This window comes from Triplophysa dalaica, chromosome 5 (genome assembly GCF_015846415.1).
Source record: "Triplophysa dalaica isolate WHDGS20190420 chromosome 5, ASM1584641v1, whole genome shotgun sequence".
In the NCBI taxonomy this organism is placed as follows: domain Eukaryota; kingdom Metazoa; phylum Chordata; class Actinopteri; order Cypriniformes; family Nemacheilidae; genus Triplophysa; species Triplophysa dalaica.
Genome location: NC_079546.1, coordinates 9,172,467 through 9,749,182, shown reverse-complemented (window position 1 = coordinate 9,749,182; position 576,716 = coordinate 9,172,467). Strand labels below are relative to the sequence as shown.

Sequence of the window (576,716 nt, the reverse complement as noted above, 5' to 3'; positions counted from 1 at the left end):
CTGCCCGGAGAACATGTTTGGAGAGGGTGGCCTGGCCACATCCCAGAAAGGAGTGGGTGGAAACAACACTACATTGAATCAAAGCCGCATCCTGCTTCCCAGCAGGATTCTTCTACTTTCACACAAACACAGTACTGCCACTTTCCTACTTGTTGGCCGACTCCATCTACACAGAACAAAATCAAGCCTCCAAACAAATGATCAAATCCGAATATGCAAAATATAAATTAGATTATATAAATCATATACTGCTGTATACAGTACTCCAATTATTCAATACAACACAAGAATATACAGTACAAGGAAATGTTTACCTCTTAAAATATGATGAAAGATCTAGAATCTACAAAAGAGCTCATGCAACCCTCGTTTTAATGCTTAAGTTGCACTTCACTTCAGGAACACTGTTTACTTCATCTTAGATATTACTTATGGTCTTCCTGTCAGCCCACGTGTCACTTTCTTTCATTTTCTATTTCTGGAACGAGATGAAGTCTCCTTGGACCCTAAACATTTCACAGCTGGTTTTGATAACACTCAAGCAAAGAATCAATGCTCCCTTACCAAATAGAACAATAAGCAAAAGCGTGGATATAGAGTGACTGCAAATGTACCTATTGTGGTCTAAAAATAACATGAAAGGCAGGTCAGCTATTAATCCAGACCAGAGGAAGAGGCCATCACAACACTGGACTCAGTCCAAGCAAAAGATCTCCACAGAATAACACCACTAACATAAAACTAGCATTGACATAAAATTCGTAGATCAGCAGAGAACACTCAGCTTGCCAGGACAGAATGAAAGGCACATTCGAAGGTCCAGGCCTACACAATACTTTCTGAAGAACCGCATAACCGTTACGGATATAAATGAATGAGTATTACGGATATAAATGAAAAATATAAATATTTATGTATAACTGCACTGTAACAAAAAAATCTGTAGAAATTACAGTATTACTGGCAGCAGTTACTGGCAGACAACTGCATAACTACAGCAAAAATATTTACAGTGTAGTGAAAACTAAGGATCGGCTATGCTACACACAATAAATGAGAATACACAAAAAATATCACTCAGAGAGTCCAGACAGGTGTCTTTATTGTTTCTCTATTAATGTCAAAGCATAACTGATTATATATACACAGCTAGCTCATCATTGAGCAGTCTTTTCAAGTCAACACTTACACACTAGCCTGCATTCCAAGGTGGCTTATCCTGGCACCGGTTGCTTTTAACAAACAGCATGGAGACACGGTTATTCAATGCCATACAGGGTAAAAGCATTCCCTGAAGCCAAGGATGGGTGGCTGACAAACAGCAGCTAAACCTTACCTCAAATAGTAATAAAAAAGTAAAATGCCTGCCTTTAAGGCATAAACAATTTGGCAATTTCAATGGCACTTTTTAACCATACGCAAATTATGGTAATATATAATATATGTTAATTATGGAACTGTACGATACAATTTAAATTGTAAAATTGTCATACGACTCAATTTTACAAAGAACTCATTTATAACGGATTTATTTCCGTTATGAAATCTAGTTTGATGTACTATATACTGTACTGTGTGACACGCTCAACTTTCACTACTCAAAGCTCCTCCCCCAGTCCACCCTGACCATCAATGTAAACATGTTTACATCTTAATGTCTGTTCAGAATTCAGTCGGGTCCGTTTTATAACCTGTACATGGAGGCTGGCCAGAATGTTGGATAATATGAATTTAATATAAAGATTTTAGAAATATAAAGATTTTAGTCTAAGGGTCAAACTTATTTTAATCACGTTCAGCACATTAATAACACTATGAATAAACTTTGGGGAACTAAACAAAATGCTTAAAACGGTGAAATACGGGCCCTTAAATGTTAACCATCACATTTCTGTAAAATGTCGATGTTTCTATATTTTGTTTATTGCACATTCTCTCCACAGCACATACGCATTTTGCATCTGTTATTATTTTAAACGTTTTATATGATATCGGCCCTCCTCTCCCTCCAGCGTCACTACAGTGTGTGATCAGCATGTGTGCCTTGTAAATAGCACTCGGTCTCACAATTTATCCATGCGATAAACACACACTGTTATCACCTGTGGCTGAATCTCCTGCTCATTACAGATCACCCATAACACTGAGCTGTGCTCCTATAGAGACTCTGATTAAAGGCTAAGGATCCGAGCCCGCACTTCAGTTTTAATCTGCTATCAGGTCCCTGCGCCGGCCCCAGCTCAGCAGCTCCAGATGTGGACACGCCGGGTCATAACTGGAGGCCTCCCATGTGGTGTTTTTGCTAAATGGCTTGTAGCTCATTACTACAAACAAGCAGATGTGTCAGGCTTGTCTGAAGGCTTTGTCTTGATGAGAGTGTAGTTTTAAAGCCCAGTCTGCAACGCTTCGGGCCCACGGCAGTCTAGTCTCGGTTACGATGTTTTGTATCCCTGTTGAAAACACCAGAATGCTATACAGTATGCTCTGCTTTTATGCTGGTATGCTGATGTCCCCACAAGGGTTTTTTAGTTTATCTAATTGAAAAACTGGAACTTGTTCAACAAGCTTCACAGGAGAGAACACAATAGTTGACAAACAGATGAATACTGTTGCTGATCTTTAGCAAAATAAAAATAAAAAGCTCCAATCTGGGTGGATTTACAAAGAAGTCAGCTTTGTTAAGCATATTCTTCATATCAAGAACTGGCTTTTTTACACCATGAAAACAAGGATGTAAGACATTCTACAAAATTTGAATTTTTTTCTTTATTTATAATAGGTTCTGATGTGAAATAAAACAGAATAATAGGAAAAAAAACTGTGATACGAGGTTTATCCCCTATACAAACATGTCACATGAGTTTCCTGTTTGTCTTGACTCCGGACAGCTGCAGAAACTGCAACACGGAACAGGCACACACAAGCGCTCACCCCACACTGCGAAAATGACTTTATTACTTAGTCCTTTATTGTTGTTTTCCAGTAAAAATGACTAGACATTCTTGAATCAATAAGCACTTTCTTGATGAGCAATTTGATCTAAGAAAATAAGTTTTGTTTTTAGTCAAAAAATATGAAATTTCAGTGAATTTGTGCTTAAAACAAGCAACAAATCCTGCCAATGGGGTAAGTGAAATAATCTTGAATTGAGTGACTAAGAAAATGGTAAACCTTAATTCAAGAAATTAAGAAATTTCATATTTCTTGACTAAAAAGAAGACTTATTTTCTTAGGTCATTTTGCTCATCAAGAAAATGCATCTTGATTCAACAATTTGTAGACATTTTTATTAACTAAGTAAGAAAGTAATTTTTTGCAGTGCAAACTGTTACAAAGCTACTTTGACAAAATTCCAGTTACATATAACACTATTGGCAGAAACACAGCAGATAAATGAGCACATAAAAGTGTTAATCTGAGGTGTTGGCTGTGATAAAATTAGCACCAGGATGAACAGAGGGACACGTATTACTGTATCTCTTCCTAGTGTCTCTCATTTACAAATAGGTGCTGTTATACAGAGGTTAGTGGCTGTAGAGTCAGCATTTTGACAGACGTAAAATAGCATGATAACAGCCTAAAGGGGTCCTGCCCCGTCCCACGGATCAGAGCCTGGCGTGTGCTTGGGTGTACAGCACTGCTCTTTCATCTGTGGCGATGTGTTTACGATGGGCCATGGATCTGTGTAATCATCTTTAAGAGAGTCAGTCTGCGTCTTCTACTAAAAACCCAAAATGTGTGCATGACGCAAGAAGAAACCTCAGTCTAATGGTTTCTGATTCAAAAGCTACAAGATACTATATTTACCTCAGATGCATTATACACTATTTTTTATCACAAACACAAATCATGCCTTTGAAGAAATCTTCTACAATAAAACAACTGAAATCTCAGATTCATTAAGATTATGGCTTTTGAACTTGAAGAAAAAGAGAGTTAGACCAAAAAAACATTTTACTCAAAACACAGACACAAAAACTTAGGTGATGTCTTGTACACATGGGATCCTGTTGTACATATTAATTCTACTTTCTTGCAGTAATAGGCCGAAGTATTCAAGAGTGAGTTAACTTCAAATGTCAGTGCCAATAAACTGAATGTTTTATTTAGGAGGCTAGCTAATAAACATGCTGATTCATGCAGATAGGTAGAGCTGCAACTCGTAGCTTTTGCTGCTCTATCGGCATCTCATGAAATCACAGATTATTTAAAGTACGATTACTTCAGAGGAAGAAATGAAAATAACATCAAACTGACATTTCAGGGAAAATCACACCGAACTCAAATTTAAATCATTATTATAAATTTACCGTTGTGAATCGGTGTACGGTAAGGGAAACACTTCTGAACACAATTTTCATGTAATTGCTCAATAACTCCAGAAAAAATCAATAACAACTAGGGCTGTCAAATGATTAATCGTGATTAATCACATCTAGATTAAAGTTTTTGTTTACATAATATCGTTCTGTGTATCGTACATATTAATTTTGTATTTATAAACAGATGCAAGCATATAAGTAAAATATAAACGTTTCTATTTAATTTCAATTATTTAAAATCTATGTATACACAATGTGTATGTTTTTGTTTATAAATACAAAATTAATATGCACAGTGCACCGACACATATTATGTAAATGCAAATTTTTATTCTGGATGCGATTAATCGTTTGACAGACTGGATCTGAATATTATGAATGAAACTTTGTATTACTGGTACTTCTCGTGATTATTGCCTTTTTGAAATGAATCGCTTATCATGTTCCTCAACTATAAGTCGCTCTGGATAAAAGCTTCTGCTAAATGAATAGATGTAAAATGTAAATGCTTATTTTTAACCCAAAAAACATTAAGGATTGCAGCTTTAGCTACCCTGCTCAGCATGAATCTCTTTGAACTGTAGAAGACAACATTTTATGCTGATGCATACTATAACTGCAACAGAATTGTTACTTGTGATACATTTCTGAACCCGATAATGTGTGAAATTGAGCTTGTGTAGCTAAAAGCATTAGCCTACTTGTGTACTGTAGTTTAGTTGGCTGTAGTGTGTGTCCTCATGCAATTATCAATTTTGGATTTGCAGATTTCAAAAGGAATCTCAAAACACCAAACTCCAAATAAATTCACTTGTCACAGCTAATCGAAACTGAATAAAACAACTGTCGCTGTAAAAAATGCATGTTTGCTGCCACGTTGAATGTAAATGTAACAATCAATATCCATGTTTACGGTCTATTAATCTTACAGCAATAACATTTGGCCTCCGTTCACATAGTGCTTTGCCTGAATCTAATCATTTGTGCAGAGTTTTGAAACGTTTTTGAAAACTCTTCATTTTGTGTGTCTTCCAAGACATGATTACACGAGATGCTGTGTTTTCTAACACTAGGCGTATTGTGTTTGGCCAGCAAGCGGGTCGGGCCTCTGGAATAGCGTCCAGTACTGTGTTAGGTTTGGCACGATCATCTCACCTCCGTCAACATGTTCAGATTGTCTTAAATTCCCACTGCTTTTCTTGCCTTACCCGTATACTTAAATAAACTCTAGTTTTGCTCAAACTCAATCCCCAACCTGGGGTTAGATTAGCAGGATGTAATTTATCACTTATCAAAATCCATATCAAGAAGCTTACAAATCACAGTCTACTTACGCATGTCAAAAAGAAAAAGCCATCAGTAGCAATAATACAGTTTTGACAGCATGGTCACCTTGTTGTTGCGACTGTGGGGCCCCGTTATAATTTCTATAATTTCTTTCCCAAGCTGTGGGTTGGAAGTCTCTGAACTACAGACTCTGAACTTCGTGGCCCTTGTGGCTAAGTAATGTGGTGCTGAGAGGTGAACGCGCACACTCAATTTCTCTTCATTATGGTCTTCTGACGAAAACCAAATGGGCCGCTGAAAAAGGCAGGAAGCCAGAGCGCGTGGTGCCCAATTAAGGGCTTGAGCGGGGAGCAGCACTGGCAGCACATAAACAATGGTGCTAATCTGTGCCATGTCTGCCTTATGAATGACCTGGCACTTCAGCGTGCACGGGTGGGCACTGGCGCGTGGGTAGAGGCCTATAAAAGGTCTGAGACGGAATGAGGACCTTCTAATCCAGTTTACATGTGTGGCCCCAAGAGGCAGGCTAAAACGAAACTGGGAAGGGCCCACAGCGGTTCCGTGTAACATCAAGGCTGGATTTAATGTTGACATGAAAAGGTTAGGAAAGGTGGTCCCTCCGGATGCTCCACTACATGTTTTATTTAATGCTGGGAAAGACTTTCTGAGTCATGGATATCACATTTGTCAATAAACAGACCTGTTCGGGAAAGATGATGCAAGAGAATTGCACTATGACTGCCTGAACAACATTTGGTTATCAGTTGAGAATATTAGAGCTTTCCTTCTGTTTGTTTACGTCAATGCGAAGTATAATGCAAGGGTGCGTGCTAGCAAAGTGATTGATACTATAGCGAAAGCTTGGCTGGGGGAAAACAATCAGCTTTGTCTATGTCTTCAAACAGGCCGATGCATGCATTATCTCAACATCACAGAATACTCGGTACGGCATGCAATTTGTAAAGTGCTTTCATCCAATGAGGAAAATTAGTCTGTCTGCAGGTCTAGACGAGGGGTGATGGATTGAGTCAAACAATTTTGCCACAACGTTCCAGTGGATTCAAGATATTCTCTTTCTACATAAGCTCATCAACATCCTGACGTTTTAGGATGCCTTAGAATGTTCCCCGTTTCATTTTCCTGGCCTTAACAAAGGCCCGGTAAGTAATTAGTCCCATTTTCAGGCTTTTCTTACTTATCTGGAAGGAATGTGGTGGAACTCGCTTCACATGTTTGGCTTCACTGATACGGTGACTCCAGCGATATTCTCCTTTCATAGAGGGCAAATGCAGGACGACCCAGGCCATGTCAGCTGCATCCCTTGATATTCCATTCTTCGAAGGCAGGGACGCAAAAATCACAAAGGAGATTTTGAACATTCCTCAGCGGTGACATTTAAAGAAGAGGATTGTTCTGAAAAAAGTCAAACATATATGAGAACTGTGTTAAGTCTCATAAGCTTCAAAGCTACAGCTGAGCAATAAAATGTCGGTTTAGGCGGGCCTAAATGTAAGCAAGATGCTTGATTTTCATTATCAAAAGCTACACTGCCTTTGGTGTTGGTTTCACATGCTCTCTCATGGTGAAAATCTGCCATTGGACATCTGAGTGAGCACAATGACACTGGCAGAGAGAGCAATGCAATGCTTTGCTATGTGATATGATTTTCCACCCAAACAAATGCTGTCATGGCACATGTCATGGCCAGTCGACACAAAATGAAACAGTCAGTAAGACAGACACGTAGAGAGAGCTGGCTGACAGTTAGGACAAATTATGAGTCATTGCTGGGGACCTAGTGCCCAGATGATGCAAGAGGAGTTCTCACATGGTTAAATAATATTTGATGTCTTATGCCTATGCTTCAGACTTCATTTAACAAAAGTGTATATAATGTGATAAAAGGCAAATCAAATTTATGCAGAATGTGTACAGGCACCTATCGGATAATAATAAACGCAGTGAAGAATATCCAGTATCAGCTGAAACTCTACAGAACTTGCAGTATAAAGAGTCTTAAATTAGACCAAGCCACATGAAGAGTCAACAGAGAGTTGAGTTTGATCTTCTGCAGGGGGTGAGAGCTCAGAATCATAGGCAAGAGGTTCTCTGAATAACACTCTGATCACTCAGCTGTGAAATTACCACAAATACACAGGAAATGTCTGTTTCTTACTTCCAGAATGTTCATTTCAAAGAAACCCTCCAGATTCTACCACAGATGAGATTAAGTTACCACTCTGTGGAAACAGCGAGCACACACGCAAAAAGAATAAAGACAAATGTAAGAAAGCAAAAATTAAACACAAACCAGAAGCTTTATTTCAGGAAATAATGTTTGGGGAGAAAAAACGCATGCATCCATAGTGTACAGTAGCTATAAACAGAAAGACCTTATGCAAGAAAGATCACCAAAGGGACGCTACACAGCCAAATGACCAAAACACATAAATACACTCGCCCACATGCACAAACAACAAAAATGTCTTGAATAAACGAATAAAGCAAATATGGCTTGAGAGAAAACCATTAAAACGGTAAATGTAGGGCAAGAGAGAAGGCATAATTAGATCCACGCAATGATTATCCCCAGTTGTTTGTAGTTGTGCTACTTTTCATTTCTTTTAACCATGAGGAACACACTGTGCACACTCACTTGAACACGAGGTCAGCAGGGTGCTCCGGTTTGGCCGGAACCCATCGGTAGGAAAAAGCCTCTTTCAGACTAATACCACTGGAGACGTTGAATGGGAAGGTAGGGATACAGACTCGGCAGGCAGCTAATAGCAGAGGAGGGAAGCACATTTGGCAAAAGCTAGCGAGATGCTCCACTGAATGTTTGCGCAAACGGGATTTCACCTACTAATTATGGTAATGCCGTACACTCTGAGGCTTGACATATGCACAAACTGTTGTGGTGTGCTGACAAGGACGATCGAACGAGGTTGTGATGTTCCGGGGCCGAGCCAAGAAGCTGCGTTCTGCTGGTTCCAGATATGTTGTTGGCCACATGGCTAACATTATAATGCTTACATCATGATATTATTTGAATATTGCTGGTATTGTGATGAAAAATATTGTGAAAAAATATGATTTACTGTAACATGGTAAAAAGTTATGTATTGTAAAAACATTTAAATGTAACGGTCATATTTGTTGTACTTTTTAATGTTAATTGTTAATTCATTGCGAAATATTTTAATTAACATAATAATAATACTAATTGATATTATTAATCATAATTATTACTGTGGGAATTACAAAAAATCGACTAGATGCATTATGGTAGAATATTTATTGAAAAAAGCAAATAATCTTAACAGTCTTCTTGGATTTTTTTTATAAATGGATGTGTTTTTGACATTCAAAAATGATACACGGCACAGCGGGCAATATTGCATGTTGCAATGTAAACCGAAGGATTTTGTTTTACTTCAAATAAAATCCAACTTGTTATTGAGCGAAAGTGTGACGCATTTATGGCTAATTTCCTTGAATGATATTGCTATTCCTACCCTGACTTAAAGCAGACTGTAATATCCAGACAAAAAGCTAATCTAATCATTTTGGGGTTTCAAACACAGCTGGGTATCTGCAGCAGTGCAGATAACAACTGTTCTAAACACGAAAGCCTGTTACTATTTCAGAAACTGAACTTCAAGGCATTTCGTCTGCTTGTAAAACACTGCAGCACGACAACAAAGCTGACTGCATTGGACTATCTAAAACTCGCACTGACATGCTTGGAAAAGAAAGCCTTTTCCCTGAGGACCTCTACAGATCCAGTATAAATGAACAAAGACTGGGTGGGTTACAGATCTGAAGACTTCTACAGTAGGAAACCCAATGGACTTGCAACACTGAACCAGAGAGAGCTAAAGGACAAACTTGTCAAGATCCTTTTGAACGAGCAGGAAGAATTGATGGAGATGAAGGGAAGTTGAAAGGGGGTCCTATTGTTCTTATGTGAAGAACATTATGGAGCTCGGTGTCATAAATGGAAGATGGAAAGATTATTAGTTGATACCATCATGAGAAAGTCAATACCTTTTGGATTTTCATTTATAGATAACCGTTGTAGGCTGCCATTCATATTGGACAAGTAAGGAAGAAAGGTGGCCTACAAGCGCTGTGCTGTTTCATAGAATAAGCAACAATATTGATCGTGTGATAGCTTGCCTAATTGCTCTATGGGTAAATGAATAAAAAGCTTCCCTAAACTAAGACAAACACAGCTGGGTGTACACAAACATGATGCACTTGAGTTTTAATGGTGACCGTGCCAGACTAAAAAGATGAAGATGAATAAAAGGTTGATAAACACAAGGAATAATAGAAAGTGAATATAAAGATGTGAATTAAATACAGGTTGGACAGCAAACAAAACCTAATCCTAAAATGGCAATGAGTGGGTTCATGTTCTAAAAAGCACCCATGCATTAGCATGCATCTCCACAATGGATGACACATCTGCAGAGGTGTGTTTTTATTTGGTATAAGAAAGAATGAACTGGTTAAGCAAGTGGATTAGTTTCCCAGTTCTCATACTCGTTCTATAGCTAAAACTCAACAAAAACATTGTCAGAACGCGGAATACAATCACAGTATTTAATTCGACAATGACACTTAAGCTTCGTGCTGCCAAAATAATTACAGACACTTTCTCGCATAATGTAACCGGAGCGTTTGTGGCGTGAAACAAAGCATCGTGTCCACATTCACATTAGCACATCAAATACGAACACATTCACAAACAGAGGATGAGAGAGACAGGTGTTAGTCCCACATGAATCACACCATGGACAAACAGAAACTACAGAATAAATCTATTTACTCCTTTTTCATTGCAGAACAATAATACACGAAATGTTTTTTTTTTTTGGGTGAAATAATTACAGCTGCATAGTTATTTATTTATATGTTATTTATTTGATATGAATTTAATTCTTCTAAAGAGCACAAAAGAAGATTTTTTAAAGACGGTATCCATTGACTTGCATTGGTTTTGTGTCCATACAGTAGAAGTGAATGGCTCTGCCCATTGTTTGTTTTCCAAGAATTTTCCAAATGCATTCTTTTTGTGTTCTGTGCAAGAAAGAAAGTTATACAGGTTTGAAATGACAATGGGGTGAGTTAATGATGACAGACTTTTCATTATGACCAATAAATTGTGATGTCTTTGAATTTGAAAGAAAATAAACAAGTAATTTAATTGTTTCTATGCTACTGTAAATTTTGCATATCCTTTTGCAAATTGCCTGTTTAAATTATTATAAAGATTTCCATTATTCAAGAGAACGGAAGCATTTGGCTAATATTCATATCCAAAATAAGGGATCAGGGGGTAAGCAGAGGCATTAGAATTGCTTTAAAACACACCCTAAGAAACCAGCAAACTTTAACGTGTGATGAATTTATAGAAAACATGTCATCTCATAATTCTCAATTAAGGTAACATATCTCCTTTCATTAGAGACGCTCTTCCTCTACCAACTTACAACGGCATAATATAAATGTCTTTCCCTAACCAGCGATATGTTTTCTATCATGTTACTGGAATTTCATCAGCGGGATACCTCATCCTATATTCATAGATCAGTGTAGCATGAAACTCATTTATCTCCAAGGCAGCCGACAACTCCTCGGCTGCAAGAAACCAATGAAGACATCTATAAGCCGAACTATGGTGACTTGATTGATGCGAGCACATATAGAGCTAGGCCTTGGGCTTTAGTTGTGAAAAGCCACAGGATGTTAAAATAAGGGCTCTAAAATCAAAGGAAATGCTTGATGAGTGAAAAGAGAGAGTTCGGAATGCTGTAGAAACTTTGGGATGTGTGGCATATCCCAGATGCTATTACTCGCTCTGACGGATCCGTGAGTCAGATCCAGTCACCATGCCGCACGGCAGCTATTCATTCATGAACTTCTTTTTAATAAGAGCCTTCTAAGTATTCATTTCACTTTGGCATTGGATATCTGCCTGCGTTTTCCAATTGTGTTTCAGCCCGCATCGGTGCCAATTCAAATACTCTTGGTACATCCTGGATTGAGAAAGAGGTTTCTTAGTTCAACCGGGCATCTAGATCAGGTCAGTCTCACACTCTCGCTGGACAGCAAACCAGCCGTGGATGGAAAGCTTACACATAATCATCTTCAAACCCACATTTCTATTTAACAACAGACTGAAGCGATTAAACCAAACTTTCCCAAGAACAAAACATTGCATAACATTTACTCTGTCTGTATTTCGCCACTCTCTCGCTCTACAGTCTAGGCTTGTTTCCCAGCTTTGGAGGAAGCGTGAGATTTAAAGACTTTGTTGCGGGGCATTGTGGGACGGATAATCTGGGATGTGCCGCGTAGAGTTACATTGCGAGGTTACTGAAAAACGGAGGGAGCACAGAGCTGAGGACGAAGCTTAGCGAGGTGGAACGCGCTTAAACTAGGCTTAAATCTGGTCAAGCTTATCTTAAACTAGTCTTTCATCACAAGCAGCTGGCAAGTGGAAAAAATACCAGCAAACAGACCACCAAAAAAAACACAAAATATATTATTCTTTGGTCGAGTATGTACATATTTGGAGCTTTCTTCTCATTCATTCATCCGAACAGAAGCACACAAGGTCCCGAAAGCTCCCGAAAGCAGCTTCGCTGTAAAAAGATAAAAGGAGCGAGAATGCACATCAGAACAGCTGCAGCCCGGCAACCCACTGACACGTGTGACGAAGCAGTTGCACATGCTGTTAGTCAGCATCCCACATATTGGAGAGCTTATCCACACGCAAGCAAGAATAGAGAGATACAAATCATCCAGCTGTGCACTACTACAGATGCAGGGGAAAAAACTGCAGGCTACAGGAAAGTTGAGACAGCAGCTAAGGATGACAAATGTAAGATTTCAACAAAACGACAATATGAAGACTTCCAGCTATTGGCAAATACACTGACAATTCTCTAAAAAAGCCTTTGGAGACGGCTTATGGTAGAGAAATGAACATTCAATTCACGGCAGTCAATATGCCAATTGCACGCTCTCTCAAAACTTGCGACATCTGTGGCATTGTGCTTGTGTGATAACTGCACATTTTAAAGTGGCCTTTCGTTGTGGCCAGCCTAAAGCACACCTGTGCAATAATCATGCTGTTTAATCAGCATCTTGATATGACACACCTGTGAGGTGGACGGATTATCTCGGCAAAGGAGAAGTGCACACTAACACAGATTTAGACCGATTTGTGAACAATATTTGAGAGAAATAGGCTTTTGTGTACATAGAAAAAGTCTTAGATCTTTGAGTTCAGCTCATGAAAAATGGGGGCAAAAACAAAAGTGCTGCGTTTATAATTTTGATAAGTGTAAATAATATTAGGTGTTTTGGAGGTGCACAAAGGTTATTTTAATTATTACTCTTATGCCCAGTCCAGACCAGCAGCGACATCCAGCGACAAAGCGTGTCAACGGAGAGCCGGAGAGTTCCAGCGACACGAGCGATAGTGACCGTTGGCGACAGGAAGTGGGCATGTCTAGCATTGCGACAAAGATACACACATAAAGATATTAAATATTTAATGTTGCCTCCTTTTCATTTTTTTACAAAATAAGCATAAAACTATACAGTTCATGTTGATAACATAGATCAGTTTGATTGGGGAAGAATTCATTAAGAGATTATAAGACAGATGTTCATATGAGACCTTGATATCTCTTCAGGAGTCACATTACTAGGGCGTTTTCTCAGAAGAAAATAAACATGTAAAATTGTAAAATTATCTTTTCACAAACATATCTCCATTGATTTCCTTTTAAATGTATTGCTGTCTTGAACTAAAATGGAACTAATAAAGAAACTTAAGATCCTTTTTGTATGGAGAAAAAAAGTGCCGTTTTGGGGTCAAAGGTTAATGTTGCTAACAGCCCTCATTTATTCTTTCTAATGCAGCCAAAGAGAATCATTGTGCGTGTATAAGAGGTCTACACATGCATTAAATTAAAGCCAAACCAAGCCCATAAATAAGACCCTGTGACCTGACCTGACCCAACCTAACTTGAACCAACAAATCTGAAATTGCTCATTCTTCATTATTTACTTTTGTCCTCTCGAAGCAAGAAGTCTTATAAAAATTGATTCATTGATGGGTGTTCTGGGTGATATTTTGTTTGGTTTTGGTTGCTTATAGGCCCAGGAGCTCGCTCTCGCATCCTGGTCTCTGAGGCTTGGATCCCCTAAATAGTAAGTCTATGGGATAAAAAAGCTTAAATGCCTAAGGATTCGCTTACTTCTGTAGATCAAATTCATAAGTAAGCAACAAAAACAGTGATCCAGTCTCAAGTCAGAAAGCAAAGGGTGTGTGCATGAGCTCAAGCTGTGTTAAATAAGAGAGTGGTTTATTTCATACCCTCTGTTCTGTAAGAGTTCTAGGCCATTAAAGTAATTAAGAGTGGCTGGACGTGTTTGGATGAAACACAGCAGTGCCTCCCAATCCCAAATGCACTGAGTGAGCAGGTAAAACAAACATCATGCAACCAAAAGTAATCTGATCAACGTTCATGAGGAATCAATATATGCACCCATCCACTATAGCTCCTTTGCATTACACTAAACAGATATGTTTTGTTTGCACTTCATTGCTGGTAAAGACTGAAACAGCTGTTTGACTCAGCATTTTTGCCAATGCAAAAATAAATGAAGCAGTGCATTTTTCTGGCACCGGTAACACTGTATCTGGTGCTGTGGCTTGACAGTGACGGACAAGCATGGTTGTTACAGAGGAAAAGTGAAAGGAAATGGTTGTTGAAAGCTGGCTAGCATCCTCATTTATTTGAGGTTAGGGGAAAGAGGGAGAATGATGAAGAGAGTGGGGGAATTGAATAAAAAATGGGCTGTGATACCCGAAATTTAGTTATTGGCACAAAAATCTGCAGTCAGAGGCACAATATCCAAAGATGCTTCGGGATTTCTATTGACATATACACATTTGGCGTTTCAGGTGCAATAAGTCAAGCACGTCTAATTTAAACCTTTCAAAAATCAAGCGACAAACTTATTTCTCTTCTAATCTTTACACCATCTTACTCCCCAGTTTTTCCCAAGGAGTGGTTTGCAGGCATTAAGGGGATTTGACAGTAAAAGGTCATACATAGTTGATTGTGGGTGTTTTGGTCCTGTCCTCAGTAGGTTGTTAAACTGTCATTATCTCACATTAGAGTAACACAGAAACACATTAAGCACCTCTCTGGAACCCAGATCAGTTCCTGCAGCCCACGTCTGCCATCCGGGGAGAATGCGATCATTTAGCATGCAATGGCTGATGTTCATTAGCTGTGAGATTATCCAAACACTGCACAAACCTCACCACCCACATATCTCAACAGCTCATATTTCAACATACATATGCGAAGTATATTTACTTTTACAGGGATTTTTCTGATGTGTTTAAAAGCTATTTCTTGTTGAATTTCAGATTGCTTTGGAAATGCACCTTGTCCAAAGACTTAATAGAAAAAAGTTTACGTGGTACAGATGACAACTATGCATATACAATCTAAAAAAATGTTGGGTTATTTCAACCCGGCATTGGGTCAAAAATCTGGCCGGATATGGCGTTGTTTTAACTCATTGTTGGGTTGAATATAAACCATTTGCTGGGTTAAAATAACTCAGCATTTTTTTGTGTGTATGAATAAATTAGATTTAAGAACAAATGCATGGATACAAATAATGAAATAAAAAATGAAACGTCCATTAAGAAAGACAAGTTACTCAAAGGTATAATACAATAAAGTTTGAAAAGGTAAAAGTGAACTGCACAGCATGAAGCTGTAGATGTAAAGAATGACATTGAGGGAAAGAGGTATTCAATTTAGAGATAAGCTTGAAAACCGTCAAGATGTTATCTTGCACCAACTGTGTCATCAGGTCCTTGTGCATTTGAAGCATGCAGTGAAATCTAAACAAAGCAAATCAAAACACAGCACGAAAAATACACATACACAAAGCTGCACATGACCATACCACAGATAATAGAAAAGAAAGGCTTTATTATCTATAGAAAATGTCTGTGATGCCAAATGGATTATAGGGAAATTTCACAGCCAAATCGGAATTTTCACATGTTTTACTCACTCTCAAGGCATCCTGACTGAATATGACTTTCTTCTTGAAGAATAATGACGTTGACGAAAGCTCCCGTGTACTGGAGGCAGCATCCTATTGGAACAAAACTAAAAATTCTGCGTTCGTGACCAGAATTTACTGCGTCATTTACCGGAAAAACAAGCCTCAGGTTTACATGCAGCCAAAGGATAACAGAAGCTAGACATCAACATTAATAGCACTGTCAATATGGATATTTCTTTTAAACAAACGCATCGATTCGCTTCAGAAGACGTTTGTTTAGACCAGTTCTTTGATCGATGGATGCACATTTTGGAGCTTCAAAAAGTCGACACCTCATTCCAATTCTACCGCTTGGAAGTACAATAATACGTGATATAATTACTTCGACTGCATTATTCTTCAAGAAGAAATCGTCATATTCAGTCAGGTTGCTTTAGAGGGGGGGAAACATGGTGACATTTTTTTTTGCTGTGAAATATCCCTTTAAGGTCGCAGTGGTGCTGTACAGTATGTAAAGTATGTTATCACACTACCAATCTAATAATCTCAAACACAATTACTGAAACATCCAACCCTTTGCTTCTATATACCGTGCTCCATCTTCATCCTCTCTAATCTCTTACCTGGTTGGCCTTTAGGTCTTTGCTTTCCGTGCTTGGGCTGCAGGAAGGGGTCACCGGAGCGCTGCGGCTGCTTCCCCCGAACAACGATTGCACTGTCTGCAACCACCTCATCATGAAGTGAAATCCAAAACTCCAAGATGTCTAGACTCCAAGAAACTTCTCACAGCTGTGTAGACCTAGAGAACTTCAGAGAGCTTTGTGAAGCTCTGATAACCTCTGGAGACGTTCTGCTAGTTGTGTCCAGGGAATATTAATGGAGGCGAGGCCGAAACCAGAGCAGATTACAGAGAAGACTGGTTATGATCTGCATCACAGGTTTTGTCATTCTCTGATCCCACCTCCTGTCTCTGCTCTACCAGCAGAGCGACACTCAATCCTCTCTGCATTTCTCCACTCACCATCTGTCGCTTTCGCTTTTACCCCCTCATTCAATCCTTGTCCCTGTTTCTCTCCCTTCCCCCATTTCTGCCCCATGTACACCCTCGTCCCCAGACTGAACCCCCTTTGGATCCCCTTAAAGTAACTGAGATCATTGAGCTGATTTCATTCCAAGTTGCTGGTATTTGTTCTGGTGATCAGATACAGGTAAGTAGATGTCTACATATGTAGCTGAGATCACAGTTAAGGGTTGATGGTTGGATATAAAGATGAGGAATTATGATATTTCATATTTATTATAAAATCAGGTCACCAGTAGTTTAGCAGACGTCTGAATGTTCTTAATGGAAGATTATGCAGACAGACAGATGGAACCAACACACACATGACTCTGACTGCCAAAAACCCAAAGACACTCTCTGTTTTACTGGGCTTTTTACAGAGATGCAACACTATACATGCAAACTAGAACAATAGATAAGTAAAATAGAACAGTTTTTATGGAGACACCCTGCTGTGGTATGGATGTAATCGTCATTGGAACGCTGTCCTGAATCATCGAATCAAACTCTCTGATCCTTTGCATGTCTTTACAGTGTCTCCGTGAAGACACAAAGAAAGAAACATAGGTAAACTTTAGACCAGGACAGGACACGAGCCCAAATGTGGATACAAAAGAGAAACCGTATGTAGATGTTTAGTTGCCTTAAGTAATGAGAGCAGCTTAGTGCAGAAACTTGGAACACGAGTCTCAAGGTTTTTAGACACCATGTCTTATGACCCTTCTGCATGTCATATTATTTCTATTAACATCAAAAACGAAATACTATAATATATAAAACAAATAATTACAGGAGTTATGAAAGACTCTTAATGTCAAGGTCAAAACTACAAAACTAACTCGCCACTGCACTCTGTGCCCAAACACCAACAAAACTAAACTAAACTAAACTAAACTAAACTAAACTAAACTAAACTAAACTAAACTAAACTTAACTAAACTTAACTAAACTGAACGACAAAGGTTGACTTGGATAAAAGCATCGATGTTCTTCGCGTGTCACAGAGTTAACATTTATGCATTAAAAGAGATATTTTAAAAGGCCAGACAGGGCAACAACTCCAGTCCCGCCGTCTGCGGAGAGCTAGATTCTAAAAATCATCCGCAAAGCTTTTTCTAACTGGCTAATCTATTTCATCAACCACTGTGGCTTCACACCGTGAACATTGATGCCAAACCGCATTTTACTTGCACTTTTGCGAGGATGAACATGAGAACAGGGAGCGATATATTTTACAAAGCAATCGAGATGTGTCAAAATGTGGTCATTCACCAAACTTTCACAAATGTTGTAGACTGGAATCAAGTAATCTCCTAATCTTCGTCTCAGTAGGTTTACCTTCTCATTTCCCACAATCCCATGTGTTCAGCTTCTAAGCGTTTCAGACCAGTCGTGGGGGATACGCATTTGTCATAAGTAATGTGTTTTGTGTTTACATGCCAGCATGTAATAGACTTGCTCCGTATGTAAAGTCATTCAGCTCTGGCCTCGTAGCAATCCAATTAAGGTTTAAATGAAGCCATACAGAACAATATCCCTGTTTAAATGGGCCCAGAGGGAGGCCAAAGAACAATGGATGGAGCAAGTCTGTGCTTCACCGAAGCCTGTTGCAGATGTTATTATCAATATAATTCATCCAAAGCCTATGAAATGAATGGATTTCTTCCTGGCAGATCGAGATCACTCCAGACTCCATATCATGTTCATTTGAGGCATCTGCAGAGCAAAAAAAAACAAGCAAAATAAACCTGGCGCAATAATTAAAATCGATTCGTAATGGGGCTTTTTAGGAGGTATCTGTTGGACTTCACACGTTGAGGCCTTTAAAACAGATGCTCCCAGCATCAGGAACGTGTTCCACACTTGAATTATGCAATGTGTTGTAATGATAACATATGTATAGTCTGAATGCACATGTAAACTTCAGATAAAAAGAAAGTATCTGCCAAATGCATATATGTAAATGAACATTTGCTCACAAAGCAAATAAGGAATGCTGTAAACCATAGTAATCTCAACTACAGCCTCCATGGCCAGGATGTATAACATCCAGAACAGCCAGTTCACTCTTTCACATAAAAATAAACACTTTCTTATCCTAACCAACCAAGAACTTTAGCTGGTCCAAAAACAGCAAATGGCGGTTAGGCAGCGGCTCCATTTCACTACTCTGTCGATCCACCACAGCGAGAGATCGAGCCAAGCCTCCTCAACACTGCAGACCCAAGGTAAGAGGGCCGGGGACCACGGTTTGGATCCCGGCCCTGCACTTCTGCTACCCCACCATCGCATTTCAGCACACACTTCATAGCGAGCGCCTGCCGGGGACCTGCTCTTTCATCGCGGGCCAGGCAGCTAGAAAGAAAATCAATCCGGCCGTAACCATCTCCCCATAAGAAAGCCATTAACGCAAACCAAGCCGTGTGGGTTCGGTTCATGCGCGTGCAGAAACAGGAGTTTTTCAACTCTAGGGGTGAAAATGAGGTAGTTTCGTCGAAGGAAAAATTGATCTTAACATGTTTCCAAGAATGGGGTTTTGTCACACTTAATACTGGATTTTACGAAAAGTTCCCAAGAAATATTACAGATAAGGTTTCTTTCGATTCTAATTGAAGATTTTAACCAGTTATTATAATTATGAAGTTTAGTCTCTTAAATTTGCAATCGTTTCTCCAAGAATGTTGGTAACCGAAAAAATGGCGTTATAAACTTCTGTTGTATAGTCACAAAACCAATGCAAGTCAACAGGTAGCACTGTTGATAAGATGCTAACACTCTTCAAATGATCTTCTTTTGTATTTTGCAAAAGAAAGAAAGTCATACAGGTTTTAAATGAGTCAATGATGACAGAATTTTCATTTTTGAGTGCACTGTCCCTTTAAACGGTCTCCAGATTGTCAGATGTTTCCAATGTCAGGAAACCATCCTATATCCACATAGAGTTTAAGAAGAGACATTTCAGTGATATCATAAAGTCATCAATGTCTCAAATCATGTTGAACCAAAAGTTAAAGATTTTAATATGAAATCAAATATTAATCATCGATAAACTTCCAAGTAATTTAATCTATATTCATTTTTTCTTTAGCTCTGTTCTCCTGCAGTATGTCTGTTTGGTGTCTTAACTTATTTTCCTGAAATAAATGAGTTATTCATTTCCACACTTATGGGATAAAACATGGAAATAAAATAATAAGAGCACACAGAAAATCCAATACGAACGTCTCATATGGCTAGGCACAGTTTAATGTAGGTGAGAGCCTTTAGCAAACTTAATTTACAAGAGCAGTTTTTGGCAGGTGATCAAAGTCCGTAAACAGCTTTTTTCATTGGACTATCTGCCAAATGTACCTTAAGTTAAATGTTTCACTGAGTACATGAAAGCGTTGACCTGTATACTTAATATTCAAGAGTTAATATTGGAACCGTCCCCCCGTGCATACTTCAAAACAGAACAGCCTCACATTATTTGATACATTTATCACACAAAACTCCCACAACATCCCTTTCCTCAAAAGACTTACTCCTCAATTCTACAATCCCCGTCCTGTAAATCCCATTTGAAACCACTCACAGACGTCCTCATACATCAAACAGGCAGCGCTGTCGAGAAGAAAATGTCACGCATTACATCTATTCTCTCCTTCAGACGATGTATGATAAAACGCCCAATATTTAATTCCGTCTCAGAACTTGGTTTTGATATACAGCTTTCGAGTGACGTGTGGCAGGTTGTTGGCTAGCAAAGCGACGCAGATCTGCCTAATTGAACATCCAAACGCGACGCACAAATCGGGACTTTTGAAACCACATGTAGCGCAAGCGTTAACACCAAAATTTCAGGGTTACAGATGAGATAAACAAAATCATAAAGCGGAGTGCCTACTCGGGCCATTTTTCAAAGCGAGGCCTCTGTGTCTCTCTTATCCTTTGCCAGCACCTCCCGGAGACTTTCAACAGCGATCCGGTTTGCGACGATGGTTCATGGACACACATGCAGATGCAAATAATTACCCGACCGAAGAAAGACACACACACACACCATGAGTGGAAATAAACTTGGATTGGTGGAACTAAAGGCCCAGTGTTTTCATTATTTGAGTTCTGTTGTTAATAACTGACTGGAGACCTCATCCTGATGAAAACAAATGTCAAGGTTTAAATTTATATTTTATGGTTTATATTAAAAGTTTCATAATTAAATGTTTACAGGGGACAAGGGAACAGGTTGATAAACATTACATGGCCAATTGCAGCATTACGGATGTGACATTTTCAGCCAGAATTTTAATTATACATTTTTAGAGATGGTATTAATTACCAATTTATAAAATTCTCTGTTAAAATTTCACCAAAACCTTGATGAGTCCAGACATCAGAAAAATACGGATGGCTCTTTTTACACAATAAAATAGTAATTTTATTTTCCATGCAGCCATTTATGAAGATTATGGACTGTAATGGGTGTGACAATTCTGTTGTGGATGTCACAATTCACTTATCAGACTATGAAAACTATGCTTTAAACATGTTGATGTCCACACCACCAAACATTGACATCCTATCTATCAATATGGTAAAAACCTATGAATTCTCAACAAAATTGTATATTACTTATGATGAATAATGTGATGGCTATGTATATATTTTACATATATACTGTATATATGCATATTTATGGGTTGTACAATCACTAAAAGTGTTATTGAGTTGTTGAGTTAAAAAAAAGTATGAAAACGTTTAAAAGACTGAGACCGTTTCAATTTGTTGAAAATACTCTTCAAAAAGGATCCAGAAATAAGAAATGAACGTCACTCTGTAATCAGACTTTACAAGTCACATGAGATACACATACTGCCAAATCCCAAAATAAATAGACCCACCCTATTTGAAAAACAAAACCATTCCTTGGTTACAAAACATGGGCATGGCTGCGGGTGCTGGACACTGCATAATGTGTCTGTGCATCTATAGTGAAGCGTTATCAGCAGTGTCCACAAAAGACAAAAATTCATTTGGGTGTAGAGGCTTTCGCATCCTGGTGAGATGGTTGGATGAAAACAGAAACATGGATGGATTTGACAATCCGTGCCACAGCTGGTGGAACCTGAGGCCCTGCCAAAACAAACACTGCCAAACACAACACAGGGCCGTTGTACACAGGAAGCACTTGTATGAAAATAACTAGTACAAAGTACAAAACAGAGACAAAAAACAAACAAACATACTGCCATTGTTGCTGGGGTTTCCCCAAAGCATATTCTCTACACATTAAAGAGTCCTGTTGACTTCATAGACTAAGCTGACAGCTGCTATCAAATGTGATAAAGATTTGTCTTTCAGAGTTCGCTGTTGCGTTCTTACTATAGTTCTTGCAGCATGCAAAAGCTGCAAATATAGTGTTTTATTGCCCTTAAAAGACCAGAGAGAGACTTTTATCTGAAGATGTACAAGTATAGTTGCGGAAATCCTACCGATGCTATGAAGTTTGGCGGATTTGTTTATGGTAGGGATTTGATTTGTGACGACATGCCAGGCTTTCTAATATGCGAGACGTTTCCGTGGCCAGGCGGTGGAACCGTGCAATCCCGCAGGACTTGGCTGCAGACATTACACTCACATTACTCACCACATTTCCTGACAATGCAATCAGATTAGTAACGCACGCTTCCCTGTCTAGCTGTTTTTATGGCTCTCCTGGCAGGTGCTTGGGAAAAGTGACACCACCAGTGTGTTTCTGCTGTACATCAAACCCACGAGTGTGTACCCTGCTATAAAAAGAAGGGAAAACGGTTTTAACACTATGAATTTCAGGCTGGCTAATGCTGGTTTTGGGCTTCTTTAAAGCTTAAGGTAAAGTTAAGAAATAGTATATCACTAGTTAAGAATCTCATTTGTAAAGCACACCTGCCATAACACATTATATTACCGGATTTGTTAATCATGGAAAGTCAATTCAAAGAACTTAAATTTAAAGTTGCAATTTAAAAATATAATAATATTAATACTGTTAGTATAAATAATATACACATCAAATATTATAATAATAAATATTGATAATACTAATGCAAAATAATAATAATGATAATAGTAAAATACGGCATAATGTACTCGGTTAAGGAAACACTTTTAAAATTTTGATATAGATCTTATTTTTTTACTGTTTATGAAAGCAGCGTTTTCTTTTCTTTTACATTTTTCTTCTATTAATTTACTATTTTTGCTTTCAATCAGTGTTATGATTTTCTAGAAAAATTGTTTTTTCTTATTTTATTTATTCTACCGTATTTATATTACGTTAAGTGAACTGTGAAGTATGAAAAAAACTAAGTTTAAAATGTAAAATTGCATTTAAAATGTAAGCTGCATTTTATAATTTATATTCAATTATATTCTTATAAATGTATAAAACTAATAAATAATTGAAAGTGGTACGTCTTAATTAAGAGCTACATAATTGTTGTATGGGGGACAATTTGACGGGCAAATAATTTTTTTATAAAACCAAAACAGTATAATTAACATATTAAGGTTTTGCAAAACACTTAACAGCATATTTTCATGCTTAAAGCACTTCATCAAATGTGGTTGACAGGAATGGCGCTCTTTTCGTGCGACGGCATGCATGTCTGTGTAAGTGTGCGTGAGCGCGTGCATGTCAGGTATTTACACACACCCAGCATCACTGCTGAAGTTTCCCTGGGAAAGTCGCTAATGTGATTTAAATGAGCATGTATGGCACAAACAGCATCTAGGATCAGAGGGCTGTAATAATAGCATTGAGAAAGAGAGCAAAGGGTCAGACGATACACCCCAAACCGCACAAATCTCAAGGACTTTACTTAGATCAGCGCCAGCGTTTCACAGGGCAAAAAAGAAACAGAACCCCTTTTAAGTAGCAGTTTTACTCGCCTTTTTACTCACCGGTAGAAACGAAGTACAAACAACCTCCCTGTGTCCTCGTCCTGACCTGGCAGGATCTGTTAGTGTTTTTTAATTGCTTCAGAAGCCACAAGGTTCAGGGCCTCCACATGCTGCAGGTGGGCAACCCAAGGTCTGTCTCACCCGTTTTTCACCCAATACCACGCTCAACATTGATCTCTTTTGTCTGTGTAATCTCTGAGATTAAGACTTTTCCTGTTGCACTGGCTCGATAAGACTCATTTGAAGTGGGTTGTCACCAGTGCCTTGGCTGGGCGAACAGACAGCTGCCAATCTCTAATGAGCAACAAAAAGGGCCCACGGATGGTGCATCTGTTGTGGCTTTTGCCCGCACGGGAGAAATTGCCTCAAAGAAAACTCCCATCCTTTTTAAAACCATAAAAAGACCGCATTCAGTGCCGTAGGGAGAAAAAGAATAATGAAAGAAAACAAAAACTGCTGGCTAAACATTTTGTTATTGAATGGAAACGTCTATGTTTTGAGAAGTGCTGAAAGGGTGCCACAGAATCGGCGTTCTCTGTCCAAGCCAAGTCCGATAAATGTAAACCAAGTACAAACCCTGTTATTAGTCGAGCGTGGTTACGGGGCGGAAGGGATTTCTAGAATGGAGATGAGTCAGACAAGTTATGGAAGCTGATGATGGAGCATCTTGTCATCTATGCATGGTGAGTCATATGTGAATTATATATGTGTGGATGTTAACAGAGGACATGACTATTGAGCGTGAGTTGGGTCATGCTACCGCACTGTAAGGGAATCAAATACACATCTGTTAAATCAAGCACCGGACCAGAAAGAATGAGAAATCCCCATTGTGCTGTCTTTATTTATTTTTCATTTCATTTCATTGACAGAATTTCCCATCATTTATGAGACATATCTCTTTTATGCTGTTGACGAGAATTGCCTTTAAATTTTCCCATATTTACACTGCTATAAAGTAGGTGGCACTGTTATCTATCTTCTGAAAGTGAACAGTATCTACGGATGCAAAAACAGCATGTCTAAAATCATTCAAAATCTGATCTAGACGAAGTTTTGAAATTTCTTTGCTTTTCTTGTACTTTGAAGAGAAACCAATCCACTTTTGTAAAACACAGAATAAGCGGGCGATCACATAGAACATGCTTTTCATGATCCAAGACGGGAGGCGAGCTTCTCATTTGGTTGACTCTTTGAAAAGAGCAGCGGACAGTGTTTTTTTTTACTTTGCTAGGAAGAAACAGTGTTTTTTAAGCAACTGTAAAGTTCCGTCACCACATCGGGAGGCTCGCCTCTCCTTTCATTCGATAAGACAAGGGGGAAAAGGCACATGACCTCAAGCGCTTTTCTGCTCAGAATTGAGTTTTTTTCAACTTCAGGCGCTCAGAGCGCTCTGCTAAATGCACGAGGCGCAGCTGGCGGTAAAAACGTGAGGCGTCCGGCACCAATAAGCGGTGCGCAAAACGCTCCCTGCCAACTGAAAACAATTCAAACGTGGTGCGTATAACAGCAGAAAACGCGTTCTGTCTGATTGACTACAATAAGGTTTATTTAATGTTTAAGGGTAGAGCCTCTTCTCTTTAATTTAATATAACTGGTGGGTTATTTTCAACCGAGTGTTGGGTAAAAAGAGACAAACTTTCATTAAAAACAGTGGGGTGGAAAGAGTTACATATCCCCTCTCCCCAAAGACCCTTCCTCGCTCTAAACATTTCATAATAAAACTACATGATTTTCTTTCTTACAAAAAGCACAATACGTTTGTGAAAAAAACACCAAAACAAAAGTGATTTCTTTAAAATGGTGGACAAAAAAACGGATCAGGTGGAAACCAGATTCAAACCAACATCGGGCATAACAGCTGAGCACATACACAACCCATTCCACCAATGTGCTGACCTTATGTCTTCTTTCAAACAGTGTTTCTGCTTATTCCTCTATTGTTTTCAGCCCTTACGCATATTGCTTTGCGGTCGAGTCCATTAGCTTAGGCGATTCCAAAACTGTGTAAAACCATTTCTGTTTGACATCAAAACAAACCAGAGTAAATGAGCTAACATTTTCTGCCAACAGAAATATGAGAAAAAAATATACGCTCTCTCCCTCTCTTTGACGGCGTTTAGCATACTGTATCCAAACAAGCGTGCCTTGCATTGAATTCTATGAGGCTGACTGCGATTCGTGCAAGCTAGAAAACAACGGTCCTGTAGCAATTCCATCTTTTATTGTCCCTCAACTCTGCATTAAAATGATAACACGCCACGGTTCTGGAATAACCTGCCATATTGTCGTAAAACGTTTTGTCCCTACTGGCACCAGCACCGTTCTGCAGGACACATGGGTGAACAAGTGGAGAAAGTTCCCTATTAATGGCAGTTTTTTAAGATCCCCACACTCATACCACCACAGACAATAGAAGGCATTCCGCATGGACAGATACCACACAGATGTTGGCCTAGATTTAACACACCCTAATATAGGCGGCGGGCGAGGACCTTTACTTTTTTTCATGAGGCCTTTATGGGTGCGTGTTTTTGAATTTTACAGCTCTGTAAAGCACATTCACATCAATGCACCGAAAGAAGGGATAAATGAGTAAAATATGGGACTGTAGGACATCCAAGACCTGAAGGGACGGATTTGATTTTTTTAGAACAACAACAATAACTATTCGCTAAATCAAATCACATTTATTCCATAACTTAAAACAGAAATGCTGAAAACGGTTTATGATGGTTACTGCTGGTTTGATGTTTGTCAAGCTTCAGCTCGCTTGAGATAAATAACCAAAAAATTGTCATATTTACCCCCATATCATTCAAAACCTGTATATGTATTTTTCCTTTGTGGAACACAAAAAAGTATGTTTTTGAGAAATGACTCAATCCAAAGTGAATGGGCGCCAATGACCAGCACTCTCCAAAATAACTCCTGTTGAATAACTTTTGTGTTCTGTAGCAGAAAGTAAAGGCCAAAATATATTTTATTGCTCAATATCTGAGCCGGTCTGCAGATTTGATCAGTAAGTGTGTTCCTATCTGAAGCTTTCAAAAAGTCTGCAAGGGTGTGAAGTATTGTTTAAAAAAATGTGTTCAGATTTTAAAAGTCTCGGAGTGCATTCCAGCCATAAATCCTACAGGTTTGGAATGACATGAGGGTAAATAAATGATGATTTTTTTTCAAGATTTTCCTCAACTTTTACTTGAAAAGCAATGTTAGTCTGGTCCTTTCACTCACTAGATGTTAAATAGCCAGCATGTTGGGGACACAACCAACCTTTACTACAGACCAACATCCAAAACACAACATGGAGTGGTCTGCAATTCAGCAGAATTTTGTCAGAGCAATGGTCTCCATGTATCTCTAGACAGTGGGTGACTCCAGATAAGCCTGGTAGATTTTAGCACATTGATCGTTCTAACTGAACTTAATCCCTCTGTCATGCTGCGGCAACTTAATCTGTGATCATTCAGCATGAGAGTTATTCATTCTTGACCTGACATCGATATACAACCTCCCTGGTTGTTTGTTTCTCATGCAGGTTGCATGCATGTTGGCAGGGAGTGAATTATCATCATTATCATCAGGAAATGGAAGCACAATTTCTCCCTTTCTCTCGATCCATGCAGGTGACGATTTAATCACCCACCGCATTATGTTTTATTCATTGGCTCCCCCACAGCTGCTCAGAGATGGAAGTTCTGTCATCATTCAGGGTGGGTCAAACTGTGAAGCTATCGATCTAATGCTATTAGACTTATTTTAAAATTCATTGTCAGGGACGGCCTGAAGTGTCTGAAGTGTATAAATTATTCTGAATGCTTTTAATAGTAAATGCTCTTGGAAGGTTTTAAATTACTCTTTAAAAGAATCAAACTTAGACCTTTTTCAGTTGAGGACAAAATGAATTGAGTGAAAAAGAACCCATTGTATCCGAATTGGACTCAAATCCCTATTAAACCACTTTAGCCTACTGTTTATCCTTTTTAGTATTACACATAATATAGATCATTATTATTACTAATCATACTTGATTTTTGGCAAGTAAAATGTATATATACTTTTACTACGTTTTATTACAGATACAAGTAGAGTTTTGCCCCTTCATATTGAAGTACGCAATTTGTTCAAGCAAATAAGCCTTGTTTATAATCTTGATCTAGCTTTAAACGTCCAGAATAAAGACTAAAGCTAAAAAAGACAAATTCTTCATGAATAGGAACCATACAAAGGTCTTTCAGCTCCGTTCAACATGGCCAAGTCTCAAACCACAGCTGCTGCTGGAGCCGTTTTCAAGGTGAAAAAGTTTAGAACGTTCTGCACACAATACGTCTTTTGTGTTTAATGCTAAACTATCTTGGTAAAAAGGCAGACTTTGAATAAATAAAGTCTTCGAAAACAAAATGTACAGTTACCCAAAAGCTTTTACAAAGGGGACTGTATAGCAATCTAACTCTGTAATTTCTGGAGACCACCTATGCTGGTGAAAGTAGACCCCAGTGCGGTGAGTGTATGTTAACAGCGAAGACCACCAGTTCAGCCCGATGCGGGTGACATTTCCTTTCTCTGACCACAAGAATGCCCAGCATCTGAGAAACATGAAACACATAGTGGTTCTGCAGCCAATACTTGTATTCATCAGCTCTTACTGTTTGAAGCTGTTTCAACTTCAATTCACGTTCGCTGTGTGAAAATCATGTTTTAGTGTACATTCCATTTCGTCTGTCTGTTTCCCTCAATTGTAACGAGGAGGAGTGAAATCTTGTATGGTACTACAGAGCAAACACATTCTAACCTTTGTGGAGTGGCGAAAAAGAAATGATAATATACAAATGTACAGTGTACTTTCCAACAGTCTGCTATAACTTGATCTATATACCAATCCAATGGTTTACAAAAGATAGCACCATCACAGCCAACATGAGTCAATGCGTAGGGACGCTAGTTATTTTTATGGTCGTGTTTAATAGAAACGAGTGGTACCAGCGGTTAAGTGTAGGCAGCAGATCCAAGGGCCCTTCTAATAACCCATCTGGTTCTATTGAGCATCTGAAGGATCTAAGAAAGGGTCAGAAGCATTAATGTTTGTGGACTTAGTCAAGGTCTCCATGCACCTGGGGGAAATCAGAAGTAGACACCCACACGGAAAAACGTCAAACACGCATGATTTATCTGATCTCGGGTCAGCTTCCTCTTTGCTCACTGTGCAATGAGAGGACAGCTAGTCTTTCGTTGAGCAGTTGTTGTTTTTTTGTTTGTTTTGGAGATTAGATGAGAGAAAACAAAATGCTAGGCGTAAACATCCTTTCATAAATACGCCGGTTGTGTCAGATGTAATCAACAGGACATTTCGTGAGATCAAGAAGGGAGAATCAAACAGCGGCAGGTTGAGTATAAAAATAACGAATGTTCCACAAAATCTAGAAAAACAACGTATTGTGCGGCGGATGCTCTTTCAAAACCTTGGAGGCTTTACAGAGGACTTGTTTTTAAATGTGTTTATAAAAACTTTTAAAGAGGAATACACAAATAATCAATTTCAGACTTTGATTAGCTTTATTGAACTTTAGGCTCTTAGCAAATCTGAGAGCAGTCTTGGGATCTCTTATATAACTCTAATAGAGACACGTGGAAGGTTTCTTGTGTCTGTTTCTCAGGAGTGAAACACTGAGATCTAAACAATCCTCAGTTTGATTTCCATTTAATCTTACTGATGTCCAGGTCAGATCATGTTTGTAATAGTAAAAAAAACAATTGTCTCTTAGTATATATCGAGCCATTGAGAGAAAGAGAGAGTTGTGTCACGTGATTCATGGAGCCTTCAGATAGCTCCGGAACTTCCCTTTTTCAGGGCTGTTTTTTCCCTTAAAATGCTTTATTGCTTTCATTTTGTATTAATTAAATTACTTTTTTATGCCGCATCTCAATGAATTACTAGTAACTTCTGGGAACTATTGAGAGCCTCCATGAACCGCCATTGCTGTAAAAAAACTGTTCCATTGGAGTCAACGGATTTGACGCAATGCTCTCTCTCTCAATGGCTCTGGTATATATACATATTTAACTTTGGTGTTACTGTAAATTAATATGCCAATGTTTCATTGAAAAATAATATGTCAAATTACAATCTGTAAAATATCAATATCTTGGTTTGCATTTTGTAATTACAGGCACGTCTGAGACAACATAGCCCAGCCTTTTGTTCATTTATTTATTAGCTTATTACAGTATACAGTACATCAAAATGGACATTCATCTAAAGTGAGTAGCAACTTTTGTACTGTATAAATGCAGATTTTTTTTCTAATATGCAGTACAGTAAATATTTGTATATAGTTAAAAATCTGATCTGAGAACAGGGGGTCACATACTATAAGGGTGTGCACTCTCTTAAATGTTTGGTATAGAAAAACAATTGAGATTTAAAAAGAGATCCTGATGGTTCTCCCAGTGTTTCTAGAAAATCTGCCACAAACACACGATCTTCTAGGCCTGAGGTGCTCTGCTAAACCCAGGTTACACGATACTGATCCTCTGGGTAATTATGGCAATTGTGTGGCCGCACATACAAAGCTAAATGTCTCGGCCTGCCGCATCATTACATCAATTACTTTTTCTACATCTGTGTCCCTTCTGTGTAATTACATATTTAGGGCATTATAGTCATTTAAGGGAGCGATTTAAAGTGGAAAAAGGGGTTTAGTAAAGAAAACAAGCGCAACGCTGCTTTCAAAAGACATGTATCTTTCCCGATACGCCATGCGTTCTAATCATGCTTGATTTAGTAAAACTTCCTAATCTATAGAGAACTTTAAAATGACGGTAATAGGATACAATTAGGCTTGCAAGGTCTTTACAGACAGTATAAAAAGAGGGTATAAGGTTTAATATTTCCATTATATGAAATAAAGAAATTAGATGCTAACAAATCAGCACATGTTGATACTGCCTTCCAACATCTCTACTGCGTGATGGCCAATGCCATGGAAACTGGATTGTGTCATACAAAATTGCGTGCGCTGCTTAACCAAAGCAATAATGAAATGTGGTCTCATAAATGCTCCTTTCTCTATGTAGGGGTGGAAAGTCCAATTAAATGTTGTAACTTTGTTCCAAAACGTATTCACTTGTGATGCTGCTGAGTTTCTGCATCTTCTCAAAGAAAAAATGTTCAGTTTATGTTGAATCTTATCTCAATGTTCCAATCACAAACCGGTAATGTAAATTATAATCAAAATTATTTTAAATTTAGATCAAGTTTTTTGGAAGGCCACGGAGGTAGCCAGTTTATTCTGAAAGATAATGCTTGTCTGAACAAGAAAACTTTACACGGATAGCAAACTTTGTCAAAGTTGGATGATATGGTCTGGTTTGTTTATTATAATTGACTGCTCAGAGCTCAACACTAGAAACACTAAATCAGGTTGAGCTGAGTTCCATGGATGGATGGATGGATAGATAGATAGACAGACAGATAGATGATAGATAGATAGATAGATAGATAGATAGATAGATAGATAGATAGATAGATAGATAGATAGATAGATAGATAGATAGATAGATAGATAGATAGATAGATAGATAGATAGATAGATAGATAGATATAACTGATGGATGGATGGATGGATGGATGGATGGATGGATGGATGGATGGATGGATGGATGGATGGATGGATAGATAGATAGATAGATAGATAGATAGATAGATAGATAGATAGATAGATAGATAGATAGATAGATAGATAGATAGATAGATGGATATGGATAGATAGATATGGATGGATAACTGATATAACTGATGGATGGATGGATGGATAGATAGATAGATAGATAGATAGATAGATAGATAGATAGATAGATAGATAGATAGATAGATAGATAGATAGATAGATAGATAGATGTGGATGGATAGATAGATAGATATGGATGGATAACTGATATAACTGATGGATGGATGGATAGATAGATAGATAGATAGATAGATAGATAGATAGATAGATAGATAGATAGATAGATATAACTGATGGATGGATGGATGGATAGATAGATAGATAGATAGATAGATAGATAGATAGATAGATAGATAGATAGATAGATAGATAGATAGATAGATAGATAGATAGATAGATAGATAGATAGATAGATAGATAGATAGATAGATAGATAGATAGATAGATAGATATAACTGATGGATGGATGGATGGATAGATAGATAGATAGATAGATAGATAGATAGATAGATAGATAGATAGATAGATAGATAGATAGATAGATAGATAGATAGATAGATAGATAGATAGATAGATGGATATGGATAGATAGATATGGATGGATAACTGATATAACTGATGGATGGATGGATAGGTAGATAGATAGATAGATAGATAGATAGATAGATAGATAGATAGATAGATAGATAGATAGATAGATAGATAGATAGATAGATAGATAGATAGATAGATAGATAGATAGATAGATAGATAGATAGATAGATATGGATGGATAGATAGATAGATATGGATGGATAACTGATATAACTGATGGATGGATGGATAGATAGATAGATAGATAGATAGATAGATAGATAGATAGATAGATAGATAGATAGATAGATAGATAGATAGATAGATAGATATGGATGGATAGATATGGATGGATAACTGATATAACTGATGGATGGATGGATAGATAGATAGATAGATAGATAGATAGATAGATAGATAGATAGATAGATAGATAGATAGATAGATATGGATGGATAGATAGATAGATATGGATGGATAACTGATATAACTGATGGATGGATGGATGGATAGATAGATAGATAGATAGATAGATAGATAGATAGATAGATAGATAGATAGATAGATAGATAGATAGATAGATAGATAGATAGATAGATAGATAGATAGATATGGATGGATAGATAGATAGATGGATAACTGATATAACTGATGGATGGATGGATAGATAGATAGATAGATAGATAGATAGATAGATAGATAGATAGATAGATAGATAGATAGATAGATAGATAGATAGATAGATAGATAGATAGATAGATAGATAGATAGATAGATAGATAGATAGATAGATAGATAGATAGATAGATAGATAGATAGATAGATATTGATGGATAACTGATATAACTGATGGATGGATGGATAGATAGATAGATAGATAGATAGATAGATAGATAGATAGATAGATAGATAGATAGATAGATAGATAGATAGATAGATAGATAGATAGATAGATAGATAGATAGATAGATAGATATGGATGGATGGATAGATAGATAGATATGGATGGATAGATAGATATGGATGGATGGATAACTGATATAACTGATGGATGGATGGATAGATAGATAGATAGATAGATAGATAGATAGATAGATAGATAGATAGATAGATAGATAGATAGATAGATAGATAGATAGATAGATAGATAGATAGATAGATAGATATTGATGGATAACTGATATAACTGATGGATGGATGGATAGATAGATAGATAGATAGATAGATAGATAGATAGATAGATAGATAGATAGATAGATAGATAGATAGATAGATAGATAGATAGATAGATAGATAGATATGGATGGATGGATAGATAGATAGATATGGATGGATAGATAGATATGGATGGATGGATAACTGATATAACTGATGGATGGATGGATAGATAGATAACTTCAGCATATAAACTTTGTGATACTTTTACTGTTCGCCTCGAGGAGTTTCTGTTTGCTCATGTTTTCAGAGAACAAACAGTGAAATATCAGTTTAACTTTGCATCACTCTTAATTAAAATGTCCGTCAAAAGTGCAAATGAACACACCACTTTCTCAGACAAAACCAACTCAACCAGAAATCACGCACACCTGCAGGCTTAAAATCACATGATAAAAGTGACACATGACTCTTTAAGAAACCATGCGTGTTAATAGCAAGCACCTAAAAAATGTAAGAGAACAATGTTTTGTAGTGTTGGCCACATGAGATGTTTAGCTCTGATTCACTGCAGTAAGACAGTGGAGTTCCTGCTTTCTCTCTGCAGGCAGACAGGTAAATCACTGCTCTCAGAGATGGCTGTGTCCGGCAGGTAGATCAGCCCCTCAGCTACATGTCTCACAGCCCCTAAACCCTCATTTCCCAACTCTTCATCGCCACACGTCCCAGAAAAATATGAGCGGCGATTGTGTAATTTCTTTTTCTGAAACTGCAAAGTAAACGACAAAGAGGAAATGAAAAGACATTTTTCTTACCCTGGGAAAGATGGAGCTGCACCATGTAATGAAATCAATCCATCAAGTTTAGGGCTGGAGTGCTGCAGTTTCAAGTGACATAAAAATAGGTAAACGATAACATTCGAAAGCAAAAGGAAACATTTTGAGAGAATTTCTGTTAAAGTTATAGTCTAGTCTAGTGCTTCAGTCCCTGAAATATTTTTTTTAATAAATTGTTTAAAAATGAACTGCTGTATGGACATCTGGGATTTCTTTATGGGGATAAAGGTTAGGATTGTGTTTTTTGATTCCCCTAGATTCTGTGGCATTCTATTAACTATCATATGGCAAACTTAAGTTGTATGGCAAACGCTCAAAAATAAAATAAAAATGTTGGATTTCCAAATGTATTACTACAAAACAAAACAATCTCATTCTCTAACAATTGCAAAATTCATTTGTTGGAGAAAGTATAACACAAAACTTTCACCAGATCTATAGCGGATATGTACATGCATTTACTCAAATAAAGTTGTTTATGATTACTGAAAACGTTTTTTTTTTATAAGAGTACTTTGAATGAGGTGAGAAAAGTCATTAAATCAAGCGAACTGATTAATGCCCTATTGGAGCAAAAATCTATTCATATTCCTACATGGCCAGAGTGTGTTTGCGCACGTGTGTGTGTGTGTGCAGTAAGGTCCACTGCTGAGTGGACTTGTCATAGCTCCCTCTGCTGGACATGGTGAAAAGCAAAAGTGTCCAAATACACACACTTTTAACTGTCAACACACTGGGATTAAGTGGTTGAGGCTCTTTCCTGGGAAGGAATAGATTTCCTTGAAGCCTTGATGCAGTCAGATTTACTCATGGGAGAATGTGTTTGTCCCATAAGGGACAAGCGGAAAAAATAACCTACAGGCGGATCAACGGAAAGCCGGTAGGCCATAAAGTAGAACCCCAGCTAGAAAGTGACCATTTCCCAAAACAATGTCCATAAATAAAATAAATTTTGAGCAGTGTTGCTAACCGCACCCTTTAAAGACCTGTCTGCAAACCCAAGCATGAAAAAATACTTAAAGGCAATATGCATTTTTCATTGGCTAATAATACGCAACAATAAAAGCTTTAGTTCAACGAAATTATGAAATGTTTCATTATCAATAAACTAAAATATGTTTAAGTTGAGTGTTAATGTTTATTTAGCAATAAAACATTTAAATTGAAATAAATTGAATTGAATTTATACACTCACCTAAAGGATTATTAGGAACACCTGTTCAATTTCTCATTAATGCAATTATGGTGGTGGTCTAATGGTGTGGGGGATGTTTTCTTGGCACACTTTAGGCCCCTTAGTGCCAATTGGGCATCGTTTAAATGCCACGGCCTACCTGAGCATTGTTTCTGACCATGTCCATCCCTTTATGACCACCATATACCCATCCTCTGATGGCTACTTCCAGCAGGATAATGCACCATGTCACAAAGCTCGAATCATTTCAAATTGGTTTCTTGAACATGACAATGAGTTCACTGTACTAAAATGGCCCCCACAGTCACCAGATCTCAACCCAATAGATCATCTTTGGGATGTGGTGGAACGGGAGCTTCGTGCATCCCACAAATCTCCATCAACTGCAAGATGCTATCCTATCAATATGGGCCGACATTTCTAAAGAATGCTTTTAGCACCATGTTGAATCAATGCCACGTAGAATTAAGGCAGTTCTGAAGGCGAAAGGGGGTCAAACACAGTATTAGTATGGTGTTCCTAATAATCCTTTAGGTGAGTGTAGAAATGTATTCAAATAAGCTAATAATAAAATTACTAAACCACATAAAAATAGCTAAAATTGAAAACTACAAATATTTAAACCTAAGTCAACAAATGAATAAACCTACAATAAAACTGAAAACAAAACTAAGCTCTGATGAGGAAAAGAAAAATGAAGAATGATGAAACATTGATGAAAAAGTCAAATAAACAAAAGCAGAATATAAGTCATTAGATACACAGACTCTGCACCAGGAAGAAACTGAAAATCTTGTAAAACCAGCGGGCCTGCTGAGCTTTGACAAACACTGATTCACTCTACAGACCAAGAAACTATCAATCCATATATTAACATTCAGGGCTGTTTCTCATCTCTCTTATCTCTCTCAGCTTGATATGGTGATGATGATACACCATCTCCTCTCTCAGCCCACCCCTCTTCAATGAATTCAAATCCAATTAACTCTCCCACTAGTTTAACGAATGACTAATTCAATTAAGACGAAACAAATAAGCATTGGATGATGCCCTTATCATCATTTCCGTGACATTCTCTATTCCGAATCTATTTCTGCGGAGACCAAGGTTTATTGCTGCCCTGTTATCTCGTCAAATCAAATCACTGTGACATCCAGTGTAAACCCAAACCGATAAGAATCAACACATATTTCCTGTAGCTCAGTGGTAAGAGCATTGCATTAACATCACAAGGTTATGGGTTCAATCCAAGGGGATTGCAAATACCAATGTAAAATGTATAGGATAAAGCTTTGGATAAAAGCGTCTGTCAAATGCATAAATGTAAATGTAAACACATGAGAACATTGCAGCTGCGCCCTCCTGCACTCCCTCCGGGAGAACAAGTCACAGCATTCGACCGTTTCTATAAGTCACATAACTGCCAATCTGTTTTATTAGATACCTGCAGTCATCATCGTAAAGTTGTTTACATGCCTCTGTCTATTGTGAGCACGCTACAGGCTACTAGCCTCTAACCCATTCATATACTGCGATACTGACAGATGTGGCCCTGCTGCGGATTTCCAAACTCGTAATTAAAAGGACAGTTCTGCGTAAAATGAAACTGCCGTCTGCTGTCATTTACTCATCCATACTCTAACTTTAGAGGACTTTTTAAGTGGAACACAAAAGGTTACACATCACGGCAATTTATTCATGTGTAAATAAATGTAAGTAAGGAGGAAGTAGCTAAAGCCACAAAAATATGATCTGATACCGTAAAAGATAAAAAAAGCATTTTATACAACTCGTGCACTTTGTTTTTATAGGTATTAAGAAGCCAAATGTTAGTTTTCCTGTTTCACAAAAGGTTCTTTGTGGTGAAAATGGTTCTTCGGATTAAAAAAAGGTAAGAAAGATATGGTTCTTTAAAGGACCTTTGACTGAATGGTTCTTTGTGAAACTAAAAATGGTTCTTCTATGGAATCACAGTGAAAAACCTTTTCAGCAAATTTATTTTTAAGAAAGTGTAATAAAATCGAATATAAATGTAATCAAGTAAAAACTGATATGATATATGTATAACATCTCACTTATGTCTCTTACACACCTGTGAAACAAACTAAACTAAACTTAACTTAACAAAGCTTTGAATGTATTTGCAATTCATGGAAATTATAACAGTTATGAATTGTTGTGAGATTGGATTAAATGTAGAGGAAATCTGAAAACAATTCAGGAGAAACATCTGAAACCAAGTTTACACTTAAATATAACAATAAAGAATTCAATCAGGGAAATAAAATAAATAAATAAATGAATCAATCGTTGAATCAGATCTTTTCATTTAAATCCAAATCTTTTTCGAATTTCCAATTACACAATAAACAGTGTCTCAAATTACACAAAAAAAGTGGTATCTTGAAATTCGCCTTCTGTGTTTCATGAAGGAAAAAAGTGTCCGAACTGTTTCTTTAACCTCATCTTGGGTGCAGACATAGGGGCAGCCTAACCTCTGATTCAGGACAGGCGCTGATTGATGGCAGCCCTGCGTGTACTCTCTAGGCTCTGATCAGATTTACTGTGCGTAATTGAAGGTTGGACTCAAGTACTTCCTCTGACCGCGACCGAGGGGTTGGAAGACTTTCTGCTGCCACCAGAAGTGGTGGATGATTTGTGAAGTGAACTTCCACTGGTCTGAAAAGTGCCTTTATGGTGAAAGGTTAGGGTGCGACTGGCTGCAAGCTCACGTGAAGAACCTGAGTGGGGTACAATGCTTTTACACATTGGAAACAAAGGGCTTCATTCATACAGTAGTTTATTCTTTCTTTCTTCCTCCACTTTCTTCCAGATGAGGCAACCCAATACATTAAAGGAGTCACGGGAGCCAGTAGGAGCAACCGAAAGGTGTTTGCTTTTCGAGAAACGGCGGGTGCGTACAGGAAATGCCCCGTGGACTGACATGTGTTCTCTTACAGTTGCTAAGCCCAGGTATTAAGAAAACAAAACCCAACGAAAGAATGCAAAACAATGAGCTGATCATTCTTTACATACTCCTATCCGTTGCGATGAGGCAAGGCGGTTGTGAAAGTAAACAATGCTTACCAGTGACGTCCGTCAGGTTCATGAAAACCCGATTTATTTCTCCCCACAAATTCCTGTTGAAGGCCTGTCAAAGATCAGATTAATAAAGAGCAGACATGCACGCAACAAGAATGCGATTTTTTCAACAGCCGGCTTTCTGACAGGGCTTTTCTCTGATCTTTAGTAGCTGTTGGAAGTGATTCATTGACATCTGACTTAGTCGGCTGGATCCTGATTCATAAGAAGCAATTTTCTGTAATCCAGAGTTTACGTCTTCTAACAACTCTCCACCACTGCTGGATTGCGTGATTCACTCCGCAGTTCACTCTAGGCGTGAGATTCAAAGAATAATGCAACAATCGTTGCAACAAAAGAAAGACATGGGTGGTCAGTCATATCATATCGACCGCATGTTGCAAAATGCTTATTGATAATGTTATGCCTCAGGCTATAGCCGCACGTAGAAAAATACGACTCTACCCAACTGTTTACAGTAAAGTACAAACTAAAATTGTCTTAAATAAAAATGTGTTGAACGCTCATGAAACTTTGATGCACTAGTTTTCGCATTAAGGTTAGTTACTGTAAATGCAGAAAGGACTTATGAAAAAGTACAAAGCTACAGTCCGAGCTTCAAAACGAGAGAAAGACAGAAACACTTATTCCCCATACCACTGAAAGACGGACAGATAGGAATCTGCAAGAGAACAAAAGCATTATGTACAAAACCACGGTGATATGAACATTTTAACCAGCAAAGTTTCTCTAAGGCATTTTCCAATAGACACCTGGGTGCAAACACATGGCTTAAAGTCCCACGCACACTTTAAATCAAAATATTCATGTAATCAGTGCATTTGAACTATGAATTATCCCCACGGTGGATACAGGTCACACGATAAGCACCTGGCTGACAGACAGCGTGACCTTTTATTCTTAACGGAGCGGCTCAACTTCGGTTCTGCCACTCTTCCGAACTCCGGTCTCCACTTCCTAATAGCACGCACAATTGACCTTCACATAATCAGGAGACTCATCCAAGCTTCCAGGAGTCGAGACTCACTGCACTCTTTACACAAACCAAAGGGTCATTTTTACCAGGCACTCCCGCTCAACTTACGTCGGACCTGCACATGTGCGTTGTTTTTTTGTGGCTCTGTGCCGACTGTGACGGAAATCCACTAAGGGGAAGGGATTAGACACTGACAGACAGGTGGAGTGAGGCCAGTGTGCACCGCTTGAACTCAGACAAATCTGTAAGACCTCCCATCGCCAGCAGATGGCAGCGTACTGTCTGTGCAATCCCGCAGGGTAAATCTCACAGGGCGCCGGGTTGGTGCTCTAGGCTCCAAGACACTGCCACAGAGGCAAAAATAAGCGTTGTCAATAATAAAGAAAAGCATCCGAAGGGAGAAGTCAAGAGCTCACTGAGAGTCCTGTCTTTGGATATTGTCAACATAAAGAGAGGCTTTCAAAGACCTGCAACAGCTCATTGGTGCACTGAGAGACAGACGACAGTCAGTGGGCAGATAGATTGTGTGACAGACTCTAATGCCCTTAGAGTCAGCAGTTATTTACTCCAGTCATCGACTGACCTGCTTATTTCGGAGAGCTGAATCAATCTTTTCTGCTGCCGAGCTGGCACCAGCTGTGCTGGCGAGGCTTCTCAGGATGTGCTCCTTTAGACCGCCCAAGCAAACAGCCAACATTTCAAACATTTTTAAGTTGCCTGTTGGATTTATAATGTTGAGGAAACTTTACTGCACTGTTCACACCGCCCAAACAAACACCAATGGAGTAAACACAGAGATCCAGCGGAAAAACTTTGGGGGGGATTTCGGGGGGAAGTCTTGATGACTAGTCAGATTATTAAATTATTACCATAAATAACTTTGAACATCATTCTGTTATATGGACTGATATAATGCTTATAGGAACATCAGAAATCATTACTGCATTAAATAAAGAGTAACAGATTCTCACATAATGTATAGCCTTTTCAGTCAGAAGAATGTGAATAAATGTTAAATTACATTAATTAGAAAATATTGTTTTCATTTTAACAAAATTCTTGAATATGTATGCAGGAATAAAGGAACATATTACAAGATAGTGAGTTCATGTATTGCTTATTGACATTCAATTGTACATTAACAACCAATTTATTATGAATTACTTATTAAAGTTATTATAAAAAGTAATACATTTCACTATAGGAAGGTATGTAGCTTCACATTATAATATTAGCGCATACGGAACGGTGCATGTAATAGTCATGTTTAATATATTTTATGTATCTACTTAACAATAAAATATATTAACCCTTCAACCACAGAATCAGAAAATATAAAGTAAATGCTTGTGTTGGTGAACTAAGGCTCTTTTGTCTATAAAGTGGAACTTCCAACAGCATATGGTGCAAGTGATGCGTCTGTAGTCAGAAGTGACTGGGCTTATTCTCCTATTAGCATGACTCACAGGCTTTTACTACTGGCACTGCTGTGCTAAAGGATCAGGAACAGAGCGATTCCTCATATTCTAGTGAATTTCCCCTGTGGGATCAATAAAGTCCATCTATTTGTCTATCCACGTCAGTGCGGCTGTATGTATCTTGACACATCTCATTCCCTCAGGTCTAATACGAGGTGGCAGCAAGATGTCTGTTGTTCCCCAGGGTACTGATCACATATATACAGACAGAGTGTGCAGTCATGTTGAAACAAGACCAGCGGTGCTGACAAAGGCTTTTTTTTCCAAATCAGTACCACTTTAAGGAAGGTTGGTACGGGCTAAAATATGAAGGCAATTTCAGCACAAATTAGGTAAAATTATATTAATACAACCAGGTGCTTGGATTTTGAATTATTCCCAATAATCGTTTTTTGATTTCTATTACACTATATGTGAAACAGTTTTTTGCACTGTTTTACAGTTTTTTTTTTTGCTCGGCATTTTGAATAAATAAGGGAGGGGTGCCTAACGTTCATAAAAATAATCAAAATCATAAATCATAAAATTTCTTATTTCTAACGTTCGATCGAGAGTGAAATATGACCGAAATACGCTGAGAACCATCTTGAAAGCAACATAAATGTAAGCATAATTGAACAGCCGGGTGTGACTCATGTCGTTTATAGGAGTGTTAATGGGCTGAGGGTCTTAGTGAAGGTCAGAGACAGACTGACCTTTGGTTGAGACACACACACATACACTAAATTATAGATTAGAGGTCCAAGTATTCTTTTCCACCTTTCACGCCAATTGAATTTTATTACCACAATGGAAGGCTAAAAGGTCAGTCTTCACAGATCATCTGTCAAAGATGCAATCTTTACATTATTTTAAAAGCCCTTCTAGTTGACAGACAAGTTCAACATAAATGTCCACATGGAAGTCCACCTGTAGCAGAACACAGAGGGTATCACATACCTAACAATTGAGAAACAGGGACGAGCGGTTTGGATGTGAGGTTTCCAAATAAAAAATAATCTAAAAAAAGCATTTACTTAGTTTCCCCTATAGCACAACTAAAGCAAACATCCTTTGTCTTCTCATTTCTGTAAACTGTTAGCCTGTCAGGAAACGTCAAACTCAAACAAAGCTCTGCAGAAGCGGCTATTCAAGAGCTTTTTCGTTGCCGGTGTAATGAAGAGGTCTATAGAGATAGTGTGCACGTAATGAAGTGGCTCTGAGCAGCGCAGGGTAGATGGGCTCTGTTCATCAAGTAGATCGCTAGTCCTGCATCATTACAGATACATTACACCAAAAGTGGCTGCTCCGAGATGGGAAAAACCTCAGTCATTGGATGAACTGCGTCTCACAATATGACTGGCCATATTTAGGATGTCTAGATCAAGAAATTCGGCCTTTTCAACCGGTCGGCGGCTGAATAGCATTTTTAGCCTCAAGCTCAATTTGTCTCCAAGTGTTTTTACTCGTTTCGCTTGTTTCTGGTCTTTTGGTCTCAAATTTGGTGGAGCTTCCTGCATGTCAGTCATACTGGCAACCTGCACTTATGCTGTCAGTATTATATGATAGCACAGCGTTGAATTAGATGCTCGGAGCTGCAACACAACTGTAATTTGATGAGTGTTGGTGAAGGAAAAATAAAACGCCCTTCTCTCTCCAAAAATCCATTTGCTTCGCTCGGAAACCTCAAAGAGGACTTCACTGCTGTGAGATTTACTCTGGTTTGTCATGTCGACTCATTATTTGGGAGCGGAGGTGCGGAAAGGCCTGTACCGGTTTGGCTGAGGTTGGCGGGCACCCCGCAGACATCCGAGCCCACGACACATCATTCCACTTCACTTTGCTGCACCAACCAACACGTGAGGTTTCCTGATCCTCGCTAGCCGTGGTAAAAATGCGCTTGAATGCGATTTATGGTGGTTCTAAATATTCACCGGTTTTGTTTGCATTACGGGGTGTGTCCCTGTGTGTATCACTACCCGACGCCACGGTGTCGGTTCTCCCATAGCAGTCGAGCCGGTACTGGGTGTGGGAGTGACAGACCGCCGCCCGACGTGGTTCCTCGCACTTCAGCTGCTACAATCTGGGATTCATGGCAAATATCTAGCAGAAGGACCTGACAGGGATTTGAATATGGGCACGGTGTCATCTGGCAAGGGTGCCCCTCTCTGCTCAGTCATTCATTAGAATGTCACTGCAGGTCAAAACATGCTAATATGCTAACACTGAAGCTATATGGTGCAAGTAATCCAGCATTTAGATGGCAGTGTGTTTACTAACTGCATATTAACTGCATAAAAATGCTACAAGCTGACTAAAATCGACCACCTCACAAAAAAACGAATGAATCAAAATAACTCACAAGTGCACGTTGATTGATATTTAAGGGACACTTCTCCCAAAAATGAAAATTATTTCATAATTTCTTTCTTTAGTAGAACAGAACTGAACAGCGATGGAACCTATTTACTTCTCTTGTATGGAAACAAAACCAGTGCAAGTGAATGGGTGCTCTTGCTGTTTGGTTCCCAGCATTCTTCAAAACATCTTATTTTGTATTCTGCAGAAAAAAGTCATACAGGTGTGAAATGACAAGAAGTAGAGCGTATCTTGGGGTGATTTATCAGTTTAAACCATCTTTTTCTATCTATGTTAAACATTCCTTATTTGACTAAGGTGTCAGATGGACCAGATGCCAAACCATTGATACAAAAACCTGGCTTTGTTTGACAAATACTTGTGTGTTTAGACTTCAGGAACCCTAACTGGGTCTATTCCAGTTACTTAAGAATGACATTTCAACCCTTTAATGAGAGCTAACAACACCAGAGCAGACCATTAGAGACAAACCTTGAAGTCCATCACAGTAAAATCAACTGGCTTATGGACAAAAATACAATATTAAGGCAAAGGCACTTCATTTTTAATTGTGCAAAGCATTTTTGAAAAGCATCAGGTGCCCAAAAGCATGTCCACTATAAGATTATAGAAAGAAGCATGTGTCAAACTTTGTAATTTTGTTGTCGTTGTTAAGCAATGAATTTACATTTATTAATGTCTTTATCCAAAGTGACTTACCGTTGAGCAATAGCAAAACTTAACTTGATATCTAAATCTTATCTAAAATGGCAAGATGTTTCAAATATAGCAATATCAAGTCAGAGATAGAATTTCTATCCTGAGATCAGATGTGGCCGCATGTGTTTTAAGTGCCCTCCACTATTATGAAGTGGTATTGATTTATTTAGCAATAAAATCCTCTACACGAGTCCATTAGAGGGACAACCTCTAAAGTTCACAGTCAAAAGTTCCTAGTTACATCCTTCGAAACATGAATGCTCTAAAACGTCAATTTTTTGGGACATATGCTACATGGACAGAACAAATTCATGACTGCCTCCATGCTTCAAACGGCTCAACGCTCTTTAAATAGAAAACAGTCTTACGTTTCAGAGGCCCGGCTCTGCCCAAACCCAGCAAGCGGTCAGTGTTAAACTTCTAAGCTTGTTCAGCGGGTCAAAATGACAAGAACGACAGAGTCTTAGTGCTCCTTTGCAGAGGACAAAGTGCATGTACTCGATTTACGCCGGCTCCAGAATTAGGTAAATCTAGCACAAGGCCCACGGCTTGATTTACACCCCCTCCTTTCTACGGTCCTATTAAGGGTAAGACAATATTTTCACATTGTTTTATTAAACATCATGTGGGCTTATTTATTACCCGAGTCCCCAGACAGCCATAGCCAGGGTTGTAGCCATTTACAATGGCCGTGACCTACTGAAAGGGCCTATTGAAACACCATTAGCAGGAAAAAGGGGAAATAAATGGATGTCCTGCATTAGGCTGGCCTGGTTGATGCTAGTGTGTGGTCTATGTGTACTTTTATTCACTGCCACTTTGTCCATCATGACCCACGTACAATGGCTCCACAAAAGGCCTTTTGTTTGATCAGGTTTTCTTAAAGGGAAAGCCAGAGATCTCATATTAGTCTATAAATCAAAGCAAGTGTCAACAACTGTAAAATACTATATGCAAATATTGGGAAATATAAAATGTGCCTCGCAAGAAGTGCCCCACAGTAAGACCCTTGCACTGAAGACAATTCCTTTAGGAAAATTTAAATAATATCACAGACATGAGGAACTGTGTTTGGAAGTGAAATGAACGGATTCATTTCAGCAGCTTTGAAAGCAATTAAATACAGAAACAACCAATTAGTTGCTTTTCATTAGGTACATCAATGACGGTAGATAAAAGTGTCTGTGTGTGAACATCCATAAGTCCCTATCATCTCTTTATTATACATTCACCCACAAAAAGATCTCTGCCAACTTGTTTTAATGATTTATAAGAAATTAGCATGCCAGCAATTAGCACTTCCTGAATCATTCATGCTTGGTACCCTTAGGACAATCTCACTGTCACCGCAGCCAGCGCATTTACTTTAACTCTATATTAATGCGTATGTGTCTGTCGTACTGAATTCTGGATACAAGCCTTATGAAATACATCCCATCCTATTCATGGTACAGGGTTCCAATAAAAAAGTCTGTCTTGTTTGAAAATAAGGCGTTTACAAGAAATTCACCAGTGGCAACAATATCAAGGAACCTGTTATACCCCAAATTTACACAACAGGAAACAACATGAAATCTCGGCAAGTCAACATTGTTGGCACACTTCAACTTTGTTGTACTTTATGGGTTTTAAGTCCATGTCTGTTATCCTTAAAACCATCTACTCTATTATAAAAGTATATTCCAAAACAATACAAAAATTGCCTTTGAAGTTGGTAATCAAGGTCCCTGTGACAGGAAATCCACTCACAAAAATGTTTTTATATATTTAAGGTAGGAAATTTACAAAATATCTTCATGGAACATGATCTTTACTTAATATCCTACTGTTTTTTGGCATAGTTTTTCTTGACCCATACAATCTATTTTTGCCTTTCCTAAAATTGTTCCCGTGCTACTTAAGACTGAACTTCAGTTTTGTGATCCAGGGTCACATATAAAAGAAGAATATCACTCCATACTTCCTATTTGCAATACCAAGCAGTCTATCGCAGTCACGGCTGAAATGTAACCTAACAGCTGTCGGTTATTTAAAAAATGGTTTGTTATCACACACCTTGTTACGATATGAAATGCATCAACACGTCAAAGAAAACTGTGCATGTCAAGCTGGCTCATGATGACTGCACTCTAGCGCAGTTTTCAATAAGGTTATGTGACACAAAACAGCCAGAGGCTAACAGAGATGAGAAAGAGGGTGAGAATAGAGATATGCAGAGAGAGGGGGGGAATCTTTAATGGCGAGACAAAATAAAGAGCCTCCATTTGGCCCTGCACACCCCATCAAACGATACAGCTGCACCGCTGGCCGCCAGAGCAACACTCCTGTCAACACAACTCACTGACTTATGAACAAATAAAGAGAGAAAGACACAGGGGACAAAGCAACTAGACAATCAAACGCATGCATCACAAAGCCACAGAGGTCATCCAACGCTGTCAACAATCGAGGAAATGTCTTTCAATTTCCAGGGCATTTTATAAACAGAATTTAAATGGCCAAACAGGTATTATTATGAGCTCCCAGAGCTACAGACAGGTGTGAAAAGGAGTTGAAGGTCTAACTGAGCTGACCGGTGTTATACACTGACAGGTCTGTCATGCGTCCTGTTGAACTGACAGATCAGGCTGCGCAAAGACGCGTTACTCCATTTCTTATTACAGGGCAATACAGCTGACGCTGTTCTACAGATGAGTTCTGTCAGTCAAAAGCACTTGCTGTCTGTTACAAGGTGCAGCTCCGTTTATAAAATGACAGTCAACAAATGCACACCTAGACTTGTGTGTACATGTGCTTTTTCTGTGTTTTAGAAAGTATAAGGAAGGGAGAACGAGAGTGATAATGTAGTGATTTTGTACACCACAGCTGGCGGCAACTTGGCACATTAGTAAAGAATTTAAGAGATTTGGAATAACAGAACATTACAGTATTACAGAAAACATGGTCGCAAAGAATGATTTGAAAAGTATATTTGAGTTTATTTCCAGAAATGAATAATACATTGGATTTTAGCAATGCAAAATAATACATAAACTGTGTTAGGCAATGCTGTGGTGCAGTGGTAGCGTTGGTTCCTAACACATCGCACAAAGGTGCAGGTTTGTGTCCGGCCTGCGTCCTGTCCTGATCCCGTTACTCCTTCTCTCCCCAATAATTTCCTGTCTCTCTATAATGTCCAATCTAATAAAAGGCTTAAGGCCAATAAATAATAAAACAACAGCGCCAGAGCTTGTCTGAAATCAATGTGGTCGGAGCCCTGATGTATCTAAGCAACGCACACACATACTGCATGCTGATAAACTTTATCTCTGTGATCCTTGGCTTCCGGACAAACAAGTGTTTATTATAGATTTTCTTTATAAGTGACAAGCTAATTATGGCGCTAAGCCAGTGTATATTAGTCGAGGCCCATTTAGCCTTGATAGCATCGCTGGTGCTAATGAACAGCGCGGGCGAACCTCTCCTCACCACATTAAGAGTAAAATTATAAAACTCCAGCGATGTATTAAATTGCTTTTCAAAGGGGTCATATGACGCGGATACGTGTTTTTCTGTGTCTTCGGTGTGTTATAAGTTGCCCATGCATGTATTAGACATGCATTCTATCTAAAAGTGGATGCTCACCCAGACCTGCCTGAAACGTCTCGTGTTACCACACCTCCCAAAATCTACCCCAGTTTTTGGTATGATTCGACTAAGACCACCCAAAGCTATACGCAAGTAAGGTGGGTGTACCTGTCAGTACAATTGCTTTGGAACCTGATGTTCCAAACATGGAGAGGCAAGATGGTAAGAGGCAAGATTGTAAGAGTTACATTTCCGTCACACGCTTGTAGTATTCGACCAATCACTACGGACTTGTTAACTGGCCAATCGGGCGATGACATTTGTAAAAAATCTGCATCTTTTAGAGAAGCGGGCAAAGAGGAGATACAAACATGCATGGTTTACGGAATATCCAGTGTTTTTAACCTTAAATCGTGTATACACATTGCATTACACCTAAAACAAACGATAATATTCGCTTTAGCCGTGTCATATGACCCCTTTAAAAGAGTACAGGCTTTATGACTTAAAGGCGGGGTGTATCCGATTTCGGGCCCAGAACCAAAGCAAAGGTTGTGTCTGTTTTGGTGGTTAAAACATCAACAACGGCTATAAGAAATCGGACATCCCGCCTTTAAGGTTCAAATTTGGGGAAGCAAAAGGACAAAAGTCCTCTAAGTCATGTCTTATAGAGAAACATCCGGTATAATTAATGCACTAGATCAGAGCGAATGAACTCGAAGGAAAACGGGTCAGGTCGGATTTATGGGTATTGATTTTTGGCTGGTTCAGCTACAGGTCACCCCAACACTTATGAGAGACGGATCAGATAAGATTACAAACTGCTGCATACAGCTTCAGAGAAGGGAAAAACTGGCATACGCTGCTAATGAGGGCATGCCAACCTGGCCACCAGTGCATAACTTTCTAAAGTGTTGATTTCCTTACAATACTGTATACTTCACTAAAAGCCTTTGATTTTCATATTCTGGTTAACATGCAAAAGTCTTGAGCTGGCGCTAAATTTAGTTTTGAAGTTTGGGTGGGACAGCTTGGATCTGCCTGCAAACCCATGATGTGCAACATTGAACAAAAAAGGGTGGAAAAACATGACTTAACTTTCATCATAAGCTGCTCAGTGTTCATAATTGCATTTATGGAGACATATCCTCTATGATTCAACTATCTTAAGTGGGGACGGATGCTAAAAAAGCATTTACTTTCCCATGTGGGTGAACCAGCATCCACCACCATGGAAAAAACAGCAAACAGTTTCTTAAATAACAGCCGCTCACTTTCAGGCACTAGAAACCAGGGCAGCCGGGAAGACTCGAATGTCGACGCATGTTAACGAATAGAAAATGCGTAGTTTAACCTTTAGAGAGGCGTAGGTGTCTGCCACAACAGGAGAAGTGATTCATGGAGCTCGATTTGATTGGTTAGGAGATGCGTCTTCCTGCCTGGTTGATAAAGTACAGGCTAGAGGCTGCGTTGTAGAAGGTTAGTCATAGCAAATTTGAAATGACTTGACCTCTCCACCCTTCACCAGCATGTGGAACATTCCCTTTAGCTTGCAGGAGTCACCTCTCTTCTTCATCAGACAAAAGAAAAGTTGAAGCGTTGTGTATTGTATCCAGAGTTATTGTGTTATCTAACACTGCCAATCAATAGTATTGTCTACCTTTTTATCCTTATAGTGAATTCAAAATAAAAACCTAAAGAAAATAGCTTGAAAAGTACATTAGGACATTGTATATATATGAAGGCCATTACATTATTCCCTCATGTGTTCATATTCAGAAAACAAATGAAAGAGTCTGACACAAACAGGGCCTGCTATCATGAAAACATGCACTGCTGACATACGTATAATATATTGGCATACAAATTTGTTCACATTTACTACACACTTCACATAACTCTTCAGCCAGTGGGAAGTGTGACACTAACAAGTATAAAACATACCAATACAAATCCAAATACTGAAACAGTTGGCTGAGCCTGAAAGCTCATCTCACAAAACCACCGCCAAAATGCCCTCAGTCAAAAAGCTGAGACTTACAGTGAAGGGGCCTGGTATTACATGCATGTTTATTTGATAACAGTAGGCTATATTTATGTATGCAAATTTATGTGTGATCTGGTCACTCTGGTCTGACTGATAAGATTAAAATATTAATGTAGTCCGACGTTGATTGCTTTTGGTCTTATTTCTGGTGAATTAGGACTCACTCACCCTCCAGAAAATATAGTCAACAGCAGGTGACCACCAGTGATTGTATGCAAACTCAATTTATCTCTCTTCAAAGTTTAATTTTGGATCCTGGAAAGAACAACAAAGCAAGAGAAGTCATGTGAATAGGAACAAATCCAATCATTTTTGCAGTCAATCATCTTGACATAAAGAAGCCGGACACAAGCCACCTGACAAGCCCTGAGAAACCAGCTAGTGTATAGTCTTACTCAAAACAAACCAGGAAATTGTATCCAGGTAAGCTATTCCTTTACATTCATGGCCTGTAACCAACAAAACTTTTCTGCATAATCCAAAAACACACTGTGTAGTGTGCAAATACACTCTTAAAAGTAAAGGTGCTCAGAAGGTTCTTCACAGAGATGCCATAGAAGAACCATTTTTGGTTCCACAAAGAACAATTCAGTCAAATGGCCATATCTTTCTTACCTTTAATTATTCTAAAGGACCTATACTCTCCAGAAAAGAACCTTTTCTGAAACAGAAAAGTTCTTCGGATGTTGAAGGTTCTTCATGTTCACAGCTGCATTGTAACAATGAAAATGTTAAAAAGCGCTAAATAAATACAGTTGAGTTGAGAGTTCATGGAACCGTTTAGACAAAAAGGTTATTCTGTGATCGTGAAGCACCTTTATTTTTAAGAGTGTACTCTAAACTATTGAAACGGTTCTACAAATGGTTCTTCACAGCAATGCAATAGCAGAACCATTTGTGAAAAAAACATTCACTCAAAGATTCCCATAAGAACCATTTCTTTTTTTACTCTAAAGAACCCTTTCACTACAAAGAACGTTTTGGAACCTTTCAGATATTACGTCTTATTTAACCAAAAGTGTTCCTTCTATGGCATCATGAAGCCATAGAAGCTTTTTAAAGTGTAAAACAGATTTCCTAAGATTTTCACAGTGATGCGAAAGTACTGCTTTACAGACATTGCACTTTTTTTGGATGCTTGCTACTCGAGCAGAAGCATAAAGGAGAGTCAAAAAAGGCAAAAGAGAAGCATTGTGACCTTGCAGTCCTGACTTCATAAATTCTACCACCTTTGATCAAGCAATTGCAGTTTAAGGAGCAGCCTGAAGAGCTGATAGCGCAATAGAAGCAGAGCCACATTTATCCCTGTTATATTATGACTGCGGTGTATCTTGGTGGGTAGAGGAATTTAATCTTGCACTCCACCTTCTTAATAGTGCAAGGTCAGAGATAAGAACTCAAGTTTATAAAACTTAAACTTTATTCTAACAACTTTGCTTATATGGAAAATCATCTGCATGCATTATTAAAGAGTTCTGATCCATCAAGTATTTCCACCGGCTCCCTTGAGCATCTTAATTACAGTGCATTTATAATGATTCCTGGGATAATGCAGATCAAAGATACAGAGCCAGTACTAAAGCCTTAAGGGGCGTTCACACTCACACCAATTAAATCTCACTGGTTGATAGGAGTTCCTACTCGACTGCTGTATCCACATGTATTAGCCGGCAAATCGAGATCTGGAAGTTGCTGCACAATCTTAACACTTTTACTAATCATACCAAAAATTTTACTGATCAGACGTTTCTCTATTATAGTGAAGAGACATAATGGACTTCTCATGCAAATTTTTAAAGAAAAAAAGATTTAACTCTACAGTATCTGTATTTGTTAACATTAGTAAATGAATTAACTAACATGAACTAACAGTGAGCAATATGGTGTTTCAGCATTTATTAGGGTCACACTTTATTTTAAGGTACATTTCTCGCTATTAACAAACCATTAACTATGACTTTTGCCTAAATAACTCCAAATATGTCGCTTTAATAATCGTTAGTAAAGTAATTGTTAGGTTTAGGTATTGGGTAGGACTAGGGATGAAGAAGATGGTCATGCAGAATATGTGCTTAAAAAGAAATAATGCTAATATGCTAATAAGAGGCATGCTAATACACAACTAGTTAATAGTGAGAATTGGTCCCTATACTAAAGTGTTACCCAATGTTTTATTTTAGAATTAGCATCCGCAAATGCTCATTTTGCTCTCCATGTAATCTTATCGCCGTGAGAAACATCTGAGATGATTAAGAGATCACTTGTGATTTTTGATCCTCTGCAAGTTCAACTTTTCGGACACGTTGTTTGATGATCAAATATCTGATAGAAGTTTAAATGAAAGTAAAATAAAACCTATACAAAACATACAACTCCTCTGTGTCGAGTCCCTGCTGATCAGATGCCTTGGATCTATGGATTTCTGTCAGACAAACAATTTAGACCGTAATGCACCAGTGCAACAAGAGAAGAAAAACAGGTGAGTATCAATAAAATTCAGACAGTGCCGGACCCCTGGGGGAGTCTGGTCTAGTCAGGATGCATCAGTAAATGCAGGAGGTAAACTTGCAGTGTGGAGCCTCTACACTTTGTCTGATTTTCTGTCTCATTGGGGTGGCGTTCCTCTCTGTCAGGGACTCACAAGAATCCCAATAAAGAAAAGCAACAGTATCGTGTGTGGCGCGGAGACAAACTCTTTCATTTCCCATGGCCTCTTTCTCCCTTTGGGTCCGCATATGGTCTGTAAGCGCTGGAGACAATGAAGATGAACAGAAAGGGCAGAGGTAGTGATGCGTGTCGTCTGGAGAGAAAAACAAAGTCAGCTGATAGCACTGGACAACCTCACAGAGTCTCGCTTGGCCTTTTGCAAGGGTTGTCAATGTGCCTCTAATGGGCTTCTGTAACCTTCCTGAACTGATGTGATTGAAGGGACTCAATGGACCCAATGAATGGACAACTAAGTCGTTGCAGATATGTTCTGAATGTCATACTACATTACGGGCTTAAAGAAACATATTAGCATTGTGCACTAGCTGCAAGCTTTCCCTCATACAATTCTAAGAACAATGTTAAGAATATGGAGTATCCCATCCCATAATGCAATACGCAAGTCATGGAATTGAATATACAGTTTAATTAATATACTGACAGCATATGTAATATTAGGATTATTTTGTCCATGACACACTTTTTACAGGACTATCTATATATTTAAAAACTAAATAAAGTTTAAATATCTATATTTATTTAAAATTGTATACCTGGATACCTAAATGTTTACTCTTGCATCTTTACTAATGTTTCACATTCTATATTTTAATAATAGTAGGCAGTATGTACTTAGTTGTATGCTGATAACAACCATTGACTCAATATGTACAAGTACCGCTTCGCCTAAATACGAAAGTCAGTGGTGATAATGTCTATTTGTAATTACACAGCACATTCATTTTGTTGTCACGGCACACTTGTAAATCCTGAGCGAATTGGCACATGCACTTAGGCAGGAATACAAGTGAAAGTATATGAATATAAACGATGCATGTTCATATTTCCATAAAATCCATAGTGTAAATCAAACCAGAGTAAACCTACTTAAAAAGTTTTTTTTTTTTTCATTTTCTGCTACAAATATTTCACCACATGCCAGGATCTAAATTCACCTGCTACTTTCCAAGCATCTCAGAGCAAAAGTGTTGATTGCTTTCATGGGTATCTGTTCTTCAAAACACTACCCTTACATGTCCGGTTCATTCACATATTACATTTGTCTGGTAAGCAATTCAATGGTCAGCGTACTCAATAAGAAAACGTCTACCTTGTAAAGTTGTACAACGTTTAGAGAGTTGACCCATGGGGTACAGTGATTGATGAAAGTTTATTGCAAAACTTCACCTGAAAGTTAATTGAAAACTTTAAAAAGGCCGTTTAGTATACTGCTGATGAGTTTCTGTACTGCTTCAAAGAAAAAAACTACACAGTATGTGTGTTCCCTGGGGAAAACGTATAGAAACATTTGATTTTGGACTTCCTACATTGAATACTACACTCTGCTTGGGTCTGCAGCAAGTTGTGATATATAGCTGGTGCTAATGTTTGAAGTATGACATAGTTACTTGTTCATAAAATTCAAAAAAAGAAATGAATGGGTTATGGATGTAACAAAAAACAATGCACTTTTTTGACAGACAACATATTTTGTAGGATTTTTGTGCATTAAAAGAAGATATAATACCCAGATGGAGAATTCACTCGTTTGCTAAAAAAAACTATGCTTAAACACAAAGAATACTTTTAAAAACTAAAAGAGACTTCTGTCCACCTTTTGGTAAATATACAGTACTCTCCTTTCAGTAGGTGGTTCAATTCACACAACGTTCAAGCATCTTGGGACTCTCCTGACAAACATTGGATTCGGGGCTAAGATCGAGAAGAGAGCAAAAGGGGTAATAAAATTGACATATTACACAGATCAAATCTTCAATCAACACATCGGTTCTGACGCACTTTGCATCCTGTACATAAATATAACCTGCATCCTGTTTCTATAATAGCATTAGTAAAACAGCATCCTTCTCTCTGTCTGGGCGCCATAGTTTAAAACCGTATTTCAGTGCTCGTCCACCACTAAAGTCTCTTTAATTAAATTTGCCTGATCTGGCATCAGACCTTGTAGCTCTAGCAGGTGGGCCTGAAATTTCCTCTGTTGCCAAGGTGAAACAATGCAACGCCTTCGGGCCGCATTCTCATGACGATCCGCTTACGGCATATGGACGAATTAAAAGACGCCGCGGAGGCTGGTGGCACGGCTAACCGCAGCGAAGCTGCTACAGGAAGTGACAGAGAGATAACAGGTCCCTGCGTCTCCGCTGAGTAGAGGTCTAGACAGGCAGATGTTAATTGGATGGAGCAATGAACATGTGTGTCTTTCAGAACAGGGAAAAGGCGTCTCATTTATCATCTCTACTGGATGTGAAGTTCGTATCGAGTGAATATGAGTTAAAACTCATTTCTGCGCATCGCAGGAGGGATGCGTGGTAAATAGGTTTTGTCATCCTCACAAGCTATTGGCTGTACAGGACAGCACAAAACTGCAAGTCTGCTTGTTCTATAATGAAGCTGAAAGCACATTAAAGGTTGGCGCAACAAGAAGGTCGGTCGATAGATTAGCTGTCTCGGATCTAGTACTTACATAGGGTAGTTAAAAAATGGTTAGGAGGTTGAGGATGTATTCAATGCCATGTGATTGTACTACAGGGTAAGACAACGCTTGCTCATTATACTGAATGGTTTATTATGTCTAAAAGCTTATATTACAGTTGAATTTTTTTCTGCAAAGGATAAGCAGTAATAGTACTGGTAACTTGAGACAAGAATATCTTCTCTTCACTCTAAAAAAGGGGGTCAGAAAGGGACAAACCCAGCCATTGAGTTGAAATAACCCATAAACTGTTTATACAGTATTTGACCCAACATTGAAACACAGTCTCACAGGAATCGTGTTCATTGACACGAATTTCAACTTATTTTCATGTCACTCTGCACAACTTTGTGTCACTGTTTAATAATATATATTTTGACATTATATGACATATAATGTATAATTATATATCAACGGAATCTGATGTGTATTCGTGCCTATTTTACAAATTTGGCTAATTTGCTTGAATTTTCATACAAACTAAATTTGTACGTTTTATTATTCTAAATATTATTATTTAAATTTGCCCCTGTAACATAGGTTTAGGGACAGGGTTAGGGTGGGAATTTATTGTTGCTTTGCCACCCCAAAAAATGTGTTCATATTAGCAAAATTAGCCTGTGATTTTAGGGTTTGGGTCAGGTGAACACGAAGGTGCATGGTGCATGTCAAGGCTTTGCTTTTTTTTAAGTATGTAAATGTTAAATGTACTGTTAAATTAATTAACTGTTGATGTTGTGTGTTTTAGGATTTTCAATATGCAAATTAACTGGTTACTGAAGGCATATTAACAACCATTACCTTGTTTTCCTAGTCTTTATGTCTCTTTAGCTAAAGCTTTTCAATGCCATGAGAACATTGTCTACTATCTAAAGAGCACACTGAAGAGCACATCTAAAGAGCTTCGTTTTTCTTTTTTTTGCACTAAGCTGGCACAGACTGGTGTTCAGAAAAGCACCTGAGGATATTATAGTGTTGTCATGCCTTGAGCTCTCATGTATGAATTAATTAAATTTTCAACAGATGGACAAGGGAATCCACGATGCCTCGGGAAATTACAAACCAGAGCTTTGATTGCACTTTAAATTTAAACACTAACTAAGCAACCATTGTTTTGGAATGGAAAGATAAGCAGAAACTTCCACTGGATGGAAAAACACAGCCAACACAAGTCCTCAGTCTGAGTCCATGACTCTATTCATGACCTTCGGAGGAGAATTCTACCTGCCAGGTAAGTTTTTAAAAATAAACCTTGCTTTATTTATGAAGCCCTGCACAGACAATGCTTCCATCACTCCAGTGACAACAGAGGTGATGAATTTTCCAAATGTCTCATGCATCCTCATCTACACCGGCTTCTACACTAAAAAGCAGGGAGTCCGTCCTGAAACCTGTCTTACAGTCACCCGTGGCACTTCTGCAGCAGGCACAATGTGTTTACGCGAGCTAAGCTTTCGAGTTTGACACTGTGAAGACTTCCCTCTCAAACCTCCCAGGCATTGAATACGCCGTGGCGAGACCGTTCGAGGTGACAAGAGATGAGCGAGATGATTATTCTCTCACTCCAGTCTCTTCATCCCTCCAGCAGAAGGGAGAGAACAAACGTTCGCAAGTTTAATCCACAATTAGTCGCGCTTCAAATTGATTGCTGAGGGAATGGAAGAGAAAGAGTCGGGGATGAGCTTAGAAAATTGACATCATTATCATGTTCCTCCAAGAAAGGAAAGAGAATCATCATAAATTCCATGTGTGCCTTTGTTGGAGGACTAATATAAACCCCTTTGAGGAGGAGAGATGAGGGATAGATTGGAAGACAACGTTCTGAAATCACAAGTGGTTTGATCATGATATAATTACAAGGTTTTAACGAAAATGACGATTGACATTTGAAATGGTGGAACGTTATAGAGCTACCAAAAGCTGTAGAATAAGTTTGTAGGTTTCAGTATGTGCCATCACAGATCAGACTTCTGATGAAGTTTTCTAGTTTTTAGTTGCAAACACTATTTTACCTGCAGTGAAAGCGACAACCGGCCAATCAGAACTCTTTGTTATTCCCTCTTGCACTCGTACAGCTGCAAAGCGTAAAGTCTACAAAAGTATGTTTGCAACACCATGAAATGTATTGTCGCTTGTTAATTTCATGGGTGTTTGGGACACAATGTGAGGTCATTCTGTGCTGTCATTTCGCAATAGCTTTCGTCGAAAAAATCAGCACAATTCTGTTGAATTGTTAAGGAGTTGATAAACTCCTTAACCTGCATCAGAAGTGACATTTAAAGGCCAGCAAAGGGAAACAAAACTCCGTTGAGAAAAACCTAAGCATGGAACTTGGCATTGTACTACAGAAAACAAGAATCAGATTTATTCACAAAATGGAAAATTGCCCAGCTTTTGATTCAAAGAACAATTCAGCTTCCCAAGCTGCTTCTTTGCGTTATGTAATAGGTCCTGCCATGGCATATTGAGACAATGTGGGATATTGGAAGAGTTTGTTTGAACGGTTGCTTAATTAGTTCCTTGGAATAGGAAGGTAAAGCAAAAAGTTTCCTCCTTGCAAACAGCCATGGAAACATGGAAAACAATTTCTATTAAAGAAACAGTTCACCGTCGAAATCATTATTTACACATCATCTTTAAAAACTGTATGACTTTCTTCTGCAAAAAACAAAAGAAGAGAAAATGTTGGTACAAAAACACATTGTTCCCCATTGACATGGGCTTGTTCAAACCATGGAAGTCAATGGGGACCAACGTTTTTGGTTACCAGCATTTTTCAAAATATCTTTTTTTTCTGTTCTGCAGAAGAAATAAAAAGGTTTAAAATGTGAGTAAATGATGAATTTTCATTTTGCAGGTGAACTATCCCTTTTTTTAACCAGGGGGGCTCTGCATACTTTCAAGATCAAGCTTGTTTAAAATCATTTACATTTAGGCATTTGGCAGACTCTTTTATCCAAAGTGACTTACATTCCATTATCCTATACATGTATACATAGGTATGTGCAATCCCCTGGGATCGAACCCAAGACCTTGTGATGTAAACGCAATGCGCTTACCACTGAGCTACAGAAAAGCTTTAAAATTTTAAAGATTTTTATTTAAAATTAAAATTAAATAAATGAAGCATTAAAATAAGCGAAGATATTTATTGGTTTGGTTATTGGCTTGAAGTGAAAAATTTTGAGAACCACTGATCTAGACAAAGTACTTTATAAAGCATTTGTTTCTCCTTATCCTTTACGTTTCCTCCCATTTGTAAATATTTTAAAAACAGTTTTTTCTGTGAAGTAATTTCACGGTTTAGAATCAACAACACAGACTAAAACAACAATAAAAACAGATCTTGGTACATATTTTGACACCAATTTCAGCTTCCCTGCTCTTGAAGAGAACCACCTGACATTGATTTAAATCTTATTATACTAGTCCCAGATGGCATTCATGACTATAATGTGGAGAAACAGGAGACATTTTCTGCACAATGATGTATAAAGAAAAACACTAAGATATTTTAAACTGATCATACACTTCATGGCTAAAGCCTTTATTCCTCAGGGATGAACGCTCTCATCATCACCTGAGCATCTGTAGTTTACTGTCTGCCCATCAACATCTCTGCTTTATCCTCTACCGTCTACAGATCGTGATTCCTTCTCTCCTGCATCTCTCAAAACAGGGCAGAGGTTTCCACAGCAACAGGCAAGTCAGGGATGGACGCAAGGCGCCTATCGACAGATCTAGAATTGAACTTTCATCAAAATGAACTTTTTTCATGCTCGAGCTGCAGGGAAGAGGCGCAGGTGAAACTTTTTTGAACAAGCCTCAGACATGCTTCGGGCCGGTCACGCTTCTTTACCTTTAGATTCTGCTTAAGTCAGATTGAAAGCAAGGGAACTTATTTGGGTTCACAGGCCCCACAGAAGAGAGCGCCATGTAAACAGAAAAAAAGTTAAACATTATCTAATCCTCGTGAGGAAACCCCTGGTTTAAATAAACAGATATCTGGAGAAAATGTAGAAACTCAAGAGAAATGAGAAAATGTAAGTGCAATCCCAGGATGTACACTTTGTGGTTACCATGGTGTCATTTTAGAGTAATGAGTTGCTAGGAGGCAGTTTACTAGTATATTTTCGGTCTCCTAGTTTATCGATGGATCACCGCCTGCTTGTCTGATCACGGAGACTCTTTCTTCTCTTTTATAACCCTGAATACATGTGTTTATCAATAAAACTTAATTTAACCCTACCCTTATTATAGAGAATAGTATGGAATATAACTCAGGAATATAGCTTAAATCTATAAACCAACCCAATAAATGCTCTAGAAGATTTACCAACTTGTTGGTAATAAGCCCAATCACAACATTGCAAACAGACGTTTCAAGTTTGTCGAACCATTGCAGTTCTTGCACTTCACTTTCCTCCTGAACAGTTCCTCCTTATACTTTATAAAATGCCCCGCAGATGGATCTCATTCACACTTTACAGTAATATTGTGTCATATTATACCAAGAGGGAGCCTCTACAACCAATATCACAAATGTGGCATCTCTAGATACCATTTGCGAAATGTCAAGGAAAGAGTGTGAAGATTGTGCCTTGATTTATTCAATACCTCAAGACAAGAGGTTTGATTAAGGTGGACTGGATGGTGCGTGTGCATGAGTGTGTGTTTAAATAAGAGTTGAGAGGTAGACGAGGGCAGCAACTGCACGTCGGTGTGTTAAGTGTCTGCTAATTGTGTAGGATTAAAGAAGGGGATTAGTCCGCCGCAGCTGTATGCGACGGTTTCAGATGAGGAACGATGCAGGTGTGCTTAGACGAAACTGGGCCTGCATTCATTTTCACTCTCAGTCCACTAGGCTTGTCTGTCATCAAGATGCTAACGCGGGGCACATCTGTAAAGACAAAACTAATGAGGGAGATGACAGCTGGAGATGCAGCCAAGCATGTGTGTGTGTGCGCGTGCAGGTGGGGTATGAGAAATAGGTAAGCGAATGGAGGTTCAAAACTAGCTGAGCTATTTCAAAAAGTAGGTGAGTTTTTAAGATTCTTTTAGTTTTTAAAGTTTTTAATAGTGCTGAAAGATCGATTAATTGTTAATGAAAGAAATCCAAAATAAATGTTTGCGTTTACATAATATATGTGTGTGTTTGCCGTGTATGTTTATAAATATATGTATATAAATGCGCACATACATGAGTATTTATAACAAATATTAACACAATACATAATTTATAATTTTTCATATTAAATTTACATTTGTATAAATATACAAAGTATTACTCATTTATTAAATATATGATAAACATACTGGATATGTTTGTGTATTTACTCTATATACGTATACTGTACATTTAAATATACATGCCACATATGCACGCACACGCACACAAACACAGACATTTATTTTTAAATGGATTAATTGCGATTAATCGATTTGACAGCACTAGTTTGTTATTTTATATCAAATACATTATACATATTTTTATTCTTTCACTTTATTTACCGTCAAACTGCCTGGTGTTTTGGTACCTTGGTGTATTTTTTATGTAATATTGCCATGGTGCCATTGCTGTAGTTTCTGCATGAGCAACGAGTTCCAATAGATGACCTAGACAACTGCATTTCTTAACCAGCTGTTTCATGTAAAACATCAAATACATCAACAGTAGTCTCTACAGTGGTTTATAAGAGCAACTTTACCCTTTGAGAGTTAATGGTTAAACTATGTGAGGACATTAAGAAGTCGATAATGGCACTGCTAAAACGCATTTAAGTAAAAGCTTTTATCTACAGATGAATCTTTCCCTCATCACTGTTTTCTATCGATACGTGAATTGAATGGCTCTCCCTTACTGAGTTGCTACAATGAAATAATGAGTTCAATACACATACCAATTATTTAACTTAAATCTAAATGGGAGTTTGATATTCCCGTTCACTTTGAGTCATGACAGATAGCAAGATGGAACTAACGATCAAGCCAATTTTCCCTTATTCAAAGCAGATCATTGAATTTCCTTCTGAGGCAAAAGAGCAGATAACAGAGGGGTTGCACTTTATTCTTGTATGATACAGAGTAAACAGAATTTTGACAAGATGCATTGCCATTAACCCAGCTTCTAACCCAAGCCTGCTGAGTTAGCCTGCAGCAAATCCTCTGGAAGATTTTCTAGGATCTGTGCCACTCATTCAAATGTTCTCTTTCTATATGGAAAGCTATTCAATTTGAGAGATATATTTTGCTTTACAGGCATTGCGCTTTTCCAAAAATCCAAAGTATGCTATGGCACATTCCTAAAGAGGAGGACCGGAAGATTATGTGGACACAGATGTTTTCCAGTGAGTAACAACCCCATATAAGATGCTGATTCCATTTGAAAGATGGATCAAACATATTTGCCAATTGAACGTCATGGTTTCTTTTAATTTAGTTAGTTTTATAATATAATCCATAAGAAATGCGCACAAACGTGTCAACCTTTTGAACTGTTTGGTTCTTCTATTTAAGACAGTACTATGGCCAATCTCTGGATTTATGACACAGGCTTAGCCTCCATCAGTTAGCAAAACTAAGTGAGATAGCAGACAATTACTGCAGTTTACCTAGACGCTGTTGAATGTTGAAGACATGTGGGGCCAGGGTTTATGTGTTGGGGAGGCGGACCAACATTTCTGATTCTGGTTCAGGTCTGCCAAGATATCTGTCTGCAATACAGGTTGAAAACTGACAGCAAATTTGGACATCTAAGGTTTAATAAGGACAGTATACGGACTATATCTGAGTTCTGCAATAAGCTTCCTGGATTCCAAAAGCGTAACCTGTAAGCATTACGCTTTTCATCATCATCATTAAACACTTCAGATTGTGCTTTCCACTGTGCTGTGATGTAACTGCTAAACAGAGGCGGCTTATAAATAAATCTAAACAAACCATTCGACCTTTTGCATGCGGTGCATGTGAATGTCAAAAAGAGATTAAGTCTGGAATGAGGTGATGCTGTAATAAAGGCCACTCTGTAGATGACAAAATTAATTACTATCAGCAGCAACTCAGCAAATAAACCTGTTATTTAAAGCTTGATAGTTATATTCCATTAAGACTCTCGTCTCTATTAACCTGAGAAAGGCAGCTTTAAAAACCTGTTTTACTATGCTGGGAATCTGCCGCAGCTTACCGCAGTGTCATGCATGTATGCGGTGCATAACATTTTAAATTTGGTTGACTGAAAGAACTTGTGCCCGGTGTGAGCAGTGCACAGCTAAATCAAACACAAAGAGCCTCTAGACAAGATATGTGGCACCAAGCTCTCTTCTTCTCAGCTCTGTAAACAGACTTTGTCAAATCTCTCAGCCATGATGATAGCAAGAGTAAGACATGCCTCTTGTTAGCAAGTAACTTACCTGACAGCCGCCTGTAAATAAACCAACAAAAGAAGTGATCACATCTCGAAGCACAAACAGAGGGGTTGAGAGACCCTTGGCTGGCTCATCTGTGCTGATGTACACAGAAATCTATACTTCTGAATGAGTTTCTTGTTCAGACATGTTGTTTGCAGCATCACATTCTCTGTGATATAGGATCCACTACAAAACCTAGTGAATTACAAAGGGCATTGGCTGGGTATTCTGAGGAACATTGCACCTGTGGGCCCTTAAAACATTCCCACTTGTGAATCACACAGCGTCGTTGTGTTGTGAATATTAAGAAAGGGTATTTTTCCATGTTTCCAGCTTTTGGGTACACCTGTCCCGACAGAGATATGCAACAAGCTCAATGAGGTTCTATAAGAGTAATGTATTGATTTTTTCCACGTCTGATGCAAACACTGTCATCCTTGGTGTCATCCTTCATCATCTTCAATCCTATTCTACAAATGAAAATTTTAGTTATGTTTAATACCAAAAAGTGATTATAAAACAGTCCCCCTTTACAAAAATAAAGTAATTCGTTTAAAAAAAAATTGAATTCCCTAAAAAGGTAATTAGTATTTCAGCTAAAGGGTCACCAGGAAAATACTGTAAAATAACAGTAAAATTGAATCTTTGTTACTTTATTTTTCACCCATCTTGTAAGTTTCCAGTCTATTCCTGTAATTTGACATGTTTTACAGTACTTCAAAAATATGTGAAAAATCGTTCAAATAAAACAATACATTTATGTAAAATTACAGTTTTTTACAGTGTATAGCATCCACCGTTTTTCTGTTTTATTTTGAAGTAAAACCACAAACTACAAATTAACGATGGTCTCGCGAGAATAGTAGTTAAGTTTTGTTGTAAAAATATGGTAATATAAAAGCAGGGGCCATCAAATTTCATTTGGACTATTTTAACCAACACTGTGCATGTATGTACTCGTCGTAAAGTATTGTTCTGTTTGCTTAGCAACATGCTAACAACAAACCACATCAGAATTACCTGCAAGTGTGTGTGTGCGTGCTTGTGTTTGTGTGTGTGTGGGTGCATTTGAAGGATAAGAGAGTTGCTGCTTAAAACAATAAAACAAATTATAACTTACTTCACAGGTTACTATATAAATATATATTGTAAATAAATAAAAATATTTATATTTACGTTAGCATATTTACATTAATAATAGGTTCCATCCCTTTGGGTACACAGGACATACTTCCTGCAGGCTTTCTCATTCAACCCAGCGATAATTTCAACTCTCCTGACAACTTAATTGTCAACAGCTTCGTTTCGATGCCAGGAACTCTAAAATGAGACTGGTTTCCTTCAGAGCCCTAAAAACCATTTGCATCCATTGTAGAGGAAACAGATATTATGCGGCTCTGGCCAGAGGTTGTTAGCATTGACCTTGAGGGAGCTTCCCACAAACCCAAAGTGTGTAGAGACCACAAGCTAACAGAAAGTCCAAACTTTGGCAGGGCCTTTTCGTTCCACAACTCAGCTCCTCTTCCAAACCCCTTGCTGCCTTATTAAGATGTCTTTATGATTTCTTTTTCTCTATTTCCCTGGTTTTTATCTTGTGCATCCAATGTCATGACGACCTCTTTTTTCTTTGTTATGAAAGCTGACTAAGGAAAACTACTTTATCGAATAAGTTATAAAACTGTTCAGCTTCCATAACACAAGACATATTTATGGCAGAGTTCTGAAACAATTATCTCCCACCTCCATATCCTGTAAATTAAGATGTATATGGCGACTGATATCTCTACAGAAAGCCAGAACCACTCACACACACAAGTAGCCCACACACAATATCATCCCACAAGGGATCAATACCACAGCATTTGTTCATTCCAATGTTCTGCTGTAAACGGAGCTACAGAAAACAAAAAAACAATGATTTAAGTAAACAGTGAGATTTATACTCTTTAAACAAGTGATAAAGATTTTACTTTTCCCCAACGTACACTTCTAGATTACATCAACTACAAATTAAAGCTGAAATTGAAAACTTTTGGCTATCTGTCGCCACCTCGGTTTGAAGCATAACATCAAAGTGTGTTAAAGTCAAATGATGTTTGAGCATCTGTGCAAATGATGACTCAACATCTCGATTTTTGTTCATTGTTAACCCCCTAAAAGATACAGACTACAGCTTTAAAATGGTCATGATCTATTTAGTAGAACACAAGAAACAGTATAAAACAATCATAAAGGCAGGCCATCTTCTGAAATTAAACTACAGCTTTGAATAAATAATAGAACAAAGCATTACCGAGTGGAACTTCAAAAAAGTGATGTTTGATCACACCCTATGTACAGAATTTTGGAAATGTTGCATCACAGCTAGGAGGATCTTACAACAGAAAAACAAGCATCCCTCATTTCTCACCTATGAATCTGTCAAAACGCATGATTGGAAGACCACCAAACAACATGTCTGGTGCACGTACATGCATGTTTCCTCTGACACCAAAAGAAAACTGTGAAAAAGAAATCAACAGCAGAACTTGGAGCAACTTTGTGTTGGGGGCACAAACCAACACAATCTCACAGCAATTTGTTACTATTTTATGAGGTGCGAATTCGTATAAATTTGTACAATCTTATTTGTTTGTCCGTTTGTTTCGTGCAAGTGACGGTTAGGTTTAGGGAGGTTACGAGAGAGGCTATTGTTTTGTTCTAATGATTGTATGTTTTTGGACGATTCACATTGTAGGAATTCATACAAATTTGCCTCGTCATAAAATAGTTATGAATTCCCGTGAGATCATGTTTAAGAATTGATTGCATGCAGGTCTCTCTTTTTGATGCAAAGAATATTTAATAAATACTTAATATTCAAATTCCATTAACATGCCAAATACATGTCAAAGCACACAGCTCATAGATTTAAAGCCATTAAACCTGATAAGATAATAATTAGCATTTTACAAAATTTAAAATGAAAATTGATAAGGGAATTCATGCCAACCAACTAGCTTTTGAATAGACCAAAGGTGACAAACTGCAGTTCTGGAGGACCACAGTCTTGCAGAGTTTAGGTCTAACCTTGCTCCAAACACCTGCCGGAAATGTTCAGTAATCCTAAAGACCTTTATTAGCTGGTTCAGATGTGTTCCATTAAAGTGAAGCTAAGCGTTGCAGTAAGGTGGTCCTCCAGGACCGGAGTTTGACACTTGCGATATAAAGAAGCGGTCCAGGTTCATGCAAGTTAAGCCCTTTCGATAGGATTTGTGACACAACATAGATTACTCCAGAAGCAAATTCTGTATTCTGTAAAAAAATCCATTTTGTTGCAAAACTGAAAAAGATAAACTATCAAACTAGGCTACTTATGACAAAAAAACTGCACACCTTTAGGATACTATTGTTCCAAATGCCTTGTTGCACTCTTCATGCCATCTGATGATGTCCCAGTGCTTTAAACAGCAAAGTACATCCGTCATGGTGTGTTAAACTGATCAAAACAGTAGTGAGTCAACAATCAAGCAAGCCACAATGAGTTAGATCTCATGTGAAGTCTCGACTGGGCACAAAGGTGTCAGAATTACTCCTGTTTCACCAGTTAGTGCCATGGACACACACACACTTCACCTCATCTTGCTCTGCGTCCTATGGTGCAAAGAGCCCCCACAAATCAGGAGTCATCTCTGACAGATCTAATTGTGGCTACGGTGTCTGCACATAAGGAGACACGCACACATAAGCCAATCCTGGCAGTACGGTCCCCTATGACCAGCTATTCTGCCGGCAACAGATGGGAAAATTTCAAATTGTGTTTCTAGATTCGAGGCACAGAGAAGCATTAAACTAAGAGACAGCTAGAGCAGAGGTTTTGAAAGCCCCGTGCGCTGAGTAAAAGCAAAGGGGATGGAAAGGTCGATCTGTGTTAATAACTCCCAACATACTCAAATTCGGCATTCAAGCCATTTTGTCAGTGCATGTGATACTGACCCCGTGAAATTTACTCTGGTATCATAGCCATAGGAAGATTTAAAGAATCGGTCAACAAGCCTGTTGTTTTGTGAGATTGCGACACAGCCTACAGGACAGGTAGAGTATTGAAGAGCTCATGGGAAATTGAAGGCCTGAGGTTCTGGAAAATGATGTGCTGCTGTTGAGGAATGTAGAGGAGATAACATGTCAGTCAATCTGTCATGTTTCCCGACGACAACGTGTAACAAAAACAAACACTGTGGTTAGAAGAGTAAGATGGGCTTTAATGACTCACGCTTTTGATGGGCATGAAACAGAGGTGCTATTCCAGTGTTTGTGCATGTGCGCCTACAGCGGAGATTAAAGTGCTGCTTGTTTTTTTTTTAACTGACGGTTTTTATGCAGGTAGAGCAGATGTCAGTTCAAATAGGTGGCACAGCGCCATCTGGATATATTCTAAACAAACAAGGCAAAATCATATAAGCTCTTTTGTAATGACATACAACCATATTTAAAGGGATACTTCACACTAAAATGAAAATTCTCTCATCATTTACTCACCCTTAGATTGTTACAAACCTCAATACATTTACGTCTTGCTGAACACACAGGAAGAAATTTGGAAGAATGTCAGATCTCACTCACCATTTACTGCCAGTAGGGAAAATAAAGACATTTATGGGTCAATGACAAATAAGAAAATGTCAGGTGGTGCGACCATATATTAATTTAAAATAATATACATTTAATGTATTTAGCACTGAGTATTTTTCCCCTCATATATAAGAAATTTAACATAAAATCATGCCAAAATATTTTATTAAGAATTTTATTGAGAAAATTAACATTTATTTCTCAGTTTTGTTCTCTGTTTGTATGTTCGGACGGTCGCACCACCTGACATTTTTGGTCTTTTAAACACCAAAACTCAAAAAATCTATTGAATTTCAATAAAATGAAAGGGTTTCTTATAAAGGACATATTGTAGATCCATTTGATATATGACATGTATTTATTTAAATTCTTTTTAGGAAAATAATGAATTTGGACACAAAACACGTCATTGACCCTTATACAGGTTTGGAACAATCTGAGGGTGAGTAAATAATGATGTTTTGGGGTATCCCTTTAATTGAACATGAAAGCAAATTTCATGCACATGGTTCCTACAACAAAATGTATTCGAGCTTGAATTCTTAACAGTAAAGGTTTCACAGCCTGTATAATTGCACATTTTTATCCTAAAGACAGTTTCATCGGACACCCCTTGCGCAAAAGTAACTTCTGGTCTGTGCTTGGTTTTTAGGGCTGTCAAACAATTTATCCCGATTAATCGCATCCAGAATCAAGGTTTGTGTGGACATAATATTTGTCAGTGTATTGTGCATATATATATTGTATTTATAAACATATACACATACGGTACATGTATACATATTTAGGAAATATTGACATGTACAGTAATTATTTAGATTTACCAATCATTTAAATTATATATAAATGTTCTATTTTATACTTTCCTTGAATATGCATGTATGTTTTTGTGTTTATAAAAAACTAAATTGATATGCACAGCACACAGACATTTATTATGTAAACTTTTATTCTGGAAGCGATAAATCGTTTGACAACCCTATTGTTAAAGTCTGGTTAATAGCTAGTAAAATAACAATGTATTTTATCAATATAATATATTTTATAGTTTTTTATTATATATGAATTGCAATAAATTAAATTAAAACTATTCAACAGTTATAGATTCATTGCGGAGGTCATCCGGACGTTAAGTTTGGGCCACATTGTTTGTGTTGTTGCCATTGACAGTGTCTATAGAGCGCATTCTAAAACCTATTTACACAAAAATGAAGTACTATAAAAGCGTCCACAACGAAGCTTTCGTGTAGTAGAGTAGTGTGTTTAAATAGACTTTAATTGTTGGTTGTCAATATTTTGTTGTTATTTTGTTTTGTTGTTCATCAACTGGAAAATATTGCTCTGGTGTACTTGTGCTTTGAAGAACACAGTGCACTTAAATTATGTTGGAAATTATTTTCACATTTAAGTCAAACTGACTAACAAAACCAGCTGTCTATATTGAGCCACAGTGTTTGCAGTTTATGCTCATTTTAAGGGTCACTGAACCCTGCGTTTTTCCATTAGGTAGGAACAGAAATGTGATAAGCTTTGTTAAATTAGCGCCTGACTTATGATTACTGCTATGCTGTCAGTTCTGATTTCTGATTGTCGTGATAATTTACTCCTGCGCTTCCAGCCACTTTGATTACTGCGCGAAAGCGCGTGTCTGAACCCCCAAAATGATTACCATTTATATTGCTTGCAGTATTAGATACATATTGTTCTTTTTTCCTTCCTCGACCCACGACGCAATTCAGTTACTCTTTCGCCTTGCTAGTCAAATAATAGGATTCTATTTCAACAACACGTTTGTCTCTTTAGGTCGCGGTTTCTCTCTGACATGCCCGTATTTCAGGAAATCAGCATCGATAGTGCTGGAAAAAGGCTCCTATGAAAGTTTATGGTGGACATATATATTCCATACCACTTTGGAAATCTATTTGAATTCCCAATCCCATTGTAAGCACACGTGTTTTGCTATGATTTAGGGCCATCATCTAATAGGTGTAGTGTTGCTGTATCTCAGCATGGACACAATCAATGAGGGATATTCGAGCCGAAGGAGAAAGCCAAAGAGAAAAGCATTATGGGTAAGGAGGAATTAAAGGACAGGGTTATTGGTTTTACAAAGTTATTGGTTTTATAGGGATGCAGGGGATATATTTCCCATGATATTTCAGCAGATCTGGCTCAATGAGCCATTCAGGCAGAACCTAGATGCTGATTTGATCTGTTTTACAATATGGTTTGTTAGAATATGGACAGTGTCAAAGCCAATATGATCAGATTCTTGAGTGATAGTGATTTGTTTCTGCTTTAATGCTGAAAGAAAATGTCAGGTGAAATAAAATGCTCAAGGGTTTACGGCCAACATATGACATAATAAGTGTTAGTTTTAAATATGACGGAATATCACATATTTAAAATACTGTATATTTGAAATTAAAACATTGTGGGACAATATTGTCGCTGTCCTTCCAAGACCTTGGATGTCCAAATTCGCTGTTTCCCAAGAAATGGAAAAACCTGTACTTTGTAAATGATTAAATGCAATATTGTAAAAGTTGAAAAGCATTTTTTTGTACTTTTTATTGGTTGAACATTTTTCACAACACAGTAACAAACATAAAGCATGACTAATAATAATGATTAATGGCAAAAAATAAAACCACAAAATAGGGAGATGCAAGTTTTCAGAAGGACAGCAGAGACATTTAAGGTTACAGGCATGTTAAAATCTCGCACCCTTTAGAGTAAGTAAAGAAAATATTGTGGTACACCAAATATATATTTATTATTATAAGTTTTATATTAAAAAAAATTGTGTAAAAATTTAAAAAAGAGCAATGCATATTGTTTTACTCCAAAAAGCACAGTGAAAACGGCTTCAAAGTGTCAAAAAACGTGACATTTTATAGAATAATTTCAAGCAAACACCAGATGTGCCATAAGACATCCTAAAAACCTAAAGCGCCTAATCTGATCTCATTTGCCTTCCAAATACTCACCAAACCGGGAAGATAGAAACACACACAAAGAGCTGGAAAGAAACTAACACACTCATTACAGTAAACCGATTCATAGCAGTGGGCGTGCGATGGTGCCGTTTCGTTTGAATGCAGATACAGTGACAGATTTCCTCCTGTTGGGAATAAGCCAATGTTGTTGTTTTTTCTCACAATTACGCAGATTTGCAAGCTGCGGGTAAAGTTCCATCTCTATGGTGACTCAGGCATATTGTTTCATCCAGACAGTCCAGCTTATCGGCCTGGTGCCACCGTAACATCGGCTAATCCCCCAACGATTCAGCTACAGACTTCGAACACAGAGGGGAGCACAGCAAAAGGGGGGCTTCTCTTAAATTAGCATGCTAGCTTTGCCAGCAGCAGTCGGCCCTGAGGTCAAGTGGGTTCACTGCTTCAACGGCGCCCTTTAGAGCATGTGCCAGCTCACGATAAGAAGATTAGAGAACCAAAACATGCTTCACACCTGCTTCACACCGCAACTTCATGTAATACCGCACCAAATCACCATTTAACCCCAGATAAAATATGTGTGTAATGCGCTGAACCATGAAGCAGGTTAACAACATAGAATATAGCCTTTTCGTGTGTTTTGTAATAACCTTTATGAAAAGAACATGCACCAAGAAACATGCGGGCTTGTTAAAATCAGTAGAAGCAAATGAAAGCCAACAAGCTGTGTAATGCAAAACTGATGCAATACAAAGACTAAACAACATCCAGTTTCATGTGTGGTTACAGTAATTTTATGATGAACAATATTTTTATGATTATGAAACACTTAAACAAGACTTCTTAATTATTCATCCGACACTGAATATGAAAACAGTGTATTAAGCACTTACGTTTGAACAAAACAACAAGGGCCAGCCAGCATCACATCATCGCAACAAGGGTATGCCAGCATCGGGTCCAACACAATCTCATTGCAATTCGTAACTTCTTTGCATTTTACGGTACTTTACGTTCAGTCTTTGTACGATCTGCTTTCGCCCCAGTGACCGGTGAGAGGTGCAAATAGAGGTTGACCTTCATTTGTGCAAAAAATTATATGATAATATATTTTCTAAAAATTATATGTTTTGTATGATTCACAATGTGCAAATTCATAAATAATCAATCTCGTAAAATAATCATGTTATCAAGTGAGATTAGGTTGAAAGGTCTAATAGACAATATAGCCACGATAAGGGTTGCACAAAAATGGGTAAAATAAGAATAACTTTATTTATTCTAAAATATATACATTATATATACGTATATTATTCTAAATGTGACATCATACTATCTTAGACATAGCCTAAGACAATGATATGTAAAGGCAGCACAAAGTGGGTGTTTTTCAAATCCACAGCTCCTCATGATTGGCCAGAGACCTGATGGAGGCCTTGATAAAGGTGTCTATCTCCCTGCGAAATTGTACTTATGGCAAACAGGTTTGAGTGGAGACTACTGACTAGACTATTGCCTCTAAAACTCCAAAATGCACAAACATCCACCAGGTTCTCCCAGCATGCATAGGAATGGGCAGTAAGGAAGTGGGCTACAGTAGGGAATCCTTCTTTATCCAGACAAGATAAATGGAAGCAATTAACCATATCATACACTTACAGTACACTGCTTCAGACTCTATACATAATATAAATCGATCATTGTGCATTGCACGTCCCAACAGGGACCATGAAAATGAGCACTCGGAAAAGCCTGATGAGACAGTGAACACCATTTAAATATCAGTGAAACAGACAATAACCTCTGTGAGCCTGTATGCGGCGTAACATACTGTATTTAAGTGATTTGTCGGAATATGCCCATTTATAATAAAACATTCTGCATATGGTATAGTGGGGTACTCTATTGGGAACATAGCCCTGTAGAGCTGCCAACGCTGTGCTTCTCTCTGTTCAGCCTGGCTGTATTAAGACCCATGAGCGTGCTAGAAGCTGAAGGAAAATGAAAAACCTGGTTTCCCTTTAGTCTAATTTAGAAGGGGAACGCAAATCTGGTAATAGTGGTTAGTGGGTGGCGCATGCTTAGCATGGGGGTGTGAGAAGGAAAGATGCTCTAATAACACACATGACAGGCCATTGTTCATAATCGAGAAAGCCCACACACACACATGCATGCATATAGATTTCACATGGGGACCATGGACACATTGGAAGTTCGGTTTAATTGCAAACATAGTCTGCAATATTGCAGCGCCAGTTACACTAAAGGAATTATGCAAAATGGGTGATGGCACAAAATGCACTTGCGAAATTTGCTGAATGCAATTTGTATGGCACAGTTTCCTATTTTGTGGGCCGGTTTCGGAGGAGTGGGTCGGGGAAGATGAAGCAGGCTAAAGCGATCTGTACATTTTTACTCCACCAATGCGATACAGGGACCTGAATCAGCTTTTTACAATGTGCAATGTATCTACACTGCGCATCTGGATGTATAGCTGGTTATAATGCTCTCTTTCATCACTGGATCATAATTTGACAAATTACAGCTGCCATGATCAATAGAATATGCACACAAACATCTATTTTCTATGAAATCCCATTTACCGCATGGTTCTTAGTGGTAATGGGTTTTATGAAAAAGTGATTTGCATAAAAATGCATGTTAGCACAGATCACTGTGGTTGGTGAGTGAACAGAATGCAGATGCACGCATGCTACAATAACATGCCAGTAGCTGTTTAGTAAACTCACTCTATAGTCTTCATAACCATGAAGGACGATCATGACGAACAGAATGTGATGATATAGCCAAAACCAGCTATAAGCTGTAATAAGCAGATACCTCTGGTCACTAGAGATGGAGTTTCATCTGTGAAGCATTGCTGCATTTGGACTAAATGGTGCTGGAAAGCAGATATTCATAGCCAATGGGAATGCTCTCTTTGATGCTGACATTAGTGTTAAAATGTGCAATCTAAATTATTCATGATACATATGTCATGCATTAGTATGGCTGCTTGTGCATTCCCCCTGCTACAAGAGACAAGTAAGTGGAGTCAATTTACTTCTTGGAGCTTTTAAACCTTGCAATGATACTATAAAATCCTCATTTTTAATAATAATTGATAAGTGAATTAAAAGATAACGGTTAAGCAATGTTATTGTAATAATTGTGATGTAATAACAATGTAACTACAAAGTAATTACACACAGTTGTGCCTAAACATTCAGCTTTAACAATGCAGCTGCTTAGAGTTCAATAAGCTTAGACTTTTGGACTAGACGAAGAAACTACAGGAGGTGCTGTCAGAATAATACAACTCTTTAATACTGGTAGTCTAAGTACATCTTGAAGAACCTACAGAGTCTATTTATAACTACTTTTTACTAAACCAATGCACTCTTTCGTCTTTTATCCGAAGAATACCAAATGTTTTTCCTCTAGAGATATTTTAAATAGAACGGTTTGCACACATTTCATATAAACATATGTGCAGTTTTTTTCTGGTTGTATATGTATATTTCAAGACAAGATGACAGCAGTCGATGAAAATAGACTGGATACATTTCTATATAGAAACCCAAACAGAATCCTATACAAATATTGCGATAATGAGGTGCTTTGCCCAACGAATACATTTCCAAGTAAACACCCCGAAACTGCAGAATGAAATAAACACCACCACCATGACACGTTATTCAGCAAGTTGTCAACAGCTTGTTGTCAGCTATACTACTTGTAAACAGTTCTTTTTTTATAATCTATAGTCACCCAAAATATACTAACAGATAAAATGGCAGTACTGCCTTACTGCTTTAGCTCCATAAAATTGTCAGAATTTTATGACTGATTGGAATAAAATCTACCATTTAACTAGCAAAACAAATAGCACATCAAATAAAGTACTGTCTGCGTGCAGACAAAATCCTTCATCTACATTATCTGCAAATCTGAGCATTCTAACACCAAATGTTCTATTGTACTTATATATTATATCTGAAGAATACAAGTGCATGCTGCTAAAATCTCTTGTATGACCCTGAGCTTTTTCAATAACAAGAATGCCCAGTTTCTTCTTCCAGAAAAACCTGCGGACATTTCATGAGAACGTCGGTAAGCCACAAGCTACACATTTGGGGGTCAGCCTCCCTTATGAATATTCAACACCACTCCCTGTTCATTAGCATGCGGGGGTCCCCAACATCCAGAGTGAACACCTCTGGCCACTTTTAGTCTCTGACTCAAATTTACCGAGTCGAAATCTTTGGAGAGCACCTCTTCATCAATACTTCACCCGTCTAATTCAAGCAAGCTCTCAGTGTTTAGATTGTATACCTGCTTCTTTCCATTAGCGTAGAGTGTATGATTATGATTAATGATCCATGCTGAAGAAAAAGGGAAGCCACTACAAATGATCAAAGCTGTCTGTCTGCACTACACTTGTATTCACTGCATTGAGCAAATGGAAGGAACACAGTCAGACCACCAGTCTTCCATTGGTCTGGGTTTGGTGAGAGCTTAATCTCTGGTTATTCAAAGGTCTACTCCACCAACATTATTACTCACAACATTGTTCTAGTTTTCAACCAAATTTCAAAAGATTTCCCATCTTGGATGTCTTTCCTGGCTTTGGATTCATCTGATTTAGTTAAAATTTAAATTAATTAAATTACAATAAATTGTTGTCCTGTTGCAAACACAATACAAAGTTTCCAGCAACAAGACATTTGTCTAATATACAACAGTGAAATTGTAGACCAAGTATACTTGACAATACATGGAGCTATGTATAACAATGGCACAGAAATAGAAACCAAACCTTAAAAAAATGGTTGTTAAGTAGTTGCATTATGACATCACAGGTATACTATATTGCAATATTAGTATACCGATTACCCCTACACTCATCTGGAAGCAAGTTTGCACCTGCAGCACATGAAGACATTCATCTTTCTGAACGCTTATTCTGCCACTTCTATCGTAATAGATCTAATATAGGACCTCCTAGTAGATAGTGGGTCTAAAACAGGAAGAACAATAACATGGGACCCCATGCTTTATCAGCTCTTAATGATGCTGCCGGTGTCAGGCCTGATGGATTACTCTGTGTCTTTTGCAGGTAAGGTGCTCTTGGGAGGAAGATGGTTTATCATAGGTACCTCATTATCCAGAATCAGGTCAGCAGGACTCCATCCAGATCAAACAGAGCACACTTTCCGCTCGTAGCCGTAGGCCAACTGTTAAAAACTAATCACACTTTAGAGCAAGAGCTCCACGCTCACCTGCAGCGTGACCGACATAAGGCCAGTGTCCTAGATGTTGAATGTAGAGCAAACCTGAGAGACTGACCAACTTCCGAAGGCTTCTCCAAGTACGAAGTGCCTTGTTTTTGATAACCATTGCTAATATACATGTAAGTTAATTCCACACATATTTATTCCAAAATGCACAATTCAAAACAATGTGCAGAATTTAGTTTTGTTGCTTAATGGGCTATTAGAGAAATCAACAGAAGCAAAGCAAAACACATTGACTGCAGGAACCAAAATCTGAAGGTTAATGTTAGGTGAACCGAACCCTTTCTAGTTAACTATATTCTATGAAAAAGGTCCCCTTGAGAAAAAAAATGAGAAGAGAATCTGAACTGCCTACCTGATTCTCTACCAATAAATAACCACAATGTACAGAATCCAATAGAAGCAGTGTTGAACACAAAATACATCTGGTGCCAAGTGTCTCATCCATTTTACATTGCTAACAGCCCTTCAGCTAGTTTTGTACAACAGAAAACGCAGATGTGCTTCTGGATGAACTATTCATCTTACCTTTTTCTGGTCCTCCAGCTTTTGACTTGTGGTCTTCTTAACGTGCTTGCTGGTTTCAGGCGGTACATCCATCCCGGGTGAGTGCGGTAATATCTCCAAGAGAGACAGGGCTAGAGAGAAAGAGCTATGTGCAAAGCGTGTGGGAGAAATGGAGGCGGCTACAGGCAGCCAGAATATAACTTTCCCTGGGTCACATCTTCTCACAGGCTCAGGTGGGCCTTTCAGGAAGAACAGGACACAGAAAACGAAGAGAAACGGAGACACCCAAAATTATCGAGACACGAACCACGTCAACAGGAGGAATTGACCAGCATCCTCTCTGCACGCGAAAACATCCATTCAGAAGTTTGTAATTTCCAGCATGTAGATCCCAGAGGGTACGTTCTTGTAGTCCGCCTCAAGGCAGTGTCCGTGGTCCTCAAATCTGTAAAGCAAACAAATAAGACTCAGAAAAGAAATAAAAAAGGCACGCAGAATCATTTGCATCACATCATCCCAAATATCAAGTTGTTTCACCAGAATAGCTAACGCTCAACATCAGTTTCCCCTGTGGTGTTTTGTGCAACTTGAATCTGCATATCAAAGTGAGTTTTGATACTACTTCTGTTACTTTGTTCCTCTTCGTATATGAAACAATATGCTGTTTGTTCTTTGGCATGTGACTATATTCATCCTTTTTTTTACAAACCACTGAAGAAAGGAAGGATTGAGTCATGCTTAGGTTATAAAAGGCATTCTGGGAAGAGGCCAAGCTCTGAGCAATTACCCCAGGATCGATGGCTGGCCTTGTCTGGCCTTTTGGTAGACTTTAAAACATTGGCTTGTCAAATGGCGTTTGACTTGCAAGATGTTAGAGGTTCATGGACACCAAAGTAAGATGACAGAGATGTGTTCGGATTCAAAATTATCCATTTGAATTGTGCTAAACTTTCAGATTTGGGATTTTGTTAATAATAGTTCTTAAACCTCTGTATTTATTGACTTGGGACTATTTGGAGAAAGGCTTCCATTTAGCTGTCCTTCTATTGCCTTCCAAGGAAAAAGTCCTTCCACATGTTTGCTATTTTTTTCTTAACTCTAAATCTAAAGAGCACTGTATATTGTACAATTAATTTGAAAATTTGATTTATTTTTATCATCTAAAATAGAATAAGAGAATATATTTTCATTGTTAGTTTTTCATTTTTTTTGCCATCACACCATAGGACAAATTTGCATATTAGTCTGTCAACTACCCATTTGTATAATAATGGCATTTCTTCAAATTGAGCTTCAAAAGAAAAAACCCTTTGTGGATTTTGAGTTATTATTGTGACAATCAACGTTTTAGGTAGTTCACTTTAAACTAACTTTCCAAACAAACAAATTAATGTTATTTGGTTGCAGTTTCCATAAATCAATAAAATGACATGCATGAGGTTTCTCTGCACAGATTCCAAACTGTAATACAACAAGAATATTAAGAAGCAATAAGCTTATTTCCCAATAATTTCCCAAAGAAGAGAATCTTTGTGCTTTCTTGTTCTTTTAAAGACAATTAACAATTGTTATACAAAAATAGGTCCAACGCTTCACACGACTTGCAAACAAAAGATTTATTGAATCAACAAATGCAAACAACAAATGCCTTAGACTAAAAACACTTCATCATCCCAAATCTCCTCAGAAGAACATCACGAGTGCAGCATTGTTTTTGCATTATTTATTACTGTTAAATGTTTTTTCTCCTGCTTTGACTTTGTAGGATCTGTTTTTTACTTGATCTAGAAAAATCAATACATTTTTATAGTTTTTCCCTGTATAATAAAGAGCACCATTGCTAGCAGGATTAGCATGTTATCTTTACATTACTCGCGTGATGTTAGTGACAAAAACACACCCAAGTTGTCAAAATGAATAGATAAAAGCACTTATGGTGATTGAAATACTATTGTACAATGCACAAGGACCCCACTCTACCTGTCAGCTAAATTGCTGCCGGTTGGAGGTGGAAAACAATTGCTGTTATTATTTCAAGAGCATATTCCACAAATGACTGACAAGTTCTGAAATAAAATCACACACACGTTGAAACCTGTCAGTGTGATCTTTATATACATCAAAAATGTAGGTGTCCCTGTAATGGATAAGTTAGCCAGAAGCATATAATGGGAAGCAATTATAGAGAATTTTGTAGAGCAGAACATTGTGTCCACACAGCTTCCTGTAATTAAAAGAAAGTGGCGCAAATGTTAAACAAATGGAGCGGGTTTGTGCATCATATCCTGGTCCAATATACATTCACTAGTCTTCTAGATAGAAGCGTACCATTAAACCAACAAAGAGAAAATCATATTTGCTGTCTGAATAATAATTGATTCCCTTCCATCTTGTTATCTGATCATAGAAGACAGTTCTATAGGGACCTAAAACAACATTAAATTAACATACACAGCAGATGCCATCTTAGCATGATAGCAACTTAAAAATAATAAATACACAAGAAATGTATATAATAAGTGTTAGTACAGGTAGGTGAGGATACATACTTTCCATAAATGTCAAAGAAATGAACGTATTCTCTAAAGCATTGCAGATTGGATAATGATTGACATCACATTCTATATTGATGCTTCAAATTGTTGCTTGGCAACATACGCTTACAATTCCAAAAGCACGGCGAAACAAAAAATATTCTGCTTATAATTATTTTATTGAACATTGGTGTGTTTTTTATACGCTTGACCTTCATGACGAATTTAGACTACCAAACATACACATATATAGATGATTAGATCAAATAAAATGGTCGGCAACAGAAATTTGTTTGATACACTTGAACCAAAGAGCATGATGTTAAGTTTTTATTGTGAATTCAAAAGTCTTCTACTCTTCCTCTGCCCTTTTCCTGACATTTAGCATTCATGGAGCATTCACTGAGATACTCGAAGAGCTATAGTATATACAATAAATTATGATTCACTGGCTTGGCTTCTGTACCGCCACTTTCATTTGCGAAGATGTAAATATCTATGGTGGCCTTCCACTGATTTCCTCAGGGAGAAATGATCTAAGCACAGAAATGTCGCCTGTGCTGTCTCATAACAGATCATAGGTCAGGTGCATTAAAAACAACCACCGGATCATAAGGGTCCCGTGAGGGCATCCAATAATGCATTGGATATTGAACATTAAAAACCTCTAAAGTATTTGGTATGGTTCAACAGGTAACCCAAAATTTATGAATAATATAATAATGGAAATAAAGCACTACACATGCACAAATATGCCTTGGCTTTGTTTTAAAATCGACTAGAAATTGAACACATGGCACCTGCAGCGGCGAATATGATAAGATTTACAAATGCACAAACACATTTAAATAAAAACACACACAGAAATGCACCGAAATACTTCTCCCTACCCAGCACGCGTCCACCAGGGATCATACGATAGCAGAGAAACCCCAGACAGACATGCGATTATCACGTAATAAACGTGTAATTACCAGCAGAGCTTTCGAACCTGTCCTCCCTGTACTCGCAAAGACAAAAGATAAGTTTTATTTCCAAACCAATAAATTGATTTCACTGCTTTCCCCGGAGTGATTTACACCCTGTTGCGGGTTTATAGAGGAGAATCTACCGAGAGGGCGGCCGTGAGCTAGGCACGTTCCGGAGATAAACGAGAAGAGCTGTAACATCACTCTAAATGCATGCCAAGCTACATGCTTTAAATAAAACCAGACAGTATTGAAAGCCCTATTTGACATAAATGTGCGTGACCACAGGCTTGCGTCCCTGCCAACTGCTTACCTCAGCATTATTGCAAACAAATGCAACGACCTTGAATGTACTCGTTTGTTTAGTGTTTTTATATGATTTGAATATTGCGTACTATGCTAGAAATTAGCCTGGTGCTTTAAAACTGTACATTATGAAAATATTGATGACGTATGAAATAATGCTCTGGAAAAAATAGCGTCTAAAGTCTAGTGTTATGACTTTCTTGAGATTTTAAAGGAGCATTTCAACTAAAATATGAATTGTGTCATCATTCATCTCATGTTGCTCCAAAACTGAGTGACTTTAATGAAACTTAATGGGAAAAGTTGTGTAACAAACAGACAATAAATGCAATGTATGAGAAACAGACTGAAAGTTAATTTCCACTGAAAATCTAATTATTAGCTTTTAAATCTCATTGTCTATTTAAAAACATGGCATATGTTGAAAATATGACATCCAATATGCCTCATGCTATCTTCGACCTTACTGATGGCAAATGCCCCCACAAAAATGACAGAATATTAATTTCTGGATGAACTATTCCCTTAAATTACACCTCTCAGAATGATAAAATGTTGATTTTATTTACAGCAATGTAACATTACAGCAACCAGACAGGTAAAGACACAGACCATGAAATAATTAGAAGCTAAATGTGGTGTCAACACCACAATTGTATGCTCTTTATTTCCGAGGCCATTTAACTACAACACTGTTAAAACTCCCTGCCGGAGGTCCAACTGTGCGCATTTACAAAGTTTCCCAGCAGCCTCGAGTCCCAGCTGAATTTACAATTCTGTTTACTTAGCAAAGTAGCCCAAAGGCAAAACAGTATTTTAAACTTTAACCCAAATACCTGCATGACCATTCTGTGACCCGATAAAAAGGATTATAAAAGAAACATACGTACATTTATCAGGACGTTGCCGCTCTGGGAAACAATCAGTTCGGAGGCACAACGGCTAATATTGTTACATTGCAACACTGCTCAGTTCAAATCATTCATAGTGTGAAACACATCCCTCCCCTGAATCAAGCCAAAAGTGTCTCTACTGTAGCTTGTGTCATTTACTGATGAGGCTGACTGGTGCGTTGCCCTGTCTATCCTGTTGTCACGGTAACAGAGGGAGAGTTAGGCAGGTGGAAGTGATGCAGGTACCCGAGCAGCGCCTTTATTTTGCAAGCACTTGGACCCCTCTTATTAAATATGAATACGTCAAAATGCTCCTGAAATATGAACAAGAAGTTATCGAAATGCGACTCGTTACAGTGTTTTGTAGTTGTTTATATTTATATACTAGGGTACAGTTTATGTATTCAATATATGGTATATGTTTTAGGTTTAATAGTTCAACATTCAACAACAATTGAACACCATAGTGGATTTTTTATAAAGTGGTAGAGCAAATGAATGAACATTTAAATGTATTGTCATGACTTTATGATCCAATATATGAACCGATGTCCTTTTCCCACCGAGGTCTGTTATTTAGTAACAAAACGGTTCATAAACAGTGTTACAAGGTTTGGTGACTAACTGTGAAAGGTGTTATTCAAAGAAAGCGTAACAGGATTGTACTAAATGGATTCTTTGGACCTAAAGTGTTTCGGTTTATGAGGTTGACACAACCAATTCCAGACTCATTCGGAACAATAGAGATTCTTTCCTTTCTTCTGCATTCTCTGGTGTGAAAACACGAAGCCGGTAAATCTTTCTTTGTTCTCTCCACCATGATTCTGTGGCACTCCCTTTTCATTCGGAGAACACAAGCGTGTTTAAGATATTCACTGTCTGAGTAACAGCCTCAGCTCATTATTCAAGGCGATGCAAGCTTAGCAAGATATAAAACACCTTCATTCACTCGTTCACTTCAATGGATTTTGAATTAGAAGCCAATTATACTAAGATTACACTAATGCCGAACCACAGAAATGCCTTCTCTATTGAGTTCCTGAGCTGGTAATCTGAAAACCAGGGTAATCTACTGAGATTATGGTTAAATCCGATCACGGGCGGGTTTGTACAGTAAAACTGCGGAAATGGCAAACAAATCATAGCGTGAAATCTCAGTTGTAAGCGTAAAGTGTTAACATGCAGAGATCCGATGAAGTGTTAACCCCATGGATGGCTTTTAAACATCCTCTCTTTTTTTGTTTCAGCGGGGTGAGGAGCCGTCCAAACGGTGAGGTCAAAGGTTAGACGACACAGCAGTCATCTCCATCCTTATATTCTCCTCAATATGTGCATTTCATATTCATGCCCTCTTTCTGCATAAAATCGAATTTGCTGCACGGTGCGGCACAGAAGTGTAATTGGCATAGTGCTATACAGCCTCCTGCTGCGCTCGGCTCAATTTTGTTGTATTTTAGATGCTCTGCGTTACTGTGGTCTCCTTAATAAAACAACTTCTTCTGCCCAATATGGGGCCCAAATCTCATTTCTACACATATTCGTCTCCCCAGGGGTATACAATGCGCAACACCCTGTGACCAGAGCACAAACACACACATTCCCAGCAACCCCCCACTCCTCTCATCCGTTCACCCGTAGCCATTCATTCTTGTTCATGGTTATTTATTGAACAGTGTGAGCATTATCGTATCACAGAAATGCATCAAAACGACAGACAAACCGCAGACATGTTACGGGTGCAGATTATGGAAACCATCTTCTTATTTTACTCTTCAGACGTGCAAGCACTGCTTGCTAAACTGCCGCCGCCTGAGAAAGGCAATGGGAGGGAAAATTGCACCACGTAACGCAATCAAAGCTGGATGAGAGCGCCCCGCAATTTCATAGCCCTGTGGTGGTGATTACCTGAAAATATCACGAGTGGACTACGCTGAGAACCTGCAATGCATTTGAGAAATCCGTCAATGGCAGAGCAAACAAATTTTAGCCAATGCTTTGTGTTTGGTTGGGTTGCAGTGATGAATTTCGTAAATAAGGTACAATGATGGTTCAGCGACATCCATAAGAACGGAAATCACGCCTTCCTACAGATGAGTAGCAGAATAGGTTCCGAAGCATTTTGTTAAAAAAACACATTATTGTGTCCCGCATCTTATTATTACCGTGAGCTTAAGCTTTTCAGGTGACAAGTGTAAACACTGGTTTTTGTGTGCTGGTGTGTAATTTGGGCAAGAATTGTTTGAATGATATTGTGACGTTTGATTTTACGGAAGAAGCGTGTTGTTTTTGATGTCAATCAACCTGTTTATTGTAGTTCTTGAAAGGTGTCAGAGAAAATATGCCCTTTTAAGTGGACCTTGAGCTTTGCAACTTTGCAGATGTTTCTATGCTCAAAATTTGTGAAAAAGCTAATTTATATTTTTTAATTATAAGTAGTAATTACTAAATTAATGGAGAGCACATTTACACTTTTGCAACTGCTGATAAGATACTTCTTTTAGCTGTCTAGGATTTAAAGGGATTGTTCCCCCAAACAATTTTGTCATCTTTTACTCATCCTCTTGTCATATCAGACCTGTATGACTTTCTTTCTTCTGCAAAACCGAACAACAGTGGTGACCATTCCCTTTTATTGTACAGACACAAAACCAATGCAAGTCTACGGGTACCATTGTTGTTAAGTTACAAACATTCTACAAAATATCTTATTTCGTGTTCGGCAGAAGAAATAAAGTTTAAACCTTTGTTTAATATTTGCTGTCTATTAATACACATTTAGACTGTAATATAATTTAATCAAGCAGGCAATTTGGTTAATCGTAGATGCTGAAAAGATTAGACATATCAGCCGTCATTTTCAAAATGGAAGTCGTAAGTATATTAAATAAACACATAGCTAGCTGCTAAAGCAACAGCAGTTATAGAGGGGCAGAGTTTGTATTCATCAGGCCTGCAACTGTCCTATTAATCACCCGCAAGCTCAGATCCTGCCAAACCAATCCACACCAGAGCCATTGACCCATAAGAGGAAAAGGGCTCTCGACGTGCGGATTAGCAGCACTCCGCGCGCACACGATCTGGGCTGAGATCTTGAGCTGTGGGGGCTGCAGGTAGGATATTAGGCGAGCGCGAATCTGTCAACTCGGCAGAATTCTATTATCCCTACTGTGATATACTGCCACCAGCAGGACCCCTCCTTTCCTCCCTCCATTCCCGTTCTATCTATCCCCCCGTCCTCAGTGGTGATCCATCATAAAACGGCGCTGATCCAAAGTCCCAGGCTGGCGAATTATCCAGCGATCATGGCCCACTCAGTCTCACACTCCAACACTACCACAAACCATTACTGACCTGAGAGATATTCATCAATGCTTCCTACCGCCATCACTGAAAATAAGGGACGCGAAGAGAGATGATAGAGATATCTGTAGATATACAGTAAGTTTTCAGAAACAAAGCAACACATGCATGCAGGGAGTGGCAGATGTGAGGCAGCTGTGGCATGTGACTTTCTCAGAAGGTCCTCTAAGGAAACAAAGTGCCATGACATGTACGGTACAAGAGACAATGCACACCTTATGTTGTGCTGAACATGTTTTCATAAGAGTAGAAGACAAACTCCACTTCTCTGGAGTATATACTCATTTATCAACAGAAACAAACAACAAGGACTACAACATAAATCAGCTGTGACTAGGACTTGGAGATATAGCAAAAAATACATAGACACATTAAAAACACACACACACATTTTCCAGGATTTGACTATGGCTTAAATTGGCCATTTTTATTTACATGCACTACATTCATCACAACACACAGTAGAGACCACACAGACTTTCGATTCAATTTAATACAACTGTTAGAAAGGTTGTTTTATCATGTATTTGCTAAAAAAAAAGAAACATTGCAAAAGAAAATATTTTATATATAACCAAGCCCTGAACCTTATTCAATTATATTCAGGCCAACAGGTAGAGTTTCATAGAGAAACATCAGATGCCTGTCTTACCTTCCCATCCCCCAGCGTGTCTACAGCGCCCCTCCCTGTAGCCGGTGGGCAAGGCCCACGTGGAGAGCCAGGTAAGGCTACAACAAGTGCCATAATATAGCAGAAAATCTGTTTGGTCCACACCGACCCCTCTTTCAGATCCCCCCGCCCCCGTGCAGCAGACTATAAGAACGTACAGCTCGCTCTGAAAAGGGCCACTCGATCACTTCCATCACATTCGGAGGGTGTGTGTTGCGCTGCATGTTCCCAACCAATCCAGGAGTGAGAGAGAGAGAGAGAGAGAGAGATGCTCAACCTCCCCCTTCCCATCCCCCTTCCCCATCCCGGCTAGGCTTCAATCTCTGTGGTGAAGCGGAGATTGCGTTGCAGTGATGAAATTTTAATGCTTCTTTTAGGAAGAATAATGAACAGGCAGATCCCCAGAGGTACCTCTACTACACACACCTACATGCATCAAGCTATGTTAGCACACGGCCATTGTATGCCGATTACATGCATCCGACGGAAGGGCAGGTGGACTTCCATAAAGACTCACGATGCCTTAAAACACGTGTGCACACAACCTCGCAACTCAGGACGTCAAACATTCCTCCTGACAGAATGCCCCCCCCCCAAATCAGCAGCATTGGGACTACAGCGCCAGACACACCCTCGATAGAATGCTCTCCATGCCACATGAAACAAAGAGAGGAAGCTCAACATTGATACCATGTCACAGTAAATCGCAGCTTCATTAAGAAAATACGTTCTATATCTGTTGAATCTCTTTCTTTCTCTCTGTTTATCTGCTCTCCCTCTCATTATGGCATAAATAAATAAAGAAACGTGAGCCGCGGGAGACAACGCGGAACCTCGTCAACCATCTGCAGCCACAGCCGATCTCAGCTACGTTGATTGACTCATGAATCAAAATAAACTGCTGTGGGTTATTTACTATGTACATACATTAGGAGGAAATGATTTTCTCCTGCTTAGGCACAAATAGATATGAAAGCTACTCTCACAGCAGACGTGAACTTTAGTCTTTCTTTTCAGCTCATTTATAAAGGCTTCCATGCGCTTTATGTGCTGCTTTCGCAAATAAATGGCTTGTTATGGAAGTAGAGTAGTATTTGTCTACTTCTAATGATCTCGGTATTATACATATAATGTTTATGTTGATTCATAACTGAAAGGTGCTTAAACCTTTAATAAAAGCTCCAATCCCTATCCCACCTTTTGGATTAAAAATGAACAAAAATAGTTAAGAACATAAACAGGAGTGTTTAAATTTGTCTACTAACCTTACACCTATTCACAATGGAAAGCATGGTAATGGTTTCAAATTTAGCAGAAAATGACTTAAAGATATGAATGTAAAGTAACCTGCAATCTTGTGTTTTAAATAGAGCCAAAATTTTGAGATTGCAGCTTTAAAAGTCGTTATTTTGCTACGTTCTGCCAGTTTTCATTTTCATTCCACTTTCTTGTTCCATATAACATGAATCAGTAAATTGAGAACAGGTCCAATATTAAAGCAAGCAGTTCCTATTGCTGTCACAGCTGCTCGATTATGATAAAAATCTAAATGATGTGTATGTATTGTGTCTAATGTGTAATCATTTTTAAAGGGGATTTAACTGAAAAAATATGCATACTTTAAAAAAATATATAATAATGAACAAATAACACAATTATATAAAAACTAATTCAATCAAAATATGTTGTGCACTTTCACAACCTATTGAAAACGTATAAACAAACATTTATATATTTATCTTTATATATTTATATATTTTTATATATATATATATATATATATATATATATATGACAAACATATCACAGCCTCAAATGAAAATGCATGGCTATGAAGAAAAGTATGTAATGTAATATGAGTCAAACCTTGTGTAACGGAATGTGGCACAGTAATAGTTTTTGCCTCAATTATTACACTTTTGTTTTTTAATTGTTGGAAGCTAAAATTGTTATTTAAAACCAATTACCTTTATTGCACAGCCCTAACTGCTGTATAAAAAGCCATTCCTGGCCATTTATGGTGAGCAATTTCTTGGGGAGTATACTAACAAGATTAAGAGATACCCCGTCACCGAATGCGACCCTTTATCTCTCTTCAAAGCCAGTCCTATGAGACATGTTATTAAGTCTTTCAGCAAACCTGAAATGAATGACAGATACAGGAGACACAGCCAAGTTTTCTGATTGGCTAAAATGTAAACAATTTTTTTTGCTGTTGACGGGGCCTGAGGCTGTCATCCAGATGAGTTGCATATTTCAGTGATATCTGGCAGCAGCAACATTTTAGGTGGTATTCCAAAAATAAATAAATTGCTTACAGCAGCTTTAAATGTGCTGCTTAAAACTCGCTTTTTCTGTCAATCTTATATTAAAAGAAAGTTTTACAGCAACCTTAAAAAATGGACAGAACAACAGAAAGAACCATTTCTCAAAACTGAGCTGCGAAATGATTTGATTAATGACCCAATGAAATTTCTGCGAGCACCTTTTACAATTTCAGAATGCTGATACTATTACAAACTATCAACAATAGGCTGATCATATTGAATAAAAGAAAGATTTATGACCAAAAAAACAAAGCATTTATTTTAGAACTGATGTTAGCTCAAAGTCCCAACGAGGCTGATTTGTCATTTCAAGAAGTTTCACCCTTCAGTGAAGGTGATTCAAATCATGGCCAAATTGAATCAAAGAAATCCTAACTTAAACTTGAACTTATGCGGCCAAAAGCAATCAGTCAGCAGGCTTTTCTTAAGTCTCCTGCATTTCCTCATATCACCAACTTTTCTACCAGGATATTCAGGAGTGCTGTGAAGCATATAGGCAATTTCAACCCCAAAAATCAATTACCCGAGCAGCGCGACAAGTCCTTTTTCCACCCCTGCAGAGTACAGACAAGGATCTTAATTCAAATATACGAGTTTAGACAAACAGCCTCTTGCTGCCTTGTGCCCATCTCTTCCGCTCTGACAGGTGGGTCTCGGGAGGGCATATGGATGACTATCACTGAATGAATCCACAACAGCAGGACTCCACTCCAGCACACAGAATACCCAGCGGCCCTTGAGGGGACGTGGCAACACGGTTTAACAGCTGCACTTAAAGCACTGAGGACACGCAGGGATTTAGGTTGCGGAGCATCTTTATAGAACAACGGTGGAATATAAACATTATATTGACCTTCTGTAGAACTGATGTGATCAGGGTCTTGTACCTCTAAGACATGATCTGAAAACGTTGATCTATAATTTCCTTTAAAACCAGCCTTCTCCCTCTATTCTTATATTATCAATAATAAAATTACAAAGGGGGAGTAATAAACAAATTCTATTAACATATTTTAAGAATGGTGTGGTGCATTGTTTACCGTTCAGGTAATTCATTTCTTAAATCCTTTTCATCCTTTTCATCAAGTTTTCATTCAGACTAGCTCTATCAATATTTAAAACATCAATAAATATTCAATTCAAAACAAACAAGCAAAAAACAGTAACATCAGAGGATTCGAGTAGAGGATTTGAGAAGTACTAATAAAGCGTTTCATTCATCACACGTATTGATAATCATATTCAATTACAGAACTCCATTGTGTGAGACCTTCCTTCTATAATCTTGGCGAAATCTTTCCTGAAAAAATTTGATGCTAGGGTGTTAGATGACCTAAATAGCCTAGAGGAACATGTGAGAATAAACTGAGAGACTGCGTGAAATGAATTATTATGAAGGCAACATATCAACAAGGTCTAAATGTCACAAAACAAATACTAAATATATACTATTTACTTATGAGATCTGTGCATGTCCTTGTAGGTGAATGAATACAAAGCAGAGCTGACGACAAAAACAATATGCGGCACTGTGTTGGTCACATGCTAAGACATACAGAATATCCTTCACGGATGTGAATTGCCCACCATCATAACTCTATACAATTTACTTCATGACCTCATGCACTGTCTGTTGCTAGGCAAACTTCAGCACTTGGTATTATTTCATACCAATTTCTATTAAGATTACAAACGGCTACAGCAGAGGGATTGATTTGAGCAATTTCCTATTAGCTGCTTAATACTGATATGATTTTTTTTTTTAAACGAGAGTGAAGGTGTGAAATTAGCAAGTGCTTCATAAGGGAGCTAGCGCGTGGCAGAACAAATAGCCGTGCCACAGCGTGCATTCACACGCCAGCACTCTAAAGCAGGAAACAATGGGAGCAACAAAGCAGTTTCCTTGGAAATCTGGATTTGGGTTGCATCGGCAATGTCGTTTTAACCATTTTCCAAAGATGAACACTTTCGTGTTTGTCACAGAATGGAGTAGGCATTAGACAATTAACAACTGACCCAACAAATCATTACTGACAAAATTTACCTAAGCATGCACAATGGGGTACTCACAGTGAAGATTGGCCATGTATGTTGTTGGGCACAAAGATGGGAGAACATGTTGCATCTGTTGTGCAAAGATGCCAGAACGCTACAGCTTAGTTGGGGAACTATAGAAGCATTAATGTCTTTTTAGAGGCCTAATCCCACATCAACAGACTATACATTGGGTTATCATATTGCACATACTGTATGTAGTTGGAAAAAAAGGTTCTGGATGCCAGAATCCTCCGTAACACCCATTGATATTAATTAGCCATCATTAGCCATCTCCCTTTGGGAGCTATAATCACACATAAGTTTGTCCTTCTGTCTGAGAAATGGCACACAGGGTATACTCTGAAAATCCTTGTTGTTTTCAACTCATGGTTGGGTGAAACATGCACAAAACCAGTCATTGGATCACAAATAAAAAAACTATGCTTGGTTGTTGTTATTCAATCATGGGTTGAAACAATATAGCAATTGGGGTTGAATCATCCCAGCTAGGATCATTTTTTTTGTACGATGTCTACAAAACGTACGCCTAGACGAAAGAAACAACACGCACCCTAAACCTAACCAATACTGAAGTGAAAGTAAATTGTGCTTAAATGTATAAATGAGATTGTGCAAATTTAGAGGAATAAGCCACCTTGTGAAATAGTAACGAATTCTCGTGAGATTGTGTTGTTTTTTCTACAATAAATCAGACTGACTCAATGAAATCAAGAAATTCCCCTCGATCGGCTAATTTAGGCTTTTCAGTAAGACCAAGTTCGGCATGTTTAATCAAACTACGTTTTTGTTTTTTATAGGAAGATCTAACAATACTTTTGTAGAGTATAATTTGGTTATACATTTGGTATCTACAGTAGACAACATCTGGCTTTTTTGTTGTTGTACTTATTTTCATCACTTTATAGCAAAAACCTTGACTTTCAGCTTTCAGCTGAGCACAACTTGCGCTGCCGTTATTGAATCATCATCGCATATACAGTAAGAGGGATTAAAGTCTGGAGAAACGACACGCTGGCATCTTCCGACCCCTTCGCTTGGGTACTGGCAGGGTTAGCAGATTTTCTTAATGCGCATTTACACTCGTGTGCCTCGCTTAAGTGAATGTTCAGCCATACGCGAGGCTCTTTGCGAAATTAGATGGACAGGGAATAGCGAGACCAGTGGAGATGTTATTTCTCCATCATTGGCCGTACGAAGCTGGAGAAGTGGTAATTAAAGCCGTAATGTTATACTGAGTATCAAATATGCATGAGAGACATGCAAAGGACAAGAACCTTCAACACTCGTGACTTTCTAGATGAGACACCAACCACGATGGCTCTCGACGTTCCACCCCTTACGTGATCGACATTCCTCATGGGAATTTGGGGACTCTCTTGATGAATAAATGCATGGGCTGTTGGAGGAGAATTGGTCTCCCACTGTGAGTGACACAGAATGATGCTGAGCCGTGTGTTGTGGGGGCCATTCCGGTGACACGTGCTGAGATTGCTCTATCTTTACTGAATCCAGCATTGGAAAAAAGCTGGAAATCAGGGTCCAAATGATGTGTCTCTTTTAGTTAATGGAAGGGAAAATAGAAATGCGGCAGTGTGGAGACTTTCACGCCTAGCTGCTAACGACAGAGGGTTAGATCCATTTACCAGGTTCCAGCAGATGCATTGCGGCATGGCTCCACCAGAAACAGGCAATTTCCTGTATGAGCCAATTAAGAGCTGGGCTGAATTGCGAAGATCAGTTCAGAATGTGAGGAACTGTTTTGCTTTTTGAGTTAATTACCTATATGATAATGTAATACAGAATTTGCATAACATAAATTGAAATTAGTAAAGTGTGTTTTCCTTATATAGGTAATGCTGTGTAAATCTGGTTCCTTGTAAAACATTAAATAATGCTAAATATAATGAACTAATTGATGTCAAATCAAACAAATGTAATCACTATGAATAATTGAGGAAGCTGCTGAAATACCTTGCGGAGGAGAGGCACTAGCTTCATTCACAAACAAAGCTCATTTTGCTCATTTGCTTAATAAACACAATTACACCTTCGCATGATGTGCTTGTCACGGAACAGAAAGACTCAGATGCAGGATCGAGCGAAAAAAGAGATTTAATGTCAACACAAAAAAGGATAACAGAAAAACAACAGAGCACTCCAAGTGTCTGCCTTAGCTAACAGTAGACCGAGGGCAAAGCCGAAGGACATCCGACCAGCAGTCCTCAAGGTAATCTCACTGTCCTGAATGATCAAAAAGTTACTTCCTCTGCTGATGGCCCTGGACAAAAAGATAGAGTAGAATAATCCTTAACTTGTTAGGGATCACACAACATAGTCCAGCGGTGAACAATACAGACACCATACACATAGAATACAAGATATACCCACACAGACCAAACACAAAGACAGGTTTAAATAGAAGACGGTAACTAGTAACAGGTGTGGGTTGAATGGGTCCGGGGAGCAGCAATCAGCTAATGGCTGCCCAGCCGAGTGAAATCAAAAGAACAGGCATAGAGCGTGACAGAATCCCCCCCCCCAGGATGCCCCCTGGCATCAACGTAAACTACTCACGAGAGCGGAGAAACTGACCAATGAGAGTGCGGTCCAGTATGTCGCGAGCCGGAACCCAGCATCTCTCCTCCGGACCATATCCCTCCCAGTCTACTAAATATTGATGGCCTCTACCCCGTCGCCTCACGTCGAGGAGCCGTCGTACAGTGTAGGCGGGCGACCCCTCGATGAGTCTAGGGGGCGGAGGGGCGGATGTTAGGGGTTGGAGAGGGGAGTGAACGACAGGCTTAACCTTGGATATATGGAACACCGGGTGAACCCTTTTGAATGTGGGGGGTAGTTTGAGCCGAACCGTCACAGGGTTGAGAATCCTGGTGATAGGGTAGGGACCGATAAATTTGGGTCCCAGTTTACGTGCGGGCAGTTTTAGAGGTAGGTCGGAGGTGGATAACCAAACCTTCTGTCCGCGCACGTAAAGTGGGGGTTTAGAGCGGTGGCGGTCAGCTGACGCCTTGTTCCGTTTGCTCGTACGAACGAGGGCTCGTCTAGCGATCCTCCATGTGCGGAGGCATCTACCGATGAAAGCGTGAGCAGAAGGGACGGTGGCGTCAGTTTCTTGTGATGGGAATAACGGGGGTTGGTAGCCTAAACAGCACTGGAAGGGTGATAATCCCGTAGACGACACCGGGAGAGAGTTGTGAGCGTACTCGACCATAGCCAGTTTGGAACTCCAAGACAGCGGTTCCGCTGAAGCCACGCAACGCAGAACCCTCCCGAGGTCCTGATTAGCTCGCTCAGACTGGCCGTTAGTCTGCGGATGGTAACCGGAGGATAAGCTAGCTGTCGCCCCCAGAAGCCGACAAAACTCTGTCCAAAATTTGGATGTAAATTGAGGACCTCTGTCTGAAACCACGTCCGCCGGGAGGCCGTGAATACGGAAGACGTGATCTAAGACAATGGTCGCTGTCTCCCTCGCTGATGGTAATTTAGGGAGGGGAATAAAATGCACCGCCTTCGAGAACCTGTCCACCACCGTGAGAACCACAGTGTTGCCACGGGACGGAGGAAGCCCCGTGACAAAGTCAATGGCGATGTGGGACCAGGGTCTCGAAGGGGTGGGCAGCGGCCGGAGAAGTCCTGCCGGGGGGCGATTGGAACTCTTGCTAACAGCACAGATAGGGCAGGCCAAAACAAACTCACTAACATCCCGCGCCATGGACTGCCACCAAAACCGCTGCTTGACCAGCGAAAGAGTGCGATTAGCTCCTGGGTGGCAAGCAAGACCGGAGGAGTGCCCCCACTGGAGGACACTGGTTCGAACTGACTGTGGAACAAACAACAAGCCCTCTGGGCAATCACCAGGAACAGGGACGCCCCTCAACGCGTCGTGGACCTTCGACTCTACCTCCCAGGTGACCGCCGCAACCACTCGGCCAGGGGTTAGGACAGGCACCAGGGAGGAACAGGCATTATGGGGTTCAAACATCCGCGAAAGCGCATCTGGTTTGCCGTTTTTACTACCCGGGCGATAGGAGATGGTAAAATTAAAACGCCCAAAGAAGAGAGCCCAGCGGGCCTGCCGGGAATTTAATCTTTTAACGGATCGGATATATTGTAAATTCTTATGGTCAGTCCAAACCAGAAAAGGAACCTTAGTGCCCTCCAGCCAGTGGCGCCACTCCTCCAGCGCCAACTTGACAGCCAACAACTCCTTATTCCCGATGTCGTAGTTCCGCTCCGAAGGGGTAATGCGGCGGGAGAAGAACGCGCATGGGTGCACCTTGTCGTCAGTGGGGGAACGTTGGGACAATATCGCCCCCACTCCTGTCTCAGAGGCATCCACCTCCACAATAAACTGGCGGGATGGATCAGGGTTGCGGAGGATGGGAGCAGAGACAAAGAGGCTCTTTAACCTGACAAAAGCCTTCTGAGCTTGTTCTGACCAAGAAAACTTTCTAAGAGTGGAGGTGAGATTAGTCAGAGGCAGGGCGATTTGGCCAAACCCTCGAATGAACCGCCTGTAGAAATTGGCAAACCCCAGAAAACGCTGGACAGCTCTACGATTCTCTGGGGTGGGCCAATCTGCAACAGCTTCTACCTTGGTGGGGTCCATTCGAATACCCTCTGGCGACAAGATAAACCCGAGGAACGGAACCGACTGTGCATGGAACTCGCACTTCTCCACCTTAGCGAATAAGCGATTCTCTAGCAGCCGACGTAGCACTCGCCGAACGTGCTGGACATGATCCCGTTCGTTCTGAGAAAAAACTAAAATGTCGTCGAGGTAGACGAAAACAAAGCGGTTGACCATGTCCCTGAGCACGTCATTGACGAGTGCCTGGAAAACCGCGGGAGCATTCGATAGGCCGAAAGGCATAACCCTATATTCGAAATGGCCTGTAGGGGTGTTAAAAGCGGTCTTCCATTCGTCCCCCTCTCTAATTCTAACTAGATTATAAGCATTGCGCAGGTCTAACTTAGTAAAAATAGTAGCCCCCTGCAAGAGTTCAAAAGCTGAAGACATCAGAGGCAAGGGGTGGCTATTCTTAACCGTGATGTCGTTCAGCCCACGATAATCTATGCAGGGGCGGAGTGACCCATCCTTCTTCTCCACAAAGAAAAACCCCGCCCCAGCTGGAGACGAAGAGGGACGAATGTGTCCGGCTAAGAGAGAGTCACTTATATATCTCTCCATGGCCTCCCCCTCGGGGCCAGAGAGCGAATAAAGGCGCCCCTTAGGTGGAGAAGTACCAGGCAACAAGTCAATAGCACAGTCATACGGGCGGTGCGGAGGGAGAGATGACGCTCGGGACCTACTGAACACCGCTCTCAGGTCATGGTAAACTGCTGGCACCCCAGCCAGGTTAACCGGTTCCTCCTGTAACACAGGGACAGACATTAGAGGGGACAAAGCAGATGATAAACACTGAGACAAACAAAAAGAACTCCATTCTACAACAACATGGTTAATCCAGTCAATGAGGGGGTTGTGCTTAGTAAGCCAGGTATGGCCTAACACAATGGGAGCGGAGGGAGAGTGAATAAGGAGGAACTGGATCTCCTCTGTGTGGTTGCCAGAAGTGGTTAGCAACACAAGTCCGGTAATGGAAGTGATCTCTGTTAGGGGGGTACCACAGAGGGTTCTGGCAGCGATGGCGTCAGTTAGAGGCACGATGGGAATATTCCAGCAACGAGCCAGTTCGATGTCCATGAAGTCCCCCTCCGCCCCAGAGTCAATGAGAGCCTTGACTGAGTGACTCACCCCCCCCGACCGGAGGACGGCCGTAAGAGTAGTCCGATCACTAGAGGAACAAGGAGCAGCGGTCACGCTTACCCTGCGCGGCATCGGTAGGGCGGGAAGTTGCTTCCGTAGTTGGCAGGCCGTAACGACATGCCCAGCCTCTCCACAGTAGAGGCACAAGCCGTTGGAGATACGATGAAGCCGCTCCTGAGCTGAGAGATGGGCTCGGCCAATCTGCATAGGTTCCTCCTCAGCGAAGGCGAATCGAGGAGGCGTTACAATCCTGGTTGTGGGTGACGCCCCGTAGTTCTCCCTCGCCTCAGTCCTTTGGCAGTGTTGAGACCGGAGCCCCATGCGGAAGTCAATCCGCGTAGCAAGATCCACCAAGCCATCGAGTGTAGCGGGGAGTTCTAGCGAGTAAATCTCGTCCTTAATGTGCTCCGCCAACCCATGGAGGAAATGGTCCCACTGCGCTTTCTCATTCCAGCCACACGAGGAGGCGAGTGTGCGGAACTCGATGGCGTACTCCGACACCGACCTTGGACCCTGACGAAGAAGCGACAGTGCTCGAGCCGCCTCGTTGCCCAACGCCGATCGGTCGAAAACCTTGCGCAACTCCTGAGAGAAACTGTCGTAGGAGTTACAGCACTCCTTATTATTGTCCCACACCGCTGTTCCCCACTCCCTGGCGATGCCAGCCAGGTGCATGATCACAAAAGCAACCTTGGACTGTTCAGTGGAGAAGCAGGAGGGCTGCAATGAGAAAGTCATGGAGCATTGTGACAAAAAGGAACGACAGACGGTGGGCTCACCAGCGTAAGGAGTAGGAGGATTAAGACGTGGTTCCGCACGGCGTGTCACAGACGCCTCTGCCATGACTGGAGCAGCGCTCGCTGGAGACGCCGGTGGAGTGGCCTGGATCAGGTCGAGGCGTTGGGCGATGTTGGCAAGCTGCTGCGCCAGGTTAGTTATACCCTGGCGGATCTCCCCGATCTCGTCCTGTTGGCGTCCCAAACGTGAGCCCTGTTGAGCAATGGCCCGGCGGATCTCTAGGTCCCCTGCTGAGTCCATGTTTGGTGGGTATATTCTGTCACGGAACAGAAAGACTCAGATGCAGGATCGAGCGAAAAAAGAGATTTAATGTCAACACAAAAAAGGATAACAGAAAAACAACAGAGCACTCCAAGTGTCTGCCTTAGCTAACAGTAGACCGAGGGCAAAGCCGAAGGACATCCGACCAGCAGTCCTCAAGGTAATCTCACTGTCCTGAATGATCAAAAAGTTACTTCCTCTGCTGATGGCCCTGGACAAAAAGATAGAGTAGAATAATCCTTAACTTGTTAGGGATCACACAACATAGTCCAGCGGTGAACAATACAGACACCATACACATAGAATACAAGATATACCCACACAGACCAAACACAAAGACAGGTTTAAATAGAAGACGGTAACTAGTAACAGGTGTGGGTTGAATGGGTCCGGGGAGCAGCAATCAGCTAATGGCTGCCCAGCCGAGTGAAATCAAAAGAACAGGCATAGAGCGTGACAGTGCTAATTCCAATAACCGTCAGCGCAAAAGAAGCTTAAGAAGATTCCATCAACCCATTCGGTCCCAAATGAAAAGTCACAGATGTATTACATTCCCTTGACTAATGCTAATGATCTCAGAATCCAATAACACAACTAACACAAAAATGATATACAAAGAACAGATATATCCTGTGATTTAAAATATATGTATTATGAAAGATTGTTGCATGAAAGACGGTTCATTTCATCACAGTCTCGTGGCTATTCGTAACTATTTCCAAGGTGACTAATACACATAATCTACGCTGTACATGTTATTATGACCAATATTTTAGGGTGGGGTTTCATTCTTGCTTTTTTTACAATTCAAATTATAGGTATTTCTACAAAACCCCTAACTCGCAAAACCATTTTCCTGTGAGATCAGGTTGATCATTTATACAGACATGATTTCAACATAACACATAAAAAATGAGTTTATTATTGTGTGAATGAGGCTGATCGAGCCTGTTCCACAAGGTCAAACAGACTTTTCATATGTCAATGATAAATAGCGTCCATACAGGGCAGTAATGCACCGTCCTCAATGGGCGGTTGGGGGGGAGATTAGATTTGAGAAGGAGGGGTGGAGCGGAAAGACAGAGGGGTCTCCTGGGTGTAGTTAATCCACAGACGAAAAGCAACAAGAGTATAATTACAGGGCGAAAATGTGAGAGGATACATGTGGCTGTGGCATGAAATGACACATTTTGATGCATTCCATATGGCACAACCTAGGCAATCTGGAGCGATCAATTATAGCGAAACTGGGAATCCGATTGGTCAGTTCCCAGTGGATTACGGCACTATATGTAGTTGTGCATGAACTAACGAGGGCAATTTAATTAATTAAGTGTGACCAAAACACCAAATTGATACCAGATTGATAAACAAGAGCAGCTATTAGAATCAGCTACACAAATTAATGTGAGATGTACATAAAACAAAACTATTAAAGCAACCAGCCCTTGCTGTGGCAGTACCATGGTACACTACTGGTATTAGAAGGCGATATCAAAGTGCTTTGAAGTACACTATGGTAACAATATATATATTTCATATAATGGGATTTTATTTACAATGTGTAACATTTTAAAGAAGATCATGGTACTCACAAAGTACTTGCCTAAAAACAAAAATGATCATGGTACCATCTGAAAATATGTAAAATTTAGAAAATATGGTAATACTGTAGTACTCTTTTATACGTATTCATGTCTGCTTCTTTAAAACAAAGACTGCTATTTGATTGTTAGGGTCTGAAAGGAATGACTATTATTATTTTTTAAATTGCAGTCACACAGCTCTGGAAACAAATTCTCGCTTAACGTTAAAAGGTAATATGAACAGCAAAAAAATGCTTCTTCCAATAATGGGTGAATTCGGTTGCAAACTCAGGTTAATTAGATTGTTATGCATGGTCACATTTCTTAAAATACATGACAGGAGCACAAAAAGAAAATTGCCACAATTTGCATGCATGTTCCACATATAACATCACATTAAGGGTGCGACGAGACACTTATTCCGTGAGCAAGACTGAGTTCAAGAGAACAAGACATTTAGACTTTTTTGAAGAAATCCTCAATGATGTAATATATAAATGGAAAAAGTAATTTACATTTACATTTAGTCATTTGGCAGACGCTTTTATCCAAAGCGACTTACAGTGCACTTACAGGGACAATCCCCCTGGAGCAATGTGGAGTAAAGTGTCTTGCTCAAGGACACACTGCTGGTGGATGCTGGGATCGAACCAGCAACCTTTGATTTACTAGTTCAGTGGTTTAACCCACTAGACCACCATCTCACAATTTTGAAACAAACATTACATTAATTAAATAACTTATTAATGAACTTATTTTAACAAATAAATTAACAAATTAATTTAAATCATCCAGTTATAAACAATATGTAAAGAGACTGTTAGTAAAGAGCTGTGGCTGTTTTCCTAATATATACTTTTGCATTGTGCTCAATTAAGCAGAAGTGGTGATCAAATCACACTGTCAATCCTCCTTCCTCCACTTACTGAACCCTCATAGCCTTCAGAGAAACAGTTAAAACTACACAAACACATCATGTTATGTGCTAACATTGCACATATGTAAGAGAAAGATGATCCGTTTTTGACAAGGTTTGCCTCTAAGTGTATTTAAATACTTAGAGCAGTTATTAGCGCGTACTGTGCAGTAATGAAAACAGGTAGCACCACAACAAAACGTGCATTCAAACAAATGCTCCCAAATATTTTTCGAGGTAGCACAGGTTAACTTTAGTGAGCATATACAACTAAAACGGTCACAATTTATAGCCCAGCACTCCAGCATGGCAATTTCGTGAGGATATTGCGTCACACACCTTCATCACATAAACGTATTAGAAAAAAACAGGTTCTTGATATGAAGAGTTTGGTTACAAAACGAGATACTGTAACACCATTTTTAAACATTTTCAAAAATTATGTTTTTATTATGTTATCATTTTTTTATTATGTTTAATAAGGTAGCTGCTGTATTTGTTTAGCTATTATGGCTAAAATCAAATACAAACCAACTGCAGTTGGACATGATTTTTGAAAAATGGTAAAAATCGCTTTTTGGAATCAATCTCTTCATATCTTCCTTGCCTTCCATTTTCAGGCCTCCAGTTACATTTTTTTTTTACAATTTAACAGTATGTTTGACCATTAACAGCATTCTTTTATTTAATTATTGAGTGTTTTGCTGTTTCCATTCAACACGTCCATTAGGTTCTTTAGACACCTGATTTCGTCAAGGATTGGTACCAATGACATGCACTGCCCCAAATATAAGAGCACTATATGTATGATGGTTGGTTACAATGTTTAAGCTTGAAAGAACGCTGGAAGACGGGGGTCAGACAGACTCACACATACAAAACCCATTAAAGCCTGAGTTACACAGAAGAAATGTGGCTGTAAATGAAAAGAGAAAGACGCACAAGTCTGCAGAGAATATAAATGTGAATAACACAATGAGTTTCGGGTATTTTTTCACTTAATTAAACAAAAGCCATAAGAATATAAACCATTTAAACAGCAGAGATTTTTATTCATACATTGTTTTCACATGTGCCTAAGAAAGATAAAGAACTTAAAAAAAAGTTTTGGACTGGGCTGAGAGTGTGCAGGTGGCGTCGAGCATTTGCTAATGAGCAGCAGCCTGTGCGAAAGCTGTTAAAGCAACAAAAAAAGAATGGCACATTCTGAATCCCGTTCATGACAAATCGCATTCACACGCTCGTCCACACTGAACAGAAAGTGCCGTTGTGTGGGTGGTATGCTTTCCTAACAAGGCTGATCTGGAATCAGCTGACAGCTGGCTCCTTTATCTTTAAAGAGTGCGGTCGTGTGAAGAAAGGCTGTTTTGAGATCAGATCGCACTGTTGAGCTATTTATGCAGCAACTGCTGGGTTTCTTCAGGGAGGCATTTGACAGGTTGTGATAGGACAACGGGGGATGCTTTTTAGTTTCCAAGGGTAGGTGCACATTATCGTCTGTGCTGTCATAATATTAATCCAACTCTTTTAGATTCGCTGACATGCATTAATATTGATGATTCGTACTGTATGAGAACAACATTGGCTGCTAATGATGTCATCCTTCCTGCATGAGGTACAGTAGTAAGTATGCTCAGAGATGAGTTCGGCGCTAATAAGCTGAAGAAAAGCATTTTGTTTCTTTTTAATAGCAAGAAAATGTAAGTAATAAGTTGCCAATTGAAGCCCAAAAGCAAGAAGTGAATTGAATTAACTTTGAACAGTCTAGAAAACTACTTTGGACAGTTCTTTCCACTATATACAGTAGGTGTTTTAAAATGTATTTTGAGCAGTAAAATAGAGCCCTCTTTTATAAGGTCTGTTCAATGAATGCATTTAAAAAACAACTTTTTTTGTTGAATAATGTAAAAGCTTTTTTAAGCTTCAGGATTTTGCTTACAGGAGAGCACTAGGTTAAAGCTTAACTGTTCTTTGAAAATATTGTAGAGTATTCTAGCCTTTAAAATAAAAGTGCTTCACAGCGATGCAATACACAAACGCACCATTTTTGGTTCCCCAAAAAACATTAAGTCAAAGGTTCTTAAACTATTTCCTACTTACCTAGTCATATTATTTGAAGTAAAACAGAGTGTAAAAGGAGAAATTCTATAATTTACAGAACTCATCCTATTTGTTGTCCCAATTTGTTTACATTGTTTATTTAACCTACGAAATTCTGAATGCTTTAACTATACAAGTGTTATCAATCCATGACTTTCCCTTCTCGAATACATGATTAATAAATTTGGGATTTGATTTGCTATAAATGTTCCAGGACTAACAAAGATGTTGATGTCTGACTTGTGTACCTTCGCAATATTCTTCATATATATATATACTTCACACTTTGATATTCAACATAGAGACTTAACAAATATATAGTACAAATATATAAAAAAACTGCAGCTTTTCAAGTGCAATGGCCCAAAAGAGTCCTTTAAAGTCCAGTTGACTACATCTAAGGTAAGACATGCTTTCCTTTTTCCATGAGTGTTACTGTTATGAAACTGAGTCATGTCTAGACTTGGCCAGGAAATCCAGGCTTTAGCATAATGACCTATTAAGTGAATGAGAGACGCTGCAGCTGATTGGTCAGATTTTGTATGCATTAACCAGGAAAAAATGCAATGCTACAGCCATATCTATTCATCCCATACAAGTTCTAAAAGGTATGATGCTTTACCATATGGCAGTAAAATTATGTCAACCGGTAGAAATGTTTCTGTACTGTTGAGGCCATGGTCAATACATTTCTGTGCCTAGCAGTGGTCAGAGTGGTTTTTATTATGAAGTAACGTAAATCTTTTTTTACAACGTCCTATAGCCAAAAAAGCAAAAGCACATACCCATGCAAGACCACCAGACATTCATTTGGTTTAGTTTCCACAGGTGGGTTAAATCACTATTACCTCATGTTTCGTCACTTATTCTTGGTTGTAACACCTTTTTATGAAGCAAAACATTACACTGTATGAGGATTTTCCATGTGAAGAGGCCACCTGCAGCGTGTCACTACACAGAAGGAGAAGTTTAACCTGTGTGATGAGCTTTTTTAAAACATAAGATTTTCCCCTCTGGAGCAGACTAACACATCTTAATGAAGTGACTTGTGTTAAACACCTACTTAACATTTATAGAATACATCTGTACTTCTAACTCATAGATCTGCTAATGTCTTTGGGGGGTGGGGTGGGGTACTGGGAGGGCGATGAAACCATACAGACAGTATGAGCTCATCTCCAAAAATAGAAGACTAACATCATCGGCAGTGTCCCGCAGGAGATGTGGAGTAGTGCAGATGCTCTCTGATGACCCCAATAAAGACGATCTCTGCCTCCTCCGGGCACGAGAGGTAGAAGCTCACGCATGTAAACACAGAAGAGCACACAAACCGAATGACAGTGGGCGGCACGGAGTCTTGATTAAAACCCATTTCAATAATGCATGCTTGCGTTGTTGTACACTGTTTACACAAAATATGCCATATAAATTAGCATTAGTGTTTTCGCTGAATATGTTTGGACAGGACTTATTACTGCATCGTGACATTTAGAAAACTGAGACTACACTGTCTACACTGAAAGGATCGAAGCTGCAGTATGCTTCCAATATTAATAACAGGCCGATTAGCTGTAAGCTCGATATATGAGTTTAGCAATAACGGGTGAATAAATATGTGTCCAGTTTAATTTCAAAGCAAAAATCTTTTGGTATAAATGTTAACTTAATAATAAACACCTACAACAAATTACCATGGCTAATAGTAAATATAAAATAATAACAGTTAACATTAAATAGTAAAAGTTTACAGTAATAACCAAGTAAATAATTATAGTAATTATTAAATATTAAATAGTAACGGTGAATATAAAATAGAAAAAGTGTACAGTTATTGCCATGTAAATATTAATAGTAAATATAAAATAATAAAAGTAAACATAAATAGTAAAAGTTTACATTATTAACCAAGTAAATAGTTATTGTAATTATTCAATATTAAATAGTAACAGTGAATATAAAATAGTAAAAGTGTACAGTATTTACCATGTAAATAATAATAGTAAATATAAAACAATAAAAGTAAACATAGATAGTAAAAGTTTACAGTAATAACCACCTAAATAATTATTATTATTATTAAATATCAAATAGTAACAGTGAATATAAAATAATAAAAGTGTACAGTAATTACCATGTAAATATTAATATAAAATATAAAATAGTAATAGATATATAAAATAGTAAAAGCAAAAAGTAATTACTATGTAAATATTATTGGTAAATATAAAAACTATAATACAACAATATAAATAGTAAAAGTATGCAGTAATAACCTTTTTTATTACCATATGTACACTGTCATGTACAGCATATATGTGTGTCTTTGTGTGTACCTGGTAAACCCTACGATAGATGGCAATATCCAAAATCCTTGTCCTTGTGTGGACATTTGTTGGTCCCCATGAGGAAACAAGCTTATAAATCATACAGAATTATATGTATACTGTATATATGCTGTATAAATATGTGGTAGATTTTTTTTTTTTTTTTTAATCTGAATTAAATCAGGCTGGCTTTGATTAAACACTTTTAAACACAAGTAATGTAAATGTAGAATAAAAAATGTACGTAAATAATTACGTTTCAAACAAATCAGACAAATGGTATTCGGACCGGCTCTGGAGCACATTAACAATAAAAAGGGCCGTCAATCAACTAAACACAACGCACTTCTAGCATTTGATTGATTACAATATTAACAGTTTGGTTTTGCAGCTTGTTTACATGCCGCCAGCATCTAGTATAGAGGGGGAATCAATGCAGTTTGCATATTTACTGGTATTTTCGCCCTCATGTTGAAGTCTGAATATAGCCTTGCTCCTCTACAACAAACTGATGAGAAAACCACCATAAAACCAAGCAATCCTAAAACGAAAAATCTGTAATTATGTAATAGACGTTTGATGTAAATCCCAGCACTTGTATTGCTAGGCAGTGCCTGTTTTGATTAGTTAGCTTATTTGATTTTAGTTGCGGCAATGTAAGGTGGGGCTCAGTGTCACATGGGCTGGAGAGCAATCATTATCTCCTGCTGTAATGATCCAATTACATTGCCCCAGCATCTATTAACGTGGGCTAAATTACAGCGCTGACCTTTGTATCAGAAATTAAACTATCCCATTAAAGGCACTACTGTGTAATTCAAAACAGTGAAATCAAAGCTGTGTTGCACCACATAGCGATATCTCCTCCTTTTTCTCACTGCATTGCACTGCTATGCAGAACAGCACAGGAGGCTAGGCACGCTTTTTCTAGTGTACAGTCACAGTAATGCTACTGTTGAACAGAAAACATGAATAACCTATACTGTAGTATGCAATCAAATAGAGCATGCAGAATGGAGTAATGAATCCCACAATGCAATGCGCCCAAACTGACATTTCGTTTACAGTGTGATGAATAAAGATCAATGAAGAAACACACAAGAAGTGTGGGGGATGTAAGAATTGCGTAAAAGATGGGATATAAATTTTGGTCAAATCCGCTGAACCTTTTGAACCTTGTGCCTTCTAAATTAACACAGGTTTTAAAGGGTTGTAAACGTTTTATCGTCTCTTCGCTGGAAATCGTTTAGAAATTGATCCCAATAACATAATTCTCTTTATCACTATATTTAAACTAAGCTATTATCTTAAATTTAAAACTATTTTTAAAACGTAATAATTATCACTCTGTGTGAACAGGCATTAAGGGTGCAAATCCCATGCAGGTCTTAAAATAAGTGATGAAATCAGAGGTGTAAAACAGAAGGGTGCTTAACCAATATTAAGCCCCCCCAGAGAAGATAGCTGGATCTAAATCACACTTTTCTTCTGACAGCCCGGTAGGTGTAATACTACAGCAATGTGTGAAGATGCTTTATTTCACGTTCCATTTCAAACACGGCCATTAATGAGATGGAACATTAACGTTCTGCTGACTTAGCTTTCCATCCATCTTTTCTCCATATCATTCGCTTACTCTCTTCCCACTGAAAGACCCGAACCAGCAAAGCACCGACATTAAGCTTAAAATTCAGTGTGACAGTCTAGCGCCTGAAGCTGTGTACACTGTGCCCTCTGTAATGTTTGCCATTGTAATGTTTGACAATGGCGTCTCCTAAAATCCCCGTAGTTCAACTGGTATGCCACGGCACCGGCCAAGCTTATGGATTTGATTCCAAGGGAGCACATGATGAATTGTGCATATATCCAGAACACTCTGTAACACACTTGGGATAAATGCATATCTGCCAAATATGTAAATCATAAACGCAAATTTCCCCAAACCAGTGTATTTGTGCTTGTTTGGAACAGCCAATCACTCATACCCTGCATCTACTTTTATATTTGCATGACACCACCATATCTCAGACCTGCTGATTGGCTCCCATGTGGTTGTGTTTGAATTTTAACAGGCCTGAATACTCCGCAAATCTAAGCTGTTGAGGACACGAGGCTTCACTGCAAACCACTGTGCGAATACGTATAATAGCTTGCACTATTTTTAGCACAATATCTAATGTAATTCTAAGTTATGAGTATCGGCAGTATTAAGGATAACAGACACAAATAGATCAATTGTGGACATACTGTACAGTATAACTACAAAGAAAATGGGATGCCATTTGTGAGGGTGTCCCTTAACTTTACAGATATACTAGGGTATTTATTTCTTAGTGTTTGAGAAAAGGTCTCCATTTGATCTCTATTTTTAAAGCACTGCTCTCGTAAAAAAAGCAAGACTTTATTAGTATTTGATAACAGTTTACTTTGATGCCCTGTGGTTTTCTTACACTACTCTGTAATGTAACAGTTCAAACAGTGAATAATATCTGAAGACGAATATAAACACCGAAATGCCAGTATGAACATCATTGTTGTCCATCCACTTTCTATTTGAATTGTCCTTTTATGCACACAGAGACAAAAATCAATGTTTTCCCTGCAGAGTGGCTTCGGTTTAATTGAATGGACAGGCGAGCAAGAGTAGATCAAGAGAAACTCACTGCTTGCTTTCTGGCACGGTGTGTTACTATTAAATGGTTTTAAATGAACAGTGTTAAAAAGAGCATTGCCAATTTTTTATCATCTTTAGTCTGACACAAAGAGCCTTACTTTCATCTAAAAAGGACATGACACAAAGGCCTTGTGGATATTCAGTTGTTAACAATAGTTTTTTCACATATTAAAATTATTATTTACAATGGAATATCCATAAATCAATATCCAAGAAATGTGTAAGCTTGGCTCATCCATAAAAGACAGTTAGATAAATAGAGGCGTTGCCTAGAATCCAGATAGCACAATGAATTCCTCAGGTGGACGGTGGGCCGGCGAAAGAGAGATATAAACAAAATCGTTTATGATCATTCGACCGCCCTAGAAAAAATGCATCTGTTGCTGCAAATGTGCGCAGCGGTGAGGTAATTGCACCTCACATGCATACTGATGACTTAATTTCCACATCTAGCCATATGTAAAAATCCCATGAAAACAGACACTTCTCAATTCATGTAACGGTTATTACAGTTTGAGGGAACAGTATCAGGTACCAATGTGTTTACAACATTATCCAGATTAGATCTAATTACCATAACAATTAAATTATCATTTATTTTTTGCAATACAACACTGGTGTTGTATATAAAGTAAACAGTACAGGGAAATTACCCTGATGCTTATTTTACTTGCTGTACAACAGAATAAAATGTCGAAAACTCGACAAACGGAAGTCACATGTATACTCTTATATATGTCTTCTGCAAGCAAAACAACAAATGTGTGATAACATGTAAACAATGAACAAAAAGATTTTCCTGTTTGGGAGTACGCATCAGAAGGCCATCATCATACTATAATAAGAAATCATTTGGTGTGTTACGGTCCTTTCCAATCTCATTTGTTAGAGACCTTATTTTACTATGTGACAGACAGCTGGTGAGTTAAATAAGTGTGAGTTAAATAAGTTAGATGGGTTACTTCTTTTATCAGGCTGTATTCCAATTGGAGATTCAACTCAATATCTTAAGTTTAAATTACTATCGTCATGCTGGACCAGACCAGTTGAGACACAGATATGCATAATTTAAAACGAAGAAATGTGTGAACTACCTCATACATTGAACTATGAGTGAGATGTCTGTCTGAACTGTCAAGTATACTACCTTGAAAGTCCTTGAAAGTTCACCTGATGTGTTGCATGTACTGGACTGACGCTCCTGGTGCAAATTATTGGATTCTCCATAACATGAATTCAAATTATATATGCACGTGCGCCAGTCATACACTTGTTTGCATGTTTCCTCAGGAAAATCTTATTTCAACCTTTGAAGGCCAACACATTTATAAGAAAGTTATTGCACATAAAGGGTGTCTATACTTATTATACTTTCTATTATGTTTCACAACTATCCACTCTATCAGCTTTCTGGTCTGGCACAAGCGTTTATGTTTTGCTAGATGGGAGCCATCTTCTCTAGTCATCTTGCATTTCTGTTGCCTAAAAATAGTGTTATTATAATTTAGCATATTTAAAACAGCTTAGATTGGTTACGAAACATAAACACGCTGTATTTGAATATGAATGTAAATTAAATGTTACGGCTGTGTAACAAGACAAACAAGATGCAAAACAGTTTGAAACAACAAAAGATGATTTCTTATTTTGTGTGTCGGGGGAGGGGTTTACACCACTGAATAAACGAAAATTGTTATTTCATTACTTAAATTGTGTCGTCATTGTATTACGCTTTTTGAACCAAAGTATAACCAGTGCAGAACTTCAATAAAGGCAGCCTTGAAAACATACCACATGATTTGACTCTTGACTCTAGTGTGTGCTGTATGAAAAGAAAACTGAAATACCCACAAGGCCTTGAAGAGAATCATACTGAACAATAAAAGAGAAGCCCAATCCAGAAAAATACAGTTGAGAATGAGGAAGGGTGAAGAAAATTTAGCAGGGTAAAGAAAGTAATTCCTGCCACGAATTTCTTAAGCCTTTGTGGGACTGAAGTAATTTACAGCCGCTTAACTGCACTATTCAATTTAAGGTCGATCTGGGGAGGAACGGTCATTAGAAGCTCAAATAGAGAAAGTGAGGGAGAATGTGTGAATGCAAAGGCAGGTGGGAGAGGAAATCGTAACGTTGACTTCTGCATCTGTCTCAAAACAAGACGGATATGAGAAGTGAAATCAGATGAAGAGATGGATTTATAGAGAAACCAAGAGAGACAGTGAGAGAGAACGAACGACAATGAGAAAGAGACGTCAGCTCTTCTCCCTCCAGGGTAATGTACTGTGATTGAGGGTAAACGTGCGCAGGGTAAACACAATGATGTTCAAAGCCTTCCCTCTCTCTCAATCTTTTCACTGTTCACGGCGATATTTTTCATGAAAGCCCTCTTATGCCTTAAGCCTCTATTGTATTCATTTTAAAACTACTGTACTGTACCTCTATGAATTCTCAATAAGAATTTGTCTCCAAACACAACAAAAAAATCTATGATAACCGTCGATTGCACCAAACTGTGGGTGGAAATATCTACTGCAAATGTTCACCCTTTGAACTCGGCATCGCAGAAGAAATCGATGGTAGCCTAGTTGCTGATAGATAGCAGCTGGTGTAGTGAATCGAAATATGGCAAACAACTGCAGCTCTGGGGTTAAATACAGGACCTGTCAAACATGTTTATGCTTCTGAAACCAATAGTCAAACAGACCATTTCCTCTGACATACAAAACGATCTGCGCCACTAACGTCACTGCATGGACGTCAAAGGTCCTTCTTAACTTTTGTTTGTGACGCTTGGAAAACCCGAGTAGATTTATTGTACATATGGATAATTTTGTTTTCTATTGTTTTTATTTGTGAGACTGATATAGAGAATGATGTGTTGGCTATAGGATGTTGTCATCATGACAACCCTATTAAAATCTAGAATAGCTCAAATAAACGACTAAAGGTAAAGATGAGTAGAAAGCACTAGTTCTAAACCAAAATGAGACATAGACGTCCTCCATGACTTCAATGAAGACAAAAGGAGTGCTGGAAAATACAGTGTTAACATTACCCCGGGCCATCTCTCCCTCCAGTGACCTTGGTTTCCACTACCACTACATATCTCTGTCATTCTCCCAGAGACACAAAGCCTACAGAGTAACAGCTTTATTGACAAGACAGACAGGGATGTAATTCAAACGTCCTTGAAACAATTACTTTTCATTACCCTTTAGTTTTTTTGTGGCTGTGGGTGCGAATGCGTGCGTCGTGATTAATTCCAGTAACTCAGAAAAGAAACCTTGGAAGATTTTAGAGACCCATAAAGTCACATCGGCACAGTGCACATAGAGTCGCTTGCATATGCGAGCAGTTCAGTGGAGGTTTAACTATTTGAAACAAAATGGCTGATCTGGGTGCCAGTAGCCTAATTTGGTGCAGTAACAGGGGGCTTCGTTTTTTAGTCTAGCAATTCTAAGATTAAAAAGCAAGCAGGGCTCTGGAAATTGCAGAGATGGGTAGATTGTGCCGCCTAATTGCTGATGTAATGGGTCAGGGTGTTTAATGTAGAAATGCATGATGAGAAATGTATGATGCAAACGCTTTGCATCATACAGCAGAACTGTCTTTAGTGTGTGACAAAGCGAATGCAAGGTTACTGTAATGGGCCAATTTGGTTTTAAAATAACAACAGGCATTAGAAAGGACTGGAAACCGTGTCCCAAAAAATGTCAAAAAGTCAAATAAATAATTCTGGCTAAACTATGAATGGTTCAGTTTCCAGTCAGCATCTGATTGGTTGAAAACGTCTGGGATTGGTTGCTATACATGTCATTCAGATGGCCACTTGGCCAATAAAAACAGCTACAGAGTCTAGACCTTTTGCCATCAATTGCAAGGTCTTGCTACTTGAGACTAGTACTCAACCTAACCACAAGGTTTACTCTCAACAAGAACCCTGAAACTAGATAGTTAGTAGACATCAACAAAAGACCACAAAAAAACCATGAACCACAACATCTTTTATAAACACTTAAGACCATTTTATAATCTAATATCACAGGGGTATTCAATTAAAGTTCCAAGAGGTCCGGTCTTCATAATTTCTTCCAAACGGAGTTCCGGACAATATGTTTTTTGAAAATAAAAAAATATTTCATGAACTTAGCCCACCTGTATATTTACTGGGCAGTCGCTAGTAAGGTGAAAGGTGGTGACAATTCTAGGGGCCCCCAGTGAACAGGGCCTCACAAAATCCAACAGTTACACTACAAAGTCACCTGTTTGGTATATAATTTGAATACATGAATAGCAAAAATGAGATTTTAATGAAATCCACAAAAGCATGCAATTTGGCGAAAAAGTTTTTCAAAATAATTGTGATTCCCCCTCCCTAAAAATGGTAAATGGTTTAGTCTGAAAGGCCAACACCTATCTTGTGAGTTGTAAGAAAAACCTATCAGAGTTGAGGCGGCAGGCAGCTCTGCTGAAGTACGCTTGGGTGAAGTAATAGAGCAGGAGAATGAGTGACTGAAAATGTCGCAGTAAAAATCAGAAATGTCATAAAAAAGAGAAAGGAACTCAGAGAATTGCTGTATCCCAGAGAGTCTATCAAGAAGTTCCTTAAAAGGTAGGGCTCTATAATTCCCGCGATGTGGAATGGAGACGGATTCGCGTAAACATAATAACGTGGATGTGTTAAAAGTCAAAAATCTTCATGCATTTATTTAGGAAAATTTTTCATACGTTCATAAAACATTTATAAAATTGTTTCTTTTATAAAATGGTTTACAACAACATTACATCTTCTGTTAGATGAAAATATACTACGTCAAAGTGATATGACATAAAACTGGATATAAAATGTCCCTCTATTAGTTGGAAGGCGGTGGGGGCCCACATCAATATTTTTCAGAGGGCCCAGAATTCTCTAGCTACGGCCCTGACAGTATATATAAAAGACCTGATCTTTTATCAGGCCATTTCTTTTATATTTTGATACCCACAGTATGTACTGAAGGTACAGTTTGTATTGAATGTATTGTAGGCTCTGTAGCTAGGGGAAGGCCCTCTTAATAGAAATCTGATAATTAATATTTGTAAATAAAAATTTACCGACAACATACAGACAGCAAATGTAACAATTAAAATGCTCTTATTATAAACAGAAAATAAATGTACTTACTAAAGAAGTCTGTCCAAGCCATTCATACCAGAACTAATTCTTTCTTTAAATTCTTTCCCAATTAGAATATTTTTGATTAATAAATGTGACCCTGCTTGTGAAAACCCCTATTTTTACTGTTTTCTACATAAAATCCTCCTACAGAATATTCTGTGAAAATATTACATCAATATCTTCAATATTGACTGAATAATACAATTTTAAAGATTGAAATCTTAGTAAAATTAATGCTTGAAATTATCTTTATGCAAATATAGTGTGAATAAATCAGTTTACTTCAACTTATTTTGCAATTTATATTATAAGTTGAATTTATGTTTAACAGTCTTCTTTTCTGGAAAAGTGCCCCCTATTGACCAGCTGCCACTGGTATCAACCTAAACACATTTCGAAAGGGAAGGCTAGGGTCACTAATAATTACTTTTTCTCAAAGTCCTGGATTTGTACAAATCATCCAGATCATTTAAGGTGGTGCCAACGATCTTACAACACACACTTTAACAGTTTCCCGCAGTCTACATTTAAGGTTCAATGACCCGTGCCAGAACACTAATGAAAAAGTAATAGCAGATTCGACAATGCAAGAATAAAACATTTTCATAAAAACACTATCCACATCAAAACTACGCAACTTCCATAAAGACATCCTCTGCTTAGTTTTATACACGGCATCTCATGGGCCTCGAAGCTCAGCTTATCATCTAATTCTCATCTAATGTATTTATATGGATTTACAACTTTAACAGCCTGACCATTCATGACCACAGGAGAGTTGATTGTAGGATTTTTCCTAAATCTATCATCATCTATTTGGTTTTCGATACATTTATGTCCAAAAATGACGAATTGCATCAATCTATAAAGTCAACCAAAATAGAACCATGGTCGGGATCCTCATTATTTAGGAGGAAAATGATCACGGAATCAAAACTTAATGATGTGATGCCTCTCTTATTGCGTTTGTCACTCAATTGGTTAAAGCATAAAAAGAAGAGGTGAAAGAATACATGCTTGCGGTGACCCAGTAGAAGAGAAAAAAACATTGGATAGAACCCCATTTACCTTCACACGTTGGGGCCTATCAGTTAAAAAATCAGATATCGAATCAGAGTCATTATGCACATGTTTAAGTCTCTCTGCCAGAATATGCAGCTTAATGCAATAAAAGGCTGAAGAAAAGTCGATAAAAAGTAATCATGAACAGGTCTTTGTCCCCTCTAGATGTGTTGAAAAAATACCATGTTTACATTGCATGTGTAAAGCATCCTCAACACCCCTCCCTGGTCTATAAGCAAACTGGAACGGATTTAACTTATTCTGCACCTTAGTTGACTACGCATCCTTCGCAATCCTCTCAAATACCTTCATAGTCTTAAATACCTTCATAGGTTAATGATATTGGCCTATACTCATTCAAGGATTTTGGTGCCTTGTTTTTTGGCACAGGTACAATGATAGATTCCTTCCAAAGACGAGGGACCATATTAAGGCATTAACAGATTGTAAAAAATAAAACAAAAGATATCTGCAAATTGTTCTGCACAATTTTTAAGAATGCGATCCCTTATACCATCTGGGCCAGAGCTTTTCCTCTCTTTTACACCCCAAAATTCCTTTAATATCAAAACCTTATCAACCTTTACACTATTTTCCTCATGAGCAACATTTTTAAAAACAGCCAATTCCTGATTAAAATGATGAATATTAAACCGATTATGAAGAAAAAACTCAAATCATATGAAAGATCAAAATCAGTCTTCCCATTTAGGGAGATGTGACATTTTTTAGAGGATTAATCAAACCATTCACATGTAAAGCACGCTGGGATATGGATATCCTGTGCTTCTTTTTAAATTCAAATGGATCACAGACAATGGAATTACACTGTGACTAAACGTTTAACAACTGCGTTGAATTAGCTACTTTATATTACATCAATTAAAAATTGTATGACAGCAGGGTTGTTTAAGGTTAGAGAGATGTACTATAAAGTGAAACCAGACAGCAAGATGAATCTCTTCACTGTGTGTCAGGGGCAAACCCAGCCTTGGAGAAGAGCCAACATGAAAGCCAGCGTTAATGAGACAGTTTTATCCACTGTCATCCAGACAGTCGTCCGTGCTCAAGGAAAAGGGATGCGGTCCTGGAGATTGGAGAATAGGCCACACCCACAAAATCCAAACCTGAATAAGCGGCGTGCAAAGAAACGTAGACATGGGCTCGTCCAGGTTCTCAGCAGCCTGAGACAAAGCTGCGAGATGACCTCTATAATTGGAATGCCGCTGTGGTGAGATTTGATCACGAGGGTGCTTCATTAATCAGCCAAAATCACGTCCATCTTGAGAAATGACTGTGGGTTCCCTATGCTAAAACACTGCTGGGAGTTTGACAGAGATACGGAAGGCCAGTGTGGCGGCTATGACTTTAGGGAACTGCAGCATGATTTCATTGACTCTGCCGGTATGATTACAGCCCAGTGTCTTCTGTGTATAAACGTGTTTGCATGCACGGCCTTGATCGAGCGTTCACGCTCTATGAAGCAGGGGGAAGGGGATGCAGACCCACACACACATGCTCGCATACACACTAGAAGGCTGGCTTTGACGTGCCGCCAGACACAGTCTGGTGGTCTCGAATCAAGCAGGGATGGGCAGCGCTTGTTGCCCAGGGTAACAGGAAGAGAGTGGTACATCAGGGCACAGGTTGGTGAGCATGGTGAAGGGCATGAGCACAAAAGCACCAGTGAGGTTGTGGCGATGCCAGTGAGTGAATTAGAGAAAGACGGATATCCGTTAAGTCAAAAAGACCCCGCCCTAAATACATTTAGCTCTACTGAAGACTTTTTTAACCTCTCCGGCTCTAGTGCACATTTTGTATTTTTAACTGAATTTAAAAGAGTGCCCCACCCACATACATGATAGTAAATTGATTAAAAAATAGTCACATTTTACAGAAAACCCTCTCAATTTTACCAATTGACATTTATTCTGATATGCTACTTTAAAGTGGTAGATCTGTAAAATATACAGTTATGTTCTTCAAAGAGAGCTTTAATTTAGTATTTGACTTGTTGCGTCAATGTTTCGTGAGTTTGTGTGGTATAAATGTGAATATTTTTTGCATAACTTTCACAGGGGGAGGGGTGTGGTTTTAAGGAATGTAACATAAATGCTAAATTGATGGGACTGGTAAGAAAGCTGATGTTCTAAGTTTTTAAAGATACCTTATAGTCTAGTTGTATGCTCCACAACTAGATTTTGCAATATTGGACACAACCATGTACCCTTGAGTCTAAGAGTTCATGCATGTGTATATTGTAAAATATTGACATGTCAAGCTTTACAATGTACACATGTCACAAAACAAAGAGATAAAAAAAGAGATAAAAAGTAGCATTTATAAACCGGATTTATTCTCACATTTACTTCGAAACAGTTTTAAGAATAATTGCGATTACACGTTTCAATCCAACAGCAGCTCTTTCAGTTGTTTTAGTTTCTTTGTCATCTCAACCCCAAAAACACATTAACTAGCAAAATCTACGCCCTTCATGGGTTTCTGCCTCCTCTTCACAAAATGGAAGGATTCCTCTTGGGATGCAATGTGACATTTTCAACTGGCAGCACTGCACAAAGCCAAAACCCCAATCTCCAATCTTGGGCTGCATCTGGGCGCTTGCATCGGCCGTACAGACACTTATCATGACCACAGAGCAGGAAGATGACAAGCAATGCTCAGTCCTCGTGATAAAAAATGAAAAAAAAAAAACTCTCGGAATCTTCAGCTTCTTCATTTCCAAAAGAGCATACAGATAGGGCGGAAAGATGAATCGTCTGCACATGCAACAACATATTGAGGTAAAAAAGTGAAGCAATCTATCAGTGCAATGAATAACATTAACACGATGAGTCTCAATTGATGGACTGTTTTATGTAAAGGTCACAATGTTCTGTTGGTTTTAGCTGCAGTAGACCACTTTCAACTCTAAAGAATTGGCCTCGGTGTGGCATTCAAGTGCTGCCATTATTCAGTGCTGCTTTTTGGCAGTGGAGCGAGTTCATTAACTGTATTTGTCTGTATTTGTACTCTAATTTACTGGGATTGAATGCAGTATAAAAGCTTCATGAATAAATATGTCTTGTGCTTTCACACAACATATCATTAATGTCAATTGATATTAATATGAATACACTGGTGAAGGCCAGGCATAATTTTCATCTGGTGGAATGGTTCTTTGTTCGGTCCGATGTAAGATTGAGCATTTATGGACAAATACATAAAAGCTTGAAAGAATGACAGTGGCTCGGCTGTGGATTCGGGTCACGGCACCAGATCTCTCTAGAAGGTGCAACTTTTGATGCATGAGGTGTTGTGCCTCCTGTGGGACCAAACAGTCCATGACACCAGCGATGAATTCTGGGCAGGCTCCTCACATCTTAACTTGCTTTTGCCCTTTGAACCTCTGGTACCAATTACATCAGCAGCGTTGTCGCTTATCAGAGCAATAGACACTGGGGAGTGTCTCGGCTCCAGTCAACCAACTTGATATTAACGCTACAGGCTGCAATCTCAGGGCAGTGATGTGAGGATGAGATAATGCTTTGTTTGCACACAGTGTTGTACATGGTGCTTGCCAAACTAAGAATATGATAATGACTGGTATCAGGCAGAAATCACATCTTGCTGTGATTAACACAGGGTTTTTTTACAGGGGTGAGATAGCGATCTCATCTGTAATTTGTGGAGAATGTTTACAGCAAAGGATTTCAACATTATCATGAGAGGTGTTGATGTTATTTTTAGTTTTTGCAATTAAGATTGATTACTTAACATGTGACCTAGTAGCACATTGAGCTATGGTGCTAATATAACTTTGGGGAAAATGAATAGTAGAATGGGTTTTCAATTCGTGATATGGGATTTGAATTAAATTTGACATTGATATTATTCCGTTCTGTTTAAATTCTGCTATACCTTCAATTCAGCACCTTGTGAACACATGGGTGACACGGGTTTAAATATGTCGTATGATGTTCCCATATCCATTACTTTCTTCTTTTTCTCATTATTTTCTGTTCTTTCTCAACTATATGTGACTCCGGAAAATCGAGTGAAGTGTTAATGCAGTGCGTGAAACGAGCCACCACTGGGTTACACACAGATCAGCAGGAAAGGGATCAAACGTGACCTCTCACATCTCATGCACCTTTAATGACAAACCGTGGTAATGGTCCACCATCCCGGCACCTGAGAAGAACAGAGACAACTGGAAATGTTTCCTTGTGATTTTCGTGTGCTTTATGAGAAGGGTAGCTGGAGGCTTGCCACTAGAACTGCGTATGGTCAATGATGTCCGCTGCAGACGGTCATTTGTATTCAAAAATTTGTATTCCTCTGGCTCTCTTCCTACCTGTCCAACACTCATGTATTTTTGATGTTTCCACAAAAATGATACACAAACGCAAAAGAACAAAGAAACATCTTTCTCTCCTGCCTGCACAACAGACAATCCTTATGCTGCCTACAGCACTACATCTGGGCAGAAACAAAAAACACGGCAAATAAATCATTACGAGCTGCCAATCAACGCAGGTGCTTCATTGTAATTCGCTTCTGGTGGACAAGGAAATAATATCCATCACCTCAATGCCCTGAAAGACAGCAACAAGTGACAGCCTGGTGTCTGGCATGTCTGTGTTGAAAAACATGCCCACCACAACAATACATATTATGAGATGAAAGGAAACTGTCATTGACTACAGATGTAGTGACATTGCAATGAAAAAACAACAGGCAGATTTCATACTATATGAAAGAACAAAAAATATCAAATGAGACCTTTTCAATAAACATAATAAAAATAATTATATGCTTTTTCTCTTCTAGCTCAGATATGCAAAAATAAGACATATTTTAACACAAGCTCAAACATTTTACATTATCCCCAAATTCTTCTCAAACAAATTCAGTGAGCATTGCTTGCAGTACATCTACTCTTAGTGTATGTTAAGTGACTGATTTGATTTTTATTTCTCTCGCGGACACACAACCTCAGACAAACGTCTAAGGACAAGATTTTAAAACAAACATCTGAGCTATGAAGACCAACTTCTAGGTTGAAAACAAATAAAAGAGATTGAGAGGAAACAGAGAAGAATGTGCATCGGTACATGTACCGACAGACTGATTGTCTCATTCTTCCTAATGTATAGTTTCGCTGACATTGAATGTTGCCTCCCGGTCTGATCTTTTGTGCGTTTGATCATTTAAATTCTCTTGCAACTCTTCAAAAGGCTTCCACATCAGGGCAGACCAAGTTCGTCAATTACGAAGTCATCCCATCTTGTTAGTATGAGGACGATCAATACAAAAGGTAAGGTCCGTCAACATGTTTTCCCCATAGTGCTACTAAAAATCCATCACTGACAGCCTGCCGCTTAGAGATCTGCTCATTTTGGTCTTCTAGACATTTTTAAATGAGGACCGTTCAAGGACATAAGTAACATTCATTATAGCTATTTCTTCAAAGATAAGGGTGGCTATTAAGAGCTATGAATGCAGCAATGGGATTTCTTTATTTTAGGTTTTCTAAAGCAGATAAAAACCCACAAGCGTAGACCAGCTTGAAAATCTTAATTAGGCTCAAATGTACGGTACATCCTAAACGACCATTTTATGTAGATCCCAACAGATTATTAGCGAAAGAAAATCTCTTTTACAAACTGACTCAAGGTCTCTGATCCCTGCGGGGACATTTAGTACAAAACAGCAGCAACCTCAAACACAGAGAGCACGGAAAAACTTTGACCCATATACAAACAAGAAAAAAGCAAACAAGAGACCCATATATATGCAGCAAGTAAGTGATGAATGACTTTAGCGTGTAGAGACAGGGCACATTTTAACAACATCCACAACAGGAAGAGAAACACACACAGAAATAAACATCCCCTGACAAAATGACACGCATGAAGAATGGATGGGGCACAACGAGGACGAGAGTCTCGCCAGCCAGCTGCCCTAACCAACTTTGAACTGATTTGCTGGAAACTTTTTTTGCTTGCCTAGAAACAACCAGGATTTTTCTAGCTCGATTTCTCGCTTGTTTGCTTCATTTGACTGGTTTTACACACCATCTGAGCTTCACAGAAAGCTAACAAGCTGATGCCAACAGTCAATGTAAATTTCCGACTAATTAGGACTGTGACCTGCAGTAACGGGTTCAATCTTTCCACTGTTGGTTTCGCGGCTATTAAATTAGTTTAATTTGTAGTTTAGTTTTATTTTATTAGAGTTTATAAAGCTTTATTGCCATGGGTGTTTGTATTTACAAAATTGCCAAAGCGTTTATCTACAATATACAAAATGGAGTACATACAATTAAGGCGGAGTAGAAAGCAGGTGAGTTTATCAGTTTTAATTGTTTTATATCATCATTTAAAAATATATTTAACAATTATTCTAATTATTTGATCTATTTTTATTATAAATGATCTGTCTACTAATTTTACATCATTTCAAGCTACACATGTACATGTTAAAATTACAAATAGAGCAAATACAAACGTGAAAGTTGTTTAGTGTGTCTTCTACATTTCATCACTTGTGTAATAGTGACAGGTAAGGTCCCCCAGAAAACAAGCAAAATGACCATACAGAGCTGAGATTAATCATTTATGAGTTAAATTGAACAATGAACGGCAATAATATGTAATATGATTTAATCGGGATAAATTACAAAACGATCTTGAATGGCAGACTGCTTCTTTGTTCGGCAAGAAAGACAGAAGAGCAAGGGTGGTGAATCTTCAAGGTGTTCACACAAGAAATTGAATGAACCCAGACCTCAAAGAGTTGACTATAAAGAGCACCAAGGCATAAAACACACTGTGCTGGCTGTAATTTAATTAATAGCTCGACTAAAGTGACACATTTAAGACTTTCTTATGTAATGCTTGTCAGTTAGCAATATTTCCTTGAGAGTAAAGACATAATTAAACTGATTAATTTCATTATATTAAATTATAAGTACTTTCAGATCAGTGTATTGGCAAGGATATAATGTGAGGCTTTAAGATTCAATCATGATATTTTCACATCACCGGAGTAAGGTTAAAGGAATCATACATCATTATGATTGAAAGCTGTAGACAACATGTTCGTCAATAATGCCTCATTGTCATGATCCTGTCCTTCTTGACTGGAGTTTTCTAGTTCTGTGGACAGGTTCGCGACAGTACCATGTCTTTTGTGCTGTTGTGTTCTTTGTGGAAACAAGTGGCCTTTGTTGTGACTTTGCGTCGTCAGCCTTAGCCTTGCCCCCTTGTTTCCCCATTATCATACCCTTAGTATTTCATTCCCCTCACCTGCCCAGTGTAGTCTTCCGTTATCTTCCCATTAGTGTTTTATTCCCCTCACCTGCCCAGTGTAGTCTTCCGTTATCTTCCCATTAGTGTTTTATTCCCCTCACCTGCCCAGTGTAGTCTTCCGTTATCTTCCCCTTGGTGTTTTATTCCCCTTACCTGCCCAGTGTAATTTTCACTCGCAAGTGTTCCCATCTTAAGTCCCAAGTTTTCTCTGTCCCGTGCCCGTTTTTCATCGTTAATGTTTCGTTCCCAGTCCATGCAATTACCCTGTTCCAGTCTTGCCTTACCTTGTTGTGTGTTTTGGGGATTTATATTGTATAGTTTTGGACTTCGTTTGTTTGCCCCCTTGTGGGAAGTATTTGTTTTGATTTGTTGTTGAATTTAGTTTTTTCCTTATTGTGGTCGTTTGTTTGCAACTTGGCTGTCTGCATTTGGGTTCTTATGCCATATCCATGACACTCATATCATAAGCTGTGTAAAAACGTTTTTCTATCTCGCTGTAATACCTTTCCTGCCTACAGAGACATCATGGACATTAAGGTTTACAGTTTAACTCTGCAGTATGCCAAGAGCAACATTACTGATGATCAGTAACAACAATTCCATTGTACAATTTAACATAAGTATATTTAAACAAAGAGCTAAACAAAATTATCTATACTTTTGAGTCTTAAATGTTTGTTATGTTCTTTTACTAAACCTACTTCTTAATGGCAGAACTTGCCTTAACTTAAATAAAAAAGATACACGAAAAAAACGTCTCATTCACAGAACAGTTGGGACATGAATTTACTAAGCCAAGTGGTCAGGATCAAACCTGGACCTACAGAGTATGTGCACAGAGATGACAGTTCCATCAATAACATTCAACAAACGCATCTCAACTTCTGTTCCTAAATTTACTTCTCTCTGTCTCTATTTTATCATTCTTGGTGGCCTGCGTTGTTCCTTTAAGATAACTTCTCGCAGCCATCCAGTATGCTTCAGGGCGCCATCGCAACCAGACATCCCAGTAAGCAATTTTATTAAAGCAGCTGCTTCTTATCGGAGCCTAGAATGATGATGACACACCATAAATAGCTTCTGTGGGGTAAGGTTACTTTAGTTTACAAAATTAAAACTTTCAAAACGTTCCTGTTCATTCAAATCAAGTCAAATATTGACCTAAAATATACATAAAATGGAATTAATTACGTTAAACACACAACATAAAAAATAAACCAATCAATTATAAAATGACAAAAGCACATAGCAAAATTGCTCAAACTTGAACTAAAATCTAAAAAGAAACGCTATTAATAAAACTAAATAAAACTAAAATCAGAACTATAATAACTCGGTATGGGGACTGTCTGTGCTTCCTTGGTGACTCCCTGTGCTAGCAACAGATTCCTTCTCTCTAATCTGAGAGCGAGTGTTCTACCTTTGGGCTTAGAAATATTTTGAAACACTGCTATTGAACACCACTAAGACACGAATCAAAGCATTGGTGAAGGACCACAAAGAAAGTCTTAAAGCCATCGAATAGACTCATATTTGACCCGGGTCCCATTCTGCCTACCGTAGCAAACAACAGCAATTGGGTCATCTGGGTTCCATTAAATGTGTTAATGGACAACGTCTCTGAAAAGGGAAACCTGACATGACCCTCTGCTTGACATTAATGTGTCAAATAGGACTCAAAGCACCTATTAAAGAAGCAAAAAAAGACATAGGCCCAGCAGAAATGGTGGGGGTAGGGGAATGCAAGAGACTCACCTATCGAGCATAGTATTGATCCAAAACAGTTGAGAGTCAACAGAGGGTTAACCTTTCATTGCATCCTGTATGGACAGGATTAGGAATAAGCCTCCACCAATCTGATGGAAAACACTTTGGCCAATTCGCCTGAAGGGGGTGTTATTAAAGGATGTTCAGGTGCGGGGGTAGGGTGAGCCAAACAGGGTTGTAATGTGACATGTGAATGCTTTCTCTCACCTGCCACGACAATTCCCAAACGTAAAGATGCGAAAATCCAATTAACACTCTATTTTAGCAATGGCAGGCATGGTAGCGCTCTTTGCCGCTTGACTTGGGGCAAAAGGGAAGTTCGCACTTAGAACAGGGTGTAAGGTTGGATCCTTTTTGAATTAACAATCCTTGTAGTATATGTTTGTAAGATCATAAGTCACTAACAGAATGTATGTGTTGGGGTTATACATCTAGTACACTAGACAGTCGGAAATGCCTGTCCGGGCAGCGAGCGATTGATTCTCACTGAGGCCACCAATTATGGAATTTCTGTTAGAGCCTCGGTCAATATCCCACTGCCGGATGACCAATGGCTGTGAAGGCTGAATTGCCGGACGGATAAAGCTGCTTGCACATGCTGATATAGATCGTAGTTGAGTCAGCTTGCAGAAAGATTGAGAAAAATGATTAATAAAGCATGCAATGCCGGAATGCATTGTGTCAGGGTATCGAAGTGACCTAATTATCTTGAAATATGCATTTGCATTTGGCTGAAAATATAAGGTAGAAAGAGAACATGTGCCAAGAGATGGCTTTCCGTGGCAACAGCTTTGATAATGAGTGATTCTTTTAATGACTCACCCTAAATATGTATCATTGTCTAATTATTGGTGTAAATACAATAAATAACGAAAAACGAAAACCATTATTCTATTCCAGAACAAAGACAGAAGGAGGGATTGATCTGCGCTACTGAATAAGCAACACATGACCGATGTGCAGATGGCATATAAAAATAAAAAGAGCTTCACTGACTCCAGGAAATACAATAAGACTGCTTAGCATTAAAAGAGCACAAACTGTGGTTGCTTAATAAAGACAACTGACATCATTCTAAATGATGTTTTCTGAATGGGTTATATTTTCAAGAATAAGTAACTTACAGTTTTTTTGGCTTTACTTCAATGTGCAAGAACAAGCTTTCCATCACCGTTACAACAGTACAGATATAGATCTAAGGGCTTATTTAGTCTGTTTATTTACAAGAATTCAATTTTTGTTGTGTTTGCAAAGCAGATCGACCTTACTCTAAGGACCAAGATCTGATCTCCCCCAAATCCCCAAACAGAGAATTGATTCATGGAGTAGAAACTTAAAATACGACATGACTTTACTTTGTTCTGCCTTTTCCCTTTCTCTTTCTCCTTATCTTTATCTGGTCGTCTTGCTCTCTCTCCTCCGTCCCTTCCTTCCAATTCCTACTTAACTCTTTCTTGTTTCTGCAGGTGATCTGAAGAATCTTGAGCGTAGCACACCTAACGATAACTGCAAAGAAGTCTTTATTTGCAAGTACCGTATGCATTATCTTAGCAATTGATTTACTTAAAGAATTATGCAAATGAAGTGACATGCAAACAGGCTAAATGCAATTTGTACCAAAAGTTTTTGAAGATGTTTGCGCTGGTGCTTAAAATACGCTACTGCTTAATCAGCACATTTAACACCTGGTTAAACTGGATCGCAGATGGTTAGTGAAAATGATTGCAAAAGTGGTGCTACTCTATTTCCCTCTAAAGGTTTCTAATGTATTATACATAAAAGTTGCTAATGTGTACAAATGTGTGTTTGAGGTCGTAATTTACAGTAGTCTGGTGGTAGTATGTAGTATACAGAAGCACACAAATTAAGTTGTACAAATGATCAAAGTTTGTCTATCCATCAACAACATGAAATGTGCAGATTAGAGAATCTAATGCATCTAACGGAACCTGTCCAGGAACATATGAAACCATATGAAAGACTACAGTAGCAGTACACTAACAATCTGCATATTATAAAAATAAAGGTGTGTAGCGTGACTAGGAAATTAAATGTCTCTTATGGATCTGATAAGATGGAATACTGACAGCACAGTACTGACATTCAGTAGCCTCACAAGAGATGCTTAATCGAGTAGGAGGAACATCCATCACTTCGGAGAAGTAACAGCATCAGCTTTGTGGAGGACACCGACCACTCCACAATCATCTCAACTGCTGGCCTTGGAGGCGCCAGCATATGGCACCTTCAACATGATATGGGAGCAATCTGGGAGAGCCATTGATTCTCCGGAAAAAATATGTTCCTAAACCTAATCTGCCAGTCCTGCTACTGGCAACCTAATAATGCTTCCCTGTCCAATCAAAGACAAAATCCAAGCGATCTATTCGAAGCACCAACCTGGGAATTCCTCTATCAGCAGCTTTGAAACTCCACTGAACTCATCTTCTTCCATCCCCCGCACCACCAGGAGACACCTGACGTGACATATGACACTCACGAGACCCCGCCCCCCAGTCATCATGTCTATGTGTTGCACTTGGCAGTAATTTGGCTATCCATCTATGCCACTGTGTCACTGCATAAATCAGTGGCTACAGTAGATCCGCAGCAGACATCAGTGAGCCATCTTTGTTGTCGCCATGGCAATCAGCCTAGAACCTCAACTCTACACCATCCCCCCCACATGTGACTCCCTTATAGTGATTAATTGCAAGACATAAGTTGCATTTCACCTCCCGGTTCAAAACGTTAGGTCAGGCAGAGGTAGTTTGACCTCTGGGTCCAATGAAAGGGTTGTTGGAATTGTTCCATCCAATACAAAAGTGATTAAAGTGGGCAAGAATGAATTTGATTGTGAAGTATCGTCCTTTCCTGCCGTAACCTTTGCCTACAGTTGTCATAATGCATTTAGTCTGAGACCACTGAATCTTGGAGTTACTCAAAAAGGTCTTGGTCCTTTTTTCTGATGATAATAGCTGCAAGGTACAGCTTTTGTGATTGGTTTAATGATGCAGGTAATAGAGGCTTTTTGGTTTTCTGTCATTAGAGAATCTGTCGTAAATGAAGGTCTGAAATATGATGGGTGAACCAAAGGGTAAATTGGTCAATTTAGCCCCCTTGTTTTTTTTTGTCTTTTGAGCTTAAAGCCAGACATAGCATGATTTGTGGCACAGCAAAATCGGGATCCTCTATATGCCTTTCAATCCCTGAAAACCCAGCTCAAATCTTGCCTGCATGGTTGACTGAATCTTTTAATGAATCGTGAGCAACATGGCCTTTTCAATGCATCAATATCCTTCAAAAATCTAAACCACAAGATAAACTACAGCTTCAATTTCACGGAGCATAGCGAAAAAAAAAGAGCTTGAAGTCAAATAATGGCCTGCAGGAGCAAAATAAGAGAACAAATATAAGAGACTCACTTCGATAATTATAAACGTTCGTCCTATTTCCACATTCAAACAGCCTCAGACAAGGTAATAAGAAATGTGCCGTTTTAAGGACAAATCCCAAAGGAGATAAACATTAGAACACAGAAAATATGTCAGATCCACAAATAGGAACCAGAAGTCACCAGAGGCATCATTTGGTGAGACAAGTCTGGTGTCGTGGAGGATGGGTTGCATACCAGACAAGAACAAATAAACCGAAACACTTGACATATTACAGAATGGACCATTCACACCTCATGAGTAAACAACCTAATACTGGAAAAATTCTCTTTTAATTCTATCAATAAAACCAACTGCAGCACATTTGCACTTGAATTTGAGACCTGGAATGAAAGAATGGAGTTTGGAATCATCTCAGACTAAACAGAGAGGGAAAATGAGACACAAGATGTAATGCGTGTGGGTAGGGTAGGACAGATTTCCAAGGTTTTATCAGAGGATCTTGTGTCTGCTCCCCACAGCCAAAGACGATCTAAAGCTATATGAGGCCTCCCATCAGAAGAGACCCCTCGCCTGGAGACACATTACACGGTGTCTATATGGCTAAGATGTCGGCACATGGAGTAAATGGAAAACACAAATGACTTTGGATGTCCTTTAAAAGCTTGAGAAACACTGGAATCATCCTGGAGGGGTCATAAAAACACAATTTATGCCAAAGTTTCCAATCAGAAGATATGGATTCAATGTTTCGGTTACCAGATCTGTGCATGACTGTAGTTTATTGCCAACATAGGGCTTTGTCGACTGGGTGCCGTGAGCGAAGCATTACTTAAATATTACTGCCCTTCAGGCATCATAGACTGCACAGCGAAATGTCGGAAAACCAGGCCTGATGGGAAGCGGCAGGCAGGAGGAGAAGGTATCCCTGAACCATAAGGATTTCGAATGGCTGCAACAACACCAACAGTGATTAACTGGTGTGTGCTGGTGAAAATCCCTTAAAGATGTATTTAGAGCCGCTGGACGCTGCTAATGGAAGAAGCGTTACACAGTGCGGCTTAAGGTGCCCTCGCCATCTTTCCGTAAGTAAACATCCTACCCATGATTTTAATGTGCCTGAAACTGTCAGCAGCTATATTGAATAAGCTGGATTTTAGATTTCAACAACAATAAAGAAAACAAGAAATTAAAATAGTTAATCAATGATTTTAAGGAAATAAATATTTCACTTTAATTTAAATTAATTTATAAATTGAACTAAATTGAGTTTACAGACTAGGGTTGTCACAATTTCTGCTACACAGTTATTGTGACAAGCAGAATTCATGATAACAATATTATCGTGGTATGCATTGGTTTATATAAACAAAATTAAAGATGAATTCGACCAATAGTATTGGTTGTTTATTTTGTGTTTAGTTTTATTTTTGGCCAGTGAATTAGGCGGAAAGAGAGAGTTTTAGGGCACAAGTTTAAACAAGAGCAAAATTATTTGACATAATCACATGTGTAAAATTAAATCAATAATCATGGTTATTGTCAATGCCGGTATAGTATTGAGATGTATTGCAGACATTACTATTTTGTACAAATATCCTCAAAATTGAAATTATGTTTTCTTTAAAAAATCTATGATAAACAAAAGACCTCCAAAAATGTACACTGGTGTTAAGGTTTACGCATTCAATAAGTTTATGGCACAAAAAAGAAACAATACTTTAAGGCATTACAAAATGTAGGCTGCTTTGTCTAATTTAGTTTTTTATGTTAAATGAAAAGAAGATTTTAGATTTCATCCACATTAAAAAACAACAAATTGCAAACAATAAGATAATGTTAAATGATAATCGATGGTAGCCAAATATGTCACGAAACTGAAAAATACTAACATTCCTCCAAATATCTTTGTGTTCATCGGAACAAAGTTATTTATACAGGAGTTTTTGGGTGAACTATCCCTTTAAGTGATACGTTTAAACATTTAGAAAGCATATGAGACATAACACACAAAAAATGTAAAACACATTACAGCGGGATGTCTACTTTGGCTAATTTATTCTTTCAATAACACTTCAAATTAATTTACTCTCAGCACAGAACAAGAACAGTGAAATTAATCCAATCAATGCTTTGTCTTTTCAAATCCGTTTATATAATCCTGCCAAGAGACTGTCAAGCTCAAAGCGTTACAGAAAATATAGTCTCTATCATATGAAACTCAACACCCGTCTCACCCCAATACGACTGGGACGCTTTAGACATTTTGTTTCATGTTATCTGTGGTCTTCTGTGAGCATCTCTCTTGGGAGCACCTTGATACCATTGGCCTACATTCCCCATGACAGAATCAAAGGCGTTCTGAGCTCAACTTTGAAGCTAGGGCTGTGTGTCTGTTCATTCGGCAAATCAACGAGGGCCTGTTCTTTAGAGAGCTGGGTGCGAATGAGAGCATCAGTCCATCACAGACTCACTCTTATGAAGACTGTCTCAAATGCGTAGTAGCATATCTACCTGTGCCACGCAACCTGAGGATCCAAGGACACCAAGTCGAATGAGGGGAATGTGCCAGTTGGTAGGTGATGTAATTGACTGGAACGAATATGACATCACAGATTTGCGGAACCTCTCAAGGTCTTGCATCAGAGAGTGTAGGACCGGCAAATCATGCATTACTCTCACAGAACAATGACAAGACCAAAGCGAATCTGCAGGCGTATGCCCCGTAGTCAGGTCATCCTTGAGGAGTCATTGTAATGCAATAGTCTGCAGATGTTTTATAAAAGAAATCCAGAGGAGCGAGATGACATGGGCAAGAGATAAATGGAAGTGCTGGAGAAGATAATAACACACCAAGCGGTTTGGGCTTTACTGACGTTCCTTTTTCCGAGTCCTGACATTGGGACTGTTTTTACGCCACTGTAAAGCAGCAGTAGCTGGATTGATGGTCAAAGAAAATGTTATTCATTGGAAACTCATTGAAAGCCATGACCATTTCCCATTTTGATAACTTGACAGAAGATTATTCTCTTAAAACAGAGTGAGGAAACATATGGCTTGAGGTCTTGAGGGGACATGTGTGTATTATTAACATACGGTCTCTTTTTTTATGAGGTCCAAAACTACAGGACCACATTCAAAATCTAAGATGTTTTTATTTAAAGAGAAATTTAAAAAATGTGAAACAAAGCTAATGTCTTATAAGTATCAAAAAAGCAGTGCTGGATAAACTTCCAAAGGTGAATACAATAAGCAATAAATTATTTAACAGCTCGGCTCAAAGAAACCAACTGATCCAATACAAAACACATGATGTTCAGATCACAGCAATCTACACACACAGCCTTTTCATTCACTCTAGACACCATTATTATTTAAACGCCAATGGCATTATTTCCATTAAGTTGTACTCAAATGAACTTATTGTGGTATTTAAGTTTGCATGTTACATGAAAAATATGTGTGTTATTTATCATACACAATGTAAAAACCAATCTTGTCTTGATGGTTCACCTTTTTGACCACAGGCGCCTACTTTTGAAATGTTAATAAAGTCCATGCATTCTCAAAATTCCCATGTATTGAAACACCTGACAGATACCTGTCACAGTTTTGTGTCATAATTCTTGATCATCTGTATTTCTGAATCGCTTACTGCAGCAGGTGTCTTCTAGAGAGAGATAAGCTCGGACTAGCCAGTGCTTTATATTTTATGCTATACAGGCCCCTGCACTATATTACTAGCCATTGCCATTAGGTTAAATGAATGCATAAAGAACATTTATACTGATATTTTACACACCCACAAAAGAGCAAGTTGCTCTAATGTTTCCAAAGCCCAGGGCAAGAACAAACTGCCCATTTTGCTTTACTAAGGACGAACCCACACAAATGAGACATTACTTTTGCTCCATCAATGTACCACAATGCCCTCAGATGCACACATCTAAATGACAACAGGCTCCTAGCAGCCAGATCGGGCCTGCCACCACACTGCCAACAGAAACCGTGGCTGGGCAAACATCGCAGAGGTCGAGACAAATTGGTTGACTGGTTCTTTGCGCCAGATGAAGGCTACGGATCACTCGCAAACACCGGGGAGAAAAAACAGGATGGGGAAAGAGTGACAGGCGGCAGAAGAGGATTTTCCGAGTCATGGCTGCCTTTCTTCAGCGGGCAAATTGGACACAGAGGAAAACTTCGCCATTCCCGGAACGGGCTAATTAGAGATGTGTTGGATGATCTATGCCTTGCGTGTCCTTCCTTTTTCTGGCAGCATCTCCAGGTTTACAAAAGGTTGACGGTTCCCAGTCGTCCAATCGTAAACCATCATCCAAGTCAATCCCACTGTGACCTGCGTGATGTATATTTTTAACTAAGGTTGGGCAAAAAAAAACACTTTTTTTTTAAACGTGGTTGATTCGATATGGATTCTCAAAAGCCGCAAATCGATTTTTTTCTTTTATATTACAGTAAGCACTGAACATTCATTAACGTTTATGTTATTGCTACTACTTTCCACAAGATGTCACTTTCATTTTACAATGGGTGGATGTACAGGGAGCATATCGTTCATTTATTGCCCTTACATGGCGGATGCGGTCGTGTCGTCGAATATAACATCACATTCACATAAAAGGCAGCGGTTCACATGATTGGAGCCCCTCTTTACAGCTAATTTTGTGACATTTTGTTATAATACTGTATCTTAAATGTAAAATAAACTGATCCTGTTTGATCAAGGTATACGACTGTTCTTTTTCAATATACACAAGTGTGTTTAAAGCTTAACAAACAGGTCTGTTCATTTGATTTTTTAATTCATCATTGTAATCTGATGTTTACTGATCTTTAAAAAAATATCTATAGGATTTGTATGAAATCTTAAATCATTGCCTCAATTCGAGAATGCTTGTGAATCGGAATCGAATCGGAACATCAGAATCGATGCCCAGCACTAGTTTTGATACAATAAATTAAAAAACATCTCTTATTGGCGATAGTTTTAAATTTTTAATTACATGATTTGCATCAACCGTCCACAATCCAATACATGAAACAAGGCAAGGATACTCTGTGTCCTAAACCACACCATTCAGAGTATGGCAGTCAAGAGATTAATCGCATCCAGAATAAAAGTTTGTGTTTACATAATATATGTCTGTGTACTGTGCATATTAATTTTGTATTTTAAACACGTACACATACATGCATATATTTGAGAAAAGTATCAAATGAATAAATATTTATTGAACAATAATTTCAATTATTGGTAAATATAAATAAATAAATATACATGTATTTGTATCTTTTGGTGTATGTTTTGTATGTTTGGTTTATAAATACAAAATTAATATGCACAGTACACACAGTGCCGTCTTTAGGGCAGAGCAACTTGTGTGACATTACGCGTGTACATGCGTTTGCATTGCTTCCAAAGTTGTGATCACATGATGTTTTTAATACATTCATGAGCAAAACCTCGTAAATACGCTTATTTTTATTGATGTATTACATAACTTTGATTGTGTTATCTTTTTGCACACTTTATTTGTTGTAGCTTACTAGTACTTGTACTGTTTTCTGAAAGATGATAATTAATTGAGGAGGGATGTGATTGTTTCCCCTCACACAAATGCAATGTAGCTAAATGTATATTTTCTATTGCGGATTCAAATTTTACTTGACCAATAAAAACACTGTAGTAGCACTTAATATATACAAGATTTGATGACATTAAGAAAGAAAAAGTGTGTTTTTCTAACTCGCACTGGGCCCTGCCCCATGCTTGGGACGGCCCTGAGTACACGGACATATATTATTTAAAAACAAGCTTTTATTCTGGATGTGATTAATCGTTTGACAGACCTAATTTAGAGATTTTTTTTTTATATAGAACAAACATTACATTTAAACATATATATATGTCCATATGGTTGTCCTTACATGACAATACCAGCAACACATTTCACATAGTGACATATATAGCACATAAGAAGCATTGTCGCAAGTCATGGGAAAATGCCTTTCCCCGCACGTTCAAAATCACTGGCACCGAGACAACAGATGTTGGTCCCACCTGACAAAAGCAAGCACGCTCCAATTGTACACGCACATCCGCAACCGCACCTGAGCCATGCAGACACACATCTGGTCGCGAAAGCCTTCCAACCTTTCCTCTCCGCCTGGCAAGGGGAATCACCAAAAGCCATCTCTGTCATCACTTATCGACCCAAGCACGCAGTACACAGTACTACTACCATAACAGACATACACCTGCTCTAACCTAATCAAACCATTAGGGAATTACGTAGAGGTCACAATAAACATGAGACTGTTAACCCTGTTAGTTCTGTGCTAGCTCGATGGTTGAACTTGTTCCAACCGTTGTGTGTGTTCCAAGAGCTCCAGGCCTGCAACAGGATGTTTGCCGTGCCTTCAGCAAATTCACGCTCTCACCTTTTTTCACACCCTCTCTAGTGATCCACACGTCTGCCATGCTGGCATAAATAAACGTCCTCTCATGAATTCTGCATGCCTGCAGCTAGGATGAAAGCTAATGACATTCATTACACAACACTTAGTCAAGCAGGCTGTATGTGTGTGAGCGGGTGTAGCAGGAAGATGTGAAACGGGGGTCTCTATCTACCTTGTTTTATACTTGTATTGATGCTGGTGTTTTCTTCAAATTGACCTGCAAATTAATTTTCACTTTTTATTACTTGCCTTTCTTGTTATCTAAATATCTCAAAGGACTTTTGGTGCCACTTGTCTGCTTTGAACATTTTTTATGTATAAAATACAGATTAAATACTACGTATTCTACTGTAAGCATCACAACAGACTGTTCACCCGTATTCCAGCGCCCTCTCTTACCAGTGGTTCTTTAACGGGCAAAATCTGCAAAGCATCAAACTCTGGCGTGGGGCTGTAATGGAAAGCATTGCTTTTAACCATTGCTTTTAAGTAAAATCCACGCAGATATGTCATTCTTCAATGATGGCAGGAGGAAGTATCTTGTGTGCTGGGAGATGGGAGGCAAGGCCAGATCGACATGAAAGAAACAAGGGAGGTCCTCTATTATTTTTTTATTAGCGTAATTACCCAATAAATGCTCCAGCAAGTTGTAGCTTTGAGGCTTCTTGAAGGTTGGCACGCAACCATATTGGCAGAGACCCACCAGGCTGGAAAGAAAGCGATTTCTGTGTGTGGCATCTTACGTCACGGCTTCCTTGCCTGCCTTGAACTGTGCGCGGTCTCTCTTGTGTTTTTAAGGCAAATAGTTCATAATAACTTCATTATGCTTTGTAACGGGTCATTATGGCAGATGAATCATTTTGTGTTTACAGCAAAGAAACCGGAGCATAAATTCTACTGAAGTGGAAAACAAATTTTGGACGAGCATTTTGGGTTTACACAAGAAAAGGTCAGAAACTTGTAGTAACAAAGAGATTTTTTAATGCCAGTTCAACACAAAATCTGATTTTCTCAAAAGTATAGGTGCCAACACAATTCCTAACATTTGTATTCTCTTTTGTACATCATTGAGAACATAAGAAAACCCATGAACTGGAAACATACAGCATTAAGAAGACACATCACAAAGACATAAAAAATGAGTCACATTTTACATTACGTGTTTATGGCTCTGTTGTAATGGCTTTATGGGGATTTTGTGATTAAGGTGAGTTTCGGAGGGGAATTAGCATCTGTCTTGGCAGAGACGTGGTGCATTACTGTAAATCTGATGAGATGTTCAGGGTTACCAGCATATTTAACAGTAATGACAAACAAATGTCCCTTTTCTAATGTAGTCATTTGATCTATTTGCCAACACACAAAGGAATGGTGTATTACTTGGCCTAAAATGCACACATTTAATATGAAAACCACACACCACGCCCGATTTTTATGACATCGCTAGATATGAATTTGTGGGAATGACTCATTTCCCACATTTTCTCAATTGTTTTAGGAAATATCTCTCTAAATTGAATTGTGGGTTACTTTGTTAAACATGAAAAAAAAAGGAATTGTTAATAAAGACATTAGGACATTAAACAAATACAAAGCTACGACAAATGTAGACAGACATCAGGAGTGAGCCAGAAGGAAACAGATGCTCTTTCAGGCCTGCTGAGATAATCCACAATGTTATAATCCATTCGCTGATTTATGTTTGATAAACTGCCATTGCCACTGAACCATTTTAAATGAATCAAGTTTATCCCTTAAACGGAAGATCCCAAACCTCTGCTATGACAACAATAAGAAGACTTGCTAAAACCATTTTATACGGTCTCATAACAGATGTGTAAAACAGATGAACTGAGCCCAGAGACACTGAGTACCCTGCAAAAATGTCTAACCTCAAACCAGCCATTATACAAAGCATGCCTCTCCCGTACACAGAATTGTATGATACAATGCATGCCATGCTGATTGTTGTAAGGGAAAAAATCTTCTCTTTCAGCACATTTTCTAGACTCGGTCTACACCAATTCCCAGTCACATAAACACACACACACAAGCAGAAATAACAATCAGTGGGTCCCTAGACTCAGCACTGTGAGGTAGAGAAAGCTCAAGTCTAATTCTCTCTTAATAGCAGGTTGTGTTAAGAGAAACACACAACCAAGCAGACAGAAAAGCAAATAGATTGAATTCTGGCTGCACATGGAGGATAAGGGGAAAAACAGGAAGATGGTCCTGGTTACTGGGCATTTGTTAATTAAATGAGTTACCTTCACTTGCCCCAGCGTTAAACCAAACAGGACAGCGAGTTCTAATTGAAATGAAGATGGTATTGAAGCTCTTTAAAGATAAACGTAAAAAGCCTTGCCAATTTCTCACTGACGGGTTGGAAGAAAGGCTGTTCCGTGTTCGTACTATACACAGTGCTCTGTAAGTAACAAATGCTCAAGGTCTGTCAGCTTTGAGGTAGAGCCTTCATATTCATCAACTACACAAGGGTGAAAAGCTGAGCAAGACATCTTCCAGATGAGGACCAAGGTGAAGAAGTGTCTTACAAAAAAAGCTTAAAAAAGCATTAATTGGATTTGAAAATGTTTGCCTGTCTGCCGTTTTTTTCACTCTGCATTTCAAACATGCCTGCTTCAGACACAGCTTCATGAATTCATTTAAACAGAAAGAGATCTATGATGTTTAGCCTCCATTTCCCAGCTGACAGAATGTGAGGGAGAGGTATCAGGCGTCTTCCTAATGTGTCTCCAAGCCGATTCACTGCTACTTTACATTCAGATGGGAGAGAATCCCAGTAAATGGCATTGTAGTATATCAACACGCTGCTCTCTGTGCTGTCATAAATGCAGTGTTCCCGCTATCTGTTCGAGACGCTGTGGTGTCCTTGGGCACGCTTCACTCATACCCTGCTGGAATTTATGATTACTACGCTAAAGTGAGGACAAAGTACTAGCATGGACCATTATGGTTTTTCACAGTTGGGTACTGCCTTTGAATTGCCCACAATATGTTGAGCAGTGGGGATTTATAAGTAGACCCCTGGTTTAGCAATAAGCATGTGGACACTAAAACATTTAATCATTTTTCTGCCATTCTCTACATTATTGTATGTGCCGTATTCATACACATCTGAAAAGAAAGTGCTTCATTATATTATGGTAAATAATTTGCCTGCGACCACTTTTTTAAGGGCATTTAAGAGCAAGAATTAGACTTCATAAGTACATATTATGACTCCAGATGACATTTATAATACAATATGGTTCGAGATGGTTAGGCAAGTTTTTTGTATAGGGAAGCAACTTATTTGAAAAATGTAAAGAACAACAATAACTCAATTTACTTTTTAGAGAATAGAATGGATTAAAAACAATTAAAGGCAGAGGTCACACAAAATGAAAAAAATCATTTATTCACTTTCTTTTCATTTGGAAACTATACTGTATGACTTACTTTCTTCTTTAGAAAACAAAAGAAGAAACTTTGAGGAATGTTGGTGACCAAACTTGGTCCCCAATTGACTTTAATTGTATGGACACAAAACCACTGAGACATTTCTCAACATATCTTCTTTTCTGTTCCACAGAAGAAAGAGTCATATCGTCGCTGTCCTTTCAAACCTTGTATGTCCAAGTTTGCTGTTTTTCAGGATATGAAAAAAGCACTGCACTTTTGAAATGATTACATACTGTGTCGTCAAAGCTGACAAACATAAAGGGTGACTAATAGTACTGATTCATGGCAAAAAAAATCACGAAAACTGGGAAATAAGATTTCAGAAGGGCAGCTGCGATATACATATTTTTTATACAACATGAAAGTTAATAAATTATGATATTATTTGTATTTTTGGGTGAACTATGCCTTTGTTTCCTATAGATGTGTAAAAACCTCCTAAATCCTACAATTGTACAAATAGATTAAGATTTCACACTTCAGGTGAAAAGAATGCAACTATATTTTTTTATTATTTCCTCTCTTTCACCCACTCAGAGTCAGTGTTGGCCTCATCGAAAGACCAGTGCAAGAAAGAACGCCTATTTGTCAAGACAACCTAATTCACAGGCATCTGAGAGTCGCTTCACAAGCCATCAGTGTCAGAATGCGCTGTGCCTTTAAATGATCTATGTGACAAATCATCTCCCTCTTTCTCACTCTCTCTCTCATCTCTCTCTTGTTCTCAGCATCCCTAGTATCTCATTTTGTATCTCTCTGTCTCAGCAAAGAGACCTGCATCCCCTTAAGTCCAGCAACCACTGAAAAAGCATAATTTCTCAAACGCCATAGTGTCTTACCATTTTCTGTGTGGCATTGTTTGCCTCCTGCTGTTTCCTAAATAGCATTTTTTCTAAAAACTGAAAATACATACAAAGTGAAAGTGACTGTGATTTCACATTAATTTAAACTAGACTATAGTGCATTATAAGGACACAGATGCAAAAAAATAGTGTTGATACTTTAAGCAGAAGCTTGTGTTAGAGTTAGATATACATTGTGCATAAACTTTAATCATAAGAGATGATAAGTCAAATCATTTATTTAAAAAATTAGCGTGCAACTTTTATTGTCTTCATGAAACGTCTCTTTCAATTTCATTTAAATGACCAAGAGCAGTCAACACAGGGCAGTTTTAAAAGCATGGATTTCATAAATCCAAAAATTATAATTTCTTACAAGTTCAGTCAAACTCACCCCATCAAGGTACTGTTACCATAAGACTGTCCTAAGGCACTAACAACATAAACAGCATTGGCCATTTTACCTTTTAGATGCGAGCCAAAATGAGAAAGGGGAGGCAGGGCATCTGCAGATGGAGGTAGGAGGAGAAATGCTTGAGGAGATTGAGGGATGAACTGTGAATGGTAAAGAGGAGAACAGCGGAGTCCTTCAGGGTCCACTGCACCGCTACTGAAAGTGGCCACCAGTTCAAATTAGAAACCATGTGGTGACAAGTGTGAGAAAATCTCATTAACTCTCCATCCGCCCAGAGAACTGATTCATCTGTCTGTACATGGTTCTTTCGGCAAAGCCAGAATACAGAACGTAGCTTCTCCGCTGTGCCATTCACCTGCAGGGAGCTTTTTTTGGTAAAGGCTGGTTCACGATAACTGGATTTGGTCCAAATACAGTATGTGTGTGAATAAATGTTAATATGCAGGACAACATAATCAAGTGGAGCAACATCAAATCTTTCGTCTTTGATGGCCGTGAAATTCAGGCGACTATTAGGAAATGCTCAGCAGCAATTAGTGTAAATGCGTGTAATTCAGCAGCATTCACTGCATGGATGATATCTGTCAAAAATAAGCTCCTTACTTGTAATCCATTCCATCCCCGCGAACTACAGATAGGATGACACGGATGGTACATTATAATGCCCAGGGATATTCGATGGCTGCCAAAACTACGAAATGTGCCACACGCATGGAGGGTATGGTCACATTTGGAAACACTTCACAGTGTTTGACTTTGTATAGCAAGGAAAGGATTCTTGCAACACAACAATATTTAATCTAACTCTACTTTATTTATTTTTAATTACTGTTTTATGAATGAAATATGAACAGGTCAAACCACAGGATCTATTAGGTGTACTGTAAAATTGTACAGAGACATTACGACCAACATATCATATAAAAACATGCTCTTTCACACATTATGCATTTCATCTAACTTGACGTTAAAGAAATTAACTTCACATTACCAATTTAAAATGATTAAATTATTCTATTTAACAATATATAATTGTTGTGCTTTTTTCATCATCATTTTACTATATAACATGCACACAGTTATTGTAAGGGATCCTCATTATTTTACGCACAGAATGCTATTACTCTGATTTACTGCTCGTATCAGAGTCTCATGTGCATGGCTAGAGAGGACTTTTGTGCACCTGCTATCGGCTTCTATACAACAGATCTTATCTGACAACCGACGTGACCAAACACTCTTCGCGTGTTCTTTTGGAGCAAATTGTTCAGCGCGTGTTGTGTTGCATCCCTCAGCATCCTTTACGCGTGCACACAATCCCCGACACTTTGTCATCAGTCACAACGCAATTTAGCAACAATTTCTGACAGGAAAAACACGCGTGTCAAGAAATAATCATCTGAATGAACAATTACACTTCTAAAAATCATTGCAATGCATCTTGTTTTAAATGTAGTGCCGGATGAAGGTTCGTTCCTCCTGCCTATGATAAGCATCAATGATTCGGCAACAGTTGAGATAAGACAATGACGTTACATTCACTTTACTTAAAAATCAGAGTTAAAAGATAAAGAGACTGCACGGATTCCGTTCCCTTCCCGAGGTTTACAATCTGTGCCAACGTAGGTGGCTCCCATATTTCGCATCGTGCACCTTTCAAATAGAAGCAGTGAATTTCACAAAAGCCTTACCTGACAGCGTTTCCAGGCAACGGCGGAGATGGGTTAAAGAAAGCGAATGGGCAGCAACTTCCACCAGGAGATGTTAATGTAGTCCGGCCAGAGGTCCGAGAGCGGCTGTCACTCCTGTCCGTCCCTTTCGCGGACCTGTCAGCGCGAGCCACCCGCTCTCAGCGGCCAAACCCAACACTCGCGCCTGTGAATGCGCGCGTAACCGCTGCGTGGCGCTGTTGTCACGTTGTCCCGGAATGACATTGCGATGTAAACTTGTTGACGTGAGTTTTATTGCATTGTTTTATGTTTGTGGTAAATAAATGATTCGTTGCAGGTTAACATTTAAGGAATCTTTACAAGGAGAATGTTTTACGGGTCGCATAGAAGAATTAACGTTACCTCACGATTTCTCAGGTGGCAAGACACTTAAAACCGGTTGCCTGCACAATGTTGTCAGCCACGACACGAATGACATCATGTCCTTGTGATAACAGGCAAATGTTTCTATGCACATGAACATATTGTCATTTTATATTAGGACGAGGCTTTATATTTGTACAAACGAAACCTGTGTGAAAGGGGGAGAAGTAGAGTATAGGAAAGGCAATGTTTGGACGCCACGCAATGCAACATACGTAATCTACTTCCGCTAAAATCTTCGATTGTGTTGGTGGTTTTGTATTTGTAAACATTTTAGAAACATTTTCATGAACTTGTTTAAGACTTTTTTATTTATTTTATACGTGACGTTTTTGTTTATATTTGTGTAAAACATTAACATCTTTATTTAAAAAAAGAACAAATCGAGAAAATTAGTTCACACTTAAACATCTATATTCTACTCTCTTTGTTTACCATTACATACATCATTGTCACTTACAGTATAGAAATAGATAAATAGTATTACTTGGATTATGATATAATCTGAAAAGTGTTGGATTGCATAACACCACCAGGTTGCACTGTGCACGTGCATCATGCAAAGGGATGGATTACTGACCGGGCCTTGACTTCAATGACCCCTGCTATGGGCTTCAAAGTTATGTCATCCAGTTTGGTACAGAAAACCAAACAACAATGAAACAAATGTTTATCTATGTTTAATATATGGGTCCCATATATACAAGGCCTCTGCGCCCTGTAAAAAATTAAATGATCAACAAATCATGGCAAAATATGTTTTACTTAACTTATTAAAGTAAATGTGACTTAATAAAAATGAATTTATTAATTAAATTACACCACATTTAAATTGCATTTTCTGAATCTTTTGCTTGATGATTTGATTTTTACAGACATGTGTCAACATAGGCATTTTATGGAGAGATTGTTTTTATGTGATGCATTAAATGCGTGTATGTTTGACAGTTAATCAAAGATGTGTGTTACGTACTCCATAATTTGGTCCAATGTCGATTTTTTGCAGTGTAGCTAATATTAGGCTTCTATAAACCCTGTACAGATTATTTTTAGCGTAGCCCAGGCATTTGACGCTGAGCGAGAACGGTTTTAATATTCAGTATCATCTTAACTTTCACATTCTATAACTATGACTGCACAGCTAGGGGAAAAACTGAAAAATTGTGGGAGTGGGGCCCTTGGAGGCAACTGGCCCAGGGCCTTTTGACGTCCTAATTCGTCCCTGATCTTGAAGAATTCTTCCTGAAACGTGTTGTATGCTAAAAGTCTGCAAGGGTGATTGATAGATCGTTCTTTGTTTCTGAGAAAAGCAATTTTTCCTCTTTAATTGTTGTTTCCCCTTCATCTTGTTTGTATTGTAGTATCCTCCCTGTTCCCCGACTGGCAGAGCATGGAACCAACAACGACCACGTCATGGGTTCAAATAGGTAATGCACTGTACAGTATGTTTATGATTATGATTGTGTAAACAATATGGAGTATCATCTCAATCTGGTCCCACAGTAATTTAAAATTGATCCCTATTACTCTGCTCAACCTTTGCAAATACATTATAAGCAAATACAGGCACAGGCCTGTAATTAATTTCCACCACATATATGATGAGCTGCCTACGTACTGAGGGCATATAACAGTTTGTTCAAGTAATTAGCAACTTCCCACCTTCAGCATGTGTGTGTGTGTGTTACTGCCGTGCATCTCTAACATAGGATGTGATCGCCTGGCAACTGTCTTTGCAATCTCCAGCTCCGTCACTTATCCAATCACAAAGCGCTATATTTATTGTTACACAATGGGCAAGAAGAACTGTAGATTGCATGATTTCTATTTCCAATACTTTTTATTTAAAACATTTTTTATATAATATGGGAAGTCAACAGTCTCCAATAGAATCTACACCATGAATGGTTCAAGACCCTCATTCCCCTGATTAAATGAACTTAATCATGACAGTTTACATTTTTCATACAACTACAATTATAAAACATGCATTTTTAAAAAATACTTTATATGTGGGTTTCCTAGGAGTCAAACCATGACCTTGTTGTAGCCCACACCACTTGCCTATTTAAAAATTTAATATTTGGCAAAACTTAAAAACTCCACAAGAGGGCACTGTTGCCTATGAAATACACAAGTCAGGCGATCAACCATCTACATTTAAACATTTAAACGGAGCAAATATTAGCAAGTACAAAGCTTTTACAGTAGCTCATAAAATAAATGTTTTGACAAAATCAGTTTGTCAAAGCAATGCATGAAGCTTTAATATATCACATTAAAAAAAAGGTTAAAATATTGAATAAATGTTGAATGATTTTAAAAAGTTTAAATGATTTCATTATCATACTAAAAAATTGTTGACAATCTAAACTGACAGATTACATTATAGACATGGGTTAGTTTATAGTCAAACACATTAAAGGATTCATTTACAAATTAAAAGATATTTGAGGAAATACAGTAAAACATGAGTCAAAAATATCATAAAGAATACTTGATGTTTACTATATGTGGAATATGTAGAATACCAGCCTTTTAGTTAAAGTAAGCTTTACATTTGAGTTGGCCTACAAACTTTACAGTATTTTCCAATTCTAAAGTTTGTTATATTAGGTACTGTCGTGATAACTATGGTTTCCCTTTTTTTCCAACGTTGTGTTGAGAGACAGACTGGGGTTTGATCTTGAGAACCTTTCATCTCCGAGAGGAATTTTAAAATGCCAATGGGCTTGGCGAATACACCAGCACGCCAGTCACCGCCCCGTACATACGGGTATAAAAGGGACACGGCGGTTGCCATTCACTCATCCTTTGTTCTTTGGAACCTGCTAGACATACATGTCAAGCTCCTTTCTCTTCGAGATTATCTTCCAGACTGCTGGATCTAGCATGTAGTGCAGCGGATTTCTCCCTCTCGGTTGCGGACTTCAAGATGTCTTCCGGGTTTTACTACCCTTACTTCGTCGTGCCCAAAAATGGTGTGGATCTGCGCCTCCTAATCAGGCACCTGCACAAGCTGCCATTCAGGATGCTGGCGTCAGTTCTTCACCAAGATTGGTCTGTGGCAATCGACCTGAAGGATCCGTACTTCCGAGTTTCTTTCCTCCCTTGACACCGGCCGTTTCTATGGTTCGTGTTCGAGGGACGAGCGTACCAGTACAAGGTCCTGCCCTTTGGTCCGGCGCTGTCTCCTCGGGTCTTTACCAAACTCGTGGAGGCTGCCTTAGCTCCCTAAGCAAGGCATGCGGATACTCAACTATCTCAACGACTGGCTTATCTTGGCTCTCTCGTGAGATGTATTATGTAGGCACAAGGACCACGTTCTCCGGCACCTAGACCGACTGGGCCTTCGGTGATGCCTCAGAGTTCCGCTCGGGCAGGTTTCGAGGCGCATTGTGGTTACGACAGACGCCTCCCACAGGGGTGGGGTGCCGTGTGCAACGGGCACACAGTATCGGGCAGTGGACAGGTCCCCGGCTGCAGTGGCATATCAACTGCTAGAGTTGTTGGCTGTCCTGTTAGCACTGAAGAGGTTCCAACCCCTCGTGCAGGACAAACACGTGCTGGTCCGGTCTTGCATGCCATCGGCTGGCAACTGGGTTGGGCATACACCTGGAAAGCACCTTCTCCCCCTCCCTGGGGTGAGTATAGTGCGCTATTCTAGCCTCCCTACTTTCCCCCTAAGGGTGAAGTATAGGCATTACATCCATCACTAAGCATTGGCAATTGTGGTAACAGACCGGGCGGAGCAGTCTGTTGGAATCAAGTCCATTACTGGTAGAGTCACCCCTCTTCAGGTGGACCCCTATACTTGGACTGTTGCCCCACACATAGTGACTCCCCTGCACGGTCGTCCCGTATGTTGAATTCCTCACTCTTGGTTCCCCTGCCGGCTAACCTGTGACCTCCATTCCGGTGGGATACCCCACATGGGGTCTGTCCCCCCTACTCCTCCGGTGCATTTTTTCGCATCTGTTTCTCCTCACCAGTGAGACCATGTTGGTGTCTTCACATGTAACCTCCCCTTGTGGTAGGATGCTGCCTCTGTAGTACACTCTTCAACGAGGAGAGAAGTGTTTCCCCAGTGTTCGTTACGGCCCCAGGCGAGGTCTCGCTTGTATAGAGTCTCTTTTACACCCGTATGTATGGGGCGGAGACTGGTGTGGTGGCCATTCCTCATGCCCATTGGCGTTTTAAAATTCCTCTCGGAGATGATAGGTTCTCAAGATCAAACCCCAGTCTGTCCCTCAGCACAACAAATCTTTCCCTTCATCAGGGAACAGACATTACAGTCTTAACCGAGATGTTTTCTAAGTGGTTGCTCAAAAGTTTTTTGTTTTAACCGATGCAATGAGTGCTTTGCAAGTCTTAGTCTTCAGTACTCCGTTGCTTTCGATGTTTAACTTGTGCATATAACTGAGAAACTGAGTCTGTAAGTTCATCAGCTTCATCAGAGTTCTTTGACTTTACTTGTTTAGTAACCACATCTGCACTCACACCTGTAGAGCACTTTGGAATTCCTGCAGAAGAATGTTTAACAGCAGAGTATACAGTATCAAGTGAACAGACTTGTCTGCTCTCTCCTGGATCTGTTTTGTGTTTTGGAGTGATGGAGGCATAATGGGGAGATTCTTGCTGATTTGGTGTATCCGCTCCATCAGATGACAGAATATCTCTATTGACATAAACAGACTCTCCCTCATTCTCCTGTAAAACAGATTAATACGTTTGGATGAATAGTCAAAACTTGTAACATTTCTAATCACTTGTTTTATTTGGGTAACAAGTTGATCAGTAAGTGATTGTGACTGTTTTGCGTTTGAGAGCTTTCATGTTTTTAGCGCCTGTTGTAACTCACATTTGTCGAAATTCTTCTTGTATTTCCTTCTGGTCTGTTCTGGGAGGGTTTTCTATTCTGAAAAGCTCTTCCTCTTCTGAAAAGCGAGTTTGTGTTAAACTTTTCACACTTACAAATTGACTTCAAAGATAGCCAAATATATCAGACAGTCAGTTATTGAATTTGTATTTTTCAGTTGTTCAATTTAACAGTTACACTATTAAAATGACAGTATAAGTTGTTCAAGTGAACTTTTAATGCATAAAACAATGCTGCAGCTTTTTCTGAACTAACATGCATTACTTATTATTAGTCTCATTAATAAGTTTCATTAATAGTTTCGTAATATTGAATAATATCTGATTAATATAAAATGTTTTTTATGCTTCTTTCTGACTTACCGTTTACAGATACATGTAATGGCACACAGTATCACTATCATTGAAACACCAACTCCATTTAGCAGAAAGTAAAAGTTGAAACCTGAAGCTGTAAAATATTGCAGAACCACAAGTTATTCAGTCAAGCATGCGCTCTTCTTTCACATAAAGAATCAATGCCACTTTTGCCACTGAAATATAGTGATTATAAAACTCCATACATTTCTGTTCTTGCGATATAACTGGTACTGGTACAGTAGGTTAAAATGCAGGTAAAATAGACAATGTGTAATAAATAAATAACAGTGAAAATGAAATTGTTTTTACTCACATTGGATGTCCAGCAACACTGATGTGTTTTGTGTACCATGTTGATTTCCCGCTCGACAGTAGGATGTGTGTGTTCGATCAGTCACATTGAAGGTTAGATTCTGTCCAGTCTGTAGCTGCTCCAGCCGTCCTCCATTCTCCCTGAACCAGGTGTAGTTCAGCACTGCTGGATTTGCATCACTTCTGCAGGTCAAAGTTACTGAAGTGCCCTCCCGTACAGAGTTAGATGGAAACACAGATACTGATGTGTTTTTAGGAGCATCTGAGAGGAAAACAAATTTAAAGCATCATTATATCATTTAAAGTCATATACTGTAAGTCAACAAGATTCATGTGATTTCCTCTTACACAGAACATGTAACGTGATGTTGCTCTGTGCTGTTGCGTTCCTGTTCTGTAGCTGGTAGGTTATATAACAGATGAAAGTGGCTCCATGTTGAAGATGAGAAGCAGTGAAGTTCAGATCAGAGAAGATCTCAGTTTGATTCTGTTGTTGCTGTAGTCTGCTGTCATTTATGGGGAGTCTGTCAGTGGATCTCCATGTGAGAGTTGGTGGAGAAGAGGAGCAGAGAGTGATAGCAGAGCAGCGCAGTCTCACCCCGTTCCCCTCTAACACCTCCTGAACCTCCATCTGCCCCATAAACATCTTTACTGTTGGGTTGGAGGGAGAATCTGAAATCAGATTTATTTTGTGTTGTATATCACATGTGGGATGCTTTGTGAACAGCGTTAAAGGGGTATGTTGAGCATTAATGGGGTATGTGACTTTCTCTTCATTAGTCAGCCTACATCATGTATATATTTTAAACATTTTATAATAGAAAATATTTTTGTTCTAAAACAAATAGCAAACCTTCAGATCAAAAGGTTTAAGGATCTTGATAAACAGGCATAAAGTTATGGTTATCCTTAGGTCTAAAAAAGTGTCTGCTTTTGGTAATGATCTAACGTAATGCCGAAAATGATAATCTAAGCAGAATATTGAATGCAGATTTCTGTCATCATCTTTTGCTCTGAGATGTAAATAAAGATATTGATCAGAGAAAGACTATGGTACCGTATATGTAAAATGTTGCATTTGTGTTTCATTTTACTAAACTGTTTAACAATTACTCTAAAATAATATTACTCACCAATCACATGTATTGAAACATATTTTGTTGCATAGGTATATTTCAGCCCATCTTTTCCTTCAATCCTGAAGAATAATTTTGCATCGTCATTTGAACTAAAGTTATAAAAGTCAGTGGTACAGTTCTTGTCTTTTAAATGTCCAGTTATTTTGCCAAGGTTGTTACTGATACTGGAGTTAAGCACTATTTGTTCAGACGAGTAAGGGTCATTTTTAAACCATACTCCTACAGCAGTGTCATCAAGATCACTGTCAAAAGACTTTTTAATATGAAATGTGCAGTGTATGGTCAGACAGCATCCATTCAAAGCTTCAATCTTCTCTGGCAGGCTGATGCTCCAATCTCCACACCGAACACCTACAACACAAACAAGAAATATTAAAAAAAAAACATTCAAATTAACAATTGTTATTTAAACAACAGGTTCATACTTTTTAAACTTCACAATTATATTTTAGCAGATGAGCATATGAATACACACATGCCACGCTAATGTTTTCAGCAAACTTTTACAATAAGGTTGTATATTTGTTAACACTATTTAATAAAAAAATAATCTAACAGTGATTCTGCAGAATTTATTAAACTATTAAACATTTTGATTTAAACATTAACTAACATTTTTTAAATCAAACATATTTTCTTGGTAAAAATACAGACAGGGTGATCAGAACTTGGCACTCAAAAGGGTTTTATTTTGTGATTACAGCCAGATAGATTATTTTACATTATTCCATTTATTACACAGCTATTTGACACGTGAGTAAACGAAACATAAAAATATATTTGAAATATTTGAGTTGTGTAACAACAAATTTTAATACACTGTTATAATGAATATTGTAAAAATGTAACCATGTTTTCACAGTTAATTTTCTTGGTGTATATGTATAATATGAACAAATTTAAGAACAAACCTTGTAAAAACAAATGATTTTCTGTGATGTCTTCATCTCTTTCTTAAAATGAGCTCACTCTTTTGGGGAAACTGTAAAGATGCATAAAGGACTAACACATCAACAAAACGATGAACAATTTTAACAGATTGTTTAAACTACTTTTAACGTAAAGAAAAATAAAGTTTTACTTACCTAAAATATATAACCTGTGTACAATCTTAACTGAAAGCAGATTGTTAAAATGTCACATTAATGGATCTTTGGATTCTATTCTGAAGCATCTGCTGATAATTTGAAACAACAGTAAATTAAACTTCCTGTGTGAACACAATATACTGACTGACATGAGCTGTATCAGTCCACTTCCTGTGACAACATGTTCCGACTTTCTGTACCAATGAAAGATTGTATAAACATATTACAAATACATATCATTAATACTTGAGATTAGGTTGCCTAATTTTATTGTTTATAATTTTATTTTTGACATGCTTATAATTGTGAATTTCTTTGCTTTTCTTCTTAACTTTTATTTATAAATACTGTAAACTGACATATAGATACACACACACACAAGCTTCTCTTGTGACGCTGTCTGCTGTGGTTTGATGGCTCTGCTGTGGTTTGTTCTGTTATGGTCACTCTAGGTCTCTGTTTTTTGTCTATGTCTTCTTCCTATAGTATATTAAACTTTTCTTCAAAATCAGTATAGATTTTTTTTTAAGACCCTACCCTATTTTAAGTCTTCAACATACCCAGCGTCCTTCAGAGAGCAGCAGAGCGCAACCAATCTCATACAATGCGCCATCAAGGCCACGACCTAGGTGATAGGCAAATCCATGGCCTTGTCTCGTGACGCTCTAGCGCCACTTATGGCCCGTTCAATTCCGGGTGCCGACAAAAATGAGTTTTTCTACCATATTGGTAATGTGGGTCTGTTCTAGCGCCCACCCAACCAACCGCTGTTAAAGCGGAAGATGTAATAATACACAACGTTTTCTGAAATGAGCAACCTTCCTCTAACTACGGGAGTCAAGCCCACACTAGGCAACGTACCTCCCCAAAGCATTCCAACCCCTTGCCACACGGGCCGAGTCCTAGCAGGTCATTCCCAGGCAGTCGAATTGGGTTCTGGGGATACTATAGCGAGGCTATACACTCCAGTTTTATGAAAAACACCAGTCAGGCAATTAACCATCTACAATTAAGATTTAACCTGAGCAAATATAAGCAAGTAGAAAGCTTTTACAGTAGCTCATGAAATAAATGTTTTGACAAAATCAGTTGTTCAAAACAATGCATAAAGCTTTAATTAATAAATGTATCACATTACAAAAAAGGTTAAAATATTTAAGAAATGTTTAACAATTTTAAAAGGTTGAAATAAATTCATTATCATGCTCAAACATGGTGGACAATCTAAACAGACAGATGTGAATTACATTATAAACATGTAAAAAATTAATAGTCAAACAAATTAAAGAGGCGACTATTAAAAGATATTTGAGGAAATACAGTAAAACATGAGTCAAAAACATCATAAAGAATCAAAGTACGTGATGTTTAGTGTGTGTGGACTATGCAGAATTCCAGCCCTTTAGTTCAAGCAAACTTTACATTTGAGTTGGCCTGCAAACTTTACAGTATTTGCTGATCCTAAAGTTATATTGTATTTCTGTAATGCTAACTACGGTTCCCTTTCTGTCGGTCTCTCGACGTTGTGTCGAGAACGACAGATGGGGTTCGCCCTTGAGAACCAATCAACTCTGACTACTATAGAAAAGGCCAATGAAATTTGGCGAATGCAATTTGCATGCCGGGCTCCGCCCCCGGAAATCCGGTATAAAAGGAGGCCGGCGTGCAGCATTCACTTACCTTTTGTTCTTCAGAGCCATCGCTCATGAGTACAACTCAGGATTCAATCCTCTACAACTACACGCTGGTGCTACGACGTGTTACAGCGGATCGTCCCTTTCTGCAGCGACCTTCCCCTGGGCGTCTCGGCGGTTCCGGAGGTGTTAGAGATTTTTTCTAAAAGTCCTTTTCAGGACTGACTGAGCATTCTCCAGCGCGGCATGTCCCGCTGTTCTCTTGGGTGCGGCACCCTCATCGAGGAGGGGGATGGACACGATCGCTGCATTAGGTGTCTGGGCGTCCAGCACACTGAAGCAGCGTTCGTTGACACATCTGCCTGCACTGCGGGCAGATTGTCATTCAGAAGTTGCGGTCACGGGTGGCTGTCTTCCTACGGGAACCAGCCACCATTTCGTCTGCTACCCGGGCTGTGACATCTGTGGCTACGGCCCCGATGACCACCCACGTTAGCAGCGTTAGTGATACGGGGAACTCTGCGAACGTAAACCCGCCAGCCAAGTGCTCACGGGCCGATCGCACCCCGATTCGCTCTTCTGAACGTTCCCCAACCGGCGGTGGCATACCGTCCGGATCCTCACGCACACACTCGGAAACGATGTGTGACGTAGATGAGATGTCGCTCGCAGCATCGGAGGGAGACTGGCATCCGACTCTGCCGAATCCAAACTCCACCCCCAGCGGTCGAGTTCAGGAGGAAGCAGAAGTGATGTCATCCGTGCTAACCCGGGGATACGTGGTTCCCGAGGTCGGTGCGCGGTGCAAACCGCGCCCACCCCGGGTGCCATGTTTTTCCCGGAGGTGCATGAGGAGCTGTGTAAAACTTGGAACGCTCCTCTCACGGACCGTTCCAGTGAAACCAGCTCCGGCTCCCTTACTTCCCTCGATGGTGAGGCAGCCAAGGACTGCGTCGAGATCCCCCGGGTGGAACGTCCGCCTGCGGTGCACCTGTGCCGCGGACGGCTACCACCTGGGGGGGGATCGACCACTCCTACCGTCCAAAGCACGTAAGACTTCGGCATCACTGGTGTCGAAAGCTTGCGATGTTGCGGGCCAGGCTGCCTCCTCTCTCTATGCCTTGGCCATCCTGCAGGTCCGCCAGGCCAGGGCGTTGAGAGGGCTCCACGAGGGTAAGGCCGACCCGGGTATAATGCAGGATCTCCGTGCCACCGCTGACAGCGCTCTACGGGCGACTAAGGCGGCGGCACGGGCCCTGGGTCGGACGATGTCCACGGTAGTGGTCCAGGAGAGACACCCCCGGCTATACCTTGTGCAGAAGAGTGACAGCAAGGAAGTCCGCTTTCTTGATGCACTCATCTCGCAGGGTGGGTTGTTGGTAACACCGTCGAGGACTGCGCTCAGCAGTTTTTTGACGGCGAAGCAGACAGTGGCAATTAACCACATTTTTTTCACGCCGCGACTCGGCCGCCTACAGGCCTCCGAGATCTCACGTGACGTCTGCTTCCCTGCAACCCAGGACCCTTTCGACATCGGCTCCGGTTCCTGTGCCCCCACAGGCGGCACCCCGGAAGCAGAGGTCGAGGGGGAAACCTCCACCCCGTCAGCAACCTCCTCGCGAGAAGGGACACTGACGGGAAGACCCCAGGGAGAACAACATCGGGCCCGAACCTTCACAGCCACGGCTCTGATCGGTCGGTACGGGACGACTCCTGCCTCGTCACCAAAGCCGGGCCCTTGTTAGGGCTTGGCGCCCACTTACTCACTGAGTTTTTTGTTCTCCCCGGGTTTACTTGCAGCCGATCGCACACTCCACTGGACTGTGCTCGGCGAACCGACCTCACACCCTGGCGAGGCGTGAGGTCGTACACATATACGACAGCCGTCACCACTCTCAAACCGACAGTGCGTGCCGTTGTCCCGCCAGGCAGGTAAGCAGGCGGAGCAAAAACCTTCCCTCCGGGGACTCCCCGCGACATGGTTAGCTCCGCCAGCCGACGAACCACCCCCCGTGGGAATGATGAAGCAGACCGTCCCCTTGGTCACCCTGTCACAGTCCCTGGGAGCTCGAGAGCTGCCCACACTGTCTCGCTGGCTAATGAGGGCGGTCCGTCTTGGTTACTCGATCCAGTTCGCCAGAGACTCACCCAAGTTTCGGGGCATCATCTCTCCCTCTGTCAGAGGCAGGGACGCCTCCGTACTTCGGGTAGAGGTCCCCACCCTTCTGGCAAAACAGGCATCGAGTTCGTCCCTCAAAACCAAGATGTTCAGTGGGTCACCACCCGCACTTCATCGTTCCCAAGAAAGACGGCGGGTTGCCCCCAAAGGCTGCGTACCCTGAACAGAGCACCTTCACAAGCTGCCATTCAGGGTGCTCACACAGAGGCGCGTCCCGACATCTATGAGGTGTCAGGATTGGTTCGTGGCAATCGACCTGAAGGACGCTTACTTTCATGTCTCGATCCTCCTCGACACCGGCCGTTCCCACGGTTCGCGTGCGAGAGGCGGGCATATCAGTACAGAGTCCTCCCTTTCGGTCTGTCCCTGACCGCCCTTTCTCCCTGAGAGGAGGAAGGCGAGCGGGTACTAAACTATCTCAGCGACTGGCCTATCTTGGCACACTCGCGAGATCTGTTATGTACACAAAGGGACCTGGTGCTCCAGCACCTAGGTCGATTGGGACTCCAGGTCAACCAAGAGAGGGGCAAGCTCTCCCCAGTGCAGAGCATCCTCTTTCTCGGTATGGAACTCAGCTCTGTCACCATGTCGGCACACCTGTCCGCAGTTGTGCCCAACCAGTGTTGAACTGTCTGAAATGAACATTTTTAGGCAGACAGCGGTCCCCCTGAAACAATTCAGAGGCTCCTGGGACACATGGCGTCCTCGCGGGCTAATACCCCTCGAGTTGATGCACATGACACCGCTCCAACACTGGTTTCAGAGTCGAGTTCCGAGGAGAGCGTGGCACACCGGCAGCAGGCGCATGGTGATGCCGCCCTGCTGCCGACGCACCATAACCCCTAGTCTTTATGACTTTTTCGACGGACTCAGGTCCCTCTGAGCAGGTTATGAGGCAGGTCGTGGTGACGACTGAAGTCTCCCTGCAGGGGTGCGGTGTAGTGTGCAACGGGCACGCAGGTGGGGTGTTGGACGAACCCCCGCCTGCGCTGGCATATCAATTGCCAAGAGTTGTGGGCTATGCTACTTGCACTGAGCAGGCTACGGCCTCTCGTGCGAGACATGCACGTGCTGTTCCGAGGACAGCACTATAGCTGTAGCGAATACAGATCGTCAGGGTGGCGTTCGCACACAGCAGCTAAACACAACTTGCTCGACGCCTCCTCCGGTGGAGTCAACAGGTGACTCGTTCCCTGCAGGCCACACACCCCGGGCAAACTGAACTAGACAGCCGACGTGCTTTCTCGCCAGTTTATGCCTCGTGGAGAGTGGCGACTCCACCCCCGTGCAGTCCAGCTCATTTGGAGGCTGTTCGGGTAGGCCCAGGTAAAACCTGTTCACCTCCCGTAACACCACCATTTGCCCGCTTGATAGTCCCTGCCCTCGGCACGGATATCCTTGCGCACAGCTGGCCGCGGGATGGGCGGAAGCACACCTTCCCCCCCCCAGGAGCCTTCTTGTACAGACTCTGTGCAAGGTCAGGGAGCAGGAGCACCAAGTGTTATTGGTTACACCACACCGGTCTAACCGCACTTGGCCTCAGAGCCGATGCTCTGGACAGCGACTCCCCCTGAACCATTCCCCTGACAGAGGACCTGCTCTCTCAGGGGAAGGACACGTTCTGGCATCCCAGATCAGACCTCTGGAACACCCATGTCTGGTCTCTAGACGGGACGAGAAGATCCTAAGATGGCTACTCCCCCTATACGGCTGAGACCATCACCCAGGCTAGGGCCCCATCTACTAGGCGGTTACACGCCTCTAGACGGTGCCTCTTCTCGTCCTGGTGTCTTTCTCAACGAGAAAGACCCACTGAGGTGCTTGATCAGGATTGTGTTCCCCTCCTCACGAGACTGGAGACTAACATCTCCCTTCCACACTGAAAGTGTATGTAGTCGCTATTGCCACTCATCACGACTCAGTCGGTGGAAAGTTTCTAGGGCAACACGACCTGGTCACCAGGTTCCTAAGCAGCGAGAGGGCGGAATCCGCCTCATCTCCGCTCCATACCCTCTTGGGACCCTAAGTGGTCCTGGGGAGCCTCAGGGCCCCCCAAAGAGCCCCTCGGAGGTTCCGATCTTCCTCATAGAGTAAGACGGCCCTCCTGACGGCGCTCACTTCTTTCAAGAGGGTAGGGGACCACCGAGCATCCTCCGTGTCCCTGGATTGCCTTAAACTCGGCCCTGGAAACTCTCACGTTATCTTGAGACCCAGGCCCGGATGCGTGCCCAAGAAGTTCCCACTACTCCCTCCGGGGCCAAGTGGTGAACTTGCAGGCGCTCCCCATAGGGGAGGAAGACCCAACCCGATTAGTTTTGTGTCCAGTACGTACTGGACCGCACGCAGAGCTCTGAAGCTCTGACCAGCTCCGTGTCTGTTGGAGGACAGCAGAAGGGGAAGGCTGTCTCCAAACAGAGGCTGGCGCACTGGGTCGTGGACGCCGTTACGACGGCATTCCGATCTCAGAATCTCCCATGCCCATTGGCAGTGAGGGCTCACTCCACACGGAGTTTAGCCACCTCCTGGACACTGGCAGAAGCGCCTCTCTAGCAGACATCTGTAGAGCTGCGGGTTGGGCTATGCCCAAACACCTTCGCAAGGGTTAACAACCTTCGCGTAAACCCGGTGTCAGCCCACGTCCTGCGTGGCGACATGTAGGACTGGCATCCGGGGGGGCGTATGCCTGCGAAAGCACCTTTCCACCCTCTAACAGGTTGGGTCAGTGTGCTATTTACCTTTTCTTCTTACCCGAACACATCGCTAAGAAACTGGTACCTCACCAGCCTCCCTTCTTACCCAGACACTGGTTAAGAATAGGCATTCCATCCATCACCAAACAAGCACCCCCTGGGGGCTGGCTGGGCAGAGCAGCCTTCCCCCTTAGGCCGGGATACCATGTGAGCTATCACAGATAGCTCTAACCGGACCTAGTGCTACCGGACGTCTGTAACACCCCCTCCGTGGGCTGTTCCGTCTGATGTATCCTCATGAGAATGGTTCCCACTCCTGGTAACCCATGAGCTTCCCCAGGTGGGCCTCCACCTCGCGGTTAACTACTCAGTCCGCACGTTCCATGCGTTCTCCTCCAAGGACGAGACCATACCTATATCCACCATATTCCTCCCCACGGGTAGGAGGTGGCCTCTGTAGCGCTTCTCTGATTAAGAGTCGCGCTTACCCGGTGTAAACTGATCTGGATGGCCTCTCGCCTATAGAGAGCTAAGGCCCCGTCCGTGAAAGTTACCGGTCAGGGCTGTACCCATCTTTCTCCAAGAAAGCTCTGGAACCCCCCGACCACCACACTGGAAGGTTACAGTCTCACGAAAGCTTCGAGATGACACGCCCAGGCTTGTTACCGTCGCTTCGCTAGAGATTGTGACGCGATACAGCGTTGTGGCGTTTTCCATAGGCAACCCCATCTGTCGTTCTCGACACAACGTCGAGAGACCGACAGAAAGGGAACGTCTTGGTTACGTATGTAACCTCAGTTCCCTGATGGAGGGAACGAGACGTTGTGTCCCTTATGCCACGAACACGTATCGTATTCTGCTGCAGTTTGAGAGGTCTCAGGCTCTTCAGAACAAAGGTAAGTGAATGCTGCACGCCGGCCTCCTTTTATACCGGATTTCCGGGGGCGGAGCCCGGCATGCAAATTGCATTCGCCAAATTTCATTGGCCTTTTCTATAGTAGTCAGAGTTGATTGGTTCTCAAGGGCGAACCCCATCTGTCGTTCTCGACACAACGTCTCGTTCCCTCCATCAGGGAACTGAGGTTACATACGTAACCAAGACGTTTTCTAGGTGGTTGCTAAAAAGTTTTGTTTCAACCCATTGAATGAGTTCTATGCTCCGCAGAAAATGTACTCCAATTGCTTCTTACGCATATACACTTTGCTACTTGCAGTGTGACAGTGTTTTTTGTGAAACAAGTCTTACTCTTAAGAACTCCTTGGGATTGGATGTTAAACTTGTGCATATAACTGAGAAACTGAGTCTGTAAGTTCATCAGCTTCATCAGAGTTCTGTGACTTCACACATCTATAGAGCACTTTGGAATCTCTACAGAAGAATATGTAACAACAGAGTATACATTATCAAGTGAAGAGACACGCCTGCTCTCTCCTGGATCTGTTTTGTGTTTTCTGAAGGTGATGGAGGAATAATGAAGATTTTGGTGTATCCGCTCCAACAGAAATTCTATTTTGACAAAAACAGACTCTCCCTCATTCTCCTGTAAAAAAAAATAATACTTTTGGATCAATATTCAAATATTGTAGCATTTCTATACATTAGTTTTATTTGGGTAACAAGTTGATCAGTAAGAGATTGTGACTGTATTGTGTTTGAGAGTTTGCATGTTTTTAGTGCCTGTTGTAACTCACATTTGTCGAAACGCTTCTTGTATTTCCTTCTGGACTGTTCTGGGAGGGTTTTCTATTCTGAAAAGCTCTTCCTCTTCTGAAAAGCGTGTTTGTGTTAAACTTTTCACACTTACAAACTGACTTCAAAGATAGCCAAATATATCAGACAGTCAGTTATTGAATTTGTATTTTTCAGTTGTTCAATTTAACAGTTACACTATTAAAAAGTTGTTTAAATGTACTTTTAATAAGTAAAATATAAAACGAGGTGATATCTGCAGACAAACAATGCTGCAGCTTTTTCTGAACTTACATGCATTACTTATTATTAGTCTCATAAATTAGTTTTATTAATAGTCTCGTAATATTGAATAATATCTGTTTAATAAAAAATGTTTTTTATGCTTCTGTCTGACTTACCGTTTACAGACACATGTAATGGCACACAGGATCACTATCATTGAAACACCAACTCCAATTTGCACAAAGGAAAAGTTGAAACCTGAAGCTGTAAAATATTGCAGAACCGCCAGTTCAGTCAAGCATGCGCTCTTCTTTCACATAAAGAATCAATGCCACTTTTGACACTGAAATATAATGATAATAAAACTCCATACATTTCTGTTCTTGCGATGTAACTGGTAGTGATACAGTAAGTTAAAATCAGGTAAAATAGACGCGATGAGTAGCAGTGAATGGAAACAACAATGTTTAGTGAAAAATGAAATTGTTTTTACTCACATTGGATGTCCAGCAACACTGATGTGTTTTGTGTACCATGTTGATTTCCCGCTCGACAGTAGTATGTGTGTGTTCGATCAGTCACATTGAAGGTTAGATTCTGTCCAGTCTGTAGCTGCTCCAGCCGTCCTCCGTTCTCTCTGAACCAGGTGTAGTTCAGCACTGCTGGATTTGCATCACTTCTGCAGGTCAAAGTTACTGAAGTGCCCTCCAGTACAGAGTTAGATGGAAACACAGATATTGATGTGTTTTTAGGAGCATCTGAGAGGAAAACAAATTTAAAGCATCATTATATCATTTAAAGTCATATACTGTAAGTCAACAAGATTCATGTGATTTCCTCTTACACAGAACACATAATGTGATGTTGCTCTGTGCTGTTGCGTTCCTGTTCTGTAGCTGGTAGGTTATATAACAGATGAAAGTGACTCCATGTTGAAGATGAGAAGCAGTGAAGTTCAGATCAGAGATGATCTCAGTTTGATTCTGTTGTTGCTGTAGTCTGCTGTCATTTATGGGGAGTCTGTCAGAGGATCTCCATGTGAGAGTTGGTGGAGAAGAGGAGCAGAGAGTGATAGCAGAGCAGCGCAGTCTCACCGCGTTCCCCTCTAACACCTCCTGAACCTCCATCTGCCCCATAAACATCTTTACTGTTGGGTTGGAGGGAGAATCTGAAATCAGATTTATTTTGTGTTGTATATCACATGTGGGATGCTTTGTGAACAGCGTTAAAGGGGTATGTTGAGCATTAATGGGGTATGTGACTTTCTCTTCATTAGTCAGCCTACATCATGTATATATTTTAAACATTTTATAATAGAAAATATTTTTGTTCTAAAACAAATAGCAAACCTTCAGATCAAAAGGTTTAAGGATCTTGATAAACATGCATTCAGTTATGGTTATCCTTAGGTCTAAAAAAGTGTCTGCTTTTGGTAATGATCTAACGTAATGCCGAAAATGATAATCTAAGCAGAATATTGAATGCAGATTTCTGTCATCATCTTTTGCTCTGAGATGTAAATAAAGATATTGATCAGAGAAAGACTATGGTACCGTATATGTAAAATGTTGCATTTGTGTTTCATTTTACTAAACTGTTTAACAATTACTCTAAAATAATATTACTCACCAATCACATGTATTGAAACATATTTTGTTGCATAGGTATATTTCAGCACATCTTTTCCTTCAATCTTGAAGAATAATTTTGCATCGTCATTTGAACTAAAGTTATAAAAGTCAGTGGTACAGTTCTTTTCTTTTAAATGTCCAGTTATTTTGCCAAGGTTGTTACTGATACTGGAGTTAAGCACTATTTGTTCAGAGTAAGGGTCATTTTTAAACCATACTCCTACAGCAGTGTCATCAAGATCACTGTCAAAAGACTTTTTAATATCAAATGTGCAGTGTATGGTCAGACAGCATCCATTCAAAGCTTCAATCTTCTCTGGCAGGCTGATGCTCCAATCTCCACACCGAACACCTACAACACAAACAAGAAATATTAAAAAAAAAACATTCAAATTAACAATTGTTATTTAAACAACAGGTTCATACTTTTTAAACTTCACAATTATATTTTAGCAGATGAGCATATGAATACACACATGCCACGCTAATGTTTTCAGCAAACTTTTACAATAAGGTTGTATATTTGTTAACACTATTTAATAAAAAAATAATCTAACAGTGATTCTGCAGAATTTATTAAACTATTAAACATTTTGATTTCAACATTAACTAACATTTTTTAAATCAAACATATTTTCTTTCTAAAAATACAGACAGGGTGATCAGAACTTGGCACTCAAAAGGGTTTTATTTTGTGATTACAGCCAGATAGATTATTTTACATTATTCCATTTATTACACAGCTATTTGACACGTGAGTAAACGAAACATAAAAATATATTTGAAATATTTGAGTTGTGTAACAACAAATTTTAATACACTGTTATAATGAATATTGTAAAAATGTAACCATGTTTTCACAGTTAATTTTCTTGGTGTATATGTATAATATGAACAAATTTAAGAACAAACCTTGTAAAAACAATATGATACAAATGATTTTCTGTGATGTCTTCATCTCTTTCTTAAAATGAGCTCACTCTTTTGGGGAAACTGTAAAGATGCATAAAGGACTAACACATCAACAAAACGATGAACAATTTTAACAGATTGTTTAAACTACTTTTAACATAAAGAAAAATAAAGTTTTACTTACCTAAAATATATAACCTGTGTACAATCTTAACTGAAAGCAGATTGTTAAAATGTCACATTAATGGATCTTTGGATTCTATTCTGAAGCATCTGCTGATAATTTGAAACAACAGTAAATTAAACTTCCTGTGTGAACACAATATACTGACTGACATGAGCTGTATCAGTCCACTTCCTGTGACAACATGTTCCGACTTTCTGTACCAATGAAAGATTGTATAAACATATTACAAATACATATCATTAATACTTGAGATTAGGTTGCCTAATTTTATTGTTTATAATTTTATTTTTGACATGCTTATAATTGTGAATTTCTTTGCTTTTCTTCTTAACTTTTATTTATAAATACTGTAAACTGACATATAGATACACACACACACAAGCTTCTCTTGTGACGCTGTCTGCTGTGGTTTGATGGCTCTGCTGTGGTTTGTTCTGTTATGGTCACTCTAGGTCTCTGTTTTTGTCTATGTCTTCTTCCTATAGTATATTAAACTTTTCTTCAAAATCAGTATAGATTTTTTTTTAAGACCCTACCCTATTTTAAGTCTTCAACATACCCAGCGTCCTTCAGAGAGCAGCAGAGCGCAACCAATCTCATACAATGCGCCATCAAGGCCACGACCCAGGTGATAGGCAAATCCATGGCCTTGTCTCGTGACGCTCTAGCGCCACTTATGGCCCGTTCAATTCCGGGTGCCGACAAAAATGAGTTTTTCTACCATATTGGTAATGTGGGTCTGTTCTAGCGCCCACCCAACCAACCGCTGTTAAAGCGGAAGATGTAATAATACACAACGTTTTCTGAAATGAGCAACCTTCCTCTAACTACGGGAGTCAAGCCCACACTAGGCAACGTACCTCCCCAAAGCATTCCAACCCCTTGCCACACGGGCCGAGTCCTAGCAGGTCATTCCCAGGCAGTCGAATTGGGTTCTGGTGATACTATAGCGAGGCTATACACTCCAGTTTTATGAAAAACACCAGTCAGGCAATTAACCATCTACAATTAAGATTTAACCTGAGCAAATATAAGCAAGTAGAAAGCTTTTACAGTAGCTCATGAAATAAATGTTTTGACAAAATCAGTTGTTCAAAACAATGCATAAAGCTTTAATTAATAAATGTATCACATTACAAAAAAGGTTAAAATATTTAAGAAATGTTTAACAATTTTAAAAGGTTGAAATAAATTCATTATCATGCTCAAACATGGTGGACAATCTAAACAGACAGATGTGAATTACATTATAAACATGTAAAAAATTAATAGTCAAACAAATTAAAGAGGCGACTATTAAAAGATATTTGAGGAAATACAGTAAAACATGAGTCAAAAACATCATAAAGAATCAAAGTACGTGATGTTTAGTGTGTGTGGACTATGCAGAATTCCAGCCCTTTAGTTCAAGCAAACTTTACATTTGAGTTGGCCTGCAAACTTTACAGTATTTGCTGATCATAAAGTTATATTGTATTTCTGTAATGCTAACTACGGTTTTCTAGGTGGTTGCTAAAAAGTTTTGTTTCAACCCATTGAATGAGTTCTATGCTCCGCAGAAAATGTACTCCAATTGCTTCTTACGCATATACACTTTGCTACTTGCAGTGTGACAGTGTTTTTTGTGAAACAAGTCTTACTCTTAAGAACTCCTTGGGATTGGATGTTAAACTTGTGCATATAACTGAGAAACTGAGTCTGTAAGTTCATCAGCTTCATCAGAGTTCTGTGACTTCACACATCTATAGAGCACTTTGGAATCTCTACAGAAGAATATGTAACAACAGAGTATACATTATCAAGTGAAGAGACACGCCTGCTCTCTCCTGGATCTGTTTTGTGTTTTCTGAAGGTGATGGAGGAATAATGAAGATTTTGGTGTATCCGCTCCAACAGAAATTCTATTTTGACAAAAACAGACTCTCCCTCATTCTCCTGTAAAAAAAAATAATACTTTTGGATCAATATTCAAATATTGTAGCATTTCTATACATTAGTTTTATTTGGGTAACAAGTTGATCAGTAAGAGATTGTGACTGTATTGTGTTTGAGAGTTTGCATGTTTTTAGTGCCTGTTGTAACTCACATTTGTCGAAACGCTTCTTGTATTTCCTTCTGGACTGTTCTGGGAGGGTTTTCTATTCTGAAAAGCTCTTCCTCTTCTGAAAAGCGTGTTTGTGTTAAACTTTTCACACTTACAAACTGACTTCAAAGATAGCCAAATATATCAGACAGTCAGTTATTGAATTTGTATTTTTCAGTTGTTCAATTTAACAGTTACACTATTAAAAAGTTGTTTAAATGTACTTTTAATAAGTAAAATATAAAACGAGGTGATATCTGCAGACAAACAATGCTGCAGCTTTTTCTGAACTTACATGCATTACTTATTATTAGTCTCATAAATTAGTTTTATTAATAGTCTCGTAATATTGAATAATATCTGTTTAATAAAAAATGTTTTTTATGCTTCTGTCTGACTTACCGTTTACAGACACATGTAATGGCACACAGGATCACTATCATTGAAACACCAACTCCAATTTGCACAAAGGAAAAGTTGAAACCTGAAGCTGTAAAATATTGCAGAACCGCCAGTTCAGTCAAGCATGCGCTCTTCTTTCACATAAAGAATCAATGCCACTTTTGACACTGAAATATAATGATAATAAAACTCCATACATTTCTGTTCTTGCGATGTAACTGGTAGTGATACAGTAAGTTAAAATCAGGTAAAATAGACGCGATGAGTAGCAGTGAATGGAAACAACAATGTTTAGTGAAAAATGAAATTGTTTTTACTCACATTGGATGTCCAGCAACACTGATGTGTTTTGTGTACCATGTTGATTTCCCGCTCGACAGTAGTATGTGTGTGTTCGATCAGTCACATTGAAGGTTAGATTCTGTCCAGTCTGTAGCTGCTCCAGCCGTCCTCCATTCTCTCTGATCCAGGTGTAGTGCAGCACTGCTGGATTTGCATCACTTCTGCAGGTCAAAGTTACTGAAGTGCCCTCCAGTACAGAGTTAGATGGAAACACAGATACTGATGTGTTTCTAGGAGCATCTGAGAGAAAAACAAATTTAAAGCATCATTATATCATTTAAAGTCATATACTGTAAGTCAACAAGATTCATGTGATTTCCTCTTACACAGAACACGTAACGTGATGTTGCTCTGTGCTGTTGCGTTCCTGTTCTGTAGCTGGTAGGTTATATTGCAGATGAAAGTGACTCCATGTTGAAGATGAGAAGCAGTGAAGTTCAGATCAGAGAAGATCTCAGTTTGATTCTGTTGTAGTCTGCGGTCATTTATGGGAAGTCTGTCAGTGGATCTCCATGTGAGAGTTGGTGGAGAAGAGGAGCAGAGAGTGATAGCAGAGCAGCGCAGTCTCACCCCGTTCCCCTCTAACACCTCGTGAACCTCCATCTGCCCCATAAACATCTTTACTGTTGGGTTGGAGGGAGAATCTGAAATCAGATTTATTTTGTGTTGTATATCACATGTGGGATGCTTTGTGAACAGCGTTAAAGGGGTATGTTGAGCATTAATGGGGTATGTGACTTTCTCTTCATTAGTCAGCCTACATCATGTATATATTTTAAACATTTTATAATAGAAAATATTTTTGTTCTAAAACAAATAGCAAACCTTCAGATCAAAAGGTTTAAGGATCTTGATAAACAGGCATAAAGTTATGGTTATCCTTAGGTCTAAAAAAGTGTCTGCTTTTGGTAATGATCTAACGTAATGCCGAAAATGATCATCTAAAGCAGATTATTGAATGCAGATTTCTGTTATCATCTTTTGCTCTGAGATGTAAATAAAGATATTGATCAGAGAAAGACTATGGTACCGTATATGTAAAATGTTGCATTTGTTTCATTTTACTAAACTGTTTAACAATTACTCTAAAATAATATTACTCACCAATCACATGTATTGAAACATATTTTGTTGTATAGGTATATTTCAGCCCATCTTTTCCTTCAATCCTGAAGAATAATTGTGCATCGTCATTTGAACTAAAGTTATAAAAGTCAGTGGTACAGTTCTTGTCTTTTAAATGTCCAGTTATTTTGCCAAGGTTGTTACTGATACTGGAGTTAAGCACTATTTGTTCAGACGAGTAAGGGTTATTTTTAAACCATACTCCTACAGCAGTGTCATCAAGATCACTGTCAAAAGAGTTTTCCATATCAAATGTGCAGTGTATGGTCAGACAGCATCCATTCAAAGCTTCAATCTTCTCTGGCAGACTGATGCTCCAATCTCTACACCGAACACCTACAACTCAAACAAGAAGTATTTAGAAAAACATTCAAATTAACAATTGTTATTTAAACAACAGGTTCATACTTTTTAAACTTCACAATTATATTTTAGCAGATGAGCATATGAATACACACATGCCACGCTAATGTTTTCAGCAAACTTTTACAATAAGGTTGTATATTTGTTAAACCTATTTAATAAAAAAATAATCTAACAGTGATTCTGCAGAATTTATTAAACTATTAAACATTTTGATTTCAACATTAACTAACATTTTTTAAATCAAACATATTTTCTTTCTAAAAATACAGACAGGGTGATCATAACTTGGCACTCAAAAGGGTTTTATTTTGTGATTACAGCCAGATAGATTATTTTACATTATTCCATTTATTACACAGCTATTTGACACGTGAGTAAACGAAACATGAAAATATATTTGAAATATTTGAGTTGTGTAACAAATAATGTTAATACACTGTTATAATGAATATTGTAAAAATGTAACCATGTTTTCACAGTTAATTTTGTTGGTGTACATGTATAATATGAACAAATTTAAGAACAAACCTTGTAAAAACAATATGATACAAATGCTTTTCTGTGATGTCTTCATCTCTTTCTTAAAATGAGCTCACTCTTTTGGGGAAACTGTAAAGATGCATAAAGGACAACAAAACGATGTACAATTTTAACAGATTGTTTAAACTACTTTTAACGTAAAGATTTAATTTTTCTTACCTAAAATTCAGAAAGGGAAAACCTGTGTACAATATGTGCTGAAAGCTGAATGTCACATTAATGGATCTTTGGATTCTATTCTGAAGCATCTGCTGATAATGTGAAACAACAGTAAATTTAACTTCCTGTGTGAACACAATATACTGACTGACATGAGCTGTATCAGTCCACTTCCTGTGACAACATGTTCCTACTTTCTGTACCAATGAAAGATTATATAAACATATTACAAATACATATCATTGATACTTGAGATTATGTTGCCTGATTTGATTGTTTATAATTTAAATATAATTGTGAATTTCATTTCTTTTTAACTGTTTATTTATAAAAAATGTTAAATTACATAGAGATACACACACACACACACAGTTAAAACAATAAAATAAAACTCTGTTTAATTTTTCTTTGACAGACCTTACTTTGTAGCAATGTCTGTATTCGTGTCTTAATGTGTGTAGTGGAGTAGGCGGTGCGAGACCGTGGTTTGAGACCGGTGAGTAATTGTTAATAAGCGCCAGCTCTCGAATCACATAGGAGATCGGTAGCATATATGAGAACGAGTGACCGGACCGTCGAAGAGATAGGACCGGGCCCGAACATGTTTGTATTTGTATTTATGTTTTGTTCGGCAGCGGCGGCCCGTCTCCTTCCTTCCTTTTGATGAACCTTGTTACAATGTGCTTATCTTGTAACGGTGTCTGCTGTGGTTTGACGGCTCTGCTGTGGTTTGTGTCAAGGGACTGTGGACAGAACCCAAGCGCAGTCAAGTGAAGGGTTAACAATTTTTTTTTTATATAAAACAAGAAAACAAACACCCTCGATGGGGGAAAAGCACGATAAATAATACAAGACTTCAAACCAAAAACCATTCAAAAGGAGGATAAGACAGACAGAATGAAAAATCCAAAATAATGAATCCTGTCATGAATCTCAGGTGGAGACATGGCGTGGGAACCCAAATGCAGGCAGACACAGACGTAGATGTAACAAGGATTTATTAAACAAATAAACACTAAACAAACGGCAAAACAAAGGCCCACGATGGGGTAAAACAGAGCAAGATAACAATAATTACAAAAGGTACACAGGAACTAGACTCACTACACTTAAACTAACAAAGACTTAAATTCAATACTTAACAGGACTACAACGAACTAATACTCAACTACACTTACGGAGTAACAAGAACTTTCAGGGACAGCAACATCAACAGGTACAGCGACAGGAACATGTACAGAAACAAGTACAATGCACAAGCACAAGACAAAGAACACGAGGGTGTCTTATAGGGGAACAAACACAGGATCATAAAGAGGAACAGGTGCTGGGGATTAGCACTGAGGAGAGGCTGACGAGGAACGGGATGTAGAGAACAATGACAAGACACGAGAAAGAATCATTCAATCTCACACAAAACCATAGGTTATGCCATGACTCCACTCAAATAACACGAATAAACATGACATGATAGTGGAATCATGACATAAGCCCCCCCTTTAATGAGCACTTCCAGGTGTTCATCAAGGGGTAACTAACGGGACAAGACTGACTGGGAAACAGACAAAAACCAGACAGACAAGGCAAACATAACAAGAGGCATACAATAGATGATAATCAGAGGATTGGGGTGAGACAATAAAAATAACAAACAAGGGAGGGGAGAGGGGGCAAACAAGAATACACAAGGGGAAGTCCAGAAGGGGTAGGGCTGGGTGGGGAAGTTCCAGCCCTTGGGGACGCGCCAGAGCGCAGAGCCCCAGGTGACTTGATGGGGGAAGTCCTGGGGGGAACTGTCCTTGTCCCCTGCAGGACTGCTGGGCTGGGCCCCGGCTGGAATGCCGGAAAAGACCATGGCTGTATTGCCGGGCTGGACCTCGGCTGGACGACCGGCTGGAATGCCGGGCTGGACAAGGGCAGGACGGCCGGCTGGAATGCCGGGCTGGACCAGGGCTGGGCGGCCGGCTGGAATGCAGGGTTGGACCAGGGCTAGACGGCCGGCTGGAATGCCGGGCTGGATAAGGGAGGCAGGGCAGCGCGTTCTGGTGGCTGGGCAGCGCTCTCTGGCGGCTGGGCAGCGATCTCAGGCGGCTGGGCAGCGTTCTGTGCTGGTTGCTGGACCGGGCTTGGTGCCGGTCGGAAGGCCGGGTGAACAGGGCTTGACGCCGGTCGGAAGGCCGGCTGGACAGGGCTTGGTGCCGGTCGGATGGCCGGCAGGACAGGGCTGGATGCCGGCTGGAATGCCGGACTTGACAGTGGCTGGGCAGCGCGTTCTGGTGGCAGGGCAGGGCAGCGCTCTCTGGCGGCTGGGCAGCGATCTCAGGTGGCTGGGCAGCGATCTGTGGCGGCGGCTGGGCAGCGCTCTGAGGCGGCTGCTGGACCAGCCTTGGTGCCGGTTTCTGGAGAGAATCTGCGGCCGGGCTGGACGCGCGGACCGTCACCTCCCCACAGCGCCCCCCCAAAAAATATTTGGGGTCTGACACCACCGGACTCGGGACCACAGGACTCGGGAACTCCGGACTCGGGAACTCCGGACTCGGGAACTCCGGACTCGGGAACTCCGGACTCTGGAACTCCGGACTCGGGAACTCCGGACTCGGCAACTCCGGACTTGTTACCGGTTGCTGCACTGACCTGCAGGACAGCAACTTTGGCCTGGGACGTCCTCCACGAGGCTTCTTCCTCCCTCTCAGGTCGGTCGAGCCTACGGCTGATTCAGCCGGGACCGAGGGAGTACCGGGAAGGAGGTTTCCCGCGACGTTGCCCCTGAGTCTCTAGCCACCCACTCATCTCGGACTCCACCAGAAGAACCGGCGGCCATGGAGCTCGAGCCAGAGGGTACTGAGTCCCCCAGGGCAGCGGCGGCCAGGACGAGACCCTCCGCAGCGCTCGACCGTGGGGTGAAAGTCCCATGTGGAACCCCACCCCCGGGATCGATCCAGGTGGACACTTACCTGACCATGTCCACAAACCATTTGGGAACAAACAGCCTCTTCTCCGACGGTGTGAGGCGCCGGGTGAGGCAGCAGTTGAAGATCGTCTTCAACTCCGCCTCACCAAACTCGGTCACCTCCTGAAGAATGCCCTGGCGAACTCCTGGTCACCGTAATTCCCCTGGCGGAATCCAAGCAGCCAGTGGGTCTGGCGAGACCACAAGGACGACGTCGTACCGTCCATGCTGCCTACTGGGTTCGTTTGTGGCTCGTGCATTCTGTCATGAATCTCAGGTGGAGACATGGGGTGGGAACCCAAATGCAGGCAGACACAGACGTAGATGTAACAAGGATTTATTAAACAAATAAACACTAAACAAACGGCAAAACAAAGGCCCACGATGGGGTAAAACAGAGCAAGATAACAATAATTACAAAAGGTACACAGGAACTAGACTCACTACACTTAAACTAACAAAGACTTAAATTCAATACTTAACAGGACTACAACAAACTAATACTCAACTACACTTACGGAGTAACAAGAACTTTCAGGGACAGCAACATCAACAGGTACAGCGACAGGAACATGTACAGAAACAAGTACAATGCACAAGCACAAGACAAAGAACACGAGGGTGATCCATGGCCAGCCTCGTGGGGTTCGAGCGCCACTTATGGCTGACCCTCAAGGAGATCAAAGACCCCTTCCTCGACACTCCGATCTCTCCAGCAGGCCTCTTCAGACCCGCGGTTCAGGACTTTGCAGAACGCTTCACAGTGGCGCAGAAATCCTCGCAGGCCTTGAATGACTTCCTGGCAAATAGACCCGGCTCCAGGTCCTCGTCCACTCACCCTAAGCCAACGCCGACTCAGCAGCCGGTGAAAGACGTCAGCGCTCTCGCTCGGGTAAACACTTCCCTCAACCTCAGCACCAGGGATCCTGGACAAGGATCTAGCTGAACCTGCACTTCAGGCACCACCCTTAGACTCGAGTGAGGAAGGGCCCAGGTCTCGCTGCGGCTGGACCTCCTTCCAAGCAAGCTCTTCTGTGCGCCCAAGCACCCCGTTCAATTCCAGGTGCCGGCAAAAATGTGTTTTTCTACCATATTGTGAATGTTGGGTCCATTCTAGTGCCCACCCAACCAACCGCTGTTATAGCGGAAAGTATAATAAAACATAAACATTTCCAGAAAAAGAGCAACCTTCCTGCTACTATGGAAGTCAAGCCCCCAATATGCGGCGTACCTCCCCAAAGCATTCAACCCTTTGCCACACGGGCCAGGGCCAGGCAGGCAATCCCTGGGGTGTCGGATTGAGTTCTGGGGATACTATCGCAAGGCTATACACTCCAGTTCTATGAAATACACCAGTCAGGCAATAAACCATCTACATTTAAGCATTTTATTTGTGCAAATATAAGCAAGAAGAAAGCATTAACATATACATAATCAGGTGGTCAAAGCAATGCATGAAGCTATAATTTATAAATTTATCATGTTACAAAAAAGATTAAAATATTTAATAAATGTTTAATAATAATAAATTCATTATCATACTGAAACATTGTTAACAAACAGACAGATGCAAATTACATTATAAACATGTCAAAAATGAATAGTAATACAGTAAAAATATCAAAAAGAATCAAAGAACGTGATGATTAATGTGGACTATGCAGAATTCCAGCCCTTTAGTTCAAGCAAACTTTACATTTGAGTTGGCCTGCAAACTTTACAGTATTTGCTGATCCTAAAGTTGTATTGTATTTCTGTAATGCTAACTACGGTTTTCTAGGTGGTTGCTAAAAAGTTTTTTGTTTCAACCCAATGAATGAGTTCTATGCTCTGCAGAAGATGTACTCCAACTGCTTCTTACGCATATACACTTTGCAATGTGACCGTGTTTTTGGTGAACACAAGTCTTAGTCTTCAGAACTCCTTGGGTTTGGATGTTTAACTTGTGCATATAACTGAGAATCTGAGTCTGTAAGTTCATCAACTTCATCAGAGTTCTTTGACTTTACTTGATTAGTAACCACATCTGCAGAAGAATGTTTAACAACAGAGTATACAGTATCAAGTGAAGAGACATGTCTGCTCTCTCCTGGATCTGTTTTGTGTTTTGTGAAGGTGATGGAGGCATAATGAAGATTTTCTTGATGATTTGGTGTATCCGGTTCAGAAGATGACAGAAATTCTCTATTGACATAAACAAACTCTCCCTCATTCTCCTGTAAAACAGATATATATTTTTTTGGATCAATAGTCAAAACTTGTAACATTTCTAAACATTTGTTTTATTTGGGTAACAAGTTGATCACTAAGAGATTGTGACTGTATTGCGTTTGAGAGTTTGCATGTTTTTGGTGCATGTTGTAACTCACATTTGTCGAAATGCTTCTTGTATTTCCTTCTGGTCTGTTCTGGGAGGGTTTTCTATTCTGAAAAGCTCTTCCTCTTCTGAAAACCATGCTTGTGTTAAAATTTTCTCACTTACAAACAATGCTACAGCTTTTTATGCACTAATATACATTACTTATTATTAGTTTCGTAATATTGAAGAATATGTTTTATATTGTATTCTTTTTATGCTTCTGTCTAACTTACCGTTTACAGATACTTGCAATGGCACACAGGATCACTATCATTGAAACACCAAAAGCAACTCCAACTAGCACAAAGGAAAAGTTGAAACCTGAAGATGTTTAAAAAAATGTTGCAAAACCGCAAGTTATTTAATCAAGCATGCGCTCTTCTTTCACATTATTCACATTTCTACTCATTCTAATACACTGCAAATGGGTTCAAAATGGGTTTCAGCTATTCTAATAAATTTAAAGGACCAGTGAAATTAAAGCCTATTTTTTCATGAAATATTGCAGCATTTATTGAAAATAGTTTATCAATGTGGGTCATTCTGTTTTTAAAAAGAAATAAGTGCAAATTTATTCCATTGTTGTGGAATTTATTGAATTAATCACACAAATTGAAACTCACTTGTCATCTGAGAACAAACCAGATTAATCCGTTTACTGGTGTTCCCATACTCGTTGGTACCAACACACTCTGGAGGGTCTGTGAGTGAGTGATGTAGAGTGATGATGCTCCTCATGTGTGTGCTGTTCAATTTTTCCTCACTGATGGATGTGTTTGTAGAGTTAGTGACAGGACGTCCAGATAGATGCCACTCCACTTTAGGAGAGGGATTCCCATGAACCTCACATGAACACGCCATTACATCTGCTCTGTTACAGCAGGAGGAGGAGAGAGAGATTTTGGGTGCATCTGAATGACAGAAAATAAAATTGAAGTGCATGTGTTTCAAGGGGGATAGGAATTGATGCCACTTTTGACACTGAAATATAAAGATTATAAAACTCCATAGAGTCGATTTCTGTCCCTGCGATGTAACTGGTAGTGGTACATTAGGTTAAAATGCAGGTAAAATAGACTTGATGAGTAGTAGTGAATGGAAACAACGATGTTTAATTGAGAAATAATATTCAACTTTGAAATAAATACTTTGAGTACCAGCAAAAAGTGTATTTGCATAATTTATGCCACAGTGCATGCTGGGGAAAAAACAAATTAAATAGTTTTTACTCACACTGAATGTCCAGCAACACTGATGTGTTTTGTGAACCATGTTGATTTCCCGCTTGGCAGTAGTAGGATGTGTGTGTTCGATCAGTCACATTGAAGGTTAGATTCTGTCCAGTCTGTAGCTGCTCCAGCCGTCCTCCATTCTCTCTGATCCAGGTGTAGTGCAGCACTGCTGGATTTGCATCACTTCTGCAGGTCAAAGTTACTGAAGTGCCCTCCAGTACAGAGTGAGATGGAAACACAGATACTGATGTGTTTTTTGGAGCATCTGAGATAGGTAAATGGACAAAACCATTTAGAAAATCAAAAGAGAAGTAAACTCTAAAACTCAAGTCTCTCTGTTTTGGAAATACAACTACTGGTCATTTTTCATGTGTTAAGTCTTTTTGTCCATTTTATATGTTCTGGGTTAAACCAAAAACTGTTTTTCTTTAAAAAACTGCATGACTTGAGGTAAGGCTCTTGTTTGTGACACATGTGGAGCAAGTCACGTGCCCAAGTCTAGAACAAGAATATTTTGAGTGCCATTTTGTTAATTTAATCCCTAATACATTCTCATTGTACTTTAGATTACACTTAAAAATGTTACCGTCATTGACGAGTTATCTCGTCATTTTAAAAAAGTATCCCCGCAAAAGATGAGTTATTACGCCAATCAGTGTTTGGACTGTTATACAGCATGTGGAGCTATTACACACCTTTGGGAAAAAGTACAGAATCCCAGAACCTAGAAAGTATATGTCTTAGCGGTTTTTAATGATTGTTCTGAGTGTAATCTGGGCCCATCTTTGACAAAATATGTTCATTATCTCAGCTGTTTAATCAAAATTATGCATTTTTGAAGAAACCTACCCACATCTGTGGAGTGATAAAAACGAACAAATAAAGATAGAATAATACGTTTTCTTTTGTTTAAAAGCTGAGACTCTGGTCTTCATTTGACATATTGTTTGTCCATATAATCTTTACACAAAATTTATTGTGAGGCATTAAATTTGGGTGAAAATTTTAAAAAACGCTGGCGTAGGCTGGCAACTTTTTTTTAAAAAGGCTCGCGGGAAATTAGTTAAATAGTGGAAGTTAATGTGAGTGAATAAGTAAACTAGACTGCTAATACTCACATTGGATGTCCAGTAACACTGATGTGTTTTGTGAACCATGTTGATTTCCCGCTCGACAGTAGTATGTGTGTGTTCGATCAGTCACATTGAAGGTTAGATTCTGTCCAGTCTGTAGCTGCTCCAGCCGTCCTCTGTTCTCTCTGAACCAGGTGTAGTTCAGCACTGCTGGATTTGCATCACTTCTGCAGGTCAAAGTTACTGAAGTGCCCTCCAGTACAGAGTTAGATGGAAACACAAATACTGATGTGTTTTTTGGAGCATCTGAGATAGGTAAATGGACAAAACCATTTAGAAAATCAAAAGAGAAGTAAACTCTAAAACTCAAGTCTCTCTGCTTTGGAAATACAACTACTGGTCATTTTTCATGTGTTAAGTCTTTTTGTCCATTTTATATGTTCTGGGTTAATACAAAAACTGTTTTTCTTTAAAAAAACTGCATGATTTGAGATATCACTCTTGTTTGTGACACACATGTGGAGCAAGTCACGTGTCCAAGTCCAGATGAAGAATATTTTGAGTGACATCTTGTTAAATTAATCACTAATACATTCTCATTGTATTTTAGATTACACTTTAAATAGTGGAAGTTAATGTGAGTGAATAAGTAAACTAGACTGCTAATACTCACATTGGATGTCCAGTAACACTGATGTGTTTTGTGTACCATGTTGATTTCCCGCTCGACAGTAGTAGTATGTGTGTGTTCGATCAGTCACATTGAAGGTTAGATTCTGTCCAGTCTGTAGCTGCTCCAGCCGTCCTCTGTTCTCTCTGAACCAGGTGTAGTTCAGCACTGCTGGATTTGCATCACTTCTGCAGGTCAAAGTTACTGAAGTGCCCTCCAGTACAGAGTCAGATGGAAACACAGATACTGATGTGTTTTTAGGAGCATCTGAGAGGAAAACAAATTTAAAGCATCATTATATCATTTAAAGTCATATGCTAAACAAGATCCATGTGATTTCCTCTTACACAGAACACGTAACGTGATGTTGCTCTGTGCTGTTGCGTTCCTGTTCTGTAGCTGGTAGGTTATATTGCAGATGAAAGTGGCTCCATGTTGAAGATGAGAAGCAGTGAAGTTCAGATCAGAGATGATCTCAGTTTGATTCTGTTGTTGCTGTAGTCTGCGGTCATTTATGGGGAGTCTGTCAGTGGATCTCCATGTGAGAGTTGGTGGAGAAGAGGAGCAGAGAGTGATAGCAGAGCAGCTCAGTCTCACCGCGTTCCCCTCTAACACCTCCTTAACCTCCATCTGCCCCATAAACATCTTTACCGTCGGGTTGGAGGGAGAATCTGAAATCAGATTTATTTGTGTTGTATATCACATGTGGGATGCTTTGTGAACAGCATCAAAGGGGTATGTTGAGCATTAATGGGGTATGTGACTTTCTCTTCATTAGTCAGCCTACATCATGTATATATTTTATAATAGAAAATTTATTCTTTCTAAAACTGATTCCAAACCTTCAGATCAAAAGGTTTAAGGATCTTGATAAACATGCTCTGAGATGTAAATAAAGATATTGATCAGAGGAAGACTATGGTACCGTACAGGTAAAATGTTGCATTTGTGATTTATTTATTTATACTGTATGTTTCATTTTACTTTACTGTTTAATAATTACTCTAAAATAATATTACTCACCAATCACATGTATTGGAACATATTTTGTTGCATAGGTATATTTCAGCCCATCTTTTCCTTCAATCCTGAAGAATAATTTTGCATCGTCATTTGAACTAAAGTTATAAAAGTCAGTGGTACAGTTCTTGTCTTTTAAATGTCCAGTTATTTTGCCAAGGTTGTTACTGATACTGGAGTTAAGCACTATTTGTTCAGACGAGTAAGGGTTATTTTTAAACCATATTCCTACAGCAGTGTCATCAAGATCACGGTCAAAAGAGTTTTTAATATCAAATGTGCAGTTTATGGTCAAACAGGATCCATTCAAAGCTTCAATCTTCTCTGGCAGACTGATGCTCCAATCTCTACACCGAACACCTACAACTCAAACAAGAAGTATTTAGAAAAACATTCAAATTAACAATTGTTATTTAAACAACAGGTTCATACTTTTTAATCTTCAATTATATTTTAGCAGATGAGCATATGAATACACACATGCCACGCTAATGTTTTCAGCAAACTTTTACAATAGTGTTGTATTTGTTAACATTATTTAACTAAAAATGAACTAACAATGATTATACAGAATTAATTAAACTTACATTTTGATTTCAACATTAACTAACATTTTTTAAATCAAACGTATTTTCTTAAAAATACAGACAGGGTGATCAGAACTTGGCACTCAAAAGGATTTTGTGATTACAGCCAGATAGATTATTTTACATTATTCCATTTATTACACAGCTATTTGACACATGAGTAAACGAAACATAAAAAAATATATTGGAAATATTTGAGCTGTGTAACAACTAATGTTAATACACTGTTATAATGAATATTGTAAAAATGTAACTATGTTTTCAAAGTTGATTTTGTTTATGTATAAAATGCTAATAGATATGATGAAATAATTTAAGAACAAACCTTGTAAAAACAATATGATACAAATGATTTTCTGTGATGTCTTCATCTCTTTCTTAAAATGAGCTCACTCTTTTGGGGAAACTGTAAAGATGCAAAAAGGACTAACACATCAACAATACAATGAACAAGTTCAACAGTATGTTTTAACGTAAAGAAAAATCTAGTTTTACTTACCTAAAATGTATAACCTGTGTACAATCTTTAATGAATGCAGATTGTTAAAATGTCACATTAATGGATCTTTGGATTCTATTCTGAAGCATCTGCTGATAATTTGAAACAGCAGTAAATTAAACTTCCTGTATGAACACAATATACTGACTGACATGAGCTGTATTAGTCCACTTCCTTTGACAACATGTTCCTGCTTTCTGTACCAATGAAAGATTGTATAAACATATTACAAATACATACCATTAATAATTGAGATCACTCCATCCAGGGTGTATCCTGCCTTGATGCCCGATGACTCCTGAGATAGGCGCAGGCTCCCCGTGACCCGAGGTAGTTCGGATAAGCGGTAGAAAATGGATGGATGGATGGAATACTTGAGATTATGTTGCCTGATTTGATTGTATATAATTTAAATTTGAAAATGCTTATAATTGTGTATTTCTTCTCATTTCTTTTTAACTGTTTATTTTTATAAACTGTAAAATGACATAAATACATACACTTCACACACACACACACACACAATTCTGGTTCATTTTTTTTCACAGAGCTTACTTTGAAGCAACTCTGTATACTTATCTAAATGTGCTGATTTTGGCTGTGGTTTGTTCTGTTGTGGTTACTGTAGGTCTGCTTTTCAAAATCCCTATAGTATTTCTTTTAAGACCTTTTTAAGTCTACTCTCAAATGTAAAGCAGTCCTCTGATCATTGTCTCTTCACTGGGCATACGCTCTTAAAAATAAAGGTTCTTAAAAGGTTCTTCACAGCGATGCTATAGAAAAACTATTTTTGGCTCCACCAAGAACCATTCAGTCAAAGGTTCTTTAAAAAAACTCCTCTTGCTTACTTTTTTACCTTTTGTGAAACATAAACATTCTTCAGATGTTTAAACTACTTTATTTAACCATTTTGGCAAACAAAGTGTCTTAATTATTATTTATTATATGGGGTGTTATGTTCTTTATTAAAATGAGATGAGATGTTTAATAATGCACAAAATCTTCAGTACTGAAGCTTCAATCACCACAGAATTATATAAATTAGTTGTATTTATTGAAAGCATAGTGATGCTAGTTCCCCTCTCTGTATAACGAGTTTTGCAGAAACACTTTCCTAGGTCGTCTGCAGTTATTGCATTGGTATATATATACATATATATACATTGGTTTGTGTTTGTAGCGAGGAAGGCGTGGCGAGAGCCGTCAGACAAAGGGGCGGGGCAGGTGGCGTGAGTGATAATGGCTATCAGCTGTGCGCACACCGGCTCCGTATTTATGACGGTGGAGATCGGAAGCATAAAAGAACGAGCTTACAGAAGGTATGTGGAGAGAGTGGCTGCCATCCAGGAGGGAGCGAATGAGTCGTTGCCTTTGGCCAGAGCCTGCTGCCGTCCGCCGTGAACAGGAGCAGCAGGAAACGGGAGACTCATTGCTGGCTGCCCTCAGCTGGAGGAGCCATCGCCTGCCGCCAGAGGGCGGAGGATCGAGGCGTCCACCGAGCGTCCAGTATCACCGCATGGCACTGCGAGGAAGAGCCTTTCGGCTGGCTGAGGACCGAGCGGCAGCATGTCGGGGAACCGGACCAGATTGTTTTTGTTTTTTTTTCCTCTCTCCCCTCTCTCGTCCCTATCGCTCCTGGTGCTTCCGTCTCTGTTCTCTCGTCTCGTCGGTGCATACCCCCAGGGGCCTGTGAAGGGCGATGGGGGTATGTAGCGAGGAAGGCGTGGCGAGAGCCGTCAGACAAAGGGGAGGGACCGGTGGCTTGAGTGATAATGGCTATCAGCTGTGCGCACACCGGCTCCGCATTTCTGACAGTGGAGATCGGAAGCATAAAAGAACGAGCTGACAGAAGGTACGAGGAGAGAGGACCGGGCCCGTGAGGGGCCGCCGGCTATTATTTCTTTATTAAATGTTTGTTTAAATGTTTGCCGGTTCCCGCCTCCTTCCTTCCATATCTTGAGACGTATTACAGTGTTGTTATCAAAAACCACAGCATCTGACAGTTCGTACTGTAGTTCCAAGAAGTAACCAAAAACATTTAAATGAGGGATGAGAAACATGAAACCTTTTAATGCGACATTCACATGTTATCGTAATAACTGTAAATAAATGTTTGCTACTTAGCAATTTGAAAAATCCTACTGTTTCTTCAAACGTCTTGGTTACGTATGTAACCTCAGTTCCCTTATGGAGGGAACGAGACGTTGTGTCGAGAACGACAGATGGGGTTTGCCATTGAGAACCAATCAACTCTGACTACTATAGAATTTGCATGCCGGTCTCCGCCCCCGGATGTCCGGTATAAAAGGTAGATAGCACACTGACCCAACCTCTTGGAGGGTGGGAAGATGCTTTCGCAACCATACGCCACCCCCGGATGCCAGTCCTACATGTCGCCACGCAGGATGTGGGCTGACACCGGGTTTACGCAAAGGTTGTTAACCCTTATGAAGGTGTTTGGGCGTAGCTCTACAGATGTCTGCTAGAGAGGCGCTTCTGGCCAGTGCCCATGAGGTGGCTATACCCCGTGTGGAGTAAGCCCTCACTGCCAATGGGCATGGGAGATTCTGAGATCGGTATGCCGTCGTAACGGCATCCACGACCCAGTGCGCCAGCCTCTTTTTTGAGACAGGCTTCCCCTTCTGCTGTCCTCCAACACAGACAAGGAGCTGGTAAGAGCTACTGAAGCTCTGCGTGCGGTCCAGGACACAACACGGATGGGGTTGGGTCTTCATCCCCAATGGGGAGCGCCTGCAAGTCCACCACCTGGTCCCGGAAGGGAGAACTGGGCTGGAACTTTGGGCCAGTATCCGGGCCTGGGTCTCAAGATAACGTGAGAGTTATCAGGGCCAAATTTAAGGCAATCCGGGGACACAGAGAATGCTTGGAGGTCCCCTACCCTCTTGAAGGAGTGAGTGCCAACAGGAGGGCCATCTTACTCGTCAGGTGAGGAAAATCGGAACCTCCGAGGGACTCTTGGACCCACGTTAGGGTCCCAAGAGGGTATGGAGCGGAGATGAGGCGGATTCCGACCTCTCGCGCCCCTTAAGAACCTGGTGACCAGGTCTCGCTGCCCTAGAAACTTTCCATCAACTGAGCCGTGATGAGTGGTGATAGCGACTAAATACACATTCAGTGTCGAGGGGAGATGTTAGTCTCCTAAGTAGCACCTAAGTAGGTCTTCTCGTTGAGAGAGACACCAGGACGAGAAGAGGCGCCATCTAGAGGCGTATAACCTCCTAGCCTGGGTGATGGTCTCCGCCATAGAGGGGGAGTGGCCATCTCAGGATCTTCCCGTCCCGTCTAGAGACCAGACATGGAGGTTCCAGAGGTCTGATCTGGGATGCCAGAACGTGTCCTCTGTCAGGGGAATGGGTCAGGGGGAGTCGCTATCCAGAGCATCAACTCTGAAGCCAAGTGCGGTTAGACCAGTGCGGTGTAACCGATAACACTTGGTGCTCCTCTTCCCTGACCTTGCACAGTGTCTGTGCAAGGAGGCTCCTGGGGGGGAAAGGTGTGTTTCCGCCCGTCCCGCGGTCAGCTGTGCACAAGGGCATCCGTGCCGAGGGGGGCACGGAGATGACGATTGATGTAAGCTACGGGTGTCGTACTGTCCAGGCGGACCAGCACGTGCTGGCCCTGCACTAGAGGGCGTAGCCTTCTCAGCTCAAGCAGCACAGCCCACAACTCTAGGCAATTGATATGCCAGCGCAGACGGGGACCCGTCCAGCGCCCCGCTACTGCCTGCCCATTGTACACTGCACCCCACCCCTGCAGTGAGGCGTCCGTCCGTCCGAGGGGAACCCCCGCTCTGAAAAAGGTCATGGAAGACCAAGGGGTTAGAGTGCATCATCACCATGCGCCTTCTGCCGTGGTGTGCTACGCTGTCCTCGGAACTCGACACTGTAGCCAGTGTTGAAGCGGTCTCATGTGCATCAACCCGAGGGGTATTACCCCCGTCGAGGATGCCATGTGTCCCAGGAGCCTCTGAATTGTTTCAGGGGTTCCAGGCAGTTCAAACCGACTGGGCGCGTGCTGAGGACAGTCGCGCCGTCATTGACAGAGTTAAGTTCCATTCCGAGAAAGAGGATGCTCTGCACTGGGGAGAGCTTGTTCTTCTCTCGGTTGACCTGTAAGCCCAACGGATCTAGGTGCCGGAGCACCAGGTCCCTTTGTGTACACAACAGATTTCATGAGTGTGCCAGATAAGCCAGTCGTTGAGATAGTTTAGTACCCACACACCTTCGTCCCCTGAGGAAGATAGGGCGGCTTCCACGATCTTCGTGAAGACCGTGGGGATAGGGACAGACCGAAAGGGAGAACAGGTCTATTGCCACGAAACCAATCCTGACACCTGATAGATGTCTGGATGCGTCTCTGAGTGAGCATCCTGAACGGTAGCTTGTGAAGTTGCTTTGTTCAGGATACCCAGACCTATGGGGCGCGAGCCCGCATCTTTCTTGGGAACGATGAAGTGCAGACTGTAACCCACTGAACGTCTCGGTTTTGAGGGACGTACTCGATACCAGACCTATGGGGCGCGAGCCACCATCTTTCTTGGGAACGATAAAGTGCAGGCTGTAACCCACTGAACGTCTTGGTTTTGAGGGACGGACTCGATACCAGAAGGGTGGTGACCTCTACCTGAAGTACTGAGGCGTCCCTGCCTGTGACAGAGGGAGAGATGATGCACCGAAACTTGGGAGAGTCTCTGGCGAACTGGATCGAGTAATCAAGACGGACCGCCCCCATTAGCCACCGAGACAGTGTGGGCAGCTCTCGAGCTCCCAGGGACTTTGACAGGGGGACCAAGGGGACGGTCTGTTTCATCATTCCCACGGGGGGGGGTTCGTCAGCTGGCTAACCATATGTCGCGGGGGGTCCCCGGAGGGAAGGTTGGCTCCGCCTTTTTGCCTGCCTAGAGGAGAGGAGGTAGCCTTGCCGGCCGCAGCGCAAGCTTTCACAGGAAGCTTTCGTGATGCCGAAGTTTTACACGCTTTGGACGGTAGGCGTGGCCGATTGGCTGCCCCACCATCGAGGGAAGTAAAGGTGCCGGAGCTGGTTTGACTGGAGCGGGCCGTGAGTGGAGAGTTCCAAGTTTTACACAGCTCCTCATGCACCTCCGGGAAAAAATGGCACCCGGGGTGGGCGCGGTTTGCACCGACCTCAGGAACCACGTATCCCCGGGTTAGCATGGCTGACATCATTTCTGCTTCCTCCTGAGCTCGGCTGGGGGTGGAGCTACGACTCGTCAGAGTCGGATGCCAATCTCCCTCCGATGCTGCGAGCGACACGCATCGTTTCCCGTAGCAAGACAGCCACCCGTGAACACAACTTCTGAATGACAATCTGCCCGCAGTGCGGGCAAGATGTGTCAACGAACGCTGCTTCAGCGTGCTGGACGCCCAGACACCTAATGCAGCGATCTTGTCCATCCCCCTCCTCGATGAGGGTGCCGCCCCCAAGAGAACAGCGGGACATGCCGCGCTGGAGAATGCTCAGTCCTGAAAAGGACCTTTTTAGAAAAAAATCTCTAACAACTCTCGAACCGCCGAGACGCCCAGGGGAAGGTTGCTGCAGGTAGGGACGATCCGCTGCTCTACGTCGTAGATCGGGCAATGTAGAAGAAGAGGAATTCATTGAATTCGTTTTGTTCGTAGTCATGAGCGAAGGCTCTGAAGAACAAAAGGTAACTGAATGCTGCACGCCGGCTTCCTTTTATACTGGACATTCGGGGGAGGAGTGTCCAAATTTCATTGGCCTTTCCTATATTAGTCAGAGTTGATTGGTTCTCAAGGGTGAACCCCATCTGTCGTTCTCGACACAACGTCGAGAGACCGACAGAAAGGGAACCAGAATTATTTTATATATTGATTATATATAATCACTTTCCCAAGAGGTTTCAGCATGCAGTTGAACAAAATTTTGGTTCTAAACTCTAATATTTAATGAATTATTTCTAATGACAAAATGAATATGACAAGTTAATATTTGTTGAATTATTTCAAGAGATGACATTATTTTGTGCAGGATGTAATAGTGTGAAAAAAGGATGTCTACACTTCTCCTTTACTGTAAAATTGCAAAACAACAACGATCACAGGAAACCGAGACTAACTGAAACAAAACAAATTAAACAAAGCTTTGCATTATGCAGAAAGACAAGTAAGCGAATTAATCAAGACCCAAGATACTGATTTGTACTACTTAACCTATATGAAAAACTGCAAATAGAATCTAATATTAAACAATGGACAGAGAAACTAGGAAAAAGAAACACAAAGAAACGTAATCAAAACAAGAGACATAATTTCAACCATGTGGTGCATACATCTTATTAAAAGTTTCTTATTTTAAAGGTCTCATGAACTGGCCTTGTTGATTGTTTTATACTGGTGTATGAGGTCTAGTTATGACGTTCGCGTGATTTTTACATTCCAAAACATCAAAATTAAGAAGTAATAGGCTATTTTCTACACTGGTTTTGAGGCCAGCTCTGCAAACGCTCGGTTTAAGTGGGTGTGCCGCATTGAAGACTTTAAAAGTAAACACCCACTGCTTTGATTGGATAACAGTTTGATGATAAAAAGAAATACAAGAGCCCACTAAATCACAGAGATGCCGATTCACACAAGCTTAAATCGGCTATGCAATGATGTTTCATGCATTCTTACTTCTTTAGAATGTTAAATGTGCTGTCTTCTCATGCTTAAAATGGTCAACTTGTCAAAAAACGAGTTGGGCCTATTACGTAGTATTTATGTGCTCGATACACTCCCCCACAGATCGTACAGGTTTCAAGTTTTTTCGAACATATAAAACTGTTTGTAACAACTTTTCTTAATCCCTTATTGGACAACTCTCCCGGAAAAGCACGCGGCACGCCTACAGGAGAGCAGGAGAAGTAGCATGCGTAGACGTCACTTTCACTTGTAACCAGGAGAGAGAGAGCATACGTTCGCGAAGTTCAGGTGTTTGTTTGTTCACTGCATTTGGGTGATGAATGTTATATTAACTGTGGATTTTACGCTGGATTTGAAGATCGTTTGAAACTGATATATGGAGCAGTCCCAGCGCTAAAAGATGCCGAACATGCGGTGATTTAAACTAATGTCTGCGTTTTGTTGACAATGGGTGCGCACATGCCTTATGTTTTAGAAAACAATCGTAAAGCTGTATCTATCTTTTATAAATGTGATCAAACTAAATACTCTTAATACTACATCTATCGGTACAAAAGATTAATAAGAGATTGGCAGAAACCCTGTGTGTTAGGGCCGCTTTTTAAGACAACCTCTGCAAGTATTACAAATGACTAAAGGTCCCCAGGTAACACTAATCTTGTGCGAATGCAGTGCACTAATAATTCAGGCACCTAAACAGGAAGATCATAGTAACATTTTTACCCTATATTATGATAGACGTGTATGAAAAAGCCATTTAAGTCTTAAGGCAAGGACTATCTTAAATAGATACATTGATTAACAATCATAATATTCTAGAAGGCAGTGTCATTTAAATTATGCTTATTTGGTACACACACCTCACATAACACAGTATATCCCATTTTGATGTTCGGAGCAACGTTTATTGTGTAATACATTTTATTTCTAACACTGTCGTGCTGTGAGACACATTTCATTCAACACATGCACATTCTCAAACACACATAGAGCTATACAGTACATGCACACTCATATGATACAGAGAGAAATAACTTCCATAAATTCAAACACACACACACAGAATATGTAATACATACACACGTATGCACATACAATACAAACGGCAGTGCACGAGACTGCAAGGCCCTACAGTGGACAGTGAACCCAGCTGCAAAAATAATTTTTCAAAACATGCATTGTGATCTGGTGACTATAAAAAAGCCATTTGAATGATTGATGATTGAATGATCACCTTTTTGACTGTTACGGAGGCAGGCCTTTTCCATTGAGCATCACATTTTGCATGCTTGTTTAGTGTAATAAGATGTATAATAGTACTCAATGGCAAGTCAGTTGGATCATTTCTTAAGGAGTAGCAAGCTTTCAGGTAGACTTTTCAGGTTAATATAATAAAGGACCCTGTTATGGTCACAAAAAATGAAAAAGTTCAACATGTCTTTGATAATTATTTATCTAGAGAGTACTGAAAATTGTACTGTGGTGGAAATTTTTAAAAATTACTTGAAAGACCTCAAATTAGTATGCAAAATAAGGTTTATAAAATCATCACTGATAACTTAAGATCCGTTTGATCGACATAAGTGGTTACGAGGCAAAGTTATTATATATCAACCCCCCCCCCCCCCTTGGGCGAATGAGTTCACACTTCTTACAGACCTTAAGGGACATATGACGAATAAGCCCAGCGTGTGTCGTTTTAAACGGCCTCCGTTAACCCGGTGCAATGACTGTCAAATTTCATTTTTGAGATACAATGTCCTTTTACATATTCATTGTGCATGAAAGAAAGACCCACTATACCAAATATCAAGTTGATCGGGCAAACGGTTGCGTAGTTATAGCCCTTTCTAGTTCATTCACATTAAAGCGCCATCTAGTGGCCAAACGCCACAGTTGAGGGACTATACATATGTTCCAAGCCCCATTAAGATATCTCAAATGGTTCACAAGTTATGGACATTTTATTAAATATGCTACTTCTGGATCTGACATTTTTGCGCCGCCTAGCGACCGCGGATCGGAATTTCAACTTTTTCTCGATAATTATTTATATTCACACTCCACAGAATTTACCAGTGTTGGTTTGATTCCGATCGGGCAAAAAATGCATGAAATCGGAGATATGCGTTTTTTAAGTTTCGATTCAATTATTACACCGATATAAAACACTTGGGTGTGCGCAAATGGTTTAGGGGTTACGAGCGCAAATGCGTTCAGAAATGCTGTAGTGCCCCCTAGGGTCCGACATGGCTAGCTCCGTGTATCTTAGTAGCGACAAGGACTACTATAGTACATCTGACCGAGTCTCAGCTCTGTCGGTCTTACAGTTTGAGCTGCCTGATCAGTTTTATGGCAGAATAATAACAATAAGAAGAAGAAGAAGAATAAAACCTAGAATTACAATAGATTTCTAGCCCTTCGGCCTTATTGGGCATTCGGTTGTATTAAAATACAACAAGTTCCGAGACGAAAGTACAGCGTGATGACGTCACAAACATACTAATTACCACCTAACGCCACCTTGCACCATAGTGACGGGTAATAAAAGATTATGATGGATTTTTTACGAGCCTGTCACTCAAAATGATGGACAATAAAAAGGTCTAGCGCAACCTCTGATGTGTACGTTTGAAAATGCGTGTGCTGCAATCAGACAGAGAGAGGTGAGCAGTCTAGGGCCATCAGTTAAACAGAGAGGATGTAGCAGCGGATGATGAGAGAAGATGAAAAGAACAATTGACAACTTTTTGGTGAATAATGTTAAATTAAGGCCAGATCCGTCTGAAAATCAGAAGCAATTCTCTGACACGGAGCCATTAACCTCCCAGGTTATGTCAAGCCCTGGTCCATTTATCATGAGATCTTTTAAGTTTAAATTTCAGTTCACTTAAGGACTTTACGCTCCAACACTTTCTCAGAACGTTACCTTTCTAGTAGATTTGTGCTTCAAATAAAGAAAATTACGTTGACCAGATTGTTAGTTAATCATTTAAAAGTAAATTTGCCCATATGGACATTTAAAAAAAAGTGATCTGTTAAAACCAGTCTAAAATTTGGGTGCACCTAACTTTTGTTTTAGTGCACCTAAGAAGAAAAGTTAGGCAACCAGTGCAAAAAGTTAGTCTAGAGCCCTTCAATAGCAGATGTTATCTCAGTAACAAGTAACAGTGTTGCCTTGAATACAATTCCCTCTTATATAACAAAAGCTTGGGTTAAAATTGTGATTTTGATTCATTCCTTTCTTAAAACATCTGCAACTAACAGACAGGTGAATACACTTACAAAGACATTTACAGTTTAATAAGATGCATTTAATAAAAGAGAACATAAACGTATATAAAATATAATTGATTTATGAGAAAATTATTTTAGCAAGTGAACTTGGTACTCTTGTTAAATATGTGATGATTATCATGCATTCATTTAGTAGGACACTGCATTTTGCAGCTGAATTTCTAATATACTGATTTTATGTCGGAGTTATTTGCGACCAAGGAGGGCACGCTCCGTGTTCACGTGGTAAAGTTACGCTATGCATACCCTCTATAGACACAATTGTGTGAATTCACAAATAATAAGCTGACCATGAGGTAATAGTTATGTCACAATGCTGCCCTCTACGGGAAAGACACGTATTAGTTCCTGAATGTGTTATGTGAGTAGAGTAAAGGTGGATTCACACGATACGCTGCAATCGCGTTTATCCAGTTCATTTTCAAAGGGAAACATGCAGTAAGCGGAAAAACGTTCCTCGTTCCATTGGCGGGTCGGAGGCTGTGGGCAAGCGGTGCTCTTGCATCCAAAATCCTGCAACTTCCACGGGCGGCGGCTCTTTGTGGCAGGGGCAGCTGAAGAAAAGAAAATGCATCTCTTTGTGAACGGCAGCGGTAGCTACATCGGCTTGAAGGCAGCTGCCATGTGGCAATTCCACCGTTCACCGCGTACCGTGTGAATTAAATAAGTGTTTTTCATGTCATTTAGGCCTACGTACTGTAATGAACAAATGATTATAGATAAGAAAAAACAGGAATAAAAAAAAACATTATGCCATTTTATTCCAGTTATATTAAAAATGTGGCCAGGTATGTAATATACATGATATTGTTCAATTCAATGCGTATTTCATTCAGCATGCTTATTTATTATGAATCCCCACTACCACAATCGCATGAATTGGTAAACTTGCACTGTTAAACTACAGATTTTTCTTACACCAAAACCCACTTCCTTCTACAACCCAATGAATGTTGTGTTCTCTGTAATTCTTTATAAATATGAAAATATATGCTCAGAAATAGGGGAAGGTTGTAAATTCCCTCTGATTGTGAGAGCAACTCTGGGAATTTTTTTTGTATTAGTGTCTGCGTTCATGCAAAATTGTGTTTCTTTGCATTTCTCTTGCGCCACTGTCTTCTCAATTGTTGAAATGTTGGGTAATATCCTTAATGTTGGGCTAAACCATAGTTGCTATTAAATGAGGATTCTCCACTGATCTCACTCTGGTCTGCCGTTTGTGAAGTCATTGGAGAAATAATAAGGGGATTGTGAGTAATTCAGCGTAGTGGCTCCAGTGGCATAAACAGATGGCACATTCTCCTGTGGAGCGGCCTAACAGATAAAAAACAAAGATTCAATGATATACAGAGGTATGATCTGTCTTACGATAGTGGAATAAGTCTGTGTCAATAGGTTTTGAGTTCATTAATCAAAACAGGTCTTTGCTAGATTGTCAGGTTGTGTGTTTTGTTGGAACTCACCCTGTTAGTCAGATTAAATCCAGTTACATCTTCTACTCTTGTTATCGAGGAATTTCCTTTAGTTTTATTTCTGTGCAAACAAAATCAAATACAAAACAGACTTAGGACCATATCCACATTTGATGATCATTAGATTGTTAGACGGCTGTCACATGTGAATGTAAGACTGTCGTGCTTACCGGTTACAGAGATGTTTAATGAAAAGAAAGGCCATTATTAGCAAAACTCCTATAACAATCCCAATCATCACAGAGGAACCACTGACACCTGATAATATTAACACATATATTAATATTTAAATAATAATTAAATGACATTCATCGTTATTATAAGAGAGGTTTAATTTCTCCATGGGTTAAAACAAAGAGAGCACCTGTAGTCTCTTGAGGAGATGCAACCAGTTGAAACTTTGTACTGGCAGTGCCACGAGTGTTGGTGCTGACACACTGCAGAATGTCGTTGAGTGTGGGGGATTGAAGTAGGGTGACATAGCTCTTCAAGTTTGTCTTGCTCAAACGCTCCTCGCGGATAAATATGTTAGTAGAGTTAGTGATGGGACGTCCAGATAGAAACCACTCCACTTTAGAAGAGGGATTCCCATTAACCTCACACAAACATACTGTTTGTTGTGTTATTTCACACGTTGAGGAATATACCTCAGAGGCATCTGAAAGTGTTTAAATCAGAAAAACAGAATGTTGTAATGCTGCTGGCATGAACATGTAACAGGACTGCCTTTATACTCACACTGAATATCCAGCATAACTGATGTGTTTTGTTTGCCATGCTTGTTTTGAGCTACACAGTGGTACCATCCACTGTTTCCACGATTTGTTACGGTGAGAGTGAGATTAAATCCAGTTTGAAACTGTTGGAGCTGTCCTCTATTTTCTCTGTACCAGGTGTAATTGAGCAGTGCTGGATTTGCCTTAGCGCTGCAGATCATAGAGACAGGATTGCCTTCTAACACAGTAGTGGATGAAAATATAGTTGTGTCTTTAGGGGTAACTAATAAAAAAAATAAGACAAAAGGATGATAAATAAGATGATTTAAAATAGAATAAAATAGAATAGAATAGAATAGAATAGAATAGAATAGACTATATTATACTAGACTAGACTAGAATAGTAAAAAATAGACTTGACCATAGACTAGAATAGAATAAAATTGAGTAACAAGATTTTCACCCTCGTTTCTATGTTTATCTATTAGTCATGTCGTTTTTTATATACATGCACACTTTTAGGTTATTTTAAATACTAGAAGTGATAGAACACTATAAAATGTAGTGCAAGGCTTAATTTTATCCATTGATTGTAAATTACATTGTGAAAAAAAGGGTGTTGCTTGCCAAAAATACAGGAAGATCTGAATGCATTATAAATAAATGTGGCCTTGCATATCAGCAGCAGGAAGTCAGTCATGTCACAGGACGAGTGAGTAATGACACATATAAGTGACATCCAACAGAAAAAACAGATCTGCTTTTATACTGTATATAGATTGTTTTTTATACTTACACTGAATATCCAGTAAAACTGACGTGTTTTGTTTCCCATGTTTGTTTTGAGCAACACAGTAGTACCATCCAAAGTGTGTGTGATTAGTTATGCTGAAAGTGAGATTATTTTCAGTTTGAAGCTGTTGAAACTGTCCACTAATCTCTCTGTACCAGGTGTAATTGACCAGTGCTGGATTTGCATCGGTGTTGCAGATCAGGGTCGCTGGATTACCCTCCAAGATAGTTCTTGATGGAATCACTGAAGTTGATGTGTTTTTAGGGGGATCTGTGAAAAAAAACAGTGAAAGATTGACTTAGGAAGGACTTGCTGGTATTTTCCCAAAGACACGGGAGTAGCAAGACAATTACATTTAACCAAAATAAAAAAAATCTACTTTTAACTTGCACAGAAAAAATAATACCATACACATTTGTGTGTTCCCTTTAAATACAACATCAGAGGCTCCATGCTATTTATCTGAAATGAACATGTTACATGACTGCGTTTACACTCACACTGAATGTCTAGGAAAAAAGATGAATTTTGTTGGCCATGCATGTTTTGTGCTACACAACAGTACCACCCGGTGTGTGTAGTATTGGTTACACTAAAGGTTAGATTATCTCCAGTCTCTAGCTGCTCCAGTTGTCCTTCAATCTCTTTGTACCAGGTGTGGTTGATCAGTGCTGGATTTGCATCACTACTGCAGATCAGAGTCACTGGATTGCCCTCTAACACAGGACTGGATGGAATTGCTGATATTGATGTGTATTTTGGGGGATCTGAGAGAAAAAAAAACATAAATGTTTGATCTAGAAAAGACTAGCTGAAGCATAGACTCTACGCACGCAGGGTGATGTCGTACATCCGCTAAAATCTCAGCCAGTGCCACTTCCACTCTCATAGGTCTGTGGTAATTTGTCCCCAAGTGATAAGGATGTGTTTAGTAAAAACATGTTCAAATTTCACAAAACTGACAGCACTGAAGCTCACCAAAAGTAAGCGGATAAGTTTGCTTTGTTTGATATCATCTTTGTGAATTTAGCTTGAGACGTATAGTCTGAAACCTTTCCCCTTTTTGGTGTTTGGATCATTTTTGCTCACGTCATTGACCGTAATCCTATAAATATCTTGAGTGAAAATGTCATTTTCGTGTAAAGGAATGGCTGTGATAAAACGTGGAGGCGATGGTGCATAGAGTCTATTGGCAATGTGCTTTTATACTGTATATAGATTGTTTTTTATACTCACACTGAACATCCAGTAAAACTGATGAGTTTTGTTGGCCATGCTTGTTTTGAGCTATACAATAGTAACGCCCACTTTGTGTGGAGTTAGCAAAACTGAAGGTAAGATTATATCCAGTCTGAAGCAGTTGAATCTGTCCTCCATCGTCCTTGTACCAGGTGTAGTTGACCAGTGCTGGGTTTGCGTTTGTGTTGCAGATCAGAGTCACTGGTAGACCCTCTAACAAAGTGCTGGATGGAATCAATGATGCAGTTGTGTTTTTAGGGGCAACTATTAAAAAAGAAAAGGATTACATAGTTGGTAGGGAATTCAAATACCTTTTATTTTATACAAATTAAATAATTTGCCGAAGGAGATAACGAAACGCGATCTGTAGAGCATTTTGTCCGTTTAGGCTGTGCTACTGTAGAAACAACATAGCAAATTTGATTTGGTGCATATAGATAGAAAGTAGATAGAAATATCACATTCTTAGGTAATAAAAACATAACGCTTTGTTACTTAAGTTCATTATACACCTCTGATGACATAGTTATGTATATTATTTTGCACTTCTGTCAATAGATTCTCAACAAATTACACCGAGCACCTTTAATGTTGTGAATGCCACCTTTCTAAAAAAGCATGGAATAAACCGTTTTTATTCTTTGGCATGAGTTCATCTAGTCATAGTAAGGATAAAGACTTTGGGTGACTTTGGTGGCATGTGGGGAGTGTGCTAAAAGTTAGCGGTACTGTGGAGTTGCTTTTATACTCACACTGAATATCCAGTAAAACAGATGTGTTTTGTTGGCCATGCTTGTTTTCAGCTGTACAATAGTAATTCCCACTTTGTGTTGAGTTAGTTATACTAAAAGTGAGATTATATCCAGTCTGAAGCTTTTGAAATCGTCCTCTATTCTCTCTGTACCAGGTGTAATTGACCAGTGCTGGGTTCGCATCAGCGTTGCATATCAGAGTGACTGGATTGCCCTCTAACACAGTGCTGGATGGAACCGCTGTTATTGATGTGTTCTTGGGAGGATCTGGGAAGAAAAAAAAACACATTGATGTAACTGCCCCAATTAATACATATTTAATTCATTACACCGTGTCTACTGGGAAATTTTGTGGAAATTAACTAGTAAAACTCACACTGAATGTCCAACAACACTGGATGTACCATGTATTGTGTACCATGTTGATTTCTCGTTCGACAGAAGTAGTGACCTGTGTGTGTTCGATCAGTCACATTGAAGGTTAGATTCTGTCCAGTTTGAAGCTGCTCCAGGCGTCCTCCATTCTCTCTGATCCAGGTGTAGTTCAGCACTGCTGGATTTGCATCACTTCTGCAGGTCAAAGTTACTGAAGTGCCCTCCAACACAGAGTTAGATGGAAACACAGATATTGATGTGTTTTTGGGAGCATCTGAGAGGAAAACAAATTTAAAGCATCATTATGTCATTTAAAGTCACATACGTCAATAAGATCCATGTGATTTCCTCTTACACAGAACACGTAACGTGATGTTGCTCTGTGCTGTTGCGTTCCTGTTCTGTAGCTGGTAGGTTATATAGCAGATGAAAGTGACTCCATGTTGAAGATGAGAAGCAGTGAAGTTCAGATCAGAGATGATCTCAGTTTGATTCTGTTGTTGCAGCAGTCTGTTGTTCCCATTTAGAGGGAGACTTTGAGAGGATCTCCATGTGAGAGTTGGTGGAGAAGAGGAGCAGAGAGTGATAGCAGAGCAGCGCAGATTTATAGCGTTCCCCTCTAACACCTCCTGAACCTCCATCTGCCCCGTAAACATCCTCAGTGTGGGGTTGGGTGGAGACTCTGAAATGCATACAGGCTTATTATATATGTGTGTATTTTCCAGGTAAAAATTTAATCGTACATTTCTAGTTCACAACTTGGAATTGAAAATAATTTATACTCACGGATCACATCTATTGAAACAGATTTTTGTTGGAACGTATATTTCAGTTTGCTGCATTCGATCCTAAAGTTATATATCCCTCTGTTATTTAAAGTAGGATTAAAAAAGATTGTGGTACAGTCTCTGTATATTAATTTTCCAGTGATATTCCCTTTAAGTAGAGAGAGAGTAGGCCTGCTGGAGGTAAACACCAAAGTTTTTATGCCGTTCCAAGTTGTATACCACACTCCTACGGCAGGGTCGGTGAGAAGAGGGTCATATATGTCTAGGATATCAAATCTGCAGTTTATGGACACACAGGATCCTTCTAGAGCTTCGATCTTGTCTGGCACATTGATGTTCCATTCATTACACCAAACACCTACAATACAAGCATGATGAGCGGTTAAAACTAACATGTAGAGTGAGGTACAGACACCAAAATAACAAGCATTTATGTTTAGGCAACACATAAAATGCTACAGACACATTTTCTTTTCATTAGAACTATTGCGAACTAATATTTTGTATTATTGTTTACTGAATGATATTGATATTGATCAATTTACTTCATTTGTTAAAAAATGTTATTGTGATAATGTTTACTGAATAATCTAAACAGAGAAAACATACATAAGCACATTTCGTTTTCAGAATTGTCTTGCCGCAATTAGCACAACATATGTTTTTAAGGAGGAAAATTAAGAAAAACAAACCTTGTGGCAAGAAAATGAAAAGAAAGATTTTCAGTGTTTTGTCCATTGCTTTGTGTTGTTTAAAATAAGATGATTCCTTTGGGAAAACATACACACACCCGTAAATATGCATTCATGCCCCAGAATTGCTTTGTTGAAACACACTGGTCAAAAGTGTGATGTCACTGAAATGTTTCTCTTGATCTTCATATCATTTGGATCTGAAGTTAATCATGAGTTAAATGTTCCTATGAATTAATCTGATTCATTACAAAGCTAACATTTAATTTTTGAAATGGATACTTTGGATGGGGTAATAAAGGAAAGCTGACAATAAGATGTCTTTTCGAACAGTATCCCAGGGTGATATGATCACAGTCATTCAAAGGTGATTTAGGGACACCTAGAGGCAGCCTTATGTCTTTTGTGCCAGATTAGATCATGACTTTCATTAATTTTTTTAGTATCAGGTTTTTTATTTTGTTGTTGGGATCTGGACCCCTGCTCTGGGTCTTTTCCTTTATTTTGTTGTGAGCCCATTATCTGCTATTTATTCCTTTGGTCTTTTTACTACTGGGACAGAATATCATTATGGTAATCCTTATTTCTTGTTGTTTACGAGTGATATTTAGGGGTTGTTTTTTAAAAGTACGTAAAAGAGATACCTAAGAAATTAAGCTAAACAAAGTTATTGCCAATTCTAGGTTAAGGGTGACCACATTGAAGATGCTTAAATACAACATAGTTTTGATTCATTTTGGATCTGAGTTTAACAAAATTTTCACATACCATTTTGTTACTTGATGAGTTTACTATTATGTATATAAATAAAAATATTGATTCTTTTGAATGAGTAATTTACCATAAACTTTTGACCAGTGATGCATTTTACAAGCAAATATTTTATGATATAATTTTGATTATACAAAATTTAAGGTCAACCAGTACTTTACCTAAATTAACATCAAGAAAATTAAAGAGTTTAAGATTATCTTACCAGAAATCAGTGCAATATCTTTCCTGAACGCTGATTGTTAGAGGATCACTTTTAGTTGATCCTTTGGGTTCTGTACTGAAGAACCGGCTGATAACTTGAGACGAAGTAAAACTGAGCTCTGTAAAGAGAACCATGCACACAAAATACCGACTGACCTCAGATGTACTAGCTTCCCGTGTAAGCATGAGTACACATTCTTTACACGGACAGAGGAAAGTTATGCAAAATGATGTTTTTAAAGTCAAATTGAGCAAGAGCCGGCAGTGTTTTATAAACTATACATTTTATGCCTTTTATGCCATTTTACTGGACATAACACCCCAATGCATGATACTTAAAAGCTAAAACAAAGCTATTAGCTTGTACATTAAACTTGACTTAATTTATAATCTTATAATTGATTAAAAAATATATCAAACAACCTCTAATCATGCAAATCCAGTACAATAAATAATGTCCTTTTTGTCCCAATGGGGATTGTATCAAGAGGCAACAAAGTGGGTGCTTGAAGAAACGCACTATACCTAAATGTATACTGGTCATGTTTAAATGACCCAAAAAGGTTGATTAAATGGACAAATTGATGAAAAGGATGAGTCATTTTTTTTCCTTTTTCCCCCTTAAAATTTAGTCAGGATGTGGTTCTTATATCCGGATAAACTTAAATGTCTTTATGCAACTTAAATGATGACATGCTGCGATAGAAATCATAGGCTGTGTATTCTGTTTAAGTAACAGGATAAGGAGGATATTTTAGAACGACGATTGTAATATAGAGTGCCCTTTACCACAATTACGCTATTATGGTTACGGAGATCAAATGGGCCCTTAGCAAATTTTCCATCTACATTTAGAACTTATCCGGTTTTCTAGATCTGTGAAAAAGATATAAACACATCATGTTAAAACACATTATTTATATATATGAATTATATTTTGCAGGTTGCGTTAGTAAGAACCGTGGGCTCAATAACTGGATTCTATCGAAACATTCCTGTGGTTGTTTAAGCATCCTTTCCGCTCTGATATAACAACATTAGCCTAACAAAATTGCGTGACACTGAAGCAGACCTGGAATATCTGTTTGTTCTGTCAATGGCAGTTAAAGGCGTGTTTGAGAGGAGCAGAAACAACACACTTTAAATAGCTTTGACTGTATTTTTTAGATATCAATATGTAGTATATGGTCAAAATATCACTTGTTTCATTTAAGACCTCAGCTTTGATTTTTAAGAAGAGAATTATGTGTCTAAACAAGACTATGTTATATTCTTTAAAGTAGTCACTCTGTATAGAATTAGCAAAATGTACTTTTTTGTGGTATCCCTGGAGTACTTTTCAAGGAGTTCCTGTCTTTGTTGACCTCTTATTGGTGTCTTTAGTATTATTTGTTACAACTTTTTTAAATAAGAAATTCAAATAACGATAAGTTGCTATTTGTAATTTTAACTATTCCAAACATTTTAAAGGGATCAAAACGTTTTTAGGATCATGAGAAAAAATAAACCCACTCATTAGACCTGTAGTGTTTTTAATTAGTGTTTATAAATATAGAGACAAAGCTGCTTGTTTCAGACAAAGAATGTTTTATACACAAAGGAAAATGAAGCCATAGCTTCTTTACAGTCTAGAAAAGTGTGTGTGAGTTGAGTTGAGTGACACTCCCGTTTCAGAACATTATGTGACTATTCTGAGCAGTACGATGTAATGAACCCAAAGGGATAGTTCACGCAAAATTTACAATTCTGTCACCCTTTATTTTCCCTTATCTTGTTCAAAAACTTTATTTTTCAGAAATAATTTGGCAACATTATAGTGTGGTTTTAATACAATGACAAACACATCAACTTGTTGAAATACTGTAGAATTATATGATAACAGAAAAAAAACTAAAATGATTCAAAACTATATGTTTAGCATCTCAAATGTGGCCACACTTTGCGTGGAATTTGCAAACACTCTATGTATCTTGTCAACCAGCTTCTTCAGGTATCATTCTAGGAGTTCCCTGTCTTTACGGAGCTAAAACAGAAGATCTTAAGAAGTTAAGTAAATCTTTTATTAACAGGAAAACTAAACAGGGTCAACATAGAAAGCACAAACACAGCATACAGGGATATTTACTGAGGAAACACGGAGTGGGGCTGACAACTTGGGACACAGAAAACAAACAAAAGTCATGTGCTTTCAACATTCAATGCGATACAGAAGAGCACATGGCACATGATAACCATAAACTGTACAAAAAAGTTGAGAACACTCATGAAACATAAACCCTTTTAGATAAAAACATAATTCTCCATTACTTTAAAAGAAAAGTGTATTTTCATTATGGGACATTTAGAAAATGCTATAACATTTTACAAATGTATTCCAAGATTGCACAGATTGAAGGGATTCAGGTCAGCAATGTTTTACTTGCGTGTAGCCTTGTGCTTGGCTTACTTTGACAGAGCTTGTTTTGTGACTTCACCTGCATGCATGACCAACTGAGGAACATACTTGGGATGGGTAGTATTTTCATATGTTGTGTTTTTTGATGTGTGGGAGGACAGTTCACTAATATTTGATTCCTTGTAGTTTGATCTTGACTCCATCAAAGCTGCTGTTAGACAGTGCTTTGTCGATTTGTTATTGCAACATTATTATTTTGCAATTAGAAAACAGTTTATTCAGTGATAATTGATAAATGCCTCATACCTTTCCTGGCAATTTTAGAGTTTAAGGGTATGTGAAAAAATTCAGGGATTTAGGTTGTGCAGTAGCTCCAGCAGGTGGCAGCATGATTTTACAGTAATAGATTCTACCCCATTCTCTTAACAACACCCTAATGTTTAATCAAGAATCGCTTTAATACTGTATTCTTGTATATGATCTATTCTAAAAATGTGCATTGTTTTGTGAGTTGAGCATGAATAAGGTATTTTTGTTGGAATGTACCTTGCTGGTCAGAATGAGTCCAATATTTCCTTGTCTTGTCCTTGAGGAAATTATGTTGGCTACATAAATATTTAAAATGAATAGCTTTATTGTGATTTCAGTCACATTATCACATTCACTGACCACGCACAATCTGTTCTATAAGCACCAGATTTTTATTGAACCCCTTTATAGTTACATCTGTTAGTTTTGTGTTTACTATTATAACAAAATGTCCAAAAAATTAATAATCAGTAAATAACGCTTTTGATTTGTATTTCTCAGATAACTCCAAACCTAAATGTCAGGTAAAAACAGAACTTTACAATAATAAAAGCAAAGATACTTCCTTTTTCCTTTAAAAGGTAACACAAAGAAGAACACTGAAAACATATCAGGTTTTGTGGGTTCTGCTTTATTTATATGGTATTATTTCCACTTAATATTATTTAGTATTATTTAATTGTAGTTCGGTAGAGAAGTACGATTTCCACTTGGTTTCTTTATGGACGGCAAAGATAGAGTGTATAAATATACAGTATAATCCTCCATGTAAACTAGCAAAGATTATGTTATTTATATGTCCATAATGCAAAACAGAAATAGAGATGCCAGGTCTTCTGTGTGAAATACTGTATGTAACATAATACTTATACATGTACCTTGGTTTTAAAATATTTCAAAGTTGAAAATTCAGCCTCTCATTTTCTAGAAGTTCTTCCTTGCAAGAACTATACTTTGTGAAGAAGAGGGTTTTTGACAGTATTGAGTGACAAATATAAACTGCACATTAGGTCCCCAATAAACAGGATAAATGTAGGTGTGCAGAACTTTGAAGATTATTAGGAACAAATGTACACTTTTAACACATTTGTTTAAATGTACTTACAATTTATTTGAAAACCATAGCAAACAATATTTTCCAACAATATGTTGATTGATATCTGAGATTTATGACCTAAATAAAATATATAAAACATAAATGCAGGTAAAATGTTCATTTTTTAAATTACATGTAGATTAAAGTGATTATTTTTTCATAAGCCAAATAGATATAATATATATGAAGACAATGTATATAAAGTAAATAAAGAAAAAATTAAACTTAAAGGAAAATTAACAGTATGATTTATTATGGTCTATTGTGTGTATTAAAAGGATAGTTCACCTGAATTTGCATCATTTACTCACAGTTGTCATTTCAAACCTGTAATAAAGAAGATATTTTGAAGTAAGTTGGTAACCGAACAGTGCCACACCCATTCACTCCTAATTGGACACAAATTGGTGCCTAATTGGTGCTAGTGACCAACATTTTTCAAAATATCTTCTTTTGTGTTCTGCAGAAGTCAAACAGGTTTTAAATGTCAAGAGAGTAAGTAATTGAACTTGCTTCACATCCGCATCTCCCCTCAAGACATTTGACCATAACGTTGGATCACAGCGTATTCTGTGGTAGGTGAGGAGACACATCTGATCTCTCCGTACTTTGTTTGGGTGTTTGTAAATTTAATGGTGGAATAATGGAGGGATTCTGGATCGTTCGGTGTAGCGTCTCCAGCAGGTGACAGCACGATTGGATTGCCATAAACATGTTTATCCTTCTCCTGTAAAACAGCCTATTTGATGATCAACAACTCAGATTCAACTTTTTCAGCTTTCATTTTTCTGTATCTGTGTGTGTTTGTTACAACATACCTCATCATTTAGAACGAGTCCAGTTTTATCATGTTGTCCAGTCTTGCAGAATCTACTAAATTGAAGACAAGTAAAAATGGTTTAGTTTTTGTCTTCTGCCATTTTTCTCTGCCAGTTCACAAGAGTGCTAGAAAACATCTGTACTTGACACTCATTTGTTGCCATAACTTACTTGTAAATGTGTGTTGTGACCCACAGGATCCCTATAGCTAAAGCCCCAACAGCAAATCCAAACAGCAGGCAGCAGATTTTAAAACCTGTTAAATAGACAAAGAACAGTTGCCTTATATTATTAAAGGAACGCAGTCATGCCGATCTCATGCAAATATGTATTCAAATACTGTATATGAACAAATGTAGCCTGATAATGAAAAACTGGCAGGCAATTTACATTCAGTCTCCCGAGGACTCAATCGAAACTGTTGACTGGTAGTTCCATGACTGTTGGTGCCGACGCACAGCAAAGTGTCTGTGAGTGAGTGATGTAGAGTGATGATGCTCCTCAAGTATGTGCTGCTCAATCGTTCCTCGCTGATGAATGTGTTTGTGGAGTTCCTGACAGAATGTCCAGATAGATGCCACTCCACTTTAGGAGAGGGATTCCCATGAACCTCACATGAACACGCCATTACATCCCCAAGAGTAAAACTGGAAGAATTAGAGATTTGGGGAGCATCTAAAAAAGAACAGAGAAGCAAATGTACCTGTATAATTCAACACATTTCTGTTTATTATTGCATTTTTAGTGCTTTAAAAATGTAGTAAGCCATTTGAGTTCACATTATTCGGGCAAGCAAATAATGACCAGGAAAAGAAATATTCCTGAGGAAAACCTTATTGATTTTGTTGGTCATTGCACACCATGCACACTGAGTTATGTGGCTAAGAAAAGAGTAGTATTTTTTTTAACTTTAAATAATTCAAATACTCACACTGAATGTCCAGCAACACTGATGTGTTTTGTGAACCATGTTGATTTCCCGCTCGACAGTAGTATGTGTGTGTTCGATCAGTCACATTGAAGGTTAGATTCTGTCCAGTCTGTAGCTGCTCCAGCCGTCCTCTGTTCTCTCTGAACCAGGTGTAGTTCAGCACTGCTGGATTTGCATCACTTCTGCAGGTCAAAGTTACTGAAGTGCCCTCCAGTACAGAGTTAGATGGAAACACAGATACTGATGTGTTTTTAGGAGCATCTGAGATAGGTAAATGGACAAAACCACTTAGAAATTCAAAAGAGAAGTAAACTCTAAAACTCAAGTCTCTCTGTTTTGGAAATACAACTACTGGTCATTTTTCATGGTTTAAGTCTTTTTGTCAATTTATATGTTCTGGGTAAGCACAAAAACAGTTTTACTTTCAAAAACTGCATGATTTGTTGTAAGGCTCTTGTTTGTGACACACATGTGGAATAAGTCATGTGTCCAAGTCCAGAACAAGAATATTTTGAGTGACATCTTGTTAAATTAATCACTAATACATTCTCTTTGTATTTTAGATGACACTTTAAATAGTGGAAGTTAATGTGAGTGAATAAGTAAACTAGACTGCTAATGCTCACATTGGATGTCTAGCAACACTGATGTGTTTTGTGAACCATGTTGATTTCCCACTCGACAGTAGTATGTGTGTGTTCGATCAGTCACATTGAAGGTTAGATTCTGTCCAGTCTGTAGCTGCTCCAGCCGTCCTCTGTTCTCTCTGAACCAGGTGTAGTTCAGCACTGCTGGATTTGCATCACTTCTGCAGGTCAAAGTTACTGAAGTGCCCTCCCGTACAGAGTTAGATGGAAACACAGATACTGATGTGTTTTTTGGAGCATCTGAGATAGGTAAATGGACAAAACCATTTAGAAAATCAAAAGAGAAGTAAACTCTAAAACTCAAGTCTCTCTGCTTTGGAAATACAACTACTGGTCATTTTTCATGGTTTAAGTCTTTTTGTCAATTTCATATGTTCTGGGTAAGCACAAAAACAGTTTTACTTTCAAAAACTGCATGATTTGACGTAAAGCTCTTGTTTGTGACACATGTGGAACAAGTCATGTGTCGGAGTCCAGAACAAAAATAGTTTGAGTGACATCTTGTTAAATTAATCACTAATACATTCTCATTGTATTTTAGATTACACTTTAAATAGTGGAAGTTAATGTGAGTGAATAAGTAAACTAGACTGCTAATACTCACATTGGATGTCCAGCAACACTGATGTGTTTTGTGTACCATGTTGATTTCCCACTCGACAGTAGGATGTGTGTGTTCGATCAGTCACATTGAAGGTTAGATTCTGTCCAGTCTGTAGCTGCTCCAGGCGTCCTCCATTCTCTCTGAACCAGGTGTAGTTCAGCACTGCTGGATTTGCATCACTTCTGCAGGTCAAAGTTACTGAAGTGCCCTCCAGTACAGAGTTAGATGGAAACACAGATACTGATGTGTTTTTAGGAGCATCTGAGAGAAAAACAAATTTAAAGCATCATTATATCATTTAAAGTCATATGGTCGACAAGATTCATGTGATTTCCTCTTACACAGAACACGTAACGTGATGTTGCTCTGTGCTGTTGCGTTCCTGTTCTGTAGCTGGTAGGTTATATTGCAGATGAAAGTGACTCCATGTTGAAGATGAGAAGCAGTGAAGTTCAGATCAGAGATGATCTCAGTTTGATTCTGTTGTTGTCTGCTGTCATTTATGGGAAGTCTGTCAGTGGATCTCCATGTGAGAGTTGGTGGAGAAGAGGAGCAGAGAGTGATAGCAGAGCAGCACAGTCTCACCGCCTTCCCCTCTAACACCTCCTGACCCTCAATCTGCCCAATAAACATCTTTACTGTTGGGTTGGGGGGAGACTCTGAAATGCACACAGATATATTTTACATATGATCTATATATATATATATATATATATAATTCACTAGACAAAAATATTCCCTAAGCATTCAGCATTTTCTACATATATATGCAAAAACTTATCTAACTGATGCTACAGCAATTTGCCATTTATAATTCACTTACCAATCACATCTAGGGAAACATATTTTTGGACATAGGTATATTTCAGACCACCATTGCCCTCTATTCTGAAATAAAAGGTGCCTTTGAGATCTGAAGTAAAATCAGAAAAGACGGTGGTACAGTCTTTGTGTACCAATTTTCCAGTTATTTCCCCTTTGATCCTGCTGTTAGAATTGCTGGAATCAAATACTATTTTGTCATGCGATGTCCCGTCTTTAAGCCACTTTCCCACAGCACTGTTAGTAAGATCGTTGGCAAAATTGTCTTGTATATCGAATCTACAGTTTATGGTCACACATGATCCATTCAGAGCTACAGTTCTGTTTGGAAGAATGACGCTCCAATCTCCACACCAAACACCTTTAAAACAATGAAAGGTAGCAAACTTTATTCGAAAGCCTGGGTAGGACTATCAGTGAATTTTACAGAATAGACAGTATTACAAATTGACAAAATAAAAAAAAGCGAAACATAGTACTTTAAAACTGATGGAGCAAAGTGACGAATTTGCATGTGAAAAGTATGTTGCTTATTTAAGTGCTTTTTTGCTTTTAAAATATTTTGATATCAATCAAATTCTTTAAAACACTTGTGCTACAATACTGTCACTTGTGCTGGCAGTAGAGAGCAACTAAAAAGGGCAATCCAAAATAGGGTAGTTTTAATAAATAATCCAGAGGAAATCAGGAACCAAGAACAGAACCCACATTAGCATTAAACAATAGCAGACAAGGAACTGAGGAACACACAGTGCTTAAATACATGGGGAAACGCAATCAAGCGGAAGAGAATCAGGTGAGGGATAAATAAAGACATTAGAAACAGAAGGAAAACATGTTCCTATAAATAGACAGCTCCAATTCCATCTATAGTCTAAACTTTATGTAATTTGTGTTTGAAATGTATTAAGTTTACTCAACAGGCTTAAACACGTTGATGGTGTACAACAAACAATATTGATGACAAGATAAAAACTCAACCTTGTAAGATTAAGACACCAAAGATGATTTTTTCAGCTACACCCATCTTAATATTTAAAGAAGGCTGAACCTGGAATGAAGAACACACTTACATGAAAAAATACGAAACACGTGAAAACTAAGATTCATATTTGTTGTTTCTTCATAATACTGTACTGATAAAAATAAAAATTGGTTGCATGAAGCCAGTTCATTCTAACATTATTTTTTAATCGTGTCCATCAGTTAACATATATTTACATAATTGTTTAGACTTTTATTTAAATGTTCATGAATGATCCTGAAGTAAATACTGTACTTTCTTTAATATTTTTTTAAATGTCATTACTTCGCTAAAAGATACAATATTTTTAGTAGAATGAAAGTAAACGGAGTGTGACAGTCCCTAACACTTTGCGTTTTGTTTCTCAAAAGGAAGTCATAAAAGTTGCCACATGCCAAATAAAAACAATTTACACAAAAGCCAAAACATTATTTTAGAATCAGATTATAGACGATGATAGAAAACCAAGAGCCGTTGTTTAACAGTAATTTAATAGAATATAAATTTTTAAGCAAATTCTGAAAATAGTTTTTTTAATTGGGTCGTATTTGGATATTAAAATACTTACCACAATTGCTAGAAAAAGCTAGAGAATTCTTCTGAATATGTACTGTTTAATGTTCGTTTTGGTCAAGAGTACAATGCTCAGCTGTGGGAAGATGCCAAACAGCTCACTGAATACGTTCACTGATATCTGTAACTTCCTATGTTTATTAAATGCAAATCGTTTCCAAACATAACTGGAAAACAATATCTTCAGGCTAACTGCAAATGTTTGTACTTTCCATGACAAGTGTTAACTAAGATGTATATACAATCAATTAAAATACTTCTATTTAGACTACCTTACCTGGAGAAAATATGAAAGAATGTGAGATAAACATATTTCTACATCAGCTATTATTACAGAGAAATCACAAAACAGTATATTAGAAATATTAATATATAGTTATATAATTATGTATATTACATATTTATCTTTTTTTTAATTTAAGGATGAAACTTATACTAGAAATAAAGGGGAACTTAATATGGTACTTAGGAACGTTTCATGTTGGCCGCTGAGTGCACAGGGCGGGTTTTGACCAACGGACCTGAGCAACGACGTATTTTGTCCCCTTTGCTTTGCTTTTCTGTCTGGCTGGATTAGCACATCTGTCCCGTTATTTTATATTTTATCCCTGTATTACCCTTTACATTTCTGTTATTTACTAACCGAAACCACATAGACGGTTTTTTTATGTAAGTCTCTTTGGTGCGTGCGCGCGAAGAAACGATGGAAAACTAGCGGGTGATGCTAGCATGCTAAAGCTACCTTTTCTATAACACACAGGTAGTCAAATTATCATCTAAATGTTGTTACGTTATTATATAAAAGGTTCTTACTATGTATTCCTTCTAACTTTCGTTTTTTACAGTCTTTTAATGTAGTACAATATGTTTATTACAAACCAATGTTTTTAGTGTGCACTGGGGATTGTTTACGATGGTGAAATGTAATTTCATATTAATTTTAGTTGCATTTAATAATTTATGCAATATCATCGCTAGTTTTTTTTAGAATAAGGTGATGCTCGGATAGATTTGCGTTTTTTGTTAGATTGATGAGGTATTTTATTACCATAATACGAACATTTATTTTAGTGTTGTAAACCTGCATAGTGCATACACTTGTGACGTAAGAGGTTTAATTTCATGTTGAGGCAGATCAGCATGGATTTAAAATATATAATAGAATTATAGTTTGTTTATAGTTTTAAATTACAAGCCATACTCCTTGACATGTGAATGTTTCACACATCCCTGGTGTTGCAGGACAAAGATGAGGACGTTCTCAGTTTCACACAAGACGGCCTTTGTGGTGGATCACTGTCCATACATGGCAGAGTCCTGCCGGCAACTGATCGAGTGTGACATGCTGACCAAAAGCCGTGCACAGGGTGTGATTCCTCTGGCTCCTGTCTCCAAGTCTCTCTGGACATGTGCCATTGAATGCTCTATGGAGTACTGCCGCATACTATTTGACATTTACCCCATCAAGAAACTGGTGAGTTTCTGGAAACTGCTGCAGATTGATAATTAACTAAGAATTGAATTATGAGGTTATTTTTATGTTGTCGAAACAGCTGCACTGCCTTGTCTCAGTTGAACACAAATGGAGATATTTAGAAGAATCTTTATACATTGACAATACATGGTCACCTGCCAGATGAAGGGAACCGACACCAATTTACGTTTACTGCTGATGATCTGGTGCATTTTTTTAGGCTTATACAGTAGATGTGGGCACTATTAACCGCCATTGACGGGAACGAGTCACTTTATACATCATCATACATGTTAAAATGAAACGTGTCATTGATATTATTTTATTTTTCTGTGAACGCCTATTACATGTATTGCTAAATGTACAGGTGAACTACATTGTGAGTGATTCCGAAGTTCATATCCTCAACAACTGGAAGCAGGAACACCAGAACACACATGAGGTAAAACATATCTGTGACTCTGCACATCCATTTTGATTTCCTTGCTTGTATCTGGGTAATCTGAGCATTGGGCAGAAGTGATAAACAAACATAAATAATTGTGTTTTTCTAGCTCATGGCTGCTTTGGCAACTGTTGGTCCTCCCAACCCTCACCAGGATCCTGAATGCTGTAGTGTCCTGCATGGGTTGGTTGCAGCTGTGGAATCATTGTGTAAGATCACAGAATATCAGCATGAAGCTCGTACTTCTTTAATGGATGTGGCTGACAGAGTAGCCAATAGGGGGCGTATCATCTGTCTCACTAATGCCAAAAGGTAAGCACCTTAATCTATAAAATGTGTTATTTAATTTTGTATTTAAATCTGGAAACTGTCCTTTGTTCATCACAGAAAGTTGTGAACAGAAGACATCTTTTTTCTCAATGGTGTGACAAAAAAAAATCTGAGGTCGCACCGGTGCGACCAGCCGTTAGAAAAAAACTCTCCACGACTCTGAAAGTCTCCCTGTGTATCAACAACAGACACACATTTTAGGCCCTTATCGTGGTCTGAACCAATCAGAGATAGTGAAGGGCTGACCCCCCTCTTGGCTGTGGTCCAGATATTCACATGTGTGTACCAGAAGTTGCGTTAACCGAAAATTATCTGTCATTGACTGATGTTTTTACCAGTGACGGAAAAATGTGATCTGGGAAAACCCGTCGGATGTCGTTCTGGGACGCGGGAAAGATAGTTCACCTATCAAAGTAAAGCACATAACATGAAGAATGAAGGAGTATCAATGCACATTTCCCGCCAGTTCTCTGTTAAATACGTTTTTTTATGCAAAGTTTTCCTTAGATGACAGAGCTCCCCGTCTGCAGCACCGGGAGTTATCCCCGGTCTGCTGCTCATGCGAGCCGGACCACGATCGCAAAACATACAAGGGATTATCAACAGTCCAGACACTATGCACATGATAAACAATGTAAAACTTGCTTCACTGCTTAGTTGTTGTCCGTATTGTTTGTTAGTTCCCTTGTGTAGTGATAATAGCAGAGCTCTCATTCTGTAAGTGTGCCCTGCACCATTTTCCTTACTTTAGTTTTATTCAAGCGGTTTTGTACAGTATTTTTATAGACTTCAACTCTAGGAAATGTTTTTTTATTAAGTTGTTATAAGAGTAAGTCTCTTACCACTGTTAAATGACTTTGAATTGTGAAAGTGGACTGTAGTGCTTTTATTTTCATCACTTAACTTTAAACCTGTTTTTCTCCAAATTCTGTTTCTGAAAATCATAGTGCTTCAGCCGACCTTAGCCATAAATTTAGTTACATACACAAGGTATGAGCAAAATAAAAACTGATTTGGAAAGGGCTTGAATATGGTATCAAAAACTGTAATATATAAATTTGTACCGTGTGTTGGGTTTACCAGATCGAATCACATATGAACATAAACATTAGAATATTAAATATATAAATTAATATAAACAATTTGTGATTCAGTTGTCACAAGTTTTGAGTCGCAAGTACAGTGTGATGACGTCACGAACATACTAACTACCTCCTAACGCCCCCTTGCACCATAGTAACGGGTAATAAAAGATTATGACACATTTTTTACGAGCCTGTTAGTCAAAATGACCTACAATAAAAAAAGTCTAGCGCAGCCTCTGGTGTGTGCGCGTTTGAAAATGTGTGTGCTGCAATCAGACAGAGAGCGGTGAGCAGCCTAATGCCGTCAGAACATAGAGTGGATGTAGCCATAGATGATGAGAGAAGATGAAAAGAAAGATTGACAAAATTTTCGTGGATTAATGTTAAGTTAAGGCCTGATCCGTCCGAAAATCATAAGCAATGCTCTGACACGGAGCCAGCAACCTCCCAGGTTATGTCAAGCCCTGGTCCATTTATAAGATGTTTTAAGTTAAAATTTTGGTTCTGTGAAGCACTTTAAACACAAACACTTTTTCAGTTAGTTACCTTTCTTGTTGAATTGTGCTTTAAACAAAAAACTTTATGTTGACCAGATTAATATTTAATCATTTACAAGTCAACTTTGCCTATATGGAAAGTAATTTAAAAATAAAAGTGAACTGGTTAAATGCGATGCGGTCGAAGCTTCCGATGCACCTTACTTTTGTGTTGGTGCACCTAAGAAAAAAGGTAGGTGCACCAGTGTAACAAGTGCAAAAAGTTAGTCTGAGCCCTGTTATTTAATATCATCTGTTTAATAGGAACGTCTGTCTATTTTCACTTTTAGTGACACCCATGTCAGAATGCTAGAGGACTGTGTGTTGGAAACCATTCAGGAGCAAAACAAACTGGCAGCAGGATCTGATCGGTCAGTTTACAATGAATGACTTTAACACCATTAACACGATAAAGAGCATTTTTAATTTCTCTTATACTGATGAATGGGAGTGTGATCTCTGTAGACTGATGCCTATTCAGCAGTGTGAGCTTGTGCTGGTTCACATCTTCCCCCAAGGTGATGACACGCTGGTTTCGGACCGTCCAAAGAAAGAGGTGAAAATCTAAAGTCTGTTTTCTTTATAAATTCAAAATCACCACCTAATTAAGCAATTTACCATGAATGTGTCTCATCCCATCAAACTTTATAGTCAGTACTACCTGTTTTCCAGCTGAAGATCTAGAAGGTAATTCGTCTTACTATTCTCTATTGATCTGATCTGAGTGTCTTTCTCTCTCCTGTTTATTTGGCAGCTGTCATCAGTATTGACCAGTGAAGTTCACAGCGTGCGTGCTGGAAGGTATCTAGCTTCTAAACTAAATGTGCTAGTTCAGCAGCACTTTGATTTGGCCTCCACTACCATCACCAACATCCCCATGAAGGTCAGTTACTGTCACACACTATTCTGTCTGACTCTCTCCCTCTTTCTTTTCATCACTTGTTTGCACTATATCAGTTTCTTTCACAGCTGCTGTTTTCATGGTTTATTGTTTGTTTTGCTAGCCTACATTAAATGTCTGTGAGCAGGTCAGTACTTCACAAGAGCAACTATTATTATTCCAGATCAAAACCCCCACCCCTCCTCATCCAGCTCTTGCTAATCTCTGATTATAAGCGGGATCTTTAGAGAGCTTTCTTTTAATTTGGCTGCAGTATGTCTAAAATACTTTGTTAGCGTGTTTGTTTTCATATACTTTTGATATGACAAAGGTGACAGTTTGGATAGAAACGTAGGAGAGAAACCACTGTAAAATTGGTTCCCATTGTATTTGTTTTTCAAACTTTAAAGTCAACAGAAAAATATAAATAAGCCTATTTACTTTCTCTTGCATCTAATTTTGCATGATTCACCAATGTACTTTATTTCTAAAAAGTGTATAAATATAATTGTCTTTCCAAACTCGCATCCAGATCTAACTTAAAATTTTCATAATACAGTCAATGATAGAAATGTTGGATATTTAATCAAATATTCGATTCCCATCAATAAAATGTGTAACAATATTATAGTAGAATCGACTGTGCCTAGAAGCTCATGTTGACTTTAACAGAAATAAAATAGTGTGTATTACACAGCACCTCTTTAAGATACAAAGATCAGTTTGATTAGCACCCGGCTGGATGGATAGTTGACCCTCTAGTGACCCCTTCAGCCCCAAGAACTCTTCATCGGGTTGCTCTTTTTTGCTATCGCCTACTCTGCCTACTTTTTCTCTTCCTGGGTAATGTTTCTTAGCCTGGATGGGTGTGGCCAGATGTGACGTGTGTTTTACTGCTCTGGTTGCTTGTGTTTCATCTTTTTGAAAGCTGCAGGGACCTGCAGAAACAAGCGGTAGCATTTGGGTGTGTGTTTGAGGCCATAACTGTGATCCCAGGGAGGAAATATCCTGCTCCTCGGAGTCCAACAGTCTCTGTTCTCCTCATTCATCTCCTGTCTCTTCCTGTGTTTAATGTGTGTAAGCTTAATGTGTAGCTTGCAGCCTCTGATCTCCACGTATGGGAGAATCAGGGGTCTTTATAAATTTCGAGCCCTTAGGGAACGGTTATGTTGTAAGGTTTGCTCTTCAAACATGAAAGCAGCAGTACATGGTGGTGCATTGTTGTGTAGATTCCCAGCTGCTGATGTGTGTGTATGTTTGTGTGTGTTTGTCTATGAGAAGGAGGAGCAGCATGCAAACACTTCAGCGAATTACGACGTTGAGCTGCTGCACCATCGGGATGCTCATATTGAATTTATTAAGAGTGGTGAGTGTTATCGAAGTCATATTATCTCAACATTTCACTGTTTAAAGTAATATTTCTCTCAAAAAGAAACAAAAAAAAACTCTGGACTTCTTTAGACTTCTATTGTATGGATAAAAAAGAACTGACAAAATTTCTGATCCACAAACATAATAATCATGAAAAGATTTTATTTGTCAATTTTCTTAAATGCCGTTAAAACGGGATTAGATTCACTGGGGAAAAAATAATAGTTAAAATGAGGGGGGTAATATGCATATGCATGTGATATAATCCGTGATTATTGATGTAACAAATCTCTTTTAAAAGGAAGGAAGGAGTCGGGAACCGGCAAACATTTAAACATTTAATAAATTAATATAACATCCGGCGGCCCCTCACGGACGACCGCCGGCGAACAAAACATAAATATAAATACAAACACAACATAAGTTCGGGCCCGGTCCTCTCTCTTCGACGGTCCGGTCGCTCGTTCCTTTTATATTCTCCCATCTCCTACGTGATTCGAGGCCGGTGTGCGCACAGCTGGCGCTAATTCACAATTACTCACCGGACTCGAACCACGGTCTCGCCCCGCCTACTCTACAACATAGATATGAATGCTACACAAGTTATATTGTAAATAATCTGTTATTGTGACAGCTCGAAGTTCACCTTTATCACTTCCCCAGCTGATAATTTTCACAAAATTTGAAAGCCCCCAGAACATTTTCTTCTCTATGAACATCCAGTATGTCAAATGTCCCCCCCTACTGTATAACAGTAAACACTAGCCAGAAAATCTCATCAGTGGCAGGGAAATAGTTTAAAAAGTTTTGTTTTATTTATTTGCCCCCATGCCACGGATCAGCATGACTTTTGTTTTCAGTGATACTCAAAAGGGTTTAAGTAGAATGTTGATTTATGAAGTGAAAGTAAATAGTGGCCAATGGCAGTGGAGCCAAAATTCTCTTACACACAATTTTGTAAAAATATAAACGATTGAGTCTCAAGGCATTTTTTTTCACATACACAGCCCTCTCGTTTGTGTTTGCTTCTTATGTGACCAGTCACATTGTGAAACGTTTAAATATGTAGAAGTGCAAATGAGGACACCAAAGTCAGGAAGTTTTGACCATTTTTGGTGCTTGAGAGCCAGTGCCCACTGCTTTCCTTATGCAAAATAGCAAAAGTCTCATGTGTTTCAGGAAGTAGTAAAATGAGGGTGAGTCAATAATAACACTTCAGTTTTTGGGCAAATCAGTCTTGTAATGGAATAACCCGTTGATGTTTCTGTGTGTAGGTGATTTGCACATGGCGGGCAGCACCAGCAGAGACAGCGGTCTGAAAGAAACAGTCACGCTTAAATGGTGCACTCCACGCACCAACAGTGTAGGTGAGTGCTCGGAACTCTGGGAAATGCAGTGTCTGATATGCCATGTTACTGACGTGTTACGATTTTAATTTCTGCTTGCAGAGTTGCATTACTGCACAGGGGCCTATCGCATTTCTCCTGTGGATGTCAATAGCCGGCCATCTTCCTGTCTAACTAACTTCCTGTTGAATGGTGTGTATGTGATCTATTTGACATATAGATTTCATGTTTTCATAATGACATATATATTTTTTCCAGTGACAGGAAGTATGAAAATAAATACTGTATTGTCGTCTTTTGTTTAACATCTTCCCAGGTCGCTCCGTGCTGCTAGAGCAGCCGCGCAAGTCGGGGTCAAAGGTCATCAGTCACATGTTGAGCAGCCACGGAGGCGAGATTTTTTTGCATGTTTTGAACAGCACGCGCTCCACATTAGAGGACCCACCCTCCATCAGCGAAGGCTGTGGGGGGCGAGTGACTGACTACCGCATTACTGTAAGCTCTGCATGAGGTGTAACCTTTCTCAAAACTGACCTGCATGCGTTTACAACTTGTAAAAAAAAAATTGTTCTTACTTTGTAACAGTAATTATAAATGCAGCATTGTTTGGGACCAGTGTTAGGCAAGTTACTCTAAAAAAGTTATTCATTACTAGTTAGTAAATACATATTCAACAGTGTAATTATATTACGGTACTTATTACTTATTATTTAATTACTAATTACTTTCTATATACTATATCAACCTTGATTTCTTAATGGTGCTTTTCCACTGCATAGTACAGCGCGGTACAGCTAACTTTTGGGGGTTTTCCACTGGGTACAGTACCTAGTACCTGATACTTTTTTTAGTACCACATAGGTTGAGGTTCCAAGCGTACTGTACCGATACCAAATTGTCATTGAATTTGCAACACAAGAATACGCATTTTAATACTTAATATTGGCATTTCGTTTTATGCTTTGTGACAGTAATATAGAGATTGAGACCCTCAACCAATACTTAGTGCTAAATTAGCTTACCTTGTGCGCCATCGAGCAAACCAAATGATCGTTGTCTGCTCTTTGCTGTAAGATTTCCCAAACTCTTTGGTATTTTAGCAGTATTTAGTTTTGCTGCCATCCGCCCTCGATATGCTCAATACTCCTGTGTTGTTCATGTGTTAATGTCGCGTTTACAATGATGCTACGGCAGTAGAGGTGGCGCAACAATGACGACAAGTTTATAATTCCCTCCCACTTTGAAGGGGTACTAAACTGCTGTGGAATAGCAAACCGAGCCGAAGTGAGGTGAGCCGAGTCGTACTAAACCTGACGGTACCATGCAGTGGAAAAGCGCCATAAATGATTCAAGAATAGACATGAAAATGCTCTTTTAATTCATTCAAATAAATAATATAAAGCGACATAAGGTAGTATTATTAACGGACCAAAGTATTACAAATATGAGAATTATGTATTTAAGCACAGATTTTAAAGTTAGACTTTGAATTTTGTTTTCAAGTCCACAAATGCACACACTTATATTACACATAGTATTTAGTTAAATTAAATCAGAAGTAACTGTACCTTACTTTACTTTTCAAGGAACTAGTTATTGAGTAACTTGTTACACCCAACACTGTTTGGGACACATTTAGATTCCCTGTGTCTGGCAGAGTAAATCTGCAGTTAATCCTGTTAATATCCGTCTGCAGGATTTTGGTGAATTCATGCGTGAGAATCGCCTAACTCCATTCCCAGATGAAACTGTCGATACGTTGGGCAGAACTCCAATTGAAAGGGCCAAATTCCAGCTAGAAAGACACACAAGATACTGGCCAATGATCATTTCCCAGACCACCATCTTCAATATGCAGGCGGTGAGACACCATCTAGATGCTAAATTGACTTAAATTTAAATTTCCTGCAGTAAAATCCTTTTTTGAAGGATGTTCCTTTTGCTTATTTTGACTGGTCATGTGTGTTTCAAGGTGGTGCCATTAGCAAACCTCATAGTGAAGGACACTCTAACAGATGAGGATGTGCTGACCTGTCAGAAGACAGTCTATAATCTTGTTGATATGGAAAGGAAAAGTGACCCCCTGCCCATCTCGACTGTGGGCTCCAGAGGAAAAGGTCCCAAACGGTGAGCATGACACAGGCAGTTCAAAGGCTGATCTGATTATCTTTTCCAGAACACAACTGTTTCTTTGTCTACACGGGTTCGACTTCTAAGGAACAGTCCATTCTCAAATGGATGTTGCTAATACCAGTGCTCAAGTGAACAATGCAATACATAGCATACGTCACTGGTAACATTCCGAATACAGTCATCATTCGTATGCCCTACTCTCTTCGAAGGGCAGAGCCCTTAGAGTTTAGACTTTGGAGGGAACACGGCATTTGCGTGCCATTATGTAGAGATTTGGAATGCACTTGGTATTATCTTTATCTTCAGCCAGCATGTTCCAGTGACAATGAAGCATGTGTCCGTCAGCAGATGTCGCTGTTTTAATGGCATAATTTAAGCATTAAACCTAACTGCTTGCAAATAAACATATTTTATATTTTAAAATGTTTTTTATATATATAAACACTTATATATCTATATCTATTAGACTTTTTAAAATATAAAATGTATTGTTTATTTCCAAACAGTTTTTATGCTTAAGTACTGTTTTTACGCTCCCTTTGTCAAGTGCATTCCAAACGTCTAAATAATGGCACACAAAAGCCCTGTTCACTCCAAAGTCTAAACTCTAAGGGCTCTGCCCTTCGAAGGGAGTAGGGCATAGGAATGATGACTTCATTTGGAATTTTCTCTGTGATGGTTCGGTACGAATACGTGTACCGTAACACCCCTAATATTTCATGAAAAAAGTAGTAATAGGATAGGACACTGTTTGAGTTTTGTGCCCACAAAAGTATTCGTTTTTTTATTTGTTTGCATCATGGGTCTATTTTTCCACTGAGCTAAACAGTATAATAAAACTGCCTACCTCATTATCCTTTGTTCCTATAATACCTTAAAATGCTGCCAAGGTAGGTAGGCAGGTACGCGGGTCATTGGGTTTTAGAAAAGGCATGCATGTTGACGTTTCTGTTTTAATGAATGCAGCGATGAGCAGTATCGGATCATGTGGAACGAGCTGGAGACGCTGGTAAAGACTCACGTGGGCAACAGCGAGCGTCACCAGCGTGTTTTGGAGTGCATTACTGCCTGTCGAAGCAAACCTCCTGAAGAGGAAGAGAGGAAGAAAAGAGGGAGGAAGAGGGAGGACAAGGAGGAAAAAGAAAAGAATGGCAAGGACTCGGAGGAGAAGAGCTGGATAGCTGAGTCCGAGAGGTTAGGCTGCTCAGTTTTTTTCCAAACAACTCAAATGTCAGTGGTTGAAGTGTGTTACTTCGAAAAGCACTTTACAAGTACATTTATCAAGCGCCAGTTGCTTTTAGATTCATTAATCCCCCAGACTGTCTCAAAGGTTCTGATGTATGTGCTATTTCTCCTCTAGACTCAAGGGAGTAATGGAGCGTGAGAAGGATGAACAGGCTGAATGTGAGATCATCAAAGATTCACCAGACTCTCCTGAGCCCCTGAACAAGAAACCGCGTTTGGCCACAGAGGAGCCACAGCCTCCAGAGAAATCTAAAGGTTTACAGTCATGTTACATTGATGTTATTTTAACTGATGATTTTCATATGTGGATTAAGTTGATTTTGGAATGAGGTACATCTTTTTCATGCAACAGCGCTAAACCCGGGTATAAAATGTAAACAATTTTCTGATCATAAAATACAAACTTCTTATGAGAAAACTTTAAAAGGAGCATCGGTAGCGTAAGCAAATCGTCTCGAGGACATCATATTTTTAGAATGCCATTTCGATGTTTCTAGTCAGAAAGATCTTTGTTGACATCATCCACCTGATTCAATGGAAAAGACCATTTTGCATAGTGGCCAGTCTTGAGGCATTTTGAGGTACGGTCAGTCAGTCAGATACATCAGTTACAGATTTGGGATTGTGAACAGACCTGTCAACCAGTGATCCTTCTCTTTCAGGTCCCGTCTCTCTGCTCTCGCTTTGGACCAATAGAATCACCCAAGCCAACTCCAGGAAGCATCAAGAGTTTGCAGGAAGACTGAATTCGGTGAATAACAAGGCAGAGCTTTATCAACATCTCAAAGAGGAAAACGGGTGAGCGGACTTGATCATTTGTGTAATATACCCTGTGATCGCATTTTGCGGTAAGAATTGGTGTTTACTCACTTTGTTTTTGTTTAAGGATGGATGGTCATGAGAATGGAAAAGCCACAAGATGATGTGTGCCACAAGCCTTGTCTCTTTGGGTCTCATCATTCAGCGGTTGGTGGGGTGTGACAGACACAGCACAGAATAAGATGGTGTTTTATAAGGAGATACTTTTATATACTTTTGTTTGTATAGAGTCTGAATTAAAAAGAAATGTGAATTTTGTACTTGTTATCTGCGTTGGTTCATTTATGTCTGTAAATTCATTTTTGTTCATTAAGCAACAGTAAGCTTACTTAACATAAATGGATGGCCAAATTTGCTTCAATGTCACAAACACAGACCACAGGTTAAATCTGCAAGTAAACAAAACCTTATATCCATACTAGTGTTTTGCCCTTAACCGAATTAAGAGTAAAATAAGAGTAGGTTTTAAAAAAAGCTAATATTGTTTGAGGCTGTAAGGTAGCAAGTAACTATAGGTATACTAGTTAATGTTTTATTGTTTGCAGAGTTATGTCAATAAAAGAGGTTCTTTGTTTTTGTAGAGGTGAAAATTGCTTACAACGTATAAACACATTCTTGAATAAATTGTTCAGCGTTTTCTGTATAACCTTTTGTGGAGATTGCACCATTAGTAAACAGAGGAACCACTTTGTTGAACGCCAGTCTATTATTGCGGTATTATTGATTTTGGATTTTCTCAAGCATATACATTACGTAATAAGGCAAAAGGTTTTTCTGTTTAGATGCGTTTCAGCTCACTCGTGAAAAGCAAGATACATGGTCCATTACCCAAGACTGAAGATAATTTCTGACTCCAGTGACGAAAATCAATCCTAATATTTGTCAGAATCTTTGTGGATCTATGCAGTGATTGTTTCTGTGCTACTTTGATTCTTGGCACATGATGCTGGTTTTCTCAACAGGGCTCTTCTAGCTCAGCACCCTAAATCCCTGTGGTTTATTTAGCTTGCGCTGGGAGATGCTTCTGCTAGGAAGGATTCATTAGGGAAATTGGGGTGTTTGAACTTCGTCAGGTCTTTAACCAGCTGCACAACCTTATTAAGCTGAGACTGCTGTTGTGATATTTTTAGGAATAACACTGCTGGCACTTTGTAACAGATGCCAAGTGAACCTTAAAAAGATAGAATTTCCATAAGAACTGGAAATTTTTATTTTTGAAGTCACATTATCAAATGATATCCTTTCGTTTAAAAATCTGCATGCCACAGGGGCCCTAAACATTATATATTTAAATATATATATATATATATACAGTATATATTTAAGATCCATTGCGCTATGCTACAGAGCAGTCAGCTGTTACACAATTAACTTAATATATATCACTGCTGACCTTCCCAAACCTCATATCTCAATATTTTTTTGTTGTTGTTGCCATAAATCATTATTATAAGTCACCCTTTATGTTTGTCAATGCGTTTAGCAGATATCTAGCCATTAATAAGTATAAAAAAAGTGCTTATCAATAATTTCCTGAAAAACACCTACATTTGGACATACGAGGTTTCAAAAGGAAAGCTACGATATAATGCATAACGTACAAGTTTCAGATGTCCGACTGCAACAACCAGAAAAAGACACAACAAACCAAGTTGCACTATTCTAAATTTATTTCATATTTTACATTGTTACCGCCCCTTTTCCACTGGTGGCATATTTTATCCTGCTCGATAAACTTCTCAACATAGAAATCATTTCTTATCCCAGGCATGTTACACCTCCCTAGACGAGGAACTGTTTCAGAGAACACAATTCTTTAAAAATAGACTTGAGTAGAAGTCTCTTGCTTAAAGGAATTTTGATACTGCATTAAAGGTCAAAACCAGTGATCCAGAAAAAAAAACTATAGAATGCCATCTGAACTTAACAACTTTCAGCTGAGCTACATGTTAATTTAGTGTGCGTAAGTTTTAACAGCAGGTGATAGAAACACACACTGTTATTTGCTCATACACGCACACATCAGTCCTGCACCTCAAACTTGTTACAGTTACGCAGATATTAATACTGGCATTGAGTTGTGTTACACCTTTAGAAAGTGTTAATAGCGCTCTGTTAGGTATTAAATGCCACAGGTGGAACTTCAGTCCTTCATGTATCTCACACAAGCTCATAGAGATCTCAGTGCATGCAGCCTAACAATATTAAAAATAAAGCAGTTCAGTTTAAACAGTTCAACAGAGAGAGAGAGAGTTGTGCAACTTTTTTCAAACAATGTTAAAAATAGTCTCCTTTGCTACTGATATGTTGTTATATGCTATTTACACTTTTAAGTAAGGCATGCTTCTCAACATTCCCCTATTCATACAGATGACTGAGTTTCTAAATGTGCCACCGAAATGCCCTTTTGCTTGACATACTGAGCACCTGTTCTGTGCAAGATCTGTGTTGTACAGAAAGTAAATGTGGAGGCAAACGGATCCGTCTTTCAAACGTGGAGAATGTGTTTTTATCAAAGAGCTAAAACAATTCAAACGATTCAGTCCTCTGTGAAGATCAAAATCAAAACAATACTGTAAACCAAATAATTCATTTACAAAAATGTCAATCCAAATCCAAAACGTACCACCCTAAAACTTAACAAGCCTTTCTTAGGTATGCTTCCAAGAGCTTCTTTCGTATTCCTTAGTAAATGTTAAAACAAATGGAGCCACTCAGCATGCGTGTCTGTGTCTTTAAAGGGATAGTTCACTAAAGTGAAAATTCTGTCATCATTTACTCACCCCCATTTCAAACCTTTGACTCTTTTTTCCGCAGAACCCAAAAGAAGATATTTTGAAGAAAGTTGGTAGCCGAACAAAAGCACTGCCCCCCATTCACATCTATTGGATTGGCACAAAACTAATGCAAGTGAATGGGTATCAGTAAACGTCATTTTTTAAGATATCTTTTTTTGTTGTTCTGCGGAAGAAAGAAAGTCATACAGGTTTAGAATGACAAGAGGGTGAGTAAATGATAGATCTTTATTTTTGAATGAACTATCACTTTTAAGGGATGCATCCTCATCTAGTGAAGCATTAAACAAAAATAATGTCATCAATATTTTAGAACTGCTTCCCTGCGCATACACACAATTACCAATCTTGACATTCATGCAAGAATTTATGGCTGTCCACAACACTTTGGTTTGATTAGAAATAATGTTTCTGCTGTAAAAACACAAAGCAGAAAAATGAACTGAGTGATATTGTTAGTAAGTGAAAATGACATCTCTAAATATGCTTTTCAGGTAGATCAGCGAAATACAAAAGTTAAGACAAAATAATATTCTGCGTCAGACATCATTTGCATTTATTGGCCAAAAAAAGCCCCAGCAAAATCAGGACTTGTGCGTAACTACAAACTGTACCTGCATAATTCAGTTTTACATGAGCTGTTCAGCACAAAAAACGTTTCCTTTGCATTATTTTAAGAAGGTAAGAAAAATCGCTACAAGCTGTTTTCATGCAAAAACACCTCTCCTTTCTCTCTCGCAGTGTTACTTTTTTGTATTTGCATATCACATGCACCTGTTCTCCTTGTTCGTTCTATCAAACACAGAAAATGATTCTTCAGTAAAATTCCACAGCAGATGTTTTGGCCAATAAAGTGCAAACGAAGGCGAAACTCCACCCCCTCTATAAGCTGTCATCACGACTGTAAGCCATAAAATATCAGCTGCATAATTCATCATCCTCAACGACCTTTCACCATCTCCCTGTATTCTCTACTGCTTGCATAATCACGTTGAGAGTGAGGTTTACCTGGAGATTCATAAACATTCTTGAAAGAAAGACATCATAATGCTGTATTTTCGGACTTGCAACCAGTCGAAGGGTAGAACATAGGCTGAGGCGGCGTGTTTTGTCTTTTTTTCTGTATGGGTTTAGTAAGGGCCATGTTCAAGGTGAGGCCTTACAGAGTCCGGTGAAAGTTTAGCGTACATTCAGATGGAGAAGTCTGATTGGGTTTTATCAGTTGAACATCCAGCCATCAAGGAATCTTTCATATTTTCTGTAGCATGACCAGATTCAGGAAGTATGAACGAAAAATAAACCTGGAAGAATAGGAAAAGCAGAATGCGTTTGGCCTTGATGTTGGAAATCAGACATAGATTCCTTCTGGGTTAAAGGTTGTGTTTTGGGGACTTTGCAGAGCTCGTAGGTCAGAGGGAAGCTGTCGGGCTGAACCGAGCCGCTTCAGAGAACCAGGCGGAGTTTCAGACTCTGAATAGAGAAACAATACAAACTGAGAGTTCGTTCTGAGATAAAAAGGGAAAATTGTTATTATAGCTAAATAAATAGACCAGTATTAAAACTTCTGCTAGCAACTGTAAAGGATCCCAGTTAAACAGTGGTGTACAAATAACATGTCAATGTTGCTGCATCATATTGGAATTATGGGATTATATCAGACTATTTTCTTTTATTAAGATATTTACATCTTCTTATTCTATGACATCTTATGAATGCATGAATGAGGCATTTATATAGTTTATTTACATTATGTGATGTTTTTCCTTTATATTGTGTACATTTGGGGACTTTTGTAGAAAACATAAAAGGTTATATCTACAAAGTCAAATGTATTGGAAAAACTTTGAATCTCTGTATCTCACAACTGCTCAAAACTCAGATAGACCCTTATCATTTCAAGGTGGCCATTGGCATGTTTTTAATATTCCCTTATCTTTTAGACCAAATAAAAACATATTGTTAATAGCAAAGAAAGTGCTCTAAAACATAACAAATATTTAACCAAACTTAAATTAAAAACTAAATTTGAATAATGTAAAATCTGGGTCCTAATGCAAAACCACTTCCTTAAAAACAAGGTATCAAAGCCCTGTAAAGGGTTACCCCGCCGAAAAATATAAAGTCTGTCATGAATCACTCACTCTTAAGTCAGTCGACAACCCTAGGACCTCCGTTTATCTTCATAACACAAAATATGATCTTTGTCTCTTTATATTATTAAGACTGAACCACTGGAGTGACATGAACTAATTCAACAATGTCTTTACTCACTTTCTTGCGCAGCGTAACCCTTTAGGGGACGTGCATTAAAGGTGCTGTATTTTTCAAAGTATGTCAAGGTATTTGTGTGTGTACCTGTGTTAGCTTCCTCCTCAGTTGGGTCTGCTGGCAACACCGTTACTTTGGTGCCAGTCTGTTGAATAAACTGTTGGAGGTTCACCTGCCTCAGCTCCTTGGTTAACTGTTCCAGCTCCTGCTCTCTCTCCTAAATCAAAGAAAAACTCGATAAACAATAATCTAACATAAAAAAACTAGAACTAGATAGACTTCAGATCTCCAGAATTTCTTCCACGAAACATGTGCTTCATTGATGACTTAGATGTGCTATTAAGATTTGAGTATCTGTGTTATGTAATGTCCGCAGTAATGGAAAACTAAACTGGAACAAATCCTTCATCAGTAAACTCTGGCAAAGTCTGGTCTTTTACGTAACATCTGCGACCACTACCCTCCTCCCAGCTCCATAACATTCTACTAAGCCCATTAATCGCATTGTTGGAACTAAAGGCCTAAAAGTCCAAAACAAAGCAGCTCTAGTTCAGTGTTTTAGCGAAGCCCTGCGCCTACTGCATTACTGCATGAAACGCAGCACTGGGAACGTCTCTGCATTGCAGTGCTCAACAATAAGGATGTCCTGCTGGCTCAGGGCCAGCGTGAAGGAGTTTCAGGGCAGTTGACGAAACTGTCACCTATCCCATCAGCTCCAGTCCTGCTTTGACATTCATTGATCTTGTACGTGCATTTTGTGCCTTGCAAACATTTACATTGATGCATTTGGCTTTTATCCAAAGAGGCCTCGCACTTATTGACCGGGGACTTTTGCCTTATGGTTGAGTCCTGCACTCAACATATTTGTTTGGTTATGTGTGTGTAGTTTCTTATTGGATTCTAGTTTCTTTTAACTGTTTAGTGAATTGTGGTCCCACCTGTAGCCTAATGTTTGACTGCCCAAGCGAGAGCTCCACAGCTCTGCAGCTGTTCTCCAGTCTGGCAGCTTGCTGCACCTGCAAGTCCAGCTCAGCACGAGCGTTTTCCAGCCTCGCTCGCACCTCCATCTCGTCCGCCATCCGCGTCTCCATCAGCTCCTGCTGCAAGCGTTCTGCTTCAAGCCCCGCCTCCATGCACTGAATGCGCGCCAGGTACTCCCCCAGCTGCTCCTCGCAGTCTTGCACGCGGCTGCGCAGCTCCTGCAGCTGCTCGTGCAGTTGCCTCTCGTTCTCCTGCTCGATCTGCAGCTCGTTCTCCCAGAATTCCTGCTCGTTTATCTCGGCTTCATTTCTGCGGACCTGCTGCTCCAGGTGGACCAGCTCCTCCTCTTCCTCCTCTGTCAGCTGCTGCTGAAGCTCAGTCTCGCAGCGCTGAAGTTTCTGCTCCAGGACGTGCAGCTTTTCCTTCTGCAGCTGCACCAGGCGCGAGAGCTCCTGCGAAGGTGCTGGGGTGCTGCAACGGTTTCCATTCGCTGTTCGCTGCTTGGTTTCGCCTTCACGACTTTTTCCGAATATGTCACGCAAACCCTTGGCCCCACCGCTGAAAGTAAGCGACTTGCGTTTTGGTTCACGCCGTTTAAGGGATCGGTCGTTGGGCGTAGGGCGGAGCTTTGCCATGGGAGGGAGACTTTGGCGGTATAGGCTACGCTCAGGGGCCCTTGCAGAGGTGTCGGAGGTGGGCCGTTCGCTTAGGGACGGGCCTGTGCGCTGAAGCACCAACTGCACATCGCTAGCGTACTGGCCCCATTTATTGAGCGACACCACGGGATTTTCATGAGGTGCCAGATGCCTTTCTGTCTCGCGCCATTTTTCTATCAGTGTGTAGCGGCCAGTGCGCCCTGCAACACAAACTTTCTTTAGATATTTAATCTCTACACAGAGATTTTAAACATTCAAAAGATGTGTAGTATTAAAGATATAGTTCACCCAAGAATGAAAATTGGCAATCGAACAACGGTGGTACCCATTCACTTCTATAATATGGAAACAAAACCAATGCAAGTCCATGGGTACCACCGTTGTTCAGTTATCAACATTCTTCAAAATGTTCTGCAGAAGAAAGTCATACAGGTTTTCAATTGAAAGCAACGTTTTGATATTACATCAAATATTTACATTTGTCTTTGCAAATTAACTTTGTTAATTATATTTATATATATATTTGTATACTATATATTATAAAGGGAAACCCATTTTTACATAAAAAAACACAAAAGCACATGAAATGTTTCACATGAAATGACATTTTCTCCAAAGACCAGGCACCTCAATCACACAAAGACTGTGCTTTATTCCCTTATTTCATGAATAAGTCCGGTCTTATTTTTCCAGTGAAAAGGGGTAAAAAGGGTCAAAGTCTGAGACTGAAAGGGACAATACTGCATTTCACTGCTCCAATCTCTGATCTCAAAGAGTGCTTGTTGTCAAGGAAACAAGCATGCTGAGAGTAATGTGTACAAAACAGAGGAAATGAGACACGAAGGATTAATGGGGATGAACGTTCTATAGAAAGTATTACCAACACGGTACATTAGTTACACACCTACACAACCGCATTATGTACATTTCCCATTAATTTACAAACACTTTTGAATCTGATCTGTATGAAATGACAATTCAGGTCTTACCTATTGCTTGGGCCAAAGCGATCACAACCTCTTGACATGTGGTGACCTCTGTGACCCCACAGACGATGCGCTGCACTCCATCCACCCATACCTTCAGCTCCATGCCTCTCATCTGGATGATGTCATTCTTCACCTCTGCAGGCACCAGTTACCAGGTCTCTCGTCTGCATTCTGCTCTTATCGCCGCCTGGACCAGTAAGACCACAGAACTGTTTGAGTTGTTACACTTACATAAGAAATCATTTCACCGCACACAAACACACTTCATCTCTTTAATCTTAGCCCCGAACACTAAGATGATTTTATATTAGCACAAGATTACCAGCGCTTCCGAGTGTTTATAATACATTGCGAGTATTTATGACGCTGGCAGACGGACAGATGGTATCTTTTAGTTCCTGCTGTAGTAGATAGGGAGGGTTCGGCCACTGCAGTGCTTAAGTTCTTCTCTCAGCTTGCTGACACAGGCAACTGATCTGCACGCTCAGGCAATGAAACGCTCACATTCATAAGCAGCATATTATTGTGTGACTCACTGCCTGATAATTACCCATTCACCCTTAAGTAATATGTATTTCAAACTATTTTTTTGGTCACGTGTTTACTGCATATCATTGGTCAGAAGGAAAGCATGTGTCTGTGGCAGTGTGCTTGAGCGACGGAAGTGATTTATTAAGCCGTGAAATGCTCGAGCTGGAGAACTGGTTCAAACAAGACTGTGAGGACAGTATGGTGCCCACTCTCGTGAGACTCACTCATAAAGAATAAGTGAGATGAGCTGTTTAACCTGACAGGTAATAAGTCTTCCAGTATGTGTTGGGAGAGAGAATATTCTCTTTTTGTCTTTGTTTTCTTGTTGGGGCAGCCGAAAACTGAAGCCTCTTTTCATAAGTTACTGTAGATTTATAGCTTGCCCGATATGCCATCTCACACACAGCCTTGCTGCATTTTCGCACTCAGATCATTTTAGCGCTACGCAAGTGTGTAATGTTTCTTACTATTGCATTAAAGTCATCGTGGTTATATGACATCTTGTCTGTCTTGATAGTCAGGTTCTGATCTGGCAACCTCCTGTGGGTCACGAAGTCACACCAAGAAGGTACACAATTATTCACTTGTGCTTCAGAAAACTCTCATGAGCTTGCTAATGCAATGTTTCACTAGTTCAGCAAAGTGGCACACAGATGTGCAGTGTTGTTTCTGAAGAAGTGTTAAGGGGGTCATGAACTGCATTTTCGTGTTTTATTTTTTGTCGCATTATGATGTCACACTAACATAAGGTGTTATGGCAACTTGGAGTCAATAAAGGCAGTTTTTGCCTATAAAGGAGCAAAAAGATTTAAATTTGGAAAGCCACGGGATGTTTTGTACTACAATTTTAAAGTTTTTATGTCAAAAGATCAAGGAAAATTTCTCAAATCGAGACCCATATAACAATTCTTAATTTTGTTTTTGCAACAAGCAATGAAAAAAGAGTTATATGTGCCAGTCGTTTGAAAATAATAGGTTAAAATAACTCAATAAAAGTGTGTTTACAAAACAAAGCCGAAAAAACTCCTGGGGTCAAATAAAAACCGCTTTCATTTTTACATTGTTTAAAATCCAACATGTATAGTTAAATCTTCAACATATTTATTTATCATTTTTCTTTGTTTATAAATGTTCTGTTGGTTGTATTTTGTTCAAACGTTTGTATAGAGTTAAAAAACTAAAACAGGAAGTTCTTTTGGATTAGCATTGGACCATCTTTGTTTACATCTTCCGAAGTGGTCTATATTTTGGTTTCAGTCACTATGTAAAAGCTCCACCCCTGAAAGTAATACTTGTCAGCTAAAGAATCTGTGTTAAACTGTATTTACATACAGGCATCTGCCCCAGAAAAGCTTCGGCTCAACCTGGGGCTAAATTTAACAAACTCAAGGCTTTGGTTGCCTGTCACTGTAAGGTAAAGCCGAGACAGCTGCTAAAAGAGACATAACGCGTATAAACTCACATTCCAGTCGACTCGCATAACTGATGTGCATAAACGTAGATGAGTACAGTTTGTATAAATGGATCCCACATCAGTCCCAGCATGCTGTAATACTCGAACATGCTCTTTCATGTCAATCACTTGAGGCTACCGAATTTAACAATTAAACAGTTGATAATATATTACCACAAATTCCAAGCCCTAGAACATAAGTGCAGACTTTCATTCTGGCATAGTTCAAACATGCCGTGTAGAAGTGTATTTTTCTTAATATCTGCTTTGTGTTTTTAGTTGTGGGGTTATCACCTCAACCTCCACAGGACCCTAACGGTGTGTCAGCTGTAGGGGGTGGGGGGCTGTTCCAATCCAACAAGGGTCCAGACAAACACAATGGTCTTCCAGAGAGTCTCCCACCCCTGCAGGCCTACCAGCATGACTGGACACAAACAATCCATCTCCATGGTGATAGTTTAGCAGCTTTGTGAATCTCTCACATAGCCGGCTGTGCCCGGCTTGGGAATCAACAGACAGCAGCAATTAAGGAACAATCTCTTTATTTTAACTTTTGTCAGGGTCCCACTGTATGACTTTGCCGTGTCAGGGGTTCACAGCTGAAAATCGCACAGATGAGTCTGTACGGGAAAACCCTGCTGGGCTTCACACACTGATGAGCTTTGTTTTCACCACAACCTTTACGTTGAGCATGAGAAATCCTTAAGTTTAGTCTGAGTTTAGTGTCTCTAGTAACTTTAGTCTAAAATCAACCTTTGTGTGGCAGCATGTTTAAGCATGAAGCCTCTTTGTGAGAAGCATCTTATGTGACGGCAATAGCAAACATCTTAATGACACGTTTTAACGAAACATTATTCAAATAATACATCTTGTGATCATAACCTTTACTTGTTGTCTTGTCATGTGGTTAGACGGCTGATATGATTTGCTACGCAGTTGCTAATGTGTTCCGAGTGCTTTTATAAGCACTTTGCTTTGTAGTTGCTAAGTTGTTCTGGGTGGTTGCTATTACATGGTTGTCGAAAAGCCCATCTCCAAGTCTCTATTATATTCTGGTCCCTAGGGTCGAAATTTGCTGAACACTCCAATAACGCTTATTGCTTATTTGCAATAGTTATGCAATGAACGGTAATGATGCGTGCCTTAGTGAGGTCCACTACTATAATGTATGACCGTAGTAGTAAGCACAGATCAAACGGTGATTTTCAAGGTTTCTATGTGATTGTGTTCTTGCTCTCAACACAAATCCTTTAATTTCCTTGAGTTGGAGGATTGGGGTTCCAAAGAGGGAAGTGAAATGTCTGTGATCTCCACAAAAACCTCCTCGTGAATGTTGAGACTTCATTATGAATAACCTGAAGCACCTGAGTTTTGTGACACTAAAATGTACATTTTGTGTGTATACATTTTTATTTCCAGACAGATGGGTGATGGGCCTGGACAAAACCAGACATTACAAACCAACATTTAGCGATCTTAGGCCCTTTTTCACAGACACGGCTTAGCTTAAGCCAGGACTATGCCTTAGTTGAATTAAGAGATTTATGTCGGTTTTGTTCAAATGCCATAGGAGAATACATTACTGGTGAGCATCTTGAGAAAAAATAATGGCACTGATATATTTTAAGATATTTCTGGACAAGTTATATTGAGTTAAGACAGGTTCATTTTTTTCTGGGACTAGCCTTAAACCTTGTATGTGAAACTGGGCCTGTTTCTGACCGTATCACATCTTCAACCACAACCACGTCAAGACAGAATCTGGACATTTCTTTTTCTGCACATTTTGTGCCAATTTTGAAGGTAAATCCACAGCAGATGTAAACATGATCAAATGTTGCCAAATATTTAATAAAGCAACACAAAAGAACCAAATGAATAGGATAAACTATTAAATGAACAACGTACAGTCTACCCCAAAATAGAGATCCGCCCTGCGATCATACATTTAATTCACGTGCATCTTATTAACAGACAGATAGCATCCCGCATAGTTGCATCTCACTTCCTCTGTACTGTTGTCTACTCTCATCCTGACCTTCTTCTTTCTTCAGCTTTCCTCTCTTTTCATTCAGTAGGTCCAGCACTGGATGTGCTAACACACTCTTGCTGTCTTTGTCTCTAAACAGCTATTCACGATGAGCTGATCTGATTGCTAGGTGTGTGCTGCTATTGTGTAACACCACACTGTGTGTAATGAGAGAGCGAGGCAGTTGTGTCAGCGAGAGCGGTGAGTGGGAGGTGTGTAGAAGTTGTCAGTGGGTTCTGTGAGTGAGGCACACACTAAGAGGAGTAAACGTTTCCTACTATTTAGTATAACTGAGAGACACAAGATGTTACATTGAATGCTCAATATTGTTATGAAGCTGAAAAACAAGAATACAAACAAAAACGTAAAGACACCTTATAAACTCAAAAGAAACCGTTCAGCAACTTTTGTCGCACGATACTTTTAAGCATTTCTTTCTGTTTGTTCTCGCTTTAATAGCACTACGACTATTCAGTCATCGTCCTACAGTGATGGAAGCATGTCAAAGTAATTATTCTGCACACCTGTATACAGATTAAAAATGTACCCAATGTAAGTTAAAATACGAAATGATCAACCAGTGTGATCCTGTGCACAGCTGAGATGACATCCCATAATTCATCCATAAGGCCAAGATGATGGTTCTCAGAGTTCGAATGACAAGCGTAACTCGTGACGTCATACTAACTTTCATTAAATATTAGTTCACTAAGCCACATATGACATTATATAATGTTTCACGCCATTCATATACACTGAAATCTTTTATTGTCATGAAATAATTGTGAAGGTCATTCGTGTTCATATTCATACTTAAATATACATTCATAACTGGCTTATTAATGGAAGTTATTTTAAAGCGTTGCCTGTATGAGTAAGTGTGTGTTGAATGCACCGCTGTAATGTTTATAAGTTTAGGAGGGGCTGCAGGCCTTCTGCTGGTATGATGAAAAACACTGACAATCGTTCGGTTATTTTCACGCATTAATACACGCACGAGAAGGATGTGGGGAGCTGAAAACCCCTGACATTGACTGGACACTGTGTCATGCCGCGCGCCCGCGTGTGTCGAAATAACGCATCGGCATCGCGTCCCGTACGCAACTATCTAACGGTGCCCCGCGAAAACACATTTAACACCGCGTTCTTTCGCGCTTTCGGGACGATGAAAAACACGCTGCGGAGACATCTATTAAAAACCATTTCCGTACCTGCGTGTGTCTGCGGTCCCCGGACCTTCACGATCCCCGGAACGGGTCTGCTTCAGTCCGCCAGAACAAAACGGAGATTTGTGGTCTGTTTTTATCCGCTCCGTGTTTCTTAAAAACTCTTTTCACGTGACCGGATTGAATAAGGTCCGGTTAGAAGAGCTTCACGCGTTGAAACGGACCCGTTACATCAGCAGCTGGTCTGATCTGCGCTCTGACTCGAGTCAATTCAGTGAACGGCACCGGGACACCGCAAGGCATCATGGACCGAGCGCTTTAAAGCTGCACAGCCCACACCGAACAAGTGGGCTCGCTGTGCACAACACGTTTACTTGAGATTGTAGATTTGGTTTGCAAACTCGAGTACGGATTGATACAGCAACGCAATAAATCAAGTCATTATTGTACATTTTGTAACTTCCAATTATTCACGTAAACAGTTGTTGAATTACAATCAAAATAGTTTGGAGGGTTACATTTTTACAGTTTCATCAACGTATGACCTCACACCAAACCTGTTGACCTAAACGTACTATAATATTTATACATTAATGAATTTGTATTTTATTACATGTGATATTATTATTATTACATTGAAGTAATAAACAATGAAAGTAATGACAATACTATTTACGAGATATTTAAAATGCACATTTTATTTTTACTGTATGTTCACAGAAACACTATCAAGGTCACAGATTGACCTTAAAACCCTTATCCTTGTTAAAAACTAAAATGTCCCAAACTTTGTTCACTTGTGTTTTTTACAATAAGGTTTTTGATAAGGAACAATGGCAGAAGATTAAGTGTAAATATACATAAAATGAAATATGCGTAAATGTATATATTGAGCAGATATGTGCCCTGTGCAGTACGCTTGCTTAACAGAACACTTAAAAAACTATTGTTATTCAGATTGTTGCTCAGTGGATTAGCCTGAGCAATAATTGCCTAGATGAGGGTTGTTTATCTGCTGTGCTCCATATTAAATCTGTCCAGCCTATGATAGGATTATCCACCCAGAAATCTGTGATGTACTACTCTGAGTTATGTGGGATAACATAGTATGCATCTGTTTCTCATAGAGACCTTCGGCTGGCCTGCCTGGGGACATGGGCTCCTCCCATTGTGCAAGTGTTCTCTGCGGTTATTACACAACATAACACTGAAATGAAGTCCAGTAAGTATCCATGTCCTGAATAAATGTTGCACAGATGGCAACATGCAATTCAAGCGGAGGTCACCTCTGGGTTGTCACTGCAAGTATTTTAAATGTGTTTTCTCAGTTCAATATGCGATTAACTTTATGGAGGATTGTTGAAATGTTATTCTTCAATATTTAGATTTATTTCAGATTTAGTTATTTTACAACATCTGTGTTAAAACGGTTTGCTGTTCATCTAAAGAGTGAATAATTTGATCTTTAGATGTATTATTGATATTTTGTTTTCACTTTGATAGCTTATCCACCCTCCACAAACTTGAGTACTGTGGGCAATGATGAGTAAAGTGTAGTTCCAGCATTTCACCACCGGAGGGCAGTGTACGATCGAAAGGAGCGAGTATTGCACACATCATTTATTTCACAAATAAACTTTAATCTGCTTCTCTCTGCACATTGCTTTTTTTAATTAACTGATGCAAAACTGCACAATAGTGAATTAGATACCTCGTGAGAATCAAAAATCAAAGACATTCAACGCACGTGTGTCATGCGGAAGTTACGACCTCACGTTGCTCGACAGAGCGCTTGAACAACAGCAGTGAGATGAAATGCTCATGCTGCGGTATACTGTCAATAAACTGACAGCTGCTTGTAAACCTTCAGTAGATTTGCAGGATTGTATTTACGTCCTTCTTGTGACCAGCAGAAGAAAACACAACGAAAGGTGACGTAACTTACACGCGGACACATTTACTCCATTGTAAAAAAACATCTCTTCCTTAATCTGCTTTTTAGGCTCAAAAGACGTAACAGTTACAGTACAAATGCAATACACGGATCTGTTTACTGAGTACCCCACACCGTGTTTTATTTCGCCGCTGTTGAGGTTTTGTTGTTTTAGTATAACTGTATAAACTGTGAACTGAAAGTGAATGTTTATTTTGCAAAGCACTGTCACGTGATCACCACCATCTATTGCGCAATAGTAACTTGAAGGTTCGTTTAAAGAGTGTTGTTGTATTTATGTTTTACATGAATTATTTGGAAACATCTCGATCATTTTGAATGAATTTGATTTTGACACATATTTTGATTTGCGCAGAAAGCATGTGTGATATTTTGTAATGATATTTAGTTAATGCACAGTATACTGACGGGGTTGCCAGATCTGCTCCCTACCACCTCTTAAAACTTTTATTGTTTACAAGCATCTGTGGTTGAGAGACTTGCCCCTCTATTACCATGGAAACAGAGACTGTGCTCACTCCTTCTCATCATCTTGTACAGTTTTATAACATGTAGAATGTACATTGTGTAGAGTGACAATTTAAGTATTTCAGTTCACTTTGTTTGCATATTGGAATAAACAATTAACCAGTCAGTTTATTTCATATATATGACCCATGCTATCGTATATGTGAAATTCAGGCTTCAGTCTTAATAGAAACATCAAAATTGTATCGTTAACGTGGCTTAATACTCATTTCATATTTGAGACATCATACTGTATATTATTTGCAACATGTAGTATGATTCTATTTAGGAAACAATACATTTCTTTTTCACAGGTGGGCTCACATTGCTTATACTGTGGCACAGCTGACAATTTAGGGCACTGTACAGCTGTTGGTGTATATCAATCTTTATCACCATGTGCCTTAAGTTAGTCAGTGCAGTTGCAATATTATACCACAGGATGGCAGTGTAGCTCCTACATAATTATGTATATAAATATATGAAGAGATTGGCTCCAAAATAAGTTAAGTCCGTTTAAAAAAATCAAAAATCATGTTTTGTAAAATGTCAAAATGTTTTTATTGCGTTTATTGTGTTAGTTATCTGTATTTCCTGCGTGAATATGGCTTAAGTAAAAACAAACAAACTGCAGTTTGACTTATATTCATTGGAATGCACAATAAAATTACATGATTATTGATCAATTAAAATAACTGATCAAATCTGCAGACTGGCACAGACTTTCTGCAACAAGTCCAGACGGAAAATATGGGCAAAATCTTGTGTATGTTAGCATTTACTCATATATCCAACTACCGAAATGCTGTAATTACAGTACAACACCACTAGAGGGAGCTTTGGGAAGAAATGCTCGAACTGTGATTGCTGCGAGACCCTCCCAGCACAGAAACAAACTGCGTTTGCAAGAGAGCTATAGGTACGTACCTTAGCTTTTAAAAACTGGAGTTATTTATTTCTGTATGACAAGACACATCCGCAAATGTCAGCGCGTATTAATAACAACCCGCGTAAATGTCAGCGCGCCTTTCAAGGCTACGTATCTGGATGCGCGTAAAGCGCAATAGGTTGTCTTATAGCAACCTCATTCTGTCGCTTGGTAGTGTGTTAGTGCATTCAGACTTCTGTCTAGTTCAGACGTAACATAAATGTATGTAACACATCACTCTTCAAGGTTGTAAATGTGAAATTGTGTATAAGACGTATAAAATTGAGTTTATCAGAATGAACAATAATAAGGAAAAGTAATGGGGAGGCAGTAGTGTGATAACACAATGTAAGTGTACTTCATATTTCACTTCCCATACTTTAATGTCTAAGATCAGGCAAAAGAGGAAGGTGTGTAAGCATGGCAATGACAAAACACTTTATGATCAGCAGCACAGATTGAGTATTTATTGTGTTATGTTGCACCTTCACTTCCTGAGTGTGTTTGCTCGCATTGTTTTATTGTGAACCGTCTCATGTCTGGGCTTTAGCAGGTGTTTGTGCAGTGCAGCCGGAGGCAGGAAACCCATGGCAGAGGGACCTTTCGTGTGTGAAGACAGCAACCTGGATGGAGGTCACACCGTATCTCCTCCTGACCTCGAGATATGTGACTCTGGTGAGACGAACAACCCGCTGGATTACAGACAAAAGGGAGACGTGACATGTTCCAAACAGGACTCTCAAGGGCGCTTTGTGAATCCGTGGACAACATGGCACTTTCCGTCCTACAGCACCATCCTTCGCCTCTTCCTCACGGAGAAGAACAACAGCAACATTCCCAGTGCCAAAGAGGTAACGCTTCACACATTGAACTATGCACACACTCAGGTTTTGTACATGGCTGTAAAAGCATCATATCAAAACAACTTCACTTTACCACTACGGATTCGCCGTTAACATAGACCGTTATAAAGCAACAACATAAACAAACTTGACTGCAAATGGATGCTTTAGTGGCCTGAATTTAACTTCCGGTACACATCTGTAGATTAATGCCTATAAGAAGAATTAACTAGTAAATGACATTAACTGTCAAAATAAAAGTATGTCTAGCCAGTACTATTTTGGGTATTACACTTAAATGTAACAAAGTTACACGACCCGTTCAACAAATTGTTCATGTAATAAAAGTCATATACAATAAAATGAATAATATTATAAATTTAATAGAAGATAAATAGTTATAATATAGGCCACTAGCCAGAACGATCAACAAACACAGACCCGTAGTTAACTTCAAGCCCTGCGTTTGTGTCTGTGTCTGATTAAATTATCTGTAATGAAGAGAGGTCATTTTACTGGGACATCTCGAAATGCCCTTCTTACTTCTGCATAGTGCACATGACTCATACATATTAGTAAAGGGCTTTCAGTTTTGTTATTAGTCTAGCACATTTTGTGTAGCGTAATGTGTATGTCAATTGTTGCTAAGCAGTTTGTAGGTAAAACACAAGTATGCATTAATGTAAACATAGATTAGTTTGACATTGTACAATGCATTTACTTGGGCGGTCCATATTAATGGGTGCCCAAGTATATTAGGCGTCACATTTAGTAATTTTTTATCAATCGGGGATAATGGCTGTATCTGAGATCGATTAACTAGTGGATAAACTGCGCTTCCACGTCATCTCTCTTTCCTGAGTTGTTTGGTGTGAGTGGCGTGTCCTTTTCCTTGTTCACATTCACTTCCGATGAGTTCCATGTGTGTGCGAGCCCTCTGCCTCTCATCCAGGAGTGTAGTTAGCTCCATGTAGTGTATTTAACTGTCACTTGCATTTAAAATCAAAGAAGCGTTCATAGTACAGCTACACATTGTGGAGAAAGAGCAAACAGCATATATCCGCTCTATAATGGAGATGTGCTGTATATTTGTCCGAGGATGTTGGGTTTGTAAATCAGGAGTTTTGCAGCAGTCAAAGTGAGTTCTGGTAGCATTCAGTTGTAAAATACAGTGTAATGTGAAAAGATCATAGAGTAGAAGAAAAAGAGATATTAAGTGCTAACACTAGAATGAACAGAAACTAAATCCACAGCAATAAGTAAAATAGTTAATGTTTCTCAATGTATGTCAGTTGTCTATCAAGGATGAAGCCATATGTGACCCTGACAAGGAACCGAAACTTGAATGGTGCTGATGTGGTGAAATGGGTTTATAAAGAGACCATTGTCATCTAGGCCAAGAGTCATGTGGTTTTTCATCCAGATACACTTGGAGAAATTGTTTGTGCTCTTTCTGCCTCAGCTGTCATCCACAATGATCTTAATTCTAAAGTGCAACGGTACAGTGGCACAAAGTCTGTTCTCTATGTTTTGTAATCAACATTATTGTATATTTGACATAAGTTGTTTTGCCTGTTTTTCTGTTCTTAGGATCTGGACCGAGAACTTCCTGTCCAGGAGCCATATTTTGTCCAGAAACCGGATCAGTGCAGGCAGACGGGCTCATCTGTGCGAGCGACATGGCTGGGTCATGCCACTGTGCTGGTGGAGATGGATGGATTGGTGCTTTTGACTGATCCTGTTTTCAGCCAGAGAGCTTCGCCAATGGCATTCATGGGCTCGAAGCGTTACCGTGGCCCACCTTGCACTGTGAAACAGCTTCCTCAAGTGGACGCAGTGGTGATCAGTCATACACACTACGATCACCTCGACGTCGAGTCGGTGACAGCGCTCAATGCTCGGTTCGGTTCTGGCCTGCACTGGTTCGTGCCACTCGGGCTGGCAGGATGGATGCATAAGACAGGCTGTGCTAACGTCACCGAGCTGGACTGGTGGAAGGGCAGTGGAATTCCCGGTCGTGAAGACTTCACCGTGTTTTGCACGCCAGCACAGCACTGGTGCAAACGCTCACCTTTCGATGACAACAGAGCATTATGGGGAAGCTGGACTGTCGTGGGCCCTCGTAACCGCTTCTTCTTTGCTGGAGATACGGGGTACTGCTCATCGTTTCAGGAGATAGGAAGACATTTTGGACCATTTGACCTGGCTGCTATCCCAATTGGAGCGTACCTGCCCAGGTACGGGTTTTCATAGGCAGAAAACATGAAAGTACATTGACCTGTTTTCTTATGATGTATTTCATGATGTCATTTGTTTAGAGGGATCATGAAATCTCAGCATGTGGACCCAGAGGAGGCTGTGCAGGTCCATGTAGACATCAAGGCGAAAAACTCACTGGCCATTCACTGGGGCACATTTGCTTTAGCCTATGAGGTAAGAGCACATCTCTCTCACGTGTCATTCTCGGTGTAAATGCGTTTATGTATCGCGTCAGACTTTATTTGACATTGAATATATTTGATATGGTGAGGCGAAAATTTTGAAACGTCACAACTCATCAGAGAAAACCAAGGTCGCAGAATACAGTAAGTAAAAGTAAAAGTAAGTAAGTAAGTAAGGGTTTTTTCCCAATAAAGTTTCATAACCGCTGCTGGACGAATGTTACACAGTCGGGGGGGCCCAACGAACAGGGCCCCCCTTCTTTCGTCAGGTCATTGGAGTCAGTCACGATTTCACACGTCGCCTGTTATTCTGGCCATTATGCAGTACTCTCACCAGAGTCTGTGGTTATGGGCTAGCTTGCTGGCTGCCCAGGAATTGTTATTCCTCGAGATCTGGCTGGATTTGAACCAGCAACCTCTAGTACCATGAGGCAGTGCTCATATCACTGAGCCACAGATCTCTTGGTGATTTATGTGTCGGAACTTATACTTCACCTCAAACTCAATACTAAAGCAATTGCAGAAGCAAAGACTTGAGCATTGAGACTCTTTGACCATTAAGTCTGGAGATCTGGCTGGATTTGAACCAGCAACCTCTGGTACCATGAGGCAGTGCTCATACCACTGAGCCACAGATCTCTTGGTGATTTATGTTTGGAACTTATACATCACCAGTGATTACAAAACAATGTATCAGAAGCAAAGACATGATGGCTTATCAAACATTAGCCTAGAGACCTGGATTCGAACTGGTGACTTCTGATGCCTTGAGGCAATACTTAGACCAGTGAGCCACAGAGCTTGGTGAATACCGTGAAGGAACTTATTCTTGATTATACTTGCATCACTTACCCTTCCCACAGCAGCACAAAAACTAGTGCTCCATTGTCTTTGTGTTACACTGGAGTGTTTTTATGGCATGAATTGACAGCTTGGACTGTTAAATATACTTAAAATGAATATATTGGGATTTAAAGCAGGTTTTGTACAACAAAATACATGTCATTCAAAATGTTTACCCAGTAGCCACTGGTACATATTGCAATGTGGTATGACTAACTAATATCGGTTTTGTTTATTATTTTCTCTCCTATTAGCATTATCTTGAACCTCCTCGACGTTTGCGTGAAGCTATGGTGAATCAGGGACTGAATCCAGATCTGTTCTTCACACTTGGTCACGGAGAATCACGCGTGATCAACCAGGATGCGGATCCTTCCATCTAAAGAAAATACCAGTAATACACAGGCAAAACGAAAGTGCCTATCACACAATAGGACTCCATTTTTATGAGATGTAAATTTGCTGTTATAGATGGTCCAGTGGCTGGACTCTGGATTTCATATAACATCAATGTATGTTTATAAAATGATTTAAACTTGGGTAAATATCATGGTCTGGCTATAATAAACATAATACTGCAACCAAATTGAATTTGTTTTGAAGGTCTGCTAGCCATAAGAATAACAGTTTTGTTTGCTTGCATGTTTATGTACATTAATTGGAAAGCCACATCCGTTACTGTAGCTCACTTGGTGGAGCGTTGTGCTAGTTACACAAAGGCCGTGGGTTTGAACACATCCTGTAAAAGCCATTCTGGATAAAAGCAGTGTAGCAGTTGCTCAGCTAGGAACTTACCTTTGCAGGAAGAGATTGCAGTAAATCCAAGATGCATTCACAGCCTGTATAAAATGCATCACATGAAGGAGCAAACCTTAGGAAATTCACTTTATTTGCAATTGTTTAATAACATCATTCCTCAGATAAAAATGCAATATTACAGGAATATACAGCAGAGATTAATTTAAAACTTCCTGTCGAGAACCATACAATCTAAAGATATTTTTTAGTTTTTATTTACTGGTAGCGTGCGTTATAAGCAAGACACACTCTGTCACCAAAGACAGACTGACAGATACAGATACAAACTGTACAATCACTTATTTACAAATCCAATATTTTTGGTTGGTTTTTCGTTTCGCTTTTTTTCGAAAATAGGAGTAGAAAAAGTGATTGAATCTTCTGATTTATGTTGTGTATTCTTTTTCAAATCTAAATGAACAAATGAAAGAACGATGAAATGAAACGGAGTATCGGCGAAAGTAGAGGAGGGAATGACAGACCATGCAGACGTCTCACAGAGGTTTAATAACACCCGGGCTCTAAAGTCGGTGGTCCAAAATGTGAATGTCTGTGTTCCACGAGAGACCCGAATGACCAGCACTGATGCCTTCAACATCTACCAAAAGCACAATACAACTCATTTTAATTCAGCTCAGAAATCTCAACGCTTCAGGACCTCGAGACTACATTTCCTGTTCGTACCGCCAATTAAAACAACGTAAGCTGGTCTTGTGGTCATCGAAATAAAGCGACTGAGACGATATGTTCAAAGAACGTGTGAACTAATTCGGCAAGGAAAATAGCGTCACGTGGTGGTGCTTTCAGGGAATAGGATCCCTCAGGCCTGCCGCCCATTAGAGAAAGAGAGAAACAACCGGAGCCAACAAGTTAAGCCCAGAGCTTCTTGCGCCCAACCAGACCTGATCAAACATTACATCCTTCTCTGCAGAATGAAATCGGGATGTGATAAAGAATAAATTCAAACTACGCTGACTTCATTCATACATGGAAATTTGTGCAATTAATACTCTTGAGCTCCTCCTCCAAATCTTTTCCCGTTCCTCCCGTTTTCTCTCTCTAGTGCTACATTCGCTGGGTGGAACTGGAGGCAGGGAAATGCCACTCGGAAACACCTTCGCATTCATTGGGCCCTAATTCAGTTTCCAGCGCCATCGGTGCACTAAATCGACCTGAACCAATCTGCATGAAAATATAGTCCCACCTGCTGAAATGAAACTATGGCGAGATTGACATTTTGAATTTAGGGCGAAATTAATATTTACACGACAGCTAAAATCTATGCATAAATTCATCCTTTACTTGGATTATGTGTATGACGTATCAAACTAAATGTGGTTTAAATGTGCAAATCGTGATTATTGCATCACCACCTTAGCTTTTAGTTTACCGTTAAAACTCGATTACACACTACATTAACTTATTATAATATCAAATTAACAGTCATATAAAGGAGGACATTGGAGATACGTGCTACACAAAGGTTAAACCAGAGGGCAAACTTTGCACCTGTCCAGGCTTTCTCTTGGTCAAAGGTCAACCCCTCAGCGCGCACCTTCAATCTAACATGCAAAAGTTCCATAAAAGCACACGTGAACCCAGAAACCCATATACAGAACTCCATAACCAAAGACTTAAAACTAACAAACCCAAAAAATGTTTTCCCTAAACTATAAAACCATCCGTGTTCCTTCATTACTGGGTTCATCCAAGAAAAACCAATCGCTGTAAAGGGACACTAAGATGTAATGCGTCTCGACAACGTTCCACTGCTGCTCATTTACTATGGATCGTTTCCGATAATATTAGATAACCAGGGGATGTTTCCTGGGGGTTTTACATTTCCAAAGGCTTTGAGTTTATAATCTATTCATGTAATTTTTAACGTCATCTATTCAAATAAATCATCTTTTGTTTTTAGGGAATCTTGCTTATGCTGCTACACGAGGTAAACATAATGCACCTCACGACCAATTGCAGTCAATCACTGACTTTGTGATTAAGTCATCTTTCCATTTCATAAATATTTCTCACATATTAAAATATATAAAATAACTTCTGATTCTCTGAGAGAAAAAAGCTACATTTAAACGATTTGGGCAGAAAAACACCACCGAGCAACTAACAAAATATTCAGTCGGATATTTGGTACCAGGCCTGAGCATTACATAGCGCTTCCTAAAAGATCGTTCATCCGCTGATGCGCATTTCATTCAACACGGGGGCTGATTTTGTAGACCGAAAGCTTGTGGCTTATCCAGACTGTTCTGTCGCTCGCCGGGAACGTGTTATATCCGATTGAAAACAGCAGCTCTGAACAAGCCCTCGATTAATCTCATTGCACGCCTCCCTCAATAAATGCCCAACCATCCGTACAACTGGAGTTTCAAAAGGAGCTACTGCAGTGACTACGAATGATTTATTCTATACTTCTCTATCGTAAATTTAATTTCTATCTATACAGATAAGTCACTACATACATTCTCAAACACTGTTGTGTGTAGCCATTTTGACCCTGACATTCAGCAGATATAGATGAGTTTATATTTTTCTTTTAACTCTTCTCTAGTCTATAAAAATATACAATCATTGGCTAATGAAGGGATAGTCTGTCCAGTCTTTAGATTCCAGCATTTCCATGCAAATGAAATCACGTGATAGAAAAAAACAAGCTTAGACTCGTTTAAACCTCTGATCAGTTCAATATTCCTTCCAAATGCAGATTGTCCATAAGACTTGAGAAACGACACATAATGAGGGGATTCCTATGTAGCCTCAAACACAATGTGAAAATGTCAATGGCCAACAATCCCCGCTGTCCAAAATCAAATCAAATCTGTTAACCTGGCATGTACGTGTGTGGGGGAATGTAATAAGATTTAGCTTCACTGTGATGTCTGCTGAAGGAAGAAGAAGAACGGAGTGATAAGGTAAAACAGAAAAGAGCAGTGATCAAAAGAGAGAGAAAGCTGCTCTTGCGTATCATGCACCTTTCAGCTGGATGAGCACAAGATATGCAAAATCACTTTCGCACCGACGAGACGTTGCTCTCCACCTCTATGTACACCTTCACGTTTCGTCTGACCCGTCATCGGCGTTTCCTCAATGTTTCATGAAAACGAAATAAAACCAAGTTACTGGAAAGCTTGGCACACCAAAAAAAACCTCATGCAGAAGAAATCGATTCCAACGGAAGAAAAACATCAAACCAAACTGACCCGCACAAGATTGTTAAAATACTCAATACTCAAATTCACCCCATTTCAAGTATGACAGGTTTTTTGAATTTAAAGTTCTGCAACTTAATACACAACAGTGAATATATTCTCTCTGGATCTTAGATTTTTGTACAGCTGTAGTTCTGAAGGAAACTGTTGTACAGTCAAAGTTATTGCATTGTTTTTGCATATCTTGTGGTATGCAAGCACATACGCATGCACGCACACACTCGTACCGCATAAACACACACGTTCGACTACACATTCGCACTTAGTTTTCCGCTGTGCATATACTAAACACAGATAAACTCGACACACATACACAACCAAGGCCTCGAAATGTGCCTGGGCAGCCTCACAATGACACATGGCACGTGTGTATAGGAGATATGGGAGTGTGGTGACGGCTTTGGAACAGAGCGGGTGGGTTCTGGCTACATTTTTTCCAAATTTCTTTTTTGCACGCATTGCTTTGTCCTCAGAGCAGACATCTCCTGTAAGCGTTCCGAAACTCCCAACCGAAAGCATGTGACAAGTGAAAGGGATTTCAATCGGGATTTCAATGTCCAAGGCCTGGAACAAAACGCCAGGAAACAACAGGACGCTCGGTGTAGAAACAAGTCAAGCAGACGGAAGTAATTTGTTATCTATTTGAAGAGAAATTCATATAATAATTTTCTGAAGCAAAACGGTGACGAAAACTTGTAACCCAGACATACAGAAAGAAGCTCTGGATGCGGATTGGTCAGGTTTCAGTCGCTTCATACATCGACAATATCATTTCTCATTAATGGATGTGTTTAGGGGATGACTTTGAACTCACATAAGCAACATGAGTAACTGCTAACGCTTCAACAGCTTATTTGCATAATAGATAAAAAAGTAGTTCTGCGTGTAAATGTGAACTGCATGGATTCAGTGATGAACCCGGCAGAAAAAAATATCCTTAACAACAGTAATAATAATAATTAATAACATTAATGGATGAAGGCCATGACACTGCTGACGTTTGTTCGTTCATAATGACTTAATCGTGGTAGTATATTTAGCCCTGTGTGAACTACGTTAGTGTTTTTGAAATGATGCGCTACGCTTCCTAAATAATCCACGCTTCCTCTCCTCAAAGTGCGCCTTTACTGACCTTCAGAAGCTCTGCTGTTTCCTGTGCAGACCGTCTGTCACTATCGGCTGAATGTTTCTGGAGATCAGCAGTGAAGAAACGTCAGTAGTTTCAGAACGTCCAATCCAACAGCAGCATTGGAACCGTGTGACCTATCAGTGCTACCTGCGTCCAGGTGAGTTAAACTGCCCATTTACAGCTCGCGAGCTACCGATAAACAACATGAGAGAGATCCCCCTGAACACACGCCAACCTCTGACAGGAATAAATAAATAAATAGCTTTTTGTCTGTAAGAGGCATTAGAGTCACAACACTGCATCTGGCATAAACATCCTTCAATAATAATAGTAATTATAATAATTTAGAAAAAAAACAGCATCCACCTGTGTGCGATTCAAGATAAACAATAATAGAAATACCAAATGCTGGGAAGAAGGGAAAAAACGGCAGAACAGTGAAGCACTTCTGGAAGTCAAAGGCCACTGATGCAATGACCTTTCCCAGCTAGCAGCTGAAAGCCGTAACGGTACACAAAACAGAGAGAGGGAAATTCAGAGAGTTCCGTTCAGTCTTTCAAAGCCGTTTCAACAAAACAGCTCAACCAGAGAATTATGGGTAGAACTCATAAAATAAAAAGCAGCAAAATCTTGAACTGAAAATGAGCCTGTAAAAGGGGTTGGGGTTGTATAATAGACGACGCTTCTCCTGACGAATGGATGAAGGACAGCCCCGTGAAAAGTGAGACGGGTGTTATATCTGAGTGGGCTTTGCCTCTCCAGTTTGTCCATTTAGTCTTTCTGAGCATCCCTCGAACCTGTGACCGCTCCTGTACGGCACACTTCCCGACACAGCCCGCTCCGCTCCGCACCACACATCCGCACCGTATGAGGCCGTGGATTCCAAGACACATAGGTCACCGCAATCCTACTTTGGCCCCCAGGCGTCCACCGACGGACGTACAGTATCCCATTCGTTGGGTAACAGCGCATCTTTTCCCACGATTCCCTGTTCGGTCAGGGTTGTTTTTTCATTTCCTCCTTACGCAATCAAGGTTGTGAGAACTGTGAGGCACTTTAGAAACACACACACAAACACGTACACTCGCCTACTCGCTCGTGCTCTCGCAAACACACGGACGAACTAAAAACCGACTCGCTCTCAGCTAAGCAGAATGGCCTTATACCCCTACGGTAGGTACACGCAACAAACGGTCAGACTGCGGGACGGCAGTGTCCTCGGCGAGAGTTGGGCTAAGACACAGGAAGTCCTCGTGCTGACGTTCCCCCTACAAACTTGTCACGCACTCCATGTCCTCGTCCTCCAACAGAGCGCTGTTCCGTAGCCCCGCCCCCTCAGAGAGGTCTAACTCCTCCCCCAGAAGCTCGTCTGACCCTGCGGCGCTAGACAGCCCCAGCGCGTGGCCGCAACGAGACTCCTGCGAACCAATGTCTCTGCACTGGATGAAGGGTAACAGGTTCCCGTTGGCGTTGGGTGGAGTGTTGGCATTGAGAATGTTATCGGCAGCGTTCTCCATCTCCTCCATGGTCATGTCGCAGGCGTCTGCTAGTTCCTGCTTTGCTACCTGGATGAAGGTTGGATCCTGTGCGTAGCGACCCAAACCTTCAGATATTAACACCTGAGGAGAGAAAGAAACATGAGGAAGAGCGATGAAGGAGACTCAATTATTTGAGATATGTTTTGAGAACGTGAGCAAAGCGCCCCTACCGCCTCCACGAGGCTGCCGGCGCTCCCGTGTGCCAGAGATATGGAGTCTCTGCGTGTGACCGGAGGAACCGTGAGCGACACGGGTCTTTGCGTCCTCTGCGCACTCCTGCTGTGGTTGCCGTTGCTGTCGCTGTACCACGAACTGCAGTTCACGGACGGCATGCTGCTGTTGAGTTTCTCGTAGGATCCGCTGCCCTCTAACCGGAGAAATGGAACCGGCTGGTAGCACGGACCTCCTCCGCCGCGGCTGCTCGGACTCGCGGGGGGCGTGGAGCATAGACGCGAGAACAAAGTCGGAGAATGACTTCGTCTCAGCAAGGGACTCAAGCCTGCCACGGCCAAAGCCTTTGAATATGAGCAGATAGATGTTTTGAGTGAAAAGGACGAGGAGAAACTCAGCAGGAGAGTGTTTATGTGTGCAAATACCTGATGATGCACTAGGTGCAGTGGTAGTGCAGTCTTCTGAGAAACATCAGGTCTGTTATGCTTTCTCAGACACTCCAAGTGAAAGGAAGACCGTCGACCTGTGTGTGCGTGCGCATGGGTGTGGAGGAAGACATGTTTAAGTATGCTTTTAAAGATGCAAAATAAATGATATTTTTTCCCCAGTGCTTCCTACACAATTTTGTTTTTCCAACAGGGGAGGAAACAATACTTATTACTTCTATAACGTCGTGAATTTGTGTCTAAACATCAATATAACATTTTGCAAATAAGTCTGACATACCAAAAGTATTTAAAAAAAGTTAAAAAAGTTGCTTTCAAACCATAAATTGCATTCGGACTAAAATTTGTGTTTACATAATATATGTCTGTGTACTGTGCATATTTATTTCGTATTTATAAAAACATACACATGCATGGATTAAGGAAATATATAAAATTGTGTAAACATTTATATATAATTACATACATACATATACATTGAAGTATTTCCTAATATTACATATATTTGTTTATAAATACAAAATGAATATGCACAGTGCAGTACAACTTTTATGCTGGATTTTTTTAGCGTTTGACAGCGTTCGTTAATTCATCCTTCCTGACATGTTTTCGAGCTAATGAATGTGTGCAGGTCTTTACCCAGTGCAGTGGGGCAGAGAAAGGCTCGTCGCCGTGGAGACTGCCACGGCCTCCTCTCCTCCCCTACATCGCCCTCCGCCATGGGAGCCAATTGCTTGCTCTCTTCATCCTGAAACTCCAGCCTGCCAGACACACGCATGCACAAACAGCATGAGGCAAATGCAAAGCCGTTGTAAAATAACCGACACCTCTGTTGGACAACAGTTGAAATCGATTCTAATGCAACAAAGCTCACAGAATGATCCGTAAGTGACAAACAAGAATGAAGTATTACATGTCCATTGAAAGCATGGTCTGATCTCTCTCATCTAGAAACGTCTCGTCATACGTCTCGTCGGTAGACGCTTCTTCTCGCCGTATGATGGGGAGACGACTGTCGCTGGAATCAGAGCTACACAAACACACACACACTCAGGTGAACAATAAGCATATTGTGCTTGTTAATCTGCAACAAAGCTGTCAAAAACACCAGTAAAACAAGGAAATAGCACATAAACATACAGACAACAGATGTAAAGTAGCAGAGAAAGGTTTATTTGCCACGGCTTTCATCTATAATTGATTGTGTCACAGAAACACTGATATTATTCTGACATGTTAACCTTATGACACTTTATTTATCAGGGGAACTAATTTGAATAGAAGGGGCACTTCATTAAGACTACGTGTCCATTTCAAAATAAAAAGATATTCAGTATTTCAGGTTGTGTTGTATGCATCAGCACTAAACCTGTATTTCCGGTTAACTGGCAGCATGTGATGTTTGTCTATTTGGGTCTGAATGAAGAGCCCCTCCTGTACAGCCTAGAAATGACCAGCCAAAGCACAAACACCGACGCGAGTATGTGTGGCTGCTGAACTTTTAGCTTGCGCATGCTTATACATTTGTCAGCCAATCAGAGAATGCGCTCGCAGCTGACGCGATTCGCGAAGTGGATCTCTCAACACACACAGGAGTTTGTGTGTGTGCAATATGAAGATCAGATCCACCCTAATATGGAGAAAGCGCACAAAAGCTCTCCATAGTGATGAGGTCTTTCTCTTTCTGACTGTGAACGTACCGCATAAACGTGTCATAGAAACAGCTCCTGGTCCACGAGACGATCAGAGGGGGAGACAGATGACAATCAGGAGTGGGATTCTGACATAAACCTAAAATCTACCCGCTAACATGAACCACTCCAGACTAGAGTATGTGAACTGAGCAAAGTTTGTGCTCCTTAAAACTTAAAAAACAAAAACGACACTCTTCAGCATTGATCACACCGTACCTCTTGTTTGGAAAGCACCATGTTGGCCGTGGCAGTGGGACAGTGGTGAGGGGGGGCCCGGTGTGTCCGTCCACCGTATTGACAGTTGGTTTGGGGTACCGGTGTCCGATGGCCGTGTTGTTGGCGTTGTTGATGTTGGCGTTGGATCCTGAGGAAGAGTAGCTGCTTGGAGTGAAGGTCGAGTCGACGAGCTTCTGATGCGAGGGAGATTCCGTCTCACCGGGGCTGCCAGTTTTGCTGATGTGCAACGGCCGCTGGGTTGTGAAAGATTGTGGGAAGGAGGCGTGGCCGTCACTTTGGTTGTAATAGTTGACGTGGTTGCCGAAAAGGCCACCAGAACGCTGCAAAGACAGACGAGGAATCAACAAACGTTCAACTCAAGTCCCTGTTTACACCTGGTATACAGATTTTTCCACATTTCATACCCATCAACCTCTTTAAATGGTCTCCAATTCACTCCGCATTTTTATTCCTAGTTTCCAAAAGTGTTATCGTTCAGTACAGTCCGCATTGAATTTACATTTAGTTGTTTAGCAGGCGCCTTATCTATATGATGATGGCAAAGCGTTTCTACTAATGATTTCCTTATGACCTCTTTGGATGATCACGCCAAAGAGGAAACTTTACTTAATATGAACAGCATGAATAATAATGACTGTGTGTCTTAATAACAAATTAATATTGAATAAATGGCCCACGATGCTAAAAAAAAGAATCTAAACAAGCAGCTTTGCTTTAGCGACCCTTCGTCCTTGGAGAAGGGTGACGCTACTCTGATGACTCCACTCGGCAGTTTTGATGGTCTGATCAATGCGGGTGGGCAGAAGCTCCGGCGGCAGAAGCGATGACGTGAGCGGAGCGGAGGAGATAAGAGGCAATATCAGACCTTTACCCTGAAGATATCATCCTCGGACGCAGAACACACGGTTTCTTTTATGGCTCTATCTAGTTCCTCCTCCACGGTCAGGTCACCCGATATCGCCCGTCTGATCTCAGGACCCATGTCGTGTAGAGTACGCAGGCCAGCCTGAACCCCACACACATATTCAGTTAATTTTTGTGTGCCAGGCTTGTATTCCTTCCGTGTGTGGACGTGTGTAGTTTGTACCCACCTGCAATGAAAGAGCTGTCTTTGCGGGGATTTTGGCCACCAGGCCCTGTTCCTTTCGTTTCTTGAATTTCCTGAAGTATTCCTGAATCAGGAATGTGGCATAGAACTTCCCCACTGTTACTTCATCATCTGTTGAACACAAAACCAAAACACACACTTAAGCACACCGCCAGGCTAGGCATACACACTGCGGGGAACTTTAATTCCCAGCCCCTCTTACCTCCAGCAGGGGGCACGACTTGATCCAGCAGCTTCATGCTCGTCCTCTTCCAGATTTTTTTCACGATTGCCCTGAGCTCTTCATTTGCTTGCTCCAAGTTACCTAGCATGAACACACACACAGTGACTGTTTTGTAGTATTCAATGTAAGTGCTTAAAGGGAAGATGATGACAATTTAATGAAACCAATAAATGTGCGATTTGCATTATTTCCACACCATCGGTTTTGATGCGCAGGGCCGTTCGCACTAGGGCAAAAAGGGTTGCGTTGAACATCACAGTTCCGTCACTATTGAGAGGCATGTTCATGGACACAAGCCGCTAGACACACAAAGTAAGAAATAGTCAGAAAAGGTCACGAAAAAACAAAGGTTTGTCTGTGACTTGTGTGTGTTAACTGAGTAAGCGATGTATCAACCTTACAAATATTATTATAATAATAAACATTATATAAAATATAATAAATATTTTGAGTTCTAAATTCTTAAAAATATGACTTTTTAGAGGTAGAGATTGGGTTAGGGTCACTCTGTAGTATTTGCATTGTAGCACAATATATCGTAATACAAAAAGCGAATATGTATTTTGACATCTGTTTGATCCTATTGGTTGCGCCGCACACGTGACTCATGTTAACATGTTTTTAATTAATTTAGTTTAATTACTTTTTTGCATAATTTTGTGCTTTTACTGATTTCTTTCGTAGGGTTTAGCTTCATTCATTCATTTCTTCATTTATGAAGATGGTTTCAATAGTCGTACGCGCTAGCTAAAGTTACCTTCTGCTCTGTGTTTTGTAATATTTAACCAGTTTAATTTCGATTTAATTTATATTATTGTTCATTCATATTAATATTTGATTGTATATGAATTGTATTAAATGAATCCAAAACTACTCAACCGTTACAGATTCTTAGTGGAGGTCTACCAGAAGTTAAGTTTGGCCCACATAACGTTTGTTTATGTTGTTGGCGCTGAAACTGTCTATACAGGAGCTTTAAATAAATAAATAATTGTCAATTCTATACCAATTTGCACCAATTTCACAACAAGAACTGTTATCGAAGCGCCTGCCAAAAGCATAAATGTAAGTGTTCAATTTAATTTATAAAACGGTCAGTTCTGGTCCTTGATTCTGATTGGCTGAGCGGAGTCCTAAACCGTTATAAAATACCACGATATATAACGGCTGAATGCACCACAAAGATATCTAAATATAATTTTATTTACTTTATTTTATGAAACCTTGCTAAGCATTGTATATTTATAAAAGCAATAAGCCCTGCGAAGCAGAGGGTTACAGTGCATTTCATAACAGCTAAAGACGTTGAGGCATGACGCGAAGCTGCTTCTTAGGGCTTATTACTTTAGTATAATGGAAGTAAGTCTGTTATTTGAATTTCTGTTAAAGATATTGTGATATTATCATATTGTGAACCCAGCAACGCCTATTGTATCGTATCTTGAGGCAAGTGTATCATTACTACCTTGCACGCCACTCTATGCGGACAGAGTTTTCCAAACCCGAGGGGTGGCTGAATCCTGCGCAGTAACGTCACCACATCCAGATGTTTGATCCGACCCCTGCAAAATCACATCACAATTAATCTCAAGTTATTGAATACAAATAATGAACTGATCAAGCTTCAACAGCTGTGTAAGTCAACTGACTTGGCCTCGGGGTCGTATTCCGCCCATATCCTCTTAAACTCATCCAGGTGATGCGGCCCCAGTATCGACCAATCGCGTGTTAAATAGTCAAAATTGTCCATGATGACAGCCACAAACAGGTTGATGATCTGTACGAGAGAACGTGAGAAAAAAAAGTGTAAATCATTTCATGACAGGAAACCTCCGAGTCACACCCGCTGTCGCTGTTGCGTAGCTAGATTCTGTAAACATTGTTCGGAGGCTGTGGCAGATGCCGGGGACGCACTCGAATTTCACAGCTGTTGTAAAATAAACAGTTTTTTTCTGCAAGGGACTATTGAAGTTCACTCACCAGGAAGGCGCAAAGCATGTAAAAACTAACAAAGTAGATGATGGCGAAGTGGCTGCCGCAGTCTTCGCTCGAATGGCCGTCCTCTGAACCCTTCTCACACGGACGGTTGGGAGAACAGGCCAGCATGATTTCCTGCCACGCCTCCCCTGTAGCACACCTAAACGCGCACACATTTGAAAGTTAGAAAGGCAGCGATACCAAGAGAGAGAGAGAGAGAGTGAGAGAGAGAGAGAGAGAGAGAGAGAGAGAGAGAGAGAGAGAGAGAGAGAGAGAGAGAGAGAGAGAGAGAGAGAGCGAGTGAGAGAGAGAGAGAGAGAGAGAGAGAGAGAGAGAGAGAGAGAGAGAGAGAGAGAGAGAGAGAGAGAGAGAGAGAGAGAGAGAGATGAAGGCCAGAACTGACCTGAAGAGCAGCAAAACAGCCTGAGGAAACGTCTGAAAGTTGTTGTTTCGGTTGATCTGACTGTTGTCCCTCAGTGCGATCTTGCCAAACATCTGTAGAGTGAGACACATAATACCCATCATGCATCACAACATCGGACAACTACAGGAGGGCTACGGTGGGCCGAAGAAGCTGGATAAAGATCTCACCTGCATCCCAATGACGGCGTAGATGAAGAACAGCATTACGATAAGCAAAGCGACATAGGGAAGAGCCTGCGAATGAAGAGAACGGAGGGTAAATAAAAAAACAAGTAGCATAACATTTCACTGTCTATGCTGGACGAGACCCACAATGCATTGCTGCTTGACTCCATCAATAAACCTCTATTCCAATGAAAGGAATCGCGATTGTAAGTCTATTTTTACAGTGACTGCAGGTGTGTAATGACGTGGTGAAGTCTCTGCAGAGCCAGACCGTAAGTGTCAGCATAAAGTCTGGTCCACATCGCTGCTAATGTTGATCATCCATCCCCCAAACAGACCAAAAAAGCATCCAAACGTCCTTTATCTCACCTGAAAGGATTTAATGAAGGTCCACAGCAGCGTCCTAATGCCCTCTCCACGGGAAAGTAGCTTCACCAACCTCATGACGCGGAACAGCCGAAAGAACGTGATGGATATCCTGGCGTTATCTTCAGTGTTTTGAAGGCCCTTTTTTTAGCACAGACACATATTTGTGTTCATGGAAAGGCAAACAAGAACAATTCAAGCTGACACACGCATTGACGGTTAAAAGGTCTACAAAAGAATATTCAACATTTCCAATGATAACAAGCTACAGAGAGACAGATGTCTGGTGGCTTTATGACAACATGATGATGAAAGCAAAGCATTTAGAAATGCCCGCCACAATACGAAACATCACTAAAATAAATTGAATGTTATCCTTAATAATATTCTTCTTAAACTTAGTGGAAGTATGCTATGTTTTAAAGATAATATGATTTATTTATTAGTAAACAAACATAGAAACTTAACCAGATACACAATATCACAAATTTGACTTTTCCTAATAATTTTGACTTCTGTGTATATATGTTCATTCTAGTGTTGTGACACTGCTATAAAGACCCCATGGAATCAAAATAAATGCTTTTTGGGGATAATTCACCCTAATATTATTTCAAACCTGCATGAGTTTCTTTCTTTTGCAGAACAAAAAAGAAGATATTTTTGACCCCTGTTGACTTTCACTGTATGAAAATGGACCAAAAATTGATGTTTTTTTGTGTGCCACAGAAGAAAGCCATGTAAAGTTTTGATCTACATTAGGATAGAATTAAGACCAAGTATTTATTATTGTTGTGAACTGGCCCTTTAGGTCTATAACTATGAAGGCTGTGCTGTTTGTGCACTTCTGAACATTGACAGAATTCACTTTCAACATATGTTCACATTTTAAAATGTATATCGATTCTGAGAAATTGAAAGTCAGAATTTTGGCCTTACACCAAAGTTAGCAGAGTTTATGGCTGTACCATTAATGAAACAATTTCATGGGATCTTTAAAACAACACATTTCTAATCATACACGACGCACAAGCCTGCCAAAAACATCACACCAAGCAAAACTGGGAATAAGCTTCATGCAAGCGCAAAAACCACACATCTATTCTCAAGCCTCCGGCTGATTCCAGAGCTTAACCACTCTGATGATTAACACCAGAGTTCATCAGCCGGGGCGGCACTGCACCACGCACACAGAGCGATGACCATGTGACTACAGTGCACCAATGGCAGGCATGGCAGCATAAGGGAGGGGAGAAGACCAGATAGACACACCAGCAGCATATACATGTGCCTGCTCAATGCCACAGTTATGAGAGAGAACACGTGTGCTCATGCTGAGGTCACATGACGAATGAATGTTGGTGATAATGGAGAAATAGAAGAGATGACAGGGTGGAATGATAGGTGACAGGGTGGCTTTCGGTTACCGTTGGTCCGTACCATTGGCCTTACCACAGAGGAGGGGGGAGAGGAGGAGGGGTCAGCTGGCTTTAAAGAAAGGCAGACAGATCAAAGCTATAGCAGCGCCAACCACCCACCGTACACCTGCCAAAGTGTGTGTGTGTGTGTGTGTGTGTGCGCGTCTTTTTGTTCAAGGCTTAACAATAAGGAAGTTCCTGCTGGACCAGAGAATCATCATTACTGTTGAGCCCTGATATTTGCGAGAACGTGTCTGTAGGTGCGCTTGAAGTGTATTTGTTGGGTTTCTTGCAGGGGAGACGCCTCATAGCACATCTGTCTTTCAGCCAGCTGAGGGCGCTACCGCACATGGTCCGTGTGGGGAGGAGCCATATGCTGGTCCGCAGCCAGAAACTGGAGGATGAGTGAGTGACACACAGACACATGCACTGGTTCGACATCTCTCACGAGTCGAGATTCTCCCAGCAGGTCTTGCACAGTGTGTGTGTGTTCATGTGTGTATGACTGTGTGTGTAGGTGCGTGTTGGATTTCTACATGCAGAGAGACTGATTTCTAGATCCCCTGCAATGTCTCGCTAGTTTGAAATATTTGGTTACTTTAAACGGTTTAAATTGGTGAACAAGATTCAGTAAATGAACTTACTGCAGAGGATCTGGCAACCCCAATCATGCATGTAGCAAACAGAACTGGGTCAATGGTACAACTCACTCAAAATGGGTGAATCTCACTGAACCGGTCAAGACCATATTTGAACCCAAAATCAAAAGATAGTAAATTTTGCTTTACGAAAATAAAACCAATTTTAAGGAAAGATTCATATTTTTAATGCATTATGACAACTAAGCATATTTGCCACCCAATTCTCAAAACCATATTCCTATTATCATTGTATCAGTTAAAAAAAAAAATCTTGTTACTGTAGTATTTGTTATACTGACTAAAATTGATGCTCCGATTAAATGTAAAAATGATCTACACTATATATAAGATACGTTAATATCTTGAGTATTGAGCGTGTATCAAGAAATGCTATTAATATTCTCTACTGAGAAATGAAGAATAAATTTGGACACAGTCAGGAGGGAAATATGCATTATAGAGAAAAATACTATACGATTAATGTCATTAAAATCGGCTTGACTTTGCTTCTGCGCAACATTTCATATATTTCATCTTAGTTTTAATTCTGGGGTGAAATGTGACCTGGTCATTTTGTCGTGAGATTGACCCAAATGTGCATGTGTGAAACAGTTGTCATGATAAAATCACTTTCAGAGGACTGTTCAGTATCACAGACATGATCTCACATTGCACTGAATAAGAGATTTGGCACAAACTGGATAACACTGCCCCCTGGAGGTTGGCCAACTGAGAGCAATAAATTCATTACTTGATCGAAGAAATACTTGATCGTCTTAACCGGCTGATCTGGAATGGACCAGCCAATAGCTAACACTGCAGGGGGCAGGCCTACCCAGAATGCCGTGCGGGCGTACAAAGAGCACCAAAGAAAAGAGAGAAGAGACAGACTGGAATAACATTGATAAAAGGAGGGTAATGCAGATCAGAGAGAAAGAAAAGAAGAAGCATTCATAGAGAAGGATGCAATGTGGCATCGTCAGCAAGACGAGGATGGCAAACACTCCCATCTCTCCACCCCCCGCTGCTGTCCAATCAGACGGTGAGAATCACACAGCGCCTCCAACAGGCAGGGAGGACGAAACGCTGAGAGGAGCAGAGCGGTCTCAGGAGGAGGAGGGGTCACATTAACGCTTTTTCTAATGGAGAGTAGAGTCGTGGGACTTCACTCTAATCTCCTTGTGGCACTGAGAGGAGGAACTGGCTATCAGCACGGATTCATCACTTTCATATTTCATATGGCTAATCGGATTAGTTTAACGGGTTAATGAAGCATGAAAAAGTGCTCAGAGTTTTCTCAAGAAAAAAAGAAGAGGAAAAATAAACAACTGAAACACAATGCTGGGTCAAAGGTCATGCGTTCATTTCAAATCAGATGCTGGATGAAGAGAAAACTCCAACCAAACCAAACCCAGTCAGTGCTGAAATGGATGTGTATAGCGAACAGGGCGTATATCTCTGAAACAACTGCTGTCAATCATAAATGACCTTCATACACATTGTATGGTGAGAGAAACTTGGAGAAAAACTTGTGTAGCTCAAAATGAACCCTCAGATGGAGCTTTAATCTTGAAATTTTGTAAGTGAGTAACTTTATTAGATAAGCTTTAGAAATGCTCGATTCCGATTGGTCAAAAGCAGAATTCTGCAAATATAACTGCATACTGCTAAACTGCGATTGCTAAAGTATGCCATTTATCTCATTGGATGTATGGTTCAGCTAGGTAATAAATTCAATTAAATACTAAAACATTATTTTAAACATTAATTTCAATGTTAAATCAAAATAATTTTGCATATTGCAAAGACTACTGTAAGTAGCTGAGTTCATAAAACATAACAAAAGAAACAATTTATGCATGTTGAATATGTGCTTTTGTTGTCTTGGTTGGCCACACTAAGAAAATTCCAGATAACTGTTATTTGCCAATAAATAAAGTCATTTTATAGACATTTCTGTAGTCATTTTAAGCACCAGAAATGCAAAATATCATTTGTTGCTGTACTAGGAGGATTTAGTTATGTTTGTGAACATTTAAGCAAACATTTGCCACAAAAAACGGTGTGGAAAAACTTGCCACAAAAAAATTGGAGTACATTTTAAATATTTACAAAAACTGTGAGCGAAAATTAAGTAAATTAACGCAAAGAAATCCAACAATAAAAATATGCTAGGTTTCACTTTACAATCTAAATCAAATACAATCCAGGTCCTTAATCAAAACCAGTATAGAACCACCAGTATGACCAGTATTATTTAACACAAAAATCAATATTTTACATTTGTGAAACTAGAAACGCGTACAAAATATTGCCATTACTACCGGGTTCAAAAGTAAGGACAACAATTTAGGTGCATTGTTTCCCCCTCAAATATTGACTCTTCTGTTAAAATGTGTTTAAAGGTTTATGAATTGACTCAACAGAAACAAAACTTTTATCAAGTTACTGTACAAGTTGTGTAACAATCTATCTTCCAAAACGCAATAAGGAACCAAATAATGTCCACATTGGTTCTAAAGTCAAGATATATCACCCTGAAGGCTATACAAGGTCATTCATGACTATGTATGCGGGTGGAAAGTTAATGCGACTCCATCTTTGTTAGTCTGGGGGGTTAGGACGGGTGGGAGGGTGCAGGCAGGCAGATTAAGAGAAAGAGATTACTTACGTTAACCTCAGTGATGGCTATATCAACAACACTACCCACTACAATAAGGGCATCAAACGTGTTCCATGCATCAACAAAATAATGCTGGACAGAAAAATGAAAAAGAAAAGGAGAGAGGAGAAAATAAGGGAGAAAACAGTTACACATGAACATTTAACTCACATGAGGAAAATCATAAACCAAATGGCGGGTGTGAGAAACCAAAGAACAAAAGAAAACCGGAGAATCCCACGATGGCAAAAAGCACCTGGGACCCGTCATGCTCCACAGTGTTAGTGAAACATCCCCCAAAACCACCTTGAAAGGAACGGGCAGGGCTTCTGGGTTAGTTCAGGTGTGAGTGTTAGTTACAACAAAACAACGTACATCGCAGCCTGCAAGAAGAAAAAACAAAGTGCGCCCCCTTCCCTTTCACAGGTCTACCTTGCCGTACCCCTTCCCTTCGCGTGTGCCCTAAACCTCTCGCCACCAGAGGGCGACCTGCCACAGAAGCCATCTTGAATAGGAAACTTAGAGCCAAGAATGGTAGGAAGCACAGGGGAATGAAAGACAGCAGAGATGGACAGAAGAGCAAAAGAGAGAAAGAGGGAGGGGGAGAGAGAGAGAGAGAGAGAGAGAGAGAGGGGGGTGGCGATGTACTTACGTTGATCTCACTCAGAATGACGTCTATAATGCTGCCAATAACGATGAGGAAGTCAAAAACATTCCAGGGGTCACTAAAGTAACCCTACACAGGACGAGGGGAGGGTGGGGGGTGAGAGAGGGCAGTTAGAGATGCAGAATTGACCATCACACTAGCGCTTCTCATACCCATGATGCATGAGCACAATCAATATCTCAAACGCTTGTTCGATAGCAAAATCATCTGATCGATATTCTCACTCCGTTATACTTTGTTATATGCTTTACTGTTTAACGGTGAATCCATATGTTTGTATCTCCATGTAAAATACTGTTTGATTTGTGTTTATTAGCTCATGTACTGGAATAGGAATGAAACTGGTTTTTAGAAGCTCCGCCGTCTCAGCTTGAGCGATTGTGAGCGCTCAAAAGAAAACGTGTGCCGTCTCTACTTACACAATATCAGATATTTTCTTAGTAGGCCAGGAAACCCTTTAATGGATTGGAAATTGCTGCCAAGTTATGCGAGACATAGAGCTATTTAAATAGCAACTGCTGGAATTACGAGCTGTCTAATGTCCTGAGGCAGATGAGCTGTGACTTGAGAGAGAGTGAGAGAGACACTGATGTTTTCAGGAAAACGTGATCGTCAATCCTCAATTGGGGCAAAGTTGGGATGTGATCATGGTAAAACATTTCAGGTCAAAGTTATTGTAAGGGTGAATAAGTAGGGTCTGAAATTTCTGATGATTAGCAGTATTTTATCTATATACCGGGAAGAGAAATAAAAAGTAATAAAAATGTCTTGGATACCTGCAAAATTGGTAATAAAACAGCACACAGTAATAGAACAGTGTCAAGTTAGGAAAGGTATTTCACCCAGTGCATGCTGGGTAACAGCCCTAATGACATAACAGACGTCTTTGATTTGTTAAACTAACAAAAATGAGTAGGGCTGTCAAACGATTCATCGCGATTATTCACAACAAGTTATATAATCACAAATATAAGTTTGCGTTTAAGTTTCTGTTCTCCTGTATCTGTATCCTTTCATTGCTATAAAAGTTCAATGCACAGATTAAAAAAAAGTTTGTGTTTATATAATGTCTCGTACTGTGCATATTACTTTTGTATTTATAAACACATACACATACATGTATTTAGGAAATATTTAGATGAATCATTTATATTTACCTAGAAGAAAAATGATACATAGACGTTTATCCAGATTTATATTTGACCTTTTTAAATATATGCATGTATGTGCATGTGTTTTTTCAAATACAAAATTAATATGCACAGTGCACGGACACATTTTATGTAAACGATTAATGTCGATCAAACTTTTGACAGCCCTAAAAATGTAAAAAAAAGCAAGAAAAAAGACCATGAAACAATCGTTGTGAAAAGATTCATAAAATATAATCACAGTGTGTAGAGACATTTCTGGACGCATTTAAAAAAAATCATATTGCATCTTAATATGTGGCTTTGAAATCGGGCCTGTTCATAAATGTGCAGGAGGGAGTGTCTAGAAAGGGCGGGGCTTATTGAGGGTGTGTCTAAAAAAAAAGCTGTGTGAAGACCGTACCCTGGGTTTGAAGGCGATGAGTTTGAGGATCATTTCCACAGTGAAGAGGCCGGTGAACAACATATTAAGAATATTCATGGCTTTGTTGAAGGACTGAGATTGACCGTGATGCTGTAAACACAAACCAGCAAATACGTTTTAAAAAGCTGAGTTCACTGCAAAGTTATAAAGCGTGTTGTCGAGCACACTGACCTGCATGGCCAGGCAGATGGTGTTGAGCAGGATAAGGGTGAACATCAGGTATTCGAAGTAGGTGGAGTTCACCACGTACCAAACTTTGTACTGATAAGGGTTTTTAGGGATGTACCTGCGCAGGGGGCGGGCCTTCAAGGCATATTCCACACATTGACGCTGTACAGCACACAAAATGTATGAACATGTATAGAACCCAAAGGATATATCAAACATCACCAATGACAATGTGTACATGGATACCTGATTCTTGTCCAGCTCACAGTTTTTGTACTCTTGTTCTCCCTGCTCCTGAAACGTCACGATGACGAAACCTACGAATATGTTCATCATGAAGAAGGCAATGATGATAATGTAGATGATGAAGAATATTGAGATGACCACGCGGTAGTTGTAGATCGGGCCGATATCCTCCGTGTGGGAGTCTATGGCTCTGTAGAGGAGCCTGTTGAAGAAAAACACTTTTATATAAATATTTCATTTGAATATTTAAGATGTTTCTAAAGCATCAAGTTGAAATGGACCTAACTAACAAGTATTCACTTAAAAATGTTTAAACTATTTAAACAGAACACATATGGGCTCCCTGTGTGATTTTGAGGATGTGTTTATGTGTATATGTCGCACCCTGGCCAACCCTCGAAGGTGGATACAGCGAACAGTGCCATCATGCCCTGCAGGACATCATCAAAGTTGAAGTCGCTGTTCTCCCATGAACGCAGAGCTTTCTCTGGCTTTCCGACATTCCCGTCTTTGTATAATATGTAAGACCCCCTGAAACATACACAATTTAATTTTGTGCTGTTTAATCATGGAAACGTTACATTTTATATTCCCAAATAAAGTGATGTTACCTGCAATCTGACTGTGTTTGTTTGGAGGTGTCCGTGCAGTAGAAGAATTTGCCCTGGAAACCAAGCAAATATCAGGTTAATTAATTTAAACTTATATAAAATTGCACATAACGGTAAATACGTTTTATGCGTTTATTAAATATTTGAGCAAATTAGCAGCAAAATTATGTATAAAGACATATCAGACCTTACCTTAAAAAGCTGCACACCAATGCAGGCAAACATGAATTGCAGCAGCGAAGTGACAATGACGATATTCCCGATGGTGCGGATGGCTACAAACACACACTGGACCACATGCTGTGGAAACAAAAACACATACTCAGCATCTCCATTACGCTATATAGAAATAACAATGAGTGTTTTTGTAATAAATGTTTTGTAATTAGTAGCGATAGAAACTCACTTTGAGACCCTTGGCCCTGTTGATTGCTCTCAGGGGCCTCAACACTCTCAGCACTCTGAGAATCTTCACCACATTAATGGCACTTGACCTGTGAATCACAGCACAGTCCGGCATCACCAATCAGAGCGGCAAATTTTATTTATAATTTTTTTGCATTTTCTTATTTATTCATTTATTAGTATATTTAGTTTTTTTACAAATCACATATTTAATAACTAAATGGAGCTTCATGACAAAAAACATACACTATCATTTTTTGTTTGTTTGCATATTGTATCTTAAAATGAAGTTCATCAACATTGTTTGCAGACTTGAGTTTAAAGGAACAGCGTTTTTCATGTTAAACCTGAATTTGAGCTTTTATCCATGAAAAAAAAGTGTTATAAAAATGTCCTATTTTTATTTGAACATAATTCATTTTGTACACTCTAAGGCTCAGAAAGGAAATTGAATACCGCTAACCTAAGGCTGTTATTTTGTCAGTGTCATTGTTTCAGAACAACCCGATTGGCTGGTCATGTAACGTCATTGGATTGGCAAAATGTTAAACTTGTTACATTTGTGATGAGAAACACTGCTATTGGTCAGTTTGTTAGTAGCTGGGAAAATGATGCGGGTACTCACTGAATTCCAGAGGAGATCAGAGACACGCTGACCACCACCAGATCCAGAATATTAAAATAATTCCGACAAAATGAACCCTTATGTACGAACGCTCCGTACGCCGTCATCTGAGAGCAAGCATACACAAATTACATAGTGAGAAGGTCAAAGTACGAAAGATATCTTTAAAATGTAAATGTACCTTTAACATGATCTCTATGGTGAAGATCCCTGTAAACACATAATCTGCATAGCCTAAAATCTACCAGAGAGAGAAAGAGAGAGACTCTTAGTAAAGCCTTTGAAGAGCAGCGCCACAAACACGACGTGTGTGTCGGTGTGTTTGTGTATACCCGATTCCTGAATGAGTCATTCTTCACTGGATCTTCTGCTGCCAGTGCAATACTGCTCAGCAGTATAAAAAACAAGATTAAATTGGTGAAAACGTTGTGGTTTACAATCTTATGACACAAAACCCTGAACCTACAAAGAGAGAGAGAGAGAGAAAGAGAGAGAAAAAAGGGGTCTGAGCGAAATTTTGGAAACAGAGTTGGAGTACATACTACGTATTGTAATCCACCGATGTGAAAAATAAAGGTGTGTTTGGGTTTTTTATACTTGTTACTGGGGCTGAAAATAAAGAAAGCTCTGGCCTCTGGCATGGGAACGGCTTTCTCTTTCAGCTGAACGTCCGAGAGCGGCCGTGGACGAGGTCCTATTGGCACCTCAGGTTCCCCCTCCTCTCCTGCAAAGAAATGAGAGCGAGCTGAATCCCACAATAACTTCATCATATGAGGAATATCAAAGTCATTTACAATATATTGTTTTAAAACTTAGAAAATAGTTTAAGATATACGTAAATTCTGAGTTAAGCCCCTGCTTTTGTTACCCATCAATATTTCTTTCATTCTATGTTATCAGTTTTAGTATCTTGCTCTTTTCTGGAAAAGCAGAATGGCCACTTCTTTATGTAGTAGGTCACTTTACCAACAAGATTGTGTGGCACGTTTCCAAAACAACTATGAAATATAGGCGTCTACAAAATGTAAATAAAATGTCTTCTGGGACAGTTTTGAGTACTGTAGTCTGACCTTCAAATAACCTTCATACATCATTCTTCCAAACATGCACATTTCTAACAGTATCGTTTCTATTTCATTTTTTTCTTTGTTCTCGATAATCAAATGTAATTTTAACTCATGGGAACAAGCTTTGCACAAGCCTCTATTGTTTTCTGGGTCCTTTCCCAGAACTTCTGTCCGTTTCTAAAATGTACTGAACTTTATTTTCGTGCTTGCGTCTTGGGCGTGAATAAATAGACGAACATGAACAATACAAATGGACCGAGATATTTGGTGAGGTTTGGTGAGTAGAGAAGGAAGCTTTGCTCAACGGAAGAATGATTTACGCTAATTGCTCCCTGAGCTGAATTGAACAGATTTGTTGGGCTCCTTCAGATTCCTTAATTTTTCAAAAAAAAAAGTTAAAAACTTGCTCTTGACGCACCTGGGAAATCGTTCACAGGATATGGATTCTTCTCCTCGTTCTCTTCACCTGTGTACTCATCTATGTTGATCTAAAATCACGCAAACACACAATAAAAAACAAAACAACAACCAACATGTATTGTAGAAATTACAAAGTAACTGTGCACGTTTATAAATGTCTGCATAACTTAATATACAGTATTTAAGTAAAATATTATTAATTAATAAACATAGTTCTGGTTGTAAAATTGGTTTAAATCGCACATTAATTGATTTTTGTATCAATGTGCCAAGTTGCCAACATGAATAGCGTACAGTACAGGCATAATGAACTACATAACTCGGCAAAATTAATGCTTTTGTTATGATTATTAATAATAAGTTTTGTATTTATTGCACATAAGTGTCGTCAAAGTCTGTTTTATACTGTGCGGCCTCTTGCTAGTCACCTTGGTGGCAGTCTGTGTCTCCCCGTCCGAGGTGATGGATTTCAGTTCAATCTTCTCCTCTTTCTTCTCATTAACCTGTGGAGGTTTCGCCGAGTTTTGACGCTTCTCTGGACTAGCCGTCCTGTGAGATAAAGGCAAAAAACTTCACAATAAATGTGTGTATGTGGTGCTTTCCGGTCTGTATTTACAGCCCTCTGGGAGAGCCAAACGCTCCTGTAAAATGATACTTCATATTTCCTCCGTGTTATCCTAATGGAGTAATAACTGATATTGTTTTAATGAGCTCATTACAGACAGGAAATCAACAAAGGAAGATGTAACGGGTCCTGAGGACGAAAGTGAATTATTGCACTCATTCGAACCTGGCCAGCTTCTTTCTCTCTTTCTCCTCCTCTTCCTCTTTCTGCGCTGATGTCAGACTCTCGGCATCTGCCAGGTTGTCCACGGCAATGGCCAAGAAGACATTCAGAAGGATGTCTGGTTAGAGTTCAGGAGCAGATGCTAGAAACATGACGACTTGAAGACCAAAACGGGTTTTGAAGCTTATTGGGAATGTGTGCTGTTCTGTTAAAATGTGTTGTTTGGATCGTTCGATACAAGGGTTTTCAAATGAAATGTAAACTCTTATTTGCGTTTGCTTCATGTCGTGTTTTGCAAGCAGTAATTTATGAACTAACGTATTTGATCTGCTATATGGTGACCATAGTCTGTTACGCCGCTGTTCAGCAACTTAATTAAAAGTTGATAATTAAAAATTAAAGTCTCATTGAGTAGTGCATTAAAAATTTACATCTCATCCTGGAGCAAATTCTTCCTCTAGAAGACAAATTCTTTGCACAGCGATACACCGGTGATTTGCATCATATTTGTAGCCAGATGTGTATTTGTATTGACCAATCAGCATCCAGGAGAAGAGCCATCAGTTTAGAAATTAACTGTTTTGTGACACTTGATGTTGTGTAAAACAGGAGCATCCCTTTAAGTGGGATCATGCTGCGAAGGATACAGTTTCCACAGATGAAGAGGATGATGAAGTAGATACAGACGAGCATTCCAGGGAAGGACGGTCCTCCGTACGCCATGATGCCATCATACATCACAGAGTTCCAATCCTCTCCCGTCAAAATCTACCATCACAGCATTAAAAAACATTAACATCAACCAAACAGGCGTGTAAAGAGCTTTATGGAAATTTCACATGACTGCAGCAGAACCTGAAAGACGGTTAGGAGAGACTGGGGGAAGTTATCGAAGGTGCTGCGGCGTGTCTCGTCAAAGTTGAACTTTCCGCCGAAGAGCTGCATGCCGAGCAGACTGAAGATGATGATGAACAGGAAGAGCAGCAGGAGCAGGGAGGCGATGGAGCGCACCGAGTTCAGCAGAGACGCCACTAGATTACTGAGAGAGTTCCAGTACCTGAAAGGGGAGAGTGAGTGTTAATACAGTAGTCCAGCATGCCCGCTTACCGTGACCCGTGTGTTTCTGACATGCACCTGGTGATCTTGAATATGCGAAGCAGGCGTACGCAGCGCAGAACTGAGATCCCGAGGGGTGACATGATCTTTGTTTCTACCAGAATGGTCTCCAGAATCCCACCACACACCACAAAACTGTCGAAACGGTTGAAAAGAGAGACGAAATATGCCTGTAAGCCCAGGCTGTACGTCTTCAACAGCATCTCACCGGTGAAGAGAGCCAGTAGAACCTTATTGGCAATATCTGTAAACACATATACAACCATTCACTAACAAAAACTGATGAAAAAGGGAAAAACCTCAAACTAAAAATCATGAGGTTATTTAAAATATTACTAAATTAAAAATAAATACTAAGTTTTGTATTTTATTGTTGTAGTGTACATTAATAAAAACGTACTGGACTGTTTTGGTCTTTTACAGTATTATTTAGAAAAATAAACAACTAAAAACGAACTAACTTCTGAAATGCTTCACATGACTCTGTTTTAAATCAACCTAAATGGACTGAGGATTTACTTAAACTTGTTTAAATCATAATTTGAGCTTTAGAAATACAATTCTAGGTGGATAGACTTATTTATGCATCACATATGTTCTGTTTTTCTTAACATAATCAAATATCTATTACAAACATTTGCATGTCAGTTGATATTTTTCATTGGACGAACGCGCCAGGCTGTGTTTGGTTATAATATAACAATTTAATTAATTAATTTAATTTACATTTATTTTAATATTTCTTAATATTTATTTTTTATTGTATAATAATTGTGGTAAATTTAATTTACAAAGAGTTTTAGATGTTTTGCGGAGGCCTACTAAAGGTTAAGTTTAGGCAACATAACGTTTGTTTATGTTGTTGCCGCTGAAACCCTCTATAGGTAAGTATGTTGATTTTCTTGTAGTGTATAAACCAACAGTACAAACCTTACCAATGGAATTGACCTGGAGTGGGCCACCTGTTTGTCTAATAATGAATGACATAATAGGTTTGAAAAACCTTCTGCAATTCTGTTTGGTGCCACTAGAGGCACAAAAATCACACACGGCATCTTAAGCTGTTGCATATTTAAACAGCTCAAGTAATAAAGTGTTGTATATTTAAACAGCTACGGTATTAAAGTGTTACATTTTTAAATATCTTACGTTATGTAGTGCCATTTCTTTATATAGATGCAGGTAAGTGGTGTTTATTTAAACAGCTAGAGTTATGTAGGACTGTTTATTTTATTGACTACAGTAATGCACTGTACCTTGTACATTGGTGAGCCACTCTGGTTGCTGGTGGTGCTCAGAGGCGATGGTAAGCGTGTTCAGAAATACCAGGAAAATGACCAGCCAGTAAAACATGTTTGACTTCACGGCTGCGCGACACTTGCGGCGACACAACCGATTCCACCGTCGAGAATAACGACTGTAAAATTACAGAGAGAGCGAAAGGGATATAAAGCATTCCTTTATTAATGTAGGATTAGACGTGGACATTCTTGCAAAGCAGAGATAAAATCTTTTTCTAGTATCCCATCACTGTGAATTCTGCAATCATAACACTATTTATATTCCTAAGTGTGTTTTAATGTCAGGTACAGAACCACTCCTGCATCAAATTCTTCTGCCCCTGCAGAACTGTAGCAAACAAATCTCATCTGAATTACAAAAGCAATCTGAACCTGTTCATGTGTTAGAGGGCAACCGTGATGATCAAAACACAACACTGGCATAGAAATACAACGAGAGGACCAAACAGATGCACACAAACAGCAAACACACACCTATACAGTATGAGGAGCAACATTGAAGGCACGCTCGCCTTCAGACGGCATGTAATGTACTAACCTGAATTTGGATTTGGAGATCCTATTTCTGGAATGGAAAACAGAATGTATTATACACACAGAACAGACACGACATCATGAAGGACAGCGTTTCCACAGAGACGGCAGAACTGGGGTGGCAGCCAGGTGACCCCGCTCATACATCAGTGTGTTACAGCGTCCTTGCGAGGAACGAAAGATGAGCGGGATCAAGTGAGTGCCACCAGATAGATAGATAGATAGGTAGGTAGGTAGGTAGGTAGGTAGGTAGGTAGGTAGGTAGGTAGGTAGGTAGGTAGGTAGGTAGGTAGGTAGGTAGGTAGGTAGGTAGGTAGGTAGGTAGGTAGGTAGGTAGGTAGGTAGGTAGGTAGGTAGGTAGGTAGGTAGGTAGGTAGGTAGGTAGGTAGGTAGGTAGGTAGGTAGGTAGGTAGGTAGGTAGGTAGGTAGGTAGGTAGGTAGGTAGGTAGGTAGGTAGGTAGGTAGGTAGGTAGGTAGGTAGGTAGGTAGGTAGGTAGGTAGGTAGGTAGGTAGGTAGGTAGGTAGATAGATAGATAGATAGATAGATAGATAGATAGATAGATAGATAGATAGATAGATAGATAGATAGATAGATAGATAGATAGATAGATAGATAGATAGATAGATAGATAGATAGATAGATAGATAGATAGATAGATAGATAGATAGATAGATAGATAGATAGATAGATAGATAGATAGATAGATAGATAGATAGATAGATAGATAGATAGATAGATAGATAGATAGATAGATAGATAGATAGATAGATAGATAGATAGATAGATAGATAGATAGATAGATAGATAGATAGATAGATAGATAGATAGATAGATAGATAGATAGATAGATAGATAGATAGATAGATAGATAGATAGATAGATAGATAGATAGATAGATAGATAGATAGATAGATAGATAGATAGATAGATAGATAGATAGATAGATAGATAGATAGATAGATAGATAGATAGATAGATAGATAGATAGATAGATAGATAGATAGATAGATAGATAGATAGATAGATAGATAGATAGATAGATAGATAGATAGATAGATAGATAGATAGATAGATAGATAGATAGATAGATAGATAGATAGATAGATAGATAGATAGATAGATAGATAGATAGATAGATAGATAGATAGATAGATAGATAGATAGATAGATAGATAGATAGATAGATAGATAGAAAGATGATAGATAGAAAGATGATAGATAGAAAGATGATAGATAGATAGATAGATAGATAGATAGATAGATAGATAGATAGATAGATAGATAGATAGATAGATAGATAGATAGATATGTCTATCTATATGAAGTCGAGTTTTACTTCATAGAGACTGTATGAGTACAATGTCTTCCTGTCTGATATGTTCTTTAAGACTTACAATTTAACTGACAGCAGCAGACAGCAGACAGAAATATTTGGCAGACAACACAGCGCACAGTGAAAGAACAACATTGAAGATCACGGGAGCGAGAGAAGACGCTCATTGGGCCCTTTTCACCATGCATACTACTGTAGTAAGCATTGACTTAGGCCTTAGAAGATGCGATCTGACATCTTTCTGTATACGTCTGGCAATGGATTGTTTAATCAAAACTATAACAAATGTAAAATAACGTATGTCTGAAGGTAATTCTATGTAGAAGAAGTGGAGGAAGAAGGAAACAGAAGAACAGGAAAGAAGGTGATGATTTGGAGACTTACGCCATGCGGGTGCAACAGGTTTCTCCCTCCATATCTCCGGCTGGAGCATTATCAGTGTTCACAGACTCATTTTCACTGGCCGGCATACTCACTGCGAGAGAGACAGAGAGGAGGAGGGAAGAGAGATGAATTGCCAGTAGAGATAATATTCATCTTCTGCTCAGAACCCATCAAAGGCTGGTTTTCAGCAAGTCAACTCCAAAATCCCTGCTAACACACTGAGTCGACCTGGAAAATAACTCTTATATTGACATATACATACACAGTATAGGTTTCATAGGTGTTAAACCCAAACAGTCAAGGTTTAGATAACTAGCACTGGGTATTTCCCACCATCTGGCTGCAACAGCCATCATTTGTCATTTATGTCCATTTAAAAGAAACCGTGTATTCTGACAAAAAAACGTATCTTTGTAAACAACATATAAAAAGGAAATACTTTATATATGTTGTTTTGCAAGACGTAAACAACACTGGTGCACATGCACTTTTTCAGTTATTTTGAACAATACACTAACATTGGAACAAATCACAACCAACATAACATTTACAACTGAATCATATGTTAGACAAACGTCTTTAAAACTTAATTATTGATATTTGACATTTTTGCAAGGTTGTTTGCACCTGCAGTGTTTATTCTCAATATTACTGTAGATGTCATACCACCTTTCATTTGTATTTGCAATATTATTGTATTTCGATTTATGTCCTTTTTATTGTCGGCACATGTTTATCAAACTCAGGGTAGTTGGGTAATGAAGGTCTTGGTATGTGTGCACATTCTTGCGATGTCATGACAATGCTGATTGGATAATGGCATGACTGTCCTGCAGCTCCAGAGTGATGTCACATGGTATTTATTTACGGTAGAACTGTATACACACAAGCAAAGACCGCATACATCCTGGGGGTCCGCAAACACCCCGCACTCAATGTTAAACTGTCAATAATATGTGCATGTGTTGTTCAGAGCACAAACTCTGAAAATAAACACAAAGGAACTTACCCCTCCATATATGCCATGATAAAAAAACTGTTTTAACTCAAATCTAAATCTACCAATCAACATGCAGGCCTGGGATTTCAGCCTATAAACATGCATGGGGCGGGGTCAAGCAGGGTCTCTGAATTCCATGCTGCATTCTCATTTGCTCCGACCTTGATCCCTAATTCTCTTTCTTAGTTCTGTCAATCATGAACAAATTCACATCATTATCCAGACTACACCACCCCTGGAAATGGGATTATGGGATTACGGTTGATCGGATATTTTAAGAGAGGATTACAAATGTCAAACAGTGACGTTACATCATCTGCATGCATTGCACAACCATATGTATTTTTGGAAAATTAACAAATTGAAGACAAATTGTTTTGTTTCACGCATATTTTTGCCAAAACCCAACTTCTCTGCAAACAGATCCAAGCGCGGACAAAAAGCCACATGCATCAGTGTCAAGAGAAAAATGCCCACGATCCTTTGCAAAAAGACTTCTATAAACATCTTATAATAGCTGCCAGAGAGAAATCAGAACCTCAGAGTCTCAGAATCACATCTGTACATGGTGCGCACAGCAGAACTGTTTCTGTCTGGACATCACATGCAGCTCTCGTCACTACACAAGCCTGATGTGTTTTTGAAATTTAACACAATAAAATCGTACTCTGATTCAAATACCTGGAGAAAAAAACTAAAACGACATGCCACAAGTCCAGATATTTCAAACAGACAATCTCCTACAACCCAAACAGAGCAATGAGTTCAAATTTCAAAACACAGATTTTCATGCCTGTCATAGTATTCTAGTGCTGCCCATCACCCTGCCGTACCCCCAATGCCCCGATAGAGGGATCGGAGGGTGGGCCGAAGGGCTCAGTGTAAAAGGTTCAAGAGTGCCTGATGCACTTTTGCCATGCACACTTAAAAGTAAACCGTGGTTGCTATGGAGACGCACACGCCTTACGAAGCAGAGCCGCTTTTTTCTTCACCGCCCCACGGATGTACTGTAAACGGTGAGTCTTTCCTGGAAACAACAGAGCAAGACTAAAACAGTCATGGACAGACAGACACTTACACGTACACACAAAGAGCAAAGAAAAGGATTGAGATGCCACCGTCTCTCTCTACCCATTTATTAGTGAGTGAGGCGGTTACATCCAAGGCAAGACAAAACACAAGCAAACAGACATGTCATATGGTCTGGACATACACTTGTAGAATTACTGTGAGTATATTCCTGGCTTTGCTCGTTTCTATAACTATTAATTGTAAATAACAGTAAATGTTTCATTCCTGGGGCGCAGTTCTGTTCATCAGGTCTGTACTGAGCATCAATAGTGATTAAAGGTTGAAGCTGCATGCGTGTTCCTATCTGTTATCCATAAAAAAACTGGAGTGAGAATTCTCAATCTCAGGCTCCGAATGGGAAAAGTCCAAAATAAGTAGAATACATAAACACAGACGAGCTTATATATACAGTATAAGGATATATATAAGATGCATCGGGGACTTACAAACAACAGCTATTTATTATTCTGAACATAAACAACTTGGTACTGTTGAATAAGCTAACCTAAAAATAAACCACACTTTTATTTTGGGCATTTTAAAATACCGTTCGGGACATTACTATGGTCTGCACTAAACCTTCAGTCCAAGAACATATTGACTTGCTTTTTACAAGAACATTTTCTGAAATGTAGCCCCTATATTAAAGGTAAACCCTAGTCACGTACTATATAAAACACGTCCCTAACTCCCTTGCTGCATCGGTCTATCAATCAAAAATCTGTAAAATGGTAAAATATGAGTATATTCAGTTTAGAGATGTATGTGCCATCAAAAGGGTAATTTTTTTATCACAAACACAGCCTGGGACAAAAATTGAGAGGCCAACTTGTTTTGTTTGCAGTATTTGAGGTCACAAAAAAACAAAAAGAGTCATTTTGACCTGTTTTCCAGCTTTTTGCAAATAAATGCAAATCGAAACAATATTTCTATTTAAAATTGGGAAGAAAAATTGTTGGTAGTTCACAGAATGAAACAAAAAATATAATTTAACCAATACACATTCTTATAAAAAGTACACTCTGAAAGACTGAAAATAAGCTTGAAATGGTCTCTTATTTTCGCGTTTGTATATATGATGCAAAAGAGATTTGAACCATCAGCATTTTGCACCATCAATATTTAAAGTTGCTTTTAATTCTCAAAAGAATGAGAGAAACAGTTCCCATAACCACAATGAATATGCTCAGATCCCAACTGTTGGCAAATACTGTATGTTCCTTCATACAAAGAAACTAAAATATTAAACTTATCCAAGATGGGCCAGAGACATTTCAATAATATTATTTCATCCAGATAATTAAGAATTAGGAACAAACCTTTTTTTATTATTTATAAATTTAAGATTCATCTATTAACTGAAACGTCATGAAAAATGCAAAAAAATTCTGCAATCCACCATCTGCGTTTAATGTTTTTTAAGTGTATAAAAGCTGATGGAGTACGCAACGCCTGTCTCTCACGCACAAATATCCTCACAGTAACAGACAGACAGAAAGACAGAAAGACTCGTACTCACGATTTCTAGGCTTGTCGTCATCCAGTCCCTCGTCGTCATTTTCAGGGTCGATGTCCTCTGCCTGTGTGATCCAGTCCAGGTAACCCTTCAGATCCTCCTCCAGCTGCTGTTTCTCTCGGAGTTTCTGGAAATCCCCACGAGCTTTGGCCTTCTCTCGCTCTTTGGAGAACTCTCTGAGAAATAGAGACTATCTTTAAATACCCATCTAAAACCGGAAGTGCAGTAAAGTACAGCATATAGACTAAATCATGAAATCAAACAAAGACGATTTATGTCACATGCACTTGAAAACATTTGAACTAAAATCACAGTAGGCCACGACAAGCACATATTACACTACCAATCAGATTAAAAATCAGAAACTCATCTTATAGAGAAAGTAAAAGAATGAGGGAGATGTCACCCTTTAATACGTAAATTTCATTTCTAAATGAGCTTTTTCTTTGATAGACACTAGCCTTTGATATACAGTTGTACAGAAAAAAAGCAAAGTCAAAAAAGCCTTGGATTAACATGAGGATGATTAAATATTGACAGACGTTTCCTTTTTGGATATACTACTCCTTTTAAACGCATATCAAGACTGAGAGAGATAGAGAGAGAGAGAAAGAGAGATAAAATAGAGATTCCCTTACCCGCTTAAAACCCCAAGAACCAAATTAAGAACAAAAAAGGAGCCAATGATGATTAAAGTGACAAAATAAAGCCACGGCCAGGAATTCCCTATAGCATCATTCACCTGGGAATGGAGGAGGAGGGGAGGAGTGTGGGGAGAGAGGGATGAGGGGTATATAGAGTTGAAGAGGGATGAATGAATGATTAGTATGTGTCTAACGCTACAACAAATCCTCTCTGGGTTCTCTCTCGGGTTCTCTGTCTTTCTCTATCTCGCCGCTTCGAGCATCAAAGCGTTCGATTGGTTCAATCCAAGCTCAGTCTGATTGTTTGTACACAGAAAACACACACGCACAGGCGTTCGGTTCATGATGCTTACCCGCTCAACACACCCAGAACCAGATTTAGAACGAAAAAGGATCCAAAGATGACCAGACTGACAAAATAAACCCACGGAAGCTCATAACCCATGGCGTCCTGCATCTGAGATGAGGAAGGAATAGTTAGAAAAAGAAAGAAGACAAGGTGGAGAAGAGAGGGGAAACCATGAAAAAGTGGAGTGCGGTGAACAGCACATGCTTGTCCCTCAGAAACTCAGAGTATCAAGCAAACCTATCAAGCATAGAGCATCTTCAACAGAGAGAGAGAGAGACTCTCAGGCGTGTCTTTTTGACTGCATTAGGAGGTGACATCAGGAAAGCCATCAATCACTACAAGTGTCTGGAAGAGTGTAGGGGACGAGGATAACGTAAAGATGGAGAGTAGAGCTAAGCAGTGATATAAATCACTCTCTCTCTCACACAAACACACACACAACCCTCCGAAACTGTATTCTAAACCTCTAAACCTAACCTTGAACTAAAACAAGTTGAAATAATACATATAAAGAAGCAAAACAGGATTCAGCTGAATTACAATCCTTGATTTACAAGTCGGTTTGTTGGTTGGTTCGCAATATTTATAAGGACAAACCTCTACACAAACCTACACACACATTTCTTGTCAAATGATGTCAAATGAATTTCTGCTAGACATGGGAAAATAAATCATAATCATAAAATCATAATTCAATATGTATTCGAATCAATGTATAAATACTGGAATTAATGTTATGTGACCTTGGACAACAAAACCAGTCTTATGGGTCAATTTTTCGAAATTTAGATTTTTACATCATCTGAAAGTGGAATATTTAAGCATAATATTGATGTATGGGTTGTAATGATATGACAATATCTGGCGGAGACACAATCGTTTGAAACTGTGGAAACAAAGGGTGCAAAAGAATAAAAATATTTAAAAATTGCCTTTGAAGTTGATAATCAGAGGCAATGTAGCAGGCCATCGCCTCACAAAAATAACTTTTTGATATATTTACAGTAGGAAATTTACAAAATATCTTCATGGTACATGATCTTTATTTACTATCCTAACGCTTTTTGGCATAAAAGAAAAATCTATCATTTTGACCAATACAGTATATTTTTCTTATAAAATTATATTTTCTGTCTAAAAATGTTCCCCTGCAACTTAAGACTGGTTTTGTGATCCAGGGTCACATGTATTTGTTATTGTTTGATTCTCAGAGTTCTACACTACACTACTGGTCTGTTTTTTTGTACAAATCACTAGGAAAAATCTTAAATCAAGATTAATTTACTTGAGAAGCAAAATCAAATTCTTGTTTTACTCAAAATGACTTCTTAAAAAAAAAAACATTGCAAATATTGATTCAACCTTACTTTAGTTTATGCTTAAAAAAAGGAAACAGCGTGTGTTAGCTTGTGTTAAGCATAAACTAACTTGACAAGACTTTTCAAAAGACAACAAGGGATTTTCACTGGAACACATAAGAAAAATACAACGAATGAAATTCATTTTTTGGAGTGTATTGAATTGTATGTAATTTTTACCAGAATAATAATAATATTTTTTGATGTCTTATAGGTGATCATGTTGTAAACTCTGTTGTAAACTTTATGTTTTAAAATATATTTTGTGTAAGAATCTAAAAAGAAATCGTTTAATAGGACTTCTCTTATTACTAAATTCTAAAATACATTTTCATAATAATATTTTTTTTGACATGGGGAAAATCTCCATCATTGACATGTCTCTCTATCATTTTAACAGACTTCCATGTTTTTCGGTTCTGCTGTGTGTGTGTGTGTGTGTGTATGCTGTTACTGGAGCAGACTCACCCAGTACAGGACATCAGTCCAGCCCTCCATTGTGATGCATTGAAACACAGTCAGCATGGCAAATGCAAAGTTATCAAAGTTCGTGATTCCATCATTAGGCCCCTCCCATCCCGTCATGCATTGTGTTACATTGGGCGGCGAGCAGTGTCGTCCATGGGCGGAGCTGGGGGCGCATGGGGCCGGCTTCTCCTCAGATAGAGAACCTAAATGAAACCAGCCCTTTAGTCTACATCGTCAGCAAATTAAATACAACGACAATGGAAAACCCATCAATGCAGATAAAGTCTCAACCTTTGTGTCCATCTCTGAAGAAGAAGCAGGTTCTGTGCATCTTGCCCATGAAGAGCTCGAGGCCGATGATGGCGTAGATGATGATGACGAACAGAACTAGCAAAGCAATGTGCAGGAGGGGAACCATGGCTTTAATGATGGAGTTCAGCACCACCTGTAAACCTGCAGTCAAACCAAATCTCACGTCACAAATGAATCAAATTCAGATCTCCATTTCAACACAAGTGCATTTACAAAGTGAGTCGTCATTTTAGAGTTTGTAATTAAAGTGTTTATGTTTAGAAAATTAATGATCAATAAGGAGGTTATAATGTGTACTGAGATTGTCGTTCTGGTAAAATAAACCCAGAATACAAATTGTGAAACTAGCTATATACAGTATGACAACTAAATAATTGTGTTCGGGAAACCTGCTTCAAAACAGTCATCACTTTGCAATTTTGTTACGTGACTCTATCGATGCAGAAGTTAATAGTCTGTGATTACTGGTATTCAGTGAGAATCTGAAAGAAATTCCTCCTTCTCTCTGTTTTCAGTCGTGACTCATGGATGACTTATTCAACAATCCTCAGACGAGAATGTGTGTATGTACTTACTAGGTACTCCAGACACGAGTCTCAGAGGTCTCAACACTCTAAAGGCTCGCAAAGCTTTTACATCAAAACCTGCAGCTTTGCCTCCTATTGAAGTCCCACCATCTTTAGTGGCCTGCTCTAATATTGCACTGAAGAGCCTGAGAGAGAGAGAGAGAGAAACAAAGAGAGAGAGAGAGAGAGAGAGAGATGGTAACCTTATACATTTTGACACATTCCTCATAATTGTTTTTACATTTCAGATTAATAAAACAGCTTTAAGTATTGCAAATATTATTTCCCAATAATAGTTTTGGTCACTTTCACTGTGATTTTTTATCTATTTTTCCTTTTAACTCTTCATCTATTCCACAAGTAATACAAATTCTATATACCTATAATCCTATCATTTAAAACAAATATCAGAGAACACCGATGTACAGTAAAAACAAAGCTATGATAGAAATGTGGTCAAACGGTCATGAGTTACACCCATGCACTCACCCCACCACCACGATAATGAAATCCAACAGGTTCCAGCCATTCCGCAGGTATGCGTTAGGGTGACACAGCAGCCCGTACGCAAACACTTTCAGGAATGCTTCCACCGTAAAAATAATGAGAAAGAGATACTCCACCCGTTCCTAGAAAGACAGAACGGAAAGAAAAAGATATTACTTCTCAAATTGCATCGGTCGTAATATCTTAAAAGTAAATGAGTTTTTTCTCAATGGCGCGCTTATCGCGCATCACAAAATCACTTTGTCTGAATGACATTTTATTACAGCTCAGGCCTATTGGAACAGAACAGATATCACACGAGCAAACACACAGAACGTGGAACGTTGGATAACAGAGCAGAAACACCACATCTGTAAATGCCAGATGACTTTCAAAGTCTGCTGACTGCTGTACAATATTTCTGCTATAGGATGAAAGTACAGACATCTATCTCAGAGGAGAATCAAGCAAAGGGATTCAGATTTAATGCGTTTCCAAACATTTTGGACCGGAAACTCTACCAACAGTAACAGTGAGAACTACTAACAGACTGATACATTCAGTAAAAACATTTCTACAAGATTATTCACAAGAATATCTATAGAGGAATATAAAATAAATCAACAAAAAACAGTCTCAGTCAAATGAATCTTTCTTATTTTTATATTTTGTTTCTCTTGTTTTAATCAATGAATCGCACCCAAAATACGAGTTAGTAAGCTAGTGTCTCTTAAAGGGACAGTTCAGCCCCCCAAAAATGTTATCTGTCATCATTTACTCACCCTAGTTTTTCCAAATCTATATACAGTAAAAAAAATTGGTTCCGATGAACACAAAGATATTTGGAAGAATGCTTGTGACAAAACAGTTCTTGGCCACCATTAACTACCATAGTAGGAAAATGTCGATGGGAGTCATAAGTGCCCCAGAACTGATTCCTTTCCTACATTCTTCAAAATATCTTCTTTTGTGTTTAACGGAACAAAAAAATTTGTAAAGCAAATTTTCCTACAATGCTACTCAATGATGCCAAAGAATTATTTGTTTACAAGCATTCTTCCAAATGTGTTCATCAGAACAAAGAAATGTATACAGACTGAAGTGTATAGTAATTTTTTTTCGGATGAACTCTTCCTTTAAGGCAAACTTTTAAACAGGTGCAGCCTTATTTACAATATCATTATCATATGCACACTCAAAAAAAAATGCTTATAATTTCCATTCTGAAAAGGATATTATACAGAGGCCCGTGAATAAAGATCTTGTCATCTAAAACTCATGTAGATGATCCAGAATCCACTGACAAGCAACAGAGAAGCCAAGAGATGTGTTATTCGAAACAGGGAAAGACGCTCACAGAAACACCTTTACACAGGGACAAATGTTGCTTACACTCTATTTAAAGTCATGTCAGTGTTATTTTAGTGCTAAATAACACATTCTTAAGCAAATGAGGCTAATTAAATTAAATGAAGGATCGAGTTCATTCTACTAAGGTTTTCACTATATGCAAATTAAATAAATTCGATCTGTTTGACTGGAGGCAGGTAGGTACGGGCGCTAAACAATGTATCAATTTGTCATTGATTAGCTGATATTTTAATCCAACGCTACTTGTAAAACACATTACAAGGTCAATCTATCTTCCTGGAGTTTCCAGGGGTTGTTTTGTGCTTGAGATATAATGGTGATGTTCATGGATTGCCCTTTAGAAACATTAAGAAACACTTTGGATAAGTACTAGATCTGGTATAAAGCTGCATAAGAATAAAGCATAGAAATGTGGGTTTCCATGTAGAAGACAAGTTGTACATGACCGAAACAACAAGTTTATGTGAGATTGCATTATAAATTCCCTCTCAAATCAGGGTTAAATGTTGTTGAAGCTGTTATCAACTCCTTTACTGCAGACTAAACTCTGAGATCTGGAATCAATCCAAGGCTCTTAAATTAATTAAGTTCAATTACTGACAAGAGCACTCGGTCATCAGCATAATCAACTCCGGCACAATTCAAATACACACGCATACAAGTCTAACAATCACATTCAGACAAATAGTATAAAACATAATACAAATATAAACTAGAGTAAAATGTAATTCATTTTGAGGACTCGTCCTCTATAATGCAATTGTTGTGCATTGTGGTTGAATAATATTTCCGTACTTCATCCTTGAGAACAGAAGACACAAATCCTGAATAACAGTGTGGTTTAGCCTTTAAATGTCTTTCCTGCTTGTCATCAACCTTTATAATAATTTCCCTATGTTTTTTCATGCAATAGCCAGAATGGGATGAACCCATCACCATTGTTTGTAAACACATAAGCAGCACATTTTATCTGTATCTGAGGCACACTTTTAAATCAAAACAAAAAAAGAATTGCTAAAATTGCTTTAAAGAAGCATATTTCTATTAGATCAGAGGCTCCTTTTCATATTTAAAATAAAACCAAATGCTAAATAAAATAACTTTCTAAGGTAAACACATTTTTCCAATATGACAAAATAATAAATCTACTTCAGTCAAAACTATTTTATGAAAGCGCACCCTTTAGGAAGACCTCTGTTTCACTATAAAAAAAGTTATTAATTGACAAAACGAATGGCTCAATAGAACTGACACTGTCCATCTTGGCTCCGCCCCTTTCCCTTATAAGCGGCGTGTGGGGATGTGGTGTGAGGTCAGAGGTCGTGGGAGTTGCTCTGAGCCGGCCTGATCCCCTGAGAGCCATTTGGGTTTACGGAACAAAATAAGAGCCTCGGCCATGAGCTCTGAGAGAGATGGAAATATTCCCATGGCTCGGTCTGCGATACAGATTTAGCGGGTCATCTAAAAAAAGGGACTTAATTTGCAAGGACTGTCCCCAGCTTAAGCCTGCAGGTTTGACAAGGAATTCTAAATGTGAAATTCATGGGCCACACCTACAGTAAAATACCTGGATTTGGATCTGTGGGTCAGATTTATACACGTTCAAGCAGAGGTGGAATAATATTTTTTTCATACAAGTATTTAGAAACAGGGCAATTTTTTGGGGGGTTTGTGGTTTTGTTTTTTAACTGTACAATTTACAAATGAGTAAAACACCGTAACAACAGTCCAAAAAGACTTATCAATACTAAGCTGTAAGTAGAATATAGTGAGATAACATACAAGTCACATTTACATGTAAACAATGGCAAACTTGGCCCGGTAGAAGCAGGTTACTGGTGTTCCTAAACAGTTGCAGGAACAGCTAATCCTGGAGCCATTTATAAACACTTAAAAGAGCTTTTGATAATCTCACAGGCAAAAAAGATGTCTTAAAGGCATAACAGCAAAAAAAAAACTGTGCTCAAGTGTCAGAAAAAAAGAGTGGAAGAAAGTCATGAACATAACATCATGATGATTTATTTGATTATGATTGTTGTCTGATAAAAGCTAAAACAAATAAAAATGTATAAAATGATTCCCTTAAAGTCAAAAGTCACACAGATCCAGTTCTTTAGCAGTAGCAGCCTTTAATGCTTTGAGTACATCTGTATCTCCCCATATAGACATGTCACTCACTTTACAACCAGTTATTTTCTTTAATAGTAATCTATAAGGTCAGCTAAGATTAAGAGTTATGTATGGTTTGGTTTTTGTGATGTGTGCTTTCAGACTTAATCATAATTACGAGTCAAAACTGCATTGAATTCAACAAGACTTATGAGAGAGAGAGAGAGAGAGAGAGACCGTGTGTAAGCGAGAGAAAGATTAACGGGGCTACTCACTCATGCCCATAATTGCAGCGATAGCACATTTAAAAAGGTCAATTTAAGCCTGGAGTAGTGCAAGATATTTGTGCGAGAGAATGTATTATTAAGACCCTTAGAAGACTAGACGTGCTGGTTTTTCTTTGAAGCGGCTTGTACAGCGACAGAGACGCACACATAAGCATCTGTGCCTCTGATCCACGACCTGCTGACTCTATGTTAACACACACACTCTTATCAAAGTATGGCATAATCATAGATCACACACGACTTCAAACCTATTATTTAGTTCTGTTCTCCAAGGCGAGCATCAACCAGTCCAAGTATTCAATTTTTATGTGTAAACTGTCTTTAAGTTTGTTCTCGAGTATGAATGATTCTTAATTCATGCGGTTGTTTGAATGCAGAAGGACATTCTGTTATTTTCGAATGAATCGGATGTAGATGACTGATGAAGACAAAGAATGATGATGGAGAAACCCACCTGTATAGAAAATGCTTTCGATGTTTTGGACAGCTCTGATATTGCAACAGAAACACAAAAAGATATAAAAACCCCACAAAAGAAACAAACACTTCTCAGGAAGAAAGGAAGGAGCAGAGAAGAATAAAATAAGCAGTAAATGAGAGGAGGAGTGGAGAGATAGAGGAATGGAGACAGGAGAGGTGAGCTGTACGACTCTCTGGATGACAGTCAGGATAATTCAATTTTCTGTGATGGGTGCACAAACAGGGCCAGGAGCCAATCAAATTACAGAGAGCTGCCCAGGGGACAAAACCTCTCGCTCTATGTGACCTTACCTTTATGACCGTCTGTCTGTAGCCAAGGTAACAGGATTTGTGGTCAAGAGATGCCATGTCAGACACACCTACCAGCTTACGTGTCATTTTTGATGGACGTATGATGTCAGGAGGCAACAAAACGTATTTCAAATATTATGCATTTGGCTGACGCATTTATTTAAGATACATTTTATCAGTGTGTGTGTTCCCTGGAGGTCCCTGGGAGTTGTTATAGTTTTGTTTTAAGCTCTATTGTAGTTTTTTAATATTTTAAATTAGCTTTTTTATTTTTTATTTTTATTTGCATTTGTATTTTTCGTTCTTATGTTTGTTATATGTTGCTATATAAGTAGAATTTATTTTTATTTCAATATAATTACTTAAATTTACTTTAGTTATCAATTTATGTTCAGACAATTGTTTTATTTTATTTAAACTAACAAAATCTTTTAACCCGCGCTTTTGTTATATGAGAGGAAATCGTATTCACGCGAACATCATGTAAGTGTCAGAACTGAAAACACCCGTGTTACTGAGATAACATCCGTAACTGACACCAGGCCCAGCGAACGCCACGTTCTGGAATGCACCTATCTATGACGACATTGATAGGTTGAACAACGCCTCCACACAGAAAAAATATCAACGACTACTTCTTCACCCCCACACAGTGGTTCATGCATGATTAGTCTGAAGTTACACAAGTTGCGCGTAACCAGATAACGTAGAGCAAGCAAGCAATAAACAAACATGCCATTAAAGATAGCTAAATATTGTGCCAACCCTGGTTGAGGAAGAATACAGTGGTTGCATAACGTTTCTTCGGATTCCGAATTAGGAATGCGTTTTAAAATTTATTTTTATAGACGTTTCAGCTCATGTGGGAAAAACATCAGCGTTTGTTTGTTTCATTTCTCCGTGGATTCCTTTGTGAACAAGGCAAAAAGGTTAAAAAGCAGTGCTGTGCCGTCAATATTGGATACGATAGGAATGGCGCAGCAATCTTATGTGAGTAACACATTTTTGTACTATGCCTTTAGATTTTACATTTATTCATTTGGCATACGCTTTAATCCAAAGCGACTTACATGTTTTGGTATTATTTCAGGTGCTGGGTGATATCCATAAATTATCAGGAGTCTCCTGTTTGTTTATTTATCATGGAAGCTCTCGTAACGGTTGAGACCCGCGATAGCGGTGATCTTTTGTCCGGTTTGCAATCACGGGTCTCAAATGCAATACGACTATAGGATAAACAAACTATACGCAAAGCCTTGCCATCACCTCCGGGAAATAACTCTAATTTGAGTAAAATCATCCCGTGCGAATGCATCACATGAATAGATAATCCAGATAATTCTGATGCCCTGTGAAAACTGTGAATGGTGCTAATGTGTAACCTAATGTTACATCTCTAATCAAATTCGCAGAATGCTTCAACTACCCAAACTGCTATTCAATCAAAGCAGTGGGAGTTTACTTTCAAGTTTCTTCAATGCAGCACGCCCATTAAAACCGAGAGTTTGCAGAGCTGGCCTCAAAACCCAGCTAGAAAATAGCCTATTACTTATTGATTTTGATGTTTTTTAATGTAAAAATCATAAGAACGTCACAAGTAGACCTCATAAAACGGTATAAAACAATAAACAAGTCCAGTTCATCACACCTTTTATAGTTAAAATTTTAGTATACTATAATAATACACACACAATATAAAATGTTTTCTTTATCCAATTATTGATCAGCATGAACAGGAAAAGGAAAAGCTATATTTGAACACATTTACTAACTGTTAAGCCACAGATGTAACAACATTTTATAATGTGCCTGCTGTACTTGTGTAACTGCATGTGCAATAATTTGGTTACACTTATGACTTTTATATGGAGCTTTTATTCCCATGCGACAGATTGTGTCAAGACTAAAGAACGAGGAAAATGCGACGCAGTAAATTCGAGGTTAAGTTCATGTCCTGACTCCGTTTAAACACTGACTGTACAGAGAGAGTTAAATACTGCTCTCAGGAGCCGTACACGTTGCAAAACCCACAGCATCCTGCTGTCAGTTTCCATGACAACCAGAGCCCATCTTGGTCTCCATGGAGACAGCTGGTGAGCAGCAGCATGGCTGTGACGGGACGCAGCGGCCTGCTGCGACTCCTGCGTGTGAGTGTCTGTGTTTGCACGTGTGTAGCATGGCTCATTTCACTCTCCATCGTTATCTGACACCTCACGCCTCGCTGCAAGTTTCCCGGGCCACATGCACGATTAATCCACCTGTAGCCGAGGAACTCTACGTGCGCTCTCACATTGGTTAAGGACTCTGAATCTGTTCCGCTTTTTACTTTAGACTTGAAGTCACTGCTTGGCATGTTCCTGCAGTGCAGAAGTTGAAATACCTGCAGTAGAAAGCTAAGTACTTCAACCTTTATTTTGTTCTACTTTTTGGAAAATAGGAAGTGCAAAAAGGCTGTGTAAGCCTTGCATCAGCGTTGTGAAACGTTAAGCTGAAATCCTACTACCACTAGCAGTGTTTTCCAACATCTGCCTTTTAAAAATTGGTTAGGTCTATCAGCTAAATGTCACATCATATAATAAATATTCATAAGCTGAACTGATGCAGTCATCCTCTCCCACTTTTGATCGCTCCTGGACTTAACCCCGAACTAACCTAGACGTTAAAACAAATCTAACGAAACCTGCAGTAATGCCAGGTATAAGGGGGGTTCTTGCTGCGTCGTATTTTTTCCTAAAATAACATCAGTGGGTCTATTCATCATCGCGCTGCACCGCCAGCAGCAGCTCTGAGCGTGTGTGAGAAAGTCTGCGTGTGTTGGAGAGAAAAATTACGTATGGTGCAGTGCTTAAACGCTATCTGAAAGCGAGTGCCAAATTCCACCCACTCAGCCTCTACTAATATAATAATAATAATCGACACGGGGCGGGGAACAGATTTTCCCTGAGCGTGTGCATATTTAGAAACGTGCTCTGATGGGTCTCTTACTCTCAAATTCCCCCATGACGATACTTCTCACTGGCCAAAAGGGATCACTGCGCAAAGCTGGACCAATCGGAGGTGAGGGATGGAGAAAAGAGGAGGATCGTTGTGTTCCGCTGCATTTTTCACAACACTTCTAAAATTAACCACATGCTCATCTGTACACCCTCCCTTTCTCTCTCTCTCTCTTTGTTTCTCTATCTGTCTCAGCAGGTACCAAAAATATTCCGTCCCAAAGGAACAAAATTTACCGCAGCTTCTAGTTTTGGAGCACGAGTGTGTGTACGTCTGTATACTGGGTGGCCGTCTCGAAACCTCAGGTGGAATCAGAGAACAAGTACACACGCCGGGGGACTAAACCTTCTTGAGCTTTACCTCAAGCCATGCTTACATGAGCAAACACTGTTTACAATTTGGCCCTCGAGTCATGACATTGATTTCCTTTAATGTTAGCTCATTTTTTATGATGTTCTCTATGTGCAAGAGAGTTTTTTAGGTATAGGTAGAATATCAACAGGGTCTATTTTGATTTACTTCATAAAATTGTAGTTGAAATATAATGGAACAAGATCTTGGAATTTTCTTAGAAATGATGCAAGGAAGTTCTAGGTGGTTGCCAGCGAAATGCTAAGGGGTTCGGAGTGGTTGTCAGTCTGTTGCTATGCAGTTGCTAAGGTGTTCTGAGCTGTTGTTAACATGTTGCTAAGCAGTTCCGAAGATGTTATGGGTGGTTGGTGATTGAGTTAGGTCTAAAGAGCCCACCGGGAAATGTTTATCATTTCTATTATGAGATATCAGTTATAGACCAAACAACGCAGAATGATGCAAGTGCTGTAGTTTAAGACCAAACAGGTTTGAAAAATAAGCAATAGTGATAGCACTACAAAATCAGCAATGAATAAAGAGTTCACGTCTGTATAATGCATGAACGTCTCACGTATCACACTTTGCTGCTTTTCTATCATTGTATCGACCATTCTGGAAGAAAAGGCATCACATCTCTTGTTCACGGAAACCTGTATGTGACAGTAGACGTTGATCCCAGCGGGGGAAGACAGAGCATATGAACACAGCATTAAGGATGGACGAGGCAGTGATGCTTTTCTCAGAGAAGAAAAACATTGTAAGTCACCTAATTGGCAGTGGAGGTTGAGTGGGCGGAGTAAACTTTTTTGCTGCTGGCCAGTTAAAAATAAAGAACCAAACTAAGATGTTTCCTTCAGAGATGAAAAAGACGCAAGTTGAATGCTTTGTTTTGAATGTTTTCGTTTTTCACTCCCGTTTACAGAGTGTGACTTAGAAGAACCGAGATAACAGCTTATGACTTATGGAACAGCAAAACAAATAAGCTATTTAAAGTCAGGAGATCAATAAATTGCCTGGGATTCATTCATTTATCCTTTCTTTTCCTTTTCTCTCTATCCATCTGTCGGACAGTTTCTCTACAACATGATTAAAGCAATATGACTCATTCTCTGCCGTTCCAGTGACTCACAGAGAGAGAAACACGGGGGGTTTAAAGGAAGCTTGAAAATATTGGGACTGAAAGCCACCAGCCCTATCTGCCTACAGACCCATGGAGATTAGATACACACACACAGACGTATACCCAGGGGAACACAGATGTTTGGTGCACATGTTTGTAGCGTAATCACATATGTGCACAAGCGCGCTCACCTTGTCGCAACCAGGCATGTAAAGAATCATTAGTTTCACATTAGCATGTTCACAATATGAGATAAAGATACGGGCTGTCAGTAGTCCAATGGAAAGCAGTTAGAGTGCCCATCCATCCCTGATGCCCCTCCTCCCTAATTCGATGAACAGGGGTCTATGCAGCAGAAATATCGATCAAGAAGTCATGTGCACACACACACGCTACCTCGAAAAGGACACAAAAGCCTGCAAACTGTCTGCACACTGAAAAAAGACATTTTGCTAAGAGTCCAATTTACTTCATTTAAACAGGTTCATTCCACACAACCTTGAAGAGGACACAAACACCTGCCAAAAAAAACTGTCTGTATGTGAATATGTACTTTAGGAAGAAAGAACCACTCAGTCATTAGATCTTCATCTCTCTTTGTGGGTAAAGCCCTTGAAAACATTCCCCGGTCAAATTTCACTTTAATGGCTATTAATGCATGCCTTTCACCATTTAAGTGAAATAACTTTGATTATAAACATCACAACATCACAAACCTATTCTAAGGCATCAGCCCTTTTGTGCATTATTGGCTGTCAGGAATGATCACAGCGAAACAAAAGCTTTCAGAGAGAGAGAGCTGGTCCGCTTTTCTCAGTGGAATGTAAATAATGTTGATGAGACCGGTGTGACATCCTAGTACAGGACTCGAGCCAAATATTTCAGATGTCTCATCCAAGCAGGCTGCCCAGCTCAAACGGAGACCTTTAACAAACACCTCACAGCATGAAAACACATGTTGTTACAGCTCCATTTACCTGTCTACCGTCTCCATTTCAGCTCATGACAGATCAGTCAATACCCTAGCATAATCTGATTTTACCGCTCTTGTCATGACTTTAAAGCGCTCTAAACACAAGCTTAATTTACTGTACATCTATGGTTGTCCTGGCAACACACTCACACAGAGACTAAAAAAAGAAAAAAAGTTTAACAAGACATGAAATATAAGAAAACAGTGGGAGATGAGCATTAATGAGAGAGAAAAAGACTTTGCTGTATCTGAACTATGTAATTATCTTCATATTAGGGATCGTTTCAAAAACAGCATTGTACTGTAGCTGTAGCACACAGTAAGGCAAGTATATTTATATTTTATACGCAAGGTAATTCAAAGTGCTTTACGTAAAATGATTGACAAGGGAAAAATAAAAATAAATACAATTTTAAAATATCTTTAAAAAGCGGAAGATTGAAAATTACAAATACAACATTAGAATTTAATAGACAATAAAACTGATTTAAAAAAAATATATATATATAGATATAAAAAGAAAATCGAATTAAAAGTGCAGTTGATGTAAACCAACCAGCACAATGCACCACTGATCGGATCTAGGTACAGCTGAGTGTTTCAAAACATCTTTTAAACCCATAGACCTCCTTTAATCAGTTACACACTTCGGAGTAAACTTGAACTGAATTGTGAAAAGTTTGGCCTACCCAGTGCTTTAGCAACCTGTGAAACCGAATACAAGCTACAATACAGGCGTAGAAAATCACAGTGTAATGTTTTCATTAGAAGAGCATCTTAAACAAATATACTCTTCAGTGTGAATCATCATTGACCTTAAAAGTCATTGACAAACTGAGTGAGTCACTACAAACACAGTGCATTGAACACCCTTCAATTATTGAACTCGATTGCAGAACAGAAAGGATGAAAATACAGAACAGAATTGGCTGAACTACAGGAAAGAAACTGAATGTCACTTCTACCTGTAGTAAAGACTATAAAACAGCTCTGGACTCCATTCTTAACATTATGGGACAGACTGTAAACTACAGGGTAGACAATACAGTGATATTGTAAATTACAGAACAAATTTCAAACTACAGGACAGGTCAGACTCAAGATCCTAAATCTAAACTATAAAAAATCTAAGACCAATATTCATGTCTTTCTTGACCTGCCACCTCTCTGTGATAAACAAAATCAAGACCTGTGCGAATTTCTCCCTTTAATCACCTCTCCGGCTCTATCACCACGGCAACATGCTCAGGATCAGGAATGTTAGGAATCTGAGTGAGATGGCTAAAGAGCATCGCCATGACGACAGTACAGAGAGGGACGAGTTTAAAGAACGACCATGTAAGGAGGAGTTGATGTCACCGGCGAACAGGGAAGAGACGCTGAAACTAAACAGAGCGTTAAGCGCAGAGAAAGAGAGCGAGCGAATTCTTCTGAGATGTCTTTACGTAAACAAGACTGAAGCATGAATTCATCATTCCCAAGAATTTGTTCGCCATGGCAACGGTGCCACATTGTGAGATTGGGGACAGGTGACGGATTGATTCAAAAATGGGGTTTGTGTGACCAGCTTCAATCAATCCCGTCTGTTCTGAGCACAAACATGATGCTATATGACTGTGGACATAGAGATGTGAAAGAATGGAAATGGCATCTATGAAGATTGACTGTTCCTAAAGACCATTTTAGTAAAACTTTGTACATAATCGTGCTTATTTCACGGCCACTTAGGAAATTAGTCAATGGACATGAAATTATGATGTGAGGTGAAAATATTGTATTAAGTGAGAAAAAAAGAGACTCTAGACCTGTGAAGAAGACATTAAACTATTCCCAGATGCAGTGATCGAATATGCACTTCAGTGATCATAACACTAAATAACCACCCAATTTACAAGACAATTGTTTCTGATTTAAAACCCATTTTCATCATGGGGATCAAAAAATGTCCCCACAAGGTAAAAAATGACGCTTGGGTTTGCCATGTCAAATAAAATAAAAACATAATATAACCTCAGCTAGTGGTTCTGTCGAGAAAATCATTGTACTACCATGTCCAAAAAACATGGTAAGACGTATCAGATCAGATTAACATAACAGATTCAGAAGTAAACGTGTCTGACAACGACGTTATAGAGTCTGAAGACCTGATCTTGTACAGGATGTCTCCTGCAGAAACGAAGCTCAAATAAATAAATGTACGAACAGCTGAATTTGGGCACAAAGCTGAAAGTCTACGGTAACTATGACACTGGTTGTCATGGAGACGGTGTATTCTGCAGAGCATTGTTTTGATTGGTGATGATGCCAAAGTGAGGCTCCATCAAACGTCATGTACAGCCAAAACCACAATCCTCCCACACTGCGTGTGTGTGGGCAAGAACATGACATTCTTCTCAGTTAAAGACGGTTTAAAAGACGGTTTAGAAGTTAACGGAACATATGCAACAGCTGGTAATCCGTGGTGTAATTCTCAAAGCTCATAAAACGACACAATCAGGTTTGATTTTGTAGTTACTGTGTGAAAGTTGCTAAAGTTGACCCCCATCTAAAGACGTTTGAGGCAGAATGCAGTATGGTCAAGATTTTAAAGACATCCTCATGTCACAGGACCATACACGGATTGGGGATATTTCAGTGGATGCTTTTTGCTATGTTCAAGCAAAATATTAAATTATCTGTTTCTTGTTAACTCTTTCCCCGCCATTGACGAGTTATCTCGTCATTTAAAAAAAAACGTTACCCGCCAAAGACGAGTTATTACGGCAATCGGTGTTTATACTGTTATACAGCAGGTGGCGCAGTTACACAGCTTTGGAAAAAGTACAGAAGCTTTTAACCTTGAACTTATATGTTTTATCTGTTTATAATGATTGTTCAGAGTGTAATCCGAGTGTAAACAAATAATTTGAGCAATTTTTTTTATCAAAGCATTTTTTAAGAAACCTACCCACATCTAGGGGTGATAAAAAAAGAACAAAAGAAGATATAAGAATATAGTTTTGTTTTGTTTGAAAGCTGAGACACTGTTCTTTCATTGCTATATTGTTTGTCCATAAATTATTTACAGAAAATGTACTGTGAGCCATCAACATTTTGTGAAAATGTTAAAAAAAGCTGGCGGGCAACTTTTTTTAAAAAAAGGTTTGCGGGGAAAGAGTTAAAAAAAATGGTCTCCCATATACATTTAATTTAAAATCTGTGCAGACATCAAATGCACAGCACAATTTATGAGACTTGACTTTGCATCACTAAAAAAGTTGATCGAACTACTCGTCTTAATGCAACTGAAAAGTAAACAGATGAAGACATTAGGAAGAGATGAGTAGGAGGTGCGAAAAAACAGAGGACATAATGAGTGTTTTCATCTCCCAAAAAAAGAGGCCTCTGGCCCAAGGACATCTGCAGGGAGATCTGGCTTCCTAATATTTATCTGACACACAGACACACCAGCCGCTGGCTGTAACATATCATTCCATATAACTGATGTGAGAGCACTCCAAAGTTTTCTGGAGGTCAGTTTAATGCAATGAAGGATGACTCAAGGTCAGTTAACTGCCACTGCATCTTTTCTGTATCCAAATGATCACTGCAATGAAAAAACAGTCCATTCTGTTTGGTATCCGAGAGACACTAAAATACCTTTTGAAGGGAAAGTACAGTTAAGAAAGTATCCAAGATCATACTACGACGGTACAAAATTGCATCTGGATACAGAACCTTTTGTTAGCATTTGCGTATCTGTTTGCGTTCAGCTAAATTCATTACATAATGTTTTACTTCGTTTTTAGATCAAACATTTTATAACCGAAATGTGAACAACATTCGAACAACATCCAGACACTTCTGGCATATTAGCATTTTCAGATTACTACATTTGGGATGCACTTATTCAAATCTTTCACCATTATCTACATCCTCAGTTTGAATTTTCAGCTGGTAAACCTAAGACCTTGCCTGAAGACCCACAATGCACCTGTCACAAACATCTGTCAGGGAGCCGCTGTGCAGCTCTCTATGCCATTACATCATTACATCAATATATTCAAGGCGCACATCACCGCATGATGGCCTGTTTAAATTTGGACCGCAGGACAGACTTGGAATGACAATGAGCGTCTGCACATACACATACACAAAGTGTACAGAAGTGTGTAACTTCTTCTCCACTAGCGTTACAACACAGGATTGCAAAAAAATGAATGTTTTCAACAGATTTCCAAAAAAACTCTTACATCATTTATTTGTCACGCAAACCCACATGATCAGTTAAGCCAATGTTCTGTCAAGTATTTTAACAACAAATTTACACAAATCAACCTTAAAAACATTGTCCTCATGTTTTGAGCAGCTAGTCTGCACATTGCATCCCCACAGGCCTACAGATTGAATAAATAATTTTTTTATCCTGCTCAATTCTATCTAATACAGCATCAACATGCAACTTCACAAACGGTATTACGGAACCAGCAAACTTGTTTAGCAAATCAACTCGCTTGACTTTCTAATTCTCTGTTGTCATAGCAACATGCCATGTTAGATGCATTTGCTGGCATACAGAAATCAGAGGACTGCTGGAACTACATTACCCAGCAGCCCAAGTGCCACAGAAGAACAGCAACATTGAATTGATGGTGTGTGCATGTAGAGGATTCTGCAAAATTAGATTCAGGTTTCTTGAAGCCCAGAGGTCACATTAAAACGGAACACACACACATTTTAACACACAGAAAGTGAATGTGGGGGACTCTTAATTTATACAGAAGTACTCTAGGGATGCAATTTAACTCTCTGGGAATAACATCATTTGTATACAGATGAAGTGAAAAGCACAGTACTGCAATGGTAACGAGCACACACATTTATTCACAAACACGCTTTAGGTACAATGACATACATGAGCAGATCTACCTGTACTGCTTTAGGCACATTCACTAGGTGGCGCATCAGAGCACGCGTCACCCTAGCACTGAAATCTCTTCTTCAGCTGGCACACAACCCCATATCTTTTCCTTCACACGCTCATTCTCTGAGGTGTGTGTTAGCAGAATCCAGCCCCTTAAAGTAGGTCAGCCACTCTTTTCCTACTTCACCTCTCCACCATGTGCGTGCTTGTCCTATTGAATGCCACAGTACAGAAAGAGCCATAAATAGTCGATAGCCTGAGCATGTAATTGGTGGCGCATACACTGGTATGCAAAAATGCATCCGCATATTGTGTGTGCCTCTGGTGTCGGAATGATGTGTGAGGGCCTGCATTAGCTAATGAAAAACACAGATGATGTACTTTCCAAACAAATAATTAACTCATACAAAAGCGTTTACATAAACACATCCTACATGTATTCATATCTACACACACAAGAGGAGAGAGAGTGAGAGAGATAAGAAAGAGAGATCGAGAGAGAGCGAAGAGAGCGAGAGAGAAAGGAGAAATCTGGGCCTTTGAAGTGTCATGGCTAAATTAGCCTTTCTAATTGTGGCAGTTCATTTCCGGACATTTCCCAAACGTTCAAGATTCACAGGTCACATACACCAACGGCATACTAACTAGAAAGACGTCCATGTGAGCGCACACACACATGCACACTTTCTTTCTTAGTTGACTCCACAGAGAAACATAATCCTGATATTAATATTTACACAGGAGGAATGATTCATTCTCAAAAATTGTACATTTACACTTTCATTATCTATATGAAAAATATGCATGTTTGCAATGTTGACCCCAAGCATCAGCACCAAGCTCCTAGATTCAGAATTAAACCGGCATCAATGGCGAAAACTGAAACAACTTTAGTGAAAACAGTTAAACGGAGGTCATAAAAAGGGGAGCATCTCATTTAATATACGGAGTTCACATTAAAGGTCTAGAGTATATTTTTTTTTCAAACTTAACATGTCGACTTCAAGTCAAGTTTCCCTGGTTCCAGTCAATCTCACAAGATGCTCTTTGGAGCATTCTCGAATCATGGTGGGATAACTTAGATCGTCATCAAACTTGCCTTAGTGTTATCAGAACAAAAGTAGGGCAAAACAAACCCTAAAAAATTCTAATATCCATTTATTTTAATTGTAATCTTAACATAAGTTCATAATTTGACACTGAATGTTTCCTATGTATCGTGTAGAAATTATAGTCATCATTGTGTTTAATTTAAATACTATTAAATGGCAACATTCGGTACAAATAGTTAGTTTATTATCTTGACAAACAGCTAGTAAAATGATAACTCGGGTGTGTGTGTGTGTGTGTGTGTGTTGGCTGAGCCCATTCTAACAGGAGGAACAGCAATAAAACAGTTTGTAAACTCCATAACAGATGGCTGAAAACCAGAGCCATGCTTTAACTACACACAGATTTAGACAACCTCATATACACACATAGATGTACACACCAGTTGCAGGTGATGATGAACTAAAACTGTAGATAGTGGGTGGTGTCGTGAGAGATACTGAAATTCACAGCCTAGTTACCAAGAGAATTGAGAAAAGATTGTTTCGGGAGTCAAAGCAGCATGTGAATATTACAGCAGTCTGAAACCTTACCCTGAACATGTATTCACATTGATAGTGATTTGTGTGATATAACAGTAACAGAGCATTGAGAGATGGCCACATGAACATTAGCCACTGTGATACAATTAAACAGAGTTCAGTTTTAGGCAAATGGGCAGGAAGCAATGATGCAATGCAACGTCAACTAACAGGAGAGCAGATAGTGAAGCTCATGTGATCTGCTTCTCGATAAAGTTAAATACAACACTTACAAACATCCAACAGCGCAGATATCAACTATATCAGCATTTCGATCTCTCAGTGTAAACAGACTTTTTACTGGGGAAGAAACAGAGATTTTAAATCAAAGCTTCAATAGTCACTGTGATGTTGCCAAAATCCTATTGCATGACGTAACTTTCGTCACGCTTGTCATGATGTCAACAACAAAACAAAACAAAATCTACCTCATTCACTTTCTTAACACAAGTTTGTGGTCTTGCTGTTAACAATTTGCCAGCGCAATTTATTTCAGAGACAAAATAAATCATCATCCTATAACAAAAAAATAGCACGCTGTCTTTCAAATGACTTTTCTTTTCGGATGACATCACCAAGCACTCTTAACACCTCCCATCCAACCACCTGTCGGGCAGAGACAAATTTTCAGGATCAAATAAATCCCTGGCGAGTAAATATAAAATACAGCTGCTTTCCAAAATACAGTACGAGGAAATGTTCAAAACTTGTTTTGAACGTGTTTCAGGACAGCAAACAATTAATAACATCTAATGCCAACACATAATCTTTTACCCAACAACACACCGACTCACAAACACACTCAGTGACACTCCCTGCAGTGAACCCAGCAGCCCAGCATAAGGGTTACCAGGTGGGATTCTCTCTCTTTTAATGTGCTTTATTGGCAAGACAAATTATAATTGCACATTTACATTGCCAAAGCTTTGCCGGCTAAGACAACAGTTATACAACAATGATGCTAAATAAATAAGTACAAAATAATGCAAATCATTCTCTCTCTCTCTCTGAGGTGAAGGATGTACACTCATTCTGTGTGATTGATTTACTGATACTGAGGGATGAGAACATGAGTGATTCATTCTGTCTGAGAGAGAGAGAGAGAGAGAGAGAGAGCGAGAGAGAGCGAGAGAGAGCGAGAGAGAGAGAGAGAGAGAGAGAGAGAGAGTGTCGAATGGCATCAATAACCCAAAACATGTAGCAGCTTTGCAAATGTGTGTGAGTCTAATTAAGTTTGTGAGGGTAATATATGGAGGTCTGTGGGCATTTATGTGGCTCAGTACAAGGTGACTCTGACACACACACACACACATACACAAACACAGCCTCTCTTCAAATTTTTCCCCAAATTCTCCGAATCCATATCACACATTTATCACTGCCACCTTCCTGTCAATAAACACCCGGAACAATGAGAATCAGGGTCACAATTTATTGCACGCCAATCCCACACAATCACAGGCATACACAACCAAAACAGCCTAAATATGACGACACCGTAACCGTGACGACACTTCATTTAAAAAGCAGGATTAGCAGCACGACCAAGTAAACAAACCTGTAACCCTAAGTACTGCACCTGAGCACATTACTCATCCCGTACCGTTCTAGATACAGAGACGAATGACGCCTAAAATTGGCTTGTTGAAAAATGCAGTGATATTACATTTCCAAGCAAATCCAATTTCGATGGAATATCAGACTCCAATATTAGACATCGGATCATCCCACTAGAAATTAGGGGTTCGGGTACTTTTGATTTTGGCCGAATTATGTTATAATAATGTTATTGTTATGATTGTTGTTAATATTATTACTTCATTATTGTTGTTGTTGTTAATATTATTATTATATACAATTAACATATCTTGTTTTTGAACAAATCTAAATACAGCTCATCAGAATAAATGTCAGGGGATTTAATCAATAGTGCCGATCCTCTTTCGGCCACCTTCAGAGATGTGAACAAATGATTGTAGAACATAGAGAGATAAAGGGATTGAGAGGTGACAGGTGACAGGGAATGTCGCTGTGTGTCCAAATCTGAAGGTGCGGTCAGACCGCCAGCGACTGTGTCGCTGTGTTTCGCTAGTCTCTTGCTTCAAGTAACATTTATAAACTAATCCTGCAATAACCAGAGACGGATGATGTGAGTTCTGCTGCTTTACTCCTATTGGTGGTAGCTCCCGAAAGTCTCTCATCATCTGCATAAAGTTGAGCAAATCTCATGCCCAATTCCTGTCGCTATCGGTCACTGTCGCTCATGGCGCCGGCTCTCCATTGAAACGAATGACATCGCATCATTTGTCGCTGGCGGTCTGAACGGGGCATACGAGTTCACTTGTCTAGAAAACACCAATCAATCATGCTTTATCCAGCTTAAACACACACAGTTTCTGTTTCCCTGTGCTCTCATCCAATCATTGGTTTGCTGATGTAAGTAACATGTCACGTGTGTGTGTTATATGTAAGTATGTTGTAATTAAAGACATCTGACGTGCAGCACAGATTATCATCATCGCAAATTACAGTTTAATCTGAATCTGAACACCAATCTGCACACACTCACATCTTTAGAATGCATGGGCACAGCTTCAGTCTGTATACTGCAGTATACATCTGCTACCGTACACTGTCAATAAACAAGTTTAATATACACTCCAAATCATAATTTTGACCTGGCAGCCTGTTTAGGGAAAGACAACTAAGGCAAAGTTATATACATACAGACGATTTCATCTGACTTCTGGTCTGTGTTTGGTTATCGGTCAGGCTAGTGGCAGGTACTAAGACAATTTATTTTATATTAATATATATTCTCATTTTATTTAATATTAATTGCATTAATACTAAATTAAAACTATTCAACAGTTATAGATTCTTTGCACAGATCTGCCGGAAGCTAAATTTGTTTATGTTGGTCTAAATGGTCTAAAATAAATGCAACTTCCCACAAAAAAATCATGCTTCATATCTGACTTTTTTCTGGGTTTTGGCAGTGAGATGTGTCCGTTTCTCAAATCCAGCAGTTGATTCATCTCTTTACTTACAGCATACGAATAATTCATACGAATTTAAGGAAGCAGTATGAGACTATATGGACAGATTAATCTATAAAACAAATATTACAAACTGTAAAGAAACTATTGTCTGTATGTTTTTGTGTGTGTGTGTGTGTGCGTGCGTAAATGCGTGCGTGCGACGGAGAGATATAAATTAAATGTTCTGGACTTCCGGTCTGTGCAAGGTTTGTATTTACAGTATAAACAAAGAACACAATAAAAAACGTAATCACTGTGTAATTACTTTAGCCATCGGTAACTATGCATCATCATTTTATTTGATGCATCTTGATTTATTGAGAAGAGAAACTTCTAAAAACTATAAAAAAATAACTTGCAAATAAAAATGATTGTGGACAGCAGAGAGGAGACTGCAAAGGGGAAAACCACACAGACATTAACACACACACATCAACATCTGCCTCATCCATCTTCTTCAACCCCCATCACCTACACCTTGAAGAATGACAGAGACACACAGACAGAGAGAGAAAGAGCACGCTGGTATCTCATTAGTAAACATATCCATATGAATACACTCTCATCTTGTCATTTGTCAAGAATGGCATCAATCTATGGATGAGATGAAATGTACTCGTGTTTGTGCGCGCTACATCTCATGCACTGAAGCGTACAGGTAACAGACTTGAGTCTCAGCTGTGTCATAGCTGTCAAATCCTTCTTAGCTCATGACCCAAATCAGCATGCAGGTTAGCATTGACGGTACAAGCCGATCACATCACAGCTTCACTCTGCAGATTCTCAAGCAAAACTTTACGGCAGAAACCTCACACTCACCAAACTAAAAATAATACATAAAAAAGGACAGAGAGAAAGGACAGAACTGGGCTTATCATTTTGAATTGGATGCGGTTGCTAGGCAGCAAACAGACAGCTAACTATAGTTCGGGCCGTGGGGCAAAGGTGGTGTGTGTGTCTGTTTGGGGGGCGGCCCCCTGGCAGGCTGAGAGGATGCAGCTGTTCCACATCCCCAAATACTCCCCTCCACACACACGCACTCCCCCCGAGTCTCTTTCGTCCCCGCTCTCTTCCTACTACAAGCACATCTCTTTAACCGTCTCATGTACTATTAAAAGCTCATTTTTCTTAAGATCCTCAAAAACAGACACAAAGTGTTGATCATGTTGCCTAGCAACGTCAACTTTTTTCACAGCTCCAAACACGCCCACCGATGCTCTCGGCGTCTTAGCGGGAGTCACGTGGAGATCTGATCCAGAACATTCTACAGGTGCAGATGATCACGTATAAAGTAAACACCTCTTCAGAAGTCATTTGGGTTCTTTTCAGAATGAAATAATGCTTTGCTGATTATGACATGATGCACCTGTGAAGTACATGTAGCAGGGCATCGCAAGGGTGAAACTATGTGGAAAGAATCAACACTGGGTGCTTGACAGCAATTACAAAACTAGCCAAATCATGTCATTTTTTTTTTGTTAGCTCAAACAGTCATATAATATCTAAAGTATAGTATATATATCAGACAAGTGTTTTGTTGTAGGACCTCTAGGGACAAGGTTTGGCAAACAATGCTTTATTATTTATGCTCGTTTAAATAACACAATCTACAGGTTTCTTTATATCTTGCGGTGAAAGGGATGTGACTAGTCTTAACAAGAGCCCTGCTTTGTGCAGAGCAAAATAAAAAAAATCAAGCCAAGTTAGAAAGTCATTTTCTGAAAAAGACACAAGAAACTAGCATGACAGACATGGGCTCCAAGTGGTGGACCAAGGGTTTTCGGTTACCAACATTTTTCAAAATATCTTCTTTTGCGATGTGGGCTTTCCAGCAGCTCACTGGTAAGAGCATTGCGTTAACAACGCAAGGTTGTGGGTTCGATCCCAGGGGATTGCAAATACCTATGTAAAATGTATAGGATAAAGCAATGTAAGTCGCTTTGGATAAAAGCGTCTGCCAAATGCCTAAATGTAAAGGTTTGAAACTTGTCTATTCGTGATTGATATACTTCATTTTGCATACCGCACACTGCTACAATATTAAAAGGCGTATTGCAGCATTGTGTTAAAAACATAACCACAGGCTCTGGTCTTTAGGGAACGAGAATAACGTCTGCAATTTAATGTGATCCTTTAGCAGATGCTTTTAACGTGAAGGTTAAAGTCTCTTATTCAAAGGCTCAATAGAGACGGATTATGGATCATTCACTGCATTGTGCATCCCCTTCATTACTCTGCTCACCACTTATTTCACACTACACTACGGTTTTCATCGGGCAACACTGTAGGGCACAGACTTTAACCGTTTGAACTTGAGACACCATAAAAGGGTTGAAAGGTGAAGTAAATTAACCTTACCTTATATTCAATAAACACACATCGCAACAGATACACAGATACACACACAGCACTCAGCTAAATACACAACAAGCAAAAACCTCCCCTGGACGCCACGGGATGGAGACAGCTGCTTGATAAAATATATATGGTATAGCTAGTGGTAAGCAAAAAGCCACAAAAAAGTATCCCTATTGTGCCCTTGAGCGTTGAGCAGGGTACTTAACCTCAGTGTACTGAAAGTCGCTTTCAATAAGTGTCGACCAAATGACTAATAAAGAAAATTAATTAGTAATTAGGCAAGACAACATGTTCAGAGGTTGCATCATCAAGTTACCCTACAAATTTACTGGAATGTAAAAACCTGAGAGCTTTGTTAAATAGGGGCCTTGCTTAAATCCACAAGTCCTGAGAAGGAACTTATACCACCCTTGTACTTTTCATCTAAAGCGTTTATGAAAAACCATATACAAAATTTCAGAATTAACAATGTATAGATGGGCGCAATATCGCAAATGAATGATTTTCTTTTCAAATAAACAGGACTAACAACTAAAACCCTGTCTTAAATTCTGTCATCATTTACTCGCCCTCAGATTGTTCCAAACCTGTATACATTTCTTTGCTCTGCTAAAAACAAAGGAAGATATTAGGAAGAATGTCATTCACCAAAAACAGATCTCATCCTGCATTAACTGCCATAGCAGGGAAAATAAATACTGTGGGAGTCAACGGGGGATGAGATCTGTTTGGTTACTGACATTATTTGAAATATCTTCCATTGTGTTTAGCAGAACAACATTTATATAGTAGGTTTGAAACTTCTGAGGGTGAATAAATAAGAGAATTTTCGTCTTGGGGTGAACTATTCCTTTAAACTCCAGAATGTAATCAAACATGACTATCTCCTCCTCCATGTGACCTGTATAAGCTCACAGAATCTAAACCCTCCCTCTACACGTGCGCTTCAGGGTTACAGCGGAACACGGCCAGCCACAGGTTTGCGTGGCCTCCGCCGGCTGTCATTACCGGCCTAATAAATTGATTCAAGACCGAACATCAACGGCCGTGATTAAAATTCAACAGTCCTGTGACAATGACAGACTTGTCCTTCCCTCGCGGCTACCGCTGGAGGAGGACAAGTAAGGCGGTGCAAGGTCATCATGAGCTCATTCTGATTAGTGTGTGAGATGGGAACCGTAAGAGAGAGGGGAGCTTAAGAGTGGGGGATGATTCATTATTCATAGTTCAGCCACCGTTTGTATTAGAACATCAGCTTGCAGCCACCGGCCTCAAAAACTGGGTTACCTCCCCTGAGCCCTGACAACAGGAGAGAGGAAGAGAGAGGGACGGAGGTGTAAGAGGAGGTGATAGGCAGGAGGAGCGATATGTCAGTAACCCCGAATTACCACCCTGCACCTACCCAAGTGTCCTTCACAACGTGTGGTCAAGGTAAGGAGAGCGAGAGCACAAATGATGTGGGGAAGAGAGAGAGTGAAAGAGACTCTTCTCACTCGTCCTCAATCTGAAATCCCAGAGCAGGGTGAGTGAGTGTAGGACACGCTCGTGTTCTCTGGCGCCGTTCGCTTCCTTTCCTCGATTCTCTGGGACACACTGTACCAGGTTGCGTGCGGATAAATCTCGGGTGCACGAGCGATGATGTAGCTGTACCGCTGGCCGCAGGACGACTCAATCAATGCAGTCGATATGATTTCATATGATCCGAATGCTTAATAAACAGCAGTCTGACGCAGGTGGGCGTTTAGTCACATGCTGTTACGGTACTGTGTTCAGGCTAATAAAATGCCTCCCACTGCTCCCATAATGCACTGTGTCTTTGTGCCTGGCATTAAATATGCATCCGCAGAGGAAACTCAGATAAAACAAAGCACATTTATGACTCACTACACATATCTTAACATTTCAGGGTCATAGTTGCGAAGGGGTAAATAAGGGTCTCGGATGATGGTTGTTCACGGGGGATTGGTGTTGAGAAGGTTGAACGTAGAGAAGGAAGACATATACATCTGTGAAGTAATGTACATATGTGAAGTAAATTCAGTTGAACTATTCCTTTAGCTAAATGTGGGTATAAGCAGGGCTGCCAACCCTCACGCGTTCGCTGACTGTTTTCTCACGCCACACATCCATCACGCAGGATCGCACTTGCATTTTTTTCTCTGGTGTGTAATAAAATTTGTGATAGAAAGCCTTTCTGTAGTTTTTGGTGCTGCAAACATTTTTCGAAGCGGTCCAGCAGTGGACCTCAATGTTAAAATAATGTGGCCATGTATAAATAAAGTATGAAATCACAGACAATCAACAACATCCAATCACAAGTGGTCACAGGAGAGGCCTGTTAATACCGGGTGTAAACAGCGGTCCGTCCCAGCTGACCTCTTGTGATCGGTTGATCTGAAACTGATGTTAATAATAGGTGTAAACAGGGCTTTTGCTAACTGCACTACAAACACACGGTCCCACGATCAATAGAGGATACACACTGCTTTGGATTACACCTGGATAATGTCAGACCATATACTTTTCTAAAAGTGGTATTAGAAAAAGCAATTTTCCAACTACATATATTAATACATTTTTGAAATACCAAACAACCACATTGCAACATGCTCACATTGTAATGTGAGGCTAACACCAGATGTACCCCAACAATGTACACAACCGCCACGGAAGCAAAAAGATTAAACGTTTATTATTAAAGTAATTCAGCCCGCATCCATACACACATAAATCCACCTTCGCCTCACACATGCACACTTGCTAAGCCACATGAATCAAACATCTGTTGCATTCGCCGTGCACAGCCACAGTGTAACATACACATGCAACACTCCGCATGCTGGCCCTCATTGCTGAATTTTTAGTAAGGACGATATCCTCCTTCCAAACATTTCTGTGTTCAAAAGAATTTCAGATCCTCTTAAACTGAGAAAGTCGAATGCTGGAGTGCTTTGCGGTAATCATTTCGAAATGAACAGGACAGTCAGACAGATTTTATTTGCTCAATATCAGAGACACATACGACAAGGCACAAACTAAATAAGTAATTACTTCAACACCTTGCCGGAGACAAAAACAGACAAGTGGTATTTCTAAATGTACCTTCCTGTTAATATACACTCTAAAAAATAATTAGCTTAGTAAATATAAGATTAATAAACAGATTTATTAACTTAATTAAACTTAACTTAATTGTTCTTTCAGAGGGACAAATAAAAAAATGATTTAAAATCCAACAATTAAATTCTCTAAAATGTACATATATTATTTAAGTTTATTTAATGAAAAAGTATTTAATTAACAAATTATATTTTAATATACACTTGATATTTCTGGTAAATTCTAATCATTTTTAAGTTTATTTAATGAAAAAAATAATGCATTTAATTAACAAATAATATTTTTAATATACACTTTTTTGTGAATTCAAATACAAATATTTGAGTTACTTACATTTACTCAATTCTAACAGTTTATTTCATTGATTTTACTGCTTTAAAATTTACTCCCTTTTTTTTGTGTAAATTATTTCACCATAAAATCACAGTTTTGAAAGTGTATATACCACACCTACATTTTGTTCTTCACAAACAATGTATTTTAAAACTATGTGATATCAGTGCAAGGAATAAACACAGGAGATATATTTATGCAGAGCCTTAAATGTCAGCAAATATCATGGCTCTCCATATACGTATGAGGAAAAATCGAAAGAAAATAAAGAAAGCAGAGACGGGTGTCCAAGATGAATAAACATTGCCTCTTGACAACCAATTGACCTTGCCATGGTTAACCCCACAAAAAAGTCAAAACAGGTGCTAAGATAAACAAATACTGTAGATGGGTTCCTACAGGTAAGATAGAAAATTGACAGAATGATTTGTTTTCACCTCCTCAGCAGAAAAATCAAGGAACGAAAGAAAAAGAGAGGAATAGTTGTGAGCTCTTTAACAATGACCTCATCTAACGGAGTGGAAATTTCCTTGTAGGCATGGTGACAGCAGCGGAGAACATTCAGCGAGAGCCGACCCCAACTCACTACACCACATCACAGTGATCGTTCTTCTCTCTCTCTCTATCACACACCACATCCTCATCGGATATAGAGCACAAAACTTGATGCATGTCTGTGGTGTTCAAAGCAAAGCACACATATCATTAAAGTGTTTAGCTTGTCAGGTTTAAGCTATACTGTGTTGCAGAAGACTATGGAGCACTAGAGGGCGCTGTTCAAAGGGGGGAGAGAGAGAGAGAGAGAGAGAAGAGAGAGAGAGAGAGAGAGAGAGAGAGAGAGAGAGAGAGAGAAAGAGAGAAAGAAAGAGAGAGAGAGGATGTATGTGGGTCACTCTTTGCACTGGTGATGTTTTTAGCTGCCTTAAAATACTGCACCATCCCCACAGAGCTCCGACCCTTTCCCACTCTCTTCCAACACACCTTTACTACACATACACACATCTTACACACGCACCCAATCCCACCCTACACACTAACCATGGCACATCTTTAAGCAGACCCGCTCACACACTCCTGCGGGCTGAAGAGGGATGCACATGTGTTGTGTGGGTAGTGTGTTGTAGTGAAGGGGGAATGGATCTTGTCTAAATATGATCTTTTTGTGTACGAAATGGGCAGAATGTGAACTGGCCTGTCGCCAGAGTCTCAGCGACAGCAGTTTTCTCACATCGCTCTAAAAATAAAAACGCCTTTATTTCAGATCTGACCAATTAGACATATCCTCCGCTATTAAATCACATAAATTTAACACAGGCACATATACAGTACATAACATTTATACATACAGTATATGCGGTATATACGGACACATATAAATATATCTATAACATTTGTACTCAACACATTTACCGTAGTACTCAACTCATCTATAGCAAACACAAAGCCTCACTGCATTTGAAGGTGCAGTTCACACACACATTTTTGTTTTCATGGAGTTTGATTGTATTGACAAACAGGTGCCCTATCAAAATTCACTGAAAGTCAATCATACAGGTTTATAATGCAATACGCGTGAGAAAATCACGACAGAATTATTATTTTTGGGCGATTTATATTTTTTTGTGTGCTCAACACACTGTGGAATGGGTTAAACCAAATGGTATTTGGTAACCTTTCATTATTAGCATGCAGTTTTATGATGTCATTACTAGTGAGGTTCCATTATATTTGAATTCCATGTTTTTTATCAAATTAAATTACCATTTAACACCAAGACCATTTAAAATATTGAAATGGAAAGAAAGAAATATTGACCAGTCACAGGACATTAAACACACATTTTAATATACATATTAATATAATAATTTACCTAGAATCTATGGCAAAAAAATTGCTCATAAATGTTATTCATCAGTTACCCAAACATTGTTTTTGTATCCAAGACTTTAACGTATGAGCATATACACAAACGGTCTTTTATAAAATAAGTATACCTGGAGTAAAACTGAAGAAAGGAGGGACAACTACCATATTCACACATTCTCAACATGCAACTCAAATACATACTCAACACCCCCATACGCAACACACAATGTTATAATTTATTTTTCCAAACACAGAAAAACTCCCATTTGTTGACTTTTAAATAGTTATGCCTAAGACATATTGGTGTGAAGTTCCCTCTTATTTTACTATTTCCCGATGTACATGACACTGCTATGCAGGTGTCACATCTTGCTAACAGGTACCGTGTACCGTCAGAGCTCACAAAGTCCTTGTTTGGCAAAGCCAAATCCCTTGTATCCTTCGAAAGCAACCTGACCAGTAACCTTGATGCTCAGAGTCTTTTTCAAGACTGAGCACGCTCAAGGATAAACACTTATTGACTTCATACTTGTTTCAATGTACTGTAAACACACACACCCTCACCCTAACCGTGTAAGGTACTGCTGACAGCATCGAGTAAGCTACAAGTTCTTTATCTCTGATATCGCCTTCTACTCTGCAGGTTGGCTGCATAGTCTCTGTTACCACGGTAGCTGTGCATTTTACCATCTCCAGGGATACCATATCCATGACAACCTCATCAAATGAATCCATTCATAGCCCATACTGATAACCAGAAGGGTGCATCTATCAAACGAAGGAAGCTGTATTTGTGTCGTTATGAAGGGCCATTAAGCCACAGGCTGTGCGCCGGGGGAAAAGCACGGACATTGGCTGTCGTTTGCGCTTACAGGTTTCCACTGTGTTGACTTCACTGAAGAAAATGCATAATGTAGTTTTAGATCTCAGAGCTGATAGCTGGATGGATCATAGTAACTACGGCTACGGCATGAATCTGTGAGAGATCCGTAAAGTTGTTTATGGAGCGTGACATCCAGATAACCCACGCACACGTTCTGCATTCATCCATCCTGAATGTACTGTACACCGAGAACAGAAGCACACAGTCTGTTCTCCAGTTTCGCTGCAATCTGCACTTCAGATTCAAAATGTAATAAGAAAAATTAAAAAAAATTGAGTGCAATTGCATCATTCAACCAACCGAACCTACCATCCATCATCATGACCATAAATCCTCAAAACCATCACAATACCCCCATCTCTATTACCACAACAACCACTGTACCCTCCTCACCACCACAAATCATCAAAACCCTCTCATTACAAACACCACCGCCATATCTTCACCATCATCGCGACAACAAATCATCATAAAAATAAAGGTTGGGAATAGAAAATGTATTCAATTCCAGAATCAGATCCATAAAGCTAGGAATCAGACATTTATATTGTATATTATTATTTTCAATTCCGCTTTTTGAATCGTATGTGCCCATTTTGATATACACTGAATCGTTGTTTTTTCACTAAATTCCTGCCTGTAATCTGCCAGAATTTCCCTGTGTTGCCAAGTCCGTTTCTTTAAACCTGCGGTTTTCCGAATAGTTTTGAACGGCAATTGGATTGATTTTTTTGTGCAGATCTGGCAACCCTAGAACCTTCCCCACAAACTAATGTTATTGTCTACACTACCACAACATTAAGTGTCCTAAAAAGGTACAAAATATTAAAAAAATATATAGGAAAAGACAAAACAGGCACATGTTATTGTCTTAAATAAACCACACAACCCCCTTGAGACACATAAGAAAATGTTGTTTTCATTGGGTAATCTCACATAGCCAATGGGTCCAGTTTGTAATATTTAGGAGGATCTACTGACAGAAACGCAATACAACACAAATAACTATGTAGTTTCTACAGTAGTCCTTAATGGACAAACTGCTCCACAGAGTGCCATTGGTAAATACGTTATCTCCTTCGGCAAAGTAGCGAAAATCTGACGTCAACATAGCTCTGTGTCAGCCACTGTAGTTTTTTGAAAGGGAGGGCTGGAGAAAGCCGTTGGTTGCAATACGAAACCTCACCACTAGGTGTCGCTGAATTTCATATACTGGACCTTTATTTTTTACCACATTGTTTTGATAAATAGAATCTGAATCCGAACTGATAAAATTCAAACGACACTTAACCCTAAGTATCCCATCACAACATTAACATCACCAGTGTCACAACATCACCACTATTAGTACAAAACCATCATAATCCCCATCAATCACCATCATCATCACAATCACTGTCAATCATTGCTTGTGTCTGGGTGCGTGTTGTGGGGCAGAGCGCCGCTTACCAGGTTGGAGTTGGTTGCGTTGGAGTCGTCCTCAGGGAAAGGGATGTAGACAGCTAAGGCCACACAGTTTGCAAAAATAGTCATCAAAATTATGATTTCAAACGGTCTGCGTAGTCAGCGTTAAAGAAAATGACATCGAAGCTGGTTCACAAGGACCACAAGACATCACATAATGTACATGTGAACTCATACCACTGCAAAGAAATCACAAGAGCTTTTTTGTTCCCGTCCAATTTTTCCCTGTGTTAATAATTTAGGACTTGTCAAAAATCTGGCCTCCATCAAAACAACAATCGTAGCTCCCCTTATTTCCTCCTGCCCCCCCCCCCCCGTCTCCTTTCACTGGTAGGATTGTTTGTTTGGCTTCCAGTTCTGCTGGAAATGCAATCAAACTGTGTCATCATTTGTTACAGAAATGGATTTCTCCAAGATGGGTGTTGAGTCGCATGGCACGTGTCCTGAGGAGAAACAGATGTGGTCTTGTTTTTCTGGATGTTTCTCTTATATCTGCTGTCTGGGCCTTGAGTTACAGCCCTCTGGGGTTAGTTCAGAATTACATAGCCCCAGACCCTGTAACCCGTTTTAGATAAACATGCTTGTAGATCAGTAGTTCCCGGTCCCAAGAGGGAGCAAAAACAGACCACTGCTTACTGAATTTTATCTTTAAGGGTCCCGGAAGGTTATAAATAACATTTCTATATATGAAATCTGCTCGACTATTCGACTGTACTGTATGTTTTGTAGGAGGGGTCAACGTGCATGTGCGTTTTTGTGCGCGTGTGTGGGAGGGGTGAATATTTCAGCGTGTATTTGTGCGAGTGTGAACCTGTTCAGCCTGTTGAGAGGAGCCGTTGGCATGGCAACGCAACCAAAGACAGGAAAGATGGGCTCTGGAGTCTCTGGAGAACCAGATCCAGTCGAGTGTATACGCGAGAGTGAAGACACATGGACGGAGCGAGCAGCCGAGAAAAGTTTTAGAAAATATTCCACAGAAATTAATGAGGGAAATCTGTTTCTGTCTCCTCGGTTTGCTCCTTTCTCTCGCCACGCTTTCTGGATTTACGAGAAGATCTTTGATGGTGTGATCAGTTCTTGGCTGAAGCTGTGAATGGGAAGCTGGAGCTCCCATTTTCTGATGAAGAAGCATTTTCCTACCTAAATCAATCCTCGTAAGTGACTGGTCAGGGGGTTTGTAAGCGTCTCTCGTGGGTTAAAGCGATGACATAAAACCACAACAGAGAGAGAGAATGTAAGAAGGGAAACATTACAGAGGAACACACTGTCCTAACAGTCCTCTGAAAGACGAGGCCACTTTAGGATTCATCTTGATTTACTTTGGAATTGCATGTAACACAGTCTCATAGATACACATATGGATATTTATGCATTGGCCAGATGCGTTAATCCAAAGCCATTTTTACATTTGGGGGTTTTCTTAAATCTCCTGGGTATCAAACCTATTGAGTCAGAGTTGCTAATAGTGACCTTGTCTGTAAAGCTCCAATCATTGCAACATTGATTTCCTAGTCGTCTTAAGCTATATATTTACTTACAATTTTCCACTTCAGTGAGCTGTCATGTGGCTTGAAAAGACCTGGCAGACGTTAATTTGACCATAAAAAGATCAATTCTAAGTCCTTGTATATGTGGGAGATTTGGTGACTATTCAATGTTGTAAAATAGAAAAGGGGAGCAGCCATTTTGACATTCTGTGTTTCGATAACACCTAATATGTTTGGAAGGACATATGTGAGTAAATAATGAAATAGCTCATCCCAAAAAATCAATATGCATCTGAAAAAAACAACATGAATTCTCAGTTACATATCTTCTACCTAATGCAAGTGTATGAATTACAGCTAAAATGATTGAATTATTGATGTTAGTTTGGGCCCCCACAGTACACCAGTGCACTGGTTTTAACCTTTACAGCATTACACTTCCATTCAAAAGTCTAGGGTCACTTGACTGAAATGTTTCTCATGATCCTAAAAACATTTTGTTTTAAGCCATTTGTCTGAATGTTTGAAATGAGTTACATAAAGAAAAATTTATGTTACTAAAATTAAAATTGTAATTTATACAAAACAAATGAATAAATATAATGTTTTTAAAAAGCAAGACCAAATAATAATGAGAAAGCAGCCAATAAAACCCCAGAATAGATGGGAAGTCCATCCACACACCTTTAAAGCATCATAGGGTAAGAAGCTGGCTGATGAAATGCCAAATGTACATTTTTACAAACTCTAGGTAAAGTGTTACTACTACAAAGTAGACACCGTGAAAAAAGTTTTTGATTCTTTAGCACGTTTTTGTCCTAACATAATCCTCATAGTTGAAATTGATGTAAGGCTATAGTTTTGATGAGTTCACAATTGAAATGTGGAAAAAGTATAAAAAAGAATGAGTAAGTGACCCTAAACTTTTGTACGGTATAGTGTATGTGCTCTTTCATGTAGCACATTTATACATGTAAAGGATACTTCCATTCCACAATATTGATGCACGCCCTGCGGATGGGGTTTTTAAGAGTGAGGCAGAGAAGGGCTCGGGGTGGACGTGTGGAGGCAGTGCTGGCCTGTTTCTTGGGTTTGGTGTAGTGCTGACGTTTACGCTGCGTGGAGGTCACGGTGGAGATCGGGGCTCCGGGGGTGCCCATGAGCTTGGCCTGTCGCGCCGCGTCGATGGCCGCCTGCCAGCTGAGGGGGGCGCCAGGGGTGGGAATGTGTTCAGGTGCAAGACCCAGCACCCCGCCCCCATCTCCCACCCGCTCGTCCTCATTCAGACTGGCAACCGGAGCCAACGACGGACTGGAATAGTTGGAGCCTGTAGAGGAGAGAAAGAGACAGTAAATAAAAAACGCAAAAGAAAGAAATGCAAGATTTGAACTTTCCAAAAAGTGCACTGCGCCATTTTGTTCTGTATAATTGAAGACTGTCAAAAAATTGAGTTTTTCACGCTATCCAATGTTTTTGTTGTCGTTGTCGTCACTATGTTTATTATGTTTATTATAGTATTAATTTTGTATGCTGTGATTTAATTTTTATCCATGAACTAGATACAAAGGACTTACACAGCAGAACTGTGTAAAAAAACATTCTTTATAATCCACAATTTGTCTTTTTAGTAATATATTCTACATTGTAAATGTTGTGAGACAAGACAAAATATTTTGCAGTGCATTTCCTAAAAATCTGAGAGTCGAAAGTTCCCATTACTCAACAGAGACTGATGTCCCTTGGGTTAACAATACCAGATGTGAAAAGCCCATCAACTTGTTATTTAAAGGCAGAGTTCACCAAAAATGAAAATTCTGTCATCATTCTTTCAAATATCTTCTTTTGTGTTCTGCAGAAGATATGTATCCATACAGGTTTGAAATGACATGAAGGTGGTAAATAAGGATTTTTCATTTTTGGGTGAACTATCCCTTTAACTTACATTGTAGTATTTATCAGTACCAGTTTACCATCAGTAAATACTGGTCTTTAATTATTTCATTTGATCATTTAAATCAAACTATTGCATCTGATATTGAATGTTTGAACTAGCCAATAGCAACCGAGAATTCCTATGGCATCACACTAAACATCACACATGGCAGCCCTGCAGGACAATGTCATCTCCATCTGCAGTCTAAGTGTGTCAAATCCAAAGAGAACCAGCATCAACCATCACACTGCAATGTGTCGTGTCATGAGTCTGTGAGGAATGAGAGACAGAGTGAAATCACAGTAGTAAAGAACAGAGATGACAATTTTCTCTCTCCATCATTTCCCCCTTACCTCCCTTCTTCTCTTTAAACCCACTAAATAAACCAAAGCCTGGATTAGTTTGAAGTATCATAGAAAACTGACTTCAGTGAACGCTCTGTCTCTCCAAATTTAAAATCGTAAACCTGAATTTAATCAAAGCCTAAAGTCTGTACTTTCATATTCATATCACAAGTATTTTATAATCCACGCTCACCCCAGATATAACACGGAGGCCAGGTTTCACACACAAAGCTTAGCTTAACGCTTTTAATGAAATGCCTTACATAAAAATTAGTGCTGTCAAAAGAATAATCTCGATTAATCGCATCCAGAATAAAAGTTTGTGTTTACATCATATATGTCTGTGTACTGTGCCTATTCATTTTGTTTTTGTGAAATACAAACACATACAAATATACATATTTAGGAAAGATTTACACGTATTTATATATATTTACCAATAATTTAAATTATATATAAATGTTTATACATTTTCAGGTTTTTCTTAAATATTTGCAAGGATGTTTGTATTAATAAATACAAAATTATTATGCACAGTACACAGATATATATTATGTAAACACAAACGTTTATTCTGGATGCGATTAATCGCAATTCATCTTTTGACAACTCTATTTAAAATATTACTAGTGTGCATCATGAGACAAAACAATGGCACTGACATATTTAAAGATATGGCAGGGCAGTTTATTTTCAGTTTAGACCGCTCAAACTTTCATTTTAGTCGGGACTAGTCTTCCTGGTCTTTGAAACCGTGCATGAGACTGCTAGTAAGCCCTTTCTAGCCTGATTCATAGAAATGTAGAAAGTATATGCTTAAATGGGACACATTGGGTCAACCAACCACACAAGTTCAGTGCAGATCTGTTTGTCCAACCAATGGAAGACACAGGTAGACAATGTCAAAGTGATCCCATACTTTTAATTCAAGTTTTCTATACACATTAAGAGAAAGTGCTGGAAATTAGGTTTCCGTGAAGTATGTTTAAGAGTGCAACGACAACTGGAGAGGAGTTGTCCTTGTTATCATTCAAAATGAACACTTTGCAAAAGCATGCGAAAATGCCGTCTCTAACTACCGCAGAAACATCATGTTCTGTATAAGGGACTTTCAAAAGGAGCACTCTCAGTTACTCATCCTAAAGTGCCCACAGTGGATTTACTCTTGAGGGATGCACTCTCTCTTTCCTCATTTTGGCTCCTTATCGCAAGACACACATGGACGTGCTTGCATAAAAACAGAGACGGACAAAACAACTACACACACACTTGCCACAAAACATTTGTAATCCCACATTTAAACACAAACACAAAAATGGACCTTAATGTTCTGAGAGGTACGAAAGCTACTTAGACTTGAATCCAACATCCTAATGGATAAACTGAGATTCATATTATGCGGATCTGAAAGAACAGCAAGCACACCACAAGCGCCAGGAGTTTCCCCCTCTCACAGATCTGGGATCAGCATTACGTTTCTTTTCAGGCTAACTAAAGGTTCATAAAACAAAATACAATAGACAATGTACAAAACCAAAATGTTAAAAACAAAGTGGGTAATGCTGGCGAAAATGATCAACTATAAATTGCCTTCGAAAAAACCTTATATACGATCAAAACACCACTGAACACAGTAACCGTCGAAACACTACCATGATAAACTTATCGATTTTCTCAGCAGACATGTCAAGTAAATCACACATGCTGTCGCTCTTTCGGTCACTCTCTCTCACACGTTCTGCCCCTTTGTTACTCCAGCAATTTCTCAGAAGCAGCATAAGCCGCCATTGCTAGTTCTAACACAATATTTTCCATTCCGATCAGAGGCTTGGAAGTAACTTTTCAGTTCCAAAGTTACTAAAAGTAGTTCTGAAATATCGACACACTTCCTGTTTTTATGTCATTATTTAAATATTTCCATATGAACATTTAACTGTTTAATGAAAGCAATATCACATTTATAATTGTGCCAGTATGACCGTATATAAGCCCATCGTGATAACATGCGAGCTGCCTTTCTTGATACCTTTAAAAATATTTATCTAATTGTTCATTTTTTCCTGATTGTTATTATATTAAACATCACAGCAAAATGTTTTTCTCTTTTGTATATTTACATATTTATTCATTTTCAACCAACAACACACACGCTGTATATCAAGTGTAGTGTGTTTATGAATGCATTTTAACACTACAATCACACACACGCTCACATACTGTTTTATGAGTCAGAATTATCATTCATATATTCATCACACCAAACAAAACGTACACTTCTCACTTTTTACTCACGGGATGTCAGTGAACGATATTAACCATTAATGTACAAGAGAATAAAGCATTTCTGCTGTTTTATGAATCATACCCTGGTTTAGACTGGTAATATGAACGTTTTTATTGTCGGAGGAGATCCGTCAGGTACAGTACAATTTGAGAGAGATTTAAGGGTATGGTATTGTATGGAGCTGTAGTATTTGAGGGATGTGGTTAAAGTCTCTTCAAATCAGACTTTGACTTTTGATGTGGCTTTTCTATATGTAAGCCTTTTTGACCCCAAGAACCAATGAAGATCATTAACCAACAGAAAAAAAATTAAAAATTCACAGCATGATGACTTGCACAAAGGATGAGACAAGGACTTCGGAATATTGACATGCACACAGACAATAGGATTAAGAACATCCTATTTAAATGCATTTGGAGAGACAAAAGGCCAGAATAACCCACATTTACAGAAAGAAACAGAGGTACGGGGTAGCAGCAAGAGAGAAAAGACCTTCAACACATCCCAGTATACATCATGAACAAAGTTTGTTCAGCTGAGAGACTCTTCAAGCTCTAAACACCCTTATGTATATTTATGAAGGTCTGTTTTAAAGTACAGAAGTTGGAGCAAGGTCATGTTTTCGGCATCGGTCAAGGGGTCAGGATTTTGCCAGCATGGTCCGGTTAGACTCTGCAGGCTAAAGCCGTTACAACATCTGTCATTACCACATGATTTAATTAGAATTTTTTTGAAAAAATTTCGCAATGGAAATGGTTTACTTACAATGTCAATAGCTTATATAATCACAATTATTTCATCAGCATTGACTGGCGCCAGATATTTAGTGATAAAAAGAATATAATTTAATGTGTAGTCTAGTACAAATTAATGTAATAATTTTCACATCCCGAACACTTTCAGGAGGTTAAGTGTCGGCCGAGACTCTCCTCCGGGTATACATCGTTGGGACCAGTAATATGTTCAAAAATATGAACTTTTATAAGTATCAGAACAATTTAATGTGAGATAAAGCCCTTTGGAGCAAGGTTGAGTTTTGTGTTATTAAAATGTCATCGTGACTTTATGCGTGTTGGGTTAATGTGGCACCGAGTCATCGCTGGATGATATCATATGTGCAGCGGTGAGCTCTAAAGCGCGAAATACTCGCAATTCATGGCTCCGCAGGGAATTCTGGGAAATGGAGTTTGATGACTCTGGCGCAGCCAAAAAGCTCAAATAAATAAATCAGTGACCCAATGACTGGAGAAATATAAGCAATGACAATGCAATGATGGGGAGATACACAGAGGAGTGTCTCTATTTTTCTATTACACACACACAACTTATAAAGAGAAAGCCAGTAACACACGCACTAGTAGCGAGAGATGCAGAGATACGGTACAAGGGCAATGCTTTAGGATGCACACTCACCGCCCAACTCTGCCATAACTCTGTGTGTGAGTGCTGGGTGAGTGGGCGGGGCACACTGAAGGTGTCACCATCACCATCTGTTCAATTACATCATTGCTATCAAAGCCAGCCAATCAGATCGAGCTCCTCAGTCATGCTTCACTAGTCTCTCGCCAAAGCGCACACACTCACACAAACATGAGCAAAACTATAAAGCACAGATCCAACAGCAAAATTATGTTTACATGCCCCAGGATGCGTTCGCACATAATGAGCCGTCATTGGCCATTAACACATACAAGCACACCTGAGGCATACAAACGCTTTCAGTCACACCTGAGATTGCCACACACACACACGGCACATACTGTATACACAAATGCACACCTGAGACATGGACACATGAGACATACACATACACACACACATGTCCCTGAGACAGACAAACAGAAGTGCACATCTTGCTGAAATGATAAAAATTTTGACATATTTCACACTTTGTATTTGATAATTATTTATTTAAAAGAGAAATGGCTCGGAGAAAAAAAAACTATTTATTCTGACATATTTCAAATTACAATTAAATGTGACAATTTATCATCCATCATATAATTGACTGGACCAAAAGAGTGGGCATATTATAGGAGACTGCAGCTAGCAAGTAAAAAAACGAGTTATTGGGGATGTCAGGTGAAAAGCAAAGTTTTTTCAGAGTTTTTTTCTGTCGATGAAAGATTATGAAGACATAAAATAACGTGAATTGAAGAATCACAATAAAAGGTGAATTTCATGAGGTTCTAAATTGATCTTACTTTCATAGCTGCCAAATTTAAATGTACATTTGTTCCCAGTAAACTTCTTCCGTCTTTTCTAAACCTTCCCATTCCACATACGTAATAAGGCATACAATATGTTCTTAGAGGCTTGTGATTGTATCTCTTCATTCAGCGTTTTTACTTTCTGCATGGACTAACAAATTACAAGAAACTAATCGCACCTAACTGCAACATCATTGGTCATGGTGTAAGTGGACCAATTGCCTGAGGCCTTTGCTAAAAACTGAATAAAAAAGAAATGAATTCATCTATTGATTATATTTAGTACAATGGTTTTACTTATGAGGTGAAAGGTATTGGGGTTATAATGAGTGTGCGGTTTACATAAGCTAACATTTAACTCCCCTTTGACTTGCTTCCATGGTATTGTGTTTTTTATTCTTTCCATCAACTCGCATATCCTGCAATAGACTGCTCACAAACATTTAGACTAAAGGACCATGAGATAAGGTCACAGTCCAGTTATTTTAAGAAACAGACATCAGTCAATGTGGAGTTCAAAGCGTGTCTGTTTAATATTGCTCATCAAACCACACACACAAATGGATGGTAGAGAAAAAGGATTCCAGAGAGATGGCCTTGAGATTGTGGCTCTGACTGAAACGGATGTACCTGGTATTCAAATACCGATTTTCATATATGCAACAACCAACACATCGAAAATGTATTTTTCTGTCACAAATATGTTCAAATTGTTTACATAATGTGCCCCAACTGCTGGACTGCACTCACAATTTAGAGCGATCCTATAGAAGAACCATTTTGGTTCCACAAAGAAAGAACCATTCAGTAAGAGGTTCTTTAAAGAACCTTCTTTCTTTTTCAAACTTTTTTGTAATCTGAAGAAGCTTTTTTCGCCACAAATAACCTTTTGTGAAACAGAACGGTTCTTTGGATGTTAAAGGTTATTTTCCATGACATGGAATGAAACATTTGAAGCACCTTTTCTTGAAGAGTGCATTACTGTTGGATTTCAATCTGAACTAAACTAAAACTTATTAGAAAATGCATAACTTACCAAATACCTTTGTATCTCTTAGATGTAATTTGTTGTCATTGCTTATGTCAGCATTGGTCGACTACCGTACTTACTGTATCCTGCAACGTAAACAATTCTCCTGAAACTTTCCGGCCAGCTGCCCAGTAACGTTGTCGTATTAATTCCAAAGTCATTTTTACACAGTCAGCACCTGGCAAGTATTAATTCTGTACCCTATACTCGATACCTATTTTGTTTATCTGATGCTTCTGCACGCGTATTAACACGATCCTACAACCTACTGCCTTCACTTTTCACAACAAGATCCAAAACTTGGAATGGCAACTGGAAAACTGGCACTTCGCCCTGATCGCAAAATTAACTTGATTCCAACCCAAACCACAAATCTGCATTTGCAGACGTCCGAATGACTGCTTCATATATATTGGACGCATACGTGTATGCCGTCATACGAGTAAAATGTTCCATCGTAACGCAGTTTGGACGGCCTATTTAAACCCAACCGAGGTGCAGATGGTTTTTATGGAATTTGATGCTACGAGAAGGAAAAGTCAAGACGTGAATGAGAGTCCTGGAATTCTGAACTGGAATTCGGCCCAGACAGTGCGGAGGGATTCGGTAATCTCCGGCAGAAAAAGCGCCTCGCAGGACAAACCCTGCTGGTCCAAATTATCGCTGCGTTTAACTCGGAGCATTAATGCTGATCTGTACAGCCACGTCTATCATAAACCCAGCACAAACACACACGCATTCAAAGTCACAGTTACCCCTTCTTTTTTTCCAATCGCAATCTATATATTTCTCATTTTTTCTCTTAATTTATGCCTGTGTGTAACAGCTAAATATGAACTTGCGTTAATAATGCATAGCTTACTGAATAATACATAACTCATCAGACCATCTTCTGCCCTCTCTTTCCCTTTCCACTGTGTTCCTCCACTGCCCAAAACCACTCCATTTCTCCACTCCGTCTCCCAAAAACACTCTCATAAGAATAAAGACTGGTGAAAAATATCAGGTAATATCGGTGAGCAGGATTAAGCCTTGTATTTTAAGTTTTGAATGATTTAATCATGTGTTGCTAAACTCAGGCCCCTGTCATTGCCCTTCCACGGAACCCGATGGCTACGTTCAGAGCAGCAGGATATGGTTGTTTTGCTAAATGCCCAATCGCCCATATACAGTTTCGATATGAAAGCGTGTGACAACCACATCCTAACTGAAGTGTCTACCTATAATTTTTATGGCGTGACAACCAAATTTTGAGCTATATACAGACGTGGTTTCATAACCTTGCCCCAATTCACAATGGTGGACTTATAATGATTTTGGTAATTTGTCTGTCGGGTCAGATTTCATGGGAAATGTCAGTTTGCTGTCAGCTGACTTTAACACACATGAAGTTTGCAAAGGAGCCAGTAATTTTAAGTTTCATACATAGTCTTAGCTTTTTGGTCATACTGTGTTGCATATCAATACACATTTTCGGACACAGGGTAGGATTCATTTGGTAGGTCAGCAGTCACATTCGCACATATACACACACACGTTGGACTTTAAGAGGAACTAGGTTAAGCTGACATAAACTCAGCTCTGAGATGTTTTTAGCCAGTTTAACTGTCATCCTCGCGCACACACACTCGGCACTCTGGAGGGCTAAAATATGGAGAGAAGCAAAAAAAGAGAGGATGTAATTGGGTTCACGTCTTTTCTTCAGGAGTATATGAGTACTCTCTAATCTTCCTCCACTGCCCTAAACCAAGATTAGACAGACTCCAGAGACCACCACCTTCTCTCCTTCTCCCTTTTCATTCCACAGTGCCGTTCTTCACCCATTCTGAAATAATTAACTGCTATAAGTGAAATTAATTACGTTAATTAGAACGGCAGAGTTATTTCGGGGTCCAGGAAGACGAAGAAGAAGGTGTGTGACCGCAATGACCCTTCAGCACACCTGTTTGAGTGTGTGCGGGTCGGGAGGGAAAGGTCATGTATGAAATGGTGAGTCGGTGGGGGGTAAAATGAGCCTGTGGAAATAATTACAGTCATTTTCGCTCGTAAAAAGGGTGATTCAAGCTTTGCGGGGAAAACAGCAGCCTGTTCCCTGATATAAGTCTCGGAAGTAGTACTTCCAGGATTTCTTAGGAAGGGTAAGATGGTTCATTTGAAAAAGTACTTAGGGGAAGGTTCATCTATAAAATAGCAACTGACTGGCAGACTCAGAGACGTCGTCAGTGACATCTGTTTCGCACACAAGCCACAGTCTGCAGACAGCAAGAGAGTCGAAAGCGACAGCGAGAAGAATTCACAACACAGAATGAATACGTTTGGATGATAGAAACTTCCTTCTCTTCTCTCTCCGTCTCTGCCAGTTGTGAGATGACCTCTCTCCTGACCTCGAAGAATCATAACTCATTCGTTTAAGCTAGAAAATGAGATGAAAGCCAGAGGCGTGCTTAAAGCTGAAACTACAGGAAGTGCAAAGCAATCATAAAGTCAAGCTACAGGCCAAACTATTGCGTGTGATGCTGCTTCACACACTCAGGAATGAAACTTAAATGCCTAGAAGATACAAAACATTTTAGCTTCCGTAATTTTATTATTTCTGAGCCAAACCCAATATTTAGCTGGAAATAAAAAGGTTGACCTACAGGGTTTTTGAATATTTCCTGAAAAAGCAAAAGGCAGCAAGAAAATGCTGTCGAGTGATGTTGCTAAATGAGAATCAGACGCTGTGGTTTGATAGAACGTCACTCTTGCATGTGATAGTGCATAAATATGAAAGATTATGTAAACAAAATGTTATAAGCAAATAATGGATGTTTCAGACAAAACACGGCATGTTAGTTTGATTGATCCAATAATGAAAACAGTCAAATACAAAACAATAACTATAAAAAATGCTACAAAACGCCTACCACTTTTATGGAATGTGCATTTTAAAATAAATAAGGGTGAAATTAACTAAATACTATTGAACCTCCAAAACTTGTTGCTTTCCTGTAACTCACTGGTTAGAGTGTGGCGTTTGCAACATTAAGGTAATGGGTTCGATCCCAGGGATTACACATACTCCGGAAGAAATTATAGTATAATGCATAAATGTAAATGTAAAACTAACACTTAAATCATATTAAACATGATGTTTTTAAAACTGCAGAAAGTAAACAAGTTGTTAAAATTAACTTTTAACACATGCACTGAAAACAAAAATGGTTTATTGTTAAAAGAGTCTACTGGTAGAAAGGAAGAGGCAAGACTTCCTTTAAATGAATATTTCCAAGATATAACCAATATAACCAAGATCATCAAAATATTTTTGTAACAATACCGTGTAGTAATAAACGATGCACTAAAGTTTTGAAGTTTTGATATCAAATTTGATATTTATATTAATTTCAAAACTCCAGAAATAAAAATCAGGACAAGAATAAGCAGGTGTGGAAATTTACATTTAACCCCTGACAGCACCAATGTGTTCACAGCACGGACAAAGGGGGCTCAAAGACCCTTAGCACCATCTGCCTGATACTTCAGTCACTCTGAGGTCATAACGTACATGTCGTGTATCATATTTTACAACACTGCTACTGAGTTTAAGAGATTAAAAAATAATCCCCCAAAACTAACCACTACATCCCTGTGAGATAGCGGAAAGGTTTACCATGAGATTACACACACAAAGCTGCTTGGCATCTTCAAAAAGGTGAGCAGGATGGCGATAGAGAGAAAGCTGAATCTGACAATAAGAAAACATTTCTCCCTCTAGCTCTCTTATTCATATTCCTGTTGTGTGCTTTCTCTCACCCTCTTTCTCTCCCACTCACGGGGAGTCTGAAGCAGGCCTATCCTCCATCTCTCTCATGCTGGCACTGAGACAGGAAAGCCCAGTGTATCAGTAATGAATACAAATCCCGATACATCACTTCTGGCGACGGCCCAGCCCCAGCAATCAACCACTTCCTGTTCCCAAGTGATCGAACTGCCGACTGTATTAATCGGAGGTGTTAAACTGAGGTTTGTATCCTGCTGGAATGTGCAACCAGATACCTCAACAGACCACAGACATCCAATGCGGCTCGAATACAAAGGCACACAAGTTATTCATCAGTTCTTCTTGGTAGGCCGGGATTCTGGTCTTGGTTTTGATTTAAAAGGGGACTGTGCCAACCAGACAGTTATAACATGGTCTTGGTATTCGGTCTGAAATATGACGGCAATTATGATGCAATTCAAAAATGGAAAGAGAGTGAGAGTTAAGAACTTTCAGACTTTCATTCGCATTTAGGATTTACACTTATGGCAAAACAACAATTTTAACGCAGACAGAAGACGTGCATTAAAAACAAAATTAGTCAAATAAATGTATTCTAAAATCTTCAATGATGAAAGTGCTCATTAGCCAACCTTAAAGGAACAGTTCACCTTCAAATTTAAATCAACCTCACGTCATTTGTGTGTGACTTTTATCCGTGGAGCAAACTGTCCAATATTGAAAAAATAAAACATTTTGCCATTTTATTGATTATTTAAGAGGAAATCTTAATACTTGTCACAAAGAAAATGTGCAGTTAAGTGTTGCAAAAGAAAAAGCTTTTAATCTTTGAAAAACTGCCCCCTCATGCATCTTTCGGAGAACAACAACTTCCCCCCACCAATTCCGGCAGGAATCCTGGAGTCACCAAAAAATCCTCAGTTCTTCATCAGACATAATACACACCCACACTCACTCCTGGACCAAACTTCCACTACACCTAAAGGACACCTGGAGGAGATTCAGACATTTCATTAGCAGGACACGTATATCTTCTACATCTAATTACATCACGGGAAATTGTGCTCTGGGATAATGCCTTTCCGCTCAATGTGTATTCAAATAATTTGTCAATGAATCACCTGCCTACCAACATGCTCAACAGCTCACATGGCAACTACCTACGGTACTTATAGAACCCTTCCGTCTATAATCAGATAAGAGGCACACATGTATGTTCAGCTGCATAAAAACATCCACTAAAAGACCAACCTGCCACGAACAGCTGGAGAAAGCAGCAAAATCATAATAGTTTTTACATCAACTAATGGCAATTTTGATATGAAAACAAACTTGACGCTTGACAAACTATTTCAGGGGGACTTCCAGTACCCAAATACTAGAAATCCAAGGCATAAGAAAGGGTTGATCATTTATATCTTACAAGCCTATGTTCCTAAACACACAGTCTTTCTGACACGATAATAGTAGAAATCTAACAAAAATTGTACGTTGATCAATGAATCTGGTTCATCACATTTCTGAGAAACCTAAGATTTACTTTCTTTACATTTATAAGCAGTTGAGCTGAACGTCCTATTACTACCGTGCACAAAAGTTGCAAAATCATCATCATTTATTCACCTTTATTTAATTTACATCTCATTCTGTAGAACACAACTGGGATCAATTTTGTGAACATTATACAGTGAAAGTGAACGGTGTCTAAAGCAGTCACTTACATCTAACACTTATTGCATTCAACAGAGAGTCAAGACAACTTTTAAATATCATCAGATAAGCAAATAAAAACCCAATTTTCATTTTTGGGTGAACTTTTCCTTTAAACTGATGTCATTACCTCTGGCCAGCAGTGCTCTTTGGCACTGCCCTTGTTTGCACAAATCAATTTATGTTAGAAAAATCCATCCTGTTTTATTATATGCTGAACACATTTTAACAGTACTATGAAATCCTACAACTATTTAAAACGCCTCAAATTGATCCGACCTCTACGTCAGCAGACCAAGTAAAAACAGACCTTTAACCACAGCGATCAGGCTTAGATGTCAATTTTGAGGCAATCTTTGGCCACTACAAGAGGCCCAAATCTGCAGCTGTGAAGGTTCCGTTACTGCTGCAGACACCACACATAACGTGCTGCCAGTCGCTGAAAATTCAAATCCCATCTTTGCAGAGAAGGAACGAATGTGTGCTCGCTGCTTTAATACCTTCCCGTGTCCTTTGCAGAGGACACCGTTCTCAGCTGTCTAATATACCACCGGAGACCATGCAGGACGCTACCTGAATAATTCGTGTTGAAGTCAAAAATGACTGGCAAGATGCCAGACTATAAAATTAAAGGTTCCCGCAGCCTAATGCAATGAATATTTTATCTCCATGGTTTTAAGCTCGCAATTCCTGAGCCAGCGCAGTAGAATATTCGAGTCGGCATGGCTAATGCATCTGACAGAATAACTAAAGGGGTTCTGAACTCGGGGGTATTCACAGTACATTTAACCCAGAGTCAATGTGTTTATTGTCCACTACTGCAGGCTGCTTTTAACACTGGGTTAAGTAACATTTCACGCTTGAATTTTTTTAAAGGGTTAGTGCCACTTTTAGCCCTAGGTTATGAAACCCTGCTCGAGAGCTCTGGCGGAGGAAACACTCGAATGCTAGAGAAGTCAGTTAGAAATAGAAAACCATAAACTGCCTCAGTGTCTACCTGATACTTTGAACATTCATTCACACTGAATTCACACGTGTTTAGTTTTAGAGAACTGCAATCACAAATACAACTGCATGTTTCTCATTTTTTAACTTAGAACCAAGAAAGAAAATGCATCTGACATTTACATCAAGGCATGAGCAGCTTTAAAATGCTTCACTTGTCAATTCCTGCAAATAATTTTGTTTGTTTATCAAATATGAATATAGATGTTTCATCTTCACAAAAATTCAAACAAATGTTACTGCGCATGTGCACTTTTGTGACCCCAACTTCACTTCCGGAACACATTCACAAACAAAAGAGTGCCTGCAGATTATTTCTGATAACAATCAAAAGAAACAGTGAAGAACCGTTACTTGGCTAAACTTGTCTCTTCAATATTTTGATTTTAGACTGCGATACCAATCAATGTAACATACGGTTCGTTAAAATGTGACCAAATGCTGGATCCACACAACAAATCGCTTGATCAATACAATTATTATACAATAAAATAATAATATTAACTCATATTAACAAATTTAAAAAATATATAAGTAGTTAAGTTATGCTATCAGACACTGCTTTTTGTATGGCTAATATTCATAGGGCTATGGGTTTGAGTCCCTAAGGTTTAATGCCCTGGAGGATAGCTGCAGTACGCCATGCTGATGCGGTTGGTACAGCAGGTGTGTGTCTGCATTTGTCACAGAGTGCCAGAGTGAGTAAACTGTTTAGATAGAGTCCATCTGCGCCCGGTACTGCGGAGAACTCGTGTCCAGTCAGCAGCTTTAGCGCGCGCACGAATAAGCTGCCATCATATGGATGAAGAATGAATCATAGTAAGGCTGCATGGAGGAAGATGTATAAAAGACGTGGCCTTTAAAACTGCCCAGCTATGCCTCTTTGTTCATCCAAGGAGCCGGGCTCCTCCGTGTGTGTCATATCAGTTCTTCTCACCACTTCAGACTGGAGCGGTTCCGTCCCAAAGAATGTTTACGTCCCCGTCAGGAAAACACTAGTACTCTCTAATCAAGGCCGTGCTTGTGCATACACAAATCAGTCTCGCTCAGCACGCGCAGATTTATGACCTCGCGAATACGCGTGTGCCGCCATGCACTTGTAAGTCATTGCCCAAAGACGGCGATAAAAGTCATGACAAGCTTTTTTTCTCCCTGGTTTCATTCATCCCTCAAGGTCGAGAGACTTTCGGGAAGAGGAAACGTGAACGGGCCTCGGGTCTGCTTCCTGGGCTGCTCAACGTCACGGCCGGTGTTGTTATTTCCACCGGCAGCCTCTGTTTGTGTGTCGTTATGTGCCGTCACAGGGAATTATGGGAGTCTTGGGTGATTAGCACTGATGAGAAGCAGATGGCTGCAGAGGTACAGTAAGACAACGCGGCGCTAGAGGTTAGCATGCTAGGCCTGGTAACGCTGCTTGTGCCGCAGCACCCTTAACACTAATAAAAGCAGGAGTAGAACACGCACATATGCACTTCACTCATAACCAATCTGTTTGGTGTACGTAAAGTTACAGAAGGCAGTTTGGCTAAAAAGTCATTTGCTCGCATGTAGAGGTGCCTCTGATCGCTGTGCCAGAACATAATTGGGCCTGAACCCAAACGATCTATCACGATAAGTTGTCACGAGAGACTTGATTGCAGCAACATGGCTGAAGGACCTTGTTCCTGCTGCTGCCTGTGTAAACACGTTGTCAGTATATAGAGGAAGTAAAGCCAGAACATAAAGGTCCAGCTTATTCATGAACAATACTCAGAAAAATCCTAACTGTTTAGTACTGGTTCAGTATAAAGTATTAAATGCAGTGCTGGGAGGAATGACCTAAGGTAAGACAGTGAGAGAGAGAGAGAGAGAGAGAGAGGATCACAACAAAACCGATGAGGAAATCTTCTTGGCTTAATGCAATTACTCCAGAACTCAAAGCTTAATCAAATAAGGCCTGAAAAGACCGTATAGATAATACGCAACAAAACACTTACGCAAGAGACCTTTAGAGCCTAAAAAGATTGAATAACATGCTACATAAAAAAAACTCCCTATACACCATAAATCAATTGTTTGGCTACACGCGGTTCACAGTGAGTCAGTCTTAAAACTGTCTGATTAGACACAGTAGTCAAACACACATCGTTCAGGCCTAATCAGAAACATTAGCGTGTTTGTGTTCAGAGGAAACAGCACCTGTCAGGGCAGCGATTTAACAGCGCTCTCTCCGTAAAACACACAGAACATATCCTGTGGAAATGCTGGTGTTAATATTTGACAAAAGGTCAATAAAAAAGCCTTTAAAAAGGTCACCTATATGCATTACCTGGGTTTCAAACCCGGGACATTAGAACTGCTGGAGCCAAGTTTAACTAGTACTACTACTACTACTGTTTTCCTTTGTTAAACAAAATCAGTGAAATACACAAAAAAGTAATAAAAAAAATACATGCAAATGTGAATCTATTTCACAGAATTATGCGACAGTATTGTGAGCACCTGCAAACCAACCATGCACTGATTTCCTGCCATCTTTCTTGGGGTGGAAAGGTAAAATGTGTCCAGCGTATAATTTTTTGGAGGATCTATCAACAGACTTCTAAGGTGTATAAAGACCTCACATAATAACGCAATATGTTTTATTTTAGAATCAGCTATTTCACACACTAGGGGTCCTCTTACATGGAATTAGCCCTGTTGTATCTACAGTAGCCCTAATGGGACAAAGTGCTCTACAGAACATGTTTCGTAAATACGTTATCTCCTTCGGCAAAGAACGTAAATTACCTCTATAACTGTAAAAAAAATTTCTCTTCCTAGATTTCAACAATATTTTGCTTGCGCTTCTCTTTTTCAGACTAAATGGACAAATATTTTGACATGCTACGTCCGTGGTACATGAAGCTTTCAAATTATAAGAAATCACTGACAAATAACGCTGGGGAAATGAACTAGATATTTCAAACTCTAATGTCACTAAATCTGCACATCAATGAGCAATTTGAGACAGCTGCCTTCAAGAGGTCATATTATGACAAAATCCATTTGTACCCAAATCCCATATCATTTGACTCCGATCATAGGAAAATGTTTTGTGAGGCTGTCACAATATAATGGAGAGTTTGCAAGAGAAATTGTGCATACTATAGTATTGGACATGACAGCAAACCCACAGACTATTAAAAGGTGTTATTACTCATTCCACATAAGTAGAGGTTAGCAATACATACCACAGGCCATTTACTTGTAGGTTTTCAAGAGTTACTATTAAAATTTCATTTCATGCAGTGTGTACTGTTGCTGTGTGTGTATGTAAGCATTCTTGCAAGTTGTAAAAATAAAATTTACTAAAACTAAAGGAGTCGAAATGAGCCATTACTCGTACAAAATGAGGTTGGAAATCGTTTGAAAAATGAGGTAACGATTGTTTTGCCACAACAAAATGTTGTTTAACATAAAATCATTTAAGTAACGCATATCTCCATCAACTGCACCACAATACCATATGAAACTGGCATTTTTAAAATGAAAAACAAGGAAATATGGATCATGTGTAAAGGGAGAGTTTGGCATCCGGTCAGTCTGTAAGTCAGGCAACAAACGTTGTCGCCTTCAAAATCTATCAAAAGTATAAAACGCTCTACATAACTAACTATGTAAAAATAGTTTCAAAAGCAACGCATCCATCACTTCTTTCAAATGTTTGGTTTTAAAGGCTTTCAACAAATCTGAATTCTGTCAGTTGCCATGGTGACGACGACTTGGTAGGACACAACTGCTAGATGGCGCCAACGTTTCAACACCTGTCAACTCATCTCCTGCGTGAGTGTCCGTGTGAATGTGAGCAAGTGTGTGAGGGAGACTGCAAGTGTGTTTATACAACCAGTGTGAGATACACAGAGGCAGCAAGTAAGAGATTTGATGTTTGTTAACCAGCCAAATAAACCCTTAAGGAGAAACTTAACATGCTGTCAACACAGATCGAGAACGATAGAGACATACAGAGGGTTGAAAATGAAGAGTAAGAGACACAGACATCGGATAGAGGACATGCAGGGAGAGACAGACAGCGGGTAGAGGGCAGAGAAACCTTGAATCACGTTTGTCTCGGGGAAGCAGAGATCTGGCGTACAGAAATGATGGGAAAACTGGGCATTTGGATTTAACCAAAACATTAACACCAATTTATTTATTTTATAATACGTGCAGGGTTCAGCTGCTTAGAAAAAACACACAACTAGTATCACACTGACAAATTGCATGATTTGATATACCATATGCATAGCATAGTAGTTATTTAATATTTATTTTAAAACAGTTCTTTCTGAAGTTGTGCATCTCCAAAGCACCGATTTATATCCATCATCAGCTCAGACCTGTTATTTACAAAGCAGCTGACTGGGTTGGGTTGAGTGGATTTTGATGGAGACACAAGAGCAGCAGTCGTTTCACACTGCGTGTGACGCTGGCATGACTGATGTGCGACATAAATCACTCCCTCTAATATGCCCCTGCCATCCTGGGAGGGAAACCCAATCCATTCTCTATACAAATACACACATCCATCACTCCTCATTCAATATCACCCAACAAGAAAACAATACACTACCAATGTGGAATTAAAATCTGAGTGCACGCATCATTGATTATGTTAATTGGGAGGTCTGATCATTTTAAAAGCGCTTTAGAAGGTGGAAAGCTTTTCAAGTCGACAATTGACTGATGTAAGTGAATTTGGAAATTATAAAGAACATCTAGATCCAACATATGGTCGTACACTAGTGGTCGACCTACAGGGCAGTTTAATGTTAAGGGTAGAGTTGAGAAGTTGTCACCCTGAATCTTCAATGCATTACAGGCCTCTCTATCGCTATCTCTGTTTAAAGGGATGGTTTGATGGAATTTCACTTCTTTAAATTTGGTTTGTTTGTATTGTAGCTGTTTAAGCAAAAACAACCACAGTCAAGTCAAAAAGTTCACATAGAGGCAGATATTTTCTTTTCTGGGTTTGTGACATAATGAAAGCCAAAATTTACATTGACCCTGCACCCTGGAACACGGATAGGGTAACACTTCCAATCACAAAAGCCTGGCTCAGCTTGACCAATCAGAGTGTTTCGGGAGGAAGGACTTCGTAGACACAGGCACTAAACGGACCCTTTTCTGGGAATCAAGATGACGGTGTAAAACGCAGGTAAAATATGTAATATACAGTCCCCTCCACTATTAATGGCACCATTGGTAAATTTGAGCAAAAGCGGCTGTAAAAATAAATCTCCATTGTTCAAAAATCAACATTTCATTCAAGTAAAACAATTTAAAGTGGGGGGAAAACATTGTATTTTCTCTAATACGCCCTGACCAAAATTATTGGCACTTATGAGTAAAATATCTCCCAAGTATATTCCCATTAATATAAAAATTTTCTTAGCACACCAAGGTGACTAAAATCCTGATGTTGTCCAGCAATGACTTGTTTCACAAGAGAATAAAATGAAGTAACACAAAGCCCAAATCCTTTAATCATTCATCACAATGGTTAAAACCAAAGAATTCTGGGCCCGTATTCACAAAACATATTATCTTACCACTAAGAGCTCTCCTAAACAGCTGTTAAAGTTTTTAGCCAAGAATTTTCTCTTAAATCCTATTCACAACGCTGCTGAGTGCAACTTTTACTAAGGAGCAGTAAGAAATAAGCTAAGAGATTGCTATGGCTGATGTCAGCAAACTTACTGACTGTGAGCACAGTGATTGGCTAAAAGAGGATGGGTCATGGGTCATTTATTCATAGGAATATTAGAGAATGAGGTACCACAATCACATATTTAAATAGAGATCTAAAAAGAATAATAATATTTTAAATATATAATTGTTGCCATATTCAAATTAGGATTATAAAATATACAGTTGGTAAATTAGTGAATATTAGTAAATTAATAATTAAACAAGTGAAGAGTTTTTACTGTTTTTACATTCCGATTCATATCCAACAGTTTTTTTTTATTGTTTTTATCAAGTAACAATAACTTGTAAAATAATTAATGTATTTTTAAAAATACAGCAAATTAAACATGTTTATTGAAACACAATAAACATGATTTCTGAAATATTTTTTAAAAATGTGTTCTCTTTTGCAAATAAACTATACTATGTTCATATATAAAAAGTATATGTTCAGCTAATTGTAAGCATTTCGCCTGTCTCATAAACAGTTAGCACGTAGTCTTCATGGTTAAGCTCATGGTCATGAAATCTTTCTAAAATGTTTACGTTTCAAGGCAGACTGCCGGAGTTACAGCCATTTTAGGATTGTTGTGAGTTGGTCGTAGTCTCCTTCAGACCTGCAAACTCGGAATAATAATTTTTACTTCCGTATTTTCGATGAATTTCAGAGTGAAATGGAATTTTGAAGAAGAAATATACTGGCCGTGACTTTCGTCCTTTTCTGCAATTTGATTGGATGTATGCAAACCGCCGTTGCATTTTGAAATGGAACTGACAGCAGACTGACAGTAAAAGGGAGGAGTTAACTTATGCTCCACCCAAGCCGTCTTACATACGTCATTTAAGATGGATATAATTACAGGACAGAAGTGCATTTTCAGATTTAACTGAAGTTTATATGGGCACATGATTTAAAAAAAAAAGAGAATGACCAACATTGACCAACTATTTACCATGAACACTGCAATATTTCATGAAAAAATAGTAAGGTAGGGAGAGAGTTTTTAACACAATTTTTCTGGGACATTCTTGTTAATCTAAAATATTACTGTTTAATTTGATTCATTTTAACTTTTAAGTTGTTTTTACTTTTAAGCCCACACAAATCAGTAGGGAATACCTGTAATATTGTGCACACAAGGACGCCTGGAACATCCGGATAAGGTCAAGGCCACGTGATAAACGTGCTGGTGCTAGTATCTAAAAGTGTGCTTAGACACAAAATGCCAGGGTCTCATTAAAGAGCAAATATAAAACTGATGAATTAAACATGCGACCTTCACTGAGAATTCAGCATCACCTTAACTAGACCGCAAGCAGGAGGGACTAACCAGTGGAGGAACGGTAATAGCAAGTGAGAGACAGAGTGAGAAGAAGAGAAATTATATGTAAATGAGGAAAAATATAATAACGTGAACGATCCAGGCATCAAGGTCAGACCAACCAGTATGTGTCTCCAAACTTATGATGATGCTTTCTGAATTTGCTTGTGTTTTTTTGTGTTTGCATGCGTTTTCTTCGGTCACAGCGCAGTGACACCTAGCGGCCACCGTACTATCGGCTGCAAAACCAACACAGGACTCAAGCGAGAACCAGCTGCGGTTCAACAATAAGCACGCTTTCACCGAGGCATTCGTGGTACTGGATAATATCCTGAGGTCGGGGTGCACTGTAAGACTCAAAGTTTAAAACAGTCTGTAGGCAGCTGATCTGATATTCACTTAGAGCAAACGCATCAGGCCTGGCCAACATACACAACCATACTAGCACTTCCACCCCCTTCAAAAGTGAACTCCTTCCTAACTCTTTAGTTTTATTATTTTCTGCTTAATTCCCTAAGACGTTCTGCATTCCCTCACACATAAAAAAAAATAGTGCCTCTATGTTGTTTAAGGTTATTTTCACACTTGTTTTTACAACATTTTTGCAAACAAAACTTTTTTACCAAACTGTGACAATCTCAGAAAATGGTCTTGTACAAAGCCAAACAGTTGTACTTACTATATGACTCTGTTGTTTGCTTATCATAACAACAAATTGTTGATCCAGGCTCAATTTATATTTTTATTTTACATGTAACTCCAAATATTTTTGATCAAGTCAACAATAATGACACATAACTACTACTTGAATTATTATGAATAAAACATAACTATAGGAAATAGTAACGTAAGATTTCACAACTGTTATAAATAACACAATTTCACCCAGCCCAACCTGTCTGACTCAACCCTGATCTGGGGCACTCATAGACCGGGTCTCAGGCCATGTTCCATTTTTTGGGACCTGGACTACTCCAGCTAAAACAAACAGTGCAATGTTCCAATAGTGCCACACTGTTTACACTTTCTGGTAACAAACCTACAAATGGATTACTTTTGCTCCTCTCTACAAATTAGGCTGGGATTGGACAAACAATCTGAACAATGAAAAATGACACACTTGAGCTTTACAGAGGTCTCAAAAACACCTTTTTGCTTCTGGTGATAACAATTAAACACAAGGAGTTGTTCACCACATGAACAGAGTGGAAATGATCAGTGTGTGTTATTAACAGAGAATGACTAAGCAAACCACAGAGTAACTCTTACCGAACAAACATTTCAAACACAAAGGACGTGACACAAAGACTGTGTGTGTTTCCATGATTTCCAGAAATCACAGTTTCTCGTACGGCAACTGTTAACGATGAAATATTACGATGACGAACGGACATTATAGTGATAATTATGACCAGTCACAACTCATTTAATTCAGTCCAGACCTTTCCACACGCAGATCACCCACGCTCACTCGTGCAGTCGTTGCTGGGGGGACGTTGGTTCGGAGGAGCGAGGGATGGTTATTAGACTCCTGTGTCGTGCCCCGTTGCTGACTCACATGTTAACAGGGGGCTTTGGTTCTCTCCAAAAATGCAGAGGGTGCCTGCGGTGCCAATGTGTCACAAGCAGCTGTTTTCTGCTTTATTAACATATACACATTTATTCATGCAGTCTGTCATCCTTCTACTTATCTACTTCTCCATCCATTCATGTGTCCTTCTTGCTCTGGATGTGACACTGAGCGCAAGGAATGCAGATTAACACACACAGACATACGTAAGGTTTACTGCAGCCCGTTCTAAACGCTGTATGTGTGCAGTTACGTGCTGGGTGGAGCATATACACGTCAAACATAAGCCAAATGCATGTCTCAGTTTGCTAAATAAACACGTTTTTTAGCAATTTAAAGAGGTTAAACTTCCATACACGAGATGTAACAGTCAGAAAATTTAAATTAAGAGAAATGTCCATTTACTTTAATCATTTATTATTAAGTTCAAATACAGTTGTGGTGGAGACTCAAGACACATAGCATAACCCCTAGAATATAACTGATAAGTGGAGGTTGCTATAGCAACCATCACTATTATTATGGCTCATACTCATGGTTAAAGATTGGGACATATTTTCTTACCTTACGTATATTTGGAGTAGGTGTCCTTCCCATTTGGTGCCTACAGTATATGACCATAGATTCTACCTCAAATGATAAATAATGCTAGAGATGCACCGCTACAAAATTTCTCCACAGATACTGTTAGACGATTATTCGGAATGGTGTCTGCCCATGCCGATAGGTTGGTGGTTATATTACTTCGATTTGACATTCAATATTAATAGTCATTATATGAATTGGTGATATTTCGAAACATTTTCTATTCACAGAGCACAAATTCATTGCATTTTCCTGTTCTCTTTTGCACGACAAGCCGAAAGTGTGACAAAACGCTTTTATCGACCGCTACCAATTGTTGGCAGATATTATCGGTGCATCACTAAATAAAACATTGGCTTGCTGAAGAGGCTTTTGTTACTACAGTACTCCTAAGAAATCTGATAACAAAACACAGATTCACCCATCAGATTCCCGTTAAAGGAACCATTTCAAGGGGCCAAAATGTTTTTTAATCAATGACACACACTTAAACACCCTAGTGTCACAGTTTCAAAAAAACTATTCCCCACAGTAAAGAGGCTTCTAGTGGCTAGAAGCAAGCCGTAAGGAATCACCACTTTGCCCTTGAGCACATCATTTAACCTTAGGCTGCTCACGGGGGACTGTCCGTGCAACAGGTGGATTGTGACCCACTTGAGGTAAAAGCATGTGCTAAATGACTGTATATCGTTTACGGCTTGGGATAACCTACAGTACATATTCAAACCAAGATGTCACAATTCTCTTGATAAAGCATCTCAACAGAGTAGATCTACAAGAATGCACAATGTCTAGAAACATATGTTGAGGTTCTGGTCTACATCACAGCATATGCAGTGAATCAATGCGTATGGGACAGCAGATAATTGCTGCACTTCCTTGAGTGCTCGGAGGCCAAATGAGCGCCTGTTATTGTTCTAATACAACATCTGACAAGTCTCACAATTCCACTGTGACAAGAACCAACTTCTCTGCGAGGCCAGGAAGACTTCTCAATCTGTTTTCTCACTAACTGGGCATTCAAAGGCATTTGAAAATAAACATCCTGAATTATGTTTCAGAAGTGAGTGACTGAATAAATAGAAAAAAATCAGGATCAATCCGGACGTGTAAAGATCTACATCTTTATGATTGTGTTTCAAAGCATTAAACCAGAGACCATCAACGTTTGATGGCACTTTCTCTAAGCCGCAGCAATAAACAAACCGCTAACTTCCACAACTCCGCTGCATTCAGCAGTCTATGTTGATGCTAGTTGGGCTGTCTTAAATATCTGTCACGTAAACATTAAACAACGCTACGAACAAACAACATTAGCAATAAAAATACCAAACAGATCCCAGCGATCTAACCTGGAAACACTAGCGAGGAGTGTCACTCTGGTGACCTGGATGTGTTTGACAGCAACGAAGAGGGAAGAAATGCTTGATTATTCTACGCCGCCCAAAGGACGAAGAAAAGTCGGGGACACAGCTCTCAGATGGCATCCTGGAGCTTTGTCAGACATTTTGAGATCTATCATAAACACATAATTTAGCTAATGACCTGATTTGCCCGTCATATGAAGCTGGCACAAAGCCCAAGAAAGATAAAGCCAGATAATATTGCCCTCATTACCAATGAGCATCTTAATCAATGAGTGTCAAGGGAAACCAACAACCTTCAAGAAAGTAAGAAAGGCAGAGAGACGAATACATATACTAAGTACATACACAATCTTTATGAATAAATGTATTAAATACACAGAAAATCTTTTTTGTAAACATCCTTGTTAATTATTAGACTGACATACCTGGTGACATCACTTTAAGAGTTATCAGTCATTTCATATTCTGAAGGTCTGTTTACAACAGGCACGAGTCTACACCACAAATACAACTTTACAATGGCTACATGTGTATGTATGTGATGGGTCAAAGCAACAGCATGTTCAGGAACAGATATTTAACATTCCAGAATAGAATGTTGTATCGCAGCGCACAAAACATCCTTTCCATCTTTCAGTCACTAGATTGTTTGCTTAGCGGAAGAGGTTCATGTTTGGCTCTGACACGTCTCTCTCCTCTGGTTCTGTGATTGACCGAGGCTGTGTTTACCTGAAAGCAAGCCCTCGTCAGCAGCGGTAGACGACAACACAACACAAACATGAACATCTGCTGAGCTACGGGCCACCAAGGAGATCCTGCTCTGCTAGGACACCGACGTGCAGGCTGCTAATGGATGTACGTGTCCATTAGTTTGATTGTGAGCGGTGTCAAGAGACTGCTAAGTGAAAAGAAATTGTTGTGAGCAGCGATAGGCAGATATATCGACCAGGATGATCTTTCTGACCTTACATTTGACATTATCGACGCCAGGCCTGCTAACAGAAGTGGACATTAAATCAAGTGTAAATAATCACAAAGCCTTGTTTAGGCAAAATTTATGCTTTTTTGTCTCAATACAGTAAATATATAAGCAGGCACATTGTCTTGAAACATATTTGCTAATGTTGTGCATATCCACATCATGTATAGTATCATTTCTTTAAGCAGTTTCTCTGTGTTACCAGTGAAGACTTGTTTATTTTCTGTTTTTAAACATTTAAATAATAAATATCGTAAAAAGTTTGTTAAACATCACTTCCATTTACTGTATATCTTATATATATATATATATATATAGCTTATTTGCTACCATTAGGTGATGATGGATGTATATGTATTGGCCAAACATTTTTGGTTTGACTAACAGTTAAACAAAAATATCTGTAGGGAAACAATAATAAGCACAAATGTGACCCTGGACCACAAAACCAGACTTAAGTAGCACAGGAACGTTTTCAGTAATCGGGCCAAAAATAAAAGGTATGGGTATTACCGATTCTTCTATTATGCAAAAATAATTATGATGTTATGTAAAGTTCATGTTCCATGAAGATATTTGATAAATTTCCTATTGTAAATGTTTAAAAACTTTATTTTTGTGCGTGGACGGCCTGCTACAGTGCCTCAGATTAACAACTTCAAATGGCGATTTTCTCAATATCATGCTTTTTTGCACCCTCAGATTCCAGCTTTGTAAACAGTTGTTGTTCTGCCAGATAGTGTCATACCCAAACAAACCATATATCAATAGAAAGCTTATTTCTTCAGCTTTCATGTGAATCTCAATTTCGAAAAAATTACCCTGGTTTTGTCGTAAAGGGTCACAAATGTTCATCTCATTACAGGAAGTTCAACCATGATATTTGTAGTAAAACTATGGTAACCAATCCACCAAAGTCCAAATCAAAAGAAAAGTGGCAACGACCAAAATAATTCCTTAAAAAGCTACTGAATCCAAAAACGAGTCATCTAAAATTAGACTCGTAAACCATTCTTCATCGTTGTCATTCAGCGTCTATTTTAAACTCATAAAGAGTTCAAGGCGGTTTTATTCTGTCCATCAAAATGGCATATCGAAGCGCGTTCCTGTCCCTCTCAGACAGAGCGCGACACAAACATCATTGTTTCGTTGCCATAATGAACTGTAGCGCTTTCCGCATGACAGATGTGCGGCAGGCCTGAGGGGGCGGGGCTACATTATTGACAGCAATTTACAGGCTTCGCTCGGTTGCGTTTGTTCAGTCAGGTGCGGCAGGTGCGCGCGCGGGGAGCGGGCTTATCGCAAGCCGCGCTGTTGCTATGGGTCGGCAGCACCGTTGCCACGGCGCCAAGAGGCGGCAGCCGGAGGCCCTGGATGAAGGGGCATCTCAGGAAAGGAAAAGACTGAGACGCAAGCTTTTCTGCAGGCTTTAAATCAGTGAAGCTACAACCTGTGGAGACTTGGGGAAACAACGTCTGCTGCGCCACAGCAGTTGATGCTGTCTGATAAGAAGGGAAAATCAACAGATGAGGGGGCATGAGATGCCCTGATCAGAATAACCTTGTTACATGTCAATCACTGAGAACTGATGGCCTGATGACACAACCCCGAGTTCATTTTAGCTGTCGGACTATTTCAGCGGTGATCAATGCAGCCTGGCCCCTTAGCCAATGTGTGCACGCCGCATGGAATGATTAAAACGCCATTTAACTCTGAAGCAGCTGACAGGATAATCGATTGACATCTGCGCGCATTTGTGGCTTATACTATACATAAACGATCGTGTCCATCACTCAAAGTTCATGAACTATACATGCGCATTAACAGATTATATCGCTGAATGCGAAATAACTGTCGGGCATGAGTTTTTAGGCTTTATGGCATGTGTTGAACGTCCTCCGAATGCGCACCGATCAGAGAGGTTTAAAGCATTGCGCAGAATGTGTCTGGGTATTAGAAACGGAACGGTTCGGGTACACCCCCGCGTCATGCCCATGATAGCGCCAGCAACACTTATTATACACCCCCCAACATCACATCCATATGGCACAGACACAGTTTCCAAACAGAGCGAATGCAAAAAGAGAAATTACCTTGATGGTTTTCAAGGGTGTCCTCCGGTATGTACATGTTTTTGCTTTCATTTACCATATATGTAGTCCGGCTTTATCCGAAGGTGAATGAAGAAAAAGGTTGTTAAAAAAGAGGGGGTGGGAAAAAAGCAACCCAGGGGAAAGAAATCAAAGTAAAAAGGGGGGAAGAAAAAATGAAAAACGCAAAGCGTGAGATATTCCTTCTTTTGCGCCTTAGTTAATATTACCTGATCCCCATTATAGAGCTAAAGATCAGGAAAGGATATTCGCAGGAACCACCTAAGAAAACGAACCAGTGCATCTTTGGAACATCCGGGCCCTAAGAAACATGATACCAGCACCGCGTGCCGATAATCGATAATCAAACCGGATCGGAAACGGTTCGAATAGGATGCTGCAACAGCCAGAAGAAACGCAGGGAACGCGGGCGCTGCCGTAGTTTCGGAGACCGCTCAAAGCGCATCAAAAGGTAAACGGCGTGTATATTCCAGATCTCACGGGGTTAAATCTTCAGATATGATCGATTCCATTTGTGATGCTCCAGAACGGGCGTAGTTTGTGTCGCGCCTCGTTAGAAAAGAGAGTGCGGAATCGGCCGTGTCCAGTCCATATTGGAGAGAAAGGGGAGTAGTCAGACTGTGGCCCTGCGGAGAGAGAGCGCTCACCACCACCGCCAGCCTCTCTGCAATGATCTGACGACCAAACCCCCTCCCCTGTAGACTCCCTGACTGCTTCCAGATGTGACTGCGCTAGAAAGGAGAATAAATCCTCCACGCTTCTCCAGACGTGCTCTATCTCTTAAGGGAGACCAAACTTGGGAAGATCGATTCAGATCGCATCAAATTCAGCCCAAATTATGGCCAGGTATTTTCTTGGACATGAGTTCTGAATCGTTAGAGAAAATACATTGCTCTCTGGACCACACAAGCATAACATGCAAAAGAAAATGATGGCTTACTGAACTTAGTTTTTCCATTAATGTCCATTAAGACTTCTCTTAATGTGACAAAATGCCACACAATTCTGGGGTTAAAATTGATTTTGTTAGAAGCAGGTGTCGGGTTGATTTAACTGGTCTGATTTTTCTCTTTCTCTGTGGTTTAACAGTCTGATCTTCTTATGGAAGAACAAGCAGTTTCCTGATCTTTTTCAGGATTGTCAGGCTCTGATAAAGGGGACGATGGGGCCTGGGAATTTCAACAAGTTGACTGAGAATCTTTCATCAGCAAATGGTCTACTATGATTTTAGCAGGCCCTTCCCTGGTTATGGCCCTCCTTCTGGTCATGAGAAAACTTCACATGTCCCTGGAGACATCTCCTGCCCCCAGATTATTCTATCACTCTCTGTCTCTCTTGCACACTCGCTTTCTCTCCCTGTGCATCTGAATTACAGATTTTTTTATATCGAATTAGTCAGAACTGTAAAAAAAGAGACATACAGTAGAACTTCAAAATTTCAGACGTTCCCATAAATAAATGGCCTTTGGATTTGGCTATAACATGGCTTTGAACAAAAGTTGATGACGGAGGTCAGCACATTCTCTTCAGCATCATCAAAAAAGTGATTATATTTAGTTTCTGTAATCCACAGAGGAAATGTTCAGAATGTGTCTTCATTTAATAGTAAATTCTGAGAATACATATCTAAAAAAACAGTGGACATCGGTACCAAAGGAAAACTGGTTAATGCGTGTCAGAGTTTAATAATTAATTTGAGATTTCAGACCCACTTTTTAAATGTCAAGACAAATTTGTCTCTGTGGTTGTGCAAGATTGTTTAAATTACACGGTTATTATGGACTAGTTAACTAACTAAACATACTTAACTAAAGCATCACAACCTTCCCTATGTGCTGACTCAGTTTGTGTCTCCATAACACGTTATGGGAAATTAACACTTTGCTAAACGTTTAGAGAGGTAGGGTATTACTGAACTCACACGTGGCTTTTTATTTCTTGTAAATTCCTGTAAAAACAGGTATGTTTGTATTAATTTAGGACCGTTTTAGAGGCCTTAAAAACCGCAAAGGTAAGAACGGAGATAAATGACGAGAAATTGTGTAGTGCTTCCCTCTAGTGGCCAACGATTAAAGTGCAGTTAAGCAAATTGTCCTTTGGAAAGCCTAAATGAACATGATCAGAGTTGTGCAGTTTTGCTGTACTTAAAAAATACAGACAAGATGTGTTCAAAGGGGTTAAAGCTTAACTCTCCACGAGCAGGACAGGACAACCCCGAACATGGTATTAAGAAAAACGTAGAAGGGTTTCATCTAAAGGTTCCTCGGTTTTCCCAACACCCTAATGAGTCATTAGCTGGGAGTCTTTATACTGTTTATACAACAAGACCTTTAAAGGCCAAAAGGGCCCCCGGCTTGCAAAATATGTTTTAGACAGATTGTGTCAATATTTATATTTATAGCTGGAGGACTGGACGAGTAATTACAAACATTTAACATTTCAATCAATATGATGCCTACCAGTGCGCACATAGTCAATGCGAGTTAAGTCCTCGAGGGCTTCTCAGGAACAAAAAAAACTTTGTAGCGTCAGTTCACTGCATAACTATCGATGCAATCATCTGCAATATGATGCTAATCAAAGGCATGGTGCTCTCAGGTGAGCTCATGCGAGTTGCAAATGCAGGCGCGGGGCTTGAGGCGATCTGTACTCTGACTCGATTGTTTTTCCTGTGCGTCCACTCTCTCGGAGAGCAGCTGCTTCTGTCTGCTCTCGGCGCAAATATGGCGATAGAGTGAGCGGGCTAGGATTTAGAGATGTGACAAAAAGCTTTTTTTACTAGTTTTACTGTTTTAAAGAGTTTGAGAGTATACACCAGCCGTCAAAAGAGTGAAATAAAGTTTTTGTATGCTGCTTTATTGAGTTGGCTAGTGCTTATAACGCAGATTAGGAGTTCTGCCATTTTTTCAGACTAACGTCAGGTAAGTTTCACTCTTTACGTTTCACATTTATAAGACAGCAGTAACTCACGAAGGACTGATTTGTTTAATGGAGATACTATGTGCATGCGTTATGTATTAAAGGTACACGGGCATTATTCTTTTTAGTGTCACTTGTTATGAAAAACAACACCATTTGAGATTTGAACACATTCTTTACTCTTTGAGTATTATTCATATAGCCTATAGTACGTGACACGTCATGCACTGGTTATGCTACAGAAAAGTACACACTATATCAAATCGGTATACTATCAAATATTACTTTTAAGGTTATTGAAGTGTTTGAACTTCATTGTCTTACATGATGGCTTGCCAACTATGCCAAGGACCAGTTTAGCAACCGCATAACAACCCTTTGACAACCATTTGTCGTCTATTTATAATCATAATTTAAATGTATTTTTATTCACTCTATATTAATATGTTTGTTAACAAACATGTCTCACTAAGTTAATCATTTCATATAATTTCTTACACTGGACTGTATTTCAAGGGTGGTAAATTCCAAGCTCACATCACATTTTATTTTAAATAAATCATTACCATGATTTTAACAATAATGTCATATGCCTGTTTTATTGCGTTTTTTAATGCTTTCGTAATTTGATTTTAAAATTTATTTATGTTCAAAGGACAGTGCTGGAATCATGACTGCAAGTATAGGAGATGGGAGCTGTTTAGGCATGAGTCTGTCTGCTTTAAAGAGACTTGACCCCTATATCAGCAGCATCACAGACCTGGCCAGCCAAGTAGCGCTCTACACATTCAACAACATTACAAATGAATGGGTAAAAAGAGAATTTCAAAATCCTTAATGAGAGCCGTAATGTCTGTGTAAATGAATTGATACTGTTAAAAAGGTTTAAATATTAATAAAGGCATATAGAAATATTACAACTATTCTTATATTAGTAAAAGTGTAGTGGTTAAATATATATCTATTTTTTTGTTAAACAGGAGAAGACAGATGTGGAGGGAACTCTTTTTGTCTATAACAGGTATGGGAGTGCTTTTTCTGTTCCAATATGACAGTACCCTGTTTCACAGCGTGTTCTTTAAAGTAATGGTTTGCTAAGTCTGGTTAACAAACAACCATTAAGCTCAGATTTCAACGAGTACTATACACCCTAACATTGTCTTCATAGATATTGCTGGAGTAGCCAAGTTGTTGAATGATATCTGAAAATTTATCCATATGGTTGTTTAGATACTTTATCCTCCTAAGCTTGCTTACTAATGCATGCATCAGTTTTTAACATACGTTCTCTTTGTTTCAGGCTCGCTTCCCCCAGGCATGGCTTCACCATCCTGAATCGCTTGAGCATGGAAAACCTGACGGAACCCATCACTAAGGAATTAGATTTTCAACTGCAGCATCCGTTTCTCCTGTACAGGAATGCCCGCTGTGAGTCTCTCTACTCAAATGTATTCATTAATAATCCTACAAGAGGCTGATTGGTCAAATGTTTTTGAATGAAACATATTTGTTTCTTCAACAACTACTTACAGAGTGTGGTAAGTTTCTGCATCAGAAATACCTTTTTTATAACTGACAGGCTCAGAATTTTGGGCTGGTGGATCAGCTAGTATGTCAAGAAACTGTGAAAATCTGATGGTCGCTTCTCTAACGGGAACGTGTGGTGTGTTTTTGAGCGTGCGAGAGCACAGGGTGAGCATCCATCCAAAACGGAAGAAGTTAACGGCAGTAAAAGTGGGTCTGGATTGAGAGAGCTGTCAGACTGGCGTCTGTGTGTTGGTGTGTAAGAGAGAGCGAGATCAGAGATTGCTGGCAGACATGCCTGTATGAGAGACCTCAGAGACACAGTGCCTTATATGGTGTAGAGGAGTGTGTGTGTTTCTCTCCCAGTTTCCTGCCAGCATCACAGACCCAGCCAGCCAAGCCTGATTAGATAACAACTCTCACACACATTTCCAAGGAAACTTTAGATAAAAACATACTGATAGCATGTACGTGGAAAGGTCTTGGGTACTTTTGAATGAATCGTAGATCTTGTTTCAGCTGAACTCTCAGTGAATAGAGTTGCAGAAGTGTTTATAGAACGTTGCAGATGCGTTTTTAGAGCGTTGCAAAAACAACTGAATGAAAATTGGTGGTAACCAACTGAAGGGAATGTAACGTTGCATGAAACTACAAAACAAATCTGTATCCATGTCGAGCGTCATACCAAATTATTTTTTACCAGATAGATTTTGTTAGATCACATAGTACGGTAACATCAAAGAAAACTTTTTTTATAAAGTAAAATTCGCCAATGCTTTGATGTTGTTTGTAATGGTTAACGGTTTCTTTAAATGCTTGTGGACACTCTCTCTCTCAAGTGCCAAGTGTGCTAGATTATGTCATCTCATCTCTTAAATAAACGCCCTTTTGCCTGTGATTTGTGATGGTGTAGCAGGAAGTTTTAAGAAAGACTCTTGAGTATGTGGAGATCTTACCGCCTGGCCGTACGTATGAGTATCCTAGCTCATTCTCAGACACAAGTTTCCCTTTGAATCGCACCTCTGCCTCCTCCTCAAGTCGCTGGTGTTTCAGCCGGCGCCGGCTGAACAGCCCCTTTAGCATCTTCTCTCTCTCTGTTTGAATCCTTTGCAGATAAAAGCTTTAGTCTGTTTGAAGCAGATCAGAAGTTCAGTGTCCTCGAGCTCTTGTGTGAATTCAACTCCATTCAGTAAAACGTGAAGCGTACGCTCTTGAACTATGATTCCACACAAGGAAGGACACAAAGTTCAGCTCTTTCGCTTTGTGGTGTTTTGCTAAATTCGACTTTAAAAGGTCTTGCAGTCTGCTCTCATCTTCTTGGTCTCTCTCTGTGTCTCTTCACGATTCACCGTGTTCTTCTCCCCGTGCTCTCTCTCGGTCTGAGTTGGGTGTGTTCTTGTGTTCCCGGGCAGTATTTTGTTTGGGTTTTTTCCCATGCGCTGACCCCCGTGGTGCTCTCTGAGAGTGTTCTGAGAATGGACGGTGTGGATACAGCACCAACCCTCACTCTCGCTCTCTCTCTTTTACTGCTCTTGGTTCTGTTATCTCTGTTGTCTACTTGTGGAGGTGAATGGAACAGGTCCTGATGCAGCTGTCAGCACCAGACACTAAGATTAGTCCTCAAACCTCACTGACTACTTCACTGACATCTTGATAGTACTACACTCTGCACCCTTCAAAGGTTGTCCTATGTAGTTGTCTTTAAAGTGACCAGTGACTGATGCCGAAACACAAAAAAAATATATAGGCTGGTTGATCCTGAAAGAAAACATCTGGTGACTAATGAGTGTTCAGAGGCAGATGACCGTTCTGGTGGGATGGTGCACTGGTTGGCACTGGTTCTGCTTGGGGACTTGGGAGTTTGGACTCTGGGAAAGGAATGTCTACTTGAGTGTGTGTACATATGGAACATTATGAGTGTATGTGGACATTAACAAAATTCATTTCAGCTTCCTTGGTACTGATCTTTAGCAGCTAACTGCGTTACAACTTATTCTGTTGTTGATTTGTTAGTATTATCTTGTTATTTGATTGAGTGTTTTCCTCTTTTTGGCAGTGTCCATCTACGGAATTTGGTTTTATGATAAAGAAGACTGTCAACGTATTGCAGAACTCATGAAGACGTGAGTTTTTCCTCCATTTGCGTCATCTTTCTGCTTTCATTAGGGATGCAAGTTGGAAGAAATGTGACTCTTCTGGGTCCATTTTTACATCAGGTCTTAACTAATGGAGATAAGGGCGACTTTGCCGCCTCAATACTATTCCTAAATTAAATTACTTTCCTCATTGAATAATGAATTGTGAGAGCTGCAAAGCCTCAATTTAATGCACTTTTGCACACACAATCAGGTAAAAAACACAAAAATCCTAAAGTGATAGTATCCTAAAAATGAAAATTAGGTTATCAATTACTCACACTCTTGTCATTTCAGAACAGTTTCTTTCATCCGCAAAACACAAAAGAAGATATTTTGAAGAAAGTTGGTAACCGAACAGCACTGGCACCCATTCACTCCTATTGTATAGACACAAAACCAACGTGAATGAACGGGTGCTGTTTAACAACATTCCTCAAAAAATCTTTTATGTTCTGTGGAAGAAAGAAAGTCAAACCACAAGAGGGTGAGTAAATGACGACAACATTTTTATTTTTGGGCGAACTATCACTTTGAGAAACACAACAAGTGAGTAACCACTCATTCCATCTTGCCAAACTATCAAAATAATTTAAACCCCATTACTTTTCATACTACAAACACATTTTTTTGTTGTAGAGTAACTGATGTATTAGTAGGGAAGAAATCACACTCATAGAGTGTGTTACCACAGTGTCTGGCATGCTTTCAAGAATCAGTCAAAGAACCAGATGTCATAAAACATTCAGTTCCAGTAATTTTGTTTATTTTAAGGATCAGAACTGGCTTTAAATTCCCAGCCCTTGCTGTTTTTCACACTCATTGTTTTGTGTATTTTAGTTTGGCAGGACAGGAACAACAGCTACAGGCACAGGTGCAGGTGCAGAGCAAAAGCGTATCTCCACGATCGGCGGAGCAGGGGGTGGATATCCTGCAGATGCTCACTAAAGCACGAGATGACTATGACAAGGTGACATTCATCTTTGAATTTTGCTGGTTTTAAATGGTCATTTCTTGCAAGCGTACACGTTTTCTGTGCACTAGAGGTCACCAGTGCTCATCTAAATAGATTTCACTTTGTTTCTTCTTTATAGGGGAAAATCACTTCTGAACCAAAAGAGATTGGCAGTGGTGGTGTCATCTATGGAAACCCACATCTTATTAAACCTATTCCTCTTAAACCAGCACAAGACCAGCACATACAGGGACGAACACAGCAGGTACAATATGATTTCTCTTGATATGTTTTTTATGATCCAGTGCAAATGTAACATAAACGCAACCTGCAAACGCATTAAATCTAAAAACTACGTTTTTCACTTTCTCAGGATGGAGAGATGGACCCCAAACGTCTCTCTGTCACCGCTTTGTTTGGTACCCAGCCAAAGCCAGACTCGCTCTCCCCACAGCCCAGCTCAAGTGTCAACAGGACGGGCTCAGCTCGATCTACAGTAGCCCGTTCTTTGTCTTACGATGACCCGTCCACACCAGGTGGCCCTGTGGTTTCCAACCCCCCTATGCAACACTGTCCAGCCATCCACAAGCTCATGTCTGGGTCACTGCTGCAGCCCCTGTCTGAGTCCCCAAAGAGCCGTCTGTGTGAAAACGGAGCTATCCAGAACCAGCCGGACCCAATACAAAGACTGTTAATGAACCATCCTCCTGTGGCAGGGATCTCGCCCGGCCTGCAGGGAGAATGTGGGGTGGTGCCCCAAATCCACCCTACGCCAAAAGTATCAGGATCGACCCAGGCACAGTACTCACTGTATGTCCCTGCCAACAAAGCGCCCCCTGCTGGGGTGGGAAGCGGTGTAGTGTCACCCCATGAGCTTCTGCAGAGGCTCACTTTGGTGCAAAAAGAGCAGGAACTCAACCCCCGTCTAGAGCTCTTACAATCCAACCTGACCAACGTCAACTCCAGTCTCAGCAAAACCAATCTAGCACAAGTAAATAAAATCATCCTCGGCTTTGAAATTTATCACATAAAGTGGTTTTAACTGTCCTATCATGCTGAAGCGGTATCTCTTATCTCTGATTCATTGTGTGTGTGTGTGTGTGCAGGTGATGTCACCACAACGTATCCCAGCAACAGTAGCTCCAACCCTCCTCCTGTCACCCAGCATGTTTTCTAAGACTAAAACCACAACCACCAGAACAGCATCAGAACCAGAACCCAGAGCACTTAGCAAAACTCAGCTACAGGCCACACTGCTCCATCTCATTACGGTTAGAACCATACCCATTGCTTTGCTATCTTATATAATATTTGTTTGCTATAAGAACTTTGCCATACAGGAAAAGCTGATTGCATTGTGACATAATCAAGTTTCAGTCATATTTAAAACAATCGTTGGCTGATATCCTGATAGAGAGATTTTTTTTCTACAGGCACTGACATACCCACCCGCATTATATGATACAGGACAAAAAATTATCATTAATAGACACATGGGATTGATCATTGCTCTGACTCTAATGGATTGTTTTTCTCTCTCTGTGTTTCAGAACGATGTCTCATTTCTAGACACCATCTATGAAGCATATGTCTCCCGTCTAGCAACAGACTCCAGCTCAAAACCTTTCTGAAGCAGGAACACCATCTGCAAACACAAACGCAAAGATTTCACAGTCTGGACACATGCTGTCATCCCATCTCAGGACTCCCCCTGCTGTAGCCAGTGTAGAGCTTGTAGTAGACACCAGATTTATGTCAGGTTGTGGCTAAATTGGATGATCTTAATGTCATATCAACCTGCGATTTTAGATATCCGAACCTTAAAAAGTATTTTAATATTCTTGTGGGGAATTTTATAATGGATTTTACATGCAGCTTTCAGATAACAGGATAGGAATGGGATGTCGTTAATATGAAGGAAAAGGTGATTGATTGGAATGACATTCTCCTTTTAAATGAAAGCTTCATTTTAAATGAGCATATCTTAACAGAGCCAAGAAATAAAAGTAAAGTTGGTAGACTGCACCATGGAGTCTTATATAATATGAAAGACACATATTTTGACAGAAATCAGGATAAGCTCGGACATAAACGTCTTGGTTTCCTGCATTTATCAAACCATGCAGAGACCTCATCCCTGCCCAAACAAGCACAAATAGTTTATTCTTTAGTTTATTCATTTTGACATTTTATTTTACAGAGGAAACAGAAATTGATTTTGTTTAAATGGTGTACAAAAAATGTACATATAAATATATTATATTTTTCTATGCGGTGTATCCTTTGTTTTGATCAACATGCTGGATTTTTTTAGGTGACCCTTTTTTCATAAACTCAGTTAATGCCATCAAGTGTTCAACAGTCAGCTGGTCAATTTATAGACATGCTGACAATTTTTCTTTCATTGTTTTCCTTATTAAAATATATTCCCCCACCCCATATGCTGTACTGTTTTACATTTGTTACATTCTATTGTTTATGTTTATTGGTTCTGACTACAGGGGTATAACATTGATGTAAACACCAGGCTACACATGCTTTGTTTCAGCAGACATTAAATAGGACGGTTTGCTGGCTGATGTTAAATGAGGTCTATCAAAAGATTTCAGAATAACCAGATAGTTACAATAGCAAGAGCGCTAAGTTTCCCCTAGGGAAATTCTGTAACTCTACGAGTGCGTCTGACTGCTGGCCCTTAAATGCTAATTAACACCAAAATGTAAAAACCTCATTAAAAACAACATTTTCAATAAGAAGAGGTGCAATTCCCCAGGCTCTTCAGTTAATAATTGATTGTGTTGGTTTATGTGAAGTGGTTTTAATGGGGGACCATCAGAAGACGGCTATCATAAGCATTAGAGCCAATGAACTCGCAAGCTATTTCAAATCTAAATAGTACCTGCGAAAAGCTAAACTGCTTCGGGGAATGTGTGTGCTGGTGAGTAAACACTGGAGTGCGGATGAAGGGTACTCATTGGGTTCAGCTGATAGGGTGAACGTTGTTGGCATTAATCTCCAGTATCTCCCTGCACTGTCCCATTAGGAGCCATCTGTTAAACACAGGAAGCAACCCTGTATAGCTCTGTGGGTCACAAAATGCAGGATTCATAATTTTGTAACATTTCGTAATAAGGTATTCATATTCACTATTAACTAGAAGCTTATTAACATTAATATTCCTAGCACACAAGCTGTATATTTGTATTTATCATCACATTTTTAACTAAGATGCAGTATTGCACATTTTAACTAAAGTCCACTGTTGTGTATTCTGACTACTTATCCTCAGATCACATTTGGAAGCATAAACACACACTCACTGCAGGTATATATCTGTCTAGAGGATGTGAGCTGTTATTTACACTAACTGGGTCAGCTAGAGAAATCCAGAGCATGACATCTGGACAATAGCAAGTCGAGTGTGTGTAAGTGAAATGTGTACTCTGGATGGCAGTTTTAAATGTCCTTTATATCTAAATTATGAGTGATTTAATTAAATGATACTGCGGTTATTCAATGAGATTTCACTGATTGACAGATGATTTGATAGAACTCTGCAGAGAAAAAGAACTGTTATGTTAAAAATAATAAGTATACTCTTTAAAATTAAGACAATACATATGTGGAACGTTGTTTTGTTGTGAGTGTTAGTTCATTGGTAATATAAGGGTTAAGGAACTAGAATTAACATTGAGAGGAAGTGACTTCGTATATCCACTTAAAATTCCAGTTTGCACATTAGTGGGTTGACTTGTTCCGATATTCAATAATGCGATTTATCGTGATATTTGATTTGCACAATATTGTTGCCATGGGAAATGCATGAATAATTCTAGATAATATATAAGCATGTAATTGTTTTAATATCTCCTAAATAACAGCGTTTTACTTTCTATTAATAAGTCAAAATTCAGAATGCCTGTGGAGAGCAAGTGTAAAAATAAACCCATGATTTAAGCATACTGATATCTTTTAATTCTATCTGCAAATGACAGCTGTTTGGCACCATTTATGCTATTTACAACAGTGAATACATTTGACTATGAAATGGAAAACAATACCATGATAATAACATATACAAAGAGTTTATTTGCAAAAAACGGCTCATTCAGTTTTTTTTTTTTATCTAGTTTTTATTCCGGATTCCTAGTAATATGAATCAAACTGCAGTTGGGTTGTTTTTGATTAAGTAATAATAACTCAAAATACATACAACTAACTAACATAATAAAACACAATTAAATCATGATAACACAACAAAAACATGTTTTTGCAAAACACTTAAGTAGTTAACAAAATAGCATTCATACATTTAACAATAAGTGTGCCTTCACTATCCATTTTTTTAAAGTTGATGTCAGATACGAGTGTCTGATCTCACTAACGGACGAACTAGGTCTGTCTCCAGAAGCATTATAATCCTCTTTTACTAAAAAAAACTTTTCTTTCTTTCTCACTCTTTCTCTTTATCCCAATACATCTGCCCCTCACCCACACTACATCTTGTCTCTCTCTCTTTCTCCCAAAGAGGGAGGTGAGTGTAATCCATGTGGATTATTGTAGTGGGGAGGGCAGATTGAGTGTGTGTGTCTCATTCTGCTTTATTTTACACAGTTCCTACTGCGCTGAGCACAGGATGAGTGACATAGAGAAAGAGAGTTGGAACTGCAGAAGTTGCCGGTCAGACTGGGTTAAGACATCATACGTGGATCTCTAAAAGCATCCGGATAAGCAAGAACAACTTTTCCTGTTTTTTGAGGAAGAAAACTTGATAAAAAGAGAATGATGGAAGGATGAGATTTAAATGCCAAGGGGGAATGATTAGAAAAAAACAAACCGTATGTAAGTATTTAAGGAGAAGATTCAGGAAACTTTCCTGTGTCACCCAAAAACACACTTTCGGTGATGCCTGCTGTGCTGAACGCATCAACCGTTTGATCTAAAAATCGGACATCAAGACTGAGATTACTGCACGCGGTCTTCAGGAACCGTGAGTTGGACTGTTGTTTTATGCACGTGCTTGGTGGGTAGAATGAGAAGCGTTGGCGTCACGCTACTCTGGGTGCTGTTTTCAAGCTGGACCATCCAAACGCACGGTCAAATGAGGATATCGCCCGAAATGTGAGTGCAGCTCAACCCAAGTTAACTTTCTTGACTCAATACACATCATCAACCCCACAAATATCACATCTGTCCTGTAGCCACAAAAGGGAATACTTGCTTTTAAGGCCCCGCTGCCACAAATTCAATGTTTTTATATTTTATATTTTATGATATAAAGCTATGTTACACTCTCACTGTTCCACCTTTACACACCCAAATAAATTTTCAGGGGGAACTTATTCAATGAATCCCATTAATCGTCAAGTGTAAAGCGACCTCTAACATCACTCAACAATACATCCAGCACGCCTTTTCAAACCCGACTGTAATTTAGTTATAACTCAATTTAAATACTGTTTATAACAAGAGGCATTCTCATATCTATACTGAAGTTTCCAGTACCTTTACTGTTTATTAAGATGATGGTTAACATGACCTTGTAAACCACTTTTAAAGAGATATTGACCACTTATAACACTCCCCTGAATTCTTGTGCAGTATTAAATCTCATCTTAATGCTCGCAGGTCAGGAACTACACACCTCCTGCCACCCTTTAAATTCAGCCAAAAGACTACAAGCCAAAAGCTTAACCTTCACATGGCAACCCACACGCACACACATGCCATTTGCACAGATATTGTAGCCTCCACAAGATCTTATTCAATGAGCAAAACACACAATATGCAAAACACACCTTAATACGCTTAATCAAAAACGCTTATCAAAGTTGAATTTTTTACAATTGTTACATGAACAGATCCAGTGGAATTTCCCATATTTTCAAGAAATGTGACCATAGAAATGTACCAAGACAGTTAGTACAAGGACAATCTCCTTGGCTCAAGGTCACAACTGTGATGCTTTATACTGTAGTATACTACTAAAGGGGAATGGACTTGCAACCTTACAGTTACAATTATAGTATTCAATTCCCTAATAAACTACAAGCTTTATAAACGTAAGAGAAAGATGTAAAGGAAATGGAAAAAAAAACACTGAACCTTTTAATTGATGGCATACTGTGTTGTCAAAGTTAAAGAGCAGTTTTTCATACTTTCTGTTGGTTAGGTATTTACAAAGCCTCATGACAAACATAAAGGGTGACTAATAACAATGATTTATGGCAAAAAATAAACATCACAACATATGGAGATATGAAGTTTTAGAAGGACAGCTGCGATATGCTTGACATGCTGATCTCCGGGCCAAAATTCAACAGTGAAAGCATTCTTAATGCCTAATGCGTTTTGTTTGTGTTTATAACAGAGTTCAACAGTGGGCCAATGTGTTTGGAAAACAACTTTCCGCCTTGTCAAACAGATACTCAGGCGCTCGACTCTTACAGAAGGTTTGTCCATTAAGACACTCAAAGACTGATGGAGTAATTCTCACCCATTTCGAGGTGTTTACCGCTGCAGTTACTGTACAATTTTCTCTCCTGTAAACATATGATTACTGTGACTTTGCCCCCACATTTCAATCCTAACACCAAAGCCAGCAGGGACATTTCTGATATTGCCTGATAATCTGCAGCCGGAGCAGGTTTCATCAAACATCACTACATTAGCATTGTGTCTAACTGCTGGTGAATGTCAGCTACAGCTGTATCCAGTTATCTGGCATCTGCTTGAATTCGCACAACACACTAATTAAAAGCCAAAGAGACGGTACCAGCCTACGTCCATCCCATCTGCCTACAACAACACATAATGACCAGTTTATATCTGAGCTCAATATGTGGGCGGTCTTTCACCTTAAGGCCTTTTATTAGTGCAGTTACAGAGCAGGATGTGCCTGAACAGTGAAGCAGAAGAGGATTAACCTTCCCAGACCGCTGCATTTCCTCCGCTCTCTCTCTCTCTTTCTCTCTTTCTCTCTTTCTCTCTTTTTCGTTTTTGTGCGTCTAATCTAAGCTTAGAATAAAGCCTGGTACTCTTACAGCGTTGTGTGGAGGTGGATTATCCCCGCCCGACCTCCTGTTCCAACACAATGGCCTATAGGTAAAGAGCAGGACTCACTGATTTGGATGCAGACGGACATGTCGTGGTCTTTGATTTAGGATCTGGTATCTTTATTCAGATTGCTTTAATAGAGAGGAATTGGAATGTTATGCTTTAAGTAAAGTGGATAAAGAGCGGTTTGTTTGTGTGCAGTTTGTCAAGTTTTCTCGCAATAAAGTGATTTGTGAACTGTTCATCCTTTTGTGAATTTGGACTGCTTTAAAGTTTGAAATGGCCGTTTAAAGCTTTGGTCCAAAAACAATTTAAAGTTCAGAGCTGGACTTTATACTGTTTGTGATATAGTCGGAAATAATTTAAAATGTATGATCGTTTGTGTGTGTATAGAAATATAAAGATGTGGAGCCCATCGTGAAGATGGAGGAGGTGGATGGTTTTAAAATGGTGAAGGAATTTGCTGAAGAAATGGAGAACATGCTGGGGAGGAAGATGAAATCAGTCAAGGTATTAGACTGACTTATCAGTCGATCAGCAGTAATATCATACTTTCATTATAATAATAGTATACTATAATAAAATGCATAGTTGTAAACAGTTGTGCCATTTTCTATTTTATTTTATGCCACTTTTTATTTGATATAATATTCCTTCTCTAACTGTATTAAACGTAATCTCCTGAGATCTATGTATGTCTGTTTTGAATAGAGAATGGCAGAGACAGCAGAGGATGCAGATTTATATCACGAGTATAACACAACATTAGAGGTGGGCCACTCATCCATCCATCCATTAATATACTTGTATTTCCAACTTGTATATGCTATACTGTATTTGTAATCTAAATGCTATTTTCTGTCTGATGTTTGCGCAGTTCGATTACTACAATTCAATGTTGATTAACACGCCGGATGAGGAAGGAAACTATGTGTCGCTGGGTGGTGAATTTGCTCTGGAGGAGAATGAACACTTTAACAAGCTGCTAGTTAACACCCAGCAGAGTGTTATACAAGTGCCCACCAATGTCTATAACAAAGGTACATTAAGAAAGACAAACGAATCTAAAACAGTGCCCTGATTAAGACAAAAGATCAAGCCCGATTTCTCTCTGTCTCTACAGACCCAGATATTCTGAACGGGGTGTTTATGTCAGAAGCTCTAAACGAAGTGTTTGTCAGTAACTTTGAAAAGGACCCGACTCTTACGTGGCAGTATTTTGGCAGTTCAACAGGATTTTTCAGACTTTACCCTGGTAAGCCTTACAGGGTTAACTTACTGTGATTGGGGTTATTATTCTTACAAAAGCATAAAACACACACACATACACAATGGAAAATTATTAAATATTCAGACACAAGATGACAGACAGCTGAGGATGTCAGATTGAAACAAAATAACTGGTGTAATCAATGGTCACAATGACTCAGCCTCTTGTCTCTGCCACTCTCATTTATCATCATGTCATTACATTATTGACACAGTAACCAAGAAGCTAAAGTCAGACTTCCTACAGTTAATGAGATCGAACATACACATGCACGTTGCAATCTTTTTCTCTCTATACATTGCATGAGAAAAGAAAGAGTGAACAAACTGTATTTTTAAGGTATCAAGTGGACACCTGATGAAAATGGAGTTGTGACATTTGATGGCAGGAATCGCAACTGGTGAGTCTTTGAATGTGTGTGTATGAGTGTGTCTGTGGCGTGTGCATGCATAACTAAAGCTAATACTAATGCAAAATAAATTTGATCCGTGCATGTTTTTCCACTCTGGTTGCAAAATAAACGTTTGCTCGAATCATTATATTATAATTCCTCCTTAATGTGTGAGAAGGTCAAAGACCAAGGTCAAGGAACAGCAGATCTTAGTGAGCGATTTATGTCTTCATATCTTTCCGTGACTCCCATCTACATCGGTCTATGTTTCTCTGCCCAGTTTCCTCAAACACCTTCTGCTAGGACTAACGCTAATACTACTAATACACAAAATCTCTTTAGCCACAACGAGCGGAAAGCACAACGGCTTGGTTCTTGTCACTATGCTAAGTGGGCTATTAAACAAGTTAAATAAATAAACAGAAGTTAGGTGAATAAAAAGGTATTAACATGACGTCTGCTGTTACATTACAATCCGTCCGGTCTCTCTTATCTTCTTATGGCGATCCTTCTCTGAGAACATTACGCTGATGAGATTTCCCACACCGTTATCCGTTCGAGGAATTATTCATGTGAAAGGTCCTGACTGTCAAGGCCCATTAGAGCTTTAACTTAAGCGGACATTCATGACAAAATGAATATGTAGAATATACAGTATGTTTGATCTTCAATAAGAAATGTTATTTCTCTCTCAGGTATATCCAGGCTGCGACGTCCCCCAAAGATATCATCATCGCTGTGGACATTAGCGGCAGTATGAAGGGTTTAAGGCTTACTATCGCGAAACACACCATAAATACCATTCTAGATACACTCGGCGAAAACGACTTTGTCAACGTCATCGCAGTAAGAACAGTTACTGTAGTCAATAGTCCAAACAAAATGAGAAAATAACATTTCTCTCTCTCCAGTATAGTGATTATGTCCGATATGTCGAGCCCTGTTTTAAAGGTACGCTGGTACAGGCCGACCTGGACAACCGGGAGGTAATGTTTTTTTTAATGCACAAGTAGTGAACTAAGCTGCTGATGGAGATCTTAATAGGTGTTGCTTTTTTGTCTGTAGCACTTTAAACTGCTGGTGGAGGAGTTGCAGGTGAAGGGTGAAGGCAAAGTAAAGAAAGCCATGAAAGAGTCCTTCAAGATTCTGAATGAGGCATGTGTGTGTTTGACACCGTGTGTATGTATCTGTATAGAAGTTCTTATATTCAAAGGTATCTTGTGTGTGTAGGCAGCAGCAGAGGGCAGGGGTAGTTTATGTAACCAGGCAATAATGTTGATCACTGATGGGGCCATGGAAGATTTTCAGCAGGTGTTTGCGGAGTTCAACTGGCCAGACCGTAAGGTACCAAAAATACACACAGACACCATCGATAATATTTTTTTCTGTATGGAAAATCCGCTAACAAAATATTTTCCAAAAAAGGTGCGTGTGTTCACTTATCTGATTGGACGAGAGCTGACATTTGCTGACAATGTCAAATGGATTGCTTGCAACAACAAAGGTGAGATCTAATGCAGTTAAGGCATAGTGGGAATATACTTGAGAGCCTTGACAGTCAACATTATTAACAAACATTTCTAAAAGAATTTTAATTGAAATTTATTTAAATTGTGACAGTGATGCCCTCTGCTGGTTACACACCACAATTTCATCGTCATTATACTTGTTTGCGTGTGTTTTTAGGTTACTACACGCACATCTCAACTTTGGCGGATGTACAGGAGAATGTGATGGAATATCTTCATGTGCTGAGCAGGCCAATGGTCATCAACCATGATCATGACATCATTTGGACGGAGGCTTATATGGACAGTGTGGTGAGCTGAGCTCTTTTATATGCAGAAGGTTGTATTATTGTCCCAAACCTTCATTATTCTGTTTATGAGTTACATCATTACATCTATCGTTCTTCCCTGTCATCCTTTCTCATCTCCTTCCAGCTACCAAATACAGCTGAGGTACACTCTATTGCTTTTTATAGTAGAGCAAAATAAATAAAGTACACTTTGATTCGGTAGTGCTATAGGTAGTGTTCTAGCAGTTTAGATCTAGTTACAATTCCCTTATCCCCCTGGTAACACAATGTAGTTAAATACAATATTTATTTAAACAAAGTCATTGTCAAATTTGTGCAGGTGTACTCAAAAGCAACTGGACTTCAAACCAACCTGATGAAAAGTCAATACAGTAGATGTGATGCTTTTTCGTTAGTTTGTTACTAATGTAAAAACAGTGTATTGTGTTTTATTTACTTTAACATATTGCTCTGAATAGACTCGGAATTTCTAAATAAGGTCCACATAGTATCTACACATATGTTCCTGCATTGTATGGGGAAATCTGGGAGATGGATTAATTTATGGTAAATGTGTAGAGGCACATTTTTGGTAGATGAAAGCATTGTCATGTTTTTCTAAATGTTTGTTCAGAAACCACACCACCTAGCAGAGAAGCACCTGCACTTAATATGGATATCAGTGTTGACTGCAGGTCTCATTCAGGTTACCGTTTACACCAAAGGTCCATCTGAAATGTACCTTTGGTTCAGTCAGTGTCATCCCTCTTCCTCTCTGTCTTTCAGCTTTTTAACACACAGGCCGAGAGCTTGCTGCTGATGACTTCTGTGGCCATGCCTGTCTTCAGCAAGAAAGAAGAAACAGTGAGTTCTTATCTGCCATCAATAAAAGTGTTAATTCTCAGAAACAATATGATAAAATAAAATAAGTTTGCTAATACTTTATTTGACGGTGTCCTTGTTACACGTTACATGTTTTTACTATAGTATTTACTATACATTGTGCATAGCTACAATCTAGCCCTAAACCACACCATAATCCTCACCCTGACCCCTTAGTAGTACATGTAGTTAATTATTATTACTCAGGATTTAAATGTATAAAGTTTTTATACTTTATTAACGTAAAACTATGTAACTATATCTTCGTACTATTTCCAATTTGCAAAACTACAACTATATTAAACTATATTTTCCAAAGTGAGAGGTTATTTTGTAGTTACAATAGCAGCTAATAATAGGCATAGCACATTCAGCAATGGAAACTCTTGAATTAGTTTATAACTGCCTTTCTATAAAAAACAGGGCTGACAAACAAAACAATCAAGTTCAAGTTATCAAATTATTTATAATATTATAAATAAATAATGCATATTTACGAAACACTGCGTCAATTAAACGTTTTGTCGTAGCCTAACGTTGTATATGGATGCACTTCACAAGAACATACGTAAAGCTCGTGACACAGCGTCAGCAAGGAAACAAAACATTAGTTTTCTACAACACACATTTATTGCACATATTTCGCTAAATTGTGACTATATACATTAACTTTTTTACCTGGAACGAGAGATGATTTAATAAACTACAGGTTCAGGAATCAGGCGGCGGTTCCTCAGAAGAGACGTCATCGGCCTCGCGACGATAGAAATAGGCGGGAAGTAGCTCAGCTGCGGGTGATACTGTATCACTTATGTAATCATGATTTGGCGGATTGATAAAAAATGTGAACTTATTTATCACAATATCATGTTTAAAGTATGGTAAGACATTTGGTAAAACCATGCTTCATTTTCGTGAGGAATAGGCACGGCTAATAAAAAACGGATAACTCTATTGTTATTGTGTGAGTTTTTGACCTTGATAGATTAAACTGGATTAAAGCGTTGTATTTTTTTAATAAATAAATTCCTTCATTTCCTGTTAGAATTCAAATGAAATCCTGCTTAGAAAACGCAAAGTTAAAATAAATGGCATCTATCGTTTCTTATCAGTTGAACACATTTAATACATTGTTTTAATTAAAATGCATTTGTCTATAAATGGAATCGTTTAGTGCGCTGTAGCAGTTTTGATAGATTTCCTGGTTATATGAGATAAATTAAATGAATGACTTCTGTGTGTAGACTGCTGAGATTTCCACTGTTCACAGCCTCATTGTTCCTTCAGACAGCTGTTCCGGTTCTGTTCTCTGTGGTGTCCTTACACGCACATATGGTTGGAAATTATAAACGGAAGAGAGGAATATTTAATTCCTGTTTAAATTAATTCATGATTCATTACAACATGTACGCATTACAAAGAGAGCACATTTCATAACAGCCCAACTTTCTTATTGCACCCATGAAACTGATCACTGACATGGAACTACTTAATCTTATACATCTCTCTCTCTCTCTCTCTCTCTCTCTCTCTCTCTCTCTCTCTCTCTCTCTCTCTCTCTCTCTCTCTCTCTCTCTCTCTCTCTCTCTCTCTCTCTCTCTCTCTCTCCCTCTCTCTCTCTCTCTCACTCCCTCTCTCTCTCTCCCTCTCTCTCTCTCTCTCTCTCTCTCTCTCCCTCTCTCTCCCCCTCTCTCTCTCCCCCTCTCTCTCTCTCTCTCTCTCTCTCTCCCCCTCTCTCTCTCTCTCTCTCTCTCTCTCCCTCTCTCTCCCCCTCTCTCTCTCTCTCTCTCTCTCTCTCACTCCCTCTCTCTCCCCCTCTCTCTCTCTCTCTCTCTCTCTCCCTCTCTCTCTCTCTCTCACTCCCTCTCTCCCTCTTTCTCTCTCTCTTTCTCTCTCTCTCCCCCTCTCTCTCTTTCTTTCTTTCTCCCTCTCTCTCTCTCTCTCCCTCTCCCTCTCCCTCTCCCTCTCCTCTCTCTCTCTCTCTCTCTCTCTTAAGCTGTCCCATGGCATCCTCCTTGGCGTGGTTGGCACTGATGTCCCTTTGAAAGAGCTCATGAGATTGGCTCCTCGATATAAGGTGCCTACAAAACATCATCAGTTCCCAGATCTCAATTTGTAATAAAGCTGATCACACCCACAGACATACTGTATCCATAGAAATGATTCCACACTCATAAACGGATATCGTTTTTTTGAATCTGCAGTCTAAATTATGTTTTGACTTTCGGTCTCAGCTTGGGGTTCACGGCTATGCGTTTCTGAACACCAACAATGGTTACATCCTCTCCCATCCCGACCTTCGACCTCTCGTAAGCATCAAGTTCCCCTTCAAAAAGCATTTGGTATTTCAGTGCATTAAAACCGATGTCTTCTACATTCAATGTATGTGGGTGTGAATGTGTTAGTATAAAGAGGGAAAGAAGCTCAAGCCAAAGCCAAACTATAACAGCGTGGATCTCTCAGAGGTGGAGTGGGAGGATACAGAAGGCGCAGTGAGTGGAACGAAACACACATACTGTACACATATTTTTGTTCTTCGAGCTCGGGACTGCTGTTTTTTTTATTACAGAGCTATTCATGTTCTTTTAACCGCACTCTTACCTTTAAACCAATTTTTTACACAAACATTATTCTGTGTATTAGACCGTTTTCCTTCTGGAAACTACTTAATGGTCATATTTGCAAATATGATATAAAGGTACACCACATTATTTGCAGATCAATTACTAAAAGGTGCATTTCTTTAGTTGAGAACAGCATTGGTAAAAGGGGAAACTGGCACACTCTCTCTGGACGTCAGAACAACGGTAGACAAAGGAGTGAGTAAATTGTGTCCTTTTACATTCTTCTGATCCATTTGCTTTAGTTTGATTCATTCATTTCCATTCTGTAAAAACCTAGTTGTGTCATGCTGAAGTACACGAATGTCCTCCTTTCTTAGAGAACAGTTGTTTTCCTGAAAAATGAATATTTTTACACTACCATCGATGAAACTCCTTTCAGGTGAGCAGTATTCGTTGATATCCATTGTCTGAACATGTTTATATGAATGATTGTGTTCAACTGTGTATTGTACGCTGTGTCTGTTTTTCAGCCTTGGAATTGTACTTACAAAAGGTTATGGAAAGAATGTTTTCATTGGAAATGTGTCAGTGGAAGAAGGTAAAGATCGTTGACATTATTAGCTACAGAGTAAAGGTCACTGCCTGTCTGTATTTACTGTTCTTCACTGCTTTATTGCTTTTCTGTCTACAGGCCTGCATGACCTGACTGCATCTGATGTCACTATAGCTACCGAATGGTGGGTTACAGAGAGCGTGAGGTTGTTGTTTTGTAGTTTATTTGGAATCACCAATTTTTTTATGTTTCAGGACGTACTGCGAGACCGACATTGATCCGCATCACCGGAAGCTCACGCAGTTTCAGGCAGTGGTTCGATACCTGACGGGGAAAGAACCGGACATGGAGTGTGAGTTCCTTAAATATTAAATGAATTAAAGATATTATGGTCAAAACACATTCTTGTGATGCACAGCATAACCATTAAACAACGCTTTGCATAACCTTTGTCATGTCTTAAGAAAAATGTACAGGGAGGTACATTTGACAGGTATGTGTTTGCTCCGCAGGTGATGAAAAACTCCTGCAGCAGACTCTCTTTGACGCAGTAGTCACGGCTCCTATGGAAGCCTACTGGACCACGCTCCTGCTCAACGCCTCCGGGTATAATCTCCCACCCACAAGCAGTGTCACAGCCCAGTTTCATTAGTGTAATGTGCACTTTGGTCTGACCTTTCGCATTTCTCTGCACGCCTCCGTCATTCAGCATCGATGGGGGTGTGGAGACTGCATTCCTGGGCACACGTTCCGGTCTCATGAGGATGATCAGATACACGGGCGTAGAGAAGCGTGGGGCCAAGTGAGTGACTTTATTCAAGATCTCTCTGTCTGCATCACGACTCAGCCTACTCAGACTCACATTTACTGTCATAGGATTTCCTACAGTCACACAAGTTCAATTCCCAAAATATATTGTTTTTGTTACGGCTTCTTTAGAAGATAGAAAGTATGTCTAATCATCATAGTGTATCAAATAAAATAATAATAGAATTAAAGTCAGTAATTGTTGCTGTACATACCAGCATTCGTTATGGTCAAAACATTCCGTAGAAAAAGCATGTTTAAGATACACATACTGTGTTTTTTTTTTGCAGTAAATTCTTATTACCATCCGATAAAGAAAATCTTTTCACTATTGACCATTTCCCTGTGTGGTACCGACGGGCAGCAGAGTATCCAGCTGGACGATTTCTGTACTTCGTCCCTGCAGGCGACAACAAACGAGGTAGACTGCATTCTGCATACCATGTCATATATTGGCTGTGTCCAAATTGCCATACTTTCAAAGTATGTACTGAATTCAGTGACGCTCTCTATTTACTAATTAACTATGACATCATACAATATTTACAGTACGACACATTCTTTATTTTGAAATAAAAATTGTCATGTCAGGGATCGTACTAATATGTCAAAGTGCTTTTTACAGTACATACTCTGCAGCATGCAAGTGTGGACACAGAGTATGAGCCTTAGCCTTATTATTACTGAGGCTATTGTGTGCTCATGTTTAATTTTTTCCCTTTAGCCGGCGACAAATTTGTAATTTCTGTCACACCTGTTACGGTCAACGCGAACAAAAAGACAGCAGTTGCTGGAGGTAGGACCGTCCTTTGTTTTCTTTAAAGACTATCTTTGTTGTGATTTATTAGTTTATGGAAAAAATAAAACCACCCAGCTTTAATCTTTATCTGTTGTGAGAATGCTTACATATATGGATATGTTACCATGTAGGGAGTTCACCTCCTTCTGAACATCTTTGTACACTAGGAAAATACTTCAGTATGGAGTTTTTGGCTGCTATTTGCTTAAACAAACAAGTTTATAGTTTGTGCTGAACTAATGCATTGGTCCCTTGGACCCATTCGTACCTGGACTGTGAATGCCATGTAACTTATCACTCTGGAGAATCAGGGAAATGACATCATGTCAATGCGGACTGGTACCACAGAAATGTCCAGAGCCTTTCAATAGTTACTATTCTGACCAGGGATGTCATAATCTGCTGACAAAAAAATATGAATTCAGTCTCTGTACAATATAATTTATTATTTAAAAATGATCATCAATGGACAAAGATGCTTTATTTCCATGAAAATTATGTAGTTGCAACAACTGCAATCATAGGCTGTCTGGACCGTCATAACAGGCCAAATCTCTACCCTTTGGTTATTTATGTAAGAGTGTGGGTCTCTCTCTCCATTTTGCTTCAATCTGAGAAATCATACTGTTTGATTTTCCTCTGAGCAAACTTTGAATGTGTGTGTGTGCGCTGAATCTCACACTTGAACCTTTACGGAAATACATTCTTTATTCATTTTTTAACACAGAATTATATCACATCTCACACATCATAATTTCAAACTCATTTTTTATCAAGGGAAAATATAAAGAAGGATCTCATATCAGTCTTAGAAAAAAGGTCAAGTGAAGAAAGGGTCACATCAATAAGCTATAAGATACTAAACAAGAACTTCATGAAGATTAAGATGCTTCAAGTTCAATCAGATGGGCAAATCCTTTCCTTATATCCGTCCAACATGAAAGCCTTTTTTTAGCGAGGGGGTCTCGTGTAGTGTGTGATGTTGTGCCCCTGCCCTCATATGTAAGTCTGGGACAGAGCTCAAGCAATGCAGAGTAAACACACACACACCATCTGAGTCATTGCTCATTTATAAACCGCCCTTCATATTCACTGACATATTACATCACAAACCGCTCTGTCGGCTTATATTCAGATAAAGCGCATTGCTGACATAGTCAATAAACAAGCATGTGCTTAATTCTGAGAAGATACGCAATAAGTGCAGTTTGACAGGAAAAGTATAGTCCACCAGTGGGAAAAGTGCTTCTTTAAAAAGGAGGATACAGGGTCTGTGTTTGTCGCCCCATGCAGAGGCTTATGACACATGCTGTATAACATATACGCTATATGAACAGTAATGGCAAAAGCATTCATTTGACCAAACCAGTCTTATTGATAATTATCCAAATTCGCAGTTTTGAGCTTGGAGTTCCTCTACAAAAAAGAAGTTATTTTCTATAAATAAACAGTAAGACACAGATTCAAATATATACATGTATTCAACATACTCTTGAATAAATGTATATCTGTATGTGTATATATATACTCAGCATATGGCTGCAGATATAACTGAACACAGAGACACACAGTCCTAGACTCTTAAATGCTGGTGTGGGTCATAGCACACCCATGTGTTGCACTTTCTTTAACAACTTTATGCCAGTAATTTGCATTTGTAATGAATCAAGTGTGGGAGAGTTGTTGCTATAGTTACAGCGGAAGAGCATCTTCTAAATCCCAATGAGGTGGTGTGATTTTTCCTTCACACCCTGGTGCCTGCTCCATATCAGGCCTATAGATGGCAGCATAAACACTTGATCATGACCTTACTGTTGATATTAAGAGCAATTATAATATAATTCTAAATTTATGTAATGGGAAAAAGCATTGTTTTATTTTAAGATTCTAGTTTTTTAGATTTTCCTTCCCTCTCTTTTTCTTCCCTCTTTGTCCAGAGGTTGATTGCGGCAGAAGAGCTTATATCGATAATATCTCTGGGTTTCTGAAACCCCAAGTTAGATGGATCTGAATGATTAAATCATCTAAACAGTGTCTCCCTTCAAAGAAAAGCAGATTACGTAAATTGGTCCACAAGCCGAAAATTGATCACTCGGAGGCGATCGATTCTCCTCCGCCGCAAGCCTTAAGAGAAAAGACCTCACTAAATCAGCTATGACACCCTAGACCAGAACTAAACAACAGAACAACAAAGACATTGATTTCTATTGCACAAAAAATCTATCCTATTAAAGATAACGTTTATATGCTTATCTCAGCTATTGCCTTACTGTTTTCGGTTAGAGGGCAGCTTTACAGTGTTTTACTGTGCTTTTTATTTCCCCACCGAAATGTAATTAACAGTTAGCCAATGGCCATTTCCAATAGCCACGATCTGCCACCCTCCACTAACATAACAGAGGCTTAAGCCACCTCTATATTAGCACTTCACCATACTTCAAGACACTTCACACAGTTCTAGCCTGACATACCCTCTAGAGATGGACATGAAAAAACAGCGAACAGTAAACGAACCAACGAAACAGTGTTATTAACACAAATTATTTAGCACAAATTATTAGGGACAAACCTCGCACTTAAAAACATGAAAACAGGGTCACGACACATCGTACAGAATATATTATAAATATCTGATAAATAAGATGGGAATATTTTGGATATGATGCTCGGTTCACACGGGGTTAAGGGTTACGATTAGGGTTGGAAATGAGGAATGAGGGTTCAGGAGCTTTAGCATTGGATTTTAGAGTTTGGAATTAGGGTGGGGGTTGATGCTCAGGCTGCTACAGAGGCTAATGCTAATGATAGCACATGATCCTTTTGAAAAATCAGGGTTCAGAAATGTGAACAGTAGCATCCACTCCTCCTCTGCTGAGAACGTCTCAACTTCGGGGAGGATGAGGGGTTCTAAAGTGCCGAGTGGTCCCTATTGTCCTGGGGCGTAAAGGTCATAAAGTTTAGAGACAGTAAAGTATAAGTCTGAGAGTCACAGAGGGTCTCAAGAAGGACAGAGAAACAGGAAACAGGTATGACGAATCCTCAACTTGGCAGCTAAATGATCATCAAATGTGCAGCTTAACCAGTCAAGGGTTCTTTAGATTTATGGCCGACCTCTGACCTTTTCGACCCCTCACCGTTCCCCTATGCAACGGATGAGATCTGTTTCTCTTCCGGGTCGCCTTCTGCCTCCACGTCACCCATCAACGGTTGCCTTTTCTTCAGCTCTCGCTGGTATTTAGCCATCAGAGAGGCGTAAATGCAGCCGTACGCTGCAGCCGCCACCATCATAATACACACGATCCCGCAGACCACACCGGCGATCACCACCGTACCGATCGCCCTGCGAACACTGACCGGCCGATACCTCTGCTTTACACAGTCCGGTAGCTCCCCCTCCGTACGTACCACCGCACCTTCAGACGGAGCGGCCGTCGCCCGAACGCACGGTGGGGATCCACCCTTCGTGCCCCCGCCACCATTCTCGTCATCCAATTGAAGACAGTAGTTGAACATCTCCACAGGAACACCCCTGATGTCCCGGCCCCTCAAGTCCTTCGGAAGCGTACACTCGACCGCATCGACATAGCCACCTACGACATAAAACGCACGAGAGGAAAATCTAAATTCTATCCCTCTGAGGTAAACAGCAGTCATCTCTAATGAATCTAAATGACTGTTTCAACGGCACCACACAGCTAGGAGGGTCACTGGCCCTCTTTAGTTTGGATGTGCTTGTTTGTATAAAAGGAAGAGCGGTAGCTAGCTGGTGTATAATTAATAAGCTTGACATGCATACAGAGAGTCAGAGCCCACCACGACTGTGGTCTCTCACACATACACGCGCACTCTAAGAGCTTTGTGACTCAGCTTCTCATGTCTGTTTCAAATCCCCCTCTCTCAAAGCTGCTTTGAAATAGAATGAAATGAGTTTCTCTGATTTAGAGTGGAGGGATTGAGACAGAAGGAGAAACATTGAAAGAGAGGGTATAAGAGGCTGCGGCTTTTCAGTTCAGCTCTTCATTGTAATCATTGTTTACCAAGACAGTAGGAAGAGTAATACTACAATCACTAATTGTAGTGATTGGAATTGTTCACCTACATTTTTTTTTCTCATAATTAATACCCTCATGTCATTTAAAACCTGTATGTGACTCTTTCTAGTGTGGAACACAAAAGAAGATATTTTGAGAAATGTCTCTGTGGTTTTGAGTCCAATGGAAGTCAATTAGTGGGCAATGTTGTTTGGTTACAAACATTCTTCAAAAAAGTCTTCTTTTGCATTCTGCAGAAAAAAGAAAGTCATACAGGTTTGATAGGACATGATTTGTGAGCAACTGATGAAAAAGGCGTAATGTATCCCTTTAATGCTAAGGTAGTACGTTGCTTGGCAGTTATAAAATTAGAGTCACCTCACCTCGATATATCAGCCACTCCATCCAATGTTTGAAGTCCCTCAGGTTGCAGTCACACTCCCAGGGATTCATGCCCAGCTCCAGGTGCTGAAGGTTGATGAGAGGCTCAAACGTGGCTCTCTCCAGTGCGTGAAGTCTGTTCCCAGCCAAGGAGAGCCAGGTCAGCCCTTGCAGCTCATCCAGCAGCCCCAGCGGCACAACTGCTAGGCCGTTCAGAGAGAGATCCAGCCTTCGCAGCTGGGTCAGGCCACGAAACAGTTCGCGATCTAGAACCGTCAAGCTGTTGTTGCGCAAACTCAAATCGCTCAGGTTACTTAGCTCACGGAAGAGTCTGGAAGGCAGGTTGTCCAGATAGTTGTTGGACAGGTCGAGGGTCTCCAGGGTGCTCAGGTTGGCAAACGTAGAGACGGGCAGGGAGGAGAGACGGTTATTGGTTAGATGGAGGGTGTGCGTGCCTTCCGGGAAAGAGGTCGGAGCAGGCACAGATACCAGACTCCGCCCACTGCAGTTAACTTCCAATGAGTTACACGCACACTCTGAAGGACAGCCAGCGCATAACTGCAGTAATGTAGCACACACACTCAGCACACCTAACAGCCCTGCATGAGAAAAGAAAAAAGAAATATAAATATACAGTATATATATATCGCTTGAAGAGCTGTGATAAGCCACTTTCACCCTTGATTGACATGAATGAGGTGACAGGTGTTGATTTGGTGCCACTTTCAATCACTTGTACTGTATTTAATGAAGGAGACTGATGTCTGACAGCTCGGAATCAGCAGGAGGATAGAAAACCTATGACGACTGTACCTGCTGTACTATTTTAAGATGGAACTAATGTGAACATTCAGATAGACCTCTAGATAAGCCTGTGCTTGTGCGACACTTGCTGTTGTTTGTCACAGCACCTGCAGGCTGTATTTTTAAAGCCTTGTCTTATCCAGACACATTTTATTTCTATACAGGGTTCTTGAGGTGGCCAAATGGTCTTCTTTTTGGTTTTAAGGTTCTTGAGATGAGTATATTGGTTTGGGGTTCTTCTATAAACCAGTAGGCTTCTACAGGTTAGTTTAATGAACTACAGCAGGGGTCTTTCACAGGAACAAAATATAAAGGTCTTGTCTGACAGGGTCACAGACAGTAGAGCAAAAACATCATCATTTATAATTCTGGATCTTGTTAGATCTATGTGGGTTTTCGCTATCACATCCAGAATAAATGTTTTTGTTTACACAATATATGTCTGTGTACTGTGCATATTTATTTTTTATTTATAAACACAAAAACATAAACATACATGTATATATGTTTAGGAAATATTTTGCTGTATTTATTTACCAATAATTATATATAATTATAATATTTAATTATTAATTTTTATATTTTTCTTAAATACATGTATGTGTTTATCAATAAAAAATAAATATGCACAGTGCACAGACATATGTTAACACACTGTTATTCTGAATGCAATTAATCTCGATTAATCCTTTGACAATCCGAAAAATAACACCTTGTTTATCACATTTTTTATGTCCAAAAAAAAAAAATGTAATAATAAAGGGATCGTTCAAACAAAAAACTTCTGGCATCATTTACTCACTCTTAAGTTGCTCCAAAACGATACATTTCTTTGTTCTGTTGAACACAAAGGAAGATATTTTGAAGAATGTGAGAAACCAGACAGTTCTGGGGCTGACTATCATACAGTAGTTCTTTTTTCCTATAAAATTAATAAAAAGTGCACTAGAATTGTTTGGTTACTGACATTCTTCCAAATATATTTTAATGTGACAGCAGAAAAAAACATTTAAACATGTTTGTAAAAACTTGAGGATGGGTAAATGATGACAGAATTTTGTGAACGATATCAAAACATCAAAACATTTAAAAAACAAGACATCAAAAACTTATATAACAATGAATAACAATTGACCAAATATTAAAAAGATTAGAATAGCTCTACAATACATATAGTAAAGGTTTTATATTTTATTATATGGCAAGTTTTATATTTTGCCACACTGCATACATCCCTAATGTTAAACAGTTAATCAATGTTTAATTTTAAGGACATTTTCGTTTACTTTTCAACAATAAACGTTTCTGATACTGGGTTGGGTCACAACACCCCTTGAAGTCTTATGTACTAGAGAAGGTATTCTGCCTTGACAAAATAAACACGTGTGTGTGTGCTTGTGTGTGTGTGTGTGTGTGTGTGTGCTTGATGATGACATGATCACATGTTATCAGTGGGCACAGCGGTTCAAACATTGAGTTCCCAGTTGTCTCAGTCAATGATAAACACATGTGTGAGTGTTTGGCAATGTGTGTGCAGACAGATGCAGTTACGGAACTCAGATATCTGATCCTGACCAACCTCTACACTCTGATCCCTCTGTAATCAGAGACACATTCAACCATCCCAAACACACACTCATACACACTCACACAATTCTATGTAATCTCAATAATTAATCCCCACGTCTAAACTATGTAGTAGTTAATGATTGTGGAATTGCTATTTTGTCTCCTTTACAATCTACAGTCTCTTTAGTGCCGTACGTTCTTCCTTTTTTATCCCTTTGTCTGAAAATAAATGTGTGACAGGCACATGATGGCAGTTATGATAACAGTATTCTCTTTCTGTTATATTCCCAATGTGAACAACTATGCCGAAAACCCAACAAGTGATTGCGTGCTTGCTAAACTGCAAACATACATATAGGGTCTGACGTTAAACCAGCAGGTTAGTATTATGTCTAATATATATGTGGACAATGCAGCAAAACTATGCATGCATCTGCTTTGCTACACGCAAATCTTTAATCAGATGCATATTAACTAAAGCCGTTCTAATCCATCTGTTGCTGGGGCAGCTGGTGATGTTTACTCTATACTAATCTATACACACACGCAAACACATACAATCAATGCATCAGCTCGGTTTGTAGCAACGTTGCCAAGATGCTTGAAAAAACCTGCAAAGCTACTTTAAAAATGTAATATATATGAAGAGTTTGGTTTCAAGAGGAGACACCTCCATTAAATAAAAACTTTTATTGTGGATTCCAATTTATATCAATCAAATGGCAGTTGATTTGTTTTGATTTAAGCCATAAAAAATAAAAAAATACAGCTAACTAAAGACTGGAATATACTTTATAGATACTAGATTTTTATAAAACTAGACATCTTACACTTGCAGACTTTTTGAATGTTGCATATAAAGCAATATATGATCAAATCTGCAGACTTTCTGCAACAACTCCAGACTGAAAATCTGGGTAAAAATCTGAGCAAAAGTCTTATAGTGTATTCCAGACATTACACAATATAAAGTCCCATTATGGGATCAAACTTTTCTTATATAAATATATATATTATCTTGGCATAATATTGCAAGTTGAATTGAAATGGCACCCATTCCCTTGAAACATTTAAATTCCCATGGAAAAAAACATATAAGAACTTAACCATATCTGCCAAAGATGATTGATTACACATTCCCGGAAAGCCAGAACCTCTAATACCTCAGCTTACCTGCAACTATTTTTTGCTGCCCTGTAATCACGGGTATTTCCTTGTAGAGGTGAAAACCTAGTCTTACTTTAGAAGTGTGCAGTATGTGTGTGTGCTGGGCTCACCTTGGCTGTCCGGGTTTCCTCTCCTCCTGCGACTCACTGCAGGTGCAGTGCTGAGCTGCATGTCTCTGCTTCTACAACTGCAACTGCCTCAGATCTGCTGTGGCATCAGCTGGCCCTGATGCCAGCCTCCACGGGCAGCGATAAGGGGCCAGACAGTGAAGACACTGCACAGAGAGTTTGAGGGACAGTCAGGTTTTAGAAGTTGCCTGTTTTAGTGTGAATTAGTTTTGTTGCTGTGGTTTAACTCAAATTAACCTTGACTGATTGTAAAGAGCAGTATCCCGTCATGTAATGACAATCAACTCATTCTATCCCTTATGCGTATCCTACATAAATGAGCAATTGACTCCCAACACACACACACTCACAATAATCATCATAAATATATATGCAGTGCAATTAAACTCTAGAACATATTCCAGTTCTGTGCCGTGATGGAAATGACCATAATACTGTGTATAACCCACAGGAATGATAAAACACAAATTAAATCTTTTATTAAATGTTTTGTGGCTTCTAGTCAAATCGCTAAAGCATAGACATGCTAGTTTAATCCTATCAAACAAGCTTTCCAGTGGTTAGAGCATGCTGCTACCAATGCCAAGATCATGGGTTCGATCACAGGGATATAGTATAATGCAAGTATAATGCAAGTATAAGTAACATATGCAATGTTAGTCTTTTTGGATAAAAGCGTCTGCCAAATGCATAAATGTAAATGTAAGCATACACATTTGTAATCTAGAGTTACTTTCTGCTAAGAAAGCAACCTAAAAAATGAATGACTCATCTTGCACCACAAGTTTCTGTCCAATCAAATGCTTTCTAAAATGAGGATGCCCCTCCCCCAAAATCACCCATATCAGTAGGAAGTAGCAATGGTTCACGATTCTGGCCAGTGATAACTCTAAAGCTTATACGCTAATTTAATTTAAAGGATGAGCCTTTTTGTGTCCCACCCAAACATCCTTAATAGAAAATATTATTACTTTTGTTAACACTACACTATTAATACCTTTTACAAGGTCCTGGATATAAAACAATTAAATACAAATAAAATGAGAAAAATAAGGAAAAAGATCTCACATTAATGCTCAGTTTTAGAAAAATCTGCAGTCAAAAACCAGAGATATACAGTCAAACCTAAAAATCCAAACTATTTCATTAAATTGTCAATGACCCATTTATCTAAGCAATTCTATCAGATTTATATAACCGCTTTAATTTCTTCCTGTTTGTCGACACTCATCTCAATGTCTTAAAGGTATTTTAGAAGGAACGTTAGAGACATTGACACTTAAATCAAATATTACAGCGATCTCCATTAAGTCTCTTGAGCTAGAAAAGCCCGGCCTCTGAGCAATAAAAACTTCCTCTGGGAACACAGCAATCTGCTATACAGCGGTACTTACTGTAATACACATCTCCAGTGCACCAAACGGCAGTAACTCAGTAGATTCTGTTCATCACAGTACAGTAACATGACACTTACATTAACGCTTCCAGCACATGACAGAGGCAGGAATATTAGTATTATAATGACGTAACATTATGTAACATTATGTAATGCAATGCTGTGAATATGCGAGTGTGTGTTTCTCGGGTCGTATCGGGCACAAGGTTACAAATTGCTTCTGTTTACGGCAGAATGATGGCTGTAAAATGGCCGCTGCTGTCTTAGACTTGGTCTCTGTGACACTTCGGCCTTGTCACCTGCCACATCCATCAGTGTGTGTGTGTGTGTGAGTGTGTGTTTGCGCAACGCAACACCAATTCACCAGGCTGTCATCTGAAACGGCACAGTGGAAAAATGTGCAGACATTTAGAGGTTATATTACTTGTGCGTAAGATAGAGGGAGTTTGTGTCTGTGGGTCAGGTTTTGCCTACATTACAGGAATCAAATTTTCCCACCAGGATAGTAAAACCAGAAATCATCCATAAATGTGTGGCTGGCCAACATTCCCCAAAAGGAAAATAGCTCAATAAACATACTTTATAATGTCTTAATGGCAATCTACCATTGCAGAAAGGTTTCGGTGATGGTTGTGTATGTGTCAGGTATGGAACATATCATTAGCACAGTATATATAAGTCAATGAAAGTCACTGTGTGTGTGTGTAAGTGTTTGTAAAGGTGTTTCTGTGCAGTTGCTCAGCATGCAAATATGTTCCCAATATGTTTCCTAGAACATACGAGTATGACAGCGTGATAATATGAGTGTGTGTGTGTGTGTGTGAAGAGAGGATAATTAGTTAGAGGAATGGTGTCATTTGACACTGAAGCATGCAGACTACACACACACACACACACACAAACACACACGTCATTTAACAGTCTCTCACTTTAGCAGCATCTCTCTCCACATTCAGTCCCGCACATATTTCCCACATTCTCACCACACGTCTTACTAACTTCCTGTGAAAGCACAAGGTCAGCTGTGTGCATGTGTGTGAGAGCATGTGTGTCGGTTCCCTGTGACTTGCAACACATAAGTAAATAGAAACGCCATTGGTGTTTACCCCTGAACTAGTCCACCTGCTTAATTTTCTCTTTACTTTGAGGCAGACGGAGTCAACAGATGCAAACAGAAACGGCAGAAACAAAGACGCGGAGGCCACGGCCATCAATTATTAAAATATCACAGACAAAAAAGGGTCACACATGCACAATAAAGACATACTGTATATGTGGACATACAAAGATACAGTATATTATCTTCAGTTTTTTTGTCCTTGCATTCACACGCATCTGTGTGTGAATAGATGGATGTGTCCAAAGGTATTCTCAGGATTCCATATTATATAGGAGACACAATCTCACACCTACGTGCACATATACACTTAACAACAGCATTCCAGTACGTCACCTGCTGTAACAAACACACACACCCTTACATAGCCTTTGTGTCTAAACAAATCTGAACAACAACGTTAGATCTTTAACCCAAAACAGAATCAGTCCACGTGCCCATCACATTAAATCATCCATTTTCTCAACCAGATGGTCTTGCATATCAAATATTAACCATCAAAAAATGTAAATGTGTGGTGCTTGTGTGTTATAGGTAAACCGTATTTTACTCACCGTCTTTAGATGCTGTCCTTCCCAGCGTCCCCCCCGAGCTCTCACACGCTCACATGCACACGCGCTCATGCACGGCTTTTGGAGAAACAAGCGAATGGCAGCTCTCGTAATGCTCCGATATGGAAATGAAAATATCTTCCCGCTGCTAGGAGCGACGGCTGCCACGAGCAACGGCTCCCACTGGAGAAAGGACGGAATTAAAAAAAAGAAATTATTAAAATAAATAAGAGGGGAGTTAAATCCTGCGCAATGCCTGGCTGTATTACTCAGAGAGAGAGAAGGACGGAGAGAGAGAGAGAGGGAGGGGGGCTTGCTCCAGTCTTTATTCTCTGTGGTTTCCAGCAGAACGATTCGCCTCTGTGTTGGTGAATTCGGTCCACAGAACGCACTTGGGTGTGTGTGTCAGGAGGTTGTCTCTCAAGCGCGTGCTGTCCTCGGGCTAGCCTTTGGTGCGCATGTGTGTCTGTGTGTGAGTAAATGTGTGTGTTGCTTTCTCCATATGTGCATGTGGGGAGGCGTTCAGTGCAAGCGTGTGCCAGTCTCGTCAAAGATAGTAACATTAGTGAGGGATGAGGGGAGAGAGGAGGGGTTGAGAAAACAGCTGATTCTTTCTCACGCTTTATAGATGAATGGATAGATAGATAGATAGAAAATGTAAATGAAAATGAAATCCATGTATACAAACATTGCAGCTATTGCCTGACGTGATAAATAATGTATCATGGCACGCAGGCCATGCTGCAGTGCCAGTGCCTCAAACGGAGAAATGCATCCATTGCGGCTATTTATAAGAAAAAGTGTTCTGCGACATCAGAAGCGTTTAACTCCTGTGCGTCGTGGGGTGTTGCAACACATCGTGTACTTCAGAAGGACCTCATTGCCGCCGACATGCTTTCATATGCCAGACATTGACAAGAAAAAGCACTCCAGTTCCATTAAAACCTTACCATGCCAGTTATATGGCTGTCAGAACCTCTGTGCGCAAAGACGTGTACATGTGAGCGCGGACATTGAGAGCCCGTGTGTGCTGCTCACGTTGAGGACAGCATCATATTTTGGCGATTAAATCTTCAAGGTGTCAGCAGGGGATGCGCTGACATCATGTTACCTAAGCAACAGAGGGAAAGAAACAGAGAACGAGAGGTGGAGGGATTGAGGGGTGGTTTTTCCACTGGCTGGTTAGCATATGATTCTTTAGCTTTTGCCGATAATCTGTGGCGTACAAAGTTCACTGCTGTGTTTGCGTTAACATGCGGCCTACTGTTTATTCCTGTCATATTCATAATAAAGATAATTTTTTGTTGTTTATATATTGAAAGAGATATTTATTTAAACTAAAACAATACTAAGGCACATAAGAATTGTAAAATACTGACTGTTTACAAACAGGTTTCCTGAACACTCCCGCCGTCTTCAATTGGTTGGCCAAACAGATAGCTTAGCTGTCAAGCTGTTCGGGATCTTTAAATAAACAGAACAAAATATTTTGAATGCTGTATTCATTAACAGAATCGATCCAATAGTGTTCTCTGTCCCTAATCAACAAAAATATATATTTTTTATCATTTTGGCCATCTGTCAACACTGTGGTTTTTATACCACATTATAAATGCAGACATTCACAGTTCACACGCATGAATATGTTCACACATCACATCATCTCAAAGATTATTATTTATGCACAGACATACATAATCTCTTTCTCACATCTAATTAAAGGTTTGTTTATAACTACCGAATAGTTCTCTATAGCTGTGATTGCTTCATGCTGTATAACATCATTGTGTTTGTTTTTGTGTGTGGGATGTTTGTGTGCAAGGAGAATGACAGAAGCTCAGAAACTGAGTATTTACTGAATTATCTGCTCTGCTGGAGTCACATGTCTTCCGTCAATAACACTTCTATCTGCGCGCTCTGTGAGCTCGTCACTATTTTGGGCAATCTTCATCGCAGGGCTGTCCAAATCTTTAGGATGCTAGAAAAGATGTGGTGCCTGTAATCTTCCGATGATGCTACAGTGTACGCATCTCTTCATTTAAGAAACTGTCTTCCCTCTGCAAGCCGTCTTCCTCACCCGGTGCAGTTATTACTAACCCTGTCTTCCACACTCTGCCTCTTTATTATCCAACTCTATTAATTAGCTTCAGTGTGATAGATGGTTCCGCTCTCTCTCTCTCTCTCTCTCTTTCTCTACCTCTCTCTACCTCTCTCGGTCTGAATTATTGAAGTAAAGAGGTTTTTCCTCAATCGAATAATTTACTGTAGTATAATCAGACATGAGAGTGTACTGCAAAGTGTAAGTGTCCTCCTAACAACACATAGGACTTAACAATATGCTATAGTAATGCTTAAAGTGTGCAATTTCTATCTGCACACAAACAGACAAACAGGCTGACAAGAACAGTCTATTTACTTCTAACAAAGTTCTATACTTAAACTGAACATTTGGATTAATCTTAACTGTGACTGTCTGTCAGGAATGTGTCTGTTGTTAACATGCCAAGCTGGTTGGGACACCTAAACAAATATAACAATGTGTAATAGCACTACAGAAATACGGGAATCCAATTGCAGATGTCTCATAGTTGACATACTGGTACAGGGGACAGTATATGAAATTAAATTTCATTGTATTACAGCAAAAGCTGTCTTCGGTACAAACTGGATTATGTTGTGTATTATGTTTTCGTTATTATGAAGGATCAGGTTTGATATATGAGATATATGAGTTCAAGGTAATACGTTTGAAATATGAAGTATCGGGATTAACAGATGAGATATCAGGTTTAATATGTGAGGTGTTGAAGTTGAGAAATGAAATATTAGCACATTTTGTATGTTTAGGCTTGTGAGAATGGGCAGCCACTGATGCATGCTGAAACAAAATGTGTAATATCCGCAGAGTTAAACTTTGAAAATGGTTTCGCGATTGAAAGGTTCATAAATCAGCCAAACCATGCTTGATTTAAACTGAATAATGTCAAGGTGATTCAGTGAAGGTTTATTATCTAATGAAAAAAGTAATTTCTGCTGGTTCTTATTGGCTTCTAAGGTCCGTTTGTGTAATAACTTGTGTGAATAACTTTATTAATGTCTGTGTACTTTACACGCATAGCCATCGGGGTTCAGATGTCTCTGGAGATGTTATCAAAAAGGTTCTGGTCCATAGCCACTCAGGTACAACCATCATGTCAACTACTGCAAAACACTGCTCACAATTGCTTACTGACCGTGTTTGTGTGCTTTGTGCGTACAAATGTGTGTAAATGTTTTGCTTACCTTGGGGACGACAAGGTACATATCTGCAGAAGAACAGCGAACCTAACAAAAAGAAGAACATGCTCATAAATAGGCCAAATAATGTCCCAATTAAATTCTTAAAATGCCAGAATGTGAATGTACGTATGTACTTTAGTTATATATTACACTACAAACAGATGATGCTAATAAGGAAGTCCCAACAAGGATATGCAAACACGCTTTATCGTAAGTTTGACCGGATGGGTCTCATCTGTTCAAACATTCTGTGGAGGGAAGTGAAGACAGACACGGTGGTGTTAGCTTTGTCGCTCCTCACGCTCGCGCAGGCTTTTGTTTGATGTTTATCATGCAAACAGAAGATTAAAAAGTGTTGAGGGAGATTTGGGTGAGTCCAGGGGACGCTTAGAAAAACAGGGCGAGGAGGCGATATCGCTCCCTACAGAGTCTCTTGGGAGGACACTCGTTATGTTTTTCTCATTTTTCTTGCAACCCATGGGATTTCCGCTGAACACTTTTCCGCCTCAGATGGCACATCACCAATGTGTCGGTCTTGCCTTCTCCTGTGATAATAACTAATCCTGTATTCAGTACCATGTCAAAGCTAATAGAAGACCGACAATGCTGCCACAATGATTACTCTTATTGTTTAACATTTAAAAAAAACAAAATCCATTAAGCAAATCCCAAAGGATGCACTTCAAAAAAAACTATGTCTATAATATGAAACATGCATGTGGTGAAAAACAAACAGTTATATCAAAGAAAGGTTCATGTATAGAATATTAAATATGCATTTAAAATTCTATACATGACTCTTTCTTTGATATTACTGTTTGTTTACCACCACATGCATAAATACCTAAAGATATGTTCATCCTGTGACCATAGAAATATTCTCTGGCAAATATAATTTTTAGAGTTAAGGATGTTTTTTCTAGAAGCACTATAATTTGTATTTCAATAAAATTTTGGATTCCTAATCACTAATCATTTATTAAATCCAACCAAATGTCCAGGGTCTGAAACTGAAATAGTGCAAAAAACGATTTTCTTCCAGTGGCAATTTCATTCTGTAATAGCATACATGTCGCCTCTCTTGTATTTTGCCGGCATTTCTCTATGTAATTAAATATCTTTGACAGTAGCTGTACTAAAAATTCACAGTACAGGCCCCTATGGCAAGAATTGTTTCTGCTTTTCCTGTCCCTGCTCATATATGTTACATGGCTGGAGTGAAGCACACAAGAGCCTGCACTGATCATGTGATGGCTCAAAGACAGAGTGATGTTGCAATATAAGCAGGACTTGAGTTTAAAGCTGATATGTCAATCAACGTTTTACTTTTTTCACTGCTTCTTCGTGTTGCATGGATGGACATCAGGCTAATGACACAGATGTATGTACTTATTAAAAATAAAAGAATCAACACATGATACAATAGACCCTAAATTACTAATCCACATTGATGCTTTTTCTGTCTCTCTCTCTGACATAGTGTTCAGCAGTAGAGGGACTTTGTCCTTTGAGCTGTATTGATAATGCGGTAAGTATCTAGCCAGTAGAGACCGCCTGTGCGTATATCTATGAAAATATACATCACTATCTTTTTCTTTTTCAAACAGGATATTAACTGCTATGTCACAGACAGCAATGGCTTTATCATCATTTCTGAAGACAAAACAGATGTAAGAGCACTTGTGGGTGTGAAACAGCATTTTATGTCTGGAATATCAATGATTAAATCTATATGTAAGGCGATATGTCATTTATCTAATGGGAAATGATGGGATTGTGAAGTCAGGTGTTATTTACTGTACCTGAATGGAGCCAGACCTGAAAACTAAATAGCTCTTTGGCTAATATTAGCCAGGAGTATGTGTGCCCTCTCTGACATCAGCAGAAATAGACAGTAGTTTCAGCATCAATTATAGATTTTGAAAATAATGCGCACTTAAAACTTTAACCAGAGTCAGTTTAAACGGTTTAAATAAAGGAAAATAAATAAATATCGGAGTCATGAAATTAAGGTTCTTAATATAATAAAACAAAACTCTTTATAACGATTGCTCAGCATAGGGCAGTTCCTGTGGAAATGAATGAATAAATAAATAAATATATGAGGTGTTTTCCATCATTAGTGAACTTGAGGAGAGAGATGGAGAACAGTGCATCGCCAGTGTAAATATAGAGAAGTGGAGGAATAACAGGGGCTAGCTGAATAATTTAGCATGCTGGCCAGCAGCCTTACAGACCTGTTTAAAATGTGATTTTAGTGGTCTGTAGAACAACTTAAAAATTCATATAAAATCATTTCTAATGAAAAGTCTGTTCCATCATAACCAAGAAAGTGATGCTATTAAATACATAACAGTAAATTCTCAGCTACGTGTGCTCTCTGTATCTGTAGGTTGGCAGGTTTCTGGGGGAAGTTGATGGCTCGGTGATGTCACAGCTCTTGAGAATGGGCATGTTCAAAAGGTCTGAGAACTTTTCGTTGTCTTCCGAACTCTAACGTAATCTCTTTTGACAAAAATGTCTAATGTGTATGTGTGTTTCCACAGAGTTTCTCTCTATGACTATCAGGCCATGTGTAAAGGGCATTCCCACTCTGCAAGCAGCGCTCGACCCCTGCTCAGCGTAAGCACTGTCCTGCCTGTTTTAATAACGCCCACCAGAACACCACAGTCAGATATGATCAGCATCACATAAAGAATCACACTTCCTTTTTCTCCGGGCTGTTTAGAGTCTGCTTTTGTCTGCTGAAATATCATGCTATTGATTGTGAAGGTATTTAGAGGGAGATAAGTTCTATGAAAATCCTCAATTAATATCACACCTCTCTCTTTTCTGTTTGGAATGACCAAATTGTTGTAGGTCAAAGGTCATGGCTGATCTAGATATAGACATGACCCTCACATCATAATCATTGGTGTTTGTTTTCTATCCATCCGTGGGCTTTGGAGCATAAATTCTCAATGTTATTGAATGCACAGTATGATTTGAAAAGTATGATTCCTCTTATTCCTCTTTCTGCTTTTCTCGCACTCTCAGCCATTTTATAACCTGCTGGCAACACTGAGATGGTTCCTCTCAAATGGCCTGTTGTAAGTGTGGACATTTTTGCTGTTTAACAGATCAATGAATCAGTTGAGCCCTTATAAAATCAAAACATTTTCTCCTTGCCAGGTTTTTACTGGACTTCAACATTTACAGTCTGTGGCAGTCAGATTACTTTGTGGAAGGTATGTATGAGCTCATTAGTTCCTCGCTTTCTTATTTCGCTTACCTTTCTGTTGTATTGCTGTTCTCACGTCATCTTTCATCATCTTCATCACATTCTTTTTCATTTCTGTAACTTCCTTCATCTTGATGTGTCAGCAAAGAGCTCATTCCATGCATGTAAGTCTGTCTTGACATCCCATGACCACATGTGTGTTGCTTGTATATGAATGAGAGAAATAATGTTACATATGCAGTCTCGAAAAGACATGTGTCCAAATGCAAATGTATTCATTTTATTTACCTGTTTCTTTTCTCTGTAGCCAGTAAGAAGTCAAAGGGAGGCCTTCTGCAACCATGTGATACAGAGTATCCAAGCTTCATATATGAGCCCTCAATCAAAGAAACAAATAGCATCATCAAGTGTGGAAGATGTCAAAAGTACGAATTAACAGTTTTTATAGTAAAGACAAATTGCTTAGCTTGGACAAAGGTTTAGTTTGATGTTTTTATGCTCTCTAGTGGTAATGACATTATACTGGAAAACAGCTAGAACAGAATTTGAAGAAAATAAGAAAACGGCATGTGAAAAAGCTTATTGACATTTTTACTTACCAATGATGTTTTATAGTTCATGCTGCAAAGTTGTCTCTACAGTATTATATTGTAGCTATGAAAAATATGTTCACTCACAGTAGCCTGCTAACTTTTAAACCAGTTATCTACACACCTTTATCACCAAACCATTTACATTTTCTTGTCATAACTTAGTGATATATAAATCTATATTGAAATTAATACAAATTGTCAATCCTTATCTTTTGTCGACACTATCCTTACAAAAAGGGCTCGAGAAGCCTGTTGCTATAGTTACATTTGCTAATAAGCGCGACATCATTTCGCGAGCATCAGGTGTGGCGCGAAATGAAACTTGTTGATTAGTTAATGCTGATTCGAAAGAGTCGGTTCTTGTGCAATAGCAAGATTGAAGATTTTTTTTTTTTTAAATATGACTTCTTTATCTGTAGTGAAAAAGTTTGGTAGTTAATACATATTTATTTATGTATTTAATAATTGTCTTGCTTTGTCTCTCTCTTGCTTTTTTGCATGGCATGTAGGATGTTTGTGATTCACCAGGTTCCTGACAGTAACCTTTTGTTGTTGGTGATTCAGGCAGACTGTGACTGTTCTCGACAGTATTCACCTATGACTTTGGAGCCCAAAGAGGTCAAATATATCCTTACCACCCTGCCAATTTGATCAATTTAACCACATTTGATGAAGTAAATCAAATTAAATTTCATTTAACATATTTCATGTTATCTTAAAATCGTATTTAATCACTGATGTTGACTTGGTATTATGTAATGGTGGTTGTTGTTTTATGAGTTTTTCTTAACCTCTGAGCACACAACTCCTCAGTAAAATGTGATCGAATGAGATCTATGAAAATACGAAGACGGCCTGAATCTTGCCATGCCTACCATCCTCATGTAAATATACACACCTGCTACCCTCTAGATGGATTTTCAGACAAAAAGATTAGTCTTTATTTATTTGTAAATACAACGTCTTTCAGAGATCTCAAATAAAATATTCTGTGTCTTTGATCTGTTTCAGGAAAATGCCAAGGACTGCGGTGGAGCCGTGTCAATTGGCCTATCTATTATACTCTTCTTAACCTGTTTATTCATTTCTGCACTCATCCGTCGATGACAGCCTACTAAACACTAGAAAAGAAATCACACAATTCATCATGCTGTTTATAGTAGCAGTATATGAGTTAAACTAGAACATAAGATCTTAAATTTTTTTAAAGAGTTCTGGAAATGTGCATAATTTGTTTTGACACTTTGTCTAAACAATATGCGAAAATAGACCAAGACTGAATAAAATGTATCCAAGTTCTGGATGAAGATAAAGCTAATGATTTGTTTGTAAACTGTGATATCAGAAAAGAACTGGCCTGTTAGTATTCACAGTATGTGACCTCTTAAGGTGCTTCTCTTTGAGGCATGAGCAAAAAATATGATCACATTAAGTTTAAGATATTGCTGTGTATATACGTGTGTTTAAAACAGCATGTGTAAAACAGTGGTGACTGTTAAACAAGTGACAAGCCATTACACTGTGAATATTTCTTTCACTATGTTTGGGAATTTGAAGATGTCTTGTATTCAACCCATGTGAGCAAATAAATATTTTTTGGACAATACCACTTCACATCTGTTGCATCATTACTATGTCTCATAAAAATATGTTTTCTTTATTGCATGTTTTGAGGTGTGTTATAGACGTCACTGTGCATTGCTCATGTATAATGATTAAGTTACTTATTTACCTCCATGCATGGGTGCCGTAAAGGGGTGGAAGTTTAGGACGATTCTAAGGGCCCAGGCTGATTTAGGGCCCGTAAGAGCAGACCCCCTTTTTATTTTCCTTTTTGTAGGGGGCCCAGAAATTTTGGTTTCCATAGGGCCCAGAATTTCTGGCACCACCCCTGCCTCCATGTTCATGACTGTATTCTGCGGGACACAAAAGAAGATATTTTGAGAAATGTCTCAGTGGTTATGTGTCCAACTGTCCATACAATGAAAGTCAATTTAGGCCAATGTTGTTGGGATACCTTCTTAAAAATATCTTTTTTGTGTTCTGCAGAAAGTCACACAGGTTTGGCATTAAAATGAGGGTGAATAAATGATCAAATGATACACACTTTTCAAAATTCATTAAGGGTATTGGTTACAGGAGTCGCATGTCATATTGTGCACCCAAAACCTAATTGTGTGCCTTTATTTAAGTGGTAGTAATCAAAGATAAAAAATAAATTCCGATTTATTGTTTTCACTCACTTTTATTTTGGAAAATTCTCACCAGCTGGTCAGGACTTTTAGTTTGTCAGCGAGTGTGCGGGGAGGTGGGTCGCAGGCTCAGTGCAGCGCTCCGCAAACATCAACCTGTCCTGAATAGAGGAATAAACATGAGCGATTATTGAGCGCGTCTCTTTCAGTCTTTGGTTTACCCTTCAAAGCCATTCAGTTGGCTTTCGTTTTTATCCTCATTTTAATCCCCGGGTGTCCTGCAAACTGTCTAATCTGGAGGAGGACGGGGAGGTAAGAATTTTGAAATATGATCGTGGTTATAAATCTCAGCGGTGCTGTAGTAAATCACCAGCTTTATTCAGACTGACAGTCACAATATATGATACAAGAGCAGATGAGTGACGAGTATTGCGGCGCTGGTTGGACATTCATCGGCTGTCAATCACGGTGTTGTTTATTTTCGGTAAACCAGGATTTCCGTCTTTCTTTAATGTAATCGTACGGTGCGTTTGTCCGATGCAATGCATTGTTTTATAAACCTTTCAAAACGTGTATGTTGACGGCTTGCAAGGTCACGCACGCGACGCGAGGCCGAGCGCGCTTAAATCAGGGTGCGCGCTTAAATCAGGGTGCGCGTTTTGGGGTTTAAAATTCAATGGCTGCGAGACTGAGCGGGTGCAATAACAGACAAATGTTCATCAACACAAATTATAAAACACTTAAAAGTAATAATTATTGTAATTCAAATTATTTAAAAAACGACTATAAAAACTTTTTGATTGAAAAATGATAAATTAATATGTTTTAAACGTAAATGTAATGACTATATTGTTGTTACTGTTGGTGCTGTATGATGATGATGACGAAAATATATTCTAATAATTTGTTAAATAAATTGTTAAAGTAATACTTTCATTTAAAATTAAGTATACTATTGTGATTCTTGTTTTTTTAGGGGAGGTGTTGCTGTGATTAAAAAAATGTATTAATAAAACACTAAGGCAATACAAAAATAAGTTACAAATCATATTGTGACTCGGTTAACACATCATGTTGTGGTTTGTTCCTTTGCCACATACTGTCAGTTCAGTAGGCTTCCTTGATGAAGGTGTGTTCATTTGTTTACAGAGATCTCTGTTTTGCAAATTATTTACCTGTCACAGACTAGCATGGCCATGACGGGAGGCATGGCAGCGCCACTCCCAATGAGCAACCACACGCGAGAGAGGGTCACTGTGGCCAAACTCACGCTGGAGCACTTCTACAGCACCCTGCTCACCCAGCACGAGGAGAGGGAGATGAGGTAACCATGGCAACACCGACCCACCACACCATCTGCTTCTAACCGTGACACGTTATGTATAATTTGAATCAAGCATTTGTTGATCACATTCGGTTAGAATAAAGCTCCTTTGTTCTTGCGGGTCATTTAGCAGATGTTCTCTGTGTACGTTTGTTCAGGCAGAAGAAGCTGGAGAAGGTGATGGATGAGGAGGGTTTACCTGACGAAGAGGTGAGAACTTCCACATGTGCATGGTAAAAAATGACTGAAAAGTGTCTTTACTCTCAACATTCTTGAGTCTTTTCAGCTACTTCTACAGTATAATGTAGCTGAATGGGTTAAAGTTTTACAATGTTTTTTTTCCCCTAAAATTAATGAGAACCGCGGTATAAGTGGAGTTTTGCAATATGTGAACAACACCAGAAGCACTTCCTGTTTTACTTTTTTATTTCACAGATAAGTTAAACAATGTGTATTTTTTGTTTAAATGTGTAGTACTTCCGGACCTGTTGTTAACATCTTTCAAAATGGTTTATAGATGTAATATAAACTAACAGAGAATTGATGGTTAAGATTGGAGATAAAGTTGTGTCTGTTTTTGTTGTAGAAGAGTATGAGGCGCTCTCTACATGCTCGTAAGGAGACGGAGTTTCTGAGGCTCAAAAGGACCCGTCTGGGCCTTGATGATTTTGAGTCTCTGAAAGTGATCGGTAGAGGAGCATTTGGAGAGGTAAAGACTTGAATGTGTTTTTGTATAAACGAACAAACAAAAAAATGCCTCAACATTTTGTATTCAAAATTAGATTATACATGTTTTTCCACATGCATTTGCTATGTTCCCATCTTGCAAGCATTTTTGCATTTGCAATTTCCCTGAGCACTGATGAAAATAAAACTTGCTTTTAAAAAATAATTCATTTGTTTTTCAATCTTTTGTGCTGAATTCAGGTGCGCCTGGTTCAGAAAAAGGACACGGGTCACATTTACGCCATGAAGATCCTCAGGAAAGCAGATATGTTGGAGAAAGAGCAAGTAGGCCCCCCTTTACTTCAAGTTAATCCATCAATTGTTTCATCAAAAAAATATGACAATTGTCTTGTTATACTTGTCCCCATCTCACCTCTTCTTCCCTGGGGCAGGTGGCACATATTCGGGCAGAAAGGGATATCCTGGTAGAGGCTGATGGTGCCTGGGTAGTAAAGATGTTCTACAGTTTCCAGGATAAACGCAATCTTTATCTCATCATGGAGTTCCTGCCTGGAGGTGAGGACAGATGGAAGATTGTTTTGGTTTTTGAAATGTCACGTGTACTAAAGGAACACAATGCATGCTTCAACTTTAATGCAGAAATACCAATAAAAGTTTTAGATCTGCAAAAGCACTAACCGGTCTACTCGCAGAAGCACTATGGAAAGTCCTATTTTTAGTGCAGCTGTCCAGAGGCCGTAACTCATGTATGTGTGTGTTCAGGAGATATGATGACTCTGCTGATGAAGAAAGACACTCTATCTGAAGAGGCGACACAGTTCTACATTGCAGAAACCATCCTGGCCATCGACTCCATTCACCAGCTGGGCTTCATTCACAGAGACATCAAACCTGACAACCTGCTCCTTGATTCACGGGTGGGAATCCATCCTCTTTATCTCACTTTGCGTTTTATTCTCTTTGTCACTCGCCCATAGACAAAAGAGTTTTGTGTGGTCAGTGTGTTGGACTGTTCTTTGAAACCAGATACTTTGTAACACACTGTGTTTTTATGATTTGCAGGGCCATGTCAAACTGTCTGACTTCGGCCTCTGCACTGGCTTGAAAAAGGCCCATCGGACCGAGTTTTACCGGAACCTCACGCACAATCCTCCTAGTGACTTCTGTGAGTTAACTAAAAACACTTTATACTATTTGTATTGCTTTCCTGAAATTTAAATGATATTACATTAGGAATCAATGTATGTGTTTGTATAACAAACGCTTCGATTACTCTTATGCTGCCTCAGCATTTCAGAACATGAACTCAAAACGGAAGGCAGAAACATGGAAGAAGAACCGAAGGCAGCTGGTAGGAGTATTTATGTCATTGTAATATAAGGCTAAGACAGAAAATCCTGGTTGTATCAGTGACATCTTCTGTGGTCATTAAAAATCCCAGGATGTCCTTCGAATAAGAGTAGGGGTGTAATCCCGTTATTCTGGCCAAATTCGCCCCCATACATCATGGCCTCCTTATCATCCCCATATGTACTAATTGGCTTCGTAACTCTGTCTCGTCTTTACCAATAAGCTGTTGTGTGGTTGGCGTTTTGGCGCAATATGGCTGCCGTTGCATCATCCAGGTGGATGGTGTACATTGGTGGTGGTTGAGGAGATTCTCCCTTCTATGCAAAGCGCTTTGAGTGTACATAAAGGCACTATATAAATGTAACAAATTATTATTAACCATTAATTAATAATTATCATTCCTTTTACTATAGGCTTATTCAACCGTGGGAACGCCAGACTACATCGCCCCTGAGGTCTTCTTGCAGACGGGCTACAACAAGCTGTGTGATTGGTGGTCCCTTGGAGTGATAATGTACGAGATGCTAATAGGTTAGAAATGTCACATTCTCAACATGACTTAAACTGCCTCGGGAATGGGGGAAGTTTGGTTCTTACAAAGACTCCTAGACTTTCGGTCTCTTTTGGTAAAAGCCTTTCACTGTAAGTATTTCCTGCTCTGACAGGTGTTTGTTGTGTTTTCCCGTTTCAGGCTACCCACCCTTCTGTTCCGAGACGCCACAGGAAACTTACAGGAAAGTCATGAACTGGCGAGAAACGCTGATCTTTCCTCCCGAAGTTCCCATTTCGGAGAGATCCAAAGACCTGATTCTTAGGTCAGAGATATTTCTAAAACATGATTTGAGATTTTAGGACTTAAAGTTGTTTTTATGTAGAAATGGTACTATTTTTAAGAGCCCTGCTTTTCACAATGTGAGATCATTTGACGTCAGGAATAATCCCAAATTGCAAAAACAGATGTGACACATTGGCTGTGCAATGCAGAAGTGTGAAAGGATGTGTCGAAAATAAACGCTTCATTGAAAGGCATTACGTGGTTTCTTTTTTAGGTTCTCCACAGATGCTGAAAACAGGATTGGATCGGGAAGTGTGGATGAAATAAAATCTCACCTTTTCTTTGAATCTGTGGACTGGGAGCACATCAGGTGGATGCGTGTTCCTTACAGGGCACTATATCACAATTTATATTCAGTACATGTTTGATTTGATGCTAAAATGAATGTGTTTTCCATAACACAGAGAAAGACCTGCTGCTATTTCCATTGACATCAAGAGCATTGATGATACGTCTAACTTTGATGACTTTCCTGAGTCAGACATTCTACAGCCAGGTGAAGACACTGCATAATACAAAACACATTATTATACAAAATATGACACTATACAATTCGAACACTAACATGGAGGGTATTAAACAAATAATCATACATGCATTTTTATTATTTTACCTTTAAGGATTATGGTTTCAGTTTGCAAAGTCGCATCCTAAAAAAATCAAAAATGGATAGATCTTTGTGGATCTAAAACATTTTGAAATGCCACTTATAAAATTTTCTTGCTATCCTAATATTAATAACAACATAGGTATGTTTTGTTGTTTTGGCTCACCTGCTCAAATCTTATTTCAGTAACAAATGTAACCGAACCAGACTTCAAGTCCAAGGATTGGGTTTTCCTCAACTACACCTACAAGCGGTTTGAGGGACTGACTCAGCGTGGAACCATCCCAACCTACATGAAGGCGGGCAAGGCATAAAACAGGGACCGGCATTACCCTTCGAAACCTGGGAATAAAAGCAGGATAAGAATGTAAATGACAATAGAAAGGCAGATTCTGTTGCAACAAGCTTATCTGCAAGGAAGCTTACGCACTGCCGCTTTGAGCTACATAGTAGACCTTGTCTCAGAGGAGTCCCTAGTGACAGTAAACCGAAAAATTAAGCATTAAAAGTTAAGCATTATATTTATATGGCCAAACATATGGAGAGATTCCTCTTGTCCTGCTGCTCACCTATAAGGAAACATAAAGGTTTTCCAAATGCTTTTCAACACTGGATCGAAACAGGGTCACAACTAAAAACAAAAGGGAAGTGGATACATCAATGAAGCCTTATGGTTAGAATACATAGATCCTCAAACCTCTTGAGAAAGCTGCAATAATGTTGATTTCCCTTAGTCACTTTTATCTTCTTTTCCCCAGGAAGTTAAAAATCTGTATAATGCCAAATGGAAGATTTACATTGTTAGCACATATGTCATAGTTAACTACCTGATGCTGAATATATCCCACAAACGTATTTTGTGCACACGTTTTGTTGTATGATCGCAACACCTACCTAAAAGGAACTTGAATGAAGATATTTTTGGGGTTCACATGGATTATAATTCCATGCCAGTGAGCATCCGACCCGTCCCTGTGCATTTCACACACGTCTACTGTTGTAAATTTGTTTGTTACTTTTTGTTTGTTTGTTTTCCTATTTGTTTTTGTGAGTGTTGTTCACCTATGCAACCCTTTTTGTAGTTATTTTGTTACAAATGCCAGATGTAGCTTCAATCAGTGGTTTTTAGACGCAATGTAATATAGTTAAGTTTATTTATGCCCTATCCATCCATAAAGATGTTATACGAATCTGCGTAAATACAGGGTTTAAAACAAGCAATTTGCAACTTTTTCGAATAATTATACCAAACTAACCGCTTCGTCATTAAACAACATAAACTTGTACAAAATAATGAACATAATGCTGGTAAACATATCAATAGAAAACAAAGTTGGCATTATTGTGGATGATCGATAAGGCATCCCAACCACTGACAATTTTATACTACATAAAGTAAACAAGGTCCTCATACAAGATGTCTTAACTGTTTAAGATATTTAGTGACTGAAATCTGCATGACTACACTTTACTGACCAGATTAAAAGACTGAGAAGAGAACAAATGCAGCTGTGGTGGATTTGTCTGTAATGTAAAATACTGGTGCTGGAGTTTCACTTAGTTATATATAGACATTTGTTGTTTTGTTATCTGCTGATTTGATGAAAGTATAAACATGTAAAAGAAATAAATAAATGTCAAAATATGAGACGAATATATGTTTTCGTAGCTGTAATTGGTGAAAATATGCTGTAAAGGATGTTAAGCGCCTCCTCTAGTGGTGAATATAGCACATTACAACAAGACATCAATATTGTTCAAATTCACGGTCAAAATGCTTATGGAGAACACGGGAACGTTAAAGTTTTTTATTGCTTAGTTTTTTATGTAGTTTCGCTCTTACTCGGATTGAAGAGTTCTCGCTCACACGCTTGGTTTCGCTTGCGCTCTTTCGCGCATGCGCACTCCGCCTCTCTCGCGAACACGCTCTCTCATACTGTAGATTTGTAAACACACTACAAGTCATCTGGATCACATTTACGGACTTTCGCTTTATTTCGAAATTGAGTATCATAGATTCTTATGTTTTTGGACAAGGCAGTCGTTCCTTGCGTCATTTTAACCAGCATATAATCTGTTTATTCCTAAATGCATGACGTTTCATGCAGTTCGAGCTTGATTTATTTTATTAATAAAAACAGCGTCTTTAGCGATGCATAGTTCTTATGGACACTGGACTTTTATAAACTTAAAATGTTGACATTTCACGGTGTCAAGTCGGAAAGTTGGTGTCCTTTTATCACTGATGCGTAAAATCAGGCCATTTCCTCAATCTCGGGATTCGTGTGAACTACAGCCAGTGCATGTTTTCTGCTAAATCTGTGCACACATGTTGAGATTAAACCCCACTTTCGATACCCAAAAAGATGTCGTGTCAAGCGTCTTGGCGAAGGAGGAAACTATCAGAGGGAATATAGGTAAATTGTATTATTGTTGTTGTAGTTTTGTTATTTGTGAGTATTTTAAACTGTTTTTTTTGTGCAGGTGTTCTTGAACCTCGCATTCTGAACGTGGAAAGATATGGAGTTGTCTTGTACTCATGGAGAGTGAGTTTGCCTTTAGTTTCGTTGATATTTCACTTTAAATGAACAAGTCATGAGTGCGACGTTACATTCATAGCAGGGGTATTATGTCGTCAGTCTATAAAGAATGAACACTGCATGCCATACATACCACAGTCCATACTGCAAATGAACATTAAATGGTATATGTGCATAAATTAATAGATGTTATTTGGTACTTCCAAATTCTATAATAATATTTCTGTTAAGGGTGCATCGGGGACTACAAGAATTGGGAAATATGATCTGCACAAGACAGAAAATAAGGTACTGAATTGATGCATTTATAGACCAAATTATAATTGACTGCACACCTACAGCACAATAAGACAATTCTAAGTGTTGTGACACAACTATACATATGTTCCAGTTTTAATCTGTCGATGTAACACAAGCAAGGGACGTTTAACTCAGTGCCTCATGTGTTCACAGCTTCTCTACACATTTGACAAGCAGGTGTGTGTCAGCAGTTGCTCTTTAAACAAAGAAGAAACACTTCTGGGTAAGAGTGGTCCCTGTCATGCAATATTTATCTAAATTCATAATACTTTTTTGAAGATTGTATCAGCCCAAACTAAAAGCGGTTTACTAATACAAGTTGTTTTTGTGCTACAGCTGTCAGTCTGTCACAAACCACGCAGGAAGGAGGCCGACTTAAACCAGGTACAAGATGTATTGGATATACACTCAATGATAGTAAAGTTAGCCTCTTGTGTTTGAGTTGTCTGTTAAATATAATGATCAAGTTATTCTTGGGCTTCTCATTTATTAATCGGCACATGCAAAACTTTCTGTATTTTTCCAACTGACTATTTTAATGAATCAGTTGTTTTAGTATTTAACTCATTGGCTTCAATGCAGTTCCTTGTTTTAAAACATTTTATACTTGGACCCTTTAAACTGAAACACAAAGGAAAAGGCTCCATAGCCCTTCACCACTGATAAAATTTCATTTCCCTTATTGGTTGCTGTGGTAACATCATAGTAAAATTAATGACACAAGGTGAATTTAGGATTTCCCTTTTGTGTTTTCAGGGTTTCAAATAAACCTTATTTATTAGAGACATTTTTTAATTGTAATGGTTGTTATACATTTAAAAGGCCAATTTACTCATTCATTACCAATATGGTCATGTTATAGTGCAGCTGGACAGAAATAAATGCACTGCAGTTAAACAGTATTTAAAGGAACAACATTATGTACTCTTCTCCAAGGCAGAATGCAAATGTATATAAAGGAATAGATGGCTAACTGAGTAAAATGACTGGAATTATGGTGCATCTACATCCCAATAACTCACCTGCTTTATTGATGTATTTCCTATCGTGTCATGACGTTTTGGATAGGACATAATAAGAGGGCTCACTGTAATGATTTGCTACTTACTGGATGGTTACACAGGGCGGGATTTTCTCATTCCATACAGCCTTTGATTGGATGAAAATCTGTATAGTGTTCCATGAGTCATCATTGTTTCGATTCATTTTCCTGCAAGAAAAAAACTGAAAATATAACGTGCATATATGTGCTTGAAGAAAATGTTGTCAAACAAAGTACAGCATTTTCAATACAGACTAAAAGTCACACGGTTTTATTTAGGAGGTTTAATCATAATTAGCTCTTAAAGGACCAGTTCACCTTCAGAATTAAAATTCTTTCTTCATTTACTCCCTCTCTTTTCATTTCAAACCTGTATGACTTTCGTTCTTCCGCAGAACAGAGGTTACAATAGAAGTGAATGGGGGGGCTGAGCTGTTCTGTTACATTTTCAAAATATCTTCTTCTGTTCTGCAGAAGAAAGTCATACAGGTTTAAAATGACAAGAGGGCGGTCTAAATGATGACAGAATTTTCATTTTGAAGGTGAACTATTCCTTTAAAACAAAATGTGCAGTGAAATGAGCTCTGGAAGTATAAACCCAAAGAGACAAGGTTATTGTTTAACATATTTTTATGTTTTCCTTCTGCTTCAGTGTCAAAATGTTTAACGCTTCTCATAGAGATACACCCAATAAACAACACAAAAGTCCTGAAGGCAGTGGACTGCAGAGTCAAAGTGCAGGTAATTCACAGTTGTCATGTGAAGCTGTAAAAAGCAATTCAGTTAACCAATCTTGCCCAAATAAATTGACTATGCTTCCACACATAAAAACTCTCATGTAGTGTTTAACTATAAGGGAGTGATTTTTCTTTTAAGAAATACAGAAGGCAAAATGTAAATCAAATTGAAATTGTTTTCCATTTTCTTCTGTTCCTCCATTTTAGTTTCTTTATCCCAAGACATGCAGGACTACTGTGATGGAGAGTCATTTACTGTTGGTGGCAGAGGATGGCTGTGTGTAAAATGCTATAAACATGTTTTAAATGACTTGAGCTTTGCAATGTTCAAAACATTTGATTTGATGTGTTTTTAATTTAACCTGATTTCAGACGTTGATCAGTATCACATAACTCTGATAAGGCAGGAGGGCTACAGAGTGGTAAGGATTGTCACATCATTTTATATACAGTGGAAATTACATCTAGTTCATCTTATGATGCCAATCTACTGATATGAATACATCTAAAGGAAAAATATGCCGGAGAAAACAAATTTACTGGTTCAAACAGGTGATGCTGAACCCAGAGCGTCTGGGCAGAGACCGAGTGGCAGAGGAATTTAACTGGGTCCAGTGGGATTCGGACACACAAAGACTGTTCTACCTCACTTCACGGGTAAGAATCACCGTTCTCCACAGGACTCTCAAGGTTTTTCTATTACAAATGCAGCCAGTTTGGCCAATTTTGATTGTTTGATTGTTTTGTTGAATGATTTGGACTGTCACCATAGACTGAGGTAAAATTTGTTGTCGTCCACCCTACAGGAGAAACACACTCTGAAGTGCGTGCAGTTTTACCCAGAGCGCAACTTTGAGACTGTGGTAATTTTTTTTACACACATTTCATGCCTTATTATATCATGTTGAGAACACTTTGACTGATCAAAAAACACTCATGCAACAGTTTGAGCTTCCACTGGAGATGCCCAACCTTTCTTCTGTCACTTCGGTGAGGTCAGTGATTTCATTCATTTAAACGGGTTCCTAAAACAAACTATAACAAACATCAATGGAACTGATGACAATGCTATTTAGAAAAGATTAGTCTTAATGGAATGGTGTATTGTTTGAACAGGTTTGTTAACTTCGGGTACGATCATTATGAGGAGATGAATGGAAAGGATGGTCTGAGGTTAGAGGTGTTTACTGACCCAGTAGGTAAGTTATATAGCAACACAAAATATTGTTGAAAAGAAACACTTGCTCCATATTTACTTATATGTTTTGTTTACTTTTTTACTTATCATGGGACAGAGAGTAAGTTCATTTTTTTCAGTATTCACTAATAAACAATGTCACCCAATCAAACTGATGCTTTAAAACAAAAAACGTTTCTGAAATCATCTGCTGTTGATTTCTTACCGCACATGCAGACATGATTCTTCTGATCTCCAGTGACTCTCTGCATTTATATCTTTCTGCTCTAATTTTGTGTGTGTCAAGTCTGATTCCTTTCATGTAAGTAAGTGTTTTGATTCACTGAATGTCTTGAACAGGAACCATGTGTGTGTGCTACAGCCAACCGGTCCGCTGGAATAAAGATGCCACATACACTATTGCATTTGTGCACAGAGGTATAAAAGAGTAACACATGCACAAATCATCAGTCTGATGTAGTAATGCTTCATACAGTATTTACCAAAGCCATGTGTACCTACCTAACATAGATGTGAAATAAGTTCAAACGTAAATCTCTCTCTTTAATCTGCTAGGCTGCAGTAAGACATTCACAGTATCTCTGGAGAAAGGCTCTGCACCCGCAAATGAGCCGAAGGTCCATCCCATCTTCATACATCTGGGTCAGTACACCCTTCATCTCAGACTGAACCTATACATTCAAACATGTAAAGCCTTAAAACTACATGTATCTGTCAGATGCTTTTATAAGCATTTTATTCAAGAGCTACATATCTTCTCACTATAATGTTTTATGTCTTTCAGGTTATTATATAGTGGTATACCTGGCGGGTCATTTCCTTCATCTGATCAACTGCAGACAGCAAGATCTTCTCTGCTACAGTCTGTTCCTGTCAGGTGAGCTTTCGTATTTACGTCATTCTTATATTACTGATACCGCATGTAATGTGTGTATGTGTATTACGGGGCTCTGTTTTCTCTCTCACAGGGGCTGATGGACATATCGAAGCTCTGGGTTCGGGCTGTGAGGTTATAAGCGTATCTGGCAGGAGACTGCTTGATGTCAGGTCTGGCATGATGTACACCACGGAGCTGAACCACGACTTTGTGCTTGAGCTCCTCAGCTCGGACAGGCCGGAAGCCCAGCAGCTCGCTGCCCTGCACTGCTCGCTGGTCTACCTCCAGCCAAAGCCTGTAATAGAGCTGAAGGTGTGTGAGAGAAATACTGACAGCCTAACCGTGCTGTTGTAGTGCTGTTTCCGTACTTCCTTCAGTGATCTTATTTCCCATTGTAGATTATAAACTGGATCAGTGAAAATGTCATGAGCTTTGATGCTTTCGATCAGATTCAGGAATTCATTCTAGGTGAGTGTTTGTGTTTAACGTGACCCCGTTTTAGCATGCATACTGTAATACTCACGTTCAGTCTTTCATTGCAGCTTCCCTGTATAGAATGAGCTATCAGCAGTGTGTGAGCCTAGATGAAGTGTTGCCATACTCCTGTGTGTTTGAGAAGAAGGTAAACAATATTGCTTTTTATTTGACATAGTAACGACTTGTCCTTTTCAAGGGGGACTTACTCTATTTACAGTAAACTATTTATATATTTATGAAACATTTGTGTGTTGTTTTTTAGGAGCTGCCTGTGGCTCTGACTGCCATCCCTGGTGTCAAATGTACTCCTGAATTGCTCTGTCAACCGCTAATCAAAGGGAAGGTATGAAATAGATAAGTCTCAACTATATATGAATGTATATTTTAGGCAGTGCTCGAATTGAAGCAAGTCTTATGGGGGGTCCCCCTCATAAGATTTTTTTTTTGGTAGGGATTAGTCTCGCAATACAAATTGATACAAAATACACAATATATTTTATAATAATATGCATAACTATATACTATTATATTTAAAACAGGCTTACATAGAAGAACAGGCTTCTTTCACTGTCCTGCACTTAGCGGTCTTTAGACGTGAGGCGGGGCGTTTCAAATTTAAAGAGACAGGACAAGTAGCCCATACAAATTATTGTAAATAATTAATTCACAAAGTGTACCACATCCATTGCATAAATTTTATCACATTTGTCATTATCATTTTTACTCAAATACAAATATCTGAGGGACCCCCCAAAGTCCATTTTTTACTTCTTAAGGGGGATCCCTCCCGCCTTATGGTGTGTCCCGGATCCCCAGAGCCCCCCTTCAATTCGAGCACTGATTTTAGGTACAACTTTTAGGACAACTGCACATTTAGGTGTGGTACTGCTTTTTGAAATGCAGTTAACACAGTTAATGTCTAAACGCCTTTGCTACATTTTCTTTTTATGTTAACATATTACATTTGTAATAAAAAATGTCACATTGTGCAAATCAAATGGGTTGTAAATGCCACTTTGTTTCTATGACCTGACCATAAACGGTTGCAGTTTGCTTCTGAAACACTAGGGGGCAGGACAGGCCTAAATTTAGTTTGGGTGATTGACACAGACAAATGAAAACCATGTTTTACTGATACAATCTGGGAGTAGTGTTAGTAGGAAACTCAATAACAAAAAATATGGAACCAAATCATAAAAGAAGTGAAAAGCCCCCGAAACGTTTGCCAGGGTTTCAGTTCAAGTTGACGTACTTTATTTGTGTAAGTTATAACATCGCTGTACTTTTGGTTTCTCCGGGCTGAAGGCTAAGAGCTTGCATGGTTATTGGGAAGAGCTACATCACGTTCTGGACAGGATGCGATATTTCGAGGCTGTACAAGGCCCGCGCTTCAGAACCGCTTTAATTAAAGAGGACTGGACCAAACATCAGGTAGCAATGGTGAGTAACAGGAACACATATCAGAGGGAATACAACTTTATGTAATGCATGTAAAAATATTTACAATTCCTTTATAATTCATTTGTTTATGCTCCACGGGGATACAACTCTTTAGTGAACAAGTGTTTGTTGTTATTACGTTTTTTTTTTCTTGGAACGTTGCATTCACCAATCAGAATTGAAGGTGGGAACTAGCCATATAAAGACATTCTTGTTTTGTTTTTGCAGCAGAACCAGGAAAAAAAGAAATCCCCTCGCTATAATCGGAACGTCGAGGAGAACACCAAAAAGTGTGTGTTGTCTGTGTGTGTGTCCGTGGGAAAACTTGGAGAAAGAATGTCATCATGTAGTAGATTAACCAAAGTGATTAAATTACTAACCATGAGTTAAAACAAGTCAACATTCTCGTTTCCAATTTTGACAAAAACAAGTTTTGCCCGAAAAAACTGTCCAAACTATGTGTGTTTGCCGTTGAAATCTGATGAGACTCATGGGTGAAATAAACCTTGGAACTGAATCGCTTAATTTGATGTGAATGTAATTGTCTCTGTTTTTTTTTCTCTGATGTCCAGAGTTCTATCCATGGTGGACACCTGGCGTTTGGGTGAGTGAAACATGATTTAGTAGTGTCAATGAGAGAACATTATCGAAAGCAGGTCCAGGGAATGTTCCAGGCTGACATGGAAAACAAATCCCAGTGAGCGGAGGTTCAAGGTCACGTTCTCAAGTTTGAATGTAATCGTTTTTTTAGGTTTATCTGCAATTAATCAAGTTTTTCATTAGAAGGAAAGGAAAGTAGAATTCCAATGGCCTCCTCCCTATTCACAAAACACATAAAGAAGTTTGAGCTTCTGTGTTATCTTGTGTTTGTCTGAAAGCCTTTTCATTCCAGATATTTCTTTCATTTCAATCTGTAATGTTTCTAGTATGTTATCTATATTAGATATTCTTACAGCTATGTTAGACACAAAAGACAAGAATAATATAGAATTATTAGATTAATTTTATGAATTAATTATGTATGTATAAATGTTTTGTATTTGATACATGCAGTTGTGGATAATGGCGGCTATTATACTGTACATATACGATTTTTAGCCTTTTTAAGTCATCTCTGTTTATTAAAGAGCATAAAAAAGTTGCTACAAATGAAAAATTGTCTTTAGGGTGCTTTTTGGGGATGCCTGGAACTAAAATTGGATTGTTTGATTGTATGGAAAAGAACAGCAAAATTATTAAATTAAAAATCCTTTGTGTTTCATGGAAGAAATCAAGCAATACCTGCTTGGAAGTAATTAAATAGTAAGTAAATAATGATTTCATCCAAGTATCCTTATTTTCAGTCTTGTACTTATCTTTGCTTCCAGACAGGCGTGTGGTTCCACTGTTTCAGGAGGAAGACCTACAGCAGAGGGCACTGGTGGGCCTGGTGAGTTGAGGGACTTTCAGGGGTCCGGCATCTAACCAGTGATCTGCTATAAACACTCCAAAGAAGTCAAGAGTCATGTCATAGATCAAAGAAGCTGACAAGTGGCGACAAGTGTACAGAATTATCGTAAATAATCATCAAATCATTAATAATGCCTGACAACAGAGGATCTGACTCTACCCTCATATATACTGGATTATTATAGTGCTTAAATTATATTCTTCTATGGACCCCACCTGCTCAAAGATTATTATTTATGTATTATATATCCTATTTGTGTTTCCTTCTTCAGATGGTTGACAAGCTCCGAGAACACTTGAACAGGCACTTACCACGACTGGGGAAAAAAAAGATCGATTTGCTGGTGGTGAACTATGCTGCTAAACTGGTGTGGTTTTGTTCTAATATCGTTATGGCACAATACTCTTTTAGCACATGTGTTAGTAATCCGCTACTCTGAATCTTCTCAATTGACATAAAGGCGGTTCTACATCTTACTGTGGTCGATAAACACTTGAACTCATCCCAACACAGTTATCACCCTCCTGCTGGGAAAATGACAACAAACCCCCACAATCCACTGCTCTCTTATGTAAGGGAAGCTTAAGTACAAGATATGCACATATATCTGTCTCCACCAAGTTTACAGTAGATAGAGCCCGTTTGAGAGACCTGAGTGGAAGCAGATGGACGTGTGTTGGCACTTCCTGTTTTTATAGACCATCAGGATGTGAGACTGTGCATGATCTGCCAGAATGAATGTCAGTATAAGCGTGTGTTCCCTTCAAAAACAGGAAGGGAAAGTGAGTAAGATTAGGCCCCTGGTGAAGTGCAGCACACTCGCTGAGGGCTGTCATTTGAGGACAGCGTGGGGTTACTTTCACTTTATATCCTAATAGCTTCTTTAGTAGTTTCAGAGGATGGGTGTTGTCCTGAATCTGCTGTTCTAACCTTTTGGACACAAAGAGCAGTTTGGGGGTCAGATTATCACTGTTCAGGTTCAAAAATTGAATAAAATTCCTTTTCTGTTTTCACTTGTGTGCCAGTGAACACATGAGAACATTAACCTCTCTATAATGTGTTTTTTGTAAAAACATTTTTTTCTTAGCTGGAACTGGTCTGGCACTTGTTGGAATTGATGTGGCAGAAGCTTGAGTTGGGTCCCTGGGTGCTTTGCCTGTATGTATTCCTGTCTTTTCTAGGATTTTATGGTTCTATATCCATTATAAGGAGTCAGTGGTAATGCATAATTGGTTAAATCTAACTCTGTCATCTTTGTTACTGGATGCTTTTTTTGCTCAAGCAAACAACAGGGCAGTTCAGAGGAGTGGGCGATGTTCCATGTGATGTTTCGCATTCTGGAAGCAACTAAAGGGCTCTGTTTCCCCCTCCCTCCAGGTAAGAGGAACCATGACTACTCTCACCTGCATACCATCTGACAACATTTCTGTCTACTGTCTACTGCCTGCATACTGAAAGGGGCTTCATAAGAAAGTGCTGTTAAACTCAAACACAGAGCGCCACTCAAGCAAAACTCCACATAGAATTCCAATATAATCTAGAAGAGTGGTTTTCAAACTGGGGGCTGTGGTCCCCCCTGGATCCACAGATTTTTTGTCATTTTAGGAAATAATGAAATATATCCAAAATTTTATGCAATCAAACATCAGAAAAATGAGCCCACCAACCACAAGAATTTATGTTTCAGCATTTTATAATTGTATGTTTTTGGTTTAATTAAAATAGTACTTTATTTGGGGGGGAGCAAAGCGATGCACCCTACATAAAGGGGGCCTTGCAACGAAAAAGTTTGAGAACCACTGGTCTACAATACAGTATTAGCATCTGAACACACAGCAAACGACATTTAACACTTTAATAGATGTAGCACAAACAAATATTTACTTAAAACGTTCCTGAATTTATTTGCAATGCATTCTGGGATCAAATAAATGTGATTTTGCCTAAGATTTGATAACAATGAGGTACCTTGAAGATAACAGATTTTGCTTTGAGAGCTTGTCTGTCAAGCTGTCTAGAAAGGCAGCTCACAAGGTTTGAAACAGAGCCGATGTTCTTACGATTCCAAGCTGGTATGTTTTTCTTTCCAAGTTTACAAATTTTTTGGCAACTGGAGGGAACCTATAGTTCTTCCATAACAGATCACGATCTCTCTAAACACTTGTCAACTAAACATCTCTCCAAATGGATCCCACGTAGAGTAGAGGTTGGGTGTGTCTGATGTTTGTGGTGACTGTACGACCCAGTAAAGTTAAAGAGTTGTTTTGGAACTCTCAAGAATGCCAGATTGATCTGGGTGGAGGGCAGGCACATTTTTGACACAAACAGTTTGGCCTGGGATTACAGTTGGCCCGAAGATTATTCGTATAGATGAATCGCTGCCCTGGTGGTGTAGTCTTGTTTACTCAATAATACTTTATTGTTTAGAATGAATAAATCAACTTGAGTGACATATAAGTGTTTGGATCTGTTTGTAGGTTATTCAACTCTGTTGAGTGTGCTTGGAGTCCGCTGTCTCCCACGGCACACATTTCTCCAGTATGTGGATCATGGCCTTTTGCAGCTCACTGAACCGTTTGTTTCACGACTCATGACGGGTACAGTACTAAATCTGTTGATTTAATTTAAATTTAGTATATAAAAAACAACCCTTTTAACCATTTTTATTTCAACCATTTGTATAAGTCTCTTCTGGTGTTCTAATCCAAATGTTTTATATTACATAGCTTACATTATTCTTATATATATATTGCCGCTGTCCTTCTGAAACCCTATATGTCCAAATTTGCTGTTTTTCATAAAATGGAAAACCACCTGAAATTTCTCAATGATTGCATACTGTGTTGTCAAAGTTGACAAGCACTTTTTAATAAATTTTATTGGTTAAATATTTGCAAAAACCCAGTGACAAACATAAAGGGTGACTAATAATAATGGCTAATGGCAACAACAAAAAAATCACGGAACGAGGTTTCAAAATGACAAGAAGTGATATTATAATTCATATTATTGAGGCATTTACTGTTTTGTAAATATAGTATAATCGGTTTGCCACCCTACAGCCAAATACATTTAATTTAACACGTGATACATATTTTTTCAAGAATTGAATTAGAACTTGAGGTTGGGGGTAAAAAAGTTATGCAATCTGTGATTGGTACATTTATGAGTCTGGCAAAAGTAAGCACTGTTTTGGAGACGCTGCCAACAGCAAGAGTGCATTTGCAGTGTCACTTTACCTTTAGATCAAACCGAACTTTTGGAATCACATAAATCAAATTAGTTTGCTGTCATTCTCACTAAACTCAATTATCTTAATAAACGAGGTAGTTTAAGAGCCTGTGCTCCCAGGGGTGCATATTTTAACAATAGTTTTATGCCTGTTTTAACAATAACTTTCCACCTGATCTGTGTATTTCTGGGCAGATCTGGATAACAGCGATGCCAATGAACAACTGAAGTTCAGCATTCTAAAGAGACTTCCTGAGGTAAAGTTCCTTTTTACAGTTTTCTCTGGAAATCTTCGTCATACACAATGTGGCTGCTTCCTGTAGTTCCCCCACCCTTTTTGCTCAGCCTTCTGGGCTGTTTTGAAGATTTCGGTAATTGTCCTTTTGTAGATTTAAATGGAATATGACCGTTTTGCGGTCATTTGTTGGCTCACAGCATGTTCTTGGGCTTCAGTCTTTGTTTTATAGTCCTACTGCGGCCAAGTCTGGAGGCATGCAAAAAGTACAGTGACCCCCTTGCTAAATATTTCAGCTGGTCTCCATTCCAATGCAGTCATCCGATCACACTCCTTGTTTTGGAGACATTTGGATTATGCATTTCCAAGCGTTAATGAAGATTGCTGTGATGTTTTTAGTGTATGGAGAAAGTGAGACAGCAGTGGGATCACCCCGTCACCTCCGCTTGCATCTCCAGAGAGTACGTCAGAACGCTACTGGAAAAGTATCCAGAGAACAGGGTAAATATGAGGGAGTGTCTACTGTCTTGCTTTAGAAAAACACATCAGTGTGAAACAAGTTTAAAACCCTGCCAAACATCTGAAACTAATACTCAAATGAGACCGCGATTATTACACTAGACGCTTAATGAAATATTACAGCTGCCGTTCAAACGTTTCATACGCCTTCAACAAAGAATCGACCACTGTGATTCTTTAGAGGAATCTGAATAATACTCTTAAGATCAGAGCAACTTGCATGCTTCCATGTTTACCAGCCCAGTGTGTTATTGTTTTAGGAGACTATATCGCTGGACCATGGCAAGACGTTCTTCCATCCTGAATTTCTGCCTCTGAACTACCTTGCCAAAATTCTTGCGGACAGAGAGAAACAAGGTACGCTGATTGAATTAAGTGTGGAATGTATAATGGAGCAATAAATGATGTATTTACTGTAATGATATTGTGTTTGTTGTGTTATAGCTCTGAACCCTTTTGAAAGTGAGGAGAATGTGGACGCCAGGTTTGTGGAAGAGACCGCCTTAAAGCAGACACTGATCAAGCTTGGCTTCGAAGTGAAATAAAAAAAGTTTATCACAAACGCACAAAAATGTTATAATAATATATAAGAAAAGGGAAACAATTAGACTCTTATAATGTCTTAAATATTTAATCTAAGGGACATTGTACTACTGTAAACACTAAAGCCCAAGTTCAGTTTGTAGACCAAATATCATTCCTAGCTGATGGTCTTCTCTTTGAAATCCTCACATTTTGCACCCAGATGGACATGTACATACTCTCATATTAGATATGCCAGTGCATATGGGTAAAATTATGATTCCATTCCATGGAAGAGCATCAAAAAAGAGGAATATTACACCAGATGTTTTTTTTGGAGGGGGGGACGAATTGGGCAAATGTGTACATATTGTACTATATTAACAAGAAATAAAAAAATCTTTATGCTATTTTTTGTAAAATGGTCGATAACGGTTTCTCTTAAGATTATGTAGATTGCCATCACTGTCTGTGACAATTTGGCATTGAGCCTGCAAGGGATAGCATTCACTTTGCAACCATTTCAGGTGGTTATTAGCTAGTTTTCTGGAAAGCAATTTAAACTACAGCATGTGCCTGAATGAAAAACACTTAATAATTTGTGTAATTAAACCTCTTTATGCTTTTTAGCTATATACGTTTTTCCCCGCTCTTACTGAATTCCCAGCATGCTAACATCAGGAGATCTACAGAGCTGCTGGACATGAGCTCAGCGAGGAAATTAGACCCATAAGACAACAAATCTAACTTTAACATCGCTAGTCCAGAGGAAATGAACAAGATTCCGGAGGAATAGGAGCACATGTGGCATTTTTATTTTAAATGTGGGTCATCAATCTGGTGATGATGGAGGGACTCACTCTCAGCAGGTTTGCAGGAGGGACTTCCTCTAAATCTCAATAGGTTTGGGTTTCGGTTTGCGGATGTGGCGAATGTTGGCACCAGGCTCGGTTGGTTTGAAGGGGGCTAGGGCTCCGTAGTGTTTGGGCACAGGTAAAGGATCGTCCGTGGGGATGTAAGCGTTGGGTCGAAGCTCAGCCGTGGTATAAACACCACTTGGAAGCTGCTTCCACTCATCTTCTTCAGCCAGCTAACAGACAGAAACAAAGAAGGATATCAGTATAGGACAAACAAAGGCGTTAATAGCACTAAAGTTACGTTGTAGTACTAAGTGCATTTTATGATATTCGGAGGCTGACATTTGCTTTTCTCTCGGCGTCAGCCTGGCGTGTGTGCTGATCCCGGAGACATCGCAGCCACTCCTGCTCTATGGCGTCTGAGGGGGGCAGGCCCTGCTCCAGACGCATCTGACACGAGTCCAGATGTGTTTCCTTTTCCTTTATCTCCTGCTGAAGGGTCATAGACTCCACCTGCCACATGGACAGCTCCGCCACCACGGCCATCATTTTATGAGTGCGCTCTCTGATCTGAGCTTGTAGTTCGTTCACCTGAAACCAACATGCTTTACTGTAAATGCACCTGATGACCATGTGTCTGTGTTAACAGTAATAAACGCCCCCGTTTAGAAGCTTATAGAGGGTCAGAGAGCAAAAATGGTGCAATTGTTTAATAATGTGCATAGATTAAAGTGTAAAGCAGTATTTGTATCAGCTTATGTATAGTAACTTTAAACATAGGGGATCTAGTTTTATTAAATATTTGTTTTTGTGGCTTAGTTTCAACTCACATGGTATATTATGTAAAGCTGTTAGGCACTGATGCCAAAGATAATACTAAAGATGATTCATTACAGAAAAATCATGTTTTGGATAAAGCCCATCAAGTTCGCAACATTTTGTCTGAAGATCCAAACACTGGGGAATTAGTGGCAAAAATAGCTGCGTCGTGAAACTAGGCTAAAATGGGATTATGTTTTTCTAAACCTTTCTGTGAAGTATGCAAGAGTGAATTTAATGTCTGCAGACTTACTTTTTTAGCCAGATGAAGTGAATCTTCTTTACCATTCTCAGCTTTGGTTCTGATCTGCTGGGACAGGTGGTTGACCTGCTCGTACACCAGTTCCATTTCCAAGAGCTGAGCTTCTTTCGCTGTCAGCTGAATCTCTAACTAAACACAGAAACATGTACCTCATGACCATTCAAAACATTATTTATGGGGTACTTGTATTTTACAGAGTGAGATTTTTCTGACATACCTCTTCTATCTTCTTGAGGAGGTCCTCAGGTGATGGATGTTCTCCACTCAGCTCTTGTGCTCTGTTGACATCCCCTACAGCTTTGTCTAGCTCCTTCACTTTGTCTTGGCTCTCAGACAGCTATGCCACAGAGAAAACAGCCATTCCATCAGGATTGTATATATAGTTCTTTACAGAGATCCTCTGTATGTATGTGGCCACCATACATATATACCATGCACTGCATTGATTAAGGCTGATATTAAGTACAGAACTGTCCATGTGTGTGAGTTTGTGTTCCATCTGTGAATCATTTGGTCAGTAAGCTGGTGTCATGCGGTGGCAGATATGTCACTATGTTTCTCAGTCACAGTAAGAATTTACAGCAGGGCTTGCAGCGAAAGTATCAAAACAGAGAAATCAACCACAGCCAACTTGAATGCACTAGCTGACCCGAAGAAGCATGTATGTGAATTTGGATTATAACAGCGATTCTTAAGGATTGCTGACTTATGGTCGTAAAGTGAACTATAAAAGAAAGGAATCTACACCGAGTTTAATGTTTATGTGGACTTTAAACGGACCTATGAGATAGTCTCAAACGACTAAACCAAAGCGAACGACACGTGAACCAGCAGGGCTACACAAACCCACACAGTGAAACGCATGAGCGTGATGTGCCAAGAGTTGGAGAAAAAAGACATTCTTTAGGTATCTGCGAGTCAATGAATGGAGGCCTTCTCAAGCTTTGTTATAAATGACAGTAATAAAAGGTGGGACGGTGAACAGTGTTTGGGGTCTTACTCCTAATCTTTTGTCTTTGCTTGGTGGTTTTCCTGACATTCCATGCATAGAGGGTTGGTTCTCTTGGGTTGCCAAGCATCTTAAGCATTGGTACATAATGTCCTGTGACACCCAGAAAGGTCTCGGAACATGTAGACAGCACAGCTCTGACAGCACATTTTGTGTGGCTTCAAACACTGCCTACACTATTTTCTGCAGGAGTTAATGATCTGGAAAAAATATATCTTCAGGACATAGATCCATCTACACACCATGCACTACAGCAGAGTCTTGAACCAGTAACATGATATAACATTTAAAGAGTTTATTTTATCTGCTCTAATGCAGTTGATGTTGATATAAAGGGACTCTGTTGATTAAACATTGGAGAGTATAAAAATATCAGAGCAGATTGAGAGTTTTTTTACCTTTATCTTTTAGAAGGAACTGAAAATGCTAAAAGCTTACATCTGTGAGTATGCATACCCCCCTAAAAAGCAACAAATATTTGAAACAATGGGACCTTTACTTACTTTTTAATCCATTATATAGAGTATGACATGCAGCCCCATTGAAAATTGTTTACATATGCAATCATCATGGTCTTGATTGTATTGTTATAAGATGAAAGTTCCACATGGGTTTCAAATGGAATATAATGTCTTTAAACGATTATGCCAGTTATACGGTTTGAAAGCGTAACATTTTAGAGAATACGATTATTTAAAGTCAAGGTTTGGACACACTTGATTAAATTGATTTGTCCACAATGTTCTGAAAGCTTTTGATGTAAAGGCTTATGCCTAGATGGCTGAAATGTGTTCTGTACCAAAAACCAGGACAGATGTCCAAAATTTGCAGTACTTTTGTCTTGATTTAACATTTTTCTCATGTTAACATTTTTTCTCACTATATAATTGTTATATTTCCATTTCTGTATGCTTTTGAGTTAAGATTGCGTCGTGTTTGTGTTGTGCTATAGTGTACTGGTTACCTGTATCTGTAAATGAGTGCTCTCCTCCTGCAGGGCCCGAATGCAGGACAGCTGTTGTCTTTGCAAGTTGATCTGTCTGTCCTGGTCCTTCTGGAGAATCTTCAGCTTTTTGATCTCATCCTCCATGACCTCGATCTTCTTGTTGTCTTCTTGCATGGCACCGTTCAGTTTATTTAGCCTCTCGTAAAAAACACACAGCTCCTGTTCTCTTTCCACAAGCTGCACACCCCTGCCAGCAGAAACACAGCAGTAACAGTGCACATACAATACCCGGAATTCTCCTGAGTGATCTACTATCCCCGTTCCTTCTCTTACCAGTTGTTTCGACCATGCATTGCAGCCTCGTAGCTCTTTCGCAGATGCAACAGGTTTTGCTCCTGTCTGCTGATTGTTGTCACACGTTTTCTGAGATTCAGCTTCTGCTCCTCTCGTTTCTGGTGCATTTCCTGCAGAACCTGAGAGATCCTAGAGATCACATTGTTTGTATGGTCTCTGAGCTTGTAGCTTTGAGCGTGTTGCAGACGGAATTTCTGAAGTATCCTGAAGTATAAACAAGGCAAAAATTCTACATAGGTATATTTGAACAAGTTTGAGAGCAACACAATCCACATTAGAGCATCATCATGGATGAGACACTTTGGTGGAACAACCAGGAAATTAAAACATTAACTGCCATATGGGCAAATAACAGACACCTTTTCAAACTCTTAATAGCAATGTTTAGCATTAGCATCATCATGAAAATGTATACGGCGAGAATAGTAGATTGAATTTATATCCTTTTTGTGAAGAAATACTTACAGGATATGTCCAAGTGCAAGACATCTTTCGAATCTGTTCTTAAATAATTTTGGCATTTAAGTATCATATGAGTTTAGCTTACTTGTCCTTGTTCATAGCAATCGGCTGCATAATCTGAAAGTCTTCCTCTAGTTTAATCAACTTCTCTTTTACTTCTTCCAAGTTCTGGTTTGAGATTTGGATCAGGCTCATATATTTGTTTCGCTCTCCTTTGGTGACTTCATAAAGTTTAGCAAATACATTCAGCCTGGTGATAGAAATCAAGCAGATAACAGACTAACAAACCAAATGAAAAGAACACAGTAAAATAAAAAAACGGTTCTTTTTTATGAAGTTCACCAATGTGTACCTTGATTTGGTCTCTTGGCTAAGTTTCTTGTGTTCTTGGAGAACCAGTCCTTTTCCCTGTAGATCCTGCTTGGATCGCTTATATTTAAGCTGTAATGACATTGACATCCATCAGAAAGTAACATGCAAATGGGTAAATCCTTTTCTTTTTTGAGATCAAAACAACAACTTAATATGTCAATAAATAGGGATGCAGATTTTGTGGGAAACTTTAAATAAAAGTCTTTACCTGTGCTTTGAGGAGTTCTCGGCTCTTGTGCTCTCTCTCGTCTGCTTTGATGAGTATAAGACGATGGAGGTGATGCAGCTCGTCTCTGCGGCGATGAGACTCTCCTACGAGAGCTTGCTCTTGCTCCAAATACTCTTCAACTAGCTGGACCTTCAACCCTGCCATCGACTGCTACTCCCACACACATTTTATTAAATCACAAATTTATTTTCAATCTTTCAAAATGTGTTAAAACATAAAAAAAACTTAATGTCAATGGCCTGTAAATGTAAACCTTGATAATCAAACTCCGTTTTAGGTCCTCGACTTCCTTTTCAAGATCTCTTCTTTTCGTCAAGAAGCAATCACCATCTGGGACTTCATCCCTCTGCACAAAAAAAAGTTATAAAATGCTAATATGAAGAATTATATTAAATGTATAAACTCCCAAAAGGATTGAAGTAAGCCGTATTGCTTGAGGACAAATTTATTACAGTAAGCAATTTTTAAGAAGCCTGTTAAATTTTTTTTTTTAAATGATTTAAAACTTAAATTAAACTAATAATGTAATTAGATACTATGTAATAAACTATATAATATAATTACTACAAAAAATCTCTTCCTGTTCCTTTTATCATAAAATAAGCATGTTTACTCTGCTTTGGCATGTCCGTGCCCAGCGTGAGAGAGAAATAGTTTGCACTGCATTTCTGAAATGTCATGCTGTATCATTCTGAGTGAGTCATCACTAACGCCCATTGCACAATGAGTCCGCACATAAAGAAATAAATACGACCTCACGTTGTATCAATCACATTTACATACTGCCTCCGATATTTTTGTCTGTCATCAAAAAATTTGGACTAGGTTCGTTTTTCTACGTATCGTTTGTTCAAAGAGCTTAAGCCTTATGCTAAGAAAGCATGGCTTTATTTGGTTCCTAAATACATTTAACATTCTTATGCATTACAAAAAAGTCAAATCTCTTTGGATTGGGTAAAATTCAAAAGATATTGTGAGCAACAGTCATTCCACAATGCTTGGGTGTACTGGTTGGGGTTCTTATGTGGTTGCTATCGTGTTTTGGATGTTTCCTAGAACATTCCTATGGATTGCAAGGGTTTTCTGGGTAGTTGGCTGGCATACGCTACTAGACATTACAACAGAAGTCCACCCCAAAACGTATTTGATATTCTGGTCCCTAGACATCCCTTCTAAAAACTATCCAACTAGAAAAAGTTTTATAGTATTAACACTTCTGCTCAACAAGCCGTTATATATGAGGTATTACTCATTATGTCCAAAGCATAACCCCGTGCCTACACCGGGCGGGTCAAGTGCGACACGACTTGTTCTAAAGGGTTTAGTGCGTCCCGCCTTGGACAATTTTTTTATTATAATGTGTTCACATCGCACTGCGTCCGGTGTAGACGTGGTGTAGCAGTACAGATTCTAGATTTGGATTTAAGAATCTATGTTTCAGAAATGTTATGAGTAACCTGAGCCTGCGTCCTGGCATGCTGCTGTTGAGTGTGAATGAGAGCATCGCTGGACTGTATCAACTGCAGTTCATATCTCTTCAGGACTCGAATGAGTCTGTCTTTCAGTCTCGTGTCTCGGGCCTGCTTATCACGCATAGACTTGCAGTCGGCCGCAATCTGCTCCATGTTAATTTCCAGTATACCCCTGTAATCCAAAACCATTTCTAACAATCCCAGCATCACTTATAACCATTATATTCACACAAAATATTTGTCTATTTTGAGTGTTGTTGCCCTTTTTGAGTGTGTCCAATTGACCTTTGATCCATGAAGATGGCCTCTTTTTCCTTGGTCATCTGCAGCTCCTTGAGAAGTCTCTCTTGTTTACTCTGTGCAGCCATTAGCTGAGCTTTATAGCCATCCAATTCTTGAAGAACTTCCCTTTGGGCCTCCTTCACCTTCTCGCACTTCGCCACTATCATCTGTTGGTGCTCCATGTGGTTCAAACGTTGTTTGTCCATCACAGCCACCTGGTTTTCTAACTCCCTATCGCACACAAAAATACTTTTACACAACAAAATGAATATGCACTCGCTTTCCAATATCACCAGAGTAATTTTGACGAAGTCAAGCCTCTATTACAGTACATACGATTTCTTGTGGGCAACCCTGTTGACCTCCTTATGCAGCTGGACAGGTATGAGGCACACCTGAGCCAGCTCACCCTGGTAAAACAAAAGTGTAACGTAAGACGCAGCATAATAATCTGGACAGATGCTCAGTGATATAAATGTTTTGCTCACCTCGCTGATCTCAACAAGGTTTTTAAACTCATCGAGCTCACAACGTTCTATATCTATATGCTTCTGTTGTGTCTCCACATTTTCAGCTAAAGTCTTCACTTCCTTTCTCAGTTGGATGGTCTCTTTTCTCATGTCCTCACAGCTCTCCTTCAGTGTCATGTACCTCCTTTCCAGCTCCTGAGGGTTTTCGCACACAAACATTAATACAGTACATTCACTTGACTGACACACAGAAACACAGATATTCAACTTAATGAATGAAAAGCGTTGTAATGTTAGATTTTCCAAACTGTGACTATTTTGAGTTTGGCTTTGCTCTTTCTAAATCCCCCATCCCCCTCCGAATCACAATTCGGAAAAAACTGTGATGGGTTAATGCAGAAGCGGCATAATCCCAGCCAATACTCACAGCTGGTTTAGGCTGGTTTTGGTACTCTTTCAGAAGATAAAGCTTCTCTTCTTTAAGACTGAAAAGGAGAAGTACAATTCTGTGAAACAAATTTCATCCGTTTTTGAGAAATCAGGATGTGATCAGGATGTGAAGCAATTTGTACAAACATAGGAACTGTGATGTGTGATATAAATCAAGGCTTTCACTAATTTCATGTTGGTCAGAGAGAAATTTATTTGGGTGGGCCAACTCTTCTCTTGACCCACTGAGTTGATGTTCTACAGAGAGCCTTCATCCCCCATCCTATTCATAGTGCCCAGTGCCTACCACATCCCTCATAAAAACATGGCATATTAAAAGTTAAAAACAAAACATAATTCAATTTAATAATAAAAAATTAAATCACACATTTTTTTTTTACACAAACAAAGTTAAAGTAATGACAAAAAAAGTTGTCAATAAATTGTCATTTCACTTTCATTACATTATTACATATTTGTGCTGTGGTTAGTTATTGAAAATATCTAACAATGTAAGCAATAACTTGTTTCTATAGGTACAACTACTCTAGATCGGTGTTCGTATTGTTGTCAGAGTGAGCTGGACTACAGTGAGGAAGTGATTCAAGGTGAATTCCTTTACGTAAGTTGACTGAAGATGAAGGATCTATCGAGAAAAAAACAGAAACTACATCTGGCTGTAATATGCCTGCTCCTTCATGCAGTATCAATGCTTACCCGATCACATTTAGATTTAAAAACTATATCTAATAAAATACATTATTTACTAAACATTTACAACTTTTTACATGTTATGTTATAATGTAATGAATCATGGCTGAATGTGTTCCCTCCCTTGCGCCTAAAAAAATCTAAGGATATTTTACCTTTAAATTATTCACATAATGTGTTTGCACCAGTAGCGTAGCATAAGGTCAACAAATGCTTTCTGGCAGCCCATGACTTAGCATGCAGTGCTATATTTTGAAGAAAGACCTTTCGGACACAAGGAAGTGAGTATTATAGGAGGACCAGAGCTAGACTTGAGACTTTTGGTCTGGAAACCTGGACTAAATACACCAAAGACCGATTTCAACCTCCTCATAGCATTGATCTTTGGGTAATTCACGTTTCATGCTCTTCAAAATCGAATTGAAGGTCATTCAGTGTCATTTTACCATTCAAGCTGGAACTGCATGTGGTAATCTCTCTCCTCATACTCTTTCAGCTCATTGTAGGACTGGAGAAGCTTCTGTTTCAGGCCGCTGACTTCTGTGTCTTGTCCGTCAGGAAACAGCTCTGCTTTCTCCAGCTCCTGGTTCTGCTGTTCCAGCTTAGTGCGGAAGGCCTTTGCCTCTTGCAGCAACTGCATTTCTGACTCCTGAGAACTGAAAACACCCTTTGAAAACTCATCTAATACATATTGTAAGGTGTAATGTGGACTCCTTTAATACATGTTCTGAGAAAAATGACTTTTAACAAATAAAATCAAAAGATGTGAGTGGCTTTTCTGGTCCCATGGGTGACTAAACTGGATATTAAATATTTGTGCAATAACTAATGTTAGGGGCGTCAGGCATATTTATATTAAATTGGTCTGTGAGATAGACATGTGGTTAAAGTGTGAAAATGATCTGTACATCATGATCTCAATCTTACCTTTTCAGAGCTTGATGTAAGAGGTTGAAGCTGGCCCTAAGATGAGCCACCTTTGCTCCACTGATCTTTCCCTCTGAGAAAAGCTAAGAACAAAGACGAAAAAGAACACATTGCTTATAAACAGAGAAAAGAACGTTGGCCTTAATGCATCTGAAAGCTAAATGGGTTCATGAATTTGCCTGAATGTATTTCAGGTGTGTAAGAACAGATCGAGGTGTGTCACACATCAGTTTGCTTTTGAACACCAGCATGGAAAGCTGAAAGCTTTGAGTACCGTTTATCCGACAACTAAAGACCATTCTTCCAGATAAGCATTTAAGCATTGATTATTGTGACCAAGGGAATGAACTTGTGCAAATTCCTGATTTATTGTGGAGACAAAATTAATAAATAAAAGTTTCTTGAACTAACTGGTAAAAAGCATTATTTCCTGATTATGTCTCATGACTGGAAACTAAAACTTAAAATTATATTTTTGTATATCTTTAAAATACAAGTACCACCAGCTGGACACCTATCTTGTGGAGCAGCCTGTGTTTTATCTGTTTATAATTTATTGCATTATATTTTGGTACTTCCTGCACTGAGCCAATGGCATGAATCTACAGTTGGTTACAGTAAAGTTTATAAGAAATCATAAGGCATGCATGTGGAAGAACAGCTTTGAAGTTAAACACTGCATCGCATCATGAAATCTTTGAATAAAATTTCAATGCGCTGATCCAGAAAGAAAAACAAAAGAATTTGCAGAATATTTAAGACTGATTCTCATTTCTGCAGAAAAACCTCACAGAACCAAATCAAATTCACAATTCATTTCACAGAATTTCCACAGAACAAGAATCACAAGAATAAATCGCAAAGCTATTTCTGGCAGACTTGTGAAAACATCTGCATTCGGTTAAAAAACTGCGGTTTCTGTATAAGACAAAGCTTGTTTGCATCATAGCCAGTAAAATACAGCTTTGTGACAAGACTTAATAATAACCAGTAAAAACACATTAGAAAATACACGGCAACAATAGAAGGATGTTGTAAAATATGTTTTGCAGAATTGCTTTGCATCCACAGGAATATATGATGCGAAATATGAGCATGTGAGCAATGTTATTTTGACTTTATAAAATACAGCAAGTGCATTCAGGACTGATTCACTCGTCTTGGGAGGTTTTGGTTACTCACCAATTTTTAAATAAAGAAAACATGCATGGTTTCTTAACATGAGTCATTTAAGAGAGAGATGAGTGGTCCAGTATTCAATGGCTTTTCTTCAGTATTGATGTTAAAGAGATAGTTCACCCCAAAATAAAAAAATCTTATATCATTTACACACCCTCATGTCATAACAAATCTCAATGACTTTCTTTCTTTTTCCAGAACACTGTTAAAAAACATTGCACCCCATTGACTTATGAACAAAGGCACTCAAAATAAAATATCTAAAAATATCTTCTTTTGTGTTTGGTGGAGAAAAAGAGTAATGTTTGTATGACATTAGGGTAATAAACATTATGAAAGAATTTTTTATTTAAAAGGATAGTTCAGCCCAAAATTCCAATTTGCCGTCTATTTACTCCCTCAGGCCATCCGAGATGTAGGTGACATTTTTTATTGAGTATATCCATAAAGAAGATTGTTTGTTAAATCCTCAGCCCTCTCTGCTTCATATAATGGGAGTCAATGGGGTCCACCTGTCTAAGAGTTCCTAAAGCACATAATTCCAAAAAGCGGTTCCTGGCGACATTTCGTTAGGCAAATCGTTCGATATTTTCAAAAAACTGAACGTCAATTTTTTATAATGTTAGCCATAATGTGTAGCCTCTGCACAAAATCACAATCTTCTACTTGTAGTATTTGGTGGCAGATGGCATACCAGCGTCTGGTGCGTTTAGCACCACCCGCAGAAAGGGAGTGTTGAGGCTGTACAGTATGGCTAATATTATTAAAAATAACGTTCAAATTTATGAAAATTTATGAAACGTCAACATGTCACCAGGAGCCACTTTTTGGAATTATGGGCTTTAGGAACTCTTAGAATGGCGGACCCCATATTATATGAAGCAGAGAGGGCTGCGGATTTACCAAACAATCTTCTTTATGGTTCTACTCAAGAAAAAATGTCATCTACATCTGGGATGGCCTGAGGGTGAGTAAATAAACAGCAAATTAGAGTTTCGGGCTGAACTATCCCTTTAAGGGTGAATTATCCCTTTAGTGCAAACCGGGTTATTACGTGGTACTGTTTTACCCTTGTACATCATTTATACAAAGAGAGAAAATCATAAATCATTTTACAATAATACTGTACATGTAAAAAAATAAGTGGTGGTGTCATTTCAATCAAAATGAATGAATCATTTTACAGTTTATTTAGTTTACTTGATTACCAAAAATCCCTAATATGCACAGTAAATGTGTAATATTGTATGTAATCTACATGTATGTAGAACAGAACATTTCTATTGTGTTTCATTTCCAATCAACCTAAAATTGTGTTATAATAAAAATATTATAATACTGTATATACAAGACATATTAGGAATTTTTTGATAACATATAGATATGTTAACTGGAATAAAATATTCATACAAATTGATACTTTGGGACACATACAGTAAAATGCCAGATCCAGTGTAAAGGTTTAGAAAAATGACAAAATAGACTGAATTAAACTATTCTGCATTAATACATATTACAATACATACATTGCTAGTGAGAATGTCAAAAGAGAGTTTATTCTCTCAAAGTCCACAAGCCAAATTAAAGAAACACCCAATTATGCAATACACTGCTGTCCCACCCACATTCCCCCCTCGCTCTCCCTCTCTCTCCCCTGGTATTAATGGCGAAGTTACTGCACTTTCTGGCAGTTCTCTTCTTTTTCTCTCTCACATTGGATCCTCTCTGCATCTGAGACCATGAAACTAGTGTACGTGTGCTGTTCACTGCTGATAGCTATCAGACAGGGTCTAGAGGGTGCTAGCAGTGGCCCTTCTGGGGTTCTGGACCGGGCGTCTGGCACTTCCAGCTGCTCCCCGGTGAGACTGAAGCCAGCTGGGCAATGTGAAGATGAGGATGAGTGCCCTTACCAGCTCACCATACCACCTCTGACCATCCAGCTTCCCAAACAATTCAGACTACTAGAAAAAACCATGAAGGAGCTGCAAAGTTTAAAGGAGACCGTAAACAGGATGAAAATCTCCTGCCAGGAATGCAGCTCGAAGAAGATGAATGTCCAGAAAGACAGTGGAGACCCTCCGGCTGGCAACGCTGAGAGCAGAGGGGACATCGCCACGAGAGTCTACAATAATGGGAATGTAAGCAATAATGATATTGTGCAGGACATGCAGGTGAAAATGAACCGCATGTCTAACAGCCTGAAGAACGCACGTGTGCAGATAAACTCTCTTCAGGGTCGTCTGGAGGAGATTAACCTCCTAAACTTGGACAATGTTGAAGAAATAGTGGACAGGAAGGTTGAAAACATCACGGGGATGGTCAACAAAATCAGCAGAACTTGCACTTCACAATGCCCTGATAAAGATCCCAATGGACCCCAAAGTAAGTACTGATTTATGCAATAACCTTACATAATTTCATCTAGAAAGAAATTTTGTTCATTTTTACAGTGAATTCTGTAACAAAAATAATTTGATGAACAGAATATGGAGATACACGCTCTTGCATTAAGTGATAAATAATAATTGAGTATATATAAATATAATGAAATTAAATGTTTAGATAACACGAATTGATATTTTAAACGTTTCGCTACTATCTAACTAAACTTTGAACAACCGTAATTCAGAACAGAAGTAAACCAGAGAACTGTTTAGACCATTTACAAACAAGTGCCTCAAGGAATGCTTTTAAGTCAAGCAGCCTGTCTCAAGAGAAGCTAATGAATAAAAGTTTCTTTTGTCTAATAATAAGAGAGGCTGGTGGATTCAACTAGAAGAGTTTTTTAAGAACTACATTGAAAACAAATTCAGATGTGGAATGTAAAATGTTATTATTTCAGAAATACAAGCCTGCTGTCCAAGTTATGTACACTGAAAATCACATGATGATGAAATTTTTTTTTTTAAATCAATTAAATATATTAAAAGTATTTTTATATAATATATATATTATATATATATATATATATATATATATATATATATATTAAAATATATTGAAACAAAAACACAAGTTACCCCCGCACAAACACATTAACTATATTTTTCACCTTATTTCCTTTGGTGATACTGGGTTGTAGTATTAGACTGTGTGTTCAGAACTGTTCATTTTGATATCCCCTCTCTACAGACTTGAAAAACTTCCCTCTCAGAGATTGCTCTGACATCACCATGCATCGACAAAGAACAAACGGTGTGTACAATGTGACCCCTGACCCCAGGAACGGGAGCTTTCCTGTGTACTGTGACATGGAGTCATTTGGAGGCGGTTGGACTGTTATACAGCAGCGCATCAATGGCAGCGTGAGCTTCAACCGCACCTGGATCGATTACAAAAAAGGCTTTGGTGACCTAAATGCAGATTTGTGGCTGGGCAATGACAAAATCCACCTGCTCACCAAATCCAAAGACATGATCCTGCGTATTGAGCTTGAGGATTTTGATGGCACACGTGGGTATGCCAAGTACGATCAATTCTACGTGTCAAATGAGTTCCTCCATTATCGGCTGTCAGTGAGCGGTTACTCTGGGACTGCTGGGAACGCTCTGCAGTTTAGCAAACAGATTAACCACGACCAGAAGTTCTTCTCAACACCCGACAGAGACAATGACATGTACCCTTCAGGGAATTGTGGGGCATATTACGGATCGGGTTGGTGGTTTGATGCCTGCATGTCAGCAAATCCCAATGGCAAATACTACAAAACCAAGTATAAAGGGAAAAGGGATGGAATCTTCTGGGGCACGTGGCATAACCTGACCAGCGAGTACTATCCAACAAACTACAGACAAGCCTTTAAAAGAGTCAAAATGATGATAAGGCCGAAGAATTATGCACCCTAAACTAACTAAAACAAAACAAAAGTATTTCTGGTGCCCTTATGGACTCTCCAAAAATTTGCTATTATACTTGTAGCTATCGTTTTGGATGCTTATATGTTGAAAATGATGTGATACTTCACCCAAAAATGAAAATTCTATCATAATTTACTCACCTTCGAGTCGTTCCAAATGTGTATACATTTCTTTGTTCTGATAAACACAGAGAAAGAAATTTGGAATAATGCTTATAACCAGCTTTTCTGTAGCTCAGTGGTAAGAGCATTGCGTTAACACATAAGGTTGTTGGTTCGATTGCAAATACCTATTTAAAATGTATAGGATAAAGCAATGTAAGTTGCTTTGGATAAAAGCGTCTGCCAAATGCCTAAATGTAAATGTAAGAATAACCATAAAATAAAAATTAAATACTAAAAATAATCCCAACACCCATTGACTCCCATAGTAGGAAAAAAACAATGGTAGTCAAAAGTGCCACAGAACTGTTTGCTGTCAGAGGCCCTGTCCCAAATGGCGCACTTCATGCGGACTTCCGGTCTCGTGGACTTACCAAGTCTACGACTCCGTAGGGTGTCCCATTTGTATTTTAGAGATCAGAAGTCTGCTCGCGAGCACCTTCTTTGTGCCCTCGATGTGGTCTTCCGCGAAGGCGGCATTGATGCAGACTCCACAGAAGTCCCCTACCCAGGATTCCTTGCGAATTCCCAATCACACAACGGATGGGAGGAGTGTCGTGGATGTCAGACATTTTCGTAAACATGACGGATAAATTCTTAAATTTATGCTTTGATAAAATTCTAAATTAATTTATTAATTAGTTACTTATTTTCTTATTTAAGGTAATTCGCCATGTTTTATTGTAGATTCGGAGTTGTCTCTGGGCTCTGTAAAGCTCTGTATTATAGAGACATATTAAATAACAACATATAGCCTATGCATATTATGAAGTGTATACAGAAGAATAGTGTATACAAATAAATAAATATACATAAACAGTTGCATTTACGTCATGACAAATGAATGGATTACAAACATAAGTATCTATTGCATAATGCTCAGGTAGCATATCAACATATGAAATATAGAACAATAAAAAACCGGCAGCTCCAGTACCAAATAACTACAACAGGACAACAAGTGTGATCGAGTGTGCGAAGACTGATCAGCAAATGACAACAAAGTACCGCGTGAGTGGTTAGAAAGCACTGCTTGCTCTTTCCGGTGTGATGACTTCAAGTATGTCCCAAAATGCACTCCCATGTACCCTTGTGGACTCGTGCCTAGTGCCCTATAGGTCGGCACTTCCTGACGTCACCAAGTGTGGACTCAGAGGTGGTCCACAAGACCAGAGTCCGCCATTTGGGACAAAATGTCTTCTTTTGTGTTTTCTTACTCTGGGAGTCAATGGGTGTTGAGAATGGTTTGGATATAAGCATTATTCCACATATCTTTCTCTGTGTTCACCAGAGCAAAGAACTGTATACACATTTGGAACAACTTGTAGGAGAGTAAAGGTTGACAGAATTTTCATATTTGAGTGAAGCATCCCTTTAAGTGAGAAACAGCGTGAGCTATTTCTTTGTGTATGTGCTACTGGCCTCTTGTGTTTAACTGTTTTATTACACAATAGCATGTGTGCTGATATTATGCAGATATAAAGTTATAGATGTGAGGTTCAAGTACGAAATGTACAGTATTTATTTTTAAAAGAACGGGATCTTAAGATTTTACAGCATTTTACTGAGAATAGGCATATGTGACCCTGGATCACAAAACCAGTCTTAAGTAGCACGGTAACATTTTAGGTAAAAACCAAATGGTTCATAATTGTATTGTATATTGTATGGTTCATAATTATAGATTTTACTTTTATGCCAAAAATCATTAGTAAAGATCATGTTCATGAAGATATTTTTTAAATTTCCTATCCTAAGTGGATGTGAGTGGATGGCCTGCTACAGCGCCTCTGACTAACAACTTCAAAGGCCATTTTCTCAATATTTTGATCTTTTCACACTCTCAGATTCCAGAGGCTTAAACGGTTGTATCTCAGCCATTTACTGTCATATCGTAACAACCCATACATCGTTAGAAAGCTTTATTTTTCAGCTTTCAGATTATGTAAAAGTCTCAATTTCGAGAAATTGTCCCATAAGACTGGTTTTGTTGTCCAGGGTCACATATAGGTTGAAGAACAATTTCGCACTTATTAATTTGAAAATAAAAAAATTGTATATTGGAGCATTTTTATTAAATATCTGTATATGTGGCAAAGGTACATAAATAATCTTTTTTATTAATCAAATAAATTCTTTCACACAAATAAAAAATCTACCTGGTCCAGGCAGTGTAAAGCTGGATTTGATGATATCACAGTGGGTTGTTTATAATGATCATCAGCCTCTGGAGCAATTGCAGAAAGGGGTGTGGCCCTCTCATCGGATCCCTCCTCTTCATTCTCCGATAGAGAATGACTCCGCCCCTCTCGTTGACTCATGACCTGGTTGGCACATATACTTTTAATCACAGTTCAAAGTTGTTTTGCTTATAAACAGCCGAATAAAAACTTCTTAATAATGCTTTATTGTGTGACACATTATACTAAATACTAAACAATTATATAATATTTAAATTAGTTAATTTCAGTTCCCTTCCAATGATCTACAAACAACGCAACTGCGCATGACTGTACAGCAGATTTGGAGTGGATTTTCTACAGCTGTACACAATTAACCTCGTCATCCTAATTAAACTCGTGTAACTTATATATAAGAAAATATGTTCTGAATGCACCTTTGGTCTTTATTAACAGACAACGCTTGTTATGGCTCATAACGCTACGGAAACAGAAGTTGCCCAAACTAATTCAGGTGGTTAAACATTGTAGTTGTAATAATTTATACATCCAGGTAAATACATTTCATAGCATGATGTCGGAAAAAAGGACGACTGAATCTAACATAATTTTCAGGCTCTTTGGTTAAGGTTACCTCACAGATATTTCTTCAGAATTATATAATAATACCAAACGTCTTTACAACTATCATTTACTAAAATACTCATTTTATATAGAATACATTTTACCGTGTTTTTGTTCCTTAAATTGGTTCCTGTTATGCTGTTAAATCATTATTCCGGTGAAAGCCGTTAAATCTGTGCGTTTCATTGTTGTGTCGCGCGCGTGGAGCTATCGCCATAGAAACGTCTCCGGCAGGAGGAGCATGTGCGCGCGCGCGCACAGTTCATATCGTAATGATTTTTCTTATAAACAGTTACTTTATTGAAAATGATTTATATAATTGTTTGTTAGTAAACATTTAATCTTCCGCGTTGTAACTGCCCACAAAATCCAAAACTACTACTATAAATGTATATTAAATGGCCAAAATCTGTCTAAACTAAAACGACTTGGAAACGCCTTATACAGCAGGCCTATATGAAAATTTGTGCAACAGTTTTAAACACATTAGTTATTATTAAGCTTTTTATATAGGCCTATGTATATTGAACGTCACCTATGGTTTGCAGGTCAGAAAACCACCACAAGTGTTTTTAAACGAAGAAAGCCATTATACTACTCGCCTAAAAGACAATATGCTGTGGCGGTCATCTCCCCTATGCAGAAAAATGACAGTCGGGAACCTGGTAAGGAGGTGTTTTTAAACTTGTATTTCTGTAATGCTGACACAATTACATGGTTCACATTTATTTTACCGTATGAGAAGTTCTCATCCAAATGCTTTGTATGTCTGTACCACGCTTTGTAGATGATAGAACTCTGGAAGCATCGCCTGCTCATGGCATCAGATTTGAAGAAACCACCTTTGGAAGGTACAGAGGAGAAAATGGACATGTGCATGAAAGGCGGAGGCGTTCTACAAGGTTTAAGCCTTTTTCTTTCGATGAATTTGATGCTGCTCGGAGAGTTCACCGTGAAATGAGACTCCAAGAGATGCGTCAGATGCAAGATCAATGGGTGACTATTTGAGTTATTAATCTTTTAGGACGTTATCATTTTGCACATGAAGTGTAATTAAATGATTTATCTTTTAGTGCACCACATTTAAAGCTCATCCTGTGAGAAGATACAAACCTCTTGTTCAGCCTCCAACACACTTCCCAAGCTCTGAACAATCAAAATAACATGCAAAAGATGTTTGTGTTTTGTCATTTTTAAGTGTTTGTGTAAAATAAACTTATTTTAACTTTTTATGTTTTTACTTTTATTTGTACCGTCATTGTGTTTTGCATTTGTTAATCAACAAGATGAATGGATTGTTCTTAGAAAATCCCTGGAGCAGCTAAGGAGCCTTTAATCATTTTTGGCGGAGTCTGTAAACAGTGCTTCATGAAATATATTTTCCTTACTAGGTTTGTAAAAAAAAAACTTGTAATTTGATAGTTGCAACTGGTACAAAAATATATACATTCGTTGGATCATCGTTTAAATTAAAGCAAAAGTTCACACAAATATTAAAATCTGTGATGAATTAGTCATCCTTCAGATGTTTCAAACCTGAATAAATTTAAGATATTTGGATGAATGCTTTTAACCAAACAGTTCTGGGACCCCATTGACTGCTTCATAGGAAAAATGACAATGGTAGTCAAAAGTGCCCTAGAATGGTTAACTTCCCAACATTCTTCAAAATATATGTTGTACTCAACAAAACAAACTAAATTATAGAGTAAATTTTCCTACTATAGTAGTCAGTGGGGTTGAAGAACTGTTTGGTAATGAGCCTTCTTCCAAAGATCTTTCTGTGTTCATCAGAACAAAGACATTGGTACGGAGTTTAAACAACTCGAAGATGAGTAAATGATGAAAGAATTTTTATTTTTGGGTGAACTTTCCCTTTAAGTTTAGCCATTTTGTGCATACGTTTTCCTTTTAACCAAAAATGATGTCCCTTGTTTTAGATAATTTGATATATTTTCAACGATTAGTGATGAATTAAGATTCACAGCTTTGTGCAAAATAACTTAATCCCTCAAGTATGTTGTTTAGAGTTGTTTTATTTGAGGAAATTATTTACCAGGGCTGGACCAACCGTAACGATATTCATAAAATTAACAGCCTATCTATTACTATGCCTGTCTAGCTATTTCCAAACGTTTGTCTGTTCCAGGAGAGGACGCTATATCTCCATTTTTGAAACGACAGTGAAACGAGGGTTTGCTTCAGCTAGGACACCGACCACTTTTTCAAAAGCCCTCGACATCAATGTTATGTAAAAGCTCAAGCCGAGGGGTTAATCATGTCATAGACAGATAGGGCTGTCAAGATACACTCTACATATTTCTTGGTAAGAAGAATGTCTTTATGCTCTTGTTAAAGTAACCGAGCATAACAGATATAAATTGCATTGTAATATGGTGAACCATAATGAGTGATGTCATAAAACATCTCTCTGTGATGGAGGCCTCTATGCAGGAGGCCAGACAAAATAAGATCAAATAAGAGAAGGGTTTGGTAAGGGATTAGAAGCAAAAACAGGCACATTTGAGAAATTGAAAATGGGTTTGATGACAGTGGAACAGAGTGGGTGGACGCAGTTTAGATGTTACTGGACATTGCTTCTGTTAAGAAATATGGAAGCCATTACCAGTATATGTCTGCCAGTGACCATGACCGGAACAATTTTTGGGGATAAAGAAAAAAGGCAACAGCCTAAAATTGACAGATATGCAAAGAAGCAAGGTCCTTCAGAATGAAGCAGTTCTATCTATCCAAGCCAATTATTTAAAGCGGTCACATCCTGTTGTATATTCCTGGAAGCGCAATATGTGGTTACTGCATCAAACAGACATCTGTAAAATCCATACTCAAGCCATAGAGACAAACGTATTTCTCAGGGAGTCAACACAAAGTAAAATCCCAGACATGGTGACAGATACGTTTTTTTTATTTTGTTCATTTTACTTCACACACACACTATGTAGGCACTTACATAAAAAAATTGCTAGTTTGCGCTTTCTATATATGAACATTCAGAAACGTGTTTCTGTTATCGTAGGATCTTCTGAAATGGTTGTCATTCAGTTATTTCTCAAGTTGAATCAATTCAACTATGTGATCGCAAGATTTGAATACCGCAAGCAAATGTCTCGAAGCACATACAGCAATACAGCGTTCACGTTTCCCTGGCGAAGAAGTAAATGGAAAATAATTCTGACTGTTTTGCGTAACGTGAAGAATACTCTGTCATTATCCTCAAACCAAAATTATAACTTTGGAGATGTGGAGCCTGGAAGAACATTCTAAAACCTTGAAAGTTGACACTGGGTAAACATGTACAGACAATGACAGAAAATATCAATGACAGGCTCAAAAGCCTTGTAAAAGAATGCAGCAATGCGTTCCAGCATGTACTATAGCATAGTCCTTTGTTGTAGGTTTATTGCAACATGTTAGGGATAAAAGACTCTGTGTTTGGGAATATGATGAGTTTAAAGCGTGGCCAGTGAAGGAACGAGGCCGAGTTAATCAACACAGGCCTTCATCTTCAACCCAAATAAGGATAAAACCTCACGATGCTGCTTTTAAAGGCCAATTAAGCAAAGAAATAAAAGCTTTTCCTAATAAAAGTAGGTTATTAATGTCACGCTGTCTCACGCAGTCTTCCCCAGTCTACATGATAGCTTTTCCAGGATGCTCGTCCAGGCACATTGGGTCGCCCTGGACAGATCCGACAGTGGAAGACAGTCAGTGATTTATCCCAGGTGAAAGCATTTTTGCTGATGTTGTATAAGGCTTTCTTCCCACTCGCAGTCTCCAACTTCGACCCACAGGTCAGACATCTGTGGAGTAAGAGCTGTGGGAAACGGGTTCAGTCAAGTCTCCCCCTCTTAACCCATGATGAAAATGATGTCATTCAAGGAAAGAAAAACAACATTATTTGGTCCTATAGGTTCACCAGTTCTGTCCCAAATGAACTTGTTAGTATTTGCATGAAGCATTTCAAGAGACCTCTAGATGTTATGATTACAACAGCTGTGATGTGTAAGAAAACCATATAGGCTACAGTTTAGATGTTTAGAGATAATGGATTGTAAGTCTGTTGAAGAGGCTGGACCGTGCTTGAATCAGCCCTGACAAATAGATGAAAGCTTTGGGAGATGTCTGTGATAGACATCTGTGTCTGTCAGATCAATTAAGAAAAAGATCTCGCAAATGCAAGACAAATATGCATATATGTCACATTAATACGTTAAGATTTCATTTCCTCTCATTCATCTGTAGCCAGCGCTCATTAGAACAGATCTTGGCTAACATTAAATTTCCTCCTCTACTGTCCAGCCACCTGCAGACACTGAACACTAGGAAACATGAGAAACAGGCCAATTCTTGCTGACGTGTTTCACATTATTCCCACACTCAGTCTCTCTCTCTCTCTTTCTACGGGTTTTGGTGTCTGACTTCGATATGCTCAATGCCACATGGTTAAAGTGAGCAAAATTCCAAATCGATTTTTGTCTGCTTGCCTCAGATTTCACAGCTTTACTGCCTTAAAAAATCTTTTCAATCTTTACGGAGTGGATAGCAGGCGCAAAATCAGTATTCCGACACCCATTTGTCATTTTAAGAGCGGAAAAGGAAAACTGTTATCTATGGTAAATGCAATGCATCCATGAAACAGAAGCACAGACCACCGCATTGGCTGTAAAGACTTGCTTTTTGCTATTTAATCCTGGGAACAATGAAAGCTCACAGATGAAGCAATAAGAAATGTTTTGCTTGTCTAAGAAATGTCAGATCACATGTAAGAAATGAATGTAAGACCAAGAAAATACTTGAGAAATTTGCATGCTCAAGAAATGAGAGTTTTGTAAGCGAACATCTGAGAATAATATTATAATAAGGGAGTTTTTTATGCTAGGTTGCAACATTAGAAGAATCGGATGGAAAAGAAGCCAGAGATGAGACAAGAGGAGGGGGAGAGAGAGGGATATGAGGTTCAGTTGAGAAGAGGTCTTGTAGTAACTGGCACCCAGACAAGAGAAGAGGGAGTCAAAAGAGGAAGTCACAACAGGAGGAGATTGATTTAAGGACGACAAAGCCGTTTATCACTGGTTTCACTAAGATAACAAAATTGTTTGGAGCTCAAGCAAGGACACGGACCAATGGTCAGTTCTGTTTTGGCTTTTGTTTTGACTGGTTTTGCAAGCGCTGTAGTTTTAGACGTACATAATAAGCGCTGTTTTCATTGCTGTGTTGTAGCCAATGTCGAAAAAAGCACACAAATGCAACCGATAATGAACTGAATATTTTCTACATTGGTGGCAATGAGAATTTTAGTGGTGACTAAAATTGTATCCCAACGAGAAACTATACACTATGCACTTAAACTTTGCACTATGCACTCAACCATGTAGTGTTCTTAAGAAGAGTAATATCGTCCCAAATGGAATACTAAATGGTTTAATACTAACCAGAATTATATCGGTTTCCAGACGAGCGCAAATGACGTGAATCCCACGGCACAATGCGTGTCAATAAAAATCAATTTGTACATTGTATATTCCATGCCATTTTATATCTGTTTTGCCTAGCATAACTTTAGTCGCCATCGAAATGAAGCGTTATTACTCTGCAGGAGTGTAAGCGAAACTGTGACTGTTGAGTCTGTCATGTGTCCTCAGTTCCACACTTTATATTTTCAGTAAAAAAGTGCATCATCAGGGTATCTAAAGTGCACTTCATTTATACTATAAAATGGTGTGGGTGTAGAAATGTGCATGAGTGTGCGATTTGGGACGCACCTTAATTTATATAGAAAAACAAAATTTAATATTACTCAAATCAAGACAGGATCTTCTTAAATGTACTTTAAAGCATTGGCAGATTGTTTTATACAACACGATGTGCAGGTTATGGGAATCAAACCCAAAACCTTTGTGCTGCTTATGCAATGCTCCACCAACTGAGCTACAGAATCATTTATCTTAGCAATTTAAAAAAGAAGTTTCTTTCTTCGCCACCTAACCTCTGACCTTTGTCTAGCGGTATTACTGTCCACAGAGGTTGTCCAGACATTTTACTCTTAAGCAGCTTTTATTATTATGCAAATGGAAAATATCCCTCACAGCCTCTAATGCAATCATTTCTTCATGCAAAAATGAATGCAAGAAAAAAGGTTGGGCTGACTCACAAAGGCTTCTCGTTGCACTAGTAAACACGGTGGGTCACTGACTCTACCTAAAGAGTCAGTCATATACATATTCTATTAACCATTTCCGTATGTTTAACAATGTTAATCGTAAATGTAAATTGTCAATCATCTTAGCAAACTGATCTGTTGAGATAAACTTGGACTGGAAAGCTGTGTTTACTATGTAGATGAACCCATTATATGAATAGAAGTCACATAAGATGCCATGGGCCATTTTCCGAAGTTCAACACAGTGTAGAACACAAGTTCCTTGATAACATAACGAAAGGTTCAATGTCACCGAATTTGGTCCTCTACACACTGGTCAATAAGGCCATTATGGAACAAAGCCAAATCTGATCAGAGTGCATATGTAAAATGAACTGTACACATTGATTTTCTAGATTTATACTTTCCCTCAGTAAAATATAAAAAAAAATGATGTGGTGCATTAAGTTAGTAAAAGTTTATTAGCTTTTTTTCGTCAAATGGCAAGGGTTGCTTTTTAATAGATGTTCACAGCCAAGTTACAACTGCTCATGGTTAAATTCAGTCTACAAAACAGTGCCAATATGTCAAATTTAAATGGAAAACCACAGAGCTTTCAAAAGATTGAGGAGAAGTAACTGTAAAACTAGTTTTATAGATTTGCTATGGAGAGAACTGTGGTTGAAAACTTGAAGAATTATGGCAGGCAGGGAGACCACGAGCACAAAATCCATTTTCCCCAAAATAGTCTGCTCTGATCACTTTTTCACATCTTTGATTTATTCACAACTGTAAAGAATTATTTAAAATAAAGAAACATACTTTGTTTCTTTATGGAGGACTTATCTAATGCCATGTGCGGTGGCCCCTGAAATGATCTTTAACGGATTGTAAAAATCTATTTTCACAACACTTCACTTTTTAATATCTTTTCTTTATATGTTTTATTTTTTAAAGATGTAATGCAAATATACAATCCCACATTTAATGTTATATTAAAGTAGTTAGCACTGCTGCTTTCCAATACTGCCATTGAGGGGGTGTCTTTGACAAATTTGACATATTCTATCCACTGTAATTCATCTCTCTCTGTTTTTTTTTTAATTGTTTCGAAATGAAAAGGCAAATTTGAATAATCTCCCAGTTGCGTCTATAGAATTGTACTTTGCTATAGTTATACTTAACTGCAAACAAATGCAGTTTTTTTTTAAAACTATTTTTATATTTACCTTCAACGTTTTACAACCTGAAAAGCGTCCAAATGTTTTTTTCCGTCCCCTTCAGCTTAATAAACCGACTAGCCTACAAACTCTACCCTGAACCTTGCCAAACCTTTGAACTTCATTCCATCAGCTACTCTGCACAAAATATCACATGTTTCAGTTTTGCTCAGCCAGTGGAATACTAGCATCGCTCCAGGAACACGGTGACAGGGTCTCTAATCATATGCTCACTCAGCACAACTCTTTTTCTCTCTTATCTTTCAGACATTCTTGTTCTGGGTTTTCCAGAAGGCTTTGTGGGAGATTTACAGATGGGTCTAGCTAAACATTGAAAATCTGAAGGTACTTAGGTTTTAAATAAAAGGATGGGACGATGGCCCAGGGAGAGAGAGTTACTCAAGATGAAACACAATTGATTTTTGAGGCCTTCCTTGACTTCTTTCTTCTGCAGAACACAAAAGATGATATTTTTAAGAATGTTAGTTACAAAACAACAATGGACCCCATTGACTTCCATTGTATGGCTTAAACCACTGAGACATTTCTAAAAAGATCTCCTTTTGTGTTGCACAAGTTTGGAACCACATGAGTGTGACTAAAAAAATGTTTATTTTGAGGGGAACTTTCCCTTCGATAGCATATTGCTTTCTAGATTATAAACATCTCCTGCTTGTTACTGGCCCTAGTATGGCGGTCCAAAAGTGTATCTTGTAACGGCCACCTAATGTTTTAGTGTGCATGTGCCTTTAAGATGATGCTGTGATGCGCATGCACGGGCTCGTGTGCGAGTACGCGTGGTTGCAGAGAGGTGACGGAGAGTGATGGTTGTGTTTAGCTCTACCGCTGACCACGTGTGTACATTATTTTCTTTGTTTGTGACGGTACCAGAGTGTTTTTGGTTTCCCTTTTCTGTACCCGCTCCTTTTGTATGTGTATTCAAAGAGCGCGGGTGGACACCGCTATTAAAGGTTTTGGAAATGCCTATCTAATGGACTCGTGTTCATTCTTCTCCTCCGGCCAGCGGTTTAATTCCGGGTACCGTTGGACCCTAACTCTCTGGCCTGCCGTTACAATCTGTTCAGGTCTGCAGAGTTCAGAGTTGTGCTTTACTATATGTGCAATGGGTGAGTCACGCAATTATATTTTAATGTAGACGGAAAACCACAACACTGGTGCCACATCTGAGCTATAACATTGTACAGGCTACAACATATACAGAGACATGCTGCACCAAAGCTGCTCTACAGATGTGTCTGAGCAACCCCCTGCCTCTTCCCCTGCATACACGCATCACGCCGCAAGTATGCATCATATCAGGAAGAAAAGGATAGAGGGGAAATGTAAACAAAATCACTATATTCCGTCCCTCTATCAACAAACAAAAGCCATGTCTTATTTCAACCAAAAGAGAACACCAAAAATGAAGGTTATTTACTCACAGTAAAGCAGGTAACTAACCAATCTTTGTATTTGCAAGCATGTGATCAATTCTTGGAGTCCATACTCTAGGTCCACGAGGCCCCAAAACAAAACCCAGAATTCCCTGGTTTGACTGTAAGTAACAGATGTCTGCAGAAACATTGCTTGCCAACATTCTTAAACAGCCCTTCAGATCCCCTCTTCTAGCAATGACTTCTTTGTGAACCTATAAGAGCGTGCCAGGGCTCTTAAGCTCTTAGCAAAGTGTGCCCTCATTTCTCTTTTCTCATCTGTGCCCCCCACACCAGGCTAGTGGAGGGAAACAGACAGGCCCTACCATTTGAGGTCAGATTGGGGTCTACCGGCTATTACCCAGCAGAACAATTTAAATTCCTACAAAAACACAGGTATTGAGATAAATCAGATTGATGGAGTATATTTAAAGGGGAAGCGTGCAATTTTGTCAACTCTGGTTGCAGGTTAACATGCTGAGAAACTACACAATCTGTTCTTTCCAAAAAGTGTAAACACTGTGGCAACGTGGTGCTATCAAAACATTGCTCTGTTTGTTTGAGCAGAACAACAAGTCAACTTCTGACTCAACCAGAGGGATTTGGGGAGGTAAAGTACTATCAGTCTGTCAGAATGAAAGGATAATTCTAGATAAACAGGTTGTGCGCAGAATTGATCTGTGAAGCTGATCACTGGCAACCCTTGCAGAAAATATTAAGTATACATGTTTATTTTAAGTATACTTAAGTCAAAGTATACTGTATTTTTAAGTGTACTTTATGTACAGTAGTGAGAATACTAATATCAATGTACCAGTAGTATCCAGCACTTATCGTAATTGAAACTAAACTGGCCCCCTTAGTTCCATGCGAACATTAGTTTTAACTTTGAGTAAACTACTAGTTTACAAAACATTTAGTTTCTACTGCAGTTTACTACAAGTTAATGCAAAGGTTTCCTTAAAGTTTACTAGTTCAATACTCAGCACAATTTTAAGTTTATGAAAGTATATTTTGAGGCATACTCAGGTTTGATAATGCAAGTACAGTTGTAAGTATTTGAAGTATTTTCCCATTATAACTGTTTACAAAGAAGATAAGGTTCAGTTCCAAGTATGTTTTGTTTACTCTAAGCTATTCTTATTCTACACCAAGTACATTTCTGAGAAATAGATAAAAAGTAAACAAAGTATAATTTCTTAATTTTAGTTTAAAAGAAAGGATAGCGAACTTAAAATAACTCTTTTTTTTATAAGCTAAGTGAATGCTGGCCAAATATTCAAGGTGACCAGGTTTACATAACTAAAGGAGTGATGTTTTAATCCACTTAATAGGCAACAAAATACAGCACTTAAACAAGAACTGTTAAAATCTCATAATTTTACAGAATTTGACTGTTAATCTTTTCACAGTCTTCTCATGTATAATGTCCCAAAAAACTGCAACTTTACAATGTAACTTTTTACTGCTTTATTTAACAGATTTTTCACATAATAATTATTTTACTGTATATTTCTGGTGCCCCAGCAGGATTCATTTTTTACTGTAAAGCTTTAGCATGTATTGATGCAGCAGAAATAGGAAAATCCATAAAGTGGCAGTCCTTTAAAAAACTTGAAACCTCTGTCAACCGGACATTTACAGCTGGAGGTGACCACACATCTGTGAAAACAAAGTGTGTGTACTGTAGAATCTCGGTTACATAAATCATCCTCTGAAAATAAATCAAACAATGGTTCCTTAAGAGTACCAGAATTGAGTCCAGTTTCTTTTCTTTTCTTTTACCAATGTTTTTTCAGAATAGACTGACATGTTTCATAAGTGAAACTGTCTGGATTAAACACAAGAAGGAAAGGGAGTGTGTTGGGTTGTTAAAATCCTCCCATCCCACACATCCTTGTATATACATTCACAAGCTTCGATGTCCACCCTTGGCTGCCCTCCCTATTAAAAGTACTAATACTGGCAACATGAAGGGAAGATGAGTTTTTCCCCATACTTGAATGTGCAGAAATCTTTCTGGTGCTGGAGGCTGCCCAATTCCTTACAGAACACTATAGGATGAATTTTTTAGATTCAACAGGCTGCTAGACCAGCACCATTATATTGTTGACCAAAAAGTGCGAAGCCAATGGACCGGCATTGTCTTTCTGAACAAAGTAGTCTTGATGGTGAAGAAGCCTGGTGATATCACCAGAACACAACATGACACTCTAAAAACTATTGGCACTCAAAATAGTTTTTTTGAGGAGTTTTTCACTAATCTGAGACCCATGATGTGGTTTCTCTTGAATTCATTTAGGTTCTGAAAGAAGCTAAACCTGGTTCAGCTTTGAAGAAGGTCAACACAGCTCTGGTTGGAATCTATGACAAATAAAGGTTCCATGCTGGGTGCTACAGCTGTCTGGTTGTGGTCTCCTGGGTCTTGTGTTAAAAGGCTGTAATTAGGAACAGATTTGTCCAACAATTAGCACATGTTGGCATGACACACATCCTTGGCTTCCTAAAGCCACAAACTGAACGTTGGAGGCTAGGAATGAGGTCATCTTCAAGATATGCGTTACGGGAATGGCAAAAAAATGATTGATCTGGATACGGTTTGCAAACATTATCAGTCTCCAAATGTACCTGTATTTAGTCAACCAACTTTAGAAGTAGGATAATCAATTAAAAGAGAGCAAATATCAGGAAGTTGCGCTGCACCTCTTTGTTGACTATGTTGTCCATGGATATTTTCAATCCTGTAGAAACTGACTTGCTGAAACAAGTTTGGCAGAAGTCTTAGCCATGAAACACTTATCCATACAGTCATGTAGGCACGTGTTCTGAAGAAGACTACATATTGTTGCTTTTCCCTGAGGTTAAATGCATGTAATTTTTCTGGATGATTAAATACGCAAAGATACAAACCAAACCATTCCAGGACCCACATAGACAAGTAGAATCTTTCTTCAGACCACCAAAATGACAAAATGGAATGTATGTTTGACCTGATAAGTATAAAGTGCACTTTAATTAAAGGGACAGTTTACACAAAAATTGTAATAAAATATTTTGAGAAATGTCTGGTTATGTCAATTGGGTATAGTGTAATTATACCATCTGACCATTCACATCAGACTAGGCCAGCGGAAAGGAGGGGATTAGACGAATTGCCGAACTAATCATGTGAGAGTCAGTCTTAGAAGTAAGTTGGACACTCCATACACCCTAAAGTAGGACCATAAAATCCCCATTGATGTACTCTTTAAGAAAAAAGTTTTCAATCTTAGTTTTAAATTTCACCAAGGCTGAACAGCAAGGCCAGATCTTCACATAATATATGACCTTTACTTTAGGAAAGAAAAACACATGAGCTGCATCCCAAATTGCATACTGTGACAGTACATACTGAATTTTAACAAGTACACCTATCGGCTGTTAAAACAGTACATTCTATATAAGTGGGAGTAGTATGAATATACAGTGGGTACAGAAAGTATTCAGACCCCCTTAAATTTGTCACTCTTTGTTATATTGCAGCCATTTGCTAAAATCATTTAAGTTAATTTTTTTCCCTCATTAATGTACACACAGCACCACATATTGATAGAAAAACACAGAATTGTTGACATTTTTGCAGATTTATTAAAAAAGAAAAACTGAAATGTCACATGGTCCGAAGTATTCAGACCCTTTGTAAAGTATTTAGTAGAAGCACCCTTTTGATTTAATACAGCCATGAGTCTTTTTGCGAAAGATGCAACAAGTTTTTCACAACTGGATTTGGGGATCCTCTGCCATTACTCCTTGCAGATCCTCTCCAGTTCTGTCAGGTTGGATGGTAAACGTTGGTGGTCAGCCATTTTCAGGTCTCTCGAGAGGACATACTACTCATACATACTATTCGCACATACTACTCGGACATACTATTCATACTTATTTTCGCCTACTTTATAGTATGGAAGTAGGTAATGGACTACATTCTTGACTGACACACACATGCAGATTTTTTTTGACAATTTGAGCTTTATGATACACACACAGCTGCCAATAAAAAAAGTGCCATTTTATAAGTTGAGATATGATCTCTAAGATATGATCTCTAACAGCGGCACAAACACAGTAATATTATATTGTTAAATATAAATCACTGGAAAGCTTAAATTGAGCATTGATCCAATACATCATATCTTCCTGCTCTCATATACTGTACATACATCATCTGGCATCGCAGAGACAGTCTTAAGAACCTCGATGGAAATGATTTTTCCATGGTAAGGTTGAATAATGTAAGATGAAAACAAGTTGGCAGCAGTTTTGCTGAGTTATGGAAACAGGCGTAGATGATCTTATTGGATTGCTATAGCTGCAAGCAAACTGGCACTCTGCATAGTATCAAAACATCAAAAAACTTCATCACTCTTTCTCTTCTAAATACACACACACTCAGACCACTGACATCACTTTTGGATTCGGTGTTTTGGTTCATGATGGAGTGTAACGTGAACAAGAGACACACTGAAATAAAAATTATCCCACAGTCCTCTCTGTCTAGGTCATGCCCACTATGCAGCAGCTGTTTCCCTTCAATCAATGGGTGATCAGTACTTCAGTTTACATTGCGTTCAGTTCACATATAACTGCTTTGTCTGAGCAAGAAGATAAAAGGTCCTAGTGTGAGTCCCTTGAAAGATTTCATACAGTTTTGCCTGGGAAAACAGATGAAGAAAATTTAGAGATTACTTCATATGTTCAAACCATAAATTAAGAAAGGGTACAATAGGAGATATAAAAGTGCTATAATACATCAACTGAAATTTATTATTGACAAAACTGAGACAATTTATGACCTGAAATCAAACAAAGTAATCTTTAACCACGAGAAAAGAGAAGTTAGACAGAGATAAGTAACCCTGACTGTTTCTGTGTTTAAATATCCACTTAAAACAAACGGTCACGCTTTTTTCTACAATTTTACGAATTCAATGCTAATTTAAAGCAGACTACACATGTTACGTTAAAGTTTCTTTCATTCAAGATATTAAAGACGCCATAACAGATGTCAAACACTATGACAAAGGGGGCAAAGAAATCGTTCACCACCTCCTCAAGACCAGACACAAGACCATATTTAAATTTAAAACAAATACATTTGTTTTTTCAAACCCAACATGTAGTGAGTGATGCTTAGTGTTTACACTGTCTTTTTTCCGGTAATGAAACAGGATTTGTTTGTATTGATTTCAATAGTAATGACGTAAATGTCAGCATGCTACCAAAGAAACCTTTACAACAACTGAGAGCTGTCGGCGTGGAAAGAAACTAGAAAAATGGAAATTTTGCATATGCTCCTGTTTATCAAGGCATCTTAGAAATCAAACATGTCAGAAGCAGTTTTCAATAAAGTATGTACTCACTATTCACTACATAGTGAATGTCACAAAGTTGGCTAGGTCCGAGTTATATTTGGACCCAGCTATAGAAAATATTTTACACTTGGCTACGACACCAAACGTCAAATCTGCTCTGATTGTTTACACTAAATGCATGAAAAAAATATGTTTTATCAAACGTGGAATAGGACGGATCTTTTAGTTTTAACATCAGATTTCATGCTGTTCATACTACAAAAAATGAAACACCTAAAAAACTTTTACTGCAAAAAATGTTACATCATGAGGAATCAAAAGAAAAAAGATCAAATCAATATATTTTTTTGTGAAATGAACAGCTCAAGTACTTCCATGACATTTTTTGGGTAAATATGGTCTTAGTTAGAAGTTTGGCTAAGTCTAACATCCACTTTAATTGCTCTTTATTAGCAATGTCCAGGTCTGATCAACCACAGGGTTTGAAGGTAATGGTCAAACTTATCTCCACGCCAAAATATTCCTATTCCTGGGAGTGCATGCTGGATTACATCATGTCTTGTGCAACTGAACTTGTCGAGACCAAGAATCTGTTTTCATTCCAGCTGGGATCCAGCCACAGTATAAACCCACAGTGTATTTTTACAGATTAATAATTATAACAATACAATAAATGATCCATTACTATAAATACGGACTTGTGCTGTCTACCGTGTGGTTTACAAGAAGTCTGTATATTTTATTGACCTCCAATGACTATTAATACAAACTATATAGATGAATCATATCCAAGCACTGTATCCACGCCAATAGGAGAAACACAATGCACGTCCAATCCAACCATGGTAAAATGCCAAAAAGGGTGTTTTTCAAGAAGTCCAGAGAAACCTGATACTAGCTTACAGGAAAAATATAACCTGATAAGATAAAATCTTTGTATTTATAAAAATTTCTTTCAGCCAAATGATAAACATCCGATGGAAATCTAATAATTTCCTTTAATAAAAGTAAATAAAAAACAAAGAGCTTTGATTTTCAGCTTTAGTTATTTTTACCCTGAAAACGTTGTCCAGTCTGGCAGATATTTCAGTTAAATGTGTAAAAGGAAGAATATTTAAAGAGGCACAGTCTGTGTAAATAGCAACAGGCAAAAAACTTTAAATACATAATATCTGACTGTTAACTAACGATTCTGAATATACCAAAAATAAGCTATATGAAACGTTACAGATGTTATAGGTCTCTAGCACTATTCTTTGGTGAGAACGTCATTATTTGGTCCAGTAAAATAACCCATGCAAATGCCTTTTGGATACAGAGACATCAAAGTTCTGACTGCAGGGCAGGTTTTGTTTTTTCAGAGGGGTCTGGTATGGGGGAAGTTCTGTTCATTTATGGAGTGCTTTTAACAAACATGTAAAGAACAGCCTCGAGGACACTAGCACAGATATAAGCTAATCATTCACCCAGTGTTTTAAACAATCCATACGTCATTCGTGTTTCAATATCCATTGTTTCAATGCAGTCTTCTATGTAACTCAAAAGATCCATTTTAATCCGTTAATCTCAATATTTTCAATTAATGCAAGTGAATGCAAAGGCAAACGAGCAAAAAAAAACACAATAGGGTATTAACTAACAACGTTAAGTAGAACGACTACCAATAAATATTTCATAAATGGTTGCTTTTTTTAGTATAGTTAAGCTTTATTTTATATTTAAACATCACCAGGATATTTTTTTAAGATTTGTTTTTGCCCCCTTGCCTTTATTAATGCAGTAGGAGAGTGAGGACAGGAAGCAAAGTGGGTGAGAAAAGGGGTGGGATCAGGACAGGACAAGAAGCCGGGACTCAAACTCGCGTCGCCTGGAGCGCAAAAGCTGCATATGTTGGAGCACTCACCACAAGGCTATACAGGATATATTTTAACAGAAAACAAAGACACAGTAGAGAAAATCAAACTAAGTTTGAAACAACATGATGGTAAATTATCCCAGAATTGTCCTTTTGGGATGAACTATCCCTTTAAAAAGTCTAGAAACACTTTCCGAATCCTTTGAATGAGGTTGCCTCATCCAAACAGCCTCTTTGATATCAAGCTAAATAAGAGACTCACTGCAGTGCTGGAAGCCTGGAGGCAGCACAGTTGTAACAGGGAAAAGTGGGTTTGCTCGCCTGCACAGAGACACAGCATGTAATTTAAAACCTGGCACAAGCTTGGGGGTTGCACTGAGCCTCACACACACGCACACACACACACACACACACACATATGCTCATTCACATACACATACAGTCAGCCCGCTGAACAGCACGCTCCATTCAGACATCCAGCGCAGCTCAAAGTTAATGACAGGACAAAAAGATAACAGGCTTACACAACATATCCAGTTTGGATGAGCTTTTTGGATGCGACTCCCTGTGCACAGGTACCTAAGGAATGATATTATTTCCATTTGTATATAGGTATGGGAAAATCTATCCGTCTATGACAGCGAAACCAAGCGTAAAGCATGTTGCGCTCTTGCAGATGCACTTTGTCTGACACGCTTCCTGCGATCTTAATTCTGGCTGGGATGTGGTTCATTCATTGCATCTGTTTTTTTAACTTTGTCTTGCAGTTGTGCAAGATGTTGGTACACCTTAAAACTGGCGTTAGTGATGCGTGTTCACAATGCATGTTTGTACTATATACTGTATCATTTAAGCTGGAAAGATTGATTTTTGTCAGTCCAGAGGTTACTATTGGTTGATGAAACAGTTAATGTGCTGAGTCTAGGAGTGCATTCTTTAACTCATGTGTGTTGTTTTATGTTTATTCTTTAGCGGGTTTATCTATTATTAATGAGAAAAAAAATGAGTGCAACTTTGGAGCTTTTCTAAGGAGTGGGATACTGTAAATCAAACTTTATTCCAATTAATTCATGAAAACACTTTTTCCCTGACCTCGAAAAAATGTGGAAGAAAAAACGCCTGTGTTTGAGGCTTTTCCTCCCCCAGGAAGTTCAAATGGTTTTAATTAAGCACTGCTGGTCATCTCTCTCTCTTTCTCCCTCTCTCTGGGTTTTCCTAATGGATTTGTGGTGGGGATGGTGGGGGTATGCAGGGAGTTCCTGTTGTTAACATTGGCCATGAAATAATCATGGGCATTCTTTCGGAGAGACTGCTTCACCTGGAGTTTGGGTGGCATGGAAAATGCACACTCTGCTTTCCACATTGTCCAGTTCTGCTCCATATACCATTGATGTTTTCATTGCTTGTTGGTATTACTGTACTAAACCAAAGCCAATGGCAACCCCGGTTTCACATAATGGCTGTGTTGTGCTGATTCATTCACCTGAATCCCGGAGTGCATCCTGTTAATGTCTGCTCTATTAGCAAAGTTTACCTGATCTAGAAAGACCTTCAAATAAGTTATGGGAAATTTAACAAACCTATAAACTGTTTTCATTAATCAAACAATTTAACAATAACTTGGTAGTGGCATGAATAATGAACGGATCATGCACCTTGGGAATGTATGGCTGAATGGAAAGGATCAAGAACGCATTCCAACAGGGCAAGTCATCCAATTCAGTGAGCCAATGCAATATAACTATTCCTATTTGCCATTCCAATGCAATTTGTTACAGAACAGTGTAACAAATTTACGACAAGAAAAGAAAGTAAAACAAGCATTAAAGCAGTTAAACGGTATAGAGTGGGAGAACTGTAAAAATAACAATGTTTTTTAAGCAGGATTTCCCATCTTTCCATCTGACTGTTACTGGTAAGCTAAACACAAGTCTGGTCCAAACTAAAAGCATTGGGTGAGCAAATGTTGTTATGATGTACTGATTCATAGTACAAGTCACTGTTTTGACCTTGTCTCTGGATATTAATAGACAAGTGCAAAAAATGAAAAGTGATATAATGACACATGATGTCAATGGTATGCTGTTTTATTATAGGAAAAGGATTAAACAGTTCAACAAGCTCTACAGTGTGAAAGTTAAAAGCCATGCCAAGACCTTTAAGATGTTTCATAAGGTAGTGGATGTCCCAGTGAGCCCCCAAAACCATATCCGATTACTCGTTCTTCAATGTTAAACTGCTAATATTGAGGGCTTCAGCAGAGAGTTTGTTACACACACAGAACAGTGGGAAGATGCTTACATGACTCGCTGCACACAGCATGCTCAGACTTGTCGAAGAGAACGGTAGAGCATCTCTGTTTAAGATTATGTGTATTTAGAAGCACCAGTGTGGGATCGTGATTCAAGCGGTTGTGTTATTACAGGTACCCCTCCCATCTTATTTTCCCTGTCCGCAACTTAGGGGTTGGGCAATGTATTACATTCTCAAGATGAATCAATATACATTTAGAGAAGTCAACATACAATTGGCTCATATGCAGTTCTACAGATACAAACACACACACAGACAATGAAACAAAAACATACATACAACTGATTTTACAGGCAAGTACAAGTTGGATACACAAGGCAACTTGCTAGATGTCTAAACAGCACACAGCGATTTGATCTGGGCTATGAAAAGTACTGACTCATGATCAATCTGAGATTTTTTTGTTCTTGCTATTTAGCAGTAAAATAAATTTGTCTCACAAGGAAAATTACTTAGCTATAATAATTCATTTTGTTTTTTAAAACAAAATGAAAGCAGTCATCCAAATATCTAAGATCATTTTAAATAATAGCTAGAAGATGTTGGCTGATCCTGAACACAGAATAAACTATTTTATGCAATAGAGTGGACAACTATTGAAAAGCCATTTCTTGATTATGGATGAGTTTGACGCTAAAGTTGCATATCATCACTACAAGGGACTACTACTACTAGTGCATCATCCTATACAATGTTACCTAATCGGATGTCTATTCAAGTGGAAAATAAAAACGAAAGTTGGAATGATATGTTTATAGACAAGGTTGTCATAATTCATGCATGAAAGGGAAAATCCAAGAGTAATAAAAACTTGTTGAAAGACCATTGAATGATAATCCACATTTACCAGTATACAAAGAATGGGGCGGTTTCCCAGACAGGCCTTGTAACCCAGTTACAATATTTATTAAAATCAAAATCTTAAACATAATGGACCATGTTTTTGTTACAAAGCTTTTCCTACTCATTCAACTGTACTTTTTCGACTCAAGCGTTAACATGAGAAGGCCACTACATACATCTGCAAATAAATGTGAAGACGATTGAGCATGCTTAATTTTTAAAGGAAATGTTATCAGGTTCTAAGTCAAAAAGCAGACAAAAGGTTCTTCTTTGCCTTATGTCGTCTCTCTTAATGTTTGAAGTGCAGCTCTGGTTATTTATGGTTGGTTTGTCTTTTCTCAGGGTTGGCAGCTGGACCCCTTCACTCTTCCCAAATCTCCCAGCTATTCGAGGTTACCCTGTGAGTCCACTCTATACTGATTCATCCAGTTGCTGCTGTTTGCCATGCGGCTGCTCCGCGGTCTGCTGCTACTTTTGTTCCTGGTATTCTGGGCTGCCGATGCGCGAAAGGACGAGGGACGACGCAGGCGCTGGATGCGGGGCCGAAACCGGGCTCGTGCCGTCAAGCGCTTTGCGGCGGATTGCAAGGAATATTCGACCAATGAGGAAAAACACTTAGACTGTCAAGAGCGCCAGCTGAAAGCAGTTCCGTTGGGATGGCCGGAGGATATCGACCACCTGCTGCTGGCGCGGAACAGGATCCAGGTGTTGCGAGACAACACCTTCAGTAAATTTCGGAACCTGAGGAGCCTCGATTTGCAGCAAAATGAAATTTCACGCATAGAGGAGAACGTGTTCAGCGGCCTCAGCAAACTTACAACTTTGTTGCTGCAGCACAACCGTCTACAGATGTTAAGCGAGGATGTGCTGATTCCAATGCCGCAACTTAAGTACCTGCGTATCCATGACAACCCCTGGAGGTGTGACTGCCAGCTGGATAGCCTGGTGCGGTACATACAGGTCCCGAGTAACCGTAATTTTGGCAATTACGCCAAATGTGCAGAGCCCACTGCATTCTGGGGTAGAAAACTTAAGAAGCTGGATGCTGATCAGCTGTGCACCCCACAGCATGCAAATGTAGAAATCCCACAACCAGAGCATGAGAAGCTACCAGCCCCGATAAAAGAATCTGACGCGACCACTCTGTGTCATACCTACATGCATCCTGTTCCTCACATGGACTGCAGAAACAGAGGTGAGAATGTTTTAGTCTTGTAGAAAGAGATTAGAGGAACTGTTCTTGTCCAAGATTCATATAGGAGCAATAATTTAATGAGAATTAGACTGACAACAAACTTTATACTGTTCACTGGAAGGCAAATTGAGTATCCAAATACTTACAAGCCATATTTAAACTACATTTTATAGGGTAAATATACTTGTGCTTGTACATGCAAAACTTAATGCAATGATTTTAGGATGTTGTGCGTGGTTTAAAGGACTTTTCTATGTTTTTTTTTACATTTTTTCATCCACCTGTTAGGTGGCCTTTTCTTACTCATGGTATGGTATTTACACATCCAGGTTTCCTGTGGCTCAGTGGTAAGAGCAGTGCGTTAACAACACAAGGTTGTGGGTTCGATCCAAGGGGATTGCAAATATCTATGAATAAATGTATACGATAACGCAATGTGAGTTGCTTTGGATAAAAGCGTCTGCCAAATGCAAAATTAAAATTTACCTTTGATAGTTTGCTTAAAAGGTAATAGTGCATCTCTCCTCAACAAATAGATGGGCAAGGTTGACAAGTTATGTGCCAAAATTTAGTGCACAAGGCACAGTGCTTATTTGTATGGTATTGTCTACAGTAAATTTGTGATTAGTAGCTCATTAGTGCATTGTTTTTCTATCACATCTATGGTTGTTTAAAGTATGAATATGAAAAATCTTCTGAGGGAGTCTGTATGAGTCAAATGGCAATAAAACTAATAAATCTGTCAGTTAGCTTGAAAAATGTGCGGTTTCTGTTAAACGGATTTACAACGTTGAATAAAAAGTAGCATCGTGTGCTCTATAGTGGTTTCTCAAGCAATGCCAGTCAAGACAAAATATATTTGATATCCCAATAAACACAAAGTAAGTAAAATGTTCCACTTAAATTTAGCATTATTCCGATAGAATTAGTAGATTTAGCTTTTTTGGTTAACAATATCAATGTATAGTCAATACTGGGAAAAACTACAAAACACTTTTCTTGACGTTTATAGACATGACCACTTGGATATATTATTGACGTTCTGAAAACATCCCTAATACTACTTAGTCAGCATGTGTTGGAAACAAACATCTGAAACACGAAACATAAGACAACTAGTGGAAAGGGTCTTAGGGATCTTTCCAGTTCACACATCTGGAATCCCCTTCTCTGGAGACACATAAATGCCATATTCAAACTGTTATCAAGACACCATGACTTGTCTGAATGTCCGTATTGTATTTCAAAAGTCATCTCTGCATAGCCAAAGCCATTCCTTATGATTTTGTCCCCTAAAAAGCCTCCTAAACATTCCTGAACATCACTGCATCAGTTAAACATGATCTCCATGGGAAACAAAGGACAGTGTTGGTCTTTATTGTATGTCTCATACTGTCTTGGGGAAGAACTTTGAGCAAAAGGAGGATAAAAAATATATTAAAAATTCATGCAGGAAGATGAGCTTTTAGCCTAAGTATGAAGGAAGCTTTTTGTCTTCGGATATAATGCAACCTCACATAGAAAACTGAGGAATCTCATGAAAAATGAATAAATAACATGTTGAACGTTTTCCAGATGAAACCTATGATCCTTGGCAATCAGATCGAACAAATCAGCATCTTATTTTTTTTTCAAAATGCACTCTGGAATAACACAAACCAGCATTTAGATTTGCATTGTGGATGATTTTTTTGGAAAGCAGAGTTTGTTTTGCCATTGACATGACAAAATAGAAAAATCCATAATAAGATGAGACCTTGCCAAGCCACGGTTGCTAGGGTTAGATGAGTCAAGAAAAAAAGATATGATACAGTCCATGTGAAACAAATAAAGTCAGATATGTTTTGAAATCAGTGGGATTTGGGGGTTTTCTCCAATAGATTGAGTCAGCATTCTGAAGCTGAGTAAAGGATTCTGAATCTCTCCTTCCCGAAAACATCAACCCGACTCAATCGCTGATTGGGTGTGTCATCCTTCCCGGGACCTAAGGGATAGCTGCCAATCTTTTGTCAGCAGTAATCCCACTTTACGAAAGGCTTTTCCCTGCACTAGTCATGAGAATAACAGCATGTCCGATAGTTTGGTTACGATTTAAAAGCATCCTGACGGCAGAGATACAGTACTGTGTTGTAAATCATTTTAGCACTAACTACGGACACATTTTGTGTTTGTAATTGACAGTGCAAAAGCAAGCAAGTTTTTGCAAATGTTAAGCTGAGTTCCACAGCATTTCCGATTATCAAAGACACATCGATGTCTCACAGATTCTCCAAGGTTACAACCAAACATGCGCCATGTGCAAGGATTTAATAGTCCTCTCTGCTGTGATATAAATAAATAGGGCGGTGTGGTTTGATGGAGCCATTTTGGTTGAGACAAGGGCATAAGCACTCAAGGCCACAATCTTCCAAAATAGTCCCTTGTGCTGCTATTATTGTCGCACATGCTTTGCATAGAGTTTAAGCATCACACATAGATACTCTCTTGTTTTTGCAAATGTAAGTGCCGTTAAGTGTTTGAGAGCTTTACGGACCACCAACGCTGAACTGGCCGACTGTAGGGAATGTTCAACAATGGCTTTGACATATGATGCCATGTATGGCTGCTGGGTTGTAAATCATTTGGAATCACAGAAAGTTCTTCAAAATGTCTTGCAAACACATGGGCAATTCTGTAGTACCCAATATTCACAAAGGAATCTATTTCAAAAAGAACCAAAAACAGCTTGGACAAATATGAATTTTCAATTTACTGTAGTTCATTGCAGGCTTAGTAACTTGTTTTTTACATACTGTATGCTTTGTCAGTTTAATATAATATTGAGCAAATAATGAAATTATGATTTTCTCAAGGAAGACACAATCTCACAAAATGCATATCTGTTGCTTTGGATAAAAATGTCTGCTAAATGCATTGATGCAAACGCCTTTCTCCGCAGATCTTAAAACCGTACCAGCGGATATACCGCTGGATATCGTGAGACTGGATCTGTCCAAAAACAACATCAAGCAGCTGAGACCCCAGAAGTTTGTGACTGTTAAAGACCTTAAACTCCTGAACCTGAGTGGAAACAGTCTAGAAGGAATTCACACAGGTGAGTTGGCGGTACACAACAACACCAAGACACCGATATATCCATTTGTTGAAGAACGACAGAAAAAGATGATGTTTTAGAAACGTCTTTAGATTGAGTTTGGAAGCTCAGTTCAGTTTTGTAGCATCTTGTGTGTAGAGCATGGAAACACAGAAAATTGAAAGGTATGAATCCTGATATCTGCCAGTCCCTTGACAGTTAGAATCAGGATATGTGCAGTGTTCAATCCGCATTGCATGAATAAATCATTCACTGGGATTGAAAGAATCACTTCAGACCTCTGAATCATGTTTGGCTTCATGGAGGAGAGTATGATATATCTCATCCCTCAAAGCAATGGGTGAATGAAAGGATATGAAAGATTTATAGGATTTTATAAATAAAAGTAAAGGACAGAGTTAATTCAAAGTGTGCCAAAACTGTGCAGCTCAGCTCAACCATCAAAACCCCAAAAGTCTGGGGAAAATAAAAAACCCTCAGAGCTTTCATTATCATATTTATGAAACAAAGCAGGGGGTTCTTTGAACACACCAGTATTGCTTGTAAAATTCGAAAGCATTTTCTTGCTGAGCAGACACTTTAAAACTGCTTTGGCTTCGAGGAGGTTGGATTCAAGTTTAATTTCTTTCATTTCATAATCAGAACTGAATTTGGTTCTAGGGCTAATTTACTATTAGGAAGAATTATGAACATGTCAACAACTGGTTTTGAAGTATTTCCCTTTGGCAGCGTTTTTATGGAAATACAACTCTGAACGTTCCTCAAATCTGTCTTTAGTAATAAGCAGAATTCACCTCAGTCGTTTTCTCGCCACAATAAAACAAACACAGATGAACATTTGCTGATGTCACTGTAATTATGAGAACATTGAAGCCGTTAATTATTTTGAGGCAACTAAATTGCCTCAAAATTGCCCTTAATCGGAGTCGGTCGTGCTTTAATGAACAGACCAGCAGGGTGTGTCATCCAAAAGATGATAACACATATTCAGTCACATATAAGCAAAGGAAGAGGACGATGGCCTCTGGTTAGTTCATCAGTCACACTTCAGAGATCACAGGAATGGAATTTTATTCTCATTTTATTGCACCTAAGGGGTGTCCCCATGATGCAATGCTTTTGGACACATCCACTATTTTAGCTGTATTTTAGTCTATTCTTTTGATGTAATGAAAATAGTCTTTAAAAGTTGATACATGCAGTCAACTAAACATTTAATGCTATTCTCACAGTTATAATAGTTTTGTTTTATTTAGCTTTAATAATATTTTAACTAAGCTTTTATTCTTAGATGTTTTGTTTTTATGTTAATTAAGTTTTTTGACATTTTATTATTTATTTCTTATGTTGCTATATAAAATGTATACTTTTTTATCATAGTAAGGTTTTGGTTTATTATTATAATTGTAGTGCCTTAAACTTGTTCCAGTTTATTTCTACTTACTAATTAATACATTTCCATTCAAAGAAAGGCAAACACCAGAATTTTTATGGAATTTGAGAAAAAAAGCTTATTTGTGTAGACCACTGGGTGTAAATTTGTTACAAGTGTCATTTAAGTGAATTTCCAAAGCTATTTAAAATGTTTTCTAACATTTAGTACACTTTTTTTTTTAAACGAAACTTAAAGCGTAATAATATTAACTATGTAAAAAAATCAGCAAATTTATCACGTCAATAATATAACTAAATTTGTTAATTGAATTAATAAAAATATTGAATAGAAGGTCCATCTATTAACCGTTTCTTTCTTTTTCTGTCCAGCTGCCTTCGCAGGCCTTTTGAACTTGAACGAGCTGGACCTCTCCAACAACAGCCTGCAAAATTTCCAATACGGTGTTCTGGAGGACCTTTACTTCCTGAAGAGACTATCTTTGGGAGGCAACCCTTGGATCTGTGACTACAACATTCACTACTTGATCTATTGGCTGAAGCACCATCGTGGGGTCTACCACACAGGTCTAGTGTGCAGTAAACCAAAGGAGTTTCAAGGTTGGTCGGTGGAGGATTACGTGAAGACCTATAACGGAGAGTGTCCTAAAGATTTACAGTTTGGCCAGACGGCGGACCCGGCGGGCATCACAGCTCAAGAGTTCGGTGCTGAGACAGAGGAAGAAGAACTGGGGCCTATACCTTATAGAGGGCCGAAAAAATATGAGATCATTCGTCTGACTTGAGGCGCAAACTGTGATGTCGGGAATACTGTTGTTTATTTTACGAAGCGTTTTTGTTGCAAAATATTGATTGAATTAAGTCACGTTTATAGATTTTAGTCAACTCAGAATTCAAGCAGCTGATGATTACGTATTGTAGAATGTTTTTATGAGTAATTTTGAAAATTGAATTGTTATAAATAAAAAAGATATCAACTTTTTTCACAGATTGGCGCAATAATTCATTGACTGTATGGTAAACTTCCTACACTTAGCATTCTCATTGTCAACGACTTCTTATATTTGAAAAGAAAAATGTATTCGCCAGTTCGTGACCTTTTTAACATGTATTTAATCGTGGTGATAACAAACCTTAGTATTCAAGGCAGGGCTAACCTTCAAAGCCCATTGCTTGCTGATATGCAAGATGTGTTGCGTTAATAGCTAGTTACTTGAAAAATGTCAACTGTTTAACTTTAACCAACATGCTAAGCAAGATTATTCTCATAATGTTGCTCTGCCCTGACAGTAGTCAACATAAACATGAAAACCATAAAATCAGCTATACTTTACGTCAAATGCAACATCAAGAATCCAATGTTGACTTTTGCACAATGCATGACATTCTGACGCGCTTCGGACCACAGGAAATCATTTATGTGCTTGCATGGAGTACATTTAAGGCTTAAGTGTGAATTATTATCATTTTTCCCTTCAAAACACCCACATTGATATCATGTTCCAGTTGGAGTCCACATGCTATGGCTCATACGTGCACGTGACGTGTACGTCTAGAGAAAATAGGACTCAAATGACTGAAACATAACAAAGGCATTTATCAAAGGGGGAAGGGGTAGCACCACTGTTTTCCCGAAACCCTAGTTTTTATCTCCATTCGGTCTAAAACGAAACAGATGTTTTGAAAATCATGGACGAAACTTCAGGTTTGGTCTCTGCGGCAGTGAAAGTCTGGCAAAAATATTTTGCAATCAGGTGGAGGGTCACATGAGGACTGCAATTTAAAGAACACATAAAAGGAAATCAAAGTCAATACCTCATCTATATAAATGATAATTGTTCTCAGAAACACAGATGTTTTCAGCTTGAGAAGCATCATTCTAGTTTTCCTCACGTAACTACGACTCTGCATGTCTACCAATCCTTACCTCGAGGAATGGTTGTTGTTTCAACATTGTTTATTTGTTATTTTCATTATCATACCTGTAAATAACAAAACTCTGGATGTTCGGATTGAAAGAGGGAAAACACAACCTACCGTCAGTAAGGTACTTTCCTATGCCACGCAAATGAGAGGGCTACGTGATAAATGCATGAGTAAGTGAAAACTAAGACACTGGTTAAGCTCTTAGTGGGAGCCAATACTCCCCATCATACTGTTTCCCACAATGCAAAGCAGAAACTAAAACTACTTAATTTTTCCACAGAGGCTTACTGGGGAATGGAAAGCTGATTGAAATGATGAGAAACAGGCTTACAAAATAATTTTTACCAATTCATCACAACACATTCCAATCTTCTTCTAAGTGTCACTTATAAATGGATGGTTATCAAAATGGATCATAACACTTTTACTTATTGTGTTAAGGGTTGTGTATGTCATTTCTGTTGTTCTAAATGCATGTACCTTTGAGAGCAGCACAACAGCTTAGCTTACATCTCTGAAGCACCTGTGTAAAATGACAAAGGTGAAATAAGACAACTCTCTCTCTCTCTCTGCTCACTTGCTTTCACTCATACAAATACAATATTATGCTTTGGGGAAATTATGGCTATTTTAGGACTGGTTTAAACGATTGTCCTTTTAAAGTAAAATAGCTTACCAAAACTATAAATAACGACAAGCCGGCTGGTTCGTGGCCAGAGTTATCTAGAGGTTGTAGTGAAGTGCCAATCTCAACAAGTCCTTCTAAAAACGGTTTATTTATGAACGCATTAGCTAGCTGGCGGAATGCTAACGTTAACTGTCATAATTAAACACGCAACTAAAAACAAACGTTCAGCACAGCTTCACTTCTGTGTGTGTTGTCCAACTGTTCATATATTAAACACACAATAAATTAAACCCAGCGCTCACCAATAAAATAACACGCAAATGTGAAAGATTGTGACAAAAAATATTTTACTGGATAGTTTGTAACGTTACACGAGCAATCAATCTCTCACACAAACCGGCAGACCAAATATGGTCAATTTCCGCCCTCTACCGGCATAAAAGGGTTAATGCAGGAATATTTGAAAAAAAGAGATTGTAACACTTTACAGGATGTATAATGCGCAAAACATATATTACACTTAATGTACGTATGTCGTGCGAATCAAAATAAACATGGGTGAAACAAACCATGTGAAAGAAAGCACACACAAATAAATAAATAAAACATGCACAAAACTATCTATGCTCTTATTTTGAAAGCGCACTTTGGTCGCCATCATGAGGACGTCACAGCATTAACTTAAACGGTCTGTTGCTGTCATTTCTGGAGGTAATTTTATTAAAACTTGCCAAATTATTTCTATATTTTTTGTGTATTATGTTTAGTGCTTTGTGTTGATCTCGTGCAGAAGATTAGGTGACGTTGATGTGTTTATTTTTTTTAATGAACGCAGTAGCCATCGCTGCATTAGTACTCTTTGCGAGTCATTTAAACACAGAAGCAGATCAAACTAACAATACATCGATATGTGCACCGATTCACACTCATAATAAGAGAGTTTTCCAAATGCATGAAGTGACTGCACTGTATGAGTTTCCCAACGATCCAGTTGCTTTGACAACATGGGAAGCCGTTGTGTGTTTATGTCGTGGGTCTGTTTCTACAACATAGAGTGAATCCCAGGGTACCAGCCTCAGCCTGAGCATCTAATCACTTGAGAGGAAACAAGGACACTCGTGCTACCTATGTAGCAATCAGATCCTTCTTCGTCTTTCGCCTTGCACTGTTTTTGCATTCAGATGGCCATTTGTCATTGAGGTCGCATCTCTTGACTTTAGTGATTCAAGTGGACACGTTAGTTTCGATTGAGATCTCTGTCGCTTCCAGTGGTCTCTTGAGATTTTAGTGCTCACACAGTGAGGCATACAAATATCTTGCTTTTGCAACCTCATCCTTTTATTGCTCTCTGCATTGTGAGCAGGATGAACCCTCCAGCGTTAGGGCAGTCAACTGCCCTATTCCCTAACCCAGAGCCTGCAGCTGGGAGTGGGAGATCCGCAGTCTTCTTGGGTGGCTCAGCTGAGCTCACCAGCTCTGATATGGAGCTCCAGAAAATGCTCATTGATGAGAGAATGCGCTGTGAGAACCACAAAACCAACTATCAGACGCTGAAAGAAGAGCATACCAGGTAAGGAACTTTACTGCCATGTACCATGTAAAATATATTATTGAGATTTTCCGGTGAGCTTCGCTGTTGACCAGTTCTGGAACAGATTTCTGATGATTTGTGTTACTTGGTTCTTAATAATGTTTTGGTGTTTGTGCAGGCTACAGGATGAATATACTAGGGCACAAAATGAACTGAAACGTTTGTTTGGCGATCGTCAAGTGGGTCAGGAGAAACAGCAGCTACTGTTGGCTGAGCTGAGAGGAGAACTGCTGGATAAAACACGTGAGCTGGAGGAGCTCAAATTGCAGGTGCTCACTTCACTATCATCCCCTTATGGGAGCAATGCTTAGTCGCAGTTTTCGTTACATTGGAATACAATAGCACATTGTGTTTGCCATATGATTAAAAGACTTTTATTTTATTAGTAGATGATATACATTGCATGCCTTATCAGTTATTGATGACATTCTATGTAACAGGGATTTAACAATATTGTAGATATTGTGCTATCACAAGTAACATCGAAAGTGTCTCAATATTATCACGGTCACATGACTAATTGAAATGATAGGTCTTCTGGGCCTAACATGGAGAAAGTTAGAAAAAAATAGATGTTACCATTGCCAAGGTTCATTTGGTGCATTTATTTTATAAAAGGGATTTTTTACCCATCACATACTATAACTCTTACCTCTAAGCAACAGTTATGATTGTAGGATAAAGAAAAGAGGATGCTCATGGCACGTTTCCAAGTCACCATTTGTCATTTTAAACATTGCAATAGGAATGTACCGTGAACTTTATATCAGGGTATTATTATTTTGATATTGTTACATTCCTACATTCTATTTTTAAGCATTTAAGCATTACATGTCAAAAGTTTGGTCATGGCTACTTATTTGTATTGTGCCCATGATATCAAAATTGACCCTTTTTAATTTTTTTAGTGCACATCACTAGTTATTTGGGCAAACCACATTTTTTCGTCTTTGTTATATTTGATCGAAATGAATAAATGATAATCAAATAAAATATGATTTTAAGGAATTTTGTATTTTGTGATTTAAGGAAATGTGTAAACACGTACTTGTTTTTAATAACTGTCATGTTATCACTATGTGCTTGTATGATACACACATTTTGCTGACAGTGTGGCACTTTTTGCTATCAGATGCTGTGATGTGTTGATCAAGTTTAATGTGTGTGTTTTTTTAAGGTGTTGACCCCTCAGCGACTGGAGCTCTTGAGAGCACAGGTGCAGCAGGAGTTGGAAGCGCCAATCAGGGAACGTTTCAACAAACTCCAGGAGGTAACAGATGCCCCTCTGCACCACCTGACTCCCGTTCCCATGACAACCACAGACATACATGTTGCAGTTAGGATTCGGTCTGAAAAGATGGAAAACTGATTGCTTTGTTTTTACTTTGCTTTGGTACTAAAGGGACAGTTGAAACAGAAATGCAGATTGTCATTTTATTCTAGACATTACTGGCTTGTTTTTGTGAAACACAAAATTTGAGAATTGAAAGAAATTTGGCTGCTTCCGTTCTTATGAAATGGTTGACTGAGTTGCTAACATTTCCTCATGATGTTGTACAAAGGAATGGTTAAATGGGTTAAGACCAACATGAATTTTCACATAAAACCCTTTATAAACTTTCTAAGTGGCTTTGAAGGATACTTTGACCTGGGTTAGATTCTTTAAAATGTGTACGCTGCACCTTCCTTTTTCTCTTTACCAGGAAGCTGAGAATTACAGATCCGAGTACAATAAAGTTCGGTATGACCTCACCTTCCTCAAATCTGAGTTTGAACACCAAAAAGAGGAAAACACTCGGCTTCTGGAGGAGAGAAGAATACGACATGAAGCAGATGTATGTGTAATCAGAGTTTGAAGATCATAAATTTTTTTACAAGAGATTTTTCAGGCATTGTATCTTACTGACCTGTGTGTGTGATCCTGCAGGTGGTGCGTCTTGAGCGTGATAAGGAGGAGCTGGCCGCTCAGCTTCAGAGTGGAGATCATGCGCGGGATGGGAAGCGTGTGGAAGCTCTGCTGAGGGAGAAAGCTCAGCTCCACCAGCGACTCAAAGGTTTGGAGGCCGAAGTTACAGAACTCCGAGCCGAAAGGAACAACTCAGGTGCTCAAGCCGAAAATGTACAGCGGATACAAATCCGACAGATAGTCGAATCCCAGTCTACGGTTAAAACGCTGGAGGTAAGTGCACGTTAGAGCTATTTAAATGTTATGGCTATTTAATGTTAATATACTTTCTATATGATCTTAAAGGAGTAGTTCACCCAAAAATGGTCACCATGACTTTCTATAGTAGGGATCAAAATTACTATGGTCAAGTCAATGGTGACCATTTTTGAGGGAAATGTTCCTTTAAATGGAAAGATGATTAGAATTAAAGGGATAGTGCACCTAAAAATCCTTATTCTGACATGATTTATCCGCCTTCATGTTGTCAAAACCTGTATGACGTATACTAAACATATATGTAGAACGCTAGTTATTTTCCTAAAAAAAAATGAAATTGATTTCTTGTAGATTTTTTAACCTGTAAATGTGTGACCCTTTAGGCTGAAAAGCAGTCTATTCGTATGCAGTTGGACCGGACAGAAAGCGAACTCCGTCTATCTCAGGAACAAAATACACTCCTCACAGGAAAACTGCACAAAGCGGAGCGAGAAATCAACTCGCTCAAAAGTCAGGTAGATACCATACTTCGATAGCTTCAGAGTGATCTACCCAGACAGATTCCTCGATAAGTAAATCCTCGATCTATAGTAATAATTAATGTTGGTGTACATCTGTGTTTTATTGGCCAGGTTGAAGAAATGAAGCACACGCACAAGCTGGAGTTGAGTAATGTAAAACTAGATTGTGTCAGAACCAAAGGAGAGATTGAAAGGGAGAGAGACATACTGCACAGCCAAGTGGAGGGTAAGCATCCTCTTCCTTCTTTTCTACTCTGTTTTAACCTGTTTTACTGTAGTAACCAAGCTCTCTTTATCAATCCCAGGTCTGCAGTCAGATGTTGAGGTGCTAAAAGCCTTGTTGGAAAGAAATAAAGAGTTGATATCTGAAAAGGAGCGCGAGATGGTGCGAAGGGTTCAGGCGGCAAGAGAAGAGGAGATACACAGGATGGCCGCCCTTCAGGAGGAGAAGTAAGCACACCGGTGTCTGATCTGAACTGATCTAGAGCCTCATGGGATTGTATGTTTGATTGTTAGTTTATGCGTTTACATTTATTTGTCAGGCTGGAGCTGGAGAACCATTTATCTGAGCTTGAACAGAAAAGAGCTCTTCAGGAGGCAACAGGGAACTCTCAGAAAGAAGAGTGGGAGGAGCGTCTCCGTAATGCCCAGTTGGGGGAGGAGTCTGTCCGTAAGGAGCTACAGAACCTGAGGTGGGTATTCTTTAGTTACATGTTTTTGTGTGTAAAGTATGTCAAATAGAGGCAGATATGACTGTTAATTCTTGTGTGATCATCTACATGTTTGTGTGATGCAGAGCTAAAGTTCAGCAGCTGGTCCAACAGCTGGAAGAGCTGGAGACCTTGAGAGCGGAAAATGCAGATCTGAGACGAGTTCGTTTTGTTTTTAAAAAAAAACAACAGCTGTTTTATTACTGCAATGTTAAAGAATATTGACTTGAGTGCAAGTTAATATTCACTTGTGCCTGTTTGTTATTATCTTCAGCAAAGTGCTGAGCTGAACTTACAGATCGGGACTCTTTCACACTCTGAGAGTGAGCTACTAGAAACCAACAGCAGATTGAGAGAAAGTCTGGAGCGGGTGAGGGAGGACCTACGGAGCGCTCGCACGCAAATGGAAAGGACCCAACAGGAGGCTGAGAGGTACGCCAACTATTCATATCACAGTAAAAGGGAAAGTCTTCTTATAAGTATTTCAGAGACAGCTAGTGACTTTACCTGCTGACAGAGAATCAGAACATGGTATTTTGCAATTCTGTGGATAATAGGCTATTATAAAGTTGACCGTTAAGATGATATGGTTATGAAGCAAAATTAAACTGTATGAACGTGTGCAAAAGACAGTTTTCACTTTCTTGACAAATATGGAATGAGTTTGTTGATAATAGTCTGTTTCTTACCTGTTAGTGTATGTGCTCCGAAACGTTGAGCCTTGGTGCTTGGTTCAAATCTGGCCTATGCCCATCATTTCCTATTCTTATTGTGAGCCTCTCATTCATCTTACTGCAGACTGGTAGAGGAAAGGCGAGTGGAATGGTTGGAAGAGAAGCACAAACTACAGGAAAGAGATGCAGAACTGCGGGAAAAGTACAGCCAGACTAAAGAGCGACTGCAGAGGGCGGCATTTGCTCAGAAAAAGGTACAGTGCCTCCCGTAACACATCTCTCTACTTCGTTTTTCGTCTACACACAGTATGTACATAACCTGATTTTTTTCCAACCGGAATTGGGTATTGTACATAAAACCCAATGTTTAAATGCCTCTTCAATCATTTGCACAAAATGTGGGATCCTGAAAGTGGCAAAATATCATAGCTACTGGTTTATGCATCAACCATATGTATTTTAGCTCTTTGGACTACTTGGTTTAGCAAGCAGCCAACCAGAAAACCTAAACAGCTGCAACATTCACATAATAAAGCACCTCTCACGTTTTCATCAGAAATGTAAAAAATTAGCCCCAAATAAAGTTGATTTGTCTGTTTCTTTGATTTCAGAGGAAGACCATGACTGAACTTAAGGAGAAGAAACTCCAAGACAAGATTCAGCTCCTTAAAGCCAAAATAGAAGAACTTGAGATAGAAGCAAGCGCAGCTCAAAAGTATGTCTTGCAGATTTATAAAACCATATTCTATAACTCTTGGTGTTATTTTGTGTCTATTAAGACTGTTGTATTAATTTGTTGATGTGTATGCACACAGGAAATCTTCTTACTCTGAAGAACATGCTCAGCTCAACAAGCGTCTTAAGGAGCTGCAGAGGAGACACAACGAGTTTCGTCGTCTGTTGCTGGGCAACCAAATGACCTCCACCCCCCTGGTCCCGTCCCTTCTCATCCCAGCAGAATCCATCTTCACAAACCTACAGGTGACCACAAACATTCCATCAACAAGCTTAATATTCTCAGTTGTTTCATAAATATATGTTATTTGTTGCTCATCCATTTAAACATTCCCTTTCTCAGGAGGAGCAGCATCAGAGGGAACTCTCTGTGCTTCGAAGACGCTTGGAAGATCTGGAATATAGTCAGCAACAGCAGATGGAGGAGCTGGCTCCTCCTCTGGACAGAGAAAGAGACTCTCAAGCCCATGGGATACCCTTTCTGACCTCTGACCTCTCCTGACCACTACCTGTGTGATCACATTCACCCTGTGCCAAAACTCCCATGTATTGTGTTTTATTTGGGAGCTTGTCTTTTATCGAATACATTGCGGTGCTGAGCAGCATAATGTCAGATGTTTTGATAAAACCTGATGTATTATTTATTTTTGTCTGGTGGTATTTTTTTTACTGTGAGCACCTTTTTAAAGTTTACATAATTTACGCTTCATGTTGCTGTTGTTATCTTCCACAAATTTAAATGCTGAAGAGGGTTTTTATTGAAAATCTGTTTATTGAAAATATTTAGTAACCTAAAAAGTGGTTTTACATGTAGGTTCTTAAAAACTTTATTCATGGTTTTACATGTTTTTAATAAAACCTATCAAATACGTTTGGAGTAATTTATTTAAAGTGTAATTTTTGAAAAAATATATATCTGCAACGAAAACACATCCAACACAGATCTGAGTGCAGAATCGAAACCAACAAATTAATAGTAAAGGGAACAAAATGAATGATAAATCTATTAGATTAAAAATACAAAACCCATATGGATCACAACTTTAAAAGAAAATTTCTTTATGCAGTGTGTTTTGGGCCTTTTACAGTTACATTTTGTTACTGCACATTAAATGTCTTCTATTTGTTCCCATCCCTCAACACATAGCAGCAGAGACCCATGAGACAGTTATAGCTTCCTACAATTCGTATTTCAATTTATTCCATTAGATTATTGTGATAGTTTACCCTTTTTTAACGAAGGACAGGAGTTTTGGCAATGAAAAGTGTCTCACACCCCTCCTCCCATGCGCATCCACCGCGCGCTCTAATGACCAGGAAACAGGTTTGTCACTTATGTCTCTTTTATCTCTCTCTCGGACAGTACAGTAATGAACTTAAAACAGCTCGTTTTCGGCGTGTGGTTACTGGGTTTGGTTGAAGATGTTGCGGTCCACGGGAAGCGCAATGCGAAAACGGTGACTTTCTCCCGGACTCCGCGCGGATACTGGAGACGCAAACGGGACACCTGGACGTCGGGACAAGCGCTTTTCACAGTGTGCAAGTCACCCCTGTCTCCAAAAAACCACGAGCTTCTGCTCGACCATACACACGAGGTAGGACGACGTCATATGGATAAATTAAACAATTATGATCATTTGACAATAAGATCACTGCCAGGTTAGCATTTTACATGAATACAAGAAAGAAATTATATTTTGGGACTTTGTCATGAATGTGTTGAGGGGAATTGTAAAGTAACTGTTTCTCTTATTACGGTCACTTTATACAAGTTTCTTTAACTACTACTGCATGCATGTAATTACATAAAAACATCATATAGTGGAACTTTTTGCATCTTTGGTTTAAAATGTCTAATACATGTGCAGTCAAACTGTAGTACTTAAAATTTAAGTATTAACATGTAATCCTACCAAGAACAACATACATCAATAAATACACAATAATTAAATGACACCTCATTCAAAGTGGAACCAGATTATCTACTGTCAATAAAACATTTTCACTATGTTTTTTATTCTAGACTGGTTTTCATGGCGATGACGGATCCAGTTTTACGCTCGCATGGGTTGGCGATGGAACTGGGGTAAGCCAATCTTCATAAGTAATCCGAAGGCTATTTGTGTTAGCCTTTCCCTATTTTTTATTATATGTAGCCTTGACAAACAGACTGTAAATTGTAGTATTTCTGTTATATTCCGTCCGATCATTAAAATGCATTTAATGAAAAATGTGCCTGAACCCTTTTCTTGCCACCTTAGATTATTCTGGTACTTTCCACTGTCAGTGTACCGTCAGACTTGTTTTATGAAGGCGGTTCCACGCGCCTTTACAGAAGGTCAGTAGTGGATTTTTCACCTGTTCTCAAATAACATACGACTTGACCAAGTTGGTCGTCTACTGGCGTTCACGAATTAGCATTCTATTCGGATGCAATAACAAGATATATTTTAATGCAACCATCTTGGTCGTCTTTGAATTGAGAATTTTTCATCATTCTAGTGAAGACTTCGGAAAGTCTTTCCATGACAACTCCCATGCCATCAACAACACTTTTATAAAGAAGGACTTTGGGATTTGCGCCGGACCTGGCAACCCTCAGCAGGTAAAAAAGTGTGCAGTCAATTTATGTATAAGAAATTATGCTTAAGGAAGTCTTTGTGACAATAGAAAAGATAGCTTTCTTACTCCTCAATAGATATTTTGTTATGATTAGGTATTTTTAACTTTCCGTGTGTGGTTATTTTTAACTTTCCGTGTGTATACGTAGGAGAATGTGTTGTTTTACCTTCCTACACAAAATTGATTCTACCCAGAAAAGGCCAAGACATCTTGGTTGTCTGAAGACATGTTGTGGTTTTAACAGATATTGCTCATGCCAGAAACCGTTTGTGTCAAAATGCACCACAAACCACATTGTTTTTAAAACATCCTCCAAAGGGGGCTGAAGTGTTAATGTGATATTCTTCTGTTGTACCATTTTTCTTTCCCTTAAAGTTAAACCCACTTCGGTTACTTGAGTGCTGAATTTCTGTGGGTTTTACATTTTGATGTTTGCTGACATCACAGGTGATTCTTACGGCCAACGTACCGTTTACACAGACCCCAGGAGGTGTCATTTTTACCTCGATGGATGCAGGCAGGAAATTTAGATCAGTGCAACTTCCATTTCACCCAGCACAGGCGATACAGTTCCATTACCAGGACCCAAAATATCTTGTGGCCATCAGCATTGATGTAAGATATATTAGTTATCTATGAGCTCTACCAACCCCACTCTTTAATATGTTCATAGTATCCATAATGTGGCTTTTTATATGATGTTGATTTTTAGGATGGGCTATGGCTCTCACAAGACTTTGGGAACACTTGGTCTGAAGTTCACGAAGGAGTTCAAACTTTCACATGGTGAGAACACAAAGCAAAGTTCTGAATGAGCTTCAACAAAACAAAGAACATTTCTGAAGATCTTGATTATAAATGAATTACGCAATAAATTGTCTCTGTGCTAAGTTTGTAGAAATGTTGATTATTAAATGTAGACATTATTAAAAAGAAAACAAGCTTCTATTAGTTAAACATAAGCTGTGTCCGAATTTGTAATTTATATTAAATGAACAACTCGACCACAAAAAAAACGTTATTTCATAAGGATGCAGATTTGTAGCAGCGCAACCATTATGGCGCCTGTTTCATACATTTTTTATTCACATTCAAATTTCGGACACATTGATGACCCTAAAATAAAAACTTTGTCTTTTCCAGGGGTTCTGGAATCACTCTTTTTTTCAGTTCAAGCCCAAAAGGAGCAGGTAAGGCATTTTTTTTCTTTGATTTTGCATTAAATTACGCTTTTATAAATAAAGGTGCTCTTTTACTATGCCATAGACAAATGGTTTCATAAAGTACCTTTAACAATTTTAGAGAATTTGAGATGTCTTTGAGATTAAACAGAGAGCAAATAAAAAGGTTTCCTAAAAAAAGTTCTGTGGATGTTGACGGTTCATCATGCAACCATGCAGCGTGCGCGACAGAGAACCTTTAAGGAACTTTTGGTTTAAAGAGTGTAATCTAGAGTTTCTCAACAGGTCAAAATTGCCAAATCTGCTATTATCATATTTGTCAGAATGGAGATTATTTTACAGTAGCTATAAAGTCGGCATTAATTTGATAGATTTGAACAGTAGTCTCATTTTAGTCTTTTTCTATATTTCTCAATTCACTTAGAAAGAAACATTTATACAAATTTGGTACTTAAATATAACTCAACTGTAAATCTCACGAGCAATGAAACCACTGAACTTTAAAAAATCTTCCTCCGTGATTTGTCAGTTGAAAAGAATTTTGGGCAGATCTGCACCTTTTAGCTAAACTGTAGTATGTATGAAAATGTTATAATTTGTATTTGAACCAGTGGAGGCAGCAAGACGAGGTGAGCTTATTCTAAGACGGACACAGGATTTTGGCCAAACATTCACCACCATCGCCAAGAACATCTTTTCCTTCGGCTACATCGGCGGCTTCCTTTTTACCTCCGTCATGGAAAAACTGGTACGGGAACATGCACACCCAAGCATGTAGTAACCCACACACACTCTGTTCCCAGCCTTTAAAAATGTCTAGTCTGTTAGAATTATCACCGCTGCCTGTTTCTGAGGGTTTGTCGTGTGTTTACAGGGTTCTCCTCGAGTTATCTATGTGTCGTCAGACCAGGGTGACCATTTTAATAAAGCTCAGCTCCCATCAGCCACTACAGAACAAGTGAGAACAACAAACACACACACACACATACATATAAAGAGGCTCCTTGATATATTACACTATGAATATTTCTATTATTCACTTTCTGCAAATGTCACAATATCTCTGAAAGATTTGACGCTTTCCTGAAGGTGTTTTTACTCTTAGACTCACACATGTTGTTTATTCACAGTTCTACTCGGTTCTGGATGGAGACGAGGACATGATCTTCATGCATGTGGACAACCCAGGAGGTACGGTTTCTCTTTCTTTTGGTTCCTCTGTGAAATAGAAGTTCTCACTATTAGTTAACAGCTCAACCAATGCTGCCGTCAGTTTAAGGGTGTTCAAGATGCGGGACTTGTCGAGCTGGTTTCGCTTTGTGCTGACAAAAAATATAATGTCTTTGCAAAAGCCAACTGCTAGAGTCTGGTGGTCTTTGTGCTGTTGCGATGACTTGAAACAGATAAGAGAGATCATGGTGTTGGCTTTCAGCAGGAAGAGGCATGTTTTTTTGCAGTCGCTTCTATAGATGAGCTGACACAAACACACCCCTCATTGTATTGTCATGTACTACATGTATAGGTCATGTGAAAATATTCTGATTCCCTATCCGTTTCTTAATCCCTTGGATATATGATATAAAAATTAATCTCTAACATTATTAAAATCCAGCCAAGGCTGGTTGGTTTGCTATCGAGTTGGCAATTTCTTATCTCTTGTCTAGAGAAAAGCAATGTCAGCTGTTTGATTGTTTGTGTGTGATTTGATCCCACATGCTTAGACACATATTTTGGGACAATCTACACCTCGGACGATCGTGGAATCCTGTATTCCAAGTCTCTGGAGCGCCACCTGTTCGGTGGGGAGGCAAAGAGCGATTTCACTAACGTGACCTCGCTAAGAGGGGTCTATTTTACCAACATACTGGATGAAGGTTTGTTTTATGTCGGTAATAAACTATCACGCTTGTAACAGTGCTGATGTCATCACTAAATGATGCCATTATCCTCTCGGGCCGCAGATGGACTCATTCGCTCAGTCATTTCGTTTGACAGAGGTGGACAGTGGAGATTTCTGAAGAAGCCAGAGAATGTGGAATGCCCAGAAAACACAAAGAAGGTAACAGATGAAGATCAAAAGATGCCGAATACATTTTTATTTTCAATGCTTTTCATTATTTATTTCCCTAAAGACAAATTCTGTCATAATTTTTCCTCCTCATGTTGTTAAAAACCTGTATGTGACTGTTTCATCTGTGAATCACAAAAAGATGATACTTTGAGAAATGTCTCTACGGTTTCTTGTTTACACAATGGAAGTCAATGGGGGCCAATGTTGTTTGGTTACCAACGTTCTTCAAAATAGCAATTTGTTGAACCAAAAATTGCATGGAAGATGATTCATTGTTAATGTTGACCATTTTGTCTTTTTATAAAATAGCAATATATGAAGCAGTGTAACCTTCATATCCATGGAGAGCACAGTCCCATCAGTGGAATCACTCCCATGCTGCCTCTCTCTGAACCCACCGCCACTGGTCTGATCATTGCTCATGGTAAGAGCCCACTCGTGCACACCCCTAAAAAATTCCCTGACCAATGAATGATTGTAAGTTGAATCTTACTGCAGGTAGTGTCGGAGACTCAATATCAGCTTACCAGCCGGATGTGTATGTGTCAGGAGATGGAGGATACACCTGGTGGGGGACTTTGAGAGGACCACATCTCTACAGCATCCTGGATTCTGGAGGTTTAATAGTGGCCTTGGAGGCACACCGAGAGAGACAAATCAACTCTTTAAAGTAAGACACCACTACTGGTCTGTGTGTTTGTATAAATACATCTATAATGTATAATGTCATTAATGTTCTAAAATTAAAATAATTCCTATTAATACTGTATTGGCTACAAAAATAATTCAGACAGCTAAACGATATTTAAAATTAATATGAGTATCATTACAAAAGATGATAAAATATAAAGCCAAGTGACATAACAAAATGTACACAATTCATATTCTATATAAAGAATGATAACAGACGCACTACTGAGCAGAAGAAAAGGAAATATCAGTAAAGTTTGTTCTGACAATCTCTCGCATCATTTTTTTCCAGATGCCACTTGGTTTAAATGTCCTATCAATATATGTTTTGTCTGTATGTTTTCAGATTTTCCACAGATGAAGGCCAGTGCTGGAACATATTTAATTTCACAGATCACCCAATCTTCCTGGCAGGCCTGGCATCTGAGCCGGGCACTAAGACCATGAACATCAGCATTTTTGGTTACCGACCAGATGATGATGATCAGCCCATGTGGGTGGCAGTCACCGTCGACTTTGAGCATCTGCTAACCAGAGAGTGTAAGCTAGTCTACAATAACTACAGTATTTTCCACCTTTTGTGGGTGGTTGCCACAGCGTCGAAATTGGGTTGCTTTGATGTTCTGAATAGTTGTCTGGCCATTGCTATAGTAGATTGTGGCTTGAAAGTTATGGGTAATTTTTTGTCTACATACTCTACCTACTCTCTTTTGGTGCATGCATTATAAATCTTGTTCTTTCTATAATGTAATAACTAAAGTGGATTTTTCTCAACTTTAAGGTGATGAAAAGGATTATGTGATGTGGTTGGCTCACTCTGAATACGGAAACGACTCAGAAACAGACGGATGCGTCCTGGGCTACAAGGAGACGTTTCGAAGACTCAGAAAACTATCTGCCTGTCGAAATGGAAGAGGCTATGTGGTCAGCAAGCAGCAGAGCCCATGTCCCTGTACTAAAGAAGACTACATGTGGTATGAAAACTGCTTATGCATTTCACAAGACTGTGGTCTGAACTTCTGCTTGAGGTCCACAACTGCACAAAACCAATTCTAAGTAATTTAAGTAATAACTTTTTTCAGTAGAAATATCAAAATACGTAACTACATGTTATTTTACTTGATAAGAGTGACTTGAACTTGATTTACCCTATAATATATTCAGACTGCTTCTTTAAGCTTAAAACGAGTGAAAACAAAACTGCTAGTCAAAATAGACTTATTCTTTCATGTTGCTTCTGAAGCAAATTTTCAGAATAGTTTATTGGAAAACAAGTCAGATATTTATGTAGAACCTGAAAGTTATATCTTTTGCTGTGTTTGTAACATCTCTTCTGTCAACAGTGACTATGGTTTCTATCGGCACAAAGACACTTTAGATTGTCTGCCACAGCCTGGCCTCCTGAATCAGACTCAGGAGATTTGCTTAAATGGGAATATAGATGATATTCAAACGATAGGGTAAAGAACATCCATCTTTTAGTCTGTTTCACACATTCTCAAACATGCTTTACAGTTACACTATTGTGTCATGCAGGTATCGTAAGATTCCCGGAGATAAATGTGAGGGTGGTTTCAATCCTCCGAGAAAAGAAGACATTACCAAAAAGCATTGTGACAAACTCAGTTCAACATCCTCATCGAGTTTACCAGTGAGTGACCTGTCAGTTTAGCTTATTTGATTATTAACAAAGATTTTCTGATGTTTTATAATAAATATTATACAAAACCCCACAATTCTTGTTATTATACGGCAGATTTAAATATATTGCAATGAGGAAAAAATTATGTTAGTTACATTTTTTATTATTTAAAGACATGAATTAGGGATGCACAATAAATTATCGGCCACATCGATAATGAAATTTAGTGATCATTCACTTACTGCAAAATGCAAAATGTTGTTGATGTAGGTACAGTACGTAGATACAGTATTTATGAATGTGTAAATTATAGGAACATAAAGCATATTGTTTGATTCATGCTTTCTGTCTTGAGACCTGTTAGACATGTGGCTATTAAAAAAAATTTTCCGGGTTGCTCCGGAAGAACATCTATAATTTTTTTATTAAATAAAAATATACCAGAAAAGATTGAAGGTTAACGAATCGTATTGTGTAAAGTGGGCTTGGTACAGCATTTTCAGGGGAAAAAGAGGATTAATGGTTACCGTGTTTTCTGCAGTCAATGTTTTCAAATAAAAGCAGTTGTCCACATTTTGCCTTTTGTTTCAGTCCTAGGGAGTTTTCGATTAATATTTAGATACTGTATATCGGTCAATATATCGCTTACCAATGTTAAAGGATTATCGGTTATCGTTATCTGCCAAAATCGAAATATCTGCGCATCCCTAATATTAATAGTATTTGTTGTACTGCCTTTATGCTGGTTAAAATATGTCACATCTCATATTTTACTGTAAAACAGAATCATCAGTGGAATTACATTTTTATTTTCATTTTTGGATTAATTTTGACACGTGTCTATCTTTTCATTTGCAGAAGGGCATGCAGGCTGTGATTGTGGTGTGTACTTGTGTAGCACTCATAGGTTTGGTGATAGCTGCAGCATTAATCATAATGTCAAGGAAAAAAAACTGCAGGCGTAGGTGAGCTCACATGATCAACCCCAGCTTGACCTTCTTGGAAACTGCATCTACATCTGCTTTAAATAAGCATATAGACCTAAGGTCTCGCATCTATGCTTTTGTCATTCTCTTCTGATCAAATTCTGCCCCCTGCAGGTCCCCTACTTATCGCTTCACTGTTTTGCAACTTCAAGAAGAGGAAATGTGTGTTAACAGTGAGAGCGGCCCCAGCAGTAAACAGAACAGTTTAGAAGGTCCGGATGATTCAGATGATGTGAGTTTTGTCTCATCTTACTTCATTGCATCCACTCTTTTAGGTCTTTTTTATTTATGTTGAGCTGAATATTATAAATATTTTTAATTATGTGGATTATTCAGGTATGTGTACATACACCTAGACTACCTTGCTGACCATATTTATATCCTGTTTAGGATCTCATCGAATGAACATCTTTAAACTCAGCAAACCAACATCTGTACTCAAGCCCATAACTGGAAAAGAAAAAAATAAGTACAACCAAAAGTGACTGTGATCTGTCTGTGAAACAATGCATTGCTCAGGCGAAACAATTTATTGTTTCCTTCTATGAAATGTTATATGCAGTTATTCTACAATAATTTATTGTCACACATGAATTTACTTTCAACCTCTTTGTATTTTGCACTGGAATCATTCCTTAAAGCTGCTTCTGGTAATCCTCCCTGAGCTCTGGCATAGTTTGACTATGTGATTTCAAGAAAGACTAATCTACTGTTTTTGAATTGTAAATAAATCACAATGCAATCTTTGAAATTTGTGCTCTTCAAAATAGTCCCTCAAAAATGGTTTAATATGCGTTAATATAGTGGGTATCTGTGTTAAAAGTTTACATTTTTGAGGTTAAATCACTGACCAGAGAAATGATTAAGAATCAAACAGCTCTTTAAGTCCTAGAAAAACAAACCATGTCACATACCTCAAAGGCAGATCCTTTAAGGTGGATGTCTATGCACGCACGACTAATCCACAAAAACACTGTAACTCTAACATCAAAAAACTGCTCTAGCTTGTGTACAAATTTTACTTACACTTTAAATCTGGCCTTGTAGGAATAGATGGAGGATTGGCTGTTACAAGACTGCTTGGTGATCATAATTTGTAATTTGCTTTAAAATTAAACTGTGTGCTTAATAGAGGTAAATGTACTATACACTCAGACTAACACACACCGCATTATCACAAGTCCCTTTTTAAACATCACACCCTCACACAACCCCAACTAATACAGACTACACTTTCACACCCTGTCTAACACGCTGACACAAAATTCAACAATCTTTACACAAAATGACATGGTCAAGCTTCACCTTGCCAGTAATGAATAAACTTTTTATTTTAACCAAAAGTTATAATGAATAAAAAGTCTTTAGAAAACGTTTAATGTATCTGAAATACCTAATATGCTTGTTTGTCAACACGTTACAATATTTGTTAACATTAGTAAATACATCAGCGAACACGAACTAACAATTAGCAATAGTTTTGAGCATTTATTATCTTTAACGAATACAACTTGTATATTGTAAAGTGTGCCATTTATTAAAAATGATTCCAAATAACCATAATATATACAATGATGTTTTCTCTCCGCCCTTTACTGACAAGTGAATAATCCTAAATAAAAATGTTTCATTATGCGCAACGTTCTTTGCAGCGTGGGCGGGTCTCCTCTAACACACGCCCCCTCTTTGACGCGTAACCTTACGCCACATAAACGTAAACACACGCCTACTTGTCGGTAAACCCGGATGTTAGGAGACGACTCACCGCTGTATCCGTGGCATCAGGTACTTTACATTTTCTTATATATCTTTATGAGTTTTTACAGTGGATCTGCTTGCTTAAATGCAACCGTTTTATTCGGAATCTTTCGTGTCCGTTTCAAGGGTTATTCTTGTGTTTTGTTTGTACGGTGCTCTCAAGTTAATGCCACCTGACGTTACATTTCTAACGTTATACTAACAGTACAACTTCATTTTCACAATTAATTCTTGTTCAAGCCAACTAGAATCATTTGTCCTGCATAATGTTATGTTTTTCGGATGATGCAGTATCTACTGACCGTATGTCGTATGATATAGGACTTGAGTCCCAATATTTGTGTTTGATGTAAATATACCTGCCTGCCTCTCTATCTCTCTACCTACCTACCTACATCATCATCATCATCATCATCATCTCTTTAAGAATGTGCAGCTATAATATGCCTTAATCTGCTTTATAACATATAAGTGGTTTACTCTGAATATTTATGAATTCAGATTGTGCTATATGGATTTGATCTTAATACAGGTGTCTGGATCTGGTTAGCTGCCTGAGCCAACAAGATGATTAGAGCCGGAGGTCTGTTCTGTCTCTTTACGTTTGAACCCTTATATTGTGTATACTACGGTAAATGTATTGTTGGCAATGACAAGTAATTGCTCATTTGTCGTTTATAGAATATGTTGTAATTCAATGCTATGGGACAGTTTATATGACAGTGCTTCCAAACTAGTTTCAATTCAGGGGTCACATTTACAGTTTATTGGAACAAGAAAAGAATGCAGGATGTGTCTTTGTCATAGGATGTGTGTTTGAAGAACATTTAAAGTGTTTCTTTCAACTTAGACGATCTCTTCGCTAACTGCGGCCTTGACTTTACAGGACTTTTGAAACTGGCGGCCTTGATTTCGGTCTTATTTCTGGCCGTGTTCTTTGCCTTTGAGCTTTTAGAGAATAATATGAACTTGGGAAACTTGGGAAAAGTGTTCGGTAAGTTTGGACGACATTATAAATGATTGCACAGCTATTCTGTTTGCAAAGTAATACAGTATGCTTGTTTAGAGTTGTGTGTTTTTGCTCTCTGCGTGACTTAAAGTGCATATTTTTATTGGCTAACTGGCGTATTATTCTCGACAGCACGATCTGCACCTGTAGAGACAGCCTGTAAGTAGATATTTACTTTTATTAACAATATTTACTATCTTAGGCAGCAGTTGGCATTACACAGAAAAATGCATAGACTAGACACTCTGCAGAACGTGGAATGCTATAAAAGGCACAATGTTTCGTTGTTGGGACACTGGTAGTTGTTTACTTGCCATTTATCTATGTTGTAAATATAGGTGTGTTTGTGTGAAAACTTTGATTATATGGGTTTTAATTGTTTTTAGACAATAAAATAATGTTTAACAGTTCATCAAAAGATAAATTATCATTAGGAAATATTTTAACAGTTTGCAATTAGGTCTGATTCATTAACACCTGTTACTGCATTTGCTAACATGAACAATACATGAGCAATACATTATTTTATTGTTAATGTTAAAGGGTTTTGTTAATGTTAACAAATGTAACCGTATTTTAATTTGTGACTTAAAGTATGAAAAAATCTCCATATCTCCATATTTCGTGATTTTAATTCTTTGTAAAAAATATATATATTTGGTAAAATCTATATTTGTCACTGAGTTACGCAAATATCTAAGTTATTAAAAAGTGTAGCTCTGGTAACTCAGTATGTAATCATTAAAAAGTGCAGTGTTTTTTTTACTTCCTGAAAAACTGTGAATTGGTACGATATATTTACATAAGGCGTATTATACATAATAAATGATTATGAGAAAAGTGTGTACGTGTATCCAATCTAATAAAGACACTAATATAATTCAATGTCATTTCTAGCCCCCAAACCTCCACGCAACAAATGCGGCCTTCCTAAACCGTGTCCTGAGGACTATTTAGCCTTTAAGATCACCAGCGGAGCAGCAAGTGTAGTCGGCCCTAAAATCTGTCTTCAGGACAACATGTAGGTTTGAATCACATCTTTTATTGCACAACCCTTTGTGCTGCAAAACCTCTGTAAACATATAGAAATAATTACGTCATTGTGAAAGACTGATTTCAACTATTTCCTTTATCAGAGTAATGAGTGGAGTGAGGAACAACATCGGACGGGGTATTAACATCGCTTTGATCAACGGTACAGTCATTTTGTATCTTATGAATTAATTCACATTAAGATATTAATCTTGATCACTCCCATTTTCTGTTATTATTTGGACGGATACCTCCCTAAACTCACCCATGCTAACTCAATCCACGGTGTACGTCAGGACGTTCAGGTTGATTTATGAATTGGTCAATTATAAAATATGAAACCACCTTTAACATGGCAAGACTACTATTACATTCAATTTAAGGTGAAGGTAGGTGTTTAAGAGGAACATTTTTATGCCGGTCCTGTCAAACCTGTAGTTTTCTGTGGATTTACCTGCCCTGGCAACATTTTCACACGCCTCATTTCAAAAAACAATTTTATATAGTATCAAATACTATATTCCGGTAGTCACATCATGTACAAACAGATGTCGGAATGATCCGATCAACGTTTTGCTGTTTGCAGGAAAGAACGGCGAGGTCCTCGGGATTGATTCCTTTGACATGTGGGATGGAGGTAAATTCTTGTTATCATTTTGCATGCCTTTACGTTTATGGTGGTTGAACTGGATGTCGAACGTATGACATTTCTCTTTTCAAGATGAATGAGTCACTTGTGCAGACCTTACACTAATTGTTATCTTATCTAGACGTCAAACTCCTTATCAAGTTCTTGAAAGCGATAGAAGATGGAACCATAGTTATGATGGCAACGTTTGATGATCCTGCCTCAAAGTGAGTTTTCTGGAAAACGAAAGAACCGTATACCGTCCTTTTTGACTTGCTCATTTATTCAATCTTCATTTTAAACAGGTTGAATGATGAAGCTAGACAGCTGATAGCGGATTTGGGCAGCACGGCCATCAATTCTTTGACCTTCAGAGATAACTGGGTGTTTGTTGGTGGTAAAGGGATTAAAACGAAGAGCCCCTTTGAACAGGTAAATTGCTCTTTTTTTCCATAGGTCTTATCAGTAGGGGGCGTTGTGACCTGTAAAGCTCATGTATCTCAGTTGTTCACCCTTGCGTCATTGAAAACCTGTATGGCTTACTTTCTTCTGCTGAACACAAAAGAAGATATTTTGAAGAATGTTGGTAACTAAACAACATTGGCCCCCACAGGCTTCCTTTATATGGACACAAACCCCTGAGACATTTCTCAGAATATCTTCTTTTAGTGTTCCACAGAAGAAAGTCAAACACAGGTTCTCAATGACGCGAGGGTGAATAAATGACAAACACAAATTTTTGGGTGAACCATCCCTTTAAGAGAGGTTTACCTTAAATATGTCATATGTCTCCAGCATATCAAGAACAATGGACAGACCAACAAGTATGAAGGCTGGCCGGAGGTTTTGGAGATGGAAGGATGCATTCCCATGAAACACGACTAAAAGCAACCTCTCTTCAAATTGTTTCCCAGATTTCACCAAAACAACTTTTATCAGGGTTGTGAAAGCGTGAGAGGTTATGGAAGGGATCTTGCTACGCAAATTGTAATATATATACAAGTTAATATCCTACTGTTTAAAGGTAAAGTTTGTACGAATTTTGCAGTAAAATATAACAAAACCACTAGGCCAATGTTATATATATATTTCAGCTGAGTACTTACAATGTCTCAAATGTTTCCAACTGCTTTTAAATCCTGAGAACCGCGACCGTTAAGTCGCCTGTCAATGGCGTCATATCCGCGTTTCCCTTCGTTACCGCCTTTACTGACGTAGCAACCCCGTGACACTGTCGTAGACAGATGCGGAAGTAGTTTGTACCGCCGGTCTGTTGAGCATTATTGCAAATGATGTGGTTACGTTCAAAATAACTTTTACTATGATTGATTTGAACACTTAGAACTGCGCAGTGTTATCACAACATCGAATTGGACAATAACTTTAACGTCTATGACTAACAATTTAGTTTTAAACCTTATATTAATCGGGTCTAATTCATTATAATGAAATAAAATGATTTCATCAAACGGAACATGTATTAAACTTTATTAGTTTACTTCTTCCGCTAACATGATTTCTCGTTCCCGTTTTATTGATTGAATACAACATATCCCACCATTCCAGGCTTCTAGACAGCGTCATCAAGCTACGCGATTTTTGTTGTTATGATCGCGCGCCCTCTAGTGGCGATTTCTACAAACTGTACCTTTAAATAGTAAAATATAGACTTCAAGTTGAAAATATGAAGGTCATCTTTCTGTATTTAAACCTTTACATGTCTGCATAGTTCATACGCCTTTTCATCAAAACATTTACATGACTTTTACAGTCATTTATCTTAATCAGATTTTTAAAGCATGAACTCACAGAGCAAATCCTTGGACTTGAATTAAACTAGTCGAACAGGTCTGGAGATCACCGATTGATTCCATGATAATGGGAAACCTGTTTTATCTTATACTGCTAATGGAATGCATACAAATCTTGTCCAGAGATTGAAGGTAGTGGATGTTTTACTCTTATTTTTTTCTTTGAGTATGTTGATTCAAAGATGTATGGCTGACATCTGCTTTTCTCAAACAATTTCTATTGCTTGCAGTACATTAATTTATTTTTGCTCTCCTTAAAAAGGGATTAATTTTTCTATTAACATGTGGAAAAGGGATTTTTTTTATTAATTTATCAATCGATTTGTTTGAAAGGATTTTTAAAATCATGGATTACTAACTTTGTTACACTTTATGGCTCCAGTGTGATGTAGGACTACTGCTTTTACATTGATGAAATTGTATTTTTAGTGAATAGTGTTACAGTTAGTGGGTTACTGCATATGAAGATTTCTATTGATTCGTCTTTTTTTTACTTTTTGTTAGCTTTCTAGATTTTGTAGTTATAAGAGCTGTTGTACAACAGAGGCTGTTTTCATGCACATTAAGCATCACGTTGATACTATTTAACCACTTGGCTGTTATATTCCATATCGTGCCTTCTTGATATCATGTCAGATTTATGTCTACCAAATTCTCCCAGTTGATGAAGTATGTGGAATATTAATTTTTCCAATGTTATGCACGATTAACTATATACATTTGGCAGACACTTTTATCGAAATACTATCCATGCGACTCTGCATATCATGACCAGTCTATCTTTTTAGAAAACCCATGTGCCTTATTTGTGATTAAATAATACTAGAAATGTATCCACACCAATTTTGTGTGCAATTTAAATCGGCTCTTTTTATTACGATTTAAATTATTTTAAATTGAGGTAAATCTTTTGTTGTGTGATACAGTTTCCAATACTCATTCCTGATGTCTCAAAATTATTTTGTAAAGAGTTTTCTTATTAAAATGAACCCGAGCAAAGGTTTGCGTTCTGACTTTTGTTTTACCTTTGTTTAGACTAGGACCTGGAAAATCCAGAAATATTTAGTGGCTCTGTTTTGACTTGTCACAAAATGGTACGTGTGTTTACAAACTACATTGTAGTTTCTTGTAAGGCAACCTTTTAGACCCAAGTAAAGAGGCTTCAAAGCACATCATTGCGCAAGCTAATAATAGTGTAGAAAGTAAAGAAATAGTAGATCCTAACACCCTTTTGAAAAAGGCTACACTTGTAGCTGACCTGATAACCGGACAAGAAACTGACAACAATTCTGAAAATATCAAAATATAAAAGTACTGATGTAGGCAACAACACAACGTACAAACATACAATAAACGTACAGTAATCTATAGATTTCATCAGTGTATCTGTTCCCTAGGGCTTGAACCTGTGACCTTTACTAACTACTTATCCTGGTTCTGGTGACCCACATAATCACACATTTGGTAAATGTCTCCGGCTAAGATGACCACAAAGAAACAACCCAGACACATGAACAGAATTGAACAGAGCAATATTTTGGTTGCTGAAGATCACATAAATTAGAATCTCTACAATATGTAAAATAATATTGGTTAAAGTTAAAAATAAGATTTTTTAAACAATTAAAGAAAAGGCAAATACATACTTTTGGCTTTGGAAACAAACCTTTGAACATGTCATAGATATAAGAAGCAGAGTCAACGGAGGATTTACACTCCGGTGGGAGAGACAAAAAAATCTGGGTGTTCCAATGCATGATGGGAGACCAGATCTCCGCACCAACACCTCAATAAGTGCAAAATAAATAATGCGATATCCCAATCCTGTAATCCAACAGATTTGGTACCATCATAAGTTTGCAGAAAAATGAAACGTGACAAAATCCTGTAGGAAAATAATGACATGATATTCAGTATGAAGTAATACAAGAGCTACCGGAAGATTCGGAGACAATATCTGACAGCATATAGTTAGATTTCATATTTTTAAAAATGGTGCATAACACTGTCCCATGGAATAATTTATATGGTATAGTGTGCTAGGGATAAGAATGAAATAGCTTGGCCTCTGGAACATGTTCACGTTGGATAGGGATTCAGGTAAAATTGTGGGGGGGGGGGTTGGTAGGAGTTATTTCATGACCCGCTGTTATTTAAAAACAGACTAAAGACGTCTTTTTGCATTTTTTGAAGCAAAACCTTCTATCCTGTTACAGGGATTTCGAAGGATTTGTAACTTAAGGCAAAGGTTACGATGAATACTTTTAGATTTTTGATTTAAACCCTAAATTCCCATTTTAGAAAGCTTAACATCGAGTAGAAATTAGGTAGATACTGTTTGGTTGATCTGAGGGGGATAACGCATGATGAATGTAATTCAATACAATCAGAAGGTCTTGACTAACCAACCAGAACGTCGCCAGAAAAATGGTTGCTCGTATATGCTTGATAAAGAACGCTTTGCATGCAATGAAAAAAAAGAGCCCAAAATAATTCAAACAGGCACAGTCCCACCATTACGTGTACATTTTCCGAATGATTCAAATGAAATTAAAAGCCTAAATGTTATTGCACAAGTGCCACCGTTGGCACCATTTCAGAGCTAAAATATTCATATATTACCTCCCCCAAAGCACTTCCGAACATTCAAATATATGATTTAATGAGATCAGGCCGCAATAATAATAAAAAGGATTTAAAAATCTTGGCAGGGGCGGTGACCTGTGCAGAAAAGTGTCAAGCATTACAGACAACTTCAGTTGTGCTTCAACATACAGTAAATCGTTGCAGAGGCTGCGTCACGCGACATCTGATTTTGCGTGACGTCATGTCTACGTGTGGTGCGGCGAAGGATGAGCCTGTGCTTTCCGATTTCATCCCGGTTTTTTACCGTCCCAAGCTGCGAGCGAAAAATAATCCAGAAAATGATAGCATGGAGACAAACCCAGAAAAATAAAGTCCTGACAGATCCTGTAATCACACGGTTCACTGCTACATTTAAAACTGTGCATATCTCATACAAAGTTGAAAAGATTAACAGACTAACACCTCTGAGAACTGTACTGGTTACTGGTTTGTGTTACATGCCCCTGGCTCCTTCCTCCAATGATGGGCTGATTGGCAGTATCCAGGACCAATAACATGGCAGCATTCTTTATTTAAACACCAAAAGTGGTATTGAGGTTTGGGGGTTCAGAATGGAAGAGGTGGAGAGTGGGCCGGGTCTCTGTCGGACTCTAATCCGGAGCCTTCAGACGGGTCCGTTAGGTGTGATCTCAGCTGAACATGACTTGACTCTGTGGATGAGAGTGTAGTTTTATACTTTGATCAATTAAAGTCACTGTAACGTGCCTTGACTCGCTGTGTTACCTCGTCTCCATCACAGTGGTGTTTGAGTCTTCTGTAGGTGCGGAAGAATCGATGTTGTGTGCAGCCGTATCTGTGATGCTGAGCTTCTCCAGAGCTTCAGTGGACACCTCACTGGCACAGGAGGGAGTTTCAGCACACATGACATCAAATACCTCAAAACTCATAAATAAATCGCTTTCCGTTTACTTTGACAAATTTTTATTGTTGACTGCATTCATAAACCTCAACCTCACTGTGGCTTATACAGGGAACCAGTCAAATGATAAGTCCAAATTCAAGAGTGGCATATTTGGACGGCAGAACTACTTACCCCATGGGTGCTGTTGTCTGGTTGGCAGGTGTTTTAGGAGAGCCCTCACTCTTATTTTCTCCAGGGTCTTCTTCACTGTCTGAGCCTCCTGATGAGCTGCTGTCCGAGGCCACAAGAGGGGCTTTCTGTCCGGGACTTGCTTCCCATTGTCCTGTAGCCGAACCGCTGCCGTCCACTAGAACGGAACAGAATGTACTTTTATGCCTAAACGGAGAGCTTCGTCAGGATTAAGCAGACCGAGTTACTTAACAGAATAAAAATTGGGAGATGTATTATATTTATGCATTAAAATTCTGATGCTGGGAATTCTCAGATATATTTGACTACCAGTTTCGGGAAGCAGTTGTCCTGTGAAAAAATGACTGTATGTTTTCATAGAACAAAGAACTCTCAATACAAAGAACACAAAGGATATGCAAGTTAATATTCAGACACATGCAAATAAAGCACACTCACAGTTTTTATCTTGGCCTTGTTTAGACTGTCCCTCTGTCTGGCTGGACTCTTTGCTGTTGTGGAGAGGTCAATGTGTTAATGTAAACAGATATTTCTAGCATACTATAAATATAAACAATCCTACTACTGTCAATCAACTACAGTTTGTTTCAATAAACACCCAAAAAGCAGCATAATACAGTTGAATCCAAGCTTTTTCCATGCAGATGCGAGGGTTCATTCACCTGCTGAATGGCTGGAACTCTGTGAAGGAGGCCCAACCTGTGCCCTGTGGGCCCTCACCACCCTGCTGAGGTGACCCACCCCATGAACTGGATGAGCTCGCCTCCGTTTCACCAAAACTTGCTGTCCAGCCTGAGTCTGTCGGGACAGAACAAAAAAAGAGAATAGTTTTAGCTGAAAATCTTCCTGCACATTAAGAACAAAACTGGCTAATGGCACAACACTCACTTTGAGCCGACTGAGACTCTGATGCCGTGCCGGCTGATGAGTGCGCAGAGGGAGGACTGGCCTCTTCCTCAATATCCTCATCCTCAGAGGCCGACCCGCAGCCTCCACCTCCGTTCCTTACGGCACTTTTAGGTGAGCTGTCTGAAGAAAGAGACACCCCAAACCTGGGAGACAAAAGATGTGATTCGATAGCACTTTATTAAAAAACTTAAATGTAAAGCAAACGAACAAACAAAACAGCCCACTCATTTCTTCATGGATGTCAGTTACATTTTGTACCTCGATCTGGATTTGATTTGTGTTGCATAGTTAATTTCTTTTTCATCCCAAATGTCTTCCTCTTCCTCACAGTCATCAAACTGCTGGATACGCTCTTTACAACACGCCTCAAAAGCTGCAGCATTGGCCTGCAGGAACACCACAACCCAGATTAAATCATCAAAAAATTTAATAATAAATAAACTAATGGTTTGAGCCGTTAATGTTTTTAATGGTACAAGGCACTTACACTATGATCATCTGCATCTATGTTAAAGTTTATTTCAGCAATTCGATCGAATGCAGCACTGAAAGATTGAAAGAATGTCAATGAAATGTTCACAGCACAAACTAAAGATTCACACTTTTATATCAGAACAGGTCTCTAAAGTCCTGTAATATCTACCAAACTAATACACATCACACTCTTCACATTGATGTAAGAAATAAACACATGTAAATATATTGAACTAACTTTATGTTTTCATCATGTTCACTGAATTCCTCATCGTTGAAGCCAAACTGATCCACAAAGTTGGCAGTCATCTGTTGAATCTGGTAATCTGAGAATGCCTGAAAAAAAAAGGAGAAATCTTAAATATTTAAACATGCAAGTTTTTCTAACATGTTGGCTGTTTATGATGTCCACATGCACTACTATCTATCAGCAAGTTCTTTCACCTGTTGGATGGATAGATCATTGGGGAAGGGGCTTTCCATATCGTCATCTTCACTAGATGAGTTCAAGTTATGAGTGCTCACCTGGAAAACAAGGTCACAACCAATCAGAAAGCAGAACCATGCCATATGATATATACTATGAGTTTGAAGTACTCTGATGAGAAAGATGTTTTCTTCACACTACATTCATTCATTTATGTGTGAATGCGTATTCCGCTTTTCCTCACCAAGTCCACTGTGTTTCTCCTATTGGTTTCTCTCAAAGTTTCGCCGACAAAACTCTCCCAGCGACCTCTGCAGTCCTCTGGCAGCTCTATGGATGTACAGGCACATTACCAACCCAGTACCCATCAACATACACAAACGTTCTCCCATCAGCAATAAGTCCACAAACATATTTAACTTAACTACAAACCTTTAATCAACCCGTTAATCTGCGAGTGAGCCAGCCCTTTCTCCAGGTTCTGAACCACAGTGTTAGCGATTCTCGTCAGGTGACCCATATTTCCACTTCGTCTGCCCCCTTCAGACCTGCACACACAGACAGACATCAAACAACCCTGCTTATGTCATGCTGAAGTGTCTGGGGGTGTGTGTGTGTTTAGAGTCACTGTATATAAAGCACTGAAAGGAAACAAATGGGTCTCTTACTGGGTTTTGTCATTTTCCTCCCAGGCATCCAGAATTCTCTGCACCAGACGACAATGCTGAAAGAGCTGAAGAAAGAAGGTAGGACTAAAATAACAGCAGGACAAAATGGTGTCGTTTTTAACAATTCGTGACCTTAAACGTACATTTGTAACAAGAGCATCCTGATCGGTTGTAGTTGCTGGGTCTGAGGTGTTGTTCTGGCCAGGTGTTTCCTCTTCCACAGGGCTACCTGCACCTGCAGCTGGCCTGTCCTCGTGGTTCTGCATGCCTGGGATTTGGAGGTCCGGGTGGGTGAAGTGGTTCATGATGGATGCCACACACAGCTCCACTTGCAAGTGCAAGAAATTATTCCAGGTGTATTTAAAGAATAAATCCTGCAAGCAGAGCGGGGAAAAGTTGAAAGGAAGGAAAGAAAGCGATTGAAACAAGATCATTGTGCATAGGCCCCCACCCACAGTCAACCCATAATGTTGAGTCTGCAGTACTAAGTGTGTGTGATTTACCAATAGCAGGTCCATGATGTTGAATCTGCAGATCTCCTGGCAGATGCTGAGGTCGCAAGTCTGCAGCAGAGAAGCCACCAGTCTGGCCACATGTAGGCGGGCGCTCCCCAGGGGCTGCTCCAGAACGCCTACTGTAGTGAGTATTGCACTTCTCTGGTGAACAGCAAAAGAAGAAATATTTTTAAAGGGCGGACGCCTACAGCACACAAAGACACAGTCAGTTATCGTTGGGAATGTGCATTTATTTTCAAGGTATGATTTTAATAGTCAAACTGGTGTTTTGATCAAATGTTTTAAAACCCAGAGATGACATTTATGTCTTGGAGTCTGGGAGAAGGCGTATTTGTTCTGGTACCGTTGGAGGGTTCAGTAGGAGTTGCTGGAAGTCCTTTAGATGAGGCTCAATAGCACGTAAAATACTGCTGTTGACAGTGTAAGACCTTTCACATCCCTGAGAATACAGGTCCATCAGACCCTCCAGCCTAACAACAGACACAGAAGAATAGACAAGACTTACATAAGGCGAGTTAGAAACAAGGATGAAAGAGTCAATTAGACCCTGTAATGAACTTACCCTGACCTCCGTGACTCCAGTAACGTAAGAAGCACTTGCGTTCCATTTACGATGGACGCTTCAGTCCTCTCGCCTTCAAACATGTTCTTCAAAAGCTCTTCCACATTGTCTTGTCTGCAGACACATCGATCAAAGAAACCATCTTCATCCATGTAAGTTAGAAGATCTTCACACAAACGCTAATCAAGTTTAACACTTACGACTCCAGGACAGCGAGTAAGGGGTCTGCTTCAGTGACCTCTGACAGCTGATTGGCCTGGTCTCGACTGAGTCGGATGATGTCACAAAGAGTCTGGGATGCATTAGATTGTCTCTGCAGCGAATGAGGTGGAACAAAATGTTTTAGACAACTGAAATCATGCGAGATGAAGGTGAAATGTTCAGTGGTGATGTCTGTACCTCTTCATCTCTCCCTGTATGCATTAGCTCTGTGAGTCTCTGAATGAGCCTCTCCTCATTCAGCCACTATAAACACACACAAACACACACTGACTACAGATCAGAATCACAACTCCATTATCACTAATCTGGCCAAACTTGGGTCAATGTCTCATTTAAACAATCAAATCACAGGTGTAGTGATTTTTGACCAGACAGACTTTCCCCATTGACTACCATAGTAGTAAAAATACAATGATAGTCAAAAAGTGCCCCAGAACTCTCCTGCCTTCTTCAAAATGTCGTCTTCTGTGTTTAACAGAACAAAAAAATTATAAAGTAATTTCTCCTACTATGGGAGTCATTGGGGGCAAAATCTGTCTGGTTATAAGCATTCTTCCAAATATCTTTCTCTGTGTTCATAACATGATGACAGAATTTTCATTTATGGGTGCAGACATTTACGATATCAAGTTGAAATCTGATCATTCTCTTTTTTTATATATGAAAAGAATGCTTACATTGAGGACCTCCATCCTCAAGGGGGCAGGCTCTACACAGCTGATGAGACGCAGCAATAGGTCCATCATGGCCGAGGCATCAATGTGATTAAGCACCAGACTGATAAAGTTGTGTTTTTTCCTTAGGAAAGAGATTACCTGCAGAATAACATACAATTTTACTATCCACCCAACTAATCAAATAACTGCCCTAACAACCCCTAACACCCAACAGTATTTCAGCTTTTGTTTTAAATTAAAAACACTAACTACATGGTACATATGGGATCTGCTTTGCATGATATCAGCTGAAAACATTAGCTATAGTCCTTATCAGATAATGCTAGGTGTGTGTGTGTATCTGTCCCACGCTTTGTTTATACCTGGTCTGTTTTCCGTGCAATCAGGTTGCCGATGGTCTTGCTGAAGAAGGAGGCCAGCAGGGGATTAAGTGGTGGCTCCTGCTCCAGAAAGTGGTAGAGCTTCTCCAAAAGGGATTCATCTCCACCCAGCTTATCATTGATAAGAGCCACATCTGAGGTCAGAAGCTCACAGGCAATATTTGGAAACCTGGATGAACAGAACCAGTCAAGTGTATTTAACCTACATGTGTGGCAGAACATCATTTCAATAAAGTGAGTTTTTGGGGTTTGTGACTCGCACAAAAGTAAATACTGGAAGAATCAGTGCTGCAGTGTTACAGGGCAAATCAATGGCACTAATGATACGGCTTGCAGGGCAATACACTGCATTAGTGCCCTACACCCTGCAGTGCAGTACTGCCTTTGATAAACATTATGTAAAAATATGAATCATGCAGTTGATACAACAGATGGTGTTGAACATGTTCCACCCAATCTTTCACAACATATGAGGAAAACAGTTTAGCACATCTGGTTGCTAATTTCAAGGCGATTCAGCCTCCTACACGGGAGAACCAAATGATTTTGGTTTTCAAATGAATCGTGAATCTCTCTCTCTCTCTCTCTCTCTCTCTCGCTCTCTCTCACACTACATGGTCAAACACAGTGCTAAAACTGATGTAGACATTAAAGCCTGTCAAATCTGGAGTGAATTGCATGCACACATTTTGTTTCACTGCCTTCACAAACACTATATACTTTTATACTATTAGTATTCTAATATTATACAGGTGTCCTTTCCTTTCAAAAGCTATTTCTCTTTTCATGTTCCATATTATTTCTCATTTATGTTTCAATTACACCTGCTCCATCTGTATACCTTTTTGGGGATCGTTCCTGGCCTCCTAACTCACCTGATCTCTTACTTTTTAAGTCTTTACCTGCATTTTATATTGCACTCCTGTATCTAGGAGCTCCAAGTATGCAGGTCAGCTAGTGTACAGCACATACACCCTGAAGTCTTAATTGAACAATTCTCAGTAGCAGTCAGAATACTTTTTACTGCCAGGCGTATGTACACATAGGCTAAAGGGAACCTGCAATGGAAGGATCCTTTACGATGATGGTCTCATTGCTGCATGGCTATTACCATCAAATGGTCTCTTTTTTCAACATATCTGAAAACACTTTTTCCATCTGCCCTTGGTAATCTAAATATTGGCTGAGTTTAGGACTTTTCATCACGCAAATAGCTTACCATCAAGAAAATTTGCCATTTTAGCTTTAACACATGAATTAGGTATATGAAGAAACACTCATAAAACAGCTATAAAACTAAAGTGAGAGACAGAAAGCTGTGTGGCATTCATTTCCTTACTTGAAGCGTGTTTTCTCCTCCAGATCAGCAGGTGGCTCCTCAGTGATAAGAGTGACCAGCTCCTGCATACACTCTTCCTTGGAGAGGAAGAGAAGGAGCTTGCGGTTCTGTGCTTTGCACTCCTGCAGAACATCCTCCTCTTCCATCAACTCTCTCAGAGTCACATCCTCTCGATCCAGCAGCTGGTCGATATGGGAGGTGTTGTTCAGGTCAAACTTCCAGAACATGATGGCGGTGGCTGTAGCAGGAAGCACAGACCTGAGGACGGGATGAGGTGTCAAAAATGGAAAGCGAGCAAAAAGACAAAGTGTACCACATTGTTAAAGTGATAGTTCACCCAAAAATAAAAATTCTGTCATCATTTACTCACTCTCTTGTCATTTCAAATCTGTATGACTTTCTTTCTATCGCAGAACACAACAGAAGATATTTTGAAGTGGGTTGTTAACTGGCCCCCATTCACTTGCATTGGTTTAGTGCCTATACAAAAGAAGTGAATGGGGGCCAGTGCGGTTCACAGCTTTCTTCAAAATTGGATGTTATTTTTTGAGTCATAAAGGTTTGAAATGACAAGAGGGTGAGTAAATGATGACTGTATTTTTATTTTTGGGTAAACTATACCTGCACCTGTAACAGTGGCCCCATTTCGCTGAAAAACTGTGGATCTGGCAACCTTGATAGTATTTTTGTTTTATCTGTAATAAAACCATTGGACCCACAAATTAATCACCTAGCAACATGTCAACCCCAGTGGAATAATTTCAGAATCAAAGCTCCTTTGCCAACCAATGTGTGTGATGCTTTGCTTAGACATGTAGTCTATATAGAGCATTCTATATTAGCCCCTTATAGGTTTCAGTTACAGCTGATGGCAGCTATACAGATAGTAGGCAGCTATGTACGTAGTAGACAGCTGAATAGATTTTGAATTACATTTTGGAGTTAATGGGAGAGAGGAAGAAACAGGACAGAAAGCAGAACGAACAGATGAAAGAGAATCTGGTCAACAGAAGAACAAGGGAACAAAAATAATTGAAGGACTTTTAAAGCATCCAACACATCCCACTCAAAACAAACATGACGCAACCAGAAAATGAAGAGCAACAATTCCTTCTTTCATCGTTGATTGAAATCACCTGGGCTCTGAACCTTTTTTAACAGCTTTGCTCATGAAAAACTGTTCCTACATTAAAACTGGTTCCCAAGCATCACATCCTCTGCAATATATTCCACACAGTCCATACGCTCAAAGAACTGTGAGTGAATTAATGTAACATTTATAGCATTAGTAAATGAATAGATTTTTACCAGCTGATGAAACGCGTGAATCCTTAGTTACACCTCCTCCACAGGCAGACAGGCATTTGAGTGGCAAGATGCAAACAGCACAGAATGACCTAGCATTAATCTGCATGAGGTCCACTTCCCACCAGGCACTCCTCGAATACACGCCTCAGAAGAACCGACACTGTGGAAAAGAAGCAAGAATGAGAAATTGCCATTTCCTTGACAGCAGCGAACAAACACATGCACACTCTCTTCCCCAAATTTACCCCATGGTGCCTCTCTAGCAGATATGTAAATAGTTATTTTAAGCCTTTGCTTAAATGGCACATAGTTCACGCTTCAGAGAAAATCTTCCGATCACATTTGTAAATCAGCGTCAAATAGAATAGGAAGTTAGAATAGGTGTCACTTGGTGACATCATACTTCCCCCTAAAAAATGTTACCTATGCCACATTTCTGGAGCAGTTGGCATACTTGAGACAGCCGCACTTAACATGTTCCTTAAACCCTTTATATACTGATCTGACAACATACACAGAGCACGCACTACACCGGAAAGAAGCTCTATCATTGATCTGCAGCTGTGCAAGTTACAAACACTTATTTCAATTGGGAAAAGCTTCCAAAAAAAGACAATAGGACTTGTTTCCTTCTTTTATGTGCACATCATTGTGTGCACGTGCAGTGACATTCAACTAGTGCACTCAAACAAAACACGTACTCCCCGATGAACTCTAAACAGGAAAGCACTTCTCTGTTCTACAATCCATCAAAGATAGAAAAAGGGTAGCATTTGCAAACAATATAAGCTGACACACACAGGAGACACGAGAAGAGATGTCGGGGAGAATATCGTTAGGTCAATTAAATTGGTTATATTCTGATTGCACAACTGTCCATAAGCTCCCTACTTAGGAAATTGATCCAGCAACTTGTCCTGAACCCTGGACCCCGAGGGGGGTGTTGGTGCATTACAAAACTCAATACGAGATTGCATTTATCAGACTGAATGAATATAATGATGTTGTGCAAGTCAATAGTCAAACGGTTGGAGAGGATGAACTGACGTATGACGTTACTCAATTGTGGCTGCCAATGACAACATAATTTCAGTCGTGTTTACAAAGTCAACAACACGCCAGCGCATTTTTACACTTTAAAGGGCAGAGATTTAAAGCAGAGGCGTGCAAATATTTACCTACATAAAGCCAAACCACGAGACACGTTTAAAAGTGCAGAATACCAGTTTCAGGAGAAAATGTCTGGGTGCATGTTTACAGCTGGGCCCCGCTAGCCGTCCTTAGCGTCGGTGGCTAACATTAGCAACATAACTGGTTTCCGTGTTTTAAAAGAGACACAAACTCGAAACCAAACCAATGAAATACACGCTCGTTTCTGATTAAAAGTGACACCGGACGTACACAACGCGTACGTCTTTATTTAGTGTCGAACAAAGAGATGTTTTTGGTTTGTTTGCTAGCTCGCCCGGCTAACTTCAACCCAATCTCTCACAGAAGTTTCTCCTTATCCGAAACTGACACGTTCTTCACGCAAAACACATATTAACAAACTAGGTTCGGTGCAACACACGCAGAGTCGGCCCGTTCATGACTATTTATGTATGTGAACAGGCTGTTTTCGCGTAAACTTACCCCCACTGTAAGTGTCTTCAGGCTGCTAGACTGGTTATCGGTTAGTGTTGGTCGTCAGGCTCGTGCAGCGGTGGCGCTGCTGCCCCGCGCGCGCTGTGTGAAACCCCGCAGCTGCCACGAGACCGTTTTCCTGACAACTATCTGGCCGATGCGCGAGCCATCGTGCCCATCAAAGTTGTTGGTTTTACCCTTTGTTTTATTAAAGGATTAATGCTTAAGCAAGTTTCTGATGTTAATCACTACGCAGAGTTGTCTCGGGCGCTCTCGTGCACGGCGAGAGACGGGGGGAGAGGGAAATAAAAACCGTTGATATGCTTCTATTCAAAATGGCGAAACTCTGTTATAGACGCGCGCGTGCGCGTGCTGTCAGAATATTGACTGCGCACAGAGCGCATTCCCATCAACTAGTCAAGACGAGTCAACAAATCTCTATTGCCGTGATGCTATATAGATCAATATTCTATTCGAAAAGCGTATAAAGTACATGTGGATATGGAAAATAATTATATAAAATAAGTGCAAACTGAGGGACATTACAAGATGCAACGTGAAATGTAAGAAATAGTAAATGACGCTGTTTCTCAGTCTTCTTTCCTTCATGCCGCCACCCATCAGTTTCAACACCAAACTTTAAGCCAAAATAAACCATGATAAATGATCCAAACTATATTTTAACGTTAACTCAATGTTATCACCTCAATCTCATACAATCATTTAAAATTGGGCAATTATATTTTTAATAAATTAATTAAAAACAAGAAACTAGTTTAGAGATTTATTACGTACGAGTCATGATACGTCAGTCCTCCCCACGCGAGGGCGCTGTTAAGACTTCCATTCTTAAAGGATGACAGAGGACGAGACCATTCATATTAGCGTGAGCAAGTGGAGATCAAATGGATTAATTCGCAATGGACCCGTTTGACAGCTGTGATTCTCGGGACGGAGCTTCGAAGACTGCTGCTGCGAGTCCGCAAACCCCGGAGCCGTGGTCCCGGTTCTCCGCTTGGCTCGAGTGCGTGTGCGTCGTTACCTTCGACCTCGAGCTCGGTCAAGCCATAGAGGTACACAAATGATGTGCATGCACCTCGTACATCTGTTTGCTTGTTACAAGGGTGTATTTACTACTCCTTTTGAAATGATTGATAAGGCGTAACGTAAGTGTTAGTGGCGTGTCTTTGTCAGTTTAACAGCACCGATCTTGTTTGCAATCCTCTTTATATCACTGTTAATTCAACAACATGTCTGTCTGTGTATCAATGTGACGTTAATCTTATTATCATCATCATCATCATCAGCTCGTTTACCCACATGATGTCAAGCTCACGGAGAAGGAGGTAAGAAATGACAATATCAGTGTTTATTTACTTAATTATATTTCAAAAGGCTGTGTATGTAACAGAATATGTATGCTCAAAATGCACTTGTTTATTAAATGAAATAAAATCTTTTTTTGTTTTTAGAAAACAAACATCTGTTATTTATCCTTCCCTGATTCATACTCGGGTAATTCGCATTAACAGTCTTTTGCAGATGTTGTTGTGATTTATGAAACGTGAGCATTCCAGCTCATTCACATGAGTCCATGTCTTTCCCAGGATGCCTTGGAGACACTCAGTTTAGCTTCAGACTGCGGCATTCGGTGGGCCGCAGGGGCTCTTGGTTTGGACAGGAAGATGCATACAACCGGGCCGCACCTGTGACTTTGCAGGTAGGAAATGTACTTGCATTCAGAGATTTTCACGTTCATGTTATCATCCTCCGTCTCTTCTATGAGCACTAGTGGACGACTGTGATGCCAGTATCCAGAAAATGTTTAAACTTTGGGTGGAATGACACCTTTAGGATGGTGTAGTATGGCCATTACAAATATTCCCAATATAATCAAAATATATAGCTTTAAAGCTAATTCACAGCCCTTTATATCCCCATTTTGAAGACCTTATGGTGCCTTCATGTGCTCTCGGAAATGAGGTAATTCCCACTTCTACCCGTAAGTAACGTCTGGATGTACTAAAAGTATTTAGTAACATTAATGTTACTAATGATTTAGGTGCATTAAAATATAACAAGTATCTACTAACATTAAAAGAGCATTGTTACATAGATTATTTCCTGGTTGATGTGGGTATCGAATTTGCGCAAGCACACGAAGGCAGGATTAGTTTTAAACAATAGACGAGGGGTCTCCAACCCTGCTCCATGGACCATCCTGAAAATTTGAGCTTTCATTCCCAAATCAAACACACCTGAACCAGCTAATCAACCTGTTCAAGGTTGCTCGATACTGACAGACAGGTGTGTTGGAGCTGCACTATTGAGGGCGGTAGCTTTCCAAGGTTGGAGAATAAAGATTACTGCCATAGACTAAAATTAATTTCATAATGCAATAAATAATTAATCTGTTATAATAGCATGTAAGTACACCACTGATTAACCAGTGGATCTAAACCCTCAATTATCCAGAATTGGACCCCATGAAAGCCCCCCACTCTCAATTTCTTCTACAAGATGTTCTATAGATTGTGATATCTGTGATAAAAAAGAAATAACACAATTTATATTGCGTTTGTTTTTCCTTTTTTATTTAAGTAATCTTGAAGTTTGGAAATTTGTATAGGCCTACTAGTGGTCCCCAGCCTCCTTTAAAGCAATACATTCCAAAAATGGGATGTGTGTAAAAAAAAACTGAACTCAGAATCTACATGAAAATTGCACGTATATGATTTCATTTCTCTTTTAGAAGGAGCACGCACATTTCCATGGGTATGTCTATTTCAGACAAGTGAAAGATGCGTCTGTCAAAAGAGGCTACTTTCAGAAGGTTTGTACTCAACTGAAATATACACGTTTACAACACTTTAAATTGATGTCATTTCTGTATTTTAAAAAAGTAATATGTGCATGAATAGCTGTTTGGTAGTTTGTTCAGAATATAATGCAATCGTAATTATATGTACTATTATTTCCAGTCGTTGGTGGTGGTGTCCAGACTGCCGTTTGTGGAGTTGTTCCACTCTTTGCTGCAGGTCATTGCCCCGGAGTACTTTGAAAAGCTTGAACCTTGTTTAGAGACTGGTGAGGTTCATTTGACTTTATGGACCGGTTTCACAGACACTGTTTAGCTTAAGCCAGTACTATGCCTTAGTTGAATTAAGATATTTATGTCTCAATGTGTATACACGATTTAAGGTTAAAAACGTATTTTCCGCATACCGTGCATGTTGGTATCTCCTCTTTGCCCCGGCTCTCTGAAATGTGCAGATTTTTTACAAAGCTCATCGCTCTGAAAAGCGTGGTGTGCTATGATTGGCCAGTTAACCAGTGCGTAGTGATTGGTCAAATATTGCAAGCGTGTGACAGAAATGTAACGCATCTTACCATATTTGGAACATCAGGTTCCAAAGCAATTGTACTGACAGGTACGCCCACCTTACTTGTGTATACATTTGGGCGGACTCAGTCTAATCATACCACGAAATGACGTAGATTTGTGGGGGTGTGGTTACACGAGGCATTTCAGGCAGGTCTGTGTGAGCATCTGCTTTTAGATGGAATGCATCTTTTGTTCCGACACTTTAATCTTTGCAATTTTACGTGTCTAATACATGCATGGGCCACCAATAACAGACCAAAGATACAAAAATTCACGTGTTCACACCATATGACCTCTTTAAGCATTGTTTGTGAAACCGGCCCTATATGTTTATTTTTGGAGTTATGACTCAATAAATAGCCAGGGAACAGCTGAACATAACCTAATGTAATATTATTTGTTGTAGTCTGCAATGAGATTGATCAGTGGCCTGCACCAGTACCTGGACAAACACTTAACTTACCTGTGATGGGTGTAGTGATGCAGGTGAGACCTATCAACGTTTGATAACTTTGTATTTGATAGTAGTTTCACAGACTAATCCAGAGCTCTATTTGCAGGTCAAAATTCCCTCAAACGTTGAAACACCAGCAGGAAGCCCCTTTAAACAGACACAACAAGAGGTACCTACTGTACCCCGCACTTGCATTCTCTCAATAAGAGCTTGAATGTGACTTTGTGTGCAAAGATAACAACAGAAAATGTTGTTTTTATAGAATCTGCTCCCTGCCCCCATGATTCTTCCATCAGTTCACGAGCTGGATCTTTTCAAGTATGATACTGCTTACATGTGTTCTGTAATGACTAAACCATCTGTTGAGTTTGCAGCATTCAGTGAAAGCGCACCATAGCTACAGATTACCCTAACTGACCTTTCATGTGATTAGATGTTTCCAGTCAGTCCTGATTCACGTGCAGATGCTCTGGGAGCTGATGTTGCTAGGAGAGCCAGTGGTTGTCATGGCACCCTCTCCAACTGGCTCCTCGGAGACTGTGCTGGCCCTGGTCAGGTAGGGAGATTGTATCCTCAATACACAGTTCCCAGCAGCGCACACATGACTGTTATTATTAACTTCGCACTTAAAAATCTCCTTTATGGTGCAAAACATATCAAACTATAATTAGTTTGGTAATTGATATTAATAAATAGTCAAAAAAGCAGTTTTTAACCTTTGTGTTTATATGAGATGTTCTTTTGTTGTAGCTCCATCGTCCCGCTGCGGTACTGTGGAGATTACAGACCCTACTTCACCATTCATGACAGTGAATTCAAGGAGTATACCACCAGAACTCAGGCTCCGTAAGCAAAGACACACAACCACTCTTAAAGAGGACAGTTTTTCGGATAAATTAAAATCTGTTCGTGTTCGTTGCCTGTCTTTAATTCAAAGAGCAAATTATGCCATCATTTTCATTTTTGGGTGACGCTGTTCCTTTAAGAATTTCATGATGGATTCTCTAAAATGCGAACCAACTCTGCATTGTTTAATGCATGTGACACCTCTGTGTATTTTCTTCGACAGTCCTAATGTGACGCTGGGTGTCACAAACCCTTTCTTCATAAAGACTTTTCAGTCCTGGCCACACATCATTCGCCTCGGAGACTTGAAGATATCTGGTAAACAACACTACCCCATAATGACTTGTATATGATGTGTGCATGCATGATGTTTGAGTTTGGTTTCTCTTTCTTGCAGGCGATTTGCCAAAGCAGGTGAAGATCAAGAAATTGGCTAAGTTGAAAACATTGGATACAAAACCAGGTACACAATAAGAGATTGCATTAGTTTGTTTAAAGGGATACTTCAGCAAATTCTGTCATCACCCACCTTCGAGTTGTTCCAAATCTGTATACATTTATTTGTTCTGATGAACAAAGATAAAGATATTTGGGAGAATGCTTAAAACCAAACAGATCTTGCCCCCCATTGACTCCCATAGTAGGAAAATTACTTATCTTTTCTTTGAACACAAAAGAAGACATTTTGAAGAATGTTGGACAGTTCTGGGGCCCTTTTTGACCATTGTATTTTATCCTACTACGGAAGTCAATAGGGGGCAAAACCTGTCTGTTTAATAACTTATCAGCATTCTTCCAAATATCTTTCTCTGTGTTCATCAGAACAAAGAAATGTATATATATATGGAACAACTCAATGGTGAGTAAATGATGACAGAATTTTCGTTTTTGGGTGAAGTATCCCTTTAATGCAAAAATGTATATTTGAGATTTTCCTGTTCTTTCTTAAAGGTATATACACAGCATACAAGACTTTCCTACAGAAAGACAAAGCCCTCATCAAACGAATCTTAAAGGTTGGCCGCAATTGTTCATTCAAATTGAATTGAAACCAAAAGCAAAACATGTTAAGTGTCCACTTTTTGCCTTCAGGGTATCCAGAAAAAAAGACCATCAGAGGTCCAAAGCTCCATCTTGAGGCGGCATCTGTTGGATCAGACGCAGAGTTTCATTTTTCCACTGGTACCTAATGGCGGTCTTAATATTTTATTACTACTTCATTCAGCTTCGAATTCACACCATTGTTTGTCTTTAGGAGCAGTACTTGTCCAGTCTCATGCCCCCGCAGAGAACCGTGTCTCCATGGAAGGTTGGTTCAAGAAGATATAATCAGATTTAAATTGATAGGGATCAATGGCATTTATAGGAGATGTGGTTCGCTTGCCTCATTCCATCTGAATCTCAGTCAGTTTCCAAACACAAAGCCAGTTCCCAAGCTTGTTTACATATTCAAATGTCTCATGTTTCTCAGACTCCTCCACAGATCCGACCCTTCAGTCAAGAGGATTTTATTAAGACTTTGGACCAAGGAGGGCCTCAGCTTACCTCAGTGCTCAAAGGAGATTGGATTGGACTGTACAGGTGACACACCAGGAAGATCAGAATTAAAACCCTAACCTTTTATTCAGTTGTCCATATGAAGTAATGTCTGTGACTTTCAGGAGGTTCTTCCGTTCTCCAAACTTTGACGGCTGGTATCGTCTCAGGCACAGAGAGATGACTCAGAAAGTGGAATGTCTCCATTTAGAGGCCATCTGTTCGACTGTGAGTATATTAATCCTTTTTCCCTAAAATAGTATCTGCCTCAGAACCATTGAAATGTAATTCTGAATGCATCATTTTAAATGAAAAACACCTGCCTGCTGAAATGGAAGATCACTGGAGTGGTTACAACAAATCGTTGTCGCACTACAAGAATATTTCCAGAGTTTTCTTCTGCTTTTGGCAGGATCTGTTGGCTTGGACCAGAGACAAATCTGAAGTAGAAATTGTTGACCTCATCCTGAAGCTGAGAGAGAAATTGGTTGGTTCATTTTTAAGTCTGTGTTATAGCATGAATAAAACGCATGATATTGGGGTGCTAGCGTCATGGTCTACCGACTGGACTACAGAACCTAAAAAAGTTTCTCTCTGCACCTCCCATCCAGGCAAAAGCTCGAAGGCACCAGCTTCCAGTCAAAGAAGAACAACTAGAGAGATTAGAGCAGACCATTCAGACCATCATCAGCTCCCTGCCAGAAGATCTACAGACAGTATTACACAGACAATCACAGTCAGAACCACATGAACACTGACATATACACAGGCTAATATTACAGAATACCAGCTATCAATGAACCCCTGACGCCTGCACAGGTATAAACCAACAACTATTTTACCAGTAAAACACACACACTACCTGAGAGGCCTTTCATTATAGATATACAGGAGAGAATTTACAGGCGATGCTGCTAGACACAGCACTAGATAACACATGAAGAACACATGAGGACTGCAATTCATAGATTGCAATAATTTTACATTCTCATCTGTAAGTGTGATGTTAGGGTTTTTAAAAATGATTTATTAAATATCAAAGCTTTTAATTCTGTAATAGTGGTATTATTCTGGGGTCAAGGACACTCACAGCATCACTTTTGGTTACAGTTTTTGACACGATACCTCTAACCTCAGCACAGAATCACCTCGCACACGTTGTTGTTTGGTCGAGTTCTTATGAGATAAGGATTTTATATAATTCAGGGCTGGATTATTGAATACAGATTAGTCTATATTAAAATTCATTTTTATTCAGAAGACTAATTGATAGTGTAATGTAATCCAGGATTTTTGAATTGAGGTGAGCATAATGTCTGCATGGTTTCAAGAGAGATTTAGTCACATGAAAGATTTGGGTGATGTGTTTCATAATGTAATCGCAACAAATGTGAAGCTTGTTAAGTTTATACTCAAAAAACGGTACCATTATGTGTAAGGTACTTAACGCTGTATAAACTGTATTGGGCACAAATTAATGCTTTTTGGTTCCTGTCTGGGTTTTTTTTTTGTGCTTTTAATGATTTATTTATTTATTTTCGGGGGGGGGTTGTTATTTTGTTAAGCAATAGTTTGTTTACCGTTCTGATCGTTTGCAGTTTTTATTAACCTTCTTTCAGTTGCATGTTTTGTAGGCTGAAATTAAACTATTGCTACAATCCACTTTTACACACAATTACAAAAATCATTTTGAAAGGGCTTTTTATTTTCATAGTCATGTTTTATATTAAAGTCTGTTTCAACAGAACATTTGATCTACAGTATATGCATATTGAAGTCATGTCTGAAGAAATGGATGGATCTCTGTTTTTAGGAATAATCAAGTGGACAAAAGCTTTTTTAATGACAAAAGTTTCCTTTGCCATTTTGTTTTGTGCCTAAATAAGAGCTGGCTTTTCCTAATTTAACATTTTAATAATATTACAAGGGTTTAAAATGTACGTATTAGACAATGGCAAATTCTGTTGTGCCTACAATGTATGGAAATAAAACTTGTTGAATTAACTCCCAAGTGCATTTTTTATAGAATATTGAATGTTTACCACATCACTGTTTTTAAAACAAAAATGATGAAATGCTTAAGAGCGAAAAATAGTTTATTATATGTATGACTCCAGGAATGCTAGAACTTATTTACAAAAGACTGACATGGTGATGAAGTTTCTCAAATGATTTATACGCATAAAGCTCGTAGAAATAAACAAATGTAACAGTGCAGTCATCAAAAGCTAACAATTTCAAAGCAGACTGGAACCAGTTCTGTGTGTTAAATATATGAATGGAGTTCACCATGAACCATATAAATGTGCTTATGTCTGAAAGCAAATGTCAGATTGATAATGGCTATACCTCTTAACAGCCCATTTAGTTTTCATTAGTAAAACTATTTTTTAACAGGGCCTTCTTTGGCATAAATTATTCGGTAGATTTAACCTTTAAACATATACAAAATAGTGTTTCATTAAACTGTTGTGTTATATAAGTCTATACAGCAGAGACTATATTACATATCCCTAGATATTATACAAACTGAATTAAACATCTTGGTGCACCAATGTAAGAGTCAAAACACAGTGTCAAGATCTAATATTTGACTTTGTTTCTTACAGGAGAACTTTTAGTTATTGTTTCTCAGAAACACATGGAAACTCTTATTTTTTTGGTACCCTTTAACTTAGCACACTAAATTATTGGTCAATAAAAATAACAGAATATTTCTTTCAGCACAGTAGAAACAAGGCGTCTCTTGCTATTAGTTTACGCATTATCGCATCCCTGCCGTCCACCAACTGTGTGCCTGCTGCTTCAGCACGGCTTGTTTCTCTTGAGGACTAAAGTGCAAAATAGTTAGAATGGCCGTGAGAGTCTGCTGGCGCCCTCTGATATCATGGAGTGTGAGAAACCTATACATAACATTCTTCAGGTACTCAAGATTAGCACCATCTCTTCCCTGGTCCCGAATACGCTTGTCCAGTTTATCACGTAGCTCAGCAATCTCTTCTTCATGTCTCTCCCCATTAGCGATCAGCTTCCCTTGCAGCTGGCGCAGGTCTTCCTCGAGTCTATGTTTCTGCTTGCGTAAGGCGGCTACCTCCACCTCCTTGCGTGCCAGCTGTTCGGCGTACAGTAATAAAGTTGGTTCATTCGGCCCGGCAAGTTTGAGCGCTTGAGCGATGATGTCACTTTCGTCATGTGCTGGATTATCCCCCTCTAAATTACCTTCTTCCAAGGCTGTGCTGTTATTTGCAGCATGCCTCAGATGGCTTCCGAAGCCGATCACCGCTGCTGCCCGTAATCGCTCCAGCTCGAGGTCTTTCTCTGCCAGCAGGGCCATTGTGCGATCTCTTTGTTTGTGCAGCTCTTCCTCAAGCCGCAGGAAGTTCTCCCTGTGTTGGGCTTCCAGCTTCTCAACTTCCTGTTTATGGGTCTGCTGGAGCACCACGAGCCTTTGCTGATGTTCCTCCAGGTCACGTTTGTGCCGTGCTTCTGTTTCATCGGAAAGAATTCGAAGGTTGATGTACTTCTCCTTCAGTTCGGCCAGCTGGTCTCGTGCTTCCTCCAGCTCCTGGGCCTGGTTGCCATCTTTTGTGTTCTTGGTTTTCAGAACACCTTGGGCCCTGGTTTTGTAGCGTTCAAACTCCTCCCTCAGTTGCCGGAGCTCTTGCTGGTAGTGGAGTGCGGCGGCTTTTTCACCATCTGAGGCTTCAGTGTCCTTCTCGTCCTCCAGGAGCTTATCGATATCCAGATTCTGGTCTTGAGATCTTTGTGCAGCCAACAGCAGTAACTTCTTCACCTTCTCAAGCTTGTCCTTCAACACGTCCATGCTCAAGTTTGTTTCATCGATGTTTTGATCGGAGGTTGTCCTGTTCACCGCTGCGATAGCCAAGGTTTTGTTTTCAGTGTCTAGTTGAAGGATGCGCTCCCGCAGCCTCTGAGCGTTCTGTTGGTCCTTCTGTTTGACCTTCTCGCAGGCACCCAGCAACTCTGAGAGCTCAGACACTCGCTCCTCAAGGCTGGCAACTCGTACCTCCTCCATCTGAGCCTGGTCTCTTAGACGTTCCTCTGCCTGTGCGGCCTACATAGACACATGAAGAAATAAAAAATCATTTTCAGACGTTTATGAATAAATGATATGCTGAATTTCACAAATTTTCTTTATCCTGACACAAGTAATACCTAGATTGAGTAAAAAAAACGTACTACAAAAGTGAAAATCTTTTTTAAACTTACCTTTTGGATCTCTTGTTGAAGTTGCTGATTGAAGTGGGCTTTCAGCTCTGCAATCTCCTGCTGGAGCTCCTCCACCCGAGGGTCGGGTTTGCTCTTCTCCACTTCTGCAGCCTTCAGGCTCTTCCTCAGCTCTTCACGTTCCTGAGTGATCTCTTTCAGTCGCACCTCGTAGTCCAGCCCTCTATCTGCCGCCAAGAGTGCTTCGGCTAGGGATTCTCGAGCATCTTCAAGCATAAGTTCTGCATCCTGTCTCAGACCCCTCTCCTCCTGGAGGAGTTTCTGGAGCTCTCTGAGCATGTGCGCGTGGTCACCTTGCTCCTGCTCCCGTTCGTGCTGCTGGGTGATGACGCGGGCTTTGCTCTCTGCAAGTTGCTCTTGCAAGCTCTGGAGCTCTGCCTGGTGCTGCTTGTGATCTTCTTCCAACCTGGCTTGTATCTCCTCCAGTTCTTGCTTGATCTTCCGCTTGTCCGCCTGGAATGAAGCTTCCATTCTGGATTTCTCTTGAGTGACGGTGGCCAGAGAACTGGTTAGGGTGGATAGTTGCGACTTTAGTTGGATGATACGACGGTCTGTGTCTACAGAACAGGAAGCAGCAGTTGGTTGCTCCAGAGATCCGCTGCTGCTGGTGCTGATGCCACTTTCGGATCCATTCGCTTCCTCAGTTTGCTGGGGCAAGACAGATGCGACCGCACCAACAGCACCATCTACAGTACAGGTTTGGTCATCTTCTATTAGGTCTCCCTTAGCGTTATTACTAGTCACACTATTGGCTGTATCAGCAGAAGCTGCTGTGTCCTGACTATCTTCACTATGAAGGGAACAACGGTCATCCCCGAGGTCAGCCAGCAAAGGTCGTTCTGCATTTCCATAGCTTCCACCTGAAGCAAAGCTTTCACGGTGTTGGCTTAGGTCGACTTCTTGAGAAATCGACAATACTTTCAGGCTGGCTTCCAAGGCCTCTTTTTCCTTAAGTAGGCTTTGGTACGCTCTGACGACATCTTTAAAACGAGTCTGGTACTTAACAAGTTGTTTCTTCTGAACCTCAATGGCATCAAGCAGTTCCTTCTTGCTTGGGCCTCCACCAAAGGTCATTCCAAACTTGTCCATTTTGTATCACTGTCAGCCAGGTTTCATACTTGACCTTCACCTGCAAAAGAGCAAATTCAACTTTTTTGATATCAAAAAGCAGACACTGTAGAATTGTAATATTAAACGTTTTATGAAGTGAATCCACCTGGACACATAAATATAAATACATGCAATGCATCATAACCAGTAGTATTGCACTAGCCAGCTAAATAATGACCTATTTACAGTGTTGTTGCTACTATAGTAAATTACGTTAAATTACAATTAAATATTAACAAGCCTAAAAATGGCTTTAGGGTTACTGATCATATTATTGGTTATTGGCTAACTAGCTAGCAACTTGGAAGTCACAGAAAATGAGCACATAAAAGCACATCACACAACACGACACGAAACGAGTTGCGGATACAACATTAACTGTATGTGATGTTTGGCACATTTGTTCACATTATTATATTTAAAAAGAGAATTACCTCAGTTACTTGAATACGTGTCCTGTTTACTTGCTTTACAATCTTTTCCTGGTTGGAACAGGAAGTGACGTATTCGTGAAAAATAAAAGTTTAACCATTTAGTTTTTAAAAATGTATATAAAGTTTTTCTATGCAATTATGACCGTATTACAGAGAGGATTTATTTGCATTAAGTTATAGAGACAATTCTTACGTATTTCGTTACCAATTGCGCATTTGTAAGAAAAGCTTTGAAAATCGATCTTTAATCGGCTCGTAAAAACGAAATGACATTGATGTATTTTTATTTATATAATTATTTGCTTCAAAAATGTCATGGGATAAAACGATTTGATTTTTACAAGTCACGTATTGTTGCCTGTATTTTTGTTTCACATTGAATAAATTCGAAGTTTATAAGCTGTGACGTCATACACCCCACGATGATCTGTGTCTGATCTGACCTGACACACTGATCTGATCTGATCTGACCTGTATCCTGGTGACTGTGTGAGTTTTAACATGGGGCTCACTATTACGTCGCTGTTTTCCAAACTCTTCGGCAAGAAACAGATGAGAATTCTAATGGGTGAGTATTTCCTAGTCATAGAAACCGCAGCAGTGATGCGTTACTGTAAAGTATTTATGTTTATAATGTAAATTTCCTACTAGCATGTTTATTTCGTAATGACTTAATAAAGCATATTCGTATAAATCTCTGTTATGTCCCTGTTGGGCGAAGGCGTAGTTTTTTTGGCACTTTACCAAAGTGTTGTAATCCTAGACCTATCATCATTGTTCGATACACGTGTAAAATATGTATGTTTTTTTAACTGTAATGTATTTTATTGAGTGAGGTGGACTGGATTGTAAAGGAGCCAACCACTGTAAAAAAAGTTTTTGGAATGTATATAGTTATTATAGGTAGGAAGATAACATATTAAGAAAAGTGTAGTATTTATTCCATTGAGGTGTATAAGATGTTGGCTTATTTATATGCAGTATGTTGTCATATTTTAAGTGAGTGGCCAGGTGTTTTAAAACACTAGTTTTTAACACTTTTTATGTGTGTTTGCTTCAGTTGGTCTGGATGCCGCTGGTAAAACAACTATTCTCTACAAACTGAAGCTGGGAGAAATTGTAACAACCATACCAACCATTGGTGAGCATTTCCATTTGAATGAATTAAGCAAAAAAAAAGGGAATCCCGCACGCTATCAGTGCTTGCAAAAAACGATACATTTAATTAGTATTAAAAGGTTTCGGTCCCATGACCTTCATTAGGCATATACAAATTGAATAGAAGTTCCCATAAAAATAGTTTGTCAATTTCTAATCACGTTCCAGACGAACATGATTAGAAATATTCATTCACGGAAGTAACAAATCACATCAAAACAGCGTTGCACAATAACCTCAATTCTTTATAGAAAACAAATCACATACAAAGAATGACATCGTACCATCCACACATCACAAATTAAATTATTTGAATATATAGTTTGTGATGCTTTATCAAAGTTGTCAACATTTATTTATGTGACTTTGGGCAGGTTTTAATGTGGAGACGATTGAATATAAGAATATAAGCTTTACTGTATGGGATGTTGGTGGTCAGGACAAGATCAGACCCTTATGGAGACATTACTTTCAGAACACACAGGTATCACACCATCTACCTCTACTCTACCTCTACCATTGTGTCAGCTGGACAGAGTTAATGTATTAGGTTTCAGCTCTGCTTAAATGCATATTCTTTGAATCATTGGCTCTTTCCTATCCATGCTGACTGTGTTTTTTTGCAGGGCCTTATATTTGTAGTAGACAGTAATGACAGAGAACGAATTGAAGAATCAGCAGAAGAGCTCTCTAAAATGGTAAGTAATCTGAAAATCGATAGACTTGTTGAACAGTGGGAGCAAGAAAGGTGGGAGTGAATCCCATAAACTGGCATTCAGTTTGTGTACAAAATACAGTCACTTTTAGGATGCACTAAAGCCAAGACTGTCATTCCCTTGGGTTCAGTTTATGGAATTGACAACCAAACTCTTGGTTTTGTCTAAAACTATCTCTTTTTTCTGATCAGCTGCAAGAGGATGAATTGAGAGATGCAGCACTCTTAGTGATTGCTAACAAACAAGACATGCCAAATGCCATGGGAGTGAGTGACCTGACGACTAAATTAAGCCTACACAATCTACGGGTTCAGACTGTGAGTTTCTTGTCTTGTCTTCAAGCTCTTTTTTCTTACAAATGTTCTGTTGAGTTACTAAGCTGTTATATTTGATTTGTCTCGCTTTAACCTTGCAGTGGTACGTTCAGGCCACATGTGCCACCCAAGGAACAGGACTTTACGAAGGGCTGGACTGGCTATCCAATGAACTATCAAAGCGTTAACATGGATGGAAAACAGGACCAGAATGGAGAAACAAAGAAACAGATGATGCCAAATGAACATTGCAGGAAAACATTTTGAAATGTTTCATGACTGTTGGTTTCCATTTGACTTTAAGCAATCGTTTCCTGTCCTAAAGCACTTTTCTGTATTTTGCTTCCCCATTTATCCTTCCCCTTTCCCCATTTTTTTAAACTTGCGTAACCTTACATTAACTATTACAACCTTTTAAGACATACAATTAAATATGTGTTAAGAGTCTTTAGATGGTTTTAATGATGATGATGATTAATATTGTGTATTGGGGTTTAAAGTATACATGATTTGAAAATAATTGCCTTTGAAAATATTTACTTATTGTTTCTAAAGTTCCTGTTATGGAGTATGTAAACCCAGAATCTATCACAGAATGGCCAGACAAGAGAATTCTTTGTGTATGTGATGAATTGTGTTTGAATTACCATTTCAAGGGCTTTTTGATGCAATTAACCTTTTTGCTTGCCATCTTGAACTTGAATGTATGGAACCAAGTAATTCAGTATTTGAAACAAAAAAAACTAAAATGTTGTGTTATTTTCATGTTTGTTAAGTTAAATAAAATAGTTACTAGTTAAATATATACATAGTATCTCCAACTTAAAGAGCTACAAAATAAAATAAAAAATATTAAAAACAACAACTCAAAAATGAAAAGACTCTACAGTTATGCATATTTTATTTAACGTATTGTTAATCCAACTACTGGAAGATGATTTAAAACCTGTAGATTAATCACATTTAATAAAAATTCATAAATACCATTTAGGGGCATTTTAGGTTCTGCTTTATGCTGTAGGTCCAAGTGAAAACATATTTTATAACACCCGTGAATCCCTGTTGTTTCTTGTTCATTACAACATATCACACATTACAATCAATCGCACCCTTGCAGTGTTACAATCTCAATGGTTAACTGCTTTTATGAGCATGTACACATCTCCAATCTTTTTTAAATTGTGCATAAACATAAGAAATCAGAATGATCAGGTCCTTCCTTGAACCTGCCTATAGATTAACAAGAAGCTGATATTTATTATATTACATATATTAAAATGTTAATACACACCAATTACAAAAAACAGGGAAATGGGGCTTAATGATAGACAGTATATCATCATTTGTCAAAAAGACAAAACATCCTACCTGTGACCACAGTCTGTGACATTGTACAATAATAACACATAAGACTTCAAGACATTGCCAAGGTCCCAAATCTGTATAATAGAAGTTTTATACAAAAGTAATCGAGTATGTTTGTGCTGAACGGCAAATAGTTGTAATGGCTGGGTTGTTTCCATATGAAGGCGCTATTTCACGCTTGAAAAAGAGTAAGTATGTGCATGCTAGTTCATATTTTCCTCTCTTAGACAGTAACAGGTTCTCGTTGGTTGTTCTGCCTCTTGACCACAAAAACTTTCTGCCCGGAGATTGTCACAGCATAAACGTAGTCTTCAAACATCACTGTGAAGAAAACCATAGAATATTTACTAAATGAAGGTTGGAAGCAGGTGACACTTTTAACATATGCAACAGCGCATAAACATTAAACAATTTGAACAAAATACTTTGCCACATTGTGTTAATAAGATTTATTTTTTTCACACTTCAGTTAAAAACAACTGCATAAATGTGCAAAAGATGACCTAGACATGTATGTGTCTTACCTGACATGCGTTTGAAAGGAGGCTCTGCTGTCCCATGTAACCTAAACCGACAAGCTGTTCTGACCATCTGCATGATCACTCCTGCTGTGTGTTCATCATTCTCCAGCTCTCCTGCTGACTGTTATTAAAAATGACCAAACAATTCACCTACCACCGAGTTGCAAATGGGCAGAATTCTGGGTTTTACCATTTAATGTGTTTATCAATGAATTTGCATGATTTGAGAATGTCTAGTAGTTTTATATTGCATTCACAAAAAGTCTGGTTCTAGTTTTTTAATCCTGTAGAGAACATAATCTCCATGTGTTTCCCAAAACTGTTTTGTATGACAGCTTTTGTATGTATTTGTTTTTTTTTTGCAACTTGCCAAGTCAACACACTGCTGTCTTTCAGTTAGAAACGTCTAGGATATAATTATTTTAACTACACATTTAATTACTCACCGCAAGTACACCGTCTTCACTTATAACCAAATACCCAATTTGATCGGGTATTCTCTCCAAACCCTGGGTCAAAGCCGTTGTCTGCAATTCAGGAAACAGATATTGTAAAATAAACGTAAGAGGACAAGCCTTTCACCACAATATTTATCATCACAATAATAAATTAAAAAGCTTGATTACATCATAAAACAAACAAACCGTCACATCAAAACAATGTCATAAAAATAAAAGAATAAAATGGCCAAACATTACAACGAAACATACCATTTTGAGGAGAAGTTTTACTGTTGTTTTCCTGCACCTCCCGTCTCATGTGACAGATGAGCGAGTGTCGCGTGTATAAGACGTCATCGCAAGCGGCGCAGTCTTTTCCGCAAAGCTAACTAATAATAGCTTTATTTCATGTTTAATTCTTCGCAAATGTAACATATGTAAATAGTTATTCGCAAACGTATAATATGACACAATTCTCACATTAATAGGTAACATTTTGACCATGAGCACCGATCATGTGATTAAGGATCAGATTTACTGTTAGAATCACCACGTTACGTACGTCAATATTGCGGAGAGGTACCGATCTCAGATCAGTCGGACACGAAGCTTGACGTATGATCAAAGCGGAAGTGCACTAGTCAGCTGACTAAAGCATATGATCCTGCAGTTCGGGAAAACATTTGATTCATTCTTTCGCAAATTTAAGACGAATTAGCGATGCCAGGACGGGGGAAATTAATCGCTGTCATCGGGGACGAAGACACATGTACCGGATTTCTGCTTGGTGGTATCGGTGAGCTCAATAAAAACCGAAAACCGAATTTCTTGGTTGTGGAGAAGGACACTAGCATCGCAGAGATAGAGGAGACATTCAAGTAAGATTGTAATATTTGAGGTTATACCTTAGGATCCTTACATCAATGACAAAGATAGAAATAGCATATAATGTGTGTATATATTGCATATCTTATCATTTATAAAGGTCTCATGTCCAGATACAATATGTGCGAAATAAAGGCATATATATATTATCCCTTTATATACTTCCTCTGTATTAGAAATACACTGTTATTTGCATGCATAATTTGATAATGAAACGTTTGTTTTTCTTACAAACTGAAACATTTCTGTTCTTCATTTACAGGAGTTTCCTGGCTCGCAATGACATTGGTATTATACTGATCAACCAGTTCATTGCCGAGATGATTCGTCATGCCATAGATGGCCACATGGAGTCTATCCCTGCAGTGCTGGAAATTCCTTCCAAAGAGCATCCGTATGATGCCTCCAAAGATTCAATCCTGCGGAGGGCCAAGGGCATGTTCTGTGCAGAGGACTTCCGATAAGCAGCTACCCCATGCGGTCACGATGTGGCTGGATGGAGGAGGAGAGAAGTTGTGTGTTTGGATGGTGGTGACGTGTGTGGTCTACCATGTGGTTTACTTCTTGTTCCATTTCATCCTGCTGAAACTGGAAACCAGATTATAGAGATTATATAATGTATTTGCATTTGTGTGTGTATTGTGTATTGTAAATGCCCCTGGTCATAATTGTTTATAATAATATCAGATATGTAAACAAATAGAAATTGACTATTTCACCCAGCCCGTTATTTACATTATATATCTCACCATTAATATATAGGTATAATTTGTAAAGTTCTGGTAATACAGTTCGCAGCTTCATATTTTTCAGTCTAAATTTAAGAAATACATTTTCATGTGAATATTGCTGACTGCTTAAACTTGTGAACTGTTATAAATAGTTATAGTAGAGGTCAGGTCGATTTCTGTTGCTTCGTGGCTCAGTTTTTTAAGTTTGTTAGTTTGCTGGCATTTTTGGGCACTGTAACCACAAAGCTCTTATAATGTGATGTAATTAAAAATTAAATGTTAACATCTGTCTTGAAAAATGTGAATTGCGGTTTATTAAAAGTAACGAAGTCATACACTTTTGGTGTTGTTTGAGCACTATTATTGTCTAAAATAGTCTAATTTGCAAAGCACTTTACAATGAACAATATGGAAAACTTTACATCCTCTTTGGACCCATGCAGTTCCTGGAAATAGCAATGCTGAACAGCATAACGTTTAACTGTAAAGTAAGATAAAAGCTGATTAATCCTTTGATTCATAAGCAGCTTTCTATACTCAATTCAAGTTATTTCTATAGCGTTTTTCATTGCGATATTGTAAAGCAGCTTTATATTATATACATTTTCATATTGAAAATAATGGTGACAAAAAGAATTCTTATAGAATACTTAAAGAACTCCATTTTTTGTGTAAGATGTTTAATCTTGTACAAAAATGAAGTGGCTTTACTTATTTAAACAAAAATCAGATCTATTCTATATGTCTTATCACTCTTTCAACATTGTGGAAATCTACTGTAATGCACTCCATCACTGTGAGCAGCCAAATATTTTCATAGCAATGTTTGTCTATGTCTAGTCAAGGTTAAAATCTGTTAAACTCAATGGGAACCACTCACACTTGTTATGCCATCAGGATTCAACAGGGTTTGATTGGGCAGGGAATAGAATAAATGCTAAAAAAAAAACCCGGAATATATGGTCATTCAGATTCACTTCGGTCAGTCAGTCATTGCTGGTGTTTAATAGACAACATGTTTCCAGTTTGGGCACTGAATATTCTGTTCCTAAAATACACTCTTGGGTTTCCAATCCGCAACATTACAAGGTAATTTATTTCAAGCATGAGTAAGGTGTTAGTGTATACTTTTTAGTGTTAGAATAGTATATATGATTTAATGTGTTTAAGCAGTTATTTTGAACCTCATCGGCAGGTATACAACATAAGTAAAACATTGTGGTTCATTCTATTTATTTACCATTTTATTTTTTATTTAATATATCATGTGCTCTGTTTCAGCAGTGAATTTAATGATTTGAACTTGAACATCACTAACAGGTAAACAGAACATAAACTCAACATAAGTAAAACATTGTCGTTTGTATCGTACTATTTATATTTTTTTTAAATCATTTTAACTATGAATACAGTATATAATGTGTTCTGTTTCAGCATTGAATTTGATGATTTGAACTTGAACCTCACTAACAGGTAAACAGAACATAAGCTCAACATAAATAAAACATTGTCGTTTCTATCGTACTATTTATGTTTTCATAAAATCATTTTAGTTATTAACATAAAATGTGTTCCGTTTTAGCTGTGAATTTGATTATGGTGATGATTTGATGATGCTTTCGAATGAGACAGAATAGAATGTCACTGAGTATATAGCACAGACAGGTAAACAGAATATTAGGTTGGTAAAATCGTGTTTTTTATCTTTTACCAGATTTAATTCTGTGCAAAACATCACCTATTACTTGTCTCCCAACCAAAAGAACACGTGAGTGCCGTTTGGTGTTTCATGCCTTTAACATATGCACAAAAATGTGATGAAATAGTAAAATCTTTTTAATCCTTTATTATCAAACCTATTATCAAGCACTGATTTATGACAATAGGAAAAACTACTGGAAGTATTTCATTGTAATACATGTTCAAGGTAAATTCAAGTGTGACCTTAATATTTGATGTTTTATAATGTTATTTTATCTCTTAATAGATCTTTTCAGGTGATGAATATCTCCGGATACAGCATACATGAAGAGAAGTGAGTTCCTCTGTGCAGTGTCGGGGTTAAAGTTTTAACAGAAAATGCATGAAAAAATACAAATGAAGTGTAAAAATCTTTGATCCACTTTTCCAGTAATTTATTAATAAACTACTTAATTTACGAATTAATCTAAGACAATCTAATAACTATGAGAGTGTTTATTTTGTGTTATGTTCTGTAATTACAGTCTGTTTTGGTAGATAACGGTTAGTGATGCATTTACATTGGTGGTCAATTTGCATTGTGAATCAAAACACTAATTGTTTCAATGTGCTGCTTAGAAAATTTTCTTCACACAAACAATACATCACTTTCTTTACCAGCACAATTAAATGGCAATGTGTAGCCTAATGTGTTTTTTTTTACAAATTCATACGAATTTGGCACAAAATAGTCACAAAATCTCATGTTCGAGCTGCTTTTTTGTTTGTTGAATGTAATTCAACGAAAGTATCTTTCTGATTGTTGATTGTAATTTCTTTCTTGTTTCTTTAGGTTGTTTCATCCTGGCATAAGAAGGTGAGGATTAAAAATGAGCATAAACAGTGAAATTTGTGCATATTCATTACCATTTTATAAATATTCTCTACACTGACGCGTTAATTAATATTTGTGTGGATTGTGTGTTAAATATATAAAGGGGTGAAACACAAGTTAAATTGTGCATTCAACACACAGTGATGTGTTGAGTTTAGGACAACTTGTGTTGTTTTCAACACAACAATGTATAGAGTGAACAAACAAATTACTTTTTAATAAATTTTAGGGAACATGATAAATGGTAAAGACAATGTGTTTTTGTACTTTGCAGGATTGGATGCAATTTGTTCTCCTGTATTACGCAGGAACTGGGAAACAGAATCCAGACTGGGGATGAGACGGCAGGGGAATCCGCACGGGACGCATATGGGCCTGGGAAAAAATAGAAATTGTGTAGAAACAGGCCTGACGTGTTAAATTGACGTGTTTTTTTCATTTTTGACATTGATCTTGATTTAAACTGTTGCAAATGATCTGATAAATAAAAAAATGTATTTACAATCCACTAATGACTTTTCACTTTGATAAGATTTGACAAGATATTAAGTTTGCTGCAGACACTTCCATCCAAAGCAACTTTCAGATCAATTAAGCTGTTGCCTATCACATGTATTGGGAAACAAATAACTTTGGTTTTGTTAGCAATAAAGCTATAGAAAATGATGCCAAATGAATGAAAAATGGAATCCAGAGAAAAAATGAAAGACTATTCAATATGCTCATTTTACAAATTCACCAAACTGATTAGCATGTTGAAATCACTGGTTGTGAAATAAAAAAGTAAATTATAGAATGATTATGAAGACATCACATCTTGTTTGGCCCCAGCCATTGGTTATTGATATGAAACACTACTGAAAACAGCAATTCATTCTCTATAGCGTCCAAAGCTAAATTTAACAGCTTGGTTTGGCCTTGAAAAACCATAAACTATGGAATATTAAATACGATTCTCTCTTCAACATATGACAGTTCAGAAGACTCGGCTAAATGATCTGAAACAGTTTTACCATTTTATATCTTTTACCAGAGAGACTAAACACTGTATAATATTAATGCAAACATCCTAATCTGTGAGTGCATATTATCACCCACACAAGCACATGCACAGACGTAAATGTTACATTTTTTGTGGAATGTTAGTTTTATCTTCCACCAGGTCTGTACAGATTGAAAACAACTACAGATATAACATCAGCGAACAGTTTCCTCTGTGAGTTTTTTTGTTTCTAGGTGCAGTTTTCTATCACACTTTCATGAGATTGAGCAAATGTTTTCTCCAAGTATTGTTAATAATTTATTAATTTGAAAATTTTCAACAAATTTATGATCATTTAAAAAATACTGTGACTGTTACTTTTTTCTTATAAAATGTAGTTTTTTACTTTTCCACATGTGCCTTATGCGAAAAATATATATGTGACCCTGGACCACAAAACCAGTCATAAGGGTCAATTTATCGAAATTGAGATTTGTACATACTGTTATCTCAAAGCTGAATAAAAAAGCTTTCCTTTGATGTATGTTAGGATAGAATGATATTTGGTCGAGATAAAATTGTTTGAAAGCCTGGAATCTGAGGGTGCAAAGAAATCAAAATATTGAGAAAATCGTCTTTAAAGTTGTCCATAAATTTTGTTATTTTGGGGCCGTGAAGACCTGGCCTGGAACAAACTTGAGAATTTATAAATACCATATAAACACTGGCATTTTTTATTATCTATTCATGAACATTTGATAAATATTTACATTTAATTTTAACAAACAATTACAGATTTCCTGTGGCTCAGTGTTTAGAGCATGGCACTAGCTATGCCAAGGTCATGGGTTTGATCCCAGGGGATTGCATATACTCAGAAACAAATGTATAATACAATACAATGTAATTCGCTTTTTCGTCTGCCAAATGCATAAATGTAAAGAAGTTTTTACCCAAAATTTTGAAAACAAGATCTTGTCTCTTAATCTTTTTCTGTACTTTGTAGCCCTCTTCAGAATGAAAATGAGAAAGCAGGGGAATCTGGATGGGACACTTTTGGAAATGGGAAAAAATATGAGGAGAATGAGCCAAGAGAAGTGCATAAACGGAGGGTTGAAATATCATTCATTTATTCACATCAATCTTTGTTCAGCATAATGCAAATGTTATAGCTTAACACACAACAAAATAAGACTAAAATGTTTTATTTAAAATCCACTGATGACTTTTTATTAATTTGAGAAGATCAACATGTTACAGTCTCCTTTTTGTGGCAGAGAAGAAATGCAACAAAAACCCTGCCATCGTGATGTAATGTAGATGTCAACTTGTATCTTTTGTATCTTTTATGACTGTGTAGGCTTATATAATGTGTAGAAAAAACTTAATGCTAAAAAAACACATTTAACTGCTAAATATACATAGTAATTTTATGTTCACTAGCAGGCTTTCTCCAAAAGCAACTTACAGAGCGCTAAAGCTATATAAGTATGAGGAATCAAACCCATGACCTTGGTGTTGCTAGCAATAAAGCTTACGAAAACGACACTGCATGAATGAAATACATTCATCAACTTGATCCACCATGTCGAAATCAGGTTTGTGAAAAACCTGAAAGTATACAAAATGTATAAAATGATTCTGAAGGCATCACTTCTTGTTTGGATCGACCCAGTTGATGGTTATTAGTTTATAATACTATATGAAAATCTTTACAGAAAATTTGTCTAATAACAGTTGATTTGCCTGCCGTACAACACCAAACAAACGTGACATTACCCATATGTGTTTCATTAATAGATTGTGAGGCAAAATGGCATCTTAATTTGACCTTACTATACATACACACACACTTTAGTTTGTAGACACAATGTTTTCCCATGATTACTGTCCAACATTGTGAAATATTAACTGTTTCCTCTTTATTTGTTTTTAACATCATTTATCTTATCCAAGTACACATGTCTTCTCAGGTTTGTGGGAATCAGTCACACATTCTGATTAAAGAGCATTTGAATAGGCAGGGAATTAAATATATCCAAACTAATCCGGTTTATTCAGATTCTACATGCTCAGTGAATCAGTACTGCTTAATGGACAAGATGATTCCTGTCTGGACTCTGAGTTTTCTGCTCTTGAGTTACACTCTTGGGTTCCCTCTCCACAATACCACAAGGTAATATATTATTAGACGGGAGTGATAGATTATTGGTGGTTTTATGAAAATGACCGTATATGTATTCATGAATTCTGTTTTCACAGGGGATTAGACGTGGAGCCTTTTTTGAATGACACTGTCAAGAACTACACATTGTAAGTATGTTCTGACGATAAACAACAACCAGTGTATTTGATATAGACAATTTTATTTTTTGAGGCATGATAGCGATGTACACATAGATCATGAAGATTTCAGTCTTTGAAATATATAATTTAGGGATTATTGAAGATATTAAAGATATCAATGTTATGTCAATGTTTTCACAGAACGGTGTTTTAACTCAGTAATTTTTGATAAATTATAACAATAGTGAGTTGTGACTAGTAAAACCATATATGGTAACATTCTTTTACAATCGTGATGCTGTGTTCCAGTTTACATTAAGGTCGTATTGTTCACATATTCACAAACTATGGTCTTTTTAAACAAACATTGAATAAAATAGCGAAATTCTGTTCTATTGTTATTTGTACTTTGTAGTGTTTTCATTTCATCTGGATGCCGTCTCTTTTCCTGTACTAAACACTATCTGGATAACAAGTTGCAGACAGGTGATGAGATTGCAGGGAGATCCACATGGGACCCTTCTGGGCCCGGGAAAAAATAACAAAAGCATTGAAACAGAGAGTTCTTGTCTGTCATTTTTTAAACCCTCCTAAAAGTTTCACTTTGATACAGACATTTTGCAAATATCATCTGTGTTGAGGTTTTTACTGTGACAAATTCATTGATCATTTTTATTAGTCATAAAAAATATAACAATCATTAGCAACACAAAAGCTTTTCATATTGTGAATTAAGATGTACACTTGTGTCTTGAGATCTCTGAATTAAAATCACATTGTTTTAATGACTTTGTGTTTGATGTTTTTACGATTTCAAAATAATTTATAGATGTTTACATGCTCAAAATACATTGAGTTATATATACACAAATATATCCTCATTTTACAACTAAGACGTTTAGCAAGATGGACGTCAAACATCAAATGACGTTTATGAAAAACAAAAAACAAATGATCCCAACTTTTGCCCTCGATTGTCACTCATGTGAAAAACTATGAAAAATCAAAATGGAATTTTCAGTTTTTTTAATCATTTTGTCATCAATTTCAGAACCTTGATGTAATTTTTCAAAACTATAGACACAATATTCACAAACGATGATCAAAATGCACATTTTTTAACACTTGTTTCAATTGTTTGGATACACACAAACCAAATATTTTTTGGTCATTGAATTCAAACCATTATCAAAATAACACAACTTCATAAATGTATTCCCATTTCAAAATGCAACTCTTTACATCTGATGTGACTGTCTGTTCATTACATTACAATGATCTAACTGTAAATTGATACAATCTGCAAAATGATAAGCAATGACTGCTTTATTTTTAATGCATGGTTTTTATGAACTGAGGAACAATATTGCACATTTAGAACATAACATTTTCAGGATAACTGGATAAATTGACAACAATTACCAAAAAAGATGACCCAGCTGGACACCATTATTAGATGTAGTATTTCAACATCATTCTTTATCATAAAAAAATTCTGTGGTATGATGCACCATTTTTTGGCAGACCACATTTTTATACTTGACGTTACTGTACTGTATGCGAGATTGCCCTTCTAATAGTTTTTGTGGTTTTAACAAGTTAATGGCATCTCATTACTGGTGATTGTTTTCACACTCTGGTTTGCATATAGTGAGCTGAGTGGTATCTCAACCTAGTGAAAACATGGAGCCAGCTATGGGAAATGTAAGACAAGGAATGTCAGGGACAATCACCCCTTCTTGGAGGTGGTCATGGGCTTCGCCAGAGAGGTGGTCATAGGCCTCGTTTGAGAGGAGTGGGTGAACGTGAAAGACCTACTTTCACCATGCGCGAATGGTGCAGGCATGGTTTCAGGCCCATCGACAATTCGTCGCATTGTATTTATCGCATTGTATTTATAGTTATTTATACTCCCCCTTTCCATGACCCAATAGAGGAATTCTTCTCCACAAGGAGGTATATGATCATGAACAAGTCACTCTTCTCCAGGCCATGGATGATGCTTGCAATGACATCACGGCAGGCCGATGTCAGGCTTGGATTCGCCATGCCTGGATATTTTCTCCCAAGATTTCTAGCTTATGAAAACATCCATGGGGATGTGGACGAGAACCTGTGGCAAAATCCAGAAGAAAGGCTTGATGAAAACATAGACGTGCAGTGCGGAGCACTCCAGATGACATTTTCCTGTTGTGTAGTTTTGCTTTTGAACATTTTTGCTTGCTTTTGTTATTGTTTTCAAATTATCCATGATCTATTTCTATTGAATTGTAAGTATTTGTAAAACCATAATGAAACCTATATCATATATTTTATACAACTATGTTAGTACTAACTATGAAACTATGGAGTTCCTGTTGTTTGGATGATCTAAAGTAATGTTCATATGATATTTCACAATAAATTATAGGCAAAATAAATAAATAAACGACTTATTTGAACAAGTTATTCTGTACATGTAAGGCTTATTCAAAGATATGAATGCAACGTGCAAAGTTTTGAACACTGAATAACCTGTGTCAAAAGAAATGACTATTTAGAGTTTTGTGTCTTTAGTTTTGAAAAATGACATCAAGGTTCTGAAATTGGTGATAAAATGATTGAAAAACTGTAATAATAGCTAGTGTGTCTAATGTACATTAACAATGCTTGATATCCTCCCTCACAAAACAATTATTCAGCTTGGTTTGTCGCAAAAGAGAGACAGTGACTGTTAGTCACAATACCCAAACCCTACAATAACATTCCTGATAAAGCTGCTAAGCAAACTGAAACTGTGAAAAAAAAAACAGAATACTACGGACCTGAGTAATCAAACTGTAATGTTTTCCCATGATTATATCCAACATTGTGACATTGTGAATTGATTTATTGTTGTCACTTTAGGCTCCAAAATATTTTTCTAACATTGAGCAGAACTCATTGCTTGAATTGATCTGCCTTAAACAGTGTTTGTTCATGTCTTATCCAAGGACAATATCTACATAGGTTTGTGGGAATCATTCAGACATTCAGATGTCAACAGATTAAAGAGCGTTTGAATGGGCAAGTGAGAGAATATATGCTCAAAACTGATCTGAGTCATTCAGATTTACGCTGCTCAGTGAATCAGTGCTGGACAACATGATTCCTGTTTGGGCTTTTTGAGTTTTCTGCTACTGAACTACAATCTTGGGTTTCCGATCTTCAATACCACATTGTAATGTGCTTTTCGGATTTAATTTGAGTATAAAATGTTAAATTCTAATAACTAAATATGCAGAAATATATTAGGGGTGGCCCTGCGATGGGTTGGCACTCCATCCAGGGTGTATCCTGCCTTGATGCCCGATGACTCCTGAGATAGGCACAGGCTCCCCGTGACCCGAGGTAGTTCGGATAAGCGGTAGAAAATGGAATGGAATGGAATATTAGGGGTGCAATTTCTATAATTGACCGTATAGTAAATACACAGCATAATAAAAAATAGATTGTAGCTTCTCTGCATGTGGGGATGTTGGTGCTATGGTCAATTCAACTGCTTACCACTGTACATGAAAGGTTTACTCATACAAAGCCAGTCTAAAGTTAGCACAAAATGGTGATAGTTTTAGAAATTGTGTGTTGTTTTTTTAACCAGTGGATCTGAAATGGGAACCTCTCTTAACAATAAAGCAAACAAATCTACAGAATGAGTATATAGGATCATAAAATCACAATATTGAGTTTTGCGGTGGCCATGGATATTTATCTCTGAAATCTGAACAGAATTTCGTCCATCTTAGATATTTTGAGATCTTGTTGAAATAATTATTTAAGTTATTTTAATGACACATTAAATGTCTAACAGCCACTAAAAGTATTTTATCTTTGACATATTTAAGGTTTCTTCAAAAACAAAAAAGTGTTGTTTCATCCTACAGAAACACATTATCAATGAGTATGATCAGGTAAGTCTTTAATTCATATTCACCATATTTTTTTATTATTATTGACAATTCACAATATCATTCCTAAAATGTGCTGTTTAATAATTCTTAAAATGACACAAATGAATGTCAAATTTATCATTGACCATATAATGTAACATTGTTAGAACACAAATTATCACACAAAAGAATAATCTTTTTTATACAAATCTACAGGCCTCAATCTATCCCAATTTGTCTTTTGGCAACTGGTTCCTTGTCGAACCCAGCTTCGTCTTAACAGACGGTTAAGAGGGCCGGGGCAATGATCCGATGGGAATCGCCAAAAAGTGAGAAAAAAACTCCAGTGGTGCAGAACATGAAAGTATGATTATGCCTTACAGTAAACTGATTTATATTGGGCGTGCTGTACTTTTTATTGATAGTGAAAACAGGAAACATGTCATAAGGCACATCGACTTCTGTCAGAATGGGAAAGTGGTGATCCTGTTTTTATTATAATAATATACACTTAATAAATGAAATTAAGTTAGACTACATTTTATTTTGTTAAATTGATACACTTTATTGTTAAAAAAAGAAAATACTTTGTATGTTTTGTATCTTTTATGCACACACGTTTCCAAACTATTAAATGAATGAAAGGCACGCAATATATCTCTACCTTATTTTTTCCCTCTACATAATACATTAAAAAACAACTTTATACAAAATAATGTGCATGTCACCACAATGCTTTCCAGGTAATAAATGTTTAGCTGCAACCAGCAGAGGGCCCCATTCTATTACAATGCAAGGATAAGAATACATATAGTGAAACTATTTATTTTTTCGAATACTTGCCAAAATCCTTTTCAGTGAGAATATTTTAGCCAGTATGCAATTTAGTGGAATAAGTCTGCATATGTATATCTTATGGCCTTTGCAATGGCACACGGAACAGTTGGCACCAAAGGACATTTCGCCCTCTGTGCACATCTCAAGTGTGTATCAATGTCCTTCAATGGACAAGTTTTATGATTGCATGTGTAATATGTACAATCAAACATTGTGACAGTGACATGGTTGCAAAATTTCCAATCTTTCCAATCTTTCCAAAATGTAATGGCAAATTAAAAAAATATAAATACCATTTATTTTTAACAATATGTTAGGAGAAACTTAATCTGAAGAAGTTAATCTAATGTAATGATGCAGACTAAACCCGTGTTATATCCTTTATTTGGTCTCAAACAAAAGTGAGATCACAATATTTTTGAAGCCCTGCACTGGACCCCAGATTTCAAAGAAGAGTGATGTGGAAGAATCAGTTCTGGCCGATTAGTTCCACCCCTTTCCAACCTTCCGAATGATTCCAGTTATTCCACTGCAGCTCCCAAGCGTGCAAAACCAGCAGATTTAGCGAATATTGAGTTCTCAGAGAAGAAGACACTATTATCTGTGATGACTTCACCTTAATCAAAGGTACTTCATCATCACATCCACTCGTCAATCAATCTGGAACGCGACGTGTCATGTCACGCCATTAACCGCCCTCTATAGGAAACAAAATAAGCCTTTAATGGTTTGTGTGTGTCACGGGAAGACTGCTAACTAGGCTACTCCACCCACCTGTTTGTCCTCTGCAAAGGGCGATTCGGTCATAAAGACAGTGTGATGCTACAGCCTCTAGTGAAGATGTTAGGTTTTGTGTTTCTTGGAGTCATTAGGAAAGTAAGATTTCAATGAGATCTTTCTGACATTTTATCACCCCTTTTGAAAAAAGGTCTTTAGGGCTTGTTGGTTGGACTTCTGTTCCAGCTGAGACCAACAAACTAACTAAGCGATTTTATAATAAATGAAGATAATACATTGAGACCAAGTGGAGACTTCAGATGTTCAACTTTTCTAATGTTTCTCTTAATCTATTGATCAGCAGACATTTTAAAAGAATCTCACAAATTGTTTAACACATAAAATTTACTATGGGAACACAGAGAATTCAATTTAAAACTAATTTCACATTCATTTTTGACTAAAGGGAGCAACATTTTTTGTCTTAATTATGTTCTACTTCTCTTGATGTAAAGTTTGTTGACACATTAAACATAACTGAGAACTTGAGTTATGAAAGTAACCGCTGCACCTGTCCTCTGACAATTGTGAAAATATCCTTTTTGACATAAACATGCTTAAACCAGCCTAATGTGCACGCTTGACTTTTCGTTGCTTTACTGGGTTTAACTGGTCTGCTAGTGAAGACACTTATCCGGGAGACTGTTAACTTTTTACAGCAGCTAGATGAACTTTGTTTGAAGGATTTTACGTCTTCTACTTTTTTTCCACCGCTCTTGTTATGTTCTTTCTGTCACTGATTTTCTTTCAGTAAACATTACGGTTGTCTGTCAGGTTTTAATGGTTTGGAATTTTTTGTTCTCTTGCAAACACCAGCTTTTCTTACAATGGCGAGGTTACTGCTAAGTGGATAAAGACTAAGTGGAAACCTCATGCTGTGCCGTGAAAGTGGACTTCTGCCACACACATACACAACCACGTACTGTTCCCCCACACACACATATGTTGGGTTTCCATGTTATATGGGGACATTCCATAGACATATTGATTTTAAATATGTAAATCAGATGCCCTAACCATCACCTTACCCCTAAACCTTAACACAACCTTTTCAGCATTTTTACATTGCAGAAAAATACATAATTTCATTTGAAGCTGTTTTCTTCATACGGACCAAAAACTGTCCCACTGAAAACGTCAAAAAACAACAACCCATCCTCCCTCCACACAACATTTCTCCTCCATAATAGTTTTTTTCTGTAACCTAGTCTCGTTAATTTCGCATTACTATTCGATACATCACTTGAGTTGCCCAAGTTCTTCATACATGTTTAAAAATAAACCATGGCGGTTCGATGGTCCTCATCATTGGGGTCCGTGCTCTATCAATCCATCCTTCTCCTATTCTCTTCATCGTGGCAGATTGAGAAGTCAATGTTGGCTGATCTTTAAGGATTATAATGAGATTGTTTAAGCATCACCTCCTGTCTCCGCTCAAAGCCACTGAGGAACCTCTATCCACTCTGATTCACTGAATCCCTCTTCATTGTGTGAAGAACAGGCCAAGCCTCTCCACACCCACGCTGGGCTGATGGTGAAGTGTGCGAGACCCTGTCATTACATTACAGATTACAGATGCTGTATTATTTGTCATGGAGCAGATGCTTTGCCATCCGAACTGACTTATTGTGATCTAATTTATTACAATGAAAGTCTCATTGAGCAACATGAGGTTTTGCTATTGAGAACAATAGTGATAGTTTATCATCTCTAATCTCGCCTTTGTGCCTTTAATAGCATAAGATTAACATTTGATCTCATTTCAATGAATCTTATTTCAACTCAATTCAGATAAACCCAACTCATTTTAAATCAGCTCAACTCAAGCCAACTCATTTCAACTCAACTCAGCTAAACTCAACTCAACTCAACTCTAAATGTACTGTAAATATTCTTACCTTAATTCATTTTATACAATTTCTTCCTGATTAAACATTTCTACCAGAAAGACTCGGGAGGCGAATGTTGAGTATTCGACATTTATTAGACAGCTGATAGACAGAATATATGGTTATAGTAAAGATGGTTATTGGGTTTCTTTGGAGTAGGCCGTGTCCGTAGCTCGCATCCAGAGGTCCAAGAAGTCCTCCACTTCCCGCCTTGAGATGAAGGCGGGGGCGTAGCCAACCCCCCTGGGGTTATATTGACAGGGACCTCCTGGTGGTGGTGGGGAGGATGGGGGCGAATCACTGTTGCTTCGACTGCGGACGTAGAAAGGATAAGTGGCGATCTTTTATGTTCCATGTTGGAAGGTGATTGGTTAGGTGTTGATTGGTAGTGATTGATGCAGGATTGAGTCTTCCTGGCAGAACTTGCGCTGAAGCTACATAACATTTTTTCAACTGAGTTTAACCCAACAAAATTCGATTCCACTCAACTCAATTCTAAACGTGCTAACTTGTATTACCTTAATTCAATCCATCACTCATATAATTTTTCACGAGTAAACCTAACTCAGCGCTACTCAACTCAGTTTATCTCAACTCTAAACATTGAGTAACTTCTCTGACCTGAATTTTTGTTATATCAATTCATTTTTTTAGAAATAAAAATACCTCAGCTCCACTCAACTCATTTTAACTTAATACTACCAATCTAAATCCAGCTCAATGCTTTTAATAATCGTACCTTCATTGATCTCATATCATTCAGTTTATCCTATTTAAACTTAGCTTCCATCACCAAAACTCTTCTCAACCTAGTTCATTGCAACTAAATTCAATTCAATTCAATGCAACTCAGTTGAAATCTCAAATCTTACCTTAATTCATCTCATCGGATTCAATCTCTTCCCAATTAAACTCAGCTCTGTTTAGAGCAACTCATCTCATCATCTCAACTCATCCCATTTTTACGACTTTAATTGCTTTCAAACCCTGTGGTCTGTCTTATGCAAAACCTGGACTATCAGCAGGGTAATTGTGCGAGAGATGGAAACAAATTACAGCTCATTTTTGAAAATGAATCTCACAAGCAGCCTGGCAATGATTTCGCACAGCTCGCAATCAAACGGCCAAATGCCTTCACACACCCTACACACACGTCTGTGCCAAGTGAGCCTCCATCTCTCTCCCACGGATGAAATATGGAAAAGTCTTCTTCAGTATAAGAGTAAGTTAAAAGGACTAATAATGATCCATAAAATTGACTGGTTCGTAGGGATAAGAAAAATTCAAAAGGAGACAATCTTAGATTGACTTAAACTTTAACAGCTCAGTCGTTTCTAAACAAAAGTATCACTCAAAATAGTCATCCCCATGTTTTTCAATTTGAAATATGACCAATAATCAAATAAACAGTATCTGCAAAACCTTGATAATAAATCTGACATGTTTTTAATGCGCACAGCCAGGCATTCAGCTCTCTAATACATACTCTCTTCTTCATTCCGTCCTGCGTCTCTTTATTTATTTTATTCCTATTCATCTGTTGTTTGGAGGTTATTCACTCATCTGCTATTTTTTCCCCACGCTGAATCCACAGCCTTTCTCTCGTTCTCCATCTTTTGTGTGATGTCCCTGTGTGAAATGTCAAGGTGTTGCCTCTCAGGTCCGTTGGATGAGTTCTACTTCAGCAAAAAAACGACTACTGTCACTTTGCTCTGCCCAAAACAACATTCGCCTACCGTCAGCCAGATATCTGTCCCTCCTCAGGTGTCTGCGGTCACGCCTACGGACGTCCCTGAACCGAGGGTCCCGGTCGCATGTCACATCCTCTGACAGACCTTCGGAGATAAAGGTGATGAATGAAAGCAGTTAATCTATCCAAATGTCAAGAAAACTGTCAAATGTGTTGTATAGTTTTTTCTTTCAGTGAAATTCTCTGTATGCTGTATCATTTATATTGTATAGAGGGAACTTTCCAAAATGTTTTGCCTTTTAAACTGAGAACAACAGAAAGTCAAGATTATTTTAATTTGAAGATGGATAAATTACATATTTGGTCATGTAATTCAAATAAACATCATGTAATGTATTATGTAGGCTATCTCTATGTTTGCAAATCATTTTAACTTATTGTAAATTAATGTAACATCTAAAAATGATGACTTAAGTTAAATAAATAAAAATATGAAATATGTTTTTTTTATGTGGCTAATTAATACAAATTTGTCTTTTGCCCTTAAAAACATTTTTTTTGAAGTCGACCCAGCTTGCAATTTCTGAATTTGTTCATTCATCATGTGACAAAATGACATTGAAACTAAACAGCAAAATCCTTTTTACAGTGGATCAGACACATTTTGTACAATTTAATAATAGGCCCTAATGCACAATTATAAAAAATTATAATAAAGCCCCGCCCCTAAACCATACACTAAACCGCACCAAAGAGATCATGGGAATTAGCAACCTTGTAAAACAGGTTCAAACTGAAATAGGATTGTTTTAATGTGTTTTCTAAAACATGGTAGATATGACAAAACATGGGATTTGTATCTCTAATACTTAAAAAAAAAAAAACTAATCCAAGACAGCATACAGTGTTTGTGGAAAGTACCATAGGCCGTACCTGCATGTCAATGAAACGCACACATACACAAACAATAGAATCTTTTAATTAGCAATTTGACTCATTTTCCAATATGATAGCACTTGCCAGGCATCTAATCTTTTCTCGTGCTCAGTCATGGTGTTCCTGCTTTAATTAGTGGTGCCGATGGCAGCTGCTCTGGGTACCAGGAGAAGCGAGAGTGAACCAGGGTGAAATAGGGTTAACTGATTGGAAAAGCAATCACAGCCCACCGAAGCTGACTGATTAGATGATTATCTGCAGGAGCTGGTAGCTCCAGGAGCAATCAGCCGTGCCTGAGGGGGAGACGGCAGCAGGTGCGAGGAAGCCGCTTCCATGGGGAGTTGTGAACATGGCCTGGACTACTGAACATTCGCCACATCACTGCACAGGGAACTACGTCCAACTGGCAGAGTGATGTAGAGAGTTGTTGGATTAGGACCCAAATGGAAGGCAAACAAGCGGGAAAGTGTGATTTGAACACACATGACATCTACTGTGCACCAAACACAAACAAAACAACACAACTTTAGGTGCAAACAGAAGTTATTCCATAAACAGTTTTTTATGCATTAACTATTATCCTTAAATGTAAAAAAAATGTAAGTAAAGAGCGTTAAATTGTAATAATTGCTAAATTAATACGAAGTATATACTTCCCCATAAGGGTAGCTTCATTTTTTTATTGACCTTATAGGTAATAGCCTTAGAAACTGCAGTTTCATAGCAAGTTGGTACAAAGAGACCAATTAACTGTCTGTCTCACTGCTATTAAATGAAAGGAAACTTGTGTGCCCATCAATCACTGCTTAATGGATTTGCTGGGAAAGCCATTGACAGACACCAGGGGATTTTTAAATAGCTGTCAATATCGCCACCACAGGAGGACGAATAATGGACCTGTTGCGGTGCGACCAGAATTTGGAAGCTCATGAAAGAAACTCTGGCAGAAAATGATTGGCAAAAGAAAAAGAACATCCATGCACACTACTGACAAAACTGCTCTGATTGACGGCAAGTTTTTGTGCTAGCAATGAATGAACCAACTGCTAAACCCAACGAGGAATCAAGGGCCATCAAACCAAAGAAACATTGTGAAATAGCAATAGAGAAAGAGTAGATTTCATTACAATTGTAGTTTTTAAAGACCGCTGTGGGACTAACTACAAAAATAACATTCCAGACAGACTCCATGGCCATAAACTTTACATTATTTGCACATAATTTAAAATGTAAATTAGGTTTTTCACTATATTTATAGGACATCTAATGATTCGACTGACTGTGTTTGCAGAAAACGTGCAAATACTGCAGGAGTCTCATAAAATGCAATGTGCAGTCATTAGTTGAGCATACATGTTATGTTTATGTGACGATGATTGCTAAATTGTCTAGATGTGATTCATTCAGTCAAGCTTATCATAGCTCCTCCTGCTGGCTATTTAATTTGCTCAGACTTGGACACCATGACAGCCAATGGCTCTATGATCCAATCTGTTCCAGGATTTAGTTTCCACTCTAGCCAGAGCCACACTGTCATCTGTTCACCAGCTGTTTCTCTGTGTTTGTGCTTATTGACAAATTTTTCAAGTTTTTTTATTCATTGTTAATGAAGAGGACGGAGAGGAGGAAACAGCGGAACATATTTTGAGCCAGACTCAAACTCAAATTGCTTTTATGAGCAGCACAACTCAATGAGACGGACTGTTGACATGACCCTAGAATCCATTTGATTTTCCCCAATTCCCTGTTTTCAGCTTTTTAACCTACAGAAAAAATGGAATAATGTACTGTATGTTTACATAAACCTGTTATTGGTAAGTCTACTAAACTTTTTAAAAGTGTTTTTTATCATTTTACACATTTACTTTGATTTACTATAGTGAATATTAGCATACTACAGCTTTTGATTTTGGGGGGTTGACATAATTTGTTCAAGTTAACACGACTTCCGGACTTATGATGGGTCGGCTCCCATTTTTTTTAATAAGCCTTCTATCACTTTTTGAAAAATAAATTAAAACATTTACCACATTCCATATCATTCTGCGTTGTACAAAATGCAATTTTTTGCAATTATTTGCCATCCATGTTTCTCGCATCACGGACATCATAGGACCCTATTGGCGCTACAGTTCCAATTAAGTTTTGCTTTCTTGTATAGTCAGCATTAAATGTTCGCAAAGCATAATCTGACATAGTGTATTGCTGAGTGAAATTGAAAAAAATTTATAAGAAGGATGTAGGGCTTGATTTTGTCCACCAGAAAACAGATTTCATATAAAAGTAGAAGCAGCATAGAATTAAAAGGGAAAAACACTAATGAAAAATGCTGAATTTTACAAGGAATATAAATAGGAAAAAATATTTACACTACGGAAAGAAAATGTTTTCAAATAAACGCTACAATGCGTCAATATTTGCTTAGTTGTTTTCCAAACAACTACTAAAAGCCCTTTTGTTGAAAAACAATTCAGTTTCAACGGTGAATTCCAGGACAGGCTTATGGCAGTTCTGTAAACCATGGAAGAAATGTATTGGCTCTAATATATAGGCCTACACACTCCATAACTGATCACTGCAAAGGTATTTATTATGACCCATGGGCTAACATCAGAACTGACCTGTACAGTATGATAGGATCACCTGAAGCAATCTAATCTGATGATAAGAACAACTTTTGATTAAACAGCAAAATACATCATCAAAAGGGCTTTACGTTTTGAAAAAAAATCACTTCTCAGATGAGTGGTTTGGTGAATCTGCTCTTATGAATAATATAATCTACAAATATCTATCTTACATCTAGACAACTCTTTGTCCTGCAAAAAAATCATATAGTGTCTTCGATGAACTGTGTCTTTCTTCCTGAGAAACTTAAGAGAAACATTAAACCCGTTTACCAATCTATAGGGCCACTTGACACAAAGTCAATGGGCATTTCAAAGATTTACTGCAACCATGAAAGACAAAAGGTTACACAACAACTCACACACAAACATTAAGATAATAAGAAAGCGTGTGTCATTTCTGAAAACATTCAATCGTAATTACGTTACTTTCCTTCACATCTGCTCCAATAGGCCTCTCCACCTCAGGCTTGGAGCCTGAGAGCTCTTCACGTTTACCCAAAATGAAGATGATTCGAGAAGATGATTTGTCTCCCTGCGTGATCTGAAACTAAAAGCCCTCCAGAACATCACAGAACAGTCATGAAGCACTCTGCAAAATATCAGTTTCTCAAGCTTTGATCTTAAAAACTCCACTAAAACTAATGCTCACCTGCAAAGACTGCAAAGCAAGAAAATTGATTTCTTTGATATCTTCTGCATGGAGTGGCTCAGATGTGAAGGTCGGAAATGTTGATTCAATACAAGGAAATCGATAATTGATTTGTTGTGGATTTCAAAGTGTTCTTGGGAACAAATGGGGTTTATTGTCTGAACTTTATAGTTTGTCTGAATACATCATATGTGATCCTGGACCACAAAACCAATCTTAAGTAGCACGGGACCATTTTTAGTAAAAGACAAAAATACATTGTATGGGTCAAATTATTGATTTTTCTTTTATGTCAAAAATCATTAGGATATTAATTAAAGATCATGTTTCATGAAGATATTTTGTAAATTTCCTACCTTAAATATATTCAAACTTTAGTTTTGTGAGTGGATGGCCTGCCACAGTGCCTCTGATTAACAACTTTAAAGGGAATTTTCTCAATATTAAGATTTTTTTTCTCTCTCAGATTCCTGAGTTTTTAACGGTTGTATCTCAGTCAGATATTATCCTATTCTAACAACTCATACATCAATAAACATCTTATTTATTAATCTTTCATATTCAAAAATTTACCCATAAGACTGGTTTTGTTGTACAGGGTCACATATGGTGTAATTTCATGAATCGAAACCTCTTAAATACCACCAGAGAGCAAATTCTGTCACAGGAGATCAAATAGAGTAGACAATTATGATCTGACCATCAGGTTTTGAACTTGTTTTTTCTAAAGAATAATGGCATTCACTTTTGGCAGATGCTTTTATCCAAAGCAATGCTGAACTGAATAAAGCTTTAACAAAAAAATCAATACTTGCGTTCCTCAAGAAGCAAACACACAGCATTGGCATTGCTATTGCTATGCTCTCAGTACAAGAAAAAAAGAAAAAATCGGAAATCCTCTTATCAAAGCATATCTTCTAAAAACCTAAAATGATATCAGATTACTAAAATGAATTCTAAAGACAAGTTGAACACTTGATTCTCCATTTGCTCTTAATCTCATTGCAGCCAAGATAAAATAAATAAATAGAATATTACAGTGGTCTAATTTACGATTTGGTAACTCTCAGGACACTGACTGACCGACACTGATCGACAAACTCCTGACACAAACTTTGTTTGATATCTTCAAAACAATAAGATGCTAGATGTAATGAAGCATCATGTGGCACTGACCAGCCGCTGCTCGCTATCCAAAAGGCACATTTTGGACGGATGCAGCACCTGTGATGGTGTGAAATTGAGAGAGTAAATGGGGAGATTAAAACGGCTGGGGGACGAGAGATGTACTTATCCCTTCAGGACATTCAGCCAAGACTATCAGCACAGATAGGGGTAAGCGGAGAAGCAGGTGGTTCTGGCTTCACAGAAAACGGCTTTTGCCAAGTTTGAGAAACACACACACAAAAGCCATAAACGTACACAGGCAAGATGTGCATTCAGACCAAAACAGGCTGCTCTTCTCATCTTTTCGAAACATCTGTCAGTGAACTCCAGCCACACATAACCAATGGCTTTAACTGACCTCAAGAAATCGTCCAATCGTCCCATATCAAACCCACACCGAAAGAAAATCAATTTCTTGGATTAACATGAAAAAAATATGTACATTAGTTTCGCAAATTAAAGTTATGTATACTCAGCATAATTTCAATATGTTCAAGTTGATTTATTCATTTTGGTTAAACCAAAATGATTTTTACACGTTAATGTTTAATAATTTCATTAATATTCTCAACATAAGCATTTTTCATTAACATGACTTTAAAATGTAACTTCCTACCTAAGCAAACGCAATGCTTACTGCATTAAACTAAATGAACACTAACAAACGATTCTCTTACTGAAAAACACATAATACAACACTTCATTAAGAAAATAACTCAAAATGCATTCTTACACAAAGCATGCTGAGAAATATAAGTTCTCTGCCTAGTTCAATTATATTCTAACACAACACAAATCATTTATGTATAGTGCCAACATGACTTTTACATTTAGTCATTTAGCAGACGCTTTTATCCAAAGCGACTTATAAATGAGGTAAACAATGGATTGGAACAGCATAAGGACAACAAAGAGCATAAACGCTGCAATTGCTCATAGCCTACCACATTATACAAAGCTACGTTTTTTTAAGGATAGAAAGAGTAGAAAAGAAATAGAAGTCCGAACTTATTGGTCATGCTGACAGAAGAGATGTGTTTTCAGCCGATTCTTAAGGATGGCTAAAGAATCTACACTGTAAAAAATATCTACTTGGTTCTACTTAAAATCATAAGTTAAGCAGCTGCCTCAAAATTTCAAGTAAAAACAAAATGGATTAATGAATTGTTTTAACTCATTATTTTAAGTGTTGTTAAACTGTGAATTGCCTTCTGTGAGTCAACATGACTATACCATTATTGTTGTTTCAACTTTGCTATGCAAGTTCAAAATAAAGTGAACTCATTAATGAGCATTCTGTTCACTTATCCCCATTAGTGGGTTCAACTTAGTCATTTAAATTAAGTAATGTCTTTGAATTAGGGTATCAAGTTAAGATGATCTAAAAGAACGTCTTGTTTTAACTTAACAATTAATTCTAAAAACACAAATTTGAGTACAAAAGTTTTTTTTTATTAAAACCAATATTAAGCCAATACAAGCTATACATAAACACTTCAATCATGAAATCATCTCAAAATTGTAATCAATACCAAACTTCAGTTGGGTGTGGGTCACATAATGAGGCTAAGATAAATAGAAGGGTTTCGTGTGAGCTTACACTATGAGGGGGTATCCCAAGCAGACTCCACAAGTATTTCTCAGTGTGTGTATAGAAGGTGGATGATGGGAAGTGTTTCCTGCAGTTGTCTGCAGTGCCTGTTGTCAACCAAGAAGTTGGTCATGCTGAATCTAGGCTAGATAGACCAATAGACACATACAGCAGTATAGATATCTATATTCAGCACCTCCAAAAAAAATAAAATCACTGCCTGTCATCTAAGTTGTTTATCATTGTTATTGTTGTGTGACCTAATGAGGTTAAGTTGACTGATGATTACTGCAGTAAACATCTCACCTTCTATATGCACGTGCACACCCCTCTGCTTGTCATATGCCCATTAGGTCACCCAAAGCTGTACTGAACACTATTCATATTAACCCAAAAGAAAAATTCTTTTAAAAGCATTAGCTTTTTTCCTTACAACACTGAAATATTGAACAGGTTTTAAATGTAAACATTTAAAAAACATTAATCTCACAGATCAAGCTAACTTATACCAAAAGCTGTGCTGAACCCCAAACACAAACAAATCTAAAACTTCAGACTGCAGCTGGTTGTTTACAAATATTTGAAACTTGAATACAGTATACTTTTGACCCCATTATTTGAACAATATTCAGAATTAAATGTTTTCAGTCCAACAAAAAAAAATCAGGGCTCCTCTCCTGTTTGCTTAAGTGCTTTTGCCTTCAAATTTGGAACGCATGTCAACAGAAAAAAATGAATTCCAATCCTATTCTCAGGTGGGGCATGGTTTACAAATTATATCTCAGGAGCTTGTTTCGGATGCCGTGGACTCTGGCAGAGGCTTGATCTGGTTTGATCTTCATCACTACCCTCTGAAGGAACTCAAAGGAATACTTCATGGCTCGTGGATACTCAAGGTTAACGCAGTAGATGATCCCCAAAAGCATGGCAAAGCTGGATGGCACATCCTTGAAGTTGTGAAGCACAACAGTCTCCTCAACCACAACTGCCACATTGAAGACCTCACGTGGAAAGGCATCCTGGTTGTCACCTTCATGGCCTATCAACAGGCCAAGTTGCATCCCCTCCATGGCTGCAGCCAGAGTCTCACCATGGGCCTTGAAAAGCAGAAAAAAAAAAATAGTGTGAATGTTTGGGTCAAGATGTACATGCTCTGCAAAGCTATTTAAGTCTCAGTGATCATAAACCTTGTTTTCAGGCTAATAAAATAGTCTTCTTGGGCTTTCAGTTGTGAGTGTGCATGTTTGTAGGTGCAATATTGGAACGTTACTGCAAGGGTGAAAACTTCAGTGTCCTCTCAGATCTGGGAAAGTGTATGTTGCACTGGGTCCTCTCCCCATCACTATTCTACCCCTCCTTTCTCCTCCCCCAACATTGCTCTACCCCTCCCTCCTCCCATCACCACTATTCCACCCAACCCTCGTCCTCCCCATCACTATTCTGCCCCTCACTTCTCCTTGCATCATCACCATTTTGCTGCCACAGGACTTTATCAACACCCATGAGTGTATCTAATGCAATCTCTTTGTTAAAGGTTGTCTGTGTGTGTGTGTGTGTGCGCACAAGTGTATATGTGGGTGGGTACGTTCATTTATAGGCTGTTATGCATGACAGAAAAAGGTCTTACGTCACACATCCTGATGATGTCTGATGGCTCTTCTCTTAGATAGTGTGGCAGACCCAGCAGAGCAGCAATCCTTCTCCTGTCGTTTGTGTCCTACAAGACAAAAATAAGCAGTGTTGAGATTTTATTGCAAACATCTGGTGCCCAATTTTACAATTCTCAGCTCGTCTACTCACATCTTTCTTCAGACAGTCCAAAATGGCTTTCAGTGCAGGCATCTTTGCCGACTTGGTCGCAGCTTCGTACACTTCCAGCAGTCGTGGTGCCAGGTCGTCAAGTCCATCGAGGAACGACTCGAGAAGGTCTATGCTTACGACTCTTTTGAACTCTGTCCGAACCTGAGAAGACAAAAAGGTTAAGAAATTAGAGAAAAGATTTTCAAAGCATAGAGTCATAATTTAGTAAGCTAAGGTTGTCTGTTGTCAAAGGCTTTCATCCACTCAGTAATACCAAAGTCTCTTTAATCATAGGCTGAGTGTTGTCTATTGTTATACCTGTCTCTCACAGAACATGGCCGGCCATCTAGCTATGACATCCCCAATGAGAGGTTGATCCCCTACGATCTCCTTTCTGCGCTTGGAGAACGTGGCAGACATCAGCTCATCTATCTGCTGGTGATCTGGGTCTTTTTTGAGCACTTCCACCTGAATTGGATTGCACAAGCGCAAAGGACACATAAGACAAAATAGTAGGCTTCACAGACACAAAAGCAAAGTGTAGGTAGTTAGTATAACATAGGCAGGTATGTATGCAGTAATATTAGACAGGTATGATGTGTATGTGCATGTGTGTGTATGATGTACCTCCATCAACATCCGCTTTTCTTCCATGTCTTCATCACTTAGTCCTTCAGGGGGATCTGGACAGAAGTGGACCTCGCCCTTCTTTGACTTCTTCATACGTGGTCCCTTGGCTTCTTCTCCTTTTCTTTTGTTGACCCTCACCTCTGGGCATCCAGCTGCACTTAACTTCTGTCGATAGTTTCCGAGCTTAAACTTCAGGCTGTGGAACCAGCCGTACCAACCCTTTCCAGACCCTGGCTCTTTTAGACTGGGATGCTTCTCCACAAGCGCTTTCGCAACATTCTCATAGTGTTGCCTCTCAGGATAAGGACTAATCTTTGACATGCTGTCTGCAAGTGTGTCCAGGATATCAGTTTTCATACCTTTAGGAATCGCCAGCACAGATCCATCTTTTGCATATCTTCCATTTGCTTCTTGCAGCGTGAGTTCAACATCATGCGAGAACTCTGGAATCGGGAAGGGCTCAGGCCAGTGCTGGGAGTCAGATTCCCCACTACTGAGAGATGGAAGGCTGGCTGAATCCAATGTGGAATCCGAGCAAGCTGCATCAGCTGTGAACAACACTTTCAATGTTGCTCTCTCCTCAGGAAGGTCTCGGATGTCGGTCAAATTGGTCAGCTGATCCTTGAACGCAGGGTCCTCAAATTGTAAAATAAATCCACCTCTCAGGCCAAGGTTTGCACGCAACACCTGGCACAGTGCATCAACACTAGGGGGGGTGATTTCGATGGAAAGGCGCCTGATATCCATATCAGAGAGGACAACTCGCAGCAGCATCGTGGATCACTTCGGCCTGAAATTGGAGAAGAAAAAAGGATTAATTCATTGTATACATACAAACAAATTGTTACTACAGAAACGATTTGGAAAACACTTCAAGAGGGTTAATTCTTTTGGATCAGGGTAGAAATACACAAACTTACAGCAGCCTTAATTCAGCAAGAATGTTCTAGGAGTGGTTAACAGGCGACCCTGGACAAGGTATGACACAAGTGGCATGTAGTCATTGAGATCCTCTGGTTTCACCAAGAGACACTCAGCAGGACTTTTCTTCACAAGATGGTAACTCCTCAAATGCTCCACATAGTAAGTCGAAAAAGGTTCAACGAAGAAACAAACATGACCATCCAGCACAATGCATATTTCCAAAATCCTTCCGAAGTTGGGTAGTCCACTTGTACTTCCAACAGAAAGTATCATTCCCTTTGAATACTGCGTTCCATTTAAGAAGACATTAGGGGTCAGTCCAACTGTGTCAACATCACTGAATCTATTCAAGATTGCTAGTCTAAGACCACCATCTAAGACTCCCAGGCACACATCAGTCACTTTTGCTGTCTCAATCTCAGGCTTGAAAATGCTGGGCATTTCAAGATAATATGCAAGCATAAGTTGGTGTCTTGAGGCAAGGGTAAGCAGAATATTTTTAAAGTTATTGGCATCACGCACTACCTTCTTAAAGAAAGAATGCTTAGCCTCAAACCTGATTGTCCAACACTCTATTAAGGGTCCAAATCTTTGAATAAGGCAAGGATAATGTTCAATAAAGTGATGTTTGGGGCACAATTTGTAATCCGGGAAAACTGTCAGTAGCAACTGTCTATGATCCGATATTTTGGACTGCAAATAACACAGCGAGTCTTCAGTGTGATATGGAGTCGCTAAGAGCTCAACCAAGTCTTTCAGCTCAAGGATTACTTCCCATGTTTGATTCCCTTCTGGAACACGGTGGCCGATGATGAGGGTAAGGAAACGCACAAGACTCCAATTTTCGTGGCCGTTACCACCTACAGTTCCACTCTTTTTAAAAGTTGAAAGAATTTTCTGAGGACAATTTCTCTTATCCGAGAATTTAAAAGGGAAGCTCTGTATTTCATTATTAAGCTCTTCTAATGTGAAATACTTCTTTGAAATCAAATCTGCAAGGCACAGACTTAGTTCTACAGGCACAATCCCTTCCAGCACATCGTGTAAAAAATCAGGTGGAAAGCCTGTGCATGTGTGAAAACCTGTCAGGCTGTTGAGAGGGCAGTCTCGTTTCACACCATCAACAGATGCAAGGTCCGTCTGCTTCAAGACATTTACAGCTTCATCAAATGATTCTGGTGACCTTAAAACAAAGTTCCCAGTTCTAACATCACACGTTTGTATGTCTCGACGACTAGCTAGACAAAACCTACAGAACTTCTCAACATTGAAAGACTCTTGGAATCCACCTAAGGAATGTGCTGCCAAGTTGTCAGCAGCAACGAACAAGATGGTGCCTTTAACATTACACCCTAGTTTCTCTACAAACACACCTACTGTTTCAAGACATTTAATATCTTCAATCAGTGGCTTCAAAACACGATCATAACCATAAATCCTGACATGCTCAGCCTTGCACAGTAAAGCAAGGTAGATTGACGACAATGTTGACTTGTATCTAGAGGGTAAATTGCCAATAACCCAATACACACCACAGATTTTATGTTTTTCTTTTGATGTGCCCAAGGGATTGCAGATTTCAAAGTCATCAATATACAAAGTAATAGCTACACTTAGTTCTTGACCTGAGAGGATTCCATTCGATTTATAGAAGTCACCATCCAGAAAAGACTTGTAGTAGCCAGACTGTTCAACAGGTTTGTTTTTCCCCAGTGCTTGCAGTACCTCTTCTTTTTTAAGAAGATCTGAAAGTAACTTTAGAATAGGGATATAGATAACAGTATGAAACTTTTCTTGTCTGTTCAAAAGATATTCGACAGGTTCAATGACACTAAAGTTCTTTTTGTAATATAACTGTCTTTTGTAGTCTGTGCCTAAAGATCCTTCTCTTGAAAGGAAATTAAGTGGGTTAGTACTTTGAAATAATTCGGTCAAGGATGTCAAACATTCCTCAGATGTGCAATTATGCTTCTCCAAAACATTCTCAATTGACTCCCTAGTTATTTGTCCAGCACATTTTCCAATATCAAACAAATCATCCACAATTTCTTGAATCGCAGACTTTGACACATGAAGGACGGCTTGCAGTCGAAGGAAAAGGGATGCAATTCTGCGCTCAACTGACTTCTGTGTAGGCTGAGAGTCAGGTTCAGTCACTGAAACATCTGGTGACTCTAAATCAAAGTTATCCTGTTCATCATTGACAGAAGCTTGACTTTGACAATGGATAATAAGTTCAGGTTTGAAATTATTGAATGTAGAAGGCTGATGATATCGGCTTCTGTGAGCAGTAAAAGTTGAGGCTACTCTAGATGTAAAACAGCACCCCACAAATGGGCAATTCACAGTCTCTCTTTTTATCAAATGTCTCTTTAAATGAAGAAAATAATGTTTGATATTGCTTGGCGCTGAAAAAGTACAAAGTTCACAACGAAGTCTAGCAATGGGACTGGTTCCTTGTTTGTGGTCCGTCAAATGTTTTAAAAGTTCCACATGGGATTGAAAGACGGTAAGACAATTCGGGTAAATACAACTAAAACCTGTTCTTCCACGTCCATGCTTGTCCTTGTAATGATTCACTATAGTCTTTTCAATGTATGAGGAAAAATTGCAAAACTTACAAGTCCACTTCATCAAATGAGTAGCTGAGCCTGGTAAATCATAAAACACCTGAAACACACAAAACAGAAAAAAAAGTTTTAGCTGCCAAGTGATGTGAATTGCAAAAATGAACAAGAGCACATTTCTAATTAAGTCTAACTAACAAATTGGATATATGAATTGTTGGATTGCTCTTTAGCACTAGCTAACCTGACCGATGTTATGTAATAAATATAAAGTTCAAAAGAACAGCATTTATATAAAATAGAACTAACAATATAAGTGTCTTTACTGTAACTTTTGATCTGTTTAACTCATCCTTGATGAATAAAAGTATTGATACATCTTATTTCTTTCCCCCAAAAATAAAATAAAAATTCTTACTGACACCAAACTTTTGAACGGTAGTGTTTAATGTTACAAAAGCTTTAGATTTCAGATAAATGCTGGAAGATTTCAGATAACGCTTTATCAACCGTCTCTGACTAAACTGCTAGTTTTCTAGCTAACGTTAACGGTCGCTGAAACGTGCCTCGCTTAAATGACATCACAGTTGTTGCACATATCAAAAGGTAATGATAGCTAACGTTAATCACGTTATTGGTTTCATCAACGCACATTCTTAATATCTACAAAACACTAACACTTACCAATGGCGAACTTGTTCATGCCAACAAGACTCGTCTTATCTAACGGGAAAATGAGGCACCCGGCCGATTGAAGTTCGTTTGCTTGCTGGCGCGTAAATTTGTTCTTCTCGAGGCCTGGCTTCGTCGGTACGTTAGTCCCCCGCACATGCGCCAAGAGCCGTCCTCCACTCAATCTGATCATTTTAACTCATTCTTGATGAATAAAAGTATTGATTTATTTTATTTCTTTCCCCAAAAATAAAATAAAAATCCTTACTGACCCAAACTTTTGAACGGTAGTGTTTAATGTTACAAAAGCTTTAGATTTCAGATAAATGCTTAGATTTCAGATAAATGCTGGTAGATTTCAGATAACGCTTTATCAACCGTCTCTGACTGAACTAAAAGACTGAACTGCTAGTTTTCTAGCTAACGTTAACGGTCGCTGAAACGTGCCTTGCTTAAATGACATCACAGTTGTAGCACAGCACATACCACGTTATTGGTTTCATCAATGCACATTCTTAATATCTACAAAACACAAACACTTACCAATAGCGAACTTGTTCATGCCAACACGACTCGTCTTATCTGACGGGAAAAATGAGGCACCAGGCCGATTGAAGTTCGTTTGCTTGTTGGCGCGTAAATTTGTTCGTCTGTAGTCCCCCGCACATGCGCAAAGAGCTGTCCTCCACTCAATACAACACGCCAAAGACTTGTAGCCCACTCAATTTAAAATGGCAAGTTCATTCAAACACCTGGAATTTGTGATTCATTGAAGTAACTTATGAACCTAAATTGGAAGATTGAAAACTCAAACAATTGAGTTGAAATTTCATAACACATTATTTTATGTCTGAGTTAATGACATATATAAGTTATCATAACTTTTTGATCAGATCATTTTTTACAGTGTACTGATCTAGTAACAGCGGGCAGATCATTTCACAAAAGTGGAACAGATCCAGAGAAGGGATTAAGTTACATAACTGAACACGATCAAATCATTTTGCCACAAAATTGTGTTGATTTTACTTATTTAGCTAAATCAAATTGGACAATCAGCAAAAAAAAAAAATTCAGTGCATTAACATGATTATATGCACGATGACCTCTTAAACAGAGCGGTGATTTCACACAATTTCATTGGGACTTTTCTTACAGGTTTTCTGAGGGGATGTGGATTGATCCTGAAATTTCAATCCTTCTGATGATGATTTTATATAGAGAACAGTGGTGTAGAACAAGCATTAATAATTCAATGAGGTCTCTTTAATGGTCAGTGCTTCATATATGCCTCATAATTAATTGATTTTAATATCTTTTCTACATGAATAAATCATAAAGGTGCATGATTTGGAGGATGTCTTGAGGGGGTCCAATTGACTTCTTTCCAAACAAACATCGTGGTTTTATAAATTCTATAAATTCCTGTTGCATCCTCATATAAAGACATGAAAAAGCAATGTTTGCCTATTGTCCCAAAACATTTTACTCCAAAAAGTGCTTATTTAGTGTTTTATTTATTTTATATTTGCGCTGATTCGCGCATGCGTGTTACCCTTCGTAACCGCTGCCAGGTGCCTGTCAATCACGCACGTACCGCTGCTTCTGTGCACGTCAGAAAGAGGCGGGAAACTCAAAGCACTTTTTTTAAATATCTGGTGAATACGCTCGTATTTTATACGGTAATTTCTTATAATTCTTTGCAAGTTTGCGTAAATGCATTTAATGTCCAACATATCTTATAAAATATTCGTATCGAATTAGCTAGCGGTTAATATAACGTATGATGTCTGTTTATAATTCGAGATTGTTTGCTCGTGCTTGCTAACTGAAGAATTTGCTTTTCAATTTATAGACATAAATGACACATTTAATTGAATACGAAGTCTATGTTTGTGTCTTAAGTTATCAAACAATAGCATGTTTATATTCACGTTCACATATTTTACATTCATAAAAGGTTCGTATCCTACAAATATTGTATTTAATACAAAACAGGTAGACCCCAATTGACATTCAAAGACATACTTGCTTTTTTATAGATGGATATAACGTCACAACGTTTTTAAATGATGAAGGGCAAACAAGGAGAAAGACACTTAAGGGTCACAGATGACACAGTGAGAGGCAGGTAAGAGATAATGAAATAAAATAGCCTCCATTTCCAAGTGTTCTCACAACTGAATATTGTGTTATGATATTGTGAATATTGAACTTATGTCATATTGCACACGATCCACAATTCAGTAAACATTAAATACTTTCAATTTTACTAAAATATTTGATATTCAGATTTGGTTATGGTTTGATATTTATAGTCATGATATTTCATTTAACAAGATCATTAACCCCAAAATAAAAATCCTGAACAAAATCCCTTTTATTGACTCACCCTTATGTTCTTCCAAATCTATTTTCTTTATTTTAAGAAATGTAATAAAAGGCTCATGTATAATTGATGATCAAGTTTAGATCTACTTTGAAATTATGTGTTTTTATAAATAAGTAGAGAGAACTTTGAAACTCATAATATTTCGTAATTTAGCATGCGCTTTTATCTAAAGCCACAAATGAGGTAAACAATGGTTGCAATTGGAACACCATAAGGATAACAAAAGCTTAAACGTAGTAAAACTGGTCTCATATAGCCTGCGTTTTTTTTTTAAGGATAGAAAGAGTAGAAAAGAGATTGAAGTCAGAACTAATCGGTCAGGTGCTGAAGGAAGAGATGTGTTTTCAGCTGATTCTCAAGATTGCTACAGAATCTGCTGATCTTGTGCGGGAAGATCATTTCACAAATGTGGAACAGATCCAGAGAAGGGACGTGAGAGTGATTATTTCCGTTTTTGGGATGGCACAAGAAAACGTTGTTCGTTTGCAGAGTATAGGGATCTTGCATGTACAGTCTGTAATAGCGATTGAAGATATGGGGATGCCGAACCAGTGGTGGTCTTGTAGGCCAAGAGCAGAGCTTTGAATTTAATGGTCTAGGACTTGCGTAGACAGGAAGGGTCTCATTTTCAGAAAGTCATCACAGTTTGAAACTTTATAAGTAATAGTGCTGGGGATTTACTAAGAAGTATAACAATGTGCTCTAGCTATACATGTCGCTTTTAACATCTACCGTAGTAGGAGAGCAAATGTAGAATAAACTCCATTTTAATGCCAGTGGGTTTAAAATGAGCAAGCACGTATGTGGTGTCTATACTTATGGTCAGATAGTGAATAATAATTTTTGTGGCGTTAATAAAAAGGAACAAAATAAAGAAATTAGTTGAGGCTTACTGTTAATTACTAGTCTTTAGTAAAAAATGGCTATAAACACATGTATCTGCCATTCAATTGACATCTCAGTATTGGTAATATTAAAAAATATTTTTCTATTTTTTATTTATATTACTTGTTGGATTAACTTCATTTAATCATGACACCCATTTCCACACAATTGAGATAATTTATCTGAACTTAAACTGAGTGTTTTATACGGAAATGTCTGAATCCAATTAATTTGTGTTAAGTAAACTAACTTTAAATGGTTCAAAGTGTCACTTTTTCAAACATAAACATCTTTATTAAGTTTAAGTCATAGAGTTGCCTATTTGTGTCAGTATTACACATTGCAATTGTGTTTGAACAAGAAACCTATAGAAATATGTTAGATCAAACTATAATGCTTAAGCAAAATAAACAATCTTTACAAATAATTTTTGTAAAATCCTGGTAAAGATTTTAGCAGCAGCCCTTTGAAATAACTTATTTTTCATCCTTTTGGGTGTGAGAGAGTTGCTATTTTGAAACGTGTTTGTGAGCATATGTGAATCTTACTCCACTTCCGCAGATGTTTTACTTTTAAATGATCTTTGGCAAAATGCAGCAGGTTTGTTTAGTTTTTTATTCATGCAATAAGGCAATCACTGCATAATTAGGGAATGAGAACGTTCAGCTGTGAATTTGTCAAATTCGTGTATACAAAAAAGATACTTATGATTCTTCAGCTTTAATACAAAAACTGGGCTGCCATCCTGCTGTGTTTAACCACGCAGATGGAAAGCTGTAAAATGCGTTTATTTGATTCTTCAACAAGGAATGAGCTGCGCTACAGAAATAATTAGCACGCTTTCGAGCGCAGCGCGTGAGATGTGAGAGGAACTCGAAATGCCATCATCCAAAATAGGTGTGACATTAAAAACACCTCGGGTGGAGGTGAAAAGGAACAAGATGGAGGTTAATGGAAAAAAGTCACAACCCTTGAACTTTGGTAGCCAAGGTTTTTAAAAGCGTTGCAGTTTTTTTGTCATGCTTTTCCACCAGGATTTAGTCTATTGTCCAGATGATTTGGTTGTTGTGTAGATCTCAAGTACAGACTCACATGCAGCATAGATAACAAATTGAAAACATAGAGAGTGTGAGTCCTGGGTAAGGTTTCTTGGATTGGGATAGTGTAATTGGATTAGGTCAGTTTTGTTGTGAACCATGTGCAATGTTAGACCACAATCACATCAGAAATGAATTTATTTCAAAATTTGCCTTGAGTAGATGCAAAACCATTATTCCTTGTTACTGAATACACAGCATTTCTTTTTCTTTCACCGAAATGTAAAAATGTACCCATATAGAACCAAGTGGAGACACCTTCTGCAAACATATCCACGCCATAACAAGACTTATTATGTATTAACACTCCTTATAGATTAAGATTCATTATAACACTTATTATTATCACTGTTCATTCACAGACATTTCACAGCATTTTTCACTAATTTAAAGAGCACACATGCTTTATAAGCTCATGCACCCTGAACTACGATTTAATAAATCCATCAATACTGTCAATATATTGAATTTGCTGGCCAATAATATTGAAGGCGGTTTTATAGTTGTTTACCGATGTTGTTATACAGCAGCTCGTAAAAGCAGACAGAGCCATTGGGATAGGTCCTAATTACATCTGAAACTCCCATATTATCTTGTAGCTTGCAGTAAAAATGTAGGAGACAGGTGTCATGTCAGAAATCAACATGGAATATGAGGGCGGATCCTCCACTCACCTTCAGTCACCTCTTCATTTTCTTCTGCCATGTGTTCCGTGGACGGATAGATAGGAATTCTGAATCCTTTTTGTGCTGGAAGCCAACCTCATTTACTGGCGTTTGGAGAGGGTGTGTTTCAGTGGCTTCCTTAGGGTATGTTTCTATTCTCAGTTTGGTGTGAATCACCGGCGCTAAGCATTCTGGGAAATGTTTTTCAGTGTTGTGGATGGTTGTGTCTCTTTGTTTTATTGCTGCTTACACACACTCAAGACTTATTCAGAAAACATCATACAGTAGAACAATATATCTTTAGTAAAAACAGTCCTCCAAAATGTCTGTTTTGAGCAGATAATGGAAAGAGTTTAAACTGACAAAGGAACCAAATGCTATAGTTGAAACTTAAATGTACCAATTTGCAAGAAAATAATTCATATCTTATTTTTAGGTAAGAGGATAATATTTTGTGTTTAATTTGGTATTGTTCTTTTGTACTGTGGCTTTGTGGATTTACAGATATTTCCTCCATTAAATGAACCCATAAGTAATTTGTACAAGCGGTTAATTATGACAGTATGTGTGGAAGTGGTCTGTATGTTGTCTTAAAATGTTAAGAAATGTGCATTTCTTCCTTAGGATAAAATAACTAAACTTACACATGATCCTGTTTACATGCTTTTGGTTTTACTATTATGTGTTAAATTAGTGTGTGTAGCCCTCATGCATTAACTCGGGTTAATATTGAGTGATAAAGTCCCTTGACAATATATAAATTCATACGTACTCTAGGTCAGACATGAAAGCCATAAATCCAGACACAGGCGCCTTGAATTACACACTTAAGATGAATGTCAGACATGATGATTAGGGGCCGGCAGCTAATCTAGACGACTCTGTATGTGACAGACAGTGATTTTATAGCTTTGGCTATTGTACACGTATTAACCTCTACTTGATGCTAGACCTCTTAACTTATCAAAAACTTTTGGACTAAATCGCAGCTATAACCTTCATCTTTAAGTTCTTTACTTTGTCTGAGGCTAAAGGCTAATTTTACCCATTCGTATGTTTGTCTGTATTCGCAACCTCTTCACAGTTGATTTACAATATAGGATCTACAGCAGGGATAATTGAAAGTCAGGGCTCCAGACTAACTTGCTTTACTAGGAGCACTGTAGACCCCAACTGAAAATGTAAAAAGCATAAGCAAAACATTCAGGCACACACCTTAAATTAGCCTGCAATACAATGATTCTGTTTTCCCCCAAAATAACTGTATTACTGATGCTGACAAATACGTTGCTTAAATAGAGAGACTTTAATCTTCTGAATTCCTTTGAACCAACAGAAATGGTGCTTGTAAAAAGGTATATATTCTAATGTTTACTGTGTTAAAAGAAAGGTCGCAGTCTGGTGCCCTGAAAGTGTTAAAGTGATGAGGTGAAAACTGCACCGCATCACTGCCATCAGTAGTGAAATTTATGTGTGAGGAAAGTTGGTAACTACTTACTAAAGCACACGGTCCCCGTCACCACTGAGTCACACTGTGTGATTTCATTCAAGCTTTGCATAGATGACTTCATTAGCACGCCTATTTTGAACTCTCTCATCTAAAGTTTAGACACTCACATCCAAAGATTTGTCAGAAAGAAACAAAGACGGCATGAATTTGTTCTTACGTGCAAGTGAGAGAGCAGCTGTTGATGACACATTGCTGCGATTCAATGATGCTTATCTTGTTAAAGGCGTTAGCGTGACTTGCTACAGTATCACATACAGTCGAGAACATCAACTGATATCGAGAGAAATCAAATAAAGAGAAATGGGACGTGGGGGTTCAGTCACTTGCTTCAACACATTGCATTTGGTGGACCGCAGATTGGCTATTGGGTCTATTTCTGTGTAGTTTATTTCTGTTCGGTATAATCAATAATTATGATCTAATAATAGTTATCTATAATAATTAATCTAATATATTTGGATCATATATTGAATATTTGTTTGGATACTTGTGTATTTTCCATAGAAATAGGTTTACCCCTAAAAAATGCTGGGTTATCTTTAACCCAACGTTGGGTCAAAAAGGGACAAACCCGACCATTGGGTTGTAACTTAACCTATGCTGGGTTGTTGTTTCAACCCAAATATTTGTTTTAACCAATAGTTGTGTCCAATATAAACCATTTGCCAGGTTAATTTTACCCAACAGCTGGGATTGTCCCTTTTTGACCCAACGCTGGGTTGGAGTATTATTGCCTCCTAATGACAAAACGCTTTATTGTTTCCTGTAAGTTACTTTGGATAAAAGCGTTTGCTGAATGCCTAAATATAAATGTAAATAAGAGATGCTAAAAAGCCTATTAATAATTTTATTGTTAAAAGAAATAAAGAATGTTCATATTCACAACGTTGGTTTCTTTCACACAAAAAAAAGACTTGGACATGAATTACACATGCAGTATACAATGTGATGGCAATATCTAGTAACGCAACATTGAGTCACTTGCATCACCTACAGTGCCAATTTGCTCCTTTCATTTCCTGTCCCATTGCTCCTATCAATTAACTTACAAAAAGGCCACAAATAGCACTTTATGAAAAGGAATGATGTAATCCACTCATCTATCAGGCAGGACAAAACAGATTTTGCAGTGTGAGCCTGTTAATTCTCGCTCTCACTTTTCTTCTGTTCGTTTTTGGAACTTCGAGAGACACGCTCTATCCTAAATGCAGTGTTACATGAGCACTTGTGACATCCTCAAAAGCCCTAAACCCCCGACCTCGCGCTACATGACCACTGTTGAGTAAGACCTCACAAAAAGATTACAAAGAAAATTTTGAGTTATTTTGGGCTGTATAAGAAAATCTCTTGAAAAATGGTTGAACTCGAATACTAATTTTTATAGATTATTGGATGCCTGGATGAATAACTTTCATATACATGTACAGTATATCGTCCAAATTTGCTGTTTTTCAGGAAATTGACTTTTAATGATTGCAGACTGTGCAAAAATTTAATAAAATTGATAATACATAAGCGGACCGCTGTCATATGCATTCCTTGATTTATAGCTCTAAATAAAACAAGGATGTTTTAAATACCCGCCTTTATGCATTACCCAAGCAACATCAGAGTAGCCCGCCATCTAATTTCTGGTGTGTTCGTACTGGCTTCATTTTAATCTATTCCTCAGTCTATTTCCTTTTATATTTGTTATGCCATGCTGTACAAATATAGTTTTAAATGTTGTTCAAATGTTATAGCATTGGATTAGCAGTGCAATAATTTCCAGGAAACACACGTTAAAATATCTACCTATTTATTTTATATATAGATCTACGGCCCACTGTAGCACTCTGATTGGGTTTAATGTTCAATGTAATGAGGTGCCTAAAGGGCTTTTTCTTTAGCCTTTTTCTACTCACCTCTCTCCCTCCCTCCCAAAGTTTAAAATGCTTCCAAATGGATGTTTAAACACAGCAAATGGGCTCAGTGGATTGAAGGGTATTGCGAATTAAGACAGTTATTCTGCCCGAGTGAAATATTGCAGAGCCGAGGCCACTTATAATGCTCGAGCACCTTTCGGTATTCCGTGAGATCTCCCCTACCACACGCAGCATGGCCGAGCTCCATCATGCGTCTCCTTTTCCCTCTGCTATCTGTCACTGCAGCCAACACACGCTTTGCATTCAGGACCTCCATGCAATGCGTCACAAAGAATAGAGACTTTGAGGTTGCATAACACTCCTTTGGGGTCACAACATGCATTCTTAATGCAGAATTACAGCAGAAGGTATTGTTAATGCCAAGTTCTTGTAAAGGATTTGCTATAGCTTACGGCTCTGCTACAGTACCTATGGGATGTGAAAATCGTAATAGCTGAAGTGTGTGATGGGTCGGTGATCAGGGAATCGAAATGTGAAGGAACATACAGATAGAGCTTTGGAAAATCCCATAGGAAATTATTTTCGCAACAAATCATCATTGATCTCTCAAAATTGCTCCTTACACAAGCCATATAGAACGGGAATGTATGTACTCTGAGAATAAATCAATAAATGTCTGTCGCATCATGGAAATTGTCACAGATTTTCAGTGTGACATAATTACAATTTTTTTTATTTTAACGTTTTCCGAAAGAAATGATAATGGTGATTTTCACGGTGCTTCAGTGTTGAGTGGTTGCGAGAGCATGGCTAATGTGTTCTGAATCAGTTCAAGTGCATTGCTATATGATTTGCTTGCTTAATACCCTCAGGTCTCTATATCATTCACTTGTATGTAGATCAAATAGTGAGAGATGAGTTACGTGCTCGTAAGTTTATTAAATGGGAAATTGTTTCAGGTTTAAGCAAAAGCAACTCTTGCCATTATATTTATGTAAAGTATATTTGGGATTTGAACCTATGATCTTGATGTTGGAACTAGCACTCAACTAGATAAGCTAATAAATCAGTAAGCAAACCAAATATGAAAACCAAAAAATAAAAATATCAGAAAGATGCATGTTTGAGCTGTATGGTCCTTTTAGCTACTATATACTGGACAAAATTATGTTGGCTGCCAGCACTAAACACACCCAGCAGTGTAAAGAAGCTTTCATGTCCGCAAGTTGGTTCTAAGAAACATAAAACCACCCTCATGCCTTTTAGTGCCCAAGGCAGCCTTTTCTGTCTTTTTAAAGCAAACCAGGCTCTACATGAAGCAGATATCGGAGCAGCGAGTGTGCCTCTGGCCTGTATTAGGTCACTGTCCTCCTATGAAAATGGCAATAAGGTTTTAACCTTTAGTTCTTCTGGGTTTCGCTGTAGAATATTGAATTAGGACAGTCAGATGGACATGGCCAAACAGATGCGCTGAACTTCCTGTCTGGTTAAGTGGCCACACACTGGTATAAAAGTCTCATGGGGGGCAACTACAGAATGTTCTCTTTGCAGTTGAGAACAATTTGTGAATGCAGTATATGTGTGTAATATTAGTGTGTGTGCATGACATAGACACCTGTAATCGGTAGTTATTATTATAATTATACCATGTTCAACTCATATTGGCAGCCTTGAACTGTGTGTAAAGAAGGACCATTTGTGTTTTGAATCTCTCAGCATGGCATAAATAGATCCCACTTAAATGGCATTAAGTGCTCTCTACCACACATGCCTTCTATACGCTCTCAGCATGCCAACAATTAACTTTGCTGGTCTTTTTGAAACCCTACAGTTAGTGAAAAGCCACACATCAACCTCCTCACGCTGAGTTTTTGAGTGACGTGGCAAATCAAACTGTCTTTCCCAGATGGTTTGATGAAGGTGCCCACGTCAGCTGAGCGAAGCTTGCGTCAACAGGGGCACGTGTGATGCCCAGGGATCGAAACACAATAGGCAGATGGAGGTCGAACACGCACACTTGGCAATCGGGAAAACAGAGATGAGGTTTTATCTGTAATGTCCTTCAGATATGGGGATTAAGTGAGGGATGACAAACACCCAGGTGTGTTTGTGTGTCTGTGACCTCTCCCTGTCTATTGTGTATAATAGTCCTCTCATCAGCAAAAACAGGTGTGTGTTTTAGTTTCATCTCCGATAGACTGTACATGTTTAAACACTGTAAAGTCTGGTTTATATGTTCTGACAGACAAAAAAACAGCAAAAAGATTTTGTTTCATTTGCTAAATTGTAATTTAAAAATAAAAATGTAATTAGTGACATTTAAATAAACTTTTTTAAAATCTGTGTATAATAATTAGTTATAATAATTAGTTCTGGCATGTAAATGAAATGATAATTCAAATCATTAACAAATCTTAACACTGGGATAAAATGTATGGGACTGCATTTTGTCTGCCTAGCTAGCTGTAGCTGTTGTAAGCTTGCTGTGTTTGCTTGATCTGGACAAGTAGCTGTTTGCTAGCAAAGGACTGTTGAACTTCCTGCTATGCTTTTAAGGCAAACTGTTGTTTGATAAGTAGCTGTTGTTAGCGCCTAGCCATCCAGCTTCAGTTTTCACCTAGCACTTTTAGTCACTTTGAAGCCTTGAGCTGTTAATTGAGTAGGTGGGCTCAGCTGTGAAGCAATCACTGACCCATTAAGGAATCAGGGAGCGTGTATTATATTAACACTGATTTCTGAAGCGGCAGCCCTCCTTGTGTGAAGACCAATGAGGTAAAGACCTGCGACTACCGGCGCAACTACACCAAGCATTGACACCTGCAGGGCACCCAATGCTAAGCTTTTGTTCAGTTTTTCTAGCCCTTACTTTACTACATTCTATTTTTTGCTACTAACATGTGTATCCAGTACAATTTAGATGGTCCACTGTAGACACACTTACAAATGTACACAGTGGAGACCTCAGCACCATCTTTGGTCACCCCGCACTAGCCCTCCACAGTCCACTTGTCTGGCTGTCTGGCTGTAGGACTCGCCTCGTTTGACCTTCACAGGGCCAACACCCCTCCTACCCACAGAGGAAGACAACAGCTAGATCTTGTTCTGACTCGTAACGGCACAGCTAATAATATTCTAGTTACTCCCCTGCATGTCTCTGAACATTTCTTTCTAAATTCACTAACACTTCCTGTAATCTCATCTCCCACCCCATAACCCTGTTTCTTTCCGTCGTAATCTTCGTTCCCTCTCTCCCATCTGCTTTTCATCCATGGTGTCTCCCTACCCACCACAAACCTTTACTCATCTCTCAACGTTGAGGAAGCTACTGATCAGTCTCTGTACAGCCTTAACATCCTGTCTTGACTGTGTCTACCCTTTTACCTCTAGGCCTGCACAAGCTATACCCTCTTGCCCCTGGCTTTCTGAGACTCATCGCGACCATTGGACCAAGCTAAGGGCTGCAAAAAATGGTTCTAGAGACCCTAATGATCACTCCAAGTATCAACATCTACTTTGCTTTTCTACTTTTGCATCCTTTGCTTCTAATATATCTGCAGCCAAAAACGAGAACTTTCAAATCAAATTCCAAACTGCATTTAACCCGCGGCAACATTTCTCAACCTTCGCTGACTGCTGGCAATTATCTGCTCAACGCATCCCTGATCTCGCTCTTACCCCTTTTGTCCTCAACTCCCTTCTTTCTCTCCCCTTGTCTTCAAAATTCTTCTTTCCACCCGGCCTACTACCTGTCCCCTCGACCAGATCCCTTCCCACCTCCTACAGGCTATCTTTCCTTCACTACTGCCTCAACTCGCACACATAACACCTCCATCTCCCCTGGTACTGTCCCCACCTCATTAAACAAGCTCTGGTAACACCTTTACTCAAGAAAACAGCACTCCATCCCTCAGGGGTCAGTAACCACAGACCAATCTCACTCCTGCCTTTCCTTTCAAAGGCCCTCCACAGGGTCGTTTTTAACCAAATCTCTGCCTATCTCTCAAACAACCTTCTGGACAGTCAACAATCTGGCGTCAAGAAAGGACATTTTACAGAGACTGCTCACCTGTCTGTCATCAAAAACCTACGGCAGGTAAGGGCTAGATCCTTTTCATCTGTCCTTATTCTGCTTGTTCTCTCTGCTCTTTGACACTGTAAACCACTAAATCCTGCTGTCAACTCTCTCCAAACTGGGCATCTCTGGAACTGCACTCAACTGGTTTTGAGATCTTCAGATCTCCCCTGCTGACAGCTAGAGTTCCTCAGAAAAGAGGAGACGAGCAAGAACTGATCTCTATGTATTCCACCTCCATGGTTCCAATTATAAAGGCACATGGGTTCTCATACCATTTTAATGCAGATGATACGCACCTTTATTTCTCTTTTCAAACCGATGACCCCACCATCTCTGCCCGTGTTTCTGCCTGCCTTATGGACATCTCTTCTTGGATGATGATCCTCAACTATAATACTCACCAAGTCTGCGAGGAACCTGGGGGTATATTCGATGACCAGTTGAAATTCACCTCTCACATCGCAGCAACCACTGAAACTTGCAGGTATGTGCTCTTCAACATCAGGAAAATCAGGCCATTCCTGTCGGAGTATGCCCTTTAGCTACTAGTCCAAGCTCTGGTCATATCAAGACTGGACTACTGCAATTCTCTACTGGCTGGCCTTACAACCAATGCAGTCAGGACTTTGCAAATGATCCAAAATGCAGCTGCATGTTTAGTTCTAAATCAGCCTAAAAGAACCTCCTGATTTTAATTCACTGGCTGCCAGTTGCCACACGCTTCAAGCTTAAATCACTGACACTGGCCATTCTGAACGATAATGTCAAATTTCCCCCTTACCCTAAACTCACTACTCCCGGTCTACATTCCCTCCCATCATCATCGGTCTGAAAATGAGCGACGCCTGGTTGTTCCATCACAGCATGGCACCAAATCGCTTGCAGAAACCTTTACTCATACTGTGGGGAAATGAACTGCCAGCCTCGTCCAGAACCGCAGCATCCTTCACAACTTTCAAAAAAACAGCTCAAAACATACCTGTTCCACATTTATTTGACTAACCAATAACTGTCTATGTCTTGTGTATAAACAAAAATATAAAATCTTTCTCTCACTTGCTTACTCCAGCTTTAATCTTCCTTGTAGCATGGCCTTGTAAACTAACGTTACTGTTTATCGAGTTTACAAAATGCTCTCTTTGGATAAAAGCACCTGACAAATGAAAAAATGTAAACGTTAATGTAGCTCACTAAATATAGTCTAGATCATATATAAATTTAATGTCGCTCATTAAATAAGTCTCACTTCTTTTAACCATGTCAGCCATCATCTGGATGGAAGTATGTGGTAGAAATGATTTGTTGCACAAGTTGAAAACGGGGAGCTCTGAACATTTATTCTTTATTTATTATTTATTTGTGGCAGTTCTAGGTTGAAAGGTGTCTTGGTGCTTAAACTAAACATAAAACAAAGAAAACACTTTTCATATGTACTACTTTTGTATTAATGTAAAATGTGAAAGTTTTTGTGTGCTCAAATACTGACAAATGCTGGGCCATATTTTACGCAAGGTAATTGATAAAATAATAGCATTTTATGATCAAATAAACAAATTTTGTATTGTAGCTATAACAGTTAAGCGGCATGAAAGTTTTGAGTGTGAAAGATCATAAAAAGTTGCAAAGGGTTGAGGGTTGCTTTGTACAAATGCAAGCCTGTTATTTTCAGATAGATGAGAAATGTTTGGTGATGCTTAAGGGAGAAAGAATATTTTTTAAATAAACACCAAAATAGCAATACCAAATCTCCATGCAGAAAACCACAGGGCCTGCAGTAATAAACAAGCAGAGCACGTTTTTATTTCCACGAAAAGTAAAATCAGTTAAAGCTACTGACAACAAAATCCTCCCTGTACTCACTGATCAAATTCAATCACAATCTTTGCGACACAGTCATACACACACACACACACACACACTTTCATGTCTGACCGCTGTTGTCTTTCCAAATGAAGGGGCGCGTGATCTAAGTGAGTAAAATGTACCATCACTCTCCCCTGAAGCGCAGTCGAACTGTGGATCTTTCAACATAGAAAGTCACCCAATTAAGGCCTGCTGTGTGTCTGTGTGTGTCACTTGCGTTAGATGCTGCTGAGTGTGTGTCAAAGTGAAAGACAGAGAGGGAGAAATGGATGAATTCACTGCTGTTTTTTGGGACCCTGCCGTTTTCAATGTAAGGGTCAAAGACAGAAAAAGACAAAGAGAGGGTGGTAAAAGAGAGAAAGATAAAGGGGCAGAGAAAGGACAAATGAAGACTGATCTCTAGGGAAACGGGGCTGAGTGCTTTGATGAAAGAGGGGTGTCACAGACTCATTCACCTCTCTTCCCTCTCCTATTCTGTCCTTTCTTTACTCTTTTTTTTCCCTCCCTGTTACTTTCTTCATCCCTGTTTTTCACAACTCTCCTCTCCTTTGCGCTCTTAACTCCTTCTCTACTGTTATTTTTCTTTCCTCCCTGTTACTTTCTCCATCCCTCTGTTTTTGACCTCTTTTCTCTTTAACTCTCGTCATTTCTCCTCTTCTGTAGTCTTTTTTAATTTCTTAATCCCTTCTCTCTTTACTTGATTTTGCTTTTACTCTCTTTATCCATCTTCTTTCATTACCTTCCTGTTATTTTCGTCATCTCTCCTCTGTTGCACTTTTCTCTCGGTCACTCTCTTCATCCCCGTTTCTTTACTTTACCTCCTGTTACTCTCTTCATTTTTTCTTCTTCTTTACTTTTCTCTCCTTTCAGTTATTCTATTCTACTCCAGTTATCCAGTTACATTCAGTTGTATAACTGAATCGAAATGGAAACTCTCTTTCCGTCTCTTTGTTTACCCTCATTATTTTAACTATATGATATAGTTTAAAAAGAGCTACAATAGTTTACATGTCCTTGCCAAGCTGATGTTGCCTTAAAACTAAGCAGGCTTTTGTCTTTTAACCCTTCTACAAAATTATAGAGAAACATACACATCTCATCACAGATTACCAACAAAAATAACTATGACTGGAAATTTGATTATGAACAATTTCTGTTCTTCAGGAGAATGTACACACAAGCAAAATTTTGTATGTGCAGATAACAGGAAAATATACTTAGGTTATGAACGGCTTCACACAGGACCCACACTAGCTCTTTTTCACACATGCTGAAATGGTAACAGCATCAAAACCTCAAGAAAACTCAATTAATTTTTCACGAAAGAGGAGATGGGGGAAAACTGAGAGAGAGAGAGAAAGAGCAAGCTGAGAGAGAGAGATAGAGAGAGACAGAGAGCTGAGAGAGGTTAGATAAAAGTAGCTCTTAGGTGTGTGTGCACAAGGGCCGTAGGCTGGTGTTTTTTAGGCTTTAAGATGCTAAAACAAGTATGAGTCACTTAAGCTAGACAGTATGGCCCTTAAATTGCACAAAAACATGAAAGAAAGACAAACAAACAGACTGAATAAATGAAACTTTTATATTTCCTTGAAAAAGCTTTTTCATGTTATGACAAAGATCAGACATCACACACCAGACACGTCTATGCTGGGTGAAATAACAGAAATGTCAGATGTACATTTTGAAAAATTGTGTTTCCTAGATCGTGACAAACATCTTTTCCTAACCAGACACAATTCGACCGGCTTCCGACAGCCATAATTTATCTTGATACACTAAATGAGACTGCTGTCTGATGTGACAATCACAGCCAATCAAACTTGCTTTATGTTTAACATATAGTTAAGTGTAATTTTGGACCGATGAGGTTTTTCAGTGTGATGCAAATGAATGACAAAATGTTCCATCAACATTGCTCACATTTTAAAAGACGGCTTTTTAACAGTTGGTTTGAACTTTGTGACTAATAACATCATTTGCTAAGGACATGGTTTATCTCTTTCCCATTCACTACTGGTTTTGTTTTCGAAGGAGTGATTATCCAATCAGTGTAATTAGTGGGTAATTAAAGTTTCAGGATTTACACAAGTTTCACTGCAATGGCCTTACTAAACTTGGAAGCTGTCTCTAAAGAGAGAAGGCAATTATACAAACCACCTTCTCTGTTAATGATTTTTGCACGCAAATATACGGCCTGATCAATTGAGGACGACTGGATTGATATTTTTAATGCTAGACAGGGTGTTAGAGCTTACATTAATTAAATATCCACTTTGTGAACATGTCAACGGAAACAACCCAGAAGCGACACAAAGGAGAGCTGCGTTTATTCAGTGTTTGGGATTGATCCCTCCATTTACTTACTCGCTCTCGAATTGTCTTGTTCATATTACAGCTCACAAAAGTGGATTGAATTTTGTCTGCACAGTTAGGTAACCCAAGCCTTTTCTCGAGCTTAAACATTCACAGGTCTTTTCATCAAGTAAGTAGTTTATAGTGCATAATCATATTAAAATATTGAGCATTACGATTTCTTTCATTTACGTATAAGTGGACTGTGTCCATGCCTTATGATGTCTTTGTATTTGTGGATACATTGGCTGGAGGATAAAAGGTTCCAGCCACCCATTTAGTTTCTGCAGACCATGTATCTCTGTCAAGCTCATTTATGCAAGAAGCCATGCACACACATACCTGTACACACATTTATCTAAAAAACATCTCCTAAAAAATGTACTCAAGGGAAAATAAGGCCAATTTTGTTTGAATTACCGGTTGTACTTCAAGTTCAAAAACATTTACTATTCTAAAAGCTCAAGGCAGAAATAAATAAAACAGACATAAAGGGGCACCACAGGGCCAGTGCCACGACCACAGCACACAAAACCTAATTGGTTCTTATCAGATAAATAATGCAACTGAACGGTGGAGTCAGAAGAGCAGCCCCTGTCTTCTCTCTATTGAAAGCGACCAGTGAGACATGAACGACATGATTGAGACCAGCGGATTTGCGTGTCGGAACTAGAAACCCATTTTGGGTCAGTGATTGGTCAACAGCTGTTCTGAGACACGCATCACAGTGAGGGAGTCTATGTCACTCATGTATCAACCAATCACGGCTGTCACAGGTGTACCACAGCCAATTAAACATGGGAGAGAGAGAGGAAGCGAGCGAGAGAGGACGAGTAAGCGTGAGAGAGAGAGAGAGAGAGAGAGAGAGTGGACAAGTAAGCGTGAGACAGGCAGATAGACATGGATAAAGAGAGACTGAGTTAGCAGGAAAAACATAAATAGACCAAGAAAGAAGTCACAAGGTATGAAGGAGGGAAGAGAGACGTGAGAAGAGAGAGAGAGAGAGAGAGAGAGAGATAGTAATGGAAAGAGAGAACAGAGCAGGCAGACAGAAGAGCATCGAATGGAAATGCACTCTCGTCCAATCCACAGACAGCAGCTAATGAACTGAGAGAGAGAGAGAGAGAGAGAGAGAGACTGCCGATATAAAACCAGATTTCTGCTACCTTTGGAAACTTTCTGACATGTATTAGTCCATCAGGGAATGTTATTAGGTGATACAAAGACAAGATTTTCTTTTGGAAAATAACATAAAAGCTTTGACAATTGGAGGATGTCACAGACAGCGTTTTGACCTTTGTGTTGACTCCTTTAGGATGGATCAACTCTAATGGATTTCTGATGTTTTGCCTGGGGTGGTTTGGAGTCACTGCGTTTGAGTTCAGGTAAGAGTAAATATTTTTCATAGGCACTTTTACAATATTTTTGTTTTTATACTCATATGTGCCTACTTTTTGGTTAATTTTAATGATCTCCATTGAGGATTAAACACGTAATAATAAAAAGGTCTGGTCATAACAGATTTTACACAGCTTGTTTGATTTACTAAAAAGAGATTTGCCTTTTAAATCGTGCTAATGGAAAACAAAATGACATGAATATGGATTAGCACCGAATCATCTGTAGTTCATGGTGTATCAGTGCAAAACCTTTTCTGCTTGAGTGAATTCTCGTTTTGCCCTGTTATTATACTATTCTACATAACTTTTGTACATATAATATATTCAGGCATTATCCCAAATCGCTGGGTACGTATTAAGCTAATTTGTCATCCACTGGAGAAAGGTTATCTTATGCATAATTTTAATTATTAATGGAAAATGTTTGTGATACATAAAGCACTACACAGAACAGAATATAGAGCACAGTCCAAAAAACTGGAATTAAAAATCACATTTTAATTAAAAAAAAAGACAAGTTAGACGCTTTAGAATGATATATTGTAGACATTTTTTACCTATTTTAAGGTCGCTAATCAAATGTCTTACACTCACCAAGATAACACCTTTCTATGAAAGGTCAGAGTTCATTGTTTTTTTTTGCTCAAATCATGTTAGGTTTTGTACAAACTTGTTGAATTCATGCCAGCGTAAGTGTATGTCATCATTACACGAAAGATGGTCAATATTTCAATTAAACTTTTCATTCAATATGTTATGCTGATAATATTATTTTTATAATTTTATAAAACATTTAAAATTACGTTCTCAGACTTTTGGTCCCTATAGTTTGTGTAAACACAGATTAACAAATATACTTGAATAGATTGCACGCGAGATTAAAAGAAATAAACACAAGAGAGAACAGATATGTTTTAAACAGTGTTATGTGAAACAAAGATGTTTAATTGAAACAAATGCAAGTAAATCAGATATGTTCTCTCTTAAAGGAATAAAAGAACAGCTTTAGCCTGACTTCGTTCAGATTGTTTTAAAGTATTGCCTTTATAATCATCGACCCCTTGACACCTGTTCACTGACCCTGTGCCCTTTCCTAAATCTAAAACTTTATTTAGACCCTCATTTAAATATTATCATGAAGGCATATAAGAGTGTTATGCAACAATCATGAGTTTTGGAAACCATAGCAACAAATACAACTTACACATATTTACATGTGGCTGACCAGCAGGTCCACTCCCAGCTGAATTCACCAACAGCACACCTCACTCTGTGATTTCTTTCCCAGATTGTTGTTTCCTCTGCTGATGGACATTCAGTGGAGCAGGTCCAACAGAACCACACTGGTGCTGTGGAGACCAGGCAGGTGACAGTATAATATGGCCAGGTCTGCCTAGCACCTGTTGCACACCACGCACGAGCAGTTCGCTAACTAATACTCTGACAACATGTCACAATTCACACAGAAAAGTATGAATCTCACGCCTCTGCTCAGCATCTGCACCTTCGTGATTAAGTCTATTAATAACTCTCTGGAGAGCAGAAACTCCTGCTTACACTTTCAAACCACCAGCATAGATTTAACCAGCTTTGAGTATCGAAGAGTTTGGAAGAAGAAGAATTTGGGTTGTTTGGGTGGTGAGAAAGCAGTTTTACGACTCTGAGTAGGTCGGTGAACCAGATTTGATGGCACTTGAAAAGATGGCCTGGGGTTCTATTGGTATAAAAAAGTTGAAGTACATAAAAAATCAGTGGTTCAAACTGTACTGTAAACTTGAAATAAAATTGAGCTATATGGTACAATTTTGTGTAATTTAGTTAAGTACATAAAGTATCCGCAATTTTAAGTTTTTAACTGGGATGGCGAAAGAGAGGCAAAAGCTGTGAATTGCAGCGGAAGTTGCAATCATTTTTACTTCCGTATTCTGACACATTTCCAAGTGAAAAGGAATTTCAAACTAGAAAAATTTGTGGGCGAGGCTTGCGTTTTTCACTTTGAATTGATTGGTCGTGTTAAGACAGCAGACTGTTCGCAGCAGACTGACAGTTGAAGGGGAGGAGTTAATGGATGCTCCGGCGAAGCCGTCTAGTTTATGTCATTTGAGATGTACAATATTTCATGATAAAATAATAATTGTCATTTTTAATTTCACTGGGACTTTAAATTGTTTTGTTTTTTAATGTTTTATTTTCCATAAAGTAATGTGTTTTGAATGCTGCAATAAATAACACTGGTATAAGTTTATACAATTCCAAGACTTCAATTGTAAATACAGTGAATATATAGAATAACTATAAGAGATGTGACATCACCTTTTTACAAATCACTTCACTTAAATAAACAAATTGTTATAGGCGCATTGAAATCTGTCTTACATCGCCAATATAGATGCAGTACAATTTGGTTCTCATCCAAATACATTGTCTCCAGCAATCATCTCACATTCTTTGCATCTCGGACAAAAAATCTGTGATGCAAACAAGTTCTGCTTGGCCGTAAACAGTAATGAGTCACCTATGACTCAAATATGGCCAGTTTGTCCCTGGTTCTGACCTAAAAGTAGAGACCTGTATTCTGTAATTTTTGTATTTTATAGCAGCATAATTTATAGTGTTTGTCCAGTTGATTTGTCCAATCTATTTGATTTGACAAAACAAAATCAAAATTTAAAAAAAATTAAAGGTATGAGATCGAACTTGGGTTCAGATGGAGCAATCAAACCTATGAAATGAAAGCATTAAAAATAGTTGTTACAGTAGCTGCGGCTTACTCCTTCCATCATTCCTGAACACACATTGACCCCTGGCCCATCTTTAGAAGCCTACTGGCTTTTAACACATCTTTCATGTTTGGCAGCACTCTGAGCAATTACAGCTCTCACATGATGGGTAAGAAACATCGGTGATTTAACGCCATCTGCCACTAAAATCCACAGGTCGGTTGCCATGGTACTGTGGACAGCATGTGGGTGGAATTTTTTATTTATTGCCCAACTTATACAGATACCAACCCTCTCGTTCCATTGTTCATCGTGACACGCACAAAGACGTTTGCATGTCTGAAGAGTCTCTTGTGAAATGCAGAAAGTAGATCGCTCTGCTATTTCAGGCCCTTAGTGACGAGTGTCAACCCCCAGTCAGTTCTTCGTAGTATAGAAACGATTCATAATTACCATATGCCCCACTCTATTTTAAAAATACTACATGGAATTTGAGTCATGTAGAGAACTGAGGATGAGGTCAGAATCGAGCAACCACAAACATCGGATGGATTTCCAGAGTGACTATGATGTTGAAGAGACACATTTAGACCGATTTTACAAGCACAATTCGTAAAAAACAAAAAGGAACGATTTGATAAGACTAACCTTCCATGCTTTTCCTAAAAGGTGGAAGAAATTTTGTTCCATGACATGGATATAGAAACTTACCTTAGACATTGCTTTATCATAGATCGAAAGACTTTGAGATTTGATGTTTTGTGAAGGAGTTAACTCTTTCTTCAGTGTTTTTCACATAATAATCCCTAGGAGATATAAAAACAGACAAACGTGGGACTACAGAAAAAATGAATTTTTACTACCCATTGTTGGGTGAAATATAGACAAAACCAATCATTGTTTTAAACCATCATTGAGTTCAACAAACCAGCATAAGTTAATTTATAACCGAACATTTGTTTGTCTATATTTTACCCCAAATGGTTTAATTGTTAAAATAAAGACTTACAATTATTTCTCGTTGTAGCTTATTTTAGATCAGTAAATATCATGCTGTCTAGAAGAAACTCTTTGTGATTTTTATCGGTTTATGGTTCAATTTAAACTTACCTATCTGGGTACATCTTCTGAACTTGGTCTTAAACCAGAGCTGAACCCAAATCCCAGTTGAAAGGGCAAGTTGTGTTCTTGGATGCCAGATTCTTAAATCCACTGAGAAGCTGAGCTCAAGTAGGAAAAGGTCAATCATATCTTCTACTTCTAATCCACTTGGCACTGTCTGGCACAAAGCCGGCGGGGGACGTAAATACCTGGCACCTGGAAACATTGAAGCCGGGGTTCTTGATAGTAATCTTAAAGAAAGATTGAAGAGAGCCATCTGTGTGTGTGTGTGTGTGTTAAAGTGTGACAGAGCTGAACTTTCTCATTCAAGAGGCATTCAAGCAGATGGTATCCAACTCACAATGGTGGACGACAGCTAATAAAAAGGTGAGTCGAGATGGAAATTGAGGAAGGCAGAATAAAGAGACAAAGTGGATGAAATACAGGGTTAGTGTTTAATTCAGCATTAGTAAAGAGTAGGCTGTAAGAAATCGTTTCAAGACTTACTGTAAAAAACATAGTGTGTATATTGTATGTCATATTTTGTCTGTTCAAAACAATATACCCGTTTCCAAAATTGAAATTCAAATTATTTATCAAAAAGGTTTGGAGTGGATTTTGTGACCGATAATTTTTTAAGAACTGTAAATATTTTAAACATCTGCGAAATAAAACAGATTGTTCTCAAACACACATATGATTTTGTGAATGAACCAGAAGCTGATCCGCAGTTTCTCACCCAGCCCGCATTATATCTAATCTCATCCTGCCATCAGAATAATTATCTCATTTTAAAATAGGTTTGTCCTATCTTCTCTTTTTTCCATTTTCCTTATCTAACTGAAGTTTGAGGGCTATTTGTCTGATAGACTATGATCTCCCACATGTGCAGCTGTGTGCAGACCACTGAAGCGTTCAGTTTATTTAGACCCCAAATGATATTTCACAGTGTGGGTGCAAACAATGTTTGTAAACGTTTGTAATTGGTAGAGTGGGGATCCTTTTTTTGCTTTCAAATAAGATAATGTGTCAGTTATTGCCATAATATCATTCCCTTCATGGCGGCATACAAGCAGAATCATAACTGTTAAATTTTTCCACTATAAGGACAATGCAAAAGCCTGCATCTTATTGAGTGCAATATTCTGAAACCGTACTGTATTTAAATGATATATTGTAGTTAAGTTTTATTTTTTTGAATGATTATTATATTATGAATATTATTTTTGTACAAAGACCACCTTCATGTCACAATGAAAGTCATTATCAGTCCTTTATTCTTAAAAGTGTGCATTCTTTTTCTAGTGTAGTTAATGCTATTTTGTTAGTACAAATAAACTGTGATGTAAATTCCGCTATAATGCCAGAATTGTTTAGTGCAGATGTAAATTGGCCTTTTCTCTTACAAATCTTAATTATGTTGAATGTTAAAAGGCCACATGAGAAAAAGAGAGAGAGGGGGAGGAAAAGAGATGTGAGAGGCAATAAATAATCCACCAGTTGATCTGGAAGATTTAGGACTTGAAAATCAATGACCAAGATCTCGCAGAAGGGCAATTTTCTTGAAGCCCTAATGGTGGATGAAGAACATTAGATCTGCAAACATATATCTATCAGCCATCACCTCGGTTTTGTTTTGAAATTCAATGAAGCTGAAATCATATCTTGCTCTGCGTATAGATATCAGGTCATTTGACTAAGCAAATGGACGCTGACACCCAAGCTTTTGTCGATTATGTCAGATGGTTTAGTACCCTTTAACAAGGCACTGTGTCTATCATTGATAACTGATAGAAATCAAATAAAATCCTACAATTATCTACATACAATATTACGTGTACTTTCTTTTTGGGTACAGGAATTTGGAGTGGACGAATGGCTTAAGGTTAATGCCCACTCCAATAAACACCAACAAACTACAACACCAACATTATAGATTCTCATTCACATTGATCCTACAAAAACCAGCAGGGGTTTAACACTGATCCAAGAAATACACTTGGAGATGGTGGATCAGTATAAATTATCCTCTTGTCAAAGCATGAAGCTTTGCGAAGAATTTAAATGAATGAGAATTAATTTAATGAAAAAAACTATGGATTTAATGTCTGGGTTTTTAAAAAATTAGGGTCAATAACATGTAGCGTTGGCGATAACAGAAGAATAAATCATTGATTCACAGCCTCTGAGCTCACAGTAGGTCTGTCTTTATATTATATCTGATATTTTATCTTTAGAAATCAATTGACCCAGTGGGAAAATGAATGTGATTTTTACTTAGAGAACCCAACTGATGTGCTCCATTGCTAGTCGGGAATAGATCACAGTAAATTGTGATTTATCCTTTTTTCATACAAATACACACATCTACAAATAAACAAACAAATCACCTGCAAGAATTAAACAACGCTAATGTCTGATGATTTAACATGATCTGGTTTTCCCGCCGCACATACACTCCAGCAAACACGTCTCATGCTCAATTGCCTCCTTTAAAACCTATCATCTCTTTACCTTCGTGTGGAGATTTTATTGTCGCTGTGAATGACCCTCTTTCATCTCTCGGCTTTCTCCTTCAGCGTTTTTCTGTACGGCCCCTCGGTCATAAATCTTCCAAAAGACATTTAGCCACACAAAGAAAACGCCACAGGCCATCACCCGGTCTACCATCTCTGAACACCTCGCATGAATCAAATCGTTTAAGGTTGAGAAACTCTTTCTGTCAGACATAAAAAGACAAACAGCTCAAATAGTGAGATATTGACCGGCGGCATTCTGTCTGGTATACTCTAGCCTTCGGTTTTATTCCCTGCTGCAATTTAAAAATAAATCGACAAAAGACATCTAACCTTTTACAGCTAATTAAATCTTAATCTTACATTTAAATTATGCAAATTTTGTACTTTGTTATACTGATCGTGGATTGCACAGAAGTTTCCAAGCACCATACAAAAGCTTGCGAGCTTTGATTAGCTCAGAGCAAATCACTATACTAAAGTGATGAAGGCAATAATTACCTTCATCACTTTTCATTGTTCTGTTATGATGGAATATAGCTGTCCTGAACCGTTCTGTCTGTAATTATAGCCGGCTGTCAACGCTGTCGGAGGGAAACTGGATGTACTGAAGGTTGCACCATTTTTGAAACTAAGAAAGGGAACTATGTATTGGCTCGACAGCCATTAAAAATAAGGACGGAGAAATAAATGCTCCAGTGATATCAAAGACACAACACATACAAACAGATGTAACTGAATGGCAATCAATGACACATCTTTAGTCTAATTAATTTCATTATTGGTCCGATAACTAATCAAACTTTTCGCAATGAATTGTATACATGTCAATACTTGCTATAAGTATAGATTTGACCATTGCTTTATTGCAGATGTGTAAAGCAATAGACTAAAAGTAATCTTAGGGGCCCTTCACAAATTATGAAATATATGCACAGGTAATGGAGAAAAATTAAATACGCTAGCTTTCTTTTTTGAGCTAATATTAATAATGATTGCATGTAATTTACATGTTAAATTGGCAGCACTATAGTAAAATGCACACGCACACTTTGAGAAGGTCAAATGAAATGAAGCCTCAAAAGGACACTTCCGCTTAGGGGATAAATATTGAAATCATTCCATTCTGCATGAACTTAATCCCCATAAAACGCCTCAATAGGCTCCCGTATGCAAAGTCAAACAGTTTATGGTTGAAGGTGGAGCATAATGAGATGCAACCTTCTAAGTCTGTATGCTCCAGGGCAGACGTCTATGTGACAACGACATTCAGGTTAAGGAGATTATTCACCGTGTCCTCTGTCAACATACAGACAGGAACTATTTGTGCTTCCGCAGGTCTCGCAGATGGATATTATGGGACGGGAGAGAAATGGGTGTCGATGGTTATGTTATCAATATGCCCCATATGAAACGTTACGGTCTGATAACTTAACACCAGTGTGTGTTATTAGGGGATTTCTTGTCTTTTCCCTGCTGTTTCCATTACCCAGCGATGTCCTGCTTCAATGACATTTACAAGCAGAACGCAGGGTACGAGAACTACGGGGATGTATTTGTGTATCTTTGTACTTTTGAGAGATTGAAGGGCCACGCCGATCTTTTTAGATTTCTGTTAATTCCAACATAATTACGTGATGTACTGTACGTGAGGCATGCAGTATTTCAGATGCTGAGAGGTGAAATATAGACATTAAATATGAACAAAAATCACTATTTGACGCTGATACCGTTTGAAATAAAACTCGTGACTTTTGAGGTTTCGGCAATATAGATAATACCCATTTAACCAAAACAATCTATAATATTCTAAATTTGATGAATTTTCAATTGATGAATTGCAATATGAATTCATTTTGTCTCATAGGATCTTGAAAGAAAGAGGAACTTTCTGAATTGCAATTCAAAGAACTTTAACACTATTATGCAAAAAGTTAATTGTCAGTCTTTACTGATTTAACGATTGGCTCATTTTACTGGAAGGCGGGACTTCCTTTGCCAGAGTGGCCATATTGAGCGTTGCTTTTCTTGCCATTCAATGTAACGCAAGTGGCCCATTCTGTTAATATTAATATCTTTGATAAAATGGACTATAATTATTAAATTCAACAATGAAATGGGCAGTTACGGGTAATTAACACTTAAGCAAAACTTTTTTAGTAAAAGCTACATTTACATCAGTTATAGACCGTTTCATCGGACGTGCATGATCCTGAACCCCAATCACTTTCAGGTTTGTGTTTGGCTTGAGCTTGGTATCGGAGTCTAAATTCAAAATATTGGAGGGACAAGTTTATCCATGTAACGGTTCTTCACGGTTACTTTTGATTGTTATCAGAAATAATCTACAGGCTCTGTATTGTTTTTGAATGTGTACTGGAAGTTAAGTTGGGGTCACAAAAGTGTGAATGTGCAGCACCTTTCGTTTATGTATTAAAGAGGAATCCTTCTGTATAGACTCTGTGGCTTTAGGGGAATGCACTCTCAATAGAAGTCTGATAATTAATATTTGTGAATAAAAAATGACTGATAACATAAAAAGAGGAAATGTAATATAACAATTAAATGCTGTCATTATAAACAGAAAACAAATTGACTTACTAAATTAGCCTTTCCATGCCATTCATACCAGAACTACTTCTATCTTTAAATAATTTCCCGATTAGAACGCTGTTCATTATAAAATGTGACCCTGCTTGTAAAAACCCAGCAAGTCTGTTTTCTACATTAAATCATCCTACACATTATGTTTAATGAGTGTAAATTAAGCACGTGTCTGCTGCTCTTCATGCTGCCCGTCTTTGGCGAGGGAAGCACGTTTGGGGCCAGATTAAGATATTAGAGGATATAGCGGGAAAATATCAATTACATAAATGCTCCTGAGAGTGTGATGTGAATCTCCGTTGTGTAGACGCGCAGCTCAATTTGATCAACCGAAATAGTCAAATGTTTTAAGTGGTGTATTAGGACTAGCAGTCTGGATGGAACGAACCAAAGGTCCAGATCCGGCCCATGGTCCGCCAATTGAGGATGACTGGTCTACATTATATGTTGTAGTTTTTTTTATTTTAACTGTACAACCTATCTCATTCCTGTAAGCAAACCGTGAATTGTAATGTAAATCACATTCTCGATTCTGAATACATCTCATCTTACAACAAGACCTGTAAGAACAGAACCCCCAAGGTATAATCGAACAAAGAGACTACTTCTCTACTTGAACATTTTCATTGGTTACCAAAGGGTGATGGGAACTGAAAAAAATTTATTGGCTTTTTATTTATGTAGATGCTCACAAGTGCCTCCCTCCTTTATTGTGGTACGCGCACACGTGCTGGTTGTTGTTATGGCAACCGTCACCTGTTGTTGCGAGAGGGGAGAATTTCAAACAGTCCGTTGTACAGAAGCTAAGTCTCCTCTGATCCCGTACTCCGATGTGTCTCGCCGGAAGAACTTGGGAGAACGGTGTTATGACAGCCAGCTCTGTAATTTATATAGCTTCAAATGATACTATGAGAATCTCTAGATAGACTCGGCTCATTAAAATTGGCCCGGAAGGTGCTGACGCCTGTTTGTGAGTCTAGTGCAACCACAGGATGATTCCGTTTTTAAGTCAACACTGCAAAAAATATTATGTACAAATGTATTTTTACTTTATCTCAATTACCTGTACAAACTACATAGACAGCATTTATGGTTAATATTATTCCTTCACCACTGTTAAATCACATTTATAAAAAGAGCTGCTATTGTTTTTTTAAACAATTTACTTAAAAATAATACAAATTTATGATATGGGAAAAAAATAATAAACATGGAAGACAGATCCCACATATCTGAACACCACAAAAGAGTAAAAATGTGAATTTAGACTTTCTGTCATACTAAAACATTTTCTAGCTTTATAATTATACAATGATAGGATCAGCTATTTAACAAATTATTAACCTACAGAAGTCAGGAACGGATCAGAATGAGAAGTACATCATACAAACGTATATTCTGCTTGTCAAAATGGCAATTCAATCTTGCCTCGTATTTACTTTTAAATATACCTTCCAAACACGGCTTCAACTATGTCAAACTTACTCTAGGATAAGTCTTTCCTTTTTTTAACAATCACGTCAGTCACATGCATAGATGATGATGATGCCTATATAAAGCAGCAGAGAAAATTCAATTATCACCTTTCTTCTCCACCAGCTATATCAGAATGTACGAATGAGGTGTTGAATCTTTAAACATGGCCACCGCGCACCTCGTTGGAGAGACTCGTGCACGCTTCCAGAACATGCGGGCCTGACGTCAGACGACGCTACATCCTGTAAAAACCTCCACGAAACTCTTGGTTTGGGACATTTTCAAGGTACGAACTTTGGCTAGACTTTGTTAAACTTGGATGATAGAGAGAATGAAATGGAGCAGGTGTAACGTAGCTATAAATGTCACATTTGATAGATCACTGAGACGTGAATGCAGTCAACATAAGACCAAATAAAACAAATATGAGAGAAACATGAGAGAGATGACAAATGGGAGGAGAGTATATTTCTGTCAAAGAAAAATCACATGCCCTATGAGTGCACAAACAAGCATACGAATGTCTTTTAAATAAGGTGACTCATTCGTATTTACTGTTACATCATGTCGTCATTTGTGTCCTTGAAACACATGCACAGGAGTAGAAACACATACATTAGCATGCATTACATTTACAAAACCCCATTCATCTTCATAAACATGTCACGCTCTTGGTGTCAATGCTTTTTCTCTCCAATTGCCGATGTCCTCCACACAGATGTTGAACCCAGGTTGGCAGCAGAACCTTCGGGCACAATGGTCAATGTGACGCCCAGTACAGACCCACTGACGGCCCATGAGGGGTACAACTACCTCGCCTTAATATGTGGCGTGCCTCTTATCCTCATCATCATATTAGGGAACGTTCTAGTGTGCCTCAGCGTGCTAACAGAACGGTCCCTCAAGACCGCAACCAACTACTTTATCGTCAGCTTGGCTGTGGCCGACCTCCTGCTGGCGGTGCTGGTTCTTCCGCTTTACGTCTACTCTGAGGTAAACACTGATATGTTTTTGTGGAAGTCTGGAGTTTATCCAAAGGGAATTAAAATGCATTATACACTGACCGTCTCCCTGGAGCAAATAGGTTTGAGTGCATTGCTCAAGGGAAAAATCGTGATTCACGGACTGTCCATCAATAAATTTGTACTTACAACCTTTAGGTTATACTGCAGATATAAATTAATTTAGACTAGCTTGGCATCAAGAACACCATTCCTTGGGACTAAAACGGCATTTGTTTTGTGCTTTTGTTTCCAAAGTTCTCATGAATCTCATTAGTTTTCTTTGTGAAATGAATCCTTATGCACTTCAGTGAGTTATTTCCCTAAGAAACCTCCTTTCGTTATTATAGTGTAAAATACAAAGGATTTGGTTGGTTGAATGAATTCAACCTTTAATTTCAATCAATTAAAAACCCAGTGTGATAAAAACATGCCATCTGCTCCCATTAACACTAGATAATGATGTAAGATGACAACTGTGACCTTGAATGTGACCTTAAAAGTTGAGTTTTGTTATAGCGATGTTAAAGTTTGAATTGACAAAACAGCTCTAGAATAAATTTACACATAAAAAAGGCACTTCTTACTTAGTATTTTATCTTGTTTACCAATAGATTTGTCAATTTTTTTGGATGTAAGATGTATTTACTTGAGAAGCAAATTGAAAAAAGTCTTGATTTCCTGAAAAAAATATGCTTAAAATAAGCATAAATATCTGCCAACAGAATGACAAAAATAAACTTGTATTTACTTAATTAATTGGGTTGAAACTTGAAGTTTTTTCACATTAAAGTCCCACTGAAACACTCTTTGCATATTCATTCATTTTTTGGCTATTATGAACCAAGCATGTGCGAAAAAGATTGTGTTCTTGATTCAACGAGTCAGTGCTGATTTGAGACTCCTTACACAGATGCAGTCAGATTCACGATTTAATAGTTTTGCTCTTGTTGTTTTACAAATAAGCATTTTCCATTGGATTATGTTGTTTTGTTGGTGTAGGTGTGGATTCGTGTGTATCATATTCTCTTACACAATCTCTCTCTTTTTTAGTTCTTGGGAGGCATATGGACACTGAGTATGTATATCTGTGATGCCCTAATGACGATGGACGTGATGCTGTGCACAGCCTCAATTTTGAACCTCTGTGCGATTAGTGTTGACAGGTGAGACTCACACACACACCTGCATACCCACTTCAACTGCTGTCTATTAAGACTAACTCAAACTTTAACACAAACATTTGTGTTGGATACCGGACCCAGCCTCATAAACCTACTCCCACGTAGACTGCCACATGTCATGAGGAAGATGTTTACATTCAGAACCATAAATTGGTTTGCTGGTGCAGGTTAAATATATGCTTCAAGCCATGCATTTACAATATGCTTCATCTATCTTTAAATCGGCAGCTCTGCTCTGTGCATTTCAAGATTCATACAACGAACCTCAACCCGGTGCTAATGTGCTTGTTCATCCAGCGGGATGCTAATGAAACCGCAGCGCTCCCGTTTGCGCTCCTGCACGACGTGGGGCTGAATATCATTAATTACCCTGTGCAGCAAGCAGCCCCGCATTCATAAACAATATACAGCGACTTCAAGAGGTCTCAGACCGAGGCAAAGCAGGGGTCACCCTGTCTTTCAAACACACACAAAAACAAAGAGAGCCCGTCTCTCAAGGAAAAACAAAGGTTTGCGTTTGAAAGGATGAAGGTAATTAAAAGGATGAATCAGACTTATGAGGTCTCATGCGGTTTAAAATGATTGCGCTAAAATCTTCCGTTGCCGCAGCAGGTAACTTTGGTTTAATATTATACATGCATACAAAATGCGTTTTAAGAGGTTTTATGCATTGATATAAGCTTCCAGGAATAGACTTCATTTAAACTGCAGTAAAAGGAAACTGATAAGGAAGAATAAACCTACGCATGATGTCTGAATGAATTGTTGAATTATGAATTAAATGAATCAACATCAATGATATTTATTGGTTAAAGCAGGTGTGATTTTTTTGGTTAAGTTTAACCAAATCTGACTCAAGCCAGAAACCTCTTTGTGTCTGTTGCAGGTACATAGCAGTAGTGGTTCCTCTAAAGTACAACAGAAACCAGTTTAGCATTCGTCAGCTGGCTTTGATAACAGCCACTTGGGTGCTCTCTCTGGTTGTCGCCAGTCCCGTCATATTTGGCTTAAACCAGGTGCCTAACAGAGACCCTAACGTGTGCAAACTAGAGGACAACCAGTTTGTGGTCTATTCCTCCGTCTGCTCCTTCTTCGTACCCTGTCCGATCATGCTCCTCCTGTACTACTGGATGTTCAGAGGTCTAAAGCGTTGGAGCTCCGGGCGTAGCCGCTCAAACTTCCGCCGGGCCCCCAGGGGGCGTACTAGCCTGTCGTTGAGGCTGGGAGCAGCTCTTCAGAAGGACAAGGGCGGAGTGAGGGAAAAGGTGGCGTACCTCATGCCCGGAGGTCTCAGTCCTACGTCTCTGTCCACCACTCCGACTACTCCCGACTCCTTAACTAGTCCAGTTACCCTTACTACAGAAGAGCAGGGTCAGACCCCAGCGGCAGAAAGTGACCCCATGACCACCCAGATGGACAGTATATCTGATGCGGAGAATGCTGAGAGAAACACGGATGATGAAAGAGGGCGAGAGAACGGTGTGGGGAAGAACCATCGGGGGCATACGGGGCGACGCCATAGCAAGAGCAACAGGGTGAGCGGACGAGAGCGGAAAGCTATGAAGGTGTTGCCTGTAGTTGTGGGTATGTATATATTATTTGTATTCATACTGTTTTTGAAGAGTCTAATTTCCACATAGATAATTGTTTTTAACAAATCTCAAAAACCTGTTTTTTATTTTTATTTCAATTGATATCAATCTGTAGGTTGGGTTATGATTAAGGAATAATAACAAATAGACAATAAAACACAATAAAAACATAATATAATAGCAGCATAAAAAACATGATTTTGAAATGTTTTAAAACAGTTATCTGTTTTTGCAAAAATTATTTTATAAGTTATTTAAATTTATTTTTAGTTTGATCGCAGTGTTATTAATAAACTATTTTATTAAAATGTACGTTTATTTTTTTAACTTATTAGTGTATTGCTGGGGCAACATTTCTAAAGTTTTTCCAAATAATATTTAGCCTGATATATTTTATTTTACTTAGTGTTTAATATCAATTTTGTTTTATTTCAATTAATGGAAATATATTAATGGTTCTAGTTTCAGTAAACCATTATAACCTTGGGCTGACCTAGGAAGTATAAAAATGTAAGTATGCACACATTACTGAGTGTGTCGCACCACGATTAGAGCTTTCCGTAAAACAGGCATATGCAAATATAGATAAAAGGACACGGTCTGCAGTCCTGTTTGTAGTCATCCACTCATGTGGTAGGTATAGCACGTAATGTTGTGACTGTTCGTTTATGTGAAAATAATTCATCATGAATAAATGCATGAGTGAAAAAGAAAACCAAATGACAGCCGTCGGTGGTCAGCCGTGATGAAAAACGCAGCTAAAATGTCATGGACAGCAATATATAGAAACTTTCAATGCTTTGGCATGACACCTGCTGCTCTTGGATTATTAACATGAGAATTGCTTTTCAGATGTATTCTTTAAAGTAAAAAACACGTATCGCTGTTTCGAGGGGAATGAAAGCACTCCCTTAAACAAAACGATTTGATTACCATTGTTTCTTGAAGCTTAGAGAAACTGCAAAAATGCAAAAATCTGAATGAAAGGGTAATTAACACTTTTATTGAAGTGCCCAGTGAGCAGACATGTTGGATATGATTTGCTCTATTGCAGACTGAAGTCTGTTTTGTCTGGTCTAGCCAGAACTTTTATCGTGGCTCAACGATTTGGTACTTTATGTGCCTTAAACAGGACTTGCACTGCCCACTTATACAGAAAAAGCTGTTTTACTGACATTATAACAACACATATGATTCTTTTAAAAATCTAGTATACCTAACAATTATTTGGTCACACTTTATTTTACAGTCCAATTCTCTGTATTAATTAACCATTCCCTATGACTTTTGCCTCAGTTAACTACTAATTTGTTGCATAATTATAGTTAATAAGGTATTTGTTAGGTTTAGGCTTTGGGTAGGATTAGGAAAGTAGAATATGGTCATGTTGAATATGTGCTTTATAAGTACTAGTAAACAGCCAATATGGTAAAAATAGGCATCTAATAAGCAACTAGGTAGTAGTGAGAATTGGTCCCTATACAAAAGTGTTACCATTTATTTTAATAAGTATAATTAAGTAAAGCTCAAGTATATCTTTAAGGATAATTTATGTATACAGTAATATCAATGTACTTATATTTGTGTACTATATTTAGGACTATTATTAGAATAATATTCGTGGCCAACTTTTAGTTTTTATAACTTAACTTTTGTGTCGGAGCTGATAGCCTATTGGGCAGTGCTCCGTCATGTGGTGCGGTTTCGCATTGGGTGCATTCAGGCAGGTCTGGATGTGCATTCGCTTTAGATAGAACGCAACTTTTGTTCCGACACTATACTTTTTGCAGTTTTACGTCTCTTATACATGCAAGGGCAATTTATAACACACCAAAGACACAAAAACACGTATTAAGGCCATATGACCCCTTTATTCATTTTCGTAATCTAAACAAATAATATTTGTTTTGGAATTATATAACATTTAACTGCATGTCCTCGGCGTGCCGTTGATTTCCTTTCAGCGTGCCAGGTTAGGTTAGGTTGCGGACCCCTATTATTGAATCATGAAGAAAAGGTTGAATAAAAAGAATGATCGGTGTAGATCCTCATGTATTCAAAAACAACATTTATATGTATGCATTTGTACAATGATGAACAGTGCATTCAAGGTTCAGTATGTGTGTTTCCTCCGTATTAAAACCTTTGCACTGCTAACATAATGCTCTATATGCTACATGACGGGAGAAGGTATGTCAACTCCTAAACCAGCTCTTCTCCTCTCCAGGTGTTTTTCTCGCTTGCTGGACTCCCTTCTTTGTGGTCCATGTAACTAAGGCACTGTGCAAGTCATGTGACATCGGGCCGACGCTGATCAGCGTGGTCACGTGGTTGGGTTATGTCAACAGCGCTGTCAACCCCATCATCTACACCGCATTCAATGTGGAGTTCAGGAATGTCTTTTACAAACTGCTTTTTTGTCGCTCCTGAGGGTGAGCGGTCTTTCAGCTGTATGGAAGATAAGGATTTTCACTACTCATGACAAAATACACAAATCCACTTAATGAAAGATCAAACACATTTTTGATCTAAACACAAGGAAAGGATTAATCGAAAGAAAGAAGCCAAATGTTAATGGATCTCTGGACATGGACAGCACTGGAGAATGAACCATTGAAGAAAACTGATGCCTTAGTTCACTAAACTTTTCTTGTAAAATCGTTTCGTGAATACACCACTAACAAATAATAACAATATAACAAAAAACTCTTGATTTCATAGCCCAGAGGCATAAAAAATGTGAAAATGTCCACACTGAGAATAACAGTCATGTGTATTTGGTATGTGATTGGTGTCAGTGTTGATTTCATGATATTTAAAATGGTCATGTTCTTTCTTATCCTATTTCGAAGGTTTTTGAGAATAGATTTGCAGATTACAGTCAGCTTTTTGTGATGGTATGGAAGCAAGATGACACATTTAGATCATTCGATTGACCAGGTAAGAAATTAATAGGAGATTTTTGTTTCTGTCTCAAAAAAGTTATTTCACATTTTTAATCCATGTTGGCGAAAAGCATTTTAACTCAAGATTGTATGATGAAAAAGCCTAAAAGAATTTGTGGCGTATATTCTGATTCAATCGAAATGGAAAGTCAAGCTGAGCTCCTTTGTAGTGTTTACTGTATACTGCATATTTTGGAAAATCTAGTGGGTCATATTGTAATTTTATGCATACAGACAGTTTGGATCAGTATACTCAGCACACAGTCATGAACACCGCCATTGACTTGTAATGGTGAGATTTGTTATTATAATACTGATAAGTTAAAGCTTAAAGAAACCCTTTATAACTATGAGTATGACTATGACTGTGCGTTTAAAAACGATTTTGCTTGTTGAGAACTAGCGCCAAATTTATCAAACTTAACAATACAAAATTTCTACACAGAGAACCTTTATATGTTAATTTGAAAAAAGTGACTGAAGCAGTTTAGAAAAAGCTATGTGGGTTCAGACAACTGAAGAATGTGCCAACTCCTGGAGGTGTATACAGTATGATTCCAAATCCAATGGATGCCTTTTTCGTTCCGAGTGCCAGTTTTATTCTTTTGCAGGTGTCATTCTCAAAACATGTAGATGTGTAGCATTAAGAATCATTGCAGTTGGGGATTGTGGGTATATTCTGGATGGCATTATAGTTATTGTGCTTCTAAGAATTGGTGTTGTAAAAATGAGTATTAATGTTCTTGTGCAATATTATTGGTGCATCTGTCACTTTTTGGAGATTTGTATGTTTTTGTCCTGCCTAAACTGTACAAATACAAAAATAAACATACAAAATGTAGAGTATTCCAGATAGTTGGGTTGGTTCATCTGAGACCACATTGAAAACCGAATAATTTCATTTCATTAAGCACGAAATAATAAAAGAAACTGTGAAGGGTATGAGTGCATGTTGTCATTAAAGCATATGCGGGACATACAAAATGTTATAATGATAATAACATGATGAAGAAGTGTTTACAAGTGAAACCAATAGTAATCTCTAAAACCCTATATATATATAGATAGATATCAATGAATGCGTTTACATGCACAGTCATACTCCGATTATGCCTCATAAACTGATAATGTGTAAGGTCATGTAAACGCATAAACCAGTTTTCTTTTCAGCTCACAAACGGCGTAAGCTAAACCTGCTCGGCAAAGGTAGTTTTTTGCCCATTTCGAGCTGCATGTAAATGCTTTTACTGTTTTTTCCTCCGTTTTGTTTATGTGCGCATGTCTGACAGCGCAATAGAAAGAGTCCCGAACTGAAGTCATGGTAAAATGACGAATAAACGTCTGCTCTTGTATCATGCAGTTGATGTAGAAACGTCAAAATGAAGAACTATTGTTGAATATGCAGGTACTGTGGACATGGTAAGAGATATAAAAATACAGCTTTTGACCGTTTTCCCTCTGCATTTATAACTACTAAACCATCTATCGACGATGACCTCCTTACATGCGGGAAATCCGCAAAGTCTCAAACTTCCAAGTAAACGCGGTTTTCTGCATAGCCGGTTTATTACTATACATTTAAACAAGTGCAAACAGGTTCCTATTTACATTACATTTAGTCTTATTTAAGCAGATTTTGATAGATATCCATTTATGTTGTGCCTGTAAACAAACTTGTGCATTACCAAGGCAGGTTTTTGAACTGCTTCCAAAATTAAATCTTAAACTGTTTACTTTTTGGAAAAAAACAAGGCGTTTGATGATGCCATAAATATACACATAATTTAAATCAGAAATCTGTAAAATCCATGTAGACAATCTGACTCAAACGGTCTCCTGCATAAAACAGATAACAATCGCACCAGCTCTTTACAAATACACAACAACATTCACAGCCTTTGAGCTGAGCACTGTTTCATATCTATGAATCATAAAAAGGTTGACACCGTGCAATGTAACGCCATTTAGCCTGTGATGTACAAATTAGTTCTGCTGTTCCAGAGGGAGCTACAGGTGGTTGACTGTTTCTGTGATCATCTCTACGAGCTTTGACTGCAAAGTACGTTTTTGTTTTTTGCTGTCTGAAATTTAGGTACGATGAAACTGGGTTTTTATCAAGTCATTTGACTGTAATTTAATATGGCTTTGCCTATTCTGAATGTAAAAACATTTAAAATAGGAGAATAACTTGATTTAAAGTTAATTTCATTGTACTTAAAAATGTAATGCAGCATTTTTTACAGATGGAAGAAAATTTGTAAAGGTCCTGTGTGTAAATATTAGCAAATGAGGTTGCAAATCAAAAGTTCACCCCTCGCTTTTGTAGCACTACAGTGGCTTACACAGGGCTCCGATATCATCGCATTTTCGCTTCTTTGCCGAAGGAGATAACACTTTTACAAAATACGCTCTGTAGAACAGTTTGTCTGTTTAGGGCGACTGTAGAAACAACATGGCGAATTGATCTGCTTGTTTCTGCCCTATAAACACAGCTGTCAAAGCGCAAATGAGAGCACAACAAAGACAGACGGAGGAAATTAGGGCAATTTGTGTACTGTATAGAGTTACTAAGCCGAAAATACACATCAAGAAACCTTCATAAAGACTTTGGGCGGAGGAGAGGATGTTCTCCTCTGGCAATCTGATAGCTGGAACAAATAACCAGCAGCCTGTTGGAAAAAGCTCTCAAGTCGAGAAGATGTGCGGCACTAGGAGTAAACAGTTAGCTGGGAGTCATTGTTTTGATGTGGTTTTATTCGCATATGAAATAATCACGCTGCCGGAACACGCCACACGCTGGTTTGCTTAACAAGAGTTGATGACTCCTCCGTGCCTCATTCGGTAGGTGGGTGTCCACACTCACAGCGGTACACAAAAATAGATTAAAAGGATTGTGTAAGTGGCGTGTGGAGTAACCAGGGAAACAACACACAGCGAGGTGGAGCAGGGTCTCGCATCATCTGAAGGGCAGGATGGGGGATCAGAGATTTCCTAGCATCTGAACGCCACTAATGCATAATAGCCGCATCTCCAGAATTAAATGTCAAATTATCAGCTAATGAGAATCAGTTAATGAGTCTACAAATGATGTTAAGTTACCGGAGCTTTGTGGATTTCACAGTTGTTTTGTACAGTGTTACATTACAGAGAACTGAATTTAAAGTGATAGTTTAAACACCGGAGAAGATATTTTGAGAAATGTGTTTTTGGGTCCATACAATGGAAGTCAATGGGGGCCAATGTTGTTGGGTTAGCAACATTTTTCTAAATATTTGTTTGTGTTCTGCTGAAGAAAGAAAATTCATCCAGGTTTTAAATGAGATGAGAGTGAATAAATAATGATATAATTTTCGATTTGGGTCGAACTGTCCCTTATTCTATCAAAAACAGAATATTCTATAATAATGAAAAATGCTTCCGTACATTGAGAACTGATTTCGCCATACAGTTACCACAGGGCTCAAACACAACCAATAAAAAATGTGTTACATTCACTTTAAAAGCGAATGTGATATAACACTTCTTCAACAGTTTATTTACATTTAATGGTAAAACAGAGCAGCATTGACAAGAGACTTTCTTCTCTTGTGTTTCTTTACCTTAAAACTGTTTTTATTTGTGCAGTGCCACTCAGTACTGTTCCTTGCACAAAACAGTAATTCAAATGAGATGTTCCTGCATCAACATGCAAACACATCATGATTTGTTTCCTCTTGTTTTTTGACCATGTGAGCGCACTTACAGTAGGCTACAAATCCGCATGAGTGCTGCATGATAGCTTTTGAGAAACGCTGTATAATTTAAAAGTGTATAAAGGATGACCTCGACACAGATCTACCCTTTAGATGAAGCGCTGCTAAAGAACCCTATTTCCAGGCTGGATTATTCACACCATAATGTCATCATGACTCAGAGTGTCAGTTCACACCTCTCAGAGCTTCTGTCATTTGCTTCCATTTAAAGAAAGTAAGATATACACAACCTGAGCTCCTTACTGAACTGGTTTTCTTATCTTTCTTAGAAAAGTGCTTATGTGATACCAATTTAATCTGTTTTTTTATCTTTGTTTTTACGAAATGCTGCTTATATTTTATTCTATGTACGTTCTATGTTTTAATTATAGTTAAATTATTTTATTCCTACACAGAAGAGTTGGCAAGATTTCATTTCACTGCTGGTTGTATGTCCATATAACTGTGGGTGTGTGTGACAAATAAAAATCTAGACTCATTGTACAGCAATAGTGTCATATTATTACAAGATTACTGTATTTACTATATTCTTGGTATGTATTTACTATATTAAAATATAGTGCCATGGTATTACTATGGCACACCCGTGTTTGAAATCATGTTAGGATTAGGTAATGTGCGGTACATTTTTGTTGGTTTCTCTTTCATTGTCGGTTTCTTGTCATTAAATGATGTTAAATATTAGAAATGTTTCCTGCATAGAGGGGATTTACCATAAGAGTAAACAAATTTCCTTCTGAAAGTAAATTTTTTGCCTCATAAGTTGCTTTTTTAATGCTCAGGATACTCTATTAAATTTGTCTCAGATGTTTCTCCTGATGTTAAAAAACATATGTCTTTGTAGAATCTGCTGAGAAATGTTTATATTGACATGTTTATATTGACAAATTTCAATATACAGTAAACATTATTCCTCTCTGAAAGAAAATATTTTGCTCTTCATTCAATCTCTTTGCTTCCTAAGAAAAGCAATTAAGATATTTTTTCTCACAAATCCTCAAGGACATTTTGAATATTATACAGATGCCATTTTTCTGCATAAATGAAAGGAGTATATGGATAAAACATGAAAAATAAATGGGAAATGCTACAGCTCATGTGATCATGCCCTTTATTTTCGTACTATAAATAGCTTCGTAACTTTCCTTTCAATAATTGAATCGTGTTCTCTTGTTATGGCCAAGGAAATCTATGCAATTAAAATGGCACCGTGGTTTTAAATGTACAGTATTGTATTCTCTGGCATCAGCGTTGCTGGTAGAAATGTCTGTCACGCTTTATCTTTAAATTCAAAACACTTTTAATTAACATCTGATCTGTTTAAAAGACCTTGTTTTCCAATTTTCTGTGTGTGAAAGGGTCAGAGGACCGGGCCCGAACTTGTGTTTGTATTTGTATTTATGTTAATGTTATTGCGCCGGCGGTCGTCCGTGAGGGGCCGCCGGCTATTATTACTTTATTAAATGTTTGTTTAAATGTCTTCCGGTTCCCGACTCCTTCCTTCCCTTTTATTGAGATTTGTTACATTGGTGCCGAAACCCGGGAGGAAGGAGAGACATGCTGTCGGAGAGTCCTCGCCACCGAGTGGCCTCGCGGTGCCGGAGAGTTCGGGCAGCGCGGACGAAGGGCGTCCGCCAGTGGCTGCCCGAAGCGGTGGCTCTGGGGAAACGGAAGTGCACAGTGCGGCCACCGTCAAAACTTCGGTGGAACGGCGACCTTTGCTGCCGCGCCCCTGGGTCGAGGTGGGGTGGCTTTCGTCCAAGTGGGAGCGGGGGGGTTGCCGCCGTCCGCCAGAGGCCGGAGCCTGTGTCCGTCCCCCGAGGGGGAGGAGCAGGGGGCGGAAGTGCCGGGTGAGCCACCGCCTGCCAGAGGCCGGAGCCTGCGTCCGTCCGCCCAAGGGGGAGGAACAGGGGACGGGGAACCCGCCCCGACTCCCGGATAAAGGAGGAGCCACCGCCGGCCGCCAGGGGGCGGACGGTCGAGCCGTCCACCGAAGCCCCAGGGCCACCGCAAGGCACCGCGAAGGAGAGTACTCCGGCTGGTTGAGGACCGAGCGGCAGCATGTCGGGGAACCGGATTTTTTTTTTTTTTTCCTCTCTCCCCTCTCTCTTTCCGGTCGCTCCGAGGGCTCCCGTCTCCATTGTCTCGTCTCGTCGCTGCATACCCCCCACCCCACCCCCCCCGAGGGAGGGGGAGGGAGCTTGCACAGTCGCGGGGGTACCCCCCGGCCTGTGAGGGGTGATGGGGGTATGTAGTAGAGTAGGCGGGGCGAGACCGTGGTTCGAGTCCGGTGAGTAATTGTGAATTGGCGCCAGCTGTGCGCACACCGGGCTCGAATCACGTAGGAGATGGGAGCATAAAAGGAACGAGCGACCGGACCGTCGAAGAGAGAGGACCGGGCCCGAACTTGTGTTTGTATTTGTATTTATGTTTATGTTAATGTTATTGCGCCGGCGGTCGTCCGTGAGGGGCCGCCGGCTATTATTACTTTATTAAATGTTTGTTTAAATGTCTTCCGGTTCCCGACTCCTTCCTTCCCTTTTATTGAGATTTGTTACAGGGTCAAAAACAGCTACACAGAAATCCCACCTGCACATTGATTTGGGGTCACCGTGTTTTATACTTCATTATTTTCTCATTTATATCTACATGTACATCTTCGGATTGTATTTGTAGACATAAAAATCAGCAGAGGACCTTATTGAGAATCATTCTTGAATCCATCACAGGACAACGACAGTTTCTCAATGATATTAGCATATAAGATGTCCACCACCTTATCACGTGTTGGTAAAGAATTTTGACAGGCTGTTATCTATGATTCAGTCTCTAATTGTGTGCATTAAACATACGTGAAGAAAAATATCTTCAAATTTTTGTGTATTTTGCTCGTGGAGCTCTGTACACAGCAAAACATTCAAGAACATTGTAGGAAATGTATTGACTGTAAAGTAGGACATCTGAAAACATATGGCTTTGCTTAACACAACTTTATCATCGATGCACAATTTACATGTAGAACTTTTTCATTTACAGGTATTCGTATTTCAATTATTTATTTACGCTACATCATTTAGGTGGAACATCACTAGTTATTGTGACTACACCTGTAGGTTACTTTGAAATGGTACGTGTGTAAATGTACTTAATATATCCAATTAAATGACCAGTTTATAAGTAACGTCAAAAAGATAAAGTCTAGTTCATATTTTCAAATACCATATTGTTTGATATTTGTTATAATGCAAAACATAAACAAACAAACGTGAAAGCAATTGTCTCGGACAGGAATACAACCATTTCTATGCTTCATTACACAAATTCATATTGATTTGTCAGGGAGTCAACAGCTGTAAGATGCTCTGGGAATACAGCAACCTCTTAGCAGGAGATGTGTTATGTAAGGATGTGTGGAGAATATGGTAATATATGCTGTTATTGATATTACTATAAGTCTTAAACTGATGCTAGAAATTTTAGGATTTTAAGGATTCAACAAAAAGCAGATAAAATATAGCCTATATACTGTATATATTGTAATTCTGTATATATTCTGTATTAATTGTTGTTTTTTCAGTGCTAAGCAAGACATTTATTAAGCTGGGAAAAGATAACTAGAGAAAATCAATGTTAGGATGTGTAAAGCATGAAACAGAATGAAATGTCCAAGAGGGAATGAGAGGGGTTGCTGTGAGGGAGAGAATGATTGTGGGCAATTTTGAAGTCAAATAACACAAGAAATAGATCACAGAGTAATCCATACGTAATCATACAACTGCTCTACAAGCTCATACACACAAATTATACCATGTTCACACACAACCATCAATAATGTACAATGCAAGTATAATTGGCCAATTTAAAAAATATAATAATTCATGTCTAAATGACCACATTACATTTACATTTTGTGCTCATTCTCGCTGTCACAATGAATTGTAGTCTTAACAAAGAAACAACACAGAATGCACCTAACCTGGATAGGCTGGCAACACTGAAACTCAAATTTTGGGTTTTAAGTAAGCAGAACTTTCAAATTTTTATTACTGTTAAGTTAAAGTTCTTGACAAATATTAGCAAGTGCGACTTAAATATTTAATTTATTCTTTTTATGACATTAAGTAGACAAAACTTAAATAAGTACACCATTTTTTACGTTATCTAAACAAAATTCTTTCAGTTTTTTACTTTACATTTTCTTAGTCTTAATATGCATAAATCAAACATTTTGACTAATGCAACCCAAAATGAGCAAGAAGAGACTGATCTCATAGCTGCTTACACTTACACAACACACATTACAGGTCAAATGTAGCTTTGCAGAGCCTAAGCACATGCAGCACTCTTCTAAACAATGGTAACCACAAAACAGAAAAATATGGTAAACTCTTCTAAACATTTAAGATAAGTTAACATTAAACACTAATAAGTCTTTAACTTTACTGTAACTAAATGTAAATAAATCATATTTTTTTAAATGTACTCTCCTAATGCAGTCTGACGCAAAGCATGCTGGGAATTGGAAATTCTTCTTGACCAGCTGTGTTGAAATAACTTGTTTAAATGAAGGAAATTGAACCAGGAGTAAATACATTTTTTGAGTTTTAGTAAAAACATCAAGTTAATCAAAAATAATTATTATAAAAAAAGTGTTTCGGGAAATGAAAATATTTAAGTAAGTAGACCTTTTTATGAAATTAAGTTTACATTACTTAATCTGTTTGATTATTTTGAACATGTGGGTTTACAGTGTACAACTATGGCATTATTTACCATCAGTGACAAAAAATGAATGCTGCTCAAAAATAATAGCACATTTTAAATTCACAGCTGTCTCAAAAATCAAAACATAAGTCATTCAACGACAAATTGCAATCACAATCCAATCCAATTATGACACTTATGACAATTATGAAACTATCTACAGCTACATACAACATCGCCATTTAAACGATTATGGAATTCATTCTTAGAAAAGTTGAAGCAATCCAAACTAAGCAGTGACAATAAAGGTGTTGGATGAAAACACAAGGACCTCACTTGAGTGTAAAATAAAGAAAATGACTAAATGTCCCTAAATAGGCACACAAATGCTAGTCAGACCAAATGGATGACAAATTACACAATCAACATTAACACGAATATGGGGGATATGTTAAATTAAGCCTCCTCTAAATGGCAGGAAGGGCCAGTTAGACCTATTTTTGACAACTTTTTTTGCTCCTGTAACACACCGGGTGAAAAAACATTAAATGCCCTAAGTTGTGATGGAGGTCAAATGTCATCGAAATAAGCCCCGGATTCATTCAGAAAGAAATATTCTTGACATGTGCGCCCACGGTCTTATTTAATTGTGCTGCCAGCTCTGAGAGAAAGGTCAGTGGATCAGAACAATGGCAGAGCGGCCACTAAACCAAATCAAACCATGTGAGGAAATTGGCCTTTACGCAGACAAAAGATAGAAGATTGCAGTGGACAGAAAAAAGTGGAAAAGACAAATAAATAAAGAAAATGGAAAAGGAATCACACAAAAACAGAGAGAGCGAGAGAGAGAAGAGAGAGAGAGAGAGAGAGAGAGAGAGAGAGAGCAGTGTAAATGAATGAAATCAGACACACTGCCTCCTGGTGGTGAAAATAATTAGTGCCATAATTAACTCAGTTTAGACATGCAGTATTTTATTGGAGTGGAATATGTTTTGTAATTACATAAAGTTCATAGTGTTTGTCACATCAAGCTAATATATCAAAACATTTTTTTGTTAGTCTGACCGTTTTTTATTCTTTCATTTTGTGCAACAGCAGGATTTTATGGAAAATAAAAAAGAAGACCATCATTTTTATGTGAAGGGTGTGTAAATGATGACAAAATAAAACAATTTTAGGTGTTATATTACCTTAATGTTGTCTCACATAAACCTTATTTGTTTTTCATTGTTAACTCAAACAAGTAATGACAGCCTACTTCAGCCCCTAACATCATTTCATGTTCTGTTCTCAGCGAACACGTCAGTCATGTTGCGTGGCAACAGCTTCTATAGGGTATAAACTTATTATAAAAGAAATAAAAACAGCATGAAGTGTATAAACAGAGGAGAAGCACAGGACTGCTTCATATTTATGATGCCGGAATTTATTGAAACTTTTAACACAAATTTAAAGGGCATTTCAATGAATTTAATACTAATGTAAACAGTAATAGTTTGCCCTGCAACATTTATTGGAGTTTCCGCCACATTTCAGATAATATTATATAGTTATTACTTGAAAAATTTAAAGAAATTATTTTGGAAACACCTAAAAACTAAGACGTGTTTTGAAATCAATTTTTTATGAAATGGTTTGAAAAGTTTAATTACTGTGGTAAATATGGTTTTATGACAGAATCCATAGTAGTTTTAAATCAGACTAGTAAAGGTGGTCTGTTTTGATGGTTTTAACCGGATTGCGACACATTTTTAAGGAGGACCAGGTAAACCAGCTTTAAACCAGTTAAAACCATCTAACAATACCTTTAAACTGGCATGATCTGTTTTTTCCAGTACTGACATGTAACACATTCTTAATTTTGTCAAATTGGCTCTCATCTTGTTTATACCCATAAATAACCTGGTGTGTAATGCATTGAAATGCATGCAGGCCTATCCTGTATGCATTTAAGCGTATGTGCATGTGCATGCATGCTGAGCTCTCTCCTCATCGGGACGGGTTCACCTGTCGGATCTAAAGGTGAAGTCAGTCTAATATCCACCAATGCCAAAAAAACAGGAAAATCTCCATTGTCCCCTGTCACCCCGCAGATCATTGTGGGATAACGTGCCAAAGATGTGAAGAGTCGACAGGGAAGGATAAGGAACAAAGATCAGCTATAAAAGATAATTAACTCCTCTGGATGCCCTGGGATCGATGGCAAACATTCCTCTGATTGACTGTGAGGTTGATAGAAGAACACCAGAAGGGATTCTCTGGAGCACATATATGTTCATTACCTGCTGCTAAATATGGGAAGTGAATGCCAAAGTATTTAGTGACACCTAATCATAGCGCCTGAGTAGGAGGTCGAAGTCAATTATCTCCCCCCATACCACCTTTAATCAGTGGTCCCATCTCCAAAGGATGAGTCCAGAGAAAGCCTGTCAGTCTCAGAGACAGGAAGTGAAAAGAGAGAGAAAAGGTGCCTTGAAATCGTAATCCCTTGTTAAAGGGAATTAAAGGGGGGTGTTACTTGAGTCACCTTTTAACGGTGATAGAGTAAAAAAGACAGCAGTCTAAAGACAGGAGTGGACATTCACTCACATCAGCTCTGAGATAAAAGCTTTGGAATTGAGCAGATTTCAGTTATCACCCCAAATAGTCCTTAACCCATGGCTTAAAACTTAAAAAAATATTTTATGAATTGTGTATTATTAAGGTATTATTGTAGTATTTGTAAAATTGCTTTTATGTTTTGTACTTACTGTTAATAACCTTACTGACTCCCCCAAAAAAAATATATATGTATATAAAAAGTATTTAAACATAATTTAATAATTAACTTAATAAAAGGTTTTAAATTAAGTGTAATTTCTATTATATTTATTTAATTACAATACTTAAATAAAACAAAATAATAAAAGTATATTTATACATATAAAACAATAAGAACAAAAGCATGTATATAACAATAAGAATAAAAGTATTACAAAAAAAATAATAATTAATTAAATAACTTAATAAAATACATTCAATTACATTTTTGTTATTTTGTGTATATACAGTATATTAATAATGAAATGATTAAAAACATAATTAGATAAATAACTAAATCAAATGTATTTTTTAATTAAATTTAAATAAAAAATGCCTGAGAGAATAGCCATTTAGAATAATTGTATGTACAGTACATTACAATTAAATATGAACATGCTGGTACTATGGTAATTCGGTGTAAAATGACCTTAGCTGTCATGAAAACTATTTTTTGTGAAAATAATTGAAAACAGACAAATTCTTTAAACAAATAGAAATTCTTTATTTCTTCTTTTGATTTGGTGTTAAGTCTACACACATCAACCCTCCAGCATGTATAAGACGCAGGTTATGCCTTTAAACCCCAAAGATACAGTATTCTCTCAAACTGTCTGAAAAACCCCTTCAGCTGAATTGTACGTTTTAAGGGAGTCTAAGCGTTCAAAACGGGAGACCAACAGCGTTTGCTCACCTCGGATTGTGTTGGCGCCAGCTCCTTAGCCAGCGCTCTCGGTTTAACCTCCCTCTCAGCAGCCAGAGTTATCCTGTTCTGGAAATGCTCTCTAAGCCCTAACTCTGCATGCTGTGTGGGAGAGCTCTTAATTCTTTCCAGCTAAACGCATTCAGCTTTCTCTCTCACGCTTTGCCTCGGCACCCCTGCCTTAACAGGCCTAGGAAATCTTTAGCGTTTCGTGCTGTGGCTACACGCTGTCCCCTGTGGCGCAGGTACCAACCCTGCACACGGGAGAGTGATGTGGCGAGGAACAGGAGAGGCCTACGGGATCCCCTGAGGTGAAAACAAAGGATATTTCCCACTGAGCAACGGTGAGAGAAGTACTGTATATAGAGAGAGATTGTGTGAGTGTGTGTTTTCAAGTGTGTTGAAGGAACAACTGTTGCTTTTTTGCTTTGCAAGTAGTGACCAGAGATCACTTTCCCAGAATGCCAAAGTTGATCAATCCAGATTTAGAGATACAGTGAATGCTAAAACCAAAATGTATCTGTGATATGGATGTATTTGAAGACCCCAGCCAAGAAATAAAGATTGACCTTTTTAGAAAAATCTCTTTGTGAGCAATCTGATTACCAAAGCATTAATTTGCCTTGATCTTAAAATCCGTGACATACACATAAATCTAGACTTTGCTTCACGCTGTTTTTGTGCTATGATTGAATCATTTCCAAAGCAATGAATCTGATCCTCCTCCTTTAAACATAAAGATCTTGGATGTTGGTTAAACGTAGGCCTCCACTGATTCGTCTTCCGAAATCTCTTTATAAAATCTGCATGGACTGTGGAGTGTGTGTTCTCCTCTCCAGATAACTGAGATATACGATGAGTGCTCTCCAATGTGAGATTAGACTAATAAAAAAACTATGCTTAGAAGAGAATTCGTTTGGCAAAGTGGTTTCAATCTGCACTCGCTCCTAGCAAACATACATTTGCATAATAAATAGCAAACTCAAAGAATATTAAACCATATTGTGTTGTAATCCCATAATCTTAGCGATGGCAGAGACCTACTTCCTGTATCACAGTTATTACTCCATTTAATCCCTAATCTCATGGAATCTATGTACAGTCATCCGTGCTGTAGCTGAATGTATTGACATACTGTAATAATATCAGAACAAACGTTGGCATGCGACTCATCCTGTACTTTTTGTGCCATAATAAGGTAGCTGAAGAGTTAGGGATCATATAAAAATGATCTCATTATTTATTCACAATCATGTCGTTCAAAACCTGTATGACTCTTTTTTTTCTGTGAAACACTAAAGACAATATTTTAAGAAATGTCTCAATGGCTTTGTGTCCATACAATGGAGGTCAATGGGGGCCAATGTTTTTCGGTGACCAACATTCTTGAAAATATCTTCTTTTGTGTTCTGCAGAAGAAAGAAAGTCATATAGGTTTGGAATGACCTGAGGGGGAATAAATGATAAAATCATTTTCATTTTTGGATAAACGAACGATTTAAGTACCACAATATCATAGACATTATCATAAACGGGACCCCAACTGAGCCCTCCTTTCATCCCAGTAAAGTAAAAAATACTTAAGCACATACACCTTTCAATCTTCCAGAATTAAGAACAATGCATTTAACTTTATTTAATGTTATTAAACTTTATTAATGTTATTAAACTTTATTAAATGAAGCATTTAAAAAGTATAGCATGCTAGTTAAACCTGAATCATGAAATATACTTTTATCCAGTGCTCGAATTGAACCAAGTCTTATGGGGGTCCCCCTCATAAGACTTTTTTTTGGTGGGGGTTAGTCCCGCAATATACGTTTGATACAATATACACAATATATTTTATTATAATATGCAAAACTATATACTATTATATTTTAAACAGGCTAACATAGAATAACAGGCTTCTTTCACTGTCCTGCGCTTAGCGGTCTTTAGACGAGTGGCGGATTGTTTCAAATTTTTTGGAGACATGACCACTAGCCCATAAACAAACGTAATATAAATTATTGTAAAAGATTAATACACAAAATGTATCACATCTATTGCATAAATGTAATCACATTTGTCATTATAATATTTACCCAAATACAAATATGTGAGGGACCCCCTCAAAGTCCATTTTTTACTTCTTAAGGGGCCCCTAATGCCTTATGGGGGGTCCCGGATCCCCCCAGTCCCCCTTCAATTCGAGCACTGCTTTTATCCTGACTGAATCACGCACAGCAAGGTTGCAGACGTCTCCCTTAGACGTCTCTAAAGCGGCTCAGCTCCGCTTTACATTCGTCCTTTTATTCTTTGTTGCTTAAGATACCTGAAAAAATCTGATTAGATTACTTTGTCCCTTATGCTGTCAGGGAGAGTGTTTTTAACTTTCCTACTCATCCTAAACTTCACTGTCATTTGTCATCTTCCCAGGATGTGGGAGGTGGTGCTCCTTAGTGGCGAAACGCTGTTACTACATTCCTTCAACTGAGCATCCACCGAGCACATTAATTAAACGGAAAACATGGAATTGTGCTTTGCAAGCAATTTGAAAATAGATTCACGGACAGTTTGTTTGGTTTATTTTTGCCCATGCGGTACTAGGAAAGGCTCAGATGCGGTGTCTTATGGGGGTCCCCCATTAGACTTTTTTTTGTTGGGGGTTAGTCTCACAATATACAATTGATACAAAATACACAATATATTTGATTATAATATGCATAACTATATACTATTATATTTAAAACAGTCTTAGAAGAACAGGCTTCTTTCACTGTCCAGCGCTTAGCGGTCTTTAGACGTGGTGCAGGGCCTTTCAAATTTAAAAAGACATGACAACTAAACATAAACAAACTTAATATAAATTATTGTAAAGAATTAATTCACAAAATTTACCCGGATGTCCCGGATCCCCCCAGCCCCCCTTCAATTCGAGCACTGCTCAGAGGTCAAGAGCAAGCAAGACTAAAGTGTAAACAGAGGTAAACAAACTTCTCTGATGAATCACACAGACTCAATAGTGTAAATGGGGTTTGATAATCTTTTGATTAAACTGACCTTTAGTTTTGAATAAGAAAGTATACTGTTTATCACAGAAGGGTACTCTAAATCCTTTGGAGTGATTTACCGTCGGTGCTCGGCATTTCTTTTCGCAGCTGGGACGCTGAGACGAGAGCCCGGGGGAATATCAACCATGTTGACACCGTGGAGATTGTTTATTTGGCAGATGGCACTGAACATCTTCTATCACATCGCGAAAGGTAAATCCGTTACGACAGAGATGAATCGTGACTGTGAGTCGATGGCCCGTTAACACATGCCAGAAATGTTTATGGGGCTGCAGACATCTATAACCCTTAATAAATCTGTTCTAGAATTGAGAATCTGTCAAATTCACTCAAATGTCTTTATTATTACAAAACTAGTCTTTGGCATCTCAGATTTTTGAGACCTATCTTGTTGAAACTCTGTTTGTGAACTTTTGGATCTTTTTCTCAGGAGAAATAACATGGGTTTGGATTTGGATGTTAAAGAGACATAAAACAGATATCATTTTTTTAAAAAAATGTTACGGTGTGATCACATCTCTGTGGTTGATTTGGGGGAGCCATACTAATAGTCATACCGAAGTTGTATTTTTTCTTAAACATTATCCGTGCAATCTCTTATAGGATGATTTGTGTTGTACTTTTAATCTAACCAGTCTCTTGTCTGACTGGCAGCCAGGTTATGCCTCGGTGGTCAGGATATGTTTGCCACGGTCAGAGAGAATAGCCCCACCGGTGAATTCATAGCCAACCTCAGTATCAACGGAGACCCGGGAGCCAATAGCATCCGTCTGTGTCTCACGGGAGAGGACGCGGATTGGTTCTACCTCGAAGGTCGTACAATCAGACTGAACTCATCGCTTTCAAAGGCCTTGGATCGAGAGGTGACTGAAACAAGTCTGCTGGATGTTTGCATGTGGAGCAACCAACACAGGCTTTTCAAACCATAATCGCGTTTGTTGGAATAGAAAGTCTTGATTTTTTGGTCTGCTTCATCCAATGGTCAATGGATGTGCTCTAAATGTTTTTTTGTTGTATTTTGTAGGTCTTGGGCTCAGTCCTGATAGCGATTTTGACATGTTATGAGAATGAAACAATACGGGTACAGTAAAAAAACACACATAAATAATACATGATAAAATACAAGAGTAGGGTTTTAACAGTCCTGTCTTACCTGCCTATTCAAACAAAATCTTAGGATAGTGATCTTGGGCAGAGTGACAGTATAAGAACATTTCTTATATATTTATTTAGAATCGATACAGAATCCTTGTGGAAATATTGAATGAAAATGACAACATGCCACATTTCCTGGAGGACACAATTCAACCACGATACATAAGTGAGGTAAAAAACACCTCCTGTCTAGTTCTTTACGTTCTAAAAACTCTTTCTTTATAGACTTTAAATGCTTGCTGATCATTTCACATCTCTAAAATGGCTATTGAATCTGTAAATATTCTTTAAAACATGATTGTTTTATTCTACAGCCCTGATGCTTAAATTCTGATTTCTCTCTGTGCAGTTGATGGCTGTGAACTCCATGGCCTTCACAGTGAAAGCCAAAGACGCGGATGAAGACACAATCACTTACGTGACCGACAAATCTTCAGTGAGTGACTTCCGATATTGATGAAATAACAGACAAAAGACTAAAAAAGCGGGTGCAGTAGCCTCAAAACTGCCTTTTTGGCTTCAACGTTGTTTTTGAGTTCTCATAAATATACAGTATGTAACCTACAGCATAGTGTCCCCTAAAAGTATTAAATATATAGTTTAGATAAGAATGTCAATCCGAGTGGCATCTGCAAGCATATGATACCGGACCTTATCTCTAAGCAGCACTTTCCTAAGCCGTTTTTGCAATTACTTTGAACCAGAAGGTTCCAAGGTCACTTTTAATGGATTTTTGTTGGTTAACCTCAATGTCACACAGGCACACAGTTCATAAACATAATGATAGAAATATCATTACTATATGTGTTTGATCTTGAGGAATAGTTCACCCAAAAATGATAATTCTGTCATCATTTACTCTCTCTCTTATCATTGGCTAAACTATTCCTTTAACATTATATCTACCATTTAAAAAACCTTACTGCAAACTATATTGTGCCAAATAAATACAGATTATTTTCCTTGCCAAGCCTACGAATTGTGATGTTTATTTTCCACAGTTCAGGAGAAATAACATCACAACGCTTCTGTCTTTCAGCCGGATGCCAGCTATTTCAGAATAGATCTGCCCAACAGTGGGATGGTGATCTTGGACAAACCGCTGGACTTTGAGACCAAATCTCAATTGCAGGTGGTCATACATGCTGTGGTACGCAAAGCACTCTTTATCCATTTACATGTTCACTCAAGATGCTCATGCAACCTAAAAGAACCAAACAAAGTTTCATTGGCTCTTACATTTAAGGAAATGAATACAAAAGAAAAATACAGCACAACAGCCACCGTTACCATCAATGTTCTGGACGGTGATGATCAGTACCCACAGTTTCTGCCCTGCTCGCCTGTTTATGAAGATGGAGATCATACCATCTGTACCAATCCTATTTACACGGTCAACATCACAGAGACAGATGAGGTGTGTAGTGGTATTTCTTCCAGAACATTGTTTCATTGAGATTCTTGGTGTGAGAATGTCTAAATCTAATGTTTGCGTAACATTGTGTCTATTAGGATGCCACTAAAATACTAAAAGCATCACATCTGGCAACAGCAATACAGCAAAATGCTTTTACTAGAACATGATCTCTTTTCTTAGGACATTGTGCTATATTTCTTACCGGGTCCAATTCATGCTGAAGATGGAGACAAAGACATCCAGACACCTCTGGCTTACAGCATACTGTCAGGTTTGTAAATGATCGTACAAGCTCACCTTTTATTTAGATTGATATGTTGCATTGACTAATCAATTTGCATTGGTTTAAATAAAAAACATCACAGGTGATGACAATGGCAGATTTACAATCGTCAATCAAACAGGAGAGATCACACTACAGCACCGTGTGGAAAACAGGCTCCTAAACCCTTCATTCAGGCTTCGCATAATGGTACGGATTTACTATATCTTAATATAGTATAATGTGAACTACAGTAAAAATCATAAACCTGCATTTTTCAGCAATAATTCATCATCTTTATATGAAAAGGATAGTACATTTTGCGAGACAATAAGGGAAAAACATTCAGCGTTTGTCATGTTCACTATTGCAAAATCTTACAGGCTGCACAGGTGAACGACCCAAAGAAATATTCAGTGACGACGGCGCTGGTGCACGTGATATCCGAAAACCGCTTTGCTCCGTATTTCAACAGAACCATCTACAAAGGGTTTCTTATCGAGAACTCCAGTCCTGCTACACTGGTCACCACATATGGGAATCAAGTCCTGGTGGTCCAGGCCATTGACGGAGACTTCAGAGATGTACAGTGAAAACATTGCCTTTGACAAATTGATCCTTTTTTATTTTATTTAAAATGAATGAATTCAGATAAACTGACTCTAATAAATGGATTTGTTTACTTAATTCATTTTGTCTTTTTTTGCAGGGAATAAACCCATCAATTCACTACACGCTCCCGCCCAAGACAGGCAGACATAAACTGTATGACATCACTCAGGATGGTATTGTGATCGCCAAGACTGACCGGCTGAGAGCCTTTGATCGCCACATCCTGGAGGTGACAATAATGGATGTGTATGACTATATGACCTCACAGCAACTGTACATGCGCCTTAGCTATATACAGACAATCCAGAGCATCTTCATTATCTACATTGAATGGCAAAACGTTTTTAATCATCATGAAAATATAATGAAGCAACATGAAGACTTTTGACGTCAATGATGATGTAATGACCTCTTTTGTCACAGGTGATTGCAACAGATGAAGAATCAGGCGAGGTTGCCCATGCTTCAGTGGACATTGAAGTTCTACACAGGGGACAACCAGGTAAAGAGTGAAAGTTCTAATCTCTATGACACACTTTAAGTTTCAACAATATTGTTGACCCATGAGATCAATAGTTCTATAAACCGAATTAAAAAGAGTTATTTGGGAGATTATGGCAATTTTTCATCGTCTAATATTGTTATTTAATATGATTATATTTTCTTGATGAATTGATACATTTATACATTTGGAACATGCAGATTTTAATATTCACTATTCATATTAAATGTCAGACCATTAATAAAGTTTTTAAGCAATACTATTTAAAAGTATCAAATATTTTGAAAAAATTTAAGGCGATTTGTTTAATTGGACATTCTAAACTGACAGGTGCTGGATTTTTCAACCCATTGTTGTGTCAAATATGGACAATCCAGGAAAGACATATACTGCTGTACCGACCTTACTGTATACCTTAAATGTACTGTAAACTGCTTTGAATGTAAGCACCTGCCAAATGCTTGAACATTTGTCTTCTCTAAACTCTCTGACAGTTCCCAGAAGTCCGTTTGGAGAGGAACGCCTATTTGGAGACATAAATGCAGGGATGGCTGGGGGCATCGCTGGTCTTGTTCTGATAGTGGCTATAACAACACTTTTCATCTTCCTCTGGCTGATCAAGAGACGAAGAGAGAGACAGGATCCAGCAGACAGGGGTGCCATAGCACTTGGAAAGCACCCAAATGTGGTAAGAGCTCCTTTACTTTATCTAACATACTGAATACCAAAGGAATTCAAAATGAACCTTGAGCTGAATATCTTTTACAGCATGAAGTAAACAGAAACGTCTTCCCTAAATGGGTATTATTACATTACATTAGGTATGCAATACATTTTAAATGTACATTTAAATTAGCTGTCATGTTTCATTATGCATATAGTTTTGGGGATTAATTGAACATATGCTAAATGATTGTAAACCATATTCTGTGAAGTCTTCAGTTTGCTTCACTATGCTTGATTGTTTTCATTTTATAATTTGCATCAGGGTTATTTTCTCTGTCAAAACTGCCCCCTTTGTAGCCCCACATAAATAAGACATCATGTTCTCAAGGTTGACTTTCAAAAACTTTCAACAACAAGCAGACTTCAAAAATGACAGAAATATGATAAAGAAACAATGGGAAACATTCTGAAACTGAAACATTCAGAGACTCTTCGTCTTCCCCTCTTTTTAATTTCTCTCGTGAAGACCTTAAGGTGGTTCCAACAGGTAAGCTCTTGACATGAAATTGCTGTTCTTCAGTGTCCATCTTAAAGGTGAGACTTGTTTGCTGATAAACCCAAATTCATTCATTATCTAGAAAGGCTGGTTTAAATGGAGTTGTTAAATGTGAACGTGCTGTATGTCAGTAAAGAAATGGTACACCATTTAAACCAGTGAGTATATGGATCACATCCCCTGTGTTTGATGATACATAACTTTATTGTGTCATGTAGATACAACAAGTATTGTGTTTGTGTGTTGTGTGTAAGTGTATTTAGGTGTTCCCATCCATGGGCCTGGCCCCTTCTCAACTACCTGTTACCGACTAATAGTCAATTACGACCTAAATTGTTAATCACGGTGGGAAAAAAAGCTAAGTTTTGTAAAAAAAATTTTTAAATAAAAATGATATTGTGTTCATTTTATGCAAAAAATAAATAAAATACAATTGAACCCCAGACTCACAGCTGTAGCGATTTTAGCTGCATGTTAAAATAAGGATGAGTTTAACTCACCAAATAAGATTCTGCACCAGATCTTTCAAGATCACATACATGAAATGAGTTATTTAAAACGTCAATTTCAGTCAAGGAATTATTTTAGCTTAAATGAAAATACGTATAATAATCGTCATTACACATACATATTTTTCAATTCTGATTTGCACTATAGTGATAAAAGTCCTATATGTATCCGTCCAGCAAATGCATTGATGATTTTTACACTAACGTTATCTCATGACCATAAGTAACCTGACTTTACCAAACAGAATTAAGAGCAGAGGAAGCATAGATTGAGACACAGTTTAAGTGACCCGTTTGTGAGCGTGAACACAGAGAACCCATCACAAATGCCTTTATGTTATTTATTAAACTCTACTCTACATGGTAACATAAATGACGATCGCATAAACACAAACAAATACATAAGCCATGAAACACAAACGTGCTAGGAAGCGCAGAGAGAGAGAGAGAGAGAGAGAGAGACAGAGAGAGGGAGGGCATGGCCGCCAGGCAGGTAAAACACGTCTGAAAACCAATAAAATCATCTTTAACAAAGAGGCAAGCTCTTAACGCAGCTACTCTATATTTAGAAACGGATACTTGCAATCTCAGTGTTGGACCAATATCCGTATGTGCATGGATGGATATCTTGAATGGTTTCAGAATGCAGTCCTGTTGAAACGCTGAGTTTAGGTTCTGAGTCCGAAGTTCCATGGCCTAATCGGACTCCCCAGAGGGTAGCCCCAAGACGGGGTCCCTTGGATTGTCCTCCGCGTCCTCTTTCTTTCCCTTCCAATTCCTTATTCCAAAAATGGTATATTCCGAAGAGGATCAGTAATGGTGTTGTAAATGCATACCTGCCCCGCCGCCAGATGGTCTGTGGGCCAATGCCATGAAAGTGATAAGTTTGCATTTGCATAGCTCTGGCAGTGTGATCCGTTTGCATTTAATACCTTTAGTTACTAACTTAGTTATGGACATAGTATGATGCATGCTATGTTTTTATAACATAGCTCATCATATAGGGAATTCAAAGAGGAGTAAAATATGAAACATGGAAGGCATTGAACTGTGAAACATCCCAACGTATGAATACATCAAATAAACCCTAAATCAAAACTTGTATATCTAACAGTTACAGAGTATCTAAAATGGCACGAGCGCCAACACACAGCCTAGACATTTAGATACATTTACAGAAAAGGATAGTTTTAATCACATTAGTTCCTATTTGTCTTAGAAGTTTCTCTTGTTAGCCTCAGATGCTAGGTTAGAGATGACACAGACACTTCTCATCAATGCTTTGAAGCTTTAGAGTCGTAAATATCCCACAGAGACACCAAAAGGGTTATCACACTCTCTGTGAGAGTTCAAAACCTAAACCCAGATCCCATGGAGCCAGGTTTGCTATGGTCTTTTGATGATTGTATCTAGAAACCAGGACAAAAGGGAGTGAGGGTGTTTATGACTTTCCTCTCAATGATCCAGTCACTACACAGTTAAAGAAACACAGACTTTCATTTGTAAGCTCAAGAAAGATTCAAGAAAGTATCATAGTGCAGTTATAAGTTATTCTCAACGCATGTACATCACCGATCTACTTTAGGATCACCACTGGACACCGTCTGTGGAACTTGACATGTGGAAGTCCTCATGTGCCCTTTCTCCATGATCAACAGGTCGATTCAGGACATTCAATACCACTCATAGAAGACGGCGCCTACCAAAATGAAGCATACATCGACCACGAAAACTGCGGTTCCATGACTGGAAGACCCAGGCTGTACACCAAAAAAGATGAAATGCCCCCACCAACCACCAGGACATACAGCTGTAAAGATTCTGGTAGACCCACGCTGCAGGACATGCTCCCCATTCTGGTGATTCCAGATATCACCTCAATAAAAAACTCATCTTCCTTTTTAACCAATGGGAAAACAGATTTCTCTTTTACAGGCGAGGAAGGTCCAAGAATGACGGAACAGATTTTTTCCAGCAAGGAGGAAGAATACTTTTTAGACATAAATGATGAGATGGAGAACAGGGAGGATATTGTAATGCCTGTCCAACAACGAGATACTTTGGGGAATGACAAAGGGACAGAAAATGACACCCCAGAGAAAAGTTTAGAAGACATTTGTTATCAGGACACTTCTGTGGGACCAGCGATGTTAATGAAGATTGATGAAGATGACGGTAATAATGATGCGAATCCATATAAAGCCATGCTCTCTGATTTTTGCTACAGCGATGATGAAGACATGGTGGATGATGAGTCAAGTGAATTACGGCCCTGTTACAAATTTGAGCAAAACGAGAATACGGTCGACCAAACGGCCACCGAACTGGAGGTTGAGAAATCTCTCGATGCAATGATAGCAAATGAGGAGACCACAGATCAGATGAACTCACAACCTGACTCTTCCACAACTGGAATATTACATTTTGTGGACTCTTAGTGGAATTTTAGTCATAAACTTTTTAAAAAGTAACAAGTGAATGGCACTGAAAATACCTTTTTTAACATTCGTTGTGGATATTTACTGAAATATGTTTATAGTTTTTTTTCTCCTCCTGTTGAGCTGGTAAAGATTGTGTTTTCGAGGTATTATGCACATATCAGCCTTAACTATGTACATAAATTCAGATAAAGTGAGAAAAAATTAAAACTGGATTCAGACTGAGATTGTTGATAAACACTTAGGGGAGGTTTCCCGGACAGGGATTATTTTAAACCAGGACTAGGCCTTGGTTAAATTAGGATATATAAATCGCTTTTAAAACATACTTTACAAAGAAACATTACAAGTGTGCATATTGAGAGAAAACAATTGCACTGATATATTTTTAAATATGCCAGAGCAAGTTGTTTTCGATCAAAACACTGCTTACATTTAAATTAGTCTTAGACTAGGCTTAAGCCCTGTCTGGGAAACTGCCCCATAATGTCAATTGTGTGTATTTAAAATAAATATTAAATTATATGTTTATGTTCTGATTATCACATTTCACTTGATCAAAATAATGAATGATGAAATAAATGATGAACACATGTTTATCCATGTCAACATTTGTTAAAGAAATGGTAATAAATAGGCCTGACATCCAGTGGCATTTAATTAATGTACGAATGTATGATAAACAAGTTGATTTACAACTAAGTTGGTGTGCAACCAAAAGAATGATAAATGTTTTATTTTCATAAAGCCTTCTGATTCTGTCCTTTCATTTATCTATCTGCAGGAGCCAACGGCACCCATTTCTCCTCGCCACGTCCTATAGGAATGAAGGAACTAGCGATCATAGCTGAAAAAGGGAGAGAAATGAAAGACTTTTTAATGCATATGGAGGTGAACATACAATTTACTACAGTATTCTGTTTATTCAAACCTCTAAAGGCATCAAGTTTATGTAGTATTTTGTATTATTCTAGAAATGTTTATTGTGTATTTTGTGTGCGAGTTATGCAATCTATTGGGCCCTGATCATGGCAGGTTGTATGTTATCAGTTCCATGAAAGACTTTTTCAGAAGCAGTTTTTAAAAGCCTACTTGGATTAAAAAGTATGCTTAAAATAACTAAACTATATTGCACTGCACTTTGAAATGATCAGTAATTAAACTGATTTAAACCCTTTGTCGTGGTACAATAATGTTGTCTTCCTCCAGGGGTCAGACTAGAGCTTTATTAAACTATTAATTTGGCAAATTTATTATTATTTGAATCCCAATGCACCCGATCAAGACATTCACGCAACAAGTATTTGTGATTAATAACTGTACTTACTAACAGCGAATTTTGTATGAATAAAATAAATGATCAGGACAGTCATATTTATTCTGGCGATCGACGAGAATACCTGTATCCATAGTGACAGCGACGATGAGAAAAAAAGATGGCGACGTCAATTAACCCGGAAACTGTTGTCACAAAGTACAAATAGTTCAGCAGCTATTTTATAAACAAACTGAGAATGCTTTCGTTTGTATTTATAAATAAGTGTTCAGCATTGTACACATTTGACGGTGAAACACAGAACTGGATCTTTAGCCTCAGAGAACCCACATCCCCTATTTCTGTAAGTAACAAAATCCTACACACATATTTACATTGAACGACGATACAAATAAATTCAACAATCTAAAGGTGTCGATTGAGTGTGATTGCCACGTTGCTTTAATGCCAAACTGGGTTTGAACGTGACGTTATTAATGTATGCTAAGTATTGCTAGTTCATACTCTGAACATCATACAAGTTTAGAGCGTTTGTTCTGTGGTATAATTTATGACCACAAGAGGGCGCCATTACATAATGTTTTTCTCACTTTTGCATTATAACGCTGATGAGCTTTGTGTAAATAATAAAATATGCACGTTATACGTTTTGACGATTTTAATTTTAATTTAATGTCGATACTCACCACTTTTTGAAGTAAACTAATACAATAATTGTACGTGTCTTCCTAATCTTTATAATGAACTATTTCAGTTTGAAATGTAA

The 576,716-nt window shown here is 38.7% G+C and overlaps 28 protein-coding genes and 3 long non-coding RNA genes across 72 annotated transcripts; 18 read left to right on the top strand and 13 right to left on the bottom strand.

The window, feature by feature from the left end:
* The first annotated feature begins 136,774 nt into the window (after nt 1–136,774).
* Nucleotides 136,775–224,464, top strand: ints13 (integrator complex subunit 13). 7 transcript variants are annotated; one of them, XM_056747649.1, is made up of 20 exons: nt 136,775–136,820; nt 138,321–138,386; nt 199,536–199,767; nt 200,135–200,209; nt 200,322–200,524; nt 202,454–202,534; nt 202,629–202,719; nt 202,918–203,046; nt 204,325–204,409; nt 205,689–205,781; nt 205,863–205,952; nt 206,077–206,255; nt 207,457–207,621; nt 207,733–207,887; nt 208,860–209,087; nt 209,254–209,393; nt 217,709–217,841; nt 218,695–218,745; nt 223,953–224,047; nt 224,329–224,464. In XM_056747649.1, the coding sequence occupies exons 2-20, from the start codon at nt 138,373–138,375 to the stop codon at nt 224,373–224,375; spliced, it is 2,286 nt and encodes a 761-aa protein (XP_056603627.1). In that variant the 5' UTR covers nt 136,775–136,820; nt 138,321–138,372; the 3' UTR covers nt 224,376–224,464. The 7 variants fall into 7 exon arrangements, with proteins under 7 accessions (XP_056603627.1, XP_056603629.1, XP_056603631.1 ...); XM_056747651.1 differs by lacking the exon at nt 218,695–218,745; XM_056747650.1 differs by lacking the exons at nt 136,775–136,820; nt 138,321–138,386 and adding an exon at nt 198,802–199,053.
* Nucleotides 157,095–161,011, bottom strand: LOC130420395 (B-cell receptor CD22-like). Of its 2 annotated transcripts, none has more exons than XM_056747667.1 (8): nt 160,902–161,011; nt 160,731–160,811; nt 159,816–160,172; nt 159,038–159,355; nt 158,691–158,951; nt 158,370–158,457; nt 157,971–158,046; nt 157,095–157,819 (listed from the first exon to the last, which is right to left on the bottom strand). In XM_056747667.1, exons 2-8 carry the CDS (start codon nt 160,774–160,776, stop codon nt 157,619–157,621), a joined length of 1,347 nt encoding a protein of 448 aa, XP_056603645.1. In that variant the 5' UTR covers nt 160,777–160,811; nt 160,902–161,011; the 3' UTR covers nt 157,095–157,618. The 2 variants fall into 2 exon arrangements, with proteins under 2 accessions (XP_056603645.1, XP_056603646.1); XM_056747668.1 differs by having other exon boundaries at nt 159,038–159,334.
* LOC130420392 (Schwann cell myelin protein-like) lies at nt 165,225–171,430 on the bottom strand. Of its 3 annotated transcripts, none has more exons than XM_056747657.1 (11): nt 171,292–171,430; nt 171,118–171,198; nt 170,209–170,565; nt 169,533–169,856; nt 169,189–169,452; nt 168,561–168,821; nt 167,444–167,707; nt 166,834–167,121; nt 166,444–166,531; nt 166,221–166,296; nt 165,225–166,067 (listed from the first exon to the last, which is right to left on the bottom strand). In XM_056747657.1, exons 2-11 carry the CDS (start codon nt 171,161–171,163, stop codon nt 165,759–165,761), a joined length of 2,277 nt encoding a protein of 758 aa, XP_056603635.1. In that variant the 5' UTR covers nt 171,164–171,198; nt 171,292–171,430; the 3' UTR covers nt 165,225–165,758. The 3 variants fall into 3 exon arrangements, with proteins under 3 accessions (XP_056603635.1, XP_056603637.1, XP_056603636.1); XM_056747659.1 differs by having other exon boundaries at nt 166,221–166,293; XM_056747658.1 differs by having other exon boundaries at nt 171,118–171,218; nt 171,292–171,418.
* Nucleotides 193,148–198,393, bottom strand: LOC130420393 (Schwann cell myelin protein-like). 2 transcript variants are annotated; one of them, XM_056747660.1, is made up of 11 exons: nt 198,289–198,393; nt 197,678–197,747; nt 196,698–197,057; nt 196,216–196,533; nt 195,875–196,135; nt 195,250–195,510; nt 194,624–194,884; nt 194,083–194,367; nt 193,864–193,948; nt 193,692–193,746; nt 193,148–193,612 (listed from the first exon to the last, which is right to left on the bottom strand). In XM_056747660.1, the coding sequence occupies exons 2-11, from the start codon at nt 197,721–197,723 to the stop codon at nt 193,406–193,408; spliced, it is 2,139 nt and encodes a 712-aa protein (XP_056603638.1). In that variant the 5' UTR covers nt 197,724–197,747; nt 198,289–198,393; the 3' UTR covers nt 193,148–193,405. The 2 variants fall into 2 exon arrangements, with proteins under 2 accessions (XP_056603638.1, XP_056603639.1); XM_056747661.1 differs by having other exon boundaries at nt 193,148–193,600.
* On the bottom strand, nt 211,616–217,781 carry rassf8b (Ras association domain family member 8b). The gene is made up of 4 exons (XM_056747669.1): nt 217,647–217,781; nt 215,959–216,857; nt 215,108–215,237; nt 211,616–214,222 (listed from the first exon to the last, which is right to left on the bottom strand). The coding sequence occupies exons 1-4, from the start codon at nt 217,756–217,758 to the stop codon at nt 214,101–214,103; spliced, it is 1,263 nt and encodes a 420-aa protein (XP_056603647.1). The 5' UTR covers nt 217,759–217,781; the 3' UTR covers nt 211,616–214,100.
* A 132-nt stretch (nt 224,465–224,596) lies between the features above and the next one.
* Nucleotides 224,597–230,920, top strand: napepld (N-acyl phosphatidylethanolamine phospholipase D). Of its 4 annotated transcripts, none has more exons than XM_056747663.1 (6): nt 224,597–224,756; nt 226,104–226,205; nt 226,768–227,065; nt 228,647–229,293; nt 229,375–229,489; nt 230,595–230,920. In XM_056747663.1, the coding sequence occupies exons 1-6, from the start codon at nt 224,641–224,643 to the stop codon at nt 230,721–230,723; spliced, it is 1,407 nt and encodes a 468-aa protein (XP_056603641.1). In that variant the 5' UTR covers nt 224,597–224,640; the 3' UTR covers nt 230,724–230,920. The 4 variants fall into 4 exon arrangements, with proteins under 4 accessions (XP_056603641.1, XP_056603640.1, XP_056603644.1 ...); XM_056747662.1 differs by having other exon boundaries at nt 226,765–227,065; XM_056747666.1 differs by lacking the exon at nt 226,104–226,205.
* A 292-nt stretch (nt 230,921–231,212) lies between these two features.
* On the bottom strand, nt 231,213–333,024 carry cacna1c (calcium channel, voltage-dependent, L type, alpha 1C subunit). Of its 10 annotated transcripts, none has more exons than XM_056747566.1 (48): nt 331,957–333,023; nt 299,620–299,962; nt 297,134–297,239; nt 267,577–267,716; nt 267,097–267,233; nt 266,501–266,662; nt 266,210–266,412; nt 264,388–264,491; nt 263,394–263,566; nt 259,804–259,894; nt 258,090–258,116; nt 257,507–257,667; nt 256,269–256,494; nt 255,990–256,191; nt 255,782–255,902; nt 255,138–255,252; nt 254,776–254,896; nt 254,346–254,415; nt 253,458–253,584; nt 253,193–253,322; nt 253,042–253,101; nt 252,861–252,967; nt 252,237–252,324; nt 252,023–252,130; nt 251,831–251,883; nt 251,604–251,750; nt 251,220–251,421; nt 250,977–251,135; nt 250,785–250,895; nt 249,216–249,299; nt 245,283–245,330; nt 243,846–243,983; nt 243,480–243,545; nt 243,292–243,383; nt 242,892–243,048; nt 242,561–242,688; nt 242,377–242,473; nt 241,108–241,210; nt 240,891–240,992; nt 240,672–240,799; nt 240,446–240,586; nt 239,560–239,900; nt 239,350–239,376; nt 238,563–238,679; nt 238,289–238,410; nt 237,629–237,726; nt 237,203–237,547; nt 231,213–237,113 (listed from the first exon to the last, which is right to left on the bottom strand). In XM_056747566.1, exons 1-48 carry the CDS (start codon nt 332,081–332,083, stop codon nt 236,763–236,765), a joined length of 6,606 nt encoding a protein of 2,201 aa, XP_056603544.1. In that variant the 5' UTR covers nt 332,084–333,023; the 3' UTR covers nt 231,213–236,762. The 10 variants fall into 10 exon arrangements, with proteins under 10 accessions (XP_056603544.1, XP_056603546.1, XP_056603537.1 ...); XM_056747568.1 differs by having other exon boundaries at nt 240,452–240,586; nt 331,957–333,022; XM_056747559.1 differs by having other exon boundaries at nt 253,193–253,584.
* Nucleotides 329,257–336,480, top strand: dcp1b (decapping mRNA 1B). Of its 2 annotated transcripts, none has more exons than XM_056747572.1 (10): nt 329,257–329,478; nt 330,137–330,287; nt 330,457–330,497; nt 330,777–330,904; nt 333,057–333,123; nt 333,976–334,105; nt 334,230–334,355; nt 334,464–335,081; nt 335,197–335,361; nt 335,641–336,480. In XM_056747572.1, exons 2-10 carry the CDS (start codon nt 330,147–330,149, stop codon nt 335,719–335,721), a joined length of 1,497 nt encoding a protein of 498 aa, XP_056603550.1. In that variant the 5' UTR covers nt 329,257–329,478; nt 330,137–330,146; the 3' UTR covers nt 335,722–336,480. The 2 variants fall into 2 exon arrangements, with proteins under 2 accessions (XP_056603550.1, XP_056603549.1); XM_056747571.1 differs by having other exon boundaries at nt 330,132–330,287; nt 335,641–336,477.
* Nucleotides 336,481–336,684: 204 nt separating this feature from the next.
* On the bottom strand, nt 336,685–349,801 carry LOC130420347 (uncharacterized). 2 transcript variants are annotated; one of them, XR_008906633.1, is made up of 4 exons: nt 349,716–349,801; nt 349,280–349,486; nt 345,348–345,443; nt 336,685–337,172 (listed from the first exon to the last, which is right to left on the bottom strand). It is a non-coding gene; the product is annotated as an uncharacterized LOC130420347 (long non-coding RNA). The 2 variants fall into 2 exon arrangements; XR_008906634.1 differs by lacking the exons at nt 349,280–349,486; nt 349,716–349,801 and adding an exon at nt 346,166–346,253 and having other exon boundaries at nt 345,348–345,447.
* cacna2d4a (calcium channel, voltage-dependent, alpha 2/delta subunit 4a) lies at nt 338,483–370,322 on the top strand. Its single transcript, XM_056747570.1, has 38 exons — nt 338,483–339,211; nt 340,461–340,542; nt 341,540–341,656; nt 341,858–341,917; nt 342,024–342,186; nt 342,270–342,401; nt 342,756–342,816; nt 343,503–343,653; nt 343,719–343,793; nt 343,873–343,966; nt 344,042–344,151; nt 344,233–344,311; nt 344,494–344,627; nt 345,392–345,469; nt 347,484–347,564; nt 347,722–347,796; nt 347,893–347,979; nt 348,235–348,306; nt 348,429–348,490; nt 348,582–348,649; nt 348,743–348,788; nt 348,859–348,956; nt 349,117–349,210; nt 349,314–349,406; nt 349,702–349,832; nt 350,136–350,207; nt 364,473–364,534; nt 366,114–366,158; nt 366,241–366,303; nt 367,026–367,096; nt 367,180–367,255; nt 367,670–367,722; nt 367,805–367,860; nt 367,997–368,017; nt 368,161–368,278; nt 368,956–369,071; nt 369,248–369,330; nt 369,458–370,322. The coding sequence occupies exons 1-38, from the start codon at nt 339,123–339,125 to the stop codon at nt 369,551–369,553; spliced, it is 3,264 nt and encodes a 1,087-aa protein (XP_056603548.1). The 5' UTR covers nt 338,483–339,122; the 3' UTR covers nt 369,554–370,322.
* On the bottom strand, nt 350,730–362,445 carry lrtm2a (leucine-rich repeats and transmembrane domains 2a). 2 transcript variants are annotated; one of them, XM_056747575.1, is made up of 5 exons: nt 362,305–362,445; nt 361,358–361,537; nt 358,273–358,436; nt 354,625–355,221; nt 350,889–353,800 (listed from the first exon to the last, which is right to left on the bottom strand). In XM_056747575.1, exons 3-5 carry the CDS (start codon nt 358,331–358,333, stop codon nt 353,352–353,354), a joined length of 1,107 nt encoding a protein of 368 aa, XP_056603553.1. In that variant the 5' UTR covers nt 358,334–358,436; nt 361,358–361,537; nt 362,305–362,445; the 3' UTR covers nt 350,889–353,351. The 2 variants fall into 2 exon arrangements, with proteins under 2 accessions (XP_056603554.1, XP_056603553.1); XM_056747576.1 differs by lacking the exon at nt 362,305–362,445 and having other exon boundaries at nt 350,730–353,800; nt 361,358–362,183.
* Nucleotides 370,323–370,747: 425 nt separating the features above from the next.
* Nucleotides 370,748–377,089, top strand: stk38l (serine/threonine kinase 38 like). Its single transcript, XM_056747573.1, has 14 exons — nt 370,748–370,950; nt 371,823–371,962; nt 372,121–372,172; nt 372,549–372,671; nt 372,890–372,973; nt 373,081–373,204; nt 373,412–373,566; nt 373,712–373,814; nt 373,939–374,000; nt 374,413–374,530; nt 374,691–374,814; nt 375,049–375,144; nt 375,239–375,330; nt 375,628–377,089. Exons 2-14 carry the CDS (start codon nt 371,829–371,831, stop codon nt 375,753–375,755), a joined length of 1,395 nt encoding a protein of 464 aa, XP_056603551.1. The 5' UTR covers nt 370,748–370,950; nt 371,823–371,828; the 3' UTR covers nt 375,756–377,089.
* A 274-nt stretch (nt 377,090–377,363) lies between these two features.
* Nucleotides 377,364–390,419, top strand: gsap (gamma-secretase activating protein). 2 transcript variants are annotated; one of them, XM_056749310.1, is made up of 32 exons: nt 377,364–377,858; nt 377,926–377,987; nt 378,213–378,269; nt 378,435–378,504; nt 378,618–378,665; nt 379,976–380,064; nt 380,268–380,337; nt 380,433–380,482; nt 380,613–380,717; nt 380,867–380,923; nt 381,006–381,055; nt 381,177–381,259; nt 381,598–381,675; nt 381,814–381,900; nt 382,043–382,135; nt 382,227–382,447; nt 382,534–382,603; nt 382,678–382,757; nt 382,875–382,955; nt 383,918–384,052; nt 384,281–384,342; nt 384,625–384,656; nt 385,420–385,481; nt 385,774–385,869; nt 385,963–386,073; nt 386,590–386,660; nt 386,785–386,879; nt 387,980–388,099; nt 388,929–388,990; nt 389,368–389,469; nt 389,748–389,844; nt 389,932–390,419. In XM_056749310.1, the coding sequence occupies exons 1-32, from the start codon at nt 377,771–377,773 to the stop codon at nt 390,030–390,032; spliced, it is 2,685 nt and encodes an 894-aa protein (XP_056605288.1). In that variant the 5' UTR covers nt 377,364–377,770; the 3' UTR covers nt 390,033–390,419. The 2 variants fall into 2 exon arrangements, with proteins under 2 accessions (XP_056605288.1, XP_056605289.1); XM_056749311.1 differs by lacking the exon at nt 385,963–386,073.
* LOC130421436 (uncharacterized) lies at nt 379,399–382,185 on the bottom strand. Of its 2 annotated transcripts, XR_008906809.1 has the most exons (4): nt 382,063–382,185; nt 381,760–381,929; nt 381,464–381,631; nt 379,399–379,491 (listed from the first exon to the last, which is right to left on the bottom strand). It is a non-coding gene; the product is annotated as an uncharacterized LOC130421436 (long non-coding RNA). The 2 variants fall into 2 exon arrangements; XR_008906808.1 differs by lacking the exon at nt 379,399–379,491 and having other exon boundaries at nt 381,267–381,631.
* ccdc146 (coiled-coil domain containing 146) lies at nt 385,449–435,384 on the bottom strand. Of its 4 annotated transcripts, XM_056749309.1 has the most exons (21): nt 435,070–435,384; nt 434,874–434,916; nt 406,967–407,131; nt 399,611–399,693; nt 399,130–399,339; nt 397,971–398,028; nt 397,562–397,738; nt 397,410–397,483; nt 397,077–397,304; nt 396,777–396,963; nt 395,573–395,665; nt 395,299–395,469; nt 395,071–395,159; nt 394,804–394,968; nt 394,236–394,460; nt 393,921–394,149; nt 392,165–392,284; nt 391,939–392,076; nt 391,209–391,457; nt 390,870–391,099; nt 388,997–389,445 (listed from the first exon to the last, which is right to left on the bottom strand). In XM_056749309.1, the coding sequence occupies exons 3-20, from the start codon at nt 407,126–407,128 to the stop codon at nt 390,899–390,901; spliced, it is 2,859 nt and encodes a 952-aa protein (XP_056605287.1). In that variant the 5' UTR covers nt 407,129–407,131; nt 434,874–434,916; nt 435,070–435,384; the 3' UTR covers nt 388,997–389,445; nt 390,870–390,898. The 4 variants fall into 4 exon arrangements, with proteins under 4 accessions (XP_056605285.1, XP_056605287.1, XP_056605284.1 ...); XM_056749307.1 differs by lacking the exons at nt 388,997–389,445; nt 434,874–434,916; nt 435,070–435,384 and adding exons at nt 385,449–385,527; nt 408,346–408,479; XM_056749306.1 differs by lacking the exons at nt 434,874–434,916; nt 435,070–435,384 and adding an exon at nt 408,346–408,479.
* Nucleotides 402,491–406,872, top strand: fgl2a (fibrinogen-like 2a). The gene is made up of 2 exons (XM_056749312.1): nt 402,491–403,171; nt 403,922–406,872. The coding sequence occupies exons 1-2, from the start codon at nt 402,529–402,531 to the stop codon at nt 404,632–404,634; spliced, it is 1,356 nt and encodes a 451-aa protein (XP_056605290.1). The 5' UTR covers nt 402,491–402,528; the 3' UTR covers nt 404,635–406,872.
* sinup (siaz-interacting nuclear protein) lies at nt 407,853–408,793 on the top strand. Of its 2 annotated transcripts, XM_056749316.1 has the most exons (4): nt 407,853–407,880; nt 408,160–408,276; nt 408,399–408,607; nt 408,685–408,793. In XM_056749316.1, the coding sequence occupies exons 1-4, from the start codon at nt 407,853–407,855 to the stop codon at nt 408,772–408,774; spliced, it is 444 nt and encodes a 147-aa protein (XP_056605294.1). In that variant the 3' UTR covers nt 408,775–408,793. The 2 variants fall into 2 exon arrangements, with proteins under 2 accessions (XP_056605294.1, XP_056605293.1); XM_056749315.1 differs by lacking the exon at nt 407,853–407,880 and having other exon boundaries at nt 408,101–408,276.
* On the top strand, nt 424,070–433,457 carry lrrc17 (leucine rich repeat containing 17). The gene is made up of 4 exons (XM_056749313.1): nt 424,070–424,205; nt 427,129–427,981; nt 430,920–431,075; nt 432,840–433,457. The coding sequence occupies exons 2-4, from the start codon at nt 427,231–427,233 to the stop codon at nt 433,250–433,252; spliced, it is 1,320 nt and encodes a 439-aa protein (XP_056605291.1). The 5' UTR covers nt 424,070–424,205; nt 427,129–427,230; the 3' UTR covers nt 433,253–433,457.
* A 286-nt stretch (nt 435,385–435,670) lies between the features above and the next one.
* cep83 (centrosomal protein 83) lies at nt 435,671–442,285 on the top strand. The gene is made up of 16 exons (XM_056749363.1): nt 435,671–435,732; nt 436,385–436,591; nt 436,731–436,881; nt 437,790–437,882; nt 438,316–438,447; nt 438,540–438,791; nt 439,160–439,291; nt 439,409–439,523; nt 439,603–439,747; nt 439,840–439,989; nt 440,094–440,169; nt 440,282–440,439; nt 440,806–440,935; nt 441,293–441,396; nt 441,497–441,662; nt 441,760–442,285. Exons 2-16 carry the CDS (start codon nt 436,386–436,388, stop codon nt 441,916–441,918), a joined length of 2,169 nt encoding a protein of 722 aa, XP_056605341.1. The 5' UTR covers nt 435,671–435,732; nt 436,385; the 3' UTR covers nt 441,919–442,285.
* Nucleotides 442,286–442,694: 409 nt separating this feature from the next.
* Nucleotides 442,695–451,359, top strand: si:dkey-159a18.1 (sortilin). Its single transcript, XM_056747466.1, has 21 exons — nt 442,695–443,011; nt 443,440–443,502; nt 443,678–443,754; nt 443,919–444,021; nt 444,486–444,653; nt 444,751–444,824; nt 445,182–445,228; nt 445,831–445,967; nt 446,094–446,177; nt 446,350–446,410; nt 446,941–447,093; nt 447,181–447,278; nt 447,600–447,714; nt 447,789–447,960; nt 448,327–448,520; nt 448,762–448,954; nt 449,324–449,440; nt 449,517–449,631; nt 450,481–450,587; nt 450,723–450,840; nt 450,999–451,359. The coding sequence occupies exons 1-21, from the start codon at nt 442,787–442,789 to the stop codon at nt 451,011–451,013; spliced, it is 2,436 nt and encodes an 811-aa protein (XP_056603444.1). The 5' UTR covers nt 442,695–442,786; the 3' UTR covers nt 451,014–451,359.
* Nucleotides 451,360–452,311: 952 nt separating this feature from the next.
* On the top strand, nt 452,312–457,859 carry fam3c (FAM3 metabolism regulating signaling molecule C). The gene is made up of 10 exons (XM_056747467.1): nt 452,312–452,393; nt 452,899–452,949; nt 453,253–453,360; nt 453,508–453,534; nt 454,273–454,396; nt 454,512–454,570; nt 454,994–455,044; nt 455,178–455,262; nt 455,341–455,467; nt 455,831–457,859. Exons 2-10 carry the CDS (start codon nt 452,934–452,936, stop codon nt 455,918–455,920), a joined length of 687 nt encoding a protein of 228 aa, XP_056603445.1. The 5' UTR covers nt 452,312–452,393; nt 452,899–452,933; the 3' UTR covers nt 455,921–457,859.
* Nucleotides 457,860–458,361: 502 nt separating this feature from the next.
* On the bottom strand, nt 458,362–470,003 carry ppp6r2a (protein phosphatase 6, regulatory subunit 2a). Of its 2 annotated transcripts, none has more exons than XM_056747464.1 (24): nt 469,657–470,003; nt 468,025–468,184; nt 466,717–466,974; nt 465,360–465,546; nt 464,998–465,135; nt 464,498–464,563; nt 464,299–464,411; nt 464,105–464,212; nt 463,880–464,006; nt 463,525–463,677; nt 463,165–463,395; nt 463,022–463,086; nt 462,786–462,901; nt 462,598–462,683; nt 462,371–462,451; nt 462,165–462,262; nt 461,940–461,997; nt 461,711–461,838; nt 461,432–461,595; nt 461,206–461,341; nt 460,982–461,034; nt 460,526–460,700; nt 460,216–460,326; nt 458,362–460,142 (listed from the first exon to the last, which is right to left on the bottom strand). In XM_056747464.1, exons 3-24 carry the CDS (start codon nt 466,941–466,943, stop codon nt 460,097–460,099), a joined length of 2,667 nt encoding a protein of 888 aa, XP_056603442.1. In that variant the 5' UTR covers nt 466,944–466,974; nt 468,025–468,184; nt 469,657–470,003; the 3' UTR covers nt 458,362–460,096. The 2 variants fall into 2 exon arrangements, with proteins under 2 accessions (XP_056603442.1, XP_056603441.1); XM_056747463.1 differs by having other exon boundaries at nt 464,099–464,212; nt 469,657–470,002.
* A 431-nt stretch (nt 470,004–470,434) lies between these two features.
* On the top strand, nt 470,435–477,872 carry dennd6b (DENN/MADD domain containing 6B). Of its 2 annotated transcripts, none has more exons than XM_056748638.1 (20): nt 470,435–470,720; nt 470,955–470,993; nt 471,120–471,162; nt 471,255–471,367; nt 472,400–472,480; nt 472,629–472,734; nt 473,439–473,518; nt 473,593–473,655; nt 473,749–473,804; nt 473,920–474,042; nt 474,237–474,332; nt 474,556–474,650; nt 474,730–474,795; nt 475,284–475,348; nt 475,425–475,514; nt 475,588–475,641; nt 475,804–475,913; nt 475,994–476,096; nt 476,281–476,355; nt 476,480–477,872. In XM_056748638.1, exons 1-20 carry the CDS (start codon nt 470,568–470,570, stop codon nt 476,624–476,626), a joined length of 1,758 nt encoding a protein of 585 aa, XP_056604616.1. In that variant the 5' UTR covers nt 470,435–470,567; the 3' UTR covers nt 476,627–477,872. The 2 variants fall into 2 exon arrangements, with proteins under 2 accessions (XP_056604616.1, XP_056604617.1); XM_056748639.1 differs by having other exon boundaries at nt 476,207–476,355; nt 476,480–476,615.
* Nucleotides 477,873–477,946: 74 nt separating this feature from the next.
* On the bottom strand, nt 477,947–481,711 carry gcc1 (GRIP and coiled-coil domain containing 1). Its single transcript, XM_056748637.1, has 3 exons — nt 481,661–481,711; nt 480,099–481,245; nt 477,947–479,943 (listed from the first exon to the last, which is right to left on the bottom strand). Exons 2-3 carry the CDS (start codon nt 481,203–481,205, stop codon nt 478,633–478,635), a joined length of 2,418 nt encoding a protein of 805 aa, XP_056604615.1. The 5' UTR covers nt 481,206–481,245; nt 481,661–481,711; the 3' UTR covers nt 477,947–478,632.
* Nucleotides 481,712–482,086: 375 nt separating this feature from the next.
* Nucleotides 482,087–484,653, top strand: LOC130420960 (ADP-ribosylation factor 4-like). The gene is made up of 6 exons (XM_056748544.1): nt 482,087–482,228; nt 482,721–482,801; nt 483,193–483,302; nt 483,445–483,516; nt 483,726–483,851; nt 483,950–484,653. The coding sequence occupies exons 1-6, from the start codon at nt 482,162–482,164 to the stop codon at nt 484,034–484,036; spliced, it is 543 nt and encodes a 180-aa protein (XP_056604522.1). The 5' UTR covers nt 482,087–482,161; the 3' UTR covers nt 484,037–484,653.
* A 79-nt stretch (nt 484,654–484,732) lies between these two features.
* On the bottom strand, nt 484,733–486,594 carry lamtor4 (late endosomal/lysosomal adaptor, MAPK and MTOR activator 4). Its single transcript, XM_056748546.1, has 4 exons — nt 486,445–486,594; nt 486,181–486,261; nt 485,738–485,855; nt 484,733–485,534 (listed from the first exon to the last, which is right to left on the bottom strand). The coding sequence occupies exons 1-4, from the start codon at nt 486,445–486,447 to the stop codon at nt 485,437–485,439; spliced, it is 300 nt and encodes a 99-aa protein (XP_056604524.1). The 5' UTR covers nt 486,448–486,594; the 3' UTR covers nt 484,733–485,436.
* Nucleotides 486,595–486,788: 194 nt separating this feature from the next.
* On the top strand, nt 486,789–488,127 carry atp6v1f (ATPase H+ transporting V1 subunit F). The gene is made up of 2 exons (XM_056748545.1): nt 486,789–487,052; nt 487,322–488,127. The coding sequence occupies exons 1-2, from the start codon at nt 486,895–486,897 to the stop codon at nt 487,521–487,523; spliced, it is 360 nt and encodes a 119-aa protein (XP_056604523.1). The 5' UTR covers nt 486,789–486,894; the 3' UTR covers nt 487,524–488,127.
* A 5,256-nt stretch (nt 488,128–493,383) lies between these two features.
* Nucleotides 493,384–494,335, top strand: LOC130421450 (uncharacterized). The gene is made up of 3 exons (XR_008906813.1): nt 493,384–493,523; nt 493,610–493,660; nt 494,049–494,335. It is a non-coding gene; the product is annotated as an uncharacterized LOC130421450 (long non-coding RNA).
* A 15,292-nt stretch (nt 494,336–509,627) lies between these two features.
* Nucleotides 509,628–517,181, bottom strand: LOC130420339 (uncharacterized). Of its 2 annotated transcripts, XM_056747556.1 has the most exons (7): nt 516,844–517,181; nt 515,683–515,731; nt 512,135–512,927; nt 511,826–511,975; nt 511,508–511,669; nt 511,335–511,424; nt 509,628–510,804 (listed from the first exon to the last, which is right to left on the bottom strand). In XM_056747556.1, exons 3-7 carry the CDS (start codon nt 512,909–512,911, stop codon nt 510,475–510,477), a joined length of 1,509 nt encoding a protein of 502 aa, XP_056603534.1. In that variant the 5' UTR covers nt 512,912–512,927; nt 515,683–515,731; nt 516,844–517,181; the 3' UTR covers nt 509,628–510,474. The 2 variants fall into 2 exon arrangements, with proteins under 2 accessions (XP_056603534.1, XP_056603532.1); XM_056747554.1 differs by lacking the exons at nt 515,683–515,731; nt 516,844–517,181 and adding an exon at nt 513,058–514,918.
* A 717-nt stretch (nt 517,182–517,898) lies between these two features.
* drd4-rs (dopamine receptor D4 related sequence) lies at nt 517,899–552,389 on the top strand. 8 transcript variants are annotated; one of them, XM_056748416.1, is made up of 10 exons: nt 517,899–517,982; nt 518,343–518,431; nt 534,320–534,389; nt 535,693–535,770; nt 538,528–538,612; nt 544,945–545,107; nt 545,540–545,814; nt 546,876–546,988; nt 547,893–548,590; nt 550,826–552,389. In XM_056748416.1, the coding sequence occupies exons 7-10, from the start codon at nt 545,578–545,580 to the stop codon at nt 551,026–551,028; spliced, it is 1,251 nt and encodes a 416-aa protein (XP_056604394.1). In that variant the 5' UTR covers nt 517,899–517,982; nt 518,343–518,431; nt 534,320–534,389; nt 535,693–535,770; nt 538,528–538,612; nt 544,945–545,107; nt 545,540–545,577; the 3' UTR covers nt 551,029–552,389. The 8 variants fall into 8 exon arrangements, with proteins under 8 accessions (XP_056604394.1, XP_056604395.1, XP_056604396.1 ...); XM_056748417.1 differs by lacking the exons at nt 535,693–535,770; nt 538,528–538,612 and having other exon boundaries at nt 550,826–551,030; nt 551,451–552,389; XM_056748418.1 differs by lacking the exon at nt 538,528–538,612.
* Nucleotides 552,390–566,686: 14,297 nt separating this feature from the next.
* Nucleotides 566,687–574,674, top strand: cdhr5-rs (cadherin-related family member 5, related sequence). Its single transcript, XM_056749040.1, has 14 exons — nt 566,687–566,749; nt 567,212–567,420; nt 567,582–567,638; nt 567,791–567,883; nt 568,062–568,148; nt 568,752–568,862; nt 568,959–569,129; nt 569,310–569,400; nt 569,495–569,601; nt 569,775–569,975; nt 570,101–570,232; nt 570,427–570,505; nt 571,000–571,193; nt 573,895–574,674. Exons 1-14 carry the CDS (start codon nt 566,716–566,718, stop codon nt 574,672–574,674), a joined length of 2,346 nt encoding a protein of 781 aa, XP_056605018.1. The 5' UTR covers nt 566,687–566,715.
* The last annotated feature ends 2,042 nt before the right edge of the window (nt 574,675–576,716 follow it).

Bases quoted from the DNA above. Each gene is read 5' to 3' on its own strand.
- ints13 (XM_056747649.1), top strand. The intron at 204,410-205,688 runs GTGAGTGTTATC...TTCTGTGTGTAG, and splicing joins TATTGAATTTATTAAGAGTG to GTGATTTGCACATGGCGGGC. The intron at 217,842-218,694 runs GTAAGACCACAG...CTGTCTTGATAG, and splicing joins TCTTATCGCCGCCTGGACCA to TCAGGTTCTGATCTGGCAAC.
- LOC130420395 (XM_056747667.1), bottom strand. From the start codon at position 160,776: ATGAAGACATCACAGAAAAGCATTTGTATCATATTGTTTTTACAAG. The intron at 160,173-160,730 runs GTTTGTTCTTAA...TTTGAGTTGTAG, and splicing joins TATCATATTGTTTTTACAAG to GTGTTCGGTGTAGAGATTGG. The intron at 158,047-158,369 runs GTAAGTCAGACA...CACGCTTTTCAG, and splicing joins ATTACATGTGTCTGTAAACG to AAGAGGAAGAGCTTTTCAGA.
- LOC130420392 (XM_056747657.1), bottom strand. From the start codon at position 171,163: ATGAAGACATCACAGAAAATCATTTGTATCATATTGTTTTTACAAG. The intron at 170,566-171,117 runs GTTTGTTCTTAA...TTTGAGTTGTAG, and splicing joins TATCATATTGTTTTTACAAG to GTGTTCGGTGTAGAGATTGG. The intron at 166,297-166,443 runs GTAAGTTAGACA...CATGGTTTTCAG, and splicing joins ATTGCAAGTATCTGTAAACG to AAGAGGAAGAGCTTTTCAGA.
- LOC130420393 (XM_056747660.1), bottom strand. From the start codon at position 197,723: ATGGGTGTAGCTGAAAAAATCATCTTTGGTGTCTTAATCTTACAAG. The intron at 195,511-195,874 runs GTGAGTATTAGC...TACCTATCTCAG, and splicing joins AGTGTTGCTGGACATCCAAT to ATGCTCCAAAAAACACATCA. The intron at 193,747-193,863 runs GTAAGTTATGGC...TCTTCAATTTAG, and splicing joins GTCACAACACACATTTACAA to TAGATTCTGCAAGACTGGAC.
- rassf8b (XM_056747669.1), bottom strand. From the start codon at position 217,758: ATGAGAGGCATGGAGCTGAAGGTATGGGTGGATGGAGTGCAGCGCATC. The intron at 216,858-217,646 runs GTAAGACCTGAA...TTTGTGTTGCAG, and splicing joins CGCTTTGGCCCAAGCAATAG to GGCGCACTGGCCGCTACACA. The intron at 214,223-215,107 runs GTACACACACAA...TTCTCTATTCAG, and splicing joins TGAGGAGGAAGCTAACACAG to AGTCTGAAACTCCGCCTGGT.
- napepld (XM_056747662.1), top strand. From the start codon at position 224,641: ATGCTCATGCTGCGGTATACTGTCAATAAACTGACAGCTGCTTGTAAA. The intron at 224,757-226,103 runs GTGACGTAACTT...CTGTAATTACAG, and splicing joins AGAAGAAAACACAACGAAAG to TACAACACCACTAGAGGGAG. The intron at 229,490-230,594 runs GTAAGAGCACAT...CTCTCCTATTAG, and splicing joins CATTTGCTTTAGCCTATGAG to CATTATCTTGAACCTCCTCG.
- dcp1b (XM_056747572.1), top strand. From the start codon at position 330,147: ATGACTGCAAGTATAGGAGATGGGAGCTGTTTAGGCATGAGTCTGTCT. The intron at 334,106-334,229 runs GTGACATTCATC...TCTTCTTTATAG, and splicing joins CACGAGATGACTATGACAAG to GGGAAAATCACTTCTGAACC. The intron at 334,356-334,463 runs GTACAATATGAT...TCACTTTCTCAG, and splicing joins TACAGGGACGAACACAGCAG to GATGGAGAGATGGACCCCAA.
- cacna1c (XM_056747559.1), bottom strand. From the start codon at position 332,083: ATGCTAAAGGGGCTGTTCAGCCGGCGCCGGCTGAAACACCAGCGACTT. The intron at 255,903-255,989 runs GTTCTGCTGCAG...CTGTGATGGTAG, and splicing joins CTCTCCTAACCGTCTTTCAG to ATTTTGACGGGAGAGGATTG. The intron at 243,049-243,291 runs GTCAGTTCTGGC...GTGCGCGTTTAG, and splicing joins GCTGTTTTGCTGCTCTTCAG to GTGTGCTACAGGGGAGGCGT.
- cacna2d4a (XM_056747570.1), top strand. From the start codon at position 339,123: ATGAGAAGCGTTGGCGTCACGCTACTCTGGGTGCTGTTTTCAAGCTGG. The intron at 344,152-344,232 runs GTACCAAAAATA...TTTCCAAAAAAG, and splicing joins TCAACTGGCCAGACCGTAAG to GTGCGTGTGTTCACTTATCT. The intron at 350,208-364,472 runs GTAGGACCGTCC...TTACACGCATAG, and splicing joins AAAGACAGCAGTTGCTGGAG to CCATCGGGGTTCAGATGTCT.
- lrtm2a (XM_056747575.1), bottom strand. From the start codon at position 358,333: ATGCAGCTCAGCACTGCACCTGCAGTGAGTCGCAGGAGGAGAGGAAAC. The intron at 355,222-358,272 runs GTGAGCCCAGCA...TTTCTCATGCAG, and splicing joins AGGAAACCCGGACAGCCAAG to GGCTGTTAGGTGTGCTGAGT. The intron at 353,801-354,624 runs GTGAGGTGACTC...TTTATGTCGTAG, and splicing joins GGAGTGGCTGATATATCGAG to GTGGCTATGTCGATGCGGTC.
- stk38l (XM_056747573.1), top strand. From the start codon at position 371,829: ATGGCCATGACGGGAGGCATGGCAGCGCCACTCCCAATGAGCAACCAC. The intron at 373,205-373,411 runs GTGAGGACAGAT...GTGTGTGTTCAG, and splicing joins CATGGAGTTCCTGCCTGGAG to GAGATATGATGACTCTGCTG. The intron at 375,331-375,627 runs GTGAAGACACTG...ATCTTATTTCAG, and splicing joins GTCAGACATTCTACAGCCAG to TAACAAATGTAACCGAACCA.
- gsap (XM_056749310.1), top strand. From the start codon at position 377,771: ATGTTGAGATTAAACCCCACTTTCGATACCCAAAAAGATGTCGTGTCA. The intron at 380,924-381,005 runs GTAATTTTTTTT...CTCATGCAACAG, and splicing joins AGCGCAACTTTGAGACTGTG to TTTGAGCTTCCACTGGAGAT. The intron at 381,056-381,176 runs GTCAGTGATTTC...TTGTTTGAACAG, and splicing joins TCTTCTGTCACTTCGGTGAG to GTTTGTTAACTTCGGGTACG.
- fgl2a (XM_056749312.1), top strand. From the start codon at position 402,529: ATGAAACTAGTGTACGTGTGCTGTTCACTGCTGATAGCTATCAGACAG. The intron at 403,172-403,921 runs GTAAGTACTGAT...CCCTCTCTACAG, and splicing joins AGATCCCAATGGACCCCAAA to ACTTGAAAAACTTCCCTCTC.
- sinup (XM_056749315.1), top strand. From the start codon at position 408,129: ATGTATATTGAACGTCACCTATGGTTTGCAGGTCAGAAAACCACCACA. The intron at 408,277-408,398 runs GTAAGGAGGTGT...CACGCTTTGTAG, and splicing joins AAATGACAGTCGGGAACCTG to ATGATAGAACTCTGGAAGCA. The intron at 408,608-408,684 runs GTGACTATTTGA...TTTATCTTTTAG, and splicing joins GTCAGATGCAAGATCAATGG to TGCACCACATTTAAAGCTCA.
- ccdc146 (XM_056749307.1), bottom strand. The intron at 399,694-406,966 runs GTAGATTTTTTA...CTTTGTTCTTAG, and splicing joins CTTTACACTGCCTGGACCAG to CTTTTCTCAGAGGGAAAGAT. The intron at 392,077-392,164 runs GTATGTCAGAAA...TTCTGTGTTTAG, and splicing joins TCCTCAAGAAGATAGAAGAG to TTAGAGATTCAGCTGACAGC.
- lrrc17 (XM_056749313.1), top strand. From the start codon at position 427,231: ATGCGGCTGCTCCGCGGTCTGCTGCTACTTTTGTTCCTGGTATTCTGG. The intron at 427,982-430,919 runs GTGAGAATGTTT...CTTTCTCCGCAG, and splicing joins CATGGACTGCAGAAACAGAG to ATCTTAAAACCGTACCAGCG. The intron at 431,076-432,839 runs GTGAGTTGGCGG...TTTTCTGTCCAG, and splicing joins TCTAGAAGGAATTCACACAG to CTGCCTTCGCAGGCCTTTTG.
- cep83 (XM_056749363.1), top strand. From the start codon at position 436,386: ATGAACCCTCCAGCGTTAGGGCAGTCAACTGCCCTATTCCCTAACCCA. The intron at 440,440-440,805 runs GTACGCCAACTA...ATCTTACTGCAG, and splicing joins ACCCAACAGGAGGCTGAGAG to ACTGGTAGAGGAAAGGCGAG. The intron at 441,397-441,496 runs GTATGTCTTGCA...GTATGCACACAG, and splicing joins GAAGCAAGCGCAGCTCAAAA to GAAATCTTCTTACTCTGAAG.
- si:dkey-159a18.1 (XM_056747466.1), top strand. From the start codon at position 442,787: ATGAACTTAAAACAGCTCGTTTTCGGCGTGTGGTTACTGGGTTTGGTT. The intron at 443,755-443,918 runs GTCAGTAGTGGA...TCATCATTCTAG, and splicing joins TCCACGCGCCTTTACAGAAG to TGAAGACTTCGGAAAGTCTT. The intron at 448,955-449,323 runs GTATGAAAACTG...TTCTGTCAACAG, and splicing joins ACTAAAGAAGACTACATGTG to TGACTATGGTTTCTATCGGC.
- fam3c (XM_056747467.1), top strand. The intron at 453,361-453,507 runs GTAAGTTTGGAC...TATTCTCGACAG, and splicing joins AAACTTGGGAAAAGTGTTCG to CACGATCTGCACCTGTAGAG. The intron at 454,397-454,511 runs GTAGGTTTGAAT...TTCCTTTATCAG, and splicing joins ATCTGTCTTCAGGACAACAT to AGTAATGAGTGGAGTGAGGA.
- ppp6r2a (XM_056747463.1), bottom strand. From the start codon at position 466,943: ATGTTCTGGAAGTTTGACCTGAACAACACCTCCCATATCGACCAGCTG. The intron at 465,547-466,716 runs GTAAGGAAATGA...CTGTTCATCCAG, and splicing joins GAGGAGAAAACACGCTTCAA to GTTTCCAAATATTGCCTGTG. The intron at 461,839-461,939 runs GTAAGTGCCTTG...GTGTTCCTGCAG, and splicing joins TAGATGCAGATGATCATAGT to GCCAATGCTGCAGCTTTTGA.
- dennd6b (XM_056748638.1), top strand. From the start codon at position 470,568: ATGGACCCGTTTGACAGCTGTGATTCTCGGGACGGAGCTTCGAAGACT. The intron at 470,721-470,954 runs GTACACAAATGA...CATCATCATCAG, and splicing joins AGCTCGGTCAAGCCATAGAG to CTCGTTTACCCACATGATGT. The intron at 472,481-472,628 runs GTTTGTACTCAA...TATTATTTCCAG, and splicing joins AAAGAGGCTACTTTCAGAAG to TCGTTGGTGGTGGTGTCCAG.
- gcc1 (XM_056748637.1), bottom strand. From the start codon at position 481,205: ATGGACAAGTTTGGAATGACCTTTGGTGGAGGCCCAAGCAAGAAGGAA. The intron at 479,944-480,098 runs GTAAGTTTAAAA...GTGTCTATGTAG, and splicing joins TTCAACAAGAGATCCAAAAG to GCCGCACAGGCAGAGGAACG.
- LOC130420960 (XM_056748544.1), top strand. From the start codon at position 482,162: ATGGGGCTCACTATTACGTCGCTGTTTTCCAAACTCTTCGGCAAGAAA. The intron at 483,303-483,444 runs GTATCACACCAT...GTTTTTTTGCAG, and splicing joins ATTACTTTCAGAACACACAG to GGCCTTATATTTGTAGTAGA. The intron at 483,852-483,949 runs GTGAGTTTCTTG...TTAACCTTGCAG, and splicing joins ACAATCTACGGGTTCAGACT to TGGTACGTTCAGGCCACATG.
- lamtor4 (XM_056748546.1), bottom strand. The intron at 485,856-486,180 runs GTGAGTAATTAA...TTTTAATAACAG, and splicing joins GTGAAGACGGTGTACTTGCG to TCAGCAGGAGAGCTGGAGAA. The intron at 485,535-485,737 runs GTAAGACACATA...TTTTCTTCACAG, and splicing joins TCCTTTCAAACGCATGTCAG to TGATGTTTGAAGACTACGTT.
- atp6v1f (XM_056748545.1), top strand. From the start codon at position 486,895: ATGCCAGGACGGGGGAAATTAATCGCTGTCATCGGGGACGAAGACACA. The intron at 487,053-487,321 runs GTAAGATTGTAA...CTTCATTTACAG, and splicing joins GAGATAGAGGAGACATTCAA to GAGTTTCCTGGCTCGCAATG.
- LOC130420339 (XM_056747556.1), bottom strand. From the start codon at position 512,911: ATGCTGCTGCGAGTTGTCCTCTCTGATATGGATATCAGGCGCCTTTCC. The intron at 511,976-512,134 runs GTACATCATACA...AATCCAATTCAG, and splicing joins AAAAGCGGATGTTGATGGAG to GTGGAAGTGCTCAAAAAAGA. The intron at 510,805-511,334 runs GTAAGACCTTTT...CTGCTTTTCAAG, and splicing joins ACATCATCAGGATGTGTGAC to GCCCATGGTGAGACTCTGGC.
- drd4-rs (XM_056748417.1), top strand. From the start codon at position 545,578: ATGGTCAATGTGACGCCCAGTACAGACCCACTGACGGCCCATGAGGGG. The intron at 546,989-547,892 runs GTGAGACTCACA...TGTCTGTTGCAG, and splicing joins TGTGCGATTAGTGTTGACAG to GTACATAGCAGTAGTGGTTC. The intron at 548,591-550,825 runs GTATGTATATAT...TCTCCTCTCCAG, and splicing joins GGTGTTGCCTGTAGTTGTGG to GTGTTTTTCTCGCTTGCTGG.
- cdhr5-rs (XM_056749040.1), top strand. From the start codon at position 566,716: ATGGCACTGAACATCTTCTATCACATCGCGAAAG. The intron at 568,149-568,751 runs GTGAGTGACTTC...TCTGTCTTTCAG, and splicing joins ACGTGACCGACAAATCTTCA to CCGGATGCCAGCTATTTCAG. The intron at 569,130-569,309 runs GTGTGTAGTGGT...CTCTTTTCTTAG, and splicing joins ACATCACAGAGACAGATGAG to GACATTGTGCTATATTTCTT.